Genomic DNA, 576,716 nt, shown 5'->3' with positions numbered 1-576,716 from the left:
TATGCAAATCGTGTGTGCTACGTTTGTGCCGGAATGTACCGCAAAAATTTTCGTTTGTTCCACTTCCGGTACGAAGTTATATGAGTTTTCAAGAGGGGCTGTGGTAACGGCAGCCCCGCACCCAGTAATTTCGAAATGAAACCTATGCCCACTCTTTGCACTACTTTTGAACAGGAACGTTTCGCTAAACTCTTTTCTGTACCACTTCCGGTACAAAGATACGAGAGTTTCAAGCTACGGGGCTGCCGTTTTGATGCCCCCTCGGAATTTCGAAACGAGACCTATGCAAATCGTTTAACAACATTTGTGTCGGAATATATCGCAAACATTTTTGTATGTATCACTTCCAGTACAAAAGTATGACAGTTTTAACTAGGGGGCTGCCGTTTCCAGAACCCCCCATCTTGGAATTTCGAGATAAGACTATGTCAATCGTTTGTGGTACGTTTTTACCGGAATGTACCGCAAAAAAAAATACGTGCCTGAAGTTGGCCCCCCACCTCTCCCAAATCACACCAAACGTTGCACATCGTTAATGCATCGTTAGTGCACGTTAGTGCATTTAGAACTAACGTTAGTGCTATCAGCGTTTACGAGATATTGAAGATTTTGGTTTGGGACCTACTTCATATGAAGTTAGCCCCCCACCCATCTTTATGCAGACAGATTTTCACTAAACTTAGCGCATCGTTAGTGCATCGTTAGTGCACTTAAACACACTAAGCACTACCGTAAGTGCTACCATATTTTGGGATTATTCAAGATTTTCGGTGGGGGGCCAACTTCAGAAATATCAAATTCTATACAAATAGAGGTAGAAACATGGGGTTGACGGTAATCGTTAGTGCATTGTTAGTGCACTTAAACGCAATAAGCACTAACATTAGTGCTACCATATTTTGGGATTTATTCAAGATCTTTGGGGGGGGCCAACTTCAAAAATATCAAATTTTATACAAATAGAGGTAGAAACATGGAGTTAACGGCAATCGTTAGAGCGTGATTAGTGCACTTAAATGCACTAAGCACTAACGTTAGTGTTACCACATTTTGAAATTTATTCAAAATTTTTGGTGGTGGGCAACTTCAGAAATATCAAATTCCATACAAAGTGTCAGTATTATCAGGAATCAGTAACGAATGCACTAATTACTTTGTTAGTGCTTGAAGAGGGCGCAAATTCACGCTGACCACCAAAGATATTTTACTTGTAGCACCTACACTAATTAAGCACTAACGTTAGGGGTTGGTGCACGACGAAGCACTAACGATGCACTAAGGATTGTACTGGAAATGATCATTAGTGCTTTTTAATTTGGCAGAAATTTGACACAGTGAAAAACTCCCCTTAAATTTCTTATGTGAGTTTCCTGAGATGTAACTGGCCATAACTACACTAATAGTGAAGCACTAACGAAAACAGCTCTAATTTTTTCGTTATTGGTTGAAGTGGGGCGCCAAGTTCATGAAAGCTTCCAAAGGTTTTTTTTTACTTGTAGGACCTACATTAATGAAGAACTAACGTTAGGTGTTAATGCACTAAGAAACACTAACGATTTCAGTAGAAGATGTCATTAGTGCTTTTGATTTTGGCGGAAATTTGACGCAATGAAAAATTCCACATGAATCTCTTATGGGATTTTTGTGGCATATAATTGGCCATATCTACATCAATAGTTAAGCATTAACGGAACTATGAGTGTTTTGCAGAAGCGCTAACGATACATTAACGAATGGACTTATTTTTCGTTACTGCTTGAAGTGGGAACCAAGTTCACGCTGGCCCGCAAAGGTTTCTTACTTGTAGCACCTACACTAATGAAGCACGAAACTTAGGTGTTGGTGCTCTAGGAAGCACTAATATTACAAGGAAAGAAAACTTTCGAATTTATCGTGAACTTAGCCCCCACTACAAGCACTAACGAAAAAATTAGTTTTATACGTTAGTGCATTGTTAGTACTTCTAGAAGATACAAGTAGTTTCGTTAGTGTTTCACCATTAGTGTAGAAATGGCCAATTATAAGTCTCAAAACTCCCATAAGAAACACATGGGGAATTATTCATTGTATCAAATTCCCATCTCATTCAAAAGCACTAATTAGCTCTGTTAGTGCAATTGTTAGTGCATCGTAATTGCTTCTTAGAGCACAAACACCTAACGTTAGTGCTTCATTAGTGTAGGTGTTACAAGTAAAAAACCTATGGAGAAGTCAGCGTGAATTTCGCACCGACACTTTAAGCACTAACGGAAAAAATAGTCCAATTCGTTAGTGCTTCTATAAAGCACTAACAATTTCGTTAATGCTTCACTATTAGTGTAGTTATGGCCAATTACATATCACAAGACTCACAAGAAATTTAGGCAAATTTTTCATTGAATCAAATTTCCGCCAAATTCAAAATCACTAATGACCTCTTCTAGAGCGATCGTTAGTGCATTGTTAGTGCTTCTTAGCGCATCTACACCTAAGGTTAGTGCTTCATTAGTAAATGTGCTACAATTAAAATACCTTTTGAGGCCAGAGTGAACTTAGCGCCCCCACTTCAAGCACTAACTAAAACTTAGTGCCATTCGTTAGTGCATTGTTAGTGCTTCTGGAAAACACTAACAATTTAGTTAGAACTTCAATATTAGTTTACTTATGGCCAATTACATGTAACGAAACACATAATAAATTTATTGGAAATTTTTCATTGCGTCAAATTTCCGTCAAATTCAAGAGTACTAATGATCTATTCTAGTGCAATCGTTAGTGCATCGTTAGTGCTTCTAGAAAACACTAACAGTTTCGTTTGTCCTTCAATATTAGTGTAGTTATGGACAATTACATGTCACTAAACTCCTATAAGACATTTATTGGGAATTTTTAATTGCATCAAATTTCCGCCATTTCAAAAGCACTAATGATATCTTCTAGTGCAATTGTTAGTGGTTCTTAGTGCACCAACCCCTAACGTTAGTACTTCATTAGTGTAGGTGCTACAGGTACAATATCTTTGGAGGGCACGGTGAACTTGCGTCAACTTCAAGCACTAACAAAAAATTAATGCCATTCATTAGTGTGTCGTTAGTGCTTCTAGAAAGCACTAAATGTTTGTATGAAATTTGATATTTCTTAAGTTGGTCCCACCAGAAATCTTGAATAAATCCCAAAATATGGTAATGCTAACCTTAATGCTTAGTGCATTTAAGTGCACTAACGATGCAATAACGATTGTCTTTAACTGCATGTTTCTACCTCTATTTGTATAGAATTTGGTATTTCTGAAGTTGGCCCCCATCTAAAATCTTGAAAAAATCCCAAAATATTGTAGCACTAACGTCAGTGTTTAGTATTTTAAGTGCACTAACGATGCACTAACGATTTCCGTTAACTCTATGTTCCTATCTCTATTTGTATAGAATTTGAAATTACTGAAGTTGCCCATCCCACCGAAAATCTTGAATGAATTCCAAAATATGGTAGCACCAACGATAATGCTTAGTACGTTTAAGTGCACTAACGATGCACTAACGTTTGCCATTAACCCCATGTTTCTATCCCTATTTGTATAGAATTTGATATTTCTGAAGTTGACCACCCCACCAAATTTTTTGAATAAATCTCAAAATATAGTAGCGCTAACGTTAGTGCTTAGTGCGTTTAAGTGCACTAATGATGCACTAATGATTGCTGTTAACACTATGTTTCTACCTTTATTTGAATACAATTTGATATTTCTGAAGTTGGCCCCCCACCAAAAATCTAGAATAAATCCCAAAATATGATAGCACTAACGTTAGTGCTTAGTGCTTATAAGTGCACTAACGGCTCCCGTTAACTCAATGTTTCTATCTCTATTTGTATTGAATTTGATGTTTCTGAAGTTTGCCCCCACCTTTAAAACTATTATAACTTCGTACCAAAAGTGGTACAAACGAAAATTTTTGCGGTACATTTCGGCACAAACTTAGCACAAACGATTGGCATACCTTTTGTTTCGAAATTCCAAGGTTGGAGGCTGCCGTCTCTCCATCCCCCCCGCACTTTAAATGATTTATAACTTCGTACCGGAAGTGGTACAAACGAAAATTTTTGCGGTATATTCCGGCACAAAGGTAGCACAAACGATTGGCATAGGTTTTGTTTCGAAATTCCAAGGTAGGGGGTTGCCGTTTCTCCAGTCCCCCACTTTAAAACCCTTATAACTTCGTATCGGAAGTGGTACAAACGAAAATTTTTGCGATACATTCCAGCACAAACGTAGCACAAACGATTAGCATAGTTTTTGTTTCGAAATTCCAAGGTTGCAGGCTTCCGTTTCTGCAGCCCCTCCACTTCAAAACGATTATAACTTCGTACCGGAAGTGGTTCAAACGAAAATTTTTGCGGTACATTCCGGCACAAACGTAGCACAAACGATCGGCATAGGTTTCGTTTTGAAATTCCTAGGTGGGGGGCTGCCGTTTCCCCAGCCCCCCACTTCAAAACATTTTAACTGCGTACCGGAAGTGGTACAAACAAAATTTTTTGCGGTACATTCCGGCACAAACGTAGCACAAACGATTGCCATAGGTTTTGTTTCGAAATTCCAAGTTTGGAGGCTGCCGCTTCTCCAGCCCCCCCACTTTGAAACCTTATAACTTCATACCGGAAGTGGTACAAACGAAAATTTTTGCGGTACATTCCGGCACAAACGTAGCACAAACGATTGGCATAGGTTTTGTTTTGAAATACCTAGGTGGGGCTGCCGTGTCCCCAGCCCCCCCACTTTAAAACCCTTATAACTTCGTACCGGAAGTGGTACAAACGAAACTTTTTGCGGTACATTCCGGCACAAACGTAGCACAAACGATTGCCATAGGTTTCGTTTCGAAATTCCAAGGTGGGGGGCTGCCGTTTCCCCAGCCCCCACTTTAAAACTATTATAACTTCGTACCGGAAGTGGTACAGACAAAAATTTTTGTCCGACACAAACGTAGCACAAACGATTGGCATAGGTTTTGTTTCGAAATTCCAAGTTTGGAGGCTGCCGCTTTTCCAGCCCCCCCCCCCCCATTTTAAAACCTTATAACTTCATACCGGAAGTGGTACAAACGAAAATTTTTGCCGTACATTCCGCCACAAACGTAGCACAAACGATTGGCATAGGTTTTGTTTTGAAATTTATAGGTGGGGCTGCCGTTTCCTCAGCCCCCACTTCAAAACCCTTATAACTTCGTACCGGAAGTGGTATAAACGAAAATTTTTGCGGTACATTCCGGCACAAACGTAGCACAAACGATTGCCATAGGTTTCGTTTCGAAATTCCAAGGTTGGAGGTTGCCGTTTCTCCAGCCCCCCACTTTGAAACCCTTATAACTTCGTACCGGAAGTGGTACAAACGAAAATTTTTGTCCGACACAAACGTAGCACAAACGATTGGCATAGGTTTTGTTTCGAAATTCCAAGTTTGGAGGCTGCCGCTTTTCCAGCCCCCCCCATTTTAAAACCTTATAACTTCATACCGGAAGTGGTACAAACGAAAATTTTTGCCGTACATTCCGCCACAAACGTAGCACAAACGATTGGCATAGGTTTTGTTTTGAAATTTATAGGTGGGGCTGCCGTTTCCTCAGCCCCCACTTCAAAACCCTTATAACTTCGTACCGGAAGTGGTATAAACGAAAATTTTTGCGGTACATTCCGGCACAAACGTAGCACAAACGATTGCCATAGGTTTCGTTTCGAAATTCCAAGGTTGGAGGTTGCCGTTTCTCCAGCCCCCCACTTTGAAACCCTTATAACTTCGTACCGGAAGTGGTACAAACGAAAATTTTTGTCCGACACAAACGTAGCACAAACGATTGGCATAGTTCTTGTTTCGAAATTCCAAGTATGGAGGCTGCCGTTTCTCCAGCCCCCCACTTTAAAACCTTATAACTTCATACCGGAAGTGGTACAAACGAAAATTTTTGCGGTACATTCAGGCACAAACCTAGCACAAACGATTGACATAAATTTTGCTTTGAAATTCCTAGGTAGGGGGCTGCCGTTTCCCCAGCCCGCCACTTCAAAACCCTTACAATTTCGTACCGGAAGTGGTACAACCGAAATTTTTGCGGTACATTCCGGCACAAACGTAGTACAAGCGATTAGCATAGTTTTTGTTTCGAAATTCCAAGGTTGCAGGCTTCCGTTTCTGCAGCCTCTTCACTTCAAAACCCTTATAACTTCGTACCGGAAGTGGTACAAACGAAAATTTTTGCGGTACATTCCGGCACAAACGTAGCACAAACGATTGGCATAGGTTTTGTTTTGAAATTCCTTGGTTGGAGGCTGCCGTTTCCCTAGCCCCTCACTTCAAAATCCTTATAACTTCGTACCGGAAGTGGTACAAACGAAAATTTTTGCGGTACATTCCGGGACAAACGTAGCACAAACGATTGGCATACCTTTTGTTTCGAAATTCCAAGTTTTGAGGCTTCCGTTTCTCCAGCCCCCCACTTTGAAACCCTTATAACTTCGTACCGGAAGTGGCACAAACGAAAATTTTTGCGGTACATTCCGGCACAAACGTAGAACAAACGATTGCCATAGGTTTTGTTTCGAAGTTCCAAGTTTGGAGGCTGCCGTTTCTCCAGCCCCCCCACTTTAAAACCCTTATAACTTCGTACCGGAAGTGGTACAAACGAAAATTTTTGCGGTACATTTCGGCACAAACGTAGCACAAACGATTGGCATAAGTTTTGTTTAGAAACTCCAAGGTGGGGGGCTGGCGAAATGCACCTACGTTCATCTTATAGTTTCGAACTGTGTAGCGTAGAGCAGTCACTTATTTGTTGGATCAACTGACAAAAGTTTACATATAGATCAAAGAAAAGTCTTAGGAAAAACGAACGATATACTAAATGCTAGTACTTACTGTCTGTTAGGTATATTCGTATCAAAATTATCTAAAATCTAGAAATGAGTAAAAATAAAGAAGGGTCCGTACGATTCTTTTACTCATTACGATCAGCAGTGTTGCCAATTCAGAGTGTAACTTTCTGAAAACTACGATTTCCCAAGTTACCCCTTACAGAAGCCTCATGCGATTGGTTACATTATCGTTGGAAATGAAAATTTATTTTTTCTATTAAGATACTTATTCTTAGAACGCTAAATCAATTCAAAAAAAAACTGTTTCTCGATATCACGTATTGTTTTCGCTCTATGTAGATTAATATTGAAATCGAAACTTATAGTGGATTTCTGTCGGCTTGAACACTATCTCGATCAATGTACTCAGTTGTCACTATATCCTGGTCAAAATTGATGGTGATATAACAAGTAGTTTTAACAAAATATTTTGTCTCTCGAACGCAATGATGCACGGATGAAGTAGATATATAAAGGAATTTTGGTCAACGAAACTCTACAAAACATTACTCTTCTATGTAGAGGTAGGGGAACATTATTCTTCTATGCCGTTCATCTATCACTTGAACGTTACATCAACTATCGTGGATAGAATAGATGTTTATATTAGCTGAGTGATATTTGAATGATAGATGTTTATATTAGACATTGGTGGGCCGCGGTGGCTCAGTGGTAGAGCGTTCGCCTCTGGTGTTTGGGGTCCCTGGTTTGATCCCAGCCCCCGCCAAGTGAACTTTGTGGTGGACAAGCACCGTGTGCGTGGGTTTCCTCATGGTTCTCCCGTTTCCTCCCACTTTCTTTCATTACTCATCATCACCGTCTCCTTTAGCCTAACCGGCATACGCGTGGGACGTAAAACTCAAAGATTTCATTTCATTTCATTTATATTAGACACTTTCAAGGACATGAACTTCTTGCAGTTGCAGAGGATTCTATTAAACTAGTATGCGCTGGAAGAAGCATCGCAAGAAGAACTGAAAAAACGGAAAAGATAGCTTTTGTTTTGAAATTTTTTTAGTTAATTCACCTACCCTCTAGAAAAAAGACGAAAGTTTAATTTTTATTGTTTCAATCACATTCTGAATACTGCGTTTTTAAAGATATTTTTCCATCTTATTGGAGAAGAAACTTTCTTAGTATACAAATATAATATATAAATGAAACTTGTATATTTTAAAAGGACTGCCAGCCAAAATTATAAGGTGCGTTTGTGCAGCTCAAAGCAGAGAACTTTTTCAACCGCTATCCTAAAAGTATAAAAACCAACTCTCCTAACAGTACCATCTCGATTTCAGTTTTGGATTTGCTTACGCAACAAAGTGGGTAGGCTTTTCTTTTCTCTTCTGATTTACGACAAAGTATCGCTTCAATGACCTTAACACAATCAGCAGTAAAAATGCACTCAACTCCGTGTATCTAAGTTTCAAAGTTTCAATATGTTTATCTTGATAATTTTGTGTCACTGTTTTGATTACCTAGGCAATGTACTCACATTGTCATTGCTAAATGGAATTATCTCCCGTAGCTAGTGGCAAGCTCAATTTTTTGACCTGCACAATCTGATAGAATAAGTGAAGCATCGTTTTTTTTCTTATTTTTATATCTAAATTATTTGGATAAACTTATTTTCGGTGTAGAAAAATTCTCTATTCTACTCATCCAATCTTTTTTCATTAGCTCTAATTAGATTAACTTATACTACACTACCTAAAATTTAAGTTAACTGATTGCCAATTTGATTTAATAATGTTTACCTTTATGATGGACTTAAATGGTGAATGTTGATATATATTTTACATGTGATACATAGCTGTTCATCCTTTTGTTCTGTGTAATTATTTAATCATTTTAATATGCATTTCAGTGATCACAACCTATTTATCATATTTCACTTTCAGTATTAATGTTTGCTCCTTATTTTAAGTACACTACGCAAAAGCTATTTAAGTATGTTACACTTTTATGGGAGCGGCTGCTTTGACTGCCCTCTGTAAGGATCCGCCAATGGAAGAACATGTTTCGATGGCCGCAACACTTTTGACATGCGTGTGGTGTTTTTGTGACGTTGCCATCACTAATGAACTGAAGGGACTTCGTTGAAACATCCTTCTCATGTGTCAACGGAACATAGGTCATGTCAATGTCGTGTCACTTGCTTTGACTCTGCCTGGGGATAGTTTGGTCGTAGTGATTACATCTTTGATTACGAAATCAAACCCAAAAACATGGAAAAACTACAGAATCATTATTTTCAAACCGTGTTCCTCAAATATTGTGTTTCAGGTATCAAACAGAAGATCGGACGACGAAGTTGAGGTGTAAAAGTTTAGGTTCAGAAGGGTTAAGGACACAGGATATACTGTTTTCTATGGATTTAGAAAAGGCTTCTGTCCAAGTGATAGGAGAACTAAAGATTTTTTTAATAAAATGAAAGGATCGAAGAATCATAAGAAAGAACATATGCATGAACCCAGTAACTGAGTAGATAAAGAAATAGTAAAGGAAAATTATTAGGAAAGGAATTCAATTTAGTCTTTTCATCTTAGCATGATTAAATATATGTAATTTGAGAAAATGGTGGAGAAAGATATGCAAAGAGAAGACGATTATCTCGTTATCAAATAAAGTATTAAGTCGATATTGATGCTGAATGAGATGGCTCCTCTTACAAAATATAAGAAGGAAACAAACGTGTTACAAACCCTGAAAAAACATAAGTCTCTGATGAAACTTAGCGTTATGAAAATAAAAACAACGATTATTTGAATAAGGCAGTATGTGTCAGATATAAAAGTTGAAAATAAATCAGAAAAGATTACTTACTTTCCTTCTAAATAATACTAGTACTAAAGACACTAAATACTGAATGTTAAAGGAGAATCAGAGATAAAGATTTTGAAAGAGACTTCTAGAAAGTAGAAAGGAGTTTGCTGTACAATTTTCATTCAAGCTTTAAGAAAAATAATCAAATGTTGCGTATTGAGAAATTGTTGCTCTCAGCAAGTTTGAAACTTGATGTCCGTGAACCTGGCCCCACCCACATCGGCACTAATTTTAAAACATATGCCAAAAATTAGTGCCCAATTAGTGCTGACGACCTGTAATGTTAATAAAATTTGTGCCGTTACACAGACTTCAAAAAACAAAAAAGATTCTGGGTGGGGCTAGGTTCACGCTAGCCCCACCCACTCAACCGATCGAGATGAAACCTATATCCAAGGTTAGTGTTAAATTAGTGCTGTCGATACCGCATAAAAAGAAAATTAGTGCTATTATCAGAAGGCCAAAATATATTCGAAAATGTTCAATGGCGGCATCATCAAAGAAAACCAAAGATCCCTCATTTTTATGATAATACTAGCAGCGTTCACCCCGCTTCGCTGGGGTCACCCCGGAACGCAATAAACTTTGTTACTTAGATAATTTTTACTTTTTCGCTTTCAAGTGATATGATAAAAACCATAGAAGATTGCAGTAAATGTTAACATTATATCGCCTGTCATTTATGTTAACCCGCCGAGTGACACGGTCATGTGGGTTGCATATAAATACGTTTATTTTTACCTATGATGAACTAACAAAGGATTTGTACGTTATGGACACTTGAATGGTCAATTATCTCAAGACACTGGTAATTGAAAATTAAAGTGATATGATAAAAACCATCTAGGGTCCAAATCCTAATAACCCCCCAAAAATGAAAGAAATTGGTTTAGCCGTATTAGCGTGATGAGGGAACAAAGGATTTGTGCGTTCTCTTTTATATATAAGATATATAGCACGAATCTTCTTTCTATGCAGTATCGTCAGCACTAATTTAGCACTAATTTTTGGCATAGTTTACAAAATTACTGTTCCATTATTAAAAGTGGGTGGGGCTGTGTTCACGTGAACCTGGCCCCACCCACAGCGGCAGTAATTTTGAAACATATGACAAAAGTTAGGGCCGAATTAGTGCTGACGACCTGTAATGTTAAAAAAAATTAGTGCTGTTACTTAAAAGTCAAAAAACAAAAACGATTTTGGGTGGGGCTAGCGTGAACCTAGCCCCACCCACTCAACCGATTGAGATGAAACCTATGCATAATGTTAGTGGTAAATTAGTGCTGCCGATACCGCATAAAAAGAAAATTAGTTCCACTATCAGTAGGCCAAAGAATTCGAAAATCTAATATGGCGGCATCATCAAAGAAAACAATCGATCCTCATTTTTATCATACTATACATAGCACTAATTTTCTTTCTATGCGGCATCGTCAGCACTAATATAGCACTAATTTTTGGCATGGTTTTCAAAATTAGTGCTGTTACACAAACGTCAAAAAACTAAAAAAAAAGTGGGTGGGGCTAGCGTGAACCTGGCCACACCCACTCAACCGATTGAGATGAAACCTATACACAATGTTAGTGTTAAATTAGTGCTGTCGATACCGCATAAAAAGAAAATTAGTGCCATTATCAGTAGGCCAAATATATTCGAAAATCTACATGGCGGCATCATCAAAGAAAACAATCGATCCTCTTTTTTATCATACTATACATAGCACTAATTTTCTTTCTATGCGGTATCGTCAGCACTAATATAGCACTAATTTTTGGCATAGTTTTCAAAATTAGTGCTGTTACACAAACGTCAAAAAACCAAGAATATGTGGGTGGGGCCAGCGTGAACCTGGCCCCACCCATTCAACCGATTGAGATGAAACCTATACACAATGTTAGTGTTAAATTAGTGCTGTCGATACCGCATAAAAAGAAAATTAGTGCCATCATCAGTAGGCCAAATATATTCGAAAATCTAATATGGCGGCATCATCAAAGAAAACAATCGATCCTCATTTTTATCATACTATACATAGCACTAATTTTCTTTCTATGCGGTATCGTCAGCACTAATATAGCACTAATTTTTGGCATAGTTTTCAAAATTAGTGCTGTTACACAAACGACAAAAACCAAGAGTATTTGGGTGGGGCTAGCGTGAACCTGGCCCCACCCACTCAACCGATTGAGATGAAACCTATACACAATGTTAGTGTTAAATTAGTGCTGTCGATACCGCATAAAAAGAAAATTAGTGCCATTATTACTAGGCCAAATATATTCGAAAATCTAATATGGCGACATCATCAAAGAAAACAATCGATCCTCATTTTTATTATACTATACATAGCACTAATTTTCTTTCTATGCGGTATCGTCAGCACTAATATAGCACTAAGTTTTGGCATAGGTTTCATCTTAATCGGTTGAGTGGGTGGGGCCAGGTTCACCCACATATTCTTGGTTTTTTGACGTTTGGGTAACAGCTCTAATTTTGAAAACTATGCCAAAAATTAGTGCTGACGATACCGCATAGAAAGAAAATTAGTGCTATGTATAGTATGATAAAAATGAGGATCGATTGTTTTCTTTGATGATGCCGCCATATTAGATTTTCGAATTCTTTGGCCTACTGATGGTGCAACTAATTTTCTTTTTATGCGGTATCGGCAGCACTAATTTACCACTAACATTGTGTATAGGTTTCATCTCAATCGGTTGAGTGGGTGGGGCTAGCGTGAACCTAGCCCCACCCAAAATCGTTTTTGTTTTTTGACTTTTAAGTAACAGCACTAATTTCTTTTAACATTACAGGTCGTCAGCACTAATTCGGCCCTAACTTTTGTCATATGTTTCAAAATTACTGCCGCTGTGGGTGGGGCCAGGTTCACGTGAACACAGCCCCACCCACTTTTAATAATGGAACAGTAATTTTGTAAACTATGCCAAAAATTAGTGCTAAATTAGTGCTGACGATACTGCATAGAAAGAAGATTCGTGCTATATATATTATCATAAAAATGAGGGATCTTTGGTTTTCTTTGATGATGCCGCCATTGAACATTTTCGAATATATTTTGGCCTTCTGATAATAGCACTAATTTTCTTTTTATGCGGTATCGACAGCACTAATTTAACACTAACCTTGGATATAGGTTTCATCTCGATCGGTTGAGTGGGTGGGGCTAGCGTGAACCTAGCCCCACCCAGAATCTTTTTTGTTTTTTGAAGTCTGTGTAACGGCACAAATTTTTTTAACATTACAGGTCGTCAGCACTAATTGGGCACTAATTTTTGGCATATGTTTTAAAATTAGTGCCGATGTGGGTGGGGCCAGGTTCACGGACATTGAAACTTGACTATGATACAAAAGTAAAGCAAATCAACTACAAACGTTCAAATGTAAGTGCACAGAATGGTGGAGAAATTAGCTGGGACGAAAAAAAAACAATTAAATGTCAAGAAATAATAGGGGAAAACTTAAGTTATAATAGAATATATTAGTACATGGTTTGGCAATAAATTGTATTCTAAAGCATACGACCGAATGAATAGTAGAAGGCAGAAGGCATAAAAAAAACGCACAAATTTCTAACTTTGTAATATAGAGTAGAGAGTATGTTTTCGTTAGTTTGTTCATGGTCGGCACAGCAGCATAAGGGCGTGGGATAGGAATACAAATACATGATTCAAACCAAGAAAAGATAAACTGCCATGGAAATAGTACTTCAGTTTTTGTTAGAAACATAGTTACTGTTACCACTTGACGCCGATGAGATACTACTTCCATAGATATTGCTACCTAAGTTTTGATCTATGATTTATAAAACCTAATCGATTAGTCAATAGTAGGATTAGATGAATCTGAGTTTTACAACTTCTATCTATAGAATTATAATAATGTTACCTCTTCCGTTGCGCGAGGAATATCGCCTGAGAATTAGTTGTTAATTATATAAGAAGCACGCGTAAAAATATTATTCTTGACAAAGATTTTTTGCGGGTATCTAATTAAGATTCTATTTAGATCTATTCCTCCAACATTCTCATGTCATCAGTTGTACTATATGCTTTCGTGTCTCAATACCACGCCATGACAGTGCCTTTTTAAAAAGATTTCTCTCTAGTTGCACGGTAAAAGCAGTAATATAAGTGTTGCAATGTGGTATCAGCATGTAATCGGCGAGGAACTAGAGAAGAACCATTAAAAATTGTGGTTTCATGGCATAACCAACGTAACACATATAGTTAACTACCATATATGTGTATTTGAAAATGTTGTTCTATTTTTATGTTTGTATCTTTTTTGTTGCTTGTAGTGTTATTTGTCTCCAGTTTTGGTTTCAACATTGGTATCATCAAAGAATAACAACGATATTATGTACAAAGTCTTCACAGTTTCTTTAATATTCCCTTTTAATGAATGTATTTCTTTTGTAAAGGTCTTACTGTTTTGTTAATGTGACGTCACTGTTACGAGATGAGTAGTGTATTAAGATAGCAGACGTATCTTTCTCGTATAAGTAGACGTCTACTATCTTATACGATTATTAAGATAGCAGACGTATTAGTAGTCTTCTATTACTACTAGATAATTTCTCGGTTGTTGATTGGTTAGCTAATTAGAGTTTAATATTAATATTCACCATCAGGATTACAGATAGATCTACAATTAACGTGAAATCCAAATTATCAGAGCTTCTATTGCGAATTGAACCCAGGTCGCTTGCACCTTCTTATCCCTTCAAAGCGTGTGCTGACAATATAGCGACGAATGGACTCTTATTTTTAGATTGTGCAGCAATCCCTATTGTGTAAGATTATGGAAATGATTGATATGAATATTGTGAATTAAAGAGAAAAACGGAAATACTAAATAAAAACTGGCTAGAAAATATTTCCATCTGATAGTAGAAAACTATATATAAAGTATTAAATTTATTTTCATAATTACATCTAAAATTAATAAGTGCATTGTATAATTTTTTTTTGTAAATTACTTCCTATACTTTTAATAATTATTAAAAACATCTGTTTACATTCATGTAAATAAGTTAATCCAATAATCGAGATTTGAAAGCAATTAGATACAACCATAAGTAATTACATAAGAATAAGTATTAAATTATATATAGAAGAGAAACCGATGATCGATATATTTAAATAAATAATAGAAAAAAATACATGTGTTGTAGGTAGAATTGTGAGAAATGTTATTACAATTGGTAGTGTGTGAAACTTCAAAATTACTTGAGCCAAAGATCCCATGCCGAATAAAAGGCAATCATGAGTAAAACTCAAATTTGCTTGACAATTTCTCATAAGTGCTTCGCTTACATTGCACGTATCGTAATCAATCATGCTGTGCAAATAATACCATATATCTGCTGTAGATGTTTAAAGATTTTTCATACGAAAATATTAAGTTAGCTGCCACAAACACACAAAAGGATGTGTTTAATGTTCATTTCAACGTTAAATAGCTTTATTTATTTATTTTATTTGACAATCACCAGATACAGCTCAGAGGCCATTTTATACTGGATATCTAACAACAACAATAACAATGGAAAGGATTTGGGAAGGTATCGGCCAGAGCCTGTTTAGTAGGTACCATCCCGGTATTTGCCTGGTAGGACTGAGGAAAACCCTGGAAAACCATAGTCAGGATGGTCGGCAGCGGGAATCGAACCCACGACCTCCCGAATGCGAAGCCAACGAGCTACTTCGCTCGGTAAACATATATCTACAAAATTCCGACTTACAAATATGAATACTAAATGTTTTATGTTTGCATTGCTCTTATACAAATGTTATTTGCAATATATGAGCGATGTTAGATTAGTTTAGTTTATCTATCTACGTATTTTCTTAAGAAAAGTATCCCTCACAAGAAATCTTACATAAAAGAATTTCAATTGCAACAGTGATTCATCCGAGCTACAGTATATAATTGAAGTAATTTGCCTAACATGAAGTTAGAAACGTGGTCGACCAATTTTGCGAGTTCCGAGAAACTCATACCATGTAAATCACGTAAACCACTGATTCTCTAATTGATATCAATAGTTAATGCTTTAACACAGACTACAGAAGTTTCAATTATTTTAATTACATTTATAAGAAATTCAACACTCCATTATTAGATCGAGGTCACATGAAACTAGATCTACTACTTAAAGTGGAATTCTAACAAGTAACTGTGGGGTTTTATTCAAAAGAAATACCCATGCCGGCAACCAAATCCGGGAGCACGTGTTACGACTTGACCGGAAGTCATTCATATTAGAGAGGAACATAGTTTCGCAAAAAAGGTTTAATTTAAAGTGTGCTTAGCATGATTAGGAAGATAAACAAGGCGAATATATGTATTTCTGCGTTTCTGGAAAAGAGTACTAAAGACAATAATTTAAATAAAACAACCGAAGGTATTTTAAATGCATATTTAAAGTATAAATTAAACATAACTTTCTTACAAGGCTGTCTATATTCTTTATTATAAATTAACGAGAAATGTTATAGTTTCGGAAGTATATCACTTCCTTGTAAGAAAGTTATGTTTAATTTATGTTTAAGATGGACACAAGGCCTTTTTATAAAAATATTTAAAGTAGTGAATGGGTGAGGAATTCAAATGTTTATAACCCATTAAAATCATATGATGACCTGTGGTTGCGCCAAGTATTAAAACTTTAAACCACATGAATATCAAAACTCTCAAGTATAACCGGTCAATATAAACGGCATTTTCCGAAAGAAGTACATTTTCCTGCAGAGAATGTACACAAGAACCAGGAATTATATTCAATTTTCATCCTGTCTAACTAACTAACTAACTCCATGGCCTATGGGGCCTAGAGGTTCAATGTCGCGTTCACAAATGCTCGCCACTGACTTCTATCCTTAGCCAACTGGATACAGTTTCTATTTTGTATTCCTATTTCTGCAAGATCTATCTTAACCCTTTCCCCTCGAAATTGTTTTGACACAGCAAGCTGTACAGCTCGGATTTATTTTGAGATATACCCAGTACTTGAGTCGGCCAATACAAATACTCGTAGCACCCATTTGGTTGGCTTCTGTGGGTTGTAGCACTTAAAAGTTATTCTCTCTTTGAACCCCACTGTACTTTCATCAAAAATGCTTACATTTTGTCCTGGCACAAAACATTTCTTAAACTTGTCAATATGTTCAAAATGAAAAGTAATTTTGTATGTTTGGTTTAGGATTTAGTGCCATATTTACTATTACACCCAAAAATGCCTTCAATTCAGGACCTGTCATGTCATGCCAAGTGGACCAAATGGACATTTTTGTAGTGGCATTTGTATCTTAGACTTAGCATACCTGTTTGTTTCATTTGTAATTTCATCAAGCAAAGTGCCACTAAAAAATAATTGGAAAAATTCAATTTCTGTAGTTGGCCTTCCAACAACTGGTGGTTTATACCCGGAATTTGCTGTGAAGGATATTTTTGGAAAATCTGCATCATTATTATCATAAGGAGTCCAATTGTCTCTTGTCAACACATCACCTGTCACTTGGTCATCATTTTCATTGGAATCGGAAGATTTATCACCACTACTTTCTTCACGTAAACTATCATTATTGAAATATTCGCTACCACTTTGACTGAAATCGGTATCTGAAGCTTCGAACCTTGTATATCTTCGTCTCTCACAAACGCAGCCATCTTTGGTCTTTGTTTACATTTGTATATCGCTTTTCATTTGTTGAAAACTGGCAGGAACAGCCGAGTAAGGGGTTGAATAGACGGCCAAAAGATGGCAGAAATTGTCGACTAAATCATATAAGCGGGGCTCTGTCGACATGCGAGTAATTAAAGCATCAAAATTAGTGCGGGGTAGCCCCGACATGGGAGCGGAAAGGAAAATCTCGAATGTCGGGGCTCTCGCCGCATTCGAGGGAAAGGGTTAATATTGTTCTCCCATCTGCCTTATTAAGTCTAATCTAGTCTAAACCTAGGTCTTCTTACTGATCGTTTTCCGGTTGGTCTTCCAGATAAGACTTTGAAAGCATTCCTACTTTCTTCCATCCTCGCCACATGACCTGCCCACCTGAGCCTCCTAGACTTGATGACTCTAACAACTTTTGGTAAACCGTATAAATTATGTAGTTCCTCGTTATAAAGTTTCCGCCTTTCCCCATTTCAGTTTCTCTTGGGTCAGAGTGCGTGGGTTTTCTCGGGGTTCTCCCGTTTCCTCCCACTTTCTTCATTCCACCATTTCATTCATCACTCATCATCACCGTCTCCTTTAGCCTAACCTGCATAATCGTGGGACGTAAAACTCAAAGATTTCATTTCATTTTCTCTTGGGTCAGAAGATTCGTCTTAGGATCTTGTTCTCAAATACTTTGTCTATGTTTTTCCTTCCGAGTGAGAGACCATGTTTCGCAACCATACAGAACAACAGGCATGATTATAGTTTTATATATTTTAAGCTTCAAATTCCTCGACAGAATTCGCGACGACAACAGATTTTAAACTGAATAATAACAAGAATTCCCTGCGTTAGTCGACATTTAATTTCTTCGTGAATATGTTTTTTGTCTATTAATATTCATCCTAGATATTTGATAGTATCCACTTTATCAAAAGTATTATTCGATATTTTAACGCGTCCATAATTTACCGTATTATGAACCAGACGAATTTCCATCTATTTAGTTTTCTTTGTATTTACTTCTAAACCCATGTCCCTGCAAGCGTTTAATGACACCTCTACATTTCTTTCTATTGTTTCATATCATCCCCTTTTAAATAGCATACGCAATAACCTGATGAACCTCATTCAACTCTAGGCCCTGGTTGCTATCTTTGATTTTCTTTATAGCGTATTCCAGAACAAAGTTGAATAATTATGGCGACAACGCATCTCCTTGCTTGAGGCCATTCTCGACGTGAAAGCTCGTGGCCAAAAGTTTTCCTCATGGCTAAATTCATCCAAATTACTTACTTATTCTTTATGTTCTTATATAGTTAACTTGATCCAACCCAGAAATTATGATCACCCTGTCATACAAAGTATATAAAAGCAAGAACGCGGAAAAATATTTAATAAGACATGCTGTACTCTGGACAAATCTTATGATCAATAATTGGAGTTCAGGAGGAAAAAGTACAGCTACAGCAGCCAATTTTACCCTAATGAAAAGAGAGAAATATCTATGTTAAGACTAACGAGCAGAGAAAAATGAGGTTGAAGGATTAGTTTCGCGACTCTAATGAGAGATTTCTTTAAAGGTGAAGATAATAGATCACTATAATAATAATGTCTTGAGAGAGGTACAATCTGGAAATTTTGAGAATTAAATTTAACCATGATTAGCAAATCTATCACAATGCCGCTTTGACGATTATATGAACATGGGGCGTTCAGTGCAAAAGGGAATTATGTCCACGTATGTTTATTTTAGACATGTATCATTTTTAATCATTCTATCTGAAACGCCTTTAAATGCTTGAAGATTAATGTCCAGATTTTGGTAATAACTCTTATAAGTTAAAAAATAATAGCGGTAAAATCGTTTCCTTATAATTAGGCGCTCTATGAAAATTTAGTCTATTTTTCTCACAGCTTTGTTAATGTGACTTGATTCCTTTCTGCTCTGAACGCCTCATATGAGTGCCTGAGGAGCACAAAAGCTACTAATCATATTCCACGTAAGAATACGAATTAAGCTTTCTAGTAGACGACAAACGTGAAGGAATTTCTTCTCATGCTCAACAGGAGACGAAGCCAACTTAACTGTTTTGCCTGACATTTACTTCTATTATTATTTCTTTTACAATATGAGTTTGTTGATCATCATGTTGAATTTTATGACTATATATATATATATATATATATATATATATATATATATATATATATATATATATATATATATATATATATATATATATATATGTGTGTGTGTGTGTGTGTGTGTGTGTGTGTGTGTGTATGTGTGTGTGTGTGAACACATATATTAGCACTCATGATGTTACAATAGCTTTTTTGACATTATGGTCATCAAATTCTGTCAAACCTTTCAAGATGTACAGGTATGTTTCCTTGCATAAGAGTTTAACATGAAACTGTTAAACTCTACGGATGAATTTCCTTTCACAGTAGCATGACATCAAGCAGTTCAAGTTGTAGAAATAAATTTCCTTTCTTACCAAGATGTTTCTAAACCGTTTAAATTGGACGAATGAAAATCATTTTTCCTAACAGTATCCAATTAAGTCATTTACGAATTACTTTCCTTTCTTTTATAGCATTAAAGGGTTTAAATTGTAAGGATAAATTCCTTTCTTTAAATCGTTCACTTGTACTAACGAATATCTTTTTTTTTTTAAGAAAATAAAGCATTTAGAGGTCGGCATATTGAATTTTACATGACGTTGTGAAGCCAGTGACACTTCTTAGATTGTGACTCAACCTGTCGACATCAAATTCTATTAATCCGTTAAAGATCTATGTGGAGAAATAGAAACATACATCAGCGGCAACTTTTTGTCTGTGTTAATCATGAGAATACTAAACAATGGCCGAGTCTCTTTATATATTATTTTAGGTTTGTTAGTTGCAGAATAAATTAGAATAGAGCCATAAGAGCCGTGGTAGCTTTGGGAATGAGACACTCCAAAAATTTACCAAACATGTGTAAGAATCATGATTGAGAGTAAAGAGAAATAGCAGAATTCGAGATTGTACTGTTACGTTTCGTACATAGGATACTTGTAAGTAAAGTAGTCGCCATTTCCGCTATATACTAAAAGCAGACTTTTATCAATATAATTTGTCTGACAGTATTACCTTCGTATTCCAAAAGAAGTCGAAGTAAAATACTACCTTTACGCATACATTTAATACAATGTGTTGAAACTAGAATAAATAATATTTGTTACATAATTGATATATATTTATCGTCATCATTAGGTTATGTTGATATTTAATGTTATTTTTATACAGGGTGTTTCAAAAGAGCACCGACAACGTTTGGGAGGTGATTCCTGACACCAAGATAAGACAAAAAGTATAGACCAACTTGGGTGCATAAGTGCTTCCTTAAAGAGTTATAGGCTGCCGAAAACATGAGAAAATGAACTTTAAAGGTCCATAGCTCCAAAACTATGGGATCTATCATAGTCGGATCAAGACTTCACTTAGGAACCAGTATGTGCCGTAGTTTGAGAATCCTGCGATACTTCCACAACAATTTTATAGAGGTAGTTGGTGAGTACTTCATATTATATACCTGTAGACAAACTCTCTCTATAATAAATGTTGCGTGAGTAGCTTCGGATTCTAAAACATGTATTTTTGGATAGCGCACATACTAATTCCTAAATAAAGTCTTGACCCGACTACGGTAGGTCTCACAGTTTTAGAGCCATAAACCTTTAAAGTTTATTTTTTATATTTTCGGCATCCTATAACTCCGAAATAAAGCATTGGTCTATACATTTTGCCTTATCTTGGTCTTAGGAATCAGTTCCTAAACGTTGCCTATGTTGTTTTGAAACACCCTGTATAATTTGGAGAATATAATAGAACATTGGGAAGCAACAAGATATGGAAGTAGATATTTGAAAATAAGATCATTGTCTTATCAGCAGTTCCCATAAACGAACTAGTAAATTCGTTTGATACATTATATTGTGTTATACACAAATATGAAGTAGTAATACTAGCGTAGACATATAAATGTAAACAACATTACCCTCCTATCATTTTTGTAGCCGAGTGAAAAAGAAAAGAACTCTTGGACAATCCTACTTACTTTGAAAAGCTTTGTATACACAGCCTTAGGTAGTATGTGTAAACGCGTGGGCTTCTCTGAAAGTCTTCAAAGCATTGTAGAAGACAACTTTCTGTTAGCAGAAATCCTATCAAAGGATAAAACTTTTGAAAAGTAGTAGGTGTTCTTTCCTTTACTAAGGTTATGCATCCATTTACATTTGGAAAAAAAAACTTCAAGTTCATACTAGTTTCAAGAACTTGTTTGTTTTTTGTTGTAGTGAAGTGTGATGCCAGGATATCCCATTTCATTTTTAGACTTCCGAACTATGCTACGCAAAAACATCGGAAGTCTTATAAAACGGCAAAGTTCTGATACCCGTCTGCCTGTCTGTCAAATAGGTATCAGAACAAAAAGAAAACGTGAATAGTAACCGACAAACTGTCTTTCAAAGCGATTTTGAGTCCTGAGAATAGGTTTCATCTCCTCACTTAATCCTTTATGCAAACCGGAAATGGTAGAAATCAATCATTTCCGGTTTCACAGTTGATCGCTGTAAAGTAAAACCTGCAATAGATAACTAGAAGTATTTTTCTGGAACCGATTCCACGGTCGAAGTATTATATTCAGTTTTCATCCTGTCTAACTAACTAACTCTATGGCCTATGGAACCCGAAGGTTCAATGCCGCGTTCACAAAAGCTCTCCAATGATATCTATCCTTAGTTAACTGGATCCAGTTTCTACTTTGTATTCCTATTTCTGCGATATTCGTCTAAATATTGTCCTCCCATCTGCGCCTACGTCTTCCTAATGGTCTTTTTCCGATTGGATTTAAAGTTAAAATTTTGAAAGCATTTTCCACTTTCTTCCATTCTGGCTAATGACCTGCCCATCTAAGCCTCCTATTTTTGGTGACCGTAACAATGTTTAGTGAACGATATAAATTATGTAATTCTTCATTAAGAAGTTTCCGCCATTCACCATCCTACCTTTGAATTAAAACCGAAAATGATAGAAATCCAACACTACCTTACTGTTTCAATATTCATCTTCGCATAACAAAAACAGTAAGGTAACAAAACAAATTATTTTTGATAGGGATTGAACTCCTAAAATATGTTTAATCTCGATGAATATCTTTCTATTCAAACTGGAAGTAGTGTTGCCTAGTGCAATTTCCAAGTAGTAATAATTCTGTAGTTCGGAGCACAAGGGAATCAAATCCAGGTTCCAAAGCTGTGAGAAAAAGATACAAAGTTTGAATGAAACGCTTAGGTACATGGAAAAGCGAACATTCGTTTCTTAATATTATAATAGTAATATACAACATCTTAATATGAATTTTTTAAGCTCTGGACAGAGTATCAGGGAAAGATATATCAAAAATGAAGCAAACCTACAATGATCAAAAGTGGAGTTGATTACCTTGTGCGCTGAACTCACCAGTTGTAAGAAGTGGCAAAAAACTTTTCTGATACGGATTCAGCATCTCAGAACAGATTTCATTCTGATATATTATCCATCTGTTCATACGAAGTTATGACCTACTTTCAGCTTCAGTACTGAATTCGCATAGTTTGAAAGTGTATCGTACTTCCACAAAATGAAACGAAACTCATTTGTTATAGTTATGGATACACTGGTTATTATCGATTTGATACCCCTTCTCTTTCTGTCACTTTTTAAAATTCTCTCTTCCTCATTTCTTCCCCAAAGTCCTAAGAGACTTAATTATCCTTTGTAAAGCAGGCTCATGACAAAGGCAGAGAGGTTTTTACCCGTTACCAACTAAACCAAAACAAGAGAAAAATCAAAGGCGGACGGGAAAAGTTGGGGAGAGTAAAACGGAATGACAATTAAAATCTTTTGTTTATAACATTTTGTTAAAAACTAAAACTCGAAGCTTTTATAAACACACAAAAAGTCACCATTTCTAAACTGGTAGCTGACATGAGTGGGGTAACAGTATTGTTCAGTGGCCTTGTCTACAAAGCGTCTAAAGTCTAAACTATTTTTGCCTTTGTCTACTTTCTATTTCCCTTTTTTAATTCTTTCTTCCATTAGTTATGTTTAACTTGCAACGAATGAGATATTGATTTTTGGTAACTACGTACATGGAAACACGACAGAGGAAAATTTTGTTTAATTTTATTGGAAAGTCTACAGATATAGCAATCAAAATAATGGGAACAAATCTAGGTTACATGTGAGCTAGTAACACTAAGAATAAGTGTGAAGCTTCTGACCTTTTGTTAGTAATGTGTTAAATGATCTTCTCTAGTATATCAGGTGGATAGAAAGGAAGCGTATCTTGAAGTGGCCAAATAATAGCGAAACAAAATTGAAGAGATCCCTGAGTTTCAAACAGGTCAAATTGTGGGATCAAAAACAGTTGTCGCTGTATCTAAGGTACCTGATGTGTTAGGTGTGTCGGAAGGTACAATGGTCAAGGTAATGATGATCTACAAGACTCTTAGCGAAACAATATTAGCAAAAAGGCAAGAGTTCGCAGAAGTATATCACCCTTATCGGGTTCTTTCAACTGTTGCAATAACAGTGAGTGGATATGGCTTGATCTTCAAACACTTTAATACACGTCTGCAAGTCGTTCTGTTCGCACCAACGTGTTCAAGACAGCATATAGATCGTTCCTTATTCTTCGATACATTTGCAACAGATCCACTTGAGCATCATTTCTGCATCAAATATTGAATCTGTCATTTACTGGGATCGGACGATTAGGAAAAGAATCATTGAATAATTCCTGTGTTTGCTCAACAGAGCTGATGCGTTGATCGATGGATTGGTTAAAGTTTATTGGGGACATCAAGATGCTATTTGCCTCCGTCACGATAAGGCCAGTGACCGACAGAGGTACACATTAAAACTTCATTTAAAAATGTAAACAAATATAGGATCTAGAAATTAAGAAAATATTTTTTTAAAAAACAATAAGAAGTGAAGCAGGGGTCGCGAAAAGAAACGGAAATAAATGGTTGAATATAAAATGTGTGATTAGGAGCAACAAGAAAAAATTACAAAAAGAAAATCTAAAGAAGATAACTGAGAGTATGTTAACCACTGCAGTCACGCGGATAAAAGTCAGAATACAGTCACTAAACATCGCATTTTCCCCTAAAACCTGATTAACATGTTAGCCTAAGACATGTTAGATAGTCCTAAGCCTTCTCTGAAGTTTGAGTATTCTGGACATTCTACTAGAATGTGCTGAAAACACAGTCTACGTAACACAAAAATGCAGTTTAACCCTATCCATAAACTAGGGGTGTATGACATGTCAGTGTTTAATACGCAAGAGTGGCAGGATCACTTCATCTCGGAGACTAGTAAGACACGGCGTCTGCCAATTTCCCGAAAGCTTTAATTAAGTAGAGCTTATTTTCATTGATCTGGTTGCCTTCCGCTTGCCAGTGAGAGAGCATCCGTTGGTATAAATAACTATTAAGATCAGAACAGAAAAGAGAGTGCTTCATTGCAATAAGTGCCAATACGATTGTTTCGGCTGTTTGTTCAGAACGCTCGTTTTCCCGAATGCCGATATATGCCGTCACCAAGCAGACATCAACGATACATCTCGTTTGTTGCAGCTGATGGAATCTTAAAAGAATGTCTCAATGTATGATTTGTTTACGAAAGATATTCTGCAGACTTATGACAACGTGTTGAGTGTCAATTCAGATAAGTACACGACGTAGTGAAGCGTCAAACGTATGGTCTACATAAATTTAATTGCCATAAATCTGTCCACCACGTAACGGAAAGTTACAAGAGAGGTTAGAAATACAACGTACATAGGCTGTGTCATTTCTCAGAAGGCTCTCACAAGGGTAGACTAACGGTGGTTTATTTGCTTCTGCATAATGGTTAGGAACAAGACTAATTGCGAAAAGCCTAAGTCTTAGCCGAGTTCCCAGGTGATGACCAGGAACAATTTGTTTGAGCAGGGAAGAACGAGCGAATAAATACGCAATTCAACCGTATTTTAACTTAAACTGAATTAGGCTGCGATATATTTGTAAAAGAACAATACGATCAGATCTCCAGGTGCGGTGGGAAAGTAGTACACGAGGCAAATTCAGAGCTTGGGAACAAAAATATTCACATTATAAATATGAAGTGTCCAATTTACTAGAAATCGAAAGTCAAACCCATAAGCGAGATGATGTTAAGAAATATGTGGAGACTGCCACTGAGATATAAGTCCGGATAAACCAGACAAGTTTGTTGACTCCAGAAATGTACATACAGTGTTCTCTGACCAAAAATCCAAAACCTCGTTCTGTTCGATGGGCGAAGGCAGTTGAAGCTATCAAGTGATTCTGCAAAGATTTTTTGAGCGGCACAAATCACATACAGAAGTCTGGATCTCGGCTCAACACTTTTATGGTGTCAGCAAACAGTGCGACACTGAGAACACTGCCTTGTGGAATACTATTTCCCTGCAGAAGTCGCTCTAAATTACCGTCAACTAAATGTATGAAAAAATAACGTTTATTCAGGAATTTCACGATGTAGCCATAAAGACCCCAGTCATATATCTGTTTCAAACTTGAAGACATCGGTGAAAGAAGGGGAGGGCCCTAATTTTACATATGGTTCAGGATTGAAACAAAATATTATTAGAAATCTATATACTCTACTTCAGCCTCCAATGTTTTTGCAAAGAAATGCTTACCCCTACATTTCTTTAGAAAATGTTTGTAGGCTAAATAAAAATAAATTGCGTTTTAACATAGCTCCAATTGCGGATTTGATTCACAATTGAAACAATCCCCTTTTGATTGAAGCAGAATGATCATCCTCACAATTAACACAAGAGGCTTTAATCGCTGAACAGGGATCCTCACCATAACTATCCTGGTCAAAATTTGCACAAATAGCAGCCACCACATTAGACAACGTGCTAGAGTGCCCGAAAGGCTGAGGTTTAGAACAACGAAGAGGACTGGGAATGGAGCCTCAAACTTTCAGTCCATAATATCCAGTTCCTAAAAGTTCCAAAAGCATAGGTAAATAAAGTAAGAGTAGTGGATTGACTTGGAAGTAGTTCAACTGACTTCTTACTTTTAATCCGAGCTACTTCTATATGTTAGTCTGCCGGTTAAGTTTAACCTCCTCTCCAGTAGCGTTCAAGAGTTTTTAACACAAAATCATTCCCCGACTGACATTCAGGAGATTGTGAAGTTGCACTGATATGGAAATCGGTCCAATGCTATTGAGTTTAGGTAGCTTCGTAGTTTAGGTATGTACCGTCTAACATTTCAACTAATAAACTGTCATTTCGTAGTTTTCAAATGTCTTGAGATTGTCAAGGTGTGTGTGTGATAACATTTCTTATAACAAAAGAGGACAAGCCCTTAATACTACTCGGACAGTTAGACTCATGTCATAAGGAAAACATACGCTACTGCTCTAATAGGCACGCACTCTAAAGAATCAGCGTGGAACTAACGTACCATGAAAATAGGAGATGAACTAAACTACTGCCGCCGACAAAAAAAAAACATACGGTTCCGGAATAAAAAAGTGAAACAACTACAACAGAAATAGAATTCGAAAATATAAGAATAAAAAAATTACAACCTTATGAACGAAAAACAAGAACAAAGAAAATAACGCTTAATTTTTTAACATTGTCTGTTTTTATACATTTTGATCTGTAAAGTAACAAAACAGAATCCTGTACTGACTCAAAGTAAGGATGGAATGCTGAACATACACTTGAAACAGAGGAAGATGTCCACTGACCATGCACGTCCAAGACTCTCACTAAAACACCCGCGAATCTTACAGCGGTATTCCTAACTCAGAGGGCGGGCACATAATATGGAGTGATTAATAAAGTTACCCCAACCTCTTCCTGATTATGACGGTCAGCTCCAAGAGGGGAGAGAAAGGATGTACTAACTCTACTCAACGTGACTCTACACAAAATATTCACACTGGTATTTACAGTAATATATCACGGTCGTTCACACAACTCAACTTACCTATCAATAACACAGCTTGCGAAAGGTAGGTAAGTCACCCGAGAAGAATGAAGGGGAAAGATCACTTGACTCAGTTTATGTGAATTACGGAGGGGGCAATATAGCGTGAGGGAGGTGTCACCTTCCCTCAGACAAGTTTAAATGCCAATACTGTGTGCGCACTAACCGTATGTCTATTCCCTATTACGGGGCCGACTTTTTCTTTCTTACTGTGTATTATCGATGTATCCAAAATTATTCACCTGTCCTAATTTTACCACTCGCACTCTTATTCTTACGATAGGAACCTTTGTTCCCTTCGCCTTGGTTCTCTCTTTTCAGGATTTTGTCTTACATTCCACATATTTCAAGCATGTATAGTTGAATTCCTGGAAGTTTTAACCTTGACACTGAAACATTAATGCAGAACAATAGTTCGTAGGGTAAGATTGGGGGAATGATGGTGTAGAAGTTCTTCAACTAACCACAAATTTCCAGATTCACTGTTTCTTTAGGTTTACCGCAAAGATGAAATTCGCACAGCGATAAACCAGGAGAACAAGAAGCCCAAGACTGACATCCTGTATGCATCTAGATTTAGTGAATATGATCAATAATTACCGCTACTGTAGTAGCTTCCTGTAACTCATCACATTGATGTGGATTCACAAATAAATTTAAAATTTCATCCACGTAATGTTGGGAATAAACTTTTACTTTTTAAAAATAAAATTAGTACCACAGCCGAATCTCAGACAATGAAAACTTTCCTATACACATTTAGATTTTTAATGGTCAGTGGACGCGTATTTTGTGGAATCGCATAACATTATATTTGAAATCATGCCTTATGTAACACAAACAGGTATCATGACGAAGTTTTTTTGAAGCAAATTTTCCTAGATTTTTTTTTAAATGCACTAAGTTTGGTTTATCAGTTTTACAGAACTGATAAATCATTGTTCATTTGTGTAGATCGAACTCGTTCTTTAAGTAGTTTCTGGTACATGAACGTGTTCCTGATTCTTTTCTTTGGCACTCAATAGCATACTATAGTATTTTAATTTTTCCATAGCACATTTTTGAAAGTATATATGTCAATCTTTTCCCTACCTTAAACTCAACTGCAAACAGATACAATCTTGGTAAGTCTAGTAACTCGTACCTATGTCTTTGGTACACTTGGTTCTGCGTTCGGTTCCCGGCAGTAGTGCATCGTGGTTTAGACTTCACTTTGAACTGCGTCCCTTATCCTTTATATCATCGCGTTTCGTGTCATTTATTTCAGGTTTCATTAGTTTACAAGACACGTGACATTCTCATGTAAGCATTATGTTTCTCACAAAAAAGAAAACTTACAATATATTATGAGGTAGCAGAAAGTATACATAATATTGCACTTATGATCCTATTAAAATATAAAACCATAAAATATGATATATCAAATACATAAACATGAAAATTTACATGATAATTTGGAAACCAGTTATACCACACATGGCATGTAGTGAGGAATCAGGATCTGATACCAATTCTTCTTCATACCATATCATTACCACATTTTACGAAAAACGATAATATTAGTCAGTTTCTTCAAATACATAGGAAGTTTATTACACCACCTAACAAAATTCATATACACAATTTTGTTAATATTAAACATTTTTATTGCATCACAAATATGTCACTGCCCTTTGTTGTATTATGACTATGAACGTTTTTGTTAAAGATACAAAGATGCCTGTTTTTTTTACAGTAAAAAGAATAGATTTATAAATGTATAAGCTGGGAAGTTTTGCTGGCATGAAAACCTTTTCCCATGACGACTTTATGGGTAATTCCGAAAATTATTCTAGCCGCTTTCTTTTGCAATCGGAGAGTGCTTAAACTATTTTCAGCAATTCTCAATGTATTGTTCCGAAGCTAATTAGCTAATTAGCGAATTAGACTTGGTTAGTGAAAGCTAAGAAATGCTCTCTTGCGCTCTACGAATAGCGTACTCTTGTGCTCTAGGTTCTTCTTCCGGAATAGTTTCCCGCCTCCCTTGTCCCCGATAAATGAATTTCAAATACAATTTTACTTTCCGAATTTTAAATTGCTGTTGCTGTTGGAAATTTTGTTTTAATAGATAAATGAAAACTTACATTTGTATCTTAATCGCACTTCTAGAATTATTGTAAAAAAATTATAACGCCCTAATCGTTGTCAATATTAGATCCAGCACCCAGCCACGACATAGAAAAATCATTATTTATTACACATTTATACTGAAGGATCACTCAAGGATTTAGGAGTTAGATTTCTGGTCTTTCAGTATCTATGACCATTTAGCCTGTCACGTTTGAGAGATGACGTCCCTCGGAGAGCACACTATCTGGTTATAGGAAAGAAAGAAAGGATTGGGGCAGGAAGGACCTGTAAGTTAGGGACCTATAAGTTAGGTACCACCTCCGAGTTTGAATGGTGTGAATGAGGAAGACCCCATTCAGCCTTTTACACTTTTTCGACCGAGTGCCCCCACCGTGAAACGAACCAAAGGATCACTCAAATACAGAACCATATTATAATTTGTAATCCAGGAACACTCACATGGTAAATTTCTAGTTAATAAACATCTTTTTCTTTAATAGTAAGAAAGAGGAGAGAGTCAAATATGCCGTAGGTTGCATGATGTCCCAGCTCCACTGGACCTAGGTATGAATACCTATACCTGTCACTTCTAACGAAAGATATAAATATAAAAAAAAGTGATCAAATGTCTAATTTAGAACTTAGATTTTTTTTTACTTTTCTTAGTGCATAATAGTCTTCTGCCATCAAAATGTGGTTTATTTTGAAATGTTTCGTGAATTACTACTTTCACAATACTTATATAAAATTAGTTACACAATAAACTGAGAGTTTTGTTTTATGAGCAAAATAAAATAACAACAAACCGTTCCACAATTTCTTTGTATTTTCGTTTTGTAGTTCCTTTCAATACAATGATAAATCTTCTCTTTCTTACGTAATATCTCCGTATAATATTGAATTTCTTTCTAAAGTTCATCTTCCTGAGTTCTTTTAGCTCTATTCGGAGAAACAAAATTCACAGTAAAATTTCCTGTGTTTGCCATCGACCAAACAATATTTCTTTGAAAATGTATGTTGAACAAATTTCTCCAACTTGGACAATTGTTTATCCGTTTCAGAAAACACATACAAACACCATGCACTCCTTAAAATGAAATATGTTGAAATATGCCATTTCAGTTCAGGGACTTGGTAACACGATTTCATTTTTCGAACTCCCAACATCTGTTTGTCTTGGAATAGTTTTGTTTAATTTCCTTTAATTTCGAGTGTGTACTATTGTAGGTTTCTAATAAAATGATATTTAACTTATGAACACCACTAAGCAAGAATTTAATCTTTGCACTGGTCTATATACAGATGGTTATAAAAATAATACAAACACCTCAAGTTAGAAACACGTTAAATGTTTGGGTTGGCAACGGTCAGGTGGTGACCGAAGCGGCGGGCTGTTGGTGGAGGTATGTTAGGGTCAACTACGCATTACTTGACTACCCGTAAAAGAATAGTGCACGGTTAACTGGGCAGATGGTGAGAGCGTAAAATAAGAACCTCTATGATTTCCAGGAGTCAAATTGTGGTGCTAGCGTGATCAAAGTAGCAACTATGTTACATTTCTCATGAACAACAGTGTCCAAAATGATGATAGCCTACAAACCTCACGGCTAATATACATCGGCGCAGAGACATAGTAAGCGGAAGAAAATCCTCAGTGACATGATCCACCAAGCATTAAAATGAATTATCACTTAAAACCGTCGTGCAGCTGCGGTGCAAGTGACGGAGGAACTGAAGCAGCTTCTCCCACAGCCTGTGTCGACCCGAGTTACATGACAGACGGGGTCGAGTTTCACGGCATAAACGCTATCATGCTTTAGGACGATGCCAATGCGCTGTGAACATAAACATAGACTCTGATGAGTGGAAACATATTATAAGGTCGGATGAGACATCGTTAACGTTATTTTGAACTATAGACCGTGTTTCTGTATGATACACACCAAAAGATGTATGTTATCCATAGTGTCTCACAGCAATCATGAAACATTCCGGCGACTGTGTAATGTTATAGGCCGCAATAACCTGGTTTCCAGTGGGTTCTTTGCTGACCCTTATCGGTCGCGTCACTTATTGCGCCATTTTAGGGGAACGTGTGATTCTATAGTCGAGAGGTTGTTTCTGGAGAATGACGTCATGTTCGTCATGCTCGCCCATTCACACAGCTGAATCTGTGTCTTGTGGTTTGAGGAACATCGGAATGAAGTATATCGGAACTTACTTTGCTCCTCCCAATCCCTAGACTAGCATAATTCAACATCAGTGGTCCGTTTTGAAGACACGAATTCAGAGCAGATTCCCACCATCATCCCTTCTCATGGAACTGAATAATTCATTATACGCGGAATGGTTTTATTCTACTTGCTAGAATACACTATCGTGGTATTATAGTTCATTCTACGTCACTTCAGAGAGCGAAAGGTGATCCAAGGCTATAATTATCTGGCAAGTTGCATTTTCTCAGGAGTTTCTATTATTTTAATAAACATCTGTATTTTTATTACGGTATTAATTATTTTACATAACTACGTTTTAAAATTGAAATCTTACAGAAGTGTTTTCCTGTTGCAGAAAGTCATAACCACTGCAACTATTTCAGACAAACAAGGTAAATGCGTACATTTTTCAAAACTTCCTTATTTATCTTGATTAGTGTTGGCCAAGTGACAGCCTGGAAATATTAAACTGTATGATTGGATACTTCTATTAATTCCATGCATAACAGGAAAGAAGGAAAGCATATAACCTTTTACGCGTCCTGTAATGGAAGAGGATCCCATATAAGAGCCGATATTGGTTATCAACATGAACTTGAACATTAACCTTAATATTATCATTAAAAATTCATTGGCGTGAGGTAATGAATAGCAAATAGTATGAAGAACAAATTAATATAAGCTTCACTGAATACCTCATCTTCCGTCACCTTGTCTCTTGTGTGGATACTATATACAACATAAATGAATGAGACACATTTAATTAGCTTCATGTGAGATTATTTCTGCGTGGTTTCTTTGATATGTTCTTAGACTTCCCCCATATCGTAAAACTTCAAAAAACCTGCTACTTTCACTTCATCATACGTTTTGTATATAGTGTATTAAAATATTGGGTAGCTGAAACTATAGACATAGACAAGCAAAATGTGTTATACATTTTAATAAACACTATTTTCTATTTTTAGTACTTGTTTGCAGTTCCTAATTGTTTTCAGAATAAACATAAATCTTCAATGTCCCACATTTTTTCTATAGAATAAAAAGACATAATAAACACACGTAAAGTGTAAGAGGTTAAACAATAACACTTGTAATACTATAAAATGTAATAATAGTAATACTAAATTGATCGTTTTGTAACGGATTGTTAGTGACAAATAGAAATATTTTAATCTACCACGAATTTATTTATTGTTTTCTACTAAATTAAAAATATTAGACTATTGATTTGGAATCAGATAATTAAATCAGTTTCTCCTCTTTCAATTTACTGTATAATTTTTCATACCAGGTACATATATCTCAGTGTACTTGGACATTATTCAAAAATCAAACTATAGTCTTTGAAATAAAATAATTACTATAGATTAGTATATTACTATGATATGAAATTTATAAATTTATGAATAATAGATTGTTTGTTTTGTAGACAGAATATTATTCTACAGATATATCTTATTAAACATAAAAACTTCAATTGTACAAGTTGATTCAACATGTTGATAACCAATATTAAGAGTCCAAATGCTATAAATGTTACAAAATTAGTTTCTTCCAAAGATAAACATGATTTTGTACCTCAAAAATACTTTTCTTGCAAGGAAATTCGTTGGTTCTCTATTTATCATATGCAACAACAATGCGTACGTTGTATGTTTTATATTATAATCATAAATTCTTTTCTTTTAAATATATTAATTAAAAATGCATTTCATGCGTTATTAATACAAATAATTATAGCATCAGCAAACGTTTGACATGATTAATTATAAGAACCAACTGTCATGCATAATAACTAATAAAATCAATAATGATGAGAAAGATCATGCTATTACTTTTCTTAAGCATTGAGTTGGATAAAATCAAAATAATAATACGAGAAATATCTGTGAGATCTGTCAATCCTAATATATTCTTAATAAATGATATGAACCATTTTACTGCTAAACTTTAATTGCTGTTATCGCTTTAATCTAGTTTTATCGTATTTCGTTCAAAACATTTATTTATCGATATTAAGTATCGTTTATTTCCTACCAGATATTTTAAATATTCGAGTTAACATTATGTAATTGCTTTAATAGTTGCTAAAATTTACGACAGAAGGTTATCCAAGCATCTTACAAATCGAAACATGTTGTTAAGAAATAGTTTTGTCTTAAATGTCAGTTTACTTCTCCTAACATAACGACAGATTCACTTCTCACAATGATTCAAAACTCACAAACGACTAAATTACCTTATTTTGTTAATGAAAACAACTTTCACATCGTTTTTACCGGTTCATTAACTTGTACTTTGGATCCGTAATGAAATCATAAATATTCAATCTTGTTTAGACTGAGAACTTTAGCATCGAAATAACATCGAATATAATCAATAATAATTGCTAGTGCGTTAAATATCGTTAATATTTACAAATTCAGATTAAACACAATCTAATTACTAAATCGTAATTTCAATTAACATTTCGTATACTTTATATAGAAATTCATGACCAGTCACTTACTCCAGTCAAACAGTTTATTTAAGTCAACTTTTGACAAGCACTAAGTTCAAAACTTCATCTGAGACTCTAAACAAGCTAAAATCATTTCCGAACGATTGTGGCTTCTTTAAACATGATACAGATTTATACTAAAATAAAACTTGTGATGCATATCATTTAAACTTCTCACGTAGATTACAATCTTCAGTCTAATTGTTTTTAACACTAGAGAGACTTTCGAATTATAAACAAAGGAACGCCTACTTCTAACATATGATATTTGTTCACCTACGAAACTATAAAATTAGTTAATCCATTTAAATAAAATCATCAGATTTTCTCTTTCATTACCAATAAAAGTAACTATTATATTTAATAAAATCTATTTGTTGGAACTATAAACACTCCAACAAATCATTTATATACTATCAATTATATTTTTAAATATAATGTATTATTCTTATATCAGCTTTCGCCATAACAACGCTATTTAACTAGGCAGTAACCCTACTTCGTTGACGACACACAAACGTCATAAATAATTTGAACGTAAAGTTAAAATAACAATAATTATTATGATTATAAAATACAATAAATAGAAACAAAATTTTAATGTTACGAAACGAATTGAGTAATGATGTTTGTAACAAAAGATGATGTTAAATTAATGTATTAGAAGAAAATGGAGAATTTCATTTATTGGATTAGAGTTTAGTATTCCTTTCAGCATCGAGGCTGTATGAGACAGATACCTAAAGTTTACACTGAGAAAAATAAGTGGTAACCTAGTGGGGGTTAATGGACAATGTAGCTGCTAGTACCAGTTAATAATTTGTAACAACCCTTCTGAGACAAAAAAGGTTAATTTTACGAGGTCGCCGGTAATCAATCAAGAAAGGTTACTAGAAAATGTGTAGAAACAATCCAGTGTTTGGTTGCTATTAACCTATAAAATAGGTTAGAAGAAGATAACCAATTCAAGAAGGTTAGTTTAATTTAAAACACTGTGTTGTTATCAACCGATTTTCACACAAGGCAAATATAACCCTCCGAAACTTGTTTACTGGTAACACTGCATTACTAGAAGTACAAACAGCTAGGTCGCCATTTGCAATTTTAAGAACGAAAAGTTTTAAGAATTATGAATACATCCGAAGGAATAGGAAAACAGTTATTAAAATATGGATTCTACATAAATTAATAGAGAAATGTGAAGGAAAGTTTATTTACGGAGGTTTATGCATATTCTGAGATTTAAATGAATAAAATGTTATGTGACATGTTTCTAGTACAAATATCCACACTAGATGGTAGCACTACTAGTTATGTAATTGTCGTCAAATAATTCACACACTCGTAACAATAATTTTGTAATGTGTTCAGGAAACATAATGCGTTTTACGTTGCTTTACGGTACAAATATCAAAATCCTTTCACGTCTTTGCTTATAGGGAAGAGTATCACCCAAACAAATTCTCACTGTTAGTTGTTAAATACTTGTGATATTGGTGGCTTATAAGGGTAGGGCGTTACACGCATACATACCTTACCAAGCAACCTAGCCTCTCTTGTGTCAGTTACTGTGCCAGCGAGGACCAAGTATAGCATACGTACTTGCGAGCATAGCACAATTACAGCACTTAGGGGTCTGACGAAAGTTTTCACTTTCGGAGGGTTTCTTGTTTTTTGAACCTCATCTAACATCTTTTTTCATCTTCATCTGGGCTTTGGCCCTCGGCTCCTCAATCACGATGACGGACACTGGCAAAGTTAACGGATCTACGAATCTCGGTCAAGATGTAGGATTACAACCTCCACCGCTTAACATCGGGCCTAACGGTCGCCAAAAGACGCAGCCAAGGATTGTTACGGGAACACCTCGTTCAGACCGTAACTCTATTCCTTCCTATGCTGACTGCATCACCAAAGGACATGGAATTCGTTCTCGATCTTTCTCTGATGGCGAACAAGCGCTAGATTCAAAGAAGCAACGCATTACTCCCAGTGTTAATCAGACCCCAACTGACAGCCATTGTATGGATTGGGCATCCACTTCTGCCGATAATCATCATGAGCAATACCAGCCAGATCCCGTGTACAACTTCTTGCTAACCGACTACGATCAGAAGTATGACACTGTTCGTGCTTTCTTCCAGCAATTAGTCAAGTACGTCCCTCGGCCTGAAATCCGTGAAATTGTTAAAACATGCCGTGGCATCATCTTGAAATCCAGTAACCCGAATTTCGCCACACATGTCCGTAACAAGGCATCGTATGAAATTTTTGGGACGAAAGCAAAGATTTCTACTTTGCAACCGAGTTCCCGCAAAACTCCTCCTCCACCACGGCGACCTCCTATGCTGTCTGTAGTAATTCGTGGTGTAGAACCCGATCTTACTGATGACGAAATTCTTGCTGAACTTCATCAGGAAGGGCTACCTATAAAACGCTGTATTAGGATCAAGAACAACCAGGGGCCAACCTATCTCGTTCGAGTGCTAACTGATCAACAACAGTTGATTGATCAACTTCTCTGCAAGGGCGCCTATATATATCGACGCCGATATAAGGTCGAGCCATCTCGCACGCCAGCACCTCTGCCTGTTCGATGCGAGAAGTGTCAACAGTATAACTCACACCCAACAGCAGAATGCACAAACACCATCAAATGTGGTTATTGTTCCCGCGAACATCCTACTAAAAGCTGCCCAAACCTTCAAGAACCACCACGTTGTGATCGCTGTTCTGAGCGTCACCCAACATACAGCTATAAATGTAAAGCTAAGCCTCAGCCTGATCCAGCTAAGCCTGAACTTGTAGTTCCTATACGTTCGGTCGATACACCAACTCCACCAGCAAATTCATTACGTCATCCAGTTACTGTAGAAGATCTACTCAGTTTTCTCACTATTTCATTACAGAACATTCATTCATTTCTTCGCAACCATATTCTAACTCAAATAATGCACGCAGCCAAACTATTGTTTAATTTACAATTACATGCAACTTATTCGGGACCAACAGTGCATTTTCAAATCCAACCACTTGAGGTTTATGTTTAATATGGATAATTCAACCTATTCACTTATATTCTTTATCATTATGAGTTACAACTTACTTTTTCTTAACATACGATCTCTGTTGACACATCACGTACCCTTCACCCAGCTCCTTCAGGAAGAACAAATTGCCGCATTTGCACTAAATGAAACTTACCTTGCACCATATTTAACGTGTTATATACCAAAGTATCATCTACTTCGCCACGACGCTCCAACAGGCCCACGTCTCTACGGAGGCACAGCTATTGGTATTCGGCACAATCTTCCTTTTCGTGCAGTTACGGTTCCACCTGCACTTCATCTTCCCGAACACAACATCACGACGGTCTATTTTCGAGGCCGCACAGTTACCCTTGTCACCATTTACTATCGTCCAGGACGAGCTATTAATTATGATTTCTTCCGCCACATTGATTCTAATTTTCGTCATTACATTATCATGGCCGACCTAAATTTTCATAGTCGCTCACAACGTGACAAGGACAACTTTTTAGATTTTGTTCGGAATGAAACAGGAGCTGAATTCCATAATTTACCGAAACCTACACGTCCTATCAGTGGTACTACTCCTGATGTAGTCATAACCTCATCTTCTCTCTCTCAATCCATCCATATATCTGTGCTAGACTCCATAGGTAGCGACCATGTTCCCATCAAAGTCGAACTTCACTGTTCTCCTAATACTCAGCCTAAGCCCTCTCCTCAGAAGGTCTACTGCTACCAAAGGGCAAATTGGGAGCAATATGGTTCCGACTTAGACGCTGCCGTAACTTCATTCACTATTCCTAGCACACAATACGAACTCGATAGGACAATAACTGATCTAACTACAGCCCTTCAGGACGCAGCACAACGTTCAATTCCAACAATTGAAGTTCAGTTACATAAACCTAAGCTACCTCCGCAATACTTACCATTTATTACAGCCTCACGCAGAGCTTTCCGTGAATATCTAACTACGGGCAACCTAGAAGCACTTCGTCTGCATCGCCAATACTTAAGGATAACTCATAACTATATCGTTGCGTTTAAAAAACGTCACTGGATCGAAACTTGCAACACACTTGCTAATGAAGCACATCCTACAAAATATTGGCGCAAATTTCATCAACTAACTGGTAGAGTTTCTCGTACACCATACTCCATTGTTCATAAACATCAAGCAATCCTTACGGATACGGACAAGGCCAATATATTTGCTTCCTATTTTCAAGGCATTTTTACACCACTACCTGGTTGGTATACACTAGGGTGCAGCGTTTTACCACTTTTTTTTCGGAACGAAATGTAATACCTGGCAAAAGTGGCCCACCCACATGGACATTACAAGTATAGATGTTTTTTTCGAATCACATAATATCTTCTGTGAGAACTATTGCCTCAAAGTTTCAAAATTTCACTGAAAATTACAAAAAATACGAAAATTGTTCATGAAGTTTAGTTATGTTAAGGTAAACATTTTTTGGTTAAATACATGTCAGTTACTTGGAAAACTGACATTCAAGTATAAAAATGCCAGTTATGTGCCCTTGGGGGGATAGGAATGCCTCCTCTGGGGCCGGAAAAGGGGGCAAATTCAGTACATTCAAGCGGTTGTGCAGGTCCTCGCTCACCTAGCTTGTCCAAGCGTTCCAGAGTCTACCCCGTGGTGGTGGCTGCACCTAGGACTCCTGCGCCAGCCCTACCCAACCAACCAACTATATATATATAGAGACGGATGAACTAATCCAATTCGTCACTATCAGGAAAAATTGTCACAAATTGGGACTTTGATTGCAATTTAGACACAGCTTTCCTAGAAAGTAAGGTTGACCTGAGTATCCTGTCCCTAGCATCACTACCACATACTCGAGAGGCTGCTTCAGTGACTAATTTCACTATCCGTTCTACTGCCATCGTGTGACATGGATAGACGGTGGAGGACTATTCTGGCACAGTGTTGTCAGAAAGTAAAAGTTTGTCCATGAGCTATTTGTTTGATACCGTCCTTAGAACTGGTGGTACAGTTATTGAAACATCAGTGCTTTCCCAAAACATCATTTCAATGTAATCTTTCACCGCAAAATTCAGTCTGGGAATGATGTTATATCTAATAGTGTTATGAAGATTCTCTGCTTCGTGTTTTCGAGCACTAAGAATCTTATGTAATGCATCTTGTCGGACAGCAAGTACACCATCAGTCATCATGGCGTTAAGAACATTCTCTGGGAGTGCGAGAAGTGCATTCGTCTGAATGGATGAACGAATTACAGCCTGGTATTCATTTGGTAAGTATCTAGACCTGTGAATGTTCTCAAAGAAGTGGCAAGGGCCATTAGCAATGGAATACTTGAGATAAGTGTCTCAGGTCTTTACTGAGTTTTCTGAGCTCTTCTGACTATGATGAGGTAAGTCACATTTTATTGGTTTGAATGACACCATTGGGAGCTTTTCATAGTCAGATAGTTTTGAACCTATGGGACCTGTGTAAGAATAGGGGCTTGAATTAGCGCCAATATTCGTGAAGAGAGCTCGGAAAGGCAGTTCATTAAAATGCAAGAGACAAATAGCCTGTTAGTTCCTTTAATTTTCGACGAATACCTCCCTTCCAACCAGTGTTAGTGTTTGTTCCATCACACCCAAGAAGCTCAACTTCATCAAAGCCACCTTCGATTTGGTTCATGATGTACTCGAAAATAGCCGTGGTCTCGTCATGGCCAGGGCCAGAGGATGGTGTCACGTCACCAACGTATTGAGAGTTAGGTTCAGCCACAAGTGATAAGTGCTCTTCTCTAACGATGCCTAAGTGTGTTTTAGTGTCTTTCCTTTGACCATCAAAGTATAGGCTTTTAATGGGATCATCATTTCTAGAACATTCTTTTAAATTCCGAGCAACTTTAAGTTTCGCATGCCTTATTTTGCTCCTGTCCACAATAAAACCAGAGTTATATTGCTAGATTGTTGAGGAGTTATAATTCCAGCCTTTAAAGCTGCCTGAAGCATAGTTGATGTTATATGAGCCGCAGCCCTTTCGCTTACATTGTGTCTCTGAGCAATCATAGCAGTTTCAGTCAAATCTAGCTTCGGTTTAGATGTTCTGTCTCTGGGTTTGGTCTCTTCCTCAGAAGAGCTTTCCTCTGATTTCTCTTCAAGGTCTGCTTCATTGTCACTGAAATCATTTTTGTGATATAATAAATAAGATTGACTGTTTTAAAAAAGAAATACAGAATTTTCTGTGAAAATAGTGTTTAGCAAACTATTATCTGTAACGGCCAATTCATATAAGTTGAAGGCAAAAGTAACCAAATAACCAAGTAACCTCGAGCGTCATGCTATACGCCTAGCATATCGTATAAGACTGCCGCATCCAACGAGATTACTTTGTGAGATGATCGACTTTCCGCCATTACTAAATCATCTTGAACAACTTCGTATACGTTATATCTGCAAACGATTTGCTCAGCACCATCCCCTGACGCTTGAAATCCTCCGCTACGACCGTGATAACGATGCACCGCCCAATTACGTTGATACTCCTCTTCAGCACTTCATGACACTATATCATTTACAGTTAGATAACCATATGCTGGACCCCGAAATCTTTGCAATTTATCGCCCGCATGAATTTTCATCTCATATCTATCCATCATACGCACCGTAAGAACCTATTAACAAGGGCCTCCTCTGTCAATCATCAGTTCCTGAATCGCCCCAGGAACAGAAGATAACTTCATTCGTCTAAACTAACATAACCTAGTGATGTGACGTCTAGAGCACTTCATTTCATCTATTTCATCAACTCCATTTGCACCTTTATTATTATTTTTTTGAGTCCAATTTACCTTATATTCCATGCTTTGTGTTAATGTAATACCTGACAATGCTAACATGTTCATTTGTAGCACTTAAAATATTCCTGTTCATGTACGTGTTTTTCATTTTCTGAATAACTTCACTTAATCCATGCTTAATATAATGAATGAATGAATAAAGAAATAATAAATATGAAGCCTCTTAGACCACCTATATTTCCTTCAAATCAATAAATCAAATTGAAGCACTTACCCGAAGAAAGGGCACAACCCTTTAACCGGGATGACGGACAAAAAAAATAGGGCGTTACCCTTTAAACGGGATGACGAAAAAGAAAAAAAGTACATACTACAAATGAAAATAAATTTAGGTAGTTATTATCTATTTTAGTATTGTATTTTTTGATGTGCTCGTGGCTGAGTGAATATCTGTTACTGTTATTTATTAAATAAGTTATACTAATCAAAATACACGGTTAGAAAGTTGTCGCACCCTGTTTCGTTAACCGAGCAGTCGGTTATTCCAACATACTAACAAGGTTACGTTACAGGCTATGATTGATAGTGGTAACTACGTGATCGGTTAGCGTACCCCTGTGAGTTATTACACTGTAACCTAGCAATGTTAACCTGTAACGCAAGGTTACGATCACCTTCTCTCGTTAACCTTTTTGGCTTGGCTGCTGGGACACACAACTCTGTTGTCTATATATTGACAAACTAACTTGGTTACTGTCCATCTTTTTCTTGTTTACTAGTAACCTTTCTTTTTTTTGCGTGTAATATGGAATCCAATTTACGTGAGTTCCCATCGGGATTCTAATACAAGTTTTCTACGCTACAGGAAGATTTAAGAGGAAAAACGTGTACAAACGAATCCACCAGAAGTTCGCATTACTCGGCTTAGCATCATAAACTTCTTGCAGTAGAGAGGTTGCAAGGAAGAGTAACAGTTACAAGTAATGAGGTACGTACATCATTCTTAGGAGTAAGTGCATTACTGTTATGAATATGTGTGTCACTTTTGTAACTGCTTGTCTGTTGCTGTTAGAAGAAACAAACAATAGACATAATCTGCTGCCAAAAATTGTATATATATATATATATGCAGTTCATAGTAGATAAACAATCTGTTCAAGCAGAATAAAATGTATTTTTGTTATTATTATTATTTTATTATTGCTTCCCTCCCTCAATATCTTCACCTTGCCGCGGTGGAGAGGGGGGTTTGCGTGCTCTAATGATCCCAAGAGCTATGTCGGAGATAGCTTCGCTATCAGACGGCTTCCCATGCCGGACAAGTCTTTAGGGGTAGGAGTCAGACGAAGAGAGATGTAATGGTAGTGGGCAGCAGTTCTACCATTACCACACTGAGGCTGAAGATAATTGACATCGGCAAGGCTCAGACGTGGACAAAAACAGGCAGGGACAGGATGGTCTCTATGGCTGTTTCACTGCGAAGTGGAAGGACCTGGGACACCACTACTTTACTCAGTTCCTAGAAAACAACATGGAAAGAGGCCTTATCAAAGTATAAAACAGCTCTTCCATGCAAGAGAAAAGTTTTAAAATTTCCATGTTGCCCACCAATCTATGGTTGAGGTGAACAAGAAGAAGAAGATTATTATTATTGTTATTATATTATTATTATTATTATTATTATTATTATTATTATTATTATTATTATTATTATTATTATTATTATTATTATTATTATTATACTTTTTAACACCATAAAAATTTGATTTTCTCCGAAAGTATGCATGAAACTTTATCTTTAAGAATGTCATTTTGTTAAGGTCAATGCGATCAATTTATCAGAGTGTATTGTATATCATATTTTGACATCTAATTTGTGTATAACACTATTAATATCGTATATTCAAAGAAATACAAAACAAGATTCAATATTCGAAATGATTTTAACGATTTCATCTTCTTATATTTTTTATTAATTGTAAAAAAATATTTAAAATTTTACACATGTATATTATAGTTATACAAGATTTAATGGTAAAAAATGGTAATACAGTTATTCACAAATGCTCAATCTGAACCCCCTTTGTTATCCTACATAGGCCTACATCATTTCGGTAATCCAATTTCTCTCAGACCCGTTTCAGCATTGCTTCATCAACAGTTTGTACTACAGTAGTGACAAGCTTTTGCAGTTCACGGAAATCTTGGAGCAGAGATGGTTTGTACACAATGTCTTTGAGATGTGCAACAGAAAGAAATCTCAGGGGGTTATGTTTGATTATTTTGGCGGCCAACATAAAAGTGTTGATCATTGTGAGCACCTCAGCAAATTCAACTGTGTTACAGTCTCTCATTAATGTAACTCGCAACATTGTGATGAAAGTAGCAAGGGGTTCCATCCAGTTGATAGATGGAGTGTTTACACTGACTGTCATATTCAATTTCTCTTCTAAAGCTAGCAGTAAGCATATGTATAAATATTCCTGCAATAAAAGTTTCTCTGGAAACATGTATAGGACCATACACTTTAGAAACTGAAATGACGCAAAACGTATTTATGTTCAATGAATCATTCACAAATTTGACTATTTTATGAAGTCTCTTAGTCCTCTAAGTACTGACATTTTGTTTGTTTACTCTTACCGTCACATGGAAAGTAGCCTCATCACTGGAAAACAGTTTGTTCAAAACACCATCATCATTCCACAACTCTTACAATGACTCATAAAATTATTTTCAGGATGTGTGATCATTAGATCTTCAATATTGTAACAACTACACTTGATAAGGGTCCATTTGCAAACGCTTACGCACTGCGAGTTACACAGATGTTCAAGACATTTGAAGTTTTAGATTGGCTCTCACTCTAGGCTTTCGAGAGCTGTGTTCAAAACAAGCTCGAAATCTCTCGAGATCTATCTGAGACATGGAAGATCTACCAGACTACTCCCCCTTCCAAATGCATCTTATTATCGTGAATTATTGATAGCACTTACGAATGCAATTCTTTTGCTAGTAGTTCTTTATAAAATATTGTACAAAACTCACGTTGAACACTCATATACGGACCGACTAATGTAAAATTCTTTGACACAAAATGATTTCTCTGCACTATAGGTAGTCATATTGCAATTATTCACTATTCCAGCTGGCGGAAGAATTTCTTACTATTATGACCATGGCAAACAAAACTTGAGGGTAAGGGCGAAAGTATGTTAATGCACTTTTAATCATTGATAGAGGTTTATCGTTAATGGAATAATCTTTTATCCTGGAAATTGTTTGGAAACACGCTATATTGCATGTGATAGTAACACCATAGAAGAAAGTAACCTGCTAAACTATATTTTTCCACTATGAAGTATTGCAAAAGTTCCCATTAAATCACAATGTTTCGTTCGTGTATTATAATATAATTTTCTATTCAGTTATATATAAACTCCGCTGAAATTCTCCTATCGATTGTAAGAAATAATACCATAGTTATTCACGTCTTAATTAGTGGTAAAATATATTTCGAGATGTGAATGTCCATCTTATTTATACTTTATCGCTGTTATAATCTATTATTATTTTTGCGCTTGCCAATATGTGAATATACGTAAAATACTACGAGACCGCAGAGTATTAAGTTATATTGTGATATCTTATTTCTTCCCTCATTATCAAGATACTTACTTCGTTCTATGCCATTTGTATCAAAAACTCGTGAAACTTTCTTTTTTTCGTTTACGTATCTGCATTAGATATCACAAGAGAGTACGATATATTCACAAATTGGCTTAGTTTTCTCAATGTACGTGGTGATAGATTTCAGTAGGGACTCATCGATCCAAAATTCGATTCCTTGCTCTCCGCTTATGTTCGAAATTAGAAAACAAGGAAAAAAAGAAAAGAAACCCGCTCTCTGGAAGAGAAGTAATATGTAGACACGTTTATACTTTTTTCTTCTCTAGTACAATAATAAAACAACATTCAAATTGACTGTAGATCGCCTTCGTGTAGCCCACAACAGAATATAATATACTTTAGATACGTATTCATTAAAAGCAACCCATTATTTCTGCTAAGCAAACACAAAACCTTCAATTGATTAATAAATTAATTAATTTTGATCATGTTGAGTATAATTGTTAGTCTAAATCGATTATTGTAATTGATATCTGTGCCGAGTTGCGTTCATATGTGGGTGTAATTTATTTTCTTGCAAAAGCACGAGCGTCAATTTAGTAATTAAATATTCATGTAGAGAAACGAAACTAATTGGAAAAGCGTACTTTCAGAAGAAACAATGTAAAATCTGAATCCAACAATGTACAACCTGATGATAACACCTCCAGGATATTTTTGGAAAGTACATTTAGCAAGGTAATGCAATACATTTAGGTTATGCAATTCATGCAGTGAAGGAAAGCATTTGGTGGTTTTCGTCTTTGGGGGAAAATATCAATAATAACAATATTATTTTATTTATAATATGTTTTATTCCTTACATAACCCACTGATATGAATATTACATATAATAATAATAATAATAATAATAATAATAATAATAATAATAATAATAATAATAATAATAATAATAATAATAATAATAATAATAATAATGTCACTAGCTCTCTAGGTATGAAAAGAGCTACAGTGTCCGTCTTTCTCAGCCTTATATTTTGTATATTTTGATGCATACACTACAAATATTTCGATACATAAGTTTTCAATAAATGCTTAAAAGGACAAACAACTCAATGCTCCCGTTTGCTTCAATGGGTCGCATGGATATAGTTATATACATTTTCTGAAAGAAAACAGGGTTGTTGTTGTTTTTTTTATTCTAGAGTGATTTATTTGTAGGAGTTTAGCGTTCTTTTTCAGCACCGAGGCTATGTAAAACTTGGATTTAGAATTTAATGTGGAATTTGAATTGCCGTCATGAGTCCAAATTCCAATGCTCTCCCTCGGGTATTAAACTCAGAACCCGGACTGAGGAGAGTTCACTAGATTGAAGAGGAGAGTTCATAATCTTTTAACGTGACTGTAAATATTAATCTTAGCGCTCAGCTTAAAGAGTTATCCAGGTCACACATTTATAGTAATATATACAGAGTGAACCTGAAAGATGTGCTCAAACTCCGAGAGGTGATTCGTGACATCATATGAAGACAAAATGTCCTCTTGCTCATTGTCCAATTCCCCGTTGTGTAAGTGACAGGGATGCCAACGCGGAATCAAAAATCAAATCGTGACATTTGCAAGGGAACAGGAAGATGTGGAAATACTTCGGGAGGTGATTCGTAACTTCGAAAAAAGACAAATAGTCCTGTTGCATGTTGTCGAATTCCGCGTTGTATATGAGTGACAGGGGTGCCAACTTGAAACTGAAACTCGAGTACTGACAATTGGAATGGAATAGAAGGATGTGCACATCAGTGCAAAATGCATAAGTACTTTTTGTCTTCTTTTAATATGACGAATCACCTCCCGAAGTATGTATATATTTTTTCTATTCCGTTCCAATTGTCAGCATTCGAGTTGCGGTTTGAAGTTGGCACCCCTGTCAGCTGTACACAACGCGGAATTCGACAACATACAAAAGGACTTTTTTTCTTCTTTAGATGTTACGAATTACGTCCCGAAGTATTTACACATCTTCCTGTTCCCTTGCAAATGTCACGATTCAATTTTTGATTCCACGTTAGCAGCCCCTGTCACTTACCCAACGCGGAATTCGACAATAAACAAAAGGACATTTTGTCTTATGATGTCACGAATAACCTCCCGGAGTTTGAGCACGTTTTTGAGGTTCACCCTGTATATAGATAAATGCTATACTGAGCAAATTTCTATGTTAACATTTTTCCCTGGTAATAATATTCTTCAAAATGGTACCAATCTAATTTCAAAGGCAGGGAAATAGAACAACATGCAATAAAGTTCATTTGTGATTACACCGTTACTACATATTTTTTTCTAGAAAGTCAGAAAGTAAATGAAAAATGAAGAGTCGAAAGAATGTAGAAAAAGGAATTTTTTAAATAGAAATATAATGTTTTTCTTTTAAAAATGTAATAAACTATCTTTCAAAATCTGAAAGATGTCTACTCTTACAAAGTTGTATTTCGCAGATTAAGAGGTTATAAACTTTGAAGCAGAGCAACATGGAACAAAAAACATCAGAAATATTCATACATCATGAAGATAATAAACTGTTAAGTCCTTATTAACATATCTAACAATATTATAAAAAGTAAACAGAAATTACTTCCTAAAAGGTGATTTTTCATTCAGGAGCACTGTAGCCAATGAAAATGTTGAAAACACAAGATAGTCTGTTCATGTACCAAAGACTATGCTACGTTGACTAAAAGTTAAGCCTGCATTGAACAAAAATGTTTCAAAATGCCAGACTATAGTATGAAAGCACCTTCAAACTGATTGTCTTTAGAATAAAACTTTAATTAGATGTAAATTTAAGTTTAAGCGCGGAAAGGCGTGAGTTAGAACAACAAATAGGTCAAGTTTTTTTTTTTCACCGAAAATAAAATTCAAAGGGTTTCTTCACTTTATTTTACTTTGGAAATAAGATTGGTTTTATTTTTTACACTATGCTTCTTTGAAATAGTGAAAATAATGAGTTTCCTTATTGCGTAAAAAGACAACTTCATCTGTCATTGATTTTAGCACTAGGCAAACACTCCATTTACAACATAGGTAATCAACAGTCTCCTTTCTTATGCCTAATATTAACATTTATAACAGGTTTATATCTCATGTATCTTTATTAGTAGTACATACTGCATTTATAACACAGCTAATGAACAGTCTCATTATCTATTTTCTAGTGCCCCGGTGTTTAACAGGTTTTTTATGTATTTTTGGTTCTAAATATCACTTATAAATTTCTTTCTTGCGAATATTGTACTAAAGTTCAAAATAAAGCTCAAATTTGATGGCCTATAACTCGGAAACCAAAAGTCTTCACAGAAATTTACTTCATATACATCTTTTTTGAGAACAAGATCCTGAGACGAATATTCGGATCCAAGAGGAACGGGAATAGGGAGTGTGGAACCTTCATAACCAGGAACTACATAATTTATACAGTTTACCAAACATTGTTAGGGTCATCAAATCTAGGAGGATCAGATGGGCAGGTTATAGAGCCAGAATGGAAGAAAGTAGAAACGCTTTCAAAATAACTGGAAATCGAATCGGAAAACGACCATTATTGGGGAACAAATGGGAGGACAATGTTAAGATGAATGTCGCAGAAATAAGAATACAAGGTAGAAATTGGATCCAGTTGTCGAAGAATAGAAGTCAGTGGAGAGATTTTTGTGAACGCGGCATCGAACCTCTGGCTTTAATATAGTTAGTTAGTTAGTTAGTTAAACCATATAGTTAGTTAGTTAGCATCCTACGTAAGTGAATGTCTACCATTATACTAATATCGACTAAGATCGGATGAATTTCTCTGATTGCTACAATATACAATATATAATACGCTTTCATAATATTGATTTCCTAAAAGAGAGAAGACGAAAAATGGCCGACGATCTGATCTACCATATCAATGACGAAAAATAGAAGCCTTAATCTTGAGAGTATCCATACACTGAGAAAAAAAAATGTAGGTGGCATACTTAAAAACGTAGGTTACATTCGTAATTCCTGTAGTTTCTGGACTTAACGTACAACCGTATATAACATCCTGCAGCAAACGTATAGCTGAAAAAGTATGTATTATACGTACTGTCTGCACAAGTGCAATGACGTCATTCGTGTGACGTTATCTGCAGTAACAAGTATATACGGAGGTAATATCTAGCTTTGTGACGTCAGGGTCGTATGTAGCATGTGGGTTAATAATGACGACATACACTGACTATCAGGACGGAGCATGATTTCAAGAAGTATGCAATATACGTTCTGTACGTATGTTTCTTGCGTTCAACCCCGAGACAGCATCTATATTGTACTTGTGCCCCATACGTACGACTAGATACAGTATACGTATTGTACGTATGTATTACACAGATTTTCCTTATGTCGCACACAGCTTGTCCAGATACAGCATACAGAATATCCGTATGCACCATACAGAGTGCACATATGTAGCTTACAGACTGTCTGCATGCAGCATATAGATTATACGTATGTCGCGTACAGGTTGGCCATATGTAATGTATAGATTGGATGTATATAGCTAATAGGTTGTCCATATGAAATATACAGATTTTACCTGTATCGAATACGTATTGCCTTCTTGTAATGTATGGATCGGACATATGCAGGATCTAGAGTGTACGTATAGTGCACCATTTTTAAAGTGCTGCAACATACTGCAAAATGCATGATACATTCTTACTGTAATGTTGTCAAATATTGTTTTACTCTGTATGAAAACAAAAATAGCTTAAAATATGGTTGATCTCCTTTGTGCCAATAATAATAAAATTAACAATACTACACTTTTCAAATCTTAGTTTGGAGCAGTGAAACTGTCCAAAGAAATGTATTTACCTGCAGGGTGTCCTATAAGTTTGGGCTTCCTGCTAATTCGTTGGAAAGCTACTGCAAAGTCAAGTGTTGAAAAGTGACACAAGCGTTAATTTTAAAATTATGGGCACAAAGCAGGGGCGGATCCAGGACGGACTTCTGGGGGGGAAGGGGCGGTCGGCGGTAATACTGCTACTTTTAAGAGCTCCAAACTTGTTATGGATGGGTTTATTTATATATAAAATAAGAAAGTTTCCTCTTGTGGAGGGGGGCGATCGCCCCGATCGCCCCCCTCTGGATCCGCCCCTGGCACAAAGGAGGTTAACCATATATTAAACTATTTTCGTTTCCATACAGAGTAAATCAATATGTGATATATTACTGTAAGAATTTATCATATGGTTTGCAGTTAGTTAGTTGCAGCACCTCAATAATAATGCAAAATGCACAGCCTTATACAATCCTATATTCAAACTCAAACAAGATTTACGTACAATCATTTATTAAGCTGTTATCATCCATTGCTTGTACGATATAAAGATTATTTTACCTCATTCTTTTCCTTAATAGTATCTTCTACTAAAGTGCAGTTGTTACCACAAGAGGCCTGAATAGAATTTTCCAGAAATAACTTCTCTGTACATTTTAATTAACAGGTATTTTTTTTTAAATGTCGCAATAATTAAAAGTGTGGTATCAGCCGGAAACGCATTCGCTTACAATATTATTCCTACTCAGTACTCGCCATTAAAAATGAAACACCAAGAAGGAGACTGGGTAGATGCGCCAAAGTTCCCAGGCCGATACCTAATAGTAAGTGCAGAATACTCTTAAACGTTCGCTGTATTCGCTGTGTGACAACGTGGTGACAGCGGAGGCGTTGTGCAGCCATCGACTAAACATATTTATTCTTCCCTGCTATAGACATTCTGCAAATTTGGACTTTCCTGGATGCATCCTTCTTAGTGCAACATTTTAAGGAAAGAGCAATTTAACAGTCTCATACATTGCTTAAAGAAAGAGCAATGATTCTCAGAATTACTCGGAAGATATATATACACAATAATTTAAAACGGTTATTTCAAACTTTGCAATTCAAAGCACGAAAAGAACTATAGATAAAGGAACACTGATTTTAGCCAAATAGTAATTAGTAAACTCAATCACACTCAGTACCATTAGTTGCTTGGTGTTATCCGTAAGTCAGAGATCACGGTATCTCATTTCGTGTAGATTTTTGCATTTGTTTAACGCTAAAAATGTATTTTATCGCTAATTGAACCCAGTACCATATATATACCGACAGGACGTACCTTAGTCACAAGGTGACATGAGTGAAACACTAAACTATTCGATTGACACCTGCGGCCTTGTCAACACTAGAGAAAGTTACAAAGTGATTAAGTAAATACGGAACATAGTTCATACAAAGTATAGCGATGTATGAAGTCTCCGTTTCATACGACTTGGATAAAGGATACATCTGAAATAGCAACAAAGAAATATATAATGATTTCTCTGGATAATTTGGATTAGTCCAGAATTCGAACACACACACGCTGGTAAGTCCAACATTTTTTTTTTTTTTAACTTCTTTCTTCGGATTCCCAATAAAGTTGACTACTGAAAAGCTGAGTTATAGATTCTGTATTAAAACAACACCTTCGCTAGACATGTTCAGTATACACATTGTCTTACATACAGAACAATACATTAGTTATTAATGCATGTCTGAAATAATAGTGCTTCGTATAGAATTTTACTTCATCCAATCGCAATAGCACAAAGATAAAAAATATTGCTAGGGATAATGTTCTTATTACAGAGAAAAAGAATTAAAATGACAACATTAACAATCATTTTCTTTAAACAGAGATAATATTTTATTATAATTTATGGAAGAAAGAAATAATTTGTAGTACAGTATCTTTATTAGGGTTATATATTCGTACAAAATAATGTAAGTACAACTGAGTCTGTCTTCAGAAAGGGCGTACTTTTAGCCACAACCTACACTGCTTCTTTTGACTGTCTTTCAAGCAGAATCCTGGTTTGATGCACGAAATACCTGCAACAAAAATCAGAAAATATTTAAAATGTTATATTCAGTGTGCTTAATTTGGTTGTACTTAACAATACAAAGTATCTTAACATTTTTGAGATTAAATGGACAAAATCTGTTCGGTCAGGTATGGACTTTTGGGTTGCACGTAGAAAAACTATGAAGTGTTTATTGATGCTGAACAACAACTCAAAATGTATTACCATTCAAAAGTAAGTGGGTACCTCAATGGTGTTCGGGCTACCATGGGGTACCTAATGTCTGTATTTTTTAGATATATGAAAATATATGTCTCTAAAATGTAAGGAACTGACATCTGTTTACCGAAAACCTCAACTCGGTAAGCCTTATGGATATCGAGATATGGGAAAATAAAGAGCGACACTACAGAACTGTGGAGTTTGCGTACTAGATGGTGCAGTTTCGGAAACGTAATTACGAGGGCTTACAACAACCTCAAAAGTAGTTTCAATTAAATACACTACACACACGCCCTGATGGGGGTTTTCGGGTACCATGATATTCCCAGAACTCTCATTTCTAAATATTCTAAAATATGTCTTAATAACGTTTTAAAGAACGTTAGAGGTGTGTGTTTACCGAAACCGCAAGTCGGTACGCCTAACAGTTACCGAAATATGGTGAAATAAAAAGCGACACCATAGGTACGTGGAGCTTGCATATTAGACAGTACAATTTAGAAAATTAATTAAAATATGACTATCAAGATATTGTCAAATAAAGGGAGGATCCATATAGTTATGGGGTTTTCGTGTTAGGTGGTAAAATTTCCGAAACCGGTCATGTAAAGTTAATAAGCATCAGTAGCAATTTCATCTTAAAATAATTAGGTATTTCCATGGAGTTTAAGAACATCATGGGGTCTACCAAGATTAAATTTTAAAAGTTTTGTAAAATATATTTTGACATTTGTAAAGAGTATTAGAAATATGTATTTACCTAAAAGTTCCAGCTAGTACATCTAGCAGCTAGAGAGACACCATACAATAAAAGCGTATTAGATCTTGAAATTTCAGAAAACAATTATTGATCCTAACAAAAGTTAAATAAGATGGTACTTATATGGGTTAAGTGAGAACCTCAGACTCGTCAGTACAATTTCGATCGAAAGATTAATTCAGCTCTAAATTTTCTTTGGACAATTCCAAGCGTTCATCGGGCTCTGAAATAAAGTGAACATTTTTTGTCAATATCTAATATAGCAAGCGAGATATAAGGAATTATGTATTTTATGACGTCGTAAAAATAGAGACCCACATGGATTTGTACTTTTGAGTATTTGCTGTAAGAAGAAGAAATTTCAGAAAACAACCGTATATACCTTAATAGACAATTAAATGGGCGGGGGCACAGTGGCTTAGTGGTAGAGTGCTTACCTCTGGTGTATTGGGTTCTTGGTTCGATCCACGGCCAAGTCAGTTTGTAGTGGACATCGTATTCGTGGGTTTTCTCGGGGTACTCTCCTCCCACCTTTGCATTCCATCAATTCTGTCAACAACATTCACTTGCTTTAATCATAATCTCCCTGAGACTAAAATGCATAATCGTGGGTCGCTACACTGAAATATTTCCTTTTATTTAATTTTAAAATTAAATAGGGAGTTAAGTATGATCGTATTTCTATGGATTAAGTGAATACTCCAATAGTTTCTGCAAAAAAAAAAAAAGATTAGTTAAATACCCTACCACTAAGCTACTGTGTCCCCGCTCACTGAATTGTCTATTAAGGTATATACAGTAGTTTTCTGAATTTTTTTCTTATAGGAAAGACCCAAAAGTACAAATCCATAAAGATCTCTATTTTCACGTCATAAAATATATAATTCCTTATATCTTATTTACTATCTTAGATATTGACAGCGAATTTTCATTCTTTTGCACAGCTCGATGAACCCTTGGAATTGCCTGAAGAAAACCTAGGACTGAACTAATCTTTCGATCGAAATTGTACTGAGGTACTGATTTAACCCATAGAAGTACCATCTTATTTAATTTTGTTGCGACCAATAATTGTTTCCGAAATTTCAAGCTTTTATTTCACAGTGTTTCTCCAGATGTTAGATGTACTAGCTGGAAGTTTTGGGTAAATACATATTTCAAATACTGTTTACAAATGTCAGATTATATTTTCAAAAGCTTTTAAAATTTAATTTTGGTAGACTCCATGATGTTCTAACACCCCATGAAGATATCTAATTACTTTAAGATGAAATTGCTACTGGTGTTTATTAACTTTCCATGACCGATTTCGGAAATTTTAGCATCTAACACGAAAACCCCTTAACTGTGTTGGTCCTCCCTTTATTTGACAACATCTTGATAGCCGTTAGTCATATTTTAATTCAATTTCCGAATTGTAGCGTCAAGTATGCAAGCCCCACATACCTATAATTTATTCCCCCCCCTAAAAAAAATCAGTTCTTTACATTTTAGAGACATGTATTTCCATATATCTAAAATGCAGAAATTAGGTACCGCATTGGAACCCCATTGGAGTACTCACTTACTTTTGCATAGCAAGGTAAAAACGCCAGTGGTTCTCACTTTAAGTTTGAAAACATACTATTTTGTCTCTTCTCTGAGCATCGTGAATCTGTCGGAGCTGTACCATAGTTGGAAAGACTCACTGATCCTTCCTATAGTGACCATGTAGTCAGAATTCAAAAAGGAGTAGCCCTTGAAGGAAAAACAATATTTTAAAATCCTTGCACCAGTAGTCGTCACCTTAAAATCAAAATGTTCCAGTAGTAGTCAGGATTTTCTACCAGTGTTCATCACTCAAATAACTTGACAATTTATTCAAAAACGCACTGTGTATCAGTTTAGGGTTGAGAATACAATATAAAGTAGTAAGCTTAATAACTTTGCATCACTTTTAGCACTCAAGAAAGAAAATAAAAACGTTTTTACATACTTTTTAAAGCAATTTCAGAAAGAAAAATGTTAACTGAATTCAAAAGTTAACTGTATATCACTTCCACGTTAAGAGTACAATATTAAATACTATGTTTAATAACTATACGTCACTTTAAACTCTCGAGAATGAACATAAACAATTGTACATACATTTTAAAAACAATCTGAGAAACAAAATAAGTTAACTGAATTCAAAATTTAATTATACATCACCTTAAGCTTAAGAATACACTATAAAATGCTGAGATTAATAAAAAATGAAATCTTTAAGTTTAACGTCCCACGGTTATGCCGGTTAGGATAAGGAGACGGTGATAATGAGAAATGAGTGAAATGGTGGAATGAACAAAGTGGGAGGAAACGGGAGAACCCCGAGAAAACCCACGAGCAAGGTGTTTGTCCATTACAAAGTCCACACGGCGCGAGTTGGGATCGAACCAGGGACCCCAAGCACCGGAGGTGAACGCTCTACCACTGAGCTACCGCCCCCCCTGAGATTAATAACAATGCATTACTGAAGAATGAAAACAAAAATGTTTTAGCTACCTATATTGTATTTACATGTTATTTCTCATTAACATTTTTTTTTTGATAACTCATGATCAAGTCTAGGGATGCGCAAGAGAAAAGATTTGAGGTTGTCTCCTCTCGAAAAGGTGCCGCGAAAGTTGTCTCGTCTCGAAAACTGGATCCGTTTCTATTGGAAAAGCTCTATCTTGTCTCGAATTTCGTAACAAAAATTGTCTCGTCTTGTCTCGTGCGCATCCCTAATCAGGTCCATAGCCAAAAACTTCATTTCGGAGGGTGCTCGATAGGGCTTTGGGATATCCGAATTTAGATATAGATAATCGATGTCGACAAACTATCGAAACTTGTTCGAAATATCGAAAAATACAGCAATATCGAAATATAAACAATATCAAAAATCGAAAATATAGAAATATGAAAGAGATCAAAAATATGGATATATCGAACAAAAATGGATATATGCTCTTGGAATACGATTTGGTGGAATAATGAGGGAGAAAAATAATCATTGATTAAATATTAAATTGAAAAGAAATAAGAGCCTGACGCTCAAATACTTATCTATCCGGCACCCATCTTGATCCCCATAAAATATCATGAAGTGCTTCATTGATTCTAAACCCAATAATAGTAATTTAACAATAAACACAATATATAATTTACTACGCACCTCTAAATGTAGAAATTAATAATTGTAATCCCCAGCTTTCCAATAGACCTTTGATTTCTCCAAATGAAGATTCGGATATCTTGTTTCTTCTCAAGCAATAATGGGTTACAATAATCAGTTGCAGTCCAAAGCCAAGTCACTAAGTTAAGCATAAAAATAAAAGAATTCATTAGTTAGATGTATACAAAATCCTACGCATGTAAATCCGAATCTACTTGTATTAAATTGTAAATTTAAACAAACTAAATTATACTACAGTTATAGTGACATCAAACATACATTAAATAAGGTATACAGGGTGTCTCAAAAGTCCCCTGACATAGGGTAACTCTGTTATTATCAGAGTTACAACAGAATGTAGGAGGGAAAAGCATATCCAATTATGATGTTTTCAATCTAAAGTGAAGGAATTTTTAAAATCGGATGACCCGTTTGCGCTGTACACTCTCTATGCGCCCAATGTGAAATGAAAATGCAACGTTGCCATTTACCTGGACCCACAACAGAAGTGAGTGAAGTTACTGTCTTTTACGCTAACATGTCGATTGCCAGCCCCCGTTTCAAACAGTAACTTCATTCACTTATGTCGTGGGTCCAGGTAAATGACAACGTTGCATTTTCATTTAAAATTGGGTGCATAAAGAGTATACAGCACATTCATCTTGTCCGATTTTTTAAAAAAGTGTTCACTTTAGATTGAAAACGTCATATTTCGAGATGTTTTTCCTCTTACATTTTGTCGTAACTCTGATAATAACAGAGTTATCCTATGTCAGGGAACGTTTGAGACATCCTGTATACATCATAAGAGGTTCCTTTCTTAATTCTACACGGATGTGGTTTCATTGAATGTGAGGTGGGTGATACACATTAGGCCTTTTGGGAGTACGTCACACGGACGACCGTAATTTTGTGTTCAAAATTTTTATGAACTGGTGGGATATGTGATACATATGGCCACGGGCTAGAATTTTCTCAGTATGTCAAATATGCAATCAGATTTCATGCAGCTTAATTTGGTGAAAAGCTATTGCCAATTGAACGTTACATTTACCTCTTTCTTGCAGATGTTGAACCATGCCGTTAGCACGTGAGGAATGGATCGAAATAATCAAACTGTGGGGCGGGAGGAGTATATGTGCAGTGGTTGCCGATTGCAGAGTCATCCACAATGTGACTCTGTGTCACATGTTTCAGTGTCACAGTAATTAACTAAATTTGAGAAGACGGGCACATTCGTGAACATACATCGTAGCGGTTCAAACTCGCGGGCCCTTTTTTCTTCCCATTTTGAACCGGTACCTGAAAATGCGATTTTTTTCATGTTTGCCTGTGCCGATTTTGAAAATTCTTTCAGTAATCTATTTCTGTCGTCGAGTACTACAAGAATCAGTTAAAATCTCGCGGGCCCTTTTTTCTTCCCCATTTTGAACCGGTATATGAAAGTGGGATTTTTTTTTCATGCTTGCCTGCGCCGATTTTGAACATTCCTTCACTAATCGATTTCTCTCGTCGAGTACTACAAGAATCAGTTAAAATCTCGCGGTCCTTTTTTCTTCTCATTTTGAACCGGTACCTGAAAATGCGATTTTCTTCATGTTTGCCTGTGCCGATTTTGAAAATTCTTTCAGTAATCTATTTCTGTCGTCGAGTACTACAAGAATCAGTTAAAATCTCGCGGGCCCTTTTTTCTTCCCCAAGCCAATATTTTTTTGTATATTTTGAATGTATTCAAGTATGGAACAAAAGTATTATATAATTCCCTTAGTAGGCTTCTCAACTTAATATTGTTCAACTTAAATTTTATTTATTTTAATTATTTATTTTCTTGTGACTCAATATTTAATCGTTCATTGGGGAGAAGGGTGGCCATTCTCAAATATATAAATATAGTATTCTTAAAATTTATGTGTTCTCGTACTATTAGTTTCTTCCACTAGACCTGGAAATTGCAAAATTAATACCTGGAAAACCTGCAAAATTCAGGGAAATTGAGTTCCATATTTATGTATGAACACTGCTATTTACATTTTTTTTTTCGAATAGGGAGAACTGTACGAAAGGGTGGTTTGAGAATAGTATAACAGTAGGTTTCTGGGAGTGTTGTTCGAAATGAAATCTTTAAGTTTTACGTCCCACTATTATGCTGGCTAGGCTCAAGATGACGGGGTGTTGTTCGGTGGGGGTCAATGTTGCCAATTTTGGGTAAAGTCGCTAAATAAGGGGAATTCGACCTCAACGATAGCGCAGGGTGACCATAAAATTTTCAGTTAAAAACGGGACAGGTTCTTGCAACACTAGACTTTTAGATCTACCTTTGTTCTTATCAGTGCCTTGATATCAGAGTTCCCCCTCTCTCTCTTCGTTACAGAGCGGGTACTTATGAAAAAGGAAAGACACGTTGAAGTTTGTTTAACACACAACCAACTGCTAAAACCTCTGCTGCCTTTCGAGCAGTACTGCGAACTATAGAGTATGTTTAATATAGGGATTTTCAGTTCAATTTTTGCCGCTTTGTTATTATTAATACTTTTAAAAGGAGTAAAGGTACTGGGTTTGTTATTTACTTCTTTCATTTACATAAAACGGGACGAATACTACTTTTTTCCATCTACTGACGGGACGGCCGCGACACGCCCCTAAAACGGGACTGTCCCGGTCAAAACGGGACGTATGGTCGCCCTACGATAACGACAAAAAAAAAAATTCCGATTGGAGACTTTTTTGGGTGATTTTTAAATAACGATTTACCTACTTACACATTTAGCGACTTTTTGCTGCAAACAAAATGTTCATCTGTAGAGAAGCATTATTAGTTCAAAACAGTTTTTACGTTCTTTTTTTCTGTTCGTTTGTTTTAATCAGCGCAAGTGATGAAGAGTTTGGAAATACAGCGTACTCACTACTCCACAATCCTGCATTGTTATGTTACCCTTGCCCTCTAACGAAGAATAACTACAAACTTGATGTCCTTTAGTTCGCAGAGTTTCCGTTGAGAGACACACGTAATACATCATTACCGATAGCAACAAGATTAGCTATAGATGCGTGAAAAAAGGCGAAGAAGGTGTTTGTTATATTTGTCCTCTGGGGTCTTTTAATTATTCTGCACTTTTTCTTTTACAAAAAATTGCTTAACGTAAGTACTGTAGTGTTAATTATTTCGGAACTATTTTGACCACATGAACAAAAGTACCCGAAACAACCTGAAATGATCCCTGAATTAAAGGATTGGTTGCGCCCTGTTTACAAAGATGTGAATAGAACCAGCGGCGCAAATCTGTCTTCAACATTGGGGGGGGGGGAAGGGTAAGACCGTTACCATACTTTTTTTTGGCGATGTCCAAAATACTTATGAAGTTGAAAAACAATGTTGTGGAGGATCAGAGTTGTTTTTAGCGTTAGGAGGCTGCAGATTTGAGGCTTATTCTGGGGGACATCTCACGTTCCTTTGTAGCAATCGGACAAAAATCATCAAATTTCTCCCAAAAAACACATTTCAAATCGGATTATTTGGGAGAAGTCCCCCTCAGTTCCAAGATTGGAGGGGACATGTATCCGTCATCCCCCCCCCCGGGATTTGCGCCAGTGAGTAGAACATATTGTTTAGTTTACATCTACAACTTTTACAATGCTTATAGACAATGAATTTCTCGATTATTTCTTATAGCGACTTTTCACCCAAAATTGGAGTCGTCACCTCTCGTTTCGCAAACTTATTGCCAACATTTTAGAAACTGGTTGCGGGGAGAGCTACAATGGATGATTCAAGTTATTTCGTCGCTTCCGCTGTGAACCTAAGTACAAGATTCCAAAAGTCACATTTTTTTGGTTCCAAACAATATGTCTGCTGGGTGAAAGCATAGACTGGAATGTGTTGCCTTTCCTACCTTATCTTTAATCCCATAGTAGCTCCTTTCCCAAAGTTAAAAAAATGCAATTCTTCCTTTCTTAATAGTACTTATGACCCAAAGTATTACGTAAGCATTGTATGTTACTTATGTAGCTCACAGAGCCGCAGCTATGGGCGAGCAAGCAAAGCAGGTGTCCCGGGCGCGTGGTTGGAGGGGCGCCTAAAAGAGAGGTTTTATATTAGTACTTTTCCTGGCGGTATTTAATACTTTTCATCAGAGTGCGAAATCATGAAATCAAAGTGAGAGGAAAAAATGAAATGAGATCTTTGAGTTTTACGTCCCACGGTTATGCCGGTTAGGCTAAAGGAGACGGTGATTATGAGAAATGAATGAAATGGTGGAATGAAGTAAGTGGGAGGAAATGGGAGAACCCCGAGAAAACCCACGCACACGGTGTTTGTCCACCACAAGGTTCACTTGGCGGGGCTAGGATCGAATCCGTGACCCCAAGCACCAGAGGTGAACGCTCTACCACTGAGCCACCGCGGCCCTAAAAGTGAGAGGAGACTGGAGGAGTGAAGAGAGAGAGAGAGAGAGAGACAGAGAGAGAGAGAGAGAGAGAGAGAGAAGAAAACGCTCGCACTTTTACACTTCAAAGTAAATTAAGTCATTTATTTTTTCTGTCCCCCTCCTCCCCCTCCCCTAAGTTCTGTCAAAGTAAATAGCTAAAAACACTCCCAGGCCAGAACCGCATCTACGTTGGAAATTTGGTCGAGATCGGTCGGTCGGTGCAAGAGATTAAGAAAAAATGAAATGAAACCTTTGAGTTTTACGTCCCACAGTTATGCCGGTTAGGCTAAGGGAGACGCTGATGATGAGCAATGAATTAAATGGTGGAATGAAGTAAGTGGGAGGAAATGGGAGAACCCCGAGAAAACCCACGCACACGGTGTTTGTCCACCACAAGGTTCACTTGGCGGGGCTAGGATCGAATCCGGGACCCCAAGCACCAGAGGTGAACGCTCTACCACTGAGCCACGGCGGCCCCCGGCCGGGAATCGAACCCGGGTGTCCCACGCCAAAGGCGTGTTCATTAACCACTTAGCCACGAGGGAGCTCATCTGTGAGGCATTTTAAACCCCCCAAAAAAGAAAGAAAATAAACGCACACTGGATGTTTGCGCAACTGAGGATCAAAACATTCTCAATGGAGTATGAGAAATAGTAAACGTCAATCAATGTGTGCTTTTGCTTATTCATTACTTCGTTAATACTTAATTCCTTCTAGAAATAGTGAAACAATACTATGAAGAAACACTAATTAAACTAATAACAATTACGTTGTATTTCTTACCATACCGTTTTTACCACCCATAGAATTTCAATCTAGCACTATACTGCATTAGTCACGCCGTAACGAAAGCTGAAATTCAAAGCCCTGGCACTCGTTAACTGTTGAAGCTGTGTTGTAGCTACCTGTATATCACGCGGCCTGCGTTGGTACTCCTCAACATAAATACGTCACAGCCCAAAGCCAGGAAACATCACAAACAGAAGACAGGGGCACAAGCAGTGCCTGACACTTCACGAACTCAAACCCACCAAGACTCAACTCAACATGACCTTCAATTACGTTCTAGAAACCAAACCAGTGCTAAGGCACAAACTCACCAACTTCCTATATGAAAACACAAGAAAAAAATCTAACGTTTTGGTTCCAAAGTGATGACATAACAATAATACTAAAAAGGTTTTAATTTTCAGTAACCCAAACATTAATTAACTAGGGAACATAACAAAGCAAAAATAAATAAATAAAAATAAATTAAATTAAAAAATAAAAACCTGACAAGTAAGCTCTCCCTGACTACTTTTTTTTTTAAATTTCAGTGAGGCTGTAAAACATGTCAATATCTTCGTTATATATATATATATATATATATATATATATATATATATATATATATATATATATATATATATATATATCATTGTAAACAAGTTCTTTAAACAGAAGAAAGCTCTGAGAGCGCTTACCTCTGACGCGGTAGGTCCCTGGTTCGATTCCTGCTCCCGACAAATAGGCTTTTGGTGAACACTGTAGTTGTGGTTATTCTTAAGACTTTCCAGTTTCCTTACATTTTCTTGATTCCACCATTATCATGTATCTCATCGTCACCTTCTCTCTTACATTGATGTACAATCATGGGGTGTTAAACTAAAAGAAAAAAAATCTTGCAAATATCCTAGTAAAAATGAGTTTTCTAAACTACACTAGTGGCCCCGCGTAGCGTATTCGCTTACGCTCTCGCATTCGGTGCGAACGGTCCCGGGTTCGATCCCGGTGGGGGAACTCGGTCGAAAAAGTATCAAAAGATTTTAAGTCCAGCCATCCTGAATGAGGTTTCCTTGGCTTTTCCTCATTCACAGCAGGCAAATGCCGGAGTGGTACCTAACATATAGGTCCCAGGCCGTTTTCTTCCTTCCCAAATCCAAAAATGAAAATGAAATCTTTGAGTTTTACGTCCCACGGTTATGCCGGTTAGGCTAAAGGAGACGGTGATGATGAGTAATGTATGAAATGGTGGAATGAAGAAAGTGGGAGGAAACGGGAGAACCCCGAGAAAACCCACGCACACGGTGTTTGTCCACCACAAAGTTCACTTGGCGGGAGCTGGGATCGAACCCGGGACCCCAAGCACCAGAGTTGAACGCTCTACCACTGAGCCACCGCGGCCCCATTTTTCCCCAATCCATTCTTCCCTTCCTTTCCCCGGATAGTGTGATCACCGAGGGAAGTCATCCCTCATATGCGACGGGCTAACAAGGCCATTGATGCCGAAAGCCCAGAAATCTAAATCCTAAATCTTCACTACACAAGGGAATTTTCGCGCTGAAAACGGTTTATTAGCAATTATGTTAAGCAGCCCTGTAGTAAAACTGCTCCAAGTAATAAATCGTCACATATAAAACGGAATGAATAAACACATAACATTCATTTTGCTACCTTGAAATGTAAAATGTTTCAAAACATTAATATTCAAAGATTTCTCAAAATTCAGATTCACCCATTCCATTGTCCTCAATCATTAACGAGTTTTACAATAGTAAGAATTGTATTCATAAACTACATTACTTACTTAGTACTATATTAAAGCAAGTTACACTAAAAGAATATATAATTAATGGAATATTTAACTAAAGTAATAGTTAACTAGTGTACTTACCCAAGCATTTGTTTCCTTCCTCTCTCTTCTTTTCCGTTTGTAAACAACCTCGTTTCGCAAGCAAAAGACGGTAGTTCAATGACGTCAGCCATGGCGAAAGAAAGAGTGTCTATAGGCGGTCTGGATCTTACACACAGATGGACGTATATAATGTATAGCTGAAGTATTTAACATACGTATACGTATGTAAAATACGGAAGATTGTTAGATGTCAGACATCCTGCAGCGACATGATGTAATATCTAAGCGGGTAAAAGGCAGTACCTATGTAGTATATGGATAAAGTACGCTCCGTACAGATTTCCTTAGTAAACATAACGAATCCTTGTATTTGTACAATATACCGCTGTCCGGATAATGGATTTTTCTCAGTGTACATTTCTTCATAGGTGCTGAATTTTATTTTCAATACGTCCTCACACTTCGGTTCTTCTAAGATAAATCACAATGTCTCATATACTAATTCTTTCAACAAATCCAATAGGCTAATGGTTACAGAACGAAGGAGCTTGCCCTGAGAGGTTTATAAGATTATTAACGAAACCGAGGCTGCTGAAATGAAATAACAATTTTTTATACAACAAAAGTGTCATATGTTTAACATTGTGATTATATAAACTTTGTATTGGAGAAAACTCAAACTGAACATTTTCAGTTTCCACTTAGGGGCCGCAGTGGCTCAGTGGTAAAGTGTTCACCTCCGGTGCGTGCGGTCCCTGATTTGATCCAAGCTCGCTCCAAGTGAACAGTGTGGTGGACAAAGTCCGTGTGCGTAGATTTCCTCGGAGTTCTCCCGTTTCCTCCCACTTTCTTCATTCCACCATTTCATTCATTTCTCATCATTACCGTCTCCTTTAGCCTAGCCAGTATAACTGTGGGACGAAAAACTGAAAAATTACATTTTATTTTGTTTTCAATTTCCACTTCAAACGCGTTTAGTCACTGTTTTAAGTTACGTTTTAAAGATTATATCGTCTAACTAAATATATTTTCTTTATCGGCAAAGACTACACTAGATAACTTAATGTTTTCCATGGCATGAGCGCGGAATTTCGAAACTAATTCCAACGTAAAAATCCAATGGGTGCTTGAGCCTTGGAACATCCATATAGTTAGCATCTATGTATATATTTAGAGACACACTTTTTTTTTTTTTTCAGAAATTGCATAAGAAAAGGAATTATTTTAAACAAGCAGAGTTATCCACTTTAAAAATAGTTTTTTTAATACATCTGCGCTTGTTACCTTTGTTGGTTTTTGGTTCTGGGAGCATTTCGCTGCTGTCACCATTGTTCCCAGCAAAATAACGAAGAGCGACGTCTCTCAGAACCTACGTCACTTGTTACCGTTGAAATGCATGACAAGCTGTTTAGTAGTATTATGCTAAGTCTTCCGTATTCTCATCATGTCAAACGAAACGAAATTAATGAGGGCAAATTAATTATAAGTTAAAATAGGTACAACGAATGCCAAGAGAGCTATTCGTGGAATAAAAAGGAAATGGTAAATAAAGAAAATGTATATTTTTTAAAAAAACAAAAAATGTGATTAACTTTTGTCTACAAACAAAAAGAATTTATTTTTAATTCTTAATTTAGTGACGACAAAGGGTTTTAGATGACGCATTTTTATCATCTTGAATATTTGTAGTGTTTGTTCGCTTTCATGTAATGTTTCTAACAATACATTAAATATAAAGAGCTTTTTTTTTTACATAATCGGGCAACTTGATACTTCAAACGGAAGATGATTTTGCGTTGTAATTTAACAGTAATTAAATTGTTGAGTGGAAAACGGAAATGTTACGAAATACGAACATCCTTCTACAGGGAAACGAGACACTGAAATTTCGGAGAATCATTATGAGGAATAAGTAGAATGAGAATAATTGAAGGAAATGCCCGAACTAGAAGAATGTTTCCAGGTGCCAATTATCTATTATACATTCACTTGACCTGGAATATAGCCTCAGGTTGTATGCACGAGAGATGAGCCCTATACAGTTCAACTACTATTAAATCTCCTAACTACAAAAGCAGAATCCTCAAATAATACGATTCTGACTTATTTTTAAATATATATAATATGGATTGATTGATTGATTGATTGATTCCTTAACTACTCTGGTGGGGTCTCACAGACCCCATGCCAAGTTATTCTTCACGTTTTTTCCAAACGAGAAAACAGATAGCGTTGACACCTTAGGTATTCTCTAGTGGGCAAAAGATTACTCTTATATCGCCTTGACTTCTAATTTATTCCGTGCTGTTTCGCAGTTTACAATGGTTGTATTTGCTAATGAGTCTATGAAACCCAATGGCGGAGCCAAGGGTGGGCCGGGGTGGCAGGCCCCCTTGCTCAAAATCTTGGCCCCCCTAGCGGCCCCCCCACAGAGTGATACTGCTATAGGTCGACAAAAGGTGAATTAATAGTGGCCGCAAGTTAAACTACTACCGAAACATATCTCGACAACAAAGTTACCAACTGCAGAATACCGTATGTTGCAATAGTCTGCGTTCCGAGCAAAAATCTGCAAGCTCCTTTTTGTTTGGAGTACAGCAAGATCTAATTTATCTAAATCTGTAAGATGCATGCATTACGTCTTAGCATCTGAACGTGACTTTTAACCCCTGTCCCTTATCTGGTTGTATTCTTTGTTTTCGACAATGAACAAAAAAAAAAAAGCAAAATCAGTCTGCATTCTGATTTGCTTCAATGTTGAAAGTCATACTAAAATAAGAGATGCTTCCTTACAAATAGCATGCACTGCAGTAAAACTTTACAATTGTGTTGGACGAAAGAAGTCTTCGTACACTAAGTAATTCATTTCCATCGATTATGGCGACATAGAACAAATGCATAGCATCCATTAAATAATTTGGTATTATTATTATTATTAAATATATTGAGAGATCTTGTTTAATATACAGTAAAAGAAGAGAGCAGAAGTTTTTATTATTTCTGTCATTCTCTCTGCTGTTCGTATTCCAATAGTTCGAGAAAATTAAGATACTGAATACTATCAAGTACGTCTAATTTCCTAACGCTCTTGGCCGTGGCAACTAAGTAGAAACCTGCTGCGATGTTAATAAGCGATACTAGCGATCTCCAAGGAAAACGGAGTCAGCGCTTGGTGGACCTATTCTATTAACTGAAGCCTGGGGAAATGAGGCTAACAAAAATCAGTGATTCTTTATAAATAAATCTTTCAGAAGTATTTTCTTTTAAACTATTTTAACTGTAGCTTAATCCCAAAACTGCTACTACTAGAGAAATTCCGAAATTTATCACAGAGCCAGTGCTACAATCTCCTGATTACTAACCATCAGGTAAGATACCGAGATGATACAACTTGGTCGCGGCAGTAATGCTGTTTTGTGTAAAAGTGGTAGTTACTCCCATGACCAGGTTGTATCATCCTGTTACCTGATGTTTGTGGGACTGGTCTACAGACATTCCATTCAGTAAGTTCAGTCAGTGAACACCAATTTTTACCACAGGTTTATAATAATTCTGCGTCAAAATATGCATTTCTGAGAAAATTAAGCATTAAGCATTTCTGAGAAAATTACATTCTAGGAATTATGCAGAACAGTAAATCAGTGGTAACATGGATTTTCGACAGGATATACTAATTAATGCCCCTCCTTCAAATCTAATCTCAAAACTTACAATATTAATTTAGCATCAACTACAGGATAGTAGCGTTATTTCAACTACATTTGAATTTATTTTAAGGCTTTGAAACATCCGAGACTCAGAGGATAGAAATAAGGGAAATTAGTCAATAGGACCACCGAAGAAGAATCTTGGTAATCTCCTCAGTTGAAATATTTATCCACGAGGGATTAATCACACCATCTTCTGAATCTTAAGCTGATGTTCTACCGCTGAGCTTTGGCCATTCGGTGTGGGTGTTAAGTGTTTGTGTATTTGAATTCACGTCAAATTGTAAAAAGTAGTGAGGGTAAACAAACGAAAGAAAGAAAAAGACCACGTACACTTCTTTTGCTGTAAGGAGTCCCGATTTAAATGTCTGTTCTAACACGTTTGATATTAGGGAAAGAAAAACATATTTCCTCTTTTTGCTTCAAAGAGTGCTCACTTCATCATTTTAATAACGTAAAGGCACATTCATTACTCAGTTAAAGGGTAAAATGGTAAAAGTAACAAAAAGTAATTGAACTACGGCCAGATCAAAACAAGATACTGAAACCGGGGCAGTAGCCCGGGCGCCAGCAAACTAATGTGTGTTTATTGTTGTGGATGTAGATGAAACGGGTACTAATCGCAAAATTTGCCTTGGACACCAAATGTCAAGTTTCGTCACTGATTAGGCTACCATTTTTTAGAGCGTGAAATTTTGACATTTTTCTGAAATATTAAGAATACATGATAATTATTGGCAGTTTACTTTAGAGTGAAACTTACGCTTCAAAAGCAAGGCTTATAATTTAAAGTGGGGTGGAACGGCAAATCACTGTCCTGTTAGAGTTAAGTTCCTGTTTCTGTGCGACGTTTGTCTCGTAAGCACTTTTGTCCTCGTACATCACATTTTACTTTATTATTATTATTATTAATACAGTTTATCTACCAAACAACTATTTATATTATTATGCGGTATTAAACAAAATCTGGAATTTGTGATATTTATTTATTTCCATCATTCCACCCGGGAAATAAATGTCATCTATACGAGATGGAATGTTTTCGGGTAAAATTTAATATTACTCCTGCCATGCTGTAACTTTGAGCTTCGCCTTATTTCAAGTAGATGCAGACATGTCGGAAGGTTTGATTCTTGTAGATTCACTAGCTCAAACGCTATCGAAAATGTGGTCTGAAGAATATGACTCTCAACGAACAACATTCGAACAAATTTATCAACAATATTTGTCGATATGCATACAAAATGGTCCCGAAATTCCAGAGCCGGAAACAGATACGCTATAGGGGTTCCTTGTGGAAACGAATTAGATATTCCCCATCGAAATATCACAAATTCATTTTGGATTAATCTCTTCCTTCATTGAAGGCAGAAAACGAATTTTCTAAACATAATATACTAAAGATAATATTTTTCTGCCTACTATTGATAAAGCAATCACTGAGACGGAAAAACGCTTTGGATCATGTAGCAAAATCATTAGATCAATCACCACTCTACATCGAAAAGGTGAAAACTTTCCAAATTACAACATTGTGGAACATATGGTCCAGCATTATGAAAGTGATCTGGAAATATTTAAATGTAAACTCAAAATTCTCCCAAACACAATTAAGTTGTATGAAGACGAGAGAAAACCAAAGTTGATTCCTTGGTGAATTTCGTTCATCTTTGCGTCTACAAAAACGCATTTCTAGAAACCAACAAGTTACATATAATCTCTGTATAAGTTTCTAGTGCTAAATGTGAAAGGCCATTCTCATGTTTGAAAAGATTAAAGATATATAGGCAATTCCACGATTGATGATAGGTTGAAAAACTTAGGATTACTTTATATTGAAGAAAATTGCCAAATCGTTAGATCTTGAAGAAGTTGTTGATAAGTTTGCTGCTGCCCACAAGAATAGAAAGATCCTCTTTTAAGTCGAGGCATGAACCTCTAAGTTATTTTCTTGATCTGTAAAAGTGTATTTCTCTGCTTCCACTTAAATCTACCAGCCACACATATTTTAAATGCAGCGATTAAATTACTACTTAGTTTGGAAATCAATTGTATTAATGTATCCTAGTTGTTTGAATTTAGTAAATTCTTACACTTTCACCGTAAAAGAGTAAAATCATGAGCACCAAAGATGAAAACATTCACCTTGAAAACACACACACACACATATTTAATATATATATATATATATATATATATATATATATATATATGAAAAAATTCATTCATTGGAGATGGCCCCCTGAAAATTTTCTGGGACCCTTCATTGGCCCCCCCTGAGAAAAATTCTAGTTACGCTACTGATGAAACCCCACCAGAATGTAAACGTAAGCTCTTTTGTGACTGCAATGAACATTTTCGGAGAAAGTTTCTGGCTCCTCTGTGTGTTACATTTTCGAAACGTGTGCTTCAATTGATGCGCAATTGACAGGAATACGTTTTTAACAGATGTTGTAATTCAACTTCTGGTGGATGACGTAAAGTACAGTGATGTAAGTAAAAGATGAATTAACGTCTTCGTCGCCAATGTGTGACGGTATTGTTGAATGAAATGATGCATCAGCCTCAGAGAAAACTGAGACCAGTGACGACGAAGATAGTGTGCCTGCACATTATACAGCTTCTTTCTATGAAAAAAAAAACGTTCAAGTGGAGCAGAACGCTCCCTGCACAGGGGTGTACAAGTGCCCACAACATGGTGATCAGGTTGCGAGGAGTTAAGAATATCTATGTCGGAAACGTATTAGGCACATGGCTATTATACATCACTGGTGCCATGCTGCAAATTATAGACAACAGTAGACAACACGAATGAGAAATGGTGTTGCCAGCTGTGTCCCCGAGAAAGTGACAGGAAAACAAAATTCTCGTATGTACTGTGAGAGATCCCTTTTTTTGAAACAAAGTTTATGTATTTGTCCAAATTGTCCAAAGTAGCACTTTACCTGTTTGTGAGATCTATCGTGCATTCATTGACACGTATCTAACTTGTATTTCAACAAAAGTTATATATTTGAATTAGCATATGATTTTCTTGTGATGGGGTCTTACAGACCCCACCAGAGTATTAGTACAATTTTTTTTCACCGTAGTAGTTAAGAGATATATACATATAACATCCTTTATATGTATATGTAACAAGATATGATCGAAAAGTACGTTACACAGCGCCATCTATCGATATTGTATCCATTTTAACTAGTAAGCCCGATAGCCTAAACCTTTGGTACAGTAAACATCGAGTTTGAACGAGTTGTGACATGTTAGCAGTGTTCGTTGAGTTAAATTTCCCTAATCTAAGGAAATTTCGTAGGTAAATTTGGGACTTTCAAATTTCATCCTTTTTTCCACTGAAAAGTATCTATAATTCACCAAGAAAATAATTATGAAATGATAATTTAATTGAAATTCATCGTAATTTGGCCCATGACAAACAGCAGTGTGGTAATTGAAGGGGAAAAAGGGGGAAATTCCCAGGAACCTCTAAACACTTCCCCGGAACCTCGTTCCCTTTTGCTTTCTAGGGGGGAGGGAACTTGATAATGACATCAAATCTTCATGTGTAATTACAAAAATTAAATTTATAAACAAATAAGAAATCATCAGTTTATCCGGATTCAATAGATAATTTATGCGCAAGATTCCCTATCGAAGGTGTGGTAGATGAAGTTCTCTTCTCCATGAGTCGACATTGCAAACTGATATAGTCGATATGGAAAAGATGTCGGTGATAGAGAGGTGATATTTCTTTATGAATATTTTAAAACTAACTGAGAAAAATCATTATCAGACTTAAGTCTAACAAGCAGATTGTTGATGAGAAGTTGCTGAAATTTCTACGTCGGGTAGAAGTATTACAGTTTCCACGACAGAGTGCGAACGGGGATTTCCCCTGATGAATTTACGTCAAACATTGTTTAACTTGTTGATCATCAATGTTAATGGCTCACCGCTAGACAAGCTCAAAGTAGACGAGCTAGTTATTAGTTTGGCTGAAAGATGGACATCATTCCGCTGCGGATGATTTACCTCGAAAAAGTTCTGAAGTCCAACAGGAAAGAAACCCGATTTCAGATTTGTTTTAAGGTAGCAAGCTACGAGTTACGAAAAATGTATACTTGTATTTACTAATGCCTTATTTGTGTTATTCAACTTTGTACCTAATTTTTAATAAGTCTCTTTTTTGCTTTTTACTAAAGGTAAACTACTTTGAATACATATTCATAATAATTGCAATTAACCCTAGAATGGCAAGCATGTTAAGAGAAGCACTATTGGCAAGCATTAGTAAATATTACGACTATATTATAAAGTCAAATTTGGGTAAGGCTTTGAAAGAAAACTAAATATTTTATACATATTCTGAAAGTTTATTTAGTACTCAATAAGATATCGTTGCTATATGACCTAAGTAAAAGAATACATTATGTATATATTTCAATATAAAAAAGTATTACATAATGATAAAGAAAAATTTAAATGAAAGTATATACATACTAAATATATGTTTAACTTGACAAATTTTGCGTAATTTGCTCAAAATTACTAAGTAGAGTAATAATACTAATCCTTAGACATAAGTTTTTGATATAACTTGGAAATAGAGTACGCAAAGTCTACATTTGAAATTTAACTTTCTTCCGTGCATGCGACACACACCATACATCGTTGCTCGGCGCAAAACGGCTGTCGGCATTGATCATGATAGTTTGCAGTCATGCGTCTTTGTGATAAGGACAAATCTTGCATATTGTCCTTTTGTTTTCTTGCCTGGGAATAGCAGGGACCTCTTCTGGAAGGCGCAGAACGTTGGTTATCATTGTCCCAATCTGAAGGTGCTGATCTGAAGATGAAGGCTGTAACTGCTGTGGCAAAATTGAAGAGCTTGGCTGTTGAATTGTAGATGAACGTTGTAACTGCACGGACGAAACTGAAGTGCTTTGCTGCTGAAAACATGATGACGAGAATGGCTCTTGTGATGACTTTGAATTTACTGGCTGCTGGTCATCCATATGTAGTAAATCAGAAATAGATTTTTTCAACCCCACACATGTTTGATCATGCACTTTTGCTGGTCTTTTTCTTTTTTCCTTTTTGGCCAAGTGTCTTCAAACTCATCGTCAGATATCAGTTCATCTGACGACGGTTCGTAATCATGTGACCCAGAATAAGACAAAATGTTATCATATAATTCACTGCCACTTTCCTCGGATTTATCACTAGATGTTATTGGAGACTCATAGTCTAACAATTTGGCTATTTCAGATTAACTTAACGCCATATCCTGCCTAAAAATATGGGATATTTAAAACGTTTTCACCGCACAACCACCAAAACAAAATTAAAAAGTTAGTTAAGAAAAAGTAACACTACTGGCAAGCATTCGTAATTTTCACGACTACGCCCTCAGATCAGGGATAAGGAACGGACTCCAGCGGAAGCCGCCACCACACTGGCCTTGAGACAGCACGGTGCGGGAATAGCCGGACTGTCAGAGCTCCCAAAGCAACAATTAATAAGTACCCGCCAAAACTTTAACGCGCTTCGTAAAATTTACGAATGCTTGCCATTCTAGGGTTAAGCATATTTGTAACTTAAATTTTACGTGGTGTTTTAGTGATTACACAATTTACAATTATGAGCATACTTTATGGAGATGCTCTCATACAGGGGACCCGAGCACCTTTATACACTATGAAAAACTAATTTTTCAGGTCTTTTGTGAGAAAAATACTGTGAACTAAGAAATCATAAATTTTCCGTATTGCACAGGGGTATTTTTCTGCTAATGGAAGTTTCTTTTGGAATGCGTTGAGAAATTAACACTTTCAAGAATACTCTCCTAGTACTAGTATATTTTAGGCACACACTAATTTCCCCACCATCACCTCGAAGTGCTTCAATTTCCACACTGACAAACACTTTACCATTTTATATTGCAAAGGTCAGATCCACCGTTATTGATAACAGAGTGGTGCTTGAGCGATTGACCGTAGAAATTCAAACTCCAATTAGTGACACTTTCACAGCCTTGTTTTATTACAAGTGTAAACTCTTTAGTCACTAGAGAAGAGGGCGTGGATCATGTGTCAGAGTTGATGACGATGGATTTTGGTGAGTCAGAGTAGGTCGCAGTGGATGAGAGTGATTCATGGTGGGTAGTGGGTTAGAGTGGGTCACGGTGGGTGGTGGGGTCATGGTGGGTCAGAGTGAGTCGCGGTGGGTGGTGGGTCAAGTTTTCATTGACCCACGCCAACTCTGAGTACTGTCACTCATGTAACTGTTGTCAGACGGTTCATAAACTTACAGAAGTATTTTCGTGACCAATTACAGCAGAACATGTTACGTTATTCGTTACTTTAAAAAGGGTCAAATATCCTTCGGAAAGCTTTCCTCTTTGCAAATAATAAAATCCAATTTAAAATTCTCACTGACAATTACGAGTTACTTCTGATATGTTTCGAAGGCCATGTCTTTCGTGTTAAATTAACATACAAGTACGCTAAAGCGGTAGTTGTTTTGTGTTTTAACCATGTATTGGTATAGAACTTTCAGAAAATAAATACCAATGCAATACGTTGTTGGCGAAATTGAGAGTAGACGCACAGAGGGTATATGATGTATATGGAGAGAGAGAGAGAGCCTTAGCAGGATAAGCGCGAACTCAAACCGGAACTATGCCGAGGTCAACCGTAAAACCGCCATCGAATCGCTGGCAGTATAAGTGTAATATCGTTGACGATCCGCCACCGGTCCGCCATTTCGTATCTTGATGTCGCTTGAGGTTCGCCAGCTATCCGTCGGCGTTCTGCTAAAGGAGTTTGTGTTTTCAAGTTAAAATCATTTGCACACATTCTTGGCTGGGTGTATATGTGCGTAATTTTTTGTTTAAAAAAGTGGAGGAAAAGGTTAAAAAATAGAAGTAAACGGCAAATGAATAAAACAAATATGATTGTCACTTCCTTTAATATAGCGAAATTAATCTTATCCCATAATTTCTGTTTTAGGCATTGGATATTCAACAAACTAGGGAAAATTAGATGATAAGAAAATGGAAAATTTTGTCAGTTGAGGGAAATTGCCTTGAGGAAGGAACCCTACGAACACTGCATGTTAGTTGTCTTCCAGAAGCAGTAGAATGAGGACGTGTTAAGAGCGTCTGTCAGGCACCAACATTAAGTTTCGTTCTAAACTGCAAACATGTACCACAGAAGCTCATAAAATGTCAAAACCATTGTATAGCGATGAGGCGATAGCTTTGAAGACTGTTTACAAGTGGTATGAGCGATTCAAAAGTGGCAAAGAGTCGATTGAAAACGAGCAACAATCGACATCTTGGTTTTCATTTTTTGGTATATTGAAATGGCGCACCTGGGACACCAATCTAATGCATGCTATCACATTTTATATAAATAAAAGCTTTCTAAGGATATAACAGGACTTCCCACTTTATGGAATAAATTTCAGTTTTAGTTACGACATTTTAAGTTTAGTAAGTTCATTTTTACGTGTACAAAATTGATGTTTTTGTTTGGAAACACACTGTTTTTCACAGCAAACTGGTAAACTGCTACATAAGGATGGACGACAGTATTTCGTTTGTTACTTCTCGTAAAACGGACTGATCTTTTCTTTAACACTCGTTCACGCACAATTCAGTGTCAATGGTACTACTCTGAGGACAAAACGAGTTGGTTAAACCTCAAACCGCATTGGTTAATTATCCGACACTTAAGTATTTTTACTACTGCGGTAGCTCAGTGGTAAGCACGCACCTCTGGCGTGTAGGGTCCCTGGTTCGATTTCAGATTCCGTCAGGGGTCTTTGTGCTGAACGAACACCATGTCCGTTGATTTTCTCGGAGTCCTCCCGTTTCATCCCACTTTCATCATTCCACAATTATTGGCATCGTGTCGATTAGCATCGATTCGTAATCGTGGGACGTTAAACTTTAAAAAAATTCTAGAAGGGTTTTATACGCATTCAATCATAAATCCAAAGTTTTGCTTTAGTTATTCCATGTGTCCACGTCTTGTACTTTCTGTGCCCATGTCTTGTGAAAAGTGGACTAAAAAAAAAATAGAACAGTGTAGAATTATATATTTCATCTTTGAAGCACAATGACTTCAGCTGGAAATAAGCTATTGGAATTAGATAACAGAACTTCAGACATAGTAGTTGGTAATGAATCCAATACCTGGTCGACGCATAGGAATGCACTCTGTTTTCTTGGATCGTTTCGTAAGAAGTTTGATTTTATCAAAAACAGTTTTATGTATTTACTCTATCCGTCGGTTCGGGAGACATATAGTGTAAAGAATTACAAGGGATGGTCAGAAGCGGTTCCTGGCGGAACCGGTTTTCAGCTTTCAACGGATCGGTTCTAGAAAATCCTGTTCTGGAGCCGGTTTTTCGGATCCAGATCTGGAACACGTTCCCAAGATCCGGTTCTGAAACCGCGTTTTCGGATCCAAGTCTGGAACCGGTTCCAGAACTTTGTGGCCATTCCTACGCTAAACCCGAGTTGTTGGCAGGCTGTGAACAGTGTGCTAGATAAACTGGTGGAAGCGACAGGCAGGCACCCAGGCGGCGGTCTCTTGTCTCATTTGCTTAAACAAACTCTGTAACTGGCAAACTCATTGGCTAAACCCTTCCTGGTGGTCCAAATTTTTTCTTGGGGGCACAATCGGATTTGTGCGGAAAGAGCACAAGCGCGTGGTCCCCTTTGCAGAGTTTTGAAGATGAACTTTGTGCCTCCTTTACGGGTCTTTGGGGGCTTTCGGACCCAGGTATGGAACTGGTTCCTAAGATCCAGTTCTGGAACTGGGATTTCGAATCCAGGTATGGAACTGGTTTCTAAGATCCAGTTCTGAAACCGCATTTTCGGATCCAGGCCTGGAACCGGATTTTCGGACCAAGGTTTGGAACCGGTTCCTAAGATCCGGTTCTAGAACCGGGTTTCGGATCAAGGTTTGGAACCGATTCCTAAGATCGGTTCTGGAACCGAGTTTTCAGATCCAGGTTTGGATCCGGGATTTCGGATCCAGGTCTGGAAGTGGTTCTGAAAACCGGATCTTCAAGAACCCGTTCCTCGCTGAAGCGGTTCCGCCGGAACCGAAACTTTGTGGCAATTCCTAAGAATTTCTTGTAACTATTCCATCAGGCCTTGTTTCCATTTTGTACTAATAAACAATAACACACTGAGCAAGAGAAAAAAATAACAAGGAAAACAAGGATAATTAGAGGACAGAATGCATCCAGCCAAAAAAGTAAACTTTTCATTGGACACGTGTGCAGCTAAAAAGTGAAAGGGAAAGCCACATGCAAGCAGCCAGAAGGAGTGGAAGTCTGATGAAGACACAGTTATTGTGTTGAAAATGTTACGTGATACTGTTTTTTTTTTTTTTTTTTTTTTTTTTTTTTTTTTTACATATTATCACATAGCCTTGCTCAGTGTGTTATTGTGTATTAGTACAAAATGGAAATAAGGCCTGACAGAATAGTTATAGGACATTTTCCGGAACTGAGGAGGAAAGTTGACAAGTGGAAGGATAGTAAGAGGAAGAAGATCAAAAAAGAAGAACAACTTAAATTTCTTAGGATCTGCTTGCAAGAAGAAGTAACGCACAAAGGATTAAGATTCAATGAGAAAGGGGTAGATTGCAGGACCACTAGATGGAGAAAGCTACTCAAGAAAATGGAGAAGGAATTAATTTGCAACGAGATAAGAAGGAAGAAGAAGAAAATAAACGAGATAAAGGAAAGAAATAAGAGCAAAAGAGAAGAAATAGAAGAAAGTCTGAGCATTTTTACAAGTGAATTCAAAATGAAGGACATGAAAGTGTGGGTGGAAAAGTTCAGAAGAAAAGAAGAAGAGATATTAAGAGAGAAAGGTAAAAGAATAGGCTGGGAACAAGAAGAGACAATAGATGCGAAAAGAGTGGTAATCATATTAGATATTCAGATTACTGAAGAAGAGAAGCAGTTTTTAAGTCTACGATATAAATTCAGAGTATCAAAAGAGGAGGTAGATAAGGAAGAAGCGGTTTATGGAATAGAGGAAGCACTTCAGGGAATAAAAGATGAAGATAGGAACTGAATTCGGAGGAAACTAGTAAATATTGTAAACAACAAATCAAGAAGACAAAGAGGCAATCTTACGGACAAAGAGAAAATGGGAACGAAAAGGATAAGAACGAGAAAGGACATAGTAGTGGAACAGGTAGACAAAGGGGGAGCTATAGTTGTGATGGATAAAGTATGGTATGAAGAAAAACTTGGAGATCTGAAAGACGAGACATATGAATATGTGGCGGGAAAAGGAGAAGAAGAAGAGATAAAGAAAAAGATTATAGAGAACTGCAAAAAGAAAGGGTTCAAGAGGTTAGTGAGAAAAGAAGAAAAGCTACCTAGAATTAAAGGATTTCCAAAAATCCACAAAGAAGTAGTGAAGTTGAGGTGAAGTGCCTAACTGCACAAAGAAGTAGTGAAGTGCTTAACTGCAGGAATAATATGTTAGAAGTGTTGGAGAAAAAGCTTAAGAGGATAGCAGGCAGTGAGAGAAGGATAAACAAGTAGGAGAGTAGAGAATACGCAAGAGATTAAGAGGATGATAGATAAATTAGGAAGAAGAAATGAGGGCTCAGTGCTATTTAGCCTGGATGTTAAGAGTATGTTCCCGAGCCTTAAGAGAGAAGAAATATTGAGAATAATACAAGAGGAAATGGGTGAAAAGAGAATAGAAATTTGGGACAGTAAGAAGGTAAGAAGAGGATTAGAGGCATTGTAGGACAATGGATACTGCATAATCAGAGACAGGATTGTTGAAATAAAGGAAGGACTTAATATAGGATCTGGTTTGAGTCCAGTACTATCAGATATAATAATGAATCGATGGGAGAAAGAGACGATAGAAAGAGGAGGAGAAAGACTGCTTCTTTTTTTGCCGTTATGTGGACGTATGTATAGGAATATGGAAGGAACGAAAAGGCAGGTGGAGAAATTCATAAGGGACGTGGAGGATGAAAAGAAAGAGATTAGACTAGAAAATGAAATATAAGTAGACAAGGGGATAAACTATTTAGATATCAAAATTAAGAAGTCGGAAGGAGGAGAGTTTAATACATCCTGGTACCAAAAAGAGTGTGCAGCGGGAGTGTATTGCCACAAACGAAGTGATGTGGATAAGGGTATAAAGAAGAATTTCATAAAAAGCATTTCATAAAAAGAGTAGGATACCTAAACACAAATGAAGAACAGAGGAAAACAGATTTAAAGAAGTTCTGGACACAACTAAGGAGAAATGGATACAACGAAGAGGATAGGGTCACAAGAGACATAGCAAGACAGAGAAAGAAAGATGAAGAAGATAAGAACAAAAAATGGTTTGGAATAGAAAGCCTAGGCAAAGAAGCAGAGAAGATAAAGAGAATGCTTCGGAAAGCTGGAATTAGTACGTACAGGAAAGGAGGAAGCAGAATAATTGAATTAGTCAGAAGAACCAAGAGAAAAGCAATAGCGGACAAAGATCAAAGGAGAGTAATATATAAGTAGGATGCGCGGAATGTAAAAAAAAATACATAGGTGAAACAAAAAAGGAAATGGAAGAAAGGATTAAACAGCACCAGGATGATGTAAGATTGAAAAGGTACAACAATGCCATGTACAAGCATCACAAAGAGACAAACCACAGGATAGGGTGGGAAGGAGCAGAGGTCATAGAAGTAGAGAACAGAACTTTGGTGAGAAAATGGAAGGAAGCCAGGGAGATTATGAAGGCAGGATACAAGGTGATGAACTGGAATGCAGGATTCTCGATAAATAAAGAGTGGGAGAAGATTCTGCTTAAAGAAGAAGAAATGAAAAGGAAGAAGAAAGAAAGACAAAAAATCAACAAGGAAAATAAGGATAATTAGAGGACAGAATGCATCCAGCCAAAAAAGTAAACTTTTAATTGGACACGTGTGCAGCTAAAAAGTGAAAGTGAAAGCCACATAAGTGGTACTATTTAATGAAGGGGCGGAGCCTAATTAAAAGTTGATCTCCGAAGACTATATAAGTGATGACCAACTCCCAAGCAGCCAGAAGGAGTGGAAGTCTGATGAAGACACAGTTATTGTGTTGAAACTGTTACGTAATACTGCTTTTTCTTTTTTACATATTATCACATAGCCTTGCTCAGTGTGTTATTGTGTATTAAGAATTACTTGATGGATCACCATTAATTTTGGCCAGAATGTCGAGAGTCAAAAGTTAGAAATGAAGTTTGCTGGTGGAGGTAATCTATTCAACTGATCCGAAGACATGGATAATCAAAAATCGGTCCCCTCTTGCATTCCTATGGGAAGATTCATGGATATCATTCTTCCTCTACTATCCGAAAGAGTACTCCCGTACCCGAATTTTTTGGGGTCTGGGATGGAACTTTTATAGCACATTGACAGACATGTTTATGCGTTTTCTCATATTCGCAGGTACAGAGGTGGCAACGGACTTCATTGACACTGTAATATTTCAGGGGTGTATTATTTATGGTTAGACAAGCCCAAAAATTCATATGACCATATGTGGGGAAATGCATCGTTACAGAGTTACGGCCATTGAGCCGCCTGACGGTGTACAATAGTCACATTCTAGTCGCTCCTTAATGTGACTACTTAATGTAACTCGATTTAAACCTCAATAACTCAGCCCCTAATTAAGCTAGAAAAATAATATTGATATCTTATGTATTTCTGAAGGAAGGCGTTTTGCGCCGATGCGTATTATATGCATGTGGGAGGTACCACGGCGGACAGGGTAGCGTAATTACGTGATTTTTTTCTTTTTGCATCCGGATTTTGGGGATGACACTCTTTCCTCCTTAGGGTACACTCATAAAATGCATATTAGCGGAAACCTTTATCCTTCAGAAACACATTGCTACCAAAATTGATTCCTAGGTTAATTAGGGATTGCGTTATTGAGGTTTAAATCGAGTCACATTAAGGCGTGACCAGAATGTAACTATTTCACACCATCAGGTGGCTCAATGGCCGTAACTGTAACGATGCATTTGCCGTCATATGGTCATATGAACGTTTTTTTCTGCTTTTTTCCTTGTCTACCCATAAGGAATCCACCCATGAAATTTTGCCGTACCTTTTTGTTACACCCTATATATATATATATATATATATATATATATATATATATATATATATATATATATATATATATATATATATATATATATATATATATATATATATATATATATATATAACATTTTACGTCTTACAGTTTTGTTAAGCTAAAAAAACTGGATGACTAATGGAACTGAGTATTATGAAGAATTTGTGCAATTAGAAAGGGAAACGAGAAAATCTCGAAGAAATCCGCAAACGTGACGTAGTCTACCAGAAATTAACATGGTCTAAAATCAAACCAGACCCCCTCGTCTAAAGGTGAGCACTGTACTATTTATGCAGCATGCTCGCATTTCCTAATATTAATATTAGAACTTGCTTCAGTTTGTACCCTGTTTTAGCTCTGACTTGTTCATTGTGATTGAGTTAACTTGTGTGTTTTAAAGAAATAAATATACCATCCCGGTAAAGAAAAACAATAGAGAAAATAGTGGTTTGTGGGATTTGAACCCGGACTTCATGCTTGTAAGGCAAAGAAACTATCTTTTAATTTACTGACACTCGGTATATGCAAAAAACATGAAACTTTCTTCGGGAAAAGTTTCACCATAAAGAATCTTCAGCAACTATATTGGATTTAATTTTGTTGCTCTTTCCACTGCTGTTTCTGTTTCATGAGATTCTAGAATGTATGTATAAAAGAAAGTATGGTAAGGTGCTTTCACTTGCTTTCTGGATTTGAGCTGTACGCTAACTTTTAGGAAGTCGATTGCTAAACTTGAGAACTTCCTCTACACATTTTTCTTTCGCTGTCTTTCCCCCACGTCAGTAACATCAAGTGTTTCCATCTAAGACAGTGGAACAGGAAAATTAACTTGTAACAAGAGGATACTAAGCTTCTACCTACGGTAATTAGTCTTTGTATTTTGAGACAGATGTCAGAATATTAACAACGCCTACTAGCGATTGGCGATAGACAGAATATGTGCATCACTCTCATTACAATTTCACAACCATTTCTAGTTTAAAAAATCTAATTTAAATACATATACGTATGTTTTTTGTGTAAGATTCTAACCTAATGATGTTATGCATAGTTAAAGGGAGCGATGTATTGTTTCACTAATTTCCAGCTCAAACTAAGTCTCTAATCTCCGACATAACACACACAGTAAGAAAAGTTTATATGCTTGTGGCCAATCCTTCCGATAATGAGATTTCGAAAACCACAAGTGCTAGGACGTTTTCCCTGGTCGATTCCAAATTTCGTATAGATTTGCCAGTTCTCATTCAAATTTTCCAAAAAAGTTCATTATTTTTCTTTTCACACTTTAGACGTCATTTTGAACCCATAAGTTTAATATTGTCACTAGAACGTTAAGGTTCATACCCTTGCGAAAGTCAATCAGTAGAGAAGCTACGTATAGCAAATTGATGAACATTTCAGGCGCTTTGCTTTAATCTAAATGACCAAATCTACTGCAAGCTAGCAACTTTGAACGCTTGTGGACCTACAATGAGTCATACTCGGATATGGAATAAGAAAAAAACATTTGCATTTGATATCATTTATGACTTATGCAAGTTTGAAATAAACTCACCTCAATATTCTATATATTAAAATACTACATTTATATGTCTATAGCAATCCACTCCCTTTGAGAGTGTTTCTGTCCTTTACTTGTGTCCGTAAAGTGACTTGGACAGATATAGTGAGAAGTAGGAAGGAGATTCACACTCATATCAAAACCGTGCGCTGTGTAAATAGCTCACGTTCAGCTGGTATGTTATATAAAATTGGATAGAATGCGCTGTCTCGTTATTGGCCCATTTGAATTGAAAGAAAGAGGCACACGGTGGCTCAGTGGTACCCTGGTGCATGGTATCCCTGGTTCCATCCCCGGATAAGTAGGTTTGTGGGTGAACAACATCGTGTACATGAGTTTTCCAGGGATAGTTCCGTTTCCTACCACTTTCCATTCCATGATTATTCCATCATCATTTCCTTAATTTTCTTGTCCCTTACCCTAACAGGCATGAACATGGGATGTTAAACTGAAATATTTCATTTTCATTTTTTGAACTGAAAGTGATTGAGATTATTCAAAATTCTCAGAAAAAGTAGATCATATTCGACAAAATGATAAAGAAAATTACGTATATATAATATAAAATTTTCTTTTCTTGTGCAAGTTATAGAATGTTTATATAAATCTGAGATGGTGAATCCTGACATTTGGTTGGTTTCAGTTTCCAAAAGTGAGAACTACATGAAAACCTCAATCACCACGCACATTATATCGAGATAAACTCGAATAAAATTTACGAAAGTTACCAGAGAACATTCTTTTTTCAAATCTGGAGGCAATATTTTCACTTTCTCGTTCTCCATTAATTTTAAATCAAAGTAGTAGAAATGATTGTGAAACCTGAACAAGTATACACCATTTTCTATGAAAAATATGTTTATGAAAGATATCGTGGATCATATTTTAAAATATGACGGGGAGAGTAACTCATTAGAGGGGGCTAAATTCACTTCTACTACCAAGGACAGGGGATTACAGAAAGAGTCAATGAAAGTATACATATTACCTAGGTATTTTCATCACCATATTGAAAGAAAATAAAATGAAATCTTTGAGTTTTACGTCCCACGGTTATGCCGGTTAGGCTAAAGGAGACGATGATTGTGAAAAATGAATAAAATGGTGGAATGAAGAAAATGGAAGAAAACGGAAGAACCCCGAGAAAACCCACGCACATGGTGTTTGTCCACCACAAAGTTCGCTTGGCAGGGAGCGGGAGCACCCTGGACCCCATGCACCAGAGGTGAACGCTCTGCCACTGAGCCACCGCGGTCCTGTCATCATATTGAGTTATAACTTGCGGTAAATCTATAAAACATTGGAGAGTGGGATTAGTACTATTTTATTCTTAACTGACTTCTGCTCCATGTTGAATGAATATTTGTGAAGCAATAGAAAAATCTAAAATATATTACACCAAAATCGAACAGCTGTAAGGGATAAACTCCTGGACCATATTACTTTTTACTTAGGGGAAGGATAGTAAGACGTCTCACATCAGTGGTGTGAGTTCATCAATCATTCTTAACTAGTTTTAATTCCAAGCGCTGGGAGTTACGGAAAATAGTCTAAGAAAATGCACATAATATTGTATCAAAACCGAAACATTTTCAGAAAATTTACCATGGAATTCTAAACGAAATTGAGGAAGGTTAATTCCACTAATTTATTCGTAATTAATTTTAATTCTTTGCAAAAAGATGCTACGTATTTCGCCAAAACTCTAACATTCTTTTAAACGAAAATTATCGTCTAACGTAGTTTTAAAATTGAGTGAGGGTGTGAATTCATATTTTCGTTTTTGTAGATGTTAATTTTAAGCTATATGGATATTCTCAATGTTATAAAGAAAGTATATATTAAATTTTGTGATAATCAAAAAAAACAGTAGTTTATATTATTGGAAAATTATGTATCTCCCTCCGTGTAACCTTGCAACTTTTACCCCCTTTTACCCCCATATCCCCACTTATAATTGAGTTACAACCCCAAAAAATAAGTTTATTTCCGGAAGTGGAAAGTAGGCACATACGAAATTTCATTGAAATCGAATAAGTTTTACGAGAGTTATTGTGGAAAGACAGACGGAAAGGCATCCAAGTGCCAAACGAGTCGAATAGTAGAAGCTTATCTAACGCTATATCAATTATGTTCTATCTCCTAACGGAATATTCACTATTTACCAAAAGGTCACCGGTCACCCCACAACTTTCGGAACGAAGCAAATCATGACATATCTAATATCAGGTAGAGCCTCCTTTGGCCTGAATCACAGTATGTATCCTCCGAGGAAGGCTTTCCATCAGTTGCAGATAGGTATCAACTAGGATGGCAGCCCACTTCTCCTGCAAGGCGGTTCCAAGTGCAGCAGGTGAATTCGGACGAGTTGGTCTTTACCTTAAACGCCGCTCCAATTCATCCCACAGATGTTACTCGGGGTTCAGATAGGCGATTGAGCGGGCCACTGGAGTCGTTGCACGTTGTTCTCGTCATACCACGAAATAACATTGGCAGCTTTATTGCAAGGGGGCATTATCATCCTGATAGTAACATGGGTCCATTCCAAAGAGTTTCCAAAATGTGGGAAGCACTGAATTGTCCAAAATGTCCAGATAATTTACACTCGTCATGTTACCAGGTACAACAAGCGGGCCTAGGACGAACCAACAGAATGCACCTCACACTATTTCCCGACCACCACCAAATTTCACTGTTGGCATAATGCAGTCTGATAAGAAGCGTTCGGTGGGTTTTCACCACAGCCACACCCGACCATCTGACTTGAAACACGTGTATTGTGGTTCATCACTACATAACATAGTTTCCATTCGTCTAGGAGCCAATTTCGGTTAGCCTTACACCAAACCAACCTCTTGGCGTTGTTCGTTGGAGTTATGTGTGGCTTGTGGGCAGCTACTCTACCAGAACTAAACCAGGTGCATCTAGTTCTGTCCTGACAGTGTTCAGTGAAACTGATGTGAACGATACAGTGTGGAACTCGTGCTGAATGGCAGATGCAATTTGACGGCGATTGCTGGGTACCACTCATTTCATCACTCTCCGGTCCCTGTCCGTCAGTTTCTTGGGTCTTCTAGCCGTTTAGGAACACTGGTGACGCCGTGACGTTTCTATTTCAGGATTACATCACCCTCCATTGATTTTGGGCGGCGTAATTGGGCACTAATGTAGGGATGGGCACGAGCGAGTTCGAGCGAGTTCGAGCGAGTTTTCTTTGAAATTCGACTCGACTCGAAACAGACATCTTTGAACTCGACTCGAGAACTCGGCTCGAAAAATTCCCTCCAACTCGACTCGAAACTCGACTCGAACTTGGTTCGAGTTTCGAGTCTAGTCGAGCCAAATCGAGCCGAATCGTGTGTGTAGTTCAAGTACTCTTTTCAAGTATCGTACATACACAATACAATTATTATCAATGACACTACTACTACTACTACTACTACAATTATTATTATTATTATTATTATTATTATTATTATTATTATTATTATTATTATTATTATTATTATAAGGGCCGACGTGGCTCATTGGTAGAGCGTTCATCTCTGGTGCATGGGGTCCCGGGTTCCATCTCTGCTCCCGCCAAGTGAACCTTGTGGTGGACGAACACTGTGTACATGGGTTTTCTCGGGGCTCGCTCATTCCCTCCCACTTTCTTCATTCCACCATTTCATTCATTTCTCATCATCCCCATCTCCTTTAGCCCCATATTAGTCTAGTAGTACTTTACTGAGGAAATAAGCAGAAGGATATGGAGGAGAGATTTGAATCGGATAAGCACAACAGTGGCTTGTGATTGAAGAAGACAAAATTATGTATGTAACACTGCTGTCAGAAATAAGATAAAGCATGAGTAATGATAATATATTGTAGATATTCACTATTATTATTATTATTATTATTATTATTATTAATAATAATAATAATAATAATAATAATAATAATAATAATAATAATAATAATAATAATAATAAGAAAAAGAAGAAGAAGAAGAAGAATTTCAGCACAAAGTGTCAACATGTAAATAGTTCGTGAAAGGAGAGAATTGTAAATAGCTATGGAATTCTTCCTGTTATTTGAGGAGTGTCTGCAAATTTTGACTACCATAGCTTTGCTCAAATAAATGACACATCGCCGCAGGAAAGTAATATTGTTCTTCTCCTTTTTTATTGCCTACTATAAAAAAGGAAAAAGCTTAATACTATTCAGTAAAGAAAAGTCTGAAACTCTGTAGGGACCTCTGGTTACAGATTCCGTTTGTTGGTAACTTGTTTCCTTGCAGAGTTGCAGGGCTGTTGAACAATAAACCACACGTGTTCAGTTGCAGTCCAGTATAAATCTGTAAGAACGTTTGCCTCCAATGAATAAGATAAAAGAGAATTTCCGGCCATACAAAATATTAAGAAGCGAAGTCAGCACTTTACTTACCATGATATGTGGGGGGCGCGGTAGCTCAGTGGTAGAGCGTTCACCTCCGGTGCTTGTGGTTCCTGGTTCGATCCCAGTTCGCTCCGTGTGGACTTTGTTGTGGAAAAACACCGTGCTCCTGGGTTTTCTCAGGGTTCTCCCGTTTCCTCCCACTTTCTTCATTCCACCATTTCACTCATCTCTCATCATCACTGTCTCCTTTAGCATAACCGCTGGACGTAAAGATTTCATTTCATTTTTACCATGATATGAGAGGATTTAGCGAACATCATGATAATTGTCACTTCTCGTAAAATTAAATTATTAGGTGGACTGGATTGGTATTAAACCACAAGGGAAACTTGATTGGTATGTGTCATTGTATCGAATTGCATAGGAATGATGAACTTTCTTTTCATATTTACTCGAAAGTCAGAAAATGTGGCATAGAATGATGTTTCCACGAGCTACCCATATTATACAAATAATAATAATAATAATAATAATAATAATAATAATAATAATAATAATAATAATAATAATAATAATATGATGATGATGATGATGATGATGATGTAGAAACTAGATGACGATTATTCTTCTCGCAAGAAATTCTAAATATGAGGAATTTTAAAATACCATAGGAAAATTATACAGCAAAAAGACAATAGGAAGGATTATTATCAAGATAATTTAAAGTTAATTATGATTTATTTTGTCACTAGAATTCTTTATAATGATTGATACTAACAGAAAAACAGACTAATAAAGCAATATGTTAGTACTGAAAAATTAGTAATTTCTCCATATAGCCTACGATAAGATATTCAGAAAAGTGATCAATTTTGAATTATCCCTTTTATGATAAAATATTGGAAAATATGGTAAATTTTACGTATTAATTAACGTAACGTGATTATAGTATTTATAACGTGAAAGCTGCTTCAACACGGCTATAGCATAAAGGTGTATACCAGGAGATAAATTGATACCGACATCAATTTGATTAAAGAGGGGTGAATGAGACACATCCTGTATAGGCCTATATCCATCTTAGAAAACCCCGGCAACCCTGTTATTTTTCTGTTCTGGAGTTAGCAGTTATCTGAATCACCGCGGTACTCGGTCCGGGTTTAGGGTTGTCAACGGATCGAGTGGCTCGGCTCACAGCTCATCTACTATCGAGCCGAACCGAGAACTGAGCCGAGTCAACACCTCACCTAACCGAGAGGGCAAAAACCAATGGCTCACCTGAGCCGGACCGAACCGATTCGGTGGCTCACCCCGAACGAGCCGGCTCGAACTGTTCGCTCAGTTGAACCGAGCCGAGCCCGTTGACATCAATACCCGGGTTGGGCTTCTGCTTATGTTCAGAAATACGACCGTGCAGGTCTCAGCCTTGATGGTAAAAACTACAGTATATACATATATTGGTGCTCACAATATTTGAGGCTGTCTTTTTATTTTAAAAAAATCTATTGTGGTCTCGTTATCGAGACAAGATGAGATGCAAGCAGTGTCCCCTCTCGTGAGCAACACTAAAAGTATTCCACATTACGGCTTACATTTCTCATGGCTTTCGCTTTCCAGATTAATCAGGCCATGATTTCAAAACGAACTAAAACGAGCTAAACGAGCGAGCCATGTATCAAACCCGACTCGACTCGAAACTCAATCTCAAAAACAGCAACTCGGCTCAGAACTCGACTCGAGAAAACTACCTTTCACTCGACTCGAAACTCGACTCGAATTCGAGTCGAGTCGAGTTTCAGCTGGACTAGTGCCCTTCCCTACACTAATGGCACGATTCGACAAACGCGCAATACGACAGCCGATGATGATTTCCTTATCGAACTAAGTTCTTGTCTATACGCCATTCTCGGTCAAACTGACTCCTCACATGACACATGATCACTGATAAACATCTGTGAAGTTGTCCCGCTCACCTAATGAATTTTTCTTTTTCTTAACTACATCGTTAGTTTATCGTTAGTTTACGTTAGTTTTGCTAAAATTATCGTTAGTTTCGAAAAAATAAAATTTTTATTCAACAAATAAATGGGCAGGCCTACTTCACGGTTCCCCATCCACAAACGAATTACAAACGTTTGTCATATCACATCGTTAGTTTACGTTAGTTTTGCTAAAACTATCATTAGTTTCGCAAAAATAACGATTTTTTCTAGAAATACTGTTTCCCGCCAACTATGAGTTAGCCCGCCCATATTGAATTTTCATAAAATTCCAACTCATATCGTTAGTTTATCGTTAGTTTACGTTAGTTTTGCGAAAATTACGTTTGTTTTGCAAAAATTACGATTTTGTTCGAGAAATAATGTTTCCCGCCAAATGTAAAGTTAGCCCGCCCATAAAGAATTATTATAAATTTCCATCTCATGTCGTTAGTTCATTGTTAGTTTACGTTAGTTTTTCTAAAACTACCGTTAATTACGCAAAAGTAACGATTTTATTCGAGAAATAAATGGGCAGGCCAACTTCACGGTTCCCCACCCACAAACGAATTTCAAAAGTTTCCCATATCACATCGTTAGTTTATCGTTAGTTTACGTTAGTTTTGCTAAAATTGTCGTTAGTTTCGCAGAAATTACGATTTTATTCGAGAAATAAATGATGTCTGTGAAGTTGTCCCGCCCACCTAACGAATTTTTCTTTTTCTTATCTACATCGTTAGTTTATCGTTAGTTTACGTTAGTTTTGCTAAAATTATCGTTAGTTTCGAAAAAATAAAATTTTTATTCAACAAATAAATGGGCAGGCCTACTTCACGGTTCCCCGCCCACAAACAAATTTCAAAAGTTTTTCATATCGCATCGTTAGTTTATCGTTAGTTTACGTTAGTTTTGCTAAAACTATCGTTAGTTTCGCAAAAATAACGATTTTATTCTAGAAATAAAGTTTCCCGCCAACTGTGAATTAGCCCGCCCATATTAAATTCTTATAAAATTCCAACTCATATCGTTAGTTTATCGTTAGTTTACGTTAGTTTTGCTAAAACTATCGTTAGTTTCGCAAAAATAACGATTTTATTCTAGAAATAATTGGGCAGACCAACTTCACGGTTCTCCGCCCACAAACAAATTTCAAAAGTTTTTGATATCACATCGTTAGTTTACGTTAGTTTTGCTAAAACTATCGTTAGTTTCGCAAAAATAACGATTTTATTCTAGAAATAAAATTTCCCGCCAACTGTGAATTAGCCCACCCATATTGAATTCTCATAAATTTCCATCTCACATCGTTAGTTTATAGTTAGTTTACGTTAGTTTTGCTAAAACTATCGCTAGTTTCGCACAAATAACAATTTTATTCAAGAAATAAAGTTTCCCGCCCATATTGAATTCTCGTAAACTTCCAACTCATCTCGTTAGTTTATAGTTAGTGTAGGTTAGTTTTGCTAAAATTAAAGTTTGTTTTACAAAAATAACGATTTTATACGAGAAATAAAGATTTCCGCCAAATGTAAATCCTAACAGCACAATTATATAGCAGGCATATGCCTATCATGTTCTGTCAGGTACATTGGAATGTGTGCAGTATGTCCCTAAGGATGTGAAATGGAAATTTATGATAATTCTTTATGAGCGGGAAACTTTACATTTGGCGGGAAATTTTATTTCTCGAATAAAATCGTTATTTTTGTGAAACTAACGATAGTTTTAGCAAAACGAACCTAAACTAACGATAAACTAAGGATATGGGTTGGAATTTTATGAGAATTCAATATGGCCGGGCTAACTCACAGTTGGCGGGAAACTTTATTTCTAGAATAAAATCGTTATTTTTGCGAAACTAACGATAGTTTTAGCAAAACTAACGTAAACTAACGATAAACTAACGATGTGATATCAAAAACGTTTGAAATTTGTTTGTGGGCGGGGAACAGTGAAGTTGGCCTGCCCATTTATTTCTAGAATAAAATCGTTATTTGTGCGAAACTAACGATAGTTTTAGCAAAACTAACGTAAACTAACGATAAACTAACGATATGAGTTGGAATTTTATGAGAATTCAATATGGGCGGGCTAATTCACAGTTGGCGGGAAAATTTATTTCTAAAATAAAATCGTTATTTTTGCGAAACTAACGATAGTTTTAGCAAAACTAACGTAAACTAACGATAAACTAACGATGTGATATGAGAAACTTTTGAAATTCGTTTGTGGGTGGGGAACCGTGAAGTTGGCCTGCCCATTTATTTGTTGAATAAAAATTTTATTTTTTCGAAAAAACTAACGATGTAGATAAGAAAAAGAAAAATTCATTAGGTGGGCGGGACAACTTCAAAGACGTCACTGATAATGCTTCTGCACCGAAACAAATGACTGGTGTCGTGCAGGTTCCTATGAATTTCTTTCGGCTATGTCCTAGCATACTGACTGGTGACTTTTTGGTAGATAATGTATATACCTATTGTATTTTCTAAATAGAAGGGACTGAATAGATATACTTTTCTAAATAAAATAGATACAATAAGTATTTTCTTTTCTAAATAAAAAGACTGAACAGAAATTTTCCTTTCTAAATGGAAGGGACTGAATAGATACTTTATTTTTTAAGTGGAAGCACTGAATAGATAGTTTCTTTTCTAAATAGAATGGACACAATATAGTGTTTCCTTTCTGAATAGAAGGGACTGAATAGATTAATTTTTAATAGATAAATAGAGGGGAGAAACTACATAATTTATTTACTAAATAGGGGAGAATGAATAAATAATTTCTAAATTAAAGGAACTAAATGGAAAGTACTGAATAGATACTTTATTTTGTAAATAGAAATAAATTAATAGATAATGTTCCTCAAAATGGAAAGGACTGAGTAGATACTTTATTTTTTAAGTAGAAGCACTAAATAGATAGTTTCTTTCCTAAATAAAAGAGACTGAATAGATATAGTCTTCTGGGAATAGAATGGACACAATATATACTTCCCTTTCTAAATAGAAGAAACACAATAGATAATTTATTTTCTAAATAAAATAGACTAACTACGTAATTTATTTAGTAAACAGGAGAGACTGAATAGATAATATAACTTCTAAATTAAAGGGACTAAATAGGAACTGAATAGGGACATGGTTTTCTAAAGAGAAGAGGCTAAAGAAATACCTTCTTCTCTACATAAAAGGGATTGAACAGATACTTATTTATTTCATTTGAGTATATATGTAGATTTTTATATTAATTTTCTGCTTGGTTTTTTCCCTGTACGTAAACGCGAGTCTACAACTCCTTTACCACAAACCATCAATAATAAAATTGAAATTTCCACACAAATCACGTCAGATTAAAAGTTAGTACCTTCGTCACAACTAAGAGACCCTAGTGTTTACAGGTCATGTGAGATTTTAAGTTATTCGCCGAGTTTATTGTCTCTATGTATTCTTCGTCTGTGCCGTGGATCACATTAGTGAGCTTGTTGCTGCAAACGGCTTTCTTCTCTCATTGGTTCACTCACACAGAATGGCCGTGTTGTGATTGTCATGAACGCATGTCAAGTTAGCAGAACGAGAAATTTCTTTCTTATAGGCTATCATGCGCGCCGACTACGTGGGTGCTCCGAAGCTCCAGCGCCCACACAAAAATTCTTGTGGGTGCAGCGTTAGTTTGATGAAACAAAATAAATATTTGTCACTTGCCATTATCAAAAAATAATAAGCAATGAAAACATTAACATGGAAGTTAAAATGTCTAACCTCTAAAACATAGTTATTTGTTTCAAATGTGTTTGTGCTAAGGGAACCAAGCAATACACTCCCCTTTTTTTCCTTTCTCTGGACTAGGCAAAGACAGTTCCCACAATGACAAGGAGAACTATATTGTAAATAGAATCGAGTACACTACTTTATGACAGTGTTCATAAAATATTTAAACTAAAAGGAAATAAGTCAAAAAAATATCGAGACTCTCCTGAAAACATATAAGACGTTCCGCCATTAATTTGCACCCACATAAATTTTAGAAAGTCGGCGCCGTTGCATTCTACCATACAGACCCTTTTAAATGTATTTGTTTGCTTATATTGTATCCTTTGAAGTCGACAAGATGTATTAATGCTTGGTCACACTTTTCCTGTTCTGTTGTTTTTGCTCCATACTCTACTTCAGTAAATCACCTCTCATATTTCTCCATGCAGTAAACGGAAGTTGTGCTACTAGGCTCACGCTTGCGCTAATTTGATGAAATTCTAATCGTGCGTACGGCGTACCCTAACATACACATTCTGTGAATTTGGAAGTATTCTGTGCATTTCTTCTTGAGATTGCAATTTCCGTTAATACACCGTTATATATATAAAGATGGAGTGAACCTTCAGCTATAATACAATGAGAAAACAAATGCACTGAGAATTGGAGTGAGTATGAAATGGCGTTATTACCAGACTTGTCGACAATAACGCCATTTGCTTCACATCAAAAAGGTGTTAGAATTGTAACGAAATACATTTTGAACACAACTAAATAATGTTTTTGGCAATGTGCTACCTGCTTTGCTGGTACACAAAACTCATAGTCATACTACATATCGTTAATCTGTAACTCTTGGGATGATTGCGAATCCCGTAACATGAGAGCTGCATTCACATGGAACACTACTCCTAGAAGTCATACAACAATGCACAACCAGCGTCACACAATATACACAAGCCACATCTAACAATGCTGCCAGAATCACGTGATTCATGTAACCAAATATTGTATCCAACACACTGAATCCACGTTTCATGACCACTTGGATTATTGTAATATCCTCCACAGTCCCCACGGAACATGTCTTCATTTTTCTTCTTTCTAGAGGATACTTGTTTCCTCGTGCCGGAAGAAGTGGAAGGGGCGTAAACAGGTTTGGTGTTACCAATACTCCTCTGGAAGTAAGAGAAGTTTTCGCCCCTGGGATGAGTTTTGCTCCTAGTAATTTTAGGTGTAGGCAGAAGCTCGTGGATGAAGTGGGCACCCGGTGGTGTTGAAGGAGAGATGGAGGCTGGTCGTGTGCTTGGAGTTGTTTGTGGAGTTTGCTCTTGCTCTGAGACATTACTTGGGGCAAAAGCGACAGCGGGTATAGCATTTATGTTTAAAGGATAGATACCTATAGCGCTGAAGCCTGAAATTGTGTTCTGAGGTGTTTCTGAACGGAACCATGCCTAGAAAACACTTTTGGAAACTGTAGCTTCCCAAATGTTCTTCTGGGATGTGTTCGTCGATAATTGTCAACTGCTTCAGAGCAGAACACTTTTAACGATTTGAAGATACTCTTCTCGAGCGGTTGAAGTTCGTGCGTGCAATGTGCAGGCAAGCAGAGTAGTTGAATACCCATGGTCTCAGCAGCGTTTAAAATGGTAATATCAAGATGACTGCGATTATAATCTACAAAAGCAGGCCAGGGATCCGGTGTCTGTTTTGCAATGTTCCAAAAATTGTACAAAATTATTCCTTTGTAACAAAGCCTTATTTAGGAGTCATTGCACATGTGTTACCTGGAGATAATCACCAAACTCTTATATAAATATATATATATATATATATATATCCTTGTATATCCTTGAAATATATATATATATTTCCTTGTATAACACCATTGGAGGGATCCCATTTAAACATATGTATTGGTACATGCAATAACACTCACAATTTCACATTTTTCGCCATGTGGCATTATGTACTCGCTTGCTCCTTTTCTGTGCCAGAATTTCTAGGCTACTGTTGTACGTTATTAGTTTTAGCCCAGTTTCAAATGCATTGTAAGTTCAGGACTGCCATGTAAGTTCATAGCATCAAGTGTATTTTGTTAATACCACACAAACTCGTTCAGTTGAAACGCATGAGTTTACTATAGCTCAATTTTTCAGTCTTTCTGCACACAATATTCAAGTGTCTTACGATGAAAGAATAAATCCAGTCTTTTCCAGCCCTACCATTACAAAATGCATTAGTTATGGCGTTCTCTTTACATATTCTGTACGCGGCCTCAAGAATATCTTTTCTAGTTAAACCAAATACAATTGTTTCTAAACGAATTATTCTCTGTTTTAATTATTTTTTCAGTTCCTGTAACAACATAGAGCTGCAATCAAGTTTTCAAATGGGATTTTTGTCCTCTCGTTTTTCCCAGTCTCTTAACGTTCTGGAAGGAAACGCACATACAGCCCTTGCAATTTTCGTACCCTGCTGCTCGATGGTCGTGATAGTTTGACGTAAATCATTTTCAGATCACCTGGCCCGTATGTTTTAATATTTCCTTCCCAACTGGAAAAGAAAATGAACAAAACATCAGACGTCTCACATTTCATAGCCACTTCGACAGAAAAACAAACTTTTAACAATAGTATTAGTTTCGATTAGCGATTAGATGGAGTGGCGTTATTTCCAGAAGCAATAGACTTTGGTTTGACCATTCTCTCTGTACCAAGAATAAAGGTTCTGCATATATTATTTACATCATATTGTTATGCAAGTATGGCTCTATCGACGCATACCTTTAGTAATAGTAAAATCTTGCTTTTACACAAACAATTCGCCTACCTCGTTTGATGCACTAAACATTTGGAGTTGTTTTTTATGCTCCGCGGTTGCCACGTCAACACTTGTTCACTGCTTTCTCTCTGCTGAGGTGTGGCTGGCCTATAGTTTTTGTGTCTACAAAAATAACAGGCGCCACTGCTTATCACATACCCATAAATGTTCGACTCATGTTAATGGCGTTATTACCCGACTGGCGTTATTTACCGAAGTTATCATATATATGCGGCATGATGAACAGTTTAAGTAAGATTATGCTTTTAATAGGAAGACAATTTTCATTCGTACCTATGTATTGTGATTTGTTTACTACTCTGTTTTACTAATAAAATTTCCAACTTTATTACAAGTACTATGTGTCTCACTGTTAGACCACTAGGGAAAGACAAAATAACAATAGATACAACCTGCTAGCTAACAGTGAGTTTTCCACATATACGGTACATAGATTCTTCCGGCGAAATAGAAACTCTCAATTATTATTCACAACAAATGTCATGCTCTTTTACTTCCACAAAAGTTCGCTTTCCTTCTATTTTCTTGGAAATTACGCATAAGAAATTACTGTTAAGTATGTCGTATGGTGTAATGTCAAGCGTTTTATCAATTGGTATATTCAGTTAGCAGAAATAAAAATTTAAGTATTAATAATACTTTTAGACAATATCTCGTTAACTATACTGAAAACTGTCATCTTCTTTGTATCATTATGAAAAACTTAATGAGTATTAACTTTACCTCAATAAGTCGCATGGTTCTCGTAGGTTAAAGCAGCGTTTCTCAACCACTCTGTCGCGACACATTTGTGTGTAACGAATATATGTCAGATATGTCGCGAGATTTTTAATGTCTTCTAAGATCTTCCGCAAATAAAATATATTTAGAAGAAAATAAAAATTTATCGACAATCGACTTTTTTGTTCACACTTGTCTTCCAAATTTAAAATTGCAAATTCTGGTTTTTAACGATATTAATTTGTTTTGGAAAGAATCACTGGAGATGAGAATGTGTCTGTCAAGAGTTCGTCCACGTATAGGTGTTTTGCAAAAGACGTGAGGGACAAAGTTTGATGTCTTCTTATATTTCTGATGGTAAAATTTATTTCTCCTTTCCTGCTTATAAGAGTCATAAGTTTCTTTTATGTTAACATGTTTCTATTCAAGAGTCTTAGGTAATTTCCTTGTTAGACTCGTATCTCATTGTCATTCCTTGGTTTTTTAAAGTATTGTGTGTATTTTTATGTGTTTGCTTTTGTGCGTGTAGCAAAACAAATCACATTCAGGGGTGTCGGGAAGATTTTAAACGTACTTTGCTATGCTACAAAGAAAAATAGGTTGGAAAATATTGCGGTGAAGAATCCAATTGTGTTTACAAAGAAATTATTATATGTCGATTTTCCCGGAAACTACATATGAAATGTTTACTCATATATGTCATTATTTTGTTTAGCTTAATAAGATGTATCGATTGACATGTAAGTCTTGACTTTGGATTTGTTTGTTAAACACTAATATTCTTTTAGAATTATATTCGTTAATGAATATTGTATTTTTATACTAACAAAAAAGTTTGAATATCCGACATGGGTATTCTGACAGCTTATAAGAAAAAGGAAAAAAACTGCTACGGATATTGAACGTATTAAAACTTCTAAATGAGCTCACTTAAAAAGTTATTAGCTTTCTTTTTTCTGAGTAATAAGAACGTTCAATTTTTTGTGCGTAGCTTTAACTTTAATGAAAGGAAAAGTGATGTTGGAAACTGTTTCTGACTTACGCGAAGTTTATAAAAAAAGCATATAATGAAACAGTTGCAGAATTGAGCCAATAATTTTAATTTAACAAAATAATCCAAGGATGTGATGTATATCCTTTCTTATATTAGTCTCTTCATATATATATATATATATATATATATATATATAATATTTGGGTGGTCCTTAAAAACAAACTTTTAAAATTTACCTGGGGCACCCTCTTATTTTAATCTGCTATTTAAAAAAAACTTCCATAAAATTTTCGTATTTTTAAAAAATATTTTGGGGGTCGCTACCATGTAATGAAATTTCAACATGTAATCGAGTTTTTTAAGATGAAATTTCTATTAAAATTAATCACACTGGTAAACACGAAAATGACAATGATTATCAATGAAATTACTAAAATAGGACAGTACATTACCCCGTACTTTTATCTAAAAAAAAATCGGCAGTCACTTGGTGCAAAATGATGGCGTAAACTTCGAAACAGCGTCTATTAACGAATATTTTGTTATTTAAATAAGTCCATGGCGCAAAAGCGTTAAGTACACGCGGGTGCAAAATACATGTGGCCTCGCTCAGTTTTGTAATACTTGACAGCCTGCAATAATTCGAAGGTAACCTTTAATTCTGTTTTTCAGCAAATTTTTGCTCTCTAAATCCATACAAGGACACTGAGGCAGTGAAGCATAAACCAAAAAATGAAATGAAATCCTTGAGTTTTACGTCCCACAATTATGCCGGTTAGGCTAAAGGAGACGGTGATGATGAGTAATGAATGAAATGGTGGAATGAAGAAAGTGGGAGGAAACGGGAGAACCCCAAGGAAACCAACACACACGGTGTTTGTCCAGCACAAAGTTCACTTGGCGGGGGCCTGGGATCGAACCCGGAACCCCAAGCACCAGAGGTGAACGCTATACCACTGAGCCACAGCGGTCCCGCTAGAGCATAAACCAAAGAAGATGTATATGCAGTATTGTGCTCCTTCTGACACAAGGAAAACTTTCCTTCAAAAGTTGAACATTGACATTCTTATTTTAAACATTGACAAATTTTCAATATTGTCAACAAAGGTTAATAACAATAAACACACCGCCCTACAAAGAAGTAGTTATTAAGGTCGGGAATCATTGGATAGTCACACCAGTGTTCATGCTGACAAGGGACATCACCCAAGTGTCCGGCTCCGATTTCAATGATTTTTTTTCTGATAGAGGGCATGTATGCACTATTTGTGATGACAGAAATTTTTGCCATGGTGCATGTTTTCTATTTTTTTAAATAATTTTTAAGAGTTGTGATATGGTCATTAGAGATTACTGCAGAAGTCAATTCCTACCCTTTGTAAACGGAGTGTTAATGAAAAAACAACCATGTAAATACATATAAGGCCTAAGGGGAAGTCGTATGTTAGGTATGACCTTGACGGCAACCATCTTGAAATCTACCATTTTGAGTTAAGGTCAAGGTTTTTAAATGAAAATAGGGTAATATGATACATAATTTCGAGCTAGAATTTAATCAGGAAAACAATGGTGAAGTTAGTTTTAAGACACGCACGTTTGGGGAAGAGTTACAGGCATATTAATTGTTTATACTTACTATGTGCGTAAGTCTCTCACCTAAGCTTCTAACAAGCGTATTAATGGTAAGTGGATAAAACCTTCGGTATTATAAATTAGACCTAGAGGAAAGTGGTACGGTAAAAGTAACCTTGGCGGCAATCATCTTGAAATCCTCCATATTGAATTAAAGTGAAGTTTTGAAAAATAAAAACCATAGCATGGACACCTCATTTTAATAGCAAAGTTTCTAAACAGCCAATGGTACACTTATTTTTGTTCTATAGTTAACCAGTATGAATTTAGGAGTGCTTCTAATGTGCACCAAACGTCCATTATTCGATCTTTCAAACTGGCAACACTCCTAATTTTCACCGCATATTTTAAAAGCACTTTGCAATTGTTGCCATGCCCTCATGTTTTCTATTTTTTAAATATTTTTTAGGGTTGAGATTTGTCAGTTCAAGAATAGTATTGGGATAAGCATCCAGCAATCTTTCTGAACTTTGAAGACTTACAAATTAATTATTTTCTTCCCACATCTGCCCTTCAAAAACTCGTTTACTGACATGCATCACTGCACAAAAAACTCCAACTTTGCGTTCAGGTAATACCGAAGACGTAGCTTGTAATGGATGAGACGAGAAATCAAATGAAAATTCATTTCAAAAGAAAACGAAACACGATTGTTTTGTAAATCAATGGTATTTTGTTTTGTTTATTTATTTCTTTAATGTTTATTTATTTATTTATTTATTTTCTATGGCAATTTTTGTCTAGTCAGACAAAAATGTTATTCCTTTTCTAGCTATTGTTGTCGAAGGTTCATATTTAAAAGATTTATAATCAATTTTGATCGGGAACACGACAAGTTACACCTCCTTATAAACAAGTTACCTCTTTTCATATTATGGTCATGGTACAAATAACGTGTTGGAAACATTCATATTATGTATCTTTGATATTTTCTATCATTGCTGCTGTTCCTTTAAAATTATATTTGTTAAAAGTATTTTATTGTTTGTCATTTGTGCAACATGTATGCTACATTTCCTGATAATTTTGTGTTCATATAACAACAATTTGTTATAATTTCATTTGTATTTCTTTACGTCACATACTGTAGGTCCATAGGTTCCTCATGTATTCTGGTTTGAAATAAATAATTACATTGCAAGTCTTCAAAATTCAGAAAGTTTGCTGGATGTTTATCCCAACATTATACATGAACTGACAAATCGCAACTCTTAAAAAATATAGAAAACATGGGGCCATGTCAACTATTGCAAAGTGACAGTTAAAACATGCGGTGAAAATTAGGAATGTTGCCGATTTGAAATATCGAATATTGGATGTTTGGTGCACGTTAGAAGCACTCCTAAATTCATATTGGTTAACTATAGAACAAAAATAAGTGTACCATTGGCTGTTTAGAAACTTTGCTATTAACATGAGGTGTCCATGCTATGGTTTTTGTTTTTCAAAACTTCACTTTAATTCAATATGGAGGATTTCAAGATGATTACCGCCAAGGTTACTCTTACCGTACCACTTCCCTCTAGGTCTAATTTATAATACCGAAGGTTTTATCCACATATCATCAATACGCTTGTTAGAAGCTTAGGTAAGAGACTTACGCACATAGTAAGTATAAACAATTAATATGCCTGTAACTCTTCCCCAAACGTGCGTATCTTAAAACTAACTTCACCATTGTTTTCCTGATTAAATTCTAGCTCGAAATTATGTATCATATTACCCTATTCCCATTTAAAAAACTTGACCTTAATTCAAAATGGTAGATTTCAAGGTGGTTGCCGTCAAGGTCATACCTACCATACGACTTCTCCCTAGGCCTTATATGTATTTACATGGTTGTTATTTCATTAACACTCCGTTTACAAAGGGTAGTAATTTACTTCTGCAGTAATCTCTAATAACCATATCACAACTCCTAAAAATTATTTTAAAAAATTAGAAAATATGCACCATGGCAAAAATTTCTGTCATCACAAATAATGCATACATGCTCTCTATCAGAAAAGAAGTCATTGAAATCGGAACCGGATACTTGGGTGATGTTCTTTGTGAGACAGAATTGTTTCATATCCAGACTTGGCCCGCTTCGCTATACAGACCCGACTTGAGAGCTCAGTTCCTTATTAGCTACTGTACTTTAAAAAGTGTTTCTGCAGTTTTTTTTTTCATTTTTAAGAAAAATGTTTTCTTCTATGTTATCCCTACAGACAATATATTAAATTCTTTGCAAAAACACATTATTCCAGTTTACAATAACTTGCTAAAGTCTATTTTATCTCATTTTTTTAGCCTAGTGTAGTGCACTAATGTTTATTAAAAGATAAGTTATCAGCCCAAGAGAGTTGTATGCTTTAAAACAAAAGTGCATTCACTGTTTCAAGAAAGTGAGTTTGGAATTATTTCATGCTGTATGGTGTTTCGACTTATTTCATGCTGTTTGGTGTTTGGACTTGAGATATTTAAGAATGGTAAGTAGTAGTAAAGAGACCATTGCAACGAGAACGTCTACAAATATTTGACTTTTTAGTCAAATCTTCACATTACTGATTGATACAAAATTACCATCTAAAAGAAAAGTTCTTAGTGTTTTCTTTCATTACAAAAAGTCATTAAACTTATATTTATAAAGGACTCACCCCACTGTGTTGCTAGTGATGTGATTCAGGTTTGGGAAAAGGCTAATAATCTTACAATATTAAGAAAACGTGGTTGTTAAAATTGAAAATTGTTCAAGGAGCGGCAAAAGCTGAAAAAGAACAAAGAAAAACAAAGCTCTTCAGAAAGTTCGAAGAAGAAAGAAAATGATAGGAAAATGGCTCTGGAAGATCTTTTAGATATTGCCCGCGCTAATACTCTCAATATGATGAAAATAGAAGAAGATAAAGATTTTCCGATCGCTCAGACACGAACAGGACGACCCGGTAAAATGGGATATGTTGATATGAAATTTGTAAAGAAAGAAGCCAATTCAAGAGAGAGAAAATCACATTTGGATAAAGTGAAAGAGCGTTCAAAAAATAATCTTTTATTTTCTTCTTCTTCACGAACATCTATTCCTCCAGGACATGTGAACAAAATAGTACAACTGAAAGTGCAAGTAGTTAGATACATGAAGAAGTGTTTTGATCTTGTGATCCACCTTCAAAGAAAAGAGGTAGAAAGAGTGTTTTAGGCAGTAACGTAGCTGCAAGTCTTGATGCAGCAAAGTTAAGTGACAGAAAAGCAGCTGTTGTTTTGACTATTACACTAAAAACTGTGGGATGCGCTTTCGAGTATAATGTGAACAAATCTTCTATTCACCGTCCTAGAATCAAAAGCAGAGAAAAGAGAGCTCAAGACTTAAAGAGTGAATTTTCAGCTATCATGTGTTTGACCATTCACTGGGACGGAAAACTCTTAGAAGATATTGCAGATAGTAAAACGGTTGATAGACTAGCAATTACTGTTTCATGAAACGGCATTGAGCAGCTACTAGCTGTTCTAAAACTTCAGTCAGGTACAGGAAAAGCAATAGCTTGTGCTCTTAATGAAACATAGGAATCCTGGAGAGTTACAGACCAAGTGAAATGTATGTCTTTTGATACAACATCAGCAAATACTAGGTTATGCAGTGGACCATGTGTTCTTCTAGAACAAAAAAATGAAAAAAGGCTTTATTTGGCTTGCCGACATCATATCCTAGAAATTATGCTTGAGGAAGTTGTTAGTAAGTCAATTGGAGCTTCAACAGGGCCTGGCATCTTGCTGTTTAAGCTATTTAAGGTTTATGGAACTCGGTTGACCACAGTAATTTTAAACCTCCACCTCTGACGGTGTACTTCATAAAGTGCATCAAATATCATTAAGTTTACTAGAACAAACAACTTCAGGAGTTTCAAGCACGAGAAGATTACAAAGAACTTTTAGAGCTGACAATCATATTCCTTGGAGAAGTTTCATAAAGAGGTATACATTCTAGAGCTCCAGGGGGAGTGCATCGAGCTCGATGGATGGGCAAAGGCTATTTACACGCTAAATATATATTTATTTAGAGATCCGTTCAAACTTTCCAAACAAGAAGAAACAGGAATTTGTAACGTTTGCTCATTTATTGTGAAAGTTTATGTTACAGCGGTTTCAAACATCATCTTCTTGTACTGCCCCCAGAAATGACTTGCAACTTTTGAGAAATTTAAAGGAATATGAAGGTGTTAATAAGGAAATTTCAATGAGTGTAATGAAAAAGTTTCTCCAACATTTGTGGTACGTATCGTAAGAGATTCTTGCTCTTGCTTTTTTCGATGACGATATTCCTCAGGATACTAAAAGGGTAACGGTGGATGCTTTAATAAATGAAGACAATTTTGACGAACCATTGCAATGTGCCCAAATTGAACCTGATGTTAGTCTTACAAAGGACTTTCAAGATTTTGTATCCAGTAACACCATGAGTATTTCCAATATCCTTGATCTACAATCAGAATGTTTGCAAATAGATGTAACCGCCTGGAAAGACAACGAATCCTACAAGAAAATCGAGTCAATAGCTAGTTTTCTTAAAGTTATTAATGACGTAGCTGAACGTGGCGTTGCGCTGATGGAAGAGTACAGAAAACTTCATACAAAAGATGAAAAACAAAAGCAGTGTTTACTTTTGTTAGTTAAGCAATTTAGAATCAAGTATCCGGACTCGAAGAAATCAACTTTGATGTCTTAAGATGAAGTAGAAACTGACAGTGTATTTTATTAACAGTTTTTTTTAATTCTTATTATATAGTAGCAATATATTTACATGCTTATTTAAATATAACTTCTCTTGTAACTAAATTTTAATATTAATTCATTCTTAGTTTTTTAATGAAAACTTTACAAGCTGGTAGCAACCCCTAAAAATTAGTTTAAAAATCAAAAATATAGTAACTCTTTCTTATATGATAGATCAAAATGGCAGGGTGCTCCAAAAGAATATTGGGAGAACAATGTTTTTAATCTATTTAAAGACCGCCCTAATATATATAGGGCATCCGGAAAGTAAGTACCGTTCTAAAAAAAAATACTAAAACAGGTTTGTTCAAGCCAAATTTACTTTCACATGAAAAAGCACACCTTAAACTCTTTATCGACATAGTATCACCAAATGTTCAAATACTTGTTAGAGTGAGTTACCAAATTGTCCAAACCTTCCTGACCAAAACATCCCACCAGTGTTCCAGCAAGTACGCACAGTTTCGTTTAAATGGCACGGCAGCACTAGTGTCGGATCTAGGAAGACTTCGGCGTGCGATCCGAAACAAAAGGAGAGGAATGCTCAGTAAAAGGATTGTGTTGCTCCATGACAATGCTCTTTCCCATACTGCTTCTGCCATACAACCGTTACTCCGACAGTTCAGTTGAGAGCAGTTTGAGAATTTGCCGTACAACCCCGACCTGGCTCTGTCTGACTACAATTTCTTTCTGCATCTGAAACGCAAACTCGGAGGTAAACACTTTAAAAGTGACTACGTCGCAAAGAAAACGTTGTGGAGTTATGGTTATCTTCATTGGCGGCATGTTTCGTTAAGGAAGGTTTGGACAAGTTAATCTCTAGCTCTGACAAGTGTTTGAACATTAGTGAAAACCATGTCGAAAAATAGTTTACGTTGTGCTCTTTCATGTAAAAATAAATTTGGCTTCAATAGACTTGTTTTAGGACTTTTTTCCAAAACAGTACGCACTTTCTGGATACTCTGGATCTATACTTTCTGGATATATATATATGTATCCTATCAACCAATAGACCTTATCGAGATCAACAATAAGATATGGTTTGAGTGTAAATTCTGATGTGCAGTTTTCGAGAAAATCGACAACACCGATTTTTCGGTACACGTAATATTTAATGCTGTTACAATAACCACGCTACTTGATAAGATGAAATTATATCTTGACTATAAACTATATCTTGATCAAACTTTTCTTTACGATACTAGTAAAGATACTTATTCACATTATAATTGATGAGATTTAGGTCCAATATTGTGAACTTTTGAATTTTAACTTTTGATTATCTACGATATTTAGAAAGATAAGACAGGACATGTACCAATGAATAGATCTCATCAAACTAAATAAAATATCATGCTTCATATTTGCTTTCTGGGGGGAGAGGGATAATATTGAGTTATCTTGAGTTCATAATAGAAGATGAATTACGTTATAAAATACGAGACATACAGTTAACATAAGCTTCGAACAAAAACCCCGTCAAAGTATTTCTCCGCCAACAGATTTAGATATAATGGTAACCGATTAAGGGAGAGTGTTAGCAGTACATTGCATGGACCCGTCAATACCCTTTGTTGCAACCCTGCCGTTAACTAGCAAATAGACAGATCGTGTGCACGTCGGGTGCTAGCCTCGGTGATGCCAGTGTTGCGAGCTGAAAAGAAAACTTACCACTCACAAGGGAAGGTCGCGAACTGGCTCCGCTGAGATCCGAACGAGACATTGTGTTTATATTTGATACGTTATAACTAGACGAATTCCAAATTTATACGTGCTACCGGTCGGGATATGGTGAGTTAGAACATATGCTGTAATGCAAAAATATTAGCTGGCAAAATAGCTTGAACCGGACCATTTGTACGCAAACGGTTGAGTAGATGGAAAATACGAAAAACACGTATGCCATTATTTTCAATGGCACACTTTTTGGGTAAAAAAAAGTTCGCCCCCGAGACCCTCGCAGGATCGCAGATGGGGTCCAACTCAAAAGTTTCAAGGGGGCCGCGGTGGCTTAGTGGTAGAGCGTTCACCTCTGGTGCTTGGTGTTCCGGGTTCGATCCCAGCCCCCGCCAAGTGAACTTTGTGGGGGACAAACACCGTGTGCGTGGGTTTTCTCGGGGTTCTCCCGTTTCCTCCCACTTTCTTCATTCCACCATTTCATTCATCACTCATCATCACCGTCTCCTTTAGCCTAACCGGCATAACCGTGGGACGTAAAACTCATATATTTCATTTCATTTTTTCAAAAGTTTCAAATGGCAAAAGGGGTTAAGTAGCACGTCGTTTGAATGACTATGTGAAATGAAAGAAGATGGAGCAAGTCTTGACTCTATACAACAACCCTATGCAAAATGGCGGCGGGTTAAAATGTAAACAAAAACTTAATTGTAAAATTCATGTCCACCTCTATAAATCGGAACGGTCAGACAAATGTAAAAACAGAAACGTGTAGCATTATTTTCAAAGTACAACGAATTAAAGTAAAAACATCTTGTCCTAGGGCCCCCGCAGGGTCCCAGGTGAGGTCCAGCTCAAAAGTTGCGAAGGCAAGGCGGGGTTAAGTAGCGCATCGTTTGAAAGCTGTTGTGAAATGAAAGAGGATCAGTTCACAATTACGGACCATTTTATGTATGAAACAAACAGGATAGAAAATGAAAGGGAGAATAACAATGAAATAAGAAATTATCTAAATGGTAAATGAATAACAAAATAATAGTAGTCTTCGTTCCATGATGTTTCCAATCGTCTGCTGAGGAGGTTAGAGTTGCCGCCTGATAACAACAACTTCTGTAGTTCTTTCAGATCACTCGTAGATATCTTTATTTCAACAGGTCGAATGAATGGAGAATCAACATAATTGTCAGCTACGATTGTTAGATGCAACATAATTGTCAGCATTTTATACAAACTCATTTTTCACGATGCAGCCATGTTGGATTACAGATGATGCGTTCGAGTTTTTGTGGTTATCTACTATTGACAATAAACGTAAATACCACATTTCGCTTCTCTAGCTTCAGTGATTTGAGCTGGATATACGTGTGATACATAGTGCGGCATTTTGAACTCAAGATGTCGCTTTTTTCAACATTTCGTATCTTTTCGTCTTCTACGCTTACTGATCAATATTCATTCCTAATTTGGTTTTCCTAGCTTCAGCAATCTGAAGTACCTATACTTTCGACATAGGTTTTAAGTGGCATCTTGGATTCAAAGTTGTCATAGACTTTTCGATTAAGTTGTGTTTACATTTTGACCCTCTGTCATTTTGTATAGGGGTATGGTAGAGAGTAGAGAGTCGAGACTTATTCCATCTTCTTTCATTTCACAGCAGCTTTCAAATGATGTGCTACGTAACCCGCCTTGTCATTTAAAACTTTTGAGTTGGACCCCACCTGGGACCCTCCAGGGAATCCTTAGGCAAACTTTTTAGCCCAAAAAGTGTGCTCTTGAAAATAATGGAATACGTGTTCTCCGAATTTTCCATATACCTAACCGTTTCTTACGAAACGATCCGCTTCAAACGATTCTATCAGCTAATAACTTTCACATCACAAAATATGTTCTAGCTCACGCTATCCCGACCGATGGCACGTTTTATAACATGTCAAATGCAAACACAGTTGTCCCGTTCGAATCTAAGCGGAACCAGTTCATGACCTTCCCTTGTTAGAGTTACGGTGACAGATGGCCAGGGATGGTTAGTATGCGGGTTGTTATAATGTGCTCTTTACCTATCTATGGGCAAAGTCAAAGGTAAATTAAGAGTATGTTAAATACAGCATTCACGCACGCTGGTCAAAATGGATTCCTAGTGTGTAATATTTTGATATTAATAGGGTTCTTCTTCTAAATATTTACAATGATGAAGAATGTTGTATATCCTTATCCTTGTATTTCCTGCAATCCTGAATTTTGTCAATAATATACAGAGTTTCTATAGCACTCGTAAGTGTTTACGGTTTATTTTTTAAAACTATACACTTTCTGTTCATAAATTATTATTAAATGAATACATTTAATGTCCTATCATGGAATACATTTACAATTTGCATCCTAAATACCTATAGCAAGTTTAAATGTAGCATTAATCATTAACAGCAATTACTAACCCCATTCTTATATTAATTGCACATTATTGTAAACATAAACCATAAGATATTGTGCTAAATGTATGATACAACTAATGAAGAAACTAATTACTATTAAATTCAACTAGAACATTTCATAGTTATATTAAGGTCATCTTAATATAGTGCTTTTCGCTTTTAAAGTATAGATATCATGAAATTAATACATTATATTTGTGCTTTAATTTATTATTTAAATTAAAGACCTTGTGCCTCAATGTAAGTGTTCGAAATTACACTTAAGTTTTATGATATATAAATATATATGACGCTTAAGTGCATTTTAAACATTTGTATTGAGGCAAGAAACCTTTTGCGTAAAAATAAATAAATGTAAATATACGTATATAGATAGATAGATAGATATAGATATACTTCTACGAAACGACATAGTTCTATATATGTATCTGCATCCACTCAAAGTTAAGTAGATAAATAGAATTTAAAACTGCTGAGCTTTTATAACAACGTTTTGCATTTAGAAAGTCATTTAACGACTGGACTAGAATTTCTCTTAGCTGCGTTCTCAGCATAGTTTAAAATGATACTTTAAAAAAATTTGCAATTCAAATATAATGTATGAGTTGAGAATTCATCATACGGAAACAAAATTGCTACTTCACAAAAAAATCTGCATAAAACTGTTTACACAGTTTCCTTTTTCTTCTGCCAACATTCTGAGAAGATAAAGCAAATTGGTTTTGGTTACTGTTATGTCATTCTTATGATTGAGAAATTCTCTTTACAATTTTAATAGTGAACACTTGTATTCAATTATGCAGATAGATATCATTATATATATATATATATATATATATATATATATATATATATATATATATATATATATATATATATATATATAAAATTAAAATTAGATTCATGAATAGTTAGGGAATAGATATCTGCCACCAAATCATAATGAGTATTTTTGCTACTTGAATGAATACAGCTGAAGAAAGGAAAACGATATTTAAAAAATTGTATTAAATTCAACAACATTATTGGTTTTTAAGGTAAAAATTGTCCAAAGGTTTATATATGCAGGGTGTTTCAAAATAACCCCAACGTTTGGGAGGAGATTCCTGATACAAAAATAAGACAACAGTCTAGACAAAATGGATGCATAAATCCATCATTTTTGAGTTATAGGTTGCCGAAGACATGAAAAAATAAACTTTAAAGGTCCATAGCTCCAATACTATGGGACCTACCTATGAGAGTTTGGCTACGTGCATATAATTTGGCGTACTCACCAACTAGTTCCATTAAAATTGTTGCGGATATTTGGATAGAACACATACTAGTTTCTAAGTGAAGTCTTGACCAGACTACAGTAGGTCCCATAGTATTGGAGCTATGGACCTTTAAAGTTCATTTTTTCATGTTTTCCGCAGCTTTCTCAAACGTTGGTGTTCTTATGAATCACTATATATATATATATATATATATATATATATATATATATATATATATATATATATATATATATATATATAATTTATGTCAATACACCTCATGGAGCTGAACAAAATTATATTGATGGGTATGAAAATTATATAGGTGGGTATGAATCCTCATGAGAAAATCGAGCAAAATGATGTTTCTTTCTTTGTTAACCTAAAAGTTGATTTTGAATGATAACTGTGTCAACTATTAAGGATCATACTTGAATATTGGAATATACCTCAGCAAACTTTCCATTATAGCATTAGAAGATGACAATACAGAGCGTGATTAGTATACCAAGATCAAAACTCAATTTTTATTTTACTATAAACTTGTCAAAAGATGATTTCGAGAAAATTGTCAACAATGAATGTCTATGCTGAAAAAATAATATCATTCGTTACCAATAACAATTGATTATAATTTTTATTTTACTGGATCATATTGTTTATTTATTTATTTATTTAATTATTTATTGCATTTATGTCACAGCACTCTGTTAACTAGCAGATTGTACATACTGTTGTCCTCTAACTGCAAAATGCTTATAAAACCAGTGATGTAAATACTCCTTGTTTTAAAGAAAAAAATACTTGACACAAAGTTAAGCATTTATTCTCACCTCTACTTATTTGAAACTTATGAATATGATATATTGTAAGCAGAGTGAGGAAAATGATAGTGTGTTGTTATCTGCTAAGAACCACGAGTACTTTATAGAATTATGGTCAGCACGTGAACTATAAATATTTACACAGCTAGGAAACAATGTGTGATTGTATGCGCGCTGGACGCGCGATGCAAGTGTTGCTGGTTGAGAAAAAAAATTACCACCCTGAGTTACGGTGACAGATGGCCAAGGATGGTTAGTATGCGGAGTGTTACAGTGTGCTGTCTACCTATCTTTGGACAAATTCAGAGGCTAATTAACAGTATGTTAAATACAGCATTCACGTGCGTTGATCAAAATGGATTCCGCAAACAAGTTAAATACACATAGTCGTAAACAGTAGTGCTTAATTTGATTTTTTCTTTTTCTCTTGAAGAGAGAGATCTCTTAATTGGAATTTGGTAGTACTTATTACATTTCCATTACACCCAATGGCTTGGTTTAGAAATTGATTAGGTATGGCTTAAAACCCAGAAGCTTGCACCCAATTATACTTCTCATGCTTGTAAAACAGTTCAAGCATTTCCACTATGCCAAGTTAAAACCCGATCGAATGAGATTTTTTTTAAATTTTGACCCCACACAACTCCGGAATCGAAAATCTGCACAACTCAGAATTCAACACTCGTAGGAGCATGCAAAAATCCTAGTACCATGCCAAGTTTGTTACCGATTGGATGATTTCAGTAGATCTCGTACGGTATAAAGGTGGAAAATTTATCGTGAAACAGCTTTGTAGCTTTTAAACTAATACCTGGAGAAGCGCTGATATTTTCTAAGATACGACTATCACAAAGAGATTTCGTTTGACACACTTTACAATGCCATGGATTAACAAATACTCTACAATGCCAACCCCACATAAAATTTATTTTTTTAAATAAAATTACGTGAGATTACTACATATTTCAAATTAACATATTAAACGAAAACTTACAACATTATTACATATAATATTTAGTGTTGCTTAATTTCCAGTAACATGATATATTTTGTTATACTACAAAATACTATAACCATAATATGATATATTTTGAATAAACTAAGTTATAAACAAAGTTAGGGTTAAAAATTTCACTTTTTTCAAGAGGTTTGATTTTGAGAAACTGCTTATATAAGTATTAGATTCAATCACACAAAGGTTTTAATGTGCAAAAAGATCATAATGCCATTTACAGCAATTTGACATCTTAACCCCTTCCAAAGATATGATGAATATTAGTAAAGTTTGTATCATTTCTTAAAATTATATAATTGCAAGAACAAGTTGTAATTACAATTACAAAGCGCTATTGGTGTAATGCTAAAGAAGCAAAGAAAAGCGACAATCTTTTTTCTTTTTTCAAAAAAATCACAAATACGTCGTTTTAAACAATATACCTATATCCATCTACGTTTCTCATATCTTCGGAACGGTTCAAGATGTCGAAGTTCTAATCTGTAACGGAAATATGATCTTTACGGCTATTAGAAACTATTTATGTGATAAGATGTGAGCAAACTTATCTAAGCAGTTTTTAATTAAGTATATTCTTTCTTAAAAATGTCCAATTTTCCATCCCTTATTTAAAACTTTGTTCATGTTTACTCGAAACAACTCATATCGTGGTTGTAGTGTTAGAGACTAAAGTGATTCGAATGTAAATAGCCCTGTCCTTATTACTGTTGTAGACACGTTAAAAGTTTGAAAGTTTGTGATTCATAAATATTGAACATATAATTTAATTTATGTTTGTTTTTCCTTTTTCATATCTTACGCAACACATGTGGCGTTCAGAGCATAAAGGAATTGAGTCAAGTAGCCAAAGTTGAGAAAAAGACATTGTTTCTATACGCTTAAGTGCGACATACATGTAAAACTCAATCTTTTGTTTTATATTATAATTTTTTCCAGTATCTGGACAATCTTTTAAGCTCTAAAAGAATCTGTAGATAGAGATCTTGGAGATAAAGTATATACGCTGAACTTATTACATACCGTAGGATAGAGTTGCTATTAGCGAAAGTAATTTGTTTATAAATAAATTGCATTGTCATTATGGTGAATATATTACTTAACACTGTGTTGTCATCTTATTTCTCATCGCTCAAATAGAAAGTTATACTCAACGTTACAAAAAAAAAAGTTTCTTAAAAATTCGCTAACAGAACGTCTTTACGACATTATCTTTATTCCCAATCTTTCCTGGTGTAGCCATGTTAAAGTTACGAAAGAATTAGTTATTAATTTCAAAAGTCTGTACACAAGATTTAAATTTAAGGTTTAATCGATATTTGTCTTACTTTAATTGCTTCTCTTTCAGTTTGCATGCAGAAACTTTGCGTGCCTGTCATCAATTCATTGTACCGGTCACAAAATGATATTTTAAAACAATGCATGTTTTTTAAAAATATTTTTCACTATATTAACGTTCTTTTGAAAAAAGAATAAAAACATGTACGTTTAAAATTAGTTTAAGAGGCGTCTTCTGTAGGATAGTATTGTCATTTTATTTGGAGAAGATTGCAGGTATATTTCAATTTCATGTTTTTATTGTACAATATGTTCTATTTTGGCACAATTGTTTGCCAGGTTTTTTATAGTAAGTATTAAATATTAAGAAAAAGTGATCATATGTAGTTAATATATTTATTTTATTGAAATCTATATACCTGTAAAAATATCATATGAACTTCTGTATACTATAGACTAGGTATGTATCTTATAGTTATCTCAATCTGTTACCGAAGAGCATTGACGTTCAGATCTTATATCAGCTTCTATATCAACTACCTCTGTGATTCGGAAAGTCTGAAAATTCTTTGTACATTTCTCCAAAACATAATTATTGTGCATGTAATTATTTTCTGAGTTTGGCAACAAGACATTCGAAGTAATACGGGAGGAAGTAATAGGAAAAAATAGCTTGACTTTCGGTTATAGCTTTCAGTTTGTTGTTTGAAATACTCAGCTTCTCTTTTGTTACTTAATATAATGAAACTTTTAGAACAGAATAGAACCTTGATAAATGCAAAAAAAATATTATTGTAGTTAAAGAACACACACACACAAACAAAGAGCTTAAAAAACAACAAGGGTTTTAAAGAACTCGTTCTTTATCAATACAACTGGAAGAATACTTTGCGGTCGTTTCGATAACAATGTGTGTTAAGTACTTCATTTTGGTGGTGATTGAATACGTTTGAACTTGGTTCGAATTCCACTGAGTAATTTTATTTTTTCTATTCTTCTATTCTATTCTATTCTATTTTTCTATTTTTTCTATTCTACAACTATTCTGCTATTCTTGTATATCTTTTTTATTATATGTATCACACAGAGGTGTTTCAAAATTTTCTAATCTAACTAAAGATAAAAAGTACACTGGTATAAAACCTTTGCCATATGCGCAACGTAATTAGTGTAAGTGACTTTTAACAATGATCCATAAGATTTTCGTAAGCCTAAAACAATGAAGTTATAGTGTTTAAGAAATCACTATCAGCCATGACTCCATCACTATTGGAGCGAGTTCATTATTATTATTATTATTATTATTATTATTAATCTGGGGAACAGCAAGAAACCTTGATAGAATCATACTAAATTTCATAAGCAAACATATTATTTTTCCGCTATTTATTGTTACAGCTATAGCTTTTCTTTTGACTTGGTGCATCAAAACGATTTGAGACAGCTTTTCTGGGCCACAGCAATCTCACTTTTTTATTTCCTTTTATTTTAATGCCTTAATAATTCACAATAATATACTCTGGTCACCGTAACCATTTGGTAGTTGTCCTCAGAGTTCTATAAAAGACTGACCATCACCTTATCCCGAACAGCCACACATGAAGTATTTTACAGTGGGAATAAGTTGTTCCTTCCACAACTTGGAAACTTTTTTGTCGGTTTTAAAGCTGTAGATGTAAGTCATATCCTGAGTTACCATTTGTTTTATAAAATCAGCTTGAATCCTCTTTATAAAAATAAATAATAAGCTCACAAGCCAGCACTCGCACACGTTTTCCTTCAGAATTTTTTTTCGGACGGGGAAATCAAAATAAGTTGGGACTGCACCGGGACACTATTTAATGCATCTTAGCTCCGACAGAGGGCATCAATCTATTCCGAGAGGAAGGAGGAAGTATCTCTGGAAAGAACAGTGCACTCGCTGCCAGTTGTACAATTCAGAAATTTGGTTACATATCTGGATGATATTTTCTTCACGCTTAGTCACAAACTTGCGTGTTCACACTTCTTCAGATTGTGTTGTAACCTCTTATGTGAAATGTCAATAATTTCTATAATAAATCAAAGGTCTTCGATTCTGGAATACAATATCATGTTTTCTAGGTCAGCATTGATAATGATGCACTGCAGCCAAGTTCGTCCGAGACTTCTGGAAGTTTGTAACTCAATTTCTCGCATTAGTGTTACAAGGTTCAAGGTTCCTTAACGATTGACACATACAAAGATGAATTCTTTGGAGTCGTTCACTACTTGTGGAGGTATTCGATAAATACTCGGCTTCCCATACGCTGCTCCTTAGCCATTCCTATTCACAGGGTTGTTTTGTAGATTTGTGGAACCTGTGCCAAGTAAATTGTGGGGTCAACGATATAGATGAGAATTCCATTATCCATCATTAATAGATAATTTTGTGTCAACTTGGACTATCCAACTGTTTAATGAATTCAGAATTCCAAAAACGAAATTAATCCTCACTTTTATCTCTTATTCCAACCTTACGGGTCATACATTTTTTTCAGTTTTTACACTGATCGCCATGAAGAAACGGAAAAATAGATAACTAGAAGCGGCACCTATTCAGTTTAAATTTTTTTATTATCTGTAAAACATTATCTCCAGATGCAGCTAATTCAATATTGGCATCAGCTTTCCTAAACGAGGTTCGTTATTGGTGTATTAGAGTTTTCTACTGAGCTCTTAGTGGTGTATCAAAATTTTACGGGCGTCCTTGCACAATGTGCTATAGTTATTCCAACTGCGTAAAAATCACGAGGTAGGTCTGCATAGTGTAAGATATGAGTAAATTTGGTTTAAATTTTGAAGTAAGTGAACACTACTTACAATCGACGTGTGCGGATGGTGACAGCTAGATATTTATGAAAATTGGTACCCTGATTAATTGTCGATCACTAATCATTGTGGTAATAGTCACTCGGTGCGGAAATGACTTGCTCACCCGGTACGTATAATACATATACCAAGCAGTGACCGGGTGAGACTGTGCCGAGTTATATCCAAAAAAAAACAAAACTACGGAGAAAAATAGAAAATGGGAAATGTTTGCAGGAAATCTAATACCTACGGGAGGGAGACACGTGACCTAGAACACGGCAGTAGTGCCACATAAGCAGTGTTGCCATCCCAACACACACTTATAGTTTTTTCAAATAAAACATAAGTCATTTTATATCATTAAAATAATTGGCATAAAACATGAAAGAAAATTAACAAAAGATGGGTTTTCAGTGTTGCCAAATAAGTGAGATATGAGGCTCTAAAATTGAGAAATTATGAGGTCTGTACAGGGAATCAAATAAATGTACAATAACAACAAGACTACAGTAGGGAGTAAACTACAGCATACACAGTAATCAGTGACTAACGGGCTTGATACAGGATTAATCCAGAAAGGGCACATGTTAGAGTAGCCGTAGAAAGAAGAAATCCCATGTGACATAATGCGGAAATATGAACAGCAAGTCTTCCTGTAGCACAGCTATTCCAATGGCGTTTATGTGGAATCGATATCTTGAACCATTCCAGAGAGTGCAATAAAACAAACTGTCGTGGGATTGTAACACTGCATAAAATCCTGCATGCCTTTCAAACGACAGAAACGAGCATCTGAAAACAGAACATAAAAAGTTGTGGCACGAAAGGTAACATATCTGTGACAAGAAAGTATGTCAGAATCGATTCGCAAAGATTAATGACTTGTGGTAGGTGTCAGTCGGGAGTATAGGAAACGTTAGCGTGTGAGACAACGATGAACATAAAACACACTGCATTCAGGTTACCAGTAATATTCACGCGCAGGATATTTTAACATAATATACCAATACATACAACAGAAAAGCCATATATAGTATGTCAATACTTACATTTCTTTCCCTAACCGCACACTCGATATGACGTACCGAGCCCCTTAGTCACTGGATGCTGTGCATGCTGTGGTTTACTTCCTACTGTAAATTTGTTTCTTCTGCAGTCTTGTTGTTGTCATATATTTGTTCGTTTCTCTGTACGGACCCCACAATTTCTCAATTTTAGAGCCTCATATCGCCCTTATTTGGCAACACTCAAAATCCATTTCTTACTTGTTTTCTTTCACGTTTTATGCCAAATGTTTTAATGGTATAAAATGGTATACGTTCTATTTGAAAAAACTAAGTTTGTGTTGGGATGACACTGTTTATATGCACTACTGCTGTTCTTGGTCACGTGTCCCCCTCCCGTAGGTATCAGGTTAGCAGAATACATTTCTCATTTTCTGTCTTTTTCCGGCGTTTTTTAGGTATAACTCGACACAGCTCCCCCGGTCACTGCTTGGGATATGTATTATACGAGCGGGTAAACCAGGCATTTTCGCACCGAGTGACTATTACCGCGATGATTAGCTATCCACATTTAGTCAGGGTAAAAATTTTCCTAAATATCTAGCTATCATGCTTCGCATACGTTCCTTGTAAGAATATACAGATAATTTATGTCACAAATATTAATTTTAAGTTTGTAATTACATCATTAAAGAATTTCCATTTCCCTTGAATACTTGTCACGGAGCACCAGGAAACAGCGATACAACGTTCCTGGTTTAAACTAAACTAGCTCAACTAAGGCAACAAAAATGAATATTGAACTGAAGCGTAAGAAACAACGAGAGAAAGATGTAACACTCACTGGAAGTTCAACTATTTGGTATAGCTCCTGAATACTTCAAGGTAATAAAAATTCACTGTGCGAGTTGAATATATTTTCCAGTGGGATAAATTCCTAACATTATATATAGGATATTTTACTACTACACCAATAACGTTTGTAAGGTGATTTTTGACACCAAGATGATAAAACAGTTCAGTGATACTTTTTAACACTTCAGGTTTTCCGTTTACGCAATTTCCGTATTCATTGCTGTCATAGCTTTCGCCTCCTTTGGACTCATCTTTAAGTCAGAGCGTATCTGAAAATTCTGTTAGGAGCATATCTGGGGATGATATATTGTAGAAAATCCCTTGCGCACACATTGAACATTACTGATATATACATAGAGAGAGAGAAAAGATCTAAGAAGCAAATGCATACATACACTACAAACTCAGTACGATCATTTGTAATTAAACAAGTAGCAGTGGCAATTACACTGCACTTGAAAGAGTTTGGTTTGTAAGAGGAAGGGTGGTACCTATCCTTGAAACGTTAAATTGATTTTAGAAAAACCCTTCCCGCTATCTCTAATCATGTTTGCTCTATGTAGATTAATATTGAATGTTGTTATAAATTTCCACTGCTTCCGGGTTTACTAGAGAGTTAAGGATAGACATGAAATATCTTCTTGGAACTCTTAATAAATCACAGTAAATCACTTACCGCTATTTGTTACCATGTTTGCTCTATAGTAATCTAAACTTAAGAGTCAATAACCCTTATGTCTATTACTTCGGGTTTGTATATTACCTCCGTAAATGGACTTAATATCTAACTTTTCATCTTCTATATCCCAACCACATTTGATGCTATTCTTTCAAGTAGTCCTTGAAATTTTTATGTCTCATGGTCTGGGTAAATATATAAAGGAATTTTGATGAAACGACCTTAACAAGATTTGTTCCTAATTGTAGTATTTTTGTCTTCAAACTAAACGTATCTGTCCTCATGAACATTCGAAAATAAATCTTAAGGAGGAAAAGTTGTCTCTGCCAAGGATAAAGGTTTTCTTCTCCAGGGAGATACGTTTGTTAGAAGGAAATATTCCTGTCATCCTTCCGTCAATTCATACACTAGGAAGAATAGATAATTTAACCCATTTTAGTAATTTAGGAGCATGTGTATATATATGCATCCTTAAAAAAGAAGATGAAAAAGACTGAGATTAATCGTTTGATTGGTGTTTGGAAAAATTGTCTGATGAATATGGTGATCAATAGGGCAACCCAAAAGCATAAAAAACATAATAGCAATTTACATATATACTTCGTACCTTGAACATGGTTGTGGTTGTCTAAGGGACAAGCAGAAACTAATTTTAAAAAGCATAATAAACATAATTTTAGAAAATAAGGTATGAGGCAGAATTTAAAGTATATAGCACAATTCTTGGAAAATTCTGTTTAACTGCAAGTTAATCAATGTGGTGGTAGTGACAACGAAGAGACTGAGAGTGACATAGATGAAGATGACTAACTTTCTATTCGTAACCTATTTTAGTGTGGTGTATAAGTGATACTTTAACAAACTTCAAACAAGTTGCATATTATTTTGTAGCATTTGTCTTCAGATATGTTGAATAGCGAAGGTGATATTATGTGAGTGATATCAGTGGTATTGTACATAGTTTGTGAACATCTTAAGTGAGTTACTTTCTCCGGTACAAAAATCATGTGTACAAGAATTGTATTAATGATGATTCGATATGTATTAAAAGTGCACAAGAACTCCACACTATATTGTTATGTGTACCTCTTGAACTTGAGCACTTTCTCTACTTTTTGGTGGCATCTTTTACTTTCCCTTTCTGTATATATGCACCTCTAAAATCTTCTTTCCAATATTTTATAGGTTTTTTGGGAGAATTCAAAGTTGATTGCTAGTTAGTTGTTTACTGAATTGTTATGTCTTCAGATAGTTCTTTCCAACATGATTTGAAATGTTAGTGACTTGTTACATAATAGTAAACCAATATTTTATAGGTTTTTTGGGAGAATTCAATGTTGATTGCTAGTTAGTTGTTTACTGAATTGTTATGTCTTCAGATAGTTCTTTCCAACATGATTTGAAATGTTAGTGACTTGTTACATAATAGTTGTACCTAAGGTTAGCAAATATGGTATGAAAGTGTTATACCAATCTTTAATAAAGATAACCGTAGAAGTTTAATAACGAAAAACGGATATGGTTGTTATTTATGTAGTAGTTTTATGGGTGCTTAATCAAGGAAATAATGTTCTGATTAAGCGGCGTCGCCAAACAGAAAATGGGAATGTTTCTCAAATGATAGCTGTTGGTACTAGGAACGGACGACACGCCCTTAAGATTACGTAAAAGAACAGAGAGAGATTATAGATTATTCGGAGAGACATGGTTGGGGCAAGGTGTGGGAAGGAAGAAGTTCAGAAATCACAGTACCTTTGAACTATCCATATTTCTGCTAGGCTCCTCGTTGTCCTCTATGCTGGCTGGAACCGACGGAAATCCAGTTCTGCGATAGGCATACAGAACTCAAAAATTTGAAAAAAAATTGCCTAATAATGCCTGGTGTCTAGATTCACGATGTTGCTCAATCGTCGAAAGCAATGCCGATGGGCTCTTAGCGAGAACGGCTGTCTGGTTCAGAAAGTTATACTCGGATGACTCGCTAGCTGCTGGGCTAGAATCTCTCGATGGACTGAGACAATCATACCAAAGTCACCCGGAAGACTATCTGTCTGCAGTGGATCTTTGCAGCCAACTCCAACTACTCTTCTTTCGGATAACCCTAGATTTATAAAAATGAATTCCCCCGACGTGTTGAATTCGAGGCAAAGTTCGTGTCCACAGATACTTACGTAAAAAGGTTAGTTCATCAGGGAAAAGGATTCTCTCAGCATATATTACATAAATCGTACATTGATAGAATTCATTACATAGCATAAACAAACACACTTTTCAAATCCTACAAAAAAATGCATTAGAATACGGAAGACAACATTATCTAAATTCTCATACACAGATGATTCCATTATTATGATTTAATCTTCCGCGTTTGTCATTCAGAGTACTGCCAAAATAGCTTTATGTAACTAAAAGAGAAAAGAAAAAACATAACTGACTACAACAAGTTTCCAGTTTCCAATCGATCGATAGTTCGACTATCAATATCAATCAGTGAGTATCAATCACTGATCTCTTCAAAGTAGTATATCCAGGACCTGTAATAGAAATTCATACTGTGACCGAAGAAGTAGAATTAATTAGTTGTATTATTCTTGGAAGAAATTCATGTTGTAACCGAAGAAGTAGAATTAATTACACTAGCCTGCGAATTTTAACTTTTGGATCATTGCATGAAGTATAGTATGCCACCTTTTATATTTCGGGTGTACAGAATTCAGAACAAAAATCGGTTTAGTCATTGCACATCAGGTTTTCTTGCAAATTGCATATTAACATTGCCAATATCAATATATCTAATGGTTTATTGCTATTCATAACACTGCTACGAATACTAGTACACTTACTAATATAAACAATATTATTATCTTATATTTGTATTTCTAGTGCTTAGAAACAAACAAGGCAAGAAAACGGGAAAAAAGAGCAATGTTTATGGATAAGCATTCACTATAAAACAGTAAGACTCTTAAACCAAGCAAACGTAAACTACATAGTGTTTTTTTAATTTGTGCCCTCATCTGCGCCATTTTAAAGGAGGAAATAACGCACCCATAGGTCATGACATACCTCACAAAAAATCCACACTAGTGGGTTTTACGCCTCTTCCCTGAGAAACTGCGTCTTGTCGCGGCCCACTTGTGACTAGTAGCAGAATCTTCTCTCTGCAACAACCAGCAGTAATCTGCAAGCCTGTTGCAATTCCACTTTCCTTGATAACGACGTTCGAGTTGCTTGAGGTCCTGATGAAATTTCTCTCCTTGTTCCTCACTCACGACTCCAAGATTGTCTGGAAAATAGTCCAAATGGGAAAACAGCATATGCACTCTCAAACTTGTTAAAACCCAATTCTTTAAAACAGTAGCATTCTTCCCACCATGTTTTTATAGTTTGGATCCTTTGTGTTGCAAAGAAAGTTTTCCCTTTATCTTGGAAATTTTGCCATGCTGATCGCTCGTTCTGATCCATGACATTTTCAAAATTTGCGTCACTAAAAGGTTTCCTAATATCTGGCCCATCGAAGATGCCCTGTTTAATTTTTGTATTACTGATGCCAGGAAATTTTTGACACAGATATTTAAAGCACTCACCTTCAGTATTTATAGGCTTTACAAATTGCTTCATTAGGCCAAGCTTAATGTAAAGGGGAGGTAACAGTATATCATGTGCATTAACAACACCTGCACGTTTTAAGTTTTTCGAACCAACATTCCACTGCCTATCTGACCATTCATTTTGAGTCCTGTAGACTGCCCTAAGCAATTTTAGCCCTGTTCCTACTGTTGGAACCTTTCATATTCACAGAACATAAGTAGCAATTTGTGCTGTGGTCAGTAGGCTCATGCCACACAGTGGGGATTCTAAACGGCAATGCTCGTATTTCACCTTTCATCCTTTGTCGTAGTTATTCAATGCATGTTCGACAAACCTCTTGTCCTGATCTCCCAATGTTAAACCAAATTACGCAAGATAAGCCTTTCGCACAAAGGAAATTATATTGCGCCGTTGTTTCATGGGCACAAATGTCCCACATAAATAAGAGAATATATCTGGATTATGCTTAAAAACTCGACGCTGCATTCCGAAAACTCTACGAACAAGCAATTCACTTTCGACACTAAATACTAAGGACACATCATGATATTAGAGGCTTCAAAGCACTGAGCACAACTAGGGAGTTTACAACGAAACTGTATGAACCATTCGCAGGAAAAACAATATAGGACACGATAAGCTGTTGTTCACAACATTTAACGCCATGAGAGTAATAGCATTTCAGCCAATCAGGATGTTTAGTCCTCCTGGGTTGAGACGCATATGAATGAATAGGTAAAACGATTATCTCGATTTTGTCACAAAATGTGATGTGATGAGACAAAACTAACCTTACTTTTCGTCTTAGGTGGCAATCACCACATCACAGAGATATATTGCACTTACGCAATAAAATCATCGCAGGCTAGTGTTACTTGTATTATTCTTGGAAAACTGGACTCAATCATCACTGGAATTGAATATGACGTGATTTCACCTCAAGCAGTAGTCCACGACTCATATCACATATCTACTAAAAAGGGACGTTAAATATGAAGGGACAAGCAAATAATGCATGTATTTAATTTCATCTACATGAACTTAATGATTCGATTGTTTTGACTGTCATTTATCATTCAATAAGCTGTACATTCATATCACGTAATATAATTTTTTTGAACATTATTACAATAACACTTTTAGGATAAATGTTTAATCGTTTTTACGTTTCTCTCTCTAAAGTTCATGTACTTATTAGAAAGCATTTTCTTATTTTACTATTTTATTAACCATTATTAAAACTGACAATGTTAGCTAAACTATTATTAGACTTTCAACAGATGCTAATAACTACCAATATGTAGGTTAAAATAGTATTGTGTTTTATTTGTTCTAACGCTTTCTGATTTGAATTCTGAACTTCTTGTTCTTACTTACAATAATGCTTCCTCTTACAATATTTTGAAATTAAAAATCCCGAACGTTGTTTACTGGATTCATAGGATTTAAGATATTTCTTTCCTTTTTTAATATATTGATTTTATGGGAAATAACATTTCAAAATAAATCTTTCATTTTCAATTCATATATATATATATATATATATATATATATATATATATATATATATATATATATAAAATATTGTGTGTGTGCATATATATGTGTATGTTCATGATATGGTGATAGGCTAAATCTTGATATGACGATTGATCTTTCAGAATAAATCTACTTTTGTGTGTGGTAATATTTCTACGTGAACCTTTAACATTTAAACATTGAGAGGTTTAAATTTCGTTCTGTAGCTTACCATAACTCTCTAGTTGATTGAAAAGGAAACCTTGGCGTTGTCTGCGGCAATGTTAATAAAAATATTATTTCTTTACTCTCTATGAACGAAACAAACTAAGAAATATATAAGGTTCTTTTTGAAATAATGCACTATTTTTTATTCACATATATTTTTGAACAAACGCTGGTCACTGTAAAGTTTTTTCTCAACAATCATATGCCGAATTTATGTGGAATTAGGAAAAACTAAACTCTTTTTGAGAATTGATAGGATTGATAGGTAAACTCTGGATTAGTACCATAAAAAATGAGTAGTAAGAGCGGAAGATCTTGAACAAAATATAGTAGATAATGTAATGTCTGTGCTTAGATAACTTTTGGGGATCATTATTTAAACTTAAGTTGTGACTAATAATTACTGCACAATTAATAAAGGTAGTAGTACTTTATAATTACGATGTATATTTTATACTTAATAGTAGTGTTAATAAGTAATATTGAGAATAAATCATATTATTAGTTACTTTGTTAATGTAGTTTTAAAGGTGTTTTCAGTAAATTTAATTATGTTGTGTTGTTACATTAGTTGTTACACGAAGACACCGAACTTCCTTATCAATCTACACTTCAGCCATAACTTAATTTCATTCAATTTTAATATTTTTGTATTTATTATATAAAGAAAAAAATTCAACCATACTGATTGAATTACAATTAGGTTTTTGACTTCGCTTGTTTGTAATTAGTTTGTGGAGACGTTTGAGAAGTTGATTCTGAATGCAGCAGGGAAAAGCACCATCGTACTCATTTAGACACGTAATGAAGTTTTTATAATGTGTAAACTTGATGAAAAGAAATTAAACAAGTAAACTCTTTGGATAGAGTTAACACTCAATTTATTATTAAAATTGGGAATGATGAAAAGCTTCGTTTTCTAGATTAGGTAATCTACAAACGAATTCATAAAAGATTTCGCTAATCTATTCTATGGTATATATGAATTCATAAAAGATTTTGAAAACCCATATTTAAATTAGGATTTTGTTAATATCTATCAGATAATGCGTTATTCCTGAGAAACAGAAAACAACGAACGAAGAAATTAATAATATGTTTGAAGCTCTAAGATTTCTAAATGAATGCATTAGAACAACTATTGATGTGATGTTCAAATGGAATACAGAACGGGGTCAAGAATATGGGATGAAACAGAAAGAATACATACATACAGTATCCTTCCATCAACCACAATGGAGGAAGGAAGTACATTGTTGAGGGAAGTAGAACAAACTACGTAATTTGAAAGTTCCATGTTTAAATGTGTTACTAAAACTAGTAATCAAAACAATGTTTTCCTTTCTGTAGAACAATTCTGTTGGGAGATGTATACTGACTAGGACCATGAGTATAATTGTAACTTGTCTGAGATAAAGGAGGGTCAGACAATTTCTAAACAGCCCTATTTATTAGCTGATGAATTATTGAAAATGCGAAGCTCCAAACAAGAAGATTGAGGAAGAAGTTTTCATACAATGTATACTGGACAAATACCTCGTAATACTTGTGATGTGTATTACATTGATGGGTTTACATCGTGTACTGAACTAAATGTGGTTCCTGAAGAATAATTGTGATGTATTATTGTAGATTTAATGTTACATTTAAAAGGACAAGTGCATCGCAGATACTCATATCACGATATAAATTAGTCTTCTACCTTGATCTTTAAGGCTACGACAGTTTCCAGAAATTACTAACATTGTTGAAACACAATAAGCTAATGTTACATTTCTAAATATCTTTTATTCAGAAGTAGTGTAACTCAGTTTCCTATCAAACTCACTAATTTAAAGATAGGTTTATGGAATCAAAAATTTCATCTCTAGAAGCCAGGTGCTTTACTTTGAACTACAAATCAACATGTTAACATTACGCTATTTCACATGTTCACTGCTATTTGTACTTACACATTGGTTATCGATGTGTAAATTAAGTGTTAATAAAATGAAAAAAAAATGAAATGAAGTAAAAAGTTTCACTTTAATGTTCCATGATTATGCTCTTGAGGCTAAAGGAGACGATGATTAAGGTAATGAAGGATGATGGAAGAATTCATGGAATAAGAACGTGGGGAAAAACGGGAGTATTCAGAGAAAACCCACGGACACGATATTGTCCACCATAAATTTACTTTCCCGAGGATCTAAGAAGGAACCCCATGCACCAGAAGTAAGCGCTTTACCACTGAACCAAAATTACCAGCTTAAGTGTTAACAAATAGTTAATAATTAAACGGAAATAAATCATTGGAGGTTAAAAAATATTAAGGTTCGCTACTCCCCCGTAGGTAGAAAATGTGGCTACTGGGGTAGGTTGCATGGTTGTACAACTGTTCATTTTTTTACTTCTGAAAATGTTTCTGGACTCGTAGAATAGATTTTTAAGTAAAAATAAAGCTTTGTCTTTTGCAAGACAATATTGGTGTATTTCACATTTATATAAAAATCGAACGAAAGACAAAGGTTTACTTTTCTAGTTGGAAGAGCACTGCAACTATGCATTCAATAACATTAAATAAATGACAACGTTAAAACAAAGAAAACAAATTTTACGTGCATCGCTTCTTTCTTTTCGTAAATAGTTGGCATAATGGTCATTTGCAAACATTGGCAAGTCCATCCCTGTAATAAGCACGGATTTCTTTACTTTGCAGCGCAAGATTCAAGATTTTATCCCTTGTAGGTAATTGAAGAAGTTGTAGAAAGAAGGAAGAGAATGAATGATTGACAAAATGCAAAATCGCTTTGCATTTGTCTGTTGGTGCCACATACACTTGAACAATCGTATTCGCATTATTTTTACAAGGACAATGATTGTTCTTTAAAATATATGTCTAAAGTTCTCCTATAAAAAGTTAAGTATCATGAATTGTTACTAATAAAACTCCAACTGACCAAAGCAGTATATATATTTTAGGATTATATATATATACTACTTTGGTCAGTTGGAGTTTTATTAGTAATCTTGAATATTCCAAAGCTACAATGAATAATTTACATATCATAAATCGTTGTCTTATATTATTGTACAGATTGTACCTAGAAAATGTTGTATTTTTAGATTGTTTAAAATTCTATACATTAGATAGAATGTATATATAATTTCAATGGTACTTTAAGTAATACTCCATTTTTGTTTAACTAATGTTAAGAAGATTGAAGTAGAAATTTTGTACATTGAACAGTAATTACTCATTTCGATTGAAAGTAAATAATAACTGAACATTACTGCGATAATAGGTCATGTTGTCTTGAGTCAATAAATGTAAAAATAAAGAAGATATTCTCCTCTCCATATTTCCTAACTGTCAAAGTAACACTCAAGAACAGAAAGCACACCTGCATGTGCGCATATGTCTTTGATATTACAACCGCAGATTTTGCAGGTCACGATCGGTTACTGGAAGACAGCATCATCAAAACCAACGAGCATAATGTACTTATCTAATGGTACACTGTCTATTTATAATGTTTTATCTCATATATTAAGGGATATATTTTGTTTTTATACAAGACTAACATTGACGTATCACAAAAAAAAAGTAAAATGAACTTCCGTTCTCATTATCGACTTCCTCACCCCCGGAGAACAATAAGCTACAGAAAATCCATACCAGAATATTAATTTGTACCGTAATAAGGCCTTTCACATCCAATAGTTAAGGAACAAGAAAATGTAACATGAATAAAGATTACTTCAAAGACTTAGAGGCTTTTGTAATACAGGTAGTCATTATGTCCACATACTATGGTGCTTCAGTGGATACATCTACAAGAGACACCGAAAATCGAACATCTCGGGGGAACATGGGAATTGTCAACCTTGTTTTCCAGTTTACTTCAAGCTTAGAAAATTTGACATACCATTAAATTCCTCGAGCCACTCAATTGCACAAGGTCCTCTGCTGTTGTTCCATACTAATATCCCAATTTATAATTTCCTTATTATGAAGTCTGAAAATATGCAATTCACGATCGTAGGTTCAAACAGCTTCCTTCTTCTTCTCTTTCACCAGATATCACATCTGGATTCCAATTAATTTCCAAATGCAAATTTACGGCTTTGAAGAGTCAAATTTGACAATAATGAGGAACTTACGTCTGTTTTGGAAGATTGGCAAGGCAACCAAAATAAATTCTTTGTATTTTTATTTAACTGGAATAGAAAGACTTGTGAATATTTATTTATTTACTTCCTTTTTCCTACAGTAGTGAGGTTAGGGCCACAAGGCTCTCTTGCACCTAACTACTAACAAAAAATTCAAAAATTTTTGGTACAGTTCGAAGCATAGAAAATATTACAAAAAGTAAATCCAAGTTAGGAGCAAACTCTTGCGCCGTGTGCTTATGTATTCCAAAATACACTTCTCATCGACTACTTACTTCTGGTATTCAACCTAACTCACCCCTCCTCCACCTCTCCTTGTCTAAAACGGTGTGTGACGTAATGTACTCTTTCCTTTCAGACGGAGAAAACAGGAACCAGTTTACAAGGTTCATCGCTCTAAAACCATCTCTTTCATTCGTTTGTTCTGAAATGCCTTTCTAGAGCCTAAAAAACATTCTTATTTGCATTCTTTCCCTTATTCAAAGGCTGTATATCACATCAACCTAGCAAGATTTTCCTTGTGAATTCTATGAAAATTGTTAATCATGGCATTAGGGTTTTTCCTTCCCAAAGTTTGTAATGCAAGCGCAGAGCTCTAAAAACTACTCACAGAAAGGAGTGTTATTCATTTCTTGTCAGTAAATGCAAGCAAATGTTCCAGTTGGCGGTATTTGTGCAGGACAGAAGGGTGTAATTACTATCTTCTCCGAGCTTGAGAAATACATATTGTTTTATCAAATGTACATTAATATAATAATAAAAAGTTCGATTCCAATGTAAACTTTGTGGTAGACAAACACCGTGAGGTGGGTTCTCTCGATTCCTCCCACTTTTTCATTCCACCATTTCCTTCATTGCTTATCGTCACCGTATTCTTTACCCTAACTCGCATAATCGTGGGACGGAAAACTTAAAGATTTCATTTCATTTTTTACTAATAAAAACATGAAACTATTATGTTGGTGGAGAACTTCCGCCTCCCCGGACCCGGGCAAAATCTAAAATCACACTGCCATTAACAAAAAAAACTATATAGTTACGATAGCACATTGCTAGAGCACTTACACTTGGTATCAAGGGTCGAAGGTTTGATCCCAAGCCATAACAGTTCATGGACGACATGGAGAGAGAGAGATTCAAATATGGAGACAGAAAGGAATTATTTACATACACAAGTTTAGAATTGCAGAAAAAAAATGATCGGACAGCATCCGAATTATGATGAAAATTGTGACATTATGAAATAGAAGAAGGAAGGGTTCCGAACTGCGAGGATCACATTAGGCAGTTGTTGAATTAAGATGGAGAATTCTTTTTAGAGCATCAGATGATTAAGAAGGAAGAGAAAGATCTTCGGATCTGATGAATTAAGCATTTAAAAAAATCTTTAGCTTCTGAGTCGGATTTCGAACAACGAATCTTTAAGTTATCGATCCATGACTTTATCCACTGAGCCACGGAGAACTCTACGTAACCTGTCACATACTTTTCCCTTACCTACTACAATGAGATATTCCAAACGTTGACTCGGTGAATGCACCGTTCAGATGGAACGCAGACCTCCTGTAGCTTAGTTATAGGGAGTATAATGAACTTCCCCTTGTTCAAGAACACTTTTTAAGTCAGTAAAATTTATTCTTATTGTGTTCATTAAGTTATATTTGATAGAACTACATGATAAAATAGTGCCAAATACTTTGCGTCGTTGTCTGTTACATGAATGTTTAATGTAAGGGATTCCTACTTGGATAGTCTTAGGTTCGAATCCCGAGCATTCTTATTGAATTTTTCTTTTAGCCACTCTTATACTGTGCAATCGAGAAACTTAATTTTGAATAAATGTAGTTAAAGCTAGTTTAAGACGAAATTATATTCAAATGTGATATTTCTTATTACATGCTTTTCTTTAACTTACGATGTTTCAATGTTGATATTACATCCTACTACCTTTATGTAATTCGTTTCCCTACGTCATATCATGCTGAATGTTTGCACAACGACGACAGTCGGGTGGTAATAAGAAAAATCCGTTGTTACTATAATATATGTACATTTAGGAAGTTTAACTCAGAAAAAAAGTACAGTAAACCGTAGGATGCAACATTGACTCGTAGTGGAAATTAAAACAATTTTTGTATATGTGTAAATTACCATCTGAACAATTTATTGTGGGGTGTAAGACACTGAAACCATCCCTAGGAGGGAAAGATATTTGAAAGGTTAAATAGTGGTACTTCAGATGAGCGCTCCTCACTTGTTTTTAGCCCTGCATAAGTGGAAAATAGCTTTATAAATATATTTTTCGTTTCAAGTGTGATTGTTTAAAAAACTTGTCCTTCAACTTTAGTTTGTAATTATTTTCTACCTATTAGTTATAATTACATATATTTTCTATTTACATTTTATTATGTTCCACATTTCTTATATACATGGTATGTCTTATACGTTTGAAGAGAAGCATATGACGATTCAGAGCAGCAGGGACATACACATAATGTAAAATTTTACTTATAGACATTATGGACCTATTTAGATTATGGTAGTATAGACATTTTAGTACAGTATGTGCATGTATATTGAGCTTGGACCCCACAAAAAGCTTTCTATTCCTGAAATAAATTTCTGCCTATGCCCCTGCAAAGCAGTGATTATTTTAGCTAGTGATCAGGGAATAATGCAACAACAATTCCTCAGAAATCATCTCTGATAGGTCCAGATGTAGTATCTGTGCATTCACTTCCAGTTTATTGAAACTCATGCCAAAGGAACTGTTCGGAAATCTTCATTGGTTCTTCCCTCTGACCCTCATGCCAATTGGTCCGACCTTGGACATATACTACATCGGAATGGCCCCATTTTTCGTTGACTACTTTTTCAATACCAATGTGGTGGCTTTGTTTTTCGTTTTCCATGCTGAAGATTGCCAAAGAGCTCAACGTCATCTGCACCATTGTGCTATGAATGTAGGTTTTAATGGTGTTTAGTTCACTGAATGCTTGATTAGGTGCTGTTCTCGTCACAGGAAATGTGAGATACAGTTATAAATGAGTAGAGGTCGATACAAATACGGAACACTACTAGCAATGACAGTTATCTAGGAATAGAACTTTAGCTAATTCATTCTAAGTTGAAATTTCACGCAATCTTTTCCTTTATTACTGTCCGTTAAAGTTGTTGCAGCAAAGAGGTGATAAATGTTTTGAGTAGATTTTACAGTCTACAGTTCCTTTACAACTTTCTTTTCTTCTAAGACTGAAGTAGTGTCCATTTTAGACATTGAGGAAAAAGTGTGAAATTATATAAAACCTACAAAGAGGAATTTCGAAACTTAAATGGGCCCCCTTCTGCTGTGAGCCTCCAACACCGCGCTCCAGTTAGTTACGCCACCGTTCAGGATGTATGATGCAGTTTTCCTTTTTAGGAACATTTTCTAAGGCAGTAAGAGCATTGTACTGTTGTGTGAATGGAGTTGTATTGGGTAGAAATGTATGATAAAGAAGACAATATACTCAAACACAAATCATCTTTTTTCGAAGTTCTAATGAAAAATGAATCAATGAATCAAATTGTCTTAAATATGTTACGTTTTCAAAGAGAAAAAGAGCAAAAATGTTATTGCACATTCTCATAATGGTGTCGTTTGGATGAGTATTTATAACTTACAAATAGTTATGTTTACGTCATGGCTTATTAGATGATGGATTAGTGAACGGGATTTCAACGCTCGTGTTCCTGAGTTAAAATCTCATCCATTATTGTTACTTTTTCTTTTAGCTACTCTTTGTTTATGCATTCAGATCTTCAAGCTTGAAGCATATACAATAACAGCTAGTGAATTAAATGTAGGTACAAAGTTGCATGTAATATTATTCTCAAAGCTGTATATTGTAAGCTAATGAAAAGCATGTATTAACGTATCATATTTGAAAATAAGGTCAGGCACAATTAGTTCACTGGATGATACTATATTTGATTCAAGCTTGAAGATCTGAATGCATAAGCCAAGTGTAACTAAAAGAAAAAAAGAAACAAGAATTGACAAAATTCCAACCTAGGACTACCAGGGAAGGAATACCATTCACTAAATTCTCATCTGACAAGCCACGACGTGAACATAGCCGTTTCTAAGTTATAAATTTGCATAAATTTGTAAGTTACATATATTACAGTAAAAATTGGATTTTTTTAATTACCGTCCGACTGTCGTCGTTGTACAAACACTCAGCATGATAGGGGATAGGTACCGTATTTCGTCCCTGCGCCTAATTTCGTCTCCTGGTTTATCTAGATTGATAAGTCCTCCAACCTGGTGACACCTAACTGAAACTTCCCTAAAGGAGGAAATTGTGAGCTGGACGTATCGGTGCGTAAAATCGTTTTGTTTTGTATTGATTATTTTGTTGTTTAATAATTATCAGAAGCAAGAACGTTTTGTTTTACTGGTTGTGACAACACTCTTAGCACCAAAGGTAAGTAAACGCAATACAATTTTCCGTCTACAAATAGTTTATAATGTCTATTTTAAGATTGGAAAGTTGTAATTGTTTGAAGCACAAGTACTATGCGCACTCGTCGTCATATTGGAGAATAGGTAATTTCCTAATTTCGTCCCCTCAGGTGTACTCAATGTTCAACCCCGGGACGAAATTTGGAACATTTTTTTTCTCTCGTCTCGGATTAGATGTAAACGCAGTCTGATAATTCGTTTCTCACCTAATTTCAGATGCCCTTGTCGCAGAATCTCCTCACATGAAAAAGTCGGAAGGCAGATGAGAAGAAAAATATTTCTAACTGTGTATCTACTGATATAAATAAACCTTTAGAAAGGGACAGGAAAAGAAGCCCTTCTGGGAAATTCTGCAGAAAGTAGCGTAAAATATTTAGGTCTACTGAACCAAGCACCTCTAAGTTTTGATTGAGTCTCAGTAGGGATCATCCAGACCTAAGAAACGAGCAAATACTGTTTCTGTGAAGAACAAGAAGCCGAGAATATGACTAATTGACCGTCAGCAAGTGAGGAAGAGGAAAAAGACGAAGATATCCCACATTTATCGACTGACAATGAAGACAGCAAGGGGGAGGATGTTAACGGTAACATTTATAGGAAGTCCTTCGCAGGCAAGAAACGGGCAAAGTGGATACTGTGTACAAGGTGCTTTAGATGGTGTCAAGAATTGTGTTCTTCCCCTCCTAGTAGATCATTTATGTGTGATGTATGCCTAGTTTTAATTATTAAAAAGAAACGTCAATGTATTTTAATGAAGCATAATATTTCGTTCTCTGAGTATTTCTTATGTAGTCTTTTTGTGTGTGTGTGACGTTGCAAATAGTAGACTATTACGAAGTGCACATAATTTTCAAAGAAACTAGTGGACCTAATTGCAATGTTTATAAGCGTCATATTTCATCTTCCGAGAATTTCTTAAGTTTGTTGTTGTTGTTGTCTTTTTTTGTTGTCGTTGTAAGCGACGTTGCATGCGGCAAGGTATTATAAAGTGAACATTATTTTCAAAGAAACCCCTAGGCTTAATTTTCATTTTTATAAGCATTATATTTTATTTTCCGAGTATTTCTTATGTATTGGCATTTTATGTAGTACCCTTATAAATAAAGCCATTTCTACATTTAGAAATGAAACTCACACACTCTCTTCTCTCAAAATACTGGTGTATGAAGTTAGGAACACTTTTTTGAAAATAAAAAATTCGTACTTTTTTATATTTTCCAGCAGTTCTTTTATTTAATTTGTTATCTTTTAAAAATCCAATACGACATGTCTTAGCTAAGTGTCCAAACTACAATGGTACGTTATTTCTGTGTGTCTAAACTTATTATTGTTCTAACAGGAGTAAAAAAACAAATGGGGGACGAAATTTGGGTATTTTCCCCTATAACGTAGAGAAATAAATTACATAAATGTAGTAGGATGTAATATCAACATTGAAACATCGTACGTTAAAGAAAAGAATGTAATAATAAATATCATACTTGAATGTAAGTTCGCCTTAAACTATCTGTGACCACATTTACTTCAAAATTGAATTTCTCGATTGTACAGTATGAGCGTGGCTAGAAGAAAAATTCAATAAGAATGGTTGGGATTCGAACCTAAGACCAACCAAGTAGGATTCCCTTACATTAAACATTCATGAAACAGACAACGACGCAAAGTATTTGGCAATATTTTATCATATAGTTCTATCAAATATAACTTAATGAACACAATAAGAATAAATTTTACTGACTTAAAAAGTGTTTCTGAACAAGGGGAAGTTCATTATACACCCTATAATTAAGCTACAAGAGGTCTGCGTCCCATCTGAACGGCGCATCCTCCGAGTCAACGTTTGGAATATCCTATTCTAAGAAGTAAGGGAAAAGTATGTGAAAGGCTACGTAGAGTTCTCAGTGGCTCAGTGGATTAAGTCATGGATCGATAACTAAAAGAGTCGTTGTTCGAAACCCGGCTCCGAAGCTAAAGATTTTTTTAAATGCTTAATCCATCAGATCTGAAGATCTTTCTCTTCCTTCATAATCATCTGATGCTTTAAAAAGAATTTTCCATCTTAATTCAATAACTGCCTAATGTGATCCTTGCAGTTCGGAACCCTTCCTCTTCTATTTTACAATGTCACAATTTTCATCATAATACGGATGCTGAACGATAATTTTTTTCTCCAATTCTAAACTTGTATATGTAAATCATTCCTTTCAGTCTCCATATTTGAATATCTCTCTCTCTCTCTCTTCATGTCGTCCATAGACTGTTATGGCTTGGGATCAAACTTCTGACTCTTGAAACCAAATGTAAGCGCTGCAGCAATGTGCTATCGTAACTATATACATTTTTGTTAAAAACAGTGTCATTTTAGATTTTGCCTGGGTCCGCGGGGGAGGCGGAAGTTCTCCACGACATAATAGTTCATGTTTTTATTAGTAAAAAAATGAAATGAAATCTTTAAGTCCAACGATCATGCGGGGTGGATAAATGAGACGGTGACGATAAGCAATGAATAAAATGGTGGAATGAAAAGTGGAAGGAAACGGTAGAATCCATGCTCACGGTTTCTGTCCACCACAAAGTTTACTTAGCGCGAGCTGGGATCAATTTTTTTTTTATTATATTACTACACATTTGATCAAACAATATGTATTTCTCAAGCTCAAGAGAGGGAGCAATTACACCCTTCCGTCCTGCCTAAATGTCGCCAACTGGAACATTTGCTTGCAATTGTTGACAAGAAATGAATAACACGCATTTGTGTGAGTAGTATTTAGAGCTCTGTGCCCGCATTACAGACTTTGGGAAGCAAAAGTCCTACTGCCATGATTAACAGTTTCCATGGAATTCACAAGAAACATCTTGCTAGGTTGATGTGATATGCAGCCTTTGAATAAAGGAAATAATGCAAATAAGGGTGTTTATGAAGCTATGGGAACATTTTGTGACGTTTTGTTTTATTCAGGCTCTAGAAAGGCATTTCAGAACAAACGAATGAAAGAGACTGTTTTAGGGGGATAAACCATGTAAACTGGTTCCTGTTTTCTCCATCTGAAAGGAAAGAGTACATTACGTCACACACCGCTTTAGACAAGGAAAAGTGAAGGAGGTTGGTGAGTTGGGTTGAATACCGGAAGTAACTAGTCGATGAGGAGTGTATTTCGGAATGCATAAGCACACGGCGCAAGAGTTTGTTTCTAAGTTGGACTTAAACTTTTTGTAATATTTTCTATGCTTCGAACTGTACAAATAAAAAATACAGTAGATTGATTCACATGACACAACGCATATACATAAACACAAAACACACACGTACGCACTCACACACACACACGTTTACTAAGAACACAATATAAGAATAACTAATACAAAACTATACGAATATGATAGTTATAAAGAATCTTTACAAAATTTTTTATGCTATGTTTATTTCAGGATGGGTATGTTAAGTGAACCGGTTCCGCTTAAACAAGTTTTTCGTTTCTAGGGCAAATTTTGATTTTGATTTTAAGTTTCTCACACTGGGGGGAGTGTAAACTGTTCCAGAGACGGATAGTAGTAGGCAAGATAGCAGTATGATTTGTCATATGTCTCTGTATGATGTTTAGAAAGTAGCACAGTATTACCTCCTCTAGTGATTTGGCCGTGACGGGCAACGAATTGATAATTATTGTTTAAATATGGAGGAACCTTCTTTGAAACGATGCTGAACTCTTTACAAAAATGTTATATTTCTTTCGAATGTGGAGCGGTAGCCAGCCAAGCCCATTTAAATCCGGGGTAATATGGTCGTAGCGACGGAGATTAAAGTCGAATGCATGTGTTGTACATTAATTCCAAGTTAGCTGAAAGGGTAGTGGATACGTTGTTATATAGTACATCACAATAGTCAAATATAGAGCTGAAGCGCCTGAACCAATTGAGCCGTTTGCATTAATGAAAAAAAATATTTTAGTTTATTGCATTAGGTGCATTAATATTCAGGACAATTATACTGAAAAATAAATAAAATTTGATTTCGACCACCGAGAGAATAAGACACTAAATCTTTCTGTTTTCACACATGAAAGAAAAAGACATTTCACAAGTAATTTTATTTGAAAGACATTTAACTAGAACAGTAGGCTGGTATATTGATTCTTAGCTAACTTTCTAATTAAACATACAACTAATGCACCTACGATGGAAAGAGTTTGTGTGGGTTTTTCCAGATCAACAATCCCAGTAACTATCCAGAGATAACTAGTTTTCTCTTGTTCTCTCCTCCTTAGAACAAGTTGAACTAGATTTAAGAGATTACAAATTAACTAATTAGTTCCTTCATGGAATTACTTTATTCGTATTTTGCTTCTGTTTAAATAATCAACCCGGTAGTATGATTCTTTATACAAAATGTATTTATAGCATAAAAAGATTCGACAAAACCAACCGAATATTAATGAAACCACATTCATTTACATTAATTGTGCTCATGCTCGTGGTTCAATACATTATTTCAAAACACAGCGAACTAGAAATATAAATAATGACGTGTGTTTATATACTGTTAAAGCAAGCAATGTGAGGCTCTGTCGTTTGACAGTTAGGACAAAAATGAATTTATGGTTGTTTGTTAGAAGTCTGTCTGTTTCACGAAGACTTCTATAAATATGTATTCTATGTCGATGAATCGATGACACATGGCATGCAGTTTCTTTCCGGCTGAAGATTTTTCCTGTTAAAAATGCAATTATATTTATCCTGAAAGCACATTAATGTGGCCTCTAGTTTACTTAATTTAATAAATATAAATATAAATTATTTTAATTTAACATTAGCATGGTTAGGACGATAGATAAATGCACAACAATCCAACTATTTGCTAATTCAGAATTTTTAAAGTTCTGTCAGATTTAAAAGTTTATACCTAACAGAAAGTCGAATCGACATAAAATAACTCGTAAAACATTTCTTAAACTTCATAAATGTTAATGAAGATGTTCAAATGAGCAACGTCAGATTTCCATGATATCTCAACTCTTATTCGAAGTAAATAGCTTTGTGTATATTTCATCTGTTTAATTTAGGAAATATAAATGTTTTCAACATTTTCACGTACGGACTTCAAGTGACAGTGTCCATCATAAACACAAATAAGTCTATTGAATGTAGTATAAAAATAGAGCACTACACTTAACCTTATGATTGATTTCTTATTTGTAGTTTTGAAGTAAATTGTAATACTTCTGTTGTCTTGAGTTTTCATTATGTAAATAGAACCCTTTTCAAATTAAGTCACATAATTTTAAATTCAAGCAGTCAAGAACACCATCGCGGCCATCTTATTATCAGATGATTGCTTAATGTTCTTAAAACACTGAGTCTCAAAGTTATTAATTGAAAAATTTTCAAATCACCCCTTAATCTTTATACGTGATTTTTTCTTGGCATAACTCTGCTTGGAATCCATTACGCATTCAACTGTCAGAGGGCTTTATACACATCATGGATATTTCAAATACTAGTGTTGCACTTCAAAGAAGAAACAGCGGAAAATGAGTCTTAATTTGATGATAAATTTGCTCTTTTATTCTTATCCAAATTCAACTCCGCAGCAAGAAACCAAATTGTTAATTACTGAACGAAACAATTTGTATGGTTCATCGAAATAGGAATTTGTCGATAACTTTTCCCTAGAACATAATTTACAAAGGATTGTTTTTTTTAAAATTGGTAATCCCACAATTATGCACTTTAGGGTAAAGGATATGGATCATTAATGAAATTGAATGACAATGAAATAATTGTTGGAGTCAGAAGATGGAAGGAAATTGGAAGTCAGAAGAAACGGCCTTGTCCACTGTAAACTCACATAACTTGGGATCGAATCAGGGATCCTTCACACCAGACCGCTCTGCAACTGAGCTACCATGTTCCCTTTCATTGCCTAAACTGAGAAAGAAATGCAACCATCGTTCTCTGATCCTTGAACAGTATTAACCAGAAGAAATTGAGATTATTAAAAATCCTATACTTATCACACACCACGAAACTCGTGAGCTATTTACAAAAGATATTGTAGGCCAGACACAAATATGCATATATAGACACAAAGAGATAAATGTCATGGGGAATTTTATAATCTTTCATATAATCGCTTCAATCATAAAAGTGAATACGTTTTCGTCATCGTGTGACATCTTTTATGTTCTTTAACAATATATCTAGGTATATAGATAATGCTTTACTTCCAGAAACAGCGGCTGATTAATCCAGTGCAGTGCGATTGAGCTATATGAGGCCGAATGTACTGCTTGAAATGGAATACATAACCACTACTCACGCTATTGTCTGAGGTAAGTACTCTCGGTGGGTTCAAATCTCACACCACACGAGCAAGTAACATGAACGGTAGCCGCCTCTAATATGTTCTTATTTCAAGGTAGCAATTGTCGAAGGTACTACCATTTTTTAATGTAGAGTCCAAGTGGAATTATCTGAAATAAAGACAAAACTATTTGCTTTGAATTGTTGGCTGTTTGTAGATTTGAGCCATCTTTGTGGGTTGCACAGATCGGATAAGGTTTTCCTATTCCTTAAAATTTCATATTACTAATATTATTCATATAAGTTAATTAAAATGTTTTAAATCTTCTTAAATGTACCGTTAACCGAACCTAATTTATATTCAATACATGTTCAAAAATATTTCCCAACTTCATCTTACTCTTCTTAGATTCTAAGGACATACTTTATGTCAATACGTATCTATGAATTAAGTATTAAATTCATTGCACAAAATGTTTGAAATTATATGTGCGTGATTAAGTTCTTGCAAAATAACTCCACGGTCTGAAGTTATAGTGTAAAGGAATCATACACAGTTACATTATAACACTACATAACCTTTGTGTATGGCCACTCGATCTAATATATACAGTTATATGCTATATGACTTGAATCAATCTTTTTTTTTTTTTCAAATACTTGGCATGAACATAGTTTAAGAAAATTTTATTGGATTTTTTTTTTTTGAAAATAAATGGTAACTTAATACATAAAACTGCATAGAACGCCTTTGCCAGTAGAAAACCCAAAGAGCATTGCTGTTATGAGTGTTGCCTATCACACAGGTGTTAAGTAACAATTTATACATCAACTCGTTTATTTGTTACCGAATATAACTCAATGAAATTATACGGCATATGTATCAGTGAGTTGGCCAACTTCAGTAAGTGATTCTTTATGCTTAATGGAAAATAAGACAAAATCATCCCTTTGAGATTTAAAAGCAGACACACATTGCTGTTCAAGACAATCATACAATCATAATATGAAATTATGTATTTTTTTTCTATCTGAGTCTGCATTAGGGCAGGCACGTAGCCAAGGGGTGGGTCCGGGGGGTCCGGACCCCCCCCCTTCAAGACCAGAAATTTAAAAAAATAATGAAGGATGAAACAAAAAGAAACGAGAAATAGGAAGAATCAGTGTTAAAAATAAAAAGCGAAAAATAAAAATAATTTTTCATCATCACTTCTTTGTAGACCAAACATCTTATTTCAGAAACGGTTTTCAACTGCTCCTTCAACTTGTCATTTGGAACAGACCATAGTTGACGGAATAATAGAAACAAAAAGTTATGTAGAAAGCAAGTTCTGTTAAGATTTGATTCAACAGAGAAAGAAACGCAGATATTATAAAATATTTTACATTATTGGATACGTACTTTTTTTTTTTTTTTTTAAATACTAGTTGAGGTCTTAATGAAAGGAAAATTGTTATATTTGAATGAACAGAAGAAGAGGTGTAGATATTGTAAAATCTTTTAAAATCTTTTTAATATTCTTTTATTCGAGATTTCTTCTCATTTTCTTGTCCTAACAAACCAATATGTGTTGCTAGTAAAATAGTTTAGATTGATCAAGCCCCTGCACAGTGGTCCAGAAACCCCCAAAACCTGGCCAAAAACCAACTCCTTAAAAATAACAAACAACCAAATGTGTTTGAAAGTCAATGACCTGGGGTATTCAAACCTACCTGGGTCTTAAATAAATTGTCACCCCTTAGTCAGAAATTGACTTTCGAAGTGAGAGGTTGACCTTGTGCATTAATTACTGAAGATTTCTAAGTTAGCGCCAACAAAGTGTGAGAATGTTTTCTACCTAGTCTTCCGGTAGCCAGGTAAGAATGAAATACTTTTGTCACATCTATAAAGATTATTATTTATGATGATGAGTTTAGATTAGTGTGTAGCTATTAAATTTATCGATTTACAGGGGATGAAATGCAAGTAAACTGGAGCAAGAAATGTTATGTGTATTTTTTTGTTCTCGTAGACTTATCTTTTGACTTCCACGTACTTCCACTTTGGTATCGCACTCTGGAAGTAGTTCAGCACTTCCTCTTTCAGAAACCGTAAACCAAACTTGCTCATTTTTGCTCGTCTGTGAAATATTTTTGTTGTAGATAAGACTCATTGTACAAAGTGCAAAATTATTTTGTACTGTATTTTTTTTTCTTCTATTTTTCACCCATGTCCTATCAAACATCAACAAAACAGCTATTGGAGGTCCTTCGGAGGGCAAAAGGAGACAGAGCTGTGAAAAAGGAGCACAGCTTCACGTGCCTCAAAGATAAATCATCTGCTGAATTGTCAAAGGAAGCCAAGCAGAGTGTGCATGTGTTTTGCTCGAAATTGTTTCACAGGCTTGACAAGTGCAATAGTAATTACCAAAAATTGGAAGAGGAGAATGTGGATTGGCTAAACGATGAATTGTTAGTGATGACTGAACCTGTCATTCAAGACGACTGGGGGCCATCGACTTCAGCAGGTGTAGCTGGACCTGGACGACCAGAGGTGGCTTTCTCTGTGAGCAGCGAGCGCTCGAAGAGGAGAGAAACAGAAACATTGCGCCCCTCATTCAGCGGTACTACTCTTGCTTATGCTACTCAAATTAAATATAGAGAGGAGAGAGAATTGGAAAAAACGAAATTTCTTCAGGAAATGGAAGAATCGCCTACCAGGGCTGGCAAGGTTCGAAAGTCATGGGCACATACCCAAAAACAGAATCCCAAATTTTACAACCCAGAGGAGGCTTCAGCACTGATACTCGAAGGTCTGACACGTAACCAGTACCAGCTGCTAAGAAACGGGGCAAAGGACTTGGATCACAATATATATTTTACTCACAACCATGTTCTGGACGCAAAGAAAGACTGCTATCCTGAAGTCATTAACGTCACAGAATCTGTAGCTGAAGTAGCTCTACAATCTCTCCTCGACCATACAACTGCAAGAATTCTGCAAATACAGGAACCTGTGCTCGAAACCATCCCAGAAAAGTATCAGAAATCTCTGCAGCTGATTACCAAGTCTGGATGTAACTGAATCTCCGGTCAAGCCCAATAGAAACAGACACCTCTGGAGGTGGGCTTTCAAGACAGCGACAATTTTTTCACGTCAGTTGTGCCTCTGCAACTTTATTATGAGGAAAAAGGGGTTAGAGTTGTAGTGTGGGAAAATCAACGTCCCTCATCGACAAGATATTGTCGGCCGATAAAGTTACAATTCAGGAAAGAAACTGAAGAACTTGCAAGGCAAGAAGCTATCCTAATGGAAGAGCAAATTAGGTGCCTGACTCCAGGTTGCATCAGTATTCAACTGTTAGGAGATCGCAGTATGGAAACAACTGAATTCGAGGTTACACACAATCTGCAGTTCACAATGGTGGATGGCGAAATATGTAACGCCGTGACACAAACAAGATCGGCACAAACTTACTACTTATGTGGGGCCAATCCAAAAGAAATGAATACCTTCCAGAAGGGATCCAGAACTGAAAAACCGGAAACTTTCCGATTCGGATTGTCCACGCTACATGCCTGGATTAGATTTATGGAGTGGTTGCTGCATGTGCCCTACCGTTTGGAATTAAGAAATAGCAGGTGCGGAAAGGCGACCAACCGACCACGATGAAGAAAAAAGAGATCCAAGAGGCCATGAAAGCTGACTTAGGCCTCAATATTGACGAACCGAGACAAGACGGCAGTGATACTTCCAACGACGGCAATAGAGCCAGACGATTTTTTGGAAACTGTCAACAAGTTGCAGCAATAACAGGTCTGAATGAAAAGCTTGTTGAGCAGTGTGGCGTCTTGCTGCAATCATAGTCTTGTGGACTGGCTATCGATCCAAACAAAGTTGAAGCTTGGGTAAACGATATCAGGGATCTTTACATCAAGCATTATTCGTGGTTCTACATGCCCGCCTCCATTCACAAAATTCTCGCTCATGGGTCCTCAATAATCTCGCACGACCTATTACCCATTGCGCAGATGACGGAGGAGGCCCAAGAAGCCCGACATAAGCATATTAAACATTATCGGGAGCATCATTCCCGAAAGTGCTCACGCAAAGTAACAATGAAGGATGTGTTGTAGCGGGTCCTCGTAACAAGCAACTCAAAGATATCCACGCTTCAGAATCCCATGGCACAGAAGCACAAGAAAAGAACTTCAGCCGTACTGAACCTTTTGAAAGAGATGAAGGCTCCAGAGCAGCTGTCATCTGAGGATGAATCAGAATAGGCTTATTGTGTAAAAATCATAAACTGTTAAGTTATTCTTTATTTCACGTGCGAAAATATTATTCTCATTGTGCAAATATATTATCAAAATTGTTAGTAAAACATTGTGTCTTCTTGTTTTGCATTCATTAACAGCTGTCATCTGAGGATGAATCAGAATAGCCTTTATGTGTAAAAATCATAAGCTGTTGTTAATAACATGTTACGCTGTATTTCATGTGGAAAAATATTATTCTTGTTGTACAAATATGTGCAAATACATTATTAAACATGTTCTTCCATCATTTTGTCTTATTTTTAGCATAACATAACATTTCTGCAACGAAAATCACAAGATTTCAACTTTTCGCACGAAAAGGTAATTTTGGCCAGGTTTTGAGGGTTTCTGGACCACTGTGCCCTGGTGTGATAACCACAATATTTCATGTCACCATACCCCCCCCCCCCCTTCCATTACGAAATCCAGACTAAACGAACCAATGTATGTTACCAATAAAATAGTTTAAATAATCGAACTCTGGTGTGACAACCACAGTATTTCATGTCTCGGACCCCCCCTATTACGAAATCCTGGCTACGTGCCTGATTAGGGTTTCTAGATAGTATGTTTTTTTCTCATATATATATAGTAAGTTTTTTAATTGTTAATTAATAACATTGTACAACTAACTTAAGGAGAAATTAAGTTCCCTTGAAACATTTTTTTCGCCTTGATTCTATATTTCGTTTAATCTTCAAAAGTATTCAACACTGACAGAAATTCGATACTTTATTCGATACTCTATTTGCTCTTCTACATGATAGAGTTTCACCAATATTTCTCTCACTCTTTTCAAGCGTTATTATACTGGATAATCATTTAAACCTTTCTTATCCAAAGCTCTCAAAATCTAACTCTATTTATTCACTAAGTTTAATTCAAACTTGACTATCACACGAACATTTATTTATTTATTTATTTTTTAAAATGTTGTTTCTGTTTTCATTTTGGAAATGTCATGCTCTCTTAACACATTCAAATTACCGTTATTGTTAGAAAGATGAAGATGAAACGTTTGGAAGGTAAAAATAGAACTAAACTCTATTAGATCAACACCATAGAGGTTACAAAGGCACTAGCTCATTCAATCACTGTAACTTCGTAATCATATGAGAAATATAAAACGTTATTGCCACGTAATTATGAGTATACTTATTCTAAATCGTTATAGCTACTAGTTGTTCCCCAGAAGCATTCGGTTTGTCTGCGAATTGCCTGTATATTAGTGACATCCGTTGGCGCTAGTTATAAGGCAGCAGAGCTAGCAACAACAACTAGTCTGATTGTGAATTATTAGGAGCGTGACTAACAAACTAAAACGTCTTGTTTTTATAATAAGGGTATTAAACTGACAATGCTGTAGCCTTAATAGAATATCACTTCTCGTCGGATTTATCAAAGTCAAGTAGTACTGGGTCCGTTGAGAGAAAAGATAGGTCACCGTTCGTACTCATCCGATAATGTTGGCATTGTGGCGTTCAGCCAACGTCGTGAGGAAAATTAGGGAGCTACTTGAAAGAAAGAACTAGTACTCTCCAATCAAAAAGCCAGCACTAACGGTGAGGTTAGTCGTATGCTGACCACACATGACTCCTAAGGTATGAGTTAGACAAACTGGCCTAAGAGCATTTTTATATTTAATAGTACATTGAAACACTTGAAGAGTTGAGTTTCGATTTTATTGACCTTAATCTAGTCTATATGACAATTAAACCTACTGCTTACTCCAGAAAGAGTCGAATCCAGGTCTTCTGCATCGAAAGCAAGATCACCAACTTTGTAGTCACACAAAAGTTGCAAAAAGATTCCTTCGTGATACAATGGTTAGCGCAGTCACAATTGATGTTCAGGTAGAATCCCATTAAGATGTCATATTTATGTTGCTCTTCAGTGTTTAAAAGTACGTTAAGTTACAAATTCAAACATTAAATGTACTAGTGATATAAAATAAGTATACAAATAATGTTATATAATGCAATATCTTGTGATGAGTTGTATCCATTGAATCTAAAAATATGAAAGGTGATAGAGTATGATAACGTGCAGGGATACTAATTCCTTCATGTGATCATTTGTGAATGTGGTCTGATTTTTTTCCTGTTGGTTGATGGTTGTTTACCGTTAAACGTCCCTGCGAGACACTAACATACAGTTTTAACGTAACATCCGAACCACATGACATCGCATCGAGAATCGGATGTAATATAGGCGCGACCGCTAGGCAATTAGCCACAAGGAAGCTACAGATTATTTTAGCTTTTTATCATTTCACTAGCGTCAATTACTCGCATCGCTGGGTTAAAATAAGGAATAATTCGTAATATGTTCCGTTAGTCAGTCCGTTTTTACTATTACTGAAGTGCTCTATGATATCGGTCATTTTCGATCATTTTTATATATATATCCCCACTCCTTCTCCACCAAGTTGTGAGTCTGAATTTGATTTAAACGGTATTAGAAGTGCCACTGTTCATTTCAGCGACTCCACAAACTACGTGGATTCAGCACAAATATCGGTCATTTTCAATCATTTTTAGTATCTTCCCCTCCTCATCCCCTAAGTTGCACCGTCAAAGATAAATTATAAAAAAAAAACATCCCAGGCCCAAACTTCATCTATGTTGAAAATTTGATCGAGATCGGTTGGGTGTTTGAAGATTTATTAAGTTACAAACATACTAACTTTCGTTTTTATTTACCACTGAAAACTATAATGAATAATATATATGAATTTTGAAATCAAATGAAAGGGAAAATAAGATGTTTTAGTTTTAGTTCTACAATGATGTTCTTACGTGCCAAAGTAGAGATAAGATTAATCAAAGTGAAACATTTTTTTTAAAAAAAAAGTGTGAAATAAGAATGTGAAAGGAGCCGAAATTACCTGATGATGTGCGCTATAAACTCACATGACCCGAGATAGTACCAGAAATCCCTCACACCAGAGATTAACTTTTTACCACTGAGCCACTGAGTTCCACTAATTATTATTATTATTATTATTATTATTATTATTATTATTATTATTATTATTATTATTATTATTATTAGAGAAAGAGGAGTAACTACTATGATGACAACCATAGCTTGTGCTAATTTCGAGTTTTTGAAGCTTCATGCATAAAAAAAATGTACATTCATTCAATATTTTGTGAATAAAATAATGAACTTCAGAAGTGGTATTCCATGAATTTGTTTACTAACAGATAATAAAGCAAACCAAATTAGGGTTCTGAAAAATATGCACGGTTTTAATTAAATCTTTTATAACGAAGTTCGTCTCTGAAATATATGTTCTGTAAATAATATTTATTCAAACACAATTATTCACGACCTTCTGCTGTGAGCTTCCATCTAGAATTACACGTATATAAATTGATGGATATACAAAGATATGATTTGTATATACAAACATTTCCGTTCCGTTGTCAGAGGCAGTATAACTCACGCATACACTGATAGTCAAACTCAGGTGCAGAGTTGGAGTATTAACTCTCTTCTGCCTCAACTCGCGCGTAAGAGTTAGCGAAAAGCGAAAACTGAGATAAAGTGTGCGAGAGGAATGAGGTACGGGGGGAAACGCAAGCGAACGAACGAATGAAAGCATGGGGGAGATGAATTGGCGGGAAAGCTCGGGCCTATTGTGTAGTGATATGCGCAAGCGTGACAAAACTAGAACTCGTACCATTCCACGTACAGCTGTCTGCTCGACCTGGGTTTTCACAGATGGCGTTGTGGCGTGAGACATCGGTCGTTGTTTTGCCGTCGTTCGTTCGATGACCTGACCTTTGACCTTGTTCAAACAACACCATTTCTCCAAGAGTAGAATAACCGAAGAGATAAGAATCAAAACCGAGATTTTTTAGAACACTTTTTAGTCACATCATGTTCTGGATTTTGAAACGAACCAGATTATCACGAAGCAATTTCTTCAACGTGATTAACAACAATGCCTCAGGTGAGTACATACAACACGTGAAGTTGAAGTTTTCTTTGTATTTTTTTTTTACAGAACATTGACTGCGAAATGAAAAAAAAAATGTATGATTCTTCCAGTACCTTGGTACAGTTCATTTGTTTTGACAAATCGATGTATCAGAAATGACTGTTATTAAATGATCGTAAGCGCTCATGCTTCATAATCGCCAGGTGCTAAATTAGACGCTCATTCCTAGTTATCTCAATGATACTTTTTTGTGTTTATAAGAGTGCTGAGAACAAAATGTTGTTCTAGAACATTCAAACACGATTATATCCTACTTGTTGTTTCCTGTTTTACACTTACTCCACAGAAAACACTTCAAATTATATATGCTTTTCGTTATCGTTACCTCACAGTAAAATAACAAAAAAAAAACATCTTATTGACCATTAAATTCATTCACTAAATAATTTTACTATTAGACTTATTCACTAAATAGCTGCATCTATTAAGAAACAGGAAGGTTCATAGTTGCAGAAACAAAATTTCGCTATTGAATCTTATAATTAGGTTAGCCAATTGCTACCCATTTCTCGAAAATATTATTTCATATTATATTCCTACTTTCTGTGTTATTAGGAACCGTGATGGCTCAGTAGCAGAGCGTTCACCTCTGTGTATCGGGTTCTGGCTTCGATCTCAGCGCACGCCAGGGGAACTTTGTGGTGGATAAGCACCGTGTGCGTGGGTTTTCTCGTTGTTCTCCTGTTTCCTGTCACTTTCTCCATTCCACCATTTCATTCATTTCTCATCATTACCGCCTCCTTTAACCTAGCCAGTATATCCGTGGGACGTAAAACGTAAAAATTTCATTTCATTTCATTTGTCTATGTGTTTTGCCGAATAGTTTCTTTCCTGTAAATTACAAATTAGAACTTAATTAGATATACGTGTACTTTCAATAGAGCAATATATTTCACCAATTGTTTATTATTGCGCTTGTTTAATAATATTCTATTTGTGCATAATATTCTATTATATTTGTTATTGTAATATCTTGTATCTTTTAACAGTTTATACTGAACAATTATTGTCCACTGCAAGAAAAGAAACAACTTTTATATCCATATAATACAACAGATAAAAGTGTATTTGTAACGATGCATCTTATTTTATTAGACATTAATGGTGAGGTAAACAGTTTTGCACAGAATGGAATACTATATTTTTCCCTCCATTGATTTGTTTTATTGTTAAAGTTCAGCGTCTCTTTTCACCATCGAGGCTATGTAATACGTAGACCTAGAGATAAGGCGAAGTCTGAACTACCGTAATGCGTGTAATGCTTTCCCACCGGGAATCGAATACGAAACTACGTACGCAAAAGGTGAGACCACTCTTACTTGACCAGCTGGATAGGCTCAATTGACGTATTTTGTTTCTTGTTAAGTAGGTTTTTATTAATTAACAGTTACTAAAAATTGAAGTTGTTTTATTATTATTATTATTATTATTATTATTATTATTATTATTATTATTATTATTGATTTTGTTGCTTCTATTAATATTACTAAATCAAATAAGATCTTTATGTCCGTAAAAATCAAAATGCTACTAATGCTATAAGATAGTATATTAATTGCGACATGTGATTAATCTTATTTCTCTTTACTGCTCCGTCTTCAAGATTATAAAACCTATAACTGTTAATTCAAGTAACGGAAACATAGTGACTCACCTTTCGTGCTTGGAATCCCTGCTCCGTTCCTAACTCTTGCCAATTAGATTTTGAGGTGGATAAACACCGTGCATGAGGATTTTTCGGGGTTTTCTTGTATTTTCATACTTTGATTATTCCACCATTCTTCATTATGCTCATCATCATCATCATCATCATCACCGTCTCTCTTATTCTCGGGGTATATTCGTGGGACATTAAACTAAAAAGAAAGAGAAACAATTCGTGTAAACTTTGAGTCTTCTATTAATACTACATGAAAATAATAGCAAGCGTTGTAATACTCTATTATTGTTAATTTGTCAGTGGCAACTATCTCAAGTAATATGGCTGGCTTACACTTAAAAGAATGTAAATTACGCTAATGATTACAACATTAGAAGTAATAAATCACTGTGAATTTTATCACTCGGAGGATGAAGTGTTATCGCATTTTGCTGTGGACCCAGGGAACTTTTAAACTTTCACTGGGATCATTTGCAAAAACCGACATTTTTTGAAGAGTAAACTGTGCTTTAATAAAGAAGTAGACATTTTCATATCTTATTTTAATTTTCTTTTTATCTGGCTTATTTTTCAGATACTCTAACACCTATGCTTTACTGTATATTTTCAGGTATAAATTACGTATAAATACATTATTTTGTTCGTTTCTACGTTGATGCTTTTCATAATAAGGCTATATGAGATATAAAGCTAGAATTTAAGGTAAAATAGAAATCTTTCAGTGCTCTCTCACTCTGAATCAAAGTCGGGACCCCGAGCACCAAAGTAGCGGGGAGAATACATTCTTTTGTTGTAAAAGGAACCCAGTTCAAATTGTTCAAAATTGTTCAAAATTTACAAAATTGTTTAACAGCTCTGAAAAATTAGTAATGACAGTTTCATTGCTAATATCGAAGGTGAGTATATAATCATTTGTTGTTCATTTGTCACCAGGGAGGCACGGTGGCTTAGTGGTAGAGTGCTTACCTCTAATGCGTCGGATTCCTGGTTCGATCCCCGTCGAAGTAAGTTTGCTGTGGACAACATCGTGTCCCTGAATTTTCTCGGAATACTGACGTTTCATCCCACTTTTTAGTTCCACCAATGCTTCCATTATCAATCACTTGCCTTAACAAGTTTCCCTTAGCTTAAGGGGCATAATAATCGGATGTTAAATCGTAAGATATCATTTAATTTTTGACGTTAAACCGAAAGATTTCATTTCATTTCTTATGTCATTTGTCATCACTTTTGCCAGTTACAAAATATATCGAAAAATATTTTATCCGAAATTAAAGGTAACTACTTGTATTAACAGCATAATTTTTCTTTTATTCTTCATTAATAGAAAGAGAGAAAATAAAATTAATATTTTATGAAATAACTATTTTACACACAGTTAAAAATCTGGAGTAGGCTGACACATATATTTAAGAACAAAAACCTAAAATTTAAAAATCCTGAGCCGATAGCCTGGTTTTGTGTTCCAGCCCTCTTAAAGGCAAGATGTGCGATACGCAGTTGCGCACCCAGAGGGCTCACCGGGTCCGGGTACCCCTTACCTTCATAACTAGACAGACATTTGTTCTTGCTGTAGCAGGAAATTGATCGATGTAGTCCACAGATCTAATCATACATTTCGTCTGAAGTCTTTCATTGCTTATAAAAGTAGTCTGGTTCTGTTATCTTTTTCTGACAAAATAGAGTAGAGTACCTATTAATTATTTAAGTTTTCTGTCACGTGTTACAGTAGAATAACACCAGTTCAGTATTACATAGACGTTGTGTCTTGTAGTATTGGGCCCATCAGAACATCGGACCAACTCCCGAAAATATTTTTGGATAGCACCTGGTGATGGGTAACGTCTATGTCACGGGAATTGCATGTTGCATAATGGTCTGCACTCTCCGTCTCCAACATCACCAGATTCAGGTCCATATTAATAGAACGACACATCCTTAATAACTTTACATTGCATATCGCCATTCACAGAAGCTCAACGCCAACTAAAGTTTAGAAGTGTGAACACTTTACAACACACTGCTAGTATGGTTAATATTGACCATATTTCTAATGTTACGATTCATCTCTGTATATTAACGCTGATGAATTGACAGACCGTTTTTTCTAGGGTTCATTGTCAATCTGCTATAATCATTTTGAGTGTAGCTTCTTAATTACTTTTCAGCTCTCGATAAACATCAATGATTTGTATCTGCATTGGGACAAAACAAACTTTCCACAAGATGGTTCACGCCCTATTTGTAAATACAAAGGGAACGTTCTTTCACATTACAAAGGAATGGTACTAAAATAATTTAGTACAAAAGAGCTCAAAGCCCTCTTTTCTGGTTTGGTGGCTAGCGCGTTTGCTTTTGGTGCACAAGGGTCCGAGTTCAATTCCCGGAAAGAGATCACTAAAAATGTACTTTCATAGTCGTTCACTTCCATTAATTATCCGCGTCCTTTAGCCTAAAGGGCATAACCATGGGACGTGAAAATAAAAAATTATTTTTTTGTCGTTTCTCAAATGAGCCCCCCAATGGCTCAGTGATAGAACGTTCTTGTCTTGTGTGAAGAATCTTGTTTCGATCTCAGACCAAATAAATTTTCGGTCGGAAGCAAAATTTCCGTATTTTTTCCCGAATTTCTTCCATTCTAACCTAACATTCATTTCATCCATTGTTAAACAAGTATTCATTCAGTATAAATGAGTATTTCATATACCATCTATCATATATCTTCTTTTGTGTTAGAAAACAATTCGACAAATTATAGTTCATTTTTCTTTTAAATATTCAGAAAATAATTCTGTACATAGACGGAAAATTCTTTTTCAAACATTTAGTTTGTTCAGAAATTATTATTGAGGAAAGAAATATAGGTCAAATATTCGTGTGAAAATTTGTTCTCATAAAGCCTCAGCTGACTTCGGTATAAGGTAAAGTGTTTTCAATTTCTTGTAAGAATTTTACAGGAGAATAAAATCAGACTTACTGTATATACTATTGTAGTCATAGGATGAATGTTCTAAATGGAAACTCCGAAAAATACGAGTAAACAATCAGGAAGAATTGATATACTAGAGAAAAATAATACAATCCAGAAAAATAAAATTAGTTTTCCCGTGCAATTTGTTCTTTGGCTTGAAAGCAATCCACTTCCAACTGTATTGTCAGAAATGAAATAAAATGGAAGTTATTTGCTTATGGTACTCAGGAATTTACCAATCACAGTAATAGAAAACGCAGTCGTTTTCTTCTTGTAGTTTTTTTCTTTGCTATTGTTGTAGATGTTTTTCGACAATCTTGGATAATGTCATCTCCAACAAATCGATATTCTGCTACGTAAGTTTCCAAACCTAGTTTAACGTACAATATGTTTAAAATGCAACAGTAATTGAAAACACGTCTTACGTGGCAACACCGCGCATATATCATAATATGATGCAATATCTTTCAGAAACACGCAAGGGCGCCCATATTGTGGTTTCCAAGGGGGGGGGGGCAAGTATAAGCGACGTTTCAAATATAGTTTCAAATTTTGTTGTGACTAATGTAAAAATTCTGTTGGGTTTTCAATATTCCCAAGTACAATTTCCTCTTAGGGAGGCCAGCGCTGCACCTTGCCCCCCTGATGGACGCCCTTGGAAGCACGGAAGTAATATCTATAACTTCTTTTTTCTACTAAAACACATTTTAGAATGCCATTGGCTGTCGAAAATTAGAAAGCAATTCAAAATGAAATTAAATGAAATCTTGGAGTTTTACGTCCCACGTAGTAATTCACAATCTGCTCTTGGACAGGGCTATATCAGTTTCCAAATTTTAAGTTTGGCAAGCTGGTTACGTAGAAGCTGAGAATATAGTTTTCTTGTTTCGATTTTCTTGTTTCAACAATATTTATCTTACACTATATTTACTTAGCGTGAGTTTTTAAATTAAAACCAGAACTCTTTATTCTTTTAACGTAAGATCACAAAAATTTATATACTTGGAATAAGGAAAAGCTAAACATCTAAACATTTATCTAAGCTGAAGGTTGAGCTTTTTACTTTTTATTTTGGCGAAAATCAGCAACAGTTTTAACATACTAGAACTTTGTTTACAAACCAGCAAATTCTTTTTTTGTTTATTATTATTATTATTATTATTATTATTATTATTATTATTATTATTATTATTATTATTATTATTATTATTATTATTATTATTATTATAAGTAGAATGTTCTCAATTCTGTAAAATTAAAGGGGTAAAAGAACTTCCACAGTTTTGCAGATAATTAAATTAAAATTTAGGAGGCCTTAAACTCTATTTTTACTTTTAAAATTAAAATATACAAATTTGCTATTGCATTTTTCTTTTAAAATTCCAAACTGGAAAGAATTCAATTTGGCTCCCCCTTAATTTTTTACAAAGTGAGATTAATATGTTATGCTTTGTTTTTATCTGTTTTTGAGCTGATTTTTTAGATACTTGCATAGCTGGGACTACTAAGCTATATTATACTATGTGATATATGGCTGCCAGTTTGTTTACCTTCCTGTTCAAAATTTCTAGTACATAATTTCTTATAAGTTGCTGTTTAGGAGTTCGAATGAATATGTGAATTATTAGTCTATTATTATTATTATTATTATTATTATTATTATTATTATTATTATTATTATTATTATTATTATTATTATTATTATTATTATTATTAGGAATTTCACACAAAGGGAAAATATTAATCTGTATTATGGCTTCATTAAACATATATTTATTTTTATACCTTAATCAATATTAGTGAGTAGCTTATCATAATCATCATCAAAGGTGCTCTGTCATTTTCCATAGGACACTTTAGTTTGATCTACGTTCCCCACTCAGTGAACACTCACTTACTGTAAAGACGGACTGGAGAATGTAAATTTAAGGAAAGAACAACAGTCTCCTGCATGAATTGATAGTTGAAACAACAATAAACAGAATTGAATACCATGGAAATAGCAAGCAGCAAGACAAATGAGTACTTGCGGTCCCTCTTTGCCAAGCATGCATTTTGACTTCCCTCGCCTGCTGCCGATAGCGGCATTCTTCACCGGTGCTGCTGTGGGTGATAAGACAGTGAGTCACAACTAGAGGAAAGAAAGGAGCTTGAGAGCCTTAACTGGACTAGCCATTCATCCCACTTTATTTTACTTCACAGCAACGAATTTCCAGTTGAATTTGTGAACAAAACATCTACTAGAGTATGACGTCATTCCTTAATACTTTGACCCTCTTATGCTCAGAAACACAAAACGCGCTTTGTTGTGTGTTATGGTATGCTAAAGGAGTAACTATTCCCAAAATTTCAGATTTTTATCCAGACCCATTGGAGATATTGGACAGTGAAATATGCCAAATTTACATAATTCCCCAACTTTACGATATGTTTCAGGCCTTTGGGAGCAGCTACAGATCTGCAAATTTTTTAGTATAAACTTTAACCCCGGACTGCAAGCGCACAAAAATACAGTCCTCTACGTTAATTGCTTTCTCTTCCCAAGCATGTCTTCAGTGTCCAAAAATGTTGCTACTATAGGCCCTGATTTCATCCCTTTCAAGTGGTTTTAGGCAAAAATGTTAAGAGAACAAAGTTTTAGATCTGTGCAAGTTGAATACGCCCAGCAATTTTTAATTTGCTAGGACAAATACATGCTGAGATATTCAAAACAACGTAAACGCCCGAAATCGAGAAAACGCAAAATGGCGGCAGAAGCTGCGTCGCTACGAGATGTTTTAAAAAATAATTATACTATATCAGGGTACTTCAAAACCACAATTAAACATTCATGAAAAAGTTAGATTTTTTGGAGATGGTCGAGCGGCACATGCTTGATCACTTAGAGTAGATTGACTATTTTCCATGTCATCCTATTCCTTTAGGAGTGCTAATGGGGGCTCAATTTTAATTTAAACGGCATCGGAAGTGTCAGTGTTGATCTCAGCGACCCCGAAAACTATGGATTCGACACTAATGTCGGCCATTTTCAATCATTTTTATATATCTCTTCCTACCAAGTTGCGGACCTGAATTTGGATTTGAACGGCATCGAAAGTGTCACTGTTCATCCCAGAGACCCCAAAAACTATGGATTCGACACAAATATCGATCATTTTTCATCATTTCAATATATATATATATATATATATATATATATATATATATATATATATATATATATATCCTACTTCCTTAAGTTGCGGGAATGGATTTAAATTTAAACAGCATCGGAAGTGTTACTGTTTGTCTCAGCGGCCCCCCGAAAACTATGGATTCGACACCAATATTGGTCATTTTCGATTATTTTCATGTATCTCCCCTTTCCCCAGCCCAAGTTACGGCGCTGAATTTTTATTTAAATCGCGTGGGAAATGTCACTGTTGATCTCAGCAACCCCGAAAACTATGGATTCGACAGTAATATCGGTGATTTTCTATATATATATATATCTTCTCCTTTCCTTCCTCCAAGTTGCACCTAGAAAGTGGAATGACGAAAACAATCCCAGGCCCGAACCTAGTCTATGTTGAAAATTTTATTGAGATCTGTCGGGTGGTTCAAGAGATTAAGAGTCACAAACTTAGTCTCAGGGTAATCCAAAAGTAGGTATACACCCCTGCATTGATTAGGTGTAATATTTTAGTTTGTGTAGTTTGCTTCGACTGTTTCAGGCTTATGTTATAAGTAAAAAGACGTTAAGAACAAATAATAAAGAAACTAGGTCTACATGTTTGATAACAATAAGAATTATATAAAATATAGTACTAGACTGTATACCTATTTTTGGGCCACCCTTAGATACTTTGTCGCACTAGAAAACGGGTGTGTGTTTAAATACAAAATTTTGTACATAAAGTTATATAAAAGTCTATATTAGAATATTAAATAACAGTAATTATATGTTTTAGTTCATGAGTATTAATGAAATTTATCTACTGGTCTCTCTTTTAAGAAGTAATTTGGTTAAAATTAACTAACTTTCACCAGACCAAGGAGCATATTAAGAAAGCAGTTTCATTCAAGAGCCCTATTTGTTGCAACAGAAACGCTTCATGATTGTAGATGTGTATGCAACTGTAAAAGTTCTGTAATTAATGCTCAACTACGAATAAACAACTAAAAAGCGTATAAAGGAAATGAGTGCCGACCATTAATTTTCAAGAATAACTGCAACGTTTTTATTTTCGAATGGTTCTTTTTTTAACTATTCGCAATATTGAAATTTCTCAACTTATATATTTCACGCGTTCGAGAAAAAACGATTCCGTTACAAGTAAAATTAACTTAATACAAAGATTTTTGTTATTTTCCCATTTGTTCAGTTTTTCGCAAAGAAACCGAAACAAAAGGTTTTTTACCTACAAGTTTAAAATTTCCGGAAATTTGACAACACTAGTTGCGAGAAACAGCACCCAAGTAGATGACGGTCTAAAATATTACGGCAAAACCACACCGACGAAGGACGTTAGTGGGAAGAAGATTCTTAGTGGCTGATCCCGCCGAACATTAAAGCAGATCGTCACTCAGAACTGTGGTGTAAGTGGCGGAGAAATGTAAGCATCACATCCCACAGTCTCTGTCGACAATCATAGTACGCCGCGAGTTACATGACATGAACATACGGGATTTGGTTACACAGGCGAAACCGCTTATATAGAACTAAAACACTTTAGCACGACGAGAATGGTGATGCGAATATGTAATACGGAACGCTGTTGATTGGAAATGTATAGTAGGACGAGATGTCGTTTACTTTATTTCATGCCACGAGCTATGTTTATATATGGTGAATCCCCAAGGCAACACAGACGATGACGTGGGTCACCATATCCTGTTTTTCAGTGAATTCTGTCCTGGCGCTTACTGATCGCGTCACTGCCCGTAATTGTCACTATTTTAGGAGACCACGTACACTCATGTCCAAAATTATTGTCGCATGTCTATAAATATGTTGTTGTAGGAATATAATTTGATAACGAATTCGCCCGGTATTTCTTATAATGTTAGTATGTGTATAATCAGCATGTATGTGGCAAATTTCATGCCAAGAGAGCAGTAAATAAGAACATTAAAACGAAAATAAAACCTTCTTGTCCATTTAGCAACATTTTGTTTTACTCATTCTAATTTTCGTATTTATAATTCTTTTCCTATGAAATATACATTTTCCGATTATACACATAGTATATGTATTAAAAGTACCCTGCAAAATCATTTTCAAATTATATTCTTACAAGAATAGATATGCGACAATTATTTTGGATATGAGTGTACATCATATGCTCCAGACGTTTTAACAGACAATGACACCACATCCTCAGGATGATAATGTGCCCTTTCCCAAGTTGGAGCGGTTGAGGTATGGGTTGGGAAAATCTTGAATGATGTTGAACACCTCCCTTTGAATGCCCAATCTTCGGATCTGAACATCAATGAACACTTAGTCCATTACGAAAAGACTAATCCGGTGCAGATTTCTGCTTCCATCGTCTCTCACGGAACTGTGTGACACGCTGCACGCAGAATTCTGTAATATTCCACTTACTACATTAGCGACCTCTATGAGTCCATTCCACGTTGCATTAGTGCTTTCTGAAGGCGAAAAGTGTGCTTCAACGCCATGTTAATATGACATGTTGTAATATGTCATGTGTTTCATTAAATTGATAAGTGCATCTGCAGTGCCGTAACTTGTGGGGGCAGCCCCTCCAGGACAACTGCCCCTCCAGAGTATCTCCTCGTCGTTCGAGGGGGGGTCACTTTAAGACAAAATTTTATTACTCCATATACGATGCAAACAGGAAATTATAAATGAAGCATCAAACAGGTTCACTACATTACATAAACAAAACAGTACAGGAAAGGTAAAGAAAACAAGAATTAGACATGGGTCCATTTCAGTAAAAAAAAAAAATGTCTACTATTAAGGGCTCTAGAAATAATATTTATTCGTATGGCTTTTGAGATTTGTTAATATTGTCCCCTTAATTAATTTGTCATGTATGGAATTTGCCCAGGAGCATAGCCAATGACCCCTCAGACCTTGCCGTGCAGGAGGGCCCACAGGATCCAGAGTAAGAGAAAGAGTAAAGAGTAAGAGAAAGATGGAAAGAGGGGGCCCAAGAATTAGAAAAACAACTTTTTCTAGATGGCCCAAAAACGCGTATTAATGCTTGTCCCCCCCCCCCCCAGAAAAAATCTAAGTTACAGCGCTGTATCTTTGTATGTATCGAGAAACTAAAACCACTAATTCTGCTTCTGATTCAGTAACCAATGCTAATGATCTTTAAAAGACTACAAAAAATTGAATAAATACATATTTCTTATTGGTTTTATATGCAGAACTGAGAGACTCATGCGGTGGGTCTCTGGTAGAGCATTCATGTCTGGTGCGTGGGGTCCCTGATTCGATCCCAGCTTGCGCCAAGTGGACTTCGTGGAAGACAGACACCGTGTATGTGAGGTTTCTCGCGGTTCTCCCGTTTTCTCCCACTTTCTTCATTCCACTAAATTCATTAATTTATCGTCATTCAATATAATTGCCATTAAAACAATGATCAATAATTAGTTTTTCTTCTAGTATTTCTCTATATTTCCTTGCCGACCTATACATTCTTCTATTTCAGTCTAGTTTAGTGTGAGTCGGTTACAATAATTTCTGATTTATTTTAATTATATTTTAAGTATAACTACTGCAATTAACGTTCGAAATGAAAAGAAGTGAAATGCAGAGCAATTACATATATTTATATAGTAGTCTTCTTCTATTAATACAACCATGGTAATTATGCATTTCTTTCTAAAGTATCTTCTCTAGAGTTCTCTTCAAATAGACTTTTTTTCTTCGAAAAGTATCCCTAATTAGTTTCAGGACAAATTGAATATAATTGCCATTAAAACAAAGCAAGACAAAATTAACAGTAACCTTTGAAACAAGCGTTAGTGAGTGGGTGTTGGCAGTTTTTTTTTTTTTTTTTTTTTTTTAATGTAACATTTTCCACCGGAAGGTCAATCTTTTCATTTGCAAGAATAACTGTAGCACGGATCTATATCTACAACCCGCTACTCGCTTTTGCTACTTTCCGCAATATGACACGTACGTATGTTGCTAGCACTGCTTTAAGTTTTGTTTTCTTTCTTTAATTTTGATTCTACTATCGTTTAGCATCTTCAGAACGTAAGTTGTAGAAAAATTAATGACATAAAAATCAGAAAGTTAATATTTTTGTTGAATAAAAAGAGAGCTCCAGTTTTAATTATGCGAAGAACTCATACTATATGCAACAACACTTCCCTGACAGGCTATGATGTAACAGATCAAGTAAAATTACTCACTATCTTTTCAAGTGGATTAATTTACTTTGTTTAGTTTATACTTCTGTTATCTATTTATTTGTATATACAAAAATGAAAGTCACAACTTTTGTGACTTCATTCTTGAACCACCAGGCTGATCCAGATCAAATTTTCAACATAGATGTGGTTCGGGCCTAGGATAGCTTTTATTATTTCATTTTGACAGTACAATGTAGGGGGGAGGGGGTAAGATATTTCAAAATAAATAAAACTTAATAACTCTTGAACCACACGACTGATCTTGATCAAATTTTAAACATAGATCAGGTTCGGGCCTGGAATGTTTTTTGTCATTTCATTTTGACGGTGCAACTTAGAGGAGGAGGAAGGGGAAGATATTTTAAAATGATTGAAAATGACAGATAATAGTGTCGAATTCATAGTTTTCAGGGTCGCTGAGATAAACAGCGACACTTCTGATGCCTTTTAAATGCTAATTCAGCTCCGCAAGTTTGGGAGGGGGATATATATATATATATATATATATATATATATATATATATATATATATATATATATATATATATATATATATATATATATATATATATATATATATATATAATATACAGGGAGACTGTTAATTCGATGCATTCCTTGCAAGGGGATATTCTACAAGCACTTTGGAACATTTTCACCTATATGGGCTTTGGGTCGCAAATCAATACTTTCTGAGTAATTTGCACATTTGTGATTTCTTTGAAATTTGCCAGCTAACGACAAGTGCATGAGAAAGTTTTGCAATGACCCGTAATCCTTCATACCTGTGTAGATCATGTGGTAATGTACAGCTTGTAACTCTATACCGTTACTGTGTTATAGGTCGAAACGTAAAGTAAGATGTAGTGGTCCAAAATCCATTAATGTACCTCAGAAAGCAGCATGGCAACATCGCAGAAATACTTGCTCCTAGGAAATGACTGCATGGTTGGGAAAAGGTGGAATGAAGATAGTATGCTGTCAAGAGAAAACGCAAAGTATGATGAATTTCATACCAAGGGTCGTGCATCTGTTTGGCCAACATTCGAGCACTGAACGGGTGCGTTGTTTTCCAGGAGGCGGACAGCGGACACCTTTTATCCGCATGCCACGCTCTGAGATTTCGCAGAATCGCCCAACGCCCAACGGCAGAGTATATCCTGATAATTGTGGTACCCTTTGCCTGGAAAGCAAGTAGTAAAACCCCCATGTTGATCCTAAATATACGTGTTCATCGCTTTGGTCGTTCAGAGTTGAACACGAACTTCCTTTGGTGGTGTTACGCCGGCACGGTGTCATTGTTTTACTAGGTTTTCTCTGGTTTTTATTCACTCCACCAGTCGAAGGTCGGGATAGTGCCTTCTACCATAAAAAGCCAGAACCAGTTCCTCCCAACATCCTAGAACCATCTAAAAGACCGATGTGACCCCGGAGTTGAAAATCCGATCTCTTCTTGAATCATTCGCTCGCATAAATAAATAAATAGCAATTGAAACCAATATACAGGGTGTTTCAAAACAACACCGACAACGTTTGGGAGGTAACTCCTGACACCAAGATAAGACGAAAAGTATAGACGAACATGGGTGCACAAATGCCACACTTCGGAGTTATAGGCTGCCGAAAACATTAAAAAAATGAACTTTAAAAGTCCATAGATCCAAAATTGTGGGACCTACCGTAGTCGGGTGAAGACTTCACTTAGGAAATAATATGTGCACTATCCAAAAATACATGTTTCAGAATCCCAAGGTACTCACGCAATATTTTTTTAGAGGCTATTTTGCTACGGGCATATAATTTCAAGTACTGACTAGCTACCTCTATAAAAATTGTTACGCTACGCAATTCATTTTCTCATGTTTTCGGCAGCCTATAACTCCGAAAGGAAGCATTTGTTCACCCAGGTTCGTCTAAACTTTTCTTCTTATCTTAGTGTCAGGAATCACCTCCAAACGTTGTCGGTGTTGTTCTGAAACTCTCTCTCTCTCTCTCTCTATATATATATATATATATATATATATATATATAATATGATCAAAAATAACCAATATTAGTATCGAATGTACAGTTTTCAGGGTCGCTGAGATGAACAATGACACTTCTTATGCCGTTTAAATCCAAATGCGTCTCCACAACTTGATAGAGCGGAGAAGAAGATATAAATGATCAAAAATGATTATATTAGTGTTGAATTCATAGTTTTCGGGGTCACTGAGACGAACAGTGACACTTTAGACATCGTTTAAATCCACATTTAGCACTTTACACTTAAAATGAAACTTGTTCTGTCCATGCGAAGAACGGATATTCTGCTAATTTCAAATATATATGTCTATTATGCTTCAAAACAAGTAGTAGTGTTACGCATACACCATGTGAATTATATTGCTTAATATTTTCTCAATTAATATTAAAACCGGAAATAATCGTAGATTTCGACCAATTCCAGTTTTACTAGATAGTTTAGAGTTGAGGTGGAATACATTCTTCACCTTTAGTTGATTGTAAAAAAAAAAATGCTTTTCGCTCTTATATTTCCGTTTTTACTGGTCAATAGTAATCAATGTTAAAACAGAAATAAGAGTGTTAATATTTTTGTAATCATACAAAAACAAGTTATTTGATTAAATATAGTACATAGAAAGACAGCTTTCCGCTGTAGCTATGTAAATAACTCATATGCAACAATACTTCCGTGATAGGCAATTAAAACCATGATTGATTTCTATCACTTATGGTTTGAATACCACTTCATTAATAACTCGATTCTTAACTTATAACCCTCTATATCCTAGACAATATTGTTGGTTACCTATCAAGTAGTTCTTGAGTAAACACAAACTCCTTATAATGTAGTTATTTTTAAATAAATGTTCGTCTAAACATGTATGTATGTGAAGGAAACTTAAATAAAATACCGTATCTGGAGTAAGAACAATAAAAGATTCGAAATTAAAATATCGGGTTCAATGTATCCGTAAAACTCAAACAAAATTAATAGAGGATGCCATTAGAAATAGTCTGAGCCTTGTATATATATATATATATATATATATATATATATATATATATCAAGTACGCTTACTCACAGTAGTATCCAATATGTTTGAAACGGATTTGATTTACAAATGATCTAGGTATTTACTCTATTGCACTTTTTAGTTGAGTCTTCCAGGGTTGTGATCTTTAGCAAAGGATTCTGCGTGTAACTGGACAGTGCATTTCGTACTTCTTATAGTCTAAGACTATTTTTAGCTTAATCTTAGGCTTTTTGGCTCCTACTACATTATTTCGTTATAATACAATATTGTTCAATTTTTACAATAGTTTAATCATCATCGTAGGTATTCTGCCATTAGTGGCAAGTCAGTTACCGCAACTGACAAGCTTCCATACTCAACGGTCTTCCGCTAACCTCTCCGTCTTCACGTACGATTTTTCTATATCATTCATTAATTGTAGGCTCCTTCGCTCTCTCCCTCTTTCATGACGCCATACCCTCTAGTACGTCCCTCATGATGTAGTACGTCTTAGCCAATTTCCCTACTAGCTTCTATTCCTCTACTTAATAATATCTAAAATTGTTGTTTTCTCTTTCACCATTTCTAACGCTTCTTTCACATTGAGGCGGCCATTTGCCGTCGCCGCTCGCGGCAATTTGCCGCGTGAGAAGTGTACCCTTTTATATTACGCGGCGTTTTGCCACGAATGAAAAGTATGCGAGCAGGGTTGCTGTGCAACTGAAGAAACAAAACCTTGTGACTCTTGTCGTGTTGTGGTAGATGGAATGGACAGATGTAAAAAGTGTCTTCTACTCGTCTTGTTAAGACAGACAGAGAGAAAAAAAGACACGTTTACCCTCTTTTAGAGAAGTGGTATCTTGAAGGAGATTTTTCTGTACTGTTTTCACAATTGATAGACTTGAGCAAAATAGTGGCCAGGTCAGGATATTTAAAATACCATCCCGATATTCAACTATTGTGACTGGGAAAACCAGGATAAAGTCTAAGAACAGTCGATGATTGAGATCTACCCCACAATCCCAAGTCAACACTCAACCACTGAGCCCAAGGCTGGTCTGTAGGTATTATTATTATTATTATTATATTATTATTATTATTATTATTATTATTATTATTATTATTATTATTATTATTATTATTATTATTATTATATTATATTATATTATATTATACTATATTATATTATATTATAGTTATAGTATTTCGGGTTTATTCGTTTGTTTTAAGCGTTCCGACTATTGACTCAAGTCTCTTCAAGCACTGCTCTAGTCCTTGAATTCAAAAGATTATTCAAGGAATTACACCTATAGAAATGTTAAGAGTTATAAAATATATAAAATACGGTATATTTATCAAATATCACATAATCAAGGTGATGCTAAGGTACAGTATTATTACTAAAATCCGGATTGCGAATTTCTATGTAACAAATTATATATAGCAAAATAGTACATAAATATATAGCAAAAGACTATAAAATATGCAAATTTGTTGAAATATTTGATAGTATATATTTCAATTTGAAGCACAAAAAAATTATAGAATTACAAGCTCATTTGCCCAGCGCTGCCCGCACATACGATATCTAAAATGATCAATCCAATCATCTATTAAATAAAAAAAAATAATTTGTATTGATTTGGGCTCTTTTTAATCAACGACCTATGGACTCGACACTTTGGTCGGTCGTTTTCGATTATTTTTACATATTATCTTTTCCCATATTGTATGTAACAAGTGTGGTTAAAGCACTCCAGGTGTTCTAAGCTAGAACATAACCACATACACAAACACACTCCACACACACACGTGAAACACACACACATCCATATTATCCCGATCACTCTCTACTCTCTCCTGGCAACACTTGCTACCTCCCCCCAACACCCAAGTGGTAGGTACAACACCCTATATGTAAAGAGCTCCATTGCTTGCAATGTCTCTCTTCGCTATACGCGGCAATCTGCAGGGAGAGGTGGCTGTTTCTCCTCGCCGCGAAAATTTGCGGCGATCGCCGCACATATATGAAAAGCTCCATTGCTTGCAATGTCTTTCTACTCTGCGCGGCAGTTCGCCGCCAAATGAGAAAGGGCTGTAACAGCCTCTCATTCGTTTTCCGCTGAATCAGCTAATTCAATGCTTCTCCTTTCCCGGCAGGAGATCATGTGGTTCGGATTCCACGTTAATCAGTAGGTCCACGTCTCATATAGCCTCGCTGCTGAAAATTACGCTAAACTAAAATCAACTCAACTCAATTCTTCTACATACCCACATTTCGAAAGTTTCTCGTCATTTTTCATAATTCTTTCCGTAATGTCAATGTTTCAGACCCATATAGTACAAGACGCAACACGAAGCATTTTATGAGTATTTTTTTAAATTCTTTATTCTAAGTCCAATAAAATAATATTTCAGTATTGTCTTCCTCCTGAAAGCTTTTTTCACCATTCCTATCCTTGCCTTTATTTTACGTTCACATTCCATATCATCTCTAATTGATTTTATTCGAAACATGGGATTATAATAAGTGGAATTCAACTTCTTACTTTTCTATTCTTTGTTTAATCGTTTCTATTCTATGCTTTGGTTAATTCGATAAAGCAATCTACAATTGCAGTAGGTATTCTAGAGCGCAAGTGGTCATTCATTAGAACAAATATTTTCTTATGCTTTTCTACGTTATATGGGCAGTTGTTGTTGAAAATTCTTCGTCTTAACAATTTCCCTTCTTGTAAAGGTTGAGTTGACGGCATTTGAGGAAATCTTATCGGTAAAAATTTAATCTCGTACAACCCGAGGGAATAATGTGCTAATATTTGTATGTAGCTTTCTGAATTTGTATAATTCTGCTCCACTAACCACGTAACGATAAAATTTAAATTTTATCGATATGATTTGCTTAAAGAGAGTTTAACTGTATTTTCAGTGATCTAAAGAAGATACTAAGGCAATTATACGCTAAGAATACGTAGTGTAAATTCCTCTTTGGTGATTTATTTATTTTATTTTCAAAACAACTGTTCCATTAACAGAGTAAATATTTTTTTGTCCTCTTTTCGGAAAGCTTAAAATATCATAAAAGGTAAAAGCAATTGTATTTTGTGCGACAAGTATAACTAATATTTATGGAAATTGAATGAGTTTGTTGAAGAAAAAAGGGCGAATGAAAACCAATTAGGTTTGTTTTGATTAATGGTTACTAGATCAGCAGCAGTTACTAATTTGAAACGTATTGCTTTTGTCTGTCCAGTTTACAATTATATATAATTGATGTATTAGAATAAAACAAAATTATCTCTTTCGTTTTAGAATGTTAAAAATTACATTTTAATTACCAATTTGATGAACAGCTATTTGATTTCCTTGTTGTTGGAGCCTCAAAGAAACCTGACATAAAATGAAATGCAATTTGTAGGATTTGTTTGATCCAGGTTATGTTGTTTAAGCTAAAGGAGACATGTGATTAGTTGGAGTGGATGGGATAAAGTAACTGGTAAATTGATAGAATGAAAGTGTGAGTGTAAACTTGAGAACCCCGAGTAAAATCACGTATACGATGTTATCCACACCACAAGTTCACGTGATTGAGACCCTTTGCCCTTGGGATCTCACCAGAGGCCTCCCTCATTCGAGAGCTGAGCGCTTTACCATTTAGCCACCGTATCTCCAAGTCTAACAAGTAGAAGTGTATGAAAGTATTCTATTGTGTAATTTAAAGTATCGAATTTATCATAATTATTTTTATTTAAATAATATATTAGAATTCTTTTGCATTTTAAAGCAATCAGTTATATCAGTCATAAAAATATGTTATCCAGTTGTTAGCAGAAGCACCCATTTGGAATTGCCTCGTGTTGAGCTGTCAAAGTTTGAGACAATTTTTCCATTATTTACATTCTCTCTACACTTGACTTGTTTCCGTAGTTATCTAAAGCGTGGGAGAACCTTGAAAAATTTGAACATGTTATGTTACGGTGATTTGGATCCCACCCTAATCAGTAGGTTCATCCTCATGCAGCCTTGGTACTGAAGATACAGCTAACTTTCAATACACGAATAAACAAATTTGGAGAAAGTATGTTCATTTTTATTTCATTTCCAAATCATTGTAATAAAAAAAACATTAGAACTAATATTTCTTCTATTAACAGATGTCTAATTCTAGTGACAAGAAATCATTGTAATTCTAATTCTAGTTTCATACATTTTTAAAATTCTTTTTATGGTTTAAATCCTTTGCCTAGGCTGACGATGAAGATGATGTTCTTCGAAAGTACTTCTTAGAGATGAGGTTTGTTTCTTGCGGTGTTAATAGCCTTTTACTTACAGACGTGGACAAATTATTAACAATTTTAGAATTTTCACATAAAAATTGAAGAAGACCACAAATTAAAACAAGAATACGTCTGTAAACGTTTTAATATTTGAATAATTTTGTATCCCACTACATTGTATGTGCTGTTACAGTATTTCAGTACTTTGTATGGAAACCCTTGACTTGACATAGTGCCTGGATTCATTTTGGCATATGGTTTCTTAACTTCCAGCAAAAGTTCTTTATTTTTTAGATCATCATGCCATACATTATTCACTACTTCTATTAGCTGGTTTCTGAAGTTGGATGCTTCTTTCCTAACTTTTTTCTTCAGGAAGGCCACAGGGAATCTGTATCGTCCATATCTGGGCTGTTCTCAGGCCACGGAAGGACTAGGACGCCTTTCTCCAGTAACCAAAAATACTGGCAACCTGTATATTTGCAATCTATCAAATTACACTTAAATGATAAATGATGTGTTATTACACTCAAATGAGAAATAAAACATCTTTTCTCAATCATCTACAGTCAAATCCTGGTGACCCTTGGCCCACTTATATAGTTTCTTCACCATTGCCGGAGTCGGTTGTTGCTTCTTTCTGGAACGCCTAGCTTTCAGCCCTCTCTGAAACAATCGGTGACAAACACTACTCAATGAAACATGGACACCAGCATCTGCGAGCATTCCCTGTACTTATATAGAAGTTACTAAGCAATATTTTCTTGATTCCCTTACCAGCAGTCTGTCTACATAGGCTGGTAGGGATGATTTTCGGCCGAAAACACCTTAATGTTTTGGTGACAAAGCTTTCTCACGGCGTACATTTTGTACAAATCTTATAACATATGATGCACTGGCCCCTACAATTCAGTTAATCTTCAACTTGATCATACTTTTCAAGTTCAACAGAGTCGGAATTATCGCTCGTTTCTTTGGCGGCACATTTTTTCTCGTGCCCGTTGCTTCGAAACTACACTTCAGGACAATTTAAAGAATCCTCTCCAAGCAAACATACAAAATTACACTTGAACGCCCCCTACATGCACACAAGACACTCGTAAATGACCCAATAACAGCTCCAGCAAGTCCTTTTCCTATGAAGAAATGATTTTAAGTTAACAATATCATAGATTTTATCTCCGAAGACGAATTTACTTGCCCCTTGGGCTTTTCCCCCATTTAAACATTCCTCGTCTGGAAACCACGTGTAATCATGTTGCATCAGATTACTGGATGAATCATCACTTAACTGCCATGTAAAAATCCGTAAACAACTTACAAATGTCGCTCAATGATAACACTGTCCTCTGGTGTCTCACAAATGATCAGCTCTCTTCAACAAAATTTACGAAATACAATAAATCAACAAATTTGCATGAATTTAAAAAAATTGCTAATAATTTGTCCACGTCTGTACATTATTTCTAATATTATTCTGTTTAGTACTAAGGGTACTTGAATTCCTTTAGTCCCCATGTAATTTCCAGTACTTACGACATTTGAAAGCATATATGTGATGAACGAAGCAATTATCATTTCAAAAAGAAACAACATTTATGTGATACAAATGCATAATCAGTACATAATAAAGAGGCTGACATGCAGCAATGTATTTGAACTGTTCATTACAGACAACATTCTTATTTTTCCAATTTTTGGTTCAACAGTTGATGCCTAACCAGAATAACTACATAATTTATAGCTAGAGTATGATGTAGAGTGATGCAGTTTCTGTAATGTACTCAATAATAACTTGAAGAAAACACAAAGTGATGACGTGGAATTAATATACATATTATCAGCGATTTCATCGTTGTTACTTTGGTACGAGATTGAGCTTTCTTATTCCGCAGACACGCATATAGCAACGTTGCGTGAAATTCTCTCTTCACGCAGCATAGTGTTAGCAGATGATCCACCACGCCATCCAAATTGCACCCAACTTAATAGGATAGAACGACATAATTAATCCTTCATTGAGAATCAAAACCAAATAGTCCTATTCACTACATGACTGCAGATAGCTCATTTAGCTTTCAAACATAGACTTAAGTGTTTACAAACTAACGTTCTCCTACTACACTACAATGGTTTCATACTTACGCGGTATACACAACAAAAATTGGGAAGCAAATTAGGTTATCTCCTGTAGCACACCTTTAACATCCAACTTCATAGCCAAGAGCTAATTGTAGAGCTTTCAGTTCACTTTGTGCACGCTTTTATCTTTGATAAGGGTACCTAAAAACCATAGTATCCGTTTCAACCCCAATTTAAACTTTCGGACAAGTCTCATGCAATCTCAGTGCAGAAATTTCTTAAACTCCAATCGACATAATTAGCATTTATAAAGAATATGTATACAATACGAGAATTCTTTTATTCTGCCTGTTCTCTCGACACCATCTTTAAAACGAATCGTCCAATTTTATTCATTTAATTTGTTTATTTTCGGAAGTAGACAACATATTTTTGTAGTGTAAAGAGTCGAAATGGTTCTAGAGCATGAAGTGTTTAGAAAGAATTCTTACAGGAAAAGAAGACGTACGAGTGTCAGTTCTGTGATTACTATAAAATAGGTTGTGGAAGTTATATATTAAAACTAATATATTTAAATATAAACAGCTAACAGGAAATAATACTTGACAATAACTGCAAAAATAATGATGCACAGTTTGTTTTATTTACTTTTTATTCTACATGTTTGCTACTTGTAGAGCACACAGAAGCATCATTCAGACTTTCGTTCAGAACAACCTGTTCCCACGCGTGACTCTCTCTCCTATCAGTCTTTCAGAATAGCTGCTGTCTTTTATGTTTGTCAGAAGTAATATTCTGTGATTGAATTCCTGTTCTGTGAAAATGAGATAGTGCGAAACATTCAGAAGAAACTGGAAGATATGTATGAGGAAGATCGGTGGAAATGGGCATTGGTGAAGCAATTTATGCATAATACTGAACCAGTTGGGATTGAAAGAAGTCTAGATAGGTGTCAATAAAGCTGACAGCTAAATACAGGGAAAGACAAAGGCAATATGGTCTGAGCTCTTGGCACGATACGAACGAGATGGAGGCAGGAGTTTCTTTCAGGAATCTTCACGGCAGATGAGGTATGTGTGTACAATTCGGTCAGATTACTACACTATCGAACTACCATCTCTTTGGAAAATTCAAGAACTTCTTTGGCTGGGACCAAGGTAGCAAGTAATGATTCTCTTCTTGCGGCGGTTAAATATTGGCTCAAACGCTCCGATCCAGAATTTTAGGATATAAACAAACACTTACAAGGTGGGCAAAGCTGTAGAAAGGTATAAAGATAATATTGAAAAATGAAACTGTGTCATTGAAGCATAATACTCGAAAAAAAGTGGGAATACAATACCCCGGTACATCAACTATTTATTGATTTTAGAAAGGCGTACGACTCGGTTAGGAGAGAAACATTATACAACGTTCTTACAGAACTTGGAATACCGAGAAAGCTAATTAGATTAATTAAGATATGTTTAAATGAATCCCAAAGTAAAGTTCGGGTAGGAAAATTTTTGTCCACGAGCTTTCACATCGAAAATGGCCTGAAACAAGGAGATGCATTGTCGCCATTATTATTTAACTTCGTTCTGGAATACGCTATAAGGAAAATCAAAGATAGCAACCAGGGCCTAGAGTTGAACGGTATTCACCAGGTTATGGCATATACTGATGATGTAAATTTAATAGGTGATGATAGGAGAACAATAGAAAGAAATGCAGAGATCTTATTAAACGCTTGCAGAGACATGGGTTTAGAAGTAAATGCAGAAAAAACTAAATACATGGAAGTGCGTCGGGACCGTAATACAGCAAATTATGGATGCGTTAAAATATTAAATAATACTTCTGATAACGTGGATAGTTTCAAATATCTAGGATCAATATTAACAGACGAAAATCATATTCACGAAGAAATTAAATGTCGACTAAAAGCAGGGAATTCGTGTTACTATTCGGTTCAAAATCTCTTGTCGTCGCGACTTCTGTCGAGGAATTTGAAGCTTAAAATATACAAAACGATAATCATGCCTGTTGTTTTGTATGGCTGCGAAACATGGTCACTTACTCTGGGGGAAGAACATAGACTGAAAGTATTTGAGAACAAGATCCTGAGACGAATATTCGGACCCAAGAGGAACGGGAATGGGGAATGGCGGAAACTTCATAACGAGGAACTACATAATTTATATGGTTTACCCAACATTGTTAGGGTCGTGAAGTCTAGGAGGCTTAGGTGGGCGGGTCATGTAGCTAGAATGGAAGAAAGTAGAAACGCTTTCAAAGTCTTGACTGGAAGACCAATCGGAAAACGACCATTAGGAAGACCTAGGCGCAGATGGGAGGACAATATTAAGATGGATCTCGCAGAGATTGGAATACAAAGTAGAAACTGGATGCAGTTAGCTAAGAATAGAAGTCAGTGGAGAGCTTTTGTGAACGCGGCATTGAACCTCCGGGTTCCATAGACCATAGAGTTAGTTAGTTAGTCACTGAAGCATGCATAAATATTTATTTAGTCTTATTTTACATGGCGAAGTTAAGGCTAACCATGCCTTGTCTCCCACTTGACCATGCAATGATCATGATTAGTAACACAATAATAATAATAAAATATATATTGTAAAACACATACACACACACACACACACACACATATATATATATATATATATATATATATATATATATATATATATATATATATATATATATATATATATATATACGCATCACTTCACATGCACACATAGATTACTACAAATAACCACATAATATAGTCACACCATTTAGTGAACAAAAGAACAAATAAAAGGTAGGAAGAATAAAAATCAAATTTTTTTTCAGATGTTAAGTAAGCCTTGATAGACTTATGGGGGTCTGTTCAACCGCCTTCTTAAATAGATCGATTGACTAAGGTTGTTTTGTGTTGGATGGAAGGTCATTCCACGCACGGATAGTGGATGCAAAGAACGCATTCGAGTAGAATTTTGACGAATGTAGGGGAAGAGAAAGCAGTTTATTTACACCTGATCTTGTATTGTGATCGTTGTGAGTATTTAGTGGTTGGAAACGTTGAAATAATTAGGAAGGTTGTTCAAATCGCAATGTCTTAAAGAGAAGTGTGAGTTGATGTAACTAATGTCTATCGGCAAGTTTCAAAAGGCTCGTTTCGTCTTTCTGTAGTATGAAGTTAAATGATTTGATCGTTTGATATAGCAAACCGTATACAGGCATTTTGGATACGTAGCAAACGGTACGCTAATTCTTTATTTAAGTCTGATAGAGATACATCACAATATTCAAGGTGAGGAAACAGATTTTACAAGTAGTAGCTTTGTTTCAGTGGGTGGAATTTTCTTTAGTCTAGTGAGTGAATGCAAAGACCAGAACGCTTTCTTACATACAGCGTTAATATGAGGTTTCCATTCAAGAAATTCATCAATTATTACCTGGAAATGTGTAACAGTTTTTTAGCAAATGGAATAATTGTTCCATTTATCTCTACTGTTGGTATTTTAGAACGGTGCATTTGTATAAGTCGTTTAGGGAAGACACAAATTCACTTCAATTTAAGTGGATTTATGGTTAACCCATTTTAATTTGACCACAAGTAAATGGATTAAAATCGTCATTCATTTGTTGAATTGAATTGTCCAAGTTTTCGGGTTGACCTGAGATAGGCCTATATAAATATTTGAAAATCATCTACGTATATGTGATACTTACAGTATTGTAAGACAGAAGGAAGGTCATTAATGTACAGACAGAATAGGAGAGGACCAAGAACACTTCCCTGAGTGAGATTCCGCAGTGCAGAAGAAGTATCGGCTACGGCTGCAAATTGCTTCCGTCCCTGTAGATAATTTTTAAGCCATTTCACAGCACCATTGGAGAACCTTGCTTTCTATCCATTGCTAGTCTAATGTTGTAAAAACATAAGTAACAGCTGTAGCAGTACTGTGGTACTTTCTGAAGCTTGATTGAAACGAATAAAAAAAATTGTATTCCATTAGATGGGTTCGAATTTGATCTCTAACAATGTATTCTAATGCCTTTGAAAGAGCAGGTAAAATACTAATTGGCCGAAAATCATTAATACTTGTAATGTTACTTGTTTTGGGGAACGCTAGGACTTCAGCTGTTTTCCAAGCAGATGAAAAAGTGCTGCTCATAAGAGAACGGTAGAAAATATTAGTGATGCGATTTAGTGTAAAAAGCAAAATTTTAAAAATAAATTCAATACTAATTTGGTCAGCTCCAGTTGCATTTGATTTTATTCTATTGATGGCCTCCTTCGTGACTGTTAGTGGATTGACACATTCAAAGGATAAAACGTTTTCTGTACATTCGGGACTTTCATCATATGTAGTTTTAAAATCTGTATTACTTAAAAACTTAATGTGGCAAAAATTGTTATTAAGACCATTTGCAGTAAACTTATTGTTAGCCATGTTTTGTTTTCTACTACTCTTGCTCCCTAATATATTTAACTTTTTCCACATTTTCGAGTTACCAGTGCTGTTTGCTAGGTTCGAGGCAACTTTCAGTTTGGCTTTCCTAATGAAGAGTGTATATCTATTTGTAAGATTTTATAATTTTTAAAACAGTCGTCAGCCAGTACTTGATTATCTTTACGAGATTTCGTGTACTGTCTATAAGAGGAATTGCGTTTAGCTATTAACTTTAGAATTTATTTAGTTATCCACTGGGAAGAAAGTCGCGATACTTTGCGTTTAACGAGTGGAGCATGCTTATCAAGTAGTGTTAATATTGCGGTATTAAAGAAATAAAGTTGTTCCTCTTTAGACGAAGAATTGTAGATTATCTACCAAGGAATTTTTGCCGCATCAAAGAAAAGGGCAGCTTCATTTATTTTATTCAAATTTCTGTACGAAATAAGTTTTGACTGTCTCTTCGGAGTAGGTATAGAGTAGCAGGCAAACACTAGATCGTGGAAAGATATACCTGGAATTGGTAATTTGCCCATAGTGAACATTTTTTGTGGATTATTGGTTAAGATGAGATCCGGTAGTAAATATGATGTAGTAATATGGAAAGTGGGATTTAGAGCGCACATTGTCAGGTTAAAGCCGGATAAAACATGAAATGTTTCACTTTCACTGTTCGACTGCAGCATGTTAAAATTGAAATCACCGAGAACTAAACAACTTTCAGAAAAAGGCAATATTTCATCTTCGAATTTTTTAAAATTTGATTTTGGCGGTCTGTACACTGAACAGATTAGAAACATATATACACAAGAGAAAGAAATGGCTATGCACTACTTTTGGAATGAACCTTGTAGAAAAACTATGCAAAATAAAAACTGCAAATAATTGTACACATTTATATACTCTAGTTTTATAAAGTTTAGAGCATAGAGCATAGAAGATTTTTTTTTTAAATATTCATTCACAATAATCTGCGGAAAGATCCTACGATCCCCAAATATGTTACAAATAGTAATAACCAACACAAGCTCCATAATACTGAGAAATATTTCGCACTTCATCAATTCATTTCAACAGCACTGACATATGAATATGTGTAGTATGTACACATTTTTTGTTAGTGACTGTACAAAAACTTAGAAATTGATACAATTACATATGTTTAAACTGTAAATCTTACTATATGTGTTTTAGTCATTCAAAAGTTAATAATTTTCGTGTAAAATTCCATTTTTAATAGTTACTAAAGGATTCAACAATTTTAGGGTAAAATTCCATTTTTAAGAGTTACTAAAGGATTTTTAAGAGTAAGAAACTCTCTTATTCGTAATTAGAAGCATGATAAATATTTCACTCTTCTACTAATTGCTAAACTGTTTAACAATTTCTCTTCTCAATTAACTACAGAGTTATATTTAGCGAAGAAACCGTGGCTCAGTAGTCTTTAAGAACAAAGGAACTTGAGCGGCTAATGATGTCAGCGAAATTAAGGGATGACCAAAGTTTTGAAGTTAGTTTCATTTCACTAGAAAAGAAGTCTAGGATAACACAAAGTCCCTTGTTAAAGTCTTCTTTCGTCGTAATTGTCTAATGGGTGTCAAATAGCAATGCGGAGAATAACTGTTGGAAATGTATTTTATATTGGAAAACATGATGCTCAAGGCATTAATTAAACATGAGAATATATAGAAAGTTAAAATGTTCAATTTAGCCTATTGAATATAAGATGTGAAATTGTTTATTTTAAGGCGATACATCAAGTTAATTCTAGAAGTGATGTCTTAGAGTAAAAAGCTACAGTATGTTATTGTTCCAGTAGTGGCGGTTCTTGGATAATAAAATCATATTTTCTGGTGTGTTTATAGTAGAATAATACAAGATAAGGATAGGGCAAGATGATTCAGGGCTATGAGTCCCCTGATTTAATCCCAGAATATGTGGTCTTATAATGGACAAACTATCTCACTTTTTTTTTAAATTTTCCTGTTCGCTTCTACATTCGCAAACTACCAGCTCTTCATAATCATTGACTTGTTTTATAAACTGTATCTTTCCTGGACGCCTGTACTTATTAAGAACAACGATGTGTAGGGGGTAGACCTATGTCCTTTTTCTAGTAATTGTACTAATATAGCTGAACTGAAAAAAAAATATGAATTTAAATCCTAGGCATGTATATCTTGAGTATTTATGTTTTATGAATTATGTTTCATATTCTTGCAAAACAATTAGGTTAAGAACAATAGATCCTGGTTACAAAGTGAGATCTGAACCAATATTTGAGTTTGTGTAAAATGTTGCATTTCCAGCAAGGTTAGAGCTTGTGTGTATATGGACAGATAGAAAGATTAAATTGTAACGTTCCTTTTCAGAACCAGCGTCATATAATACGAAATTTTCAGCTTAACATGACATTTTCTTCCATCGGGAGCATACTCAAATTTAGCAGTACTTGTGCTAACATTGCTTATCTGGAAAAAAAAAAGTATGCTTGCTTGTATGAAACTGTATTTTCATTTTATAAAAATAAAGCTCATAGATTTCTTTATAGTACGAAGTTTACGTTCCTGAAACAGTTTTGTTTAAAGTAAAATCCTAAATACTTCTCTATATATTCAATGTTCCGTCAAAGAATAGAAATTGTATTATGAAACGCACAAAATAATACTTTTCTACTATGTAGATAGCTAGTAAAGGAAACCAACAGATAGCATGTTTTCGTGCAACCTATGCGGGTTGTGTTCTAAATATAAACATGGTGACATGACAATGAGTGACCGAATCAGACGCAGACACACACACACACACACACATCCACACTTACAGAAACACAAACACACATACATTTATATATACCCTCATCTAGTCAGAACAACATTTACTGCTTTATAGCTGAAAATGATCTCTCTCGCATCGGGACGAGATGTCGTAAAACCGAAGATTAACGACACAAAACTCGAACTTAAGTCTAAGCGTTGAGCATTGTGTGTGATTTCCTTATAGCATTGTAAAACGAGTTGTCGCTGAAATTTCGTGAATCATTCTCTCGGGAGTTTGTTGGAGATTTATATATATAAATGCGATTTTAATGGAGTGGATATATACACAGCCGTCTTTCACTTAGATTTGAAAGAGAAAAGCAAAATGTATTTATTGTTGATACTATTAAATTTAACGGTTCATTTCCCAATGCTTGTCTCAGTGTAACATTTTGGAGGTACAAAATATAGACTTTTCAAATTGAAAATCCAATATGCAACTACTAGCACACATTTTACAGTAATTGGTTGTGTAACTGTATAAATGAATGTAGATATCTACAAGTATCACAAGAAATATTTTAAACATGAAAGCCTGCGTGTTATAAAATAAAGGGAGTGACTTCATATAGATAGAATGATGTTCCTCAAGACTTCCTAATTGAACTTTGAGATTTTCAGAAGTTATAGAAATGAAAAGCGAAAACTTGAATTACATTGTATTAATTGCGGCAAAACTGCTCACACTGATTGCACTATAAATGTTCCTAGGTATACATAGTCTATTGTTTCAACAGTCTATGTGTTTTTATTTTGTATTACGTGTACGTAAGTAATGAAACCTGCAAAAAAAGCAAACAATCCCACCAGTTGTCGAATAAAGTAACTAATTTAATTCCTTGCGGCCAGAAACAAAAATCAATCACAAGGATATAATGAAACATTTCCAAAACTCCGACGTGCTATTTAGAACGAGATACATGAAATTCTATAACCAGTAATTGCACTCCTTCGTAACACGTGGACACACATGTCGCACATGACCCCAACCAGAATATTGTCCACTTTTTCCGTGAACTGCGAGGAACGTCTTGGATATTGAAAGATTCAGATTGGAAGCAAATAAATTATGTTTTTGCTGTTGCTATTGTATCTTGCCTTTAATCTGCACAGCAGTTGCGCCTTTATCGGAATTAAAGTGTAAAGTGTAGCGTTGTTCTGCGAAAAGTTCACTCATCATCATGCCACAATACTTTACATCTGATTTTAAGAATTGCAACACTTTTTGCATATCTACTAATTTTACCTCTCAGCTGTTATATGACGTTAGGCCGTACCCGCTACGCCTCTACGTTTTGTTTTGGGACACTAACGCCATCTTTGTCAAAAGAAATGGGCGTTCCCATGTAAAATTTTAAATTGCCCTGTACTCCTAAAAGGGGCGATTATGGGGAGTAGAGGTCTGCACGGGCTCGGGCCTACAAAACATATATAACTTCAGACCCGGGCCGGGCTCAGGCCGTAAATTTTTAAATATACAGCCATATATCTCGGACCTTTTGGGGCCTCACTTTGTAAGTATACTGTACAACGATATATATTGCACTGTTTTTTCTGGAGAACTTTTAAAGCACAACTGCAAAAGTTAACCTCTAATTGTAGTCAATAAAAAATTTTTGCGTTAATTATTGAGTTTCTGTAATTCGGGCTTATTTCGGACTCATTTGACTATCAAGCGAGTTCGGTCCGGGTTCGGGCCTAAATGCTAAAACATATTTCGGACTCGGGTCGGGCCTCACATTGCAAATTCACGGGCCGGGCTGGGCTCGGGCTAAAAATTTCGGTCCATGCAGACCTCTAATAGGGGGTTGTGTTTCGTATCATTGGATAGCTTTTTCAAAACTATATAACACGTGTTTATGTTTTCTTATTTGTTCTGCTGATCTGTATTTTGTATGTTACTTTTCTTTTAATGTGTTATTCTGTCTCACCTTGTTGCTTACAATTTGATTTTATTTTTCTGACATTCCACTTAAGCTTCTCAATCCATCCCTGTGTTTACTGTTCTGGTCACTGACCTTCGTTGTCTCGGGATAAAATAGCCTTGTTAATGACGCTTCCTCATTAATCGGTCAATCAATGTCAATGGAGTCAACATGTAAGATTAGTTCTAATTGAAAGGAAATAGCACAATATGGAATATACTGCTGTAAGTTTGGACACAGTTCAAACAATTATTATCTACATTTATATACATTATTGTCATTATGTTTCAGTCAGAATTGTTGTTTTTACATCAACGAAAAACATATTTACTGTACACTCCCCCCACTTTTATTCCGGTCTACTCACGGATTTGTTTTTAAGAATATTCCTAGCTGTAGGCCTTAAAATATCTCCCATTCAAGGATTGTGGCACCCCCCACATCATCGCACGATAATCAGTGATATTCAGGCGCGCACCCAGAATTTTTTGTTACTTGAGATCCAAAGTCGAAAGATAGTTGCGCTCAGGGTGAATCAACTGTGCTTACGTTCCTGATGCAGAAAAAACAGCAGTATATCCTATTATTTAAAAGGAGTTTCGAAGTTTGGTGAGTTCATTCCCGATAGCCCCCTCGTAGGGGCTCACCTGTTGTGTGTGTCTTCTGTAGAATTACGCATTATCCAATTTTCCCAATTTGCTAGATCGTTTGTCTATTGATTATGAATAAGCCGTTAATTTACCACACCGATTAACTCCATCAAACGAGAGTACTGAGCATTTTAGTAACTTAGATACAATGTATTTAAATGAATGATCAGAACGTTTACGCATTCTGGTGGCAATTGTTACACTACGGAGTTAATAGATTTTGTCTCTAAAAAGAATGTGTCTTTTCCAAGCGAAAATGTTAGGAATTAAAAAACAACAAAAAATGGAGTTAATCGGTTTGGCTTCCGAACGCCTCAAATAATCCTATTTTATTATTTTACGTAAAATGATGTATCTATAGCCATTAAGTATATCTTGATTATCTTGTATAATTAGTAAACACAGTGGCTGATAACCTACCGTATACGCAAGGATATCCATCCCCAAAGGTTTTTGCAATCCCTTAAATTTACAGTTTTTCTCCCCAAATTTATCATTTTCCCACACAGATATACTTTTCTCTTCCAATAATTTACTATTCCCCAGTTTGAATGTACCATCTTATTTGACAAATTATGCCTCTTCCCCCCCCCCCCCAAAAAAAATAGTCTCATGGGCTCAATGTGAAGCCGCCTGTGAACACCCTTGTTTCTAGACACTTTGAAGTACTCACTCAAATATAACAGTCCGCTCTTTCACCAATGGTTTTATTCTACTACAACCATCACACTTGCAGTGGAGCGTTCAACAGCAAATTCAATTTCGTAGCACTGTTGAACTATGGTGATTGCATCGAAGCGGTCGATAATAAATATAGAAGGAGGAGGGGAGAAAATAGAACAGGTAACTAGTTTTCGATACCTGGGTAGTATTATAAGTGATAATAAGAAATGAGAATGTGAAATAAAAGCATAGATAGGAATGGTAAAAAAGCCTTTAGGAGGAAGAAAATATTATTTTGTGGGACCTTGAATAAAGAGTTGAGAAAAAGACTCATAAAATGCTCCGTGAGAAGTATTGTACTGCATGGATCAGAGACATGGACATTACACGAAAATGATGAAAAAAGGACTCGAAACTTTCGAAATCTGGGTGTGGAGAAGAATGGAGAGAATTAACTGGGTCTAGTGGAAAACGAATGATAGGGTTGGAGAGTAGGAGAGAAAATAATAATCTTAAATATTGTTAAGAAGAGGGAGAGAAACTGATTGGGATATTGACTAAGAAGGAACTATATCATGAGGGATGTGCTCGAGGGAATAGTAGCAGAAAAGGGAGGGAAGGGGCGAAGTAAACTACAGTTAATGGACGATATCGAAATAGGAAAATTGTAAACGAAAACAAAGAGATTAGCGGAAAACCATGGAGAACGGAAACTTCTCAATAGCGGAAAGTGACCTGCTAATAGTGGCAGAATACCTATGTTGATGATGATATTGAACTATGTTGGAACAACTCAAGTATTCATCGGAAATAATAATAATAATAATAATAATAATAATAATAATAATAATAATAATAATAATAATAATAATAATAATAATAATAATAAAATAAAAGATAACAATAAATTATTACAGGATATACAAAGAAAATATTATAAGATGCGAAATTTTGAAACCTTTTTTTTAAATAATTTTATTTCTGTACTTCATACATAGCATGTTTCATCTCCAAGCAATGTGTTGTTTACCCTGATATCTTGGTGATACTTCTCATTTCCAAGAAAGCACACTTACCTTGAATCCTTTTTGATAGAATTTGCTCTAATTTTCTCGCAATTTGTGTAGTTTACACAGCTAACAGTGTAATTTCAGAGACCTGTCTTTAGTCTGCGGAGAAAACATTTCCCTCATCGCACGCGCTTTGATTACGCTTGTGTTTTTCGTCTCTTTTTTTTTATCATCTTCTGTGGAAGCTTTAGACGTCTTTAAAATACATTTTGTCGCTACTACCACCCAGAAAAGCTCTGGTGATAACACTTTCTTCTTTTCTCTGTTTTTATCATTATTCAGAAGGATCTTATTGATTTTTCTACTTTCATTTCAGATTCTTCTTTTCGTTTTCTTCTTCCTTTTCACACACACACACATACATTTCTCTTTCTATCTGACAACGAGTTTGTGTAATCCTGTTTTATTCCAACTGCTTTCTCTTTCTTCTTCCACTGGATTATTATTCATGTAATTTTAAATGCATCGGGTGTTGCTTCATTTCTATGATCCTTACAGAGTTTTTTTTTTCATTTTTTGTTTTATTATGCTTTCTTTTATCAGACACTATTTTATTTAAGACAAAAAGAGTAGCCCTTTTTCAAGCATACACGTTTTACCATGCATCTTTGAAATCAAATTACAGGAAGGAAAAAAAGACAAATAAAAAAAAGTACTGCAGAATTGCTTATGTCTGGTTTGGCTTGATAACACCGTAACTAGACACTGGGGCAAAGCTCTAAATTTTACCTACTAGCAAAATTATATGGGCAATAAAATTTATAAATTGTGTGTGTCTGTTTTTTTGAAAAAAAAAATATAGAAAGTAACAGAAAAAGCAAGCATTAGAATAGGTATTATCTCTCCGAGGAAGATTTATTTTCTGAAGGAAGAATAATTTATTTCCATAGTAGGCGATTGACCATGACTAATAATGTGGTCAGGATATAAATGTATAAAAATCATATTTATGTTACAAAGAGATAAGTTGTGATATGAATCACTTATCTTTATTTATATTTGAATGCCAATTTTCATTTTTTTTAAAAAAAAAAAAACAAAGAAATATTTACTTTTATGTCGTTGGTGGTACACTGTAAATATTGCTGTTGCTTGCAAAATGAACAGAACATCTATCGCGGCTTCGGATTCAAAATGTTTTTATCTTTTTAAATGGTCATTTATACAAACATTTAATAGCTGGAGCCCTTTGGAGTGGTTTTATAATTCAGTTGTCTCCTCTTGGAGGCGAAGTATTGTGGTGGGTAATGGCCTATATGGTGAGGAATGATCTTACATGATGGTCTGCGCACCCACCGATTGCATCGGATTCAAGTCTCGTAGTCACTGGGAGCCCATTCTCAAAGTAGGTTCCGTCTTATTAACCTTGACGTTGCAAACAGCGCGGAACAAAATTTAAAAACTCAAATAAAATCATTTAATTGTCTAAACTTTTCAAAGATTTAGAAGATTTTAGTAAACGTTTCACAATGCCTTCCCTAACATATGGTTGTTGAAACTTTTTTTTTTAATAGAACGTTTAGTTCATTAAACGTTTGACAAGACTTTTATTGTGGCCTCGCGTAGAGTAGTCGCTAATGATCTCGCCTTCGCTCGGTGCAAGCGGTTCCGGGTTCGATTTTGGTGGGGACATTCGGTCGAAAAAGTGTAAAAAGCATTTTCAGGTCAGCAATCCTCAACGATGTTTTCCTGGGTTTTTCTCATTCACACCAGGCAAATACCGGGGTGGTACCTAACCTATAGATCCCAGCCCGCTTCCCTTATAAATGGCTATAGATGCCGAAAGACCAGAAATCTAAATCCTAAATCCTAAGACTTTTTTGTTAACTAAATGTTGTCTTCAATAATAAACAACTTTCATTTTACCTGGTAAAAAAGTACTCCAACATCCATTACTGAAACTGGAATTTCAAACACTAAAAACTAACTAAGTAACTAACTCTATGGCGTATGGAACCCGGAGGTTCATTGCCGCGTTCACAAAAGCTCTCCACTGACTTCTATCCTTAGCTAATTGCATCCATTTTCTACTTTGTATTCCAATCTCTGCGAGATCCATATTAATATTGTCCTCCCATCTGCGCCTAGGTCTTCCTAATGGTCGTTTTCCGATTGGTCTTCCAGTCAAGACTTTCAAAGTGTTTCTACTTTCTTTCATCCTAGCTACATGACCCGCCCACTTAACGACCCTAACAATGTTGGGTAGACCATATAAATTATGTAGTTCCTCGTTATGAAGTTTCCGCCATTCCCCATTCACGTTCATCTTGGGTCCGAATATTCATCTCAGGATCTTGTTCTCAAATACTTTCAGTCTATATTTCAACCACTTCCGGTTCCAATAGAGGAATACAGGCGGATGTAAGACTTATCCTTGTGATGCTATATCCATTTCAAAATTAGTGATGGTATATCCATATTTAGTGAATATGAAACATTCACTTGTGTTTTATTCAAATTCATTGGAATCTAATGGTGAAGATTGTTTATCAATACGGAACTTTTCTAAAACAAATTGTATTTAGAAAGGAAAGTAGTGCAAGTCATTGAACGTTCGTCTCAGAGAAGCATCTAAATTTAGAAATTCCTCCTTGCCCCAAATTGTTCAAAACTCTAGAAGTCTCGTTTTCTCCAAAACAGATGTTATCATTCGTGCTATATTTTAAAAAATTCCGCTTCCATTAAACACTTCTGGTTAGTGTTAATTTCTTATTTAGCTGTCTTGGATATATCAATTAAAGGTGAAAATATAATTATGACTCCACTGTATATTTTCATGGGGTGTCCCCTTTTTTTAGTCTGAAAGAAATTCTGGAAGCTCTAAAGTAAATACACGAGTGCACAAAAACTGACAGTTTTCAATATCTATGGATTTGAAGAATATGTAAGGAAAGTTTAGATACCCATCCAATGTCTCTTGACCTATAGATTGAATATATTGCAAGGGGATATTCGAAAACTATGGATTCAACATTAATCAAGGTCATTTAAGACATTTTATTTCATGCTCCTTCTCAAACTCTTTGCCAATAAAGGCTGAACTTGGACTTTAATGCTATCGGTAGCGTGACACTGAAAACTATGGATTCGAAATAAAATTGACCGTGTTATTATTTTTTTTTTACATCTCACCCCTTTCCACCTCTAGGAGAGTGTTACTGCTCGTCTTAGAGACCCCGAAAGCTATTGATTAGGCACTGATATAGGTCATTTTTAAATTATTTTTACACATTCTCTACTTTTCTAAGCCCTCCTAGGGATGCAAGTGGTCTCACTCCCACTAGGGACTAAACTTGAACTTAAAAAGCATCGGAACTTTCACTAATTAACTTAGGAACCCGGACAACTATGGATTCAACACTAGTATCAGTAGTTTTCGATTATTTTTACATGTCACCATTTTCCTCCAAGGTTGATAATGGAGGACTAAATGGCATCGAAAGTGTCACTATTTATCTCACAAATTCCAAAAATATGTGGATTCGATACCAATATCAAATGTTTTCTATATTTTTTAGAAAATCCACCCTTCCTAGTGTTATAGGGTTCCTCACCGCCATTAGGAGCTAAAGTTGAATTGGAAGGGCATCAGAACTGTCACCAATCAAAGTACAGAGTGTTCCGGAAGTGGGCGTACCTCCCTTTAGTTTCAACAGTATAGTGTTAGCTATGGTAGAATGTCTGTACACAGTTATCTTGGTCTTAAGAGTCATAAACATCGGTATGATCTCCCTTTATGTCGTAACACAGTTTAATTATGCGCCAAGTTCTCGCAGATGTTTTGCGAAGATACTCCGAAGTCTTAAGAGTCATAAACATCGGTATGATCACTATCCATGGCGTAACACAGCTGAATTCTGCGCCAGGTTCTCGCAGATGTTTTGCGGAGATACTCCGGATTCACGAGGGTTAAGGCGTGTTCCACAGCTGCTCCTAATTTCTGCGTTGTGTGATGTCAAATGTTTCTTACTTGTTGCTTTATGAAACCCCAGAGAGCATTGTCTTGTGTCGGCAGATCGGGACTTCTTGGAGGTCAGGCAAAGAGAGCTGGTGAAGATACACAAGCTCTTCCAATCCAGCAGCCAGGAAACGTCTGATTCAGGTAATTGCGTACGTGAAACGCGACGTGCGCTGGTGCTCCACCCTGTTGTGGTGATCATACCGATGTTTATGACTCTTAAGACTCTTAAGACTTCAACGTAACTGTGTACAGATATTCTACCACAACTAACACTATACTGTTGAAACTAAAGGGGGTACGCCCACTTCCGGACAACTCTGTAGAGGATTCGAAAACTATGGATTCGATGATAATATCGGTCATTTTTGATCATTTTATGTCACCATCAATCCTGCCTATCTGTGCTAGGGGATCTTGAACCTATTGTGGGCTGAAGTTGGACTTAAGAGAGCATTAGAACTGTCACTAATTAACTTAAAAACTTCAAAGAGTGTGGATTCGACACTAATATTGGCCATTTTCGATTATGTTTACGACACAATTTCCTCATGAATGCTAATAGAGGCTGAATTTGGACTTAAACAGCGTCGAGAATGTCTCTATTCATCCCAGAAACTCTGAAAATTAAGGATTTGGTATTAATAATGGTCGTTTTTGATCAGTTCTAAAAGTCATCCTTCCCACTTCTCCTAGCTGTGCCAGAGAGTTTTATTCCACAGTACATTTTATCAGACTATAAGTAATTTGTGTACCAAGCTTGGTTAAAAATTCTCGACAGGCCCCAAACTAGAGGGGACTACAGGGGCCAGGCCCCCCTAAACTCTTTGTGCCCCTCCAGACCTCAATACTAAATGCTATTATTAATACAGAAAAACACAATTTAGATATTTGTAAGAGAATTTTTAATGACTTGCCCCCCTAACTTATTCATGCCCTCCCAAACCTCTGTGGCTTGTTTCGGGGCTGATTCTCGAGACGTTCCAGAGTTATGCTGGAACATACACACACACACACATACACATACATATATACATTTTATTATTTTATATATTTACAGTGTGTACACTCAAATTACCTCCTTGTCTGTACACTGAACATTTAACTCAATTCTGTAAGTCTCTTTGAAACTTGTATTCACAATTATCTTTCGGCACAGTTATAATTTTACTATTCCAACACAAACACTAGGATACAAGAGACAAAATTTCAGACTACTGTCCTTAAAACTTACAACCTTGTACAGGTCTATGTGTGGTAGCACATCTAACGACCACAAGCATACTGCAGAACTGAAGAAGTAATTATATCAAGCAAAGTTGCAAATGTATGTTGTATGTTCAACAATATTCTGTGATTACACTTGACAAAGTCCGGAAAGGAGGAGGAGAAGTATAAACACAAAACGGGGGATAGAATGAAGTATACACAGCGTGTTTCCTGGAGATGAAGAAAAACAAGTTTTTGGTGCAGTTGGAAAAAATTTTGTAGCGTTTTAAAAGTAATTAAACAACGGAAAAAAGTTGGGCTAAAAATGGATGATCCTCGATAGAAATGGGTAATTTGGTAACCTTTGCACTCGACTAAACGCAATGTTTTGAAAGCTAAAATTAAAGAACTTGAAGATAATAGTAAAAACAAAAACAATGAGAATATGTATAAGAGCATCAAAGAATTTAAGAAAAACTACCAACCTTGCACGCATATATTAAAAACAAATCCAACGGACCAATTGTCACTGAGAGAGATAGCATTTTCAATAGGTGCAAAGATTTCTTTGACGATTTGCTTAGCCCACAGTCAAAAAGTAATGTTCGTAGAGAAAGGGAAATGCACACAACAGAACTGTATATTCTAGACTCTAGCTGCACATAAATATAAATTGCTGTAAAGAAACTAAAGAAACACAAATCTCCGTATATAGACGAAATTCTGGCTAAAGTCTGGCGAAATTCTGGTTAATTTTATATGAAGGGAAAAAGTTGTGGAACAAGATACACCAAGTTATTCTACTTATCTGGAACGAGGAGGAATATCCACAAGAGTGGAAAGAATCAATCATTGTTTTCAATTCACAAGAAGGCGACAAAACTTGTTGTAATGATAATTGAGGCATCACTCTTCTGTCAACATCTTATAAAATCCTCTCAAACATTCTATCATCAAGATTGACCTCACGCGCAGATAACAAAATATTGGAGATTATCAATGCGATTTAGGCAAAATAAATCAACTATTGACCAGATATTTATCATTCGATAAATACTCTAAGAGAAATTGGAATACAATAAATACCCCGATACATCAGTTATTTATTGATTTTAGAAAGGCATATGACTCGGTCAGAAGGAAAACATTGTGCAATATTCGAACGGAATTTCGAGAAATTCGGAGTTACGTGTACCTAAAATCGCTAAAGCTTCCCCCCCCCCATGAAGAAAATAATACGATCAATCGTCCTGGAGTTGCGAAATATGGATTCTGTGTAACAAAATACATCGAATCAACACTCTAGGGTCATGTGCACAGATTTTTTTTTTTTTTTTTTGGATGGATGGCTTACGTGTATTCTCCCTATGCAAAATCGATTATTTTTTCGACCATAAAAAAAATTAACACGGTCGATTGTCTTGCGGTTTCGAAATTTAGATTCTGTGTAACAAAATACAACGAATCCATACCTTGGAGTCCACTGCACAGAACTTTTTTTTTTTTTTTGTATGGATGACACGTGTATTCTCCCTATGCAAAATCGATAAATTTTTTCGCCCATAAAAATATTGACACAGTCGATTGTCTTGGGGTTTCGAAATCTGGATTCTGCGTAACAAAATACATCGAATCCATACCCTGGGGTCCAGTGTACAGAACGTTTATTTTTGTGTGACTCTATTTGTTATTATTACTACTAGTAGTAGTAAAATCTCGCCAATATGTACTGTTTGAAGATCGTTAATTATCAATCAATATTTTATAATTAATATTTTAACTTTATGGAAGACCAAAGAGAAAGTATTATATGAGAAATACACCCAAAACATAAATTAATTATGAAAAATAACAACAAAAACATTCATTTAAAAAATAAACTGTCTTCCTGTGCGTTGTTTTAGGGTATTAATTTAGTTTGTTGTTTTATTGTGCTATTCTTTATTCTTGTTATTTTATTCTAGTATTTCAACAAAATGCAAAACTTAACATAAAGCTACAAAGAGAACGAATGCATTTCAAATGAAAATGACAAAGGCATACAAAGGAAAAATTTTTCTCCTTTCAAAAGAAGTAGAATTCGTTAATTAAAAATGTATACTTATAGTTCATTTGATTTTGCATTTTTGTCAGTACGATTTTTTTCATTATTGATTAGTTTGACATTTGCTTAATGAAATTTACGAAATACACAAAGGGAAATTGTATGTTTAATAACACAAGAAAACAGTTAATACTAAGAAGGTTGACATGTATTTTCTTTTCTCTTTGACTGTTCAAATTAGGGCAATTCTCAGTTTGAAAGGGTTCACTAATAAGTACATCAGGAACTTTAAAAACCAGCAAGTAGTAACTAACTCACTCACTCTATGGCCTATGGAGCCCGGAGGCTCAATGTTGCATTCACGAAAGCTTTCCACTGACTTCTATCCTTAGCCAACTGGATCCAGTTTTTACTTTGTATTCCTGTTTTTGCGAGATTCATCCTAATACTGTTCTCCATTTGCGCCTATACTGAGAAAAATGTATGTGGCGTACGTAAAATCGTACGTTACATTTGTAAATCCTGTAGCTTTTGGACTTAACGTACAGCAAAAGTTTAACTTAAAACGCATGTTTTACGATACTTTCTGTATAAGTGTTCCATCTGTAAATATTTTCCGTTAAAACAATATAGACGGTCAGGATTTCACATACAAATGTACGTATACGTATAAGAATATAGCTGACGAAGGTAACATAAATATATGTATGTAATATAAGGAAGACAGTTAGATATCAGACACGCTGCAACGGCATTATGCAACATCTAAAGGCAGTGATTATAAAGCATACGGATAACGTATACTCCGTACTGATATCTGTAGTAAGCAAGAGGATTCCGTATATTTGTACAATATATTGCTGTCAGGAGAACGGATTTTACTCAGTGTATATCTTCCTAATGGACGTTTGCCAATTGTTCTTCCAGTTGAGACTTTAAAAAAGTTCCTACTTTATTTCATCCTGGCTAAATGATCTGCCCATCTGAGCCTCCTAGACTTGATGATCCTAACAGTTTGGTAAACGATATAAATTATGTAGTTCCTCGTTATGAAGTTTCCTCCATTCTCATTCCCGTTCCCCTTGGGTCCGAATATTCGTCTCAGAATCTTGTTCTCAAATACTTTCAGTCTACGTTCTTCCCTCAGTTGTTGGTTGGTTGTTTCGCAACCATGCAGAACAACAAGCATGATTATCGTTTTATACAGGTGTTTCAAAACAATACCGACAACGTTTGGGAGGTGATTCCTGACACCAAGATAAGACAAAAAGTATAGACCAACCTGGGTGCACAAATGTTTCCTTTCGGAGTTATAGGCTGCCAAAAAGATGAAAAAAAGAACTTTAAAGGTCCACAGCTCCAAAACTATGGAGCCTATAGTCGTCGGGTCAAGACTTTGCTAAGGAACTAATATGTGTTCCATACAAAAATGCATATTTCAGAATATTAAGGTACTTCCGCAGCAATTTTTCTAGAAGTAGTTAGTGAGTGCTTCAGATTATATGCCCGTAACCAAACTGCCTGTACAAAAATTGTTGCGTGAGTACCGCAGGATTCTGAAACATGTATTTGTAGATAGAGCACATATTAGTTCCTAAGTAAAGACTTGACCTGACTACGGTAGGTCACATAGTTTTGGAGCTATGGACCTTCAAAGTTCATATTTTCATGTTTTCGGCAGCCCATAACTCCGAAAGGAAGCATTTGTGCACCCAGGTTGGACTATACTTTTTGTCTTATCTTGGTGTCAGGAATCACCTCCCAAACGTTGTCGGTGTTGTTTTGAAACACCCTGTATATTTTAAGGTTCAAATTGCTTGACAGAATTCGCGATGACAAGAGATTTTGAACTGAATAACACAAATTCCCTGCTTTTAGTTGATGTTTAATTTCTTCATGAATATGGTTTTCGTATGTTAATATTGATCCTACAGGTCTTAATATTTTTTAAATTTATTTGCGAGGAGCATTCATTATATTCTAAGAATGACAAAACCTGAGCACATAGCCGTTGTTTCGACGCCTGCTATTCAATAGTAAGAATTCGAGTTTCTTCTCCAACCATTCCGCAACATTGTCATGAACCTTCTTGGACATCACTGTGTATCAATGTTCCGCTTACTAAAACCGAACGATAAATGGTAGCTCCTTCTACTTCTGCTTTTAGACTAAGGAAATACGATGCTATAGTTTCACCGAGTTTCGTCTTCCCATGATTATTGCGCTTTCTTCAAGCTTAGAATAAAATGAACGCTCACCATATCTGTTTTTATGAAAAATAATCAATGGTATTATTTTTTAAAGATAATGTCGCCCAAATCTCCTCTGCTTTAGTGGGTTTAATGGATTTCTATGGATCTATTGCATGAAAATTTCCTGAGATGCGTTCTGTCGACAAATTTGATGTGAGCCTTCCACCTAAATTATATGCTTTCTCTTGAATTATTTTTCACGGGGTTATCTCAAGTCTCATATCTATTAGAATAAGCCGTGAACTATTTGTAAATTGAAAAATAGTATTGAATGTACCGTTGGAAATTTAAGGCACAATATGCGGGGAAAACTTGAACCCTCAGAACTCGATTCTCCATGCACCGAAATAGAGAAGAACATTTGATCCATTACCTTGAAAATATAATGCATGCCACTGATTGCTTTCCACAATAATATATATATATATATAATATAATTTTTACTTGAGTTTTCATTCTATCTGATTTCAAAGTACTGATCTTCTTATTAGTAAACCTTCCTAATTTTTAACTAAAATATCCGAAATCCAAATTTACTTTTGCTCTGATGTCATGGCACTATACATACGAAGGAGCTGGTAGGTATTATCTTCTTTCATCATATGATCAGGTTCAGTCTTGCTTCTCCGAATGTTCTACAAACTTTTTTGCCAATATGGAGAGAAAAAGTATCGGTTTAATCCATGCATTATCTTTATTAAAAGGTAAATGCATAGGTACAGCCTTCATTTGGTTGGTTAGGTTCATTTGCGTTTTAATTTGTCTTTCCAACTCCGAGTCTATATGAGACGTGTACTTACAGCTTAACGCGGAATCTAAATCACATGATCTCTTACCGGGGATCGAACCGTAGTTTCCCTTGTCTCAGAAGCGCACGCTAACGTATAGCAGGGAGAAAGCTCTACTCACAATTCGAAGCAGTCCTATGACCATAAGGAGCTACAGTACCTTTATGCTAGCCGCATGTTGACGAGAGGACAGAACAACCGAAGCGTGAAAGAAGTAGGGCAGAGGGTGCAAAGTGAGAGACGAGTATATTGACCACGTGTCACAATCACAACGTTGGAGTGGTAATTGTCTAGAATACTCTCGAATAGTATTGCGTTACTTGAGTTTATTCCCTTGTTAATGGTTTCCTGTCACTACTATGGTACGGTTTGGCTTTACCATCTTGTACTCTGGTCTATTTGCGGCTACCCTTATTCGATTTCGACACGTATTGGAAATGGGGCAGCTACTACCATTCTCTGGCTGCCTTCACCCCTTTCCTTGATTTCTTTAAGATGCATTTGATAGAGGCTGCTTGTTAAGTTTCTGACCCGCTTTGAAACACAAATAAGGTACTTGCTGCAAATAAGGCCTGGATGGAAATAACGCCCAGTGCAAAAGTTCCCTATACTAAAAGCACTTTAGGACAAATCTGGAAACATCGCAAGTAGCGATTACTCACACAATGCCTGCGTGCAAAAGCTCGTCTTCCTGTCCCTGGTTGGACGGAACGCTGGCGATATTGAATCATCGAGAAGTCAGTTGCCATGTGTTGATATAATTTACGGAGGCAAGATAAATTCATCTTTTGTGTGAAGAATAAAGCTAACGCGAAATATCTTGTTTATTTGTGATGATCATAGTGTTTAGTATTTGGGATAGTAGTTAGTTCGTTTTAATCTGAAACATGTTTATAAATAATGATTTATAAAATGATGAGTACGTGGTAGGTAAGTAAAGCCCACCAAAAATCTACTGGCCCTCATTACCCTATAAAACGTGTATACGTTGTTAAATACTTAGAAACTCTAAACTTGAATGTTTATTAGTTTGTTATTCTTTCTTGCCAGCCTCTGTAGTAGGGCAGTCTATCATGTTCGGGCCTGGTGGTTGACTACGGGGTTTCGCAGGTTCGAGTTCTACATTGGCGCCTTTCATAATGTAAATCTCTAATTATAATGCATGCGAATGGCTCATGCCACTCTTTTTGGGTATATTCTAAGCACATTTTCATGCCGTTATGAGCGTTCGAGGTATCGTAGTATCGTTCGTTATGCTCCAAAGAATGGATCGGTGACATACAAAACCTGTAAACAGTGCGGTATATGAGTATATGATGAATGCATTGGCTTGGTCGACGCCAATGGTTAGGAATTCATTTGCTACAAGTGTTATCAAGTGTAAACATTGTGAAATCTGTTTTCAATGGTTGCTTGTTTATTATATGTCCAAGCTTATTCTCTAAAATTCAGTTAGTTGCCACTACTTAACTAACGACTGTATAACACATGGAAGATCCTTATCTTTATCCTTATCCTTATCCTTATTATTTCATATCAATATTGTTACTATACAAGGTCTGTATGATAAGTAATGAGACTCGCCGCGCCGCGGCGCGCGTGTCGCTGGAGCGGGTTTGTCGGTGATGGAGGATGTAGGGGGGGGTCCGAGCAAAGCAACGCACCGCGCGTCAGTTGGCTCCGAGCCTTAGTGGAGCGCGGACAAGCCTTGGACAAAGCCCTTGTGAACATTCTTGTCACGGCGGAAAATCAACAAACATGGAGGGTTCCATCGAACAGCGTTATGCGATCAAATTTTGCGTTCGCCTGGGGAAAACGGCTACTCAGACGCTTTCTCTCATCACGGAGGCCTACAAAGAGGAAGCCCTATCCAAAGCCCAGGTGTTTCGTTGGCACAGTGCGTTCCGGAACGGCCGGGAAAGCGTTGAGGATCTGGAGAGGGCTGGACGCCCGACAACAGTGACTACGGACGAAACTGTGGCAAAAGTGAGGGATCTCCTGAACTCAGACCGTCGATTATCGTTGAGATTGATTGCTGATGAACTCGATATGAACCACACAACAGTGCACAAGATTGTGACGGAACAATTGGGAATGAGAAAAATCTGTGCGAAACTGGTGCCGCGAGTGTTGACTGACGAACAAAAGCAACGACGTGTTGATTGTTGTCAGGAACTGTTGAACCTCATGAACAGTGACCCTAACTTTGAAGATGACGTCATAACAGGTGACGAGTCGTGGGTGTTCCAGTACGACCCTGAAACGAAACGTCAAAGCGCGGAGTGGCACACTCCTGCGTCCCCGCGCCCCAAGAAGGCCAGAATGTCGAAGTCAAAGGTGAAAACAATGTTGATTGTTTTTTTTGACAATGTGGGGGTGGTCCACAAGGAGTTTGTACCCCAAGGACAAGCCGTCAACGCCGCCTTCTACAAACAAGTCCTTGAGAGACTGCACAGGAGCGTCAAGCGGAAAAGACCGGCGATCGCTAGCCGGTGGAAGTTGCATCACGACAATGCCCCTGCCCACACCGCCTTCTTAGTGACCTCCTTTTTGACCCGGATTGGGGTGGAAGTCCTTCCACAACCACCCTACAGCCCAGATGTGAGCCCGGCCGACTTCTTCCTCTTCCCGAAGCTGAAGCCACGCTTGAAAGGAACCCGTTTTGCAGACGTCACAGCCATCCAAGCAGCCGTGACCACATTTCTAAAGGACATGCCGGCTGCTGACTTCCAGGGGGCGTTTGCAGCGTGGAAACATCGATTGCAGAAGTGCATCGACGCAAGAGGAGAGTACTTCGAAAGCTTTTAAGTCCCTGTACAGATCAGATCAATAAAACAATGTTTCCAGACCTGGTCTCATTACTTATCATACAAACCCTGTATATACTTTTATTATTAGTATTTAAAGTGCTGTAAAAATATTATGTGTTAATTGAGTTCCAGTGGTCTCTTAGGTTGTAAAATTTTACTTATCAAATAGTGGGCCTTATTTACCTACCGTGCGGGTAATAAGGCCATTTTGTATGTTTCCCTTTCAATATGTTTTTCATACAGTTATTTCAATGTTCAAGTTAAAGTAAATATACCATAAGATAGATAAAACTTTGATAAATAAGATGCATTTCTTAGGTGTGCCTAATTTGACGCAAGTACCTTAGAACAGATAATACATCCCACCTCATTGGAGATCGAATCTCGTCCGTCCATTGTTAGGTAGAATCCAACTCGACAATGTTTCATTATCATCATCAATGTAATTTAATTCCCTATCCAGTGAAAGTAGAATTTCTACTTCTAGTGGCTAGTATAGCTATACGCTACTCTATCTATGGAACTTTGTGTAGTATAGTGTGGTATAAATGTGATGTGATATTATAGTTGTGGCGAGCAGAAGACGGTCGAGCGGAAATTCAGAGATTGGGAGTTCTGAGATTGTTTCGTCAGAAGTGTATGTATACCGGTAGTTATGTTTATGTGAATGTCCCTTTCGTGAGTTGGTTAAGGTTTAGATTTACTTGTCATCTCCGGAATCATCCCGAATATTCTTTACCTTAGCGAAACACGCAGGGCCACTAATATGTAATAATAAGGATTAAGTCGTCAGAAAATCCTGTCACTAAAAACGTCGGTAGGTAAGTGAACATACATATATATAAAGCAAAGCTTGTAATAATGTTCACTTACCTACTGATGTTTTTAGTGACAAGATTTTCTGACGACTAATATATCATCCTTATTATTATATATTAGTGGCCCTGCATGTTTCGCTTCATCAGACAATATTTGCTTTTATTGAAATAATCTTCGCAAGAAATTTTAAACATTGATAGTGAAAAGTTAAACCAATGTTTCTTAAGTAAGTATTCAAGCAGAATTCCATGATTATTTTATTATTTGGCGCTAGTGAACGCTTGACACTATCTGGCAACACCACGCTATTCCTGCAGCGTTTAGCATAGCACGAAGAAGATCTAGTGATCCACCTTAAATTGGTGATAAGTGTAGACTTCTCTAATTACACCCTGTTTCAAAAAGAATATACGTATTACGAAGAATTATTTTGTCCAAACTATCGATCGCTGCGCCTTGGCTTGGCTATTGAAGAAACGAATAGATAGTCTAGTTTATATTAATAGCCGCTAGATGTCAGTTGTCTTCTGTTTTGCTTGATAACCGTCATATGTTTAAAATTGCTACTCCGCAGCAGAAATCATTTTGTGTTCTCGAGTTTGCGAAGTGCAATTCCGTGATAACAGTGCAAAGACGTTTCAGATTGAGGTACCAAATTGATCCTCCGAATGGGTGGAACATTCGCAGATGGTATCGACAGTTTGTAGATACAGGATGTGTATGTAAAGGAAAGAATCCTGGCCGCCCTCGTGTTCCTGAAGAAAATGTTGCATGAATTCAAACTGCTTTCCAACGTAGTACTTCAAAATCAACTCGTCGTGCCAGTCGGGAGTTACAAGTGCCGACAACAACAATTTGGCGTGTTTTGAGACGTCGGTTGGTTATGAAGCCGTACAAGTTACAGCTGTTAAAAGCTCTGCGTCCTGATGACAAACGCAAACGTGTGGCATTTTATAACGAGATTCTTGTTGCTATTGACAATGATAACACTTTTGAACAACGCATCGTGTTCAGTGATGAAGCGACTTTCCGTGTTAGTGGTCAGGTAAAGAAACAAAATGTTTGACTTTGGGCGAGTCTCAAAGCACATGTTCCATGACTGCATGTGGATTCTGTATGCTCCAAATTCGATGTGTTTTGTGCGATATCCCGATCATCTGTTTACGGCCCATTCTTCTTTAATAGAAACGTGGTTAACAGTCAGCAGTATCTCGCTATGTTACAAAACTGGTTGTTTCCGAAGCTGCACGAAGACAACTTCATTTTTTAACAACACGGGGTACCCCCTCACTGGAGGCGCTAAGTGCGTGAATACATGAATGAAACTCTACTGAACTGTTGGATTGGTCGTCAAGGTGCTGGCGACTTAGCATGTCTCAGCTGGCCTCCACGGTCACCAGATTTGCCACCCTGTGACTTCTTCCTGTCGGGTTTCGTTAAAGACAACGTTCAAGTACCACCACTCCCACAGAACCTGGAAGAGATGAAGAACCGGATCCGTACTGCCATAACACCAGTGATGCAGGACATGCTTGCCCGAACATGGGAAGAATGTGAGTATCAATGTGATATTGGTCGTGTCGCTGATGGAGGACATATTGAACATCTGTAATTTGAGCTTTGAACTGTAATTTGAACTTAAAAGGTTCGTAAATATTTGTGTAAAGTATTATATTTGTGTGTCTTAAAGTTTAATAAATATATGTATTCGAAATACGTATATCTTTTTGAAACAGGGTGTATTTTACAGTTTTACGCTTGGTTAGAAAAAAGATACAAAGGATTGAAGAGTGGTGATTGAGATCGCCAAAGTGTTTTGTCTTCATTTGAGTAGTTGTCATGGAAGAAACCTTTGTTGCATTGAGAAAAGTTGAATCTCTTGTTAAACCCAATGATATAAATTTAGCCTTCAGTGAAAAAAATATACAAGGAAAGTAATATGAGGAATAAAATTTGTGTCTTTCGCTCTTAGTGAGGAATTTGAGAGATATTATTTTAGCTACATTACTCTCCTTAAATAGCCTGATCGTACAGTCTGCACAGGAAGTGGTAGATTCCCCGTTTCACTAACTTTCGGGCAAATCAAGATCAGACGGAAGCCAATGGAGAGAAGTCTTAGGGGGTAGTGGAGTCCTAAAGAGAGAGTATAGGGAAATAATATAGAAAGAGTATAGAGGATAATCGCTCTGTTGCTCTTCAACTACTATAGACAAGGTTATGCTGTGTTCTGAATTCCAGTCGTAAGTGAAATGAAATATCTAGTTTTATGTCTCAAATTTATCCCTGTTAGCATAAAGGAGACTATAATTAATGGGAGTGAATGATTATGTGAAATATTGGTGGAATGAGAATGTGGGAGAACGGAAGGCATCAAGAAAACTTACAGCCACAACGTTGTCTATTACAAACTCTCATGCGTCGGGATGGAACCAAATACCCTTCACAACAGAGGTAAGCGCTCTATATCTAAGCCATCATGCCCTTCTTAATTCTAGTATAAAGTTTCCTGTATTACTTACAAGTAAACCTTACGTTTGGGTGAATCGAGTTGCTGACTGACAAACACATGAGAAAGTAGTACTAAATGTGGTCAGTATTTCAGTGAAGTTTTAGGTGCGAAGCTCCAGGGGTTTAGGAGATACAGCTACCAGAACATCACATGGAAGTACAGAATAGTCTTCATACAGTTGGAGGTAAAAGCTCTGTAAGACCTCTTGTAACGACAAAAGGTGAATAACAAATATATGGGTACATATTAGGACTAGGGGGAAGTCATATAGTAAGGGTATACCTGACGTCGGCCATCTTGAAATCCGCCATTTTGAATTAAGGTTAAGTTTTTAAAATAGGAATAGGGTCGTGTGATACATGATTTAAGGCGCAAATTTAATCAGAAAAACAATGGTGACGTTAATTTTGATTTACACGCAATTGATAAAAAGTTACAGGGAAATTAAATACTATTGCAGTATATGTATTAGTCCTTTACCCACCTTGTAAATTTTGTGTTAATGATAATAATTAAATAAAAAGCAGGTGGATAAATATTAGATCTATGGTAAGAGTTGCCTTGATGGCCGCCATGTTCAAATCCGCCATTTTGAATTAGACAAAAGTTTTAAACAAAACGCATAACAGTGACACCTTATTAATAGCAAATTTTACCATAAATCCAACGGTATAACCATTTTTGCTTTATCATTAACCAGCATTTGTTATCGCATAAACAAGTTGCTAATTTAAGGAAAAATGACCAAAGTGGAATTGAGTCATAATTGAACTTGGGTCTTTCTTCCAGAAAAGTCCTCAATTAGTACAATCAGTATGTAGTTCAGAAAAGAGTGCATGACTTGCACAAATGCTCTGCTCACAGTGAGCACACCTGACAAAGGCAATCGAGTTACACTTGACACATTTGTCGTTAACAATTCCGTCAAAGCAGTAGTCGTCAGGAGCGATCCATTTAATTTTGTGCTGTTGTGGTGGACAAACACCGTGTGCGTGGGTTTTCTAGGGGTTCTCCCGTTTCCTCCCACTTTCTTCATTCCACCATTTCACTCCTTTCTCATAATCACCGTCTCCTTTAGCCTAACCGGCATAACCGTGGGACGTAAAACTCAAAGATTTCATTTCATTTTTTAATTTTGTGCTGGTTAATGATAAAGCAAAAGTGGTTATACCCTTGGAGTTATGGTAAAATTTGCTATTAATAAGGTATCACTGTTATGAGTTTCGTTTAAAACTTTTGTCTGATTCAAAATGGCGGATTTGAACATGGCGGCCATCAAGGCAACTCTTACCATAGACCTAATATTTATCCACCTGCTTTTTATTTAATTATTATTATTAACACAAAATTTACAAGGTGGGGTAAAGGACTAATACATATGCTGCAATAATATTTAATTTCCCTGTAACTTTTTATCAATTGCGCGTAAATCAAAATTAACGCCACCATTGTTCTTCTGATTAAATTTGCGCCTTAAATCATGTATCACATGACCCTATTCCAATTTTAAAAACTTAACCTTAATTCAAAATGGCGGGTTTCAAGATGGCCGCCGTCAGGTATACCCTTACTATATGACTTCCCCCTAGTCCTAATATGTACCCATATATTTGTTATTCACCTTTTGTCGTTACAAGAGGTCTTACAGAGCTTTTACCTCCAACTGTATGAAGACTATTCTGTACTTCCATGTGATGTTCTGGTAGCTGTATCTCCTAAACCCCTGGAGCTTCGCACCTAAAACTTCACTGAAATACTGACCACATTTAGTACTACTTTCTCATATGTGTCTCAGTCAGCAACTCGATTCACCCAAACGTAAGGTTTACTTGTTAGGCTCTCTAATATGATCGTTAAGAGACGGTCAAGATAACATTCTTATCTTGCCGTCAATTCCACTATTCAGCTTTCTTCTGTATTCTTGTAGCATTAATCCATATACATTCACACTGTGCTCGAAAAATGAATACCATTTATCATACCAATTCAATGTAACTTAATTTAAGGTTACATATTGGGTGCGATTGCTTATCAACTGTTATTCTACATCCTACTATTCCTATCTCATTCTTATCTCTTTCAAAGTTATTAACTTAATTACCCAATTAAAAGAACTCAAGAGGCAATATAACATGAAATATGTATTAGCGTCAAACACAAATTGAGATGCAAATTGCCTATGGAAGGTTATAAAGTCCAGACAAAATCGATTAGAAGTGTTTGTACCCTTAGAAAAACAACTTGAACACAATGAAGGTATTATCTATCCAACGAAGACTTCATTTTGTAGGTCAATAACTACGATGAAGTAATCCAAGCATGTTGTTTCATTTTGTTAAAAGCACTAACACGTTATCTATAAGTACTCTTATTCCAGAAAAGTTAATTAAATATTTTAATCAAATAATGAAATGATCATATACATTTTATGTGTTTGAAATCTACAGGCTGTTTTCTGTACAAGCCTTTGCATTTGTTTTCCGTTAAAAACAAATAAGCATATTCTACGATTAGGTTACAATTCATCTCCTTTTGATGTGTATGTTTTGAAAAATATAAATGAATTTTGTAATGTAACGTTCTACGATTATCCCTTCAGTCTAAAGGTGACGGATAATAAATAAAAGTGAATGACTAAAGAAAAATTGGTCGGATGAGAATGTGGGAGGAAACGGAAGAACCTCGAGAAAACTCATAGATCGGATGTTGTCCGCCATGAACTCATAAGGTCTGGGTTCGAAACAGGAACCTCTCACACCAGTACCAGTTCAAAGTGATCTACTGCTAAGTCACCGTATAAATTTTGAGTTTAAAATCAGCTTTATGTCTAACTCTCTAAACACAATCTCAAATATCAGTTTATTTTCCTGTTTCTTCTCCATACCTCTAGTATATAAACATGTATGTATGTACCAGTGTAGCACTGGAGTGCCTGAAGCAATTTGAATCAAAGTTAGTACTTATATAACTAGTAATCTGCAAAAGAGTACTATGGCTATAAAACGACCCTATCACGATCGAGAATGACCAATATTAGAATCCAGTATTAGATAGATACCTTTTGGAGTCACTAGAATGAATACTGATACTCCCGATGCCGTTTCAATCCAAATTCAGCCACCGTGCCATGGTGTTAGGTACCAATAGATATGAGATGTAAATATAATCGAAAACGACTAATATTAGTAAAGTAAAGAAAGTTCTTGATGTTGCTAAGATGAAAAGTAATTCTGCCAAACTCTAAGTTCATGTCCTGTGAGAATGGGGGCGAAGACGTGAAAGATAAAATGTCTAATATGCCGAAAAATCAGTACTGAAAATTGGGGTCGCTAAGTTGATTGGTAACAGGCCAGGTGACATTTAAGCCCAAGTTTAGACATGTTTTTTGTAGCCTTCCGAAATACTACTTTTAAGGAAGGAGAAAGGGGATGATTAATTCTTTCATAATAAAAGGACATTATCTGCCTTTTTGTGATCGCATCACAATTTAAAATGAATGAATCGTTGAAATGAATTTTGCAACAAAATTAGTATCTAATCTCGTGCTGAGGTTTTACCACTTTACTTTGATTATAGTGCATACTTAAGGAAATAGAAGCATATAAAATTTATTCCGAAAAATAGAGTATCTTATGAGCTTTTATCATTACAATTTCATTGAAATATGAGGAATGGTTCAAATATTTTCTGTAACATATTTTCCTCATGTAACACGTATGTTGTTGCACTTTAGCAAGTATATAATATAAAGTTTTATTCGGCGTTGATGCAGGAGCGTCATTTCAGGTTTCGCTTGAGAAGCGTAAGGTACTCCATCGATATAACTGGAATTCACATTTCTCATTTGCATACTAATGTTACTGTTATTGATTATAATTACAAGATATTTTAAAGTCTTCATCTAATTTCAAAGTGTTGCTGCTTCTAAATTGCTCATCCTATTTGAATGAATGAAATGCCTACAGTCCGTATTGTGATAGGTAAACAATCAATCAGATTTCTAATGCATACTGTACGAGGAGAGTGTTTACTTATAAAATATAGGCCTACAATTTGAGGTTAGCGCAGGCTTGCAAACCATACGATAATTTAAGTCTTAATGCTATATACAATATTGCCCTTACGATAATATGTGAATATAGGATAATTTTAGAACGCACACTTTTTTTTGCAGTTTTTTAATAAAATATATTATAGATATGCAGTAAACAATTATAAAACACATACTGAGTTTTCGAACAGTCATTTCCGCTCAAACAAATCAATAACAGTTTGAGAATTTGCAAATAGAAACCCTGCATCCTTTCTTTAAATTCAATTACGTTTACGAGGAGGTGGAAACAATACTGTTCTTCGTAGTGTTAATAAGGATTTTCTTTTAATGGTGAGGACAGTAACTCTGATTTGAAATTCGAAACTAAAGATTAGTAGATAAGTTTAATATACAGCTTATTACAAATGATTTATCGCGTTTTGTATGAATGTATTTCACAAAGTATTACATACAAAACAATGATTGATACATCATTTGAAAAAGCATATTTTCAAGTTTGTTACACATCATTACAAATGTTCTATGTACGCTCCTCGTGTTACACGACACACATCTATGTGGTAGTCAAGCTCAGCTCATACACGTTCGAGCTCTCCACTGTTTCCTCCGAGACAGGTGGCCGCCCAGAGTTTTTTACGTTTACAGAGGCAGCCTCTGTAAACAGTCGATACCATAGCAAAATGCTTTGGTGGGTTGGCGGTTGTATGTGGTACTGTCTTTGAAACACACGCTGCACGGTGGTGACGGATTCTATCTTCACATATTCCATCACACAAGATTCTTTCTGTTGATTATTCGCCATTTTGCAAACTGTTATCACACTGCCACCTGGTGAGTCACAACGGAACCTGCAATGACATAAACAAACCTTTAAGGTATGCTCTTTCGATTGGTTATTAGTACAAATAGGTGGGCATTAAATATTTCAAGTTATAAGACCTTAAAACCTGATGAATCATTTGCAATAATCGCATGCATTAGTAGTATTATACTTGTTTCTAAAATTATCACATACATAACGAATATACGATAATCTTTTGTAATATACGACACTCTTAAAGACTAAAATCGATCATTTTATTCTAGGAGGTTGGCAACTCTGTCAACGCTTGTATGTTCATGTAGCAAGAAATAAAGATAAATATTATCCTAGTTTCCATTGCAAAGCAATCCTATGCTTAATACTGAAACCATGGTTTACATTACGAAACAAATCTATGCTTAATGCTAAAATCGTGATTTCTATTTCAAAGCAAGCCTATGCTTCATGGTAAGATGGTAGTTTCCATACAGAAAGTTTGTTTAATGTTAAAATCTTAGTTTATATTACAAAGCAAGTTTATGCTTAATGATAAAACCGTGTTTGCCATTACAAAAGATGCTTAATGACCCGTAGTAAAGCATTAGTTTGCATTGAAAAGCAAGTCTGTGCTTAATGTCAAAACCATGCCGATATAAACCTATGCTATCGCTAAAACTAGACGGATTATACTACTGATGTACCCGATATCTTCCTGCAAGCCTTTTTGACCAAAACTTATCTACAACAAAAGAATCGTAATTATAATTTATTTTTTTTACTATTTTCTAATAAGTTTCCTCAAGCGTTGTTGTTCAAATAGACCGCAATGGTTTCATCTTAGTTGGAAGTAAATTGTGCCTTACGGTGTGTCACAAGAGAATGTCAATAGTTCAAAAACTTGTGAGAAGCCGTTATTGCATTCCTTCACAACATTAGAAGTTTCACGCTGCAAGCATTCTTCTGAAAAATGACTTTGACTGATGGCATTCTTTTATCAATGTAGTCTTTGCATAGTACGAAATAACCCCCCCCCTCTCTCTCTCTCTCCTACACGTTACAGGGTATTGACCTAAGACGAATATTGGTATTGACAAACGGATCTTATTACGTTATACAATATTGGCTTTTCTATTATGTACTACTTTTTTTCTATTCTATTCTGAAGTTTATTAATAATTATATACCTCTATAATCGGAAACACACTTAATTGTTTGCATACTTCCACAAAACATACAAACACCAAATTTTGCATACTTGTTCGTCATGGGATGTGAGTAATGGGAAAATTCCGATATCACGAAAAAGGCGACATTTTCCATGTAAATGAAGTGTCGAAATTTTTCGTCGGTTTGAAATGCTGGTTTTTAGAGTAGTTCCGCACACCATAGAAACGTCATATTTTGTCAGGCAGTGAAGATAGGAACATAGTTTATGATAGAAAATAGAGCATTAAAATTCGTTTTCGTTTCGCGGCGCAAATCGAAAAAATGTGAAATTTGTAATGGCTGTATCTAGGAGGTAGAAATTTCGAGGTGATGTTTATTCTAATGCGTAGTTTCCGAATCCGCCCCTAAACTTGAAAAAAATAGTCATGTTCGGTGTAAGAAAGTGCTAGGAATATTATAAGGGGGCGTCTAATTCTACACAATTTGTAGATATGGTGGAATCACGAAATTGCGTTCAAGTGTGTAGAGTACAGCGCATGTGAGGGGAAAATTCCGACATGTTGGAAAAGTCGTCATCTTCGATTCAAAATGGCGGCTCAAAAATTTGTAACCATGAAAATTGTAAGTTGTGCTCTTGGTAGGTAAGCCAGGTTTCGCTATGTTATTAAGGACGTAGTTCAGTTTAAGTGAAGAAACAAATCATTGGAGAAGTCGCCATCTTGAATTCAAAATTGCCATATTTTTGAATTGCCTTCATTTGGCCTCTTATGTGGTATATTGAGGAGAATAGAACAAGCAGAATTCAACGTAGTAAGTTAGCTCCGCGGTAAAGTGTCTGGTTTCTGAGTAGCAGGTCTGGGTTCGAATCCCCGCCGACCTTCTTTTATCTTGCGTTTCTTTTCTTATCACGTTGCTTTGTTTTATCAAAATAATTTCTGTTGGCATTGCGTGAACAAAATATTTTCGTTATTACAGACATAGACGGAAAGGATATATTTATACGCTAACTGTTGAGATGGTCTCGAAACTAGGCAGTATGTTCGTGTAAAGTTTCGAGACGATACTGAAGTATTTAAAATCAAACATATGTAGCATTGGAAATGGAGCATCACCAGTGTCTCTATCGGAAGCAATGTTCGGGGGGCGGAGTATTACCCCGGGGGCACTGCTGATAACATTCTATTTGTTATTGTATTATATACGTATTATTTTGATCTCGCCAGGGGCGCTCTGAGGAGGCGGTGTTCCCCAAAAAGAGTCTGAAAGAAACAATGGGCATCTTTTTCACGATATAGTGTCCATACAAGACAACAATACATTTTGTCTCGCGACAACAGTGTCTACTTCAAACCGGAAACGATTGCAAAGTATCTCTCTCCCCTTTTATGTCCCTCGTTAAGATACCTGCCTATACCAAATTTGGAGAGAATACCACAAATAGAAAGTATAAAATATTAATTTTAAGGAAATACACACACATACAGGGACGTATGCAGGGGGTGGTTCCTGGGGGTCCGGACCACCCCCCGAAATTCCAACTTTTGTGTAAATGTAGCCTAATTTTTGGGACAAGTTTAGGAATTTCAATATAAAATACACAGATATTGAGTTTGGACCCCTCCCGAAATAAATTCCTGCGTACGCCACTGCACACATACGCTCATACACACACACACAAATGGGCCCCTCTTGAAAATTGTCTCGTCGGCAGCGTACATATTTATAATATATAAGATACGTGGGAAAGTGCCCCTTTCGATTTAATAGTTTTAGTTGCGGGTCTGGTTGGAATGAAATGCCGTATATGATAGAGTCAAGCTTATTTTCAATCACCTATGCTATAAAAATAAACTTTCAAAGAAAGAAAAAGTGAGAGAAAAACTTGTTGGGAATCGAACCCAGGTCTTTTGCAGAGTAGGCTTACGTCGTTCCCCTACACTACTCAATTCGTTAGATTTTGGATTTCCTACTTACTGCTCACATAGTACTGGTACGTAGCTGGCCCGCGTCCGTGGAATTATATACCTCTATAATCGGAAACACACTTAATTGTTTGCATACTTCCACAAAACATACAAACACCAAATTTTGCATACTTATTCGCCATGGGATGTGAGTAATGGGAAAATTCCGATATCACGAAAAAGGCGACATTTTCCATGTAAATGAACTGTCGAAATTTTTCGTCGGTTTGAAATTCTGGTTTTTAGAGTAGTTCCGCACACCATAGAAACGTCATATTTTGTCAGGCAGTGAAGCTAGGAACATAGTTTATGATAGAAAATAGAGCATTAAAATTCGTTTTCGTTTCGCGGCGCAAATCGAAAAAATGTGAAATTTGTAATGGCTGTATGTAGGACGTTGAAATTTCGAGGTGATGTTTATTCTGATGCGTAGTTTGCGAATCCGCCCTTAAACTTGAAAAAAATAGTCATGTTCGGTGTAAGAAAGTGCTAGGAATATTATAAGGGGGCGTCTAATTCTACACAATTTGTAGATATGGTGGAATCACGAAATTGCGTTCAAGTGTGTAGAGTACAGCGCATGTGAGGGGAAAATTCCGACATGTTGGAAAAGTCGTCATCTTCGATTCAAAATGGCGGCTCAAAAATTTGTAACCATGAAAATTGTAAGTTGTGCTCTTGGTAGGTAAGCCAGGTTTCGCTATGTTATTAAGGACGTAGTTCAGTTTAAGTGAAGAAACAAATCATTGGAGAAGTCACCATCTTGAATTCAAAATTGCCATATTTTTGAATTGCCTTCATTTGGCCTCTTATGTGGTATATTGAGGAGAATAGAACAAGCAGAATTCAACGTAGTAAGTTAGCTCCGCGGTAAAGTGTCTTGTTTCTGAGTAGCAGGTCTGGGTTCGAATCCCCGCCGACCTTGTTTTATCTTGCGTTTTTTTTCTTATCACGTTGCTTTGTTTTATCAAAATAATTTCTGTTGGCATTGCGTGAACAAAATATTTTCGTTATTACAGACATAGACGGAAAGGATATATTTATACGCTAACTGTTGAGATGGTCTCGAAACTAGGCAGTATGTTCGTGTAAAGTTTCGAGACGATACTGAAGTATTTAAAATCAAACATATGTAGCATTGGAAATGGAGCATCACCAGTGTCTCTATCGGAAGCAATGTTCGGGGGGGGGAGTATTACCCCGGGGGCACTGCTGATAACATTCTATTTGTTATTGTATTATATACGTATTATTTTGATCTCGCCAGGGGCGCTCTGAGGAGGCGGTGTTCCCCAAAAAGAGTCTGAAAGAAACAATGGGCATCTTTTTCACGATATAGTGTCCATACAAGACAACAATACATTTTGTCTCGCGACAACAGTGTCTACTTCAAACCGGAAACGATTGCAAAGTATCTCTCTCCCCTTTTATGTCCCTCGTTAAGATACCTGCCTATACCAAATTTGGAGAGAATACCACAAATAGAAAGTATAAAATATTAATTTTAAGGAAATACACACACATACAGGGACGTATGCAGGGGGTGGTTCCTGGGGGTCCGGACCACCCCCCGAAATTCCAACTTTTGTGTAAATGTAGCCTAATTTTTGGGACAAGTTTAGGAATTTCAATATAAAATACACAGATATTGAGTTTTGACCCCTCCCGAAATAAATTCCTGCGTACGCCACTGCACACATACGCTCATACACACACACACAAATGGGCCCCTCTTGAAAATTGTCTCGTCGGCAGCGTACATATTTATAATATATAAGATACGTGGGAAAGTGCCCCTTTCGATTTAATAGTTTTAGTTGCGGGTCTGGTTGGAATGAAATGCCGTATATGATAGAGTCAAGCTTATTTTCAATCACCTATGCTATAAAAATAAACTTTCAAAGAAAGAAAAAGTGAGAGAAAAACTTGTTGGGAATCGAACCCAGGTCTTTTGCAGAGTAGGCTTACGTCGTTCCCCTACACTACTCAATTCGTTAGATTTTGGATTTCCTACTTACTGCTCACATAGTACTGGTACGTAGCTGGCCCGCGTCCGTGGAATTATATACCTCTATAATCGGAAACACACTTAATTGTTTGCATACTTCCACAAAACATACAAACACCAAATTTTGCATACTTGTTCGTCATGGGATGTGAGTAATGGGAAAATTCCGATATCACGAAAAAGGCGACATTTTCCATGTAAATGAAGTGTCGAAATTTTTCGTCGGTTTGAAATGCTGGTTTTTAGAGTAGTTCCGCACACCATAGAAACGTCATATTTTGTCAGGCAGTGAAGTTAGGAACATAGTTTATGATAGAAAATAGAGCATTAAAATTCGTTTTCGTTTCGCGGCGCAAATCGAAAAAATGTGAAATTTGTAATGGCTGTATCTAGGAGGTAGAAATTTCGAGGTGATGTTTATTCTGATGCGTAGTTTGCGAATCCGCCCTTAAACTTGAAAAAAATAGTCATGTTCGGTGTAAGAAAGTGCTAGGAATATTATAAGGGGGCGTCTAATTCTACACAATTTGTAGATATGGTGGAATCACGAAATTGCGTTCAAGTGTGTAGAGTACAGCGCATGTGAGGGGAAAATTCCGACATGTTGGAAAAGTCGTCATCTTCGATTCAAAATGGCGGCTCAAAAATTTGTAACCATGAAAATTGTAAGTTGTGCTCTTGGTAGGTAAGCCAGGTTTCGCTATGTTATTAAGGACGTAGTTCAGTTTAAGTGAAGAAACAAATCATTGGAGAAGTCACCATCTTGAATTCAAAATTGCCATATTTTTGAATTGCCTTCATTTGGCCTCTTATGTGGTATATTGAGGAGAATAGAACAAGCAGAATTCAACGTAGTAAGTTAGCTCCGCGGTAAAGTGTCTGGTTTCTGAGTAGCAGGTCTGGGTTCGAATCCCCGCCGACCTTCTTTTATCTTGCGTTTTTTTTCTTATCACGTTGCTTTGTTTTATCAAAATAATTTCTGTTGGCATTGCGTGAACAAAATATTTTCGTTATTACAGACATAGACGGAAAGGATATATTTATACGCTAACTGTTGAGATGGTCTCGAAACTAGGCAGTATGTTCGTGTAAAGTTTCGAGACGATACTGAAGTATTTAAAATCAAACATATGTAGCATTGGAAATGGAGCATCACCAGTGTCTCTATCGGAAGCAATGTTCGGGGGGGGGGAGTATTACCCCGGGGGCACTGCTGATAACATTCTATTTGTTATTGTATTATATACGTATTATTTTGATCTCGCCAGGGGCGCTCTGAGGAGGCGGTGTTCCCCAAAAAGAGTCTGAAAGAAACAATGGGCATCTTTTTCACGATATAGTGTCCATACAAGACAACAATACATTTTGTCTCGCGACAACAGTGTCTACTTCAAACCGGAAACGATTGCAAAGTATCTCTCTCCCCTTTTATGTCCCTCGTTAAGATACCTGCCTATACCAAATTTGGAGAGAATACCACAAATAGAAAGTATAAAATATTAATTTTAAGGAAATACACACACATACAGGGACGTATGCAGGGGGTGGTTCCTGGGGGTCCGGACCACCCCCCGAAATTCCAACTTTTGTGTAAATGTAGCCTAATTTTTGGGACAAGTTTAGGAATTTCAATATAAAATACACAGATATTGAGTTTGGACCCCTCCCGAAATAAATTCCTGCGTACGCCACTGCACACATACGCTCATACACACACACACAAATGGGCCCCTCTTGAAAATTGTCTCGTCGGCAGCGTACATATTTATAATATATAAGATACGTGGGAAAGTGCCCCTTTCGATTTAATAGTTTTAGTTGCGGGTCTGGTTGGAATGAAATGCCGTATATGATAGAGTCAAGCTTATTTTCAATCACCTATGCTATAAAAATAAACTTTCAAAGAAAGAAAAAGTGAGAGAAAAACTTGTTGGGAATCGAACCCAGGTCTTTTGCAGAGTAGGCTTACGTCGTTCCCCTACACTACTCAATTCGTTAGATTTTGGATTTCCTACTTACTGCTCACATAGTACTGGTACGTAGCTGGCCCGCCTCCGTGGAATTATATACCTCTATAATCGGAAACACACTTAATTGTTTGCATACTTCCACAAAACATACAAACACCAAATTTTGCATACTTGTTCGTCATGGGATGTGAGTAATGGGAAAATTCCGATATCACGAAAAAGGCGACATTTTCCATGTAAATGAAGTGTCGAAATTTTTCGTCGGTTTGAAATGCTGGTTTTTAGAGTAGTTCCGCACACCATAGAAACGTCATATTTTGTCAGGCAGTGAAGTTAGGAACATAGTTTATGATAGAAAATAGAGCATTAAAATTCGTTTTCGTTTCGCGGCGCAAATCGAAAAAATGTGAAATTTGTAATGGCTGTATCTAGGAGGTAGAAATTTCGAGGTGATGTTTATTCTGATGCGTAGTTTGCGAATCCGCCCTTAAACTTGAAAAAAATAGTCATGTTCGGTGTAAGAAAGTGCTAGGAATATTATAAGGGGGCGTCTAATTCTACACAATTTGTAGATATGGTGGAATCACGAAATTGCGTTCAAGTGTGTAGAGTACAGCGCATGTGAGGGGAAAATTCCGACATGTTGGAAAAGTCGTCATCTTCGATTCAAAATGGCGGCTCAAAAATTTGTAACCATGAAAATTGTAAGTTGTGCTCTTGGTAGGTAAGCCAGGTTTCGCTATGTTATTAAGGACGTAGTTCAGTTTAAGTGAAGAAACAAATCATTGGAGAAGTCACCATCTTGAATTCAAAATTGCCATATTTTTGAATTGCCTTCATTTGGCCTCTTATGTGGTATATTGAGGAGAATAGAACAAGCAGAATTCAACGTAGTAAGTTAGCTCCGCGGTAAAGTGTCTGGTTTCTGAGTAGCAGGTCTGGGTTCGAATCCCCGCCGACCTTGTTTTATCTTGCGTTTTTTTTCTTATCACGTTGCTTTGTTTTATCAAAATAATTTCTGTTGGCATTGCGTGAACAAAATATTTTCGTTATTACAGACATAGACGGAAAGGATATATTTATACGCTAACTGTTGAGATGGTCTCGAAACTAGGCAGTATGTTCGTGTAAAGTTTCGAGACGATACTGAAGTATTTAAAATCAAACATATGTAGCATTGGAAATGGAGCATCACCAGTGTCTCTATCGGAAGCAATGTTCGGGGGGGGGAGTATTACCCCGGGGGCACTGCTGATAACATTCTATTTGTTATTGTATTATATACGTATTATTTTGATCTCGCCAGGGGCGCTCTGAGGAGGCGGTGTTCCCCAAAAAGAGTCTGAAAGAAACAATGGGAATCTTTTTCACGATATAGTTTCCATACAGACAACAATACATTTTGTCTCGCGACAACAGTGTCTACTTCAAACCGGATACGATTGCAAAGTATCTCTCTCCCCTTTTATGTCCCTCGTTAAGATACCTGCGTATACCAAATTTGGAGTGAATACCACGAATAGAAGGTATAAAATATTAATTTTAAGGAAATACACACACATACAGGGACGTACGCAGGGGGTGGTTCTTGGGGGTCCGGACCACCCCCGAAATTCCAACTTTTGTGTAAATGTAGCCTAATTTTTGGGACAAGTTTAGGAATTTCAACATAAAATACACAGATGTTGAGTTTGGACCCCTCCCGAAATAAATTCCTGCGTACGCCACTGCACACATACGCTCATACACACACACACAAATGGGCCCCTCTTGAAAATTGTCTCGTCGGCAGCGTACATATTTATAATATATAAGATACGTGGGAAAGTGCCCCTTTCGATTTAATAGTTTTAGTTGCGGGTCTGGTTGGAATGAAATGCCGTATATGATAGAGTCAAGCTTATTTTCAATCACCTATGCTATAAAAATAAACTTTCAAAGAAAGAAAAAGTGAGAGAAAAACTTGTTAGGAATCGAACCCAATTCTTTTGCACAGTAGGCTTACGTCGTTCCCCTACACTACTCAATTCGTTAGATTTTGGGTTTCCTACTTACTGCTCACATAGTACTGGTACGTAGCTGGCCCGCCTCCGTGGAATTATATACCTCTATAATCGGAAACACACTTAATTGTTTGCATACTTCCACAAAACATACAAACACCAAATTTTGCATACTTGTTCGTCATGGGATGTGAGTAATGGGAAAATTCCGATATCACGAAAAAGGCGACATTTTCCATGTAAATGAAGTGTCGAAATTTTTCGTCGGTTTGAAATGCTGGTTTTTAGAGTAGTTCCGCACACCATAGAAACGTCATATTTTGTCAGGCAGTGAAGCTAGGAACATAGTTTATGATAGAAAATAGAGCATTAAAATTCGTTTTCGTTTCGCGGCGCAAATCGAAAAAATGTGAAATTTGTAATGGCTGTATCTAGGAGGTAGAAATTTCGAGGTGATGTTTATTCTAATGCGTAGTTTCCGAATCCGCCCCTAAACTTGAAAAAAATAGTCATGTTCGGTGTAAGAAAGTGCTAGGAATATTATAAGGGGGCGTCTAATTCTACACAATTACGTAGATATGGTGGAATCACGAAATTGCGTTCAAGTGTGTAGAGTACAGCGCATGTGAGGGGAAAATTCCGACATGTTGGAAAAGTCGTCATCTTCGATTCAAAATGGCGGCTCAAAAATTTGTAACCATGAAAATTGTAAGTTGTGCTCTTGGTAGGTAAGCCAGGTTTCGCTATGTTATTAAGGACGTAGTTCAGTTTAAGTGAAGAAACAAATCATTGGAGAAGTCGCCATCTTGAATTCAAAATTGCCATATTTTTGAATTGCCTTCATTTGGCCTCTTATGTGGTATATTGAGGAGAATAGAACAAGCAGAATTCAACGTAGTAAGTTAGCTCCGCGGTAAAGTGTCTGGTTTCTGAGTAGCAGGTCTGGGTTCGAATCCCCGCCGACCTTGTTTTATCTTGCGTTTTTTTTCTTATCACGTTGCTTTGTTTTATCAAAATAATTTCTGTTGGCATTGCGTGAACAAAATATTTTCGTTATTACAGACATAGACGGAAAGGATATATTTATACGCTAACTGTTGAGATGGTCTCGAAACTAGGCAGTATGTTCGTGTAAAGTTTCGAGACGATACTGAAGTATTTAAAATCAAACATATGTAGCATTGGAAATGGAGCATCACCAGTGTCTCTATCGGAAGCAATGTTCGGGGGGGGGAGTATTACCCCGGGGGCACTGCTGATAACATTCTATTTGTTATTGTATTATATACGTATTATTTTGATCTCGCCAGGGGCGCTCTGAGGAGGCGGTGTTCCCCAAAAAGAGTCTGAAAGAAACAATGGGAATCTTTTTCACGATATAGTTTCCATACAGACAACAATACATTTTGTCTCGCGACAACAGTGTCTACTTCAAACCGGATACGATTGCAAAGTATCTCTCTCCCCTTTTATGTCCCTCGTTAAGATACCTGCGTATACCAAATTTGGAGTGAATACCACGAATAGAAGGTATAAAATATTAATTTTAAGGAAATACACACACATACAGGGACGTACGCAGGGGGTGGTTCTTGGGGGTCCGGACCACCCCCGAAATTCCAACTTTTGTGTAAATGTAGCCTAATTTAGGGACAAGTTTAGGAATTTCAACATAAAATACACAGATGTTGAGTTTGGACCCCTCCCGAAATAAATTCCTGCGTACGCCACTGCACACATACGCTCATACACACACACACAAATGGGCCCCTCTTGAAAATTGTCTCGTCGGCAGCGTACATATTTATAATATATAAGATACGTGGGAAAGTGCCCCTTTCGATTTAATAGTTTTAGTTGCGGGTCTGGTTGGAATGAAATGCCGTATATGATAGAGTCAAGCTTATTTTCAATCACCTATGCTATAAAAATAAACTTTCAAAGAAAGAAAAAGTGAGAGAAAAACTTGTTAGGAATTGAACCCAATTCTTTTGCACAGTAGGCTTACGTCGTTCCCCTACACTACTCAATTCGTTAGATTTTGGGTTTCCTACTTACTGCTCACATAGTACTGGTACGTAGCTGGCCCGCCTCCGTGGAATTATATACCTCTATAATCGGAAACACACTTAATTGTTTGCATACTTCCACAAAACATACAAACACCAAATTTTGCATACTTGTTCGTCATGGGATGTGAGTAATGGGAAAATTCCGATATCACGAAAAAGGCGACATTTTCCATGTAAATGAAGTGTCGAAATTTTTCGTCGGTTTGAAATGCTGGTTTTTAGAGTAGTTCCGCACACCATAGAAACGTCATATTTTGTCAGGCAGTGAAGCTAGGAACATAGTTTATGATAGAAAATAGAGCATTAAAATTCGTTTTCGTTTCGCGGCGCAAATCGAAAAAATGTGAAATTTGTAATGGCTGTATCTAGGAGGTAGAAATTTCGAGGTGATGTTTATTCTAATGCGTAGTTTCCGAATCCGCCCCTAAACTTGAAAAAAATAGTCATGTTCGGTGTAAGAAAGTGCTAGGAATATTATAAGGGGGCGTCTAATTCTACACAATTTGTAGATATGGTGGAATCACGAAATTGCGTTCAAGTGTGTAGAGTACAGCGCATGTGAGGGGAAAATTCCGACATGTTGGAAAAGTCGTCATCTTCGATTCAAAATGGCGGCTCAAAAATTTGTAACCATGAAAATTGTAAGTTGTGCTCTTGGTAGGTAAGCCAGGTTTCGCTATGTTATTAAGGACGTAGTTCAGTTTAAGTGAAGAAACAAATCATTGGAGAAGTCGCCATCTTGAATTCAAAATTGCCATATTTTTGAATTGCCTTCATTTGGCCTCTTATGTGGTATATTGAGGAGAATAGAACAAGCAGAATTCAACGTAGTAAGTTAGCTCCGCGGTAAAGTGTCTGGTTTCTGAGTAGCAGGTCTGGGTTCGAATCCCCGCCGACCTTGTTTTATCTTGCGTTTCTTTTCTTATCACGTTGCTTTGTTTTATCAAAATAATTTCTGTTGGCATTGCGTGAACAAAATATTTTCGTTATTACAGACATAGACGGAAAGGATATATTTATACGCTAACTGTTGAGATGGTCTCGAAACTAGGCAGTATGTTCGTGTAAAGTTTCGAGACGATACTGAAGTATTTAAAATCAAACATATGTAGCATTGGAAATGGAGCATCACCAGTGTCTCTATCGGAAGCAATGTTCGGGGGGGGGGAGTATTACCCCGGGGGCACTGCTGATAACATTCTATTTGTTATTGTATTATATACGTATTATTTTGATCTCGCCAGGGGCGCTCTGAGGAGGCGGTGTTCCCCAAAAAGAGTCTGAAAGAAACAATGGGCATCTTTTTCACGATATAGTGTCCATACAAGACAACAATACATTTTGTCTCGCGACAACAGTGTCTACTTCAAACCGGAAACGATTGCAAAGTATCTCTCTCCCCTTTTATGTCCCTCGTTAAGATACCTGCGTATACCAAATTTGGAGAGAATACCACAAATAGAAAGTATAAAATAATAATTTTAAGGAAATACACACACATACAGGGACGTACGCAGGGGGTGGTTCCTGGGGGTCCGGACCACCCCCCGAAATTCCAACTTTTGTGTAAATGTAGCCTAATTTTTGGGACAAGTTTAGGAATTTCAATATAAAATACACAGATATTGAGTTTGGACCCCTCCCGAAATAAATTCCTGCGTACGCCACTGCACACATACGCTCATACACACACACACAAATGGGCCCCTCTTGAAAATTGTCTCGTCGGCAGCGTACATATTTATAATATATAAGATACGTGGGAAAGTGCCCCTTTCGATTTAATAGTTTTAGTTGCGGGTCTGGTTGGAATGAAATGCCGTATATGATAGAGTCAAGCTTATTTTCAATCATCTATGCTATAAAAATAAACTTTCAAAGAAAGAAAAAGTGAGAGAAAAACTTGTTGGGAATCGAACCCAGGTCTTTTGCAGAGTAGGCTTACGTCGTTCCCCTACACTACTCAATTCGTTAGATTTTGGATTTCCTACTTACTGCTCACATAGTACTGGTACGTAGCTGGCCCGCGTCCGTGGAATTACACCTCTAAAATCGGAATAGTTATCGTGTTATATATGTGTTTTTTACGATGATTAAGGAAATGATCTCTTGTTATTTGATTGTAATAAGAAATTTGAAAGACACGATTCTAGTACAATGTTTTACTACAGTGTAGAAAGTGGTGTTGTTTTAGTTGCTATAAACAATTTTTTTAAAAGCCTCCAATAATATTAATATTTAAATTACCTAGTAAATAAACGTCTTCATTGAAAATATAGGAGTAAAGATACAGGAAGACTGTATGTAATTGTCCAGTATAAATAATCATTTCAACAAGTCCTGCTGCCCAATAATTACTTTTGTACCAAAGTACAGCATTGTAATACAGTGTACTACGTTACTGTGCAAAAACTTATGTTCAATCAAATGTTATGAACTAATGTTTAAAAAGCCTTAACAAAATTCATATTTGTAAATTACGAACAAATTTAGTCTTCATAAAAATGCAAGACGAGAGATACAGGTAGACTGCAAGAAATTGTCCAGTAAATATGAAATATTTCAAAAAGTCTTGCTGCAGGTAATATGTACTACTATGCCGAAGGGTTCTTTTATAAGGGACTTTTCTATATTACAGTGCAAAATAGTGTTTTCTCAAATGATACCAACAAATGTTTAAAAAGCCTCCAACAATAATCATATTTGTAAATCACCTACAAATTGTAGTCTTCATTGAAAATACATGAATAAATATACAGGGAGACTGCAAGAATTTGTGCAGTATATATGAAACTTTTCAAGAAATCTTGCTGAGGTAATATGTACAACTATGCCCAAGGTTTCCATTATAATCCACTGTACTACATTATAGTACAAAAGTAGTGTTCACTCAAATGCTATGAAATAATTTAAACAATCTCCAACAATATTCATATTTGTAAATTATCTAGTAAACTGTAGTCTTCATTGTAAATACAAGAATAAATGTGCAGGAAGACTGAAATATTTTCCCACCCTTATATCACAGATATGAATTACTTTTCCTGCTGGTAATATGTACAATTAACTACAAGGACACTATTATATTACATTGTACTAAATTACACTGCAAAACATAATATTAAAAAATGCTACGAATAAATATTTGATAGGTTGCAAAAATCACATTTGTAAACAGTGAGTGTTTTCGCAAAATGCAAGGTTTAATAGGTAGGCTATTGGAAGACAGTGTCCGCTGTATATGTTTCAGAAAATAAATTCTGTTATTGTCTCTAACATGTATAGGTGTGCGCAAAGTGCACATAATAAGCCATGCACATGATAGCCAGAGTAGAAGTAGTAATAGAGTTCTTTCTAATAAATTGTGTTTGGTTTTCAAAGTTACATGGAAGGAATAATACCGGTTGAATTGAAGTATGTGTTGGTAACAGGTGTCTGCTGTAAAGGGAAGTGAATTTCTGAAGGAATAGTTTTCTAGAACATGACACCACATGGCAAAGGCCTGACCGGGGGCCTGGGGGCGGAGCCCCCAGCGAGCTTTAGCGAGTAAACCTCTAATATTCTAAAGATAAACGTCTAGCACTGAGACGTTCTTATAGTAATACATCGGTAATTATGTCAGAAGGGTATTTCAAGCTCTAAACCTACCAGGGGCAGAAGGCTATTTAAAAATCACAAGGATAAAAGTAATTCTCATATGTTTCTGTCTTTCACAAAACTATTTCAAACAACCAACCTTGAATTGTATATTTTTACTCCTGGAATAGTGGTTTGAATCTAATACGGAAACAATCGTAGAAAATTCTATTTCTACAAATATGCAATAGCTAAACCAATATTTTGCTTTACAACTATTGTAAGCTAAGTGTATCCTGTTTATTTTACTAGTTGAAAGTAAAACTTACCATTTTGGTTTATAGTTTCTTCGAAATAGTAAGAAGTTTTAACTGTTAATTTAAATACTGAGACTGATAACAAAGGATTTGAGTAACTGACAAATTAATACAATTACTGTATTTACAATATTTTACCAATTTTCGGAGGAATGAAATATCGTTATTTAAAAAATTGTAAAGTTGATATAAGAAAATAAACTTTATTAAAGTATACGCATGAGTGTACAAGAGTTAGAAAAGAGGAACTAATTGTTGTAGGTCTTTTGACTGCAAATAGGAACAATTCAAGGATTAAACTAATTTTTTCAAAAGTTATTTCAGCCGATTCCCTGCTTCACATAGTTTTACACTTATCTAGTTGTGAGAAATGGGGAAATTATACGCGAATATACTGTCATATTCTAGTTTGCGTTTCACGACTGTCTTTATCAATATCATATTACCTGCTACCTTCTTCTCTCCGTGTTGTTTGCTGACAAGGATAGCAACAAGCTGAGATGTCACACAACGTTCAGTTGAAAATAACGGCTTCAAGTTCAGTTACATTATTTTATTTATTTATTTCTAGACACAACTGGCTACATATTCCAATTAGTGTCCGTTACATGTATTATGCAATTATAACACATTCATACATTCATGTTATAATACTTATAGTTATAATGCGGTTACAATATCATTAATGTTCTTTCATCTACAATTAGGTCTATTTCTTATTACATTACAAAGAACTGCTTTGAATTGACTTATGCTGTTGATATCAATATCCAAATCTATTCTGTATTTTGTTAACCTATTGTAGGTCCTATTGTAGGTTGTACTAATTAGAGGCACTATTCGAATCTAGTTATAAAAAAAGTTCTTGAAAAGTAATTTATCACTTCAGAATCTATTGTGTATATTATCCTATTTGTAATTAGTTCTAGAACTATTGTATGAATCAATACTATGTTTGAGGCGAGAATTCAGATTTTTTTCTTTCCTTTGTTTGGAGTTAATTGCAGGCATGGGCTATCCCACGTGGACACCGAAACATGCCGCCCTTCGAGACATCACATTATAAAGGAACAAGTATTTCATAATAAATTCCTACAATTGTTATCGACAAAGAACCCTTGAAATGTAACAGTGTATCCTTTACGTAAGGCGCCCTTGTGAAACCACATCAAAAATAAACGGTTTTTAATTTTTCTCCTGTATACCACAGTTCTGTACAATAAATACGCACAGTTACTGTTGGTAAAGAATCCGTGAAGGGTATAGTGCGCCCTTTACATAAAGCGCCCTGCGAAACCACATGATAGATAAGTTGATTTAATTGTTCTTCTGTACAGCAGTATACGTGTTCGTGTTTGTATAGACATCTTTTTGGTTGACTTGTCCACCGCTTTTGTTAGTATCCCACCCAGACCTGGTTTAATGTTCGTATACAGCATAACATACACATTGATGAAATGTGGACGAATAATTTAGCTGAAAATCCAAACGACATTTCTTTCACCGAGAATCAAATTTGTACGTATAAGCAAAGAATCCTTAGCCATTGAGTCAACAGATCCATGAATGGCATATGTTTCATATTCATAAGACTTCTGCCTACAAAGACATGGAAGTTTCTCAAAACATTAGAAGAAAAGTGCGAATTCGAATTAAAACTAGTGTAATACAATCACTAATTACACTGTTGAGTATTTTAAATAAATTACTACTTCGAAATTCAGTGTTGCCAAGGTATTTGTGGGAGATTAATCTCATTATGTCAACACAATTAAGCTTCAATATTACACACTGTGTTAATTTAATAATATTTAACTTTAGTGTTAATATATCCAGAACTCTATAAACACGAAGTAGAAAATAGTAAGTTCCATGGTGCATTTATATAATTATTATGCCCGCTAACACTTGCCAAAGCTTCATGTAAATTTGGTAATCTCAGTACATCAGATTTTTGTTTGGACTAAAGGTTATTGAGGCAAGAAGTTGATGTGAAATGAAATCGTTTTTTGTTCTTTGTTACAATAACTCTTATGATTATTTTAGTTCTAAATGAAAACATGGTACTACTTACTAAACTTGCTTACAGTATCTATAACATAGTAAAATATTCATTTATGCATAAAATTAAGATAAAATGTTTTGCTGATCCATATTTTTGCATTGTGATTCGCACCAAACCAACCAACAGGTGTTCCCTGGAGGTCACGTTTTTTGCCTAACAGAGATAAACTGCAAAACACGTTCCACTGCAGCTCTCACAGTGCCAAGAAGAGCATCTGTTGAACATTTCCGTGCCTATGGGGAATGAGTCAGTGAATGCGTGTGTGTATTTGTGTGTGTGTGTTGTTGTTGTTGTTGTTGTTGTTTTTGTGGGAGTGAGTTGAGTGAGTGTGTAATGTATGAGGGTGAGAATAGGAGGTATGTAGGTGTGAGCGTCATTGGATTCCTTCCAACAAAATGGTTGCAAAAAGCGGAATTCCCAATTCGATTATGAGGGTCACCATATTGCTAAATGAATCGGTAAAAGGGGCTGTATTATCGTGTTCAAACCTGATGCATTGACAAAAAATCAATACCACTGATTCTTCTTCCTTTGCCGTTTTCCCGCATCACAAGCCATACGTTTGGGTGATTGTGTTATGAACACAGGTAGTTATTAAAGTAATGAAGACACCCATGCACTGCAACACGCAAACTTCTGGCTTAGTAACAGTAGACATTCGGCCACAACGACTATCTTATGTTAATATTGTATTAGCTGATGGTGAGTAGTACACTAGGCGGTGTAGTGTGGATTAATGTTTGTAATAAGCCACATAATTGTCATGTAAAATAGATCTCTCCAATTTTCAAAAGAGTTCAAATTATTTGGAATGCGCGGTTAGTTGGAATAAACATATTGAAGGCTGCCTCTATGCTCAATATATTGACAGCTACAATGTCCAAGGTAATGAGAACATACAATATTCATGGAAAGACATCATCCAAGGAGAAAAATAGTAGGTAACAAGTAACAGTGTCACGTGTACACCGCATGAAGGAGAGTTTGTACAGCGTGCTACTATCTGAATTAATATTGACACGAGAAGCTGTAAATCTTCACCACTTCCGATTTTAGTATAGAAAATACAATGTAGATCAAAAATATTCTTGGGATGCTTAAACTATTGCAGAGGACTGTTACTCGCTGTTACCGTCTTTTACTCTATAGTAATAAAATTCAGGTTTGAATAAAGGGTTAAGAGAGGAGATTGTATTTATACTCTGAATGCTAAATCGATTCCAGAAGACGGGTTCTTTCTTGTTCTTATCGTTATTACTCTATGTAATATTAAAACCAGAAGTCGTAGTGGATTTCTACTACTTTTAATTGTAGTAGGAACTAGAGGATGAAAATGGAATGTATTCTTAGAACGTTTAATCGATTGCAGAAACCCGCTTCTTGCTATCTATTACCGTTTCTGTTCTCTAGTGATCAACGTTAAGACTGGAAATCGTTGATTTCTACCACTTTAGTTGTATCAATCTTCTCTATCAACAAACTTGATTCGTAACTTTCGACCCTCTACCTCAGGGCCAAAATTGATGTTGATCCGTCAAGCAATTCTTGATTTTTTTTTTTTTTTTTTTTTTTTGTCTCCCAAATGGTCGGTCATATTAACAGACAGAGTAAGGATCTAAAGGAGTTTTTGGTAAATCAATTTTTTAAAAAATCAAGGCGAAGTGAAAGCGATCACCAAACAATAGAGTTGTGTCGCAAATAACTATAGAACTAATGGGGCACAACTCACTGGAGAACCCAAGCAGAACCTGGAATGATCTGTTTCTATAGTCAGAATCCGATTGAGCTGTACAACCCCCGACCTGCCACTTTCCTATTGTTAAACATAGTGATTCTGCCCTGATGTGAGCTGCAATTCGGGGTATTTCATTAGCCCTGTTATTACTCGAAAACATGAATTATAATTAGAGATAATGTAAACATTTTAGCCGACCACATGCAGTCTACGTTATTACTTAACAATTGTATTAGTCTTACTGGATACCAATGTGTCAATACTCATAGCTAAACCTGATTGTTTTGATTCGAAGAATGTGAAAATGGGCTTCAATATCTCTTCTGGCACGCTCAATTTCCCAACTTTAATTCTGTTTTATTCCAGAGAATCTGACTTATGTGAGTGCTACACTGTATGAAGAATTGTGGATATGAGTGAAACCAATAATACTTTAGAAATGAGGAATACAGACTTGAAGTTGTGCGTTCTCTTATGAAAATTATTTTCAGAGATTTTATTTGGATGCTAGTACGACGAAACCCAAAACTTCCATGATGCACCGTAGATTTGCACTAGAAGTGGATATTTATTTTACATTTTTTATTTATGTTGCGGACTTGGAGATGTGGATAGTGGCTCTCCCTAGTTCTGCTGAATAACTTGACTTAGGAATTGCCTATTAATTATTCCAATTACACTATAATCAATGGTCTAGAAATGAGAGTATGTGAGACGTAAACACACAGTTTAACGGTCAATCATCATTATATGGGCTGTCACCCAAACTCGAACGGAGATCTTCCTTTCTGGTGGCAATTTAGCCACGAGAGATCCTTGTTGAATGGTTAAGGCTTCCTCTGATTGTGTTGTGAATTTGCATAGCTACAAGCTAAGAGTTCTAGAGATATGAATTTTTAAAAGGATCAGTGCTTCGGAAAGTACTCATATCCTTATTTCTGTATGTATTATCTTATGGTATAGTCCATGTGCACCAGAAGAACGATGGTGATAATTGGTGTGGTGTGTACGAGCAATTAGACTGACGATTGGAAGTGGAACATAATTGGAGTTCGAGTCCCTCCGAAGGTAATTGCGATTCTAATTGTCCCGTATGTTTCTGTGTCCATATTCCTGTCGAGTCTAGTAGTCATAAAACGTGTAAAAAGAAGAAAGTGGTATAGTGCTTTCCCCATATTCTTAGAGGACTTTGAATCGATCTCAGACCATGTTAGTTTTTGGTGGACAACATTGTATCCGTGAGTTTTCTCAAGGCTCTTCTGTATACTTCCACATTCTGATTCCAGCAGTTATTTAATAAACATTCATTTACCGTAAATACACCCATGTTTTCTTTAACCTAAAGTGCATAATCACGGGACGTTAAATTTAAAACAATCAATGTTCACTTAAATTCCTAAATAAACAATACAGAAAACTTAATTCTTAGAACAGACGAATCATTTCTTTACCGATCTTGAATCTCTCTTTCTTGCATTAACGATACAAATATAAATCTTAACAAAACCATTTTCCTTGAGTCAACGAAATTCATTCTTTTTTTACTACTTTTTTACCAAAGGGTTTTATCTAAAGAAACGAGTATTCCTTTCTTCTCCTTTTGAACAAAAATAGAACTTAATACTTAATGGCTAGAAGATTTTTATTAGCTTTTGTGTTGCTTTTTCTTTACCTTCCATCACAAAAGATACGCTTATTGCTTCGCAAAGATTGCTCTTCTTCTTTTTCTTCAAGAAAATATAATATCGTCAAGGACATATTACTTACACAGGATATTACACGAAAGATAAACAATATGTTTTATGAAAAGTTGGCCGTAGAGTTATGAAAAAGAAAGGTATGTACAATTGTTTAAAAGATCATAAAAAACAGAAATCTATTATAGACCAATATTTGGAGATGTTATTATTTTATACGTACCAAGATGATTTCGTTAAATCTATGTGCTGTTAATTTCTCTTCGTCTTAACCATTTCAATTTTTTTTAATATATATATATATATATATATTTCAATTTCTTATGAATCGTTTAAGTTTAATTGGAAGAAACTGTGATATTCTTCTCTACTTTGTTAATTCCCATCTCTTTGAAAATTGAACAATTTTAATAGATATGCCTTTGTCAATTATTTGATTAATACTGTACAATCACTATGGAAACTCAACTCATGTATAAAATTAAACGTTCACATCCATTTTGAATTCTATTTTAAATTTAGGAGCCGCAATGGCTCAATAGTAGTATGTTCACCTCTGGTGTGAGGGGTCTCTGGTTTGATCCCAGTTCCCACCAAGTGGTATTTGTAGTGGACAAATACTGCGTGCGTGGGTTTTCTCGGGGTATCCGTTTCCTCCCACTTTATTCATTCCATCAATTCATTTGTATCTCATCATCGGCTAGCCGGCATAACCGCAGAACATAAAACTGAAATATTCCATTTCATTTTTTTTCCATTTTTTTTATTTTAAGATTATGTTCATGATGACAATATGAGTAACTTCTCTTATGTAAAGAAAATGTTATATTTCTTAAGAGATCATATGAGACACTAGTAAACCGTATGATAATAGAACATTTATTAAATTTAAATACCAGTGAATCGCTTCGAATAGGTATTCGCTTTTTGAATAGGTTCAGTTTAACTCAATTTAATCCAACATTGTTTTTATTGACGACAATTTTTAACTACTTGTTTTTCTTTAACGAAATATGACACGAATTTTAACATTCTCTATATACTAGAATAATATTTTCCAAACGAAAACGCAAGGATTGAATTAAGGTAGTGAAATCGTCTCACAAATTTAAACAGCGTATTACTATCAGAGTTTTCTGTTTAGAAACAAGATATTAAATGGAAGACCTATCATGTGAACACTAGATCAATATAAGATAAAAATACAACATGAGTCTATGCATATATAATATCTGAACTATATGAACACACAGCGAGAATCGAAATCAAGTTTGTGGAGCCAAAGGTAAGAATACAAACTTGTTAACGAAGGGAGCTCCGCTTGATCATTGAACAATGTTGTATGTTGATAGTCATTTTCTAGTTTTTAGTGATACATTGATGTAAGGCACTTGCATTAACCATGTACCTATGTATGTATGGATGGATGGATGGATGTACACAGGTGTGTATACAGGTTGTATCAAGTGTTCAGATATGAACAAAAATAAGAGAAAATGAGAAGAAAGATGTTGGAAATAGGTGGTTTTAAATCTGAAATGATGAAATTTGTTAAATCACATCAGCCGTTTGGGCTCCAGACAGGTAAGGTTCCTTACAGTGCGTTAAGAAATGCCATAAATTATTGTTTTGCTGATGACCTACAGATCTATTTGCTAATAACATCTGATCAAGACTGCGAAAGGCTGCAAGATGATCTAAATATTATAAATGAATGGTGCCAAGAGAATTGTCTTAGGTTAAATGTAAACAAATGTATGTATATGACATTTACAGAACGAATAAATCATACATTTCCATGCTTGATAGGAGGAAATCCACTGGATGTAAACTATGACAGCTACTTGTCGTTTAAGATTCGTTAACTATAAGACGAAATATAACTTGTGAAGCATACGGAAACTTAGACTTGGTAGTAAGAATAGATAGAGACTTCAATACGATGTATGTGTTCAAGACTTTGAGACATCTTTCGTGGGGTCGAAATTAGAATATGCCAGCCAAATATGGAACCTGAATCATGTTACCTACACAAAACAGATAGAGACGATACAGACTAAATTGTTAAGATATCTTACTTACAAACAGACATGTCATTACTCTAAATTCGGTTCAGCTGCTACCCTAGTAGCAATTTTTTATTTTGAAACCCTTGAGCAAAGGAGAAACATTCTTAATGTATTATTCTTATTCAAAATCATTTAGAATGATATTGTTCGAAACTTACAAACTATTGTTCGAAGATTTTTGATATTGTTCGAAGATTAAATTTCAGGTTCCTACCTTAACGAGGCTAGCAAACATAGATTTCTTTTTCTGTGAGAAAGCTAGGACGAATGTGCTAATGAAGTCTCCTATGTGGTGAATATGTACTTCTTATAACAGGTACAGCAAGGTAAATAAAAGTTTAGATATCTGTCGTATGTCTGCAAACGATTTGCGAGCTGAACTGTTGAACCACTTATAATACTATACAGAATGGGCCCTAAAGCCTGTTGTATTTTTAAATAAATAAATAAACGTTAAATAAAAAGCAACGCTGTCAGTTAAGATTCTCACCATACCAACAATACATAATTGTTGCGAAACGAGCTTGAAGTATTCTAGGTACTCTCGCATAACAACGTGCACGTACCCCATGTCATGTGTGCTTCTCCATACGGTTCCATTCGGAGCAGCCGCCTTCCCTTTGAATGTTACTTTATCATTTAACAGTGAATTCCTTACCTATGTGGAAACCAAATGGGTGGTGCGATTGGAGAAATCCCACCATTTTAGATTGAAAACCAACTATTGACAATAACCACCTTCTGTTTCCATTTTCCTGATTCTTTATTCATAATCAAGTTGGCTAACAGCTCCGGACTTTTGGTATACCTGGTATATGTGTAAGATTTTCTTAAAATCACATGAAAAGTATTCAAAACTGTTGTCGAGACATCATTGTTGAGTTACATTTTGAGCATAACACAAGAGATACAGTTGAGTGAAATTTTACAGCAAAGTTATATCAGTCCAGTTTTCAGTAGTTCATTGTGATAGTATTGCAAAATCATACAGTCCAGTTGAAAACATGTATTAAAGTATGAAAAACATAGATGTATTGACCACTCGCCTACTCAAGAGTTAATTCATTTCACCTTATTTGTCTCATGTTCTATGAATCCAATAAAAAATATATATAAAATTTACGCTCCTATCCTGAATGACATTACAGGAACCAACCAGCTTTTTAATATATATATTCAGCCCAACATGTCTGTTATTTCTGAGCCTCGCAGATTTACAAGGCATTAAATCCATAGACTGTTGTTGTGTGTACTTGATGTGATATGATAGCAGTCGCACTACTCTCTCCACGGTCCTTTTGTCTCTTGCTAATGTGGACAACCCAGTGATGATGCATGTAGGTCGAAAAGTCTGCATGGAGATAAAACCGTTTATGTAATACGAGATAACTTTATGAGCCATTGTCCAGGATAGTTTCGTCATGGATTCAACAGCAGGTGATGATACCAAGAATAGCTTCGTTACCTCGCAACATTCAATTGCCGTTAAAACCCTGTTATAACGTTATGCGCTGCAAACTTTGACTGACGACAAAAGATGCTCATTTTATCTGGGAAATTCAAACGTAGTTAATACTTCGTTTCCCAATATAATTACGGTTAAATTTGTTAGTACTTGTTTTTAGCATGACACGTAAATGTAAATAATCTTTCAATTACTGTTGTGTTTTCAGTTTTTTAAAACTGTTTTATGTCTCTTTCAGTTGAATTGATAGCAAACTAGACTTCCTTGTTTCTGATTAGGATTTTGTTTACATTTAAATTAACTCAGTTCTCTATGTCAATAAAATAAATTAACCAATGAGAGGGACAAATTGTTCAGCTCACGAAACATGATCTGGTAATCAGAAATTACTTATTCTGTTCCTCAAAAAAATAGAAATCATTTGAAATCTCCTTTAACAGTGAGTAAATAATATTTCACAATTTATTTTAAGCGAAGAAAGAAGAATTACACTTACTTTCCTTCAGTATATTGAGAAGTTTGCAAAGTAGGTTGACAAATTTTCTTGTATACAAAATTAAATATTAATAAACAAGAATCAATTTAATGTTAATATCAATATGTTCTGTAAATGTTTTTGAGAGTCGCTCTGCAGAATGTTCTAGTTTAAATTCGTAAAGAAACAAATAGAAATACTTGCTATTGTGTATTCTTCACGATGCAGTTTAATATGATCTTGTTCAACAAAGCACTACTTCCTTACTGTCTGTGTACTCCAGCCTATTTGCTGTACATGCACAGTTTATGATGTTAGACTCTTAACCTTAGTCCATCCTTGCATTCTGTTGCTGAAGTGAGTATTCACCCAAACATTTAAAGTGAACATTTCATTCTCACCAATCCAATACAAAAGGGTTCCTTATATTTATGTGCCAGGTGAATGTCATTCATTAATACGGTAATACTCATGGTACTAACAGTGCCTATCCTATTTTCTATTTCTTTAATGTTATTTATAATTCTCTTGTGCCGACCATATTTATTTTCATATCGTTCTTGTTGCACTGATTAGAAATGAAAACAGATAGGAAAATGCAGTATTATGTGCTCAGGTTCGTTAAAGTAAACAATTCAAATATATATATATATATATATATATATATATATATATATATATATATATATATATATATATATATATATATATATATGCAATAACAGGAAGATCCGTTAGCGAGAAAAGGAGTTCTTTAGGCCCTTTTTCCTATCTGGAATGTTTGCAAATTCTTTCTTACAAATATGTATATATAGAATGTGACGACTTTTGTTCAGAAGTTTACAACATTGACCAGGAGATATATTAAGCCTAGAAAGAAAGGAAATTAGTGAAGTTCATGGGCAAATTCTCGTATTTTGCTGAAACAATACTAAGCAAATGGTTGTTAATGGAGTACTTAACATCATGCCTAATCTTAATTTGCAATCTTTTATTTGTTGCAAATGTTTATAACCAGAATTCTCGAAGTGAAATAGATAAGTTACTTTTCAGACAAGAAAAGTGCACAAACTATTTACTGTTCACCGATAGTGTACATATTAGTCGTTCCTGATCGAACAGATTAAATTCTCTTCATTCGTTTATATATTATTGTACGTTTCATACCTACAGAATTAACGATACCATCCCCTGTCCAAATAAGCGTCGTTAAGATCACAAGATAATTCTTACATTGTTCTCACCTTCTTTTTCATTATTCTGATATACGATACTCAAATACAAATAGTTCATCAGTAAAAATTTCACAATATTATTACCGCCTAACGAAACAAATTGTCCAAGTATGGGACATAATGTACAGGCATGACTGTAAAAAAAAAATCATGCACTGTTTACAAACTAAATCGTTAGGAACTTCTTTGTAAGCTTAAAATGTATCCTGACACGAGCTATGACACTTATTGATGTGGAACTGGTATTGAAATATACTCTCATATTAAACTTTTCAATATGACACTGGCAAGATCATACACTATAACTTAGGGGACATGGTACTCAGTGGTAGATCGCTTATCTCTGGTACATGGAGTTCCTGATTCGATCCCCGTCCAAGTAAGTGTCGTTTCCTCGTAGTACTCTCGTTTCCTCCCACTTTTCATTCCAACATTCTTTCCATCATCATTTACTGGCTTTAATAATCGCCTCCCTTAGCCTAAAGGGTATAATCGTGGCATGTTAATCTGAAATATTTCATTTAATTTTTTCAAATATAATCTAAATTTTGCATTTAGTGTTAAATTTTAATTTTTGTTTATGTAAAAATATTATCCAAAGATAATACATACATTAGTAGAGATATGAAAACAACATAACGTAACAAAATTGCATCGTGATAAACAAAATAACATATTTCAAGATACATTCTCATGCATAGCTTTCGAGGGAATAGAAAAACCGCACTTACAAGCACAAAGTATATCGTTTGTAGCAATAATAATATAACAAACAGCTTTTATTCTGCTGGTCTGGTTAATGTTTAAAAAAAAGGAATGTTTACTAACCAAATAAACAGGGTCATCTCCTTAAGATATTTCATTACCGTATGAAAATAGAAGTTAATCGGTGATATGTTGACCTCGATTTCCACGAAGTTTGCGTTTATGCTTCCTATCTAATGATCCTACAAAATCGTACCAATACCTCACATCAAGTGTTGTCCACTTTTTGAGAATAAAAGCCCGTTTAAATAACTAACAGTTTCACAAGTTCACCACGTAAAGGAGTTTATATATATATATCGATAGTTAATGAAAAATAATAATAATTTCCACTATTACATTAAAATAAGTACTTTTCTCTATGATTGTGATGAAATCCATATAGATCTATGAAAACCTCGTGTCCTTCCTCGTCTTACAAAGTCAGTGACTTTTCTGTCTTCAATGAATTCGTAGACGATTAGCTTGAAAGATGGTTTGTTTGCTCACACGTCTTTGCTAATTGTAGGCAATAAATAAGGACAAATGTACACATGGAACGGAAAATCAAGTCTTTAAATACGTACATTATTCTCTATTACTGTTTTAGAAAGATAACATAACCAGCTTAGTTCGTCGACCTGAGAACGTAATTGACTAATTTGTGCTTTCTAAATAGCTACTACACCATATATCCTCCTTCCTACTCGTAGAAAGTTCCTTTACATTTAACCTTCTTACCGTGCAAGCAAAATCTAATATCACAGTGTATGTGTGTGTGTGCCTTGTCTTGAACCGTTTGCGTTAAGATAATGTATGGTTTCTTTCGAGAGGAAAAAATATTAATGTAGTTTGTAATTAGGGAGGGAATAACCTTAAATTTGGGATCTGAAGCGATTAATTTGGAATCTGAAACGCCTCGTCTCCTTAGTCGTTAGCGGAGAAAATTAAAGGTAAGTTAATCACTTATGGATCATGATCTTGCACGTTCAGAAGGTAGGTGGGAACCAGAAAGTTTCGAAGTTGAAACATGTCACAAAGGAAGTATAAATTGCTTAAGAATCATAAAGTAACATTAGAAATTTAAATTCTTGAGTTTGAGTTTCTGAAATATGGTACTTTAAATAACTCTTGCTGAAGCGAGCGCAAGTGAGTACCTACCATTGAACTCAATTGATATCTGTGTTTCTGTTCCACGAAACCTTTGGTAAAATGTATCCAATTTGAATGAAGCTTCATATATACCTTCTTCCTTCTTTACGAAATAATTCTCTTGTTGGGAGTTGAAATCCGGTGAGTAAAATCGCTGGTTATGCTGTAAGATCGCATAAACACATAATGTGATACAACAATTTCCCACCATAACCTACTTGCAAATGCTATTCAATTTTTATACAACGTAGTGTATAATGTATTTTCTTTATGATTTAGAATGTTTACTGCTTCTGGCAGAAATCAGTCAAAAATTTGCAGGTAAGAAAAGGTACGTCTCCCTTCTCCGAACTTCGAAGTATTCTTGTTAAAATAATATTTTCTGGTAATTATCTTGTAGTTACTCGATTTTCACTGAATATGACATATATATTTTTTTAGGTTCTCCAATCATCGTCTGCATGAAAATTAAACCTGTCAAAATGGAAGGATGAGGTAAAACCTCATATTTAAACATACACGCGTATATATATTTCATGATTATTTTCGTTAAAAATTGTGTCGTATAATGTACATTACTTTGCGGTTTCTCAGTCACCTGCAGGCTTTGATATTCAAATCTATTGAGAATAAGGAAGTGAATTTATCCCCTCTCCAGCCTCGATTTAGGAAATATGTATCGCTTTAAATTTCGGTAAAACAAAAAAGAAGAAGAAAGGAAAGAAAAGTATATACACTCATCCATCAATCTTACGAACATCGATTTAATGAAGTTCGGAAGCAAATCTGGAACTGCCGATTCAATTTCAAAACTCCTGATTTTTAAACTAAAAATGTTGAATTTACTGTATTGTATGTATGTAGTGTCTATTTATTATATACTAGATATTTTACATGTCAGATTGGATAGAGTGCTTGAGTACAATACTATATTATTAATCATTCTTTCATAATGTAATTGTGAGTTTAGTCATTGCAGACTTTGTATTGGAAATTACGGACAAACAGCAAGATTCGGACCGCTGTCTCCACCTTTTAGTCCGTTAAACCAGAGATAGTTGTATTCGATTATGATGTACGAATTCTATTAGACTTTTCTCAGGATCGCTACTAGCTGGGGAAGAAATCAATAAATTTTTAGTGGATTTACCTCTCCAAGTAACACTTTTACGATAATTTTCATAAAAAGTTCTACGTTACGTTTCTATTAAGACACATATATATATTTATGAAATTTTAAATTAAGAGTTCCTTAGAATTTAATTGGATAACGATTATGCTTTCATTCTTAAATAAATTTAGCTACATAATATTTTCATTCGTCAACTCGCACTTCGTTGATATATGTACATTAATGTATTAAAAATGTGACTTTTGTTGTAAAATTTTTACTTTAGAAACATTGATATTTTCTTTTTTTTTTAATTGCAGGTAAATTACAATTTCCTGTTCCCATCACGTTAAATTTTTGTAAGTAAATTATAATCTAAATTATCGATATAACTTTTTTTCTATTTCCTAAATTGAATTATATTCTGCTTTTGAAAGCAAAATATATATATGTTGTTTACGTTATAAGACATTTTTCCCATTTTGCTTTTCTCTGCAAATGTGTAGACAGGAGTCCATCCATATTCATGTATTTAGTGTGAGAAGTTCCTTTGACACTGTTAATGCCTACTGTTGTCCATGCACTCAATCCTCAATGGGAACAACAACAATAATAGAAATCAATATGTATGCTATGAATGTGACGTTAATTGTAATAGTGAAGCACCTGGTGGAGTATTAACCTGTGAGTCTATAGGCATTTGACCAGCGTTATTGGTGGATTTGGGTTGTCATACGCTAATTCAAGTGTTAATCCCTGTTCAATTACTGTTTACCTTCTATACTCAGTCACTGAAGTTACGGATGAGCAATTATACATTGAATACAATCCTCATATGTGATTATACAGAATATTTTTTTACATATACATCATTTACATCCCTATCATAGAATGTGTTAAACAAGTATAGAACATTACACTTAAATGTTTATTTTGATTAGATCTGAAGCACCCATCCTACAGGGAGGCCTAGACCTTCAGCTTATCCGGGATCGGATAGAGTAGTAGGTCAGAATGGAGTTGATTTTATATTACTCTTTATTTTGGGTTCAATTAAAAGGTCATGAGAAATTAACCTATCGTCGATATAAATGTAATATCGTTGACTTTTGTCAACATGTCGTATAATATATAGTTATACGAAATCAGTACCTGAAAACTGAAACTACCAAACTGGAACGTTGTATCAAATATTTTAATCTCGATAAACGATTAAAGAAAGCTGCGCTTTAACATTTGAATAATGATAACAAATTATGAATTCATCGAATTGATATCGAGAAACTAGTAATTAACAAAATCTTTCCCAGTCTACAAATTGTGGCATTTGTTATCGGATTCAAATAAACTTCTAAACGAACTACATCCTCCACAGATTATAGTATTAAACAAAACTAATACACCTTTCTTTTTTCAGACACACAAATAATATGGTGTGGTAGACAATGGCATTTGTTTACTAAATGTCAATCAAATTTATTTATTTATTTTTTATATTAACATTTTATTTTCAACAAACAAATCACAATCTATCTAAATAACTACCAGACAAACTAATACACTTTTCTTTAGACTGATGCTACAGATTCTACTTTCTTCAGGTTGTCTTCAGGTTCTCCTTATGCCAGGTTAAAGTGTTCTATCTAAGGTAAAAGATTTCTTCAAGCTTATGGGAAGAAGGGAAGGAACTCAACATACCGACAGCATTGCCTTTTTGTATGGCTATGCTTATACGTTGCAGTAAAAATTGATAGCTTCTAGGGTCTCCTGTTTCTGCTGTCAGACTTGCTCCTAGTTCTTTCAAAAAATCTATTGCTTCTTTGCTGAAGACACCTGTTGTTTCGGTAGCAAAGGCTATAAAATGATAATCTTCTTTAAGTTTAGAGTATTTTGAGTGTTTGCGTGAACAAGCCGCTTCCGCTGCACTCCCTGCTTTTACACTTGTGGATTGTAGATAAGATGGAGCAAACGTATCCACACATGTGACATCCCAAATTAATCTTAGACCCTTTTTCCACGGAATTAATGTTATTCCGTCTGGCCGTTTACCATCGTTCCTGAACATTTCTGGAGCTTCTAATATACTCGGAAAGTCGATGCTTGCAAAAGTTCTTTTGATTATGTTGTTTAATTCGCTATGACGTGCAAATCTTCCTCCACTTTTGTTGCAACTCAAGGCATGAAGACCTTTCTTGTCCATCTTGTTGTTGCAGGTGCAAATAAATTCATGGCAAATCTGAATTGTTCTTATTAATTTTGATAGATCTGAAAATTGATCTGAACATTGATAGAGAGATAGATAATTGATCTGAAAAAAATTAACAAAATTAGAACAAATATGCATATCGTAGTTAGTTAAACCAATTTCGACGACAAAGTGCTTCAAATAGGTATACGAGAAACCAGGAACAACGTATACGAGAAACATATGCAGGAGAAGCACAGTTCTTGACACCAATTCAAAAATCAAACTCTACAGGGGTTTCGATCGAGATATGCTCTTCATGCGTTCGAAACCCACCTTTGAAGTAAGCGTACTGAAACAAATTAATGTATCGGAGAGATCTAAATTGGTAGGGCGTGATTGACTGCAGCCGAGTTTCGTTGTCCCTTTGGAATATGGGAAGATATTTCCTTGTCTGCTTTAAATATTGCTGAAAAGTCTTCATGTAATTCTTCCAAAAAGATAATATGGTTGCACTAGTTTCGATTCTGAACAATGGTTGTTTTATTAGCTCTAACCGCCTCGCTTATACATGTGTTGTCTGTGAACGAACCCCACTGATCAAGTAGCAAAAGGTTCTCATGCCCCTGGTTTACTGCTTCAGCAAAGACCTCTTGATTAAACTTGATTAGACTTTCGTTATTCATTATATCCGATTTTGAGATGTCAGTAACAATATTAGTTTTCTTCTCAACTTGTTTTGCCAAACTACAGATCCAAAATCCTAGTTGACTCTTGATGCGTAATCAGCTTTTTCATGTAGAATGCAATTCATTGAAACTAATAAACGTTGTGTATAAAAGCGCATCGTAGCATTTTTTTTATTGCGCTGCTTTTATTACGTCTTTATAATTACGTATAGCCAATGAATATCCACGAGTAATCTCATAGTTGAAACCAGATTGGTCAGCGTTAAACACACATCAACTGTAATATTTGTCCATTATCAGCTACTCGTTCTCGTTGTCAGCACAGTTGCCTGATCTTGCATTCCTGTCTTTATCGTCGAAGAAAAGGTTTGATACATAGGCTGTTCTTTTGCGACTTGTTGCGCCTTGTTGCGACGAGCTCATTTTTGAACCTTTCTACCTAACACTCGGAGGTACTGAAGTTGTGTATGACTTCATACTTCGGCAGCTTATACGTCATAAATCAACAGCTTATATTTCAATATCACTGTCATGTAGTATATGAATGAATTCTTCAGTTTCGTGGTGGATAATTTTTGATGTTAGGTTTCTTTGACAAGTTCTTTTGATTGTAATTATAAAATCAACCCCATCCTGATATACTACTTTGTCCAATCCCAGGATTAGCTTGCGGTCACAGTGATTTTTTTTTTCAGTTTAATGTAACAGGATTATGCATTTTGTGCTAAGGAACACGGGTGGTTAAGACAAGTAAATGATGATGGAAGAATTTCTGGAATCAGAATATGGAAGGAAACGGAAGTACCGCGAGAAAATCCATGCACATGTTGTTGTCCGCCACAAACTTACTTTACCGGGGATTGAACCAAGGGTAAAAAGCTCTACCACTAAGCCACCATACCCACCATTCCCGTGGTCGCAATGAGAATAGGTTCCTACTTTCTTTTACACTAGATATGTAAAGATTAATGATCTAGCTATGAGGCAGAGGAAATGAATATGGAATAAGGTTGTTAGTCACACAAACTCGAATAGAATAGCTTTCTAGTCAGAAAGAAGAACAGCTTATCAACTTCATAAATTCTACAACATTAGTAGCATTTAACGGGGGAAAAGCCTAAACATGAAGCATATACCAACATATAGATCTCATTAATGTTGAAATAATACCATATCAATATCGGAGTGGTCCATACGGGTGGAAAATAAGTTTCTGTAACAATATAAATAAAAGTAAAGTGAATTTAAAACACGATGGAGAAAAGCATAATGTTTAGAATTGTAAGGAACTTTGTACAAAGTACAAAATGAAGGGAGAAATACAGAAGAGCAATAATATATTGGGTGGCCAATATATTATAATGACACTTGCTTTGATAAGGGAAACAGAAAGTACAGTAATATAATAATAATAATAATAATAATAATAATAATAATAATAATAATAATAATAATAATAATAATAATAATAGTCATCATCTATGCTGAAGAAACAAAGAGGATCATGCGAAATACTCCATTTTCTGCAGTAGATGTCAAGAGACAATCTACAATTATATACCTTTTCAAATAGTTGATAAAGTCGCCGTTACCCCTTAAGATATTAACGGATTGACTCATTAACGAACTCGTAAGAATTTAAAAATTCGTTTTCGTTGATGAGTTAACGTGTAAAGTAACGGACGTAATGATATTACAATCTTATAAGGACCTGTTGCATGATTCTAATAATACCATAGGTTGAAATTCAGGAAATAAAACATTTTCATTAGTAGTAAACATCTATGCAACAGTGATCGAAAAGTTTTGTAAATATGAGTGGTGGAAATCATCTTTGATAAATTTGTTATTAAAAAAACAATCAGAGAAATGGATAGGGAAAGAAAGAAAATAAATTGAATAAATTTATGTAATAATTTTGTTTTCAGTTGAATAGGTTTAATATATATATTGTAGGTGATACTTTACTGTTATGATACTGTAAACGTATATATATATATATATATATATATATATATATATATATATATATATATACAGGGTGCCTAAAAGGTCTTCTGTTATATCAGAGTTTCAATAAAATGTAAGAGAGAAATCGTCTCCTAATATAATGTTTTCAATCTAAAGTGAAGGAATTTTTAAAATTGGACGAGCCGTTTGCTGTAAACTTTTTATGTGCCCAATGTTCAATGAGAATGCAACGTTGCCATTTACCTGGAGCTGGGGAGGAAGGACGGGACAGAAGGTGGACAAATTTTGTAAGAGTGTAATGAATCGGGGCATGTTTGAAATGGTGGCTGGCCATCGACACGTTAGCATAACAGACAGTAACTTCTTTCACTTATGTTGCGGAATCGAGTTAAATGGCAACGTTCCATTTTCATTTAACATTGGGCGCATAAAGAGTGTACAGCAAACGGCTCGTCCCATTTAAAAAAATCCTTCACTTTAGATTGAAAACGTCATATTTGGGGACTTTTTTATCTTATATTTTGTTGTAGCTCTGATAATAACAGAGTTACCCTATATTAGGGTACTTTTGAGACACCCTATATATATATATGTTTCAGATAACGTTCTACTTCACATATTACATACACACAACCAATAATTTACCAAAAGGAAGACAGGCAACTAATATCTTAACGAAATATGAATTTCATTTTTGAATTTGTTTTCTCACTATTTGAGTTCCGTAAATGAAAATGTAATATGCATGAACGACTATATAAAAGCGTTTGAAAGCTTTACACTGTGTTATTTCAAGTTATTTACTGCTTGAACGTGTGACACGCGAAAACAAAACACTTTCTAAAAAAACATAAAAGAGTTAAAGTTTGTGTCAATCGTAAATTATATGTGTGTATCCTTTTTAATTATCTAACTGTGAGCTGTATTTACATTGTCACTAATGAACTCAAACACACACACACACAAACGAAAAAACTAAATCAATAAAGGACAAAAAATGTGGATGTTAAGTTAGGTAGCGACAACTGTGTGTTGAATGCAAAGTGAAACCGCTCTGGTAACGATCCAACACCACACGGCATGTTCTCGCGAGCAACATTTTGTTAGCCAAGGCCTTTGGAGGTGAAATTAGCTTGTTGATTAGTGACGTCAAGGGAACGGGGAGGAAAGTACACGGTTCATCACTTCTCTGTTTAATCTCTAGAGTGATTTGAAGCCCCCTGCAGCATACAAAGATGGAGGTCTTCACACATACACACACACACACACACACATATATATAAATATATATACGTACACAATGTTAAGAGAAAAACTACAGTCTCTGTGTTAGAGGAAATACTTGCAGATAGATCTCCTCGGGCTGTGTGACGTGGGTTGAAGATAAACTCTGTACGATGTTGTTTAAAAGACGAATCGTTTCTCACAAAATTTCCCGAGGGACAATATTCAAGCAGAGTGCAGTAAAGAGCCATGAGGTTCTTCCTGCTTAAGCAGTGTGCCCTGCTCCCGCTTCTTTCTTTACATATGACATTCTTTAGTTCATCTCTGAACTTCCGTTTAGTGCTGTTCAATAGCAAAGACTGTTATGAATACAGATCTCCTTCAGATGTTTTCTTATCGTGTCAAAAGTCGCTTCTTTTGACTACTCTGATATTGAATACTACCTTATACATTCAGTAAGAAAAACTATATGCTTTATATCGTCTCATGAGCGGAAATTCGATTCACAACATTGTTGCAGAAGTTTTGTAATTTTGGCCGTCTGTGTGTTGTAATTCAACTTTATCTTTCAAACCTTACTTTCAGTTGTTTGTTTAGGAGTTTTCCGCACCGGATATTGCCAGCTGGTGCAGTCGAGTAGTCAAAGGCATTAGACTAGCTATTTCAAGTCCTGTATATGCAAGTTCGAATCTTGTTCAGGGCATGGGTGTTTCATATTATCCTTTCATCATTCATCGCCTCATTTACCCGGTAGTTCGCAACCTTGGAACGTAAAACTTCGAATAAATGGAAGCTAGATATCCTACTCGGAAACTGAAAACTTAAACCATCTTCAAAAATCTTAAAGCTTATACCACTTGATAAATCAGTGTGGTGCTTTTGCGTACAATGAGGAAGAAAGGCAGTATACCAGAGTTTGAAAGGGATCACGTTGTGATGACCCGATGAGTAGGAAAAAACATCTCGGAAATAGCACGACTTGTCCAGTTGCATGCAGAGTCTTTCAAATGCTGGAAAATTGCCGTGAAACCAGCACCAAACCACAAGACATAGGTCACAACACCTCGGAAACAATATTGGACGTCATATACTGTCGAGATTTTTAGAACAGGATTAGGCATAAACTGTAGCACAGTTAACAACGAACTTTAATGATAATAAAAGCACGAGTATGTCCAAACACACAGTTCACCGTACATTGTTAGATATGAGCCTTCGCGCACAAGTTCACATGTGTACCAATGTTAACCGCAATTCTACTACAACTGGAATTGGTACCATTCCATCGTCATTAGACCACCAAGCAATTGTGCAACGTTGCATGGACCGAAAAATCATGGTATTGCCTTCATAAAATCAATTTCTGGGTCAGAATCCATCGTCTTCCAGGGGGACCGCTGCTCGAGACATGAATAGTAGGACAACGACAGACCGATGGCTTTTCCATTATAGTTTAAGAAATCTTCCCATGGTCATCTATATGCCAAGTAGTATATGTGTGTGGAGGATGTCATGATGGAATAATGTTCAGAAACAATGTGTTCATATAAGTGGCAGGTTCCAGAGAAAAAGGGGACGAATTCGAAAGAGTTTTCAGCAAAACTGACCTCTCTTTGTCCCAAAACTCCTCAATTATTTGGTGTTACATTTTTGTGAAGATATCTAAAATATCATATTTTTGTTTCCTCATTATTCGCTGGTATGTATGAGTTCATAAACAAAGTACAACTACCGTAAATACTGTGGAAGAAAACACTCATTTGAGACGAATTCAGCTATTGCACTGATATTGTCCAGAAGATAGAGAACACATACAGCATTTATAACTATGATTAGTAAAACTGAAGAACTTACTTCAAAATATGTAATTTCTTTTGAAACTGTAAGACATTTTCACTACTAAATAGTCATTCTTCTTGAAACATACTGTGCATCACGTAATTGACACGAAAATAACTGAATAAATATTAAGCATAAATAACACTCGAGGCTTACAAAAATTTAATACTCTTGGTAAATACTTTCGAAGTCGTCTACCCATGAATGATGAAGTATGTAATGAAAAATAAGGGTTATTTTAAATATTTATAGAGGTACACGTAAAGCGAATTCAATGATTGTGTTAATATTTAATTTAAATTTCAAATATTTAGCTTTAAGCTTTTCACTTCTAGCACTCGATTTTAATTATACACGCTTCTGTGAACAGATTCTGTCTTTCTCTCTGTTTCTCATACACCTGCACACTGACAGACAAAATATTTTTTCAGTCTAGAAAATTCAAAGAGGTGAAAGTTAGCAGGATTCTGTATCGCATATAAGATTATCTTTACCAGGCTATATATAGGCTTGTTTCTTAGTTGGATTAATCTCTACAGCTACAAATAGACGGAAATCATGGATGTTCTAGATCGGTACATGCAGGATACAGAAAATCATAGTTGTATACTTTGATAAAAAAAAAATATATATCTGGTTGAGTATATGAATATTACACAGGGCCAGTATCTAGAGAATCTGTGTGGAGCATACAGAGTGTCACAAAAATATGTCACAACATTTGGGAACAGGTTTCTCACATCAAAATAAGAAAAAAGTTCATATGGACTTATGCTCAAAAGTTTCGGAGTTATAAAGTGCCGAAAACGTGAAATAAGTAAATCTTAAAAGTTTGTAGCTCCACTACTATGGAACCTATCGTAGTCGGGTCAAGACATCACTGAGGAACTGGTATGTGAACTATCCAAATATCCATGTTTAAGAATGTTTCATTACTTGCACACCAATTTTTAGAGAGATAGGTGGAGAATGATCAAGTACTCCCAAACAGTCTCTCTAAAAATGATTGTGCAAGTACCGAGGATTCTGAAAGATCGATATTTGGATAGTTCACATAGTCGTTCTTCAGTGAAGTGTTGACCCGACTACGATCGGTTGTATAGAAGTGGAACTATGGACCTCTAAATTTCTTTTTTTTTTTTTACGTTTTCGGCATCCTGTAATTACGAAACAATGTACTTCCGGCCACAAGTCCATATGAACTTATTTTCTTGTTTTGATGTAAGGAATGTATCCTCAAAATATTGTGACAAATTTTTGTTGAGTTGAGTTGAGTTTGGGTTTAACGTCCCGTTCAGCAGCGAGGCTATATGAGACGTGGACCTACGTGGAATCCGAACCACATGAGCTCCCGCCGGTGACAAATGTTTGTAACACCCTGTACATATACAGATAAACAAAAATACGTGTGCACCATATAGGCTTACCTGGCTCCAACGTAGTACAGAAAATCTGCACCGCAACACTGATTGCAGTTCTCCTGCCACGGTAGGAGCAGCGTCAGGAAAACTGCCTATAGCCCAATCTATTAATTTTCCTTCTAAATGCGTTCAATATTTCACTATGTGTTTGTGTGTGTGTGTGCGCGCACAAACACATACATACAATATTAAAAAAGAGATAAGTAATCTCTGTCAACTTAGTTGTAGATGTAACCTATCATGATAATGTTAATGTTCTCCAAACTACTTTACTGTATTTTATTCATTTATAATCTTTGTTATGTAGAACATGGAGGTTCAGTAGTCGAGGGTTCATTTAAGTTTCTGTCTTGTGGCTGACTATACGATTAGCACACGGGTCTTCGGCACGAGAGACTCAGGTTTGATTCCCGGTGAAAGCTCTTGTGTTTCGGATCCCACACTCTTACAAATTTCCTAACTCAGAAATGAGAAAAATGCATGTTCAAAACAAAATAAGTAATGTTTACTCATATTAGAGGGAAAATGTCGCATTATTTCCAAATGTGTTTTCATTTGTGAGCTCAAGGCAAATTTTCAGGTTCCCATTTATGAGATTTTCTCACTTCTTAAAAATGAGAATGGAATAGTGCGTGATTTGCAATATCATAGATGATTAGAAAGTAACGGTAACAATCTTACCGAAGTAATATTACTATGTTTTACTAGGGAGTAATATTGCTAAGGCTTAATTACTATTCAGGAAACGAGATAAAGGATTTCAGTTGTAGCAGAGTGCGAATGGATATGAGTACACAGGAGGTGATGCAGCTGAGGTGGCGTATGGATACATGTCATGTGACTCCGGCGAGGAGCAGCATACATATCAACTTTTGAACGTAAGTTTAAGTGAATTGTAAACATACTACCATAGCCTAAAATTACTGTAGTACATTCGTTAGAGTGTAGAACGCTGAACCCCTCATACAGGTTACATAGATTATAGCAGTCAGGTTGGCCCCTTTATGTATCAAAGCTCAGTACTCAATTCACATAATAACGAGTGCAGCAATAACAAGTGAAGGCGGGTTAGAGCCCCGTAGGGTACGTTGTTTTCTATATTACAATATAACGGGGAGGCATGTCAATGTTTTACACCCTTCGCCATTCGTTATAATATGCAAAACACCATATGTACGGAAACAAAGAATACATAAGTCATATGTGTAGTTAAAAACAGCGTTACAAAAGTGTGTGATTTATTATTATGGAATTGTAATACAAAGGTACTTTCTACTGATCACCTAGCATAGATTTGCACCTTCTTTTTTCGTCACCAGTAATCGTTTTAATGACACACGTTTGCAGGTTATTTGTGGCATAGTACTGTACGTATTTGCTCTTAATTTAACGCAGAGGCTGCAGTAGCTCAGTGGTAGAGCGCTCACCTCTGGTGCGTGAGGCTCTTGTTTTGATGCCAGCACGCGGCAAGTGGGCTTTCTGTGCGTGGGTTTTCTCGGGGTTCTCCCATTTCTTCTCACTTTTTTTCATTCCACAATCTTTTTCGTTCTCATCATCATTGTCTCCTTTAGCCTACCCAACACAACTGTGGGAAGTAAAACTCAAAGATTTCATTTCTTTTTAATTCGACGTCCCACGATTGTGCTTCATGGCTAAGAGAGACAGTGATAGAGATGGATAATAATGGTGTGATGAAAATGTGAACGTACTTTTCTTGACATCTTTTGCATGGGTTTGTGTCCTTGTTTCCAATCTGAATTGTATCCTTAGCAGTGGAGTTTCAGCACATTTATGAGAGGCAGAAATTGTCGCATGCCCCTGCCGTAATGAAGACAGGGAAGGAGGGGGTGAGTCCTGGGACTCCGGACCCTCCCCGAAATCACTACTTTCATGTAAATTTTATCAAATTTTAGGGGCAATTTTACATATTTTTGTCCTTGTATTGAGCTTGAACCCCTCGGAAATATATTCCTGCGTACGTTTCTTGTAGGAGGAAACTGTAGAATTCTAGAAAAGCCCATGAACACGGTGTTTTCTCATGTAGGCAACTTTTTATGGTAGAGAAGTAGGCATATTAAACTGCGATGACCCAGTGGTAGAACTCGCCTCCGATGCATGGGGTCCCTAATTTTATTCCACCTCTGTTAAGTGGACAGTGTGAGTAAACACCGTATGTGTGTATTTTCGGGTGTCCCTCGCTTTTTTCATTACAGCATTTTCGCTCATTGTCATCATAACGTCTCCCTGAGCTTCGTAGCATAACCGTGGGACAGTACACTCCAGCAGAAATTGTTTCCGTTATTCTGAAGTAGACGGATAATTGTTGAATCTTAATTATCAAGAAGTTGGTATAATGTTGGAGGAAACAGGAGAATCTTAAGTAAACCACGTCGATGAAAAAGAAGAGTCTTGAGAAAGTAGACAGTGATAAAAAGGAAAATGTTCAACTGTCTGGTGCAGCAGGAATAAGTAACGCACCTAAAACGCAAGTCATCGTGGCATTCGTGGAATTTTCTTGAATTGAAGTGAAGATTTAAATGTTATGTTTTAAACAATATAACTGTAGGTGTTTATAAAATGTGTATTCTGGGTGTACTTATAGTTTTATTTTTTTGCATGTTTATATTTTGTTTAAATCCTTTTCCGTCTTCTCGTATTTGAAAACCCCGTTTCTGATCCCCGTTTCTTGATTTTGAGGAAGATATTCCTCAAATCTTTTTGAGAAATGCGTTTCTCAAAATTGGGGTTATAAGTCTCTTTCCTCAAATGTTATTTACTCAATTTTAAGAAAAAATACATTTTTCTCAAATTTGAGAAAGCATTTGCACCCTAAGAAATGATACATAATCCCTCGCATTTGAATCATTATTTCTCAAAATGATTTGAGAAAATCGAAATCTCACTTTTAAGAATGTATTACTCTGTGCACAGGTAAGAAACGGATATTCTCAAATACGAGGAATTTTTTCTCGAATTTAAGAAACCATTTTTAACAGTGCATGTTAAATTGTAAGTCCACGTTTCATAAGACTCGGTACTGAAATGAACCAAAAAAATTATAATTCAACCAACCAACAGAGCGCTCATTTCTGATACGACGAGTACATGGTTCGAACCCAGACAGTGTAAATTTTGTAATGAGAAGAGTCATGTCTGTAATTTTTTGGGAATTCTCCTGTTTTCTTCCACTTGCTTTTTTAATTCGCTCATAATCATTTTATTTTATTTTATTTTAGCTACATAGGTATAAAATAATATATATATATATATATATATATATATATATATATATATATATATTCATCATTCTTCTAAAGCGATAAACCGAAAGTTAACAACTGAAAGACAACTCAGAAGGTGCCTTCTTTTCTTTCGTTTAAATCTAATAAAGAAGAATTTTAGGAAAACCAAAAGTGGATCAAAATATTGCCGAATAATTAGCTTTTGGATCAGGGACCACAAAATGTTTGAACGGCCCCTAAGTCGAGTTCTTGTATTTTCTACAGAATAAATACATCATACTAAGTTAACTGATAGTTTTGGTATATCTATACTATATGTAGTTCTCCAGATATAAGGCCTATAAGAAAATTTTTGATTGAAATATATTGGATCTTGGATCAGGGGCAACAAAACGTTTGAACGGCCCCTAAATCGAGTTTTCGTATTTTCTACAGAATAACCATATACTGTACTGAGTTAAGTGATAGTTTGGGTTTGGTTACACTGCATGTAATTCTCCAGATATAAGGCGTACAAGAAAAATTTTTGATTGAAATATATTGGATCTTTTGACCCAAAAAATGTTAATTCATAATTTTCATTGAATTTGATTTGATTTTGAATTTAGCGTCCCTTGCAGCGGCGAGGCTATATGAAACTTAGACCTACGGCTTAACATGAGATCCGAACTACATGAGCTCCCGCTGAGAATCGAACCCGGGCCTCCTACATCAAAGACGGGTATGCCATCCACATAACCATCCACATAACCATGGCGGTTTTCATATGTCCTCCATGATTCACATTACGTCTATTCAGTGGAGCTCTACATGCATTCCTCATATTCAGCATTTGACCTCTATATCTCTACTCGTTTCAAGATTAACATGGCGTTTCTAGATATTTTCTACATTCTATCTTTTTATTTTGCCCTCATTTATCTCCCATCCTGTATACGGTCTGCCACTAAACACTCTTTTTTATGTTTCTTTTGGTGCGGAATCCAATGCTAGCAATCATTTTCAGCAATTGAATTCACCAGACCGGAACATTCCCTTGTAAGTAGTATTTCGTGCAACTGTTTCTCATAAATCCATTTTTACTCTTTAACATTCAAATATGGCTACATAGAAAAAGTAATATTATAATTTGTGCAATGATTTTTGTTGATATGGTCATGAAGTAATGGAGCCAAGCAGTCGAAATTTGAAATACTTGACATATCTAAGTATATGTTCAATATCATTCTTTTCTAAGTGTATCCAATTTATCCAACTTTAATATAATAATGTCAGAAATTTCATGTTAAACTAAATATAAATAAATTAATAAATAACAGAGTTATAGTTTTTAGACTTCCAAACTATGCTATACATAAGTCTTATAGAACGACTATGTAAGTTTGTCAATCCATTTGTCTTTCTGTCAAAAGGTATCAGAGCAAAAATGGTCCTTACAGTTACTTCAGCGTCCCAAGTATAGGTTGCATTTTTCTTCATTAACCTCCTTTTCAAACCAGAAGTAGTTGAAGCTAGCCATTTCCAGTTTCAACGTTTTTCGCCGTAGAAGAAAATGATAATAGATTTGTTAGCACCTCTGAATTCAATACTGATTTCCATAAATCGGAAATGGTAAACGACATAGAGTTGTTTTTCTTCTATCGATTCAGTGTCAGAAGAATAGGTTTCATGTCCTAGGCTAACCATCTATTCGAACCAGTAGAGACATAAAACAATTTCCATGTTTATCCGATTTCCACGTCTATCGCCATATAGCAACACGTTAACAGATAATGACAAGTAGTTCTTGCAATCAGTTCAGCATCTCAAAAGAACACATTACCGTCTACAACACTATGCTAAAACCGGAACTAATTGAAATTTATTAGTACTTTTCTGTTTCAATACTGATTTTCATAGAGCAAAAACAGTGAGGTATCGAGAAGTAGTTTTCCAAGCTATTTATCCTCCGAAGAATAGCTTTCATCTCATCCGTTAACATATATTAAAACCGGAAGCAGAAGTAACCATTTCCAATTTTAACGTTCATCGCTATACAACAAAAACGGTTCGCCACCCACAACATTCTACTGAAGCCGGAAGTAGTTGAAATTTACTATAACTCCGTTTTCATTATTAATATCCATAGAGCAAAAACTGTAAGAAATATTAGGAAACTGTTTTCTGCAATAGATACAGCGTCCTAAGACTAGATTCTATATCTTCCGTTAACCTTATATTTAAACCGGAAGTGGTAAAAATGAACCGTTTCCGGTTTTAACTTTATTGCTATAGAACAAAAACGATGATCGATAGCAACAAACAGATTTCACTTGCTGATTCAGTGTCTCAAGAGAACATCCATAATTATTTGCAACACGTCACCAAAACCGGAACTGATTGGAAAATTTACTAGTATTTCCGGTTTTGGTACTTATTTCCTTATAGTAATAACTGTGAATAATATAAAAGTCAATTTTTGACACAAATTCAGCGTCCCAAGGATATGTTTTTTCTCGACTTATTATTTATTCGTTTAAACCGAAAGTGATTATAATCTATGATTTTTGGTTATAACACTGATCGCATGGTGGATAAAATGGATATAGTTAGCAACAAAGAGTTTTTTTATACGTATTCAGTATTAAGAATATCTTTTACCTCTAATTTTATTACTGTTTTTCAACTAGAAGTGTAATGTATCAATTACCACTTACTGTTTTAATGTTAATTTCCAAAGAGCGAGAACGGTAACAGATGGCAAGTAATAGCTCTTTAATATGAAATCAGCGTCCTAGGAACGGAAACTTTCTTTGGTCTTATTTCTCGTTTGTAGCCAATAGTTACAATAACATTTCTTCAAGTTTGGGTATTGAATTTTCATAGTAGTCTACCTTAAACTGTGAAAAAATACTCCCTTGTTAATTTCAATATCATTTTATTATATATATTTCTGAATGAGTATGTCAATTTTATTTTTTTAAAATATTCGCATACCAAATACCTGGTCGAAACTCATGAGGTTCGTGAGTAACATAATATTAGTCATTATACTCGTAAGAATGATATCGTAAAAAATGATGGTGTTAATAAACTAATCTAACATATAAAAATATTTAAAATTTGTTCTTTGTTTGATACCCTTTTGATCGAATTCTTAAGGGTATCAAACAAAGAAGGGTATCTTAAGACATTTAAATGTTTGCATAATTTCCATTCAGGTCTGTGAAATAACTGCAACCTTTACATTAATATGTTCTTCCTTTTTCATTTTCAATTCATTGCAGTACATTATAAATTAATCCAATCAAAATTATATTCAATAGATAAAAGAATCTTTTGTGAGTCAAAGAATCAACTAAATCATATACTGAACACTAATATAGTAATATTTTCTAAATTTGTTTCTTATATGGACCTTTCACATAACGAAATATATATAGTATTAACAAAAAAGATATAAGAAATTGCTTGAAGTATATATGAAACAAGTAATTTGTTTAGCTTTTAATATTTATCTTACTTGCTTTGAGATTGTGAATAAATAATTATTTATTTAGACAATATTATTGTTCTGTAAAATCTTGGAAACTTAAGTAACTCTTGTAATTAACATATGAATCCTTAATCTCGTAGGTTTTCTCAAGAGAAGGAAATTTCTCTGCTACTAGTTTGGCATACTATTCTGTTAGAAAATTAATCTTAACATTCAAGTACTTTAGCTCCGACAACTAAATTAGATTAGACGTTCGTGTCATTAATCGGTTGTTTTGATTAGGAAATTTTGCATATTTTACTTAAACTTTGGAAAGTACGTAAACTTTTTGTACGAAAGTACATAATACTTTCTAGTCAGTAACTTCTAATAAGTGCTTCTAATAAATTCTCTCTGTAATTTTTCTATTTAACGATTAGCACCATAGTTCAACAGTTTGATACTTGTTTGTGTGGTTTTCCTGTTAACTGTGCCACAGATGTCATATTCATGCTGCGACCGGAAAAGAGAATTGAATTTGTCTACATAAACCCATTTTGTTAGGCAACCGAAACAACAGTCATGCCAAATGGGTTGCCTACTTACAGTATTATGTTTTCATTGACAAAATATGCTAACAAAAAATTTCAAAATTTCCTCAATGATTATATTTTATCTGGTTCTTTTCACTGGAGGGGGTCCACGGGAAGAGTGGTGGGGACGTCTGTCCCCCAAAGGCTACCTTTTTAAAGGTCTATATATAAAATAATAAACTGCCTTATATTGCTTTGTTGTAAAACTCTATGTTTTAAACTACATTAATTGTTCAGGAGCCAATCCGTTTCTATCAAACGACACATCTGAACCATCTAATATTTTTATAATCTCCCCCTCTCTCTCTCCCTCTCTCTTCAGTTTATATCATCAAATGCGGACAGAGAATTTTCTGTATTAGATAAAGAGACATATGGATTATTAAAGTTGAGAGATAGCAGGCGTTTGTCAATAAAACAGAATTAGCATTGATGAGAATCTATGTGTAAAAGAGAATCAAAGCAGTCGCTCATGAATTTTAATGCTATGTAAGAGAAAATGCCGTTTACTCGACACAATTTCAATTATTTTTTCGTAAATTAAAAAAAAACGAATAGAGGGATTTCATTTTGGTCTTTATATGATACCGCATTCGAGTATGTTCTCGCACTGTTTCTTAATTATTGATTAACTTGTCAAACTACAATAGTTTTCTGTTTGTATACTTCACAAACAGAAAACTAAACAACGTTACAAAAAACAGAGTAATTGAAAATAGTTTATAATAATAATACTATTTTGATTCTTCTTTATTTCCAAATTAAGTCCCTTGTCAAAATAATGTTTAGAAATATAGCTGACTCCGTGGCTATACAACCAAGGAATTATCTGTGGCTGACCAATCAGACATCTTTTAAGTGAGTGTTGTCACTAGCCTATCGTCTCATATATATGTACGTTACCCCTGAAAATAAGTAATATAAACCACTAAACGTACGTAAATAACTACACAGAAGGAACTGAATGACATGAATAACCATGCTTTCGAGAAGGCTTATTGAGATAGGAAGCATTAAGTGTCCAAAGGACCAGTCTGTTAATCGTCATTCTCATGACAAAGGATAATAAAGCCACCAGCTTCTATGCAACATTTCTCTGCTCGTGCGGACAGTCTACCACTTCTTTCCTTATCCTTCACACTTCCTGTGGTGAATAGTTTCTGTTTCCATCGTAAAAGTATTTGTTTGGGGGAATGATCTCGTTGAAACTTTGTCCTAATGTATGTACGCACTTCTGCCAGTATCATGTGTGTGGTTTCTCTCATGTGTGTGCGCGTAACAACTTGCAAGAACACGTTCTTCAATACTGTAACTGGAAGTATCAGCCATCGTTCACACAATCTGAAACAATGGAAGACATTACATTAGCATACATAAAGGGGTAACGGGAAAACTCACATTAGTATTTATCAAGGCGTAACGGGACTCTGTGGCCACTCTCTAGGGCCGCCAATTTAGCAGCAGTTTTATGTTCCTTCAAGTGCCAAAACAAAATTCTACTTAAAATGGAAATAATTATTTATTATTTTTCGCAACTACAAATCTGGATTATTGTAAAGGTACCAACTTTTAATTCAGATGATAAATGTTCCACGTTCATCTTTCTGCACATGAGGACCTTATTGCTATTACTAGTTTCTTTTTTAAAAAAAACTAATTTCTCATCATTGAAAATACACTGCCCAATTCTCATGAAACTAGTTCTAAAATACAAGGAAATTATTTAGTTAAATACGGAAATAAAATTGTGTAGTAATTAAGTTACTCAAAGCAAATTATGTATGGGCATTTTAAAAGAAATAGATATTTTACAATGAACTTCTAGTGACAATTGATCTGGATTAATTTACAATTTTAATTTCACATTTTCATACTAGATTGTGATTAGGTGTTTATAAACATAGTTTATGAAATATTAACTTGTTATTTTCTATACATTCAATGTTAATATACATACCAAATCCAAAATCGGGTAATAGTCTTGCATGCTTTCTACATAAGTTATAGCATACATCACTATTTTACTCTAGTATTGACCCATACATAAATTAAAATTTCTTGTAATATTCATATTCTATAACTCACATTCACTACTTATGACCACTAAGCATGCAGTTGTACCAAAAACGGAAATAAGAAAGAAATCCAATCTAAATATTTGTGGGAATTAATTTTGTAAACACCAGCAAAGAACAGTTCTAAATAAAGTAGAAGTATCCCTTAAATTGTATTTGTTCCACTGATATTTATATGATGTGACAGCACGAGCAGGAATAAGTATTACTCTACAAAACAAAAATTGGTTCGAAGAATTTTGAAAAAAAACTATAAATTTGAGGTCATTGAATTGAGAAAAGCAAAGTTATATTTTTATTCACCATGACTCTTCCATTCTGTCTAAAATATTAATGATTTAGATATCTAGTAAAAATATTGTCCAATTTCATGAAACACAGCCATTTTAGTCCCTGTGGAAAGAGGGACTAAAATAAAACTAGCCACAAATCATGTTCATTGCTTTTCCATGCTTTCAAAATGCAGCTTCTGCCTTGTAAAAGTAATTTGAATTACACTGTTAAAATCTCCAAAAATGTTGTCTATCTTTATCTTAATTTTGAAGAAACTCTCAATCAAAAAAGAAAAAGTTTTAGCTTACGATGCTGCCAGACTTACCAATCAGCAAAATGATTAAACAACTTATATCACTGATAAAAATAATATCGTATTAGATGGACTTTGACACTCGAAATATTTCTCCAGTTCTTTAATTTGGTGGAATTTCTTTCACAATTTCAGTTTAATACTTCCTTTTAAGATTTACTAATTAAACTCCAAGTGTCCAACATACCTTACGTCTGTTGAAATCAGCAAAATTGTTAAAAATATTCAGAATAGAAATTAAATACAACTGTCTTCTATAGAAATTAAATACAACTGTCTTCCCTTTAAAATTAGCATCGATGAACTTGGTCTCAACCTCAGATGTTCAGAAAACCAGGGATTCACACGACTGTTTTCATGGCAACGACACATTAAAACATATTGAAATGTAAACATATACAAAAATATAAATATAATTCGTCTATTTAACTAGCTAATACGTATATGGACGTAGGAATACTAATAATCATCGAAGCTTCTGAGCGAATAATTTTGAAAATATTTATCATAATTGATAAAATTCAATATTCAGAATACGTCAATACTTAAATAATACGAATGCATATAATTTATTAAATTTTCCTAATCATGCCTTTTGATGTGTGACAAACTTGATTATTAGTATTCTTACGCCCACATATTAGCTTAAAATTGATGTAAACGAAAACTTGGAAAAATTTAATAAATATTATTAATATACGAAATTGGTCACAAAATATGACAATAATATTAAAACATTAACACCATAGGAAATTTAATAAGGAGATTCCTACAAGGCGATGTGTTCACTTTCGTTTTTTTAAATACAAACAAAACAATATTAGAGTTAATGGTGTCATTACATTATTAAACTACTATATCATGCAAAGTAATTAAAGTATTACAACCTACAGCTATTATTAGAGAAACAAGATCAACTATTAATATCATGCTATCACTAATGAATTCCTGGAAATATTAATTTAAGTGACAAGATACCGTTATGATACATGATATGCTTATGTGACAATGATTATGAAAAATTACAAATATTTTCAATATATGTGATTGAAAATATTTATGACCAAACCAGTAATAATATTATTTGCTTGTAAAAAAGGCGGTAAAATTAAAAACAGAGTGCGACAGGGAGATATTACTGTATATCTGTTAATCTTTCCACAGATGTACTTGGGTGTGTTTTGGAATTCTAAACTGAAAGAACAAATGTTCAAATATGAACTCAGTTAAAAATGGTAAAAAGGATTACACTTAGAATTTTCAATTTTGTTCGGTGGATGTCAAGCGCTGGAGGGTGTTTACTGTCATCTAACGGCGTTATGTGTAACTTATTGCATTGTATAATTATACAGCTTTGTTTCAATAGTTGAAAATGAGATATCGATAGCCACTAATAAAACCACCGTTACCAGAGAAGATGATAACGAATTGAACCCATTAACAATCTCTGCCGAAATAATCGCTCTAGCTATATTTTGCACAAAACACAATTCAGAAAGTCGCTTTCGTTTAAGAACTTTCGTACAAAGTAACGGACGTACTTTCATTATAACCTTAAAGCACTACTAGCATGATCCTAATAAACCTGAAACTTTTAACCAATTGTCGATGACATTGTTCTCTTTGGAAACAATACTACTAAACTCAGGGGTAAATGTGGGGACGGTAGGTAGCAGCATGACGTCACGCCGTCCCCTCTGTCTATCTTTGCCCATTGTATTTTTTTTTTTTTTTTTTTTTGAACTGGTGGGACGCCGTAATAAGTTTTGGAGGTGGAAGGACGGCGTTCCCCACGTTCTCCCTCACTTTTACCCCTGACTAAACTACAAGATATGACAGAGCATCTTAATTTCAAGAGCAAGTAATTGGGTTAAAATGAGTGTGAAATAGAGGAAAGTAATTTCAATAAATTTACAATAACATCAAAGATAGAATATGAAGATACTTTTTTGGCTATGATTTCAGTTTAGCTTTCCATTCAGCAGCGAGACTGTATGAGAAGTGAATCTACAGGCTAAACCTGGGATCCGAACAACGTTTGCTTCCGTCAATAATTGAACCCGATTTCAGCCAACAAAAGCGCACGTGCTCTCCACTAGCTACGAAGGAGCTGTAATTTGAAGATATGTTGTTAGAGGGAAAATGAAATGAAATCTTTCAATATCCCACGATTATGCCTTTTAGGCTAAGGTAGACGATGACTAAGGCAAATGATTGATGGTGAAAGAATTGGTGGAATGATACTGTGGGAGAAAAGGGAGTAGCCCGAAAAGTTACAAACACGATGTTTCCACCAAGAACTTAGTTGGCCGGGAACCGAACCAGGGACACTACGCACTACAGGTAAGAGCCCTATCACTGAGCCACCGTGCCCTCATATGTTGTTAGAGAGAATGGGCACATACTCCTATCTGGGTCAAAGTAGTTGCTATAGATAATATTAAATAAGAATTAACAGATATATTGAACTACATTGGAAGTCTTCGATCTCTGTCTTTGATCTTCAGAGAATAGATACAGATAACGTACCTAAGAAAAGTGTCACAAATGTATTTTAAGTATTTCGACATGTGAATCGGAGACGTGAAACTAACAATTCCTAATGAATGTACATTCTTATGAATTATTCTTACTGTTTAAGGTCGAACTCTCTTCAGCTTTAAAAAATACGTTCCACAAACCATTTTTCAATTCGATTTTCATAAAACATGGAATTTATTCTCTTGAAGATCCAGAAGTTAACACCTCTATATAAAATTGTAAATAAATAAAGGATTTATTTTCAATTCATATCATGATTCATATATATATATATATATATATATATATATATATATATATATATATATATATATATATATATATATATATATATATATATATATATATATATATATAAGGTATAACCACTAATTTTTAGAGTTGATATTGATCAATGATAACTTACTACAATTTATTTTTCTAAAGAGACCTGTTCCAAGTGAACTACTATTTCAAAACTTTTAGTTCTTGTTAGGTATAACATCTTTATTGAAATCGTCACACTCCTATTTGCTTTAAACTGGGATTGGTCAATGATAAGAGATAAATTCAATTACATAGCATAGCATAAGTGTAAATCCTTTGTTTACTTCCACTATCCGTTACACAGTCAGGGACGCGCTTCCATGTGGACGGCTCTTCGAATCCGTAACCCTTCTCAAACTTGGTAGCTTTATATATATATAATTTTTAATAAAACTATACTTTTTCAGCACAGAAATGATTGTTGTAGCCTGATGATTTTGCTCTTAAACTTCATTTGAACTCTTTGTTTCCTTATGAAAACAATCTAGTTCTAGTTTTTTAGAATATAGATGGCAATACATAACAATTACTTATCGACCTTTTGGGTGCACAATAACATCATTTCATTAGTACATAAACGATATTGGATGCCATATTGGACCCCTCCCAAGAAAAAAATTCTATGTGTGTGCCTGGGCACATTAAACAGTTGGTTTACCAAAGAAATTTAAAGATCACTTGATTTGTAACTACTTATTTATGTAGCTTAACTAACATATGTGTGTGAAGTTCCCGCACCCTAGATTTGAGTATCACGGAGAGCAATGTCAGAACAATTTTAGTTGTAATATTGGTAACACTGTTTTCATGATCACGGACAACACTATGTGGTATCCCTACTTTGAATCATTGCCTGGTATCCCTCGTTTAAGATCACGTGGAGCATTTCAAATGTAAAACCAGCGCTGATGTGATGGTTGTAGTTACACAGTTGAGGAACGGTTAGTGACATTTGTATTGGAGCACGAACGACTACACACACAGGGAAAACAATAACACGGATAATAATTGCATTTAGAGATCGCTTTGGCAAGGACGAACCTCGAAAAGTAAATGTTACAACTATATTTTTGTGGGTTGTGCATTAGATAGTTCAACAGGAACTTGCCATATAATAGCAATAGGCTTACTAGATAGTCCTAACTACATATAAACATACTCACATATAAATAAGTTATATATCCGTATTGCAAACAAATCATTATCAATATATACCACTAGACATATACTTTAATTCCAAATATGATTTCCACAGAAAATGACGTCAATATAAAATTTAGGCAATATAAACGAATGCTTAGTATAATCCTGCAAATGTCATATAAATCAAATAATAATGAACATTGAACACAATTCTTTCTGTTTTTAATCTACGTTTTCATACTGCCATTAGCTGATACCTACTAGCGTAATCAACACATCTTCCTAATCTCCTAATGGTAACCTTGCTTGATTGGGAGAAACGCGCGTTTGCATAAGGATGTGTCAAAGATAGGCCTGCGAAGCGGACATAAGAAGACACGTGACGTAAGGTATGCCGCTGTTGGTTGGTCTATTGCAATGTCTCCAACTAAATCATAGTATATACCTAACTATAGTATGTGCTCGTACTAAATATAGAAATTAAAATCACACTTACATTATCTTCTGTGATACTCAAACCTAAAAAGAAGTACGTGAACTTTTCGGACAACCTATAATATTAAATTTAATAAATACTTTTACTTTTGCAATGACAAAGAAACGTCTAAGCACCAATTTTAAAAAAAAAAACTAATAATTTCAGTCAGCTCTTAGTTCTTTTTGTCTTCTGTTTTTCAAACAATACAAAATTCATGAATGTTCACTTGTGACACACAATACGTAGTATTTGTCATGAAAGACAAAAGCGTTCGATTTTTTCTGTTTTACTTTTCGTGTTCCACTTGGTATATAACCATAAACATGAGGAAGAAAATGAACAGAGTTATATTTGAGAGAGATTTTTTTGTAACTATGCAACAAGAATTCCATTTTATGTATTGCGTGCTGCCAGGTAACAGACGAAATGCAATATCGATTCTATGTTACCCGTCAGTGCTTTATAACACCACTTATTCCCTTTCATATTGTGATCAGTGCTTTTTATTTCTTTTCCACTTTTGGTTTGTTTGGTTCTGTGTTTTAAATTATATGATAGTACAGAAATTACAATTATGTTTTATCTCAGATATAAATACGTTATAATTATGAATATTTTATAACTGGTTTTACTATGTTTCTGATACATATTTACTATTATGTTCTTAAATATGTCCATAAATATGAATGTAACACACATTATTGTAAGCAACAAATTTCATGCAGAGCTTTGAAACAGAATATGAAATTTCCAGTTCTGTACAATCTCTCTATTATGTACTTTAGAGTTCACAGTTGCGACGGCTTTGAAGGGGAACATTCAAAATAATCTAATATATCACTACAATGATACATATGAAACTAGAGTAGCATGCATGTTCTGCAGCAAGTGTTCATTCTCGAGTCCTAACGGATGTAAATTCAAGAAGAATTTTAGGAATGATCCAAAAACTGCATCAAAAGATTGCGATCATGCCCAAGAATTAGTTTTTAGATCAGGGGAGACAAAATTTTTGAACCGCCCCTAAAGCGTGTTTCGTATTTTCTACGGAATAAACACATCATACTGAGTTAAGTGATAGTTTGGGTTTAACTACACTATATGTAGTTCTCCATATATAAGGCCTACAAGAAAATTTAGATTGAAATATATTGGATCTTGGATCAGGGATCACAAAATTTTTGAACGGCCCCTAAATCGAGTTTTCGTATTTTCTACGGAATAACACATCATATTGAGTTAAGTGATAGTTTGGGTTTGGTTACACTGCATGTAGTTCTTCAGATATAAGGCCTACAAGAAAAAAAGTTTATTGAAATATATTGGATCATTTGATCCAAAGAAAATGTTAATTCATAATTTTCATTAGATTTGATTTGATTTTGAGTTTAGCGTCCCTTTCAGCGGCAAGACTATATGAGATGTAGGCCTACAGCTTAACGTGAGATCCGAACTACATGAGCTCCCGCTGAGAATCGAACCCGGGCCTCCTACATCAAAGACGAGTGTGCCATCCACATAACCATAAGGGAGATTACTATTCATTATTTTCAAAATTGTGCATGAGATGTAATTTTTTTATATATACGTTTGTAAGCTCAAAAAATGGATTCAGAACGAACATGCATTTTTAAATGTATAAAAATAATGTTTAAATTTAGATGTACATGTATGACACTTATTGACATAAATACAGTATTAATATTATTTGGTTCATATTAAATAAATCTTAAATTTCTAGCCATTCCAGAAGCATCAGATGGGTTTGACTCAAGTTCTTACTGTACTTCATAGCTGATCTATATTCATCCTCTTTATCATCATTGTATGTTTATCATTCTTTCGTATGGCTCCCGTCGGATAACTGAAAACTAGTTTGAAACTGAATTCTTCTGTATGTAATCTATCAAACACTAAAAATAATTATTGTGCTATAACTACTTCAAATTATCTAAACAAGATATTCAGAAGTTGAGTGTATCCTTAATTGTTATCATTGTTTTCAACACAATTTTAATGGTGAATAAAATTCTTTACAATTTATTTAATATTTGCGTCATATATATATATATATATATATATATATATATATATATATATAGAGAGAGAGAGAGAGAGAGAGAGAGAGAGAGAGAGAGAGAGAGAGACAGACAGACAGACAGACAGACAGAGAGGAAGTTCGGGTATTTGGAAGACCATTTTCTCGCTTGTAACTCAGTTAAGAATTGCACATTGAAACAAAAAGAGAAACAAATATACGCCTTGCATATTTGGCTTTATTTATGTGTATCTTGATAAAGAAGTTTTGTTACAGGGTAGGGCAAAACTTATAATTTGTAAAGAAACCACTTTGGAGGGTAATATGGAATATCAAATTCTATATAGAAAAGAAATGAGTTTTTTGTTGAATATACAATGAATACAGTAACAATATATTAAAATTCTGCATGCCAATCCATAACTGAATGTGATTACTTGCAAAAGTCATAAATATAAAACTCTGCTTCAGGATCGGCACAGTCATTGTGTACTCACATTAAACACGATGAACGCTGGACCCAAGCTCACCTCTTGTATCATCAGAAAATTTGCTGTAATAAAAAATACATTTAGCATTGTTGTAATCATATATGTATATTTACTTGCCCAATACCGATAGATATTTTGTAATCGGAATACCATACGGAATACGGAATACCATGCTTTCCTTGAGGGTATTCCATATTGCCCTCTACATCAATTTGGAAACGAAAGAGCTGTTAAATGCATTCGAAGGCGTATAGGATAATGGTGCTTATCAAACTACCATTCTGTATATCTAACGTAATAGTAAACAAAGAAGTGTTGTTCTCTTACATTGCAATAGGAAAATACAGGTTGTAAAACACTTACCTGTAAAAGTTTTCAGGAATAAGAAATCAGATTTTCACGTCTACCAACACTACGAATATCACAATCACAAGAGGACTGACTATAGAGCATCATGGGAACGTGAGGTAGTAGTTTCTTTCCTCTTAGCTTGGAAGCAACACATTACAGGTAAGATAATGAGGTATTCCATATTATCCGACTACTCCATAATACCCGAACTTCCTATATATATCAAGTTGCAAGACTGAATTTGGATTTAAACGACATCGGAAATGTCACTGTTCATCTCAGTGACCCCGAAAACTATGGATTTGATACTAATATCGGTTATTTTCGATCATTTTTATATATTTCCTCCCCTCCCCCCCCTAAGCTGCACCTCAAAGTGAAATAACAAAAACCATCCCAGGCTCGAACCTAATCTATATTGAAAATTTGATCGAAATCGGTCGGGTGGTTCAAGAGTTATGAAATCATAAGTATTGCCAATTTCATTTTTGATTATATACAAGATTTAGAATTATTTAAGTTCGAATTAAAGATTCAACTGTAATAGAACAAGTGCTTGCTTAAGTATTTTCTAAAAAAAAAAAAAAAAAAAAAAAAAAGAAGAAGAAGAAGAATATATTTTAAATAGAGTACAAATGCGTTAATAAAATCCAGTAATTAATATGTGATAACGTTGAATTATACAAGTCATATCAAAGCCTAGCGTCCTGTTTTATCGTCGATACTATATGAGATTTGAACATTCAGTTCAAGGTGAAGTCCGAACCACTGTAATGTGTTTGATGTTCTTCCATAGGAAATCAAACCCATAACCACGTGCATAATATCGTACGCACAGATTATAATGCCATTATGATAATATGGCAATATTATTAAAATGAAAGTTAACAATTAAGTATTTGAGAAGACATTCATAGTTTTAAATTGAAACTAGCAAACCAAAGAGTTATACAAAATGTCAAATATTAGCTGTAGTTATAACAAGGAAGATTACATCGCGGAACAATGACGTATGCATTAAGAGAAACAGAACATTAACTAATGTTACACACAATCCTTCATCTGAGAACAATGGTCTGTGCTGGAAAATGATTATACTGTATTCTTCATCTTTTAGATTTAATTGGAACAAAACACCCTTTAATTTTCATTCAGAACAGGAACAATAAGGACTTCGACAACTTTCGAGAAAAAAGTCTTACAATTTTACCTAGACAAAGAAAGATTGCAATGAGAAAATACGTAATAGAAGACTTGTTGTGCAATCCATGAAGCCTTTGAAATACAACAAAGGAGTTGAAAGTTTTCCCTCTTTCTTCCATCTAGTAGAGAAAGAGAGAGTCGGTTGAATCAAAGACAGTGGACGTATGCTTGCAACAGTTAATTTCCTTCCGTGATTCTTCACTGGATAAAAAGGGAAATAAGTAAAACTTAAATTATCACTGTGTTCTAGTTTCATTATTTTGCAGTCTTCTGGAAGTTCTTGTATAATAGTCTTTTTAGTTTCAATTAAAGTACGGATGCCTCGTCATTCATTACCTCTATTTTCTTTCCTTCATTTTCTTTTAGAAAAAAAGTATTATTTTCAGTGTCTATCTCATTCTCTGTCTCTTTGTCGTTGTTTGTTTGCTGAATAGTTCTGATTTCGTGTTTTTAACATTTTGTACTTCCAATCTATGCTTTGCATTAGTATGAAAAATGTTACAAACGACTATTTGCATCCATTCAACTATCAATAGGTATTATACAGTGGTAGATCTAGAAGGCGAAAACTGGGAAGAACCAGCCAGAACCCAGACTTGTGATAGGTCTATCATCAGTTTACGCAAATTAGTTTAATTTGAAATTCGTTTACCGCATTCATTAACAAATTGCTTTTTAGCAAATTACGCACTTCGTGTTTGCAAATTGGTTTACAATTTTTTATGGGTCCGCAATTTTCAAGTTAACTCTTTCCCGATGAATATTATGGCTGAGTTAGATGTTGACACTTTGAACTTAAAGTATTGTTTTACACAAAGTGCAACAGAAAGTATATACAATGTTTCGAAAATTTTCTAAGGAAGAATAAAAGGAACGCTTGTTATAAACTTTCAAAAATATATAAATAATAGCTTCAATTATTTTTGTCACTCAAAAAATACTGGGAGGCCTAATCCCCTTGCCCTATGACTAGATTCGCCACTGGTATCAGAGCAAACGTGCTAAAAGATAGAGAGAAGTGTTTGTTATAGAATCGATTCAGGTCCCAAGAATTCACTCCGTCTCTTTCCTTAACCATCTAGTCAAATCAGAAGTGGTAGAAGTCAACTGTATTTGGTTTCGACGTTCATCACCATAAATAAAAAGATGGTAATTCAAAAGTTTTTATTTATGAGGGTTCTGTACCTAAAAAACAGGTACCGTCTCCTACTTTACTTCTCTATTGCACACAAAAATGGTAGAAATCAACTACCACTTCAGGTTGCAATATTAATTCCTATATTGGACGAAAAGAATAATAGGTGGCTACAAGTTGTTTTTTTCTTTTTTGACGTGAACAGAGAATACCCAAGAATATATTTTATTTTAGCCCCTATTCTTCTACTGCAGCCGGAACTACTAAAAAGCTAATAATACTTCGGGTTTCAGTATTGATTTATACGTAGTAAAAATTTTAAGAGAGAGTGTAAAACTGTTTTGACATGAGTTAAGCATCCGACGAATAGGTTTCCATCTATGATCATATATATTGTATCCAGTTATAGATTTACTATTTTTGATTTCGGCTTTGAATTTCGTACTACATGAGAAGGGCTAGAACGGAAATGTACAGTGGAGCTCAATCGTAGCTAAGTGATTAGCGTGAGCGCCTTTGACGTAGGAGCCCTGGATTCGATTTCCGGCAGAAGCTCATGTGGTACGGATCCCACGTTAAGCTGTAGGTCCACGTCTCGTATAACTTTTCTACTGAAAGGGACGCTAAATATCAAGTCAGTCAATCATTGAGTAGACAGAGTAAAATGACGATCTATCTGATTTCCAAAAAGCGCTAATTGCCGGCGCTTGGTTATGTGGTACAAGCGTGACCAAAGTGGCAAGCGTGTTCGATTTATCGCGAGACACCGAATCCAAGGTCATAACGATCTACAAAACTTACTGCAGAACCACATCTGCGAAGAGTAACAGTAGTCAAAAAAGAAACAAAACTCCCGCAAGACAGGTTCTGCCTTGCTTGAAAAGCTAATTAGCTAATTATCAACCAGAATGCTCTTGAAACTGGGTGACAGAGAAACTCAAATAATCAGTCTGTGTGGACAGTTTCAATCCACCGCATGATATGGATATACAGGGTCGGGTTGCACGGGCGAAACCGCTGATATGATACCATAACGCTTTAGTAGGACATCAATAATGCCGCGAACATGCAACATGGATCACTGATCACTGGAAACGTGGTGAGGTATGGTCGAATATCATCGTTCATCTTACTTCAAACCGCAGACCGTGCGTATGTGTGGCGGACACCCAAAAAAAGTGTATGATAGACAATGTATCCTTCTAACGTGAAGCATGAGAGCAGCTCTGTGGTGCTTATATGTCGAGTCACTGCTGGTGGTTATGTCGCCATTTTAAGAGACCCTTGTATCATATAGGCCAGATGATGTTTCCGGGCATTGACACTAAATTTCAGGATGACAATGCACCCAATCACACAGTTGAAGTTATTGTGGTGTAGCTTGAGAAATATCGGTATGAAGTTGAACACCTTTCCTGGCCTGCCTAATTCCTACACCTGAACGTAATTGAACATATGTGGTCCGTTTTGGGGCCGCGAATCTAGGGGATATTTCTGCCTCTATCCTCACTCTCACAGATCTGAGTTTTGCACTGTACATCGAATGTTGTAATATTTCACTTACTACCATTCACAACCTCTAATTTCACTACACGGATCACATCTGTTCTGAGAGAGGAAAGTTGTCCAATACCATATTAATATGTGTCATTTTTTCAGGTGTTTCCATTAAATTCATACGTATCTGTATTACATTCTGCGCTTTTGACCTGCAGGCTAGTGAAAACTTATATATTCGAAGACTATTAAAGAACTTATGAAATGAAAAGAACTGATGAGATGAAATGAATGATGTGGTTTTGCCCTCATTACGACATTGAGAACGCTTTACTACTAATCCGTAATACTCTCAGTTTAGTATGTGATTTAAACTATTGTATAGCTTGTTTTCCGATGATCCGTTTGTATGTATATTTTTAACAAGGTATCATTTACAATAGTATGTCAATATGGTTATTCAACTAAATTTAATAATGTTTACTTGTTTCAAAAACGTCTGAAAGCATAAAATATATTATTTTATTAAGTATTTTTTTCAAAGATGTTCGTAGTGAAATGATTTAACTCAGTGGCAAATGTGTACGCTTTCAGCTAGCATGGTTCCGAAATCTTATGTGGGGAAATAAATAGAAGACAAAATCCAAATAGTAATTCGGATCCTCCATGTGACGGTTTGTGCAGTTTCAAAGCTGAAAACTTGATGTTACATTGTAGGAAATTTGTTGATATTGGTGTTTGAAGAGGGTGGAATAAAGTAATGTATTATTAGGATTCGACTACCAAATATCTTATCATCATTCCATATTAACTGTATGCATATTCAGTGCGTGAGAATCGGTGTTGTGTACAGGATGATCGATTACGTTTCAGAGAATGCATTGATATACTATTAATTTATATCGATGTTTACCATAATGAGAAGAGTACGTTTCCTTCAACCGATGTGAAACAACTGAATAATTCATTTCATTAGATTCAAATAGTAGAGATAATCCTTCGTATGAATTGTGTTTCTTTTATATACTAGAATTATTCAACAACTATTATCCCTGATATAGAAGGAAATTTAATTTTCAAGAAAGTTATCCATCACAGAAATGCACTTCGTCCACATAGTTTTCTGGAGCTGTTACGCTTTGTATAAAAATGTAAATTGATCAGCAAGTTATTGTTACACAGCATTGTGTAACATCCGCATTATGTTCAAACTTCTTCTCGCGACCAGTTTCTCTCTCTTTTTTTCATTTGGTAGTAAGAATTACTATCATTCAACACATTAACCATATCAGCATGTATCTTTGTCGGTATATTACGCTTTTTATCTTGAAGCATTACTTGATCACGGCATGGACTTTAGTTTTTTCAACTTTTCCAACAAAGATGCACTTGCTATCTGCAAGAAAACAAATAATACAACCACTATCAGTAATATTATCCTTCTCTTTCGCACACATACTTTTAAAACTTAAAATATAAATATTACAAGCACAATCTATTTGTTCGATTCCTTCAATATCAAAGGCAATAAATGTTGAATATCCCTCTTCTGTACTGTACTTTCAAACTAAGCTATGAGCAAGTATTCTAATCTTATAGAACAGACCTGTCTTTCCATTCGTTTGTCTTTTATTATATAATAGACTAATAACTGTAAGAGATAATAATAGACTGTTTCTTGACAATAAATCCAACGTCTTACGAATATATTCAATCCAGGTCTTTATTCTTCTCGAAACAAGAAGTAGCAGATTAGATCCTTTAAAGAAAAAGGGCGGGAAGAGATGGCTAGAATATTTTATGTGGATTAAACACCTCAAGCATGGGTTCTTATATCTTTGTTGCAAATGGAAGTGATATATTTTGTTCCTTCTGCTTCCAATATTTGATCTTCATATATTCAAGAAAAGGAAAGAAATATTTTCATTTGGAATCAACGTCTCAAAAATACTGTATAACTATGTTTGAGCTTATCCCTTTATAAAACCCTGAAGTATTATAAGTGGTAGATCTCGAAAAAAAGAATAGTGTTTACAAACTACTTACACAATCTGTAAGTGTGATTGTTAGATTTCTAGCCTCAGATCAAGAGATGCAAAATCACCGCAAAACTCTGGATAAAGTGCGCCAAAATCTGCCGCTTTGGCACAACTAACCAAAGAAGTTGGTTAGATACGCTTTTAGTTTATCATCAAGGATGGCTATCATTGGCATAGTTTTACTCCAGTTCTTAACTTTATAAACATAATATCTCCCCGAATATGTTTCCCCAACTTCGACTTTACTACAGGTTCTTAGACACAAATCAATCAGCTAGTGATCATTATCACAAAGCAAAGTTTGGTGATAGTATGTTAAGTCTGCCTAATGGCATGAGCATTAATAATTATCACCTTACAACGTTGTAGGATAGTTAAAAACCAAGTAATTAAATAAAGGTAACAAGAAAACAGAACAGTATTGTCAGAATATACTTCGTTTACTACATGCTTACTTTATTAACTAAATTAATAAATAAACAAAATAATAGTAAGTAAGCTTAGCCTTTCTGAAGGTAAAACATAATTCCGTCTTCAACCAAACGTTAATTTATTCACCTTTGTCAGTAAACTAGAAATGTGTTGGTCATTCAGAATAAACAGCACACACAGAAATCGATTCGTTTATATCACGAATCTATTTTGGTATCACTCTTTCTTCATGTTATTACAAAAGATCACATGTTTCGTTAATGGATATGCATGCAAGAAATACGTGAAAAGGTCACGTACTCTGTGCTGTCGATTAATGATTAAAATGATAGAAAAGATTCTCAAAGTAATTACAGAGCTATCATAAATGTAGAAAAACACCCTGAAACAAAGTGTAAAGTAATAAGTCGATTTTAAGTACCATTTATTAACATAAAATTATAATGAATAATAGAATCATTCTTATCAATAGCGTGCTAATAATGAGTTTAAAGTTAACCATATTAGTTAATATTAGTTACGGATAACTTGTGTTTTGTGGGTTTTCAAAATCTCAGCCACTTTACAATGTAACAGCGTAGCTTATGAAGAATGGGACCTTATTATGATCATCACATAAGATCAGCTCTGACAATATAGGTCATTTCCCACCACCACGCTATTTCACCTGCAAGAGAGTTGGAGTTTCTAGGACCATTCCCGGTGTAGTTTAGGGAAAACATATAATACATAATTAATAGAAATAAGTGATATCAGTTAATGTTTTTGTGGAGTGATAGTGTTATAATCCATTCTGAAAACCACACATAAGCATACAAACAAAATGTTACTTTTACAGTGATGTTCAAACAAACGAACTGATGGTGTAAAACCGACCTTTTACTCGTTGCGCTACTGTAATACCACGAGAATAAGGACTAAATCGATTTCATGGAAATAAGGTTCTGTTTTCTCCAATGATTAATAGATTAAATCACGTAATATAAACAGAAAATTTCACTTTAAATCTGGAACTGATCTGTATTATAGTCATACTTGTCGTAAGTCAAATTATGTTATTGATTTAACTCCTTTTTTTCATGGACTGAACAATTCAAAGTTGAACAACCTCAATTCCTCTTCTTCATCCAATGATTCAGTGTCTTGTAGAAATTGTGGATCATACATTTGTCATTTTTGTTTAATTCGTGTATATAAAGAAACCTTTTTTCTACAATTGTCTCATCATCCGTTGATGCTGGTAGCAAAGATTTCTCAACAAAACAAAATACACCCAAAATAGATGTACCAACAGCAAGACACCAATATTCAAAACACTTATAAGTCATTGCCTTTTCAACGAATACTAGGTACCAACAACTTAGTATTCGTTGAAAAGGCAATGACATCTTATAAGGTGTCTTGAATATAATGATAGTTGAAAATTTACATTCCAAGAATCACAAATTATATAATAATTAAAGAAAAGTTGAGATTTTTAAAGCTCTAATGAAGTTCATCTCTCTTTAATATAGATCTGGTTCATATTTTCTTAGTAAAATATATTTTCAAAACCACTGGATCTTATATTTATGAATATTTTTTTTTCAGCATCTTAGTTATGTGAAATGTGGGCCTACAGCTAGTTGGAATCCGAACCACCGTAATGTGTTCAATGTTCTTCCAATACAAATCGAACCCGGTACTCCGTTCACCAAAGACGCGCATTAGTCACATAACCAGTGGGAAGAACGTATAGAAAGTAGTTTCAGCGTTCGTTTAGGCTTGGTGCCCAATGATTACTCAAAAGGTTTTGTATGTTTACATTTTTATATGTAAAAGAAATCTTAGTAAGATTAGTAACCAATTAACAACCACGTTTAAAGTCAAGATTAAATCTCACTTTGTACGAAATAGCTTTATTTATTAAACTCAGTACTAGAAAAAAACATATTACTAATAAAGTATATTGTGCTGATCTTGCCGTCACTTCTGAATATTAAACATCTGAAAATTAAGTTTGTTGTCCAAGTACCTTAACATTTGTGATTATACAAGTAGACCCCAAGATAATCCATACCTCTATTTCATTTCAACTTAATAGGAAATCACAGAGTATGAAAGTAATAGAGATATTCTTGAACTTTTACATTTGAACATGGTGCGACAAGGGTACATACAACAATATCTTGCTTTAACTCTGATGTGTAGGGTTCCTGGTTCAGTCCCCGCCTAAGTAAGTTTGTGGTGGACATCATGTCCATGAGTTTTCTCGGGATGCTTCCGTTTCCTCCCACTTTCTCATTCAACCAACTCTTCCATTATCGTTCACTTGCCTTAATCATCCGTATACCTTAGCCTAAAAGGCATAATCGTACGACGTTAAACAGGATCATTTTCGTTTCATCCATAGCGCGACAGACAAAATCACTACTAAACATCGAAGAAATAAATGTAAAACCATGATAATATAAATCAATAATTATATATTTATGAACTGCATTGATTATCTAGTAAACGTTTTAAATCAAACTTCTCTCACTGGCAGTTAGGAAGCTTTGAGTCTGTGTGAAGTGATTTCTGCTCGTATGAATCCCACTGAAAACACCATTATATCTGTCTGAAATGTTGCAAGATATCATGAATATCCATATAGAAGATAGGTATCCAACTGGATTGTCTGTTAAAGCATAATGAGCCACACTGACAAACTATGAGTAGTGAAATCTGATACACGGTCTATACAAAACGACCTAATTAACAAATTAATTGTTTATAAATCAGTTTACTTTGACAGACAACAGTATCATCAATATTGCCAATCTAATAAATTGTCAACCATACTATTGATGTAATTAAAGTTCAGTTTGATCGTATGCTTTCATTCCAGATTGTACAAAGGCATCAAATGAAGTAATCAAAAAATAATAATTTATGGTATGCTGTATAATGTTACAGCACAGCTTTCCTCTGCTTAATATTACATACATATCGATTTTCCCCAAGCAATTGAGCTATGGTGTGTGTAGTGGTGTTTTGTGTCTATATGCGTGTGTGCGATAATGTATATATGTGCTCGACAGTATTGTCATGTGAAATTGCAAGCATGTGAAATTACAACGACGGACCTCATTGCAACGGTTCCAGTGCTGGTTTCAAAATTAGAATTAATGATGCGTTAAACTGGAAAGCGAAATATTTTAGCCCTTAATCGAAGTCTTCTTAGCAACATGCGTTCGTTCGTCAAATATATATATATATGCATGCTTGAATTTGACTGGATAGTTAAACATCAAATGTATGTCTAACATTTTCCTGTTCCTGTAGAGATTTTTCAAATGTAAATAAATTGCTCTTGTCGAAAAGCAAACCACTTATACCGTTCATAAGTATGCAATAAAGAATGTTTCGCGAAGTTTGTACCTCCGTGAACAACTTCATTTTTAAAGTATTTACAAAAAGAGAGAAAAAACAACAACGGAAACTTCTTGTTTTTCTAGTGCTCTCGAGTATTCGAGGAGAATGTTTGTGCGGGCGAGAAAAGGAAAGAAAAATATATCTCTCCTTGAAATTATAGTTAGCTCAAAAACAAAACCAATTTTCTCTCTTTGGTAAGTATCTACCCACATTCCAGAGATACATTCCTTGGTTGTACAATGGAAGTCAGTCTCGAGATACAAGGATATCTACGAGAGTTCCATCGTTGTCAGTGGACGGGAAATCTAGATGACTGCTTAGGCTCCAGAAATGGGATTTCATGCGGGATTTTAGTTTAACCTTTCCGGGCCGTTTTTCAGGATAATCACAATGATTTTGGACTTCCAAATATTGTTTTATGGGAGGCATATCCCGCTGAAATCCGAGGTAAATTTCGTACGTATTTCTATTATCCTTGTCGTTTCTACTTCAAGCCTGAATGTCTCAGAACAAGTATGAACATGTTTTATCATGTGAATAAGTGATACATAATTTTAGTTTAGAAGATAAGAAAATCGGTCAGTATGCCTTAAGTCTCATGGTCGCAATGAACAGGTGCTAACTCTTTATAATAAAAGCAACATTTGATAGTCTCCGCAAAACGCTGTTACTGTTTTATGTATAAAGTTCTACAGAAAAGTTCTACAGAGGATGTTTGGAAATTATCTGTCCAAATTCCAAAGGATAACAGAGAGCACTAAAATAAACATTTATCGCCATATTTTTTGTTGCTTGATGCCTAGAATGTCCCAGTTTGAACTCGTAAAGGAAGGTTACATGAAGTTGAGTTGTCAGTAGTGCAGCTTCAAACTGCGCCGTCAACGAAACATAGTTTTGTTACTTACTGGAAATTCCAGCCTGTCTTCTTACTTATTGGGCACTCCAGCCTGTTTTCTGAACATGTACGGTTTGTGACGCCGAATGCATAACCTAGGAACATCTATTGGTTGTTTTCCCACCAGGTGTAAATTCATACAATTCAATCAATCATTCCAATATTTCAAGTATTAAGTAACGTAGAAGAAATTAGAAAAGGCTCAAAACTAAATCTGCCCATTGCTGCAAGATAACTGCCCACAAAAAGGTTGTTTCGAGAAAACGGCGATTTAATATATTAGAAATTTATTAATTTCACAAGCATACATGAAACTGTGTGAAACTAATAATACAGTAACTAATAATAGGATCCGTTACAAATCGCATAGCATATAGTATGTGCTTGAAACAAAAGAAAAAAAAAAGAGTACAATCGTAAGAATTGGAGCGCAAGTTTTGGATAAACAAAGATGTGGCATACCATTACATTGTACCCAACTGGCGTTTACCATTGTTTTGCTACAAATTTTTGAACGTAACATTTTTGCTATCATTAAAAGTTAAAATGTAAAAAAGTAAAAAAAAAAAAAAAAAGCAAACAATGAATAAGCATAGAACATTGGCATTGTTATGTTAATATTATTATCGTATTTTTTACGATACCACTTTGCATTTTTGTTGTCATGTGTACGCAATGTAGTAACGTAATATCCTTATTCATCGTCACTACGGTGTGCATCAAAAGTGAGCTTCTTGTAGAAGTCATGGTGTGGAGGAGGCACGTAAGCTAGCAAAAACTGTTCTCGGTGTACTTTTGAAATGAAACGGGAACCTAAGAAACGTATTTGCATAAGAGTTCATTCAAATCGATCGGGCCACGCTTGACTAATGGATCATCATGCCATTCTTCCATGTCACTGTACGTTTTTTTTTTTAAATTTAAAGCCCAAAGGTCTTTCGTGATCTTAAATGAACACGCTTCCAAAAAGTTGAGTTCCTGACCATCCGGAGCAATTTTGCATTTTATAAAGTAGACAGCCAACTGACTAAAACTGTGGAAATCCGTCTGCGAAATCATCTTCACAAGAAAGGGTCCATTTCTTGTAGCGGTTGCAATGATTTTGGACCAATCATCGGGAGCGTAAATAAAATTGTATCGCAATTATGCTTTTCCAATTACAGTCTGATCTGAACTACAAGATAGACGTGTATGTCCACTAGGGAGCATAATATGTGTAACAGAGTCGTATAGACCACAAGAAATTAATGCACTGAGCAGGTACAGCATAATGTGATTTTTGGTTTGTCCTGTGCAGTTATCAGTGTACAAGAATAAATTCTTCCCTCTTTTCGGGCACGATTGGACAAAATGAAGCAAACAAGATGAGATGTTATCTGCACCCCTTTTTGCTATATTTTCGGACCTCACGTACATAAATCCTTGTCCAAAAGCACAGCCATGTATTGATAAATTGTAGGTACAGAGCTTCCGTTTGTAATAAGTCACGTTGGTAGACAACTTTGGAGTTGGAAGGGCCTGCTGTAGATCTAAAGCTATAACTTGAATATCCTTTAGATTCACATTTGCTGCTTCTTTGTGCTTTTTCAATGAAGTTGTAACACTTTCAGCTTTGAGAAGGTGTTACTTACGATTATCTTCTAACTTTTGTTTAGCTTCTGGATTTTCTTCGACAGAGATTTGATATCATTATTTCACCGCAGAAATTGCTCTTTAAATCCAATGTTATAACTACCACAAAATACCCTCCGATACTTGTGTTCTTGTCTTGTGTTGGAACTCTAAAAGTTTCGGCACAACTTGTAACATACAGTTCGTACATTTATTGCACATTCAGTTCAGGTCCTAGGTATTTTCTTTGCGTTCCACCACTACACCTTGAGTAATGAGAGTGGTAAGTAGGGAAGGATTCTACATGCTGCTTTACAAAAGCAATATCTTTATCGGGCACTTTGTTTACTCCTGTCGCATGTTTTCCTCTTTTATCTCGTGGCGGCGTTGTTTTAGTATTGCGTTTTACCTTCCGCAAATTTTTCACTTCCACGATACTTCTGTAATCCGAAGATATTTAAAAATGTCTGCTTGCACACGATAACATGGTTTATAATTTGACCTTTCATAGTATAAATGACGGATGTTTCTCTTTTGAATTTCTTCTGCTTTACGTACTATCTTTTAAGAGGAGTAAGCTGCATACAGGAACATAGAAGTAAACTGAATTTTGCAGGTCAAAATTCCCGAATGTCTACAAATCCGTGAACAACTTTTCTCTGTGATAAGCATTCAAAATGTTGAAACACTTTCTGTTGCATTTACAATCTTCCCCAGGAACAGCTGCTTTGACCTTTTTCTTACTTGTTGAAGTGTATTACAAACCTAAGTTATGCAGGTGTTTCCTCTTGTTCCTGTCTCACCCACTACTTTTGCATTCCCTAAGAGGTTTTCTTCGGTGATTTCTTGTTTATGTTGTCTTTAGCAGCGGATGAACCACCAGTTGCACCATATGAGGGCACGGGAACCATCTGCAAGACAAAAATGAAAGAAAAATGTTACAATTTAGGAGCAAGATAATGGCATTCAACACAGAATGGAAATGTCTGGTGCATACAATGGTAACATACCAAGACCAATTTATTCACGTACGGTACGAAAGAAAGAAACTTCATAATACATACCGTTTCTTCATTGTCTGATGGAAAACCATCACTTGGCTTGTAAGACAAGCCACTATCTTCTAAATCACTCATCTCTTCTGACATAATCACTTTCGAATGGCTCGGAATGACGTACACACTTCCATCCAACGTTGAACATCTTGTCTTATGCATTACCACTGTCTTGCATCCAAAATTGTGGGTGGCATTTTGTAGTGCTTGTGAGAAATTACAGATAGCACTGTTATCAGGCAAATTTCAAATCATTGGCTTGAAGTGTCTGCCATCTAAGTTTGTAAAACAGAGTTAACTCAATTTTCATTAAAATGTGGATTGCCATTATCTTGCAGCGAGGGTTAGAAATAAAGTTTCCAAATTAGAGAATTGTATGCGTCTTCTCATTTCAAAGAAGCGCGGCATCCAACACAAAAATATTTTCTCAGATCTATCTGATCCAATGTGAGTGAGTGAGCTTTTTTTTCTACTATCACAGGTACTTGATACCATTTCAGTTGCGAATTAATGATATGAACTAACAAATTCCTATTTCTTGTTTCTAATATTTTTTCAGAAATAAATGTAATGCAGGACTGAACTTTAAAATGCTTATGTTCATTTACATTTTGAATAAGATTATTGAATATTATCATTATAAAATAAGCCAAATATTTAGATCTAAATAATTTGTTTGTTTACAGGTTATTCTTCATTAAATATGGGAACTACGTGTAGTTTGTACTCAATTTATTTGTACTAAATAAATAAATGCAGTGGATCACACGTTTACAAATTTCTCGGTTCGCAAACAAATCGGATTACAAACAAGCATTGTGTACAATTTTCCCTTGTATTATTAACATTATTTCGATGTACAGTCAGAAATAATATTAAGTATAGGTTGGAACTATCATTTCTTGTACCTCCAATCTATGCGTAATATTGTTTCTGACTGCATGTATGCACACTCATGCTTGAACGGACAATTCCACACACCCAATACAAGTGCTTTTGCGCCTTGACTACAAACACCGTTGTCAAAGTTCTGTGTTTAAACACCACTTTATCCCACTCTGTTTAGCTCTCACATTTTTTGTTTAATTTATAGTATTAATTGTTTATCTTTTAAAAGGATAATGTCATTTTCATTGTATATTCTTCATTACAGAAACACACGTAAAAATGTGAAAGATACATACGTATAATTAGTTAGGACAATTAGTATTGTAGGCTAGTACAATTAGTTCAATTTACATTAATTTCAATGGGAAAAAAAGTTCGATTTACGGATATTCCGATTCACGAACAGCGATAAGGAACAACGCGAGTCCACTGTATAATTTTATACCCAGACTTAATTATATAGAGAAACTCTTCCTTTTGGTATTTCAGTCCCAGTTGGTGGTGTCATAAGGAGAGCAATTATCTCATATGACCTTGAGATCTATTCATTAATAGTATTGTAATGTACTAATGAAAAACGTAAAATTTCACTTATATCGTTCTACGTTATTACGCCTCTGTCTAACGAAAATTGGAAATGATACTATTGATTCCACTTCAACAATATGTTGTGCCTCAAACAGCCTCGGTGCTGCAAAGGAACAATATACTAGCATCAACCCATTCTTTTGTATGTTGAATTCCGAATCCGAACTACTTATCTAACCCTCCACTCTAGTTAATTTTTTTCCAGTCACCTACATAATTCTATACTACGTACTATAAGGAAAGGTAATTAGTTATACTACCGGTACGATACTATATTCTTGGACAGCTTCTCTACCCAGTTAAGTGCATTGAATAAAACTTATATTTGTGAATAATACTCAGAAGTTTTAGTATAGTATTCCCAAACCTTTCCTCAAAAATATCTCAACTAACGGAAGACATTTGAAGAGTCGTTATCATTTCATTTGATTTCAACGAAAAACAAAAAACGGTATTTCTAAAAAGTAATTGAAGAGTACCCAATTGTATAACGTTTCGGGAAACGATGCAAATCAAGAAAAGGCTTAAGGAAAAGAGAAGAATAGGATTTCTATTTTCAGAAGTTTATGCTAATCCACTGGATTAAGGAAGTTATTACAAACTCCGCTTACATTATTGCGAATAAGATTGGAAGAGTCGATACAAGAACAAAGGGAGAATGTTATTTTATTCGATAAATCACAAATCTAAACGTATATTGCGAAGAATATTAAAGCCTCGTTTGCTAGAACTGTGGAATCTGTAATTCGTAAACCAAAAGTTACTTTTCCCATGTTATTGTAATTATGAAAAATATAATGTTTTTCACAATCTGAGTATATAAATTAGTTTGTAAACTTGTTTACTCTCACTTAGAACCTAAACAATTTGCTAGAATGTAATAAACTGTATGAATTGATTCGTCCCAACTTCAGAATTGGCACGGGATAAGACGTTAAATAATTCTTTATATTGTGCTGCGAAACCTTATATTTTATCAATAATACATCATATGTCAGTCAAGAAAGATGTGTTTGTTGTTAAGTGAAATGACTCAGCTAAATGTTCAAAAATATATTTAATCTTTGCATTTAAAAATGTTCAAAAATATTTAATAAATTATTACATTATTCCATTGAAAACGTGGTCCTGAATGGCGGCCATCTTTGTTGTCGGTGGAGTGCCAATTTTTGCATTTGCAAGCGTTTACGGAAACTACAGTTGCCCAGGGCGTACAAATCAGACGAACACCAAACAAAACGAATGCTTACAGGAGAGAGTGAGGTACACGGAGAATATAAACTTTTGCTTCTAAATAAGTATGCATGGTTGCAAACCAACACATGAAATCACCAGAAAAAACTACAGAGAAGTACGCTTTTAGAGGGGTTGTATTTTGGAATTTCATAAAGTGGTGGGTTCATAAGTTTCGTGCTGAATACTATTATATGTAAAGAGTTTGCAGCAATACCATGTTCAGTTCGACAATGGGTGTCGTGGTTACAAGGGGAGCTAACCTACTTACCATATAGAAGTGGCAATGCTCATGGAGCTAGAAAGATGCAACAAACTCTACTCGCAAGCTTTTGCACAACTGAATACAAACAAAAGCGGGCCTAATTGCTGCACCATGCGTAGTTTTTGAGATCTAGTATGAAACATATTCAAACATTTAAATTTTTCCGGGCTAATACCATCGTCACGCACGTGCTTTCTTCACGTTTTTACCATGTCCTCACTTTTTCTCCCTGTAATATCAGTCATGATTTTTTGCAATAGTTTATTCACATACAGAATTATTTTTGGCCTAAGCAGAAATTTTTAGCTTTGCCCTCCTGAGATACTATTCCCCAAAAATGGCATCAAAATTACAAGCTTCAATTTTCGGGCCCCCATAAATCTACGGTGCCAGTAGCATCATAATTGTGGATATTTCAGCAGACTCTTTACATGCAATACTATTCAGTACAAAACTTGTCAACCTCCCACTTTATGCCATTCCAAAATACAACCTCTTTAAAAGTGTACTTTTCTGTAGTTTTCCTGGTGATTTCATGTATTGGTTTGCAACCCTGCATATTTATTTAGAAGCAAAAGTTTATATTCCCTGTGTACGGCAGTCCCTCCTATAAACATTCGTTTGTGTTTGATGTTCGTCTGATTCGTACGTCCTGAGCAACTGTAGTTTTCGTAAACGCTTGCAAATGCAAAAATTGGCACTCCACCGACAACAAAGATGGACGCCATTTACAAACACTTGTACATATGACAACGGGAATGATGTTATTGACCTTCTCATACACACGGTTCATCACATTCCAATTTCTATAAGTTTCGGAGATGGTCGAGCAACCTGTTCTGGATCACTTCGTATGGATTGACGCTAATACGTCATTCCAATATCAATATTTCGGAAAATAAATTAATACATCAGTCTCTTAAAAATATTCTGTAAATAAACTTTATGAAATCCCATATCTTTATGCAATCAGAATTTTGAGAAAATAAGCTTGTCCGTAAAAACTAAAGTGAACAGTAAATAGTGTTTTGTAATGCTACGTAGAACAACGTAATGCTATGTAAACTATATAGAATACTAAATAGTAAGCAAAGAAATTGTCCGACTGTACATTTTTTAATTTAAAAAGAAAAACCTTTAAAAAGTAAGCAGAACCCTATGGACACTCTCAACATCAAAGACAACTTAAGTAGGATAAGCGATAAGTTAAACGTGAAAGATTTAGTCTCACTAGTATTCATCAGTTTAAATGATCTTCTTAACTTAAAATTACGAAATATCTCTGGTTTTTAATTATCACGAAAATTTAGAATTCCCGAGAATATAGGAGGAACTTGAAATATTCTGAAAATCTAGTCTTAACCCCGTCGTCTGATACATTTATTTAGAGTCATAGCCGCAAGATGGCATACAATTCTTCTTCCTTAAATTCGCGGTTCGAAATATTCTCTAACCTACTGTCGCGTGGACAGTGTCATATATTACTTTCTGCCGACATGTGTAAGATAAATGATAAGCAAGTTGGGGAATTTCCAAAGGATTAACCCATTACCTTAAGTTTTCTCCTTCCTATAATTCACATATTGATCTTAAACCATTGATCTTCGAAGCTCGAATTCGATTTTAATTATGAAATTATACTCAGTACTATTTCCATTTTATTCCGATATACCCGATGTTAAATGCAAATATACTCTTTTGCTCATTTTAAGCACTGGCTCTATGGAAATGATGTTATATATATATATATTCTCTTTGACAAGTAAAGCAGCATTTCATCCCATCATCATCATCATTATGATCATAATTAAGAAGAGAGGCTGAGTGTAAGGAAATTGATGTAATATTCGTTCCTGATTCCATTTCCATGTATTTCGATCTCTTTCCCGCTTGCTCGAGAAACCTCTCTTTCATTTTTCGCAACGAAGGTCGATCTGGAAAATTTAATTATCGCTCGCTTTTCTAGTTTTCTCTACGCTCCAACGCCTTTTCTCTCTTCTCCTCTTCCTCTCTCTCTCTGTCTCTCTCTCTCTCTCTTCTCACTCTTTTTGGCCTACCGTCTACAAGGGACACCGCTGTCACTCTTTAATATTTTCTTTCTTTGCTATATTTAAGATTTTTTCTCCTTAACTCCTTTGCATAATGCTTAAAAACTTTTCTATGATCAAGAGAAAAATATTCTGCCTCATAAAAATAGATAAGAAATTCACTTCTTCTTAGGAATATAAAGAAAGAATGTTCTTTCTTGTATTCGTGCTTCTGGATTCAATACTTAAGAACTATTTTAGTAGTGGAAGAATTCCAGTACAATTAAGCCTTTAACACTAATTTATATTTTTTTATTCAGTTTATGTTTTCTATTAGTAAGCAAGTAATTTCTATTACTTTCATTCATTCTATCCATTGCACCATAACAATAATCATCACTTTCTCTATACCAAGTAAATAATTATTTAGGAAAAATTCATTGCTCTATAATGAAAACTCCAATTCAGGAACATTGATTTTACTCATCAGCTCAAAGTTCAGCTATACCGGTATGTTGGTCATCATACTCCCCTTTGGCCTATTCAAAGATAGCTTTCCGCAAGGCATTCCAACTAAAGCTTTACATAAACTTAGTCCCTGAATCTTTTCAATCTGAATGACGTATTCACCTCGCCTAAGGCATCTTCGATTGATTATCGTCAATATATTTCGTGACGTAAATCATGCTTACATGTATGTAGGTCCAAGGCTGTTTATTTCGAAGTCTCTCAGAATGAAATATCATTCATTTATCTTTTCGTATCTTATTGCGCTAAATTTTCCCGCAAGAATTGCAAAAATCTTAAGTCTATGACCATCGCTATGTACTGTACAGGGAGTTCCGTAAGTCTGGAAACACGTTTAAAATAATCTTCTATATTGCTCAATGTACTCGGTATATTGACCCTTCGCTTGCATGCACTGGCGGAGCCTAATAATCGAGAATGGCTGCAGAATTTTATCATCCGTTGACTATCATGCAGGACCACTGCATGGCTTACCGTTGGTCGATTCTGATGAATTTTTCCAAGAATTTTTGAACTCACAAGTATGTGATGTGTGCACGTTGGGAAAGTACAGTAGTCTGTTGAATCAGCATCCACTTCTTGCCAACTTCGTCCACCGTAAAGCAAATTTACTTGCATGATTTATCCTCGTTTAAAACTCATACTACCTGCAACGAAAACAAAAAACTATAATTTCCCTATGTTTCCAGACGTATAAGACATACTCTGTTTTTGTCCAACTTCTTTGTATGCACATATTGTAGGAATGGGATCATATGAATAAAAGATTATAATGATACCATAGGGGTACCAGGTAAAAGTAGTTAGAAATGTTATGTTTAAAATAAAAAATGATATATCACTTCTGTAACGTTTATTGATTATGTTTGTATTGATTTCTTTTCTAAAAAGTTCAAGAATACTTAAACTGTGCACGTATAGATAATGGACATCTATCAACTTGGCACCCTTGCTTCCCTGCTACGTTAGATTGCATCAGCTACCATATTTTACTTTTCTGTTAATTACTTTAGAGTGATCAGATACATCTTTACATACTATCAATAAACTTTATTGTACTCAACAACTATAGAAAACATATATTCTCACACGTGAAGCGCTTAGAGATTAAAGGTGTTATGTAACAAATGAATATAGCGGGAAAATTGAAATTTCACAATTATGTCCGTTAACATACCATCTTCATCGTTTCTAAATATCTACACTCAGACGAGGACTCATTAAATAATGTATTACGAAGCATGATTAGCATATAACAGGTATATGAACCGCCAGAATGCATGTTTCAAAAAATGTAACATAACACCTTTATCGTGTAAGTGCTTCAAGTATCTCTTGACATACAGTTAACGAAACAATTCTTCATGATAACAGTTTCATGGTTAAGCAACAAACGCATGAATCTCTTCGTAACTACGTCGAATACTGTCTTTACATCAATTACTTAACTAAATATCTTGTTTTAACTACACATATGATTACTGACGAGACTGTACATAATCTCTAAGTAATTTCTTTCGTCAAACATTTCCTCCATAACTCGACTTATCTTTTCCACTAACAATATCGTATATAGCTGTTTCCCCTTCTTCTAATACAGCATGAATTTAAATACCTCCACAATTAATATTATATGGTATCTCAGCTTCGTTTTGAAGGTGACTTGAATATTTTTAGTTTTCATCTCATTTGACCTAAACGTGATACTCTTCCAGAACTTGAGTTCTCTGGTTGATTTTTTCTTCTTCAGAGGGTGCGTTCAACAGATTAGAAACCACTGTAATGTAATTAAATCAATTACATTACTACACTGAGCAAAACATTTACATTTCAATGCAGTTTTCATATGTGCAAAGATCTAATTAGGGATTTTGCCTTCATAATTTCCCTTCGGGTTCTGACTAATTCCCAATTCCGCATACATAACCTTCACTTCTGAAACAATCAAATTATTGATCAAAATAGTTTTCTCAGTGCTGATAATAATAACTATCAGTTCATTGCATTAATATGTGGTTTGTAAATAGAAAATTATATACAGAGAACATATTGTAAATTCCCTCTGAATATGAATTTACAAAAGTATACTCGTTATGACTATTTGTAACAGTTAAGAGAGAGGACAATGCATGTCAGAGCAATTCATAAAAACAAAATGAAGTTGTAATATGCAGGACTTTGCCGCAGACGAAAACATCCTGTTGCTTCCCCATTTCCTGTCACTGTTCTCTTGTTTGATATATGCATCCCTGCGTAATTGTATATGCGTTGACCACATAGCTTGTAGCTTGGTTTTTGTTGTGCGTGGGTTTTTCAAAAGTCTAGTTATATTTTAATGCAAATCTAGCTCACGTCTGAGCGAATGTACTGAAAGAAACTTTTTTTGTTTTCGTTATAGCGTACAATACTTATTTGCTTTATTTCTGCTCGAAAATATTTATTTTTCGTTGTAAAACATACTGCAAAATGTTTAATCTACAGCGTGTACGAAACTGTCTCTGATAAGCAAATTTAGGGACAGCTTTTTATATGAAAAACGTAAGGGAAAAGGTCTTTCAAAAACTAAGGCAAAATTAGGAACAAACACGGTGCTACCTCCCGTAACAAATTTGACAAGCTTTTTATCGAATTGCAAACAATATAAACTGTGTATATTTCTACATTTGTAAGTGCGAGCGGTCCCAGATTCAATTCCCGGATCGAAAAAGTATAGCAACTTTTCCAGGTCAGACATCCTGAGTGAGGTTTTCATGGATTTCTTCTTATTCACATCAGGTGAATGCCGGGATGGTACTTAACACGACGGTCCCAGGCCGCTTTCTTTCTTCCGTCTTCCTTACTTTCTTCCTTACTTTGCCGGATAGTGTGCTCGCCGACGGATATAATCCCTCAAATGTGACAGGCTTAAGATCGCAGAAATCTGTATATATAAATCTACAGTGTTAACTGTAAACTCAATTCTATTTGGAGATAAAGTATATTTGTAGATTCTAATGCTTCTTTGCACATCCAAATATCAATGGCCCATGCTTCGTTATGATTCGGAACAGCAAATCTGTAGTTATTGGAAATTCGACAATATTCGAATTCGACTAAAGATTAACACTAACCTTTTCTTTTTTTTTTTTTTTTTTTTCAAAACCATTTAACTGTTGCTTCACGGAAATTGATAGTTTATTGTTCCTTTTCTAAATGTTGTTCAAATCTTTTTAATGGTAGTCATGACATATTTTTAAACGTAGATATGAAACCGTTCTGTTTGTAAATCATGAATATTTTCTAGCTGAAGAGATTGTGAGCCTTGGAAGTTGTTGCATTTGCACTAATTAGGATATAGAGAAAGCACAAATCTGCTTGATCTCATCAAATTGCACCAGATGCAGCACATTCTTTCCAGAATGACCGGGAAATTAGAATAAAAATGTAACAGTTGCAGTAAAAGAAAGAGGAAGGAAGAGAAAAATGGATTGGCCCATATGAAAGAAATAAAAGAGTAAAGGAACGAAAAAGGAAAAACGGTCTGACAATTACCTCTATTTCAAATTAGAAGGAAAATTTATATTCAGGGTTCTTTCGAAGAAGTGCTTATTTTTGCTCTATCTATAAGTAGAAAGTTTTGTCAAAGGTATAGTTAGTATTGGATTTATTCTATTTTTATCTATTAGTTCTAGCCTCTTTATTAAAGCCTAATACATTGTGTATTATGAATTCCGATTATTGTTGGTTCAATTGGATGAAAGTTTAGCTCTTTTTATTATGAGACGTGGGCCTAGAAGTTAAGATAGAATACAAACCATTGTGTGAGTTCAAATTTTACAAGGTTCTCTCACTAGATATCGAAAGAGGGATCCCATGCACCAAACCACGCACGTAGCTGTTAGATCAATTGATGAAGAGCCAATTACACTAGTTAACAAATTTAAATTTTTTGTTTGTTACATGAGAAAAATCACCTGATCTTAAAGGAACTTTTTGCGCTGAATTCGAATATGCACTCAGTTTCTCTCCATCACGTACAGTTTTCCCGTAACAGAGGGATTTTCGGGAAATTCCCTCAAAAATTTCCCTTTTTCAGATATTTTATTCCCCTAGCTCCTGTCCCCTTACATATAGTAACATAGAAATTATACCTGAGTATACCTTGGTTTATATTTAATAAACCCCTAAAAGTTTCGTAAAAATCGCTTTGTTCTTTCTAGAGAAATAAATATATTTGTATGTATATTGTGTGCACTGTTTATTGCACCTGATAGTAATGCTTTCAGATCTCCTGAGTTGGGGTAAAAACGATTTGCTTTATTACTACAAACACAGACATAAAAATGAATATTTACAATAGTCAACAACACACTTGTATTGCTCTCTGTAAATTAGAAACGTGTATAAAAATAGAATGTACTTCCAACGTATATTTTTTTTAAACGTACAGTATATGTATATCTTAATACATATATATACAATTCTCCAAGTTTTTTCGTTTTGTTCATGAAATGGTTATCAATATTTGTTATCAAATGTTTTTTTATGTTTATGGGATAGCCGAGCTGATGACAAATATTATGAAGTGAAGGAATGGGAACCTAGAGTGAATTACGTACCTGGAGAATGCAACGTCAAATACGCTCCTTTGGTAGAATCTAATAAGATATTACTACCGCCACTTCATATCAAGTTAGGACTTATGAAAAACTTTGTCAAAGCCATGGACACATCTGGTGAAGGTTTCAAGTATTTGCGAGATAAGTTCCCTAACCTGAGTGATGCTAAGATTTCAGCGGGAGTGTTTATTGGTCCCCAAATTAGGAAATTAATGCTTGATGATAGCTTTGACAGCAAGTTAAACAGTGCTGAGCTAGCTGCCTGGACAGCATTTAAGTGTGTTGTGCGCAACTTTCTTGGCAATAACAAAGCTGAGAGCTACACCGAAATCGTACAGGACTTGATACAGAAATACAAAGAGTTGGGTTGTAGGATGTCTTTAAAAATCCACTTTTTGCACTCCCACCTCAGCTTCTTTCCTGCTAACCTAGGTGCTCTCAGAGACGAACAGGGGGAAAGATTCCACCAAGATATAATGGCAATGAAGGAAAGGTACCAGGGACGATGGGATCCTTCAATGATGGGGGACTATTGTTGGGGTCTTGTTAGAGAATGCAACATTTCTTACGAAAGAAGGAAGTAGTGTACGTTTTTGTAACCCGCTGGAAGTTTCATATATTGTGATAGTTTTGATTGTCTTTTCATGACCTTTTGGTACATTTGTATTATTGTTTATTGTAAATTGTCACACTTGTAAATTATATTGTATTATATTTTATATATGTGTTTGTGGTAATAAAGCAAAACGTTTTACCTCAACTTAAGAGATCTGAAAGCATTACTATAAGGTGCAATAAACAGTACACACAGTATACATACAAACATATTTATTTCTCTAGAAAGAATAAAGCGATTATTACGAAACTTGGAGGGTTTGTTAAATATGAATCAAAGTATACTTAGGTATAATTTCTATGTTAGTATATGCAAGGGGACAAGATCTTGGGGTGTAAAATAAACGAGAAGGGATATTTTGGGGGGATTTTCCCGAAAATCCCTCTGTTACGGGAAAATCGTACGTGATGGAGAAAAACCGAGTGCATATTCGAATTCAGCGCAAAAAGTTCCTTTAAGAACAGGTATTTCCTTTTATGTAACAAAACCTTTGTTAACTAGTGTTATTGTCTGTTCTTGTAAACATTATATAGTCATTTTATGTTTAGCATAATAAAATAAGAAGTTGGTGTTGTTATCGGGACGGCAAAGGGTGCTACATTATTATTATTATTATTATTATTATTATTATTATTATTATTATTATTATTATTATTATTATTATTATTATTATTATGGATCAGAACATGAACATTCTCTATTCATTACACCAGCAAATATTGTTAAAAGCTTGGCTTTAAACATGTGACATAAATTGCAAAATTGTCTTATTCATTCTCATAAACTTGTACAACATTCAACATTCTTGTAATAAAGTTGTGGTTAAAGCCAACACGCAATTCAAAAAAGAACACTAATTTAGCAATATTGTGGATTGAGAAACGTTCCATACTACCGGATTTTCAGAAACTGGTTATACTAGATTATGCACAACATTTCTGTGGTTTCGAATGTTAATTTCTGTCGCTTGGAGTTCAGGTGATCAGTAAACATTGATCGACATCGATGGAAACCAGTGATGCATATCTTGTAAGCACATGGACAGGAAGTTCAGTTGACGTTGCAGAGGTTTCTACGTCCGGATTGTTTCGCAAATTCAGTTCAAATTTGTCCTTAGCAAATCCGTCAAGATTGTGTCTAAATTTATGGATTATGTCCAAACCAGATTGAAAATAAAACATATTGTTCTGTCCAGATTTAAAAAATAGAAAAAAGAGACAATAAAGGTGCTGAAGGCTAAAAGGAAAAATTTTATTAATTTAGCAAAAACGGTGCAACATTCACGAAAAAGGTGCAGCAAAGAGCCTTCATTTCAGTTCGTTTTATGCCCGGAAATACATAATTGAACTTTGGTTGTTTAATAACTACATTTTTAGAAAAGGTGCTGCACCTTAAAATCCGCTCTCTAATTATTATTATCATTAAAGATTTGAGTATAGTGTTTGACAGAAATATGGAATTTAGCTATCATATTAATGACATAGTTCGAGGGACGAGAAGAATGATAAGGTTTATTTTCAGTCAATGGCCTATGTTTAAAAATGCCAGTTATATTTATATCTATACAAGATGCTTGCAAGATCAAGATTAGAGTTTGTTGTAGTTATTTGGAATAGTATAGATCTAACATTGGCAAAACAAAACTAAGTCAGTTCAAAAATGTTTTATTAGGCTTACTATGCCATAAAATGAATCGAGATTACTACTCACATAGTTATAAATATTGAAATCAATTTTTGAGATTACAGGTATTAACTGGCAGGAAAAAACTTTTCGATAGAGATTTTATTAAGAAAATTCTAGACAATAGATATCATAGTGAATATTGCGGGTACCAATGTATAATACGAGAAATGGACCAACATTAGTTCCTTTGAATCAAAAATATGTAATTTTAAGATTGACCAATTCTTTTAATTTAGTTTAATTTATTTTTATTAGTACAGAACCATGAATTTTAGAGATTGACAAATATTATTTTAGTATTTTTGACGATGTATCTATTTTGGGGCTAAAAATATTTGATAGTAATACTATTCATGGCTTTGGATTAATTGTTTTAACATAAGAGACACTGACTAAAGCTTAAAACTTTATTTTATTTTAAATTATAATTTGTAACTGTTTCGGATATCTAGCATATCCTTCTTCAGACACTATCTAAATTAATGAAAATACAGACAATGAAGCCGAAACAGTTACAAATTATAATTTAAAATAAAGTAAAGTTTTAAGCTTTGGTCAGTGTCTCTTATGTTAAAAATATTTGGTATTAATTTGACAAGGAATTATTGTATTTTATCATTATGTTTTACTGTTTCAGTAGGTAGGTTACATTGTATGGAATATGTGCGTATTTTTGTCTGATATCGTGCTGTATTTTGCCGTTAGGCTGTTCATGGCACAGAAATAAACATTATTATTACTAATTATTATTATTATTATTATTATTATTATTATTATTATTATTATTATTATTATTATTATATTAGCGTTTCTTTCAGCGCCAAGGCTAAATAAGGCATGTACCTACAACTTTAACGCCATAACAATACCATAAAAAGAAACCTTTCCTGGAGGGATAAGCGTTAATATTGGGTCCATTAGCAAAATATTAGATATGAAATTCAGAACCCTACAATTTGAAACCTTATTAAACATTTTATTATTCTTGGAGCCAGTTGGTGTTTTACCGAAATAGGGCCCTGAGTGATATATTTATGCTTCATCTTAGAAAATATATTTTGTTTAGATGATGGTGGGCGGCAGCAGCACATTATGTTATTTTCAGTTTGTTTGGAAATAGTAAGGTGGACCCATTCCATGTTTCACTAGCTAAACACTATGCTTAAGAGAACATTTCACACAAATTAAAGCATTAAGCAATGTATATTATTTATGGAGGCCCTAATAGTATGCATTTTACTAAAATGAACCCAGAGGTCACATTTTCGTTCCATTTAAGACTAGTAACGTGGTGAACCTATTCCACGTTTCATTTGTACATTCATGTTCCCATTGTGTCATATGGATTAATGAAGTTCTATCTTGAAGTGGAGCCTTCACGAACAATTGCAAGGTTGAATGGGGTCGGCGACAATACCCCATGCCCCCTCCACAAGCTAGTACACTGGATCCGAACCACATGAACTACCACCGGGAACCAAACCCCGTATCTCCTATGTCAAAAGAAGGATACTACGGTGTGTATATTATGTACACTTGGAAAGAAAAAAACTAATGTTATGTTGTTGTTGATCATATAGTTGATTCATTTTTAGTAAGTTAAAAAAAAGAAATTGACGTACCTAAATAACTTAGTAGTTGGAAATAAAATGATCATATATTGAAGTTTATTGAGTACAATATAAATTTAAATTAACTTGGAGATAGGTAGAGCAATACACTGCATAACCCCGGTTTTTATTATTACACATACTAATCGACAAGTTTTAAAAAGAACCAAGTAAAAGAGGTAAATAGCATGTTTAGTAAATAGCATGTAAATATTTTAGTATAAATCGAATCGAGTATTTGCTGCCTTTGCTTTTGTGTCATTATGATACAATTGAAGAATGGAATCATGGTGACTTAGTGATAGAACGTTTACTTATGGTGAGTTTGGTCTTTAGATCGATTTTAGGCTATGTACGTCTTGTGGTAGACAACATCCGTTTGTTTTCTAGGGGTGCTCCCGTCTCTACTCACACTTTCATTCCATAAATACCTTTCACTTCCATAAATCAACCGTCGTTTCTAGCAAGCAGGGTATGGACGTGGGACGTAACACTGAAGCTTTTATTTATAATTGAAGAAATACTTTATAAATCTTTGTTGTTTCTACAGCTTTTATGTTTGAAAGGATTTTACATATTATTTAGTTTATAAAAACAAATATTTTATTTTCATGTTTAAAATTGTTTACTATACTAAACTTTTGTAATGAACAAATTTAATTTAAATCCATTGTAAATATACCTCGAACAACACGGTTTTTCATAGCGCGTTAGAACTAACTAATTGCATTATCCAAGATATTCCTATATGGCCATAATATGGCAAAGGTTTAGTGAGAAGTAATAAATACAGATATTTGGTTAGCAGTTATTGTGGATATTTGTAGTGACGACAACTCTTAAGAGAAGAGAAGCCAGATTAACTTTTACAGATATATCGTAAAAGAACAAAGTTAAAATTATAATATATCCCTTTTCTGCAAGTAAATTAATGTATTATTTATATGAGGACCGTATCAGATATCTGTCCCGTTTTACCATAGACTAGTCCAAAACCGACAGATTAATATAATTAAATATAAATAATCTTTAGACTTTAAGACTAAACTGTGAACTTATATTTATTTTTTAACAAATTTATCTATGAATGAAAGCTTGTTTCTGATAGTGACGTGAAATGAGTGAATTTACGAATGAGAGGGTTAACTGAAGACATGCCAAGATTCAGAAGTCTAATTTGCACAACCACTTCAGAAAACATTGATTATATTGAAGTCCTAGTAATGGAGGACAAAACGCTAATTGTTGAGTATATTTGTAACCTTACAGGATTCTCTCATAGCATCGTAGAAAGAATTTTCACAGACCACTTGAAATTGTCAAAGGTACTTCACAGCTTCGACAGCTGGATGAAGAAATCTTCCATGTGGAAACATTGAAATGGACTCTCATATACTCTGCTTCCTAGAACACTCCTCCGCTGATCTTTGTCTGTTTTCAAAAGTAAAGAATTCATTGCAAGGCAGATGCTTTTAGTCTAAAAGTGATCACGGAAGTGTCATTTTTCAGTGTCTAAAACATACCACATTAAAAAAAAAAAGACTTCGCAGATGCTTTTGAAACATAAATAAAGAGACTATGACGGTGAATGAAGCTAGACGGAAATTGCATCTAAACATAAAGAGAAGGTCCCATACTAAAATTAAACATGACAGGAGTTGTATGTAAATGATACATACTTTTCATGTAGATCTCGTATTTAAAATATATTTCCTTTAATTCTTTTTTCTCCTACACCCCGACTAAATTACATGTTTTTAAAACTAGTTATATTTCTTTTTTTTAAAAAATCAATACCATCAGAAATAAAATAAAATAAACCTTTTTATTCTGTTCATTTGCAATTGTCTCTATCTCTTGTAGGCAAGTTGTGAGTAATGAATATACAAATAGGTAATTTTAAAGGAGAAACAATGCTTCTGAGGAAACACTATAGGCTTAAACATTTTTATGTCTACATGAATTGCAAAAATATTTAATACGGGCACATTTTAGGAATCCAGGAACACGTAATGAATTGCTAGCAAATGTAATCTCTTTATAAACGATGTTGGAATACAAGGAATCAGTGATAAGTGGAAATGTCATTAAATATGATTTTTAAAATACTAGCAAATGAACTGTTATCATAAACAGTAAACAAATCATACCTTGCGGGATAGTGTGGCGTTGCAACCGCGGATAAGGCGCAAAATGACTGAAAAAGGATATAAAACAACACGAAAATGTTTCTGATATTTTTGTTTACAGTAAGGACTTACATATACAATTATGATTTAACTTACCTTTCAACTTTATTTCTGTACTTCCAAGTTTGTTGGTTTACTTTATCAGAAAAAAAATCAGTCAACTGTTTCGTGTTAAAACACCTCTTCTTTATGTGTGCTTCAAGTTTTTTAACATTTTGCACAAAAGAAGAGAAAAGAAAAAAGAAAACTGAAGATAATCCGCATTCTGGTAATAACAGTGACAGTGATGATGAGATGGATGATAATGATGGAATGATGAAAGTGGGAGGGAACGGGACAACCCCAAGGAAACTATGTACACTGTCTTTGCACACAACAAGGATCACTTGGCAGAAGCTAGGATCAAATCAGGGTTCTCACGTGCCATAGGTGAGGTCTTTACCACTAAACCTCCACCCCTTGAACTTATGCGACAAGAATTGAGAATCCAGGTAAATTCTGAAGTGCGCAGTATCACGTGGTTTTCGATTTTTTCCCCTTGTTCTAGAAGTTGAATAAGTCTGACCGGAAAATACTTTCCCATTAGATGAACTCAAATACGATTTGAATATATTACTATCAGCGGAGTACAATAACAGTATAGAACAAGAATTTTAGGAAAATGATCCAAAAATGGATCAAAAGATTGCAATCTTAGTCAATAATTGAGGACAGTTTTTTTTTTTTTTTTTTTTCAAAACTCGATAGAGCAAATTTTGGAAAGCGGAGGTATACATGGAATAGGTATACTTTTTATGCTACCAATCGAGCTGTGAAGTTAGAATTGGCAAATCTCGAAATGTTCCATGTTTATAGAGTACTAAATCATGAGCGTTTTGTCAGAACTCGATAGAAGTTATGTATAATAGAAACAAAAGTGCAATTCCTTAAAAAAATGTTTTGTGCTCTATCGAGTTTTGAAAACACGCTCCTCAATTAATTTTCAGATTAGGGGCCACAATATTTTTGAACGGCCCCTAAATCGAGTTTCCGTACTTCTTTTTATGGAATAAGCACATCATACTGAGTTAAGTGATAGTTTGGGTTTGGCTACACCGTATGTAGTTCTCTAGATATAAGGCATACAAGAAATTTTTTGATTGAAATATATTGGAGTTTATGGATCAGAGACCACAAAATTTTCGAATAGCTCCTAAATCTAGTTTTCATATTTTTTTTACAGAGTAAGCGCATCATACTGAGTTAAGTGATAGTTTGGGCTTGGCTACATTATATGTAGTTCGCCAGATATAAGGCCTACAAGAAAATTTTATCTTGAAATCTTTTCACATATTTCTCGTTTGTACAAAGTATTTGACATCTAAACACTCATCATTTGTTTTCAGATTACCCTCGTAGTTTCTCAAGTTCCTATCTTTCACATCTTACAAAACAGTACGAAAGATTTGGAAAACTTCTAATGATTTATTATATTTGCTTTAAGAGATTAGAAGTTAGTTAACTTTAACACTGAATCTAAATGATAAAATATGCTTGATCATAATGGATGTACTAAATGCACTAAAGCAGAAAGTGTTGTGCACAAACATTTATCATACAACTTCTTCCATAAAGTAATTTGTTCTTGAAATTACGTAAATGTCAGTGCCTTGAACAGCCTAATTCTTCACTCTGGTACAGAAACTAGGAAATAAATGTGCGTGTGTTGGAGAGATCTCCCGAACACAATAGTTGCTGTCTGTTTGTTGTAGATGGGGGAGATCGATACTTTTAATTAATGGTCACCTCAAGAGCGTTACCTATTGTGTTCATTTCAAGATCTCTGATGGCGTCGAGCCGGGTTGCGTCGGATCGAAAGGCTACACAGAATGACATCAAATCTAATCAATGCAACGTCGTCAAATGGATTCTTTATTGGACATTTTCTTCTCGGGATCAGTTCTAATTGAGAACTAACCTCCTTATCTGCTCCAGTTTCACAAGAAATTTATTACAACGCAAACGAAATTTATATATCTCTCCGTGGAAACTGTGAAGATCCTAATTTGTTTTGCCTTCTGAATTTCCCTATATTTTCTCCTTCCTTAAGCTTGTACAGCTCATGTATTTTACCGTTATAGTATTCTCACATCAGTGTAGTGGCAGATCTAGCCTCCCCCCCAATTTCTTAAGCGACAAAGCTATTATTTATATATTTTTGAAAGTTTATAGTAAACTCATGATATATTTATCATAGTCCATGTTCTGACTGTTCTTACCCTAGTTTTTACCTTCTGTATCCACCACTGTTTCACGTACGTCTAAATCGTTAGCGCGCCTGACTTTGATTTTATTGTTCCTACGTTTGTGTTCCCAGTGAAAACAAACTTCTTAGTGTTGACGCAGTACCACTTGTAAATTTGGAAGTAACTTAAGTTAACAAATACTGCATTACAGGAGCATAAGTCAACAAATAAGAAACATTGCAGTTAATAGTCGATGATTTGTCCACAAATCAGCGAGCTAATCGTTTGACGTTCGGTGTGCTAGATGTGTTTATACTACAAGTTTATTAAAGGCTCGCAATGTATTGCAAGTGCACCGTTGTTAAAAATAATAAATGTAATTTTCCTTTATTTATTACTCGAAATATTTTCGCAGTAACGGAATGTTTTGGTCAGCTCTTTTGCAGTAACGGAATGTATTGACAAGTGTTTTTCAATAACGAAATTTCTTGTTAAGTGTTTTTCTTTTCTTTTTTTTTTTTTTTTTTTTTTTTTGGAAATAATACAGTTTAATGATAAACTCTTTTGCAATTACAGGATTTATTTATAACATTTTCAGAAGCAGAGAAATGCGCTTTTGCAATATTAAAATGTACTACCGTTAAAATGTATTACCCGATTCCTAGGATTAAAATAAGAAAAATTAGTAATCTGTCCAGATAGTCAGTCACTTTTTACTTTTACTGATGCGCTCTTTGATATCGTCATTTTCGATCATTTTTATATATCTTCTTCCTCCACTGTCCCAAGTTGTTGGGATGAATTTGGATTTAAACAGCATCGGAAGAGTCACTCTTCATCTCAGTGAGCCTGAAAACTATGGATTTATCGGTCTAGACCCAGAAAACACTAATATCGGTCATTTCGATCATATATATATATATATATATATATATATATATATATATATATATATATATATATATTACATCATCAAAGTGAAGTAATAAAAGCCATCCCTGGCCAGAGTCTCATCTATGCTGAAAATTTGATCGAGATCGGTCAGGTGGTTCAAGAGCTATTAAATCACAAACATAGTCACTTTCATATAAATTGTTGTAATGACGGAATGTATCGATAAATGGTTTATCAAATATCGAATACATTGCTGAGTATTTTCGCAATAACACTTTGTGTTGATAAGCACTTTGAATATCATTGAATTTATTAATAAATATTATAAGAAGAACAAAACGTATGTTAGCTCTAATAAGATACATTGAATCCAGCGATATGTGTTGTTGTAATCGCTGAATTCAATAATAAATATTTTAGGAATAACGGAGTGAATTGATAAGTATTTTAGAAATACTGGACTTTAATAAGTGTATTCGAAATAAAGACTTTAAAGATAGTGTTAGATGTTATCTTACTTAAGCTGTTAGTCTGAGTAAAATGTGACCGTGAGGCATGTACAGTATTTAAATCGACCAATAAATACCAGAGCGCGTTGAAGTTCTAAATGTACTATTTTTTAAAACTATTGGCAACAATTCAAATTTAGAGTTGTAAAATTACAAAAACACCAGAAACACATTTTCTCGTTGAATTTCAGTAAATGTGACATGTACACTGTTACATAATTAGCATATTAAAATTATTGGACATCATCTTGACTGTCCGTTTCTAACAAGAATAAAATCAAAAAACAAGATGTAGATACAATATACAAATACTTTTTAAAACATGTTTTAATTAATTCAAATTTTATAAAAACATCTCGAATGAGACTTAATTTAGAAATACAATACTTGGAAAATTTTGATTTAAATAGGCTTACTAGAAGTAGATTATTACCATTTTAAGTAGTGTGTGGAATTGATATACCCCGACAAAACCCGTGCACACTACAAAACCCACTTGGCGAGAGCTGGGATCGAACCAAGAATTCCACGCACCAGAGATGAATTCTCTACCACTGAGCCACCGCAACCCTTTACAGAGATTCCAAATAAATAAGGATGCTAATGAAATAATATCATGATTTGAGTTTGAACAAATTCTACGCATAGGTATCTACTTCATTTGTCTCTTCGTTTAAAAAAAAAAATAGCGAAATGAAATTAAGTTAACGTACCATATTTGTACCATTTAGGCTAAAGGAGACGGATGATTACTGAAAGTGAATAATGATTAAATTAATTTTTGTGTTCTCCCATCGGGAATCGAACCCAGGACCAAGTGCATCAACACATGCGTTAATCAGTAGACCAACGTGGAGGGCGTACCTCTTTGTCTTTCGGTTCAGTTCTTTCTCTATCATTATGGGAAGTTCTTTATATGGATAAGGAACTAAATACACCTGCTTTCGTACTCATCATGTTTTCTCCTTTTAGTAAGCTCTGCAGCAATCGATATTATGATGGGTCAATTTCCAGAAATCCTTCTTCTCTAACTATATAGATATATGTTGTCTGCAGTGTCGTATAAAGATATAAATTATGCAATTTCACACACTTTCTACGCTAGGCAAAGGCAGGTGTCTTCTTCAGGGACACCTATGACGTGGACCAATACAATTGCTTTTCTTTTTCGTTAAAGATTTCAGATTGTATTTCTTTCCTTGATATCTCCAAATATTGAAAAGTTTATATATATATATATATATATATATATATATATATATATATATATATATATATATATATATATAAAATATTTTATGGAACATTTCTTCGTCAGCCAACAATTTACGTCATTTGTTTCACAGTTTCGATCACACACTTCCAATCGCTCATTTAGCTCTTTCGTAGGAATTTACATTGGGAATTAAACAATGTAGGACCAACGTCGGCAGTTGGCTAGCCTATTGTTCTTCATTGTTGAATGTACTGTTTGTGTTGTTAGGGTTACCAACCATCAAACGAAAAATATTATGTTGTATATTTCCAACAATATGCTGACCAGCGATGGCTATATGGTTAAAAGAAATACAGTATATGACAACTTAATCTCTACTATACGAGGTGTTCGTATCTTAGGAAAATGAATTCTTCAACGAAACCGTGAAGAAAATTGTAGGCCAATATGGATGCACTAATGCGTCATTTCGGAGTTCTTGGCCGCCGAAAGTTGTCGGAACGATATAAAATGAGCGATAACTGAAGAGTGAAGTGTCAAATGCTGGTCGCATAAAGAATAACATTTGGTACCTAGATTTCGTTATTGAGCCACTGGATATTAAATGTGCGCTGATTTTCAGTTCTGTATTTTTTTCCATTTCTATAAGAGTCATATTTCTTCTTTTTATGCATCTTGTTCAACTTTGTTGCTGCCTCTGTTCCACATCCATTGATGAATTAATGAAATCGTTCCGAACAATTTTTGGCGGGCTATACAGCTAGCTCCGAAAAAAAAATACACATTTGTTTATTCATATTCGCGTATATACGAAGAATGATCAAAAACATGTTACCAAGCCTATTGTGATTTATATGTGAGACATGACTGGAAGATCAACACACCTGATGTTAGAAGGCACTCAACACTAGCTCTCGATATAATCACAGTTTTTGTTCAACCGCTTATTACAACAGCAGTTAAAGTTGTTTATACCACCTACATAGAAACCCGCGTCAAATTATAGCCACCATAAGGCAGCGGTTTTGACATAATCACATGCCACATAATGGTAGCCAGCCTTAGAACAGAGAAAAAGATTAAAATCAGCGGGGCCAGGTCAGGGTGTTTTAGTTGTTTGAAACGTAACGCCAGTGGTTGAAGTACTGGGTCTGCCGCTGTGTCCAGGATTGTATTAACAATATTGGTCCGTCTTTGAAAGCACGACACCACTTCTCTACATGTTGCTTTGAAATTTAGCCCATACATCTCTTACAATCTGCCAATGAAGGTATAGCAGGTGTAGTGTTTTGGGCCCACAGGAATCGCACCAGTGACCTTACTTCTACTCTTAACCAATTTTCCAGACGAGTCATCATTTTTAATGTTCGCTTCTCGGGTATACATGATCAGAATACGAACTCTTCAAAACATGCACCAGACAGACATACTATTAATCTATAAATAAATTTCCGTTAAGTTACAGTGAATAATATAAAATGTTTATGCTTTGTAACCTTTATTTCGGACCATCCCCTCGTATATTCGTCTTTTCGTATAAGGATTTTCCCAAATATTTTTGTTGTTTCCTAATATCCTATACACAAACACACATACCTACATAGTACGTGTGTGCGTGTGAATGTGTGTGAATATAATATTGAAAAAAAGAAACTCAAGAAATAAACTTTTCGTACGTCACCAAATTATGTGAGCTCTAAATATGACTCACCAAAGGTTCATAAGAAGACTAACTTTAACAAGGCAAGTTCCTTGTTTCTACTTTTTAACGCAGAAAACTCTATTCTGAGTAAATTCTGGGAAGCACGGCTTTAGGAATCACTTCAGCGCTTGCGGTTAACCACTGGGAACACGGTTTCGTGGAATTCACGCTTTGGCTACAAAAGTCAGAGACTGCCTGACCTCTCTAGTTAACTTACATAGTACGGAAAATAAAGGACTCGAAGAAGAAAAGCGTTTTATATATCGTATTTTCCTTTCATAAACGGTCGAAAAAGGAAGAGTTTCAGTAAAATTCAACGTTAAGTGAACTCTTTAACACACAATACTGAAGTTTATTGTTATTATTATTCGACAAAATTGAAACGATAGTGAAGGCTACAACCAGTCCTCTAACACGCTCATATAGTTATTCTTTTGATCTCCAGATATATATGACATACAAAGTGTGAAAAGAGACTAACAAGATAGTAAGGAATATGCTAATACCATTTAGTTCTCTAATATGGAAAACTAAAACAGAGAATTAAAAACAGATTAGTTTGTTGTTAGATTATCTGATAATACATAGATTTTTGTTATAAGCAGTTTATTGTGGAACTCATTTTAATATTTAGTAACTCTGAACTGAATGCATATTTAAAAAAAAATGAAATCTTTAAGTTTTACGTTCGACGGTTATGCCGGTTAGCCTAAAGGAGATGGTGATAGTGAGAAAAGAATTTAATGGTGGAATGAAATAACGCGAAGAAATTGGAGAACCCTTACATAAGCCACGCACACGATGTTTGTCCACCACAAAGCTCACTTAGAACGAGCTGGGATCGAACCAAGGACCCCATGCACCAAAGATGAACGCTCTACCACTGAGCCAACACTACCACCAATTTATATTTAAAAAACAGTTTATTAGCAAAATAGCTATTATCCAATGATTGGTCCTGTTAATTCTCTATTAAGACCATCAATTAAAACTATAGATACACGTACGCGTACAACAGCACAAACTATACATACAAAGAGTCGTTTAATTCCGAGGTCGAATATTTGTCTTCGACAATGTATGTGAAACTGAGTGCTAAAGATGGCCGTTCCTCTCAAAAATTGCTTCAATTACATTTTTAAAAAATATGGAATAGTTCATAACAAGGGCAATAACGTATGCAATACCTAAATATAGATGCCTTTTAAGTATATTTGCTCTAAATCTTTCACTATCGAATCCAGAAAAAACTTCAGGGGAGGGGCGGATACTCCTAGGCCTATAAGAGAGTATCACTCCTATAAGAGAATGTGGACTCGAAATAAGGAATTTTACACCAATTGCAGAGAATCGTATTTAATTAGTATCAGTTGAAAGGGGAACTTGTGACTGTATCAGAAAACGAAATGAGCTTAGAAGTAAAGGGGTAGTTTCTGGGGGAAAGGGAAAGCGCCACCACCCTCCTCATAGAACCGCCACTGGCGTCATTTGCAAGTAGGACAAGACATGAAATTTTTGGAAGTCTTTGTAAATCATTCTGGAAGACAGTGTGTTCAAGAACACCCGATGATGCTGAAAGTTCCTCCCGATGACTGGAAGTTTTCACGAGATTCACGTTTTTTCCTAAATTCCATAATCCTCCCTTAATTCCATACTTATTGTATCTCAATTTTTTCCCAAGCTTAGAAACACTACTTTCAAATTAGAGAAAAGCTTAAACTCTGTAGCTAATTATAGTGTATATTGAAATTTCTGCTAAATTTATTTATTTGTATTTATTCATTATATTATCTTGAAAATGGATATTTTCATCCATTTAAAATTAATTTCAGTATAAGAAACTATGACGCAATCAAACAGCTAATTACCAAGCATTGAATAATACGTATACATATAACCATGTAGTTCATGTCATTTAAATATGCAGATGATCGAATCATTTCAATACTTAATATACAAACATTTAAAAAAAATAGAATTGTATTTCTGCAAGTACTCAGTTTGATGGTCAATTTTTTTAAAAAATGAAATGAAATCTTTCAGTATAACGTCCCACGATTATCCTCTTTTAGGCTAAGGGAGACGATGATTAAGGCGAGTGAATGAAGATGGAAGAATTGGTGGAATGATAAAATGGGAGGAAACAGAACTACTCCGAGAAAACGCATCAACACTGGTCAGAATTAAGTATGAAACGCGAACTTCACTTTGTTACATATCTATGCTCTTTAATTTTGTGCATCCATTATATACAATGGTCATAATAACCCTAAAACGGCGACCGTGGGAGGTCCAAAACTTGTTGTACAGGGTCTTAAAACATACGTTACTAGGGCTTACCTTTACACCACATGTAACCACGCCAAACGGCTGACTGAACTGTTATTCGAGTAGATAGACTTTAGTATAGATGCTGAATGTCGTGACTAGCGTGAGGTTTTTCGAACTCGGGGTCGGAATTCCTAGAGGGTTTGCGAGAGGAATGCAGGTGGATTGCAAAGGGAGATGAAAATTAGGATCCGGTAGCAGAAAAATATACATTGTTAAAAGTTAGTTTGAATTTCTAGTTTTGTTGAGAGTTTTATTTTCATAGTTATCGTCAAATATAGCAAAGAATATAAAGCAGAAGTTTAAGCATATAAAGAATCGTTAAAAAAAGCAATGGGAATAAAAAGAGGAACGAAATAAACTGCATATTAAAATATAAGAAAAATACAAGATTTTGTCGACAATTGCAAAGTGATTTGTTTCGTTTATCATCCTTCTTTATTCTTTGCAGACTTGTACACTAACTTAGATACGTACAGAGCTCTAAGCGATAAGGAGCAATAATCAAAGAACTTATCGCAACCGGAAATTACTTCATAGAAGTTGCTGACAAGAGGATGTCATAAAAGGGATCATCTGTGGCGGTCTTTCACTACCTCACACGTGCCCAATAGAGCTTAGGTCTGGAACCCTAAGAGGCCAGGATAAAATCAGTATTCAGGGTGTTTCAAAACAACACCGACAACGTTTGGGAGGTGATTCTTCTCGCAAAGGTAAGACAAAAAGTATAGACCAATCTGGGTGCACAAATGCTTGCTTTCGGAGTTATAGGCTGCAGAAAACATGAAAAAATGAACTTTAAAGATCCATAGCTCCAAAAGTATGATGCCTACCGTAGTCTGGTCAAGACTTCATTTAGGAACTAGTATGTGCCCTATCCAAATAACCAAGTTTCAGAATCCTTCGGTACTTCCAAAACAATTTTTATAGAAGTAGTTGGTGAGTACTTCAAATTATATGCCTGTAGCCAAACGCCTTCTATACAATTTTTTGCTAAAATACCTTAGGATTCAGAAACTTAGATTTTTGGATATGCATATATTAGTTCCTAAGTGAGGGCTTGATTCGACTACGGTAGGTCATATAGTTTTGGAGCTATGGACCTTTAAAGTTCATTTTTTCATGTTTTCGGCAGTCTATAACTCCGAAAGGAAGCATTTGTGCACCCAGGTCGGTCTATATTTTTTGACTTATCTTGGTGTCAGGAATCACCACCCAAACTTTGTCGGTGTTGTTTTGAAACAGCCTTTATATGGTACCAAGCAGAGCATCCTGAATTGTCCTAGCGGTATAGAGAGCTGAGTTATACTACTAGAAAATTGCGTTGCTTAAAGTGTTCAAATGAGGCCGAAGGATATAAATGACGACACTGTAGTGATTATTTCCTGAAATAAGACAAAAAGTGACCCGAAAATCTAGGTTATTCCCTCCATACTAAAATATTAAGTGTGGGTTCACTGTGTTGAATCGAACACGATTCAATTGCAAATCTAACCGGATAAATCTGATATGTGTAATTTGTCAGAAATAACGTAACGTGATAATGGTGTTACTCTCCAACTTGATAATTACGGAAATTGTGACATGCAACATGGACAACAAGGGAAAAATCTTTTGGATATTATCCTTTTAACATTAAAAATGAATATGATGTTATAAGTGCAGTTAGCTGTAGAATTTGATACAGTCAGATAAGATTTAACACTTAGGCTGAGCACGCTGGCTATATATTTGACTCTTTCCCCTTCCTTATGTGTTACAGAATAAGTTACCAATGTGGGAGTATTAGAAGTTTGCAATGTGGGCGTTTCTACATTACAGATTATAATATGCTTTTCACTTTTCGACTGATCCTGCCAAATCAGGGTGTATTGAACGTGGGAGTTCATGTAGCTGCAGGATCCATTATCAACGATTAGTTGATCGTTGTAACTTACATCAAAGTCTAAAAGTTTGATTAAAATAGAATGGGTAACAGCAACAGCAGCAGCGTTAAGCAAAATATATTTCAAAATAATTATTTTTGTGTAGGGGGAAAGTTACGAAAGTGTAGCCTAAGGGTGCAAGAGTGAGTTAATCCGGATACACTGCGCTGAACATTAAATAAAATATTAGTTCTGTATAATTAAACCAATGATGGACAAATGGCTGCCCTCGGTCGTTTCATACGGCCCGCAATTGAAAACGGAAAACGTTTCTAACTCCATATATAACAGAAAGAGTTTGGATGGCGGTGGCGTTGTGCTAGTACGCTTACATGTGGTTTGTTTGAGGTTTTGTTCAATACTAGCTTACGCCAAGTGGGCTTTGTTGTGAACAAATATAGTGTGCGTGAGTTTTCTCTAGTTTATCTCGTTTCTGTCTACTTTCTTCATTCCACTAGTTTTGTTCATTATCATCATCACCGTCTGAAATAAATTTCGTAAAACTTTTGTTTGAAGTTGATAAAATAAAAGAATTAAATCAAATGATGACTTTACTTATACCCTTTAGATTAAAAAAGTCGGATGATTAATGGAAGTGAATGATCGTTTTAGAAAATGATGGCATGAGAATCTAAAAGGAAACAGGAGAAACTAAATATACTTGATTATTACTTGTTGGAATGTAAAATAATATCTCTAATAATTAAAATTATACTATAACGATTGTACAACAATACCCTAAATTAGTGCAAGTCTGATTATAAAGAAAATCAGTTAGCTATGAAATCCCAGGTAAAATAAATAAAACAGAGATGGAACAACAAACATTAATTTAATTAATTCATTTATTTATTCCATGAAAATTGGCAGAAGTATATCTTCAGATTGAAGTCCTAGTGAAGTCTGTTTACCCTTCCTACATGGGGAGCGCGGAATGGAGCGCTGTCTTCCCATCAGAGTACTTTACTCAAAGGGTTTAATGAGCATGTATTTGGATTTTTGTTTTCATATTATTTATGTTAAAGCTACGCAATTATTTTTACAAATCCTAAGGAGCAGTACAGTCTCTGTATGTGTGTTTTGCCTGCACATGTTGTCCTGTGATATTCTTAAGGAGTGATTGACTTCCATCGTTGGCTTGATGGTTTCTAGATTTGTGTTTCTTCTCTGGTGGGAATGCTTTATCATTCATGAAGAGTGCTAAAGGGAGAAACCATAGGTTTCACTTGAAAAACTGTATGTGGAGGATTATTAGTGTTTTTTTTTTCTTTTGTACTACGTGTGTGGGTGTTAAGGATTGTTTTAAGTGATTGAATGAGTTCTTCTTTGAATGCCTTTATGTGATTGTTACTGTGTGATGTATATGTCACCATGCGTAGAGGTTAAGATGCTTAAATTTTCGTTAAGAAGTTGATTTGATGCTTTTCGTATGGCTTTGGTTAGGAGTGGGTGGTTAGCTAGAGCAGTAGTCATCGTAAGGATGCAGGTGACCGACTTCATGATCTTCTTGGTTGCGTTTTGAATAGCTTCTTGGATGAAAAATTCTATTGGTTGTGTTCCTTCTGCTTGCTCTTCTCTAATTGGTCATTTATTTTCTTCTGTTTGAGTTTCAATTGTACAAGTGGATATCTGTTTCTGGTCCTGATTAGAGATGGAAGTTGTGATGTTGACTTGTTTCGATTTCGAACTAATAATATAGCTGATAATATAACATATAGTATTGGCAACTGATATGCGTTTGTATACAGTCTATGTGGGTCGTCTAGGGTAGCTGCTGTGTCCAGTCCGATGATCTATGATTTTGCATGTGGCTCAGAACTTTGGGTTTATAAGCATCTTGCATTTTTCGTCACGACTCTCTCCACACATGTAGCAAATCTTATTGTTAAAGCATATGTGAGTAGGATGGCCATATTGATAGCAATTGTTGTGATCTTGCGGTTGCTCTTGAGGTTTCTACTTTGAGATATTGTTGGAATATCTGGATTCCGTTCTGGATGAAAATTGATCTGCTCAGGGCTTTTGGAGAAGAGTCTGACTAGTGGTACAAGACTATGGTTTCCTTGTGTTCAGGTGACATTGTCGGAGTCGCGTTGAGCTTGGTTAGTTCTTTTTTGATGTGTTGTATTGGTATCTTAGATTCGACTTCTTTAATGACGCAGGTATATGTTGTGTGTTTCTTCTTGAAAGAACGTCCTGTTTATAGAGCTTTTTAAGAAATATTCACATTACTTATTCCTCGTAGAATTTCCTGGATTGTTCCCATTCATTCAGAAATGTTCCCAGCGGTAAAGCGTAGCTGAAGTTTTAATGCATGTTCTCGTTGTGCTGCGATGGACTGTTCATGCTATCTTTTTTCACGTGTCTTTTTCTTCTTGTTGATCTCCCAACGAAATATATTTTTATTTTTGCGTCTGTCCATTGAGACCAAATCAAGAGAAATTATGCGAAACAACACGAGTCACTAAGATTTTTCTACTTTTTTTCATAAAGAAGATGCGCATAGTACTATGTACTAGTTAGGCGTTAGAAACCAACAACACTGCTCGCAAACATTTTCCATCCCAGTGTGAGAAACCCAGTGTAAGTAGCACTGGTCCGATTGAAAATCGCACGGACAAATGTCAGATACGTCTGTACCCAAAGTTAAAATAGTTCCTATTAACCACTGTTGCGAAGCATTCTACATACTTTTTGTTAACTGATAGATCAGTTCATGACCTGTTTGGACATGTGAAGCAATGAATGCCTAGCTCAAAGACTGAGTTACTTATTTAGTGTAGATTGTTGTAAGTAGCCCGAAACTCACAGTTTTAACCCTGCAAATGCACATTTATTTATTTTTTTAGTACATACCCTGCACACTGCGGTCTGGTAGACACTGGAGTATTTGGACGATTTTACACAAGACTTTGAAAGTAGTTAATGAAACTTTGTGACTTTAGTATGTTTTAAATTCATGAAGCTAATAAGTAGACAGTTTTTTTTTAAGAGTAGTCATGCGAATTTCTAACATATCGGTGATCTAAAAATTCGGTGAGTAATTCTGTTAGAAACAAAGTAATAATGTTACATGGAATTTGATTTAATCTCCTTCAGAGTACTGTCATTGGCTACCAATGCACTTATCCCAACGTTAAATCCACGAATGGAAGCATTTTTGGAAGGCTTCTTTTGGAAGGGTGTTCAGCTGCTCTGTCGTGTCCCTCTCAATGTAAGGAATGATATCAAAGGTTTTCCTTTAAACACAGTTATAATTTTTGGGAAGAGCCAGAAGTTGCATGGTTCTATATCTTAAGAGCAGAGCGAATCCGGACAGACCGGAATATTTTCTTCGTTAAAAAAACTCCCGCATCAAAAGTGAAGTGTGGTACGGTGCGTTTTCGCGGTGAAGAAGGAAGCCATTTGTCCATTTAGTCGGCTATTAAAATGCTTTTCACGGACCCATACAAGATGTTTAGTTCTTCGGAAAAGCTCTCGAATAGTCATTCGCCTGTTTGAACAAATCATTTGTGGCATTTTTGTACGTTATCCTCTGTTTTTGACGTCGAAGAATGTCTCGACTCGCTGAAATATCAGAGTTAATTAGGTAAGTGTTGAAGTATATGCCAATAAAATAACCTAAAATAATGATTATTTTATTGGTATATAACTCAGAAATTATTGAAGATATTTAAAAAAATGTCTCGAAGTAAACGTGATAGAGCATAATCATAGCTTTCAAACTATTCCATTTATGTCGTTTTATCTTTAAAAGTTAGTTTCTGGGTTATATGCCAATATAACATTATTGTAAAATGCGAATAACTATATTTTTTTACACAATGATCCAGATTTTTCAGTTTGCAGTACATAGAAGCGTGTAAACTTGCATTCCTTAATATATGCTATTATCTTGAAACTGCCAGAAGAATGAAGTTTCCAGTTTAATTCTCTGTGTAGACATTGTCATATAAGTGTAAGTCATTGTCTCGGTCTAATCGCCATATTGAATCCAAAAATGTCGTTTTTTTTTCGAAGTGAGAGAAAGTGAAAATTTTCTTGATATTCTCTGGAAAGCATACTGAACATAACCCGAGTGTTTTCGCTTTGTAATTATTTTTGTCCAGGTTTGGCTCAAAATCTGTCTACATACACTGGGCTATAATTGGTACTTGATTTTAAAAACTATCCCAGAAGATGTGCATACATGAGCTGCAATATTACGGTATGATACATTTGAAAAGATTATCGGATACAGAAATTGTGAATGTTTTCTGAAGTTAAGACAGCGAGCTGACCTTACAGTAAGTCTCGTTTACCAGTTCGACCAAACTTAATTCACAATATAACTTTAAAATGTAATTGGGTTCAGCAGTGTATAGATGCAGGGTTAATTGCTAACTACAGGTAAAAAGAAAAATTATAATAAAGAATTATGACATGTAACTTTAATTAAAACGAGAAACGGTGTTTTAATTAAAAATTGAAATGAACCAGCGACCAAGAAATTGTAATTTTGGCGTTACTGAAACCCTAAAAGGAAAATGTATACAGTAATATGAAGTTGGTACTGATTTGAACTACGTATAAGAAATAAAGAAATCTGATCGATAAATCGTTTTTCTATTTTAATGGGGATATCAGAGACTTTTTAGTATTAAAATATGACGACCGTGTGAGAGATTGGTTGGGACACCATTTGTTGAAGCCAATGAATACATTGAACGCAACGAGTGGATGGAAATGTGAGCAATATAAGGGGGGAAAAAGGGCATCTCTTCACAGGCAACACGTTTTCAGAAAAAAAATCGCAGCATAAGCACTCAACTCATCCTACTTCGATATTTTTTTCACCTCTTCCGCCGCTGGTAGAAATATTGGACGAATATAGTGGCTTTAGATGGAAAAGCATCATCTGGCAATCTCGTGCCTTTTTTTTTTATGACACGCGCGGGAGCACCACCATTACCTGAATCTCTCTCCCACAATGCAACGGGAAATGGATTCCACCTTCGACCCTACTACCATCTTCTTTCTTGTTCTTAAGCCCTCTTCCTCCCACTCATTACAACCCTTTTCTGAGAAGAAAGATAGATAAAGAATGAAAAAAATAAAAAAGAAGCCGAAGAGACACAGTGATGGGATGCTGGAGATTTCGAGAGCTGTTGATGACAGCAGCGACGATGTAAGTGATTTTCGGTTCAATGTTTTCGTTCCATCTCTTCCCTTTATATTATAACCTCAAGAACCGAAACGCTATTTCATTAATGATGATTGAAAAAGACCAACTTGATATATATATATATATATATATATATATATATATATAAATGTGTATGTGTGTGTGTGTTTGTGTTTGTTACCTTTTCATACCGCAGATAAAGGAATGTTTTAACATTCAGACGCAAATCAAATCTAATTAAAGATAAATTTTATTATGTTTCTCGTACATCATATCCTTGTAAAAGAGAAATGTCTCCGTCTGTAAGTAACACTAATTCCTAATTCAGTGTTGGCCAAAAGTGAATAAATATCCTAATAAATGGTAAACGCTGCAAAATATAATCAAAATGACAATGTTGGTGAAGAATCAGGATAGGGAAAATTGTTTGAGGACATGTTGCAATGACGTTCACCTTCCTCAATTCTACGCATTTATCTTAAATGGAAAGCATAGCACGCGATATGTTATTTTAATAGCACTTTTTTAAAATAGAAATTAAATGGCACTATTAGGTTTGCTCTATCACTAACCATTATGAAGATACAACTGTTTCTTTGTTTCCATGGTTATTATTAACTGAGATGGACTTGTCGCATACAGAGTGCATTGAAATTATACTGCTCTCTAGAGAACGAAGCACCAGGGTGATTGTACACGATTTTAACTGCCCCCACCCGTAAAAGGTCTCTCATCAGCAATGATACTGTGTTCAAGAAAATTGATCTGGTGAAGATCGACCCATGACTGGTAGACCATGCATGTCAGCAGACGAGGCAACAACTGTGTCAGTATTAGCATCATCCAGTAAAATTTCAGGAAAAGGCACGCATAGTGTGGTTCATGAAAGTCGTAAGTCGCACTTATCTCAATAAATAAGTGACATTCTTTTAGGAAGCAACTTCATCAATATCTAAGAGAAGATGATCCAGATCGCCATCTGAATTTGTTAAATTCACCACAGAGAAGCTACGACAAAACCCCACATTCGACCCTGCGTATTGTTTACAGATGAGGCACAGTTTTTCGGGTAGGGCAAGGTAAATAAAGAGAACATGCTGTATTGGTCAGATAGTAATCCGCATTAGTTACACGTATCCGCCAATGTTCCGGCAAGCTCATGGTGTGGTGTGGCGTGTGGGGGTCTTGTGTTGTGGGTCCACTATTCATTGGTGATGGGATATCTGCACATGCTAGAAGAAGACATCTTGCTCTCACTGCTGTCCGAGTATAGGTCATTCCTTCAGTTTTCCCAGCACGATGACGCCTCACACAATTACAGTACCTGTAGGTTTCGAAAAGATCCGAAAAAAATGAATACGATCTTATCAAGACGAAAGAGGAACTTAAAATGTACATATTCCGCAATGCTATTTTAATAAGCAACACTTACGAAGTGTAACACTCCGATTTTGATAAAATTTGGCAGGTAGATACTACACATAAAATAATCGAATACGCGTTTTTTCTGCGGAAAAACGGTTTTAGGGGGCAAAAGCCCCCACCCAAAATTTTGAAAGTTGACGACCGAAAAGCAAGAAGGGCATGAAGTGAATGAAATTGTACACAGTGAAGGGGACGAAGTGAATGAAATTGTACACACATATTGTAGACATAAAATGAGGGAATACGGGTTTCGTTTTTTCCTGGAAAAAACCGTTGGATGGGGCACGGGTACCTTTGTTCACGAAATATCAAAGTGCTAGTAACAGTATTTCAGATGTGTGTAAAGGACATGAAGAATTACAACGAAACTTTGTGTATTAGCAATACGCAAAAAACAAACGAATACGTTTTTTTTATTTTCGGGGAGAAAACTGTTTGGCATAAAATTTTTGAATTTTATCCCGAAAGGCAAGAAGAAGTGAACCGAAGTGAATGAAATGAGCACAAATATTGTAGAGGTAAGATGAGAGGATACGTGTTTTCGTATTTTCCTGAAAAGAAAAAAACTGTTGAGTGGACCGAGGCCTTGTATGGCGGAAGGAGTGGATCGAAGCGAATGAAATTGTATGTAGATATTGGATATGAAAAATATGGCCTTTCATGTTTCGGAAGTGTCTCCATTCGATTTCTTCAAATTTGGCACATCAACTACAAGCACAAACAGTATAACGTATTTTATAGTATTTCAGGAGGCACCTTTAACCCTTACAATGTTTTCCGCATAAACAAAAACAGGTGTCGATTTATTTCCAGTTTGCTGTTGATGTGCCAAATTTGAAGCAAAACGGATAGAGACACTTGAGAAACACGAAAGGTTTTATTTTACATAGGGTCTATATAATATGCACACACAATTTCATTTGTTTTGGTCCATCCTTCCTGCGCTATTACGGTAATATTTACTTTTTTTTTCGGATGGGGCCTAGGCCCCAACACTGTTTTTCCGCACAAATTAAAACACGTTTCATGTATTGTTTTGCAAGTTGTTCCTATACGAAGTTTCGTTGCAATTCTCCATATTCTTTAGGAACTTCTGACGTATCCTTATTTGCACTTTTGATATTTCGTAATCAACGGTTTAGAAGGTCCGTGCCTCACTCAATCATTTTTTCCAAGGAAAATACGGAACTAAATTATGTCATTCTACGTCTACAATATCTGTGCACAATGTCATTCAATTCAGTGGACTTCTTCTTCTTGTCTTTTCGGTCTCAAATTTCAAAATTTTTGGTGGCAGCTTTTGCCCCATAAAACGTTTTTCCGCAGAAAATAAAACGTATTCGTTTATTTCATGTGTAGTATATACCTGCCAAATTTTATCAAAATCAGTGTGTTACACTTCGGAAGTGTTGCTTGTAAGATGCAAGGGAAATGCTGGCTAGTAAAATTTGTTACAAATAGAGGGTTTTAACTTCGCTTCATTGTGGTCTAGAGGAGGCCTACAATCATTCTCACTAACCAAAATAACGTAGTACTTACTTGTTATGTCTTCCTGATTGTGCTAGTTGGGAGATTAAGTATCCTTTTGCAGCTCTTATAGACGGTCCAGGTGGAAACTCGGGAGAGGGGGAGCTTCTCCGTCAAAATTCTCGAAGTCCTGGAATCGGCGTCTGTTCTTCTGAGTTGTCATCTCGACGGGTTAATATAGTCTTGTTGATGCTTATTACATTTTAAACGTCCTTCCTTCAGTTTAGAAAGTGAAAAGCAAGAAAAGAGATATGCACGGCAAAAGCCCTGAAAATCTTGCAAAATTCTTTATATCTTTAAAGTGTATCAGAACGTATGAGTGACGTATGATGATTCTGATCACTTATATAACCTTGATCGTGTCACTTACCTAGTAGCAAGAAAGCTTCCGGCCAGTTGGCGCGTGGTTGGCTTTTGACTTTCTAAGCTTGCACTTGAAAGCATACTTTCATACAATCTGCCTTTAGTTGTACTTGCAAGCAATGCTTTAGGTCCTTCGAAGAGCGTCATTATATCATTGGCCGTTCATTGGCTATTGACTTGTATAACGCTTGCGTCATTCTTGAATGGAACACTGAATACAAGGTTGCCACCATATAACTCCGTTATTGGAATCCAGCTTGCGGCATGCTTGCACGATTTCCAATTAAGCTGGATGCAAGCTTGGCCGGCTTGCAATTCAAGCTTACCGGAAGCGGATTGCAACTTGTCCCTGCTACTAGGATTCGTATTGAATTAATTTAGAAATCACTAATTAATTCTTGGGAATCAACTGAGATGGATACTTTTCAATGAATCTTACATACTTTTGTTTTGTACCACCTTTGACTTAATGACAAAGAAAAATGTAAAATGCCTAAATCACATTTGGTAAAAGAAGTGGAGTTTTCACACGAGCACTCATGCACGAGCCTAAAGTCAATGTAAATGTGATTGCCGCGTTTATTTTCCTTTCTGATAATTAGTGAAATGTGGTATTTTTAACAATATTTTGATTAGTTCCCTACAACTAAATTAAAATGTCACTACTTTTCACTGAAAAGTCCTTACGAAAAATTACTACTATGAATAGTAGTACTACTACTATGAATAAAAATTACTACTACTCAATATTACTACTATGAATATATGACCATGTATTTTAATTGTCATTATACATAACTTTGCTACATAAAGTACGTAATATTATATGTGCTTTTTATCATTTGAAACCTTTTATGCTTGCTGGTACCATACCCTTCCATATATTTTCCCCTGAAAACATTGAAATGAAAGCTAATACAATATTTCATACATAGCTCTTTTCCAGTATAATTGAGTTTGAATCTACAGTAATAAAGAACAAGCGAACCTTTATAATGTTTAGTTATGGAGTGATACCGGTTTGTGCTGATCCGCTGTCGAAAGTTCTATAGGGTGTCTATTAAAATTCCAAAATAAAATTTCGTGACTTTTCCGTGACCATCTCTTTACCAAACCATAAAATTTTGTAACATTCTCAAAAGCGAATTTGGGTCTGAGTTAGGCTGAATTTTCATGCATGCAATAGAACTGTGCTTTGCTTGCGATTTGGTAGCGTGCAAAGCCGACCATAGACCAGAGTTAGCGTGGGTCAATGAAAACTTGACCCACGACCCACTGACCCACCACCCATCGTGACCCACGACCCACCATGACTCACTCTGACCCACGACCCACCGTGACCCACTCTGATCCACCACCCACCATGACCCACCACCCACAGTGACCCACTCTGACCCACCACCCACAGTGACCCACTCTGACCCACCACCCACGGTGACCCACTCTGACCCACCACCCACCGTGACCCACCATGAACCACTCTCATCCACTTTGACCTACTCTCACTCACCAAAATCCATCGTCATCAACTCTGAACACGATCCACAGCCTCTTCTGAACTGACTAAAGAGTTTACACTTGTAATAAAACAAGACTGTGAAATTGTCACTAATCGGAGTTTGAATTTCTAGTCAATTGCTCAAGCACCACTCTGTTACAATAACGGTAGATCTGACCTTTACGATATAAAATGGTAAAGTGTTTGTCAGTGAGAAAATTGAAACAGTCCGAGGTGGGGGGAAATTAGTGTATGCCTAAAATATACTTGTACTAAGATAGTATTCTTGCAAGTGTTAATTTCTAAACTCATTCCACAAGAAATTTCTATTCGCAGGAAAATACCCCTGTACAGTATGGAAAAGGTTATGGTTTCTCAGTTCACAGTATTTTTCTCACAAAAGACTTGAAAAATTAGTTGTTCATAGGGTATAAAGGTGCTCGGTACCCCATGTGAGAGCATCTCCATAAAGTATGCTCATAATTGTAATTTGTGTAATCACTAAAACACTACGTTAAATTTAAGTTACAAATATGCATAATTGCAATTATTATGAATATTTATTCAAAAGTAGTTTACCTAAAGCAAAGAAGAGAGTTACTAAAAAGTAGATACGAAGTTGAATAACACAAATAAGCCATTACTAATACAAGTTACATTTCCCGTAACTCGTAATTTTCTACCTTAAAACAAATCTGAAATCGGATTTATTTCCTGTTGGTAACTTTTTCGTGGTAAATCATCCGCAGTGGAATGATGTCCATCCTTCAGCCAAGAAATAACTAGCTCGTCTACTTTGAGCCTGTCTAGCGGTGGGCCATTAACATTGATGAGCAACAAGTTAGACAATGTTTGAGCACTTAATCTATTTCTAATATCAGTCATCTGTAAATTCATAAGGGGAAATCCCCGTTCGCACTCTGTCGTGCAAATTGATAATACTTCTACCCGATTTCTGCAACTTCTCATCGACAATCTACTTGTTAGACTTAAGGTCTGATAACGATTTTTCTCGGTCAGTTTTGAAATACTCAGCAAGAAGTATCATCTCTCTATCACCATACAACATCTTTTATATAAAGACCATGTCAGTTGGCAATGTCAACCCATGTAGAACAGAAACTTCATCTACCATGCCCTTGATAGGGAATCTTGTGAATAAATTATCAATTAAAGCCTGATAAACTGATGATTTCTTATTTGTTTATAAATTTAATTTTTGTAATTACACATGAAGGTTTGATACCATTACCAAGTTCCCTCCACCGTCTAGAAAGCGAAAGGGAACGAGGTTTTTGGAAAGTATTCAGAGGTGAATGGGAATTTCCCTCCTTCTTCAACTTCAATTACCACACTGCTGTTTGCCATGTTCCAAATTACGATGAATTTCAATTAAATTATCATAGTATAATTATTTCCTTGTTGAATTATCAACACTTTTCAGTGGAAAAAAGGATGAAATTTCAGTTCCAAATCAAAGTAAGTAGACCAATGTAAAGGGAAAAAAGTGTAAAATTTTCCATACAATTATGCGTACAATCCAAACTTCAAATTTCCGTGTAATTGAGCTTATAGTACAAATTTTATGCCTATTTTTCTCACAACTTTATGGGTTGATTGCGCTGTGCTGTGAGCGCTCCATATAATAAACATAAGCTTCTTCAATTATTATAGCAGAAAGCAATGGATATATGAAGCCAAGCACTGTATTTTTTGTTTCTGATTTTTTTCTGAAATAACATGGATCGTTTTCGATCATTTTTACAAACCAACTCACTACCAATTTTCCATATATAGAAAGTGCCCTCCCCCCCACATAAAGGAGAATTTTAAAAAATGCTAGGACACATTCTATTTATTTTCAATAAAGAGTTAATACACTGAATTTCAGCTTCGTAAGTTTAACGGCTTGCGAGATACTCATTTTTTTTCGCGAAAATTCGGATCCTCACTACCTCCTTAGGATATTATGCATCATAATAAAAGCAATATAACATCCCAATTTGAATTAAGGCCTAACTATATACCAAAAGTAATTTCATTTGACTTTGCAATTTGACCGTGATGATCAGGCACACATAGTTACATTCAATTTTTTATAAATAATTTATATATTACAGTGATTCAAAAATGAATTTTTTCCAGTAGTTAGCTCTAAAAGCCCACAAGTCTCGAAAGTCAAGTAGTAGTGTAAGTCCTATTGCTATTATTACAATTAAAAATATCGATATCCAAAAGTGCCCGAAATTCTTTTTTCACTTGGTTAGATATACTCACCTCAGGTAAGTAGACAGAAACAAGTGGAAAAGAAAGGGAAATGAAGGTCTTGAAAGTAAAACGGAGACAAATTTACCAATCTTCAGAAGATACTCTCTACAATGCAGTGAGCAGAGAGGGTCGGTAGATTATACTGAGTCGGTGGGTCGCAGTGGGTCACGGTGGGTGGTGGGTCGCAATGGGTCACGGTGGGTGGTGGGTCATAGTGGGTGGTGAGTCGCAGTGGGTCACGGTGGGTGGTGGGTCACAGTGGGTCATGGTGGATGGTGGGTCACAGTGGGTCACATGCTGTTGACCCAGGACCCACTGACCCACTCAGAAAACTTGACCCACTGACCCACTCCATCTCTGCCATAGACAATTTTGGCGGTGAATTTTGACGTTTTATAGAACAAAGGTTTTCAATCTGTACTTATATTCGTGACTTAAGAGCTAAGTTTCGTGACTTTTTCTTGACTTTCATGACCGTTTTCTGATTTTGTGACTTTTTCCTGACCGATAGACACCCTGTTCTACAGCCTCTTTCTTATGTTTCAGAGAGAAATTTATAACTGAAAGTGAATTAAAAAGATCTGGTTGCAATTTTGATTCTTACCTTTGTTTTAGTGTCATCAATATAGACGAAATTTGATGACACTAAAACGGCACGTTTTACGGCATTTGGTGTCAGCTCACGTTTTACGGCATTTTTCTTCCTTCTTGGAAGTTATGATGTGAAACGACGAAAACCAGAGTTAATAACTTAGATACAATTACAATTTGTCAGGATAGTGTAAAGCACAGTGACGTTGACCAATTAATCATCAGTATGGTAGTTAATCGCACTTTACTTTCACTCATCAACTTTCATTTCTAAAAAACAAATCCTGCCTTTCCTACCAATTTACGAAAAAGTCTTCCCTACGAGTAGCAAAAATGTCAACATGTCCTTGTGTTTAGGGAAATATTCATATGGTTGACAACACTGATGAAATCACTTGTTATTTAATTTTTCTTTGTTTTTGTATTTCTGGTGGTTGTATGGTGTGTCAACACTGTTAGCGTTGGTCAAATCAAAAAAGAATAACATGCAGCTGTCAAACACTCAAAACAACGGTATATACCAACAATAGTTTCCAAGAAATTAAATCCGCTAATGAACATTTTCCGCTTAATACTCACTGAAACCAACAATGGCCAGATACAATTACCCGCATTATTATACTTCTAGCAGTTTTACACAGAAACAACAAACAGAACAAAACTGACAATGCAATATGGGACCCAATTATTGACTTGTTAGTTCATATTATGTAGCATCCTTTGGTGTTCCTTTTTCAAATTACTGTTGTAACACAAACGTTGTTTAAAAGTGACTGCTTTGTAGTAGTTGCGGTGGTAGTACCTAACAGAATAACCGCTGAAAATCTAATTTAATAGTGCGTTACTGAACATCAAAACATGTATGCAACAAGAACATCGTAAAACATCATCAGTTACCAAACTCTGATTTTTGGAATGCGAGGTGAAGTTAAATAACTAAATCATAGTGGAGGAAAGTTGGGCTAAGCTGTAAAGCTTATAGCCCTGGCGATATTCTAAAGAGTGTCGAATAAAAATATTTTATTCAAGTGGGGAGAGCCAAGAAAATCTATAGGTATACAGTAGAGCAAGGGCGCCGATTCTTGGGGGGCGAGGGATCCCTCCCCCCAAAGCTTATGTGGGCCCCCTATTGTATTTATGAATACACAATGTTTGGCATAATTTGAGTGCAATTTGTCTTTAAATATTAATATATATACCTTCTGCACAAGGGCACCCATGTTGTGGTTTCCAAGGGGGACAAGTATAAGCGACATTTCAAATATAGTTTCAAATTTTGCTGTAACTAATGAAAAATTCAATTGGGTTTTCAATATTAACAAGTACAATTTCTTCTTGGGGGGCGAGCGCCCCAACTTGCCCCCACTGATGGGCGCCGTTGCTTCTGTATCTGAATGCCCCCCCAAATTTACAAAGAAATCGGCGCCATTGCAGTACAGTCGTGAAAATTTGACTTAATGTGGACCGAAGGGTGGCCGAATTTGTGAAAATGCCGGATTATCGGGAATGGGGTTTAAAAAGAAGAAGTACAAGTGTTTCCTCAGAAAATACAGTGCAGAGTGGTCCGGAAGTGGGCGTACTCCCCACCCCCCACCCTTTAGTTTCAACAGTATAGCATTAGTTACAGTAGAATGTCTGTACACAGTTACCTTGAAGTCTTAAGAGTCATAAACAACTATGTCGTAACACAGCTGAATTCTGCGCTAAGTTCTCGCAGATGTATTAATTAGGGGTGCGCCCACTTCTGGACCACTCTTTTGTACTTGTATGTATTGAATGCTTGAGAATACAACAGAGAATAAAGTGCTCAATTACCTTTAAACAAAAGAAAAGCACGTACTTTATGAAGGCATAGAGCCTTGATTATACATGAAAATGAAAATTAATGAATACACACTGTACAGTAATTAACCTACAGACCTCAGAAAAATACTTTTGAAGGCATAATGTTGTCTATAATAAAAATTAGTAGCCGACTTTGCAAAAACTAGCTACATTTTTTTAAATAAATGTGTAATGTCCTATTGTTTTCCATACTATACTCTGCGTTTTGCTGCTTCACAGCTTTTAGTCCCTCATTAAGTGATATTTTAGGGGCTTGTATGTAAGGGCGCTGATTTCTCTGTAAATTTGGGGGGGCATTCATATGCAGAAGGTCAAATGTTGTATATTCATAAATACAATGTGAAGGCCCACATAAGCTTGGGGGCGGGCCCATCCGGCCCCCTGGGATCGGCGCCCTTGCTTGTACGGTGAAGTCCTCGGTGTCAACGTCCACATCATTTCCCCGGTATTTGTTCATTAACTGTGAGCAATAATTTTTGCATCGTCAATGACCTTGAATGGGTCTGTAGGGTTTTTTTTTTCGTCCTGCCAAGATGTGCCCGAGTTATCCGAACTAGGGCCGTGCCGTGGGGGGGCGAGCAGGGCGACGGCCTCGGGCGCCGAAGTAAGGGGGGCGAAAAATTCGGGAGAAAAAAGAAAAAATAGGAAAAATTGCTTGGAATATATGTATGAGGGCGCTGTCGTATACTCTCGCCCCGGGCGCTGATTTTCCACGGCACAGCCCTGATCCGGACTGCCAAGTTATCGAGTGCTGAGGTTTACGGACTCCACTATATTTGTTCTACAAGTAATCCTTACAAATAGTATGTGCGTTAATGAAAGAAGAAATCCAGCAAAAGCTAAAATCTATTAGTTAACAGCGTATTTTACTTGTATAGTCCACAAACAGGTAAATAATCTATTTTAACAATAAGAACCAACAATTCCTTCAGGCTGACAGCCAACGACATTCTTTTTAACGCCATAAAAACTATTTTTCCTCAATTTTCTCCAAAACAATACATCAGAATCTATATCGTAGTTAGAACTCCCTCGTGGTAATGAGCGGCACGGTGGCTCAGTGCTAGAGCTCTTACCTCTGGTGGATGGGGTCCATGGTTCGATCTCCGGCCAAGTTACTTTGTGGTGGACAACATCGTGTCCGTGGATTTTCTCGGACTATTCTAGTTTCCTCCTACTTTCTCATTTCACCAACCCTTCCATCGTCATTCATTTGCCTAAATCATCCACCTCTCTTAGCCTAATAGGCAGGACGTTAAACTGGAAAGATTTCTTGGCGGGAGGCTCAGTTTCGATTCCCGATGGAAGTTCATGTACCTGATATTTCACAATAAACTGTAGATCCACGCCTCATACAGCCTTGGTGCTGAAAAAGGAAGAATGGAATGAAATTTTAGTTATACATCCCACACTTATGCCCTATAGGCTAAAAGAAAACGAATGATTAATGAAAATGATGGTGTTTTAAATTACTTTCCCACCGTAAATCGAACCCAGGACCAACATATATCAAAGCCACATGCGATGATCTCTATATCAGTAGGGAAAGCTCAGTATGGAATGAGATGCTAAACTCTAGTCCAGCCAACAACCCATATTGTATAGTGTTATCTTACTAGTGTGATAATAGACAGTTTGATCAGTGTATACTTCCGTAGATGTATTTCATCTATATACTTCATCTTAATAAGTGGTATAAATATTTAGATTTACGAAATTTTATTTTTCTTCAAAAACTACGCAAGAGTATTTTTACACATCCATTTAATTTTATGATATGAAGTACTAACGTGGAATAAAACAAGAATAGAAATGGCGAAAGAAGCATTTAATAGAACGAAATGCCTATTTTGTTGGTACTTGAATCAAGAATTGCGAAAGAGACTCATAAAATGTTTCGTGTGAAATATTGCATTGTATGGGGAAGAAATATAGACATTACATACAACGGATGGAAACGAGTGGAAGCTTTTGAAATATAGATATGTAGAAAAATAAAGAGAATTAGTGGGATCAAGCGGATAACGAATGAGAGAGTGCTAGAAATGTTGAGGAGACAAGAATAATTTTAGATGTAATTGAAAAGAAAGAGAATCTCGTTTCGACATTCGCTGAGAAGAAATTGTATCACGATGTACATGCTAGAGTGTATGGTGCCAGGAAAGAAAGGGGAAGGATGAAGGAAACTATATTCAATAAACGGTACCAAAACAGAAAAATCGTACTTGAAGACGAAGTAATGGATAATGGCAGAATATCTATGATCATAATGATGATATAATTTTGTCCAGCTCAGTGGGAGCTATTGATTGGTGTATTTCTAATGTTTAGACAACATTTTTCCTTTTAATATTAATAATATTGCAGTTTTCTTGTTATTAATAAAGCTAATATTGTTTCTAAGCAAAATTTAAACACTTTCGTCACAGGTAAAATAAACGTTGAGCATATAGGTATGAAATTTGAAAATGAAAATGAAATTAAAGTTTTACGTCCCTCGATTATTCCGGCTAAGCTAAAGGACACGGTAATGATGAGTAATGTAAGAAATAAATAAAGTGATAGGAAACGGGAGAACCCCGAGGAAACCCATGCACACGGTGTTTGTCCACCACAAAGTTCACTTGACGGGGGCTGGGATCGTACCCGGGATCCCAAACACCAAAGGTGAACGCTCTACCACTGAGCCACCGCGGCCCCGCGTATGAGATTTGAATGCTATATATATATAAGCAACGACGCTGACTTCCTAAAATTTGTGTGGGTGCAAATCAACGATGGGTCCTGTTAGCTTTTATGTTTTCAGGGAAGTCTCGATGTTTGATTTATTTTTAGTTAAAATCTTTTATAAACAGTCATAAAGGCTTGTGCAGTGATAAAGTAAAATATACCGGTACTATAGGGATAACCTGGGACTGCTCTAGCTCAGTCGGTAACATACCTGACTTAAACGCGAGAGAAACGGGTTCAAACCCGGGTCCAAATTAAAATCTTGTTGGTGCGGGAGCCCCGAAGCACCCACGTAGTCGGCGTGCATGTATATAAGGGTGTTCCAAAACAACACCGACACATTTGGGAGGTGATTTCTGACACTAAGATAAGACGAAAAATGAAAATGAAATGAAATGAAATCTTTGAGTTTTACGTCCCACGCTTATGCCGGTTAGGCTAAAGGAGACGGTGATGATGAGTAATGAATGAAAATGGTGGAATGAAGAAAGTGGGAGGAAACGGGAGAACCCCGAGGAAACCCACGCACACGGTGTTTATCCACCACAAAGTTCACTTGGCGGGGGCTGGGATCGAACCCGGGACCCCAACCACCAGAGGTGAACGCTCTACCACTGAGCCACCGCTGCCCTAAGACGAAAAATATAGACCAACCTGGGTGCACAAATGCTTCTTTTCGGAGTTATAGGCTACCAAAAACATGAAAAATATGAAATTTAAAGGTCCATAGCTCCAAAACTATGGGACCTACCGTAGTCGGGTCAAGACTTCACTTTGGAACTAATGTGTGCCCTATCCAAAAATACATGTTTCAGAATCCTGTAATACTCACGTAACAATTTGTATAGAGGCAGTTTGGCTACAGGCATATAATTTGAAGTAATCACCAAGAATCTCTATAAAAACCGTTTATCTATCTATCTATCTATCTATATATATATATATATATATATGTCAGTTGCAAGAACTGATTTTGCTAAGTTTAGACTCTCGGAAAAAGGAATAGCTGAAACCTTTGGAAAATTAATTAATTTTGGGGGATAACATTTTTGAGTAACAATTTCATCCACCAGAAACATCAAGAATCTTCTAATTTTGGACGCAAAAATGCAATTTAATTTTTAATTTTTTGTGAACGTGGACAAAAATACATTTTGAATAGAAATTAGCTTTGGTGCAATTTGAGACAACTAAATATTTTACGTAATGATTTACACGACTGAGGCGAATCCATCGCTTTGGGAGGGGCGAAAAATTTTTAGATTCAGTTTTTGTGTTGTGAAAAGCTATTAAGTTGTTCAGGAGCATTGTTGTGGGGAAGTTTACACAGCGATCTACGGAAGTAAAATTTTACACAAGATTTCAAGTTTCTACTCGTATTCTCAACAGTTTCCGATTCCTTAGACTAGTGTTGGGAAGTAACGTAACGCAAGTAGCGCGTTACTTGTAACGCTTTACTTTTTAAGTAACGTTTCCTAGTAACGCGTTACATTTTTCCAAAGTAACTGTAACGGTAACGCGTTACAAATTTTTAAGTAACGTACCTAGTTTGCGCTACTTTTTTCGCGTTACATTTCAGATGAGTAACTACATTTTTTCGGAAACAAATGTTTCTTTTCTATAAGTGAATTTCTCAGAATGAAACAATCGAGCATGAACTACATATTAGTGACCGACAGTCACAGACACACAGAGAAACAGATAAGTTCGTAGTGTCAGTTGTTGATTTTGAAGATGAGGATAGCCTTAGGGAAATTACGTGTACTGATTGCAAGCACCTGAAAGATTTTGTCGTAGATTTTGACAGCTCCAAATCAATACATTCAGTGAGTGAACTAGGAGTGCAATGATACAAGTAGTCTATTTTACTTTGATTGGAGTTGCTTTATAAAGATAGAGAAGAAAATATTTCACCGTTCGAACATTTGAAAGAATACTTTTTTTCATAAGAGCTGAGGATGATGGTGGACAGAATTTAAAAGTTAAGTGTCTGATGCGCCCCGGTGGAAAATATTTATCAATAACTAGGATGCCGTAATTAACGATTTACAGTAAGGGGTTAATATGAATAAACTGTTCTGATGAGCAGGCCTATTTTATTAATAGAAAATAGTTTGCTGATGTTATGTAATATTGGAGTTCTTTCAGATCAGTTTGCTTATCAGTTGCAAGAACTGGCACTACTCGTGTTCCGTTGATTGTAGAGTAGTGTAATGTTTCTCTATATTCTTTATTTTTAATTTTACATAACATTGTTATTATTATATAATTAGTTTAGCAGAATAATAATAAGCAACCATTTTTACTAACGTATAGGGATGAACACGAGTCCAGCTAAAACTCGACTCGACTCGAATTCAAGTCGAGTTTCGAGTCAAGTCAAGGGTAATATCCTCGAGTCGATTCCGTTTTTCCGTCGAGTTTCGAGTCCAGTCGAGTTTGATAAATGGCTCGTTCGTTTTAAGTCGTCTTGAAGTCATGGCCTAATTAACTGGGAAACGAAAGCCGTGAGAAATGTAAGCTAAACAGTAATATGGAATACTTTTAGTGTCGCTCACTAGAGGGGACACGGTCCGCATCTCGTCTCGTCTCGATAGCGAGACTACAAGAGATTTTTTATAACAAGCTCAGTTCGGCTCGGCTCAATGAGAAAATGGCTCGAGCCGGCTCACTTGGGGTGAACCATCGGCTCGAGCTGGCTTGGTAGGAATGAGCCATTTGCTCGGTTCGGCTCAACTGAGCCGAGGGCTCTAGCCGAGTCGGTTGGGTGAGCTGTTGGCTTGGCTCACTTCTCGGTTCGGGTCGATAGTGAATGAGCTGTGAGCCGAGCTGCTCGAGTCGTTGACAATTCTAAATCCGGGCCGAGCAGTTTTGAAGATATTTGGTCAGTGCCCTACAACTTTTAACAGTGGCTCGAGCTCGAATACTCTACCTAGACCCTCAACCCAAATTCAGAAGCTCGTGAACAATGTCCTTGACTCCTAGACTTCACGAGTACCGAGGATGGCAATCAACTAGTTCTTTAGTATTCAAATACAAACCGCCTATCTTTCTTTTTATATACAGTATTGTTATAATTAAAAATAATAATAATAATAATAATAATAATAATAATAATAATAATAATATAAGTTATAGTAGTAGTAGTGCTATTGATAATAATTATACTGTCTATGTAATATCCTTGAAGAATGTACTCGAAACTCGACCCCGATTCGAGTCGAATTGGAGGAAATTTTTTCGAGTCGAGTTCTCGGGTCGGGCTCTAAGATGTCTGTTTCTAGTCAAATCGAGTGGCAAAGAAAACTCGCTCGTATCCATCCCTACGAGAAACGCAGTATGACATTTTATCAATGTTCCATTATATGAAAATGTTCATATATCAAGTAAAAATTTGTCCTTGCATTTACATAAAGCGATTCAGAACCTGCAAATAATAATAATAATAATAATAATAATAATAATAATAATAATAATAATAATAATAATAATAATAATAATAATAATAATAATAATAATAATAATAATAATAGCGGTAGTAATAGTAGTACGAAAAATTGAAGTCATATTTTTTTCACATTTTTAAGATTTCGGACCTAAAAGTAACGCGATAGTAACGCGATACTTTCGGAGTAAAGTAACAGTTACTTTTTAGGGGCAAGTAACGCGTTACTAACGCGTCACATTTTAAGAGAAAGTAAAGTAACTTGTAACGCTTTACATTTTTACAAGTAACTTACCCAACACTGGTCTTATTGGCTAACGAATTTATTGTTTTTTTTTTTTCCTCCATTTTCTCCAAAATTAAACACGAGCTTTTACACTCACAATACAATTTTGTTCAGCTCAAAAAGATCTGTAGATTAGTAAAGTGTTTCATCTTTGAACAAGCTTTCTTTTTCGGTAAACGGTAATTGTGGAATTTTGTTAACTACCTGTATAAATGTATATTTTACACAGTGAGATTGTTTGGATAAACTTTGGTAATTGGAGTTAATCAAGTCGGAAGGCATGAGGATATCCTGTGAAAACGCTCCCTTATGGGTCAGAGTAGAACAAAAAGAACTTGAAGAGGTTGATAAGTTCAAGTATTTGAGAAGTATTTTGAGGAGAGATTCTTACTGCACCAAAGAGATCAGGTCAAGAATTGCCATCAACAAGAAAAGACCACTCTTGACTAGCAGGCTAAATATTGGACTTAGGAAGTTTGTCAAGTTCTATATATGGAAGCATTGGAGTATATGGTTTAGAGACTTGGACATTACGGACGATAGAGAAGAAATATTTAGAGATCTTTGAAATGTAGTGTTGGAGGAAGATGGGAAAGATACAATGGACAGAGAAAGCAACAAACGGGGATGCTTTAAAACAGATAGAAGAGAACAGGACGCGTTTAGAGAGCATCCTTTCGTAGGAAGGCTAATTGAATTGGACATATCTTGCGAAGATACTCTCTTCTACAAACCTCCATAGAAGGAAAGATGAAAGGAAAGTGAAGAGTAGGAAGAAGAAGAAAATAACTGATCAATCATGTAAAAAGATAGAAGAAAATATTGGGAGTTAAAAGAGGAAGCTGAAGATTGAGAAACATTTCCAGGCTCAAATCTAAAATTTAAAAAAAAAAAAAAAAAATCATAAAACTCAAAGCAGTGTGCGCATACCTTTTACTTATTTTGCAAAAGTGCAGGAACCAAATGAGGATATGCAATCTCGGTACTGCTGCAGCAAAATTTATTACTGTCTATGTTGTTATATAAAAGACCTGAAATATTAATAACTGTTAACTTCTCAGCCTAGAATCAAAGCGGAAAAACAAAAAGGAAAGTTAATGAATCACGGAAAGAAAAAGAAACAGAGAAAGAAAGAAATTAATATTAGTTCCGTAAAGTAAAGATGATGTATCCCACGAATTCTAATTAAAACGCCATGTCCTCATTTGTAAATAAAGATCCAATAGACATTTTCTCTTTTTCTTCTTCTTTTTCTTCTTCTTCTTCTTCTTCTTTTCATCGTAGACAAATTTCAATTTTCTAGTCCACTGTAAGAAATAGACTGTTGTAATAATATTTCTTGGAAATAAAAAATGAGTAAACGTATATGGAAATGATTTAAGTTTAAAAAGAAAAATATTAAAATACAACATAAATGTGCTTGGCTTTTAATGAACCGAAATTAGTGATGATAATGTACATGAAGAAATTATGTAAAATCGTATTCAAAAATTTTCCAATAAGAGTAACGTTTAATGGGAAAAGAAATATCCAAAGACAACACACATACACTAATTGATAAATCTTATTCAGCTGAACAAAATGATACGGGTGAGTATAAATCATCATGCGTAGTTTTCGAGAAAAAAATTAAGAAAAACACATTCTTTCGTAAGTCAAAATCTCTCTCTCCTGTGCAATACCACGACGTCTCTTAAGATAAAACTAGTACTGAATTATACAGTGATTAATCCTTTCATTACCCTACTAGGAAGCTGACAGGATAGAGATTATTATTAAGAAATTGACAAAAATTACGTTAAAATGTAAACTTTTCATTAAAAAAAAACTATTAAAAGACAGATCAGTTGATAGATCCGATGGGTCTGAACAAAATATCATGCCTGAAGGTCAATTCTCATATGCAATTTTTCGAGAAAATCAACAAAAAAAAGTTTTATAACGTTAAAAAGTATGTTATTTGTTGCCAATCTCGTTCTGTTCATAGTTTTATTCTGCGGAATAGATTGTTATTTGATTTATGTATTGTATGTGAAAATATGATTTACACTGTTAAGTAGTATACTTCATCTATTATTACTTGATTTTCCAAACAGTTACACAATACCTCTAACACAAATTACTGTACTTGCAAGATTCGGTTCCAATGTCATTTTTTTAAGTGTATTCGAAAAATATTGTCCAGACAAATTAATATCGATATGTCTTAGTCTCGTTAATGATATATCGACCTAGAAGATACGAATAAAAGCGATAGAGTACTCTTCGAGAAAATGATTTTCTTTCTTATTTTTTATATTTGTATTATATTGTTTTTTTCTCTCTACCTAATTTATTTGTATTAGATGGGGAAAGTGTAAAATTCTTCTGAGAAATCTTTTCAAAAATCTTAAATATAGTTCCAATATGTTTGTTTCATGGATATTTGTTGATCTGATTTTATTTGATTTTGAATTTAACGTCTCTTTCAGCAGCGAGGATATATGAAACGTAAACGTACTGATTAATGTGGAGTCCGAACCACATAAGCTCCTGCCGGGAGTCGAACTCGGATCTTCTACGCCGAAGCGTGTGCGCTAACCACTTAGCCACGAAGGAGCTCACAGACATTTGTAAATGGATGTATACTTTAATGTGGCAATCGAAATATACTTCCACTCTGAATCAAAAGTAATTCTCCTACACCAGCCAAGACTAACAAATTAGTCACGAGGAGTTCTTCATCCTATTAATTGTCACATCATTTGTTTTCTGTATCAGTGATACAACGGTCAGGTGTATACATATACTGCTGTTTCTTCGCCGAATAAAGTTTATATCGCATGTTTCCTACTTCACTATGCACAAATGGTTATAATTATTGTATATTAGCTTACAACTTTATAAATCTGTATGGTATGAGGCCTTCACGTGCTGCGATTGGTGCTTTTATACATCGTGATAACGAATCAAAAGAGGATTAGATATGTTCCTTACGAATCCCTTGCCAGGCTGCTTGTAAGCTAGTTCACAAGGCATTAAACTATCTGTTGGATTACAATAACAATCGGGATGCCTAACAAACTAGGTGTATCCCACACATGTCTACTGGATGACATGTCAAGCGACCACACATGTTAGAGAAGTAACGTCGTTAGTCGTAGAAAGTTTACACAGTACGGGATATATGTGACTGAGCAATGTTTTGCTAAAATATATCTGAAAGATGGATATGACCTCAAGTTCAGTGATTTTCAGTCATGTAGCGGTCACTGATGTAATTATTCTCAATCAGTAGCAGTTTGGATTTCGTCGTGTATCCATTATCATCTTACAGCACCACCCGCATAATAACCTTGTTAGTTGTAGAAGGCTTTCATAGTATGGAATACATGTGGCCAGGTGTCTTTGCTAAAGTGTGACTGAAAAAAGGATATTACCTTAGGTTCTAGATCTTTCATGATGTATCAGTCACTGGTGAAGTTATTCTCAGTGCATAGTAGATCAGATCTCGTCGTGTACTCTTTGGCATTTCACAATTCACCTGCCGCTCAGCCGGTATAACACTCCAGGATTGCATCTAATGCATATACTACCATCAATGAATACAGGTTCAAGAGAGAACCGTCCCAAAACTGACTTATTAGTCAAACTAAATTTGACTGATCACTGTGCGTCTAAAACCATTTGGCCGAATGACATGAAATTTAGCAGAAGTTATTTTAATATCCACATGAAAATTTCAACCCATTTAAAGGAATTTAATATTAATAATAATCTTTATAGTATATGGATTTGTTTTATCCATAGCGACTTGCATTAAAGATGTGTATTCTCATGAGATTAGGGTTCGATTCCCGGCGGGAGCTCATGTGGTTCGGATTCCACGTTAATCAGTAGGTCCACGTCTCACATAGCCTCGCTGCTGAACGGGACGTAAAACTCAAAATCAATCAATCAATCTCATGAGATTATTAAGAAGCCTAGTCAAGAATCATTTACCTAGGTACATAACCCTCATAAGAACGTAAAAAATTATGAATCCCTTATTATGTTAATTTTTCTGTTACCCACTGTTTATTTGGTAATTCAGTACAGTTCCTTGACATAAAGCCTCTCAACCATTTTCGACTTTCGACATACTTTTCTGATCACCCACGACGTTTAGAATTGAGTATCATTGCTGCAGTTGCATGTACTGAATGGCAGGCTCTGTCTCAAAATTGCTTTTAGTATATTTTTAAAGTTTCTTGATTTAAAAAAAAAATGTGTGAATTGCAGAGTATGTAATAGATCCTCAAAATTATATAAGTTTATTCTTAAATTCTAAAATATCGCCATTAACTGGTTGGGAAAACTTACTTGATCAACTCTAATTATAATATTTTGTGATGATAGACCTCGCCCAGTAGTTGGAGGGGGGGGGGGTATGTTATAATCGGTTATTGGAAAATTCATCGGTTACAAATATGGGAATGCAATGTTTATGAACCAAATAACATAAATTATCAACCGTTTATTTGAAAACGTTGGGTATAAAGGTACAATACCTCAGATCTTTTGGTTTCAAATAATACAAATGTATCACTCACTTGCTCAAATTTAAGATGGAGTGCCACAGGATAGGAAAAAAGTGCGAAATAATTACGCTTGAAAATTATGTACAGACAGTAGGGAAGGAAAAAATACTCTTTGCGGTGAACATAGAGAGAGAGAGATTGTGTGTGTGTGTGCTGTGTGTGTGTGTGTGTGTGTGTGTGTGTGTGTGTGTGTTCACATAGTTGAATATCCTTTATTATTAAACTATATAGAATTAGATGTACCGCTAACTAGGCGCGCATTTAGAAATGTTTGTTGAGCGGGTCCGATACTACAAGCTACTATGTCCAGGAAGTATTGAACGGATATTATTCTGTACCCGATAGGTAATTGTAAAATATTTCCTTCTATATTCTCAGGGGGAAAATGATAGAATTACATTGTTTCTTTATAAGAGAAAGAGTACAGATGAAGTGTAAAATCAAATGTTCATTCTACATCCATCATGTCCCTGTTAAACAAGTATATTTTTTTATTGAGAAAGTGTACAATTGTATGTTGAGTTAGGAAGTTTTGGGGCTCTCTGGATCCGTTAGACCTCCGTGGATGCGCCCCTGCTGTTAGTCGCTAGTTCGCTTGTTAATTATAAATTAAGTAGTTGAAATAATTTGAAAGCATTTGATAATAGTGTTACTTTATTTACTCTCAGTAACATATTAGTGATAGTGAGGGGGAATTTTATTTACAAAATTTTAAGTAGGTTGAATTTCCCTATCCCCCACGGGACTTTTTGCACCCTGAAGGGGTATAAAGTTAACCGAAAGATATTGATCGTAATGAAACGGAGAATCTTCTGTTAATATAGATACAGTTGTTAATGTAAAAATATCCTATTCAGTCTGGGAGTGTGTGGTAATGCCTCAGTTGTTGATGTATTTCCCTATAAACTAAAACACCGTTCAAGGAAAGGACAGATGATGCCAGGAAGTTCAAGTATGTTGTTCCTTCCAGACAACAACACCTTATTACAATGCAACTAGCTCTTTACTGTCTTCTTCTCGCTTCCTAAGTATTTTAGGTTGCAACGTTGAATTTTAAGTTGACGGGCAGCTAGGCAGGCAGTTTGGGTCGATCACAGCCGAGGTCTATGGGTCAATATTACATGCAACCCTCGAAGCGATGCTCCGTCGGGTGGAAGCAACAGTTTTCGAAAACTTTCTCTCTCTCTCTCTCTTTCTTGGTTCTCAGAAAGGAAGAAAGAAAGAAAGAGATATTGCGAAAAAGAATAAGGAATTGGATAGGGAGTGAATGAGCACCTCCCACGACGCTGATACGCTTCAGAGAGTTGATAGAAAAAAGAAGCGGAAGAATTCTTTCTCTCCGACTCCAAATCGGAAAAGGGAAAATGGAAGTAAAAAAAATAACAAAGGAAAATGCAAGTAAAAGAGATGTTGCAAGAATGAACTTGACAGAAACAGAAGTTTTCTTAGAAAATTATTCTCTCTCATTCAGAAGAAAGAAAATAAGAAAGAAATATATTTTCACTTTCAATTACTTTCCTCTATTGAAGAATTTGGAAGACTATTAATTGAAGTATACACTCAAGTTAACATCTGGGAAATATTTTTTGTTTAGTTATTTGTCAAAGTTTGGAGTTCTATTTCAGGACTGAGGTTATTCACGAGATATGGACCTACAGTTTACGATGGAATACCAACAACCGTAATGCGTTCATATTTCTTTCGATGGGAATCAAACCCAAGAATACATGCATCAAACAAGAACGCGCTTAGCTACTAGAGCAAGAGAAGGTCTAACATCTGGGAAATGCTACCATTAGTACTCAATTCTAGGAAACGTTGTATGCCTATACTCTAATGCCTAGTACTTAACATATCCCAGCAGCGCATGAAGAAATTAATCGAGGGGGATTCAAACTTCCAAGTTCATATTATTTCAGATGTTTGTATTAATGATAGGTAAAAAGCTTCTTTTTATAACTATATTCATCATGACTCCGGAATTCACTAAAGGAATAATTAACACTTCTCACCAGAGTATATACATTTATTTATTAAAAATAAAATTCCAGGGTTTAACGGTTTCGACAGTTAACGTTATCTTCATCAGACACTAACTCTGGTGATGATGATGATGATACTTGAATTTTTCTTCAATCTGTTTATGTCAATATTCACTTTTTTGATTAATAATCGGTATATAAACCAAAAGTTAAGTCATTGTTTTTCTCGACTTTACTAGACAAACATCGATTTGATTTATATTGTCCTTTCAGAAAAAAAATGTAATCGGTAATACAAAAATACGACTTGACGAAGAAGACATAGTAATAGCCAGAAAATGCAAGTATTTCGGATCAATACTGCAGGAATAGAATATGGACACAGTAGAATTAGCAGAGATTAGGCAAAATAGAGAGAAACGTAGAAGTATTATGTGACCGTAGGATACAAATACACCTCAAAGAAAAAGTATACAAAACAGACCTGCCATATTATGGGGAGCGGAATATTGGACGACAAAGAAGAGAGAAGAACAGAAGTTGCATGTTACAGAGATGAAGATACTGCGGTAGACGTGCGAGTAACGTAGGAAAACAGGATTAAGAATGAAGTGATTCGGGGAACAGTAAAGGTGAGACTAATGGCAGAAAAGCAACAAGAAAGTAGACTGAGCTGATTTGGGCATATAAGAAAATCTACTAAATACGTAACTCACCAGAACTTGATGGGAAATGAGCGCGAGGCCGGCAAAAAGAAGTTGGGAGAGTGTGAAGAATGATATGGTATAGTGTGGTGTCAAACTGGATATGACACAAGATAAAAGCAGGTGAGAGCACAGCGATCCGGAAAATCTACCCTGGCCTACTAGAAAAAGGCTTAGAAGAAAAAGTACTAAATCATAAATGAATGGGTTTGAAAATTTTATATACCTTGCACTAGATGCCTTGATGACATGAAAGTGAAAACACATGTATCCATGCATCCCATATTCTTTGTTCAATTTTTGCTATCCTTTCACAGCAATAGATGAGAAAGCTAAGCTTCGATTTTTCTAGTGTTGTTCGCAGACGAAAAAGAGCTCTTTGCTACTGTTACTAGTTCTCTATTCGCTAATCCGATTTTATTGATTGAAGAACTTCGATTACTTTCTATCTTAAGCCTCCACTGATGGTTTAAAAGACATTGTAAGAAGATTCGGAGTTGAAAATACAAACGTTTCAAATACAAAACAAATTCACGATAAAGTTTTGGTGGAAATTTACCATTGTCTTCAAAACTTCCTATGTGAATATCCTCATAGATAAAACCTCCCTTGCTGTTCTAGTATATGAAGTGATAAATTTATTGTTTTGAAGTGTGAACAGATTGCATATGTCAACACCAGTTTCCAATCTTTTGGAAACAAATTTCATTCATTTTTAAAGTGTGTTCATCCGTTATTTAAAAAAAAAAAAAAAAAACCTACAAATATAGTTCTTGTGAAACATGTTTCATTGTAACAGTGTGAGATATTGCTGCGTCTGTGTGAATCTGATTCCCACAAAAGTAGATGAGAAAGCATTTTGTTCTCTAATCCATAAACGTACATCACCACTCTTGTCATTCTCCTTCAACTTCTCACTCCTCTACGTTGCTTTCTGTCGCGTGATTTCCAAACTGAATCCGGTTGACAGACAGACAGGAAGTTTTCGCTCGATTCCATCCATGTCGTTGAGAGAGAGCCGGAGAGCCTTCAATACTACAAGAAATCCTCCCATTCGTGATGCGGCGCAATAGCTTTTCTTACTCTGCTCTCGATAGTACGGTAACAGTTTCTCTCACACACCATCTGGAATTCTAAATGTTCTCTGTGGTTTCTCTGTGAAGAGGAGGTAGAGAAAGGTAGTAGAGAGTCCAAAGAGAAACGGATTCAATTCAAAGAATACCCGACAGGAACTCCCTTACATTTATTTTTTCTTCTTCTTCTTGCTTTAAATTGAAACCTAGAAGGAAAGGAAGACAAAAAATAGATGAAACGGGCAAAAGAAAACATGGATAAAAGATGAGCTCAGGACCAGGGAGGACCCACGACATAGAATATTGTTGTGTGTGTTTGTTAGTGTAAAATAAGGGAAGGAATGTTTTATTTTCACTTCCGAGTCAAAAACGTTCTTTATCTTCTCTTAAAGATACAGAATCAGCTCCTTTCCTTCCTCCATTATTGTATTCCATAAATACAATTTTTTTCTCATTTTCCGAGATAACGAGAGGAGAAAAAATCTTTTTAAAAAATGTTTCATGTTAAATTCATGATAGTAATGTAACACTAAAAAATGAAGAGAAGTACCATTTTGAATATAAACATCCTTTCCATAGAATATCCAATTGCTTTAACTAGTAATGTTGAATTCTTAACCTTCAGAATAAATGAATCTGTAATATTTATTCACAATTCTTCTTCCATTAATTAACTTTTCTCTAGTTGCAACATTTTAAAATTACATTCCAACATACTGTCCAAGTGATAATCCGTGGTAACCTGTAACAAATACATAAAAGATGTTTCTTTTTTAAAAGTAAGGTAGAATTCGGATATTTATAAAGAGCAAAATATGACCTTTATGATTTTTCATGAAGTCCAAAATAAGTTCTAAGACAAATGAGTCAGTTCTTCCGTCTCAGTAACTCTTCCGTCAGCAGTAACCAGTTCACCTGTGAGTGTCCGCTGCGCCCCAACGTCAACAGCAATGAACAGACAATTATGGAAATTAGATAAAGAAACGGCCTCGAATCAAACTAGTTGCCCGTCCAGAGTATAAAGGTTCCCAATTGATAATATCATGGTTTGCAAACCTTCAATACACTGGTTCTGGGTTGATCTTAATGGATCTATTATATGTCCTTTTTGAGGGACTCTAACTTGTAACTAAAATATCATACAACGAACATGCCAAAAATCACATCTTTCTTAATCTGGTGACTTGCGTAATTACCATGGCCGGTGGAATAGTCCTGTAATCCATGGCGTAGTTGGGAACAGTATATAGTATAGGAGTTGGTCTTGCGTAGGGCTGCCATTCGTCCCGGAAAATCGGGTATCGTCACGGAATCTAGATCCGCGTCCCGAAAATATTTCTCGGGACGATTAAATGTTCCGGATTTCAGCGAAGAAGAAAAGAAGGGAATATTATAGTTTGCTTAGAAGGAAGAATAACGAACGCTGCCAGAATATATTTCCAATGAATTAACAGTTCCATATCTTTAAAAAAAAAAAAGTATTCAACATGTGAAAGGAAACATCATACCTTGAATGAGCTGAAACAGATTCTGAAAACCACGATACATAACAGATCCTGGGAAGAGAAAATAAACAATATCGCTTAGCAAGAGGAGGGAGTAAATCATTTCTTACGTTTGCTTAACTAGGGAGAAGATCTAGTGAAATAACTAAAAATGTGATAACGTAATACTTCAACAACTCTATCTAATGGAAGAAAGTAAATTAGTATATAACATTTCTTTTCATTTTAAGCATTTCAAAGGTTCTCGTAATTTAGTAGCGTCCCGGATTTGCACTTTTTAAATATGGCAACCCTAGTTTTGCGTGATGATTTATGCATCCACCATCTACGCTTGATTCAAGTCACGGCAGTAGTGGTTCAAAATCCATGCTAATGAAAGTACAGTTCTTGGTGCTACGTAAGGACTCAAAGCTTAAAAGCTGGAAGAAAAATCAAGATTTGTATTTAATGAAAACAACAAATCCGTAACAGTTTGAAAGGAAAAGCTAAAGAAACTAACGCCAGTCACTCTGGTAAAATATTTTAATCTGCACTTCTGCTAAGAATAGTAGTGCTTACGTTCTAACATTGTTATAGAATTAGAATCCATCCTACTAAATGTTGCGGATTGAATCGTGTTTCAGAAACCTTAATGCAAATTGGATGAGTGGTTTCAAGCTCAACTTCCCTCTTCAGCACTTCTTCAGATCAGACACCAGATGGTATATATATATATATATATATATATATATATATATATATATATATATATATATATATATATATATATATATATATATATATATATATATATATATATATATATATATCATGGTCATTTTTGTAGTTGTTCAATCCTAAGAATATAATCGAATTTGCTTTATCATTAGAGAGCACAACTCAATGGATTAAGAGTTTCGATTTAACATCAGAAACAAACACTTTTCCTTCTATATCTCTGGGGTATGAAGTTTCTTGAAGACGAGAAATGGGACAATAGTTCCATATAAATGACAGATGCGTTAATTCAGCTGTACCAGTGAAAATCATGACCATATTAAAATAGTAATGTATTATAATCGAAAACACCGTAAGGAAATGAACTTCCTTAACATTCAGCTGCATTAACTCATCTATTGTTTACATTGAACTATTATACCATTTTATTTACAAAATATTTTATAGATTAGAGATACACAAAGAAAAGTAATTATGGCCTATGTTAAATCAAAGCTCTTATTCCATGTTACGAGACTAATCCCAAAAGTAAGTTTACAAAACACATTTGGCAACAGTCATACGGTACATAAACTAAAGCACAGTGTATACTAAATCATACAGTACATAAACAAAAGCACAGTGTATGCTAAAATCATAAACAAAAGCAAAGTGTAAACTAAAATCAACGCCTTATTTGTCAACGTAATCCCCAAGACGATTGAGGCATTTGTCTGTGAGAGGAGCTTGTCGTTACTACTTTCATAAAATGTAGGGGCTTCGATTGTTGAACCATCACGCTATCGCTGTTATAACATATTTATCACTTTGGAGTCTGTGCACTCAAATATGTTCTTTCTAGGCTGGAAAGAGATTATATCACCGAGCCCTAGATTAGAATTGTATGATGTATGTTTCACACACTGTCACCGGAACTGTCGCAACAGTTCAGGAGTACGAGTGACAGTCTATGTAGAACATCCACCATATAGCCCTGATTTAGTGCCTAGTTTATATAATTATTCCCAATTGTTCTCCATCTACTCCTGCTCCCTCTGAATATGGAACTAATATGTTTTAAAGCTGATAAATATAAGTTAATCACATGACAAAATTAGGATGAAATATCGGGCAAATCACAAAGAATTCGCCATTTCTTTATGGTAGTTGTAAACTCGTTTAAAAAACATGCATCTCGTTTTTAAAGTAGCGTTTTTCGACGTTTGTAAAATTAATTTAAGAGTTGATGTGCAAAAGCGACTAGAAGTTCAAAACTTCAGAGAATTCGAACTTACGTCAGCAAATTTGCTAAGCCAGAGGATTTGTAACTTTCAAATATTTTCCATTCATCTTATCTGACATGCTGGAAAAGAACAGTGATCTATGCACAACGCAATGCATATATTGTAAATACGAACAGCCACAGTTTTAGCATACTAGCAGCCATCGGTATGAAGAAAAATTACACAATAATATGCACTTGAGACCAACTGTAGTGAGGATAATTAAATCGATAGCTGTAAATGAGAAAAATACGTTACTTGTTCGGTAAAACACACATGTATATAGAAGTCTAGTTGGAAAACATTTCGAGCAGATTAGTTAGAGAGTTACTGCAAAAAAATACCTTTTAAAATTGGAATGTAGTAAAAATACCATTAGTTTTCAGTTTCAAAAAACAGTTTTATTTTATAAGCTTTCTCTCTGGCTATGTATTTCTTTCTCTTTCATTGCAAAATTATATATATATATATGTGTGTGTGTGTGTGTGTGTGTGTGTGTGTGTGTGTGAATGTGTATCTTTCTTACTTTCAAATGCACTCTCGAGAAGCAGGTGTTATGTGTAGGCTGAAATTTCTCTCAGTAATCTTCAGTTAACTCCCAAAACGCTTTCCCTCAATTTAATGGTTTAAACTTTATCATAAATGTTGTTCCTATTGGCATAAAATGTTATTTCATTAAATACTCTGTGGCAGCTACATAAAAACTTTGCACAGAATATTTTGCTGTTTTTCTTTTACATACATAAAAACAGCTAATCATAAACATGTTTTCCTCTTATAGTAGGTGTTTATAATTACTGAAATGATTTATAAGAAAAACAAAAAAAAAAAAAAAATGATCTTGTACTGATTATATCCGATTATCACAAAAGTATTGAGCCTTGCAAATTTCAAAGGTACTTCTCGCAGTGGACGACCAATCACAGTAAAATTGGATAAGATTTCTGGCAAAAATCGACCAAGACAGGCATATACGTCATTATGACATGATCTAAATGCCATTATGACATGTTATTGCCAATTATCTAAATATCCATCATCAAACAGTGTTAAATCATTTGAAGAAAGAAGCTCAGCGTTTGGGTGCCACATGACATGATTCAAAAACATGTACCCGTTCGATTTTCTATCTCGAATTTCTACTGAAAGGTAACGAACTCGAGCCATTTCGGAATCGATTGATCACGAATGATGAAAAGTGGATTGGTCTACGGCAACAATGTGTGATAGATTGTGGTAAAACCCGAGGAAAAGCTTTACAGTCTTTGTCAAAGCCCATATTTGATGTCCAGGAATGTTATGCTGTCGTTAAATGGGATCAGAAGGGCATCGTGCATCACAAACTGCTGCCCCGAGCAAAATGATAAACTCGGACCTGTACTATCGATAATTAGCACAAGTGCGCTTGGCAATTCAACGAAAACATCCGGGACTAGTCAACAGAAAGAGTATCAAGTAGCATACTGTCAACGCCAGACTGTATACATCTGTGAAGATCTGTGAGACACTGAGAGAACTTGTCTGGAAGTTTTAATGCATACACCGTATGGGTCTTGCCAGATACCGTCCGATTATCATTTGTTTTCGTCTCTTCAGAACTCCCTGAAAGGAGTTAAGTTAGTTTCAAAAGAGGCTTCTGAATATCACGTGTCGCAATTTTTTGACCAGAAACCACGGAGTTCGTTAGCTACAGGATTAAGATGTTACCGGAAAAGTAGCAGATCATCGACGAAAATGGTGCATGTGTGGTTTCATAATATTAGTTTCAGATAACAATAAATGCATTCTCAATTTTGACCTCCAAAGTATCAATATTTCTTAGACAACCTGACAGTATGGTGTACATATTTACATTATTTGAGTTCATTTATAAAAACTTTTGGGAAGAGTGAGTAGATTTGAGTACAATCAACCACTAGTTCCATACTTAATATTGAGTGGGCATACACTTTTGCGACAAATTTTAATTAAAGGCATACACTTTTCACTTCAAATTCTTCAGATCTTTCTAGAATTTCGCCTTTCGATCACTTCTTAATATATTAAGAAATAAAAACGAGTTGTGTTACTTTCTAACCTATCTGTACACCCGAGGAGTTAATTGTTCCCATTACTTTAGCTGGTTTCTTTACTATTTAGTTTACTATGCTCTAAGTGAATAGTATCTCATACTGAGATGACAAGTGTTGCCTTCCTGAATTTATAACGTTTCAATATTAAGAGAGTATGTAGCCTATGCCAATGCTGTGTTTGCTGTAAGTATTTAGGAATATAGTCTTACAAATGCTAATATTTTGGTGGTAATATGTTATTTCTTGCCTTCTTCTAATTTAATTTAATTTCTTAAGCATTAAATTACTGCCTTAACATACGAATATATATATATATATATATATATATATATATATATATATATATATATATATATATATATATATATATATATATATATATATATATATAGGGTGTATCAAAAGTCCCCTGACAGGGTAACTGTGTTATTATCAGAGTTACAAAAGATGTAAGAGGAAAAAACATTTCCAAATATGATGTTTTCAATCTAAACTGAAGGATTTTTTTTTAAAATCGGACGAGCCGTTTGGGTTGTACACTCTTTATGCGCCCAATGTTAAATAAAAATGCAACGTTGCTATTTACTTGGACCTACAACATAAGTAAATGAAGATACTGTTTGAAATAGGGCTGGCCATCGATGTGTTAGCGTGAAAGGCAGTATCTTCATACACTTATGTTGTGCGTCCAGATAAATGGCAATGTTGTATTTTCATTTAACATTGGGCGCATAAAGAGTGTATAGTCGAAACGGCTCGTCCGATGTAAAAAATTCCTTCACTTTAGATTTTAAACATCGTATTTGGAGGTGGTTTTTCTTCTTTCATTATTTGTAACTCTGATAATAAGAGTTACCTTATGTCAGGGGACTTTTGAGACATAGATATGATAGATAGATAGATATATATAGATATACGTTTTCAAAGTAGAAGTCATATTGTGATATAATGTGGCAACATTGCGTACATTAATTGTAGCAGAAGCATAATAGATCTAGCAGACAAAAGAAACATTCCCCAGAATTTAAATAACGTAAAGAGTTTTCGTGATCTCTGGCCATGTCTATTTCTGAAAGATATTTGCTTAGTGAAACAAATTGGTTACTAGTAAAGCTCAACATCTAATATCAGTTCACGTAATTTTTAATTATCTTATTTTCTTATTATTATTTCTACATGTTGTTCTACTGTTGCAAGTAAGTAAACCCTTGTTAAATATTGTTTTTCATGCCTGTACATTACATACGTTGCATATTTAAAGAATATTATTACATTGCATCTTCACTTTGTAATTTCTAATAATTTTCAGCAGATTTAAGAGGGTTTAATGAAATATGAAATTCTTAATATACTTTATAGGGTAAGTTGTCCATTTTAAAATTGAAATTCTATACCATTTCTCAATTTTTCTAATAATCACCTCCGGGTATTATAATATGTGTGAGGGAGGATCAGAAACTAAGGTTAGAAGGCCGATATTTCTGTAGTTAGGTCTGTTATAGTGGAATGAGGAGTGTGCGGTAATTGTAATATGGCAACTGTGAAGAGTTTCAGTCACCCATCACCTACGGCGCTAGTTGTAGGTAAACACAAATGGCGACTCGTTTGGAAAACTGGTCTCGCGAAGAAGTCCATTTAGTTATTCGATTTCTGTAGATTAAACATGTAACTGCGGCTCAAATTCACCGGCAGTTGTAGTAGTTTACCAAGAGACTGTAATGTCTTGTCAGCATGTCGCAGAATGGTGTCAAAAGTTTGCGGCTGGTAGAGAAAACGTCACCGACGAGGAGCGCAGTGGCCGATTACGCACGACATCAAGAAATTTAAACGCAGCTCGCATGCACGAGCTAATTCAGGCCAACAGGAGGATGACATTACGGCATCTGATCGCAGAATTGGGAACGTCGTTCGGAAGCACCTAGGAGGTCATCGTTTTGCCTTAAACGAGGAGTTGAAACACTTCATAACAATGTGGCTGAATATGCAAGAACAAGATTTTACGAGGAGAGGATCTTCAAATTCACCCCACGATGCAACAAGTACCCCGACCGATATAAAGAATATGTCAAAAACTAACCTAATGTGACTATATTGGTTGTATGAAATAATATATACACATTTCACTGTAGGCTTTTACAACAATATTGTCTATCTCTGTAAATACTTTCTGAGTATTGTTTATAGTCACGGGAAAAAGTGTCATTTTGAACGCACAAGCACTTAAGAAGAAAAAGAAGAAGGAAGATATAATTTAAATGTGTGTATCTTATTAAAATATTTGTTAATTTGGTTGTTATGACGACTTGCTTATCTTTTCTAGATGTCGTTGTCATGGCAATGTAGAAAGATATAATAGAACGAAGTGCCATATTGTGTAGATTGATTGTATGATATGGTAATGTAACAATTCGATATATTTTGAAAGTAAATACATATCCAAAAGTTAATAACTGTGTTGTGTGATTCAGGATAATTTCGTGATCCGTATAAAATATGCATTAATATTCAGGGAAAGTAACGTAACGAAAAATAATTAACGTTACATATTTTTATGGTGCCGAAACCGTGAAACCTTGAGATTAGTAAGAAGTTAGGTAAACTATCTCATCACGGATTACATTCTACTGCGTAATAAAAGAAAGATTTATAAAAAAACTAAAATGAGTACCATTACAGAAGTTGAAGATGTCAATATCCCAGCAATGGAGACTTCAACGAATGTAGTTGATCTTTTACGACAGCTTGGACAGCAGATGAATTCCATGACACAGCAGATGGATTCCAGATTCCAACAAGTAACACAGCAAATAGGAGAGCAAATGGATTCCAAATTGGATACCAGATTGGAACAAGTGGCACAACAGGTAGCACAGCAAATAGGACAGCAGATGTATTCCAGATTGGAACAAGTAACGCAGCAGATAAATACCAAATTGGAAATAACCGACAATAGGATGGAACAAATTATTCATAGCTTTGCAGGAGTGTGAAGTACTGTTGATGTAGTCGGAACGCAAGTAAACGAACATACAAACCAAATTCAAAGACTGCAAGAAGAGATTCTCACAATCAAAGAGAAAATCAATACGGCCAGTGTAATCCTGAATCTGACTTCAATGTCGTGTATAAGAACATAGGAGAAATGTGTCAAGAACCCGTGAAGACAACAACTCGTCAGAAGTCTATTCTGAAAGGAGAGATGCCATCTCAAATTCTGAAGACGAAGAAAGAAGACCACATCGCAGGAACCGTACACACGTAAAACCCCGACATCCAAGGTATTTTAGTAACAATAACAGTCGTGTGAAATTCAGTGAAATAAGATCATTAACTAAATTCAGCAGCAGATCTGAAGACATCCCAGCGAGTACATTTTTAGAGAAATTTGAGGAAGAGTGTGAATTAATTGAAATAGATAAACCGAACTTTCTCAAAATCTTACCGCATATTTTGTTACCATTTTGTTCGGTATGGTACAAAGCAATAAGATGTAGTCTGCGTAATTATTCCGATTTTAAAAATGCGCTGTTAGCTAATTTCGAAAAAGAATTTATGTTAGCAGACCGGGATGCTCAAATTAGAAACCGACGTTTTGAACCTAAAGTAGATTCAGCAGGTACAGATTTTGTAATCTCTGCGTACAATGAATTGAAACAAATCAATCCATATCAGCAGGAATCAAGTATTATCGCATCAATAAGAATATTATTATCGTTTAGGTTACAACAAGTATTCATTTCTTCGCAATGTATTAATTTTAATCACTTAATAATGATAGTTCAAAATTATGAGTCAGATTAGATTGCAAGGTAATAATAACAGAAATCAAGCTAACTATAATCCTGTTTGAAATATCAATGTTAGAGAAAATTGTAATTATAATATGAGAGGTAATGTTAGATTTTCTCGTAATGGCAATACGACCGAACCTAATTTCAGATGAAACAGAAATAATAATCGTACCGTTTTTAGGAATAATGCAAATACTCGAGCTAATTTCTCACGAACTGCCAAATTTCGTAATAATTACATAGGTGGCAGAAATTTTCAAAATAGGAACCAAAGATCTGGTGAAGTAAATAACATACAGGACTGTACTCAAAATTGTGCTATTCCATGCAACCTAATCGAATCTTTTGATAATGTAACTTGAGCTAAAGTTATGGCGTCCGACAAAATAGACTCAATTAGTTCTTGTTTTGTTTTATTTTGAATGTTGTTATGATTTCATTGTAATTTTTACTTCATTCACATTCTATGCAATTACATCTAAGCATCGATACAAATATGGTTTATCAAGTTTATGTTAAATATGCCCGAATAAATTAAACCTTTTACGTTGTATGTTAAATCACACTAACTTTATTGTTAACGAGTATAAGTGGCATTGAGTAAAAAGAGTCTATTTAGGACCAAAAAATAACCAACAAATTTGTCATACTTTGAATATGTCCTCCTCGTCGTTAATTTTATAGAATTAAAATAAAATTGATTATTGAATAAATATAACAATGATAATGAGATAAAATGAAAATAATATATTATTTTATGAATTGTAATTTTATATACACGAAGCCTATTCAAAACGTAAGGCAACTATTGTATACGAAATGTCTAACGATCCAGGATTCTTCCTTTAATTGTGATCAATTTAAAGGAGTAACATACTTGGGGATCCATTATACAACAATATTGTCTGTCTCTGTAAACACTTTCTGAGTATTGTTTATAGTTACGGGCAAAAGTGTTATTTTGAAGGCACAAGCACTTAAGAAGAAGGAAGATATAATTTAAATGTTTGTATCTTATTAAACTATTTGTTAATTTGGTTGTTATGACGACTTGTTTATCTTTTTTGGATGTCGTTGTCATGGCAATGTAGAAAGATATAATAGAACGAAGTGCCATATTGTGTAGATTGATTGTATGATATGGTAATGTAACAATACGATATATTTTGAAAGTAAATACATATCCAAAAGTGAATAACTGTGTTGTGTAATTCAGGGTAATTTCATGATCCGTATAAAATATACATTAATAACCAGAGAAAGTAACGTAACGAAAAATAATTAACGTTACACTTTGTAACCTTACTTTCTGATCACGCCTCGTATAATCGAAGTTATAAAATGTAAATAAGATAGTCTTACAAGAATATGTCTAAGTAATGTTTGATCTTTTCGTAAAATGAATGGAATTCGAAACTTGATTGCTCCTTTACAGCGCTACAGCTATCAATCAACTCGAAGAGAAAACGAATCGGTCAATTTCAGTTTTTGCTTCGCTTATTCGTTGTTTTCTATAGAACCTAGCTCCATTTAAGAATTCATATCGTTCTGCTTTTATTTTCATATTGACCTATTAAACTTTTAAGAGATAAAGTACAGTAATTCATATTTCCCAAGCACAGACGCACATAACTGACACTTAACTTTTGTTAGTATAAAACTATATTTATTGTAGTTCTTGTTGCTATTTTCGACACTTTTTTTCTTATCTATATGGTCTTGCAGTTTTATCCTATAATCTAAATTTCAGCATATTGATTGTTCTTTTAAACATACAGCAAAACTTATTACGTAATTTGAAAAGTATTGTTGAATATTCACAAATAGCGTGACTTCTCTTGGAATTAGTCGTCTAGATTAATTATTTTAATGCACTGCTAGCTTTAACTCGCGTCACTGGGATTAACTGAACAAAAGGAAATTCTAACTGAAAATTACAAAAAGAATCTAATATGAAAATTGACGAGTAAAACGACATAAGACTTCAATATCGCTGAACAATAGTGCAACAATAAAAAATGTTTATCTCTCGCAATGCCGATCCAAATTCTATAGAAATTACAATTAATGCAGAGTTCGAGGCAACGTGGCGTCGGTACACGAAAAATAATCTTGAACTCCAGTTTAATACGATTTTATTTTCATACAAATGTTATTTGGTAGTTTTTTTTTTCAGTGTGGTACAAATCTTAATGAGTGTGGACATCTCTGATGATACTAATATTCATATTTACAATAATTTTAGCTGTATAACAAACAGTTTAACATGGGATTTCGGGCAATATGCCTGAGTCATTTTGGTTTACGACCGTCATTTTGGTTCGGTTGCGACCATGACAATTATAGTGTATATCAATTTTTGTTCAATACAATTTCATACTTTTTATCAATTTATAGTGCAATAGTCTACATGGCTAATGGCTGTGGCATTTAATCTATACACAACACAAATGTGGATCTAGAACTAGAACAAGAACAAAATTAATGCACAAGAGCAGTGACCAACCCTAACAATGAAACATTGGGTCCATTGCAGTGCAATTGATAATTTGATAACCAATTACCTCAAGTTGTGGATAGTTAGTAATCAAGGTTAAATTATGAAAACCCATCTCCACTCAAGTACAACTTACAACGGCGCCGACTTTCCAAAATTTATGTGGGTTCATATCAATGACGGGACGTGGTAACCTATATGTTTTCAGGGAAGTCTCGATATTTGATTATTTTAGTTAAAATCTGTCATGAACACTGTCATAAAGAGCTACGCTGTGATAAAGTACTATAAGGATACTATCCGCTACTATAAGGATAAGTTAGGGCTGCCCTAGCTTAGTCGGTAACATGAGTGACATAAATACAAGAGAAACAGGTTCAAGCCCGGGTCCAAACTAAAAATCTAGTGGGTGCGGCGCACCCAAAAGATTATTTGTGTGGGTGCTGGAGCCCCGGAGCACCCACGTAGTCGGCGCACATGACATCCTATTTTCAGAAAATAATTTCAAATGGTTCAACCTTTTTTTTTTTTTTTTTTTTTTTGAAAATTTGACATTCCAAGATATTTTTATATATATATAAAGAGAGAAAACATGCTATATCTGAGTTTTACGTCCCACATTTATGCACTGTAAGTTAAAGGAAGAGGAATGATTAACGAAATCATTCTGAAGAAAATGTAATAAAAGGTGGCCCAAAAGTAGTATACAGCCTTGCATTTGATGAAGTATAACATTCTAGTTTATTGATTTATTTGCTTCGGTTGTTCCAAGTTTAAGGTATGAGTAACATGACATTAAGAACAAATAATAAATAAACTAAGTCTACCTGATGGAGAACAATAAGAAATGATATAAAATGCAATAAGCTGATCAGTACGGTGCTGTATACCTATTTTTGGGCCACATTGTGTAAATGTGGTAAAAAACGGAAGAACTCCGAGAAAGTTATCATAGACACGATGTTATACACCATAAACACAAATGGCCGGGATCGAACCAAGGGATTCTCACACCAGAGTTGAGCCTTTGTGCCCTCATATATAGAGATAGATAAAGCCTATCATTACTTTCTTAGGTAGAAATCAATTTGTATTGAAGGACATGATTTTGAATGAGCTGACGAAATGGATACTTAGAAAAAATCAAGAAACTGAATTTATATATTTTGTGTTGCATTATACATATAAGATACTATGTAGGTATATACATTACAAATGTGAAACCACTAGTATTATTATTCTTTTCCTAAATTTTACACGTGAGGTAGGTTGTCACGTTTTCTTATTACATGCGTATACTCTAGTTAGAGCCAATGTAAATAAAAAATGATAACTTGTCCCACGTGTAAAATTTGGAGAAATATATATATAATATCCTAGAAACATTAAAACCATATTCATACGTTTCCATTTCGGCTTTCTCATTGTTTAAGAAGTATTTCATCTCAAGGATGTGGCATATAGTTGCAAAATAAAGTAGTTGAAGATATATATATATATATATATATATATATATATATATATATATATATATATATATCTCCCCGGATATCTAGGGGATGATACAAACAGAATAACAGAGAAATAGTTGAAGACATTTATCTTCATGAGCACAGTTGCACATTTCTTCCATTCGAAAAATTACGTAACATGTATTTTTCATGACCTAGACCTTTTCCTCTGTCTTAAATTGCCTTCACTCGGTTTTTCTTCATTTTCCTTTATTTTAGATTTCTATTTCTTATTTTCTCCACTGTTCCACTCTTTCTCTCAGTCTTACACACACACACACATACACACGTATTCGCAGTATTCTTTTCTCTCCAAAATGTCTGATTTATACCACCTTGTAATTTTCCCACAAAGTAAAATCCATGCAGAAAAGGTTAATCTCGACATGAACAAAAAAGAAAAAGGAAAAATGCAAAATGAATAACGAATCCGTAACAACTTCTACCCTGATTTATGACTAAATTGCACGCAAATCCCTCATAATTCTATGTTATACTCTTTGCATGCAATGCCATTTTCTCCTCATCCCTTTTGTTCCTGCCTTTCTTCATCTCTCTCGCTTTTACATGCATACACACGTTCATACACTCCAAAACTCCTCCTTCTCCGTTTGTTCTCTTCTCTTTAATGTTTAATGTATCTATTTATCTATGTGCCTACCTGCATCTCTCTAACTGTAGATTCCCAGAAGCTTTAATGTCGTTGCTGGATTATTGTTAAATTTTACAAGTAGTTTGTACGTTGAAGAATGTGTGTGTGTGTTACCGCTCGAAACAGATATTTAAACAACAGTAGAGATACAATTTGCTAGTTATTAGTGCATTTTGTATGTACACCCTTGAATAAACTTGAATTTGTTATTTATTTATTTTTAAAAAAACGATAATTTCTTCCACCAAAATAAAAACTATCAATCATTATTAACGAAAAGAAAAAACTACATACATTTTAGTCTCACATAAGTTTGTTTTTATTATTATTATTTTCTTGAAAACTACAAATGAGAATTTTCTTTCAAATATTTGTTTCCCCAACAATAATATTGTCTTCTTTACATTCTCAAACATTTACTCCATTTCTTTCTCTCTATTCATTGATGTCCTTTTCATTATGTTCTTATCTATTTCTTTTTCCTTATCTGTCCATTTATCTATTTTTCCTCTGTCTTTGTTTTGCGAGCGCACGGTGGCTCAGTGGTACAGAGCTTACCTCTGGTGTATGGTGTCCCTGGTTAGATCCCTGTTTGCAGTGGACAACAACGTATTCGTGGATTCTCTGTTGTATTCTAGTTTTCTCCTACATTCTTATTCCACCAATTCTTCAATAATAAATTCATTTGTCTTAATCATTCGTCCCCTTTAGCCTGAAGGGCATGTTCGTGTAACGATAAAATGAAAGATTTCATTTCATTTCTCATTTTCCTCCATGTTTGCATCCCATTAGTTTATCGTTCCGTTCAGAAGCGAGGCTATATGAGACGTGAACCTACAGCTTAACGTGGGATTCGAACCATATGACCTCCCGCTGGGAATTGAACCCGGGTTTTCCACGCGAAGGAATGTACGCTAACAGCTTAACCACACAGAGCTACGACTCTCATTTTATGTACTTTGGGTTGCTGAATACAAGTAATAATACTCGAATTAATTTGTTAGCTCTTGTTCTCGAGATGCTAGCACTGTTGACCTGAGCGACTGCATTTCCTATTATCTATGAGCAATATTAACTTAAATTTTCATGAGTTTCTTTGTGGTTAAGCGGTTAGTTTATGACCCTTTGGCGAAGGAAGACTGGGTTCGATTCCCGGCGAGGGCTCATGTCATTCGAATTCCATGTTCAGCTGTAGGTCTATGTCTCATATAGCTTTTCTGCTGAAAGGGCACTAAAATCATTCAACTGAACTTTTCTTGGTGATGCAGGTCTTCAAAGGAAACGTTCTTACTTTTAGATTTTAATAAAGCTATATATACACAAAGGTTCATGACCTCAGAAACAATTTCTTACGATTGATCCTATAGCATATATTATTTAATGAATTTTCATGAAACTTTGCACGTTGATACAAACCATTAACTGGAATGTTTCTATCCTAAGATGTCAATACTAGCAATTTTATATTGCACACTTTCCTAGTAAGATTCTTCAGCCAAATTTTGCGTTTCAAAATGACATTCCTAGCTTTATAGATGATATAATATAACAATAGAATATTAAAATACTTACCACAACCTTAGCTAATATTGATTAGGATTATGCTTCATATTCAACTCATCCACCAGACCATCAATACATTTACAGTATGTGTTGAAATCATCTTCAATTTTAAAGATATCAAATTTCTTATTGTTACTGAAAATGCTAACATTTACATGCAGTGGTGTAGATAATTCTACTGTTGTAACCGCGATGCTTAAAATTTTGTCTTAGTTTTAGGAAGTTCTAGATTTCTGACTCTAGAATTGAGCTCTCCTTGTGCTATGATTCGAAGCACAACCGGTCTTAAGCAGACTAAACCAATTGCTTCCAAGTAGGTCCCGATCTTAAGGATCTCGTGCTAGACTGTAATACAGGACTCCCAGCTAGTCAAGTACAAACACATTACAAGATGACTGGGAACCTGGGGCCAATCAAATGGTCCTAATACAGGGGTCTGTATTTTGCAACTAGACTGCATTTAGGGAAGCTAATGGATTTTGTTCTTCATAGTTTGAGGAGACACTACTATTTTCGCCAGAGTTCATAAAAATAGTTTCTGGACGTTCAAAAATAGGTAGTCCTTTGTCATGTGCAGGTCGAGTCACAGATGTTAGGTGAGAGTATGCTTTTTAAGTTTTATCTTCGTTTGTATTCATTTCTTAATAAAAGGAACCATACAGATAGATATATATATATCAATAGGTGCCATATAACGTCCTTTTGCATTCATCTATGCATTGAGTTTTGACGAAAACATAGTGCACTACACTTGGGTCTAATTTTTATCTTCATCCTCTATTTAACAGCCAAAATACACACACAAAATACCTTTTTTAAATGGATAATTAACCACTTCCTCAAGGCTAATGTTACTTCAATGCTTTGGATTGCATCCGAGACATGTTTCTACTTCTCCACAACACAAGAATACAAGCTGGTACTATCACAACTCAGTTACCTTAGATGCATATCGCAACGCTATTTATGACAATTATACAATTTTCGTACAATTTATATAACCAACTCTTATCTGATGTAAATGTTACATTATTACTTTAATGTACAGTGAGAGTAGCTGATAACATGAAGATACCTGTATTATGAAAAATATTATAAGCTTTTGCAGCGCTGTCAACTAATTATATGTAGAAAACTCAAAACTTAGTGCAAAAAATGTAAATTTCAGGCCAAGGCTGTAACTCGAAAACAGAAGCTAATCTTCAAATTTCAACGTCATTTTCGTATTCAGTGGTCCAAAATTAGTAAATTTTAGCTAGTCTTATTTAGAAATGTTTTTTGTTGAATACTCTTATCTAATCACGTAAATGAAATCTTTAAGTTTTACGTCCCACGAGTATGTTGGCTAGGCTAAAGGAGATGGTTATGATGAGAAATGAATGACATGGCGGAATGGAGAAAGTGGGAAGAAATGGAAGAACCCCAGAAAACCTATCCAAACGGTGTTTGTCGACCACAAAGCTCTCGTGGCGCGGGCTGGGGTCGAGCCAAGGCACAGAAGTGAACGCTCTACCCCTGATCCACCGCGGCCCCTTGTGGAAATTAGGCCTATTCTTTTTGTGCATTTGCGTCCACGCAGACGAAAAATAAACATATATAATTTTCAAACTCGGTTACATTATAAAACCAAAACACAAATAAACTTTTTAGTTTTTGAGCGTCATTTTAATACATTACTCAATGTGTATGTATGTGTATGTATGTACGTGTGTACGTGCTTTTTCCTTAACTTCTTGTTTCTGTTGAATATATACTGGGAATTCAATTAACATTATAAAAATCTTCTTATGGTTTGATATTATGTTGAATTTATCATCAGAAAGATGATATTAATAATTAAATTGAGAGAGAGAGAGAGAGAATCCGTACTAAGCCTAACATCAATTAACTACGTGGGATTCAATTATGTTAATTACTAAGGAAAATTTTGTAACTAAGATATGAATCCTTAGAGTGAATTGGCCTTTTTTTCTTTGTGTTGTTTATGTAAATTATCATTATTCAAATAGGTCTCAAATTGCTTTTATGTAGAAAACAAACATCGTCTGTATCTAATAACACAATGTAAATCTTATTGAGTAATCAACTCTTCTCAGATATCTGTTGTGGGAGTCTTATTATCTTTTTTAATAATAACGAGTGACTTGCATTTCACATTGTAAAACTACCGGAAGCTTCCAAACTATGTGAATACAATACTGAAATTTTAAGTATATATCACATATAACTATTGGTTATAATCAATGCTTTTTTTTCTAAAATGTAGTTTAGGGTACGACCAGTTTAATTGCTAATTTAACCTAATTTAAACATCACGCTTCTAAACAATATGTACAGTCAGCGACAAACTTCTTTCCCTTTGGTGAAATTTGTTTCGTAAATAACTTCAGAATGGAGGGACAACTTGAGTACAGTTTTCAGTAAATTAGAAAGAATGTGCATGTTCTCTACGTTCCAGTCATACTACAGTTACTCCCAAAATACATTTTACCAAATGGAAAGACCTTTTGTCGCTGACTGTACAAGGGCGCGCAACCAATTGAAACACAGTTACTGCACAGCACTAGAAATAACCAAGTTCTACGAAGCATAGCGTATTCAGATCCGATAATTGCGACTATTTATTCGTTTACTTAAAACCTGCCTTTACTCTACCCTCAAAAATCACTTCATTTAAAGAGAATTTACATTGAATTCTACATATCACCAAAATATATCCAAGCAAATATATGTAATATACACACCAATATAATAGAAAATACAAAACTTTAAAAGAGAAAAAAGAAACTTAAACGTTCCCAAATACAGAAGAACCGAAAGTAAAGTTTAAGGAAAAATATGAATATTGAAATCTATGCATATTAATACAATATACAATACGTACCTTTGAATATTACAAAGCGTGTGTACAATCTTTATATATTCGCTTAAGTAATTGTAGGTATTTGTCAGACGGGAGACTGAAATTTAAATTCATGTGAATTCTTGAAATGCTCGTTTTTAGATTCCGGAAAAATCAAAAGTAGTCTTGACCTTACATTAAGTACTGTATCTCATTTTCATAAGTAATTCATTATTATGAAAGTAATTAACAATCAACTTACAAAGAATATTAGGTCAGCGACTACGCGCCTTTCCAGTAAGCTGTTATATTCAATCAGAAGTCTTCTAGAAGAAATTCTGTTCAGAAAAGCAGACACATAATGTTCCCTAATTCTCTGAATATGCTATTTATTGGTAGATGACCAAATAACCAACTCATTCCAATCGAGATTTAACAATACCATTAAAAAGTAATGTAAGGACAAATGGATTATTAAACTTCAGTGAATTCCATATTCTAACTGTTTATAGGAATTGCTAACGGCCACGGCCGGATTTAAGCATGGGTCACATTAACCCAGGACCAGGGCGACAAATTTTGAGGGGCAATTTTAAAAATACTTAAAAACGATAAACTATTGAAAATACATATTTTACCGACCACTGAATAAAATAAGCGAAAGCCATTTTTTTAATGGCCGTGACTACGATATTATTGTAGCAGATTAATCGTATCAAATATTGTCATAAGTCTGTTGGTTATTATGGTGGTTTGATCAGTTGTCAGTGGACCTGCTGAAAAGGGCCGCAGTAGGCAGCTCGACACTCGTACTTTCACAAATTGGTCTGTATTTATTTATTTATTTATTTATTTATTTATTTATTTATTTATTTATTTATTCAATAAATACCAGATACAGTCCGGAGGCCATTTCTCGCAACATATAACAAGGGAAAGAACTAGGGAAAATCCCAGTTAGGATGATCGGCGGTGACGGTCGAACCCACGACCTTTTGAATGCGAACCCAACGCTCTACCAACAGAGCTATTTCGCTCAGTTTGAAGCAGTATGCCCTACCTTAGTACCATTTCTGCTTCGGAAAGAAAAGTCTGTTACAATTTAGGAGCAAACGTAAAGTAATATTTTAAGTAGATCCTAGAGAATTTAAGTTTTGAAAAACGATGCGATTGGTGTGGTATGGGGCGGCAATTTCACTAGGGCCCATGGGCGTATAACGACTCACCAAGGGTAGTCGTCAACCTGGTCCGTCTAAGTAAGATATACAAATATTGAGTGGTAGTATTAATTTGCATGTAAAAATTATCTTTAATAATTATATAGCATTATTCTCACCTTTTCTATTAGAATGATAACGTCGATGAACGTTGCTAAAATGATTTATTAGCTGATATACTTTATAATATATTTTCCTTCAAACTGTCAAGCACACAAACTTGCTGACTAGGTATCCATAAAACATTTACATAGCAACAACTATCCCATAATAATCATTTACATATCTCAAAAACATTCTTCTTTTGTTATTATCAAATTAACATTCTATTAAGTATAGTGCACATGTATTAGCACTTTCTGCCCACGGTACAGGTAATCATTAATCTATCCAAAGTATTTTGTTATATAAAATGTCGCCCGACAATTGGACTGAATATAAAAGTCATGAGTGAGCTTGGCTTTTATCTTCAAGAACCACTGGTCCGTTTACAATAGTGCTCTTACATTATATATGTTCTTCATATTTTGATCACACCTCGTATATATCTTTATTACATTTCATATATATATAGATATATTTATAACAAATCGTACACTTCAATAATACTTATCTTTTATTACATTAATTATATTTATTTCATTATTATCAAAAACATCGTCGCTTATTAATATAATTAACGAGGGTGAAACACAAATTACTATGATTAATAGTTTTGATCATTATTAAAACAGTGATGTTATAAATAAATGTTTAATCTTTCAGGGCGCTTTAAATAACAAATAAGTTAGATGTTGCATTCTAATGTATATATCGTGGCACTAAGAGATCATAATAAAGAAGAATCTTGTTCGGATAATATATAGGATAGCTCATAAAAACAGTCGTCGAATAATTAATTTTATAGAATAGATCTTCTTAACATAATCTTTGACAGTTAAATTTTCAACATAAAATCAATCTAATATAAATAAACTTCGCTTTTAATCATTTATGAATCGAATTATAATTCTTCACATTAACAAGAGAGAATTAAAATCATTGGAAAATTAACTTTCCAGTCTATCTAAAACTATATCTAAGCACTTCAAGTATTCATAAGAGTCGTTTTCATTATCAACATTAACTCATAAAATTGAAAATAAAAGTTCACAAGAATCTATAACTGATATATGTTTAACCTAATTTCATTAACGGTAATCAGGTTACGTTCGTACTTGCATATGAATTTAATAAAGTACATTGTACTGCACAATCATTATTATGTCCCGTATTATTGTTCTGTACAGGAATTACTTCAATACCTGGATCCGGATGTGAAGTGCCATCTTTTGATCTCCAATTATGTCTATCCGCGTAGTTCGCTGTATTGCTAGAATTTTGCCATACATTCGGTCTATTTTTAAACCTATTTTGATTATATGGTCTAACATATGGATTACTACGATTAATTGGGTTAGGCGGATTCCCTACATAACTTTGCCTATTTTGCTCATTTTGATTGCTAGAGTATAGTCGGCTTAGGTTATGTTCCGTATTATTCACACTTCGGATATTTAAATTCCGAACAGGCACCAAATGATCTGAATTATTCTTATTTTTACCCATTCCTGCTTGTTGATTCATGGCATGGTATTGAGTTTCATAGCATTGGACAAGCATTAACAAATGGTTGAAACTCATACACTGTGTGGAAAATAAGATCTGTTGCAATTTAAATGGAAGCAAATTTCGAATCGATGCTATTATTCTCGATTCCGATTGCAATGGATTAACGACCTTTAATTCGTTGTATGTATTTACAACAAACTCTACAATAGATTTATGCAATCGAGGATTGAAGTGTTGATTTCTAATGGTAGCATCTCTATTCGCAAGCAAAAAGTCATTTTCATAATTTGCGATCAGTGCCGCTTTGAATTCATCATATGTATGGATGTGATCACGTACTGCTTTAAACCATAATGAACAAGGTGGGAGTAATACATGAGGAATTAATTTCATATATTGTGATCTATCTATACACATAACATTGCATTCGTCCTGGAATTTCTCTAAGAAAGAAGTAGCATTCTCGTTACACTTACCACTGAATTTGCACATAGCTCGAATTTCACTCATCTTAACACTTAATTTTACCTTCCTTTTATCATTCCGTGTATTTATTGGGTGATAGTTCCTATCCATAACATGATGTGTCGTTACACCATCTATGTTCCGCCCATCTGTACTCTTTGGATGTATTTCTTCCAATATAATATCATCATCAGACACCGGCGAAGGCGAGTTCATCTCTGGTGAGTGGGGAAACTCCAAGCGATCACTACACATGTTATTACGGTATGTGTTGTCCTTAACCTGTAGCATTCTAATTTCTTCCTGTAACGTAGCTATCGACTGCGTATTTGCTCGTATGTTGTTAGCATTATTGATGACCTGGATCTTTTGTTGTTGAACAGAAGATTCGGTTACTTCTAAATCCTTTTTTATATCACTGATTTCTTGGCTCAGGTGGTTGTGATTACCCTGGCATTCCTCCGATATTCCTTTTAACTTTTCCTCGAATTGCGAGGTAATATCGCTCATCGTCTGAATAATTAATTGTTTCGTTTCATCCGACTTCTGTTCCATCTTCTGTTCTATCGTCTGCTTCAATTCTTCGTATTGCTTGTTAGATTCATCAGACTTCTGTTCTATTCGTCTACTTAATTCTTCAGAATTAAGCTTCATCGTCTGCTTTAATTCTTCGTATTGCTTGTTGGATTCATCAAACTTCTGTTCTATCGTCTGCTTTAATTCTTCGTATTGCTTGTTGGATTCATCAGACTTCTGTTCTATCGTCTGCTTCAATTCGGTAGACATCTGACTCAATTGCCGCTGTAAGACTAGCAAGATTCGGTCTTCCGATGTCATTCTTGATGTTACACTAGGTTCACCGTTGTCACTATTAGTGGATTCATTCTCCATTATTTCAGTGTCCATTTTCCTTATGATTATTCTACCACTTCTCAATATGGTCAAATTTGTATTCATTAACTTAATTGTAAAAGTAAATTCACCCTTACTTTGCTTCGGGGTATAGAATTTATAAAAAGTCCCGGGTGAGGTAAACCAAAATTTTTTATAACGACTCACCAAGGGTAGTCGTCAACCTGGTCCGTCTAAGTAAGATATACAAATATTGAGTGGTAGTATTAATTTGCATGTAAAAATTATCTTTAATAATTATATAGCATTATTCTCACCTTTTCTATTAGAATGATAACGTCGATGAACGTTGCTAAAATGATTTATTAGCTGATATACTTTATAATATATTTTCCTTCAAACTGTCAAGCACACAAACTTGCTGACTAGGTATCCATAAAACATTTACATAGCAACAACTATCCCATAATAATCATTTACATATCTCAAAAACATTCTTCTTTTGTTATTATCAAATTAACATTCTATTAAGTATAGTGCACATGTATTAGCACTTTCTGCCCACGGTACAGGTAATCATTAATCTATCCAAAGTATTTTGTTATAGGCGCAGAACATGAAAATCCAGCCCTGCTAACGGCATATTGTCTTGAATGTCAGTTTGTTATCTGCAGTAACTCCGAAGTCTTTGATAGATTCCACACAATTCATTAAATAGGAATTTATAAAAATGTTGGAGTAATATAAATTTTGCTTTTAGTTAGTATCATATAAAACAACACTTCTTTAGAATGAGTTGCAGTACATTCTTCGAATTCCGCTTATACAATGCATTGATATTTTGTATGCTAAAATACTTGAAGATTACACGTGAAGAATCTCCATATATACATTATTGAATTGTAATTGTGTTTCGCCTTGATTTTGACATGCATATTTCTTTCCTAAATCTGCAAATTCCATACTCCGAATTATATGAAAGGGGTCTGTCCCAAAAGTTTAAGGGTACTCATACACCCTCCCTCCCTCCCCCAAAAAAGCATAGAATTCACTTAGTTTAGAAGTACCGTGTACCGTGTTCCACAATGTGAAACTGAATTCACTTGTTTAAAAATGCTTAAATTTGTTGACATTAGGATTTCTAAACAGTTACAGCAGTCACTTGTAGGTAGTTCACATTGTTTGAGGTCTATTTTTGATTGTTGAAGCCGCTTGGAGTAAACCTATAACGGAGTAGAGCTATAAGATACTGATTCTTTGATAACTTTTTCGCATAAAAGGAGTTCCCCTTGAACCATTAAATTTTCTTCCCCTAGAACCATTAAATTCTTTTTTTCTGGTTGTTACTAAGAGCATCCTGTCTATATGCAACCAACACTGCATATTTGTTATACTATGTGGGCTCACATGACAACAAAGGATAAATAACAGGGACGACGAATATTAGGATGAAATCCATAGTTTTCTGGGTTGTTGAGATGAACACTGACACTCCTGATTGTCATTAAGTCCAGATATAGACCCATCGTCATAGGGGGGGGGGAGTAAGTGAAAAAACATTCTAAAATTACCAATAGTAGTGTTGAACCTATAATTTTTGGGATCACTAAGCTGATTGCTGACAGTTCCGATGACATTTAAGCACAAGTTTAAACAAGAAGCGACATGGCAGCCATCCAGAAATTGACAGAGTCAACGCTCATGGCATTACTCTTCGTTGTATATTTATTTATTTATTTATTTATTTCGCTCATAGTTATCCTATCCGCTGGTCTAGAGGCACGTAGTTTCGGGTTCGATTCCTGGTGGGAGAGCACAAAAAATTAATTTCACAATCACCCACTTTCATTAATCATCTGTTTCTTTTAATCCCTAAGGAGCATAATCGTGGGAAGTTATACCAAAAAAAAAAAAACATCATTTTCATTTCACTCATATTGACAAGGGTAACGATCTCCCTGATTTAATTATTTCAATTATTTCTTTACACTGAGAAAAAACTTGTAGATGTCGTACTTAAAAAGGTAGGTTACATGCATAATTCCTGTAGTTTTTGGACTTAACGTACAGCAGACGTATAACTGAAAACGCATGTTTTATAATACTTTTCGTGTAAACGTTCCTTCCATCTGTACGCACTTTTCGTTTGAAACAATATAGGTGGTCAGGGTCTCACATACAAATGGACGTATATAGCATATAGCTGACGAAGGTAATATACATATATGTATGTAATATAAGGAAGACTGTAGATATCAGACATTCTGCAACGGCATGATGTAACTAAGAGCTGTGCGTATGTAGTATACGGATAACATATGCTCCGTACTGATTTCTGTAGTAAGCAAGAGGATTCCGTATATTTGTATAATATACCGCTGTCCGGTAAACGGATTTTTCTCAGTGTACTTTCAAATATTTTGTATAAACTCTGTCCTCCCCGTGGGCGGGCATTTCAGCTAGTTGAAAATAAAGGTAAAGCTAATTTATGGTCTTAAATAAACTAGTAGAAGTGACCGATACCCACGCCATACACTATAGCTACAAACGTGAAATTTGAACAGAATTCACGATTTGTCACAAAACCCAGGAAGAAGATAGGGTGTTTTGAAATATACATCCTAAGAGGAAAGGAGAATTCAATTTTTCTGCCAGAAATAGAGTATCTCACGAATCCGTCAGGTTATGGTAAACGAAACTCAGTATGTAAGCTCCGCGTTAAAAATACGTCGACATATTCCAACGTATTCGAACATGTCCATTCTTAAAGAGGAAAAGTGATACATTTTCTATAATAATTAATCTGCTGACTCTTTATCCATTAAAGATCCATTGTGAGATTCGTTCAAGTAAATTCTTAATTAAAAGTAAGCAAATATATATATATATAATTCCACAGTTTTCGACACTTAAATCTCTAGAGAAAAAATGGAGACACTTTCTAAAATATATGTTTCGCCAGGCTTTATATTATGTACACTCATGTCCAAAATTATTGACGCATGTCTATAAATATGTTGTTATAGGAATATAACTTGATAACGAATTTGCCCGGTATTTCTTGTAATGTTAGTATGTGTATAATCGGCAAGAGCACGTATGTGGAAAATTTCATGTCAAAAAGCTGTAACTAAGAACAGTGAAACGAAAATAAAACTTTCTTGTCCATTTAGCAACATTTTGTTTTACTAATTCTAATTTTCGTATTTATAATTCTTTTCCTATGAAATTTATCACAAATATACATTTCACAATTATACACATAATACCAGTATTAAAAGTATCCTGCAAAATCATTATCAAATTCTTTTCTTACAAGAAGACAGTTATAGATATGCGACAATCATTTTGGACATGAGTGTACATCTTATTCTTCCTGTGTGAAGAACGGGCACTTGTGTTAGTTATGTATAAATGCGTTTTATTAAATGCATCGAAATGTATAATAAATTTGTAAACTGGTATCTCAGAGATATAATGCATTCATTTGGAAAGTATGTACATAGAATGTGTTTTTACAATTCTACGCGTATTCCAATTAACGTAAAAGTGATCTTGGATCACTTGCAAGAATCAAGGAATTTCCCTAACTGTGAAGCAGACAGAAGTAAAAGATGATATAACTTCTGAGTGGAAGAGAAGTGTGCAACGGGGTAGAAATGTTATTACAAGGCATTTCTCTTCCTTCTATCTGTTAGGCCTTAGCTTAGAGAAAAAAAAAACTAACGATCTTTGCTCCTAAAACTTCTCTTAGATCCATCCACCTGCCAACCAAGTTACCACGTGAGAAGAGCTTTACTTCCTAGCTTCCTTCGTGACAGATACCGCCAAGTATTAAGTGGCATCATTTCTCTTAAGCAGACAGCGCTGTACGCTCATCCGCCTGCGTCATTGTTTTCGAAATTAAAATGACACCGTGAGACTTCTTCTGAGAATACAGTTTCATTTCAAAGACTTTTCCTTTCTTCGTAATGGCTTGTCTACTAGAAAATACAATTAAAAGTTAGTGTTACCTCTAAGAAATGGGAGTTTTATTATAATACATAACTGTTAGAAGTACGTAGTCATAGAGATTCTTTTTCTATAAATTCAATTAAATCTTCAGCCAAAACTCAAATACTGCTTTCAAGATTTAAACTAACAAACTAGAATATATTACTGTGAGAAGTATGTGTATCACTGTTAAGAATGTGTGTATCATTGTTAAGAATGTGTGTATCACTGTTAGCAGTATGTGTGTGTGTCACTGTTAGGAAAGTGTGTGTGTCACTGTTAGAAGTATGTGTGTATCACTGTTAGAAGTGTGTACGTCACTATTAAAAGTATGTGTCACTGTTAGGAGTATGCGTGACTGTTAGGAGCGTGTGTGTCAGTGTTAGGAGTGCGTGTATCATTGTTAGGGGTATGTGTGTCACTGTATGTAGTGTGTATCAGTGTTAGGAATGTGTTTGTCAGTGTTAGGTGTGCGTGTATCACTGTTAGGGATATGTGTCACTGTTAGCAGTTTGTGTGTCACTGATAAGAATACATATTTCACTGTTAGGAGTATTTGTGTCACTGTTAGGAGTGAGTGTATGTTAGGGTACTGTGTCACTGTTAGAGGAGAACAATTACTAATAAATGCAATATGTTAATTAACCTTGAATTTCTTTTACGTATTGTGTAAATAAATAATCTGTTTTGGCATAATAACACCCATCACTGTCATACTACTCAAGGCATAAAAATTTGTTTTTCTCTACTTTGTCGAAAACTACACATGAGAATTTACTCTCAAGTATCTCATTTTGTTTAGCTCAATGTGATATATCTATTAATATATGAACAATATTCTAATTAAATAAGAATTAAGATTTAGGAGTTATTGGTTATTTTGGGCTAGATCTCATTAAGCACACTGTATACATTGTCTCCCTCTTAGTGCCATAATGAAAAGCTTGATATCAGTGCTAGTTTTCAGCTTAATAGCTTATATGGTTATTGTGACTCATGACGTCATTTTTGATTTGCGGTTGCAGTTGCAAGACCCAGTTAAAATTGATTTTTCGTACTCACAAAAAGGTTAATTTATGTCAGCCCATGCTCCATCCATATAAGATAAAGCGTAACTCTCGCGGAATAAACATCTTTTTACCTCGAAACAAATTATTCACACCATTTTTTGATAATCTTTATCCTTCTCCGAAATGATTCTTCCCAAATTCGCTTTTAAACGACTTTTTGGCCAAATTCGAGATTTTGACAAATGGTTTTAGTCAAGTGAACATAACAAAGAGAAATTTCAGGAAGAGCTGTCACCTGTCAGGTGTGCAGTTCGTTCATATGTATATAGCGCATGTATTGATAGCCTATGTGGTAGCGAGAAATGTATTAAAAGTTGAATTCTGCTGGTGCGTACTACATTCTTGTTAATTCTAATCTACTTATTATATCTTTGTAACTGCTTCCAAATAATGAGATACCTAGGTGCTAAAAGAGACTATGAATTGAAAACTATCGCCAACTCATTTTAAACAGTAGAAATCGGTGGACGTCGTTAAGAAATGTCATTGGCCGTATGTGGAAATGCATTTTACTCAAGTTGCTTATAAATAAGATCTTCCCTTCTTGAAACTTCCTTAAATCTCTTTTTTTCCACACGAAAATAATTGATTTACTTAAATCATTGAAATCATTCAGCAAAATCTTTATTTACTTCTCCTACTCCGTTCCTCCCACTGCCTGGAAGAGAATTTTCAGGAAGTCACTCCTTACAGTATTCTCAAAATTGTCTTATGCCTTTCCCATAAAGAAGAAATAAAGTAAAAGTTTTATACAGGGTGTTTCAAAACAACACCGATAACGTTTGGGAGGTGATTCCTGGCACCGAGATAAGACGAAAAGTATAGACCAACATGGGTGCACACTTGCTTCCCTTCGGAGTTTTAGGCTGCTGAAAACATGAAAAAAATATCCATTGCTCCAAAACTATGAGGTCTAACGTAGCCGAGTCAAGACTTTATTTAAGAACTAGTATGTGTTCTATCCAAATATCTATGTTTCAGAATCCTGCGGTACTTCTGCTACAATTTTTATAGAGGTAGTTGGAGAGTACTTCAAATTACATGTCCGTAGTCAAACTGCCTCTATAAAAATTTTGCGTGAGTACCGCAGGATCCTGAAACATGTATTTTTGGATAGCGCATATATTAGTTTCTAAGTCAAGTCTTGATCCGACTACGGTAGGTCCCATAGTTTTGGAGCTATGTACCTTTAAATTTCAGTTTTTTTTTCCGTGTTTTCGGCAGCCTATAACTCCGAAAGGAAGCATTTGTGCACTCAAATTGGTCTAGACTTTTCGTCTTATCTTGGTGTCAGGAGTCACCTCCCAAACGTTGTCGGTCTTGTTTTGAAGCACCTTGTATAGGGTGACCCAATAAACTTCCCACATTTTAAAGGCTAAAAAACAAAATATTGTAGCCAGAAAGTTATTTATTAAAAAATGTAAAATGAAGTCGAAAACAGTTTGGATGAAACTGCAATTGCGTCTTCTTGTAAAATTCTTCTTACACTCTCCCTAGGAAGCTCAACAGCTGGATATGCTACCTTACAGAACGTCTTGGGGACCAAAACAGACTGTCTCACTACCACAACATTCTCAGGCGTACGAACACTTTTAGGTTGGCCGGATTATTTTATCAACAATGAAATTATTCTTTAGAAATTCTTGATGTGCTGCTAGTGATTGGGACGAAACGAATACAGCGAATTCGATTCATTCGATTCTCCCAAGAATTTGGATATCCCGAGTACTACGATAAAGAATTCGAATTCTTTTTGTATTCGCTTTTGTTACTTTGTGCTGCACTAATTCTTCCACAAAATTTATTTTCGGAAGAAAAAATGTTCTTGAATATTCCGTACCACGCTAAAACCTCATCATGAGAATATTACAAATAACAAAAAGAATTATATGGTTATCTCCTCTCATTTCCTTGCCTCCAGCCAGAGCAAGCTACAGACTTCTGCTATTAGTTAACAGCAATGCGAGCAAGCTGCAAAGCAGACAGAAGACTCGGATACTTTAGTATTTGAATTCACCTGCAGTATTACCAATTCACTTATATTGTAGGTTATCTATTTTATCCCACATCTTAATTTATCTACAAAAAATGATTACTTTTATTCTTTAATAGGGTTTCTAGACCTTAATTTTTCTGAATATAAAAGCGAAAGAAACGATAACTAACATACAATAGCAAATAATTTTTGACTTTACCTTTAGTTCTCTTATTTTTCATTCAGCTATCGTTGGCAATATTGTTACCGTTGCGCCTGCATAAGAATGCGAATTCGGGTAAAGAATTCGTTTCTTGAATCGAATACTGCGAATACACTTGGCGCGGTATCTCAACAATACCATAAGTAAGAACTCTCTTTATTCATGTATTCCCATCGGTGGTGAGCTGCAAAATTATCCCCAAGGACAGCAAGGTTCACTCTCATGCAGTACAAGAAACAACAGTTCAACGTCTAACCAATCCACTTCACGCGTGAATTAACCCTCTTCTTGAAATAGTCTCTGACTCTGTCTATCCCTATCTCTTTCCGTGAATTCGAATTCTTCTGAGCACTACTGCCCGAGTTCTCAGTGTGAGATGAGAGCTTGTAGAGTGAAAAGGTGTACTTTCAACCTCATCTTGTCTTTAATAAGCTCAATAAGTATTGTTACACCTTCATCTTAATTATTTAGCAAGTAAGCTGTGAAAATTGATAGAAAGAGATCGTGAAGCAATAATAACTATATAGATATAATAGGGTGTATTCGTAGTATTCGAATTCAAACTCGATTCGTTTTTACAGTATTCGAATACGTATTCGATTCACTGAAGAATTCGATTCGGCCCATCACTATGCACTGAAAAAAAAAATAGTCTTCTGATCAGGAACATTTACATTTCGTTGAACATCAAACTTTAAGCGAAACGTTTTTTGCTGTGTAATAACAGAACTGCTTTTGAAAAATATTTCGACTGCATACATGCGATGATCTAAGCAAACCATAATAACTGAAAACGGCAGGAGAGAGGTGAGCGAAAGCGACGACCCCACTCCTTTCTGCTCTCCACTTACAGTGCAACAGCAATCAAAAATTGAGATATTTTATTAGGTATTATTGACAATAATGGTATTAATAATTGTGTCATTTCAACGTACAACAGAACATAGTAATTGAAATTAGAACCAGCTAATTACAAACTGTTCTAAATAGTATTTTATATTTTTGAATTTATAAACAAGTTTCCATCTCCAATACCTTTTGTTTCATTAGTCTTTAAAATGTGGGAGTTTGAGTTACCCTATACTAAGAAATTCAGAGATCTGGATTTCTGCATTATATTATATCCATTATAGAATATCTGAATTATATCCAAGATTAGATCATTATTTCACAACTATTCTTGTTCCACATATTTTGAAGAGAACTCAAAGCAACATGATGGATCATTTGAGGAAGTATTTTCACAGCGTTAATGCATTTTAGAGCACGTTTTCTCGTTAAGTAAGTGTACGGTATTCTTCCATTAGCTTCAGACTTCATATCACAACAGGGCGTATTTAGGTGAAATCGATCCACCAGATATTTACCATTCGTCAAACACTCAAAAAGAAATGGGAATATGATACCCCAGTACATCAATTATTTATTGGTTTCAGAAAAGGCCTCCGACTTGATTAGGAGAGAAACATGTACAACATTCTTACTGAATTTGGTGAACTGTAAAAGCCAGTTAGATTAAATAAGATGTGTTTAAATGAATCCTAAAGTAAAGTCCAACTAGGAAACTACTTTTGCAAGACCTTTCACGTCGAGAATGGTCTGAAACAAGGAGATGATGCGTTATCGCCATTGTTATTCAACTTTACTTTGGAATAGCCTATTCTCTAATAGCATATGCTCAAAGATATTAATTAGGGCTTAACAGTGGTACTCACCAAGTTATGTCGTGTGCTGATAATGTAAATCTGATAGGAAATGTGAGTATAATAGAAAGAAATGCAAACATTTTATTAAACACCTTTAGAGATAAAAACTAACTAACTATGACCTATGTAACCCGGAGGTTCAATGCCGCGTTCACAAAAGCTCTCCATTCACTTCTATCCTTAGCCAATTGGACCCAGTTTCTACTTTGTATTCCTATTTCTACAAGATCCATCTTAATATTGTCCTCCCATCTGCGCCTAGGTCTTCCTAACGGTCGTTTTCCGGTTGGTCTTCCAATTAAGACTGTGAAACCGTTCCTACTTTCTTCTATCCTGGTTAAATGACTTCCCCACCTGAACCTCATAAACTTGATGACCCTAACAATGTTTGGTAAACCATATAAATTATGTAGTTCCTCGTTATGAAGTTTCCTCCATTCCCTATTCTCGTTTCTCTTAGCTTTAGAGATATGGGATTGGGATTAAAAGTACATGTAGAGAAGATCAAATACATAGAAACTCCTCATGATCATAACACTCCAAATTATGGATACGTTAACATATCAAATAATACTGTGGACAAAATGGATACTCTCATATATCTAGGATCAATATTAGCAGATCAAAACATACATGGAAAAACTAAGCATTTGAGACTTAAAATATGTAAAACGATAATTATATATGTTGTGCTATATAGTTGCGAAATATGGTCGCTTACTTTTAGGAAAAACGCAAACTAAAAGTATTAGAAAATAAAGTCCTGAAGCGAATATTCCTACCCAATAGTAACGGAAATGGGGAATGGTGGATATGTCATAACGAGAAACTGCATAATTCAAACCGTTTACCTAACATTGTTAGGTTCATTAGGTGTAGGAGGCTCAGGTGGGCGGATCATGCATCCAAAATGGGAAAAAAAGTAGAAACGCTTTCAAAATTTTAATTGGAAATCCAATCGGAAAAAGACCGTTAGAAAGACCTATGCGCTGATGGGAGCGCCTCGCAGAAATAGGAATTTCTGCGCAGAATTAATCTGGAATACAATGTAGAAACTGGATCCAGGTGGTTTAGAACAGAAGTCAATGGAGAGCTTTCGTAAATGTGCTATCGAATTTGAAACTGAATGATTGTGAAATAATTATTGGGATGAGAATGTGGGAGGAAATTGGTCAAATCCGAGAAAACCCACGGACGCGATATTATCTGTCACAAACTTACCATAGCCTCGAATCGAATCTGGACCCCTAACCTCATACCCGAGGTTTGATCTTAGTAGACAACACGATTCTCATACAGATAGGTTTACCAAAAAAATTCTTCTTACTTTCTCAAAAACTACGCATGAGGATTTACACTTACCAATATGATTTTGTTCAGCTCCATTATAACTATTAATTGGTATATGTCTTATCTTTGGACCTTTTTCCTTATAAGGTAATACTATTGTAGAACTTACAATAAACGTTAGAATCCACTCTTTGCTTTTGAATGTTTATCGAAATTATTTACCCTCAACTTCAACCACAGTCTTAAAATCTTACTCTAATTGTACTTCACATTCCTTGTGAACTTCTAGCCTAAAAAACACATCTTATATATTCCACTTCAACTCCATACTAATAAGGAAGTTAACAAGATTGAAGACAGTTCTTAGTAAAAGGGGTGATGGCTAACCATATGAGAGAATTGCATTACACTGCATTAAAAATGTTTTATTATTGAGAAGATTTTAACACAAGTTTATCTTAGCTGTGATATCATAGCATAGTTTCAACTTTCCACGTTTTTCTTACAACTTTGCCACTACAAAGAGTTTACCAATATAACGGTTATTGCTTTATCATGTGCTCTTACATAGTACTCCAAGTGGTTTTGAACAACGGTGCAAATCTGTTTTCAACATTGGAGAGGACGGGTAAGACCGTTCCTATATTTATGAAGTTGAAGAACAATGTTGTGGAGGAGTTGTCTTCAACGTTGGGAGGCGGGCACATTTGAGTTTTATTCTGGAGGACATCAATTTCATCTCACGTTCCTTTGTGGCAATCGGACATAAATCATCAAATTTCTCCCCAAAAACACATTTCAAATCGGATTATTGGGGGGACAGTCCCCCTCAGTCCCAAGATTGGAGGAGACACGTCTCCCTCATCCCCCCGGGATTTGCACTAGTGGTTTTGAAACAAAGCGATCGAAAAGTGTTTTTAAGTATTTAATGCATTTACTGCTATAGTCAAATCATTGTAATATCTCAAACCAGCGCTTTTTGACCTGTGATTCTTTCAGATTGAACATCTGTCTGAAAGGGAAAGAAAAATTAAAAATTAAAGTGGTTTGCAGTGGTTGCACTGTAAGTCGAGAACCTCAAAGAGGCAGATTATACAGTATAGCAACATTCAAATAGTTTAAATATATGCACAAGAATTATTATAAGGTTTTTATCGTTGTTAATCTCTACAATGAGTGGAAAATAATTAGGAATTAAAAAACTGTTATAAATTCTGTAATAATGATTCTTATTTATTAGAAAAACATGTTCATGTCCTTCGTTATATAAGAAAACAAAAGAGTATGTTATTATTTCAACATAGGTACCTATGTGTTGTTAAAGAAGCTTCCTCCAACAACCAGGGATACAATTGATACTTTTCTGAAGTCAATTGGGATGTTGAAAATAACCTCTAGCACCCGTGCCTCTGGTTCCTCCATAATGCGAGATTAAGACTTGAACGCCTCTTTCTTCGTGCACAGGGATCCCATATAAACTGGTACGGTAATAGATCAACAAACTGAAGGAGGTGATAATAGATATGAAATTAAGCAAAAAAAAAAGTCTAATTAGCATGGGGCGAAAGTAGCACCACTTTACAGTGTTAGGCGTTCAGTAACCGGCAAAGGTGTAGATATAATGCCGAATATCTGGCGAACTTGGAAAGATAGTGCTGTCAAGTCAAAAGAGCACACAAATATCGACTGTTTCAAATGCAGTGACGTACCCATGGTCAGTGGCGTAACTACAATGGAGCGAGTGGAGCAGTTGCTCCAGGGCGCATACAATAAAAGAGCGTAAGGGCGAAAAAAGAATACGGAAAACTGTTTCTTATGCAAAGAACGTTTGAAAACATTTTAAAAGGTACACTACTTGGCAACAGCCAATACCAGGGGCGAATCCCGGAATTTTTGAGGGGGCGCAGGTCTGAAAAATAAACTTGAGAATTTTTTCGATATTTGAATCGCTAACTAAAAATGTGGACTGCAGTGCTTTATATACGTATTTATCTCCGTTCTTCTGGAGGCGGCATTGAGGAAAGCCATGTTGTTCAACACGAGAGAATCCAGGATTACCATGAACTGGAAGCGCATACATTATCTGCAATGAGTGGAGAACTCACTCAGAATCTTCCTTTTGAGAGCAATTATTAAAACGATTTTTTTCTAGTCTTTAAACAAGCGCTTCATTAGGGATTAATTTATATATTTTACTCCTCATGGAGGTGCGCGCGAGCCCCGCCCTTCCTTTCTGGATCCCCACTGTGCGATACCTGGACAATCGTGACTGCAATGTTTGTCTAGTTAGGTGCCTAATGAAAGTTTTGCATAACTAGTCATTGCAATCAGCGCGCCGAGTCCCTCCCGGGAATAAAACGAAAGTCGAGCCTGTTTGAAACCTATTTGACACTTATAAAACTATCCTGTACTCGCTATTTATATTAAGAATTATAAGCAATGATATCATTCTACTTTTAAAGTATAAAGGTAGCAGTTTGGATTAAGTACAGTAAACCATCTTTAATTTAATTCCTATGAACATAATTCATATTAAGTATGTAGTGATAATTTAGTAAACCATTAGTAAAAACTTCAGGTTTCTTAATAAAAACAACTTTGTGTACTGTTAGTATATATAGTGTGGATCATTTGATGTATATATAACGCAGCAGCTGAAATACGTGGGGCAGGGAGCTGGTATGAATAAATCGATGATCGATCGATCCAGGGTGCAGTAAAACTAGTTATGTCACTGCTCATGGTAGCGAAGTGGTCAGAGATCCCTACAGACAGATGGAAAATTCACACACGTATTCCCCAACTGTGAAGATCCTTGTTCTTCAGCGACCGCTCTGCCATCATCGGTACATAATTGTATTTGTTAGGGTCGACTTTTTGTGTGATCTTTCGATCCGACAACGATATACCATAATATGGCGTTAATAATTGAATAAAGATTTAGTTCTAAAACAAAACCAAGACTTTTAACATAGTATACACGTTGTTTAGTACGAATTTCATATGAACGATTAAATTGTTCGGACATTTAATTTCGGAAAAGACCGAGATTCATTTGAGAGAGAAAAGCGAAATTGTTTTGTTGCAAATAACAAAATTGTAAACAATGTTTTCCGATTACGATATAAAATTTTTTAGCTTATTGACTAGCATTGACATTAATTTTTTAAATTAATGATATTCAGGTTTCCAGCACTATAATTGTACCTATATTGTCGTATTATGTTTCTCAATATTCTATACTCAAATAGTTGGATCACACCTTCGTAAGTTTTTATAACATAGTGCTAACAATGCGATTTAGTTAAGTAAAAGAAAGTGAAAGGTAAATGTGAATGAAATAATGTTAACACTTCCTTCCAGTCTAAAGAAAAGCGATAAAAGTGATGAAACTTGAAAATAAAGAACGAGTAAAGTCTGTCACAGGATCATTCGTTACGCGAAGAAGAAAGGAGACTTCTCCCCCGCAGCGAGAAATGGTGGGAACTACAGAAATTACATTCCATCAGAGAAGAGCGTTCTCCGCCGCCAGCATGAATGATGATTCCTTGTCTGAGAAGAGTCTTAAAAGATGATGGGACATGATATGGTGCAAATGAAATCAAGAATTCAATGATAGGGTGGCGGGTTGTTCAATTTCCACGTGCAATCAACTGAATATATATACAACCTATCGAATATTCACACTCTGTAACACTTTTTTTTTTTTTTTTTTTTTTTGCGCAGATCTTTAAGTTGTGATACTCGCAATGATTTTCCTTTGGCAGAAATGGTCGAAGTTAAAGACTTTTACAGGATAAGTGAAAATTAAGGCGGTCAGAACACAGGGAAATCAAGAACAATTACCAAAGTAATAACAAAACAGAGACATAAAGTTTATACGGTTCGCTTACGTACATGAACAAGCTAACAATATTCTCTTTTACATTATAAGAATTATTTACAATATCTAAACATGGTAGTTTTAAGCTCTTAAAAGAAGCTTCAAATAGAGATCTTAAAGATTAAAATATGTCCAAAATGACCAAAAAAAAGGGTACTTGATTCTCTTGTGCACTGAACGAGTCAGTGCTACTTTTGGTAAAAATCGATAATGATGAGATTATCTGATCGTGATTTCCACTCTATAAATCCTTTCTTACAAATTGAAAAAAAAATGTTTCATCAAGTAGTACTGTACAATTTATATAAAATAGGAGTCACAATGACTTAGTGATTCTTCCCCTCACCTCTAATACAAAGGGTTCCTGCTCCATACCAGAGTATGTGAGGTTTTGTCTCCATGGACCTCTGAAGATTTCTTCATGGCAATTTCCTCGAAAATTCTTAAGTCATCAATTCCCTTTTAACCAATCGTCTGTATTTTATCTTCCATTGTCATTCCACTAACAGTGCAAATTCTAAACCAAATATTTTATTTTATTTTATTGTGCACTATCAAATGGGTTTATTTGAGTTTCAGCATAGACAACATGATGTGCACAATATTAGATATTTTGATTTTAAAAAAATGAAATGAAATCTTTGAGTTTTACGTCCCATGGTTGAGAAACTGTTATTATTTTATATTTCCTAAACATGCTAAATTGATTGCAATATTAGAATAATTATATTTTGAAGAACAAATTCTACAATATTACTTATTGTATAATGGATAAAATGCCTTTAGATGAAATGTATACCAATTTATAGATCGTTCTGATCGGAACAAAATGATGTTCATGTAAATCCTCACGCATAGTTTTCGAGAAAAACATGCTTTTTGTAAACCTAAAAAGTTAATACTCGTGCATGAACAACGCCATCTATTAATATGAAACAGATACTATGACAATGACGTATAGACACGATGAGCTGTCAGTATTTCTTCAGTCTGTAACGTATAAAAAAATGTAGGGAAGAAATTGAAATAGGCGAGTAGTATTCGTCTTTATAGTGAAGATCTCACAGAAACATTAATATAAAGGTAAAGCAAAATAAAAGATAGGTTAAAGGATATTCATAAGAAGGAAAATGATTGTTGTTTATCATTTCATAGTTACAGAAAAGGTCCTCAATCTTTCGTTGGAGTATTGTATATAAGGAGGAAATAAGAACATTTCGGAACACCAGTTAAAATTGAAAGGAAGCGTACAGAACATTAATAAAAAGAAGAATATTAGAAAATTAACTGAACGGGTGAAAACCTATGATCAAACGTGAGCAAGAGTATGTTTTAACAGAACGACCAATACTATAAATAGTTCTAAAAAATTGGAAAAGAGATTGATTATTCTATTATATGAGAAAAGGTTTATCTTGCTATGGATGTGACAGGAGAACATGAAACATGTATTTAAGAAACGGAGATTCTAGTTGATGAATAATGTCAAAAAGAATAATTCTTCGAAACAAATATTATTTTACTTATCCTGGGAACTTCTAGCTAGTAGCTACGCTATCCTATGAAAGAATTGTACTAAAGTTGAGGAAGAACTTTATATTGTAGTGTAGTCACTAAAGATATTCGCTGCAGCGTAGCAAAGAGACTTCCACAATGGTATAACGGGGTATATAGATAGAGGACACTTGATGTCTAAATAATTAATTTAAACTTATGTTTATTATTTTCTGTGTATAGTTGTCGTTATGCAACGAAGAGGAAGAGGGAAATCTAAAAATTTAGAAACTAAAGTGAAATTGAAAATCAATATTGTTTCTTTATTTTAATTAAAGGATAGAATGGCTTGAAGGGTGGTCTTGATGCGGTACTTAGGATTGTGTCTTCATTGGAGAAATTGTCTCGGAAGAAAGCTTCCTGTGCGAGATTTGACTGTATTTCTTGGTAATCTTCATGAAGTTTTGCAGAGGTAATACACTGAGTGCTTGCTGAATTGCAACCATTCCTCCACACAAGGAAGTGTGGCCAAGAGCTTAGCTGATTACATGACCACCCCAACTGGTAGTATTGCAGAAAATGAACACACTCGAGGCTACATGTTGGCAGACAGCGCACTGTTATAATGGAAGTTATCTGCATTCCAATAGGGCATGATTGTGGGTACTCGAGTTATAGATGCTTCAATAACCCAGACAGCAAAACATGTCTTGTGCGCCCGTTCCTATTTAGTGAAGGTGTATAAGGAGTGGAAGGAAAATGGGGTAACGGTCTCCAAGAGACGGAACTGTAGGGACATACGGAGGTTCAAAACATGGAATGAATGTAGCGTAGTTCGTGACAGCCAAACGAACCATCAGTGTCCAGGAATTACTTGACCAGTTACAATGGTGGATGACCAACACCCATATTCTATGCAACTATACAACTTACACTGACACACATGAAGTTCCACAAGAGACGACTCACTCGTCACCCACTCCTTACGACTCGTAACCGCAGATTCCGTCACCTTGGGCACAGGAACACGCTAATTGGACCGTATATGATTGTGTTAGTCCGATAAATCATGGTTTGTGCTACTCCTTTCGAGTAGGTGTATGCATATGTGGCGCCAACAGCACGAAGGTATGGACCCTTCGTGCATGGTGCGTATTGTACAGATAGGTGGGGCGGCTGTATGGTTTAGGAATGTTTCTGTTGGCATGTACTGGGACCATTGATGTGCATGGACCACAGCGAGTCATTCGTTGTGTACCTGCGGGTGTTAGGAGATCGTGTACACCTTACAATGCAACACTTCTACCTACAAGAAGATGATATATTCCAGGACGACAATGCACGGTACTACCAAGCCAGGATTGTTCTGACTTGGCTCAAGGAACACTGCACGAGCTGTAGCACATGTAGCTTAATCCTATGGAGCATTTATGTGATCTTATGGAACGAGCTCTTTTTTTCGCCATGACCCCTGCATCGATATCTAGGGACTCATTGTGGGACGTCATCAGGAATATATGGTGTCAGATTCCCGTGGAAACATATCAGTAACTACCAGAATCCATGCCACACCGTATCCAGGTCGTGGCCCTCTAAGCAACAAAGGTGGAGATGGTCGCAATAGTGAGCACTCAGTGTAGGTTACTCCTATTGTGTGTTTCCTTAATTGGAGGAAAGTAGTGATTTATGTAACTAGTATCTTTCCGTTTCTGCTGTCACTTTGAGGCTGGTCTCAGTAACAACAATGTACTCATATTCTTGAATTGATCCTGTCACTATCTTGTATATTTAGACTCTATTTCTAAGGTTTATAATGTGACAGCTACATATTTTATTCAGTAGAAAAGTAGTATGAATTATTTTGACATTTTACCTCTTTAATTTGTTTTGCAAGAGTAGTTCGTCTGTCTAACGCTACACCAAGGTACTAGTAGAAGACACTGTTGTTTTGATTCCGGTTCTGCTTTTTAAGATCATTTTTCATTTGATTTCCCTTCTGGGTGGGGAGAAGAGAGTAATTTTGTTTTTCCGAATTTAGTTTGATTTTAAAACATTACACCAGATAATGTGGAAACGGAAATTTGTTCTCCAAGTCCAGGAAAAAATATGCTTGAGCTCTTTGCAGTAAATTTTAAACTTTACAAGCTTTGCGCAATGGTAATTCTTCTGATAGACATAGAATTTAAATTAAGCTTTCATCCTTCAGTAAGTAACTGTACATATAATAGTGTTGTATTGAAACATACAATTTTACTCTAATTTCACATAATTAAACCAAACAATAAACGCGGCGTCTACACGTATTTTGTATGGGAGAGAAATTTCAGATTCCAGATTAGAGCTCATGTGGCCCAGATTCCACGTTAAACTGGAGCCTCACATCTCGTTACATCTTTTCCTGAAAAGTGACGTTAAACTCAAGAGACCAACCAATCAAGAGAGCTTAAACAAGGAAACCAATAAACTCAACTTGTGGCGTTGTATTAGATAAAGATGTAATCGCCTAGTGGTCAAATTATTGACGTTGCTACCGAAACTAAAACTTTCATACATAATTAATCGAAGTTTACAACCCGACAGAAGCAATTAAATCACGACCAAACACAATTCTACAAGTATACACATAGAGCTCCATCCCTTATTCTCAATCACAAACTCTTATAACATGAAAGGTGTGGTTTTGTTTGTGTGTACTGACCGTGTACAAGTTTATTTAGCGAGAGGTAAATGTTGTCGAAAGCGCGGTGTGTGTGGCTTAAAATGTAATTACACTCGATCGATAATTTGCATCAAACTAGAAACTGCGTTGTTTTTTTTTTTTTTTTTTCGGAGACTGTATTTGCATCTCTCAAATCCATCATGGTCAAACTAACAGACTGAATCATTGAAATGCATCCAATGTCATGTTGCAGTAACAAGTACAGAACATTTCATTGGTTTGTTTGAATTCGCTTCCCACCCCTCGTTCCCCTTTTATTCCTAGTTTCATCCGAATGTAAAGAAGCGTGATGTTTATTTGTTTATGTTTTTATTGACTGATTGCTTGTTGTTTGTCTCTATAAAAGTCCAAACAACGTTATGATTGGGATTGTCTGTTTGCGGAAAGGTGACATCTATGGGAAAATATTACGTCAATATTATGTCAAACTGAAAGCAGAAAAAGAAAGCCAAAATACCATATTTTATTTAGTATTGTACGGATATAACCTTTAACATATTGAAATTGAAATATGAAAAACTGAAAGTATGTTTTCTTCTTTTCGTAATCAATCGTACAAAAAATAAGAATGCATCCATTTTTAAATATACTTAATTAGACGTATATCATGTATGAAATATTTTATCAATGAAATCGGTCAATTTAAGTATATATATTTTTATTGTTGGAATGTAAGTTTAATTCTTGGTGTGCTTCACAAGCTGCATAAATTTTTTAAATTATAATTTCACGCATTTTAGCAAATGGGACAATCTCGCGTCATATGATCTATACCAATGATCTAAAAATTGTATGCAGAATACAAAAAGTGAATTTCATCTAAACAGGTATGTGGTTAGTGAAGGTTAGTTGTGTGGCTTATTTTCGCATTATATTATTATACATTTATAACGAAATATTGGATAGGTTAATAATTACCTGTACCTTGGGTAGAAAGTGCTCATACATAAGCACTATACCTTATAGAATGTTAATTTAATAATAACAAAAGAAGAAGGTTTTCAATATCTGTAAGATATTAGAGTGTATTATATAGTTCGTTGCTATGTAATTGTTTATGGATACCTAATTCTCGTGTATGTGCACGACAGTGTGAATGAAAAATACATTAAAAGTGTATCAACTAATAAACCATTTTAAACCGTTCATATACTTTATAATTCTGATAGAGAAGGTGAGAATAGTATTATATACGTAATTATAAAAAAAAATATTTTTATATGAAAACAGTTACTACCACTCAAGTTCTTTATATCATCGATCGAACCAGGTTGACGACTACCCTTGGTGAGTCGTTATAAAAATTTTGGTTTACCTCACCCGGGATTTCTTGTAAATTCGCTACCCGAAGCAAAGTAAGGGTGAATTTACTTTTGTAATAAAGTTAATGAATACAAATTTCACAAGACTGAGAAGTGGTAGAATAATAATAAGAAAAATGAACGGTAACGCTATGGAGAATGAACCCAATGATAGTGACAACGGTGAACATAGTGTAACACCAGGAATGACACTAGAAGACCGAATCTTGTTAGCCTTACAGCGGCAAGAACAATATCGTAAAGAAGATTCGGAAGTTATGAAGCGACTGGAACAAAATTTGGTTCATATATCCAACAAGCAATACGAGGAATTGAAGCAGACGATAGAACAGAAGATAGAACAGAAGTTCGAAGAATCCAACAAGCGATATGAGGAATTAAGTAAACGAATGGAACAGAAGTCAGATGAAACGAAACAATCAATTATCCAGGCGATGGATGACATCACCTCGCAGTTCGAGGAAAAATTAAAAAGAATATCTGAGGGTTGTCAGGATAATCACGACCACATTATCCAAGAAATCAGTGATGTAAAAAAGGATTTAGAAGTAATGGAATCTTCTGTTCGTCAGCAAAAGGTTCAGGTCACCAATAATTCAAACAACATACGTGCAAATACACAACTGATAGCTACTCTACAGGAGGAAATGAGGAAGCTACAGATCAAGGACAACGCACACCACAATAATACGGTCAGTGATCATTTGGAGTTTCCCCATTCACAAGAGATGACCTCGCCTCCACCCACATCTGATGAGGACCTTATTTTGGAGGAAATTCATCCGAAGAGTACTGATGGACGGATAAGAGACGGTACAACAACACATCACGTCATGGATAGGAATTGTCACCCAATAAGTACTCGGAACGATAAAAGGAAGGTAAAGTTAAGCGTTAAGATGAGTGAAATACGTGCCATGAGTAAATTCAGTGGTAAATGTAATGAGAATGCTACTTCGTTCCTGGAAAAATTTCAGGACGAATGCAATATAATGTGTATAGATAGATCACAATATATGAAGCTAATCCCTCATTTATTACTCCCACCATGTTCCTTATGGTTTAAGGCAATACGTGATCACATCAATACATATGAGGAATTCAAGGCAGCGCTGATCGCCAATTATGAAAATGATTTTTTGCTTGCAAATAGAGATGCAACGATTAGAAATCAACATTTCAATCCTCGTTTACACAAATCTGTTGTCGAGTTTGTTGTAAATATCTACAACGAATTAAAAGTTGTTAATCCATTGCAGTCGGAATCTAGAATAATAGCATCCATTCGAAATTTGCTTCCATTTAAGTTACAGCAGATCTTGTTTTCTACACAGTGTACGAGTTTCAACCATTTGTTAATGCTCGTTCAATGTTATGAAACTCAATACCATGCTTTGAATCAACAAGCAGGTGTGAGTAAAAGTAAGAATAATTCAGATCATTTTGTACCTGTTAGGAATCTAGATATCCGTAGTATGAACGATACGGAATACAACCGAAGCCGAGTAAATTCTAGTAATCCAAACGAGCAAAATAGGCAAAGCTATGTAGAAAATCAACCTAACCTAATCAATCACAACAATAATTATGTCAGATCACCCGATCGAAGTAGACATAAAAACAATCGAAAGATATGGCGAAATTCCAGGAATACGACAAATTACGTGGATAGACATAATCGCTGTTCAAGAGATGACACTTCGAATCAAAATCAGAATCACGATGCAATACATGTACAACATATAGTGGAACCTAATCAAGATTGTGCCGTACAGTGTACCTTATTAGAATCATATGCTAGTACAAATTTAAATTGATTCTAGTTAATGAAGTTAGTGTTAAACCCATATCAGTTATATATTCTTGTGAATTTTTATTTTTAAGTTTATGTGTTAATATCAATAATGAAAACAATTCTTATAACTTCGGTATACAAGCAATATGAGGAATTATAATTCGGTTCATAATTGATTAAAAGCAAAGATTATTTATATTAGATTGACTTGTATTGAAAACTTAATTGTCAGAGATTATGTTAAATATAAGATTCATTCTTTTAAGCTAATTATTCAACGACTATCTTGGATAAGATTCTTCATTATTCTGATGCCTTATAGATCCAATGTTTATTTTGGAATATCATCTGAAATAATTAATATATAATGCGCCCTGCATCATGGTGACTCATGTATTAAAACGTAATTGATTCTTACGATTTTGACTTCGTACCCTTCAAAAATTATATATTACGCGACGACGTTTAATAAATGAATATAATTAATGTAATAAAATATAAGTAGTCATGAAATGAAAGATTTGTTATAAATGTATATATATATATATGAAATGTAATGAAAATATACGAGGGGCGATCAAAATGTCAAGTACATATGTAATGTAAGATCTCTATTGTAAACGGACCAGTGATTCTTGAAGATAAAAGCCAAGTTCGTTTATGACTTTTATATTCAGTCCCATCGTCGGGCGACATTTTATATAACGAAATATTGGATAGGTTAATAATTACCTGTACCTTGGGTAGAAAGTGCTCATACATAAGCACTATACCTTATAGAATGTTAATTTAATAATAACAAAAGAAGAAGGTTTTCAATATCTGTAAGATATTAGAGTGTATTATATAGTTCGTTGCTATGTAATTGTTTATGGATACCTAATTCTCGTGTATGTGCACGACAGTGTGAATGAAAAATACATTAAAAGTGTATCAACTAATAAACCATTTTAAACCGTTCATATACTTTATAATTCTGATAGAGAAGGTGAGAATAGTATTATATACATAATTATAAAAAAAATATTTTTACATGAAAACAGTTACTACCACTCAAGTTCTTTATATCATCGATCGAACCAGGTTGACGACTACCCTTGGTGAGTCGTTATACATTTAATTCAGAGAACTTTATCAGCAGACCTAAAGAACTTAAGAGGTAATTTTCTGAAAAAAAAAGAAAGAAAGAAAAAACAGGAAGTAATATTCTGGAGTGAAATCTGATGTATAACTTGGATACTTGAAGAATGCAATCTTTCTATGGATTGTAATGGTGGGTTATCGTGTTATAACATAATACATGGTAACTAATGTTATACAGTGTGTCCGAGAAGTACCTATAGGTTTGGTGTATCACAAAAACAATGTCAGCTAAAGTTTAGTTGTAGAATTGGCAACACTGCTTTCATGGTTACAGACATCATTGTCTGGTATCCCTGCTTTCAAGTACAGTCTGGTGCTCTTGCAAAGATCATGTGGAGCATTTCAGTTGTGAGACCTTTGGCTGATGTGAGTGCTTCGCAACATGTCGAAGAGAACATGAATTAGCATACATCTGTTTGTACAACACGATGGATTACATACAGATTCACTGAATACATCGTTCGTATATGTAAGTTATAGTATGTCTTTGAATAAATAAACTAAATTTACACTGACATTGTGTTCCTTAATTTACTTGAGGTACGGCTTCTTATGACAATGAGTTCTAAATATCAACTCTTGAATTCATAGCGGTAAAACTTACATATCTCATTGCTAAATATCACTATGGTAATGGGAGCTTCCCCGTGGGTACTCATGAGGTTCGGATCTCACATTAAGCTCTAGATCCATGTCTCATAGAACCTTGGTGCTAAACTTGTATTCAACCAACTAATCTGTATGTGAACCTTCAAAATAATCTCATTAGGAAGTTACGTACCGCAGCCAGTCATTTCTACCCCCTTCAAAACAATTTTAGAACTCTCATATTTGAGTTCCCTTTCAATGACCTTCGCATCTGTTGTAGTTATTCTCCTGATGATTATACTGTCAGAAAATGTCTTTTGATTTCAATATTTCTCTTATTTTGGGAACACGGAACGTGAAATTGGGTGAATATAAGAGAGATAATTGAACATAGTTATTGGAACGTGCTATTGGAGAATATAAGAGACATGTTTGAACATTGTTATTATTTGTTCGTCGTTTCGTTTCCTTTCTCTAACTCAAGCTTCAATATTCCAGCAATAGCAGACTAAAACTCACATATTAAGAAAAAAGAGACCTCATTTAGGGTGTAAGTACTACAGATCTGGAAGTTCGTATGCTAATGTTATCATAATACACTAAAGTTTCAGTACAGTGCTATGACGATAAGAGCATGGCGAATAGTTTGCAAGTTTTATTGTCATCCCTCGTATATATCCTGAAATACGTAAAACAATATATTTTCACAACATTAATAACATGTTAGTTTAAAAAGATGAAAAACATACTTTTCACGCAGTTAGTATATCGTCAAAAGTTACTGTTAATTGCACTTTTTTCACACAAAGCTTATATATTTGAGCTTGTATTGTATATCCTTCCTTTTATTGGTATAAAAACTTTCGAACGTCTGCTTCCTGCTACTTATAACAGTCACGAAACAATGGACATTTTTTTTTTTACGTCAATTCTCTATTCAGGCGCTCTATTACAAATTCAAAGTCCCTTTCATTTTTGTCCTCGTCTGTTACAGGACAAGGGGATCTTATCTTTCCACGTAGTTTCTTGAGAAAGATTAAATTCCCAAGAGTTTTGCTCGTCTTCAATGCGCTGGAAACTAGACAGATAGACCTCTTGACTGAGCCTTCCTCAGGGAGGTTTCTGTGATATTGTTTCGAACGTATAACAACTTATTACGAAACTCTCTTTCAGCCGAAACTAGTTTTTTTTTTTTTTTTTTTTAAGTGAGTTTCGTTTCACATCGAGAAATCCCAGTAGGCTTATAAACTAATGCGAATTCAATACCTAAACCGGAAGTAATACTATATACTTTACTTCCGGCTGAAATAGATGGATAAGGTCTTAGATGAAAACTCTTAATATGCATTTAAAAAGTTGTTCGGTGCCTGTTATAATTATTATTATATAGGAATCTATATTGAAATCAGAAGTTATTCTTTTTTTTTTTTTTTTTTTTTACAACTTTCAGTTACAATAGAAGAATAAAAACTCAAATCTATTATTGCAATCCTAAACCCAGGGCCGGATTTAGCATTTTGGCGCCCCTAGGCCCAATAATTTTTTCCGCCCCCTAGTCTGGTTAAAGTTAGTTTCCTAAAAACCTTTATTAAAAAATTATAATCAGGCCTATATGTTAATTGCTTAAACACCACTCCATTAAGGAATTTTCTAGGTTCTGGGCTTATCACAATTCTGTTAATGTATTAACAAAAGATTGGTGAATAACTTTGGTTTTGTTCAAATTAGCCATTTGGGCAAATAAATAAAAAAAAAAAACTCTGTAATACATTATAAGATAGTTTTAATCTCAGAAACACAGCTTACACGAAGTATTTTGATAACGTGACACAAAAACTGTGTTTTAAAGTAAAACTAGATATTTTGTATGTACAAATAGTAAATTGTACTAGTATAAAAATTTTGAAAAATAGTTTAACTTTACCAACAATTATTTGTTCCAATGAACTTCAACATCAGAATGCTTTATTAGCCTGATTTTTTTTAATCAATTCAAAAAATATGTTAAGTTATGGCAATTTAATTTTATTTCTAGATATTTATAATTTTTTTTTCTCTCGGCCGTGTGCCCCCTTGGAGCTTGCGTCCATAGGCCCGGGCCTACCGGGCCTATTGGGAAATCCGGCCCTGCCTAAACCGATACCAACTAGAAATACAAATCGCTGAGAGAAGCAACGTTCATTTAAAAATAATATATCTGTAACAGTTTCGTCAACTAACTCAACATATAATGGGCTTCACTGTAACAGACAAGAGGAAGTTCCGTATAAATATAAAAGGATCCTAGAAGTTAATTCTGAACGCTGATTAGCTGATCAGAACGGATTCAGCCAATGGTAATATAAGTTGCTAAAAGTGAAACAAAACACCATAAATTCCTTTCCCTCTCTGGTACGGCAGAAAAATAAGCTATAATTTTTTTTTTTTAATAACTTGGCCCAATATTCGTCAATTTTAAACTCTGCATTCCAATTCATAACACAGATTTTTTTTTAATGAATCTGGCCTCTTTCCACTTTCTTATTAACGTCCTTTGTTCCAATCCAAACACTTCAACCTCGCACTAATTAATATCATGTCCTGTATCCCTCACGTGCTTAAAAATAACATTTCTTTCTCTTTCCAATCTTACATCATCTATCTGTTGTTTAACCTTTCTTTCAGTTTTCTCCCCGTTTCATCAATATAACAATTGTCATATTTACTACACTTAATCTTATACTCCTCTTCTTTGCATCAGCTTTCCTCCTTATCAAGAATAAGCCTGCCATACGTCCCGTAAAAAACAGGACAGTCCCGATTTTGGACCCGAATGTCCCGCGTCCCCGTAAATTTAGTCGGGACAGGCAAATGTCACGTATTTTAGTCCTGCCCCATTTCTGCTTTCAATATCAGCTTATCGAAAAGTAAAAAATCACAGATTCTGACATTGGTTGGCAATCCTGTTATTAGTGAATGAACAGTAAGCTGTGATATAAACAGCTTGGTACAAGTTATCATACCACTCTCTCCCATTTCATACCGTGCAAGCTAATAGGCTTGCAACGCAGAGTTGCAGTTGGGGATCTGTAATTTTTGATCAAGTGCACGAGCTAAGCTGTTATTAATAATACAAGTGAAATGTTCCAATCTTGTGTCAACAAGAATGCCTAAATGGACGTGCACTTTTTTTTCTTCAATTTGAAGGGGAAATACCCTTTTCTGTAAGCAACGAATTTGAACTATGAAGTTGACTGTAAAATTTGCAATGCTACTTTCTCATTGCACATGGTGGAAACTCGGATATTCTTCAACTTCAGGAAAGAAGCAAACATAAGATGACTTCAAGTGCTTCTACATCTACAAGCACAGGGAAGATAAGTGATTATAACCAGAGTTATAGTTCATTGGATTACACATCAAAGGTCATTAAAAAAATTACTATATTAAGTTGAACTGTGCCAGAACTATTTTGACTCCAAAATATGAGCAAAAGTATCCGAAACAATGTGAAATGATCCCTGAATTCAAGGATCAGTTACGCCCTGTTTACAAAGATGTAAGAACATATTGTTTATTTTGCATCTACAACTTTAAAACAGCACTTATAGACATAGCATATTATATGCCAATAGCACATTATTGTATCTATTTAGGACATTGTAGGTGCATGATTTTCTTTCGTCTGCTGCATGTAATATAGCATAATCAGATGAAACAAAATCTCATGTATACATGCAAAACATTCATAGGAGTTCTCCAGAAGCATAAAGTTTCCTGAGAACGAATTTTTCGCTACTTCCTTGTATTCATTTCAAATAATGCAGTGAAAATGTTTCTAAAAATATTTATCGTGCTGTAAAGTTGGCGGGAGGGGAGGGGGAGATTGAAGATGTTCCGTATTCTCATGAAAAAATATGGCAGGCTTAACCAAGAAACAATTTGTCTAGTCTTATTACCTTTTTCGCTCTATGCAAATTAATATTAGAATTGTAAGTGGTACACTTTCGGATCCAATAAAGGAAAGAAAGTAGAAGAAAGAACGTATTCTTGTGGTATTGAATCAATGTCAAAATAGTGTTTTTGCTATGACTGTTTCTACACTATGCCGATTAGCATTCAAACCGGAAAATGTAGATTTCCAGCACCTCCGAGTTGAATTGATAAGTAAAGGTCACAGTGAAGCTTATTCTTGGGTTTGATTTATATTGCTCGCTGAGCAAAACAATACATGTATTGTAAAATACAAGGTGTCCGAGAAGTCCTTCCCTGATTACAGAAATTGATAACTCAGGCTAGAAATAAGATAGAAATATGAAACTGGTGTTGAATTGTTTACAAACTATAAAAGTTTTGGTCACATCAGTACACTTCCACATGAGCACCCTTGGTAGCACGTAGCACATCTAGGCGATATTCAATTTCCATCCACACATTAGCCAACATCACTGGAGGGATCGATGCAACGACTGTGGTTATTCGTTGCTGCAGGGTTTCAAGATCTGGTATACGTGTTCGGTAGACCTCATTCTTGACATAACCCCATAAAAAGAAGTCTAATGGGGTTATATCAGGAGAGCGTGGAGGCCAAGCTGTTTCTCCATCACGACCAATCCATCGCCCAGGAAATGTCCTATCGAGATAGGGACGGACGTCCAAACCCTAATGAGGTGGTGCACCGTCTTACTGAAACCTAACACAGACAAAAAGTTTTATAGTTTGTAAACAATTCAACACCAGTTTCATATTTCTATCTTATTTCTAGCCTGAGTTATCAATTTCTGTAATCAGGGAAGGACTTCTCGGACACCCTGTATATATATATATATATATATTAACGTGTAACAGTTTCGCTAACTATCCACTTTGGCTTCATTGGACACTAACATTGATAGGGTCTGATAAGTGGATAGTTGGCGAAACTGTTACACGTTAATAGTTTCCACAATAAACGTATTGTTTTGCTCAGAGAGTAGTTTGAATCAAATTTAAGTATGTTAAAAGCAAAGCTTGGGCAATGGGAAACATTTATTGTTGGGACACTGAACCCATATCCAAAAGCCATTTCACGCTATCTCTTAATTATTGCTCTATGGAAATCAATGTAGAAACCGGAAATAAGAGTAAATGTCTTCTACTTCCGGTTTTACTAAAGACATAAAAAGAATCGAGAAGGAACTTAAAAGCTTGAGACGCTGAACCGATTCCATACAAACGTGCTTCTAGTCACCTATTACCGTTGTCCTCCGATACTTGTTAACAAACGAACGTATATAGCCATTCTAGTATTAGACTTCAATACATACGCATAGGCAAAGTTCGGAAGTCTAAATTGGAAAGTGAGAAAGAAATGTAGAAAAATCGATATTATAAGACTCTGATATATATATATATATATATATATATATATATATATATATATATATATATATATATATATATATATATATATATATATATATATATATATATATATAAGATGTTTCAAAACACCAATAACGTTTGGGAGGTGAATTCTGGCACCATGATAAGACAAAAAGTATAGACCAACCAGTGTGCACAAATGTTTCCTTTTGGAGTTATAGTAGGCTGCCGAAAACATATTAAAAAATGAAATTTAAAAGTCCATAGTGTCCTGTGGAGTCTACTGTAGTCGGGTCAAGACTTCACTTAGGAACTAGTATGTGCCCTTTCTAAATATCCATGTTTCAGAATCCTAAGGTAATCATGCAACTATTTTTATAGAGGTAGTTGGATAGTACTTCAAATTATATGTCCGTAGTCAGACTCCCTCTACAAAAATTGTTGCATGATTACCTTAGGATTCTGAAGCATGTATTTTTGGATAGTACACATACAGGTTCCTCAGTGAGGTCTTGACCCGACTATGGTAGGTCACATAGTTTTGGAACTGTAGACCTTTTAAAGTTTTTTTTTTTTTTTATGTTTTCGGCAGCCTATAACTCCGAAAGGAAGCATTTGTGCATTCTGGTTGGTTTATAATTTTTGTCTTATCTTGGTGTCAGGAACCATCTCCCAAACGTTGTCAGTATTGTTTTGAAAGACTCTGTATGTATATTTCAAAATTGATCTTATTTTAAAGTTTCATAATCTACATCAAGGAGCATTCAAATTCTGTAAAATATGATTACGTAAACAAACATGTAAAAGCATTTAAAAGAAACATATATATAAAAGCACATTCAAAAGTTAAAAGCAATGTAGTGAAACACGTAACAACGTAAACAGGAAAATGTGTTCAACCTCAAAAGGTACCTCAGTGAAAACAGAAAAATAAATGAAGAGATGTATTGTACAATCAAATGAAAAGATAATAATGGTTTCTCATATCTGCGAATAATTAGCTGGTTTTAGTATTGATACTTTATTGAGAATTATTCATGCATGTCAAGGTATTTACCCCATATTTGTTCTTGCTGTTGTATGTACTTTTGTGTGATTGTGAACAAACTATTATACAGCAGCACAAAGAAAATTTCGTCTATATTGAACAAACATATATAGAGAGAGCGAGGCAAAAGTCAGGTTATATACATATTAATGTATTCATATACACTACTTCCTGAATGCTTGTCTACATTCAGTGTTCACTTTGATCAACATTTGTGCTAGTGTAATAGGAGTGATATTAAATGAAATCTTTGAGTTTAACGTCCCACGATTATACCCTTTAGGCTAAGGGAGAAAGTGATTAAAGCAGTAGGAATAATTTAGGGATGTAATTATTGTTTTAATTTTACAGGTTGACATTAAAAAATCATCCTGCCACCGATAATCAGGTTCTTTCAAGTTTCCAGCATCATAGATTTCGGAGTGCATTTTCAAATTTACCGCGTTGGCATGCCACTGTTTTCTGAAGGCGAGGTTTATGATTTTATGGCCTAGTAGTTCTAAGGAACTATTTTATTTAGTTGCATTACAATTCCGTAAAAAGAAAAGGTTCTATAAAATTAAACTAAAATTATGTAAAACTATTTTATTTAGTTGGTAACGTGTAAACTTTCATTTCCTTTTCGTTTAGTGTTTAAAGTCCTTTAAAGAAAGAAAACTAAACATACTTACTCTCTGTTAAATATATATAGCATTATATAACCATCCAAAATCCGGCATTTTCGAGAATCCGGTACTCCTCAGGTTCAGAGGTTGCCAGATTTTACAGATGCAATATCATCTTTTACAATCTTTTTTCCGAGAAGAAACAAAAAACTTCCCATCCAGCCCTCATTACAAACTATTGAAATGTTACATATAATTTAACTTAATTCAAGTAAATGGGAATCCTGTTTTCAAATCAAAGGATTAACATTTTTGAAGTGAGTTGATTAAAAGTTTGTTCTTTAAAAAGAGCGGGCGGCAGATCTTTCTTTTCAACGAACTTTAAAAGTTCGTTCCTGAATTCTCTATGTCTCTATGTGTGTGTGTGTCTGTTATTTGTGAATTTAGTAGTGCTTGGTTTTAATCCATGACAAAACAGTGCTTTTTGCTATTATTGTTTCTACTCTATGCCGGAGATCAATTGTGAGCCCTTCATTCGATAGAACATCAAAAACTATCTGAAAAAGTGATTGAATGTTTAGCGTCACTCTTACTGTTCCCGAGATATTAGCCAAAGAAAAGTTCCGATTTCGGGAGATTTGAGGAGCTTATTTCGGGAACCGTAAGTCACAGAGAGATTATATTGGTGTTGATAATAGGTGTTGGCCATTAGTTATATCTACATTTTCAGTATATATACGGTCATAAAAAAGTGACAGGTAAACATAGCTAATTCAATAGATCTCCTAATACGCTGGTTCCAAATATGTAAGTGTATTATCTATTGAATTTAATCAAATCAATTTTATATACAATTTCATAGAAATTTCGGAAACAATCATTCTTTTTTACGTTCGTTCTAGCAATGCTCTTCGAGCGTATATTTGATCTTTAAGGAGTTCTCTCTGTCTGTTCATGTGTCCGTCCATCCGAAAGACCAAAATTCTCGAAAACTATTTGATGGATCACCATCAATTTTGCCCAGTATGTAGAATCAAAATTTAGAAATGGACTTCATTGATGAAGAGATGATATTACAACCGAAAGTGATAGAAATAAACTATTTCTGGTTTTAACGTTAATCACTATGAAGCAAAAACAATAACAAATAGAGAGAGGTATTTTCCTGCAATCGATTAAGCATTCCAAGAATACATTTCGTGTCCATTCTTAACTCTCTACTAAAACCAGAAGTAATATAAATTCACTACAACTTCCGGTTTCAACATTGATGTACAGGGTGTCCACATGAAATCTCTCTGATTACAAATATTAATTGCATGGAAACTACTAGTGTCAGAGAATAACAGTTTGCGGCATCTTGAAGAGCAATACAAATAGTTTTTTGTTTGTTATTTATTGTTAATTGTTGTTATTTGTTGCAGGTATTCATGAACAAAAATGATAACAGCACAAGAGAGAGCGCAATGTTTGGTGTGGTTGGCTGAGACTAAATCACTAATTACCATGCAAAGGAACTTCAGACGAAAGTACCAACGGGATCCACCAGACGTCAAGCCATTAAAACATGGTTTGAGAAGTTTTTAGCCACGGGAAGTGTCACCGACAGCCTGATAATAATTTTCTTCAGGGAGCACACAATAACTGGTCGCGTTTATCTGGACATGCTTGAACAGTGTGCTTTTCGACAGCCATTCCCTTTGCAACAAAACGTGATATTCCAACCGGATGATGCCCCACCCACTGGTATTTAGGTTCTCGTAGGGCTTTAGATCGAACGTTTCCACAGCGATGAACTGGAGTCTACGCCACACCTGTACGTGATATTCCTGCTCTTCGTGACAAAATTGAAGAAGCCACCAACTCGATTACTCCGGACATGCTACACAACACATGGCAGGAGATTGAATATCGACTGGACATACTGAGGGCTACTTACGGGGTCCATGTAGAAGTATATTCATAGGCAAATATATAAACTGTTTGAGTTGCTCTTCAAGTTGCCGCAAACCGTTATTCTCTGGCACTAATAGTTTCCATGCAATTAATATTTGTAATCAGGGAGGTTTCGTGTGGATACCCTACGTAGAGTAAAAATGCTAAGAGATAGCAAGACGCAATTTTTGGAATCAATTTAGCGTACACCATCTCCACTCTATCTCTTCACTAAAACTGATAGTGGTAGAAATTTACTCCCAGTTCCGGTTTGAATGTTAATTGAGAAAATATCACACCACACAAACCAAGCCCCTTCACTTGGTGCATACGTGACGTGACACTGCTACTTGTTTAAGAATACGCGATAAATTTTATTGTCACTTTCATTGAGCATTTCTAATCATGGTTCAGGAACGACGTCACTGAAATCGTTTCTATCACTCTAATATATGTTTTATACCACTGGAACCTTTGAACAGAGTTGTGCTTAGGCGGCCCACGGCAGAGATGTCTAAACTCGCGTGAATAGTCCTAGGGCTAATCAGCCTCGAAGCTCAATAATTCAGCATGAGCGCTAAAAATACGTAGATAGCTAGTCAAAGCCTGCGTGCGAGCGACCACAAATCCCAATATGAGGTTAGTGAGTCCAAGTCCATCTACGGTAAATGGGCGCGAGATCAATCTAGCTTGAGCCTCATTGAGGTTAACGAGCCTAAGTTGGAGCAAGTGTGAGTTTGAACTATTATTAGCCTCATTAAGATTACTAAGCGGGAGTCCGTTATAAGAATAATGAAACTGACTTTCAGAAAACTCGAGTAAATCCTAATTGTAAAATAGCTATCCCTAGTCCGAGGCCACGTTGAACATAACTAGGTAGTAATTTTTTTAAAGTATGTGATCCATATTTTTTGTGTAATTCTGCATATAGGAGAATCTTAAAACAAAATACCACACTAAACTACAAGCAAAATAAGTTTTCCAATGGAAAGAAAAATTTGCTGTATCATATGTACACCACATGAAAGAGGTTTGTGTGGTGAGAGATTTTCTCAGTTAATATTGAAACCGTCAGTGGTAGCAGATTTATACCACTTCCAGTTCTAGTTGGAAGATCAGAGTCTAGATGGAGTATATTTTTGGGATGCTTGATTGATTGTAGAAAACCTCTTCTCGCTATATATTACCGTTTTTACCTCATAGTGATCAGGAAGTGGTTGAATTCAATCACTTATGGTTTGAGTAGAAGATTAAGAGAGAAGATAATGACATATCCCAAAACTCTAGTTCAACTCTAGTTCATTTACAACCCTGGTTTCTCTTTTTCCAAACTCCAATTTCTCTTAGCAGTATACAGTATATACGACATAATTTTATGTTATACATACTCTAAAATTTCCTAAGTTATTACTTTCTTTTATAATTTTATTAACTGATAATGTATGTAAAATAATATCGTGATTAAAATAATTGTAAAAATAAATAATATATTCAGTAATGTAATATGGTATAACTGTTTTGGCTTGATTTGATTCCCAAGTCCATTTCAGCAGCTAGGCTAGAGAACTTAGAGGCAGACAGACCAAGTCGATAACCTCCGGGTCCTCCAACACTATAGGGTGGGCCAACATGATAAAATTTAAAGTGCCTATTTCTGGGGGAAATATTTGAAAATTTTACTTTAGTAAATTATGCTAAATAGATGTTTTCAATATCTTCTAGTGCTATATTGCATAAAATGTTCCCATGGATACTTCTTTAAAAGTCAAAGTAGTGTTGTTTTGATTATCGGAAATGCTGGCAGTTCATTTATTATCACATTTGTTGTATTTTGAACTTGTCTTATTTAAAAATAAAACAAGATTATAATTTTTCTAAAGCTGAAGCATTTGTATAGCTGAAGATTAATATTATACTTGAACATTTTGGAGCCATCCGAAAAGTCTAGGGATGTCGCCTTGTCACGAGTGTTTCCACATTCGAATCATTTAATGTAACGGTCAAATCATATAGGTTCCATCCTTAGCAGTTCCTCAGCTGAGTTAGGACCTAACTACAAATTGAAGTAAAATTCAACACTCTTTGTTGGTATGAAACCTGCTCAATTGGCATTATAAGTTGTTCTTGAATGAATAAGAGTCGGTAAGAATGTAATCCATGGAAACAAAGATTGTTAGTTGCTTTCAAAACAAACAAACAAAAAAAATCTACCTAATAAAATATGCTCCACAGGTTGTGGAAGATTTCAATTTTGTACTTCTAGTACCTAAATCAATTCTAAACCTTGATGCAGGGGCGGATCCAGGATGGACTTCTTGGGGATAGGTGGGTTGTAATATTGCTACTTAGAGCTACTTTTAAGAACTCCAGACTCGGGGGTGGGTTTTATTTATATATAAAATAAGAAAATTTCCTCTTCTGGAGGGAGGCGATCGCCCCGATCCCCCTGGATCCGCCCCTACTTTGATGAAACTTCAAGCATCCACTTGAAATTTATTCATTTGAATTTAAAAAAAAATGAAGGTAAAGCCGAGCTAAGATTTATTCTATTGATTTTCTATTGTAATACTACAACATAACAAAATCATCAGCCGAAGAACGAAATATTGAGATAGAGACGAACATCCACACAATTATTCACACAAAAGTTTTAGATTATTAGTCAGTGACTACTGCATTAAAAAAAAAGTATAACAATAAGCTTTAAATAGTCGTTGAAAGAACGCAATTCATTACGCATGTCATCTCTGTCGATCTGAATCATCAACGAAATTAATATACGTTCCTTTGTGGAACATGTTGCATGACTGTCGGCTAAACTGTAATCACTCATCTGTTACATCAACAACAACATCTAAAAAGGCAAAGAGATTTTGTTCCTATTGGCACTTAATGGATATTTAATGTTTTGCTTAATTACCTCGGAGATATGGAAAACCATTAACAATTTTCTCTTTTTTTTTTTATTTCTTTGTGAATCATTAATACTGAATATTAATTATGAACCATCCATGGTCAAATTTGAATATTACCCACGGGATACTATTCCGTTTTTTTTTTTTTTTTTTAAATCTGTTTTGAATAAAATTAGTGTGTATAATGAAATAATGAAATCTGTCGCAAAATAATGCAAATGCGATGTGAGTAAAAGAACGTAGCTCTTTTCCTTGCGTAGCTAAATGACCATAACATGCCTACGTCATATCAAACAATCTTCCTTTCGTTGAGCTTAAATTTCGCCTAGTACTGTAAAAGAAAGTTCTTTCGTACTAAAGTTCACTTGTTATGCAGTGATTTAGATTCATATAAGACAAGCTTCGTTCATGTATTTTTTTTCTAGCTTAAGAATTGTTCTCGCTCTATCATTCATCAGCCATAACATTTACACTCCCTAGCCATCAGCCATTATTATTACCACTCACTACTTTTTTTTTTTTTTTTTTTATCGAAGTCTTTGGGCTGACGTAACAGCCACAGGAGACAGAAGAAACGTTCACCAGACAGTCAGAGGGATCCCACTCGGTCAGTCAGTGCGATGTTTGTACGTAGAATGGAGAAGGCTGGCGATATATCAGAGTTTGATAGGGGTCAGATGGTGATGATCAGATGGATGGAAAAAGCATCTCGGAAACAGCGCAACTTGTCGGGAGTTTGTGACCGGGGCAGCCATGCCTCATTAAACATAGAGGTATGTCGAGATAGACTGTCGAGATGTCGAGGTTGGTACGACAGAATAGGACGCAAACTGTGGCACACCAGACTTCAACAGTGGACAAAGCTTGAATGTGTTTCAGCACATACTTCACCATATATTGTTACATATGCTTACCCGCATTTTTCCTGGTCTACGCCAAATACTTTCATGGCATCCTGATGAAATTTATGTAGGAATATCAGAAAAGTATACTGTCTGAAACAAAATATTATGTTTAAAATTGGTTTATCTATATCGAAGTTATGCGTGAACATTATATATATATATATATATATATATATATATATATATATATATATATATATATATATATATATATATATATATATATATATGTGTGTGTGTGTGTGTGTGTGTGTGTGTGTGTGTGTGTGTGTGTGTGTGTGTGTGTGTAAAAAGGTAGAATTGAAACCCTCCTCTTTTCTGAGTGTTAAAAATAGGATTTGAACCATTGAGTTACCTTCGATGTTTTCCCAGCTGAATCGAACCAGGATTTCTTCGATTCATGCAGTCTAGCTAGCTATTAGACCAGTGGAAGGCTTCTGTAAGGGAAAAGGCACACATTTTGCCACTTCTTATTACGTTGTACTCCTTACCAAGCCTCTTGCTATTCTTAGAAAGTTTTATATATATATATATATAGGGCCGGATTTAGGGGGTGCACCCCCTTCGTTGTAAATATACAATACCTAAAATGAGAAGCTAGCTGTGAAAATAGCAACACTCCGAAATTTTCCGCTGTCATGTTTCCGTTTGGAAGAAAGCGGAGTTTTGTAAAAGCAATAGTTTAACTCGATTTTCTGGAAATGGAAGGAAAAGGAATAACCAAGCAAAGTAATACAACATTTGTCAAGTAGGGGAGAAAACAGAAGCTAGGAAGAGAGAACAATTATTTCGTGCATTTCACTTGCGACTCTCTTTAAAATACTCCCCCTTCCATTCTATGCATCAGCGCTGTCAGCTGTAAAGAATATTGTCACATATCACTTTGAAGAGTTTCAATATGACTGGTTATTTTGGTAGCTATCGTGCACCCCCTCAGAAAATCCTGGATCAGATCCTATATACTGTACACGCCCATAGTACTGCGCACGTGTTGTTGTGGTATGGTCATTTCTGGAATCAACCTACTATGCGCATCTCTCAATATTTCAAATTATGAAATTCCATTTCGCTTGAATTTCAGATAGTCAATACCAGCGTGAAAAAACAAAATCTCATGAAAATCTATTTACTGGGCAACCTTGGACTATTCATACCGTGGAATTTAATCCGCTTTGCTTTGGAGCTGCTCCTATTTCTAATGAAGACTATGCATTATTTTAGTTTCTCATGCAGAATGAGCAAGCATGCTTTTATACCGTACTTCTCTACGATGATGTTAACATTTCCCTTTATATTTCTTTCCCTGAATTCAGTCAATAGCCTATTAACGCAATGAGAAGCTTCCAAGTAATAAGTATATATTTATATTCTTCTCTCTGCAATAATTACTTCTGTAAATTCATTACCTGTGTTCTTCCGAGAAACAGCTAGACATGCTGCTTTAGAAAGCGGTGTTCACATTAGGTAATCCAACAATGTCATTATTATTATTATTATTATTATTATTATTATTATTATTATTATTATTATTATTATTATTATTATTATTATTATTATTATTATTATTATAATATTTGAAAGTACTAAAATTTCAATAATCCCCCTTCTTTCATGGTTGTGGTTCAATTGTTCATACAGCTCCTACGTGGCTAAGCGGCAGGCCCGTATCCACGGGGGTCTAGGAGGCCGCCCCCCTAATTTTTTGCTGCCCCCTAAAATTTTCACAGTAGGCTTGCAAATGAACTATAATATGGTTGGATCGGGCCTCCCTAATTTCAGCCGCCCCCCCATACAATTTTGGGCTGGCTACCTGCCTGCTAAGCGGTTAGCGTACGCGCCCTTGGCTTTCGAACCCCAGGTTCGATTCTCGGCGCGTGAGCACAAATCGTTCGGATTCCACGTTAATCAGTACGTCCCGTCTCATATAGCCTCGTTTATGAAAGGGACGTTAAACTCAAAATCAGCTCAACTCAACTATGTAACAGATTTACATGCTTTAAACATACAAGACATGTAAACACACAGTTAGATGTTCACAGAAGACCGCATTAGTTAACAATCTTAACAGATGTGCCCATCTCTTCCTCCCCACGCACACAATCTGTGATACATCTCTGAATTCTAGTAGCATAACCCCATCCCCCCTTGTAAAAAATCTGCTTTTAAACTTAATAGTTCTGGCTTCAATGTGATTTTCAACGAAACGCGGTGTTCCCAACCCAATCTCATTATACTCCTAACCACTTTCTCGTTTCTTCTTCTTCTTCTTCTCATTATTATTATTATTATTATTATTATTATTATTATTATTATTATTATTATTATTATTATTATTATTATTATTATTATTATTATTATTATTATTATAAACTAGCGGAATTATTTATTTTTTTATTTCACTATGTATTCTTTACCATTCTCAATCCCAACCTACAGGAGTATATCTTTTAAGCTTACAAGAAAACACCCGTTATGCCTTGCTTAATGAAAATCATTTTTTTTTTTAAATTCTGAAATATATAATTAAAGTTCGTGTAAGTTAGAACGCTTTTCTTTTAGTAGTTTCTATTAGGACACTAAATGCAATAGGTCCATGGGAAGTTTGAAAGAAAGTGTGTTTCATGAAAATCGGGTACATTTGAAGAAAATGAAATAAAGTGAAATCTTTCAGTTTAACGTTCCATGATTATGCCCTTGAGGCTAAGATGATGATGATTAAAGACAAGTTAATGATGGTGGAAGGAAACGGGAGTACCCCTAGAAAACCCACGGATACGATGTTGTTCACCATAAACTTAGTTGGACGGGAATAGAACCAGGGACTCCACGCAGCGTAGGTAATCGCTCTACCGCTGAGCCATTGTGTCTACCCGGGTACATTTTAAGAAAATTATTGCTAACATGCTTTCATAAAATTACGGGAATTATTTTTATTTAAACGGGAAGGTATCATAATTTCACTCCCTCATTCTTGATTTATATTGAAAAAATGAAATGAAATTTTTAAGTTTTACGTCCCACGGGTATGCCGGTTAGGCTAAAGGAGACGGTGATGATGAATGATGAATGAAATGGTGGAATGAAGAAAGTGGGAGGAAACGGGAGAACCCCGAGAAAACCCACGCACACGGTGTTTGTCCACCACAAAGTTCACTAGGCGGGGATGGGATCGAACCCAGGACCCCAAGCACCAGAAGTGAACGCTCTGCCACTTTTTTTTTAACTTCCTGACTATTTTTTTCTATTTTAACCATTTCTCAGGACTACTAGACACGACACGGACACGAACACAGAAACATCGAGGACAGATAAAATTCCACCCTTGCTCTTTAGAGGGACTCGAACCCCAATGGGCTTCACCTCACGATCATCAGCCTAACCCCTCAGACCGCTCGGCTACACCCACCGGCTTTCACTGAGCCACCGCGGCCCCTTCATTTATTTGATCCCAAGGCGTAAGAATGATTCGAAGGTCTAAAAAATTGGCACAATTCATTTGAGTAGAACATACTTTTAAAATCGGAAGAGTAAATTCACCGCTCACGCAACGACTGATTTGGTGGTTAATTATTTGATTTAACCATCAAATAGTGCCGGTAGTTGGATATTTCTTTTGGAAGCCTCTTAGAAAATATCATATAGACCGTATTGTATTAAAGTCAAACTTTTTTTTTTTTTTTACGGAAATTATCACGGAGAGTTTTACATCCAAAGAGATGGTAGGAAATAAATATATCTCTTTTATTGTTAACTCAGTCTCACTCCAGCAAGAGAGAATGATTGGAAATCATCACAGAAAATATACGCAATATTGCGTCTACTCACATTTTACGAAAATATTGAGGAACATCCTCTTTTCAAAAATCGTGTAGATAAATTCATCCTTCCAGTTCATATAGTTTTCAAAACCAAGCGCACGTATCTTTATCATACGTGAGTTCGTGTTCGATTCCTGCTGGGGAAAACCTTAAAATTTGAATGCATACAGTGGATCGAATTTCACCTTAGACTGAAGGTCCATGTCTCATACAGCTTTGGTGTTAAAAAGGGATCGATAAGGCTCAACAAATAAATTTTAAAAATAACTTTATTGACGGTGTTTTGTCTTCTGAATTTTTAAGGATTGCATTCCGAGAAAAGAAAATGTGTGAGCTTCCTTACCTACGGAATGTTACCGTAGAAACCCTTCCTTTAGGTAGTATTAGCAGAATATCCCTTCTCCGCACGGGAAGAATACGTTTCATTTTGGACATAAAGAGATGAATTTGTATTTAAACGGTATCTGAACTGTCCCTGCTCGGTTCAGGGACCCCGAAAACTATGGGTTTGACACTAATATCAGTCATTTTCGATCATTTTTATATATCTCTCCCTCCTCTAAGTTGGACCATCAAAGCGAAATGATGAAAACCATCCCAGGCCCAAACCTCATCTATGTGAAAAATTTGATCAAGATCGGTCGGGTAGTTCAAGAGTTAATAAGTCACAAACATAGTGACTTTCATGGATATAAATAAATAAATAAATAGACAGACAGACAGAGAGACAGTCAGTCAGTCAGTCAGTTTGTTTGTTTGATTGATTGATTGATTGATTGATTGAGTATCATAGGATGTTCATGAAGATCATTAGATTACAAGCAATTTCTTTGACTTTGCGCCTTGAGGATCCTCTCTCCTAATCTGCGTACCAACTATACTTGGTAATACAGAACTTCTTATTTATATTAGACTCAAGTTATAGTGAGCACTTTACTCATTCCTAAATGGTACCTAGTGGCTAGAGAGACAACAAAATGCTACTAATGGCAAGAAAGAGAGAGAGAGTACAATCTGTAAATCGTCAACACTCTCTTAAAGTAGGATTTCATTAAGAATATCCGTTTACAAATCACATCTGGTCGTCTTCCCAAGACATCTCAAATGGTATTTTGGGATGAAGACGAGGAAGAAGTATACCCGGAATTCAGCGCTTTTAGGGAAATACTATTAAGGTAGAAGTGTTTCCCACGAAGATAAGTGATAGTTGGTGCATTAAGGCGTGAGGAAAACAATTCATTATCGGATAAGTTGCCTCATTGTTTTCATAATAGTACAATGTTGTGCAACAGTGTGTATATATGAGGATAACACGAGAACTTTCAAGACAAAAGAAAATCAAACACGAAGTGTCTTTTGTAATTTAAGTGTGTGTTGTCAAAATACAGACTTACGCTACTTTTAAGTTCTCACATTTCGCGTTCTCCTGTTTGTTAATACATATTATAAGATCCCTTTAGTACTGCTATATTCACATTATGTTAAAATTTTCATTTTCAACATTATGAAAATTTTTAATTTCCCCTACTTAACAGATGTTCTCTGCCTACGCCAGCCATCTTTATTTGTTAACCTATCTTTGGTAGAAGTACTAGTAGTAGTAGTAATAGAGATCCTTCGTGGCTAAGAAGTTAGCGTCCGCGCCTTTGGCGTGGGAGAACCGGATTCGATTCCCGGCGGGAGTTCATGTGGTTCGAATTCCACGTTAATCATTAGGTCCGTCTCAGATAACCTAGCTGCTGAAAGGGACATTAAGAGGCCCTATCAAGGCAAAATGAAAATACCGCTAATTTTACATTTATTATGTAATATCTTCAAATAGATAAAATATAATCGAAAAGTGGAAAAAAGAACTCGCTAAAATAATATTATTTTACATGAGATACTGTTATGACGACTCACTTATTTGCTTTCGATTTCCAGCCATTTAGATAATCGGCATTTATTTTCGCGTTTCTAAATGGCTGCAAACGGAAAGCTACTAGGAGACTCATTATAACATTACGTTATACAAAATAATGTTGTCTAGGGCGCTCTTGTTCCACATTTCGATTATCTTTTATCTATTTGAAGATATTACATAATTACTGTAAAATTAGAGGTGTTTTAATTTCGTATTGATTAGGCCTCTTAAACTCAAAATCAATTCAACTCAATAATAATTATAATAATAATAATGTGTTTCTGTCATCAGGTTTTTACATAAAAAGGAGCCATCTAGATCCCCCAAATGTTGTGCACGGATATATATTCACCAAGTGTAACCGTGCACGAAGCCATTTCTTCGTTCTTCGACTCAGGGCGCGGGGATCAGAATTTATGATCGTTTCTTGTTTTTTCTAAGAACTCCTTGCTTATATGCAAACCAACATTATACATTTGTTGTACAGGATTACATAATAGCAGACGATAAATACCCGGTCAATGGAATGGGTTCTTTTAAAGATTTCTTTCGGGTGCTTAGAGGTAGTTGATTTATATGGAGAGCTATTTTATTTTCAGATTTCTTTGATACGAACTAAAATTTTAATGATGTAACTTTACTGATTTCTTCTTGGAATCTAGTTAAAGATCCTTGACTTTATCAAAATGAATTGTATTATTTATAAATTTAATATTACTTAAATTTATTTTTTTAATATTAAAATTATTTATAACGAAATTTAAGTTTCACGAGGTAAGGAATATTTAAATAAATTTCAAAAGCAAATCAGCAAAAAAAATCAAAGCTTTAAAATTTCAGTTCATTTCAAGGAAAATAGAAAAATATTTCTCCATATGTATATCAATAGGCTAAAAAAAAATTAAGATGACGCTTATATTCTACATCGTTAAGGTATGTCATATTGATCTCTAGCGCAAAAGCAAGATGGCATTACAAAGATAGTAGAGAACCGGTCATGACAACGGAATCAACTATGGACTTTCTGCTTCTCGGTAAGATTATGCATTTCTAACACTCCTGATTTTCTGAGCTACCTATCGTATTTCACTGTGTATAGCTCGCGACAATATTTCCTCGCTTTCTCGTTTTCTTGTTCGAATTTACGTAAACCTTTTCTCTGGTCGGTGGCTGAACATCTTCACAAATTACCACATAATAATGGAGACAAAACAGGCGCGCATCCAGAAATTTTTGTTGGGGGGGTTCAAGTTTTGAGGGAGAGTGTCCAATACCACAAGCCACTACGTCTCTGTAGTATTGAACGGGTATTATTCTGCACCGGAAAAGCGAATTGTAAAATATTTCCATCTGTATTTTCAGACAAAAAAAAAAAAAAAAAAAAAAAAAGAACTACATTGATTTAATAAGAGAAAGCATACAGATGAAATGTAAAATAGAATTTTCATGCTGCATCAATCATTTCCCTGTTAAACAAATATTATTTTATTGAGAAAGTATAAGTTACAAATGTGTTAGGAAGTTTTGGGGGAGTCCAGATTCGATTATCCCCATCGGTACGCCTCTGCAACAGAATATGCTAAACTACTGCGCGAAGAAGAATAGAGAAATTTATAATAGTGCAAATCAGAAATTACATCATTTAGTCAATGTTGTATATTATTCCATTTAACATTTTGGCGTGCAAAGCTTATGGAACACACAGAATATGATTTTCCATACGAGCTCCTCCTCCTAAAATTTATAGTTTCCCTTAATTTATACCATTTTCCGCCTAATCATTTGGAAAATGTAAAAATAGGGTAGTTTTGAAAAACTGAATCCTTTCGTCTCTGCTTGTTTGGGACCAACGCCCTTATCCACATAGATAGACTTATGCTTTTTCAATGTAGATTTTTTTTTACTTTTTTTTTTCTTTTTGAAATTTCAATTTCAGTTATGGAAGGTTTTATACAAAGAAGAAACAATGCATTTCCCATAATTATTTTTAATTTTCATTTTCTCATTGTAAGAATATACATAGTAATATAAATTAAAGAAAGCAGGAAACACAATTAAGTGTCATTTCCACTTCTTTTTACGGATTAAGAACGTTAAAAACTTAAAGAAATATACTTGGCTACCTGCTACTTTTCTGCCCATCACATCATTAAATTGATAAAAAGAAGAAAGTAATATGATAAGAAAAAAGCGAACCACAAACCGAAAAAGAGCTGCTTCAAGTCTGACGTCAGACTCTCCGAATGTTAACTTAATTTGAAATAGAATCTTTGACAGAGGTCTGCTCAGACCGCAACTCAAATTGCGTTACAAGCTCTGATACTATTTCCTCCTAATACGGGATCTAAGGCAGATATTATTAGATTGCAATATCAAGTTATACAAGACATATCCTTTCAACATTGATTAGCATTTCTCTCTAGTCTTTAAGTTTGTATATACGATACATACTACATTAAATTTGGTACAGAAATTGCCCCTTCCATTGATTGAGTATAGGTTACTTAAAATTGAGTAACCAGTCGGGTAACCGTTTCCTTAATTGTGAAATGAAAGCCTGGCAGAGAAAAAGCGGGTTCTATAGTTTTATATGCATACTGAGAAAAATCCACTATTCGGACAGCGGTATATTGTATGTACAAATATATAAAATCCTTATGTTTACTACAGAAATCAGTACGGAGCACACGTTATCTATATGCTACATAGTTTTCCCGCTTAGATGTTACATCATGCTGTTGGTGGATGTCTGATATCTAACAGTCTTCCGTATATAACATACTTTTACGTGTGTTACATGTGTCAATTATACAGGGTGTTTCAAAACAACACCGACAACGTTTGAGAGGTGATTCCTGACATCAAGATAAGACGAAAAGTATAGACCAACCTGGGTGCACAAGTAGGCCCTGATCCAAAAAAATCCAATGTTTTTGATTCAATTATAAATTTTCTTGTAGGCTTTATATCATTAAATATTAAATTACAAATCTTCTTGTACCCCTTATATCTAGATAACTACATATACTGTAACCCAAGCAAAACTACTACTTAACTGAGTATGGTGTGCTTATTCCGTAAAAAAAAAAAAAAAAAAAAAAAAAAAAAAAAAAAAAATGAAATCTCGATTTAGGGGCAGTTCAAAAACTTTGTGGGGCCTAAACCAAAAAATCCAATGTTTTTCATTCAATTATAAATTTTCTTCTAGGTCTCAAATCTGGAGAACTACATATACTGTAGCCAAACCAAAACTACCATTTAACTCAGTATGATGACCTTATTTCGTAAAAAAAAATATGAAATCTCGATTTAGGGTCCAATCAAAATTTCTGTGGCCCCTGATCCAAAATATTCCATATATTTCATTCAAACAAATATTTTCTTGTATGCATTATATCTGGAGAACTACACACAGTGCAGCCAAACCAAAACTATCACTTAACTCAATATGATGTCCTTATTCCGTAAAAAATACGAAATCTCGATTTAGGGGCCAACCGAAATTTTTACGGCTCCTGATCCAAAAAATCCAATGTTTTTCATTCAATTACAAGTTTTCTTGTACGCCTTATATCTCGATAACTACATATACTGTAGCCAAAACAAAACTATCACTTAACTCAATATGGTGTGCTTATACTGCAAAAAATATGAAATCTCGATTTATCTAGAGGCCGTTCAAAAATTTTGTGGCTTCTGACTCAACATCTAATTATTGGCCAAGATTGCAATCTTTTGATCCATTTTGTGGTCATTCCTAAAATTCTTGTTTTTTTATGTTTTCGGCAGCCTATAACTTCGAAAGGAAACAGTTGTGCACCAGGTTGGTCTATACTTTTCGTCATATCTTGGTGTCAGGAATCACCTCCCAAACGTTGTCGGTGTTTTGAAACAACAAACACAAACTTACTTGGCCGTGATCGAATCATCGATCCATTCGCCAGACGTAAGCGCTCTACCAATGAGCAACCGTGCCTCCTGTAACAATTGTGCAGATGGTAACTTTTCGAAAATAGTTAACTTTCTATCCACTATACATCAATATGCAATTTGCTGTAAATTAGCAAGTATCTTAATTTTTTGTCTTCAAAATTAAACGATGTTATGTATTTAAGAGAAATGCCTTGCTCCACATAACCTTTCTTCAACGCAATTTTGCGTTTACAGTAATATAATATAGTAACACAAGTAAGAAAGATTTGTTGGTGTGGGGATTAACGCATCTTATCAGTACCTAGGCTATATGAGACGTGGCCCTACGGGCTCAAACCTATATGAACTGCCACCGAAAATTCAATCAGGGCCTCAAGGAAGAATCAAATGTGGCTTGATTTCAGCTCTATCTAATCTAACAAACTGCTCATCTTTATTTGTAATCTCAGAAACAATTAATCTAAAACCAGATCTTAACTCTTTGCAAATTAATCGAAATAATATGAATTGGAACAGTTTCCTCAATATTTATTATGGTTCCCAGTAACTAATATTTTGGTGAGTCCACGGTCGCTCAGGGATAGCACTTACCTCTGGTGCGTATGGTCTCTGGTTTGAACTAAAAAAAAAAATAGTTTAGTGCCTTGTAGTCTACTTTATCTTTATTTTTGTAAAGAATTTTGAAATCCTCAAAGTAAGGTGAAGAGTGCTACGCATATCACGGATGGAAAAGATAGGAAGTAGCAGAAATATATTGAATGAAGTAAATGACAATCAATGCATTTTGGTGAGAAAATAATAGCTTGATTGTCAATTTGGCTCGCTACCTGAATACATTAACATACTAATCGAAACAAAATCTAAAGAAAGAACTCGTCGTGGTAGATCAAAAACGAAATATCTGGACGATATTAAGAAACACAACCATATCAACATTCCGATCTTCTTGCAATAAATAGATTAACTTCCTGGTGGCTATGTGGTCAGCATGCGCGCCTTTGTAGCAGGAAACCAGGTTAGATTCTTGGTGGGATCTCACGTGGTTCATATCTCATGATAAGCTGAAAGTCCATTTTTTATGTAGCAACGGTGCTGAAAGAGACGTTGATCCAACATGCAAATTATTCATTGGAGCTTTGGAAAATTCAATATTGATATATATATATATGTGTATATATATATGTGTGTGTGTGTGTGTTAAAGTTTCGGCTATGTAACATAGCTTTCCTCAGACACATTGATCCAACAGTATATGGACAGTAAATGTAATCCTTCCATGTAGACATTTGGTTGAGGAAAGAAGATATAATCAGTTACTTTTATATACACCTTATTAATTAAATGTTCAATCTCAAACAATTAATAGTATATTTGCTTGTTTGCACTCTGTACTGTACGGTGTTATTAAATGCAACTAAATTAGTAATAAAATTATGCTTAAACCGACACAAATATTCTTGTATTATCATTTGGAGTCCAGAGAAATTATTTGCCAAGATATTATAGATGTATTTTCTTTACCTGTCCTATAATCGTGTGCCATGTATGATACAACTTCGATAATGAGTGTTATTGGAATTATTGTATTTTTTTCTTTGAAAACATATTTTATCATTTCGTAACTTCTTTCCAAACAATATTTCACATGGTGCTCTATATATCTCAGAAGAAGACTGTCTTTAAGCAAGCATACAACAACTTCTTGTGTACTTGGTACGGAAAGAAGGTGATTTTTTTATTTACTTACTTATTTTTGGAGAGAAGATGATAACTGGAAGCACGAAAATATGGTACGCTTGATTAAAGCTTCATATTTTTGTATCTATTTGGTTTTCAGCAAACCCTTCTGGTGCAAAACCGGTTTATATGGTTCGTTTTATATTTGGTACATCATGAAGTTACATAAATAATGTAGAATTCTACTGAAATATGATTATTCTTCATATTGGACGAGAAAAGGAACCTAACCATCTATCTATTACAATGCTACAGTACCAATTAAGAGCGACCGAGCTCTAACCTATAACCTTAGCTTTCAAACGTTTGATTTACGGTTATTTGTGATTTCACATTTATAACAAAGACAAATATTTTTAAAAGAGTGTACTTTAAATAAATTACTTAAAGAAATATTTTTCACAAAGTTTATCCTTCTAAATTATTGTTCAAAGGCCTTTGCCTTTAATAAGCCTTCTCCGAAATAAATGCAAATCAATTGTGCTGCCATCTTTGGAGTTCTTTTAAACTACGTTTATATGTTTGTGTCCAATCCTTTCGACAATGAGATCTCGGAAACTACAGGTTCTAGAAAGATGACGTTTTCACTCATCGATTGCAAATTTCATGTAGATTGTTCAGTTCTAATTGAATATTTAAAGAACATGGGCACTATTTCTTTATTACATTTTTACGGGTACATTGGAAGTGCTGAAATTTAAAAAACTAAAGCATCACATCCTAAGCATTATACATTCCAACACCACACTGTTGTATATAGGGGTTGTATATGTCTCAGGCGTTTGTTCTATGGCCAAATAATAGTGCAAAAGGAAGGATAACCATTTCTCGAGTCTTAAGATAAATCTTTTTTTTTTTTTTTTTTTTTTTTTAGTGTTTTGCCCAATGAACACATATATAATTGACATTATAATTAATTGTGTATGTAATGTATTTGCTTATTACATACTGCATGCAAGAAGAAAGAAAACACTGGTCATACATGAATTAGAAACTCCAACCGGAAGCAGGCTCAAATGTTGCAAACGGTGCGAGATATTGAGAAAAAATCATCGAAAAAAGTATCCTCTTTATGATACCCCTTGGCTTTTTTAAAAATCAATACGTCTTTCACTTGTGTCTGTAAAGGAAAATGTACAGATGTTGTGAGGAATGAGAAGCATATTTATGCTCATATGCGAATGATGTGCTGCGTAGAGAGCGCAGTTTCAGCTAGTAAACTTATAAAAATCTCTATCGTTTTGTTTAGAAAAAATCTTGTTATTTTTCTACATACTTTCGTCCCCTACTCAATATTTTCTTTGCCTTCATAGGGCTATAGACTCTGTGACATCCTACACCAGTCTTAGACTGCAAAAACATTCACCGAATTACTTGGTTCATCCCAAAATTAGAAAATCAATTTATTTGTGTTCTCTTAATTGTTTTAGCAATGCAAAATACACACCAATTTAACTATCGATTAACTGAATGAATAAACAGGACACAAAGTAAATCAATGGTTGGCTGTTGTCAGTTAATTCCGTGCCTTCCGTAACTCTTTCCTGCCTAAACATGAGAAAAGGTTCAGTTTATATTTTATTCATTGGAACAAGAATCTCAATCAAGTTACGAGAAGCTAGGATTCCAGATGTTTTGGGAAGAGAGAAATTTAAATCTCTCTTTCTCTTGGAAATGCAATAAGTAATGTTCCCATTAGGTTGCGAAGGCCTGCTAGTATAGATTTGGTACTTTCAACATAACTTTAAAATTATGTATTCCTCATTCATGCTGGTAATGTAAAATATTCTCATAAAAATGAAATTGGAAAAATGAAATGAAATCGTTCAGTTTAATGTCCCACGATTATTCCCTTTAGACGAAGGGTAACGATGATTAAAGCAAGTGAATCGTGATGGAATAACTGGTGGAATAAGAAAGTGGGAGGAAACGGAATTACCTCGAGAAAACGCACGGATGGATAAATTAGAAAAGGTAATGCAATTTTATCTGCTATTGTACACTTGCTTATCTAATATTATACTTGTATTTTGCTCATAGTTAAAAAAATTAGGATACAACGTTATTACATCCTATATTATACAATATACTGAATATACAATATATTTATGAAGACGTAGTAAATATTTCCTACAATACACAGTTCGTCTATTAAATTTTTAAACTGTAACGTTATAAGAAGAAAAAAAAATACCAGTTTTTGTTTGATTCATGTATTGTAGTAAGTGTCCAGTGCAGTCAGCTTCTGTTCAGTGCAGTCTTATAAGTTACAGCATTTAAATTAGTACAGTGTTCTGTATCCTTGTTAAAGATCGCCAATTAAGTTTTATGTAAAACTCGGAAAACCCGTCCTAACAGAATAGGTTCCATCTGCACTCTTATATCTACAGTAAACCGGAAGTTAAATAAGTGTACTACCACTTCCGGTTTCTGTACTGGTTCCTATAGAGCAGAAACTGTTGGAGATAACGAGATATATCTAGTCGTACCATAAATATTGACACAACATTGGAAGTGAATTATTATGAAAGTGTTAAAGATACTTTCATATCCTTAATGTATAGGTTACTTACAAGTCAAATGCACACATAGCACCAATTACTTTTCAAATTGGTCGCCTTTGGCCTTCACAGAGTCCTTAAGTCTCTGTGTCCACTCAACTATAAAATTACGCACTGTCTCTATAGGGAAACTCGCCACTGCCTTCACCAGGAAAAGTTTCAGACTGTCAATCTTGGCATGCCTCTTCTTACAGACCATGCCCTCAAGCTCTGACCATAACTTGTAGCCCAATGGGTTGAGGTAGGGCTGATAGCAGGCCAATCATCTGGAGCAATGAAGTCCGGGACATTTATCCTCAGCCACTCCTGGGTAGAGTGTGCATTGTGGGCTGGTGTGGAATCCTGTTGGAAGGTGCAATGTTGGTTCCTGAACAAAATGCCACTCAAAGGCTTCACAACAGAGTTGAAAACAGTATTTTCGTACACTCTGGCTGACATTTTCATCCCTTTTTCACAAAAATGCAGCTTGGTGGTGTCATCATACGCCACTCCCCACCAAACCATGAGTGAGGCCGAATGATGACCCCTCTGGATGTTCGGGGTTTTTCCCCGAGCTTCATGGGAAGTTCAAGCATACACTTGGTCATTTTGCAGTTTGAAAGCTTCCTCAATGTTGAATATCTTTTCATCTGTGTAAAGACTTCTCCTGTGTTCATTGTTTGCGGAATGCTGCAATAGGCGTTTTGCTTTTATCACCCTCTGTTCTTTCAGACGTGTATTGAGGAAGTGACCTATACTTCGCCGGTAAGCCTCCAGCCCCAAGTCACTTATTAACACATGAGACATTGACATTTTGGAAATGTTCAGCTCACGAAAAAGCACTGACCGCTTTCGTGTAGGATTTCTCTGAATACGGACCGCCATTGGTTGCACTAACTTTTTGGTTCTTACGGCTGCGTGGGCGACCTTGCCTTGGGCGATCGTCAACTGTCCCAGTCTCTGTGAATCGCTTGATGGTCCAATACACGAAAGATTTGCTAATATTCAACTTTTTAAATGTTGTGAATATCACGGGGGCTGATTGACACAATTTATGAAGAGCTATCCCTGCCACATGATTTTTGTAATCGTCCCACTCCATAGCTACACTTTCACGAACACACTTTCTCTATGACAGCTGAACTCTCAATGACCCACTCCACTCTCATGCACGGTGAGTTGACTGCGACCTTAAAAACTGGATGTACACTCTGCCTCGAAACTTGTCAGTATTTATGACTAGGTATATTTTTTTTAACAATATAATCAACGTCTGAAGAATGGATTCTATCTTTTATCTTACTTCTCTATTAAGCCGGAAGTTCTAGCTATGCTGTCTGGTTTCTATATTGAATTTCCAAAGTTTGGTATTCTATTCTAGTTTTACAATCTGGAATAAAAGTTACTTATTATTTAATACGTTCCAATTAACTTTTTTCACTGATATTTTTTATTATAATTGAATTTTAAAATGCGCTCATAAGTGTGGCTTTTAAAGTCTATAGGGGAGACCGGGGCTGGTTGGCGAACTTTTCATTCTTTATTTTTTATGAGCAGATGGTGCACTGTATTGCAATGTAATGGATGTGTACGGACAGACCAATGTTTCCTCTAATAAATTCAGTTTTTGTTTTTGTTCTGTTGCTTACAGTTTTCGAGAAATAAATTTTTCTTTCTTTTAAAACGTAGTATGTCAACCGACCCCTAGTAAGGGGCTGGTTTTCTGATATTGTGGGCTAGTTGGCATACTTTTTAAATAAAGCAAAATACTAACAAAAATTGGATTTATAAGAAATAAACGTTAGTTTTCTCAATTCTATTATATATATATTGCAATGAAGTAGGCTATTTGAAGTTTGAAATGACTTTTATTCACAACATTTAAAAGAATCAGCATTATGAAATATGAAAATTTCTTTCTTTCATTCTAGCTTGGTTGTCATGACATTGAAAGCTACAAGATTATCAAACCACATCAGTTTTAATATGATTTGGTGTATGTTAATTCTTCATTTTATTTCAAAATGTAATTAAAATAACTGAACTATCAAAAAAGGTAGTTTATTTCCCGCTGTTCACAAAGTAGCTAAGAGAAACTAAGATATGTTTTAGCTAAATTATCGATAAATGCAGTTTATTTCCTACTTTCCACAAAGAAAGAAAAGCAATAGCTAGGCCTCTATTTTTGTAACGAAAGAGCACATACTGTATTCTTGATCCTGAGGACTAGGCCTATTCAGAAAATTCAGAGTCCGGCATACAGTCTTATCTCGATTTCTAAATTTTGACAGTAATCCAATACGTGCATGCTATTCTATAACATTGAAGTAAAAAATTGGTAGAACTGTAAACAACAATAAAACAAACAATGTAACAATAAAAGTAAAATGAAATAAAATTCCACACGGGGTTGTTTGACGCACTTGCCAACCAACCCCAAATGCTATACGCCAACTAACCCCAAGCCCATGTTGTGCAACGAAGTCGTAATTACTCAGCAATTGCTTGGCATTTACGTTTTATTGTTTGAATATCCATAAAAACAAAGTTGAGATCTAACTAATGCTATATTACTTACCTCTGTACTCCAAGTAGTGACGATTCTGTGATGTTGTAACGGAGGATTGAAAAAAAAAAAAATACTTCAGACTGGCAAACACAATCTTTATCTAATAGATGCCATAATCCACAAGTTACAAATTCCATATAACGGTGGCATCTGCATTCATAGGTCGCTCTTTTAGGACAGCTCATTATGTTAATTAATGAAGGAGTTATATGCAGTTCGTCAATCAGCCCCTGCTGCCAACCAGCCCCGGTCTCCCCTACTGTGATTCTTCACAACATGTGAAATAAATGTACACTTTAAAAAAAAAAAAATCTATAGTAATATTGAACTCATCTCGAGACAGGACCTCTTGTTTCGGATGTGAATTCCATGCAACACACATTACCTAGAATGCTTTAAGTAGTCGTAATCCACCTTGATTTCTTTCTTGTTTACAATGACACAAAAGGAGAAGAAAAGAAAAATATATACAACTAACAACTGACAACTAAACAGTCAGTGTTAGAAAATGTATTTTGTTTGCTTACGAATTCAGTTTAGTTGTTCTGACTTCACTCTACTCAAACAAGTCATTTTATTTTAAATATTTTACGTCTAGTTTTGTAGTGCCTACTTACTTACTGTTTTACATTTATTGTTCTGGATTTTTTTTTTTTTTTTTTTACATTTTATTGTTTTTATTTTCTAAACTAAAACGAGCTATATGAGGGCATGTTGGCTGAGCGGAACGATATTCAAAGGTGCAAAGGGACACTGTTCGGATCCCAGGGCATATGGGTTTGTGGCGGACAGCATCATGTCTGTGTATGTGGTTTTTTAAAAAGGATTTTTCATATTCTCATTTAAAAAGGACCGATTTTTTTCACAATTATCCACTTCCATTATTCATCCTTCTCCTTTAGCTAAGTATGGAACGTTACATTAAACATTACATTTTTTAAAGTACTGTATTATAGTATGGAAGGTATAACGTCGCTGGCTTCCCGCGAAAAGTTGTAGTGACGTTTATGGGGAGTGGCCGAATTGGTTACTCGTGGCTCGCTGGGCACAGTAGACGGTGGTGATTCGCTACCCTCTCACCACACCCGCAGTGACGAGCAGGTCCAAGCGCGGGAAGCCAACGACGTTATACCTTTTAGACTATAGTTATATTCGTTTATGAAGAAAATAGATATAATTCTAAATTATATATTACCTACTGGGGACTGAATGGTTCAATGCCAAAGTAATCACTTCTAGTGCTAGGAGCCTCTGGTTCGATTCTAGGCCAAGTGGGTTTGTAGTGGGTAACATTATGTCCATGGATTATATCTCCTTTTCTTTCACATTCTCATACCGCCAATATTTTTTATTATCATTGACTTTCATTAATTATCCACTTCGTTTAGCCTAAAGGGCAAAATTATGGAGCGTAAAATTAGAAAAATGCATTTATCATTTCATTTTCGCATAGTATATCGTACGTATTTGACTCACTTATATCACATTAGGTGAAGAGTTTCCTAATGTTATCCCAGGAAGAAGATAAAATGGATGAACCATATTTTAAAACGTTGAAGAAACCCGTGCTATCTGTCTCACGATGTTCATTGGTGGAAGTTCAAATTTACAGGACTTACGGAACACTGAATCTATCAAAGAAACAAAAAGAAAAAAGTACTTAACTTTTCCCAAATGAAATATTTGTTTTACATAAATCCCTTTCTCGTGTCTTACAACAGAAGATTTACGCTATTTCAAGAAACTGGCTACACAAAATCTATTATATCTTACTGCCAAGTGAATTTTTCCAAAGTAGTTTTTTTTCATTCTCTTTCTCTTTAATCGAGCCTGAATTAAATCACTTGTTTACACGCGAAAATGGTATATTCCTTCCTCCTTCATGAAAATCATTAGCCCCACACTCTCTAACTTGAATTATTTTGTGCACCCCTAACTGACTTTTCGCAAAAAATCAAGACAGTAGCTGATGCGACACACAATCACCATATTTTTATGAATATTATTAGACAATTAAAACAAATAAGTTTCAGTTCATATTATAAAATTCTGAGGGAATTCCAAACCAGAAGTAATAGATATATTACTTGGTGTTGCGAAGAGGGATATCATAGTAGGATATTAACCTGTCTTCGGACACTGAAACTATATCAAAAACAGTTCTTTTTTAATACCTAGATAAATCTTAAAATTAGTAAATATGAAGTTGTACTAGTTTTAACACTTTCGGTTTCAGTACAAGAATACAAGTTCAGATGAAATATATTCTTTGGATCTCGAGCCCACTTCTAGAAACTATTTGTCGCCTCGAATTACCATTTTTTCTGCATGGAAATCAATACGGGAACCAGAGATTGTATTAGATCTCTACTACTTTCGGCTACAATAGAGAGAGAAAATCGATGATGGAACTTATTTTTCTGGTACTGTTTTCATATAAAGTAGATTGTAGATTTTTCACTACTTCCGTTTTGAATAGAAGAATAAAGTTCAAAACCAAACTTATTCTTGAGATATTGAACTCATGTTTTATAAAAATAAGTCTTGGTAGCTCTTACTATGTTTGCCCTATAGAGACTAATATTGAAACATGAAAGTACTGTAATAAATTTCCACCGCTTTCAACTTTAGTAGAGAGTTTGAAGTGATAAGGAAATATATCATTGGAACACTGAATCGATTCCAAAAATCCGTTTCTTTTTATGTATTACTGTTTTTTTGTTGTATAGTGTGTAAATTTGAAACTGAAAATTGGGGCTGCAGTGGCTCAGTGGTAGAGCGTTCACCTCTGGTGCGTGGGGTTCTTGGTTCGATATCAGTTCGCTCCAATTGGGCTTTGTGGTGGACAAACACCGTATGGCTGGGTTTTCTCGGAGTTCTTCCTTTCCTCCTACTTTCTTCATTCCACCATTTCATTCATTTCTCATTGGTCTCCTTTAGCCTACACGACATAACTGTGGGACGTAAAACTGAAAGATTTTGAAACTGGAATTGATATATTTTCAAAACTTAAATAATAGATTAATGGAGAAAATATGACCAATTCTTGGGATGTTGAATCGTTTTCGAGAAACCACATCTTGATATCTCTTACCATTCTTACTCTGATTCCTTTCGACAGACAAACGAACGGATTAACATAACAGTTTTATGAGACTCCTGATACTTATGCGTAGCGTAGTTTGGAAATTTTTTAAAAAATAAAAGCAATTACTTAGTATTCATTTTGTTCACACACGTTGCTTCACTTTTCATGTTAGTAGCCACTACCTTCGAATCTTAATACACAACACAATCATTGCATGCAATCTATTGTGATATTATTCTGTGTTGTAGTGTCTCATCTGATTGTGCAGGCTATTTGTAGTGAGTAGTCCATTGATATCCATATTGCATGTAATTTAACTAAAAATTGAATAATATGTAAACGCCTTTAGACTCTAACATTCATGTTTTATGCACGATCGTCACGAGATTTCAGTGATTTCTCAAGCTCTTGTTAAAGTTGGTCGAATAGGTTTTGGGTTAAGTTACACAAACCTACACATATCTTATTTTAGAATGTTACATCATGTCGAATAGTACAAAACACTAGTATGATCATAGTTATTTCACAAGGAGGGCACCGTGTCTAAGTAATAGAGTACCACTGGTCGATTCTCGGACAAGTAAGTTTGTGGGGAACAACATTGTGTCCATGGGTTTCCTCGTGATACTCCCGTTTCCTTTCACATTCTTATTCAACCAATGTCGCTACAACAATGTCCAAAGTTATGACGGCCTACAAAACTCATGGCAAAACCATATCATCGAAAACGAACAGTAGTTGGAAGAAAACCCTCAGTGACCGGTCCTGCGATCATTAAAGCAGATTGTCATTGAGAACCGTCGTGCTACTACAGTGCAAGTAAAGAAGTAAGGGAGGAACTCAAGAAGCACCGTGTCGACAATCAGTTCGCTGTGAGTTATATGACATGATCATATGGGGTCAGATGGACGGGCAAAATCCCTGATTGGAGATTATAACGTTTCAGAATAATGCCAGTTGTGCCGTGAGCACACAACGTAGACTGCTGATGACTGGAAACGCGTGATAAGGTCGGATGAATCCTCGTTCACCTTATTCCGAACCACGGACTGAGTTTGTGTGGTGGTATGATCCAAGCGTATGATCCACAGTGTCTCTGCCCAACCATGAAACATGGTGGTGACTGTATGATACTGTTGGACACATATTCTGGTTTCCGGGCAATGACGTCATATTCCAGGATGATAATGTACCCATTCACACGTTAAAGGTGTTGCAGCGTGATTTGAGGAACATGGAGATGAATTTGAACCTCCTCTGGACCGCTCAATCCCTGAACCTGAACAATTAAACATTTGTGATCCATTTTCTAGACATGAATCCGACGCAGATTTTCGCGTCCGCCCTGTTTCAGGGAACTGAGTCATGCATCGTACGTGGACTGGTGTAATATTCCATTTGCTACCAATCAAGACCTCTATGACTCCATTCCATATCGCATTAGAGCAATTCTGAGGGTGAAAGATCGCCTAACGCGATATTAAATCACTTGCTTTCTAGATGTCATTTTCCTATGTGCATGCTGTAATACCAGGTTTTCATTCACTGTTAAAAGACAGTCTAAACCGTTATATATGGCATAGTTATTGTGCACGCGCGAGAACATTTATATTACTGATTAAAATATTCCATTATGGAACATTTGGACTGGAAAAATGATTTTTTTTAAATCATCATCTCCAGGATTATCACGACCCTTAATAAAGGATACATTTTCATGACATCACATGAATGTCACTGGTATCTTGTAACGAAGTATTTTATGACATTCGCAAGGATGTCACCAGTACGCAAGGAGTTAATCTGGTAATTTGCACTTTTTTCAGATGTTTTTTTTTTAATTAATAACTGTCTATATTTAAATGTGTAATAGTGTTTCAAGTGCTCCGTCGAATAGAATATTAAGAAAAATACAAGGATAAATCTGTACTATCTGTAACTGGAATTGAACAATAAAACTACATTACATATATATAAAAAAAAGTCAGGCAGTAGTACATCTGACACTAAAGGTAAGCTTTAATTAATCAAGCACATGTGGTGCTTCATCATTTCGTAATAAAGAAGCCCTAGAATTGAATTTGAAAGTCTGCTATGTGATTAGAACTTTTCCTTGTGTTTTTATTAGGTAAATATCGCAGCGGCATATTTCAACTTATAGACCCGGTTGTTATCAAGAATTCCTTCCTTAAATTTTTCGCTGTCAATAGTTTTACGATATCTGAAAAGTCATATACAGAATGGTAAGAAACTGTTTGAAGAAACTTCGGGAGCTGATTCCCGACACCAAAACCAGCAAAACAGTCCTCTGGAACTTTGGTCAGTGATAGATATTTTCGGCGATATAAGGTGCCGAAAGCGTGGGAAAAATGAACTTCAGAGGGCTGTAATTCAAAAACCACGCAACGTAGAGAGTGCGGTTTAGAACATGACACTCGAAGTCATACCTGCTCGATTGAAAAATGTGTTTCGAACCTAGGCAAGATGTGTGCGAGGGATTCCCCCAAAGGAACGTAAGGATTACTAGCCAGGTTATAGTGAATTTCTGTGGTTCGCAGGCTTTACATCCTTGTTTTTGAAGCAGTGTGAATCACTGGTGATGCACAAACACATAAGTTTTAAATGGTGAAATACCGGTATGTTTTCCGGTCTCAGAAAGATGTTCGGTATTCTTGGTTTCCGGCTTCTGAAGTCTCCTCCCCCCGCAGAAATTACTTGATCATTATGGTACATATTTTTTCTCCAATAAAACTGGCCCTAGGGTTCACTTTACCCGATTTTGCTTTGGCAGTCAACGTATATATATATATATATATATATATATATATATATATATATATATATATATATATATATATGTGTGTGTGTGTGTGTGTGTGTGTGTGTGTGTGTGTTTTATAGGTTAAAATCAATGCCTTCACTACTGTCCTCACAATAATTGGATTTCTGTACAGTAAAATGGAAACTTTTTTTCTAACATCCAGAATAAGTAGTAATGGGATGAACTGGTTAAAAGTTGTGAGTGTTTCTTAGAAATAAAGCTGTTGTGTTATAAATTAAATTAAACGTATTTGACTCTACAACTTTCATAGATGCAATAACTATCGCAGAAATATGTCTGTCAGTCCATCTCTTACATTTCTTTCTTTTCATATATAATTGATAGCGATATTTATTTATATCCCAATTTGCCAAGCTAAGCTTCTTAATTTGAGCACTTTACAAAATATAAAACGAAAGGAGGATATAAATCTATGAGTGCATATATTTACTTGTTCTTGGTACTTTGTGATCGAAAAGTTTGGAAGTTTTATAAGTAGAAAAAAGTTCGCATAAAAAAGTGCTAAGGAAAGTGAGACAGAAAACGAATATCTTAAAGCCGAAATACAAAGAAGTATAAAGAGAAGAGAAAGAGAAGTAGGTAGTTGATATAGATGATGCGGTGTGTTTTCCTCAGGGAACCAGAAACTGAGATTAGTTTACCTGCTACGAATTTCCTACTTTGAAATTAGAAACTTATAATTTATGCAATTAACTTCCATTGACAAAAGTTCCTCTTTCTTTCTTTCTTTCTTTTTTCTTTCTTATCTTCGCACAAACTAACATCAAAAGCAGAAGATAAAGAGACTGCCGGAGAAGGAACTGATTAAATTTAAAAATAAAGACGCACTCACATACACACACACATAGAACAGAGCAAAAAGAGAGAGAAGAGAGGGAAGAATTAATAAAACTTTATGTGGAGAATTGAAGATTATTCGTTCTAGCCCTAATGAAATTTTCACAGCTTTAGCCTTGCTTTAGTGAATGTTCATTTCGCAGAGTAGAAATAAAAATACAGTTTATATATATATCTCTCTTTATATATCGCGAAGATGGTGTTCTAGAGATGCAAATCTTCTTATCTGGGATTTCGTTATAATATAAATTCCCACCTGTGTTTTTGTCTGTAAATTAAAGCGAAGCATGTAGATATTCTTTTCCTTTTTTCTTAAATAGTATGTTCAAAAAAAGAGAGAAGGAAAGAAAGAAAGAAAGAAAAGAAAAGAAAACAAAACTACAGAAGGAGCTCTGTAAACAAGTGGAAAGCAGAATTCTCAGTACATGAATATTCTTAGAAAATATTTCTCTGAAAAGAATTTGAATTCAGAATGTTTGTCAACACAATAGTACAACCTTCTATGAGAGGAATTTCTAAAGAAAATGTGAAGATTCACTGTTTATCTCTGATATAACAACTAGTTGTGGATATGTGTGCATATCATACGATTCCTATACAATGTTACAGTTTCTATGAAATGATACTTTTTCTAACAAAAATTTCTATGAAGTGACACAATTCCTAATATATTTCAATGAAATAATACATTTTTTATGTAATTCCTATGAAATGATAAAATTTCCAATAAAATTCCTAGTATAATTCCTATAAAATGATAAAATTGTTAACACAATTCCTATGAAATGATACAATTTCTAATGCAATTCTTATAAAATGATACAATTCATAATACAATTTCTAATATAATTCTTGTGAAATGATAAACAATTTAATACATTTTTTTATGAAATGATAATATTTCTAATGCGATTCTTGTAAATTATACAATTTCTAATATAATTCCTATGAAATTATGTAATTCCTACATATAATTCCTATGAAATGATAAAATTTGTAATGCAGTTCTTGTGATATGATTTAATTCCCAGTACAATTTGTAGTATAATTCCTATAAAATAATAAAATGTTTAATACAATTCTGATGATATGATATAATTTCTATGAAGTGAATGATCACTAGTCATGAAGTGCTCCTTCATAACTAAATGGTTTTCCCTGTTCATGTTTGGTGCATCGAACTTTGGTTTAATTGTTGATGGTTGTAGAATGGTTCTTACTCCGTGTTACCAAAAGTTAAGTCTCTACCTTATTGACTCATCAACCAATTATAAAAGAAAGTAAAAAAAAAGTAAATAATTACTTCATTTTTTCTGTGTAAAGGATGTTTATATGTCCAATGGCTTGTGTCCTGTTGACACCCGCACGTCAGCGGCGCTGTTTGCGGTAGTGCCAAGAACATTAGGACTGGACCGAGAAGCAGTCATGTCGTATTCCCTTCTCAGATGAGTCAATATTCAGTCTGAGAAGAGATTCTGGACGTACACATATCTGGCGCGCGGTAGGAACACACAGTGAACCCTGAAACCTTGTCGAACATGAACAGTTTGGTAGTACAGGTATTCTTATGTAAGGAGCCATAATGTTGCGTAGGCATACCGACCTTCCAATTTTTGAACCCGGTACATTACTAACCAGCGTTATTGTGACACTGTACTCCTTCTCCACGTTCGTCTTTTCAGAAGTGCAATCGGTCTCGAGTTGATTGTTATGGAGAACAATACGCGACTGTATCGAACAGGGCAGGTGGCGGAGCTCTTGGAACGAGTAGATAATCGGCGAATAGACTGGCCTGCCTGTTCCCTTGACTTGAAGCTCGTTGATCACGTGTGTGATGCTATAGGGAGACGTCTTGCAGCACGTCCATAAACATCAAGGTGCATCCAGCAGTGGTCAACAACAGCGCTGGGAGAGGAATTGAACTTCGTACCACAACTTACTATTAACCTTGCGAGCAGCATGGAAGCACATTGTGGTGCATAGATCGCTGTCCATGGTGAACACACTTCTTAGGACCATTTCACTCTTCTACAATGTCAGGCCACTATAATGAGTCGTAGTACCTTCAGTTTAAATTATTGTTTCTGTATAAAAGTTCCATTTTTATTAATTTAGTCACGTATTTCTTTCTCTTGTTTCCTATATTACACTGTAGCACTGCTTTCTATGTATGGTTCAAATTTCACCTATTTCTGCCACTTAGTAGCGAGGTAGAATGAGAAACTTTCTTTAGTTATTACATTTTCCACACCAGTGTTGATTTAAAGACGAAAACAGTACAAATCAAACCATTAAAATTCCAGATCATTGAAAAAACATAGATAGATAAATAGTTTCCTGGATTTAAAAGCAAAGATGGCGCAGGTATGGCATAGCAAGAAAATACAACCAAATCTTTATTCTCGTAATAGTGATTAAAAATAACATTATTAAGTTTATTTCTTCGCACTTAGAGTTGGATGTTGTATTTCCTAGGAAATCGAAATTGCAACAATATTAACAATTATAAGCTTTAAATAGTTCTCTGCCACCCTAAAAAAAAAAAAAAAAAAAAAAAAAAAAAAAGAAGAAGAAGAAGACATTTCTCCACTTTCCTGCCAGGATCGTCTTTCGCCCACTCCCCAAAAACAAGATGATATATCCAGGTAAAAGTGAATATCTACTAATCCTATGAAAGTAGGAAAGAAAGCATGAAAAATAAATAGATAGAAAAGAAGATGAAAACGAAGGAGGACAAATCTATTTATTTTTGATAGAATCACGTTACCATGCAACAGATCATCACTTTCATATTTCCAGATTATCGCTCTCATAATCTACGTTCGAAAGAAAATAGTGTTAGAACTCACAGTCGAGAAACTTTTAAACTCGTAAACTGCCGTTAATATATTTGCTATATAATTATTCTTTAAGTTCATTACTTGTTTTCCAAGCCTTAGGTGTGTCTGCAAATTGCCTGTATATTAGCGACATGTAGGAGGCAGAGCAGGTGGAGATAGTCATTAGCCTGGTTGTTCACTATTGAGAAATTAGCGTGACTGGCATACTGGTACGTCTTCTGTTTATAATAAGAACTAAGAATATTTAAATAATTTCGCCTAGATGTTTATGCAACTCGCAAGTACTAAGTGGTTTTGAGATTTGCACATTAACGTCACTCACGACCGATATGCCTTTGCTTTATTCGTAAAGATTTTAGTTGAATTTGAGTTATTGTGTTGTACATCTTTATACAACACCGAGGTTATGAAGGCCAGGATCTACTATTGACGTGGGTTCCTACTCATGATCAGAGATTATGAAGTTCATGATCTACTATTGCCGTGGGCTCTTAACCATGACCAGAGGTTATGAAGGACATGATCTATTATTGACGTGGTATCTTATCCATGACCAGAGGTTATGAAGACCATGATCTACTATTGACGTGGGCTTTTATCCATGATCAGAGGTCATGAAGGCCATGATCTACTATTGACATGTGTTCTTATCCATGACTAGAAGTTATGAAAGCCATGATGTAATATTGACGTGAGTTCTTATCCATGACCAGAGGTTATGAAGACCATGATCTACCATTGACATGGGCTCTTATCCGTAACCAGAGGTTATGAAGATCATGAGCTACTATTGACGTGGGCTCTTATCCATGACCAGAGGTTATGAAGACCATGATCTACTATTAACATGGGCTCTTATACATAACCAGAGGTTATGAAGACCATGATCTACTATTGGCATGGGCCATGCCCAGAGATTCGATCCGATGTAGTTGGTGTGTACATAGATCAACTTTTGCAGTATAGGCCATTCCCCACCACAGTATCTCACTTTCAAGAGAGTTGATTTATGAAACCACATCCCGGATCCTTGAACTTCGTTATTATAACGTTAATGTAACTAGGTTACATTATTATCTATTGCATCAACTGTTAAACTCAATACATCTTTAGTGTTGATACATAGATAATTCTCAAAATACTTTAAACTGAAACTTTAAGCACAATGGTCACTTCATCCTTCAATATTAACTGTCCTTGAAATGAACGAGCTTCAAAGAAATGGCATATGGATTTCATAATCAAGGAAATATATATATAAGGTTTCCTCTTCTCATCTATTCCTCAACGTTAATCAAGTGTTTCCAAGATGGTTTCTTCCTTAGAATCCACTTCTCGGCAAACAACTTTTAATTATCTCCCTTGTTCATTATTCTCATCTCTTTGGTGTTTAGCTCATTCAAAACCACATAGTTCTTGTTGACGATGCACAATTTACAAACAACTTGAGTTTTCTTTATTTTCCTCTTACAGACGTCTTTTCATCTTCCACATAAAAAGAAGGATGCGTCTTTGTATCCCTCTCCTAACTCCCTCCAAAAAAAAAAGTCCTATTATTAGAGAGGAACACACCCACAGACAGACAAACACAAAAGAGAGCGATTGTGGGTGTAGAATTAAATCTATATATTGTAATGAAGCGTCTTTGTCTTCGGCTTTTCTTCAACAGAGATAATAGTTACTTGCGTAAGGATATTAAGCTTAAGCTTGATGAAAAAAGAAACCCTCTTTCTCCAATATTAATATTAGTCTTCTACTATTGCAGAGGCGGCTTCTGAGCCCAGCGGATCCAGAAGAGTTGTTTTTTTGCTTTTTTGTTGTTGTTTTTTTTATCCCTGAGGGGAGATCATCTGACGATGAACGTATTAAGATTGAAATACGAAATATAATTTGTACAATAAAACAAAACAAAATGAAATGATATCTTTGAGTTTTACGTCCCACGGTTATACCAGCTAGGCTAAAGGAGAAGATAAAGTAGGTACGGATATATATATATATATATATATATATATATATATATATATATATATATATATATATATATATATATATATATATATATATATAAGTTATAGTGAATTAACAATGATTGTCTATGATACACATAACAACCATTGTTAATCCACTGTTGAATTAACGCTTGTTTTATATATAACTATCGATTTTACGGAATCTCTTCCACATTATTTTGCGCTGCTTGTTGATTTCGTGATACCACCGTGCATGGAGACATTTCCTAATTCGTTGCTAATCTCTTAGTATCGAATGAAGAATTATTTTTGTCTATTGATCATCATTTCGTCTTACAACATATCCAGCACCACTGCAACTTCAATGTCGTTAGTTTGATGATAATACATATCACTAATATCATTGTCTGATCCATTACGATTCTTTTAATATCTTAGGGAGTGACTTCTAGCGTACATCTCTCCTTGTTTCATTGTGTAGTCTGCAGACGTTGAATGTCTGATTTTGTTAGTGCCTACGTCTCCAATCCACTGTCAAAACAAACAGAATATATCAATTGAAAATGTTACGTGTTATAGACACTGGGGAAGCTATTCCTTCTGAATGCGCCCAAGCCTAACTTAATATGTGTGTTAACATAGGTCTTCACTTCTTCAAATTACGCCCTTGACTTGCTGGTGAAGTTACTGTAAATCACTTTTCCTCTTTTCCATGTTCATTTTCAACCGGACATTTAAACATTTAGATAATTTTACTGGCTTGTTTTGTAGATATCACCTAGAAACTTTTATAGAAGTTTCTTCGGTACAACTTGATTTAGGAACGTGAATAACCACCGAGCTATTCACCAAATTGAATTTGTTTCATACTTAATAAACGCTACACATAGTGGCGTATTTAAGATTTTGTTTTGGAGGGGGCTATGCACAACACGTGAATAAGCACTTATATTTTTTTTCTTTTGGATGCCGACAAATTTTAATGAAGTTGTGCGTATGACAAATTTATTTCGGGGAGGGGGCTTAAGCCCGATAGCCACCTCCCCAAATACGCCACTGACTACACATAAGCGTAATTGCACCAAAGAGGAAGAACAAGCAGTGATCTTTTTTTTTTTTTTTTTTTTTTTTTTTTTTTTTTTTTTTTTTTTTTGGTCGGAAGGTGTATTAGGGGCCGTAATTCATCAAAGACTTTCGGTACAACATGGGAACAGTGTCTCACCGCAACGGAGGTGTTTACGAATGGATTGAAAAATTCAAAAATGGTTACACAAGTGTTACACACGAGGAAGGAGCCGTAGGGAAAAGGGATGAAAATAAATATAAGAAAGACGATGGTGATTGGAACGAAGCAGTCGATGTCAAATATAGAAGTAGAGGAGGGAGAAAATAGAACAGGTGACTAGTTTTCGATATCGTGGTAGTACTATTAGTGATGATATGAAGAGCGTACATGAAATGAAAGCAAGGGTAGGAATGGAGAAAGGAGTCTATAGGAAGGACAGAAGCATATTTTGTGACTTCTAGAATAAAGAGTTGAGAAAAAAGACGCATAAAATGTTTCCTGTGGAGTATTGTACTATATGGGATAGAAACATGGACATGACGCAAAAGTGATGTCAAACATTTGAAAGTTTTCTAGATGTGTTTGTGAAGAAGAATAAATGAAATTAGTTGAGTCGAACGGAAAACTATGAGAGTGTGTTAGAAATAGTGGGGCAGAAAATAACAATTGTAGATGTTATTAAAAAGAGGAAGAGAAACTGATTGGGACATTGGCTGAGAAGGAACTGTGTCATGGGGGACGTGCTAGAGGGTATGGTGGCAGAAAACAAATAAAGAATGCGATGAATCCTACAATTGGTGGACGGTATCAAATCAGAAAAATACCTACGTGAAGACGGAGTTAGCATAGAAGGTTCTCATTTGCGTCAAGTGACCTGCCCATAATGACAGAATAACTATAATGATGATATGATGATTAGAAGGGAAGATATAGTGAAATATATAAAAGTGTAAAGAATAAAGCAATTGGGACATGCTGAAAGACTGGAGCGAGAGAAGGTTGCCAAAGAGAATATATAGAAAAAGAAGGGAAAGAACAGAAAGAAAATGGATAGATGACACAATAACAGATATGAGTGCAATGATAGTAAAAGGATGGAGATAGAATGATAGAAACGAATGAAGGCGTATCGTTGAGAAAGTCATGACTCATCTTAGACTGCAGAGCTACTTGGTAACGTAATGGTAGGTATGTAAAAGGTATCTATTTATGATACTGTAAAACCGGGAGGTACAGAAGGTAGGCCAGAGAGTATCATATATAGAGGGGTGTTTAAAGCAGGATGTAAATCCAAGATTTCACAGATGACCCTTCAGCTTGCATAATTTCCCATATGGCAAGGTTCATCGGAATGAGAGAAGGTGCCAGTGCTGTCCATTCTTCATATTCCTTCTAGTTCAACATCTGAAAAATATATCACCCAACCAACAATGCACGATTTCTATACCGTTTCCAAGGTTAACGCCTGACACGCTTTCTAGTTCTATCGCCTCGCTTCGTGTCGACACATAAATGGACAGTGTACTTCGCTTAAGAGTCATTGACTTCAAACTACGTTTTCTTCTTCTTAACAATTCATTGATATGACGCAGTTTCCCATTCTTCCCTCTCTTGAGTCAGATTTATCTTTTTTTTCAGTTTCTCTTCGCTACAGCCTATATCATATTATTTTTCGTATATTTCAACCATAATATTCATGCATTTAATTTGCCTTCTCTCTTTCTCTGCGCAGCCAGAAGAGTGATTCCTTCATCTCCCCAAAGTGTCCAATCATCTCTCTCTTCATTTTTACGTAGTCTTCAGCATACCATTTTCTTCTTCTTACATTTTTCAACACATTTTTCATTTGGTACCTTTCAAATTTTCAACGTTCTTAAATAACACATTTCGAACAGGAATGTCCAAATTGCCGAGCGTGGCTTTCGGACTCAATCGGCCTTTAATTTAATAATTGAGAGCTAGCACGAGCAATGCAAGTGGATATCGAGCCAGAGTCTGACTCCGAGAAAGTACGAGCCCCAATGAGGTTAGTATGCGCGATTACAAACGTGTGTAAGCCCTATTAAAGATAGTGAGTACTAGTCCTAAGCACGCACGAGTTCGATGAAGTAAATGGACTTGACATCGAGTTACCGCGAGCCTCATTGAAGCATGTTTAAGGTAGTGTGACCCATATTGAGAATAACACTGTGCGACAATAAAAATTCCCGCAAAATAAACACCTGTGATTCCTATGAAGTTCAGTGCTCTGATGACGATAGTGAAAACCGTTTGTCCCTATCACGTAAATTTTTCTCTATAGTAGGCATGAGTCCGTTTGAAGATAATGAATCTGAGGTCACTCGAATCTATATGGAACCTGTTTGAAAAATAGTCTTCTCTGATTTCGAAGGCTTCAATTCTTCATTTTAATTCTAGAATCCATTCTTCAGGTCCATAGAATGCAATACTGCATTACGTATGCTTTATTGAACCTTTTCTTAAGTTCTATGTCGATATTTCCAGTCAGAAACTTTCGTTTCTCTTCAAATTACATGTGTCTAAAGTATGTACAGTACGCATATTTCAATCAGCACTTTCTTTAGTAATATGTCGATATTTATGGTCAGAAGCGTTTGGTTTTCTTCAAACTATGTGTCAAAGGTATACTCCATACGCATGCTTTAATCAGCCATTTCTTCACTACACTATTGATATTTCCAGTCAGAAACGTTTGTTTTTCTTCAAATTATCACCCTGGCTCAGTGATAAAAGGCTTATATCTTACACGTGAGGTCCCTTATTCGATCCCCGGCCAAGTAAGTTTGAGGCTGACAACATCGTGTCCTGGGTTTTCTCGGAGTACTCCCGTGTCCTCCCACATTTTTATTCCGCCAATTCTATCATCATTCACTTGCTTTAATCATCGTCTCCCTTAGCCTAAAAGGCATAATTGTGGGACGTTAAACTCAAAGATTTCATTTTTTCCTTTAAAATACATGTGCCAAAGATATAGATTTCCTAGCGCAGCATACAGGGCAAAGATTTGTCTCCTACCAGTTAGATGGACACTCGCCCGCGTGTTATCACAGAACAGCATTTTTATCGGCCTGTCTGATACGCTAGAACTTATTTATTAAAATGATCAGACTATATATAGTAACTGGTTGCATCATGGCAGGTAGCATCTACCGACAATCTGACATAGCTCTGTTTAACGTAACTCGGCTATATCTTTTAGTAGATTTTCCAATTGTACTGTAGTTTCCAATCGAACACTCGCCGAAAAGATCCCTCTGGTTTGCAAAGAATAATTGAATCAGTCATTACGAAAAGGCCATATGTCCATCCCCACCACATTTCATTTTAGTGCAAATTTGAGACGTACGCGAAGAAACGCGCGTCCCCTATGAAAAGACCCATTGTATGGTGACATTATATTACATATCCTACACTATTGCCTATATATCATCGATGCCATTGTACACGTCGTGTTTGCAATCCAAAGTTTTTTTTTCTTTCTCCTCAACCATTTACTTTGGTGGATATATGGCCTTTTCGAAGTGACTGATTCAATTATATCTCCACTTGATCGTCTTTTGTTACTGTAGAAAATACGTATAAGAATTCAGAAGCTCTCATTCAAGTTAGATCTTGAGGCACTAGAATACTTTTTCTCACGTTTATAATTCGTTCTATTTTCGATAGTCCAATTATATTGTATTCTTTTTAAAAACTTAGAGAAAAGAATAATATACTTACGTTAGTCTTTTTCAGGTTGCTCACAAAATTTCTTCCATCTTTTTCATAATTTCCTTCTTTCTCAACATCTCGAAAAAAGAACAAATACAAGTGTAAGGAATGGAAAGAAATAATATTTTAACTGTTAGTAAAAATAGACGAAGGTACAGCAGGAGAGATATCTGGAAAGTATATATAGAGAGAGATGAAGAAGTAGAGACAAAGACAGAAAAGATGAGAGAATTATTTGCTTTGGTCTCTTTGTTGAGACTGTAACAAAGCTTGTTACAACAAGCAACAACAAATTCGATATCGGAAAAGCTTACTGGAGCACAAAAAGATATCAGACAAAGACAGCAACGTTTTCGGAAGCTAGGTGTGAGCCTTTCTCCTCTGTAGCGTCTCCACCTCTCTTCTCTCTCTCTCTCTCTGTGTAAAGTAAATGAATTTTGCTCACAAACAATATTTTTCCCCTTTTGTCAGTTATCAGCTTTACTTGCTCAAACACATATACATAAGTCTCTTATTCACAGAACTTGCGTCGTTATTAAGAAATATATCCATTTTGTGTGCTTTGCAGAAAGTACAATTACAGTGTCCTTTACTGTAGTGACAATTGAACGTAAGAAGTAAGAATTTCTGGCTTTTATTAAACTTCCAAACAAAGTAAATGAAAAGTTATTTTGGATTTAGGTTGAAATGTTTCAAATACCATGCATAAAATAGGTTAAATAAATTTCTTTAGCATTAGTGAACGAAATGATTCTAAGTTACTTCGTGTTTATTTAGCGCCATTTGTGCTCATGGAAAAGCGTATCAATCAAAGGGTCCTGCGTTGGGCGTGGATGTTTTCTTCCTCATCTTTAAGCGAGTAGTTTAACAATTACGGTTATACTAACGCCATAACCGTATTGGAGTACAGCTTCTCATGAAATCAGCGAAGTCATCTAGTGCTGGGCCTAGTCAGAGGAAAGATCAGTGTCTTCATGCTTACCAGATGATGTTGGCATACCGGCGTCCGCCCAACGTCGTAAGGACGATTGGGGAGTCATTTGAAAGAAAGAAGCAACGAACTCCACTTTAGAGGGCCATCAATATTACAACGAGAAACGCCAAAGGCATGAGTGCCATAATTCGGCTGGTAGACCCTAAGGGCTGTTACGCTAGGAGGATTTTTCTTTTTAAAATTTATTGATTTTTTCTTTATCTCCTTTAGGGTATGGAGTGTAATTATGAGTTTAGGACAAACAATATTTGCTCGTGAGATCCCGGGTTAGAACCCAGAGGGCGACTTTCCAGATTTTTTTTCAGTTCCTATAGGCGAATATCATGTAATGCCTTCAATATACATAGGACCTGGTAGACTCTCTTCAAAATACCATTTTCCGCTCGTTTGTAATGTTCATAGACACATTAGCTCTCACAAAGACATGTCTTTCGGTGTATTTCAATATTTTGTAATAAATTGGTAAATATTTTCAATAACACGAGCACAGTTTGAATCTCTAAAGTTTCTGAAGTAGGATTTACACGAATGGTTCATAGTTTTCTGTAGTTAATGGAGAATATAAGACCATTAAAATGAGATTTTCTTTTTGTCTGCAAAAATATCTTACTACAGTATAAGAGCTTTATTTGTACTCATGTTAAATTGTTACATACAATACAATTTGGTCTAACTCTTCACAAATCCAACTTTAACAAGATGTTTACATATCGAAAATCTTTTTCTCTACTTTGATATTTTCATACTTCTGAAAAGTTGCTTGTTACGTTGCATCCTTATTACTTTTGTTTTAAAAGTATATCTTCATGTCTCTCTCTTATTCTTCGTTATTGAACGGAGGAGATTCCTTAAAATATCAACTTAAGATTTCTCGATTGTTCATTGAAAATGGACCTTTCAATGTTTTACAGGTTCTCCTGTTTTATAGCACTTGAATAAAAACTGTATGAAAAAGAAAAAATCTCTACAAGAGACTTCATACGCTGAAGAAGCTCACTGAATAGCCGATTATGCTATTTCATGATATACTATTCTTTTTCCTCTCGCGTGGCCCCGTGTGGCATAGTCGCTAACGCTCTCGCTTTTGTAGCGAATGGTCTCTGGTTCGATTCCCGGTGGGAGCACTTGGTCGAAAAAGTGTAAAACCTTTTGCTGGCCAGCCGTCCTGAGTAAGGTTTTCCTAGGTTTTCCTCGTTCACACCTGGCAAATACCGGGTGGCACCTAACATACAGATCCCAGGTAGCTTCCTTCTCTCCCCAATCATTTGTTCCTTCACTTTCCTCGGGTAGTGTGATCGCCGAGGGACGTGATCCCTCTATGTGACGGGCAAACATGACCTTAGATGCTGAAACCCCAGAAACCTAATTCCCTTTTTCCCTTTCACATATGTTATTTTTATTCGTGCATTGCTTCCCACAATACATCTTATATCTGAAAGAGTGATCCTGAGACGAACCGTTTAGTGATATAAATGCAAATTATTATATCCTTTAATAAGTGCAAACTAATCAGGCATCAGGCTCCTTATGACATCTGAACTCCTGTTCTGAAAAAAAAAGAAAAAGAAAACCTTGTGTATTCGGTAGCAGTATAATTTAATGTTTACGGTAAAAACAACATAGTGATCCCAGCCTAACGACATCGATATGATGTTTGAGTATTACTAACCGATTAGTATTATAACTCAAAACGTTTCGGACATTCTATAATAGTTAAACATTATTCAATAATACAATTGTTTGTGTAGCATCCCCAAATTAAAATTGGAATCACAAAGCTTAGTGGTAATGTGCTGACCTATGGTGCGAAAAGTTCCTAGTTAGACCCCAAGCCATGTGAGTTTGTGGTGGACAGCATCGTGTCCATGGGTTTTCTCGAAATTCTTTCGTTTCCTCCCACTTTCTCATTCCACAAGTTATTTCATAATCATCCACTTTCATAAGCAACTTGCTTCCTTCCGCCCAGAGTTTAAAGAGGAACGTAAAACTAGAAATTCCGCTTGATTCAGCCCTACAGGCGTCAATAGAAACTTGACCCATCACCCACCGTGACCCTTGACGCAGTGGACCAACGACCCACCGTAACTGACTGACCCACGACCCACCATGATCCACAACCCACCATAACCCATTCTGACCCACTGACCCACCACGGCCCAGTCTGACTCATGATCCACGCCCTCCTCTCCATTGACTGAAAAGTTTGCACCTTTAATAAAACTGGGTTATGGTTGAAATTATCGCTGTGAAATTATCGCTAATCGGAGTTGAACTTCTACGGTCAATCACTCAAACACCTCTCTGTTACAATATCTGTGTATCTAACTTTTACGATATAAAATGATAAAGTGTTTGTCATAGGCCATATTAGGATGAATATAAATTTAATTATCATGTATAATTATTTCCTTGTTGAATTACAGATAGTTTTCAGTGGAAGATAGGATGAAATTTGAAAATCTCAAATCAAGGTAAAGGGGGGTAAAAACAGTGTAAAATTCGACTGTGTCTCGAAAGCCAAGTAGTAAATTCTACTATTGTTATTAGCTACAAATATCAATATCCAAAAGTGCCTGAAGTTCTTTTTTCACTCAGATATATACACCTCAAGTAAGTAAATAGAAATAAATGAAAAAGGAAGGAAAATGGAGGCCTTGAAAGTAAAACGTAGACAAATTCAGCAGTGTTCAGAAAGATGCTGTCTGTAATGCACTGAGCAGAGTGGGTCACGGTTGGGTCGCATTGGGTCACGTCATACTGATCCACAACCCACTGACCCACTCACAAATCTTGACCCACTCCATCTCTGCCCTCCACCCCCTGTTCTCATGACTATCGCGAATGCCTTTGGTGCACGCTATCCCAGGTTCGATTCCGGGCAAGAAAGCATGAGAAAATATGAACTGATTACGGAGGTTCAGATTCTACCTTAAATTGTAGGACTCTGTCTTTCGTAACGTCGGTGCCGAAAAGGGACGCTCAATTTCAACAAACAAACAAACAAACAAACAAGCAAACGAATGAAAACAAAACTGGAAATAAAATAAAATTTTTGAAAGGAAAACGATATAGAGAATGTTTTTTGTTAATGTTCTTTGTGGTTACCCTTCTGTTATTGATTCAGTTTTATTGTTGAATTTCAAAGTGCATCCTCCTAGGGATCCTATATGTCAAGTCAAACTTTCAGTTATATCCGTAAGAAAAGTTTTGAGGAAATAGAAAGGGAAGGTTTGATTATGCAACATCTGCACCGACTTTTTCTCTCTCCCCGGAATAACAAAGGAGTTCGTTATTAGTTATCCTTTCTCCTAACCTTAATACGTAGTGCTTCACCTAGTTCTCTATCGAATTCTCTGTGATGGTTTCTTTATCTCTTTTTCGCTTCAAAAAATTAATCTCGCTTGTAGTTTAGACGATGATGGATTATATATTTCAATCACAATGTTTTTTTTTTCTTCTTATCACGTGAAATATTCCTGGGTTATTCATGATTTTTGTGTATATTTCTCTGCAGCCTGACAGTAAGAAGAAAGAGAAAAAACACACAACGAAAAACTCCTTTGTAGCATGCAACCAGTTTCACATCCGTGTATTTTTGAAGTTTTAGGTTGCCTATTTTCCTCTCCAATCTTATATATAAAAGAGAACGTACAAATCCTTTGTTCCCTCATCACGCTAATACGGCTGAACCAATTTCTTTCATTTTTGGGGGGTTATTAGGATTTGGACCCTAGATGGTTTTTATCATATCACTTTAATTTTTAATTACCAGTGTCTTGAGATAATTGACCATTCAAGTGTCCATAACGTACAAATCCTTTGTTAGTTCATCATAGGTAAAAATAAACGTATTTATATGCAACCCGCATGACCGTGTCACTCGGCGGGTTAACATAAATGACAGGCGATATAATGTTAACATTTACTGCAAGCATATTTCACGGGTATTAAACACATGAGATATGGAGTTGTGCATTTAAATTTTCATTTCAACCCAGCGAAGCGGGTAATATATGCTAGTCTATTATATAAAAGAGAACGCACAAATCCTTTGTTAGCTCATCACGCTAATACGGCTGAACCAATTTCTTTCATTTTTGGGGGGTTATTAGGATTTGGACCCTAGATGGTTTTTATCATATCACTTTAATTTTTAATTACCAGTGTCTTGAGATAATTGACCATTCAAGTGTCCATAACGTACAAATCCTTTGTTAGTTCATCATAGGTATAAAAATAAACGTATTTATATGCAACCCGCATGACCGTGTCACTCGGCGGGTTAACATAAATGACAGGCGATATAATGTTAACATTTACTGGAATCTACTATGGTTTTTATCATATCACTTGAAAGCGAAAAAGTAAAAATTATCTAAGTAACAAAGTTTATTGCGTTCCGGGGTGACCGCAGCGAAGCGGGGCGGGTTAACATAAATGACAGGCGATATAATGTTAACATTTACTGCAATCTTCTATGGTTTTTATCATATCACTTGAAAGCGAAAAAGTAAAAATTATCTAAGTAACAAAGTTTATTGCGTTCCGGGGTGACCGCAGCGAAGCGGGGTGAACGCTGCTAGTACGATATAAATATGAGCTCATTACGTGTAAGGTAAACTCCTTATATTTACTGTATCCACTTGTAGACTTGAACGTACAACACCTTGTTACCAAGTTCACAAGCACTTTCAAAGGCATTAAACTCTCAAAGTACCAATTTGACTTGCAATTTATTTTCCCAGGCAGTTGCGTAGTTTTATAACACTTTCGAGCACGTTCTTCATCAGCTGCTTATGAACCGAAGCACGTTTTCCTTCTATAATGGCGTTCAATATTTGGCCTTTGCATATCGCTCTCAATCTAAAGGAAGTGAAGATAGATGAAAGTTCAACTTCATGTTAAGCCTGTTTCTGCGATATAACAATGAAGAATAATATTACGAAGCATGTTGGCCAAATTGCACAATCTTGTTTTAAAAAAAATTCTGGCCTTTCTTTTTTAAAAAAATATTCTTCTCCATAAGAGGTTCAAGCCAAATGCGCAATTAATCTACTAATGACGTAATAATACGTCCTTTTAAACAGAAGTATTTCCAATTTTTTTCTGCTAAAAAAAAAGAGAATATTATAGAAAAAGGAAACAGGTCATAACTCCACAGCCAAAACACCAACACTCAGAACATGTCAAAATGCTCACACAAATTATCATAACCTTCACACAAATGGACAAATCTTGGGGTTATAATCTTCGTGCATTTGGGGTATTTGTCCGTTTGTGTGAGAGTTATTGACCGATTGTGCAAGCGTTTTGACCTTTCTTAAGTAGGGGCTTATGACCTTTCGTAAATTTGAGAAATTGTTTCCTTTGTGTGGTGCAGGGATGCAAATAAGCAACAAAATTTTACTAGCCCAAGAAAAAAGCCACTAGCCCACATACCAGCCTTTACAGTTTGAATTTAATACTAGTGATATTAAACACTCGCCGATGAACCACTCGCCCCGGGCGAGCGGGTGAGTGGTTATTTGCATCCCTGGTGTAGGGGTTATGACCGTTCGTGCATTGGAGGGATTTATCTATTTGTGTAGGGGTTATGACCGTTCGTGCATTTGGGAGATTTGTCCATTTGTATGGGCGTTATGAGCGATTGTGTAGGCGTTTTGACGTTTCTTGAGTGTGGGAGTTATGACAGATTGTGTGGTCGTGTTGACTTTTTTATATGTGGGGGTTTTGGCTGTGGGGGAATATTGACCTGGGCCGGTGAAATTTGCAGAGTTTTATTAGTAGTGTTTCTTTCAGTAAAAAAAAAATGCTCCGGTTGGGCATACATAGTATTCGGAGTGGCACATACAAACACCTATTTTCATATGGTACTATTCTATTTATTATAATAGATGTATTATTTTCGTCGCCTCCAGGGGGTAGTGCCCCCCCAAAAAAAACGTATAAAAGAAACACTGCTTATGAGACTTGTATAGCCTATAAGACAAGAGTTGAGGGTGTCTCGTCTCGGAAAGAGTAGGTCTATATCTGTTTCTATCCTATCCCATGTGTTCACACGAAGATTGTCTCGTCTCGTGGGAATCATCAAGGTTAGATTACTCTTCTTGCTTGTGATTAAGCTTTTGTACGCGCAAACATTAATCATCACAAAACATTTACGTAAATCACTTCTGTAATTTTCTGTTACTCCTTTCAAAACAATTGTTTCACTTTTAATTTTCAACAACACGTGATGCAAACATCAGCTTGACAACTAGAACAATCTATTAACAACGATAATACAATTTGTAAAATAATAAAAATTATCAATTGATTTGTTGGAATATATCAAGGATGTTATAAATAGAGGATCTGCCCATATGTATCTTCATCCTATTAAATCGATGAAGCCAAAAAAACAACCAAGCATCGGCATGTCTGATTGGCTACTCTCGTTTCTGCCATCGTCTGATTGGCTACTTTCGTTTCCGCCATGATTGTTGGCTCAAAACCTTGCGATCCTATTGGGCGGAGTGGGCAGAGTAGGGGTGGCGAAACTGTGATGTATGGCTTCAAGATTTTGTTGTAAGGGCAGATCCTCTATTTTATAAGATCCTTGGAATATATCGTAATTATAACATTTTCTTTTCTTTATTTCTTTGACTCGTGCTAAAAGACGCAGCACTTATTGTCATTTGTCACTTGATTATTTACCGTTATAACGCCATGATGGAGACAGAGTGATATAGTGGTAGAATACCCATGCTCTGAGATTTCTGATTTACGGGTTATATTTAGTTCCTAGATTATTTGAACTTATCTTTTCTCGTGCTTTCTTCAACTAATTCTCTCATAATAATTAATTTATATATACCACCAGTCTCTTTCAGACTAAACACCATGAACATTAGACTATGACTGCATTGTTAATTTGTGGCTTCATTTTGCATATTCAACCAAGCGTTTGAGTTTGAACTGAGGCGAAAACATCTTAAAGGAACACACATTAAAAATAAAAATGTAGAAGTTTTCAGTGAGAACAAACATTTTGTGTTTTTATTTTAGTGTTGAAACGCTTTATTTTAAAAGTCTAAGGTAAATTTGACAGATGTCATGTGTTCTCAGATTGAAGACGAGATTGTCGCTCGTTGAATTTTATTTTCAAATTAGATTTAAAAGCATGTGCAATAATGTGCATAATTTTTCCAGTGGCCCGGCGTAGCGTAGTTCGATTCCCGGTGGTGGCATTCGGTCGAAAAAGTGGAAAAGCTTTTTCAGACTAGGTATCCTGAATGAGGTTTTCCTCATTCACACCAGGCAAATGCCGGGGTGGTACTTAACTTATAGGTTGCAGACCGCTTCCTTCCCTCCCCAATCCTTCTTTCTCTTTCCCCGGATAGTGTGATCGCCAAGGGACGTCATCCCTCATATCTGACAGGCTCACATGGCCACTGATGCCGAAAGCCCAGAAATCTAAATCCTAAATGCAATCTTAACTATATATAAAACTACATGAGCTGACATAAATTATTGAGCACTTCTTGTAGGGCTACAATGATTAAATTTATCACGGTTGTAGCTTTCCGCAAATAACCCACAGGAAAATTGCCAAAAGTGAATATTTTTAATTTTTATGCGGTCTAAAGAAGGGATGAAATTATTCCCCATGTTATTTAAATAGGCATTTTTTTGGACATATAATATCATGTTTTAGGTACTTAGAATTGGAATAAAAACTTGAAATTCGGTGTGCTTATATGTTTTCGTTAGCATTACATAAGTAAATCAGTAAAAATAAAAAAAATCCGACTTTAGAGTGGTTTTATGGAGAACTGAAAAATCTTTCCTATGTTATCTATATGGAACACCTTTTACACCCCAAATTACTGAGCACTCCCTGTAGGGCTACAATGATTGTATTTGGCATGATTGTAGCCTTCCAGGACTAACAGAAAGGAAAATTGCCAAAAGTTAATATTTTTAATTTTTAAGGGGTCTAAAGGGGGTGAAGGAATTCCCATGCTATTTAAATGGATGTTTTCTTGGTATACAAAATATTATCTTTTAGATAGTTGAAAAAGGAAAAGAAATGATAGAATTGTGGGTTGAAGGGGTGCGAGGCCGTAGGTGAGCAAATACAGTGTGGGGGGGCGAAGTCCCCAGATGGGCAGATTCAGGAAATATCAAGGGCAAGTTCACGAAATTCACTGTTCATACAATGGCCGGTAGATAAGAAATATGAGGCCGTAGGCCAAGGAGATTTGGGGATCTGGGGGCGTAGCTCCCTAGCTAGCGAAAGGCTAGTTTTTATGTAAAATGTTAAACATAGAATCTTCTATATTGTCATGTCTTTCTTGCTCAAAAAATAACATTCGAAAGAAATAAAAATGAAACTGAAATGTTACCATTAGTATCTATGCTGCTGATGACTGATTATGAATTAAAATATTTTGTTATTTTTATTTGTTCAATGTGATACAATGATATCACACTATTTTCATACTGACATTACGGCAGTTAGAATTATGAACCTTCGTTCTACCTTTAATGGAAGCTCTAATTGTTGTGCCTCTGTAACAAACAGCAGCAATACAGTAAGAATATAAACAATTCCTTAGGTACGTAATTAATTCAAATAAAATTTGAACGACTGTAGTTTAACATTTTCTAGTACCATTATCAAACTTCGAATATTATAAAATGTTATAAGAGTATGGTACGTTTTAAAGATTTGACATGTTTAAATTTTAATAGAATGTTCAGTGGCTGGTGTGCTGAAACTTCAAAGTAAGATTATCATGCTTTACGACATAATGAGTAAGATTATCATGAGATGCTCTTAAATGCGTTTCAACTTGTGAATGTTTAAGCTCTTGAATCTTGTTCCTTACCGTAAAACGAACATAAAGTGAACTTATTTTAATTATTTTTTTTTTTTTATCAACAATGTCATAATGTCGCGAAAGTTTTGCGTGAACATCTACCACACCCATTTCAAACTACTACTGTAGATGAAACGTTGACCACATCATGTGTTAATGTTACATTACTTTTCTTTTTGTCTTGCAGGTTCTGGTAGAACAGCAAATCAGGGCTACAGCAAACTAGCAGGTGGTGACGAGGATGTCAACGTGAATGTAAGCAGCCGGGAGGAGATCACGGAAAGCGGAGAAGAGATAGAGAGAGCAAGCGTCGGGAGCCTGTCTGAAACAGAATCCAGTGACTTCGAGCTAGAAGACGAAATTAGTGACGAAGACGACGACTCATTCGGTAAGTTAAAATGTAATATCTTTCGTGCATATCATTATCATCATCATAGGTATTCCGCCATTATTGACAGGTCACTTACTGCAAACTAAGAAGCTTCCATGCTCCACGGTCTTCTGCTAACCTCTTCGTCTTCACTTACGATTTTTCTGTTTTGATATAGTTCATTAATTGTAGTTCTTCGCCCCCTCACTCTCTTTCCTGCCATCATATCCTCTAGCACGCCTCTCATGATGCAGTTCCTTCTTCGCCAATTCCCAACTAGTTTCTCTTCCTCTTTCAATAATATCTAAAATTGTTCTTTTCTCCCCTACCATTTCTAACACCCTTCTATTCGTTTTCCGCTCGGGGCGCAGTGGCTCAGTGGTAGAGCGTTCACCTCCGGTGCTTGGGGTCCCGGGTTCGATCCCAGGTCACGCCGTGTGGACTTTGTGGTGGGCAAAAACTGTGCTTGTGGGTTTTCTCGGGGTTCTCCCGTTTCGTCCCACTTTCTTCATTCCACCATTTCACTCATCTCTCATCATCACCCTCTCCTTTAGCCTAACCGGCATAACCGTGGGACGCAAAACTTAAAGATTTCATTTCATTTTTTCGTTTTCCTCTCGGCCCAGCAAATTCGCTCCATTCTTTTTCACACCCATATTTTGAAAGTTTCCAGTTGTTTTTCATCATTTTTACGTAATATGCATGTTTCTGACCCAACAATACAATACTCCACACGAGAAGATTTATTAGTCTTTTTCTCAACTCTATATTCATTGTCCCACAAAATAGTATTTTTCCCCTCCTAAAGGCTTCTTTCACCATTCCTATCCTTGCTTTTATTTCACGTCTACATTTCATATCATTACTAATAACCAGGTATCAAAAACTAGTCACCTGTTCTATCCCCACTCCTACTTCTATATTTGACACGGACCCCTTGGTTGCAATCACCATGATTTTTTCTTACATTTATTTTCATCCCATATGCTTCTCAGCTTCGTGCATATATTAAAACTGAAAATTTATAAGAACATAATTTTGTCCTCTATGTTATAAATGACATCGAACATCATACAGTAAAAAGAATCACGCTTTGAAGTTTCAATTTCCTCTGGTAGTGTCGAATGCTGGAGGATGCTTCTGTCGTTTAACTACGTGGTGTGGATTACATTCTACAATTATAAGCCTTTGTTTCAATAGTATAAAATACTATGTGGATAGCCACCGTTAAAGTCGCCGTTACCCATGAAGATATTCACGGATTGACTCCATTAACAAACTCGACTGATACAATCGCTCTAGCTATGTATTGCAATCATGACTCCATTAACAAACTCGACTGATACAATCGCTCTAGCTATGTATTGCAATCATGACTCCATTAACAAACTCGACTGATACAATCGCTCTAGCTGTGTATTGCAAGAACGATTCCATTAACGAAGCTGCTGAGGCAATCGCTTTAGCTATCTATTGCGAGAAACAGAGTCCAAAAATTTGCTTTTGTTCCAGAGTTATGGTGCCGAGTAACAGTGCACATATGGAAACTAATATTACAATCTTATAAGATCTATTATCGTGATCCTAATAAAACTGTATTTATAATATTTGCAGAATACATTCTCACAGTAGCACGAAAGGGGTGTACAATTTTTTCATTGGAACAGCTTTGGGAAAAAGAACTTAAAAAGACTAGGAAAAGTTAAGAAGGTAAAAGATAAGGTTATATCTCCTTTTCGGGAACAGACACGATAGCCTATTGTCAGTGTAAAGATAATCGTCACCCCGTCCATGACTATTACCGTCCAAGTTTCCCAGGTATTCATATGGCAAAGGCTGGGTGGAGAGCCTACCCGCATTTGCATGAGGTTGGAAAAGATGAATTTTGTACTTAACAGGTATAAACCACGGACCTTCCGGTTGATAGGTACAGACTTTACCAACTCTGCCCCATCTCTTTTCTTAGGAAAGTGAATGACAGTTTGGAATGAACTGAACGGTCAGATCGACACCCTAATCTCTTTAATTCGCACCCTAACCATAATTGCATAACTGGATAATAAAAATATTCAAACTGAACAACGAAATTTCTCTCCTTTAAGAGTGAAAGATCAAAAGTGGCGGGCAATTGCCTAGTGAATAGGAATCTTCCGGCATCTTCCAGTATCGGCGCCAAAGAGTTAAGGTAAGGTCTCATTTCCCTTTTTGGTGCCAGAAAGTGTCCCGATGCCGCAAAATAACGTTCGCTTGCCATAATTATAACAGCAAATCCCAACATATAATCTGGAAAGCAATCCTAGCTCTGTCTTCTTCAGATTACGGCTGAAGTACATGTGCATTACTGGAACTAACGACTCGTGTAATCCGCTCATTCGGGAGTGGAACAAACCTCTCTTCCTTGGCAGGATATTCTCCCAATATCCTTATTCTACAAAGAAGAGAAGAGTATGTCTTCCTACAGGAGAAGATTCAATATTATGTCCGGGCCAAAGAGTTGTGTGTTTGTGAACGTAAATGCTACATTATTTCTTGACTTCAGCACATATGGAGGATATGTAGTCAGCACAATCCACCGGACTCTCTGTCCCCAGTTACGCCACGTACTCATTGTAAAGAGAATGGGTGAACATCAAAGCGTTATTCAAATGAAAGTAGAAGGAAAAAACTTTCTGCCCTTACATGGAATCGAACGCGGCCCGCAGAAATAGCAGGTAGACGTCTTACCAAGTAAAATTCCGCGGTTTAATATGATACGTACCATAATTAAAAGTCTGTGTACCACCATATACAGTAGACTTCCGACTACCGACATAATATGGCGGAAGGTCAGGCTGGATAACAAAAATAAGTAAATAAATAGAAAGCTGGATAGCCCATAGTTCTATAACTCTCACTTCCTACCGCACTCATTCTATTAAAAACTCTGTTTATAACAAACACGCTGTTATTTACTTTCCTGATCTCTGGCACAGTACTTTATAAAAGTTGTTTATGTACTATGCTGTAAGATTTATTACAGAAAAAAGAAGTGTAAGAATAAAAATACTTTAAACATTTTAAAATAAATTTTATGTCTAACTTAATTGTAACAAACGTAAAAAAATGTACACTTACATATATTTAAGTTTTAAAATAAACAGAACATTAACTTAGAAATAATTACAATTCTTTTTTAAAAAGAAATTGAAGTCCTGGATAGATAATATCGTTTCCTTGACAAACACACGTTTTTATTAAGACATTAGAAGTCAAGTAGATCGTTCAAAAAATATTTCTAATTTTATTACGGTTTTCTTTTTAACTAGCCTGGATGGGCGCGAGACGGATAGTCAAAAGTTGAGTGTAATGACCATAAATACAACGCTTTCCTGAAAACCAAATCCCTCCTATTGCCTATCAAGGTTGTATTCTACAATGTAAGCGCATTTAGATTTTTTTTTTCACCTTGCATCTCCAATCTGCAGATTAACAATAACGGCACATAGAAGTAATCCCTCTATATACATAGTCTTATTCATAAAATCGATTCCTAATTACGTGCTTAATAACTCTTACTTGTTGGAAACTTTTCATTTTTAATAGGTATGCTCGCATGAGGAGGTTTATTTCGTAACTTGTCGGGAAACACGGGAGCCTGGTGAGCAACGGCGAGTGAAGTCAGGCAAAGTAGTACAGAGAGTAAGGGTGCCGTAGGCGCCATTTAATATCAGCGTGACTTTAAAATATTTTAGGTAGTGCATAGCCAGTGTAGCCAGCTGTGTAGTATAGAAGATTAAGCGCTAAAGGTGTTAGACCGAGAGGCATTGAAAGTAAGTGTGACTCGAAATTCCTTCAGGACTGAATATAAGATATTAGAGAGTATACATTTTGTGTATAAATGCTTCCCTTACGAACGAAGAATTAGGAGTTACTAAACGTGTTAGTTCTAACGTATTGCTTCAGTTAGAGGTAAATATTTTTATTGTTTTTATTATCTTTTTTAATTTTTTATTTTTTATTTTATTTATTAATTAATTTTTATTTATTTATTTATTTATTTATTTATTTATTTTTTGTAAATTAATGTGTATATGTTGGTATTCTGATATTTAAATTAGCAACTTAATAGATCTATTCTTTATCTTGAAACTTCAGTGAACATCTTCTATAGTTTAATACCAAGGTATATAAAATAACAGGTAGCCCCAGTTCGCGTTTAGCATTCTGATTGGCTCTCTGTCCGTGGTCGTGTGGAGGGACTTTTGCCATCTTGAAACAGTATACCAACTAGCGTAATTGAGTATGCAGTATTTCACTTGTTGTCTTCAACGATACCTCGCGATACCCAAGGATGTTATAAAATAGAGGATTTGCCCATATGTATCTTCACCCCATTAACTGAATGTAGCCAAAAAACAATCTATCATTGGCAGGCCCGCAACTAAGGTTTCTGTCACCCGGGGCAAACACACAATTCGGCGCCCCCCCCTCCCCCAAGGTTTATTCGAAAAGTATCACTTATGGATTGCAACTGTAAATAACATTCTTAATGAAACCAGTTATATCGATTTTTAAGTACTTTAACCCTCCAATACGCGCGCGGGCTACCATTGTAGCCCAGCGTTTCTATTTTCCTTGCCGCAAAGTAATTCGAGATGATAACTCAAAGGGTGTCTGCGTACCTTTCTATCAACTATCATTCTGTGTGTTTAGGGTGTGGTCAAACGTAAAATCGAAAGGATCTCATTGTTATTCTGCTTGAAAGTTTCATGGGCTACATCTGTAGCCCGCGCGACTATTGATGTCACGGGTGTTCCAAAGCGTCAAAGTTTTTTCATTATAGTTTGGGTGTTGATCAGATGGTCAATGAGTTTGCAAAATGCCAATTCTGATGAGAAATGTTTTTAAAACCAATATTTACGATCCAAAATCATTGAGAACATAACAATGCAACAATGAAAAGCTTATTTTTATTTCTGTAAATTTTTCGGTGTAATCCTTTGATGTGGAGAAAAGAAGAAAACTTTCCATCAACAATGAAGCACACAAGAACTCCACACTATATTGTTATGTGTACCTCTCGAACTTGAGCACTTTCTGTACCTTTTGGGCACCTTTCTGTATACTTTCTCTTTCTGTATATATGCACCTCTAAGGTGCACACAAGTGATAGAAAAAACTGATTCGAGCAAAGCATGTCTCTTTACAGTGCATTAACTAGAAAGTTCATTAAATATGAAAGAAATTGCTTCATAAAATATTAATAAATAGATCAAGATATTTAGATTATTTAATGTATAGTAAATATTATACATTATACACGATTAATGTAAAAAAAATGATTGAAATTAACAATAAAGCATAATAAAGCATAAGTTGGACTGATAGATAACAATTCAAAATGCCTCGAAAAGCTCTCAAGCAAAACTAATAGATAAAGCTTCATACAGCCTTCACTCGCAAAATCTCTTGGTAGGCGTACAAGAAACAATTAAATACACCGAGGCGTGTAAATTATCTTTTCCGCCACAAAACTGCCCTCTAGTTTAAAAACATTACAGCAATTGCGTAACATTACAGGGGGCGCGTCTGAGCTAAACTCTTCAACCGGCAGCAAGCAATAAAAATCGGGAACTTTTCGCCCCCGCCCCTATTGATAACAGCGTTTTAAGCTTCAGAGCTGTTCTCAATGGAATTATACAAACAAACAGCTCCTTGTGGCAGGAAAAGGAAAGGGGGGCGGATTCTCTGTGGTCGCCCAAGGGAACAAATATGCATGCAATATTAGGTTTTTAATGTATGACATTACACCTATTTAGATGAGACTCTCTTTCTCTCTCTCTCTCTTTCTTTCTTTCTTTCTCTCTCTCTCTCTCTCTCTCTCTCTCTCTCTCTCTCTATATATATATATATATATATATATATATATATATATATATATATATATATATATATATATATTTATTTATTTATTTATAATCAACGAAAAGAGGTCCCATGGAAAAGGCCAAGTAAACTTTTGATTTCTTTTAACCTCTAGAATAAGTTCCTCAAGGGAAAGGGTGCGATTTTTAAAACAAGTGATATATCTTCTTTCCGGCGCCCCCTCCAACCACGCGCCCGGGGCACGTGCCCCCTCTGCCCCCCCCCTAGTTGCGGCCCTGATCATTGGCACGTCTGATTGGCTACTCTCATTTCCGCCATATGTTGGCTCAAACCGTTGCGATCTTCATGTAGACATGTAGTGTGTCTATTGTTTATTTTTACTTAAGTCGTTGCTTCAGATTTATATTATACAATGGTTACATGCTGTTATGTATGGGTGTACAAATACAAGTGAAAAGAAATTACCCGGAAAAACCTTTCACAGATAAGAAAATCACCAATCACAGAATACGTATGGCTGTGATGTATGGCTTCACAATTTTGTGATATGGACAAAATTTAATCCTCTATCTTATAACATCCTTGGCGATACTTCCACGTCACGTCACCGACCGCAAATTATCCTGAGAAAAATGAGAACAGAAGGGTTGAATCGAGAGTCCCCTGGTTTAATACTAACATCACGTAACTACTTCTTTATCCGCTACGATCCTTAGGTTGTATATGTACAGTACAGAACTCTAATAATCTCCACACCAAATACTCATCGAGGAACAGCATAATATCAATTCAAAACATTCACTGCCCATCTTGTCATTACTTTCTATCTTGCTAGTCGTTTAAGCGTCCAATACTTTTTATTTATTAATTTATTTATTTATTTTGAGTTACCGGGTATACGGAGGGCTTTCTAAACTACTAAATATGAACAATTCATTCACATGCACGAAATTTGGAAAGGAGAAGGAAGAAATTATATTATTATTACAGCTTTCTTTTAAACTGTTGTACTTAATAGCACGAACTTAGTATACGGTTATTTGTTACTTCAAAAATTATTAATCTTTCATTAACTAGCACAAATATACACGAAGCATGCACGGAGAGGGGACGAGCATTTTTATTGTCGCAGTAATACACAATTACAAATCTATATTACAGTATTACGTAGGTTGTATATAAAAGTGGCTCACTGATTAACACTCAGACCAAAATACAATTGTTAGAAACATGAAATTTGGACCAAAAAATTATTTTGTGGTGAAAGCAAAGGATAAGAAGGTTTTTTTTAAAAAAAAAAAAGAAAATCACTTTCTCTAAGGGAAAGTCAAATTCATTGCCATGATAAAGTATATAACGAATCTTTTAAGTCAGTGTTTACGAAAATTCCACTCTTAAAGGAAGAAAGCAGTGGCGGATTCAGCCCGAAGCCGGGGGACTAGGACCTCCAGGTTTCTGAGTGACAAAATAATTTAAGCTATTATTTATATATTTTGAAATGTTATAGTAAACTCATCATATACCTATCATAGTCTGGATTCTGACTGTCCCAGTTTTTATCTTCTAGATCTGCCTCTGAAGAAAGATGGGTAATTTTTATCATATTCTGATTTCCGATTTTATATTCGTAAAATGCGAATATGATCTTCCGAAGTTGGAGATATGAAATTCGCTACATAAATTCTTAATCAAAAATAAGGGAATATATGTGGCAGCATTTTTGAAAACTCAACTTCTAGAGGGGGGGCAATTTATTTAATATTCAAATCTGCAATTCATTATTTTAAAACTGACCAGTGTAAAGATTTGTTTAAGTAGGAGGTGTGAAATTCGTTATATAAGTGTAACGTGAATACAATCTATATTGTTTATATTATTATTATTAAATAATATTAGCAGCAAGACTTTTATAAGATATTAGAAGCTTACACTTCTTTTATTCTGAAAGATGACTGCAGGTATCCACTACCGGTACATCACAAAATATTTGTAGCTTCGTGTCATCAACTATCTATCTTTTTGACAATCAGCTTGACAACCACATCAACAACTAATCAACAAACCTTTTCTTTTCTTTTTCAATATACCTATTTCTGTTCAATTATTGCGCCTCTGATCATATACCTAAAGCAGGTACAGATTGATAATATTATTTACATCGTTATATAAGCTCTTCATTAAAATGAACGAAAACGTGTTGCAATTTATCGAAAATTCCACTTCTAAACGGGGGAAAGACAGCAAATTTTACAATATGGTCATTCCTGGTTTATATTTATTAAACCTCATTCTTTCCGTGTAAAGAGCAGGCATTTTACCTAATATTAATGTATAATAGATTCTGAGAGGGAAGCTAAAACTTTCAGAACATTTCTCTTTTATACACACACATATATATATATAATGATTCATCATTCGAAGCATTTTGCTTCATCATTGTTTCTATGAAACACAATTCTCTTCCTCCTCAATATTTGTGAAAAAGTTTTTATATTGTGTAGTGCTTTTATTATTATTTTGTTGTATGGTAGATGTCGACGCTCTGACAAACTTCTATACCGTTTTTATTACCAGAAATTTCACTTCGAAAAATAAACGAATAGTGAACATAAAGGCACGTAATACCACTCAAGTAATTTAAAATGATGTACAAGGACTCGAAAAAATATATATAAAAAGCATAAACCTGATGCACTCTTCCACATTAACTTCATATAAAATATGAGTGTTGTCGCTAGTACTTTTTTTTTCTTTCTTTTTCAAAATTTTAATCATAAGAGTAATCTCTAAATGGCTACTAGAATATTAAAAACATGTTGCCGTTTTTAAAAAATAATTACGAAGTGTCATACCCCATGCATTTTCCCACTTTTTGATGAACAAGTAAATTGTTATTTTATTACTTTTTTTTTAATAATGTAAAGTATGAAAAGATAAGGTATACAAAGAAACAAATGGAAAATGATGTTGACGCAGTTAAACCGTTAATAAAATATATCTTGAAGCCGCAGTGGCTCAGTGGTAGAGCGCTCACCTATGTTGTGTAGATTTTCTTGTTCAATTGTATCTCGCACCACTTGAACATTTTGGCAGAAAACTGCTGTGTATAGTTACAGTTCTCTGGTTTCCTCCCTCTTTGATCATCCGTTCATTCCCATCATCATCATCTCCCTAAGTCTCGGGTCATAATCTATCGCCAATAACATTTCTTGAAAAAGAAAAATCTTCCGAAAAAAAAAACTCATCCCAAGAGTAAACTACTGACTTTCTCAGAACCAATTATTACCCCATATTGTAGAATTGTTACTTGTAACGGATCAATTTAGTTTATGTACTAGTTCTGTAATTCGTGTCTGTTTTTCTCCCTAACTTCAGAAAATTAAGGTCATGACATCTCCACGAAATATGACCTTTATATTTCACATATTTTATTTATTTATTGTCAATTTCAAGGATGTTATAAATAGAGGATCTGTCCATATGTATCTTCATCCTATTAAATCGATGAAGCCAAAAAACAACCGAGCATCGGCACGTCTGATAGGCTACTCTCGTTTCTGCCATCGTCTGATTGGCTACCTTTCGTTTCTGCCATAATTGTTGGCTCAAAACATTGCGATCCTATTGGGCGGAGTGGGCAGAGTAGGGGTGGCGAAACTGTGACGTATGGCTTCAAGATTTTGTTGTAAGGGCAGATCCTCTATTTTATAAGATCCTTGGTTAATTTAAAAGGCATGGTTTGTGTCGAATTGTTTAATATTCTTTCTTTATTATTCTTTTATTGTATTTCTTTGAATTTCTTTGTTAATGACTAGAGTTGTTCTGCATAAATTTGGCATTTATTCCGAAGTTGGGCGTCCGCTTTCGCCACATTTTTTGGCTGTTATCTCCTTTGCACAATTTTTGCAATTTTTGCCTTAATCCGTGCTCTTCACAATCTGTTAAAAGATTTTGCTCGTTATCAACGTATTGCTTTACAAATCTTAAAACTGTTAGTTCATTGCCATTGTACATTCGCCATGTTGATAACATAAATGCTCGTTTGTTTCCCACAATGCAACTGTTCGGTTACCTTGTGCCAAGTAGTTCCATCCGCTTGCATTATAGTCCCATGTTTATAACCGCTTACATATAACAAACAAACAGATTTTTCGAGATTCTTATATATTATCAAGCATACAAACGATCAAATTATCCATATCTTTCCTGTAAATTTTAAAAATTTTGCTGGAAACGGACGCCCAACTTTGGAACTTAACCCTAAATTTAATCTTTGATGTTAGATATTTCATATTATCAAGAAGTCTTAATATTTTAATCTCATTATTGGAAATATTGTGTATGTTAATTCTCATTTTTGGGAGAATCGAAGTTTGTTTTTGTTTTTATTTTGGTATTTGAGTTTCATATGTGAATGTTGTTAATGTTGTAAGTTTTCTGAAAGGTTTCCTGTTAGTCTAAGCATTTTGTAATTGTGTTTTGTTGTTAACGATTTCGGCTCGAATTTTGGGAGCCACAAGACATTGAAGGGACATTGTGCTAGTATATCATAGTTAAGTCTTCAAGTCGGGAATTAAGTATTCAACAACGTTATTTTGATAGACTGACATTGTGTACAACAAAGGTCCTTCAACTACTAGTTCAAATTCTCACTTCAATTCTGACTATCCACGACTCCTACAGAGACTGATCCAGACTGCCTTTGACGAAATAAACTGAAGCATTTATACAACAAAAGATGCTTACTTTGCATCTTGTGAGCTCCCAAAATTCGGGCCGAAATCATTACACGTGCGTGTAAGATTTCTCTGAAGAAATCTTATTTAACCAATGCTTGTTAAAGATTAAACATCATGTAAATATTCAGAATTTTACATAATTTACATCACGCTGTCTGATGCATTATGTTTTTGTTAACAACAAAACACAATTACAAAATGCTTAACCTAACAGGAAACCTTTCAGAAAACTTACATTAACAACATTCACAGACTGCTTTTTATGAAACTGAAATACCAAAACAAAAACAAAACAAATTTTGATATTCTTCCAAAACTGAGAATTAACATACACAATATTTCCAATAATGAGATTAAAATATTAAGTAAGACTCCTTGACAATATAGGTAATGTAGGATGTGCCTTGAGCTAATGCTACCAATCTATCCCAAGTGCTCTATTTTAGAGAATGCTACATTCCAGATTCAATTTCAGAGGAATAACAACCCAGGTTGACAATATGCCAATAATAATTTGTAAGCAAAAAGATATATATAACTAAGACTTTCTTTTCGTTCAGATATACTTTGGCGATATCTGTTCATTAAGAGTATTAAGAGAACACATTTCTAGTGTTGAAAAATATTATTTTACGAATGTAAAGGGATATAGAGATAAAGTAAGTCTTTAATTCGGCGTACTATAATTCATTAGAGATAGTATAATAGCTTATTTGTGTTGAATAATGAAAAAATGAAATTTTTGAGTTTTACGTCCCACGGTTATACCGGTTAGGCTAAAAGAGACGGTGAAGATGAGAGATGAATGAATTGGTGGAATGAAGAAAGTGGGAGGAAACGGGAGAACTCCGAGAAAACCCACGCACACGGTGTTTGTCCACCACAAAGTTCACTTGGCGGGTGTTGAATAATGTGTACTTATACAAATATGTCTCTTTAAATCTTAAGCTTAAAGCCTATTAGTCACTAATGGAACGTCTTCTGATATCTTAAATTATATGTTGAAATTCATTTATGTTTGATAAACAAATAGTTGTTTTGTTACCGCAACCTATATTCATCATTATATATGCTAAAGATTGATTATGTCGAGCGGGAGAACGTAGGATGTATTAAGATGTTGTTTCTTATTCCGACTCGTCGAGGTTAATGTAATAAGAAATCACGAATATAAGATTACTTAACCTGAAATGACATATTTATATAGCTAATGTGTTCTATATTGAATCCTCGAGAAGTATCGTAATTGAAATGACGCACTGGATAAAGTGTTGTTTGAAATATACTGTAGGAAATTGCTATTACATCTGCTTGTTCAATGTATCCACGCTTATTTTTGTCATGTATGGTTCTTGTTTCACATAACTTGTGCTATGAATCAACGGTTCGCTTTTCAATGACAACACTGATTAGTAAATTTGGTGTATTTACTTGATTACAATTTTGGAGATTTTATTTCTTTATCAGCTGTTGTCTCATTTTGGTAGTGGGAACTCAATCGTATATGTCCGAGTCTGTGGTCCAGGATAAGTCTGATAGAAACACATACAATGTAGCCCTACTAAGGGCTAACACACGCACACAGAACCAATTACTGAAACTGGTATCTCAACTCCCACTTAGGGGTTTGTATCCCAGGCAAATTGTCGCGCCAAAGATTGAGCCTAGGAACACTTGGTTCGAAGACAAAGCTAATCTCAAGTGCGTTGTCATTCATCTCCTTTAACCTACAAGACATAACCATGAGACATTAAAGTAAAAATTTTATTCTATACAATATTAAGACGTGTCAATAATCTTTGGATAAGACGAGTTTAGTACATATTTCCAAAATTAATAATTTAGTCACTTAATAATAAGAAAATAAAGTTGCTTCCATTCGAAACGGCTATAACATGGCAAAGGCTAGGTGGATGTAAAGCTCAACACTTTCTAAACTCTGATACAGTCAGAAAATGACGTAGATACCACCACCCTCCGGCCGCCTCTGCTCCTAAGGTTTCTCCAAGAACCCATTTTGAAGAGGTTAGATCAACTTCTCAGCTACATCAGAACTTAGAACAAGAGTAGAACGGAAAATGAATCCTGTTCCCACCGAAGTCCCCAACTCACATCATATGGTTCATACGTAGAGGCCTTACAATCTACGCCACAAAACAACAATATAGTAAAATCCTGATTATCCACGGAATTGAGTTTCGCGCTTAAGTGCTGATAATCCGCGAAATGGCTACACATACAATTATTGACTTGATAAATAGTTGTTTTCTATACCACTTATGACTTCATAAATAGGGTTTTCTGTACCAATGACTTCATAAAATAAATAGTAGTTTTCTGAATCAATTATGACTTCATAAATAGTTGTTTTCTGTATTTAATTAGGATTTCATAAAAAAAAAATCTATATCAATTATGACTCCATAAATAGTAGTTTTTAATATCAATTATGACGTCACAAATAGTAGTTTTCTATATCAATTATAACTTCATAAATAGTAGTTTTCTATATCAATTATGACTTCATGAAAAGTAGTTTTCTGTATCAATTATGACTTCATAAATAGTAGTTTCCTATATCAATTATGACTCCATAAATAGTTGTTTTCTGTATTCAATTATGACTTCATAAATAGTTTTCTATATCAATTATGACTCCATAAGTAGTAGTTTTCTATATCAATTATGACTTCACAAATAATAGTTTTCTATATCAATTACTTCATAAAAAGTAGTTTTCTGTATCAATTATGACTTCATAAATAGTGATTTTCTGTATGAGTTATGACTTCATAAATACTAGTTTTTTGTATCAATTATGATTTCATAAATGGTGGTTTTCAGTATTTAGAAGTATGTTGATTCATTTAATTCAGAAAAAAATTGATTAATTGCTTACGTGTTTTCGTTTTTTTTTAAAAAAAAAACTTCTTTATTTGTGATTGAAGTTTTTAAATAACATTTTGTCACAAAGTGATGCATCGTCGCAAAAGAAAACTACTATTTATACTGGTTGATTTACTCTATCTTTCCCAATCTTGGATTTAAGTTAAGCATCTTATTCAACTTCGCTTTAACCTTTTTGTCAGTTTTGCCTGGAGCAGAACTTAAAGAAGTTGTTTTCTTAACAAGCTCGAGTAACTCGTAGAGGGATACATCTTGAGTTTCCAGACGCTTAAATATCTCAATAATTGTCGAAAAGTGTACATCAATGATATAAATATCTTGAGAGATCTATTATTTTCCAGTGTTAGAATAGTATATTCCAGAAGTTAAGAAAAGTACTTTCTAAAGGAATGTGCAGTACAACTGAAATTACTATTTTAACTTGTTAAGGACGATAAAAATTATTAGTAACTTCCAATATACAACAGAAGTATGTGAATATTCTTAGAATATGCACTGGCCTTCAAACCATGCATTTGCATAAGTAATCTCATCTCATCTGTTACTTTTAATTTGTATTGCACCGTTGAAATTTTAAGATATATATGTACTGTAGTTGTAAAAAGTTTCTTATTTTCACGTTTTGCACTAGTATTATGTATTAGCACTTTTATGGACATCAGAGCTTATATTTATCCACCAATGTTTAACCCATTGGAATCATATGACGAACTGTAATGATGGGAAGCATTTAAACGTTCAAATTGTATGATGATATACTCGTGAAGTAGTCAATCTAAACGAAAGTAACGAGTATATTTTCCTGCGTAGATACGTGTCTTGGATTCACTTTGTCTTTTGGAGGAGACACGGGGATCGGGGATTTGCCTCTTAAACTCTTTTTTTTTTTTTTTTTAATTTCCGATAAAGAAATAATTGTTTCTTTGTGTGTAATATATAGTATTCAACATAGCGTCAAGACAAGTGTAGTGCAATTTTAGAGAATAATGTTGAAAGTAATGATTCCGCAGAATGGTAGCGTTGGTGTTTCATGATAACGATGTGAGCATGGCTACCCGCATCGGGGAGCAAAGAGGATAGTTCCCTCTGGATTTTCGAAGTGTCTTTAGTTTTTAGAAATACGTCAAAACATACTAATTTTCTCTCATGTACTTTAGTACTTAATAGTATCATAGTTTATTTACAGTAGTTAATGAGGTTTGTGTATAAATAATTGTTTTATATGATGCATTATGTCCATGTGTGCATCAAAATGTGTATTCGCGACTATACTTGTGTGTCAGTCCTTTGCCCTCTTTAGAATCAGTCTTTCGTCCCTCCTTGGAATCGGTATTTTGCGTTCTCCTTAGAATTGGTCATTCCCTCTCCCTTCTTTTGGAAAAACTACTGCGAGCATTACTGAGTGTGAGTTCAGTAACCAGATTGACGGAGAAAGTTGTGTACGCGTATGTGATGATGGCACGCCTAGTTCGTCTAAACACGTGAGATTCACAACAACAAAATAAACAGAATGACTGCAAACAGAGCAAAAAAAAAAATCAATCCCAGAACATTTCCTTCTACCAGGGCCGGCGAGAGGGGAGGACAGGAGGGGCCAAAGCCCTGGGGCCCAGGGCCCCAAAGGGAGCCCGACGGCCGAGGATAAATAATTACTAAATGTTGTATATTTTTACTCAGTTCACTTCCAATCAGTGCGCTCTTTGTGTAACAATTTTTGTGTACTGTGGTGTTGCAAAGAAATGACAGGTGACCAGATCCAAGAACAAGCAGCTGCACTAGTCCAGCGATACCCAAAAGATTTAGGAGATGATCTTTCTGATGAACTGCATAGCCTGAAATTGATATATACGGCCAATTTTGGTGAGAAAACGCTTTCACCATGGGATCTCCTAAATAACATCAAAACCTTGAATATAGAAACTTTATTTCCAAATCTGACAGTGGCCCTTCGTATATTCGTCACAATCCCTGGTACCGTTACTAGTGCAGAGCGCTCTTTCTCTCTGTTAAATAGAGTAAAAAATGTTTTACTCTCTACAATGTCAAGACAGATTGTCAAGCTTAGGCTTGTTGGCAGTGGAGACAGAACTTATCAAGTGTACCAAACTGGATGCTATCATTGATGAATTCGCCCTGAAAAAAAAAAGAAAGAAAAAAAGAAAAAGAAAAAAAGAAAGGGAATTTTGTTGTAACTATACGTAGAAAAGGATACATTGTAACTGTAACAGTTGTCTAGCAGTAATACATATAATAAATTTCTTCTACAGACAATTACTATTAATATCACATTATTAATCACACTGTAATTAAGTTGAGCAATATTTCATTGAAATAACTAAATTAGGCCTAATACCTCATGTCTCTTGTTAAGGAAGACTAACTGCAAAGCTTACTTCTATATAATTATTTATAGCAACAATTTATGCAAAGATATGCATAGTACAGGGTAGGTTGGATGGTTGAGAACATTTACTTTCTCAACTTTTATTAACTATTTAATACTTTCTTTTTGTATTTCCTTCACAAATTAGTTTGTTTTGAGCATTTGATTGAGCATTAGGGGAGAAGTTTTGCTATTACAAATAGATAAGTTACTTTTTTTTTCCATATTTTGATACCATTGTATTTAAATATATATATATATATATTATTCATTTTAGTTTTGAAGCCTTCAAAAATCTTAAAACCAACAAGTATAGGGTTTAAACAAAATCATAAATAGTGAATTAATGAAGTTTTTTTTTTTCAGCGAACAGTGAACATAGGCTAGGTTCAGAATTCTTATTAATCACTTATTTGGAGATATAGCAATACTGTTTACCATATAAATTAAACGCATTAATGGTCTAATAAAGAGTTCAAAATAAGTCTTAATGTTCATTTTAGTTTATTTCCGTACAAAGTGGTAAGTACGTAAAAAGTTATAAGGAAACATGTAAGGGGCCCGAGATTGCTCAGCCCCGAGGCCCGCGACCGCTCTCGCCGGCCCTGCCTTCTACAAAAACAGTTGTGTTTGCCAAAGTATAACTTAGTTTAAATAATTTTTTAACACGATAAAGACTCTCCTAGAACATTTAAGTCTGATTTCTATGTTTAAAGCTGATTAAAAAGGATTTAACTTTTTTGAGGGAATTATCTTTGGAATCTTCTTGCAAATTTCATGTGCAAACTATTGAAGTTAATTTTGGCAAGCCCATAGTGTGAAACACAAACTAGGTTTAATTCTTCTCTAATTAGTGTGATATACTAAGATACTTACCCAGGGGTGTAACCAAGGGGAGGCCCATCGGGGCCAGGCCCCCCAAATGGTTTCCTGCCCCCCCCCCAAATGACCAGCTTTTAAAACATCATAGTAAAATTATCTCGCTTCATTCATTTAAAAGTAACAAAGTTTATTGACAATTAATAATTTATGGTAAAATAGTATGAAGAAATATTGTTTTTCCATACCGATCGAAAAATAGTATAGTATCTCTTCCTTATACCGATCGAAAAATAGGATTTTTTTGTGACAGCAGATTACACAATTTACTGCGCTTTATATTTGACAGTTTGAAGACAAACGTTTTACCAAGGTACTACAAATACAGCCATAAAACAAAGTACTAAACTGATTTGTAAGTATTGTATATTTTTATATGCTTTAACAAGTGTTTTAAAAGACATAGAGGATGGAAAATTTGGTGAGAAACAATGCTTTTATTCAATTTGGATTTCATTCACTCTCTCTTTTATTTCTACTCAGTGTAATAAAATAATTATGTTTTTTAGTCACGAATAATAAATAAGTATTTTTGTCAGGAAACCGTAAAGAAATTAAGTGAAATTTCAAAGAAAATCAATCTTGTGTAGAGGTAACCAAGAAAAGTTTTGTTGCTTTTTCACCCACCACCTTCGAACATCGATATGTCACCTAACCAGGAAGATCAAAAATAGTCCCCATCAGCATCGACGACCTTCAGAAAACGTTCTGGAAGGCCATGGAATCCATCGCGGTAGAACTTGGTGGGCCGTGAAGCGAAGAAAGTATCAGGTGCATTTTGGACTTTTACTAGGGATTTGAACTGGCGTCCTCTAAGGTGATTGTCCAAAGAATGGAACAGGTGATAATCGGACGGTGCAATACCCGGGGAATATAGTGGTTGCAATATTGTTTCCCATCCAAGGCGAAAAATGGTGTCCTGAGTCAAATCCTAGCCTAGCCACGTGGGACTTAGCGTTGTCCCGTAAACGAGGACCCATTTGCAATTCAGAAGTGTTGGCTCCAGAGTTTTGAGTTTTTGTTGAGCACAGCTCAACTGCTGACACTACACAGTTGCATTGATACTCTGACCAGCTGGTAGCAGTTCCCGATGCATGATGCACCAAACACACAGAAGGACCTTCTTCTGGTACAGTGCTGGTTTCGGCTGTTTTGAAATCGGTTCATGGTATGCTAACCAATGAGGACGGCACCGTGGAGCTTCGTATAGGATACACTTTTTATCACATGTCAACGCCCTGTCCAGAAATGGGTCCGAAACAGTAAATAAGCACAGGCGACTGCCGCGTTGCCTTCTGGCCCAGAGTCAAAATATGAGAGACCCATCGATCCAACTTGTAGTGCTTCACAAGTTGATGGAGTGCTGCCAAATGGTTTCTCCACACACTGAATTGCAGTCCCAGTTCCTCTTTGTACATGTGTTGGTCTTCTGGCACGTGGCGTTTTCGGGTGTTTCGTCATCGTCCTTAAACTTGTTAAACCATCGCTGCAATGTCCGCGTCGTCACGACGCCCTCACCAAAGGTCTGACATATCTTCTGTCCCGCTTCAGCGGCGTTTGACCTCCATTTGAACTCATTCAGCATACATGCTCTTATGACGCTCTGTGGATGTCCCATGTTCCCTCTGTCTTTACGCAAGTTCACGGTGTGTCTGAATTGCCACAACTAGGTAGTATGTTGGATATACCCACACCAATAACTGGCGTTCGCCTTATCTCCACTCGCATTCAACTCACGGTGTGAGGTCCAATTGAATACAGACCTCCACGAAAAGGGAGAGAACTTTCTTGGTTTCCTTTACAGTTATGCACAAAAGTATAGCGTTTGGTCCCAGGCAGTAGTTCTTGATTAAGCATAAAAACACTATCTTGAATATAATTTATGGATGATAATAATAATAATAATAATAATAATAATAATAATAATAATAATAATAATAATAATAATAAGAAGAAGAAGAAGAAGAAGAAGAAGATAAAATAGTGTTTTTAGTTTTCCAGAAGGAAACCAAAATTTTCCTTTCTTTCAGGCCTCAAAAACACTAGCAGCAACACATTTTTTGGCTTTGTACATTCTAGTTGGCCCCCCCTCAAAAACGACGCCCCCCCCTACACAAACCTGCTAGCTACACCCCTGTACTTACCACCTGCATGCACGTATTCTCAGAACTTTGGTTTTTAAAGTTTCGCTGATAGTTTTTGAAAGAAATAGTAAGTTAGAAATAGCTTCGCTGATAGTTGTTCAAAGAAATAGTAAGTTAGAAATAGCTTCGCTGATAGTTCTTGAAAGGAATAGTAAGCTAGAAATAGCTTCGCTGATCATTGTTGAAAGAAATAGTAAGCTAGAAATAGCTTCGCTGATAGTTCTTGAAAGAAATAGTAAGCTAGAAATAGCTTCGCTAATTGTTGTTGAAAGAAATAGTAAGCTTCTGTTCGGGCGAAAAATGAAGTTTCTTTTTAGTTTGAAATCTCATGGTATGCCCTTTAGGCTAGAGGAGACAAGTAATTAATGAGAATGAATGATTGTGAAAATGAGTTATTTTGCTCTGCCACCTGGAATCAAACACGGGACCGCATGAGTAGTAGAAAAATGAGTCTTCTGCGCCACTGACCCTCTACCCACTTTCTCGGTCCCGCCTGAAGCAGACAACGAGTTTCCCAGTGCCGCCTGACACACTATGCCGGAAGACACAGGGAGGATACGAGAAATCGAGCATCGTGAACCGTCCACCCACGGTCTTTTACGACCTCCATTTTAGGGGTGAATTTGTTCCCTTTTACGAGCACTTTTAAGGGGGTGTATTCGTTCTCTTTTATGACCTCCATTTTAGGGGGTGAACTCGTTCCCTTTTACGAGCATATTTTTCCCAACCCCTACGAACACATAGCAGAACATCAGACTACGTAACATAACGAACATACAGCAGAACAGACTCGTTCCCTTTTATGAGCACTTTTTCAACCCTTATTTTAATTATGAACACATAGAAGAGCAGATAACACATAAGAGTACGTAACACACAGCAGAATAGATAATACATAGCACAGCTAATAAAAGAACATGGCTTATTTTTCAACCCTTATTTTAACATAACAGAAATTACATACGATTACGAACACATAGAAGAGCAGATAACACATAAGAGTACCTAACATAACAAGGGTGAACTCGTTCCCTTTTATGAGCATATTTTCCAACCCCTATTTTAACATAGCAGAGCTAATAAAAGAACATTTCTAATTTTCCAACCCCTATTTTAACATAGCAGAAATTATGAACATACAGCAGAATAAGATAATACATAAGACTCGTTCCCTTTTATGACCTCCATTTTAAGGGGTGTACTCGTACCCTTTTATGAGCACATTTTTCAACCCCTATTTTAACATAGCATAGAATACATGGAGACTATGAACATACAGCAGAGCAGATAACAAACACAACCACCTCCATTTTAAGGGTGTATTCATTCCCTTTTATGAGCATATTTTCCAACCCCTATTTTAACATAGCAGAAATTACACTGAGACTATGAACACACAGCAGAACAGATAATACATAGCACAGCTAATAAAAGAACATGGCTTATTTTCCAACCCCTATTTTAACATAGCAGAAATTACACTGAGAGTACGTAACACACAAGGGTGTATTCATTCTCTTTTATGAGCATATTTTCCAACCCCTATTTCAACATGACAGAGACTACGAAACATGGCGGACATAGCACAGGGGGTGTATTCATTTTCTCCACCCCTAATTGAACATAGCAGAAATTACACTGAGAGTACGTAACACACAAAAACCTCCATTTTAGGGGTGGACTCGTTCTCTTTTATAATTACTTTTCCAACCCCTATTTTACCATAGCAGATTTTTCAACCCCTATTTTAAGACAATGAATACCTATGTAACATAGCGATTCGATACGCTCTTTGAACCGATTTGGATGAAACTCGGCATATGGAGGTTTTCGATCATGCTGATTACAAATATCATACTTATTTTTACCTGGGTCCTATAGTTTATGTGGCATACGCCCTTTCTAGGGCACTTAAAACCTAATTACTCGAAAACGGAGCCACATACTCAGGTGCTGTTTCCACATCTAGCAATAGGTCATCAGGTACTACATGTCCCAAAATTAGTGGTCATCGAGGTCAAAGGTCAACATACTTAAAACCCAATAACTCGAAAACGAAACCACATATTGAGGTGGTGTTTCCACATTTAGCAATTGGTCATCAACTACTACAAGTTCCAAAAATAATGATCATCGAGGTCAAAGGTCAACATACTTAAAACCCAATAACTCGAAAACGAAACCACATTTTGAGATGTTGTTTCCAAATCTAGTAATTGGTCATCAACTAGTACATGTTAAAAAAGTACTGATCATCGAGGTCAAAGGTCAACATACTTAAAACCTAATAACACGAAAACTGAGACACATACTCAGGTGCTGTTTCCACATTGAGTAATAGGTCATCAACTACTACTACAAGTTCCAAAATAATGATCATCGAGGTCAAAGGTCAACATACTTAAAACCTAATAACTCGACAACTGAGCCATATATTGAGGTGCTGTTTCCAAATCTAGTAACTGGTCATCAGGTACCACATGTCCCAAAATAATGTCCACCGAGGTCAAAGGTCAACATACTTAAAACTTAATAACACGAAAACTGAGCCACATATTGAGATGCTGTTTCCACATTTAGTAACTGGTCATCAACTACTACAAGTTCTAAAATACTGATCATCGAGGTCAAAGGTCAAAATACTTAAAACTTAATAACACGAAAACTGAGCCACATATTGAGATGCTGTTTTCAAATCTAGTAACTGGTCATCATCTACTACAAGTTCCAAAATTAGTCGCCATCGAGGTCAAAGGTCAACATACTTAAAACCTAATATCTCGAAAACTGAGCCACATACTCAAGTGCTGTTTCCACATTGAGTAATAGGTCATCAGGTACCACAAGTTCCAAAATAATGACCATCGAGGTCAAAGGTCAACATACTTAAAACCTAATAACACGAAAACTGAGCCACATATTGAGATGCTGTTTCCACATTTAGTAATTGGTCATCAGGTACTACAAGTTTCAAAAATAATGACCATCGAGGTCAAAGGTCAAAATATTTAAAACCCAATATCTCGAAAACGAAGCAACATATTGAGGTGCTGTTTCCAAATCTAGTAATAGGTCATCAACTACTACAAGTTCCAAAATTAGTCGCCATCGAGGTCAAAGGTCAACATACTTAAAACCTAATAACTCGAAAACGAAGCAACATATTGAGGTGGTGTTTCCACATTTAGTAATTGTTCATCAACCACTGCAAGTTCCAAAATAATGACCATCGAGAGCTTGTAAACGGAGCAACGGATAAATTTTGTACAAAGCAGAAAAAGTGAAGGAGGAATAAATTTGAGTGGCCTATTCAATTTTGTACCAAGGAGAAATGTCATTTTAACTAGCTGAGAACTATATGTCTTCTTGTACTAATTAAACAAACGAAGGAATATTGTACCAATGAGAAATGTCATTTTTTCTAGGCCATGTTCTAATATTTAAACAAACGAAGGGGTGAATTTGAGTGACCTATTCAATTTTGGCACCAACGAGAAATAATTGTGTATTTTAAACAAACAATCGAATAAATTTAGCCGGCTCAGAAGTTCAATACTATTTTGTACTCTTGAGTGAGCTTTCCAATTTTGTAGCAAGAAGGACCATTTTTTAAACTAACTCAGAATTTCATTTCATTTTGTAATACTCAGTTTTGTACGAACTAGAAACATTTGATTGGATTATTTCCTTATGTACCAACTGGAAAAAGTGAAGGACCATTATTCAAATAAACGAAGGAATAGCAGAAAAAAAGAAGTGAAGTATGAATAAAATTTAGGTGGACTATTTTCTTTTGTACCAACTGGTAAAGAGAAGAAGAGCTACATTAACTAGCTCATTATGTACTGTTTAAACAAACGAAAATTGACTCAGAATTTATGTAAGAATAATTTCGATGTTCTACTTTTTATACCAACGAGAAAAAAAATGAACTAGCTGAATATACGAAATAATAAATTTAAGTGACCTATTCAATTTTGTACCAATGAGAAATGGCATTTTTAACTGGTTCAGAATTTTACTACTCAAATAAACAATGGAATATTGTACCATTTTGGAGTATTCAAATTTGTGTCAACTTCAACAAACAAAAGGAAAAAGCAAAAAAGGATCATTTTAACTAGTCTAATAAACGAAGGCATAAATATGAGTGAGCTATTTAATTTTGTAGCTGAGTATTTTAACGAAAGAACAAAATTGTACTAACCAGAAAAAACCGAAGAAGACACACTTTAACTAACTGAGAATTTCTGTACCTTTTTGTACTATTTAAACAAACGATGGAATAAATTTGAGTGGCCTGTTTTTTGTACTAACCAGAAAAAGCGAAGAAGGTCCAATTTAGCTAACAGTGTACTATTTAAACAAACAAAGGTCTCTTGAGTGAGATTTCCAATTTTGTAGCAAGAAGGACTATTTTCTAACTAACTCAGAATTTCATTTCATTTTGTAATACTGAAATTTGGATGGAGTGTTTAGTTTTGTTCGAACCAGAAAAATTTGATTGGATTATTTTCTTAGGTACCAACTGGAAAAAGTGAAGGGCCATTATTCAAATAAACGAAGGAATACCAGAAAAAAAAATAAGTGAAGAATGAATAAAATTTAGGTGGATTATTTTCTTTTGTACCAACTGGAAAAGAGAAGAAGAGCTACATTAACTAGCTCATTATGTACTGTTTAAACAAACGAAAATTGACCATTATGTAACTTTTGAAATACTGAAATATTCTATTTTTGTATCAATCAGAAAAACCCGAAGAAGGATAATTTTAACAAGTTGATAATTTCGATGTTCTACTTTTTATACCAACGAGAAAAAAAATGAACTAGCTGAATATACGAAAGAATAAATTTAAGTGACCTATTCAATTTTGTACCCATGAGAAATGGCTCAGCAAAAGGCGAAGAAGGACTATTTTAAACAATGGAGTATTTAGTTTTGCACCATTTTGGAGTATTCAAATAAACAAAGGAATTATAATTTATGTCAACTCTAAAATCAATTAAACGAAGTAATGCATTTGAAAAACCGAAGTTGAGTATTTTATAGCATTTTGTATTATTTTAACAAACAAAGGAATAAGCAAAAAAAGGATCATTTTATATCATTTTAAACTAGTCTAATAAACGAAGGCATAAATATGAGTGAGCTATTTAATTTTGTAGCTGAGTATTTTAACGAAAGAACAAAATTGTACTAACCAGAAAAAACCGAAGAAGACCCATTTTAACTAACTGAGAATTTCTGTACCTTTTGTACTATTTAAACAAACGATGGGATAAATTTGAGTGACCTGTTTTTTGTACTAACCAGGAAAATCGAAGAAGGTACATTTGTACTAGCCCAATGAACGAAAGAGCAAATTTGGGTGTTCTATTTCTTTTTTTACAAACGAGAACCATTTTTAACTGGCTTAGAATTTTATACCTTTTTGAAAAATTTGTATCAAATCGAAAAAAGCAAGGAAATACCATTTTTAAATAGCTCAGCATGTTATAACTTTTTGTGTTTTTGGTCTACCCAATTTCTTGACCATATTGTACTATTTAAACAAACAAAGGAATAAGTTGGTGTGACCTATTCACTTTTGTTACAAGCAGAAAAAGGAAAGAATAAATTTCGGTGACCTAATCAGTTTTGTACTAAGCAGAAAAAAGCGAAGAAAGTAAAATTTAAATAGCTCAGTATTTATAACGAAGGAATAAATTTGGGTGTTCTACAGAAGAAAACGGGGAAGGGCCATTTTATTTAATTTTGTAGTACTCAAAATATACAAAGATATAATTTTGTGTGACCCATTCAGTTTTGTACTAAGCAGAAAATTTGTTGGTTTTTGTGCTCTACAAATAAACAGAGGAAAAGCAAAGAGAGACCATTTTATGTGTCTTTTGTAACGAAGAAACAATCCTGCTGCGAGTAGATCAATATGGCATTATTGCGACTTTCATTTTCGAATACATACGGATTAAGCCACTATGGCAAAAAATCCATATTGGAGTATACCTTTTATACAACAAAACAAGCTTCTTAGCCCCACTCCAGAAATTAGAAAACTTGCATTTTAGACCAAGGGCAGCAAGATTCGATTCTCTCGATCTTCTGCTTTATCCGGCAACTCCAATAAGCATCTGTAAATATTCTTTGATGTGTAAAATTGGATCCACTCATCAGTATAGTGGTTAAAGATAATTGCTTCCCATCTCGCAATACCCTGTAAACGCTTGTCTGAACAATGAAGAAAATCAATTATATAGTTGTAAATTTTAATGGAAGAATTACCTGTATTCTATCTAAGACAATCTACACCCACGGAATCATCGTTATTACAAATAGTGTTAATAGGCATGTTTGTAGATGTTCTGAAATTTTTCTATTGGCACATCCTAGTACTTCTTAATTATATCTTCCAAATACTGTACACCTCTTGCCCATTTAATTTAGCCTTAAATCTGAGAAATCATTATTGCTGGTAGACTACAATACACCTTTAAAACCTACTCTCATTCGAAAAATAAACTGCACTATTACAGACTATTATAAGTACAGTATCGAAGTCTACTCCAACTAAGCATAAGGAGAAAGTAGTATTTTTTTTGCCATAATGGATTATTCTGTATGTATAGCTTTATTGTGAGAAAAACCATTTGTTATTCTTTTTCACCAAGTTTCCAAATACCGCGAGGTCCAAGAGATAGGTATCAGGAGATACCGCAAAAAGGCCAGTTTTACCACATCGTGTAAAGCAACCAAGTAAATCTGCAATCTGGATACTTGGCCTGAACTCGCACACATGATTCCAAAACTTTAATAACTCATCCAAAGTGTCCTGCGTTCCCCCATAGCGAAAGAAAGCTGTCACAGTATAACTATTACCCTTAGTTTTCATGGCAAAAAAGGTAGCTGATTGGAAAAGAGAACTGCGTGCAGTTAAACGAGTAACCAACGACAAAAAGTCTATCTTAATATCTACCTGCGATAAATGCTTAACAAATTCTATCATATACCATTTGTTATAGCGACTATTAAACAAATATCTCTCCATCAAATAATTGTCTACCACATCGTTATAGTGGGCATTGTGCTCAACAAAACATGGCTGTATACCATTATGTAGACCATTACGTTGTACCACAGGGAAATGAAAAACTTCGGCCATTGTAATGCACGCAACCAAGTATATGTTAAAGGTTTTAGTCGTTAATACAAATTAAAGAAGCCAACAAAACTAAAAATTCTACACCTTCTCGGTGGTACTAAATAGTACAAAATACTTAAATTCCCAGCTGGTACAAAATAAAATATTCCATTCAATTTTTTTTCGGTACAAACTAAATTCCGTACATATGCCACTCAAATTCATTTATTCTTCCTTTTGACCTCTAAAATAATAATAATAATAATGATTTAAAATTTAATTTTCCATTTTTGTCACTCTCTCCTTATCTCTACTTAATTAAAAACTTTCGTTTCTACTACTACAGTATTTACCCATATGGAAATGTCTCAAAATTATCTATTCGTTTTCTTTTACTAGATGTGGATAATTTCCAAGTAAAGTTGCCGGATAAAGCAGAAGATCGAGAGAATCGAATCTTACTGCCGAAGACCGTAGAAGAGAGAATTTGTTTTCTAATTTCTGGAGTGGGGCTAAGAAGCTTGTTTTTGTTGTATAAAGGTTATGGTCTCTCTTTGCTTTTCCTCTGTTTATTTGTAGAGCACAAAAACCAACAAATTTTCTGCTTAGTACAAAACTGATTAGGTCACCGAAATTTATTCTTTCCTTTTTTCTGCTTGTAACAAAAGTGAATAAGTCACACCAATTTATTCCTTTGTTTGTTTAAATAGTACAATATGGTTAAGAAATTGGGTAGACCAAAAACACAAAAAGTTATAACATGCTGAGCTATTTAAAAATGGTATTTCCTTGCTTTTTTCGATTTGATACAAATTTTACAAAAAGGCCTAAAATTCTAAACCAGTTAAAAATGGTTCTCGTTGGTACAAAAGGAAAGAGGACACCCCAATAAATGTCTTAGCTTTTCTGATCAGTGCAAATTTATACCTTTGTTTTCCTTTTTTCTGCATGGTACAAAACTAAATAATCCATCCAAATTTGAGTATTACAAAATGATATAAAATTCTGAGTTCATGTTCGCTTTCTTCGTTTGTTTAAATAGTAAAAACATGGCCTGGAAATGAGATTTCGCTTTTTGTGGGTATTACAAATTTATTCCTTTGTTTAGTACAAATATTGCAAAAAGGCATAAAAAATCTAAGCCTGTTAAAAATGGTTCTCGTTGATACAAAAGGAAATAGAACATCCGTATGTATATATTCATTTCTTTAAATGGCACAAAATGGTATAAAGATCTGAGTAGTACAAAATGGTATAAAATACTCAGCTAGTTAAAATGATCCATCTTCGGTTTTTCTCTATTCCTTTGTTTATTTGACTAGTTCAAAATGATATAAAATGGTACATTTTGCTTTTTCCGACTCATACAAATTTATTCCTTCGTTTATTTAAATAGCACATAAAGGTATAAAATGATCCTTCTTCGCCTTTTCTGGTCAATACAAATTCTTTTCTTTTCCTGCTTGGTTTTTTCATTTGTTTGAATGGCACAAAAGTACAGAAATTCTGAACTAGTTAAAATGATCCTTCTTCGGTTTTTTTGTTTATTTGAATACTACTGAGCTGGTTAAAAAGACATTTCACGCTGGTACAAAAAGTAGGACACCCAAACAAAACGTATATAAATTCTGAGCTAGTTAAATTGGTCTTTTTCCTTTCGTTTATTTGATTAGTACAAAATGGTTCTTCTTTGTTTGGTATAAAAAGTAGAACACTCAAATTTGTTCTTTCGTTCATTGAGCTAGTATAAAGGTACCTTCTTCGATTTTTCTGGTTAGTACAAAAAACAGGTCACTCAAATTTATTCCATCGTTTGTTTAAATAGTACAAAAAGGTACAGAAATTCTCAGTTAGTTAAAATGGACCTTCTTCGGTTTTTCTCTGGTCTCACTCATGTTTATGCCTTCGTTTATTTAAATAGTTTAAAATGGTCCTTTTTGCTTTTCTTTTGTTTGTTGAAATAATACAAAATGGCCGTTTTTAGAGTTGACACAAATTATAAAAGTCCTTTGTTAATTTGAATACTCCAAAATGGTGCAATATTCTTTGTTTTTTCTCGGTGGTACAAAACTAAATACTCCATTGTTTATTTGAGTAGTAAAATTCTGAGCCAGTTAAATGACTTTTCTCATTGGTACAAAATTGAATAGGTCACTTAAATTTATTCTTTCGTATATTCAGCTAGTTCATTTTTTCTCGTTGGTATAAAAAGTAGAACATCGAAATTATGAACTTGTTAAAATGACCCTTCTTCGGTTTTTTCTAATTGATACAAAAATAGAACATTTCAGTAGTTCAAAAGTTACATAATGCTCAATTTTCGTTTGTTTAAACAGTACATAATGAGCTAGTTAATGTAGCTCTTCTTCTCTTTTCCAGTTGGTACAAAAGAAAATAATCCACCTGATCTTCACTTCTTTTTTTCTGGTTGGTATTCCTTCGTTTATTGGAGTAGTACAAAATGGTATAAAAGTCTGAGAATGGCATATCTTTGCTTTTTTTCTGATTGGTACAAAAATAAAATAGACCACTGAAATTTGTTGCCTCTATTATTTGAATAGCACAAAAAGGTATAAAATGCTGGTCTAGTTAAAATGACCCTTCTTTGATTTTCTTGTGATTATTTGGGTAGTACAAAATTGTACAGAAATATTGAACTAGTCAAAACGGACCTTCTTCATTTTTTTCTGGTTCATACAAAGATAAATACTCCATCCTAATTTGAGTAAAATGGTACATGTTCGCTTTCTTCGTTTTGCTTAAATAATTCTCAGCTAGTTAATATGGCATATCTTTGCTTTCTTTTGAATAGCCCAAAAAGGTACAGAAATTCTGCGCTAGTTAAAATTATGTTCTCAAATTTATTCCTTCTTCACTTTTTTTCTGCTTTGTACAAAATTGAATAGATCACACAACGTTATCTCAATATGTGGTTTCATTTACGAGATTGACCTTTGACCTCGATGGTCATTATTTTTGGAACTTGTAGTGGTTGATGACCAATTACCAAATTTGGAAAACACCACCTCAATACTTGGATCCGTTTTCGAGTTTTGACCTTTGACCTGGATGGTCATTGTTTTGGAACTTGTACTAGTTGATGACCTCTTGCTAAATGTGGAAACAGCACCTCAATATTTGGCTCCGTTTTCGAGTTTAACCTCGATGGTCATTATTTTGGAACTTGTACTAGTTGATGACCAATTACTAAATATGGAAACAGCACTTCAATATTTGGCTCCGTTTTCGAGTTTGACCTCGATGGTCATTATTTTGGAACTTGCACTGGTTGATGACCAATTACTAAATATGGAAACACCACTTCAATATGTGTCTCAGTTTTCGTGTTATTAGGTTTTAAGTATGTTGACCTTTGACCTCGATGACCATTATTTTTGGAACTTGTAGTACCTGATGACCTATTGCTAAATGTGGAAACAGCACCTCAATATGTGGATCCATTTCCAAGTTATTAGGTTTTAAGTATGTTGACCTTTGACCTCGATGACCAGTATTTTAGAACTTGTAGTAGTTGATGACCAATTACTAAATGTGGAAAGAGCATCTCAATATGTGGTTTCGTTTTCGAGTTATTGGGTTTTAAGTATGTTGACCTTTGACCTCGATGACCACTAATTTTGGGACATGTAGTAGTTGATGACCAATTACTAAATGTGGAAACAGCACCTCAATATATGGCTCAGTTTTCGTGTTATTAGGTTTTAAGTATGTTGACCTTTGACCTCGATGGCCATTATTTTGGAACTTGTAGTAGTTGATGACCAGTTACTAGATTTGGAAACAGCACCTCAATATGTGGATCCATTTAAGAGTTATTTGGTTTTAAGTATGTTGACCTTTGACCTCGATGATCATTATTTTGGAACTTGTAGTATTTGATGACCAATTGCTAAATGTGGAAACAGCACCTCAATATGGGGATCCATTTTCGAGTTTGACCTTTGACCTCGATGACCATTATTTTTGAAACTTGTACTAGTTGATGACCAATTACCAAATTTGGAAAACAGCACCTCAATACTTGGATCCGTTTTCGAGTTTGACCTCGATGATCATTATTTTTGGAACTTGTAGTAGTTTGTGACCAATTACTAAATGTGGAAAGAGCATCTCAATATGTGGCTCCGTTTCTAAGTTATTAGGTTTTAAGTATTTTGACCTTTGACCTCGATGACCACTAATTTTGGGACATGTAGTAGTTGATGACCTATTGCTAAATGTGGAAACAGCACCTCAATACGTTGCTTTGTTTTCGAGTTATTAGGTTTTAAGTATTTTGACCTTTGACCTCGATGACCACTAATTTTGGGACATGTAGTAGTTGATGACCAATTGCTAAATGTATGATATTCGTACTCAGCATGGTCGAAAACCCCCATATTCGGAGTTCCATCCAAATCGGTTCAAAGAGCGTATCGAATCGCTATGTTACATAGGTATTCATTGTCTTAAAATAGGGGTTGAAAAAGTAATCATAAAAGGGAATAAATTCACCCCTAAAATGGAGGTTGTTGTGTGTTACGTAGTCTCAGTGTAATTTCTGCTATGTTAAAATAGGGGTTGGAAAATAAGCCATGTTCTTTTATTAACTGTGCTATGTATTATCTGCTCTGCTATGTGTTCATAGTCTCAGTGTAATTTCTGCTATGTTAAAATAAGGGTTGGAAAATATGCTCATAAAAGGAAACGAGTACACCCTTGCTATGTTACGTAGTTTTATGTGCTCTTCTATCTGTTCGTAATCTTATGTGTTTTCTCCTATGTTAAAATAGGGGTTGAAAAATATGCTCATAAAAGAGAACGAGTACACCCCTTCTATGTTTCATATTCTTATCTGTTATCTGATCTTCTGTGTGTCACGTAGTCTTATGTGTTATCTGTTCTGCTGTGTGTTACGTAATCTTATGTGTTATCTGCTATGTTAAAATAGGGGTTGAAAAATATGCTCATAAAAGAGAACGAGTACACCCTTAAAATGGAGGCCTGCTATGTTAAAATAAGGGTTGAAAAATATGCCATGCTCTTTTATTAGCTGTGCTATCTGCTATGTTAAAATAGGGGTTGGAAAAGGGAACGAGTTCACCCTTGAAATGTTACGTAGTCTTATGTATTATCTGATCTGCTATGTGTTCGTAAGGGTTGGAAAATATGCTCATAAAAGAGAACGAATACACCCCTTCTATGTTTCATATTCTTATCTGTTATCTGTTCTGCTGTGTGTTCATAGTCTCAGTGTAATTTGTGTTATCTTCAGTGTTCGTAGGGGTTGGAAAATATGCCATGTTCTTTTATTAGCTGTGCTATGTAATTTCTGCTATGTTAAAATAGGGGTTGAAAAATGTGCTCATAAAAGAGAACGAGGTCACCCCTTAAAATGTGCTCATAAAAGAGAACGAGTTCAATTTGCTCTTCTGTATGTTCGTTATGTTACGTAGTCTGATGTTCTGCTGTTTGTTCATAGGGGTTGGAAAATATGCTCATAAAAGGGAATGAGTTCACCCCCTAAAATGTGCTCGTAAAAGAGAACGAATACACCCCCTTAAAAGTGCTCATAAAAGGGAACGAATTCACCCCTAAAATGGAGGTCGTAAAAGACCGTGGGCTCACGGTGCACGGTGGTCATTTTCCCAGGGGCTTGTGAGTTGGCTAAAACTGGCCCAGATCGATCCATTTTCTACTACTCGCATGCACTAAAGATGCATGTGCTAGTCACTGGATCAGCGGCCAGGCTCGATTTTGGCCGAGTGACAAACAATACTGTAATGCTCGGAATATCATACGTGTACTCTAAGCAATTTGAAATATGTTAAAACGCAATTTGAAATAGAATATGTTAAAGTCAGCTTAACAAGTAATTTATTTATTTATTTTGCCATTTGTTTAAATGCCAAAATGATACAGTAGACGACACGTTTTATCTCTAGTGCGTAATTAGTCTGTCAACTCGGTTACTGCCCACATTGTGTTACATTTTGTGACAGATATAACTGGTTTTCCAACAGAAGAAAGAAAAAAGTAATTTATTCTTCGCTGCACGCAGACAATACAACAGACTTTGCATACATATTGACTATAAGTATCGAAAAATGAAAAGCATGCTTTGTACTCAATTGTAAAGTAGAATTTTCGTGTTACCAACGTAATAATAAATAGGATGGACATTTATTTTTCGGGATGCAATTAAATATGACTATATAGACTACTGCTGATTTCGTAGAAGAATGTGTGATTTTAACATTAAATAGCTAAGTATGTATATTTCTATTTATAGTTTAATGTTTCTTTCAAGCACTAAAACTACGTCAAGAATGGATCTGCAACACAAAATGGAGTACTCTCACCTAGAATAGAATCCAGATTTTCCAAGTTAAAATTGAGAGTTTTGATCAATTACCAAAAGATTTGCTTAACTTTTTTCACACGTAAATATGTTTTAACTATTCTTTAAATGCTGACAAACTAATCGTTTAGGCTACTTATGAAATTAATAGGTTCTGGAAATTAATAAGTTTAACTAATTATGTGGCTTGAGAAACATTCTTTCCTGTGTCGATTCAATCTAGTCAGAAGTGTTACTTACCTATTTCACTAATATCTTGTTTTGTATCATCCTCCAGTGGGTCCGTGTAGCGTAGTCGCTAACGCTATCGCCTTTAGTGTGAGCAGTCCCGGGCTCGATTCCCAGTGGAGACACTTGGTCGAAAAAGTGTAACATCCTGAGTGAGGTTTCCTGTCCTGTCCTCGGAACAATCTTTCCGAGGTTTTTCTCATTCACACCACTTAAATGTTGGGAGGTACCCATTATACAGGTCGAGGCTACTTCTTTCCTTCCCCCCTTTCCCGGATAGTGTGCTCGCCAAGGGACATCATCCCTAATACCTTAAGGCCATAGATGGTCGGTAATGTCCAAAAATATGTATAAATATCACGCAAACAGACTTCCTCCTGAACTACCAAACATTTCTTTCACCACATTTTCCCATTAGAATTCCTCGTTATGTCGCGTCTATTTCCAATGCAAGTGACGTTTTCGTAGCAATGTTACTTTCAATATTATATTCTGTGACCTGCGGGCTTTAGGAAGTTTAGTGTTTAGTTTTTAACAAGAAGCAGTGTCACGTGTATACTACGTGAAGGAATTTAGTTTCTATGGCGTGATCCTTGCTCAATTAATATTGAAACCAGAAGTTGTAGTAATTTCCATCACTTCCGGTTTTAATAGACTTAAAGACGACAACGAAATGTATTTGAAACACTCAATTGCAAGAAATAGCTTCTCATTTTGTAGGCCTAAAAAATCGAAAATGGTTGATTTCTACCACTTCCGGCTTGAATACCACTTCCTCAACAGCCTATATTAACCAACTCGACTTGCATAACTGTAGACCCACTACATCTTGGCCAAAATCGATTATCTATCAAATAGTTCCTGAGATTTTTGTCTACCGGATGTATGGGCACATGGATAGAGCAACTGTTCTCTGCTTGTCAGTAAACACCTTTCTCATCCGTATAATACTGTAATGTAGAACATCCTTTAATTATTGAATTTAGGACAAAAATGTACAATACTAAGCAAAACACAGTAAACTGTCAGAAACCCGAAATGCTTGTATTTACGACTAAGATAAAGTCAGGCGTAGAAATCAAAGATGAAAAAAAATGTTTTAGAGAGTGTACAACGTGCTTAGGTCGTCAGCGCAGATAATACATTCTTAATATCATTGTAGGCAAGATTTTTGTGCTTAGAAGTACCAAATGTTATGTTTTTTTCGTACTTGTTATGTATTTTAAGCACGTTTTACATTATACGTTTTTCCAGTTTCTCAGTAAGTGAAAAAATGATAGGTCTAGTCCTGAACACTTCTAAAACGCTTTCTATATGTTAGTGCATTTATTTTTTTTATTTTTTATTTTATTTATTTTTTTATTTATTTTTTTTTTTTTATTATTATTAGAGGAACTGATTTCTCACTCACACACTGTAGACAACGCAAGCCGACGGTATAACTTAGTATTCAGAGAGAAAATATATCAGGTTTGCGTTTTTATCTCCTATCGAACCGGCACCATAACCTTATGTTTAAGCATAATTACCTTTTAGGAATTTAGGCATCGTCTGTCAACATTGTCTTGATCATATCGTGATTTCGATCGATCGTGATACACCAACGCCAGGAACAGATGCTGCTGTAAACGAATGAAAGCAAAACTCCAAGTGGTTATGAAGAAGTTTCGCACTGAGAAAAAAAAAATGTAGGTGGCGTACTTAAAAAGATAGGTTACATGCGTAATTCCTGTAGTTTTTGGACAACGTACAGCAGAGGTATAACTGAAAACGCATGTTTTATAATACTTTCTGTATAAGTGTTCCATCTATACGAATTTTCCGTATGAATCAATGTAGGCGGTCAGGATCTCACACACAAATGGACGTATGTAACACATAGCTGACGAAGGTAACATAAGTACAGATGTGTATGTGATATACGGAAATCTGTTAGATGTCAAGCATCCTTCAACGGCATGATGTAACATCTAAGGACAGTGCCTATGTAGCATACGGATAACGTATGCTCCGTACTGATTTCTATAGTAAGCAAGAGGATACCGTGTATTCGTACAATATACCGCTGTCCGGAGAACGAATTTTTCTCTGTGCGATATGTCCTGCAAGGATTTTTTTTTTTTTTTTGAACATATAATGAACTGTTAAGAGATGCGAAGTCTTCATTATAATACGTATATTACAGTGTATACAGTTTGAAAGTAACAGATTTGTGCAATATTCTTGGTTGCTTGGCTTTGAATTTAGCATCCCTTTCAGTACCAACGTTGTACGAGACGAGAATCTACAGCTTAACATGAGCTCTATTGAACTATTTTGTGTTGTATGTATTTGCAATTCCTTTTAATGAAACTATCATTGTTTCCAATTTCAACTATTCTACGTTACTATGCAAACTATATATATAGTTGTTATATGCAAATTCTGAATATCATACACCTTCGTTTTTTCCTCTCTAAAAATCATAAAATCTTTTTTTTTTTTTTTCCTCTCTGAAAAGACTAGCAACCCTACTTAAACTTGAGTGATGCCTACATTCCTAATAGCACTCCAGACTTTTACTAGCCTTACTAAAACCTTCAATACTAAATCTGTACACTTGTCACAGGGTAGCAATTACACGTCTGAAGACTAGAGTTAATCAAGGTTGTAACAAACTTGTAAATTCCTCGATTGTAAGTTTGCTTCAGACTTGCCGATAATACGTGATATAAGGTTAGTCTTAAAATTTCTTTAAATTGTCATAGTTGCCATAAGCCTATCTTTCAAGGCTTTAGACGACACAACTGTCACAAGCCTATTTTTCAAAGGTTTATACCTTACCAAGGCTATAGGAAACTTACTAGTTCCTCGATTGCAAGCTGGAATATAAGATTAGCCTTAAAATTCCTTTAAGTTGACATACCTATCATAAACCTATCTTTTAGGACTTTAGACCTTACCGAGGCTATAGTAAATTTGCTAGTTTGTTGGTTGCAAGCTTCTAATTTAGATTTGCTATTAACATGTTAGGCCTATATATAGCTATCCTTAAAATTCTTTAAATTGACATACCTACCATAAACCTAACCTACAAGGCATAGTCATAGTCGCGAGCAAAATCTCAGTAGCATCATACACCTCATTTCTCATGCTTGTAACTTAAAAGTTTATGAAATAAATCGATCTATTCCGTTTCTAAGTTTCAAAGAAAATAACTCTGTTCCGTAACTTATCCTTATATAAGGCTACCTAGATCATGATAGATGGTATAAATGCAAAGGAATTTTAAGGCTAACCTTTTATTATGTATTAATGGCAAATTTGATAGAGCAAGTTTGCAATCGAGAAACTACCAAGTTTCCTATAAGCTAATGTTCTTTTGTTTATCACCTTACACTTCGATTGTATTACAAAAAATGCCAAGCGGAAAATCAATTAATCAATATTGTCAACGTATGCTCCGTACTGATTTCTGTAGTAAGCAAAAGGATTCCGTATATTTGTACAATATACCGCTGTCCGGAGAACGGATTTTTCTGTGTACTAGAAAATTACTATCACTTCTGTTTTTAACAGTGTGTTGCTGGTGGAGGTGGTATTTTCTTGAGACATGAAGTCAATTCCAAATAAATACTTGTCGCTATCTACTACAGTTTTTGCTCAATGGCGGTCAACGTTGAAACCGGAAATGATTTATTTCTACCACTTCCGGTGTCATTAGAAAGTTAACAGACGAGATGGAACCTATTCTTGGGAGATTCAATAGATTTTTAAAAAAATCCTCTACAGTTATTCGTTTTGTACTATTAACATCAATATTGAAACCGGAAATACTATGAATTATTTAGCACTTCCAGTTTTAGTAGGGTTATGAATGGAGATAATATCCTTCCGTGAGAAGTTGAATCAATTTCAGGAAAACGCTTGTAGCTAACGGTTACCGTTTTCATCGTATGGTGATCAATGTTGTAACCAGAAGGAGGAGTTAATTTTACCATTTCCGGTTTTAGTTGAGTAATACAGGTGAGCATGTTATCTTTCTTTATAACTCTAATCAATTCCATGAAGACTACTAGTCGCTATCTATTACCTTTTAGTTCTATATCGATCAACGTTGAAACCGGAAACAGTTGATATTAACACTTCAAGTATTAGTACAATAATATAGGAGGATACAGTATGCTTTCTCGACATGTTGAACCGATTAAAAAAACTAGTCATCGCTATCTATTACCGTTTCTGCATTGAGAAAAATGAGTTATCCGGACAGCGGTATATTGTACAAATATACGGGATCCTTCTGTTTACTACAGAAATCAGTACATAGCATACGTTATCCATATGCTATATACATACTGCCCTCTTTCCCGCTTTGATGTTACACCATGCCATTGCAGGATGTCTGACATCTAACAATCTTCCGTATATTACATACGTAGGATAGCCAGATTTTGTAAGCGAAAAACCGGGACACCAATCTCCGGCTATATATATAAAATCACGGTTCCTACTTATTTCGTCAGAATCAATTAATTACCTGTCTTTTCCACGTTAGTACTCAAAATTTTCCAGTTTATTCTATATACAGTTAGCACAAATGAAGCCCCACAAAGGATGTGTAAAGAATGTGAAAAGGGAGGGAATGCGGCGTAGGATCGACACTGCGTACAATCGAAACTGCGTAGGATCAAAAAAATTCAGCTCAAAACCTGTTTCGATCCTACGCAGTTTCGATTGTACGCAGTGTCGATCCTACGCAGTGTTGATTCTACGCAGTTTGGATCCTACGCAGTTTTGGTCCTACGCAGTTGCCCTGAAATAATTTAAGTTTTAATCATGCGCTCAAAAAATATTTTTTTCTCTCTCTCTCTTTAATTTGTTTAACCTGTGCAGCTATAAATTAGGGTTATATTCATGGACTCCACACGACCTAAACTGCGTAGGATCGAAACTGTGTACGATCGAAACTGCGTAGGATCCACACTGCGTAGGATCGAAACTGCGTAGATCGAAACTGCGTAGAATCGAAACTGCGTACGGTCGAAACTGCGTACGATCGAAACTGCGTAGAATCGAAACTGCGTAGAATCGAAACTGCGTAAAATCCAAACTGCGTAGGATCCACACTGCAGGTAGGATGGACAAGTTACAGGCGTATGGATTGAGAATCAATTATGATTTGTAATGATGACTATGTCAGAAGTGTAATACTAACTTTGAAACAGCTTCGACGGAATATAATGTAAAATAGTTATGTAATATGAAGAATTTAAAGTAATGAAGGATATGATGTATGATGAATATTGAAGGATAATAATAATAATAATAATGTTTAACGAATATTTCGATTGTAAAGATATTATTTCGTAAAGGCTGTCAGAAAGTTAGAGAAACAAAAGTCAGATAAAGATTCATATGCTGTTCTGTGCGTACTTGTCTGCGTAATATGAATGAAAATTTATATGATTTTATGTACAGCTTAACGACCTAATCACCAGTTATTCATATGTATGTCAACAACGTTACAATATTGTACTTCGCTTTGGGAGTTTCTCATTTGTACACTGAACCTCAAATCGATTTATAATTGGAACACGTACCCGTGGGAGTAGGAGCATTACAATGTATTCCGTTACATTTCACAAAAATATTTTTAACCGTAAAAGATTCGAAATTAAACTACTATTCAAATAGAGAATAAAATTACGAAAGTTTACAATTATTACTGGAAATCAATGCTGTCATCCATTTTGAACATTTTAAAAGAACATAGTTTCTAATGTATTGAAATTTCATTTCTTATGAATAGTTTGAAACGTTGTAAATAGTTGTAAAGAACCTGGAGGAAATTCATCAAAATCCTCCTACAATGGGGAAGCCGTGTTAGACATGGAGTTAGTGGATGCAGATGGTGGCATTGGGAAAGTCCGGGTCTCCCGAGCACAGTGGTGATATCAGAAACCGGGCCCCAGCCATGAGGCTCCAGAAAAATAGGGTCCCGAAGTTTTGGGCGCGGGTTCTTTCTATACGCCTATTAAACATGGAATTGTATGTGGGTGGTGAAGTTGGAAATGTTCGGGTCGTCTGAGGACAGTGTTAACGTCAGAAATTGGGCCCTTGTCTCAAAGGTCCAAAAGTGGTGTCCGGAAATTTTGAGCTTGGCTTCATTATATTTTTCTTTTAAGCATGGAGTTATTGGATACATATTGTGGTGTTGGAAAGCTCCGGGACCTGAGACTCCAGAAATGAGATCCCAAAAGTTTGGGTTCAGGTCTCTTTTATTTGCCTATTTAACATGGTGCTGTACTATAGTGTTAGCGTTTGAAAGGTCGGGGTCGAGTAACGAAAGCGGTAATGTCAGAAATTGGGCCCTGGCCTCGAAACTCCAGAAAATGTGGTTCCGAAATGTTGGGCTCGAGTCCACTCTATTTCTCGTTTAAGCATGGAGTTGTTGCATACAGATGGTGACGTTGGAAAGATACGATTCCCCTCAGCACAGTGGTGGTCAGGAACCGGGCCCCCACCATGGGGTCCCAGAAATGGAGTCCCAATGTTTTGGGTATGAGCCCCTTCTATACGCCTATTAAACATGAATTGTTGTACGAAGGTGAAAACCTTGTATCTTCCTTTTAAAAAAAAAAAAAAAAAAAAAAAAAAAAAACTTTTATGTTCCTTATAATTATTAGATAATAATCTCAGCTCCTAAACACGTATAAAAGATACCGAAGTTATATTTCAGCAAAAAAACAATTACCATAAAACATCTCTTTGCATGTGTAATGACTGAAATGTATTATACTTTGCTTCCCTCCCAAATAAATAAATAAATAAACGATTACAGTCGATAAGCGTAAATCTGGCAGAACCTATTTTCCGAAATCTAAAACAAATCACGCAGATTGTTTATTGCTTGTTCGAGATTGTCCACATTGCATTTTCGGTCGCGATTGTCCACACCACATTTTCGGTTTTTCATTGTTTGTAATTAACTATACCATAACAGAAATTCCCGCTACGAACAAATTACACGTTAGGTATACGCCTATGTGTCTCGTCTCGAGGACTTCTGGGTCGCGGTGGCTTAGTGGCAGAGGGTTCACACATGATGCGGGGCCCTGGTTCTATACCAACTTGCGCAAAGTGGGGTTTGTGGTGAACAAACACCGTGTGTGAGGGTTTTCTCGGAGTTTCCCTTTCCCACAACTCTTTCATTTCACCATTCCATTTATTCTCATCATCTGCGTCTCCTTTAGTCTACCCAGGATGACAGTCGGACATAAAACTTAAAGATTGCATTTTCATTTTCACATTTGGAGATCCTGTATCTGTGTTCCTTGAGTGCCCCAAATGCTAAATAATGATGGGTTGGAAGGCCCATGAAGTTTAGTACCTGGTACACCCATTATCTCAACTTGCCCAAAAAGTTAAGGGCTCACGTTAAGTTAACGCCCCAAAACTTTGGTTTTCACACCTTATTAACTATATTGGCCCAAAAGATGAAATTTGTTAGCCCGTTGATCTTTATCTCGACTAGCCCAGAAAGTTGGGAGGCTCTGGTGAAGTTAGCCCCCAAATTTTCGGCGCATATATCACATTAACTATGGGAGAATGAAAGCTGAAATTTGGTAGCCCATCCAGCCCGTAGACAGTACTATGTAGGCCATTCATTCTCTGGACCAGCCCAGAAACTTGGGGGGGGGGGGCTCACGTTAAATTAGAGCCCGAAATCTTTGGCGCGCATATCTCATTAACCCTTTCGGGACAAAATCGATTTTGGGGTTTTCGTAGAGTTTCAGTTAATGATTTATTGCCCAAACACTGTTGGCCCGATTGATATCGTTTACGTCTTGTATTTTACAAGAAGGACATGGCTATTTTTTGGTGTAAGTTAGATTGCAGTGTTGCTAACGGGAGGGATTATTGAAAAATGTAGGAGTGAATTTTTTAAAAAAAAATCCCTAGCCGAATTTCATGATTTTTTCTAGCTGGCAACACCGAAGCCACATGGGTTCAAGTCACCTAAAAAGAATTTTCTGGTATGTTGACAAGGTACAGTAAAAACCTGAAGTCGCTGGTTGCCATACAAAGAGAGAAAGAAAAAAACTCTCTCATAATACACATGAAATTTTGGCACTTCTTACGCGTCAGAAGCAAAAATCAGCATACATGGTGGTTCACCGGCTTCCCTAATTATCCAATCGTGCTCCTCTATGGTGCGTTTTGTAGGCCAAGAATGATTCCAGACAGTTGTACGTTGGTTTGAATATAGCCAAGGACACTGAAATAATAGGGGGGAAAGGATAAATTTCCCAAATTTTTTACAAACAATTACAATTAACATTAAATTACAATTAAAAAAAGTTTTAATCATTTGTTTTAAATATTTTGTTTTAAACAAAACAACCCTGGAAGTTAGTAAATTTGGGACGAAGCCCAAACTAGCAAAAACTTGAACTAATTACATGAACCTTCGATTGTGCCACCTGCAAAGTCTATAAAAGAAGTGACAATTCACAGCAACTAGGTAACTAAGAAAATGTTAAGGTAAGTCAATTGAACTTAACGGCAATCTTCTGAACAAGGAATTTGCCAACTTGATCAGAAGTAGTGGCTTTTGGGGGAAGGCTTCTCCTTTCTCCCTGCTGAGACAAGACTTAGCTTTTTTGGCCCTCCTGAATAAGTCATAGTCCCCCAAGAAAAACTTCCTGGGTACACCCCTGTATGATTATTTAATTATATTTGTCACTATTTTATTTGTCAGTTTCGTTTCTATGCAGTTTGGATCGTACGCAGTTTCGACCGTACGCAGTTTCGACCATACGCAGTTTCGATCGTACGCAGTGTGGATCCTACGCAGTTTCGACGCTACGCAGTTTCGGTCGTATACAGTTTTGATCCTACTCCGGTTTTTTCCTATATAACTTCAAAAAAATACTATTACTTAATATTCTGTGATTATAAAATAATTGTTTTTTTATTGTTCGATCATATGACCTTATCTGTTTTCGATCCTACGCCGGTTTTAGTTTCGATCGTACGCAGTGTCAATCCTACGCATGTAACCCAAAAGGGAACATAAGGAGGAGAGCTGCCTGGTGTCCCTTATTCCGAATTCCGATTGTGTGTGTGTGTGTGTATGTTTAACAGGCTCTAAATGTTGCACCAATTACGACACACTCTCCCATTTATGATTGAAGAAAAACCTTTTTCTTTGTTGCGTCATCATTTGAGCCAAAAATACTACCTTCCTTTTTAGGTGAGACACACTATTCTTACGGGTTGAATTTTTTTCAATCTGGGAGAACGAAAACCGGGACAAACAGGCGTTCCGAAAGCCGTTTTCGGTACAGTTAATTCTTTGAGTGAAAACCGGGACGTCTGGCAACCCTATAAATACGTATACGTATGTTAAATACGTCAGCTATATGCTATATACGTCAATCTGTATGTTAGATGCTGACCGTCTATATACAGCTCTTTCTTTCGTACAGAAAATACGTTTATTCGGAACACTTATACAGAAAGTGCGTATAAAACATACGTTTTCAGTTATACGTTTGCTGTACGTTAAGTCCAAGAACTACAAGATTTACACATGTAAACTACGGTTTTACGTGCGCCACATACGATTTTTTCTCAGTGTGTTCTATAGCAGTGAACGTTGAAACCGGAAATAGTTTATATCTAATTCTTCCTGTTTGAATGGAGGGCTTAATCTAGGATATGGAATTTAATCTTGAAACACCAAAATTGTGATTAACTTTTAAACTTCAATTTTTGTTTAACTATAATCGCAAAGATACTATATACACCAATAGATATCAAATTGAAGTAAATAACACGCTTGACAGTAAATTCTCATGAGAAATTTTAGAAAAAGTCATGGAAGGCTAATTTTAAAATAAAAGATAAATTCTGTCCAAAGCATGTGCTATCTAACAAATAACAGCGTTACAGTTTTGGCAAAGTGCCTTTGCCTTCATCAGACACATTACGAAATACAATTTCTAAGACTATAGTTATATATCTCAGAAAATGAAAGGTCATATGTAGGAATTGTACTTCATAATGTGTCTGATGAAGGCAAAAATACTTTTGCCGAAACTGTCACGGTATTATTTATTAGACTTTATATGCTTCGGTCAGAATTTGTATATTTTACACAAAAAGTTCCAAACCTAGAATGAGTGGCATTATAATTTTTATTGCGCTAAAAAAATATATCGTTTGTTACAATTACCTGATATTTTTTTAATCTAGTGGAACATACTGTGTGTTTATGTGCTTATGTACTACCTATATGTTAAAAAAAATCAGTTCTCAAACCTTCTCAAAACTCTCTCTCTCTCTCTCTTTATATTCCCGGTGACATCCACACTCCTAAACGCGGTGCATTTACTACTTGCAATATACGTGTATATACAAAATTTTAGAAGCTTTATAGTGCAGACAAGAGTCCAAAATAAGTGAACAATTTTAGTAATACAACAAGAATAGCTTCATCCTTAATTAGATTTTTTTTAACACAGGTGTCCTCCGAGTGTGTGCCTGACTTGTGAAACAAAATTAAAGTTGTGTTTCTTGACAAAAGAGGAATTAGGAAAAGAAGAAAAAAGTAAAACACTATGAAAAGAGCGCATGATTTGTTTTTATTCTTGGCTTTCATTTTCTACAAGGACCTTCCTAATGAAAAATCATTGTTTAGCTAGAGGCGAAAGCTCGTCCTCTCGGAAGATTGACTTTCCAGTCACCATGACTACTCACTGCAGTGTTTATGATTACCGTCTTTTGTTCCCTTGAGAAGAGTCGCAGAAAATAGAAATGAACCTTCCGTTGCCAAAACAGATGTCAGCACCTGTCAGAAACATACTCTACACTCCATTAGGATAAGTTCAGAGCTTTTGAATGTAACGTCTGTCATAACAGCTAACATTTCTTGTAAACAAATTCAAATGTCATTTGCTTCCCAATCACTCAGAACAATTTTATATTTCGTAATGTCTTCTACATGTGTGGCTTCCAATGCCTGAACATTACAGACCGTTACAGACGATATCTGACGAGTTTGTTAGCCCATATAAACATAATAATTAATCATATGAACATTTATTTATACATGGGTTTACATATATGATCATCTTATCTTTCTCAAACTTTATGGAGGTTAATATCTTCAGCTGCAGGCCTAGGTTTCAGTTACCTATATCATTCAATTTTATAATATTGATGTTATAAACATCCTAATATTTGATTCAACAATTAGATTGTATCATCAATTTCCATTTTAGTGGAAATTTTGAATACACTAAAGTGTAACATGGATGTTTTAAAACGTTAATTATTTAGTTACAATGTTAATATTTCCAAGAAATTTCTACTTGTTGTGCAGTCATCCAACCCTTTGACTGCATCCAACCCAGCCCACAATTAAAAGACTAATATGCTTCCTTCGCATGGTCAAAATACTGTAGTTGAATGGTAATTGAGTGATATCACAATTGGTATAAATATCGATTTAAAGAACCTCGAATGAACTTGCTTCGGATTTAACTGACAGAATTTGACTAATGTATCAAATGTTGTTCAGATCCAAAAGTGTTAGCTTATTATTAACATTTTAGGCACTTTACATCTTTGACTATTAATAAGAAAAAAAATCAACGGGAAAATAGTTTAAGCTTGAGAATTTTTCCCTCCTAATAGGCAGTTTTAAGGAACCATTTTATTACCAGCCTAATTTGGGAAGTACTCCAAATATTATACATTTATATTATGAAGAAAAATTTGGAGTATAATATCCTACTTGAAATATTATATATAACAATTTGCATTTTAACAGCCTTACAAACTTATAGACATGCTTTCGCCCTAGGAATTCCGTTAATTGAAGTATTTAACGTAGCTACACAATTTCTCTACAATGATGGAATTTTTTCATAAACAAGAATTTTAGGAATGATCCAATAAAATGGATCAAAAGATTGCAATCAGTTAATAATTAGTTTTGGGATCAGGAGCTACAAAATTTTTGAACGGTCCCGATATCGAGTTTTTCTTTTCCTTTCCTTTTCTTTTTCTTTTTTTTTCTTTTTTCTTTTTTTTACTGAATAAGCACATCATACTGACAAGGAAAGTATGAATGAGCTCATATCGAAACCTACCTTAAAATTTCACTCAGAGGGAGGAAGTCCCACAGAAAGACCACACACAAAAAAGCAGCTGCGTTTCCGAAGTGGAATTAACCAAAATGGCAAATTGAAATGTCGCGTATCCATTTTGACAATTGCGCAATACGTTCAGTACCACCCCTTGTAAACGGCCTGTTAATAATAAAAAGTGAATAACAACAATGTGGGTACATACTATACCTAAGGGGAAGTCGTACGGTAAGGTGAACCTTGATAGCAGCCATCTTGAAATCTGCCATCTTGAATTCAGGTCAAGTTTTGTAAATAGAAATAGGGCAATATGATACATGATTTTGGATTAGAATTTAAGCATAAAAACATTGGTAGCAATAGTTTTAAGATACGGACATTTGGTAAGAAGTTGCAGGCATATTTATTGTGTATGTTTCCATGTGCACAACTCCCGAACTAAGCAGTTGTCCAAAAATAAGTTGTCGTTGTTGAAATGTAACTCCTACTTGATAGTTTCACTATATATTTCAGTGAGGGACGAAAGAAAAGCAGAAATGAGGCAGATCAGAAGATAATTGCACATACAGCATTTAATATAACGATTTTGTTATCAGCGATTTTGGCTAAATTTTCGTATTATCTGGTGTATCTCCGCCCCTTTTCAACCAATTTGGACCAAATTTGCAGACTAATCTCCTACAAGTGTGTAACTTTGCTCAGCAACATTTGGAACAAATTGGGAGAATATAGAGGGTGTTTTCTATATTTTTGTATTTTACAAATTGTCGGACAGCTGCTTCATTCGGGAGTTGTTCACATGGAAACATACACAATAAATATGCCTGTAACTTTTTACCAAATGCACGTATCTTAAAACTATTGCTACCATTGTTTTTCTGCTTAAATTCTAGCCCAAAATCATGTATCATATTGCCCTATTTTAACCCTTAACAGGAAACGCTATTTTCTTCGCTTACAGGAAATGTATGTCTGTGGGACACGGACATGTATAAAGCAATATCTTTTTAAAAAAAAAAAAACATATGTGTAATGTTAAATAATAGGAAGGTACTGAGAAAACCAATACATTGAGTGAATCAGTGTTGCCAATGTAATACAAAGAAAAACCATAGGTGTCTGAGAGACACATATTTCCTGTTAAGGGTTAATTTACAAAACTTGACCTGAATTCAAGATGGCTGCTGTCAAGGTTCACCTTACCGTACGACTTCCCCTTAGGTATAGTATGTACCCACATTGTTATTATTCACTTTTTATTATTAACAGGCCGTTTACAAGGGGTGGTACTGAACGTATTTTGCAGTTGTCGACATGGGTACACGACATTTCAATCTGCCATTTTGGTTAATTCCACTTCGAAAACGCAGCTGCTTTTTTGTGTGTGGTCTTTCTGTGGGACTCCATTCCTCTGAGTAAAATTTTACGGTGGGTTTCGATATGAGCTCATTCATACCTTGTGAGTTAAGTTATAGTTTGAAAATCTTTGAGTTTTACAGCCCACGATTATGCCGGTTAGGCTAAAGGAGACGGTGATGATGAGTAATGGATGAAATGGTGGAATGAAGAAAGTGGGAGGAAATGGGAGAACCCCGAGAAAACCCATGCACACGGAGTTTGTCCACCACAAAGTTCACTTGGCGGGGGCTGGGATCGAACCCGGGACCCCAAGCACCAGAGGTGAACGCTCTACCACTGAGCCACCGCGGCCCCCAAGTTATAGTTGAAGTTTGGCTACACTATATGTAGTTCTTCAGATATAAGGCCTACAAGAAAATTTTTGATTGAAATATATTGGATTTTCTGATCAAAAAAAAATCTTATATTTATATGTCTTTTCACAGGCATCTTACCCTTGTTTCCCAATTATTTATTTAGAATTTTTCTTTGTTACTTTTATCCTATACAAGATGATACACGAAGGCATACTAAAAGTGCCTGCCTAACTCCATGTAATGTTCCTATTGGGTTGTTAGGGCTGATAAGAAGGAAATTACTCTCTCCTCCTATCAGTTAATCAATGGTTTGAACGATTTGTTACAACCGATACGTAGAAGACTACTCTCCTCCTATCAGTTAATCACTGGTTTGAACGATTTGTTACAACCGATACGTAGAAGACTACTCTCCTCCTATCAGTTAATCACTGGTTTGAACGATTTGTTACAACCGATACGTAGAAGACTACTCTCCTCCTATCAGTTAATCACTGGTTTGAACGATTTGTTACAACCGGTACGTAGAAGACTACTCTCCTCCTATCAGTTAATCACTGGTTTGAACGATTTGTTACAACCGGTACGTAGAAGACTACTCTCCTCCTATCAGTTAATCACTGGTTTGAACGATTTGTTACAACCGATACGTAGAAGACTACTCTCCTCCTATCAGTTAATCACTGGTTTGAACGATTTGTTACAACCGATACGTAGAAGACTACTCTCCTCCTATCAGTTAATCACTGGTTTGAACGATTTGTTACAACCGGTACATAAAAGACTACTCTTCTCGTATCAATTAATCACTGGTTCGAACGATTTATTAGGGTTGGTACGAAAGACTGCAACTCTCCTTCAGTACAATTCCTAGAATAGCAGTACAATTTAAAAATGTTCCTCTTGCTGAAACTCTTTGACGTTCCTATTAATTATTGAGTTTGTGTTCCTTTTATACATTCTCACCTTTCCATCAAGTAATGAGTTGTTGGTGTAACGTTCCCACATTTCGAATCGATCAATTTATGAGTTATTGAAACTTTTTCATGCTTCCATGACATAATGAAATAAATGTATTTTTTTATTATTCTTTCAGACGAGAACTTAACCTGCAACGTTTGTGATCGTTCATTCAGTACTGGTCGACAATTGGCACAACATCAACAGAAGAAAAGACATTTTGGGTAAGTTTCTCATGAATAGGGATAACAGATAAAATGTACAGTGTTCTCACAAATGGAAATTATGATGCCAAGTACGTAACTGAAATTTGTGGGGATTGAGATTCTGAAACTAATTAGCAATAAAAATGTAAAATTTATTCGAGAACATACTGATGCTCTAGTAACTTACGATAGAGATATTGGAAGTCATAAAGATTTATGAAGTTCAAAAGTAGATATTGATTTTGTTGGAATATATACACGAATAACTTAGGGGTCCATAATAAAGTTTGGGGAGTACCGCTTCTAGAATATTTATCAACAAATTAATATGATTATAATTATGAAATAAAACCTTTGCTGTAAGTTCCAAGATTAGGCTAAAAGGAAATAAATAAATAACAGTAGAAGAATTAATGAAATTTGTAAGTTGGAGGAAACGAGAGAACCCATGGATACGGTGACGAGTATTAACTGCAAAATCACCTGGCGTGGGATCGAATCAGGAAACCTTCGTACCAAAGATTAATGCTGTATCGTTACTTAAACGAATAATTAATTCATTCTCTTCATTTGAATATACATTTTCAAATATTTATTCTAATAAATTTTCATTAATCGAATAATTATTAGCAACTGCTGTTTTTAGAATACAACTATTCAAAAAGAAAATAACTTGAATTTAACAGGAGTTTACTATTATTATTATTAATATTAAGTTTAGGTTGGAGGTTGGGAAAGACAATTTGACAAACAAGAGTTCTAGGAATGATACAAAAAAATGGAATCAAAAGATTCCGATCTTGGCCAAGAATTTTAGGAATGATCCAAAGGTGCATCAGAAGATTGCGAACTTGGCCAATAATTAGTTTTTGGGTCAGGCGCCACAAAAGTTTGAAACTTCCTCTAAATCGAGTTTTCGTACTTTTTACGGAATAAGCACATCATACTGAGTTAAGTGATAGTTTGGTTTTGTCTTCACTATATGTAATTCTCCAGATATAAGGCGTACAAGAAAATGTTTGATTTAATGAAACATATTGAAGTTTGTGCATCGGGGTCACACATTTTTTGAACTGCCCCTAAATCAAGTTTTCATATTTTTTTACGAAATAAGCACATCATACTGAGTAAATTATTAGTTTTAGTGTGGCTACACTGTATGTAGCTCTCAAAATATGGGGAGTACAAGAAAATGTTTGATTGAATGAAATATATTGAATTTTTGGATCAGGGGTGACAATTTGTTTTGAACGGTCCCTAAATCGATTTTTCATATTTTTTAGAGACTATGCACATCATACTGAGTAAATTGTTAGTTTTCGTGTGGCTACACTATAGGTAGTTCTCGAGATATAAGGCCTACAAGAAAATTTTGTCTCAAATATATTGGATCTTTTGATCCAAAAAGGTAGGATTTTTATTTTATTTATTTTGCCTTAGAGACACAGAAACAACCATCTTGATTGAATTACATAGTAAAGTCACTTTGTTTAGTTCTAAAATTGTAGTATAAAGATATTTACTTCATTAGTCAGACATGCCGTAGTAGTCATGTTCGAAAACGTAAAGCACGAGGGGTGATATGTAAGTAAAGATAACGAATATTAGTACAACAATCATGATTTAAAATTATACTTATTTTTCTATATACTCTCCTAACAAGTCGATTCATTTAGTTCATTTTTTATTATAAACCCTGAATACCCTTAGAAAAAATGTTTTGACCCTCCCAAAATGTTTCCACAGCGGTTATCACCCCGCTATTATCTTTCAAATTTCTTGTCATTGAGCTAGGGAAAGAGGTAAAAGTTACTGAAAGCTAGATGGGGAGAATATGGCGTATGTTTGAACAGTTCGAAACTTGCTTCTCAAATGGCAGCCATCGCAACTTCAGTTTTGTATATAGATACGTTGTACTCTTCGGTTAACATTCTCGATACCGAACGAGTGGAGACCTTTTTAATGTGCAATTCATTGGTAAGAATCCATTGAATGCTGCTGTATGAGATCCTCGTGACCTCAACTAAATGTCTGATGGTAATTCTTTGTCCTGTTAACACATGATCTTGGACTTTTCTCACTTTATCCTTGATGAAGGACGTCAAAGTGGTGACCTTCGCGACGTTCGTCTTCCATGAATGTTCTTTCCAGCTTAAACTCCTTGCACCATCATGCAACTGTGGAATATGGAGGAGCAGAGTCTCCCAATATTTCCACCAAATCAGTATACATTCCTTTCGCAGAATTTTTTTCAAGCAAAGGTACTTGATGGCAGTTCTCACTTAGTTTTTTTCTTAATTTTCACGTAATGACCTCGGCTGTTCGTATTGAAATGAATGTATCTCCCAAAAATTATACACACACACACACACACATATATATATATATATATATATATATATATATATATATATATATATATATATATATATATATATTGTTCCCATACAACTTAACTGACGTGATAGAAACGAGAGGCACCTAAAAGGTGCGGGATAACAATACCAAATTCATAGCAATAAAGCACATGCTAAATGGGGGCGACTCCACCACTAGTCTTAGGCGACTAGAACCACGAGCAAAATTAGACAAGGTAATGAATATGAATTTAGTGTTAAAATAATTTGAAAATAACCAATGCATTTTTCATTGAGAATTGGTAGCAATAAGGACGTTAAGGTATAGATGGTAGTGCAAAAGAATAGCGACTAATTTTTTAACAGTCTCACCCTAATTCGAAGTAGTTCCAATCTCCTCCCTCTTACTCATAGGTGATGTTTAGGCGCTGTCCTCGATGTTCCAGTGACTTGCAGATTGGGTTGTCTTGATTAGTCCATGATGAAAACTTGTCCGACAAACAACCATGGCATTGAATGCCGGTCCAAAAGGCAGGGAGACTCCGATGTGTCTCGCGTCGTGGTTGAGATCCAAAAGCCCCAGATCGTGCTCTCTCAATTGCTCTTGACCTGACTGGCCCTCTGAAGTCAGAATGAGATTATGGTGACACCACAGAGTTTCCTGAGCGTGGTCGATTACCCAAAACTGACATTGACTAAGTCCATGTTTCTACATGTCGTCGATTCAACACAAAGTTATAATCCTTACTTCCTTGTGTAACATCGTGTCGCGGGCAAACGAACGAAACGGACAATGTCTTGTAGTAGCCTGACTATGAGGGGCCAATGAGGTCGAACCAATTGAGAGAAGCAATTGATCTAACAACGCAAATTAAAAGCGTCGCGTGTGAGACTGTTAAAGGGTGAAGGTTCTAAAGGTCGCTACCCCTGTTTATTACAAATTACAAGTACAAAGACTTCCTCAATAACAGCGAAGAATAGTTAATTTATCTTTCAATGTAAAGTCAGCTAGCGACGTACAACAGAATATTGGTGTTAATAACACCAGGCAGTGAACTCTTGAAGGCTGCTTGGCTTCCATTGATGACTGGTTGAATTTCCACATTAAATAAAGATGTCCTAGCTTGTCCTTACTTCATTTCCCGTAACAATATATTATACAGAGAACTTTTGAGGATATACAGGAGCGATTTTTTTTAATTTTACATGTATTACAAATGTCCTATTATCATTACTTTTAGATCACTCCCTTCTATTGACAAAGCTAGTCGGCTGGCAATGAGTCTGTGATGTCATACAGTCGGTTCGGACGAACCGGTTCTTAATTTTTTTATGTTCTCGGAACCAGTTGTCTAAATGCTCTCTTCAGCTCTAGAGATACAATACTTACAAAAAAAATAATTCTCTAGTATTAGTTTTTCTTTAATACAATATACAAATTATCAATAAAAAGATTCTATATGATGTAATCTTGCAAGCAATGTACAGAACAAGGCAGGATCAGATCCGACTCAAACTTCGCCCAGAGGACACATAATAAAAAAGAAGAAAAATGCTAAATTTTAGCTGCCCATATCCAGAAACACCGGAGATATGCACCACGCGACAATATGATATAAGGCAAATGTCGCAAGATAAACATTTATGTCAAAAACGGAAAGGATGGGCAGCACCAAAATAAAATCAAGATATTTGATATGCTATAACACTAGGACTAGCTCAGGAGAGTAATGCTCCCGGAAGTAGGAACGAAAAACACAGTTCTGATTGGTTGATGTTATCCATTTCTTGTCACGTTGCATTCAAATAGTCGTATATCAAAGAATTGTTGTTGTCGGTCTTCGTGGCCGAGTGGACCGCTGTTATATGCTACTAACAAAAATCTCTTTTGGCGTGAGTTCAAACCCTCCCGAGGAAAGTATTTTTACATTTTTTTAACATTTTATAACACTTTTTTAAATTAAAATAATATGAAAATAATACTTAAAAAGTGATTTACTTACTTTTGTGCAGATAAGTAGTAGTAGTAGTAGTAGGAACAGGTTAGAAGTCACGCAGGGCTCGTTTTGTTCCCCTTGTACTCCAGAATATAGGGCTTGTTTTGTTCCCCTTGTACTCCATGATATAAATTTTGTGGCCAACTTAAAAAACTGCCTAGGATAGCGCGTAAAACAGCTGGCTAGAGTAGCGCGCGAAAAAACGTACTTCCTGGAGCATTACTCTCCCGAACGGGTCGTATAACAATGACTTGGCAGCCATCTTGAAAACCGGGATCTTGGATATAGCGTAAGGTATTGAAATAAGAAGCGGGATGTCTGATATATCAATGTAAGGTAAAATGCAAAAGGAAAACCAATGATGTAACCGCGTAAAACATATGTGTAATGTTGTGGACGGAACGAAGTGTGGAAGACTCGGGCAAAACAAACGTCTTATCGAAGGACAAAATAATAGAGCAAGATCCCCACGACAATGGTACGCGACAAGTAACTGCAACAGTGTCTGTGCATGAAAGTGCATCCGCCTTGACAGATTATGCCTTTCGAGGATATTGGGATTCGGTTTGGAACAGTGGAAACCACAATTACAACCCGCGATACGAGCGTTCGTTTGGCGACTACATAAACTACAAAGGATTTCTCTTATGGAACAGCAATTCGGCAGCTTGCTCCAGAGTGTAGAAGATATCATCTTGGATTGGTGATCAAAACAACGACCTACCTGGGATTGAAGCCCACTCCTAGACAACATTTTGTACGTTTCTTGTTCAAGGACATTTCGGACTACATATGTTTAAACAACACTATCTGAAGCAAAGTATGTACGAATGAGAAAGCCCAGCCATGTTCTAGCTTACATTTCTTTACGAATATTTCTTTTTCTTTGCGCAGTTTGCTACACTGTTTCGCGACAGTCCCAAACAGTCACAATATCAGGGAAAGGCAGCGTTCTGCATTGACTCGATGAATTCCGTGAGTTTTTGCAGTTTCCCAATAGAAGGCTAGTTTACCACACAATATAACGACTCGAATTGTCTCTCGGTTACATCATTGGTTTTCCTTTTGCATTTTACCTTACATTGATATATCAGATATCCTGCTTCTCATTTCAATATCTTACGCTATATCCAAGATCCCGGTTTTCAAGATGGGTACCAAGTCAATGTTATACGACCCGCTCGGGAGAGTAATGCTCCAGGAAGTACGTTTTTTCGCGCGCTACTCTAGCCAGCTGTTTTACGCGCTATCCTAGGCAGTTGTTTTAAGTTGGTTACAAAATTTATATCATAGAGTACAAGGGGAACAAAACGAGCCCTGCTTAGGACTAGCTCAGGAGAGTAATGCTCCCGGAAGTAGGAACGAAAAACACAGTTCTGATTGGTTGGCGTTATCCATTTCTTGTCACGTTGCATTCAAATAGCAGATATCAAAGAATTGTTGTTGTCGGTCTTCGTGGCCGAGTGGACCGCTGCTATATACTACTAACAAAAATCTCTTTTGGCGTGAGTTCAAACCCAGCCCGCGGAAAGTATTTTTACATTTTTTTTTATACATTTTATAACACTTTTTAAATTAAAATAATATGAAAATAATACTCAAAAAAGTGATTTACTTACTTTTGTGCAGATAAGTAGTAGTAGTAGTAGTAGGAACGGTTTAGAAGCCAAGCAGGGCACGACCCGCTCGGGAGAGTAATGCTCCAGGAAGTACGTTTTTTCGCGCGCTACTCTAGCCAGCTGTTTTACGCGCTATCCTAGGCAGTTGTTTTAAGTTGGTCACAAAATTTATATCATGGAGTACAAGGGGAACAAAACAAGCCCTATATTCTGGAGTACAAGGGGAACAAAACGAGTTCGTTCCTACTTCCGGGAGCATCACTCTCCTGAGCTAGTCCTAGTGTTATAGCATATCAAATATCTTGATTCTATTTTGGTGCTGCCCATCCTTTCCGTTTTCGACATAAATGTTTATCTTGCGACGTTTACCTTATATCATATTGTCGCGTGGTGCGTTATGTAAAGGAGCATATCTCCGGTGTTTCTGGATATGGGCAGCTAAAATTCAGCATTTTTTCTTCTTTTTTATTATGTGTCCTCTGGGCGAAGTTTGAGTCGGATCTGATCCTGCCTTGTTCTGTACATTACTTGTTAGTCATTCTTACTAGTACCTTTGGAACTAATATTAATGATACTACTAATATTAATATTACTATAATAATAATAATATTACTATAATCATATAGGAATAATATTAATACTAAATCAACTTAATATACGAATCATAAAACCGGTTTTAAGTGATTTGAATGATATTACGAGTGTGGTTACTATATAAATTATTCATTGTTTATAAGCGAATGAGTGTACAATTCTCTGTTACATTCCCTGTTGTGAAATCAGCTATTAACACGTTATTGTAACGACAAGCTTACCTAAACGCTTCCAGCGACATAAAACCTGGGAACCAGAGGGGGAGAGCTTAGTTCACGAGGTGTGAATGAGGTGTAAGGAAGAGTCGCTGCGCGCGTGGGGACTTAGATTGATTTTGGACTTCGAGTTCCGCGTTCCTATAACGTTGAATCCCGGCTTCTCTGCTGTAACGAAACTGTTCCAGTCACCATTCATCGCATCTTCACAATTGCGTCTCAGTGCTTGTGTGTCGGTAATCAATTTTCTATCGATTGCCCAGTTCACTGCGTACAATATAACGACGTGTGTGCGCCGTCGTCTACCGTCACCATTGACGATCATTCTTGGGCTCCGGCCTCTTCACTAGCATCCAACTTTGGAACTTTGAGTTTTACTCACCTGTGTTACCTACACGTCCTGCGACCACTGGACCCGGTTAGTGCCAGTGCTGGGCAATCATGTGTTAGCGTCGCTTTGACACCGAAACCCACAGGATCCAAACCTCGCAAGTTATTTCAGCCTTTTCTGCTCCACTTTCTCAAGAGGACCATTCAAGATGGAGATGACGTATCTCGATCAGCTACACCAGATCCTAACACCGCCATGATCGAAGCCTTACGAGCTATCACACAACAACTTCAGCGTCTTTCAAAAACAACTACGAATAACAATCTTCAACACTAGTACGGAACTACATTTGATGTTCAAGCCGCTGTTAGTTATTTACAATGACGTCAAAATGAATCTTCACTCGGTCGTCGAGATGATGCAGAGATTCGTCACGTTCTCACATCATATCCTTTCATTGATCAAATGTCCGAAGCAAATAGATAGTTCTTCATCGAGAGAATCAAGCTTCTCTGCATCGCCCTTCAATATGACTGGCCTACCGCCCTCTTTATGCTTCCCTTACTGCTATTCCCGGAATCAATTTTCAGCTTCCCCAGTAGCCCTTTCGCCAGCAGGCAGCCTCGCAAACGAAGAAGAAGAAGAGTTCGAATCCACCGGCTGCAGCCAAGAAAGAAATGAGGAGGACCAGCTTCTATATCATCCACAACTTGATTGTTGGACCTCTCTGCAGGTGGAGGGAGCACCAGCAATTCCTTTAAAGGATGATCCCAATCCACTTCAACCCTAGAAAATCCATGATCCATTGTCCGATCTAATAGCTGAGTTAGATCTTCAACCTGAGGACGTCAAATCCCCTCAGAGGATCCTAGGAGTTATTCCATTATATCGACAGAAAGAAACCTCCACATGTTGAGAGATCTGCGCATCCATGAACCATCGCACGTTCTCCCCGAGGACTCAATACAGGGTTTCACAGAGCAACAAAGCTTTACGCACATATGTATCAGGCTCTCAGCTGTTGTGTAGCGGAATGAAGGTATTGTAGCGGCCAAAATGCCACCTGAGAAGGTTATTTTGGAAAGGATACGTCATCATTCTTTTCCATGCAACCTTCTTTCCATTTTCCAATACGGTATGAACAATGTCATAACAATGGCTTTGAGCTAGGACGGGTTGCTGTTAGTTTTCTCATTAAACGTTATACATAGCAACCTCCTCCACAACCCATATCAACATCGAAATCACATCCAAAGAGGACGTCGATTCAATTTACAAGACCTGTGCTTAAGAAAATCCGAGATATGACACCTGTGAAAATCCATTAGTATAGCGTCTTCTGACCAAACTATTACATATGGCTCAATCAATAGTGAATCGTGCAATCCATCACAGACTGAGCCTTAGGCCTAACGTTCATGCGTTAACACCACGGCAAGTCGCGGAGCGAAAGAGCGAGGGCAGAAGGTTATATGACCGCTACCCAGGGGTGTAGCCAAGGGGGGGCCCATCGGGGCCAGGCCCCCCCAAATGGTTTCCTGGCCCCCCCAAATGACCAGCTTTTAAAACATCATAGTAAAATTATCTCGCTTCATTCATTTAAAAGTAACAAATTTTATTGAAAATTAATAATTTACGGTAAAATACTATGGAGAAATATTGCTTTTCCATACCGATCGAAAAATAGTGTAGTATCTCTTCCTTATACCGATCGAAAAATAGGATACTTTTCTTTTTGTGACAGCAGATTACACAATTTACTGCGATTTATATTTGACAGTTTAAAGACAAACGTTTTAACAAGGTACTACAAATACAGCCATAAAACGAAGGTACTAAACTGATTTGTAAGTACAGTTTATTTTTATATGCTTTAACAAGTGTTTTAAAAGACATAGAGCAGGCACGTAGCCAAAGGGTGGGTCCGGGGGGTCCGGACCCCCCCCCCCCTTCGAGACCAGAAATAAAAAATTAAGGAAGAACGAAACAAAAAGAAACAAAAATAGGAAGAATCAGCGTTAAAAATAAAGATAAAATATAAAGATAAAATATAAAGATAAAAATATAAAGATAAAATATAAAGATAAAAAAGCTAAAAATAAAAATAATTTTTCGTCATCGCATCCTTGCAGTATCAAACATGTTATTTCAGAAAAGGTTTTCTACTGCTCCTTTAACTTGTCATTTGGAACAGACAGTAATTGACGGAATAATAAAACAAAAAAGCTATGTGGAAAGCAAGCCCTGCTATCATTTGATTCAACAGAGAAAGGAACGCAGATATTATAAAATATTTTACAAGACATTATTGGATACGTACCTTTTTTAAATAGTTGAGAGCATAATGAAAGGAAAATTGCTATATTTGGATGAACAAAAGAAGGAACGTAGATATTGTAAAAATTTTTAAATATTCTTTTAATCAAATTTCTTCATAGTTTGTTACTAAATTACTTACTAACATGCATTGGCGCCGATCCTGGGGGCCGAGGGGGTCCGTCCCCCCAAAGGTCATGTGGGCCTCCTTGTTGTATTTATGAATATACAATATATTGACATAATTTGATTGCAATTTGTCTTAAAATCCTCATATATGCCTTCTGCATCTGAATGGATCCCCCCAAACTTACAGAGAAATCGGCGCCCTTACTAACATGTCATAATTTTAAAGTCTTAACATACCAATATATGTTGCCAGTAAAATGTTTAAATTGATCAGGCCCCTAGTGTGATAACCACAATATTTCATATCATACTCCCCCTCCCCCTCCATCACCAAATCGTGACTAAACGAACCAATATATGTTACTAGTAAATTAGTTTAGAATAATCGAACTCTGGTGTGTTAAACACAGTATTTCATGTCTCGGACCCCCCTATTACGAAATCCTGGCTACGTGCCTGCATAGAGGATGGAAAATTTGGCGAGAAACAATGTTTTTATTCAATTTGGATTTCATTCGCTCTCTCTTTTATTTCTACTCAGTGTAATAAAATAATTATGTTTTTTTTAGTCAAGAATAATAAATAAATATTTTTGTCAGGAAACCGTAAAGAAATTAAGTGAAATTTCAAAGAAAATCAATCTTGTGTAGATAAGTTCTGTATACAAGGTCTTAAATTTAAAGGTAACCAAGAAAAGTTTTGTTGCATTTTCACCCACCACCTTCGAACATCGATATGTCACCTAACCTGGAAGATCAAAAATAGTCCCCATCATCATCGACGGCCTTCCGAAAACGTTCTGGAAGGCCATGGAATCCATCGCGGTAGAACTTGGTGGGCCGTGAAACGAAGAAGGTATCAGGTGCATTTTGGACTTTTATTAGGGATTTGAACTGACGTCCTCTAAGGTGATTGTCCAAAGAATGGAACAGGTGATAATCGGACGGTGCAATACCCAGGGAATATAGTGGTTGCAATATTGTTTCCCATCCAAGGCGGAATATGGTGTCCTGAGTCATCCTAGCCACGTGGGAATTAGCGTTGTCCCGCAAACGAGGACTCATTTGCAATTCAGAAGTGATGGCTCCAGAGTTTTGAGTTTTTGTTGAGCACAGCTCAACTGCTGACACTACACAGTTGCATTGATACTCTGACCAGCTCGTAGCAGTTCCCGATTCACGATGCACCAAACACAGAGAAGGACCTTCTTCTGGTACAGTGCTGGTTTCGGCTGTTTTGAAATCGGTTTATGGGATGCTAATCAATGATGACGGCGCCGCGGAGCTTCGTATAGTACCCACTTTTTATCATATGTCAACGCCCTGTCCAGAAATGGCTCCTAAACAGTAATTAAACACAGGCTACTGCCGCGTTGCCTTCTGGCCCGGGGTCAAAACATGTGAGACCCATCGACCCAACTTGTAGTGCTTCCCAAGTTGATGGATGTGCTGCCGAATGGTTTCTCCACACACTGAATTGTAGTCCCAGTTCCTCTTTGTACATGTGTTGGTCTTCTGGCACATGGTGTTTTCGGGTGTTTCGTCATCGTCCTTAAACTTGTTAACCATCGCTGCACTGTCCGCGTCGTCACGAAACCCTCAAAAAAGACCTGGCATTTCTTCTGTCCTGCTACAGCGGCGTTTGACCTCCATTTGAACTCGTTCAGCATACATGCTCTTATGACGCTCTGTGGATGTCCCATGTTCCCTCTGTCTTTAGGCAAGTTCACGGTGTATCTGAATTGCCACAACCAGATAGTATGTTGGATATACCCACACCAACAACTGACGTTCACCTTATCTACACTCGCATTCAACTCACGGTGTGAGGGCCAATTGAACACAGACCTCCACGAAAAGGGATAGAACTTTCTTTGTTTATATTTATAGTTATGCACAAAAGTATAGCGTTTGGTCCCGGGCAGTAGTTCTTGATTAAGCATAAATAAAACTACCTTGAATATAATTTATGGAGAAAACAACAACAACAATAATAATAATAATAATAATAATAATAATAATAATAATAATAATAATAATAATAATAATAAAAATAAAAATAAAAATAGTACTTTTAGTTTTCCAGAAGGAAACCAAAATTTTCCTTTCTTTCAGGCCTCAAAAACACTACCAGCAACACATTTTTTTGGCTTTGTACTATGTAGCTGCCCCCCCCTCAAAAACGACGCCCCCCCCCCCTACACAAACCTGCTGGCTACACCCCTGCCGCTACCTTACAGATGACTGCTAGAAATTTACGACAGTGGACGAAGAATGGTTTGCCTAAAGAACTGTGAAAAAGTTCGGGATAAAATTCACAGAAGTTTTCATGTAAAGAGCAATTTAACCATGCTGCGTCGGCACAAAGAAAGTTTCTCGAAAAATTTTATAGTTGTAACTGGCTTTTGCTAAATAGAGAAACTGAAGATTCATAAAGTCGAAACAAAATGTAGAAAGCCTACTTATTATCAGGAACATGTGCTACCCCTACTTTACGTAAACAAAATGCCAGTATTTATAGCGTCGCTCTCACTGTGTGCAACTGCACCAGAATAAATCTTCAAGTCAGTCACACGGTCAAAACATCGTTGGCCTTCTGTCGATCCATGCTACATCGTTCGAGAATATTTCCGTTAAAAAGTCCAGTTGCTAGTCCCACAAATCACTGTGCTTTTGAATTTCTCAAATGGCATCTTTCATCACACCAGGTTAGCGCGCTAAATGGCCTCTAAAAGGCCTGCAACAAGAGTGGGACTCCGTACGGTTAATACATTCTACTGCAGTAGAAACTGTGATGTCGTGGCTAAACGATTACAAGAGCCTATCAATGGCCATTACATCAAGCATGACCCATGATGGCATGCTGGAATATCCAAGGTGAACAACAACTTCAATCTGTTCCTGTGCAAAAGAATCAGCCTCTGTACTACTATTGGTGACATAAATTGATTTAAATAAATTGAACACATTGGTTCAGTAGAGGAAAGAAATGGTCATCACAAGATTTGACAGTCTTTCGATCTTCATGTATCTGATTTCCACTATTTTCAAAAACAGGACCGAAAGAAATTATGAATGTATGGGTCGAGAAAAGATAATAACATGATAAAGATATTTCGGCTTCAAAGCAGTTATATGACAATACAGATAACAAAGATTGCAGAAGATAGAAATATATCAGTAGTACCCCGTATCGGAGGAGAATTTTGATCATGTCAGTAATAGTATCAATATATGCCGTGTGACAAGAAGTGTCCACATTTAATACACATGAGCAGGCTTTCTTCCACAGAATTTTGTCCTGGTGGGGTGAGGTGGGGCACAGTCAAAATATGAGAGGAATGCACTGGGACACTATTTGCTAAATGACGTTCGCTATACAACAGTGATATGTATTCGCAATTTATCTTAATTCCATGAGAGGAATAGTTTGTAAACTTGGGGACAAAGCCTCTGAATGTATATACCTGGAAGAACCTGCATATAAGTTTGAAATGAAATTTAGATTGTTTTTGTTCATTCGCTTTGCATGTGTTTTATATTACACTTCATTACAGAAAGATACTGTGGTAAAAGTGTAAGAATATCTTTAATTTCCCTGCATAAAGCAAGATCGTAGAAAGGCACATAATAACATTTTTACACTAGTTGAATTAGCATCGAATATGTCCCATGAGCGGTATTTCATTTCTTCAGCTATGAACTTTGCTATTCTTGAGCTTTGAATCTGATTGAGTGATTGCATCATTTATTCATTTACACGTATTACATATATTTCAGCAGCTCATATGTAATAATGTGATAATTAATTGGTCGTTTGTGTTGGGGAATTTAAAGCAATAATAATAATAATGTAATATTAATCCGTGCGAAGCTTTAATTAATTAATTAATTAACAAATAATTATGTGGATTACATATATGTATAAACAAATTTATGCATAATTTACAACACGGTTTAGCGTCAAGTTTTATCCGAATGGAAGTATGTTTTGTTGACCTTTCCTTTCCAACAACAAAATGTTCGTACTAAATCTCTTGTGTGAAAAAATAGATTTTAAATAAAGAATTCAGAAGTTTATTTACGATAGCGGTATGGTATTTTACACCGACTAGAAATCACAAAAAGTATCAACTACACTTCAAGAGCAACAAAATTAAATAATGTGTTGCCAATTAAGCCTTTTTATAGTTTAATGATAATTTTTCATAAAATAAAAGTTTTTTTTCTATCACCTAGTAGCTATCACGTAATAATAATAATAATAATAATAATAATAATAATAATAATAATAATAATAATAATAATAATAATAATAATAATATGTTCGGCAATGTTCGAAGATAAATTCCTTGGTCATTGGCATTTCCTCTTCAAAAGGACATTCCCTTACTGGACGCCCAGCACTTGGCAAATCCTCGAGGTTCGCACAACTCTCTTTAAAGAATTTTCACCACCTGTTGCTACGGCCCAGTCTTCCCCATATGGGCACATAATTTGATGTGAATTCCACTCACTATCAGATTTCATCCTTTCGTCAACAAAAACAAACCACACTCCTGTATTCTTGACAAGTAAGCAACCTTAACACACGCGCCATCTTTATTCAGCAGCTCAGGTTTCTACTGCTAGAAGTACATCTGATCGAACAGCTGCTGGCTCAATGTGAATTTGAGAACACTCTTTCAATTCCCACTTCTCAGATCAGTATAAAGTCGTGTAAAACAATTGTGCGTTAATTATTGATGCTTCCTCGTAAATAAAACAATCGTATGTTGCTTAGTGACATTTTCAATATAAGTTTAGCTTGAATATGTCCAGTAGGCAGGAAAATAACATATCTATTCCTTCAAGCCCGTTTTCACAAGCTTTCGAACTCTTGTATTAATTCTAATTAGTTTCCTTAATGTGGGAAGAAGCCAATTCTTTGCATGTTACCAGAATCCAGATTCGCAGTCACCACCAACTTTAGAAGAACCTACCGTATATTTTGCACTAATATTCTATTTGGTTTACAAAAGAAGAGAATTTTTTTTATTTCCTTTTTATCTCCTTTCTTGCACTTTTGCTGAAAACCGTGTCATTCGGAAATTATTGGCTGAAGAAGATCGGACTGCTATTGTCTCTAGAAGTAAGTCACACTCAGCTTGAAAGATTGTTTTTAAGGCTTTATGAGTGCTATTTTATCCTTTCCATGTCTTGTATTGAATTAAAAATTTTTGCTTATGATGCATAACTGATTAATATAATTTTGCGTTCACAGGTGTTCCGGCTGTGACAGTATATTTCCCTCCTTGATGGCACTAGAACACCACAAAGAAGAATTTGACCATTGGTCAGCCGATGAAACACTTACCGACGGCAGCGACACCGAAACAGACACTGAAGAAGAAATCGCTGGACCAGAAGAACTGGAGAGACTGCTGTGAGAAGCAAAAGACAATCATTTTGTTTATCTTCTACAAAGACGGGAATACGGACTTATTTTTATCAATAAGACTTTTTAGAAAATAGTGTAATTTAAGCACTTTTGAGAAGAGTAAGTCCCTGAAATCACGTCCACAAAAATTATTAGCATTTCCTTGCATAGCGGTTTAAACCAAAAGTCCTCAAGGACTGGACATTTATAACTAATTATGACATTGTTTAAATAGTTAACTGAGTAAGATAATTAATGTAATTTGTTTCCAAGATGAATGCCTAATTACCTAGGTCACACATATAGTGATTGATATGTTGGAAATATTTTGAACCAAAAGAGTAACATTAAACGCAAAATTACCAACTTTACATAACAAAACTTAGTTAAAATAATGTTCAGTAAACATTCTATATTGTCATGTAATAAATATAAACAAACGAACACTGAAAGTTACAATTATTTATTGACTTGTCAATCAACGAATATGGATTGAAATTCAACGTAAGGGTAAGTTTCTGTGCTACAGATGTATATTTAAGACAATGAATATTCCACACAATTGAGGTTTAATTATAAAAACTTTAACAAATAGTTCGATTATTTTATTCAACACAATGAAATGTAAGTATCAATTTCTGGAAAGACTCTTACTGACATACTGTATGACTGAGGTCAGTATTATACAATTTGAATACTGCCAATACTATATATCGAGTCATCTTAAATGTCTATGTCTGTCAAATGTAAAACAAGATAAGTGCCACATATTTAAGAATATCAGTAATACAGAGTTATTTGAAAAAAGAAAAAGACTTTAAAAAATATCCAAAGACACGAAACTTGGAAATAACTTACTGAAACGAAGAGCTTGGTACAAAATATTAATCGGATCTTTTGAAGTTAATTTAAATAACATTACTCAAAGATATCACCAACAAGTTAGATTCTAGAATTGCTCATCTGAATTGGTGATTGTTTTAAAATGAATTCTTATCTTTTTATCAAGAGACTAATACTTTTGTTCACAGTTTTTTTAAGTGATATTATTCGATTGTTTCTATGTAGCGTTAATTACAAGATTTTACTATTAAAAGTTAAGATATAGTTTGCTTAATATGGCCAAATAAAATTAAACTCCTTTTCATTAGAATAGCATAATTGATTATAACAAACATATTTGGATAATAGTGTTTGGTTCAGAGAAATAACCAAACATTTGGTAATAGATAGCATAATTCATTTTGGATGATTATCTATTGTGTCATCAAATAGCCAATTCAACTTTGCAATCTGTAATTCTGGTTAAACTTGTTAAATATGTTGTTTTAGTTCATGCATTTACACCATATACTATCAAATTACATAGAAAGAAAGAAAGAACCTTAATTGTCATGAGAAGAACAAAAGAGGAGAACAAAGTGTGAACCATAGTTCTGCTGTACATTCATAGACTAAGAATATTTTGTTTCATTTAGCACATAAATGAAGTAAAATCTTTCAGTTTTATGTCTCACAGTTCCGCCGTGTGGGCTAAAGGAGACGGTGATAATGATAATGAATGAAATAGGGGAATAAAAGTGGGAGAAAACAGAAGAATCCCGATAAAGCCCACGCACACGGTACATATTCACCGTAAAGCTCACTTCACGCAAGCTGGGATCGAGCCAGGGACTCCACACATCAAATATGAACGCTGTGCCACTGTGCAACCGTGGCCCATTTAGTACCTAACACTGAGTCGAAGATACAGTGCACAATTTAGTCGCCGGAAATTATTTCTCTGTCTCCCTACAATTGGATGTCGGAAACGTTTATTTCTCTATCTCTCTCTCTTTTCTTTTTCATATGTTTAGTGAGAAGATTAGTCTAACGAGGTTCAACAAAGGATAACTTAATGTAGTTCAAGAGCGCTCAAAATCTATATATATATTGGTATTACTTTAAAAGTAATTTTATATTGATGGGAGAAAATAATATGAAATTATATTACTTGCTGCAACTGCCCTACAAAATTTGGTAACTAGTTTGGAATTTTTAGTGTCTTCATCCAGTACTTGATTGTTAAGTTCTTGCAGTAATCTAACGTAATCTTCAGAAAAAAATAGCAAAAGTTCTTAACATAATGGTGTGATTGAATTACAATGATAGTATTAAGATTGTCTCAAAAGATCGGTCATTTCCAGTGAACTATTGTGTGATGTCAGAACATTCTTTTATATTCAAAGTAGTAACACAGAGACTGACAAGAAGAAAAGTGTAAAGAAATACTGACTGCGCTCTATTGGTACAGTACTTGTAAGACCATCAATTCCATCTGTTACCATAGTTTTTGCCAGTGTAAGGTTACCCGAATTGTTTCATATGCCTTTTATCTTATTTACTGAGCTTGAGTGTAGCCACCTATAATACCACCAACAAGTTCGAAAAGATTTTGCCCTTTTTTTTCAGTTGTATGACAAAAATTCACAAGACAATCCGTAAAGTTTCTTATGTATGGAATGCTTTTCTAACATAAAAATTTATTAATGCTATCAAAGCTTCTACCATAAAGTTTCTTGTGTATGGAATGCATTTCTAACATAAAAATTTATTAATGCTATCAAAGCTTCTAATTTTAACGTTTTAGTATTATGAGAAAAAAAAATATTTATTAAGATCTAGGAAGTAAGTCTTCTAGAACTAAGTTTTAACATATCTTAATGAATGATAGAAATGTATGTCTTTTGAATACACTCAGTCAGATATCCAGGGAAATCTCTCCTGAACTTTATTATACGCGTAAATAATGTGCAAGAAAATAGGAGTGATTGCAAGTTTAACATGAATCATAAAATAATAATATAGTCTGGTGAATATATCTTAAAATTACCAATATCTTTATTAGTATTGTGAACTAAAACATAAACGTAATACATTCGTAAACTGAATTATATTAATTTTGTATGAACTGAACACTCTAAGAGTTATTCTTTGCTCTTTCTATATTTCAAGTTCATGATATGTATTGTTACAACATCACAGGATAGAAATATAAATTCTACAGTAAATTCATTATATTGTTGTATTACTGAAGAAGTTTAGTGTTTAAGAAGAAAACGAAAAGGACATGACGTAAAGAACAATTAAGATTATTTACTATTTTCAAACTAGACATTGAGGGGGGGAAAATAACAGCTACTAACATACAAACTCAAAAACACAGGAAAACAGTACGCCAGAACTCTGCCTTTGAAAATTTCCTCTGGTGCAACTGGTGCGTTGTAGCTTAGCCATGCAGACAATTTGGGAACCAAGTCACGGGAGAAAGGAAATTCTTGTGTACAGATAATAGGTAAATAAATAAAGGTTTGCCAGTTCCATTTAAAATGGCACAAACAGAAAAATAATTTAAAATTTTGAAATACATAATTGGTTGATTTAAGAATTCAAATCTTTAACTTCTCCCGTTGTTAACTCTAAATCAGACTATATAAAATTAAATAACAGTGATCTAGTATTACTTGTATAGTTAATTTTTTAAGGAATATTTTATGTATTAAATTTTACAAAACATCCTTAAAATATTTAGACATTTTCTAAATATTTCTTGATTATTATTATTCAAGATGTATATATTTTCCTCGAGAAAATATCAGTATTGTTTAGTACTTTGTTGTAACATCTAATACGATACTGACAAAAGGTGAATATTATTAGCACATTTTGAGGGTAATTGTTCAAACTAAATAGAATAAATCCATTCCCTTCAGTAGCAAAGCTTCAAAATAGACAAAGTAAACAGTTTACATTTCCCTTTCTTTCTTCACTTACTTTTAAGAAGGAAAAACTTCTTTATATTGTGCAGTCGCCCCTTGTCGGTCTGAGAGCTCAGATGATGAGTTAATGATTGACGTGTTTGGGGATGTCAGATCCGACAAGTTGCGCCCAGGATTTTGTAAATATAGAACTTAACAAAATGTGAGGTACGGGATCTAACCTGGGTTGCATTTAAATGAAATCCAACACGTACAAAAGAAACAGACTGTGATGTTAAAGGGGGTGAAAAGGGGCAAGAAGGGAGTAACTTTCGGGATAGGTTAATCTACTCGCACTTACTTGCAGGTCTGATCGTTGTCCTCTCGACGATTCCTCCAACAGGCCGACGTCCGTCCATCCCTCTGTTTGGCTGGCTGGTCGTTCAAGTAACCAAAGTTAAGAGTCGGGGAAACCCGGACTGAGTAACCAACTTCGCGAAGACCGCAACTTTAGACAAACTTATAACTTCTTCTTAAAAAGCAATACATCGTCGTTGAATCAAAGGTGCTCTCTAAGATAGAGCAAGGCTATCAATCGTCAATTTCAAATGTAGCTAGCGGTCTACCTTCTATCTCGTCCCTCGCTCCATGTCGACTGTCCCTTCCGATAGTCTCTCAATCCATTTTGTCTGGAGTTCCTTCCGGGTTCATATCCTCGGTTATTCACTTTGATTTGTGTCTCGATAAAAAAAGTGCATGCTCGTAGATTAACCAAGGTAAAGTGATGATAGGAATGCGGACGGGGAAGCAATCTGTTATTTTATTAACTGAAAAATTTACAACGTAAGAAATGAATGGCAGACAGCAAAGGCAAATGAACTTAGAAAAACAAGTCGATAGGTGATTTAATTTGAAACGAATGATGATGCTTTTGACTGAGATGTTCTTTTAAAATAAAATGTCCCATTGTTCAAAATAAGAAACTTTTCCATATGTCCAAATACACATATCTTCACATCCCCCCCCTGAAATCAAAGTCCCGAATGAAAACATTTCGGAGACAAACAAAAAAAAATCACTTTTTAGAATTTCTGTTAAAAAAAAAACTTAAGCATTTTTGTAGTTTCATTCAGTCTTCATGATAAAAACACAGCAGCAAATATAGTCTGAAAAGAATCATATGATAAGAAATGATGAGTACAGCAGAAATGTTCACACACTAACACAGTTGAGAGCAGAACAGTCCATGCCAAATGACGTAAGCACAGCAACGTCGATTTTGTAAACACAGCATCACTAAGCATAAAATGTAGGTCTGGAAATCACAGGTACAATGTCCTTACACATCACATAACTGGAAAGTTCATTCAGTACAAGTAGATTATAGGAGTAGGGTAGACAGGTATATGATAGTAACATCACAAAATTTAGGGAATACAGTCAATGACTGCCCAAAACACGTAAGATATGAGAATAGGGACAATAATTGGATAAAATGATGGAATGAATAAAAATCGACGAAAAATCAGGGGGAAAAAGGCAAAAGTAATAACTAAACCATAATCCATACGTATATATCTATATATAGTAAATAAAAACTCCAATTCCAATAAAATTGTAACTCTATAATCAAAATAATCATTACGCGGTAGAAGAAAAATTAATCTAGCTACCCATAGAAAGAACAGATAAAACAACACAAAAGAATGTTGATTTCAGGTTTTAGAAAAACGAATTGTGGAGAATTTAGTTCCACAATGACCGACGTATTGGCAGAGTTATAGCCCTCTGCACTGGCTATTAAAAACCTCAAAAGAAATCAACATGACAGACTATCACCAAACATATTCCTAAATCCCTAACTAATTATGCGCTAAAAGAAAAGAAACTTCTTTCTTCTTATATGAAAGTACAAGTGCGTATACCCACAGGAAAATGTGGAATCAAGTCAAATCTACAAATATACAAAAATATACATCAAATAAGCACAAATCTTCATCATACATAAATCCCAAGTCATCTTCATGATGAAATACACAAATTTATTATATACACTGCAGGCGATGAAAAATTGATCATTCCAAAAGATCACTAAAATCACACAAGAGGTTATAACAGTGTATATTCCTTTGAAAAGAATACATTGACTGAGTATATTCCCAATAACTAATAACAAATCGTAGGATCAAATCAAAAATCCAGGGAAAGAAAAAAAAACTGCATTCTTCTTTACATCCACATTAATATCATAAAATGCATCTTGAAAAATGCAAAAAACGTAAGAATTCCTTCTTCATCACTATCATAACATAGATAGCAAACAAATATAAATTCATAGTTGCGTCTATCTCCCTAGTTTTCTTCTGCTAGACATAATGTATCAATAAGATGTTGATTAGATGACCAAGAAAAAGAACGTGTTCTACAAAGTTAACCAACAGTTCTAAGTGACTGAAAAAAATGATGTCTATATGAGTACTCCTTTTTCTCCTTATCTTCGTTGTAATTGTTATTGCCGGCAAGACTTAGAAATACAAACAAACCAAAACGAATTCCATAATGACATGGCCAGTGTCAAAACAAAATTCGTCACCAACTTCACAGATGTTCCTAATCCATCAAATCTTCCTTTGAGAACCGTCTTTTTTTCCTTCTTCCTTTTCCTCGTTTTCCTTCTCCTGTTTCTCATAGTACTTCTTCAATCTCTGTACTGCAATGGAATCAACCTTAAATCTTCCTCGCGCAGTCTTGAACTTAACAAAATAGGAATTTGGGTGGTCAATATCCTGAATGATTCCTGGACCAAAATAACGTCCACTGAAAGCTCTGGTGGATCCTTTCTTCATGGTGCTGTCCAAAATCCATACCTTGTCTCCGACTTTGAAATTGGGTTTCGAATGACGTTTGTCATAAAATTTCGTCGCCGTCTTATGTCTCTGGAACCATTTATCATGGGCTTTGTCTCGTATTTCTCCAAGTTGCTGTAAACGTTCAGCATTGTCCTGAAATTGACAAGGGGTGTCCAAAATTGCTTCGTGTAGCATTCTACATCTGAATCCATGCAAAAGTTCAAAAGGGCTGTATCCAGAGGATAAGTTAACAGTTAAATTGTGGGCTAACACAATAGATGGAAGCAGTTCGACCCATTTTCCTTGATCTTTATTACACAACGCAGATTTCAGTCTCTGTTCAATGTTTCGGATAGCTATCTCAGCAGTCCCGTTAGCGTAATGAGCTTGAACATTTACAAATCGAATCTTAGCTCCTATCATTGCACACAACTCCTTGAATAGGTTACTTGTAAAACATGGACCTTTGTCTGTGACTAATTCTTTGAAAATACCGTATTTCAAAATTACATTTTCATAAAGAAAACTACTTACAGAAGACGCTGTTATATCTGCTAATGAACCACAAATACTATACCGAGTAGCTGCATCGACTACGACAATCAAATACTTGTGTCTCAAAATATTACTCGAGGAGTACACCCCTCCAATGTCTACAAAAATGCGATAGAAGGGCGGCACTTGAGGATACGTTTGCAATGTACCATAAGCAGAACCAGGTTTATTTTTGCTGGACTGGCAAATTAAACATTCTTTGCATTTCTGATAGATATATTGTTTCATATTAGGAAAATACACAGATTTCACTAAAAGATCATATGTCTTAGAAAAGCCTCCGTGACTTGAACCAATGGCAGAAGTATGAGCCGCATCAAAAACTTTGTAGCGTAATGAAACAGGTACAGCAACTAAAAATTTCATACCACTAGATGTTTTTTGTTTTCTATACAAGATTCCTTCTTTAACCGTGAAATAAAATGCCTGTCTTTCAATTTTGGGATTTTTCTTTTCCTTGTTTTCTAACCAATCAAAAATATCCTTATAAAACGGGTCCTTCATTTGTTCATCTCTGAGAGAAGGCTCGTCACTTAGCATATTGTTACACTCTGTAACAGTGGAAGAAAATACTCGAGGGTCTTCCTCATTTTGTTGCTCATCAGAAATGTCCCTGGGGGCACGAGAAAAACGTGAAAGTGCATCGGCTTCTATGTTAGATACCCCAGATATGTGTGTCACAGTAAAGTTATACTGTTCAATAAAACTAAGCCACCTAGCAAATTTGCCTACATTTTTCGTCTGCTTTAAGAACAAAAGACTCTTACAATCGGTTTTCAAAAAAAAGTGACGTCCTAGTAAAAAGTAACGAAAGGATCTAAAGGCATATATAATACTCAAAAGTTCAAGTTCATAAGGGTGTCTAGACTTCTCGCTTTTATTTAAGCTACGGCTACAATAAGCAATGGGTGCTAACTCTGGGTCATCTGGAGAGGATATGGGTTGTTTGAGCACGGCAGCCAGACCGCGAGTTGATGCATCACAGAACAAGTATACAGGGTGTTTCGGATTATAATGCATCAAATATGGCGATTTTATGATAAGATCTTTAATTTTCTCAAAAGCATCTTGTTGTTTTTGTGTCCACTTAAACGGTACATCCTTTCTGAGAAGTGAATTCAAAGGTTCCGCAATTTCAGAAAAATTAGGTAAGAATCGTCTTACAAAGCTAGCTAATCCTAGAAAACTTTTCACATGTTTTTTCGTCTTCGGACGTTCATAATTACTAATGGAGTCAGTTATTTTCTTGGAAATTCGCAAGCCATCGTACGAAATATCGTGTCCCAAAACTGTTAATGAAAAATAAGCCAATTTCGTTTTTTCTGGTGCAAGTTTAAGACCACGTTCTCTAATTCGTTGAAATAACTTCTTGGTGAGATTGATAACATCCTCAAAAGTATTCCCACCCCAGAAAAAATCATCAAGGTACCCGAAAATTTGTTCAGATTCTAATCCTTCCAATGTCATTTTCACTAATCTGTTTAAACCAGCGGAACTAGTGATAAGGCCTTGGGGAAGTGCTGTAAAACAAAAAGAACCAGCTCCTGGGATTGAAAAGGCAGTGACGTGTTGGTATTCTTCCGCGATTTTCACTTGAAAAAAACCACTGAGCAAGTCCGAGCAGCACAGGTAGCGACACTTACTAAGACGCGAAAGAATGTCTTCTATCGACGGTACAGGAAAACTGTCTGGTGCAATGTGTAAATTGATCGCTCTACAATCCAAACAAAATCTATAAGATCCGGACTTCTTTTTCACGAGAAGAATAGGCGAGTTATAACTCGAGATGCACCTCCTAATAACCTTTTGTTTAAGCAAAGTATCAATCTGTTTTTTAACTTCTTCTCTTAAATGGAAGGGGATAGGAAACTGATTGGTGTGAACTGGGACGTTATCTAGCATTTTAATTTCATGTACGTAGCCCTTGGCCACTCCAAAATCATCCTCTGACCAAGAAAAACAATCCTTATACTCCTCTATAACAGAATAAAACATTTGCTTCTGATCGTCCGAAAGTTGAGGGTTAATGTCCACACGCTTGACATCAAAACCAGCAGGAAAGTTATTGTTGTCTTGTTTACTGGCTAAACCATGATTTTGAACACTATCTGTATCATTTGGATAATGAGCACCCGGCCTAATGTCAATAGCTTCACCTAAATGAAGATTTTTCTCTAAACACAACTTTTTGTTGGTTGGGTTGAATACTCTAATGACAGGATTAACAGGATCCACTCTAGATTCATTAACAAAAATTTCGGCTTTAGAACAGATTTTTTCATTGGGTTGCAAAACATTTTTAATTCCCACTAAATCATTAATTTTTCTAACAGGTACTGAAACACTGGAATTTGGTGGCAAAGTAACAGATTTCGCCGTTATGAAATACGCTTGCATAAGGTTCGCTGTTTGTTCAGAAACTGTGCCTATAGCATGACTTTCAGGTAGCGCGTGATCAGTAGGTTTCCCAAACCTAACTATATGAACTACGTGAATATCCTGGTTAATAGTGACATGTTGAGGAAGTAACCAATCGTTCCCCAACAAAACAGAAGATGCAAATTTGTCAACAACTCTAAAAGTATGCGTAAATGAATAGCAGTCAATTTTGAACTTCAGCACAGCTAACGTGTTAGTTTCAAGTCCTTTACCCGAGATGCCACGGATAATAGTACGTCTTTTAACAAGTCTAGTGTTCGGAGGAAGGAGCTCTCTAGTGCAAATTGAAATTTGACTCCCAGAGTCCAACAACGCTTTATACTCTTTATTTCCAATAGTAATTTTGATGCAAGGCAGAATCCTATCCCTAACAATAGGCGTAGTAATCGTGTGGGTTTTAAAAACAGGTCTTTCACTATTCCCTGAACTATTTCCACTATGTAAAACATTACAATTATTACTTCTCCTGACTTGCGCCATGTTGCACTCTAATGCTTTGGCCGGACAGTGTATTTTATTATTCGCGGGAGACGTACTATGATTCTGTTTGCACTTGTTCTGTTCGTTCTTAACCATAACAGAGGTATTCGTCGCAAAGCCCATTCTATCATGCATATTATTACTATTCTTGGCACTCTTACATTCAGAGGAACAAAAAGAAAAAAAAGAGTTACATTTCTGTTGATGAGACGGAATAGAATCTACTGACTGTTGATCACCGCATTCTTTCTCAGCGGATAAGATATCATAATGCAAACGTGCAAGCATTTCTTTTTTTTTCCGTTGTTCTTCGAGAGGAAATGAAACATGAGAATTATCGCGCAATGAAACATCAGCTATCTTAGCGATAAATTCCGGTGTACTAAACTGCAAGACTTGTTCTTTCGAATTAGATTTAATGAGCGTCTTGTAATTTACTATTAACTCAGCTGACTGTTCTTGTAATAAAAACTCACATAACGCATCAACAGATGGAAACGATTTGTTGCATGTAAGCTTAAAATACTGAGGCAATAACCCTTCAATAAGGAAATTAATTTGTTGTTGAATCGGCATGGCTTTATCAAAACTAAGTATGAGATCTAGCTTCTCATAAATATATGTCATAATAGGTTCCCCCTCTTTTTGATCTCTGGAACGAATGGTGTGTTCCGTCACCTTCTTAACTACAAAACCACCAAATAATGTGATCATTCGTCTCTTTATGTCTACATACGACAAGTTCACAAATTCGTCTGTCCTAGTTAAAGCTAGAAACCACGCTAAGGCTCCGTCCCTTAACAGATATGGAAGCAAATGACGCTTCTTTACTGCATTGAACTCATAAATGACGCAGTAAGATTCGAAATACTCAAAAAAACGAATGACGTCTTCCCCATACTTGCCGTGAAAAAATGTGGGGCGCACAATAGAATCTAGAGACGTAAGTCGAGCTTGTGCCATAATGCTAGTATTCACCATTTTCTCTAAATAATGTAACTAAAATGCATACAAAACAAAATAACACAACAAATTGAGAGGGTGGAGGGAGGGTGGCAAAACAAATAGAATTTCATCAAATTCTAACGGTGGGCGGCAAACAAACTAATGCAAAATAAATCGAGGGTCGCAGATATGTGTGCATCCACACAAGTTAAAACCACATCTCCGCCATGTGCAATCGCCCCTTGTCGGTCTGAGAGCTCAGATGATGAGTTAATGATTGACGTGTTTGGGGATGTCAGATCCGACAAGTTGCGCCCAGGATTTTGTAAATATAGAACTTAACAAAATGTGAGGTACGGGATCTAACCTGGGTTGCATTTAAATGAAATCCAACACGTACAAAAGAAACAGACTGTGATGTTAAAGGGGGTGAAAAGGGGCAAGAAGGGAGTAACTTTCGGGATAGGTTAATCTACTCGCACTTACTTGCAGGTCTGATCGTTGTCCTCTCGACGATTCCTCCAACAGGCCGACGTCCGTCCATCCCTCTGTTTGGCTGGCTGGTCGTTCAAGTAACCAAAGTTAAGAGTCGGGGAAACCCGGACTGAGTAACCAACTTCGCGAAGACCGCAACTTTAGACAAACTTATAACTTCTTCTTAAAAAGCAATACATCGTCGTTGAATCAAAGGTGCTCTCTAAGATAGAGCAAGGCTATCAATCGTCAATTTCAAATGTAGCTAGCGGTCTACCTTCTATCTCGTCCCTCGCTCCATGTCGACTGTCCCTTCCGATAGTCTCTCAATCCATTTTGTCTGGAGTTCCTTCCGGGTTCATATCCTCGGTTATTCACTTTGATTTGTGTCTCGATAAAAAACGTGCATGCTCGTAGATTAACCAAGGTAAAGTGATGATAGGAATGCGGACGGGGAAGCAATCTGTTATTTTATTAACTGAAAAATTTACAACGTAAGAAATGAATGGCAGACAGCAAAGGCAAATGAACTTAGAAAAACAAGTCGATAGGTGATTTAATTTGAAACGAATGATGATGCTTTTGACTGAGATGTTCTTTTAAAATAAAATGTCCCATTGTTCAAAATAAGAAACTTTTCCATATGTCCAAATACACATATCTTCACAATATAATGAAACAAATGAATGTGTTTATTAGCTAATTTTCAAACTGAAGCACCCACCTATTTTTCTATGGCAGAATAAGCTCAATCTATTCAGCCTAACAGAACTCTAAGAACCAAAACTTAAGTAGCCAGTAAATAGTCACACACATGTTTCTTCTTAACGCATAATAGATAATAGCAGGCAGGTGAATAGGCAACGTAGGCGACCTTCTTTTCAGTAAACAGATGAAAATTTTAAAGGTACTCTACATTGATGTGACCATTTCAGTGTAACCAAACCTGATAAGCAATTAAGAATTCACGGTACTTTTAATTATATTGATTTTCTACATTAATAAAATTGAGTTATTTAGTTGTAAATCGGCTTGAAAATGAACAAATGATGAGATTATTGTAACTACCAGAGAACGACTAATAAGCGCAATGAAAAGAAAAATTACTTTCTTAATAAAGTATCTAATCATAGACTACTTAACCTGGTTACTAATTCATCATTAGTTTTGATTGTGATTTTGTTTCATATGTGACGCAACGTCGAAACTATGAAAAACAGGTTCTATTATTAAGAGCCCCATCACGCTAATATTAAAATACCGCTAATTTTACAGTAATTATGTGATATCTTCAAATAGATAAAAGATAATCGAAAAATGGAAAAAGAGCTCGCTAGACAATATTATTTTACATGAGATACTGTTATCACGACTCACTTATCTGCTTCCGATTTCCAGCCATTTAGAAAATCGACATTTATTTTCGCGTTTCTAAATTGCTGCAAACGGAAATCTACTAGGTGATTCGTGATAACGGTACCTCAAGCAAAATAATATTGTCTAGCGCGTTCTCGTTTCACTTTTCGATTATCTTTTATCTATTTGAAGATATCGCATAATTACTGTAAACTAATGGTATTATAATTTCGCAGTGATTAGACCTCTTAAGTTGGTATCCGAAGTTGGATTGTTTTTTTTTTTACATTTCTTTTCACAATTGAGGCTATATGAGACGTGAATGAGTTTCCAGTGGCATCGAACTTTCACATTATAGAAAATACGCAAAATATAAATAGATAATTACTTTCTTGTGTTTTAAAGATAAGTAACACATTTCTGCACAGAAATGAAAAATAGAAAATTACAATCTATATACTAAAATCAAAATACCGTAAATAAAATAAGAATACCGAAACAACTGTCGTAACCATCGACTCCCTGAAAACAGTATAAAATAAACTTTCTTAAATATAAGTAAACAATTTTGTTCAATTGTCTTTTTTCCTTTGCATAATTGTTTTAGATTCACAATGCGAGCATGTGATCTAATACGATTATCACAATTAAATGGTTAAAAGTCATCATTTCAGAATAAAGCACTCAACTAAAGCTAGTCAGAAACAATAACAACAAAACAAAAAAAATCACACTTATCTCTGACTTTCAGTACTATTTATAAATGCATTTCTAGTATGATTATTCTTACGGGAAAAGAATGAAAATCTTACTTCAAAGTAACAGTACTGCCAAAATATAATTTGAAATCATATTAATATTTTTCGATCAACTATTTTCATACGTGACAACGTTATATTTCTTATTGTAATGTTTTCAGTTTTCCATTACAACTACACACACACACACACACAGTACTTTCAACTACCGAGTTCAGTGGCGTATTTAGGGGGGGCTTCCGGGCTTAAGCCCCCACGAAATCTTACTTACTATAGTAAAGTATATGAAATATCTTGCAGAATTTTCACACTGTCAGGCAAAGCCCCCACGAAACAAAATCGTAAATACGCCACTGACCGTGTTATATAAAAATTACCGGTCTCAATAACTATAATACTTGTCAGGGAGAGATTTACGAGAATACTCTGTTATTATTATTGAAAAAGAACCAAAAAAATAAGTGACATTGAAATATGAGAAACAATTTCAATATATTATAATAAAAGATAATAACAGTATTTTTCTATATGTATACTTCAATCAATGGAGAAAGATGCTTAATAGAAATGGACACATGATATATATCAAACCAAAGACTGTTTTGTATATCTTTTAGTGATCTATATAAACACACGAATCTCTGAAAGTTATGATTTTTACTTCGAATGAACTGTGAGTATATATTTGTGAAATGTTTGCTAGAAGAAAAATCATATTAAATTTATTAGATTTCGTACGGCACAAAAGATCATTTTAAGCTTAGCAAAAAAAAAAAAAAAACATATATATGATTTCAAAATATCATTCCCAAAGTCATGTTCCTATTGTACACGACTAAAATGAGCTTTTTTGTATATAATTACTTAAAATATTGGCTAAATTGTTCAGTTTTACATACTATATATAAATTTGTTTTGACATTAAAAATTAAAGAAAAAAATCTTCTGAAATGTTTTTCAAAAGAAGTGAAAAAATAAAAATTCGATAACGTGCTTGATTACTTTAACAAGCGCAGTAAGCATTTCAACGAAGAAAGCTATGAGAGAGTGCTGTAAAAAAACGGATGCGTGTACATACAAAAGAAAACTTTATCACAACTGTAAATAATATATATATTTTTTGTGAACAATAGTGTTTTAAGTGTAAGTTATATATATGATCCTCTACTTCCAAAGAGTAAAAGATATTAGGAAGCAATAAGGTGGAAATATTCACCTTATAAGAATGTTACCATGTTTATAATTTCTATATTTTATTAGAAGTCAAGAACATTTTAAAACAAGATAAAAAAATCTTCCATTTGTTGTAGGTTTTATACCTGTACAGGGAATATTTTGATTTTAATTGCTTATACATACTGTATTATGTACTGCTGTAATGTTCAATTATTTTATGATGATAATGATGTGGACCATTAAATCTTATAATGTAAAAGACACTCTTTGTAATGTTATCTTATCAATAAAAGGAGTATTCTATCCTACGTAGAAAATTCGACTAAAAATGTTTGTATTCACCGTTGTTATATACATATATATATATAACTTATTGTATAGTATTGTTATATGTAAACTTATCATTCTGAACGGAAACAATAAAACATTTAAGATCATATCTTTCTTTATAAAATGGAATTTTTAATTGAATTAACATTTTTAACAATTTATAATAAATTACAAACATTCTTGTAAAGTTTTGGTGAATTGTTACTGAACTATGAAGATTGATTTCAATGAACCTCTTCATACAAATTACAAGTTTGTAAATGTATTTCACAACTTACATTACATATGAAACTAACATATTAGCGTAAGAGCAAAAACCACTTGTAAATATACATACATCCCAACTCTGAAACTTGGTTATTTAGATAGAGAGTGTACTAGTTCCTCTAATAGTTCTTTAACCGCTTTTGATATCTCTCATAGTTTTCGAGTTAGGCAGCCTCAAAGTTAAATTTTCTCGATTTCGGCATCTCATAACTTTGAAACAACGCGTTTTTCGCCCTATGTTCATATGAACTTATTTTATTGTTTAGGTGTGAGGATTTCACCAGTGGATTTTGGCTACATAATAAATGAACACCCTGTATATAAGTATGAGAAATAGCTGTCCTTCCAAACTATACCACACGTAAGTGTGGGAATTCTTGCAGAATTACGCTATCCTTCCAAACTACGCTCGTATAAGGATGAGGAATACTATAGAATAACTGTCTTTCCAAATTATGCTATGTATAAATATGAGAAATCTCATAGAATAATTCTGTCCTTCCGAACTATGCTACGCATGAGCGTGGGGAGTCTTGCAGAATGATTCACTCTGTTCTTCCCAACTACGCTATACGTAAGAATTGGAAGTTTTGCAGAATGACTCTACCCTTCCAAATTACGCTATACATAAGAATGGAAACAACAACTTGTCTGTGGGTTTACTAGGGGTACTTCCGTTTCCTTCCACGTTTTCACTCTACCCATTCTTCCATCATCATTCACTTGTCTTAATCTCGACTCCCTTATCCTAAAGCGCATAATCGTGGGACGTTAAACTAAATTATTTCATTTTAAGAAGTATGAGAAGTCTTATAAAAAGACTGTTGACAGATACCAAGGTAAAAATTGTAAGAGATAACTTCAAGATTTTTTTATTCAATATTAATTCCCATAACGCTAAAACGATAAGAGAAATTTATATGGATTTAACATCCGAATAGTAGATTCTATCTACGTCCTTACCCTCTCTATTGAAACAAGAAAAGGCATATTCATCCAGTGACGTATCCTGAAAATCTGAATGTATTTACCGCAGTTTATATAGGATCAAATGTTTGTACCGTAACAACTGTTCTTGATAGCGTACGTATTATATTTTGACATTTTGTAACGCATGCATAAATACTGTTTTCGCAATAATTATATATCTACTATGAATTATAAATTAAACATTTTACATCAAGGCCGAACTCTTAAAATAAATTTCCAAGAAACGTATTTTATTTATTTAAAACAAAATAAAAAAGAATGAATACAAATTGAAACTGACTTAGAATGCAGTTTTATATCATCTTCTATACCTCCGTTACTGATATAGGACGTAAATACATCAATCAATCATTTGTTTGAATTCGCCCCAATGTAGTTCATGTGTTCTGTTTCGGAGGGTATTGTCTAAAAAGGGGCAAAACAACATATGGAAAACGTAAAATATTCCAATTTAAGTATTATATTCTTTCCTTTAAATTTTTAGAAACTTATACTGAAGAAATTCAACTGCTGAATATGATAAAATATACTAAATACACTTAATTTTGTATTAATGAAAGCAACCATTTTATGGCGTCTGCTTACAGTTTCAAGAGCGTCATTCCTACCAACCTTCCTAAAAACATCGGAGCATAATGTAACGCAAAATGTGCAAAAATCGATGATAATCAGTATGACTATTATCACAAACTAAAGCGCAGATTTTGCATTGTCCGAGTGGCAAACAAATATGGAATAGGGCCCCAATTTTTTCCAGATGACTACTAGAGCAGCTTCCCCTTCTGTATGACTAAGCAGAAAGCTAGGAGGTTCTCACAAATACTTAGCGGTTAATTTGCCTGCTATTTTGACGTGTTGATTTCCCTCAGCGCTCTTTCGCGACTTGTAACGTATAGAATGGTTGTTTGCCATGCTATAGCGATACACTTGAATAATGTTTTCAGCGCAAGATGATGCTGGTGCTGACTGTCTTGGACGGAAACACAGAGAAGATCTGTATTGTATTTTGAGGACTTTTATAATAAGTCATACTTTAATTAATATTTACCAGCGGTAAGAGCGGTAACATAGAGAAATCGCCACTAAATAGATCACCATAATTTGGAAATCTACCTTGGTTTCACAACAGGAAACGAAATTACCTTGTAGATACACACTATAAAGATTAAAGACAGTGTATAATCACTTTAACCTAACGGTATTTCTATGCGCATGGTAGATAAGCAGTGTGAATCCATCTGTTTGAAATATATCGTTGACTAGTAGTTTTGCGGAGAAACAAAACTGAAGAGTGTGACACTCTATCAGATCTAAATTGTTTATGCTCAACTTCTGGCATTATTCTAAGGGAAGTGGTTAACCAAAACAGGGACAAGGATGGCGCAGCACGAGCCGTCCTTGTCCCTGATAGCCTCCTTATGTTAATATTTTTCGACAAAGTTGTGAATAGTCTCCATTTTTTGACAGATTTCCATATAGTGTAATTTCAGTCAAAATTGTACTAGTCGGTTCCGCTAGCTTCCTCAAGAGTATTACGGATACAGTATTTGTTGGTTTAAGATGTTAAGCATAGGATTCTTTGGAAATAACTAATTAATAAGTACCAGAAAATAGCAAAAACGCTATTACGTAACACAAGATGAAGTAAACTATATAAACTTTCGCTAAATAATTCATCAAATAGAAGGTAGAAAAATGAAGAGGGAAAAAATAAGAACAGAGATATAAGCATGAAACGTCCGGTTGGATACCATATTGAAATCACATGGAAATATCAAATTGAAAGTGAAGAGAATTTAATAGAGGAAGATAATACTAATAAGACGTACCGCTTAATTAAAGAAAAATTAAAGGATTCATAATCTTTTCTTTATATATATAAAAATGGATGTGTTTGTTCCAGCATAACTCTAGAACGCCTGTGGCTATTTTAACCAAACTTGGTATACATATTATTTATAGTATGGAAAAAGAGTACTGTTGAGGTAAGATCTTCTAGCTCCTAGGGGAGAGAGTGGGACCAGGAGACATAAAAATGATCGAAAACGACCCATGTTCAGGGCCGGATTTAGGCATGGGGCCCAGGACTAGGGCGGCATATTTTGAGGGGCGGAAATTTTTAAAAAATAAAAAACGATAAAACTATTGAAAATACATATTTCACCAACAACTCAATAAAACAAATGAAAACCATTTTTTTAAACGGCCATGACTACGATAATATTGTAGCAGATTAGTCGTAGCAAATATTGTCATAAATCAGTTGGTTATTATGGTGGTTTGATCAGTTGTCGGTGGATCTGCTGGAAAGGGCGGCAGCGGGCAGCTCGACACTTGTACTTTCACAAATTGGCGTTGGCGCGGCAGAATGTTGTTATATCTCCAGATTATTTTTTAACTTGTTACAAGAACTATATAACATTTTTCTTCCTCGACTCATAGATGGAATATTTTAGAATCATTTTTCAAGTCTAACGATAAGAATATTTCTATCAAATCACTAAGCATAACAAGAAAGAAGCATGCAAAAGCTTCAACAGAGATTTTGAGGCAATTGCAAAGGCTCTCAAGTGTATGATTCTCAGCAAAGATGAAAATGAAAAAAACAAAGACCAAAGCTAAAGAACTTTTAAGAAAACTTGTTTCTCCTGACACTTCATTTATGGCTAGGGTTGCCATAATTTTTTGATCCAAAATACGGACAAGCCTTAAAATGACGATTCATCAAAGATACAGTGTCCAAATATAGAATAAATATTTTGAAATTTCTTACCTAAAAATCACCTTTTTTAGGTTATCACACAATTGTTAATTGTAATTCTTAAAACACTATTGGAAACTAACATGTTTTATATTTTTTCATTAACACAAATATAATAAATCATGGCATTAAAATACGTATATTAAATCTAATCAAGAGAAACCTAGAATGAAAAAATGAGATTTTTTAAAAAAAAAAAGATAACCTACTTTTTTAAGTATAATAGTCACTAAAATATAAGTTGTATGATGAAAACAAAATTCTTTTACATTAATTTAGTAACTTCGGTATTTGCCTTTCTCACATGAGTGCCAAAGTTAAAAATAATAATAAAAAAAACTAACAAACATTGTATCAAAAATGGAAAAGAAAACCTGTTAAATGTTTATATTGATACTGTAGTATGGGTTTTCGAAAAAACTTATTGCAGATGTTAGTGTTGTTTATGTGCGTGAAGAAGAACATTCACTATTTTTAGCAATGATATGGCGCTATAGCGGTTTTGACCTGTCACGGTAAGTGTGTTACCACCAACGTCAATAATAATAATAATAATAATAATAATAATAATAATAATAATAATAATAATAATAATAATAATAATAATAATAATAATAATAATAATAACAACTCAATTTCGCCCGAGATTTTAGCGATTCCCAACTCGGGAATTTTCGAGCAGCTCCAAGAACTCTCAAATACGGACATTTTCCTATTTCATGCTTTGTAAGATACGGACACGGACATGGATCCAAAAATACAAACAGTTCGTACAAAATCGGACATATGGCAACCCTATTTATGGCAGCCTTACGGGGAGACATTCTCACTAGATTTAAGTCTGTGAGTGTAAAGATACAATCCCATAATATGACTGTAGCTACAGTTCTGAGTCTGTACACATCTCTCATAACATTTGTGAGCGAACTGAAAGGCATATTTAAGTTCTATAAAATGGCTGGTGAGAAAACCTAAAGACTGTCCTAATTGTTCTTGAAACTGATGGTGAATGCATAGAAAACAAGCCTAAAAGATTAAAAAAAAAGGAAGAAATTCTTTGATGAATCATAATTATCTGAATCAGAAGAGGAAACGGAGATAGAAAACCCAGATCATCGTCATCAAGAAACCTTTGTTGTGGTCATTGACAAGTTTCTTTGCAAACTGAACAAGAGAATCGCGGTCTACAACAAATTTCTCAGCAGATTTTCCTTCTTAACAAATCTATGCAACTCGAGTGCCGAAGAAATCACCACAGCAGCGACTTCTGTGCAGAAATTGTATGCAGCTGACATCGAGGAATCTTCGTTTATTGTTGAGTACCTTCATTTAAACGAACTTTTAGGTCAAGAGAAGTTGGAAAGTGCTGAAGAAATGCCACTATCGCAACTTACACGATTTCTCATATCGAAAAATCTTCAGGACTTATAATTCTTTGCCTTAAAGTGTTTTAATGTATATTTATTTGCCTTAAAGTGTTTTTATATACACCAGCGTCTAACTGTGTGGCGGAATGATCATTTTCCACACTGTCAAGATCTACTCTTTCTCAGAAAAGACTGGTTCATCTAGCTGGTTTAGCCATCGAAAATGACTTGACTGTTAAGCTTTACTTTTGGTGAGGTTATTAATGATTTTGCCAATGTCAGAGCAAGGCGTAACAAGTTTTGATACACATAAATTTCAGAAACGTCATTTTGTAAAAATTTTAGGTATAATAATATAACTCTTTATATAATTTAAGATTGTTTTATATTTTGCCGTCTTTTACACCATGTAATGTTGAATAGACTAGACAGAAGCTAGATAAGTTTTAGTGAATCTACTCCAAATGCTGGCCAAATATAGGAATTAAAATATATTACATAAAATGAGTAATAAGAGGGCCATTCCACGCGAAAGTGAGCCTGAACCCAAATTTTCGAAAACTGTTAAAATCAATGCATTTTTACGTATATATGAAGTAAATAGAACGAAATTTACTTTTTCACAAAGAAAAACTTATTTATACTTAGAATTCACGTAAAATTTTAAGTCTGAGTTGTGAATTTGTAACATGTCAGCTGGGAGGAAAATTTTTATTCTTGTTATCGGCAACATTTTACGGTATATTGTGCATGTTTGGCTGAAGTAACTTCGAGCTATTCAAGATGATTCTTTTTGCTACAAGCTGCAGTTGAAATAGTGTTTACAGGATAAAAATTGTTTATAATATCATTAAAGATATAAACGTCAACTTGAGTGTCCTGCCCGTGACAGAAAACTATCAAAAGTTATTGTACTGAATTACTAAATTTGTGAATGTGGGTCGTACTTAGTAGAAGTAACAATTTTCACGTGTACTTCACATTTACCAAATTTTGGACTAATGCTAACAATATATTTCAATTTATTTCAATTTGAAAACTTGTCCTGCCCGTGACAGTGGGCATGCCACTCGTGGGATAGTTTGTGTACATTGGTTATTCACGATAGAAAATTATTCCATGTGTACTAAAATAAAGTTTTCTAAGCATGAACATTATTTACTTAAATAGAGGATTATGTATTACTGTCAGTATGATGTTTTAACTTAAAATAAATGTCATATAAATATTATCATTAGTGTCACCTTTCTGTTCGTTTCAAGGGAGCAGTAGATGGGATTGAAGTACGTACAAAACGGCCAGTATGGAACTTTGTGAAACAAAACAAAGTAATTGTAGAATGTGCTGCTAATTTCGTAGCAGCTTTAAACTCTTCGTTTCAAAATATATCTGTTTTACTACTATCATCAGCAGAAATTGAAAAAAAAAAAAAGACTTTTTGAATAAAAGACGGGAAAATGCTCTTGTCAATTGAATGTCTCCAATCAAAACAGTTATTCCTGCAATTTGACAGTGAAAATTTGGTAGTTCCTCGAACTTTTAAATTAGAGCTTCATCCGTATAAAATCTTTAAATTTCTCACAGACTTTTATTCAGATTCTGAAAATGGTGACTCCAAAAGCCATGAAGGTATCCTGATGGACGACTTACAAGGCTTGTGCATGTTAACAAGGCTTGTGCATGTTAACAAGGCTTGTGTTAGACCAGCTGTTGAAGATATAACACAATAAACATTTTTGTTGATGGAATTTTTCTCTAGTGGACAGAAAAAGAAAACATAGACATGCAACTATCGCACAAAGCCCAGTAGAAATGGACGAAGAAGTCAAGGAAATTCGTATGAAGACCGTAAGCGATTGCGGTAAAATTTTCAAGACTGTTGAAGATGTGTCTTACGTGCATTTCGATCAAATAATACCTTTGATACCAGCAGTGCTGTGCCCCGGGGGGAGGGGGGGCGAGCGTGGTTACGGCCCCGGGCGTCAAAGTAAGGGGGCGCAAAATTCAGGAGGAAATAATATATATATATATATATATATATATATATATATATATATATATATATATATAAATGGAAGGAAAACAAGTATTAAAAAGTGCTCAAAATCAACGAAAAGCAGAGTTTATTTTTGAAAATTTTCTTACGCATCGCGCCAACCATAGTAACGCTTTGCGGCTGGTCTGTCGATCTCATATTTACGGGGGCGCCGTCGCGACGCGTCGTATACTCTCGCCCGGGGCGCTGATTTTCCACGGCACGGGCACTGGATACCAGCACCTATTTTATATACTGTTAGACAGTGTTTTGTACGAATTTCCCTACAAGGTGGGTGTAAATGGGCAAATAAATCCATTTCCTAAAGTGTAGGTGGTGAGAAATAAGTGTACGGCATATTATTATTTTTATGTGGTAAAAGCGAGCCTCAACTGAAGTAAATATAATTATTTATGTAAAATGCTATAACAGAACAGCAGAAATTAACTTATTTTCCATTTTATTTCATTTTTGAAATCATTCTTATTGAGATGTTGTGTGTTGATTCACACGGTGTCCTGCCCGTGACAGCCATGTGTCCTGCCCGTGACACAGTAAAGTTTAGTTTATTCATTAAATAAATATTTGGCAAATTTCTATTATGTGAAGTTTGTTTAAAAATTTCATCATTTATACATTTCCGTTTAAATAAAAACATTTTGAGCTAAGAATTCACAGAGTTTTGAAACATTCACTTGGTGTGTCGAAAGTCACTTCTCTTTTTTGTCCCCACCCGTGACAGACATTTAGGAATTAATATTTTCTACTCTAAACAGAAAAAAATACTGAAAACATCAGCTACATATACTCCTAAGTCTGTACTACTCATATATCATACAATTAGCAGAATTTATGTTGTACTTTTAGAAATATACAACTTTAAAGCATCAAAAATGTCGTGTAAATGTCCTGCCCGTGACGATGGAATGGCCCAAGAACAGTAGTTACTAGTAATAGTAATAATTATAATTTAATAGCAAACGTAAAGGTAATCTTTAAAGAAGTGGATCCAAGAGAATGGAAGTTTTGACAGCGATGCGATTGGTCTGGTTAGGAGCGGCAATTTCGCTAGGGCCTATGGGTGCAAAACATGGAAATCCGGCCCTGCCAATATGTCGAATCAGTCCCCTTGCTGGTCCACCGGGACATGTCCCCATGCGCCCTCCGAAACATCACATTATATATAAAGGTACATTTTCTAATAATAAATTCTTGCAGTTATTATTTGTAAAGAACCCATGATAAGTACAATGCGATCTTTACACAAGACGTCCTTGCGAAACCACATCAAAGATAAACGGTTTCATTTATTTTTCTGTATGGCACAGTTCTGTACAATGAATACATACTGTTACTTTTGGTTTAAAAAATAACTCATGAAGGGTACAGTGCGCTCTTTGCAAAGGCACCCTTGCGAAACCACATCAAAGATAAACGGTTTCATTTATCCTTCTGTATGATACAGTTCTGTACAATGAATACATACTGTTGGTAAAGAACCCGTGAAGGGTACAGTGAACCCTTTGTAAAGGCGCCCTTGCGAAACCATATCAAAGATAAACGGTTTCATTTATTCTTCTGTATGGCACAGTTCTGTACAATGAATACATACTGTTGGTTAAAAAAAAAAAAAAAAAAAAAAAAACCGTGAAGGGTACAGTGAGCCCTTTGCGTAAAGTGCCCTTATCATGCGATTATTCCTGTGTGTTTTAGAACAGTATTGGAATAATCAGTGCCTATTGTATTTCTAAAATATAGCTATATTGATTTATTAGTATATATTTAGCTTCATTTTGTTTGACAAAAAAAAAATCTTACAAGGACTAAAAAACGTTTCTCTAGTAAAGAAGTTTCCACAGTTTAGCTTTTTATTAAATAAACTTTTGGTTTTTATTACTTAAAATGACGCCCGTATATATAGGGTGTAACTTAATTAAAATAAACTTCAGGAGGTGACTCCTGACACAGATATGAAAGGAAAAGTATACACCAACCTGGGTGTAAAAATGCCTCCTGTTGGCGCCTTGATCATACAAAATTTTGTCGTCAAAATGTAAGATCAGCCATAAATCAAGAATAAAACATCGGGTAAAAGAGAATGTCCATTATTTATAGTTATACATCCCATTAGTGTAGATTCGGATATAGTGCAGTGGCGACGCAAGAGTGCCTCCCAAAGAGACTGGAGTATTCCTTCGACTGTTTTATCAAACGTTGAATGTGGGCAATGAACAACAATCAAGTACAAGATTTCAGCAATCAAAAGTAACAGTACATCGTTCAAATGAGAACACTTGCGGCCGTGTGCACCAACGAAGTTCAACTGTTGAACGAGGATCATAGCCAAGTTCAGTGAAAATGTCTGTTGCACCAACAACGTTCAAGGTTATGTCTCGGTCAAATGGTGGATGAACTTGGTTTTAGCTTGAACGGCCCCATTTGGGGGTTTAAACTTCGTTGATCCAAGTCAGTCTGTTTACATTCAATAATGTCTTTGTATTTTCCACTAATGAAATTACAATACTCGTGATCGGAGAAATTTTCTGCTCGTGGTTTCATTATTTTTTCCTTAATATAATATATATCAATAAAATGAAATAAATGTTCTGAGGTTTTAGGAAATAAGTAGCATATGTATCTAGAAAACCCTCGAGGCTGTAGCTTTAGAATAGAGAACCCACTAGAAATAAACTACTATGCGGTTTTTTTTAAAATACAAAATCAGCTCAGCATTTTTGACAATGTATTTTCTAAACATTTTTCCAGTAAAGATTGACGTTACGAGGGCATACAAGTTATTTCTATAAATACAGTATTTTCTTGTCAAAATTCCATGCAAAAAGCGTAAAACTTATCCAGTTATTCCTCGTAAAACTCATTATCCAGTTATTCCTAGAGTGTTATCAAGAAATTGCGTACAATTGTATAAGACACATAGAAACTTAGCTACTATAGTGACAGCCACACGTATCAAAACCACGTCCCAAACTTCTGAAGCTACTCATTACAAACTATTTTTGAACCTATTACGGTTTACGCCAAGGTGAAGCTGCTGGGCTATTCTCGAGGTGCGTCCGTAGTGAACAGGCAAATTTGCAATGGTAGGTATACGTGTAAGCAAATTAATGGTTCACTTCAGCAGGCAGTTCTACCAAATAGAAAATTTATAGGTAAAATAACGACGTGAAATATTTTTCACGAAGGAAAGAAAGTGTGAATATAAGTAATTACCATCTATCACAGCATATTGAAGTTAATTATAGTGATAAAGAAATTATAGTATGTGTAAGTGTGCTCTTCCACTGTCCTCGTTTATGTGTATACCCCATCGCTGACGCGCCTGCTCCCTATGGACGCAAACGCTCGGGGGTCCCTACTGCGCTCCTACTCTAACTAGGTTAGATAGCATTCGTGCTTTTTAGTGGCCACCTAGCATAACTTGGTTTGTGTTTTATATACAGTAGTTTTTATGCTATACGTCCACACTTTATTTATACGTTACTGAACCATCCTAAAGTAATGGAGCTCTTCATTTAGTGCATGCTTTGGTAAAATAAAACTCTAATCTAACCTGAAACTGTAAAAAATTGCGTCAAAATTCTGAAGAACCATCTGCTGGAGTGATGAACAAATTAGTACAAAAAATACGTACCAATCTGTAGTAGGTAATCACTACAAGCTAGCTTTGTATTATAATTGCATAATTATTGTATTATAATTGAACAATACATTTTAACGCTGTTTCTATAATCACAGATTACGTACATATGTAACGAATGTATTTTGAGAAATTGCACCGCAAAACAGGAGAGTGATATTTTAAACAGTGGTCTTTTCTTATGCACACATCACCATCGCTAATGTGCCTGCTTTCGCGGACAAAATCACGAGCGATCCCTCAAATTGTGCCCTGCTTCGAATCGGAATAGATACAAACTTCGGTTGTTTTGGCCATTTAGCACAGATTCGTGAGTGGTTTTTGCACTTATTGTATTTATAACATATAAGTTTGCAAGCATATTATAAATGTGTGCGTAGCTGGTGGACAGGTGAGAAACTAAAAATGCAGAAGTCGTTAGATCATAAATGGAAAGAATAAATGGTAGCGCTCTTCAACTTTACCTACGCTAAGTAGGAATTGTAGGCAAACACCGACAGGGAAAAGGATGTAAAAGGCATTAGAATAACATTTTCACGATAAAATATGAATAGCTGTTGAATCAATTTTCCCCATAAATGGATTCCAGAATTTTTTTTCATTTTTTATTTTCTAGTGGTGGTGAATTTTAATATACTGGGGATGGAATGTATTAGTAACGAAAATACTAGGAATCCACATTGAGGATAGGATATATGGTCGATATCGAGATGATAAGATATCGAGAATAGCGTGCAGTTTTACCCTACGTATACCTAGTATAAGTAGTAGTAATAGTAGGAACGGGTTAGAAGCCCCGCAGGGGTTAGTTAGGTTCTGTTCTTGACATAAAATGAGCAAATTAAAGACCTGCCTATATTTTTCTATACATTTTACAATTTGTGTATCCGCATAGTAAAACTGCACCGAGAACAAAACCTAACAAACCCCTGCAGGTTTTCTAATCCTTTCCTACTACTACTAGTACTACTGCTTATACTATGGATCCATATAGTGAAACTACACGCTACAATCTAATCTAAAATCTACTACCAATATTGCAACACCAAGTATCACTCGTTTATTTCATTACAGGTATAATTTATTAGTTCATTCTTTGATGTTATATGTTCACTCGAGATGCACACAATCTCGAAAGTCGAAAACCCCGGCACGCTTTCTTCAATTGTCACTTTGTTAAACGAAGGTTAGAGACAAAAGACGACAACCAATCAGAGTCGATTTTACAAATTGACCGAAGTTTACTTAAACGAGGTTTACTAAACTTCGATTTTCAATGGTGCAACAAAAGTCCGGGAACCACGTTTAAACTTGAAAGTTTAATTTTGAACGCGTTTAAGTGAACGCTCGTTTAAACTTCGTTGGTGCACATGGCTGTTGGAATTCCAAAGAAAGAGAGATACGCATGTGTGATTGATCTATTTAATCTAACCTAAGCTCAGAATATACTCTCGGGAGAATAATATAAACGAAAAGAAGTCTTTAACGTATCACAGTTATATCTTCTAGGCTATTGATAACGGATGATAAATGAACGACTTTCTGACCAAGTTACGAGTGTGCGAAAATGGAAAAAATAACTTTGATCCAGATTAGGTTTAAAATGACTGTGAATAGGACAGTCAGGCGGCATATAAGAAACATAACATGCAAAGATCATATGTGATCAATGAGTATACAAGGGATTCTCCAGATCATATGGGGCGAAGGTAAGCAGAATTAAAGGATTGCATCCTTGTAATGTATAATTCCCTGGAATATGATACTTCTGTGCACAGAAGCAACAAAAATGGACACGGAATTACGTATTACGAGGAGGAAACCTTTTAATGCAGCATACTTTTGCCCAAATTGTATTCACATAATTTGTGAAAATCACTGTTATCATGTCAAGAATCGCTTGTACTCTCGTTCATCATACATGATCTTTGCATCCTGACTGTCGTTATAAACCTAATCTGATTCAAAGTTATTTTTTCCATTTTAACACACTCGTTACTTGGACAGGAAGCCGTTCATTTATCATCCGTTACCATTAGACATAAGATATAATTGTGATACGTTAAAGGCTTATTTTCATTTAAATTCTTTTTCCGAGAGTTTATTCTGTGCTGAGACAAAACAGATCAATCACACATGTGTATCTCTCTTTCTTTCGAATTTTGTGTTCTAATTTGAACGATGTACTATTACTTTTGATTGTTGAAATCTTGTAGGTATACTTGATTGTTGTTCGTTTTCCTCATTCAGCGTTTGATAAAATGGTCGAAGGAATACTCCAATTTCTTTGGGAGTCACTCTTGCACCGCCACTACACTACCTCTGATTGTACACTAATAGAATCTACGACTAAAAATAATGGACATTCCCTTTTGCACGATTTCGATCCTACATTTTGTTCTCGAGTATGGCCGCTGTTGCATTTTCTCGACAATTTTCAGGTGGTCATAGCTCAGAGGCATTTCTACACCCAGGTTGGTCTATACTTTCTATACTTTTAGTTTTGAAATGAAATGAAATCTTTGAGTTTTACGTCCCACGGTTATGCCGGTCAGGCTAAAGGAGACGGTGATGATGAGTAATGAATGAAATGGTGGAATGAAGAAAGTGGGAGGAAACGGGAGAACCCCGAGAAAACCCACGCACACGGTGTTTGTACTTTTCGTTTTATCTCCGGTGTCAGGAATCACCTCCCGACGTTTAGTATATTAATTAAGTTACACTATATATATATATATATTACGTTTGTATTGGCGCCCTTTTGGTAGGCTTGTCCACCGCCCTCGTTAGTGATCCAGCACAGGCCTGTGTCGAATGAATAGTTTTCGGGATTCCTGAGTTGATTAGTAACAGTTTTGGTGCGCTTTAAGTCTAAGGTCAGTTCGCAGTGATAATAAGACCTACCCTAGTACTCCTAAGTGGAGGAGAGGGGAAGACATATAAAATAATTGAAAACTACCGATATTAATGTAGAATCCATAGTTTTCAGGATCCAGGTAAGTTTTAATGAATCTACTCCAAATGCTGGCCAAATATAGGAATTAAAATATATTACATAAAATGAGTAATAAGAACAGTAGTTTCTAGTAATAGTAATAATTATAATTTAGTAGCAAACGTAAAAGTAATCTTTAAAGATGAATGCTTAGATGAACAGCAACACTTTCGATGCCGTTTAAATCTATGTTCAGCCCCATTTATACCCTTGGAGGGCAGAAGGAACGGTGACATGAAAAAGTAATTAAAAAGACCGATATTAGTATCGAATCCATAGTTTTCGGGACCCTTAAGTCGATTAACGACATACTCTATATCATTTAATTCTGTTCAACTCCCGTAGGACCCTTGAGGTGATGGGAAGGGGATGTGTATAAACAATCGAAAACAACTTATATTAGTGTTGAACCCATAGCTCTTGATGTCGCTCAGACTGATAGTTACAATCCCGATAGCACTGAGGTCCTAGTTCAACCCCATCGATATGGGAGGTGAGAAGTGGTGAAAATAAAATGTAACAAATGACTAAGATTAGTGTCGAATCCATAGTTTAGGTTCGTCAAGCTATTAGGTTATTACAATCGCGATGACATTTAATCTCAAATTTAAGCATGAACGAGCATGTCAACTGGATTGGGAATTTATAGGGGCAGCGCCGACGGCGTTGCTTCACACACACACACACACACACACACACATATATATATATATATATATATATATATATATATATATATATATATATATGAATGAATGAATGTATGTGTATAAATGTATATTCCAGCGTAATTTCGGAACGTCTGGAGCAATTTTAACAAACTTTGGTAGACGTATGACTTCAATCTGGAAAAAAATTATTGTAGAAGGCACCCCAAGGAATGGGAGTTCGAAAGAGTGACATGTAGAAAAAATACAAAATGGCTGATATTAGTATGCAATCCATAATTTTCGAGGTATTTGCAATGAATAGTGACAGTGACACATACATACCTATTTCTCATTAATTTCAACCATCCTTTCCTTTCTTATTAACACTCCCTACACTCCAAATTCACTGTAGCCTTGAGCAGCTGTTTGGCCATGTATACATTCTAATTTACTCTGAAACTCATTCTGAACTATACATAGGCAGATCTTGGCAACAGTTTGGAAAACGCTACCATTTCCTGTTAACCGATGTATGCCACACACTTTCGTGAAATGAATTTTCTCAATCAAGTTTGAGACAGAATTTTCCAAATGAGAAGTTGATTTAATTATATTTGGTCTAGGAATTAATTCGTGCGGGTGGACAAGAGATGGCGCAACGAACGGAGCGTCCCACAGTTCCGTGTATCCACACATGTGTTGCAAACCCCTGTCATCGCGTATCGTTCGTAGTATAGGGCAGTGGATTAAAGCGTCAACAACACCAGCTTGTAGTTAAGTGAACATGGCGCAATTTGTGCCTGATAAAGTGTTTTTGCGGGGTGTCCTGCTGCATCACTTTAACATGCAGAAAAGTGCGACTGAAAGTCATCGTATTTTGGTGGAAGTGTATGGTGACCATGCTCTAGCTGAGCGAACGTGTCAGAAGTGGTTTGCACGGTTTAGAAGTGGTGATTTCGGCTTGGCAGACCAAGAGCGAGCTGGACAGCCAAACAAATTTCAAGACGAAGAATTGACAGCATTGCTCGAGCAGGATTCGTGTCAAACGCAGGAACAACTTGCAGCAGCATTAGGCGTTGATCAAACAACAGTCTCCAAACGCTTGAAAGCCATGGGAATGATTCAAAAGATGTCACATTGGGTTCCACATGAATTGAAAGACAGAGACGTTGAAAGACGAAAAACCATTTGCGAATTGCTGCTTCAACGACAGAGCAGAAAGGGGTTTCTGCATCGAATTATTACGGGTGATGAGAAGTGGATCCATTACGAGAACCCTAAACGAAAAAAGGCCTGGGTGAAACCAGGTGAACCAGGTCCATCACAACCAAAACGAGATATTCACTGTGCAAAGGTTATGCTGTGCATATGGTGGGATATGAAAGGTGTGGTGTACTATGAGCTGCTGCAACCGGGTGAAACTATGAATGGAGAACGTTATCGACGACAGTTAATGCGTTTGAAGCAAGCTCTGGCCAGAACACGACCAGAATGGGAGAACAGACATGATAAACTTATTGTTCAACATGATAACGCTCGCCCACATGTCGCAAAACCGGTCAAAACCTATTTAGAAAATGTCGGATGGGAAGTTTTACCCCACCCGCCGTATTCACCAGGCGTTGCTCCTTCGGACTACTACTTGTTCGATTGCATGAACAACGATTTGATTGGACAGCGGTTTACTTCTTCAGAAGATATCGAAACATGGGTCTCTGACTGGATCGCTTCCAAGGATGATGACTTCTTTCGCCACGGAATCCGTACATTGCCTGACAGATGGGCGAAAGTGGTGGCTAGCGATGGAGAATATTTTTCTTAAGGTATTTATGTATTTTGTGTTTGTACTATAGCTTCAATGTGTGCGTACCAACCGCCCGAATTAATTCCTAGACCAAATATTTAATGAAAATTGGTCTCTTTAAGGTTACTAGAAATGAATGAAATTCAGTTAAATTTATTTCTCGTGTACTGAGTGGGCGGTAGTTGATCCACATGGTGAGGTTCGTCTCAAACGTTAATCTTTGTTCCTATTATTACCATTTATTGTTGCTATATATTTTATCTATTATTACTGTTATTACTATTTCTTGTTAAATTTATACATTTTCTCTATTGTTACCATTACTATTTATTATTATTGTCATTCTCATATATTTATTATTTTATCTCTTATGGTTTTATTTCTAATTTGCAGCATTTTTCTCTTGTATTTTACTATATTCATTTTTAAATTTTATTTAAGGCAGTTCGTTTTTAAGTAGTCGTGTTGATCATGACGGGGAGCCTCAATGCTGACATATCCATTAAAGCTCAATCAATCAGTTTCTCGAATACTGAAACACTAGTTATCCCAGTCTTTGGAAATCATTGAGCATCCTTATTTTTCCTTTTTTTTTTTTTTTTTTTCCACTCTTGAGACATACCTAAATCACTTGCTTATATTGAGACCTAGTTAAATCCCTTTCTGTACAGCGGAAAACAAAACAAAAAAAAAAAAAAAAAGTCTCCTAGAAATTGTCATTCATAATTCTTAGTTCTCCCACCTCCCTTCGAGATTACTTTCTATCGTCATTTCCAGAGAAAAATTGTCAAGCTTTAAATACCCTCAAGTTGCTTTCTCGCCCTCAAAAACAATACATTCACCGCAATCAATAGAACGACATATAGAAATTGATTCTCCAGTTTATCCCCAGTCCTTTGTTAGGATGTGTCCCAATCCAATTGGTTCCTTTAGATACACAAAAAGGATTACTAGATAATTGTGAACAAGAACATATGTATAATACGTAGTAGTGTTGCAAACTTTAAGAGTAATTTGGAGAGACATTGCTCCAGCCTTAATTCTTGCTCGGAATCCTTTACTAACTTACTGAAATATAATTTTATATTCTGGCAATGTTTCGTCAGCCTATTGTACTTGAAGTTAGGACAGTCCTCCCCAGAACTATTTTAATCGGAAACTAAATTTTCTGATATATGAATCAAGGTGTGGCAATGAGTCTCCAGCAAAGCCATTACTTATATACCAAGGTAGCCAAGTTATTACTTTGGCAATATTTGTTTGATGTTAGCGATGATGACGATACCTTGTATATGTATGAAATTTCCTACTGTTCTTCAATATATATATATATATATTCTGTGCAGCAAAACCAAACGTAAAAAAAGATTGGAATGGGTAACAACCGAACTCTACTATGCCGCGAGATTTCGGTCTACTAACCATCAGACCACTCCGAGAACAAGTAAATGAAGTTCGTTTTAGTTACTTTTACGTCACTACCCTTTTCTGGACTGATTCTTTGATGATTATTTTGTTTAATTCACTTTGATATTGTACGATTTGTATGCTTGAAATATTTGGGTCTCAAAAAATGTGTTGTATTATTTTGGAAACTATACCATTCGGAATATTCTTTACAAAATTATTGAAAGGTAATGTAATATTCTGACAACGCAGTTGAATCAGTGGACATATTTATGTATTTGAGTTAGTATAACTCTCTTTCGAACTACTTTCGTCAGAAGCAGTTATTTTCTCTTTTGCATTTTGCAAACTATGCATCAAAAGTGAAGCAATAACTTTTCTCAAATACCTCTTACAAGTTTGCAACACAGCTACGTATTAGGGACATATTTTTGTTCATTACGCAGTTATTTTATGTCCATAATAATATGACATAGTGCCATTTGAAAAGGTCATACGTAGTTGGCCACTTACAGCTTGATAATGCTTTTGGATAGCTTCAATGGTATATCATATAGATAGATAGATAGATTGTTAGCTTTTTTCATGTATATGTAGATTGCTCAAATAAATTTGAAGTTATTTATCTTAAAAATTTTACCATTATGTGGGTTCACTTTTCTCAAATCTTTGTATTGTTATAACTTCATTACTTATGCCATTGACACCTACAAGTTGTAGGTGCAACTTTGAAATATTGAAATGTTTCAATTTCGCGTTTCATAGTTATGGCAAGAAAGATAAAAAAAACGGTGATGATGAGAAGGAACGAAATAGTGAGAAAATGGGGCACCTCCGAGAAAACCCACACACACGGTGTTTGTCCACCACAAAGTCTACTTATGAAGAGCCAGGATCCCATGCACCACAGGTGCACCTGTAACTTTGGAATATTTTACATCTTCGGAGGAGCTATCTGATCTCCGGATTATGGGAAACCCATTTTTACAGTTGGATTAGTATAATCCATCACTCAAAATTCTTTCTAGCCTGAGGAAAATCTCTTAGAATAGCAGCCTCGTATTCCACAAGTTAATTAATGATCTTATCCTGGGCATGAAGGCTAGATGTCGTGTTTGTTTCTATGTTCGAGGTGGTCACATACTGTATTGACAGTCTTAACGTTGCTATATTCCACTTCGTTCTGGTGGGTTTTAGTGCTTCTGAGGTTTGTGGCCACTCTTTACACCCTATTTGCCACGTTGAAGTTCATTTTTGTTGCATGTTTCATCTGTTCCTTATTGATGTTAATAAAACTAGGTGAAACCTGGTTTTCTTTACTTTTTTGAATTGTTTGTGTTTTGTGAAGCAGTGTATATAAATATAGAGACTTTTCCTAATGGTGTCGAATGAAGCAAAAAGGTTTTCTGCATAGAATATACATTTGCGCACATTTCTCTAGCATGGTCCCATGAAATTAACTTAAAAAGTTGAGAATACTTTTCATGCCAGCGTGTGTACCGAATGTCCTTCACTTCTGTTATACCACTGCGTTGTTCATCTCTACAGCTTCTGTAGTCCAACACGAAGTAAGGTTACAAAGTTACATAGTATTGAAGCAGCTCCAGGCGTTAGTGAATAGCACTATTTTGTCACGAATATTACAGTTTACAGCATTATTGCAATAGGAGAAAGGTTTCAAAAAAACATTTATAATAATAACAGTAACTATTTTATTTAATTGAGAAAATACCTCTATTTATTTGTCATATAAAAAGTGAAAAGTAATAACAAAAATGCAAATTTTATGGCAACCAAAACACAGAACAAAAATACAAATTATTTTGAGTGGTAATATGTATTTTTTATATTTACTAAATAAATCTACAGAAATAAATTATTGTAGAATGCTCCCACTCTTGGAGTTGACACTAATACTGACGTACCTTCAATAACAAGGAAGGGCAATCAGCAACGACAGTTCTGCTCTTCCTCCACATATGTAAGAATGTACTGCAAAGACTTGAACAACGGAATTATATATTAAATTGTTAAATTGTCATTTAAGTTTAACGTCATGTAGATTTTTACAGTTTCCATCATCGTTCTTAGAGACAATATACATTTAGTCCTTTATCTCGGTTCCTTTTTTTCACTTCAACCTTTGTCCTAAAGGAAGTCTTCTGTAGAACAATAAACCATCTCTTATTTTATACACTAACCGCAAAGCCTTCCCCTTAATTAGTATCATTATGGGTTCTCAAGCGAATTGGAGCAACTTGGTAATAAACAGAAACGTACTGTTTGTTTTAAAATATGCGAGCACTCGTTGTCAAAGCGTGACAAAGATAGCAACATTATACGGCACACAGAACTCTAGCAGCAGCGGTGAGATAGTTGATTTTAGTTTAGCGTCCCGTTCAGCAGCGAGGCTATATGAGACGTGGACCTACTGATTAACGTGGAATCCGAACCACATGAGCTCCCGCCGGGAATCGAACCCGGGTCTCCCACGCCAAAGGCACGTACGCTAACCTCTTAGCCACGGAGGAGCTCCAGCAGCGGTGAGAGTGATGACTGTTTTTGATACTTGCGATACTCGTAGTTTTCTCCATTTACGTGGTGACACAGCTTGAAATTCATTGCCAGTTGAGTGAGACATGTGATGATGATGACATGGACATGCCTAATATGGGTTTGTGGGTATGACAGTTCAAGAAACGAATGATTACACGCTGTTCTTGTAATGGAAACGTCACCAATTTACGAATATCGTATCAAAAACAGTCATTACTCTCACCGTTGCTGCTAGAGTTCTGTGTGAATATAGTGTTGCCATTTCTGTGACACATTGACGAGTGCTCGCGTATTTTAAAACAAACAGCACGTTTCTATCTTTCCCAGTTGTGAGAAAAAACATTGGAGGTGTTATAACTTGAATGCACCTCGTATAAAGTAGCAAATTATCTGCTTTTTACAGTTACTAAATCCTTTCTCCCGGATAGTCAAAATTATCACGGTTTCTCGACGATTTCAGCGCTCCTACCGGTTTGTAACTGACACACAATCATAGTCAACGTCTTGCGAATAAAATCAGAAAAATAAACACACTGCTGAACAAGACTGCACTTATTTAATATAAAAACACATTTACACGTGACGTTTCGATCTTCTAGCCAAGATCCTCATCAGACGTACACTGAGTGATACAAAAAATTACTCAAGTATATATACACAATTCATCTTGTGTATATATACTTTTGGCAGTTAAAGACTATAGAGAAGTAATAAACTACACCAGTAATGCTGAAATTAATAATGATTGTATTTTGTTTAGTTTAGATGTTAAAGCCATGTTCTCTAGTCTAAAGAGAAGTGCTATACTTGATACGATTAAGAGAGTTATGGGGGGAGAATGTGTTAAAGGCTGGAAATGGGAGAAAGTTAGAAAAGCCCTCAACTTAATATGGGAGTTTGGTTTCTGTAAAGTTAAGAATGACATATATAAGATTAAGGATGGTTTAAGTATAGGATCTAAGATAAGTCCGGTATTGTCTGATATCATTATGAATGTGTGGGAGAAGGATGTGATAGAAAAGGGGAAAGAAAAGATTCGATTTTTATGTAAATACGTTGATGATTGTTTTGGGATACGGGAAGGATCAAAAGAAGAGTTGATAGTTCGTTGGTAGTATTGAAGATAAGGAGAAGGGAATAGAATTAGAACTAGAGACAGAGCAGGGAGGTGTATTATGTTATCTTGACATTTTAATGAGTAAGGAAGGGAAGAGCATTAAGACTCAATGGTATCAAAAAGAATGTAGTGATGGTATTTATTGTAATAAGAAAAGTAATGTAGATAGAAGTACAAAAGTTAATTTCATAAGAAATATGTTAGAAAGAATTTCCGAAATTTGTAACAAAAATGTAGAAGAGAATGTGGAAATCTTTAAAAGACAGCTGTATGAGAATGGTTATAGTAAACGGGATATCGTTAAAGCATCTGTGGTCTCGGGGAAAGGTAAAAGTGGGGAGGACAATGAGGGGGTATGGAAAGGCATTATAGGGTTAGGAGAAGATACCGAGATTTTAAAAAAGATGTTAAGAAAGCAAGGGGTCAAAGTGTATAGAAAAGGTAGCAGAACGTTGTTGGACATGGTCAAAAGCAAAGGGAAGAAAAAAGAAAAGAGAGATCAGAAAGATGTCATTTATTGTATAAATTGTAAGGATTGTGATATGAAATATATTGGTGAGACGGGGAAATTATTGAAAGAAAGAATTAAACAACATAAAAGTGATGTGAAATATGGCAGAGAAACTAACGCAATCTTTAAACATGTAAAAGAAAAGGGACATGATGTGAACTGGGAAGAAGTTATTGTACTGGAACGGTAAAAGATTGTGGCCGAGAAAGTGGAAAGAGACCTGGTGGATAGAAAAGGAAGGGGATGTAAACTTAATGAATTGGACCAAAGGTATCACCATTAATAAAGAATGGAGAAATATTATTGATAAATACAGAAAAATGTATATGAGTTAATGTATTCAATGGTTGCTTGCTCCTTGTTGTTTCTTTCTGGTAAAATGTTATGTTGTCCCATTGGTCAGTTCAGATAGATTTCCACGCTTCTGATTGGCTGTTTGAACGGGCCAATGAGAGAGCAGATAGGGAGATGAATTGTGTATATATACTTGAGTAATTTTTTGTATCACTCAGTGTACGTCTGATGAGGATCTTGGCTAGAAGATCGAAACGTCACGTGTAAATGTGTTTTTATATTAAATAAGTGCAGTCTTGTTCAGCAGTGTGTTTATTTTACCGGTTTGTCTATCAATATTTTGTCTTATAGAACAACATAGCCTTCTATCAACAACAAATGATCTGCTTTCAAGATGCTCACAAAAAAATGTAAGTATGGACAGTCTGAATGTAACTACGGTATTTCGAAAAAGAAATGCACTAGAAAAATAAACATTTTGAGCTTCTAAACTGAAGTTCTTACTACTATCTTGCTCTTTCTGTAATTGGTTGCTTTAACTATGCTAATCTGTAGGAGTTATACAACATTGTCCACCACAAACTCACAAGGAATGCAACAACTAGTCAGGTGCCTGTATTTCAACTAAAATTCTTCAAGTTTGCAGCACAAATATATAAGGGACGATCAACTGAAACCCGTTCGTTCCATATATTATTAGTCAGTGTGTAGGAGAATACTGTTTGTTTAATGGTGTGTAATGGCTAATGTTCCTGTGTGTTGGGCGTAGGAATGCTGTTGATACGTGTTTCCGTTTTGCAGGTATAACGAGTGAAAAATGGCGTTCAAGATCCCCAATCCGTCCAAACATGACCAGCGTGCCGTCATCCAGTTTCTGAGTGCCGAAGGTTGTCAACCAGCTCAACTGTTCCAGAGTGTGAAAGACGTGTATGGTGATGCATGCGTCTCCAAACCAACAGTGGTGGACTGGGCCAGAATGTTTCGGAAGGGGCGTGAACAAACCACTGATTATCCCCGTCCTGGTCAAGCCCATGTTGTTGCCACAGAAGACACGCGTGAAAAGGTGAATGCGGCTATAGCTGCGGCTAGACGCGTGTATTCAATCCACTGCGAACGAGTTAAACCTCTTCGGGCCTCTAAAGGCATTGAAAGGTCAGAAATTTCAGTCTGACGCTGCGGTTCAGGACGCTATGCGTGATTGGTTTGATAGTCAGCCGTCCAAATTTTACATGGACGACATTTGTAAGTTAGTAACACAGTGGGACAAGTGTCTCAACGCTCATGGTGACTTTTGAACAATATTTTTACTACACGCTCACCATAGACTCTAGATAGTATACAAGTTTCCGCTCGAAATAAAATTTATTTCATGAATTATGACCACTGAACGGGTTTCAGTTGATCACCCCTTTTATATATATATAAAAGGGGTGATCAACTGAATGAAGGGGGTGATGATGAGAAATGAATGAAATGGTGGAATGAAGAAAGTGGAAGAAAACGGGAGAATCTCGAGAAAACCCACGCGCAGGATATTTGTCCACCACAAGGTCCACTTGGTTCAAGCTGGAATCGAACCAGTGACCCTACGCACAAGAGGTGGAAGCACTACCACTAAGCCACCGCGGTCGACAGTACAGTATGTTAATGAAATATTTATATCGTCTACATGACATTAACCTCAAAACACACTTAATCTGGTAGGAATAATAATAATAATAATAATAATAATAATAATAATAATAATAATAATAATAATAATAATAATAATAATAATAATAATAATAGAATTTCAGATGAAGAGACAGAACTTTCGGTGTTGACTGTAGAAATTACTTTTTTTGTATTAAATAGTAATATAATATTTCTGTTATCACAAATAAAAGTTCAATAATTAATATAAATACATATTTGGCTCGTGTCCATTTTAAAAAGAAAATATGAAATCTATATTTATAAATTTCAACACGACAAAAAATTAACAAGCTTGAAAATATTGAATAACTTCTATGAAGTTTCATGATATATAACTTTCAGTGTGTTAATTGATATAGAAATTTACTAAAGAATTTTTTTGAGACTACTATTTAGTGGACAACAGAAGAACATATAAAAACAACAAACTTATCAGAGAATTACCAGAAAATCGTACTGAAATGATGTATTAAGTACTTCTTTTTTCTTTTCTATTTTTAAAAATGCTTTATATATTTCTCAGTCATGTTTGACAAATGCCAAGATTATTTTCTTAAATGTAAATAAATAAAACGGAAGTATACACAATTGAAAAGGTCATAATCTGCTAACACACAGGCAATAGGAACACGAAATAGGAGTCTATAACATGCAATGCTACAGAACAAAATAGAACAAGTATATATGATGCCAATAATTACAACACGGCACATTTTACTAGAGGAACAACACATATAAATATACGCAACAAGAATATATACATAAATATATATATCTATATATAGCAACACGTTAAATTAAAAACCATTAATAACAACATGTATCATATTAAACACTTGAACCATGTAAATACATAACACAAAAATAAAGTAATTAAACAAGATTACAACTGGAACTCAATATGCATAATATAAATATACCTTAATAACAAATCAGGAAAACTGTTCTAATACAATCAACACAAAAAGTATGGTTTTAACACAAAAAAGATATTTAAAAAAAATATGATTATGCACAACTTACAGCTTAAACAAAGACGAAATCATAAAACTTACAAAAGCATTAACATTTTACTACACAAAAACGATTTCTTTAAAAAATAGTGGGATATGAAAAATACACTTTTCCTATATTTACGCTTGTACTTTACATCAAACAAAATTTATATGTACACTGTACATTGCATTTAAAATTTCTGTACATACTAACATTTGTACACACAATAATATTTTTATAAATTTACATATGGTTTTGTAAAAATTTTGTACCATTTCTACACGAACATCATTTTCATATGATGCCATAATAACGCGGAAATATATTAATCTTTTAATTTCAAATTTGAAGGATATTTTATATATTAAAGCGTTATAATTAGAAAATACATATAATAATAATTAATAATAATAATAATAATAATAATAATAATAATAATAATAATAAATATCTATCACAAAAATTGTTTGGCCTTCTTGCTATATACGTATGTTACGTTTTATAAACAAGAATAAAGCCAAGGAACCGATAAGAAATAAAATAGATAAATGACTAGAGAGGAAGACTAAAATTTTCTATACGTTTCTAATCCTTAATTATAAGAAAATAACAATTGTAAAAAGAAATACTTTAACATTTTGTACTACATTTCGTTACTCCTCAGGTTTTAATCCCAAAAACATCTTTAATATTTTTTCACGTCCTCACTATTCTGAACGTCTGTTCTATTTTTATTGAATCTAGTGATAAGCACAAATAAAAAGCATTAGTCTATGTGTTCACACCTCCTGAAGTTAATAAATTAAGTAAGAATATTTACTATTAATTGCGCTTTTGTAATACATAATTTCTAATATTTTTTTTATCTATTCATGCTTTAGAGAAGAATTCATTTACACAATCATATATTACTATTATTTGCGATTTCACCTTATGCTTGTAAATCTTATGCTTTTCCTTTATATTCAAAGGACAATATACGATCACGCTCTAACATACATTCTGTTCAGTAAATTTTCATTTCTTCATAACTTCGAAAACGCTCGAATATGGCAGAACAACGTGCATGCCCTTGACGTCAAAACCACAATTTTCTCTAAAACTCACCAAAAATCCTTTCTCATCTCCTATCCCCCGAACTTCGAAAGCGTCTGCAGTAGCGTCGCTTCCTCTAAATCCAGATATATCGTTTCCTTCTCCAATCAAAATTACGAAAATAGTAATGTATAAAAGAAAGAGCCAATCAACTTTATAGAACTCTGTTATAAAACCAGAAAGGGGGACAAGATTCTTTCGTTGAATTTTGGAGTGGAACATTCACAACAATTTTGGACAGTGGACAAAGTTACAGAGTGACTGTGACAACATCGTACTTATAGTCATAATAAAACAGCTGGACATACTGATAAAATTGTGCAACTATATGAGTACGGACAGCAAAGAAAAGTTTATCCCATCGAGTAAATGCATCAACTCACACAAAGTGACACATCAAGTTTGGTTTAATAGCCTAAGTAAAGTGATATAGTGATTCAGTTCATAATTGTATAAACAGCAGAAACTACAAGAAGAAAGTGACCGGAAACTGGGAAGTGCTAAGTGAGTGAACGGAGTGACAATTCTGTAGAACTGCCCGCAAGTAAAACTGCCACGAGGTAACTATAAAAGGACTGTTATCCAACAAAACTCTTAAAGCGATCCCAAGATACTTCTAGTCACACAAATTCATCCCGACATATATATTAATAAAATTCTAATGTAAGAAGTTTCCCCCGTATAAAGTTGTTTGATAGCAGTAAATGCTACTAGCTCTAATTTATTGTAGTTGGTTTCCATTTTCGTTTATTATTATTTAATTCAAACCTGCCCTACCGCAATTTTCCACCTCAACTTGGTGTACCAGCTACGGCTCAAACTCGATATGACTTTTAAAGAAAAAAAAATTGCCATTTTGCTATCATAAACTTCTATAACAGTCTATTGAAGCAACTTTTTATGTTGGTATGTTTGCCTTCGTAGTAAAATTTCCCTGCGTTTTACAGTTAGGACAACCCTCAGTCTGCAAATAAATCCTAATAAATCTGCTACTCACAAGGAAGTTCGGGAGAAAGCACTCATCTGCAGAGAAGCTAAGCATGCCATTTGAAAGACCGATTCATGCTGATTACAACAAGCTAATAAAGTTCCTGTACGGTTGAGAACATTTCGAGAGATTCAACGTTAAATGCGCAATTTGCACACGATTTTTACAACCATTTGATGTGTTTGGATTCCGACCACACAAAGATTATGGCAGGAGATTTGTACATAGTATGAAACTTCTTCATCCGGACGTTATGATGTACCAACGAAGCATCAAATAAAGTTCGTGTCCATGCTAATGAATCAGTTCCGATTACCGAGATACATTGGATTGTCTTAGCTTGCGTTCTAGAAGGCAGGTTACAGAACAAATTATATGCCTTTTGAATCACCTGTTGAATTTGCTTTTCGCTTTGGTTATGCGAACTGTTCCCTTGACGGATGCAACGCAATTGCACATATATAGTGTTCTTGGTGCAAGAAAGTCTTCTGTCTGCATCATTTCTTCATAGAATAGAATCTAACCTATCATTATTGTGAACACTATAATGACTAATTTTAACGAACAAACCCGTTAGTTATTGCAAAACAGTTTTTCCTGTTACCTCCGATATATTTCAATTCGTATGTCAATATTCGTTGCTAATAATGTTCTACTTAACGCGTTTAAATGCGCATATACTCATTTTTTCATATAAACTTCCACGTTGAATCTCTCGAACAATTCTCAAACGTACAGGAATTTTATTAGGTTGTTGTAATCAGCATGAATTGGTCCTTCAAATGGTATGCTTAGTTTCTCTGCAGGTGAGTGCTTTCTCCCGAACCTCCCTTGTCAGTTTTCAGCAGGAAGCTCCTTTTGCTTGTTCTTTTTGGTGAATAACGTTGGTATTTTTTCATAGATGTTCCATTCATTTTTATCATAGGGTACGAATCATTACTCCATGCTTTTGCATCCAAACTGTAACCTACTAATAATAAATTTTAATTGATATTTTTGTGTAGTGTATGTCTATATTTGATGTCTGCATTATAGAAATTAGAGGGGGGGAAACACGAAAAATTACACTTATACATAGGTTGACGGGCGCGACAATTTCATATTAGTTTATACAAAAGTATATGCCTCGTAATAGAATTAAAACGCTTTGTAAAAGGACAGAAAAACTGTCTAATTCAAACCTAGACAGTCCTTCACCTTCAAATCACAAAGAAGCACATGTCCTCCGTAACCAAGCAAAATCTCCATCCCAAACCATCTTCCTATATATCAAGACAGCCGTCGGCCACACAAGAACCATCCCTTCTGGATTTAATAAGATTGATAATGGAAGTAAATATACATATGACAGGGTTGGAAGAACAGATACGAAATTTAGAAGATAACACACTCGATAACAGTGATTTTAAATTCGCAGAATTTCACTCAGAACTTGCGTTGTGGAAATGGGACACGCAAATTCTAGTCTCGAAACAAAAATTAACAGCAACTTAATTAGAATAGGAAGAAAATTCTCACGATCAAAGACGAATTTACCCGTACTCTCAATGAGTTAAACAAACGTGTCTCTGATTTAACAACTAATCGTGAATACAACATCTAGGCGACTTCATCACTAGAAAATGGAAACTTATGTGAGTCAAACAACGTAGCACATGGTAACACAATGCTTTCTACAGTAACTCAACACTTAATTGATTCCCATGTGATTACAAAGCCTGTGTTCGATGTTTCAAGAGAATTCCAGGTTCAATCATATCTGCGATCATTAACCGATTACCTCACCCTGTTAGACATGAGAGAAGAAGCTCTTATTGGCTTCTGAGTTAAAAGAAAGTTACATTACCAATTTGGAACAATAACGGAAATGCATATTGAGCGAGTATCTCTCGACAAAACGACTTCGAGCGCTGAGAATTGAGCTGTACATGGCCCAATTCGCGTACAAAACATTAATAACCGAACAGATTGTTAGAGTGAAGAAAATCAATTCTATATTGACTCCTCTTATCGAGGAAAAGGACTTCACTGAAATGGTGTGTAAACATTTGAATGCAACCATTCAAAGAGCCTTTATTTCCGGAAACCCCAGGAGCATAGATGAACAACTGTCACTGGCTAGGAAACTTTCAAATTTAGAAAATGAAAGAAATAAACAAAACATTAGAAATACTACCACCAGAGATAGAAGGCAGTATACACACAATACAAACATGACTAAAGCTGAAATGAGAGGAAACTCTAATCCTCATGGCCGGTCCAACTAAAATCGGCGAGGAAGGTCTAACATTGGTAACTGGTACTCGAATCGAATCATCAGGAATGAAACACTGTCCCGTTTTCAACGAAACCAGGTGAATTCCAATCTATCCTAATCGAAGAATTAACGAAAGAGAAGACGGCACTATCTCTAATGCTATCGTTTCGAGAAATGCTTAGGACACTCACCTGTCACCAATACAGGCGAAAGAGGGGCGGGTGAGCAATAAAGAAGTATATACTTCACACTATAGTCCAAGCAGAAAATTTCACACAAACAAATGAATTACAAAATTGTTAATCAAACAGTAGTTAACTGAATAAGAGAGCCATGAGCACGGAAAATCAAATCATATGAAGACAGACATAAGAGACAGAGTTACCTTATGTGACGCAACTTTTTGATACACCCTGTATGTATATTATATATATATAAAATTCTAATGTAATATCAGTTTTCCCCGTATAAAGTTGTTTAGTAGCATTAAATGCTGTTAATTATAATTTATTGTAGTTGGTTTCCATTTGTTTTTATTATTATTATTATTATTATTATTATTATTATTATTATTATTATTTATTTATTTATTTATTTATTTATTTATTTTTTAATTCAAACCTGCTCTACCGCAATTTCTCATTTCAGGCTGTAGAGAAGAAAGGGTGTAGGCAATGACTACAATTTTGTCGTGATGAAAAGTGAATTGAAATTCTAAAAATTGGGGGGGGGAGGGAGCTGGAGAACCAATTCACAGAAGTTTCGCGAAGGATAACTCACGAACCAACGAAAGAAGACACTGACACACGAGGTGCATGAAAATAAAATACGGCCGATCTTTTTTACGCGCGGTTGGCAACAATGATTAAGTTGAGCACGAGCACACATTAGTATTCTGTGCTTGTAACGGAGATAGAATCGTCCGAGTGAAGTTGCGTACGTACGAGTAGCAATGAAGTGAAATAGCTGCCGCAATACAAAATCCCGCCAAACCTGAAGTGAGATATGTCATACAATTTCTGAACGCCAGAGAACAGAATGCAAATGACATCCATCAGGAATTGTGTGTCATTTACGGATCGACAGTAATGAATGAAGGGAAGGTCAGGCAATGGTGCAAAGAGTTTCAAAAAAGGTGCTGAAATGTTCATGGCGATGAGTGTAGTGGAAAGTCTAATGTTCAAACGGACAATCTGAACGCGTTAACGAGAAAGCGCGATCCAATTGTCGGTTTTCAATAACTGAATTCGCAAAAGAGTTTCCTGAAGTGTCTACGAAAACACTGCACCGAATAGTGACTGACATGCTGGGTGGCAAAAATGCTGACAGATGCTCACAAAGAGCAAAGAATGACAGCTGCACGCAACTGACCCGCTAGGGAAAGAATGGGGATGACCTCTTTTCTCACATAGTTATTGGTTATATTTAATAATTCGTGTGTCGGACAAAACAAAAAGTTTGTAATTACGAGTCTTTTCATCTACATGGTCCAGCTTCAGTGGTTTGAAGAAATCACTTCATGGTTCCAGGTCATACTTTTCTTTCCTTCGATGCCGATTTTGGTGTGATAGAAAAACTAAAAGAAAATTCAGTATGTGTTCACACCATACGATTGGATGGTCCTTATCAAACAATCTCGTACGACCAAGCCATTTAAAGTGTTGGGAATGGGAAGGAATGACTTTGTATCTTTCAAACCTCTGATTGAAAAGCTAGCCAAACGCCAGAAAACCATGGATGGAGGAATAGTTGACTTCCGAAAGGCAAGTGCTCTTAGGTTTACTGGAGAACACGAAGTGGACATCAAATATACATACAGAGACCTTCCTGACTGGAACAAGGGACGAGAACCTGTACTTGAAGACGTTTTTCCAATTAAGTATTTTAATGAAAGAGGTATTAAACACAAGAAACTTCAAGACCTTTCCCTTTTGAAGTTCATTCCAGCTAATCATCACAGCTTTTACTAAAATGTGCAGGCAGAAGATGATAATGACAACAGCAATGATGTTGAGTGCACGTAGATAGCTTCCTGGACACAACGCGCACCATTATGAGGGTATGATGTATTAGTTCAATTTCTGTTGTCCATTTTTCTTCTACATTTGCAGGTATATTTGCAATAGTGTTCTGTATCTGCTCCTACAAAATCAAATACCACGTTACTTAAGATATTTTCTACATCAAAAATATTTTAACTGCATTTCTACCCAAATCAAAATTGTGGGATAGGCCCTTCTTCCACTGAGCCCTTCAATTAGAGTTTATCACCAGCAGCCAGGCCACTTTAGACGTCCTGGAGGATGAGATGCAGGAATTCTTACTGGAGATGCAGAAATGCATACTTAAAGATTGTAAAATAATTCAACGATAATAGATGTAAAATTCAGAATAGCTCAGGCGAACAAAACATTTCCAGGACACAAAACTGAAGAAAAAGCTGATGAAGCCATACGTATGGAGTGTGCGTATAAATATGAGACTTGGATTCTAGGGAAGACGAGAATAGGAACCTTTGAAACGTGATGCCACAGAATAAGGCTTGTATCGAATGAAACGCATGTTGGGAATAGTAGGAGAAAAACGGAGTATACCGAGACAATTTCGAGAAGAAGAAATAATAGGATGATTGGACACACTATGAGACATGACGGAGTTATGTTATTTATTATGAAGGGAATAGTAGAAAGAAAATATCCAGACAAAGGCTACAATACAAGCAAGCAAATAAATATAAGATGTAAGAAGAAAAATGTACAAGAAAATGAAAAGTCTAATTCAAGATAAGAAAGAATGGAAATCTGTTTGAAACTAATCGAGAGACTGATGACCAAGAAAAATAACTTTCAAATGAATGGTTTAACTTCCATAACCACGCTAAAGATAAAGTGGCCTAATTTAAAAGATGAAGCAGTTCATTCACATTGGCTGGTTTACTCAGATATCGATGGAAGATAAATATTGTACGAAGAAATGTACTTTTGAACGTAGCTAAGTGTTCAACACAATTCAGAAATACAATTTCACAACTTTCTCCAGTTCCGAGTGTTAAATTTTGCCCTATACAAAAAGCTTAACGATAAACACACACACACACACACACATACACACATTAACAACTTGATCTTTCACTCTCTAACTTACTTACTTTAATTTAGATCTAGAAAATAGAAATTCAAAACAATTTCAAAATACAAAGCAAATATTAAGTTGCTACGGAAAAATAACTAGGAAGTATTGAATACTGGACGTTTGTAAATACAGTAGGACGTCGATAATCCGAACGTCAAAAATCCGAACACAATCCCTAGAAGCTTTTTAGTACAGAAATTTGAGTTCTAATCAATAATTATATCGTAAAATATGCACTCACATTTCTGAACTATAGGAGATGCCTGTTAATTCATTTAACAGCATTTTGAAGATATTATCTGGAACATTTTTCTACTGTATATACAAACCAATTGTGTGACAGTCCTTTTCCGGACCTACGCCTGCTCCAATGCCATCCGTTGGAACTAGATCTAGCCTAGATTTCCTTCATGGCTAACCAGTCAGCACACGTGGCTTCGGCGTGGGAGGCAAAGGTTCAATTTTCGGAGGAAGCTCATGTAATTCGGTTTCCATGATTTAAGTTGTAGGTCCACGTCTTACATAGCCTCGCTGCTGAAAGGGACGTTAAACTTAAAATCAAATCAATTAAATCCAGCCTAGCGACCTTCACGTGCTTAGCGTGTTTCGTTGCCCTGTCTCGAATAGACATATCAGGAGCTTTTTGTACTTTATATACAAGGTTGAAAAATCTTGCTTGCAACTACTAGCCAGACCATTTTGCACAGTGTTTATATTCGCCAAATGTATTAAAAAAAAAAAAAAAAATTGCCACTGTCGACCAAGCGAGTGGATTTTTCAAGCCCTGCTTATATATAGTTGTTTTAACAGTTTTTCAGTCATTTACTAAAAATCAAATAAAAAAGCGTAAAAAAAACTTCAGAAAAACGTGATGTGTTCATGAAGCAAAGAATGTAACCCTGTCACACCATAAGCAAATTCAGGACAAAAGAAAGAAAAAAAAAAGACTTTTAATTCGATCTATATTGAAAAAAGTAAGATTACATACGAATCTTGCATAATACTTCTACACGGTTTTCTTGAATGTATGCAATTTATAAACAGAAAACAGAAACGAAGTTCTCCTGCCCTGCATTGAGTATATTGTCACAGAAAATCGGTCAGGTTTGGTATTACTGATTCGAAGGAAATAATACTTGAAACTGAGGTTAGCAATCATGTAAAGTCGCAAGTTGCAAACCTAACGATTTGAATGTATACACTTCGAAGTGAAAGATTAATAAAAATAAATAAATAAATAAATAAAATGAAATCTCTAGTTTTGTGTTCCAGGATAATGTCTTTAGGCTAAAGGAGACGAATCACTTTATGAAAGTGAATGATTGTGAAATAATCTTTGGAATGAGATTGTGGGAGGAAAGAGCAAAGAATGTAACTTACGGACACGATTGTTCACCATAAACTTAAATGGTCGAGAATCGAACCAGAAGCCAAAGACTAAAATCAGCATACCTAATCAATCCAGAGCCATATAATAAAAACTACGTCAAAACAAATTCTCATATAAACCATTCTGCACGCTACATTAAATCAGCGTAGTTAAATTTGTAAAGGTTGATGGTGCATATGAATTTAAGGTCTAAAATGCATACGAATGTGATAGTTAAGGGAAGATCTTTGAGAAAATCGTCTATCACAAATTCTGCACACATACAACCTTCCTCTCGTATGAATTCGTGCATGGTTTTTAAGATGCACTTTTTGAATAAATCCTTTCCCACAGATGGCACACGCGAAACGCTTCTCCCCGCTGTGAATGCGTAAATGAAGACTCATATTCCCTTTCTGACTAAAACGCTTATTACAAATGGGGCATACGAAAGGTTTTTCGCCTGTGTGCCGTCGTAAATGCCTCTGTAGCTCTGAATAGAAAACAAAGCCTTTGCCACAATGGTCGCAACGATGAGTCAAATAGCTCTGGTTGCCTTCTTCTTCACCCACCGTCACCTCACTCACCTCATTCCTTGCATCTCTGTCTTGGAGAAATGCACTACGCACGTTCATCCCCTCCACAGAATTTCTTCTTCCACGACTATTGGATAGAAGTAGGTCTTCAGCGTCAAGGACATCAAATCCATTTGAAGAACTTAAATGACTATGCAGCGTGCTTAATAATTTGTTTCCGCTGGATATCATCTCCAATTCTTTCGACCTGAAATAACAAAACACTTTAACACTTCAATAGCAACATTTTCACCTCATTCAACTAATTCGTACTTGAATTTTTTTTAAAACTATATTTATTGCTACTTGTAGAAGTATTGCAGAAAAAAAAAAAAAAAACTTTGATAAAAGATACTCAACAAGAAGAGTACTATCTAGGTATATCATAAATACTGTCACAAAGTTTGGAGTGGCGCTGTAGGCATTCGGAGTAGCGCCATCTGCCATCTGTGTATAAAGCGGAAGATGCATAAGATGCATGTAGTGTGTGTTTGAATGTTCATGACATACGTTGATATTGTACTGAGTTCTGATGGAATGGGGCGATTACGAAAATCGTGTAGCAGTATTTGCACTACACAAGGTCGGGAACACAGCAGTTGAGATTTTCAATCAGCAAGAGATTCGTGTATCGCGCCATACAGCGATACACCGAGACTGGAATGGCAGCTGACCGCGCAAGGAGTGGCAGACCACGAACGGTACGAACCCCGCAGATCCAGAAAGCAGTCGCAGCAAGAATTCGAAGAAATCCTGTTCGAACACCAAGTGTGATGGCTGCTAAGATGAATATTAGCAGAAATTTCATGTCTCGTGTGCTCAGGAGTGACCTACATCTACGGGCGTATAAGAGGCGGGCTGGTCACTTTCTGACCCAAACATTAATGGCGCAGAGGATCCTTAAATCAAAGAGACTGTTGCGGCGTTACGCCAACAATCTACACAGAAAGATTCTGTTCACAGACGAAAAGGTGTTCACAACTGAGCAGGCCTGCAACGCCCAAAATGACCGTGTGTATGCCACGTCAACTACTGCAGCTGCTGAGGCAGCTCCAAGGGTTCAGAGGGCACATCATCCTGCCTCAGTGATGGTTTGGTAGGGAGTGAGCTACTCAGGCACAACCCAGCTGCATTTTTGCGAACAAGGTGTTAAAATATCTGCCAAGGTGTACCATGACACAGTGCTAACACCTATAGTGAAACCACTGTCTGATACCATGTTGCCTGGAGAAAGGTGGACCTTCCAGCAGGATTCCGCTCCAGGCCACAAAGCGAAAACAACCCAGTAGTGGCTGGCACGGAACGTCCCCGATTTCATTTCTACCGCTGATTAGCCTTCTAGCGGCCCGGACCTTAACCCGCTGGACTACAAACTTTGGGCAGTCTTTCAGGCAAAGGTCTGCCATAAACGGCATCCATCTGTCGACAATCTGAAACAATCCTTGACCCGAGCAGTGAACAATTTTCCCATGGACGAGGTGCGTAATACCATTGACCTGTGGCCGGACAGACTTCGTGCCTGTATCAAGGTCAAGGGGGGACATTTCGAAAAATGATTCGTGCGTCAGGTGTACAACATATCAATGTAAAACATGACCAAAATAAATTGCCCTGGTGTTAATAGTCTCTGTGTTATTCACATTCAAACTTGTGACAGTATTTATAATATAACTAGGTAATATACGGAGCCTTCTTTGTAATCATGTGCTCAAAGATACCTTTCATATCTTTAGACTAACTATTCGTAACAACTACTTTAAAGAACTTAGCTTCCCATGTTAATATAAAGTTTTTCCAGGATTACATATTTTAAGAATTCAATACTTCTATTAATTTAGTAAACTCTTCCCTAAGATTGAACTGCATGGTTGCACCTTTTTTGTGTGTGTTATTCATGTTATTCATATATTATGGGTTTAGAAATAGTGTGTCCCTACAGATTCTTTATTTATATATATATATATATATATATATATATATATATATATATATAAAAGACTCTTCATAAGAATTCCATGATTATATGAAATTTTTGTAAAGTCGGTATCCTCTTTCCATACAGAGGACTTTTTCTCACCAATTTGATAATTTCTCTTCGGTATGTTTTCTTGTATTGCTTTTGCTTTTATTTTCATATTATATTGTCACTATTTCTTTCTTTTTTTTTATTTTTTCAAGACCCAAATTGTCTACAAACAAGATTACATATCTCTACATAAAATACGTATGCATATGACCAAAAATATCAAACAGAAAAAGGAAAACAGCAGTTTATTTGAACTAAAACTAATTAAACTACAATTAAACACAAGACTAACGCAAAATCATGACTAAGCAATAATTTTCGCCTCAGAGAGTTACTGAAATTTGTCAACGAAGCTCTTTTCTTTAATCGCTTTCCGCTTCAGACGTATCCTCTGTTGCTCTAAGTCTTTCAGTTGTGCATCCAACATTCTCTTTTCGGCTTTCTTTTCATCGTGCTTCCTTCTGCTGGTGTAGGTACTCTTTGTAGCGTCTCCTGGCACTTTTCATGTAAAGCATCATCTTCCTGGTGATTTGACATGTTCAATACCTACCTTCTGGGCTCTTATACCTGGTTATGGTTTTGGGTACAACAATGTTCTCAGAATTATTTTCCATTGAGAGTGATTTACTGACGAAAAACTCCTTCCACCGTTACATTTCCATATGAGAATGACATCCCAATTTTTACTCTCTTCCACAAGCATTTGTATCACAATTTTTACTCTCTTCCACAAGCATTTGTATTCTTCAGTCTCAGTAAAAATCTTGTAAGCAGTGTCAAATCCTAATTTCTTAGAATTCTGGAAGACTCCTTGAAGTTGTGCTGTGTTTAAATTGGAGAAAGAGATTATTTTTTCGTCGAGTTGTCAGGAAACGCATCATCTATGATGTCAAACGTATAAAGTTCGTTTCTTGACCTACATGGAGTGAATGTTGAATAATCTGAAGATGTAACAAAGATATATCTTTAATTGCTTCGTAACTTACAGGACTTCTCTCTTGAAGTTTGGCAATCACAGAAGTTAGAATCCAGCGGCAGACATGTAAAAATTCCAGTTTCTGTTATTCCTTCGCCACCGTTTATTTTATCTATACATTTCAGCAGTTCTTGCTTCACATATTCAATCATAAGATCTTGTAAAAAAATTCTCAACTGCACTAAAGACGATGGGGCCATTGGTCCTGAAGTCTCAATCCTACTCAAGAATGGAAACTATCTAGCAAAAAACCAATTTGCAGTTTATAAATGGATCGCTTACTGGGTTCTTCAGGGTTTCTATACGTCTCATGTTTGGCAGCTTTGTTTGTTATAGATAATTAATTACCAAGACCCAAATTTCGAATGTCCTCTGAAAACAACTGGTATTTTCCCCACCAGCGGGCGCCGCAGAATTTTATAGGGTATTTTGTGCATTCTTTGATCTCAGTAAACTTTTCTTGACGAACTGGACAATCACTGAATGAATAGTACAAAAGACGTAGTATGTTACACGCATTTCAGTCCGCCGTTTCATCGCACTATCAATGATTCATAATGGCATTATGTGCAAAGAATTTTGAAGTTATGTTAAAGATATTTCTGTCATTAATATCATTTTTTAAATGATCTCCACTTATCAAAACAAAAACATCCGACGAAACTTCAAAATTTTCCCTGACTTCTCCTGATTTCCTTTTACTTTCCAGTTTGTAGAAACTCTGAAATATTTGACCGGAAATTCATTTTTATCTTTATATTCTTTTACTTATTGCTACTAAAAGTTAAAATAAGTTTGTTGTCATTTTCAATTCATTTTTTATTTTAATATTTAAATTGTATGAGTTTTTATGTATGTATGACTTTTCCAAAAGCGACGCATTTGCACAGATAACGAAGCCACATATCAAATATGGTTTCGGAGATCACAACGATAAGTCTATGTAGGTATTCTCTTATTTAGTAGTTTCCTATGAGACTTTGTTTTAATTATCTCTTGTAACAAAATATAGACACAGTATATGAAATACTGGAAAATACTCTTACTACATTGTACGATAAATAATTCATTCATGTTGTACTACCCTAAAAACAACCAACAAAAGAATCCTGAACTTCGGTGTGAATATGTAAGTATCAATGTTCAAATTTTGAGTGCCATCATATTTGGCAAGTCAAGAGCATTTGCACAAAGCTTCGTACCAGAAATGCTAATTGTCAATGGACAGCTATGATGGGAGTAGAAGAAATTGTTGAATAGAGCTCATGTGTGTGCAACAAATAGACGAATAACACCATTAATTTAAAGTATAATGATAAATGATTATGCGTAGAGGCTGGCAGGCATATACTGTCTTAAAGTAGTTCTTCTGAAGATACTAGCCAGATGGGTGTAAACATGAAATGAAATCTTTCAGTTTAACGTCCCACGATTATGTGCTTTAGGCTTAGGGAGACGGATGATTAAGGCAAGTGAATGATGCTGAAAGAATTAGTGGAATGAGAATGTGGGAAAAAACGATAGTACCCTGAAGAAATCCACGGACACGATGTTGTATACTGGCTGCGGATCGAACCAGGGACCCCACGCACCAGCTGTAAGCTAGGCAGGGTATGACAAAACTGCCTGATATAAATTATGCTCTGATATATTTACTATAGCAAGTTTTAAAAATAATTTCACTAAGACAGAGAATAAGTGATAAATATCAACTTGTTAAACAATACTTTAAGTCCACTTGTGTCTAAATACTTTGTACTGTCATCTTTAGTGTGTAAGACCTGGATTGGACATCTAGTGGGTATGTTTTGATCCATGTTAAAACTATAAGTTTATATTTTAGCAATCTCAATGCTGAAATGAGAGATTCAACTTCAAATAAAGTAAGAATAATTTCATTTTCAAAACGAAGCATGTTTGATTACGAACGAACGCAAGTAAGTGTATTAAGTATCCACTATTCATTTACTTCATCCCGAACCGAGCAATTCTCTTGATGTTACATAGTTATATACTCAACTTTGGTTCTTACACAAAAGTTCAATTTCAAGGTGAGTACATGTATGAGAATACATGTGCAATCGTTTCACACTGAACTGTAAGTTATGTCGCATATAATGTCGCCGGTGAAAAGGAACGTCAAAATTGTAAAGCATATATCTCCCACACAAGACATCAAAATTAGTGCACTATTTAAATTTGACTTACTGAGGCCACAATTTACCATATGCCAATTATAAAGCACTTACCGAAGTTACTACATCCAATAATTTATATTCTGTTACTCTCAGATGAAAGTACTGAGTAAAATAAGCAAAGCTAGTTTTAGCTCTTATTCCTATGAGAAAATATAAGCAAGTATACTTGGTATCCTAAAAGAATATTAACTCATTTGCGCTCGGTGGTGCGTTTTTGCACCACTTCCTATTGTTCATATCTTTTGTTAATAATTTCTCTTCTGTTTATGGAAATGCATATATTGTGTACTTTGATGTTTGAAGACAAACCAGAAAGTAATTTATTTATGTTTGTTCTGGTAGCATTGACTCTTTGTGGTTGTGAGAGCCATCTGAATGTAGGTTTTGGAACAGCAAAAGAAAATTGGCAAAAATGGCAGCAGATTCGTCGAGTAAAAGGTTAGTATAATTAATATATTTTGTAATGTTATGTTAAATTTCCTGATAATAGAAATAAAAATGTTTATATTAGCTTCACAAAAAATATATTGTCTATTGAGAAATATTTGCTTGTTCTTTTCGCTCCGTAATTATGGGTGTTGCGTTTTCGCACCACCGGGCACGTACGAAGTCAAACTTGTAAAATGAAGATTATTTTCTTTCTTGAAGTTTATAGTTCGTGTTTTATTTAATTGATTTTTTACTGAAACATGTTATAGTTTAAGAGAAAACATATCGTAGTATGGGAGTCAAAGTATCCGGTGTCCCATATACCAGCAGTACCGGTACCATTCAAGACCAAGTAATACAAAGCTAAACGATACAACAGTATAGATGTTAGATTGAAGATGTAAACAGCTTTCGTGATGCACTATTGTTTCAGTTATCACATTTTATTCTTCTTATATGGTTTTATATCCTGCAAAATTAGCACTGCTAAGGTTAGGTTATGATGTTAAAACCTAACATAACCGTAATGGACCGGGTATTTCGATTGTTACTTTCGATACGATCTTCTAAAATATAGTTACGATAGGCATGATGTGTAACAGAAAATATTGTTTTGAAGAAGCAACAGTTTTAGCTTGTGTTACTGTATATTGATAAATGGGATGCACTTTATCGAATTTGTTACTAAGGAGGTTCATTATGCTTATTTTCAGGGAACTTACCGTCAACGAAATTTTGACTATATTGGAAGAGAGCGATGAATTTGATATCAATGAAGCCAGTAGAATGGATGTGTTTTTCACTCCGCCCAGTGTTCATGAGGACACAGACGAGGACAGTGGAGATGAGGATGTTGAGAATGATGTATGCCATCTAACCGGTAGACAACTTATAGCTGAAGCGGAACTCGTTTTGACATGTGGTTCGGAAGACAAGGTAATAGGGAATGGTGACAGTGTTTGTGATGGTAGTGAAAGTGTTACAGAAGATGTTTCTAATACTGGAAACACAAATAATTCTAAGAAACAAAGTCATAACACCAAGATGAAGAAAACTTGTAGAAAATGGTTACAGAAGGATTTGCCGCAGCGAACGGAATTACGTAAAAAAATTGACAATGTGGAACCTATCTGCTTTGCACCTACTCATGTGGACAGACCTATGGACCCAACAAATTTGTTTGAGTTGTTTTTTACCGACGAATTGTGCACACACATAGTCCAGCAAAGTGTTTTATACGCTGTACAAAAAAGTAAAAATAACTTTTATCTTTCTGTGGAAGATCTGAAAGTAATGATAGGTGTATTTTTGCTAAGTGGTTACGTGCCACTTCCCAGGAAACGCATGTTTTGGGAAGAAAGTCCAGACACGCGAAACGAGGCAGTTTCAAGTGCAATTCGCAGAAATAGATTTGAGGATATAATGAGGTATCTACACATGAATGATAACACAAATTTAGACGAAAACGATAAATTATCAAAGGTAAGACCGTATTTAGATATACTTCGCGACAATTGTATCGAAAATGCTATTTGGGAAACAATGACATCAGTGGACGAAGCTATGATCCCTTATTTTGGAAGGCATAATTTGAAACAATTTATTCGAGGTAAACCTATTCGATTCGGTTATAAGGTTTGGTGTTTAAATTTTCCATTGGGCTATTTAGTCGATTTTGAAGTATACCAAGGGGCTAAAGGACGCACAAACACACATAAAGAACAGTTTGGACTTGGTGGCGGAGTGCTCATGAAATTTTCAGAAACTTTGCCAAGCGTTGAAAATAAAATTCTTCCTCATCAAATTTTTGCTGACAACTATTTCATTTCCTTGAAGATCATGGACAAATTTACTGAGATGGGAGTAGGTTTAACTGGTACCATCAGGCAAAACCGAATTGAGAACTGCCCAGTAAAACAAGCTGCATCTATACAAAAGGAGAAAAGGGGTAGTTACGATATGTGGTGTTCAAACAATTCAGTAGTTGTGTGCCGATGGAACGATAATGCGGTTGTTACATTAGCCTCAAACTGTGACGGTGTTGAACCATTAGCAAATGCTTCTAGGTATTCAGCTTCGGAGAAAAAGAAAATTTCCATTAAGCAGCCATACCTGGTTGAAAAGTACAACAGGTATATGGGAGGCACGGATCGAATGGACCAAAACGTGAGTGAATACAGATGTAAAATTCGTTCTAAAAAGTGGTGGTGGCCATTATTTATCTGGGATATTGATATGGCAGTGCAGAATGCATGGCACCTGCATAGGCGTTCAGTTTCAGTAACACAGGACACTGAACTTGATCTTCTTGGGTTCCGAAGAGCAATCAGCTTGAATTACCTTCAGAAATATGGTCATGGAAGAGCAAAACCAGGTCCAACAGTGACTCCTGTCCAAAAACGGATATCAGAGACTATACGTTTCGACAACACAGGACACCTAATTGTACTCCAGGAAAAGAGAAGACGCTGTGCAGAGTGTCATTCTCATACAACAAGAAAGTGTTCTAAGTGCAATGTGTCCTTACATGACAAGTGCTTTGAAAAGTTTCATGTCGGTAAATAGCAAAGTATGAAATGGCACTTCGAGACACCATTAAAATTATCCACTTGATTATTGTAAGAACTTTCAAATATTGTGCTTGATTTTTTCTCAGTAAGTATTACCTGTATTACTAAACTACTTCTGTCTTGTATTGCTTCTCTAATGTAAATTTTGTATGATGTATGTGCTCGGTGGTGCGTTTTCGTACCAGGTGCTTTTCTACAAAATGTAACCTTAAGTGCCCGGTGGTGCGTTTTCGCACCAGCACAATTCTGTAAAACTAATGTAGTATTAGATTAAAAAACAATAAAAATGGGTTTAATGAGTTCCATTTACATAATTGACATACAAAAAGTACAACTTTCCGAAAAAAAAGTTCTGAGCACGAATGGGTTAACAAACGTTCATATAGCACACGTTCAAACAGATGACACGTAGCTAGCATATTGGATATTTCCGTATTGGATATTTCCGTAACTCAAATACATTTCCAATTGTTCCACGATCACTCCAGTTCTGCACTCGCATAAGGAATCAAGTCTGGGATCATGTGCACCAAAAGAATGCGAGCAAAGTATTGACATACTAAAATATAAATTATTAGAAACTGACTCAATGTCGTGGTTGCAACGATAATAAAATAAGTGAATAAAAATTAAAATTGTGATCTTTAAGTGCAATTAAAATACCTACCCTTCAACAGAGCAATCTTCTTCTTTTACACTTAGATCTGATGTTTCTTCATTGTTCGAAAGGACACTGTTATTTGTTTCAACATATGATGGGTCGATTTCGCACATTATGATATCCTCACCTTCCACCTTTTTATCATTATCTTCTGACAAAATAATTACACCGGGATCTTCAACTGAAATTTCTCTACACGTGACATTTTTGTTGTCACTGGCTTCTGTAATGTTTGGTGATACTGAACTTTTGCATCTCTTTTCTGAAACTGGCTGGCTACCAATGCTTGAATTGGGATGGTTCTGTATTAGAACCTCATCACTTTGAACTTCACTGTTGGTGTTTGTTGATACAGCACGATTATGGAATACATTTACTTTGCAATCTTCATTTTCGGCAATGTTACGGTTTTCATCTATTTGACTATTATTGTTATTGCATTGAAATGGACTAGAAGGAGTATATTGCCTTCCAGTTTCTTCTCTATTATCTTCTATTTTCGTGATTTGCTTATTAGTACACATATCATCACTTCTTGCAACTTTGCAAGATGATGATACTTCTGATTCAGAACATGTGTTCGAAACACGGTGAACATTATTCATGTCTTCTCCTGTACCCTCAATTTTAACCCACACCTCGTCATTTTCTTTCTCTTCTGGTTTTGGACTCCGAGGAATTATTTCTATGCTACTAGTGTCTGCTTTCTTCTGTGTCAGAGATGAACGCGATTCCTGAAAATTCAAAAACACACATAAATCAAAATAAAATGTACTAAACCATTGAGTGTTTATAACACTAAAAGTATTAATAGACACACTTAACTTTTAAGCCTTGGATGGTTTATCAACAAAGTACAGTTACGAGGGAACTAGGCTATTATTAGAGTTTAAAAATTCTCGCAATTAATAATCAACATACAAACTTTAACAATTACAACTGGTAACCAGTAGTAGTAGTAGTAGTAGTAGTAGTTTCTGACACAATGTATTTATAAACAACAAAACAGGTTTGTAGACTTAATCTGCAAGATAACTATATATTTCCATTCGATATCCACATCTACTAGCATGGTTGGTAAAAACCATGTTTTTTATTGGAACTTTTTTTTAAAAATAATTTGTTCTATGTATTTATATCACATATAGACAGAAATACGTTTGTTTCACCTTGGTGTTATTATGCAACAACCAGGTTATGCTGGAAAGGATCACATAAACTTAAAGCGGAGTCCAAACCGTTTCTCGACTTACATCCGAAACAAATTGTCTTCCATTTGAACTCAAAACCGGGACTAATTGGCCACAAATGTGATACGTCTGCCGACTCGGTCACGAAGGACTCCTGATAAAATACTTTGTACTGATCTTTACATACTTTTAATATAACTGTCTAATTGTCAAGAGTCATTTGAGAAGGACAAAAAGATAAACAGGTGCACAAGTAAAACCATTATACAGAATTACATATGGACAATTTCAAAATACTGCAGAGTACAGAAAAACCAATGAAGTCCAAGTTAGTTCACTACGACTTTTATTAGTCCAAATTAAAGAAAGAAAAAAAATGAAATGAAATGTTTGAGTTTTACGTCCCACGATTATGCCGGTTAGGCTAAAGGAGACGGTGATAATGAGTAATAAATTAAATGGTGGAATGAAGAAAGTGGGAGGAAACGGGAGAACCCCGAGAAAACCCGCGCACACGGTGTTTGTCCACCACAAAGTTCACTTGGCGGGAGCAGGGTTTGAACCCAACACCCCAAGCACCAGAGGTGAACGCTCTACCACTGAGCCACCGCGGCCCCCCAAATTAAAGAAATATGACTTAATTTGCATATCGGTAAGAAAAGTGAATAAAGATAAGAATTATTTAAGTCCAATTTGGCTGTGACCCATTTATACATAAATAGATACCAAAGATACTTCTGATTTCAATAAATGCCTTTCGTGGAGTTGACCTCCCCCCCCCCCCAAAAAAAAACGGTATTTCGATGTATTTTATCAACAGGAAACTACTAAAATGAAACAATATTTAAAAATTTTCTTTGATTGCAATTGCATAACAATAACAACAAACTATATATAAAGAAACATTCATAAACTTATAAAAAAAAAAGTTGCTTTTGTAGTATAATCTCTTCGAGTAATGAATGGAGAATTTAGGTCTGAATATAATACGAATAATATGCGGGAGTGACACGTGATAACCTACACATGTGTGTTCATGAAGATTTTACGAACACATACACTTTTACGAACATTTTTCGTTTTTTGGTTTAAAACAGTTGGCTTTTTTTGAAAAAAAAAAAAAAACAGCTGGTTTAACACTAGAATGCCCGCACTTTCGACATACCTAGAATGCCCAGTGGAACAAATATGTTCCACTTCTTTAGAGTCTATAGTAAATAAAATATATTTTTCAAAATCTTAATATTATATGCCTTAATCCACTAAAAACTTTAACAGAGACGTATCACATTATTCTAGCATTGTTTAGAGGCAGGGGAAGTGGGGGAGAGGGAGGTAGGATAGTGAAGAATATATGAAAAAAATGAAATCTTTGAGTTTTACGTCCCACGTTTATGCCGGTCAGGCTAAAGGAGACTGTGATTATGAGAAATGAATGAAATGGTGGAATGAAGAAAGTGGAAGGAAACGGGAGAACCCCGAGAAAACACACGAACACGTTGTTTGTCCACCACAAAGTTCACTTGGCGGGAGCAGGGTTTGAACCCGGGACCCCATGTACCAGAGGTGAACGCTCTAACCACTGAGCCACCGCGGCCCCAAGAACATATGGAATTAAGTTCAAGTGCTTTTATTTTGTATGAAAATTTTACGTTACATCTGAACTATACGCTCCAGCGCATTTATTTGTTTTCTGCTCTTATTACAAAAAGTGTTTGCTAGGAATGATATTTTTTGAACTAATAAATGCGAGAAAACCTAACAGAAATTGAAAAACAAAAGATTTGTGGAAAGTGTTCATTTGAATTGCTACACCACCGTCCTCAAGGTGCAAACAATATTATCAGTTTGCATGACATGCAACTAGAGATGCAAGGGCTCGGAAAAAAACCGGCTTTTTTGGAAAAAACTCGGTTTTTTCTGCTTTGCTTTTTTGCTTGGGAAATTTTGGGCTTTTTTCAAAATACTGCTTTAAATTGATAAAACAAACTTTGTATCGCTTCTCTATAACACAATAAATCATTTAATTAGTGGTTGATGCTGATAATAATATAAAACACCGAAAATAAACTATGAATTTCGAAAAAAATATTTCAAACAATTTTTCTTCAACATATTTACATTATGAATTCCACAGGATTAACCAATGTATATAATAAGAATTTTTTAACCTCCTATATACAAAAGTAAGCAGAGTTGGCAAGAGCCGTGGTTGTTTTTGAAAATGCCAAAAACCCGTTTTTGGGGGGATGTTTAAACCAGGCTTTTTTGGTTTAAACCAGGCTTTTTTGACTTAGATTTTTTGCTTTATGTATTTATATTACATATTCACAGAAATAAGTTTGTTTCGCCTTGATGTTATTATGCAACAGGTGGGTTATGCCGGAAGAACTCCCATAAGCTTAAAGAAGTGCGGTCAGTAAATTTCTTAAGTTGAGAATCTCCCGCCCTAGTCATTGGGAAAATCCCGTCATTACTTGAAATGTAAGACAATAATGGGAAAATCCTGTTATTGCTTTGCATGTAAAATTTAAAGGTCAACGCACCATAATCAGTACGCTAAAACTGAGGTATTAAATTACAAATTTAGTACCGGTACGTAGATATCATTGAAAGTCCAATCCAAGCTAATGTTGGAAGCTACGTAGGCAATCGATAAATTTTGCCAATTTCTATCAATATATTTAAGCAATATTGGCTTCTTTATAAAACAACACGCATTTAGGCATGCAGAAATATACAATTTGGTTTGTTTCGTATATTTAGGCTTAACATCCTTACGAAATACCGAGGTTATCAAGGAGAAGACTTTCGCTTAAACTGACATCCGAACCGCTACTTAGGTTACGCATGAAAGAAGGTTTGTGGTTCGACCGAGAATTGAACATGGGACACCTTGATTAAAAGGTGAAAGGGAAATTAAACTATTGCAGGTGGTTTGATATCTGGAAACGTCACCATGAAGTTCACACGATTCGCATTTTTCATTCTTTTTATTTTTGTGGTTTAAACCAGTTATTAAAAAAAAAAAGTTGGTGTAAACCAGCAAACCCTAAAAGTAAACACTTCTTTTTAAAGAATACACAAATAACTAGCAAAATACTATGTAGTATTTTTACTTCAAAATATTCCATACCCTCTTTTTGAAACAAAATAAAATTAAAATAAAACATAAGAGAAATACTTAGATTTATATGATACACTTAAAGGCTGCACATCTAGAGCTTTTGGTTCTGTATATTCTTGAAATTCTACAGTTAAGTTTTATAGAACCACCATCACAGTTTACCCAATCCTCAAGTTTTCTGAATTTTTAACAAGAGAGATTCAACATATCATTACGGAACTCCCCCACCCCAAAAGAAAAGACTACGGAATATATTTAAGTTAAGCTAAATACAACTGCACAACAAACATGACTGAGTGATTAGCTTTTGCGCTTCTATCGGGAAGTCCGGGATTCAACCAGCATTCGACCATTCTGACAAAGCTTTTCTTCATTCAATCTGTAAATGTAGAAATAGTGCGTGTACTGTGAGTTGGGCGACTTCCTTTTTTATTGTCTTTAAATCGTTATTATTACTAATTACCAGCAGTGACGGTTTTGCGAAGGTTAGGGAGGCGGTGTTTTGGACTGAAGCCCGTTCCCCAAAGTTACGGAATGTCTGCAACAAATGAAATATCTATTATTTATGCCTTTACTCATATACTTTAAGCTCCCGTCAAATAAAAAATACGAATGTTTAAAAAAACTAAACATTAGTAAGAAAGCCTTCCCAAAATACTTTTCTAAATCCGCCACGGATTCTCAGTATAAAATGATTTTTAAAGTTGTATCCGGAAGATTATTGCTAAACATATAAACGAAACGAAATATTAGTTATGCCTGTACTCATAAACTTCAAGCACTTCCCAAATAAAATTAGGACTTTTTAGGAAACGAAACAATCAGAAAAACCCCTCCTAAAGTACTTTTCTAAGTCCGCTACTGATTATTTGTATAAATTGGTATTCAAGGTTGTGTCCGGAAAATTATTGCTAAATCACTTCACAGCTACAGTATAACAGAAACGTGAAGTACGGTTTGACGAATATATTGAAAAACGTACACTTTGACGGATAAATAGAAAAACGGACAAGTTTAACTTTTGCGCTAGAAGCTAGAATACTAAAAGCTCTTAGAAATGAAACACGGATGACAAACTAGAGAAGAAAAAAGATGTCGATAACTCAAAAGTTAAAATAAAGTTAAATAGCCTCTAAAATTACCCTCAAATACTACATTCTTCATGTTAGCTTTAATTCGTAAAACATGTGCTCCATCCATCTTGATGGTGAATTTCAGAGCGAAATATTACATTCAGGTCATGGAATTCTTATCTAACTATAGAATATACTATACGAAAGCTATTTAGATAGAAAAATCATGAAGTTGAAAAAAGCCAAAATTTCCAAAATTCTCGTTTTTTTCCAAAAAAGCCGGCTTTTTATGTGAAAAAACCATCGATTCAAAAAAGCCGGCTTTTTTGCATCTCTACATGCAACACATACAAATGTTTTCATTTCTTTTGCAGTACATTGTTTGCATACAACCTTGTTGCAAGACTTACACACATTACATGATCGTCAACAACCCACTTTACACTTCTTGCGTACCTGACAACGCCTTCGTGTAGTTTCCGTAGAGCTGGAAAATGTTGATGTTCACGGTGGCTGACCCTCCTCTCTATTCCTTCCTATCATGTACCTTTCTGCCAGTTCCTCTGCAAGTTGCAAAATGAATTTGCGACGTTCAATGACCTTTCCGGTGACCATCTTGAACAGCACCCAGGAATTAATTGCTGCCAGGTCCAGTAAATTACAAAAAGTGTGTACAGGCCATCGTCGGCTGGCAGGCTTGACAGAATATTTGCGAGCCATCATGTCAACTGAATCTACACTACTCTTTGTCTTGTTGTAATATATAACAGTTTCAGGTTTCTTCTTGCCATCTCCTTGCACTTCCACTTGTGGATGCATTGTGCTCAGTATCATGACACTTTTGTTCGCTTTTGCCTGGTAAACCGTGAGTGTAGTTTGTCCATGTTGCAACACCTGTGTGTAATGTAAAGGAGCCTTTGATTTTTTCACATAAACTGGAATCTCCCTGCGTGAACGATTCATAGTTCCTACTGGACTAGTAGAAGCAGAACGTAGTCTGTTAGCAAGTGCTACCGAAGTAAAGTAATTGTCACACGTGACATTTCTTCCTTTCTTCAATAAGGGCTGAACTAGTTTCATCGCAACATATTCTGAAAGTCTTTCCCCTGCCGGACGAAACTCATCCTTGCCCAGGAAGGGGAAGACGTTTATTACATATTTTGTATCATTGTCTACGGCTACCCAAAACTTTTGCCCATATTTATCGGGCTTGGACGGCATATACTGCGTGAAAGAACATCGCGCTTTCGACGGGAACAACTGTTCATCCACAGTTATGTCTTGGCCTGGTACATAGCACATCTGTGAATTCTCCACGAACTTATACCATATTTCTGAAATATGACAAAATTTGTCTGTTTCCAATCTTGCGCGTCTCGTAGACTTGTCGTCGAATCGTAAGTACCTCAGAATCTCCAAGAACCTGTTCCTGGACATCGCTTTTGGCAAAAGGGGACACCCCATTTCTGGGACCATAAGGAATGACCTTGAAACCTTTTGTCCCTGTAGCATCACGAATGTACTTTATTGCAATAAATGCTTCTAACTCATCCAGTGTCATCGACCAACTTTCCTCTCCAGTTTGTCTGCGTGCTTCTTTTTCTGTGTATGACCGTATTCTATTCACCATAGGATCATCAATTATTAGGCGCCAAGAACTGGCAACACTGTCATCAGCAATGTGGCGTATCGCGTGTGATGTCGGACCTTGTTTTTCTTTCAGTACATTTTGCTTAGCAATCCTACCGCTTGCAGGATTACCTAGACTTACTACCCCCCAACGGGTACCATCTTTAGCAGTAATTGTCGTACCAATTTGTAAAATGGACTGTTCCAGTGCATTACACACACGCTGAACCGGATAGGTGGTGTTGAGGAAGGGGGAGAACACATTGAGTGGAAGGACAGGAATGCAAACAGAAGAGGGATAATGAACGTCAGCGTGAAAAATGGGAGAAAAAAATGTGCGTAATAATGTATCTCTCATATACCTAAGCATGGTGGAACAAAATTGTTCCGCGGGCATTCTAGGGGTATGTGGTAATATCTAGAAATCTATAGTTCCTACGAAAGTAAATTTCTCGCAATCACATCCTCTTTTCAAAAGATTAAAAGTCACAGAATGTAATAAGAATCGTGCGGTAATTAATAGGTAAAGACTACAATGAAGATGATGGTGGAACAAAAATGTTCCGTTGGGCATTCTAGTGTTAAACCAGCCAATCCTGTCTACTAGCGCGTTAATCCAACAGTTAATTTATACTTCTGACTCAAATCTTTCTTGAATCAAATCTTTCTTGAATCAAATACCATATTTGCGCGAATATAGGCCGCGCCTAAACTTTTCACACGAAATTATAGAAAAAATAAATCTTGAATATAGGCTGCTCTATTAAATTTATATGAAGGTTCAACTAGACAGTACTTTAAGTTGCATCTGTCTCCTTCCCTTCTTCAACTCCCGCATAACTAAGGATAACTCATCACCAACAGGACAGGTTTTGCATATTGGGAGGTCTGGTTATTTAAGCGATAAAGTAAGGAAGTTCAAAGTTGATTTGCTCGAGAAAAGTTACCAGTTCGTTTGTACGTGGCGATGGGAAAGGATCGTACTAATTACACAGCGAAATTTAAACTTCAAGTTATCAGCTATGTAAAGGAACACGGAAAGCTGGACGCAGATTTGATGTTGAGAAAAACGTTCACCGGTGATATGCAAGTGAAAAAAATCTCTTAAATAGTTTGAAAAGTCAGTGTTTATTTCGAGGACAAAAGTGCAAATATCTAGATGTGGAAAAAGATTTGCTTGAATCTTGTAGTTTGAAACAGGAAATGTGGATATGCCGCTACAATTCAAATTATTCAAATTGGAAGCTGCAAAATAAAGCAAGTTCATTTTGAAACTGACGATTTATGACCTGAGAGGGGAAAATCTCGATTATACGCCACACCATGATTTTTCAAGCCAAAATTTAAGAAAAAAGTCCGGCCTATACTCGCGCAAACACGGTAACCACCAAATTATTACTTATCATCTTACAAACTCCCTAGATAACAATGTTAAATTCTTAACAGTAATATCGAACTCAGTTATCAACGTCAAAAGATGGTAAAGTACTTTAACTAATTTCAAAGTATTACCTGTTAGTCTATGTTTTAATTATCTTAGTGGCATCTGCAACATAAAAAGTACTGTCCTCTCGATTCCAACATTCATTATACATAAACATTCAAATGACATATTCTTTTCTTTGCTAGTCCGAAAAGCTTTTACGAGTCTCACTTGCTAATCAGCAAATAGAAAAGTTTTAAAAACTATTCTGTACATATTTACCATTATTATTCAGTATATACAATACGTTTTTTCTACTACTGAATACGAATTGAATTAAATATAATACTTAACAAGAAATAAAAATGTAGATCGAATAGTCTGTGTATGATAGACACCTTATCGTGATTCGGTGGAAAAAGTAAAACCACAGCCACAGTTAGAAGTGCTTTATTCTTGACTTGAAATTAAGGTCGGTAGTTTTTTTTATTTTATTTTTTTTTTTTTTTTAACGGACAATGAGACCATGTACAATAATCAAATTTACTTCACGACAATACTAAAAGCAGCAAATAATACAACGAATTTATCTATGTACGGAGAAATGTTATGGGCATAGTAAATTTACTCTGAAAATTCTTATTAAAGATTTCTGAAGAACTTTTTTTCTTAAATGTTTAGAAAGTGGTGAAATCAAAGTCTAACAAAGTATCAAACAGGAAATAGCTAAACTGAAATAAAAAAACAGAAACTTTTTTTTTTTTTTTTTTTTTTTTTTACCACGAGAACAGATTAATTTGAAACATAGATATGGAAAATCTCTCTTTCCATACTTGACCTGACTCATGAAATGAGACAAAACAAGTCATATGATTAATACACTCACCTTCTCAATGGGTATCGCAATTAGATGCTTGTTATCATATAAAGATATTAATTTATTGAGTGTACTTTCTGACTTATGACAAGTATCTCGAAATTCTTGGAAATCATCTAACTTCCTTACGCATGATTCACAAATGTGTTTGGGAAGGCTATCTTCTTCAGATACCTGGAAAAGTAAAATGACTCCATGTGACTATGATTCTATATTGAAGCAGAGCGACATTTAACATTATGCATTTATATTCTACTTCTAGAATATTACATATTACACTGAATTAACCAGAGTTCCGTCAATCGACAGCTATCACGTTGACCGAGGAATAATAACCGAGGTAAGTTGTTAAGTTGTATAACTGGAAGCTCGTTTAGAGCTTAACGTTCCTTTTCAGCACCAAGGCTATATGAGACTAAATTTATTGTTTTAAGAGGAACACGACCTGCTATTTGAGTTTGTATACGACTCAAGTGGAATTACCCAAGCCGAAACCATGAGCACAAACGCGCGTTATTCACTTGATCAGGCAGGAACTACTTTGCTAAAAATAGCTAGTGATATCTACAATTACATAAATTATGAATATTGGCACATAAACTAGGTGCAATAGGAATGCTAAGTGGAATGCTTAAATCTGGTGTGGAAGGTTGGGATTCGATTAGAAATCAACTGTGCTAGGTGGACACAATATCCATATATTTTCCAAGAATATTAATATTTCCACATACTTAGTCACCAAAATTTCATCAGTTACTGGCATTTTTTATAATCTCTTTCAGCCTATGGTGTGTAACATTAGGTTAAATTTCGTTTAACTTTTTAATAATGGCAACTGTTCCCAAGAGTCACCAACGAAGAACCATACATGTGAAGGCAATCCTCTAAGCGCTAAAATACAGAATGTTACATGCTTTCTACATCATCATATTTCACTTATTTGTTTGGTTCACGACAAAACCGTAGTAAGATTTTTTTTTTTAATTATTTTTCATTTTTAATTGGACTTGCTTACTTTTTAAATATTTTCTATTGAAAGAAACTTGAATGTGTTGTGAGTTTAGTCAAAGAAACTTGAATGTGTTGTGAGTTTAGTCTCCATAGATTTATTCCTAGACATGAACGGAGTGGTCAATGTGGCCACGACGACCAATCCATTTATCGAAATGTTGATCCAAGAAATCTCTCACAACAACACAAAAGTGACGCGGTGCTTCAACGTGTTGCCACGTAAACTGAATATTTTCGTATCGATGGTTATTTTTAAGTTCTAGAATGACAACTTTCAGTAACATCTGAAGGTATGTATCACTGGTGACAGTTCCTTCAAAAACGAATGGTCTTATGACACCCCACTCCAAATGGTGACAAAAGGGACGTTTAACTTTTCTGTCAAAATTTCGTGTGGATTTGTTATCACTCCAATAAACACAATTGTGTCTGCTTACGCGACTGTTTATCTTGAATGAGGCCTCATTTGTTCACAAAATTAATTTCCAGCTTCGTTCGAAATGAGAAACCACTCACAAAACTAGGCATGCCGATCTCGATCACATTCATATACCGCGTGCAAAAGCTTTTGGACGGTAAGGTTTCATCTTCCAGTTCTTTAATGTTCCGGGATAGATACGCAATTCTAAGCAATAAGTTAGTGTTTCATTCATATTGTACACCTCGTGGTCGACCGCTTCACGGAAGATCATAAACAGAACGTGCAGCCTCGAATCGTTGGTTCAGATTTTTCATGCCTTGACGTGATGGTGATTCCACATCTGGAATTCTTCTGAAGTCTGCTGTTTAGTCTATCAGATTCATTTAACATCACTGAAAGGGAGGAGCTGCAACATATTTTAAACTGTTCCGTATAGTGCCAACAGTGGAAAAAGGCATGTTGCCCACTCTGGAAGAGTAGCTTTCTTAAAATGGCGGTCAAAAACAAAATGGAGGCGTAAATTCTTAAAACCGTCATAAGTCTCCCAAATAACGTCCATTTTATTGAATTTTCGTTTCTATTCCATGTTTCTTTCGATCGAGGAATCTATTAGTTCATTGTAGAACATGGTTCAAGTATGTTTTATGATCATTACATAATAATTTGAAAGTAGAAAATAAAAATTGGTGCTATAATTACTTATTTCGAGAATTAAATTCCATGATATTAATAATTTTTTACCGCAGATTCAAGATGGAAGCAAGAGGAAGGTGCATTATCTGTTCCGCATCTGCTTCTGACCTCACTGAACCGAAGGATGTGAAGGCTGCCTGAAAGACAAATATGCTGCAAAACCCCGAGGAAATTATCATATAAATGAGCTCAGTGATGATTGTACCAGTATTGCAGACATTAGATACCACCGGAAATGTTACCAAGATTTTACACATAAACAAAAGCTTCAGAAAATACAAGAAAAAAATATCCAATCACAAGATGTGGAACCACATCGCAAGACAAGAAGGACATGTGTTTCATCAAATATTCTGCCAATAGTATGTGTATTCTGTGTAAAAACAAAGTATGTTAAAGGTGCAAAAACACGTGAACCACTTTCTGGAAGTTGTGAGCTGAGAGCAGATAACACAGTTTGCTCAGCAGCAAATGAACATCTTAGATTAAAGACTGAACAAGCAGAATTAGCTATAAAAATATTAGGTATTACTACAAAAGACTTAGTGTCAAGTGAAGTATCATTTCACATGTTACAGAAATTTTGTTAGGATAATACACAAACAGAATGACTCAGAGCCAAGCAGTGACAATTTGAAAATTAACTGTGAAAATGTTGCATTTGTTGAAGTTTTAAAGATAGGAGAAGACTTAGTCAGGAATCCTCGAGTTATTCCTTATCAACAATTTGTCAAAGTTATGGAAGAAGAAGTTGAAAATTAGGAGGAAAATTAAGTTCCTCGAGAAGAAGTAACCTTATGAGGCAAATTTCATTACACAACAATAACTTGGTATTTGTTAGTACTGAACATAGTCGAACATTAGTGTACCCAGTTTCTTTAAGCATTGACAAGTTAGTGATAGAAAATGATAAACTGCAACAGGAATTGCAGAATCTACGCAACATGCAAGCAGAAGATAGAACAGTGCATCTTACAGCTCTAACTATAAGAAAAGACATTTCAAATGTTAGTAAAAGGCTACCGTGGCCACCAGCAGAAGACGACTTGCATCCAGAATGCATTTCTCTGTATGTACCATCAAGATTTGATACATTTGTTAGTTATATATACAGTGCAGTGGCACATCTGATTCCGCACAATGCAGTTCAAGGGTTTTGCGTTTAAAGAATTCTTTGGCCCAAGACCTCGTGTATAATGTTTCTCGAGGTGAAATTAAACCCCCTAAAAGTATTTTATTCCTATCTGTAGTAAAAGCTCTGGGTAACAACACAGAAGTTGTATGGCTCTTGAATAGTCATGGTCATGGTATAAGCTATGATATCATTGAAGAACTATAGAAACAGAATATGCACGAAATGTTATTTCTAAAAAAAAAAAAAAAAAAAAAAAAAAAAAAAAAGACATGTGATACTTCCTGATAAATTTTTAGTGGCAATGAACCCAGAGAGAGATGTTGCCCTACTAATTACAGATAACATTTTAGAACAAACATTAATAGGTGGTGGCACATCACATCGTGTAAATTCAATAATCGCTATGCGACAAACTGGTGAATCACTGTTGAAGGCAAAAACAACAGCCTTGTCTACAGAACCTGGGACTTCATCAACTACTGCCACAGAAACTACACAGCCATCTAATACTCCAATAGAATCCCCTGAAAAACGGTCAAAGAAATCATTACTTGAAGATTTAACGACGACGAAAATGCCAGAGTACTACCGTGGGCATCGGCTTCCACCTGGTGAATAGACACATGTACAAAATTTAGGGAATTCTACCAGCTACAAAGCAGTTTCACCTCTGCAGAGGGTACAGTACATGTTATAGATCCAATCCTTGCCTGAAGACCAATCCAAGTCTTCTAGTACCAGACTGGACAAGATTCTTCATCACAGTGCGGGATCGAGTGGTTGTCATAAAAACAGAGATTGGTTATCTAGATACTGTTGATTCGCCAGTCACTGAAATAAGAACAGAATATGATGTTTTGTGTAGAGGATGTGCAATAAAAGACCAGATGAAGTTATCTGTTGTGGTTTGTGTTTTCGATCAAGCATTTTATGCTCAAGCATGGGAGATGTACTGGAAACACAAGGACCAGTTCAGGAATGTAGTGCTGACGATGGGAGGATTCCACCTACTGATGATGCTCTTAGCCATAATTGGTAGTAGGTTTGGAGCTGCTGGTTTGAAAGATTTAATTGTCAACTGTGGACTTGAAGTGAAAGGGTCAATTGACAATGCACTAAGTGATAAAAGCTACAATCGAGCTATTCGAATGCATAAAGCAGTTTATGAGGCGTTATGTTCCTTGCTGATACAGGAATTTCAGGACTCAGAACTCCTCTCACAACAGCCCTTATTACACGAACAATTTATAACACTTCTTGAAGAATTTCAATGGAACATCTGCCAGACTACATATAAATTGCTGCAGTGTAATTGAATTACAGAAGATTGGATGAAAACCCTACTAGAGTTCATTAGGAACTTAGAAACACGCGACAGCGATTTAGCCAAGTTTTGGATGAGTTACCTCGATCTTGTGGAGCTGGCATTTAACCTTATATTTGCAAGTAAAACTGGAGATTGAGATTTATATTTGTCTTCTGTCCAGGAAGTCATTCCTTCGGTATTTGCCTATGACCGGCTGAATTATGCTAAGTACTTACTTCCTTACTGCAATGATATTCTTCAGCTTCCACAGTCTCACCCTGCAGTGTATGACGCCTTTAAGAGAGGGGAATTCAGCATTCAAATAAGTGAATCAAACACCTTTGGAGGTAAGGAAGCCAACAATTGTATTGAAAATACCATTAACAAAGATTGTAAGACTTCAGGAGGTGTTATCGGATTTAGTACAAATTTCTCAACAACTCAGAAATAAGTTTTAAATTCGTCACGTCGTGCAGCCTACAGAAAAACATTGCTCCAGCATGTAAAACAGCAGCCTGTAGGAGAGAAGTATAAGCACAAACAGCTTTTACGAGCATCTATACTGAAAGATATGGAAGCAGTAAATTCTGTAATCAACTCAGTGAATGAATGTGTTGCAAACTCTTGGTGCGGCACTGAGCCTGTTAACATTGCGACAGGAATGGCTCTGACTCCTCTTGTGAAAGATCATCTTATGAATGCTAAAACATATGGTATGGAAAAGTGCAACGCATTTACTAAAGAACGATGTACAATACCAGCAACAACTGGCTTCTATGATAAGCAACCAAAGTTAAATTTGAAAACTTTTAGTGACCTCAAGACAGTAGTGAAGGTAACATTAAAGGATAAAGAAATTCTTCTAAGACAAGATCGTACTCTTTTTGCAAAATTGGCAATACTTGATCAGTTTCGAAACATAGACATGATGGGTCCATTACCCTGGTCACTGTGTGATGTATATGGAAAACCACGGAAGACTTCAAAATCATATTTGTTAAAACTATTAACAAAAGATGCGGTAGTAGAAAATGTGTACGCACAAGACAGTGTTCCCATTCAAAAGTGTAACGTGGTGAAGGGAATAACATTTACTGCATTGGCTCAGATAGGTTTTAATACCATTATGTCCACAAGTAGCGAGAGAGTTGATGTTGTCTTTGATGTGTATCTCGACACCTCCATTAAGTCTGCAGTTGTCTTTGATGTGTATCTCGACACCTCCATTAAGTTTGCAGAACGAGAAAAAAGATATAGCTCTACATCTGATCCAACATATAAAAACCTCATTGGATCTTATGCAGTACCTCAGTGGCACTCCTTTTTACAAAGTTCTGAAAACAAAACAGAGGTAATTCAGTTTCTTGTTTCAGAGTGGAAGAAGGAAGTTTTCAGAGTTCAGTTAGGTAGTAGAAAGTTGTTCGTTACATGTGGAAGTGACTGTTGGAAAATTGAAAAAGACAGTGTTTCATTTGTAGAAGAATTGTGCAGTACACAAGAAGAAGGTGAACTAGGATGTTTCTCCATGCCAGCTCCCTTCAACAACCATTTGTTATTCATGCCGATGACAGAAGTGCTTGTTCTATTGCTCTACCACTCTATGCGTATTAAGAATTCCGGATATATCTGTAGGGGGAAAAGTGGAAACAAACAAATATTAATGTGTCAGAACATTGTCACGCCTATAACCAATTGGCTACCTACTGATATCACACTTTCGGACTTTCTTCTGGCATTACCAGCACTTCATGCCATATCTGGTTGTGATACAGTGTCATCCTTTTGTGGGAAAGGACGTTATCTCTTTTAAAGACTGTCATTAAATCGAGTATATATTTAAAAACTCTACGATTGGATTCACAATGAGACGTCGATGAATTAACTTTTTTTTTTTTTGTTAGAAGAACTTGTTTGCAAACTGTACACCAAGGACAACAGCGCAAAAGATATAAACTTGTTACGCTACAATCTTCACTGTGTGAAGGGTGCACTGTTCAACCAGAAGGATTACCACCATGCCGTCCTTCACTTAGACTGCATATTAGGAAAACAAATTTCCATTACTATATGGAAAAGAGCATTACAACGAGAACCTGACACTCTATCTCCAGATGGCCATGGGTGGAATATTAATGGCTCAACTATCACCATTCAATGGATTGATGGCAAACCAGCTCCAGAAAAAATACTGCAGTTCGTGTCATGCAGCTGTAAGAGGAAATGTGAGAAGGACAACTGCTCCTGTGTCGGCGCTGGTAGTTCTTGCACTGATTTCTGCAAGATTCACTGTGAGAATATGATAGATGATGCAGACTGTAGTTGTGATGAACACACTGGTAGTGACAGTGAAGAAGATTAAGAGACATTTACACAGATATTGCTTACGTCGTTAAAACTATATTTAATATATTATTTTGCATTACTGATTGTACGAAAATGAAGCCGCTACTAATGTAATACACATATTTGTAAAATACTATAATCAGAGATTTCAGCCTATATCAACGTCAAGCATATTAGCATATTAAGAAACAAGCATATAAAGAACGTTATTTAATTTACACAATTCCGCAATATGTAGGAGAATTAAATAAATGTTGAGTTTTGGACTAAATTTATTGTTTTATCCATTGTGTTTTGGTAAATATATGCACTTCACATACAATAAAGCCACTTAATGCATTTTTAAAGCAAAATTCATATTAATTAAACCAGAAAAATATGTAATTGAACCTCAAAACTTCTAAAACACATGTTATTTGAGAGAATTATGATGGTTTTAAGAAATGATACCACCATTTTGTTTTTGGCCGCCATATTGGGAAAGCTACCGATTCAGGGTAGGCAACATGCATTTTTTCACTGCTGAGACTATGTTGAACAATTTTATAGTGCTTGCAGCTCCTCCCTCTTTGTGAAGTTATTTTCTCATTTTTAGCGGTCTAACTGACGGACTAGTTACCACATTTGTGTTTTTGTTGTGTTTCCAGCATGCTTGTAGCACGACAGTATGTTTTTTTGATTTGCGATTCATCTCAACACGGTACTACTCAATAGCCTACAACTTCACCCAATAAACAGCTCTTAAATAAAATACGTATTAAAACATGGTTACCAGTCCCAGCCACACTAAGAGACACAATAGTGCCAACTTTTCCTGTGTGCTGTTTTATTTACATGCTTAATTTTAAGGTCTCATTTAATTATAACTTTAATTAAATATATGTATTCCTAGTGTGTGATTACTAGGGTTCGGAAGTTGAAGACCTAAATATTGCCTAAAAAGGACCTATAAAAAGACCTAAAAAATATAAAAAAAACAACTAAAAACTGGAAGAAAGGACGTAAAAATAAGATCCAATTTAATTAGAATTACATATTTAATGAATATAATGCTCAAGAAATACAAGTTTCTAGTAGGCTTGTTACATTATACCTAAGTATCATGTATCATGGTCCGTGTTTTTTTTTTTTTTTTTTGGGGGGGGAGGGGGGGGCACCTATATATTCATGTTCATACTTAGTTTCAGAAAGACAATTGAAAATTATTATATTTTAGGGTTCAGCTTTAAATTGTAATTGAGTTGATTTTGAGTTTAACGTCCCTTTTCAGCACCGAGGCTATCTGAGACGTGGATTTAAATTGTAATATTTTAAGTAGAAACTATTTTTCATTGGAGCAAAGAAATCTCAGTTTCGTTTGAGGCTCATTCCAGATTTTATCAATTGTTCGGCTTCTTTTGATATGTCGAGATTTTTGGTGTTGTCCTTTTGTTGTGTCATCCAAGAACCAATTAGCTCTCTTCTCCTTATTCTTTCTCTCTTTACCAAAAGCCATGTCGAAGATCAGACATACAATCTAGTTCCTGGTCCATAAATTGTGCAGAAATTAAGAAAATTACCTCCAACATTAATTCAATGTTCTCGGGATTGCTGCCAGAGTGAGTGTTGCTGTGCTGAGCTTTCGTTACCATACAGCGGCAACATCTTCAGAGCTATGTGTTGAAGTGTGCTGGTTGTACAGTTTATATTGTGGTCTTTAAGAATCGCTGTGTTCCTATTGGTTGTTTTTGTTGGCCAATGGCGTGCTCTGATTTTGCTGGTGGAAACTGCTCTCTGATTGGCTGATGGTTCTTTTCGTACTGAGAAGCTGGATCCAGATGTCAGGTAGATGATAACCTTCGTCTCTGTTGATGGATGGCTTGTATGTACTGATGAATAGAGATTCATGTATTTTCCTGTCCCAGAATTGTTTGCTTTTCTTTAGTACTTCAATTTGGTCCCACATGGCCGTATGATTGTACTGTATGCAGTGTTCGGCTATTGCAGATTTTTCAGGTTGTTTAAGTCTGGTGTGTCGCTGGTGTTCTTTCATTCTGTCTTCAATGTTCCTTCCCGTTTCACCTATGTAAGTGGCGTTACATTCACAGGTGATCCTATAGATGCCTGGCCTGGTATCTTTAATCCCAATGAGTCTTTTGCAGTTGTTAGTAAACTCCTGATCTTCGGTGGAGGGCAGTGTACAGTCTTGATGTTGAATTTCTTCAATAGTCTTGCTAGTTGGTTGGAGGTTTTTCCCATATATGGAATAACTGCAATATTTTCCTTGTCTGTCGTGTTGTCCTCTTTTGTGGTGCAATTTCTGCTACTATATTTTCTCATGGCTGTGTTGATCTGTTTCGACGAATATCCGTTGAATTTGAATACCGTTTCCAGGTGAGACAGTTCTGTGCTTATATTAATTGGATCTGCTATTTGGTATGCTCTGTGTATTAGAGTATTTAACACCCCCATCTTCTGTGCAGGATGATGAAAACTGGTCGCATCGTGGTAGAGATCAGTGTGTGTGGGTTTCCTGTAGATTGAATGGCCTAGACTTCTATCTGGTTTCTTGTATACGAGTACGTCCAGGAACGTCTTCCTTCTGTTTCTGTTTCCATTGTGAAATGGATGTTGCGGCGTATAGAATTCAGATGCTGCAGGAATTCGTCGAGTTTCTGTCTGCCATGGGGCCATATGACGACTGTGTCGTCTACATATCTGTAGAATACTGTAGGTTTGTATGGGACAGGAAAATACATAAATCTCTATTCATCCGTACATACAAGCCATCCATCAACAGAGACGAAGGTTATCATCTACCTGACATCTGGATCCAGCTTCTCAGTACGAAAAGAACCATCAGCCAATCAGAGAGCAGTTTCCACCAACAAAATCAGAGCACGCCATTGGCCAACAAAAACAACCAATAGGAACACAGCGATTCTCAAAGACCACAATATAAACTGTACGACCAGCACACTTCAACACATAGCTCTGAAGATGTTGCCGCTGTATGGTAACGAAAGCTCAGCACGGCAACATTCACTCTGGCAGCAATCCCGAGAACATTTGATTAATAGTAGACGTCAGCAAAGCTTCAAGATCATACCTCCAACATCACTGAATTTAATGTGAACTGTGTTTTAGTGGTCGACTAAATTGGACTAAGTGGTTGGATTTGGTGTTGAAACGCTCAATGGACGGTGGAGCAGAGTACCGAAGCAAAATTTCCTTGGGGAAGCCGATTGGCGGTGGCAGCCATGACAGTTTGATACCAGTAATTATAGTTTGAAATTTGGTAATAATTTTTGGAATGTACCACTGAAGATTTTCAGGAAGAAAATCGGTGCAAATTGAAAGCAGGTAAGTAAGAATGTTTATTATTATTCAGTGAGACTGACAGGATGCAACGAAAATCTGTGGTTTGGTGTGCTTAACCTCAAAATTTTGTTTGGACCAAAGTGATGGCTTACATGTGCGTAGTGTTCGTGTAAGGCATCTGTATCATGCAGTTTTAAAACTAAAATTCTGTTTCCCTAGAGACTGCGATCACATCCATCTATCATGTGAACACGGGTCCTACGCGGATAAGCCAGGGGAAGGGGTTTTCTAAAATGTTTAATTTGGTTGTCGCAATAGACAGGCTGGTGCTCCTTGTTGAGTGCAAGTCTCACAGTATTATTTAGTAACATTTTGACAATGTAATTCAAGAGAAAAATACTTCACTAGAAATTACAGATACTGCTCCTAACGTACAAAAATTTAAAAAATTTAAAAAAAAAAAATTCTTTTGATTTGTTACCAGTAAGTCCGAATGAAAATATTTCAAATTCCCACTTACGTGCCATATTTACTTTGAACACCTGGTGCAGGTATACTTTGTTGGTGCATCATGGTATCTCTAGCAACAGAATTTCTTTTCTATAGCTCGTGGACGTTATCCAATCTTGTTTAAAGAGAATATAACTAAAATATTTAACTCCGTATTTATTAATTTCGTCCGGAAAATTATATACATAGGTTGGATAAAAAGTACTGGCAACTCTGCCGGCACGCGCCAGTCTAGTGACGGAGAACCGCGATGTGGCAGCACCGGAGAAGACAATCTCAGTTGAGGAACTTAGGTGAGTGGGAACGCTGTTGAGTCAGTCAGTCAACGAGAGCAGTGGCGTCAAATTGGTATCGCGAGTGGAAGCGCTCTAAACACAATGTTCACTAAACATGAACAGCGTTCGTGGATCAAAATTGAAGTGGCGCGTGGTCATAGTGCACGAGAATGTTTTCAGGGACTGCGGGAAGCCTGTGGTGATGTAGCGTTGCCATACCGCACCGTAGCTCGATGGGTTAAAGTGCTTCGTGAAGGCAGACAGAACGTGGAACACCGCCAACGTTTTGGACGACCTCCAGTGAACAACATAACAATTCAACTCCTTGCATCCTTGCTGGACATGGATAGACGGTGGACTGCGCGTGAGTTATCGGCAGAGGTTGGGGTGTGCCATAAAACTGTGCTTTACATTTTGAACGACATCCTGGGTTTTCGCAAAATTGCAGCACGTTGGGTTCCACATGTCATTACCGAGATGCAGAAATGGTACCGATATGTTTGGCACAAGAATTGCTGGACCGCCACCAGAGGGAGGGTGACAATTTCTTGGGCAGGATCGTTACCATTGATGAAACCTGGGTTCGATCCTACGAACCATGTTTGAATCGCCAATCCAACGAATGGAAGCATCCCGGTTCCCTTCGGCCAAAGACTGTGCGCCCTAGTCAGGGAGGAGTGAAGGTGATGTTGGTAGTGGCGTATGATGTCCAAGGGGTTATCCTGCACCATGCTGTACCAGCAGGGCAGACTGTGAATGCGCCATATTACTGCACGTTCTTGCAACACCATCTGCGTCCCTCACTTCGGAGAAAGCGACCTGATCTTTTGGCACGGACCCCAATCATTTTGCACGACAATACACGCTGTCACACAGCTACCGCCGTGACGGACCTTTTACGTGCCTGGAACTGGGAGATTCTGGAACATCCACCATATTCACCGGATATGAGTCCGTGCGATTATGGCCTGTTTTCCAAGATGAAGCAACCACTTCGTGGACAACGATACAACACCAGACAGGCCATCCTCAATGCCGTAAGGCGGTCGCTGCGAGACATAGCCAGAGAACAACGTGCTGACGGAGTACGGCGCCTTCCATACGTGTGGCAGAAGGTTGTGGACAAGGGGGGTGATTACATTGAAGGAATGTAGAACGTATTTTCCCTTCTAATACAGTCATTTGTAAATTATAACAATTGTGCCATTACTTTTTATCCATCCCTTATATATATATATATATATATATATATATATATATATATATATATATATATATATATATATATATATATACTAATTTCCTTGGTCTGATCCATAATGTTGGCATTACTACGTCTTTGTGACTTAGGTGTCATGTGGGGGCTAGGAATGTTAAATGTGTGATAAAATTTTCTATTGTAGTAGGTTAAGTTAGTTTAGTTTAGATTAGGTTAGGTTAGGTGTAGGTTAAGTTTACTATGGGTTGATATATATTAATTTTACTGTGTCAAACTATGTCTATGTATGATGGAAATATGAAATAAAAGACATAACGAAGTGAAAATGCTCCGAGCATAGAGCGCAGGTAGTGAAAAATGTACGTAAATCCTGCCGCCGGAGTCACTGTGCAAAGACACAAAGGTAATATAAAATACAGTAAACTTGAGAAGTTCTACTCCACCAATCACCTGCTAAGTAATTGTATAAAGAAAATATTTACGTATACGGATGTCAGTTTTATCATTAGTAATATTGATTTTCGAATGTCAACTTTTTTTATTATTATTATTCCTCGAAATGTACATGTTGCCAGATTTTTCTGTTAAACCTGAAATCAAATATCAACTTGTAGAATCAATTAATATGAATTATTATTATTATTATTTAATTTTCTCTTCAATATTGTTCAAGATATAGCTGTAGCATTTGTATAAACCCACAAAATGGTTCTTCAATGAAATGTAGAAGTTGTAATCTGATAATTTTCTTTTCAAGTAGAATTGGGAATTTAAAATATGCATTAACCTAGAATAATATATACAGTAAAATCTAGATATGTGGTCAAGGTACAAAATGCATGAGCAGTATCAGAGGTATTTTTAACTTTCAGTGGAAAGTGCGATTTCACAAGTTTTCTTGGTGCGACCGACGTAAGAGATATCCGAATATTGTGAATTTTATTTTGAGTTCTCTTGAAAGCTTCAGTTTGTATTTTTATTTTTTACTTTTTGGTAGGGCCATTACACACACAAAATTTCAGTTTCAGTAGTTATCATTACCAACTCAGCTGGGAGGTTAACATCCTGTGTTGGTAGTTTGTGGTTCGCAACCTTTCTCACGACGGGTTGCGGATAGTAGACTGCAGGCCTGGATGCCGGACTTCGAGCTGTGATGGAAGATACTCTGGGACTATCTTCTTCGGGCTAAATTTGAGTTCCATTTCCTGGGAACGATTGGTCTGGTGAATGAATCAGTGATTGTTGGTAGCATACCTGCACGGGGCCCAGTAGGTTCGCGACCACCAGTCAGTGATACATTTACACAGTCCACAGTCCTAAGGAAAGTGAACACCATTCCACCTTATTTTATTAGTACCACCATTATTTTATTTTATTTATTTTATTTTTTTTAACGTAAAAGGTTAACGGACCGTCCTTCCACAAAGTGAAGTACAAACTAAAATAAGAAAACTTCCCCCCTCATCCCACCCCCTTGCTGAAAGACATTGTTAAGTCTCCTTATTTGACTTGTTATTTTCCAGATCTGGTCTTATCAATCTAGTTGTTGAAGAATATCTTATCATTGGAATTTTCTTTACCAAACAAAAGATGTTTAAGAGAGGGTGATGATTCGAGTTAATGGCCAGTGAATTTATTGTTGAAAGATTAAGTGCAAAAACAAGATGTTAAGACCTATAATAAGCTTTTAAAAAGACCAATGAACAATAAAATGCCGAAAAAAGCCCCCCAAAAAAAGAAAGAAAGAAAATCCACCATTTTCTGGCCTACCATGACCCAGAATGAATATATATATATTATGTTAAGTCTCGTCTTCGGACACTCGTAAAAAAGAGGATTTTTCCACAACTTCCGGGCCCAAGTAATTACCAATTATATTTGCATCACGTATTTTAAAATTAACTATATTTCGGATGTTATAGAACATTGGGCTTTCAAACTTGTTTCTGACTGGAGAAAACGTAAACCTACTTTTGTACCTCATGGTTTCATTCTTTTACTGAATCATAACCCCGAGATACAAGAGTAGGTTTATGTTTGTTGTACCCTATACCTTCAATCAGAAATTCTTTTGGCTGCTAGTTTGTGTCGTGTAATTTGAATTTCTTTAGCTATATAACATCGCTTTTACCTCAGGATCGCTTTTAATTAGCTCTGGATTTATCTTCATTCGTTTCTTTTCAAATACACAACATTTAACGTTTCCTTACATACACGATCGGACTCAACGTTTCCTTACATAGGTACATGTTAGGGGTCACAACACTGACAAAATTCATTCCGTTCATAACAATTTGTAATAATACTTACCATTTCATTATCATCATCAATCCCTATGTACATACCTCATATCACAAGAATTGTAACTATCTTGTCTCCATAGCTGAATGGTGGGGCTCCGAAGTTAACAATTTTCCAAGTTTTCTACAATTCATAAATGGTACTCCCCGTCTTAGGTCATTACTTGGCGGGATTTTTTTTTCGACGAAACAATAAAAAAAATACGGGTCCCCTAAAAACACGTATAGTTTCTATATATATAAAAAAAAGTGTCAACAATATCTGAGATGATCATGGTACAATTTTATTCTTTTTTTGCCTGAGTTGAAATGGAAGGCACCAACGATTTCCCCCTATATTTGGCTCAAATTATGTTCAAACGTTAAACTCTAGCCCAAGAACGCACAATGACCAAGTTTTTCTCAACATCATACGAGCCAAGGTATGGTGGAAAGACGCTTATATTTACCAAACAGGCAGTGAGAAAGTATAAGTTGTGGCAGTTACCTAGAAAAGGTTAAGTGTATGAATTTTGGTGCCGCCCTTGAACTTCCTTGAAAATGCTAAGTGAGGTATTGGCATGTCATCCAGCGCCAATATTTTTGAAAGAATTAAGGTTTTTAAATAACTATTCCTGGTGGCCCCTTTGAACCTCATTTACGTATGTCAAGTAATATATTTTCATGTCACCCAGTGCAAATCTTTTATGGGACAATAAAGAAATTACTGAAAGAATTAAAAATTTTCAAATTTCGGTAAGAGTGAACTTTGAGCAGAACAAGTGATTTTAAGTATCTTTTAGTTTCTCACCCGATCTTGCAAATATAAGATCTCCAGTGTTACTTGCTTCACAAAACATAGCTGAGCGACCAAAAACGGTTAGAAGCCCTGCAGAGTTCTTTTTAGTCTTGGTTGCTATGAATGTTTTGCTCAAAGTGCACTTTTGCCATTCTTTCGCGTCGTGTGCTAAAACTTGAATTGCACCCACACTCTGTCTAACTGCACATGGGGAAATGTACATGCACCTACGTTATTACGCAACTCAGAGGTAAGATCCCCACATATTTTGATTACGTACACATTTTTTATTTTTTTTAATAACATAATAACTTTAATTGGGCAAGGCAGAGATATCCTGTGACTGTTAATATGGGTTAAGTTTAGAGTTAAGCCTCCGTGTTTTTTTTTTTTTTTTTTTTTTTTTTTTAATATAAAAATTAGGAAAATTTACAGGAGAAATGGGCTAAGAAATGATGATCTGGAATTCTTATGTGATGATTAGGTGTGAAAGTTTGGCAGTAAAGTTATGTTTAATACGAGAAAAGATTTGTAGAAGTGGGTACTATTTGCAAGACGCGGAAAGTTTCGATGACTGAACAGCATGGTAGTCGTGTAGGATGGGGAATCGGTGCGTTGAATATGGTATTTCCGCATTGAGTTTTACAGAATCATATATGAATAATGAAGAAAACCTATTAAATTTTTATGAGAACGATAAATTATTGAATTCAAGTGATAATTGAAACTTACATGAAAACCTGTTTGTCACTGTTCTAGTCTAAATAAGGACTTACCAGGTAACCTAAACTAACGAAACCTAACTTAAACTAACCTAACCTAACTTAACCTAGCCTATCCTGACAATTTTCAATGTTTTAACTGCATTTTTGTAGGTTGGAAATTGGAGGGGCAGCTCTAAACTTAAGCCAACCAGGTTGCCACTGATTCCTTGCTGTTCCTGATACACACAGCATAACCGAGCGAGCGTCAGCGAGTGAACCGGGTTAGAGCCCCGCAGGACACGTTGGTCCCTATCTTTCGTTCTTGGGAAGCGGTTCAGATGAATCGGTTATTGTCACTGCCTTGCCTAAAGTAAAGAGCTGCTAATAATATTACATATTCTGCAACTTTACAAAAATGTGGTTCCAGACCGTAAATCGGCACCGAGGGGTTACTTGTTATGCAGACCCTAGTAACACAGAAGACACTGTGCGAAGAGCATAACAATTTCAAACTTCCATGGTAGAACCTAATAAATGGAACGAACATTAAGAGTGGGGCGAGACTACTTATTAGGAACTTACAATTAATGAAAGACAGCTCAATATCTTTTGAATTACATTCTTCTTCTGACTTTCGTCACAAAACATATCCACTTTCCTGTTATCGTTAGATAAAGACTTCAAGCAAAAACGGCACAATGTTTTCAGGCTTTCCAAGCTGTTAATTTCAGCATCCATGATTCAATTAATTAAAGGTTGTATGACTTATTTTGACACGAACTCAAGGCAAGAGAAGTGCATCTTCACAGTAGAGCAGTAAACGAACTTTTCTTGTGTACACCATTTCGTACAGCAAACTCTACCTTGGATAAAAACTAAAAAATACCAATCGATGTCATTCATTGTACTTGAACACAACCGAATCCCCACGAAAAAATACAATTCCACGCATAAGAATTTCCTACCTTTTTTGTTCTTAAATGTTGCCAGTACATAGCAATTTGAATAACATTAATATATGAGACTATGTCGTGAGGGCTTAGTCAGTGGAACGCAATATGTGAGTTTTAGTTTGCGATAATTGGTATAGAATTACAAGTGTTTGTTCCACCTTTTGCGATGCGTTGCTATCCGCAATATTTAGCGAAGATTGGTAAGGAATGAGGCACTCTTGTAAGTATGCAACCTTAACGTGAAACTTTCATTTAAGCTCCAAAATATAGATTTCAAACAGAATTGCAAGTCTCTACATACAGATTGAGAATGACCCAAACTTCACAACAAAGGATAAATAGCCTTTAACTCGTATTAGTATTCGCAAACATTGAGAAACGTAAAGCTAAGTTTAAGGTTTAATCGACGCTGATTGGCTGAGAGATGTCACGTGGCCTGATCACATGGTAAGATTAATAGGGGTCAATGCCGTCTTGAATTTGGCATCTCTTGACACAGCCCTAAATTTCGGGAGGGATCATAAGACCACCTCCTTAATTTTAGAAATTTCCAAATTTTAAAATTTTGTATAGTAGTATAGTACTGACCGGTTATGTACCGCTAAGGTTTGGATCAGGGCGTCATTTAGGGAGGGCAGCAGGGGACAATTGCCCCCCAAGCGTTTGAGTAATACATATACTTTAAACCATTGTTTACTATTATACTAGTACAAAACAGGAAAGTCTTATTTATGTCAGTGGTGCTCTTGCCCCCCCCAAAGCGAAGTCTGAAAACGCCCCTGGTTTGGATGGTTCATCTTGTTCCCTTTTATTGGTTAAAAAATCGGCCAAAAATTAAAATTTTGACCTATTTGATCCTCTTTGATTAGGTTTTATTACCTTATATGGTTATATGAGTGAGTATACGAGTTCATTCCCTTTCATAAGACATGGGTATATTGATGCTCCCGTCTTAAATTTTTGGAAGGGTAAGTAAGACATCCCCTTATATTTGGGAATTGTCAAAAGATAAAATTTGGCGAATGTTCCCAAGGACTCAAATATACATTACTGTAAATTTGGGTCGTCCATTTTGTTCCCATTTATGGGTATAACATTACCAGAAACTCAAATTTTGTAGGTTTTTTGACCTAATTTATTCCATTTGATGTGGGTTTATCACGTTATATGTTTATATAATTGAGTATGGGAGTCCATTCTGTTTTAAAAGATATGGGTACATTAATGCACTCCTTTCAAATTTCGGGAAGAATAGGCCTACATTGGTATACCCTTAACTCTTTGAGGCACGGTGGGAAGTTGTGCTTACCACCTTTGATATTTACTTTTTTCGTCCAACTATTAACTGACAAATAAAATTAAATTTATTTGGTGTGTTTTGAGATTGTCTACTGTATAATTTTAATGAAAATTTAAAAAATTCAAAAGTTTTTTTCGTGCAGCAAGGGGTACAAAATAACGCTGGCATCCGTCCTCAAAGAGTTAACGCAGGGCGAAAACCAGCCCAAAAATGTTGGGGTGGTCCGGTAGAAGTTAGAAGAGGCCCGACCCAACCATATTATAGTTCACCATATTACAGTTCATTTACAAGGTTACCGTGAAAATTTAGGGTGGGGGCGGCCCATCCTAGCCCCCCGTGCATACGGGCCTGCCTAACCCTTTTCAGATTTCCACTTTTTTAGGTAAATTTTGCACTTTCAATTAAACAGCTACTGCTTCCTTACTATTTATCACAGGATCATGGTTCATACCTCTTTTTATTCACAATAGAGCATCCTTTCCAATGGTACTAATTGTTTGTTCCTATTGTACACCAAAACGGGAAAATCGGGAGTTTTTAGATTTTTCAAAATTTTTGCACCCCTCTGGCTCGGGCCTGGGTTCACGTAGGGATATGAAACTCTCTTAAAAACTTTGTTATTATGAACACAATGCGTGTACAAAATTTCAATATTGTATCTTGAAAACAAAGGGTGAAAAAAATTGAAAGTCTGAAGGTGATCCATTATAATATATATATATATATATATATATATATATATATATATATATATATATATATATATATATATATATATATATATATATAGTCACCAGTACCTGCTTTACTTTTCATTTTAACGATTATTTTTGCTCTTTCACCAACATACGATCGCAAAAGACTATTAAACTTCTGTCAGAGCGGTTTGAAGAGAAAGTGAAAACAGTTGGAGTGGTTCACCACAGAGAGGCGCTGTCGTAGTTTTACGATCATACTTCATATTAAACGCTACAGAACCAAATGTAAATTTCATTTTTTTTAACAGTTCATAAATTCGCCTACAGAAATGTAGCGTGCACTTAATCGATTTCAGCATTAAATTGTATACTTAATACATATGTAGCAGTAATTTGTAGATAAATATAAAATTTTAAAAAAAATAGAAAAGAATTACTGCATCCACAATTTTCAAGCTCTCAAATTTTGTTATAATATTTTTCCATCTATTAATAAAGTCTTTGTACATGACATTGAGACAAAACCCAAGTTACATTTTAAAATATAATGAAACTTGTATAAACCAGAAATTCAATAAAGTGGAAATCTGTCTATAACGGAAACTATTCGAAGTCCCGGTGTGTCTTTATATTGCTTTCCAAATTTATATAAAATGAAAATCTATCCAAAACGGAAGAAAATGTCGGACCCATTGCTTTTTGCGCTTTATGCAAGTTTCATTGTAAAAATAACTTGATAACATAGATAATATTTTACTATAAGTAGGAAATGTAGTCCTACCTGTAACTGTGCTCAAGATTTCTTCGTTGAGCCCTTAGACAGTAATTATAGACACTAGCAACTTTTGAAAACTTGCATAATGATTTTGCGATTTTGGACGACGCCAACTCCATCCGAATTTCCTTTGCGCGAAAATAGACACGACACTTGATATAATGTAAAATCAATTTAGGAATAAGTTCCATGGAATGTTCCTTACTACATCCCAGCGCTGTGACCTCAACTTTGGTTTCATTCAAGCTATCCAAAGCAGAGATGTGCGTCTGCGCGTAAAAAACGATAGTTTACGTTTACGTGTCAACTATGCGTAGACAATGTAAACAACGTAGACTATGTAGAATATGTCAACAACACGTAATTTAATATGGCGTCGTGGACAATAAAGGAGCTTTCTTTTGTCGTTACCTTGCGAAATTGCGTAAAAATAAAATGCCTAGACCAGCGAATAGTAACTTTCGAATACTTAGTTTCGTCTTGATGAAGGAAAATGAAAAATATTATGCATTTTGTAAAATATGCAAGAAAAATTTGGCAAATACAGCAGATTCAAGACTGAAAGCCCACAGGTGAGAATTAGTTTTGTAAATTCCATTATAAAAGCAGTGCTCGAAGCAGGGGCGGATCCAGGGGGGGCGATCGCCCCTCCCAGAAGGGGAAACTTTCTTATTTTATATATATAAATAAAACCCGTCTCAAAGTTTGGAACCCTTAAAAGTAGCAGTATGACA

At 35.4% G+C, this 576,716-nt stretch overlaps 2 protein-coding genes across 3 annotated transcripts; one reads left to right on the top strand and one right to left on the bottom strand.

Moving 5' to 3' along the window:
* The first annotated feature begins 144,531 nt into the window (after positions 1-144,531).
* Positions 144,532-491,940, top strand: LOC145680628 (uncharacterized). Its single transcript, XM_081751317.1, has 4 exons — positions 144,532-144,750; positions 425,640-425,840; positions 473,419-473,506; positions 488,309-491,940. Exons 1-4 carry the CDS (start codon positions 144,678-144,680, stop codon positions 488,472-488,474), a joined length of 528 nt encoding a protein of 175 aa, XP_081607443.1. The 5' UTR covers positions 144,532-144,677; the 3' UTR covers positions 488,475-491,940.
* A 44,737-nt stretch (positions 491,941-536,677) lies between these two features.
* On the bottom strand, positions 536,678-573,283 carry LOC145680627 (uncharacterized). 2 transcript variants are annotated; one of them, XM_081751316.1, is made up of 4 exons: positions 573,222-573,283; positions 556,271-556,435; positions 546,949-547,676; positions 536,678-538,290 (listed from the first exon to the last, which is right to left on the bottom strand). In XM_081751316.1, exons 1-4 carry the CDS (start codon positions 573,249-573,251, stop codon positions 537,711-537,713), a joined length of 1,503 nt encoding a protein of 500 aa, XP_081607442.1. In that variant the 5' UTR covers positions 573,252-573,283; the 3' UTR covers positions 536,678-537,710. The 2 variants fall into 2 exon arrangements, with proteins under 2 accessions (XP_081607442.1, XP_081607441.1); XM_081751315.1 differs by lacking the exon at positions 573,222-573,283 and adding an exon at positions 572,839-573,212.
* Between the last annotated feature and the right edge of the window lie 3,433 nt (positions 573,284-576,716).

Source organism: Thermobia domestica, chromosome 3 (genome assembly GCF_964235325.1).
Source record: "Thermobia domestica chromosome 3, izTheDome1.hap1.1, whole genome shotgun sequence".
In the NCBI taxonomy this organism is placed as follows: Eukaryota; Metazoa; Arthropoda; class Insecta; order Zygentoma; family Lepismatidae; genus Thermobia; species Thermobia domestica.
The sequence above is the reverse complement of the archived record's forward strand: the minus strand, read 5'-3'. Positions and strand labels throughout refer to the sequence as shown.

Excerpts from the sequence above, each read along its gene's own strand:
- LOC145680628 (XM_081751317.1), top strand. The coding sequence starts at position 144,678 with ATGTTCTGGATTTTGAAACGAACCAGATTATCACGAAGCAATTTCTTC. Across the intron at positions 144,751-425,639 it reads GATTAACAACAATGCCTCAG|GTTCTGGTAGAACAGCAAAT; the intron begins GTGAGTACATAC and ends TTTGTCTTGCAG. Across the intron at positions 425,841-473,418 it reads CGAAGACGACGACTCATTCG|ACGAGAACTTAACCTGCAAC; the intron begins GTAAGTTAAAAT and ends TTATTCTTTCAG.
- LOC145680627 (XM_081751315.1), bottom strand. The coding sequence starts at position 572,994 with ATGGATGCTGAAATTAACAGCTTGGAAAGCCTGAAAACATTGTGCCGT. Across the intron at positions 556,436-572,838 it reads TGAGCTGTCTTTCATTAATT|GTATCTGAAGAAGATAGCCT; the intron begins GTAAGTTCCTAA and ends TTACTTTTCCAG. Across the intron at positions 547,677-556,270 it reads TTGCGATACCCATTGAGAAG|GAATCGCGTTCATCTCTGAC; the intron begins GTGAGTGTATTA and ends TTGAATTTTCAG.